The following is a 576716-nucleotide window of genomic DNA, read 5'->3' on the forward strand; positions in this document are numbered from 1 at the left end:
TGGCTAACGTGAAAGGATGCACATTTCAAGCCTCACTTCTGTGGTGACTATGGGACTTGTACTGTGGCTCATTCATGCCTTCACAGGCTTGCAGCTGCACGCGGCCATCAGGAATGCTCGTCCTGAAAAAGGTACCTGCCCCCCACCATGTTCCTTGCAGCACTATTCACAATTGCCAAGACATGGAGACAACCTGAGTGTCCCCTGACAGGTTAGTGGATAAAGAGAATGTGATATATATACACATAATGCAATATTATTCGTCCATTAAAAAGAATCTTACCGTTTGTAAGAACATGAATGAAACTTGAGGGCATTATGCTAAGTGAATAACTCAGAGAAAGACATACCATATGATTTCACTTATATGAGCAATCTTAAAAAAAAAAAATGGCCCCCCGAAACCAAGCTCATAGATGCAGAGAAAATTGGAGGTTGCCAGAGGTTGGGGCTGGGGCGTGGGAGCAATTTGTGAAGAGGGTCAAAATTACAAATCTCTAATTATAAGACAAACGTATCATAGGGACGTCATGCACAGCATGTAATTATAGTTACCAAGGCTGTGTTACCTATTTGAAAGTTCCTAAGAGTCGATCTTAAAAGTTCTCATCTCAAGAAAGAAAAAAGTATGTGACTGTAAGGAAATGGATGTTAACTAGACCTACTGGGATCATTTCATAACAGAGAGAAATATCAGATCATTACATCTTACACCTGAAGTTGAGGTCAATAATACCTCAATTTTAAAAAAGAAAAAAAAAAAAAAGACCAAAGAGAATGTGTGTCCTGAAGACAGACGGCTGACTCAGAGTCAAAGCTCAGGCCTTCACTTGTTGCGTGATCTTAATATCTCTGGGCCTCAGCTTTGTCGGCTGTAACAAGAATAATAAGACTGTTTTAGTCTGTCCAGGCTTCCATTACAAAATACCATCAACCTGGTGGCTTATAAACAACAGAAACAAATTTCTCACGGTTCTGGAGTCTGGGAAGTCCAAGATCAAGGTGCTGGGACACTTGGTGTCTTGTAAGGAGGGCCAGGTTCGCGGTTCACAGCCGGCCATCTTCTCCTTGCGTCCGCAGGTGATGGAAGGGGGAGGGAGCTCTCAGCTCCCATAATCAGCTCCCAAAGATCTTGCCTCCTAATACCATCACATTGGGGGTTAGATTTCAACATAGGAATTTGGGCAGGCAGAGGGACAGACATGCAGACCATAGCACTGACCTACCAGAGTTGTTCTGAGGGTACTACAAGGTGACACCTGAAAGCACTTAGAAGAGACTCCGGGATGGGGGGCAGGGTGGGGCGGGGGGACGCACAATGAATTTCACCCAGCGCCTCATCGCCACCAACAAGGAAAGGGCGATTCAAGGGCAAGGTTGGGAATAAAAGAAGTACTGAGACATAATACAAAGGCTACCGCTGTGTGGCCTACTTCTCCCAAGAAGAATCTGTCTAGAGGGGGACCAGCAGGGTCTCCTCCTGATTTTGGTTCTTTGTAAGGATTAGCAAGCACTTATTTGGGTGCTTGCTCTAAGGAAGTCATGTTATTTAAAGTCACTAAAGGAAAAGGAGAGATAGCAGTCATAGGCCATTCAAAAAATATACATATGGCAGGGTGACATTGGTTTATTTAATAGGCAAGTCCCACTTGACAAAAATAAAGATTGTAATAATAAAGATTATAATTAGGCTCTTGTGCTTCCAAATCTAAAATGTAGGCCATCTTGTCCTCAGGATCATAAAGGTATCCCCCTCCATGAAAACTTATGTATCCAGATTCAAAGTGGATATTAAAAGGTTGTATTACTGCAAATAAAAGGGTGCCAAATATTATTTCAAAATTGATACATTCCTTCTAACTTAAGGTAAAATTTTTGAAATTACGTGATCTCTTAGACATGCAGTATGTTAAAGAGATACTGAGTTTGAACATGGTCTTTCCCATTGCCAAAAAGAACAAGGATTAAAAGTGAGTTATAGTTATTTCTGAATGAGTAAAAGTACATAGGAGGTTTGTGAAAGTTGCAGAAGGTGTGCAGAAAGTTGTAAAGGCTACAGGAGGTTGTGAAAGCTTTAAACCTGAAAGGCAGTAAACCTCAGCTCTTGGGTGCAGTATATAAATATATATATATATATATTTTTTTTTTTTTGCTTGCTTGGTTTATTTGCTTGCCTTCTGATCTTATGGGGACATGGTTTGAACTTTGCTGTTTTGTGTACACTGGGAATGCTCTGTCTCTCCCATGGAACTTGTGGGTGAGAGAACACCTCTGCCACTGGCAACTGGGAAAGGTCATTTGGTGCCAGTAGAGTCCGGCTGGGGTGACAGAGCAAGCCTCTGCCAAAGACTGGTTGGTGGGAGGCCATGTCTCTACCAGGAGACCAATGGGCACACTGGTGGGTGAGGGAATATCCCTATCATTGCAGTTTCATGCCATTTGCACCCAGGAAAGGTCTGTGTTCTGGTTGGTAGGACCGTTCAGTATGAGACAAGACTCTAAGGTCAGTTCTAGTCCTGCTTCTTATTTTGAAACTCTGTCTTTGCTCCAGATTTTGTTTTTTTTTCTGTTCTGGAATAAAATTGAGGTTTTTCAGAGTTAAAACTTCACACTAAGTGGGAAAGTAAGTAATAAAAGATATAAGGTATGGAGATGTCATTTTGGTAGATATGAGGAGGGCAAGGATTTTCCTTCACAGTTTGCATTTTTCTCCCTACTTGATTCCTCCAGAATTTGGCATTCTCAATGAGTGAGTGACAACATAAAGTTTCTTTGCATAAAATCAATAAGACCAGTTTCCATTGGCGATTTTGTTAACCAAGATTTTGACTGGAATGCCATGCCTGAAGGAGGCAGGCATGCCTGGGCTCTGGTTGTTACCAGAAAACCTTAAGGAACTGAGATTGACTTTCGAAGCTAACAAAAAGCTACCAGAAAGATGGCCTGGTACCTTGTTTGGTTGTGTGGTTCATGGCAGTCCTCCCAGGGAGGGAGTGAAGTTTGCTTTCCTGAAAGATGGCAAGGAGGAAGCTTAAGACACAGTGGGGACCCTGAGGACTTGAAGAACACAGGCAGTACAGGCAAAGCCTGATGCCAGGTGTGTGGCTTGGCTCCTGGGCCCTGAAGGGCGGACTAAGGGTCAATCTGAAGGTTCCTTGTGTGAGCTCCAACAAAGCAGATTAAAGATCCTGTGTGATCAGCTGTTGCTCTTGTTGTGTTTATGCAAATGAATGGGCAAAAAATTAAAACCAGACTTAATGTAGTCCCTTTTGAGGACAATGAGGGTGATCCTAAGGAGAAAAATCATGTTTCAAGGAAAATCACAATGCTCAGTGGTGGACATTGGACTCTAACACGCTTAACTGTCTTCAAAGTTTTGTTTGCACTTGGAAGTTCAACATCACCAGAGATGTTCAATTTGTATGTGAGAAGTGTTTGTCAGATTGTCACTATTTAATGTCATTCTAGCAAAGGCCTTATAACTGGATGTCTTCTCAAAAGACAGTCTTGCGGACTCAGAGATGGGTTTGTGATTTGCTGCGTGAATTAACCTGTGTGTTCTCTCTTCTGTTTTCACAGGGTGGATGCCTATGATCTCATTACCTGAGCAGTTACACAGTATAGGTCTCACTTTAGAATCTAGTCTGCGGAGAAACCCAAGAAGGCAGCGGAGTAGGTGAAAGTTACACTAACCTCCTCCCAGGACCAAACTGGAATTACAACTAAATTGTAGAGAAACTATCCCGAATAACCAACTGAACTCTAGCTGGAAAGAAGCCTTATAACCGCAACAAGACTGGCAGGGAGTGCAGAGAAGGCATGAGATGGCTGGCTGGGCTGCCACAGGTGGCAGCTTAAGTCCTGGAGGGATATTTCAGCAGCAGGGGGGGGTCTCCCTGAGAAGTGCAGGGTCTAAACCCCAAGCTCGGCTCCCCAGCCTACAGCACAAGAACTGGGAAAGGAACACAAATCACATATGACTGTGAAAAGCAATGGGGTTTCTGTCCACCAGGGAGAGACAGCTAGAGACGCAGAGAGCCTTTTAAAGGCCCAACATACAAATTTTCTTTTGGAGCCACTTACCCTGGGCTCTGGCAGAGGGAGGGCAGAGTGAACTAGAGATGCTTGAGGAAACTCTGAGGTTGGGGCCTCTGGGGAGAGAACTGAAGGAACAGCCACCAGGATCCTTGTGCTGAGTCACCCCCCATACAGCAGGAGCCGTCTTTCTCGGGCAGAGTACTCCCCTCCATAGTAGCAACAGCCTAAAGGGAAGCAATAGCTCCACCCACAGGATTACTCTGCCCCAACCCGTGGTGCTTAAGCCCTGCTGCTAAGGAGGTACAGCTGGAAGACTTTCACTGATTAGCCCTAAAGAAAGCCTGAGACAGAGGTGGATCGCTAGGAGCTCTGAGACTTCAGCTGACCCTCCCCCAGGCCTGGTGCTGATGAAAGCTGACCTTGGCACACGGCCTGGCTCCTTCTGCACACGCCTAGGCCCAGCAGAGAGAGCCACAGCTGTGGATCACTGATAACTCCATACAGGTTGCCCAGGGCCAGTCATAGGCCTGGTTTGACTTAGGCCTGCACTAGAGTCTTGCATATCTACCTATTACATAGAAATAAACACACAAGGGTGACCAGAATGGGGAGACAAAGAAACAAACCCCAAATGAAAGAACAAGAGAATTCTCCAGAAGAAGAATTGGATGAAATGGAGGCAAGCAATTTATCAGATAGAGTTTAGAGTAATGATTATAAGGACACTCAACAGCATGAAAAGACATACGCCATTAAAAAAAAGACCAGTCAGGAATAAAGAACGCAACATCTGAAATAAACAACACAGTGGAAGGGAGAAGTCCACCTGCATTGCAGCTTCCTGAGACTCAACGGTTTGGCTGGACTAAGTGGCTGAGTTAAAAAGTATGGGGTGGTCTGCCGGCTTCACTTAAAGCTGCTTTCCTTTTCTGCCCTAAGGGTCTGAATAGAAAGGGCCCAGACACGTTAAAGGGGGTCATCTCAGAATATTTCCCTCAGCCTAGGTTAAGTATAGAGGGCAAAGGAGCGTTGGGCAGGCGTGCCATGCCTTGCACACATTCCTCCAAGGAAGCCACTCTTTTTTAATGTGGGACATTGTAGGATTCGTCTCTAACCTTGTCATTTAGTTGTTATGGTTCTGATTGTGCCTTCTAAACCTCTTGCCAAAGTTGTCACCTCTAGAATACAGCAAGGATGCCACCTTGTCCAGCAGTGCCACCCTTTGCAGACCACGCATGCTACTTTCCAGGGACAGCCAACTGACTTGGACTCTGCCCCTTGTGTGAAGGCCACCTTCCATTCTAGAACCCCTTTCTGTTAGGGATCTCTGGACCAGGGGATAGGTAGGGCCCCAGCCCCCAACTGGCTGCGTTCAGTGACAAAAGCATTGTGTATCAGTCATCTGTCCCCTCCGTAACAGAAATGATATATTTACTGCTGCGGTGGAGGTGAAGCCATCGTATCTTACACAAAATTCCATGCCATTTGTATAAGAGGTAAAACGTCTACTTCATGCTGTGTACGCTGCTCCCTTTCTTCGTTTTTGTTTTAAATTAAATTCTTTGGTGTGACATCGGGTAATAAGACCATACAGGTTTCAAGCGTACCACTCAGCCAGACATCAGCTGCGCGCTGCATTGTGCACTCACCACCCAAAGTCAAGTCTCTTTCCGTCACCATTTACCCGCCTTTTGACCTCTTCCGCCTTCCCTAACTCCCTTTCCCTCTGACAATCACCACACCGCTGCCTGTGTCTTTTGTTTTTGCTTAATCCCTTCCCTTTATTTTACCCAGCCCCCCTCACCACATTTCTTTCCGGCTGGAGAAAGCATGTTTTTAATTCCTTCTCTAATTCATCTTACCCTGTGAAGACCCGCTTGGACCCCTAGAGCTGGCACCAAGACTATTTTAAGCTGAAGACATTTGAGATTCAACAGATGCAGGAAAAAAGCCTTTTAGGAGCTTCCTTATCTGACTAAAAGCAGCAGCTTCTGGGAAATGAAGGTACCCTAGATGCCTGCTCGGAGAGTTTTATGGTCCAGAAGGAGACAGAAAAACCACTCACACCTGTATAGACAAACATTATCACACACTTTCTTATCACCCATCTGTCCTCCTAAGAACCTATTTATCTTTCTTCAATAAACCTATTTGTTTATCTCATAGAAGCTGTTTCTCTCCACTCTCTTTTCCCTACTAAGTTAGATATACAAACCTTTAACTGTAAGCATTTTAAGGAGCCAGATACTTTTTTATTGGCTTCTGTTATGCCTAGGAAATAAACCCTTCTCTCTGTTACACTGTCTTCATCGGTTTAATTTGAAGGCCCCAAGCAGGGAACTTGAGAGGGCAGGGGGAAGGTTTTTTTCACGTCCCTGCACTTTCTAAGCAAGTGTGGACATCTTGTTTCCATGGAAACAGGAAACAGCTTTGCCCCCAACCCTAGTGTGCACCAAAAGGCCCTTCCCTCCTTTTGATTCATTTGCCCAACATTTTAAATCTTGGAACCAGGTGGGAGAACCAGACCCATTAAAAGATAACACCAGAAAAATGGTGACTTGGAAGTAAGATTAAAAATGTGGCAGAAAAACAGAGAGGAAGAAGAGTACAGGAGGAGGAAAGTGGATGGATGGATGGATGGATAGATGGAACGAACAGTGGGTAGGTGGGTGAATAGAGGAGGGAAGGAGGGGTTCATGTTTTGATTTATTTATTCATTGATTTATAGATTGCCTACCAGGTACCAGCCACCAGGACACGAGTATTTGTTGCATCCACATGTGGCACTTTGCATTATCTGCTGCCATCCTTGCAGTGCAGGTCACAGGAACGACCATTTTCTGAACTGAGGAGTCCTCAAAGGCCGGTCTGGATTGTTTTCTCTCCTTGCAAACCCAGAACCCAGCCCTGGACCCCCTGGTAAATAGTGATTGCATAGATGACCGGCTGAATCCCTCAACCAATCCTTTTATCTAAGGAACTCAGTGGTGGCTGTTGTAGCTGTGTGAAATAAAGGAAAATCTAAAGACAATGCTAGACTATAATTAAGTGCAACCAATTATAATTAGTAGATATGTACATGGTAAAATTACTCGTTGTAGTTCAGCTGGGAAAGTTCAATTGCTAAATCGCATCCATTTCTCATCCCATGGCTTCGCTACCCAAAACTGCCCAGAAATCAGACTTACTCTGGGCCTTTATTACTTGTAGCTTCCATTTCTCTTTCTCAGCGGGAAGGAGGCAGGAGGGCCCAGGGGCTGCAAGGGGCCCTGCAAATCCGTGGGCATCCCAGAGGCATGGGCCCTCCCCTGGAGCAGGTTCAGCTGAGCCCCTTTCCTTCATGAGCGAGGCCCAGGATCCAAGGCCCGCAGGGCTTTGCTCATTCTGCTCTGAATTATCCAGATGGCAGGCTGCCACAGCTGGGTGGCCCGCTGCCAAAGCCTGGTTCTGCCACCTTCTAGCTGTGCGACCACGGACTACCCGTTTGATGCCATTCTGAGTCCTTCGTGCCGTCCAGAAAGTGAGGATAGTCACGGGGCTTTTATGAATAAGCCCAGGCTGTCCTGGACAAAGGGGGAGGAGTTGGTCACTCTAGCCTGATGCCGACTGCATTGAATTTAGAGACTCTTCTGACCCTTCTGTGACCCCCGGCACCGTCAGTTGGGGCTGGTGCTGCCTGTGCCTTGGTGAATTGCAGGCCATGCCAGGCCTGGGGCCCACACCCCAGACAACGCTGCCTGCAGTTCAACATCACGACGCCATCAGTCACCTTGATTATGTGGAAGAATTCCAACCTTTAATGGAATTTTCCTTTGGTTTGTGTTTTTTTTTCCTCTTGAAGAACATTTGCTGCTGATTTACTCCTGCTTTAAAATTCTGTACAGTCAAGATGTTGTCCTGTTTTAATCTCTGTGTGACTCTTCTTCAGTCATTTCCTTTCTTCTCGGTTTGCTTATCAGTCGACATACACCACAGGCCTGGACTTTGTTCTAACATCTCCTTCTATTTAACCCCCATGCCGTTTCTCTGCCAAGCAGATGTGTATTAAAATGTGCATAAGAAAAGAAGCAAGCTGGGCTTATTTAGAAATTTCCTCAATTTGCACAAACTCCATTGGTATAAGAGATTTTTTTTTTCTATTAAAAAACCACAACAAACGTATGTTAATAGCTACTTAGATGGATCAAGACAAATTCATATTGGGCCGTTTCTGCCACCATCATCCTGGTCCCATTGCCAGACACAAAGCAATGATCGAGTCTTCATAGATGCAGAGGCAGCCGCAGCGTGCTGTAGCTGTCTTCTTGCTTGTAGGATCTCTTTGCTCACAGGAATGAGGGACTTGAACAGCCTGTTAAATGGTTGAGCCAACCTGAAAGAGCTGGAGTTTTATTTTTTTCTCGTCAGGTATTATATAATTTACAAGGTGTTAGAAATGACTTCAGTTTCCACTCAGGTTCTTGGGTCTTGTGTGTGTGCTTTAAAACAGCTTATTTTTCATGTGCTAAAGGCATCTAAGAAACTAGCTTTCACTCAGTAAGCTAACGCCACTGGGCTTCAACCGCACAAAGAGAAAGGGAGAGTAAATATTGTTCATCACACGCACCCCCCCACCCCCCCCCACACACAATTTAATTATTTAAAAATGTTTTGAGCCCTGTTTTCCACACTGGCTATTGTAGATCTGACTATTAACACATGGACATACCTTTTGTGATCTTTTGCGACACAGATGTCAACCTCAGTGCCATTTGGTCTGGAAGTTTTAAAAAATAGGACTGTTAGGGCAAGAACCTGATGAGAAGAGGGTCCCCTATACCAGCCGGTCCAGCCTAGAATGGAGGGCAAGAACTGGCCAGGCCGTCTTCAAATTCAAAGCCTAGAAACCACAGGGTCAGCAGGAGTAGGGCGAGAGTAGGTGGCACAGGAAAGCAATCCGTGATTCATAATCAAGTAGTGTTTGCTTTGGGTCTTGTTTACAGCTTTTGGCTGCGTCTGGGTAGCCAGGAAGAACCGGAAGCCAGCAGGCAAATTCTTCCCGAGTCCCAGGCAGTGGTGGAAGTGCTGGACCCAATGGCAGAGACTGAAGTTTTGTCCGTCATTCCCCCCATAAGGAAAGTAGATACTGCTCTTGACTTCATTATTTCCACCTGGGAGCAAATTAAGCCTCCAAGGCCTATAGGCAGATATAACTTGCAGGGCTTTCGTTGGGCAATACCTGTCTAGCAGGTAAGAACCCTGAGTTCCCGTCCTACGACAAACTACTTCCTCATCAACATCTGAGTTTCAAATGAGTGACTAACAGCCTTCCTTCACTTGCAACAAATAACTATAAATTTCTAAGTTCATCAGTGTCGTGAGGTTGATGTCCCCAAGCCATCACATTTTTACGAGCTCCTTAGTTGCATATGTATAGTATAGCCATTTTTATTACACTTGGACTTGTGGATAGTGGGGTGTATGTATGGAACGGGATGTGAGTTCACTCATTGAATTTAACACCAAGGAACATGTCTTTGCTTAACTTTTTATTCCTCATGGCACAAGACAGAATTTTAAGAAACACTACTGAAAATGTCATTGCCAACATGAAAATTAAGAGTAGCATGTTTTATAAAAAATTATTTTTCTATGATACACATTCGCTTATGAAGTGAAAAAAAATCACATAAAATACTGAAGCGAATCGCCACCTGCTGGTCAAAAATAGTTTTGCACTTGAAAAACTTCAAACGTAACTACTGAAGTACGGTAGGAGCATTTTACACTACACACAAAATTACTGAAGAGAACATTTCCTCAGCCTTTGGTACAATGTAAATACAAAGCTGTAGTTCTTCTCCAAATATGATTTACTTTCAAAGCATTGCATATAATTTGGTTAATACTGATTATGGGGCAGAAGGAAAAACCATGTTCTTGAATTTGAATACTCTATTTAGATTCTTAATCACTTGATAGTAGGATTCCAGTTTGTGGGTTTGTAAAATACATAAAAATTACACATTATAAATATATATTATATATGGTCTATATAAAATTGAATTTGACCTACAATGGGAAGGACAACTTAATTACTTTCTTTGTCAGGCACGGCCTTTCTCCTGTTTGATTAACTGAATCCTTTCTAAACAGATTCTAAAAATATACTCCATAACATATCAAACTTAATATTTTCTTTAAAACATATTCAATATGAAAAGGCAATCAGTGACTATATTTTTTGTATCTCTCCACTATATAAAAATATGGCTTCTCATATTCTGTCTTATTTTGTTTCGTTAGTGTTTTTCTTAGGCATTGAAGGAAGGGCTGTCCCTCTTAAAAAGCTATGACAAAAGCACAGAAACCCGCTTGTGCATAATATAGAACATTCTATAGACTCTCCTTGCTTAGCATACGTGAAGTGATTAAAAAATGGTTCCTTTTGTTTTCTGTGACTATATTATATACGATTATCATACATAATCTGTTACAGAATATACAAGAGTCAAAACTGAAGACACATAAATACAATTAAGCTCTACCAAAGCGCGAGTTTGATCTTAAAGCCAATGTGAGTAGTTTTTTATAATGGAGACTGCCATCAGTTTATGTTTTTGTATTTCCCTAAGGCTGGCTATGCAATAGAATCTTATTCTAACTGGTGAGGGTACTAGTGCTCTATATCTTTAAGTGAACTGGGTTTCTCTCGTGTTATTTTTTTTAAGTGTAGAAGAAGAAAAGTAAGTAAGTGTCCAATTGTCCAACACCAACTGTTTTCCCTACCGAGTGGAGGAAGGCTGTTGGGAGGTGAGGGCTCAAGCTGGGTGTGGGCTCATACCAGTGTTTCCGGGAGGGCATCGGGGTTGTCGGTGGACAAGAGCTCCCAGATTTGCCACCGCTCTCTCTGCCAATCGAGCCAGTTGGGCTCACCCGAGGCCTTACTGTTCTGATCGCCGGCGGGGCTGGAGCAGGCGCTGCTCAGTTTGGGCTGGGCAGCCTGGTGCTCCCGCTCGGCTGTTTGGCTTCCCTCTTCCGGAGCTGATCCTGAGCTTTCTTCTGGCCGCTGACGCCTCCACAACGGGGGCTCCGCTGGCTGGTGGGCCGACGCTAAAGCTTGCTTTTCCGGACCCGGATAAGGAGGAGGAGGCCTGTTGTCATGCCTCACACTCTCGCGAGGTCTCTGGTGCGAAGGCTTGGCTCGGCTCTGCAGCCGGGCCACATCCAGCTCGCTCTCAGTGAGGTCTTCGGCGCTGCTCAGAGTCAAATACTGCTCCGACCCTGGCGTGGCCGCCTCTGACCTCCTGCTGCTGCCCTGGATGTGGGGCGTGCTGCAGACGCGGGACACAGGAGGGTGGGCTCGGCACTCCGCGACGGTGGCCGCGGTCTGAGTCCTCCGAATGACCTGCGTACCGCTGTCCAGTTCTGCGGGGCTCCCCTGCCACCGAGGCCAATTTAGGGACAGGTTCCCTTGAGAAAGGGAGCATGGCCCCGGCCGTAGGGAGCTGCTTTCAAAAATGTCTCCATAGGAACCTGGAAGCCACAGAGAAGGGCAAGACACGGAATTAGTTTACAGCGCCCCTGCTGGGATGTCCTGCTATTTCCTTCCCCTGCCAGTTTCGAAAATTGGAAAAGCAAAGGATATTCTTAGCCACCGCCGCCTATGTAAACGACTTCCTAGTAAGAGAAATGACAGAAACTTTTTGATTATTGACAGAATTCCTGTAGCAGCTCCCAATACAGATGCCCAGACTCTGACAGGTCAGCTGGCAAACGAGGTGAAACAACCCTTGTCACTAATTGATGTTTCCGAAAACGCCCCCTCTACCTGGCTGTGAACACTGTTCTGTTCCACTCCTGTTCAGTGCAATTTGCAATCCAGAGGAGACACAAATTATAATGTTTTCATGTTTCTACCAAGTCAATAAAAGCTGTCGGAATAAATGAATTGAATCTAAAACGCCTGTTGCATGCCAGAAGATAATGAACGCAGCAGCTGGTGTGTACACTCTATCGCCACTGCTGTGGGAAAGCCTGGCTCTTTGTTCACCCATCCTCCCCTTTCCTTCTGGGTGACATTTCCCATCCTCCTTTGCAGTCAGGAGGGCCACATAAAGGATGTCTGACCAACAAATGAGAAGAGATGTGATAGTGATGCGAACTATTTCTGGGCCTAGTTTAATAATAAAAAACCCTAGTCTCTATTGCCGCCTCCCTCCCCCCACCCCCAACGACTAGCCTGGGATACAGAAACCGTGGGCGACAAGGACGCCTCTGGGGGTGTCGCATGTGGGACAGAGCACTCCCACCCCTCCTCACCCTGCACAGCGCACACGGGGCTGTGACGTGGGGGAAAGTCACACGCGAAACCACTGCTGTTTAGGGGCTCGTTATTACAGTAATGAGCCTTCCCGAACTGGTCCGGCTTGTAAACCTGCTTCAGAAAACCGGCGGGAGAGTGAAACCGTGCATTTCCCAAGCAAATGAGTTCTTGGGGCCTATGTCCCCAGACTGCCTTTTGCCCATAGATCTGCCCTCTCCTCTCATGTCTTAAAAAGTAGGCAAAGAAAAAAAAAGAAAACAAGGTCATTTTAGGGGCAGAGGAGCAGCTGTGCATTTAGACAGGGACAGCTCAGAGTTGAAAGAGCAGAAGGAAAGTGGAGAACATTTCAGAAGAGCTGATCCTTGGGAGGAAAGACAATGCTTTAGCACATCATAGGATACAATGAGGAGAACAGCTAGAGAGCGGGCGGATCAGCACAAAAGTCAGCTGCATTAAAGGCTATGAAATCCAAAGTGAGCCGTGCTTTAAAATGTAATATGGAAGGCATTACAAAACAATGAGAATGGGAATATATAAATATATATATATATATATATATATATATATATAAATAAAAAACAGTTTACACACTTCATAGTATATATTAACATATACTTCAGATGGATTAAAGAATTAAGGTTAAAAGAATAAAATACTATGAAAGTGAAAAGCATATAGAGGACCATTCAATGCTTAAGTAAAGATTAATTTTGTGAAAGAATTCACAAAAAGAGATACTGATAGACTTAACTATGTGAAACCTAAAAACATTCCCGATAGCCAAAGTGGAAAAAAACGCAAGGAATAATATCAGTGGCAAACAATATGGACAAAGGGTTAATATCTTTATTATAGAAAGAGTTCATAAGAATCAATTTTTAAAATATTAGCATACATCAATGGCCAATGACATAAATGATCATTCAATGGGGGGAAATTCAGTTAATTAATAAAAAAACTGAAAATGCCGATAAGAAAGAAATGAAAATGGAAATAATACAATGGAATACTACTCAGCCATAGGATGAAATACTGCCATCGGTGACAACATGGATGGATCCTAGGACTATCATGTTAAGCACAATAAGTCATATGAAAAAGGACAAGAACCTTTTCACTCATGTGGGATATAAAACAGAAAGCAATAAATGAATAAACAAGACAAACTCATAGACACAGACAACAGTATGGCGGTTACCAGAGGGGAGAGGTGGTAGGGGGAGGTTGAAGAGGATAAAGGGGAGCAAATATATGGTGACAGAGTGACTTTGTCACTAGACTTTGGGTGCTGAGCACACAATGCAACATACAGGTGATGTATTATACAAGTGTGACCCTGAAACGTATATAATGTTATTAACCCATATCACCCCAATCAATTTTTAAAATTAATACAATTTTGTTTTTAAAATTGGCCAAAATGCAAACCCAATGACTTGAAATAGAGATGAGATTAAAAAGGCACGGCCGATGCAGTGAAATACCGCCGCCATCTGCAGCTTACGGAGGAGAAGCTCACGTATCCTACAAGGGAACGTGAAGTGACTATACCTCTGAAATCTTGGAAAGGTTCATGATCTTTGACCTGCTTTCTTATTCTGGATTTATAACTTGTTCTCTGAAATTTTGTGACCCTAATAATAACTTACAATTTTTAAAAAGTACAGAAAAGGGGTTCCTGGCAGCATAAGTTATTAGAAAAACAACAGAGAAATGGGAACAACCCAGTTGCCCCAGCCCTGGGCTGTAAATTGTGAATGTGCACGCTCAAGTACCATGTGGCCCTTTCCAGTAGTAATGGAAAATAACTGGAAAATGGAAGTTAAATAATATAAAGTTGCACTGACAGAATGATTTTAGCCATGTTTAAAAACTCTTGCAAAGGAAATAAAAATGAAACATAGTCACAGATTGACATATTTTGGTGGAAAAGCTAAGTATAACTTTATCCCCCCCCCCAATTTTCAGCATTTTCCAAATAATTTTTGGCAAGCATGTAATATAATGATAAGAAGGCAAAAATTAAAGGGAATTAATTTTAAAAGCAAATGCAATAAACACTCTTTAAAAGATAAGAGCTCACCTGTCATTCCTGGGTCTTTGGATCCACTTTTTAATGTTGAATGCCAAGTGCCCCAGATATTGAAAGGTTCCTCTGACATATCTAGGAAAAAGTATAATAAAAAGGTATGTAATTTACAACGAAAACCAAAGAGCAAAAACGAATACACAATTTTTATAACATGTCGTCTTTGCAAAGTACTGTATTTGAGATCATGATGGATACAAAATAGACTACAAGGCACACCCGCCTTTCAGAAGGCTTATTTTATTTGGTATTTACAAAAAGGCTCTTTCTATATTATGGTTGTGGCAGACAGAATAAGGGCCCCCCAAAGATGTCCATGACATGATGCCCCGGAACCTGTAAAGATGTTATATTTAAAAGGGATTTTGCAGGTGTGATTAAATTTGGATCTTGAGATGAGGAGATGATCCAGGATTATCTGGGTGGGCCTAATGTTGTTGCAAAGGTCTTTATAAAAGGGAGGCAGGAGAGAAGATGAGACGTTGATGGCTTTGGGGATAGAGGAAGGGGCCATGAGCCAAGGAATGCAGGCAGCCTTTAGAAGGTGAAAGAGGCAAGGAAACAGATTCTCCCATAGAGCCTCCAGAAGGAAGGCAGCCCTGCTGACCTATTTTAGATATCTGATGTCCAGAACCATAATAAATTTGTCTATAATTTTAAATCACTAAGTTTGTGGTCATTTGTTATAGTAGTGATAGGAAAGGAATATAATGGTGATGAGTGGCAACAGCTCTGAGCACATTAACATAGAGACAGAGGAACGATAATTAACATTCTCGTATCTAGTACTACCCTCCGGAAGACTCTGATACTAGCATCAATAGATTCATTTCTGCGTGCACTCATTCATCCATTCCCTTAGTCTGTCTACAAATATTTACAGAGTAAAGCACTATTGTAGGTGTTCTCACCATCTCATTTAATCGTCACTACAATCCTGTGATGTGACCATAATGTCAATTTTTAGAAGCAGATGTCTCCTGGAGGCTTCCCTGCATTCCACAACTCATGTATATTCTCTTACTGAATCCCAAGGAAATGCCCCTGAGTCCATTTCACAGATTGGCAAGTAGTGAAAGGAGTGGGTGCACACAGGGTTACCTAGAAAGTATCATCGAGCACTCATTACGTGCCAGGTTCTCTGTTAAGGACTTTACATGGATTGGCTAGCGAAGCCCTATGAATTAATACTGCTCTCTCTCTTAGTTTTCATAGGAGGAAGAAATGGGACTCCGAAAACCTCCATCACTCAGAGTCCTGCAGGCTGAAATGGCAGAGCAGGTTATGCACTATACATCTAGCGCTCTTGTCATTGGATACTGACACTATTCGCCTTCTAGCTCATTCCGGGTAAAATTATCTCCAGGGAGGAAGTTACAGATTAGACAGGGATCCTCCACCTTGGCACTACTGGCACTGGGGAGGATCATTCTTTGTTGTGACAAGAGCTGTCCTGGGCGCTGCGGCATGCTGAGCAAACCCCTTCCAAGTTGTGACAACCAAAAATGTCTCCAGACATTGTCACGTGTCCCCTGGAGGGGGAGGCCCAATGAAGAACTACAGTGTTAGAGTTTGCCAAGACATTAAACAGATGAAGAGAGCTAATGCATGTGTCGTCTATTTGCTAATAAGTTACAGCCCACGTGTACCTTAGCCCACCTGCTCAAAAGCTGCAAGGCAAAGACACTGACCCTGGAAGGAAAGAATCAAGCTTTCCTGGTGTGAGCGTGTCTAATAATACTGACCTGAATCTGTGTTTAGAAACCCCAATATGCTATGCCTCCTATGACAGCAAAGTGCTCTTCAGATTGCCTTTTGTGTTGTTGCTGCGGAAAATATTACATATAAAAACCTGCCACTGATTTAAAAGAGCTAAAATTAGGGATCAGTTATATACATCAGAGAGGGAATAATTAGAATCTATGATACATCTATTGAACAGAAACATATCACGGTCATGAAAAATGTTAGCAAAATGAAAAATGCTAATATTAGGAGATTTTAAGTAAAATAAGCTTACTTCAAAAGTAGCTATACTGTGAAAACAAATATATAGAGTTATGTATACATATGAACGAGTAGGACAATAAAGTTTCACATCTTAAAAATAAATTTCATGCCTGATGGGAACGTGGGTGATTGTTTTCATTGTAAATTTTTAAAATTATTTTTGACACGTACATTTGGAAAATAAAATCAAGATGCTATGATTTAAAAACACACACAGAGTCCTTTCGGCATGGCTCTTGGGATTAAATTAGAACTTTAAGATAAAGTAGCACAAATGTGTACTGTGTCTTCCAATTATTATTAAAGAATGTCCTGCTGAGTCCCGGCCCCAAGGAATTACTCTGTGGGGGGAAAGCACACAACCAAACAGTCAGTGGTCAAATAAACGTGGGCAAAGTGGCAAACCACACCCTCCCCCCGACTGCACAAAGTCAGCGGTGACCATTAGCACTTTTAAGAGTCTGAGAAATTGTACAATAGAGACACCAGTTCCCAAATGTCTTTGACCATGACACCCTTATTTTGCCTAAAAATGTTAATCTCCCTGGAGACTAACGTTATGTTCTTTCTGGAACATGATGTCTTGTTATATAGTAGGTTCAGCTTGTTCTCTTTATACAAGTAACAGCAATAATTGGATCACATCTTAGACTAGCAACTATGCACCCAAATTCACTGGCTAGGACACACACCCTGGGATGCTGGAAGGAAAAGAGTCCGCTGGGAATATCAGTCGCTCTCGCCATGACATTGCTTCCCAGACGTCGTGGGCCACAGGGACCTTCCAAGACAATGACTGAGCTCACCACACCTTCGACTTCCCAAAGAGAAGATTCTCAGCAGGTGCTCGGTAAATGCTCACCGAACTATAGAAGCATAAACCTCGAAGGGGATGAAGAGAAGGCCCTAAGAGCCCATGCCACACGCAGAGTCACTGGCTCGGCCAGCGCCCGCCAAGCTGCAGTTACCTTTGCCAAGCCTCGGTCCGGGAGAACTCTCCCGTGACTTCAACGACGGCAAGCGGCCCACCAGCGTATACTGCTCCGGTCCTTTGTAAAGCTTCTCCGAGCCCTCCGGGGCCGTGTTCTCTTGCATAGCCAGCAGGGAGCGCTCGGACAGCACTGGGGAGTTGTTGTCGTAAGGGGAGAGGTCTCCGCTGGAGGCCTTGTTGGAGTCTGTGGATGAGTGCCTTCCTCCCACGGAAAAGGAAACTTCCGACTGCAGCATGTCAGGGCTTCTGGCACAAGGAGACAGTTACAGATGTGTGAGCGTGCTAGCAATCAGTGACCAGATTCAAACAATGTCACCCTTACACAAATGACAGGAGGAGAATGCATGGCTGAAACGAACAGAAAGACCTTTTCAGCGATGTTCCAAGACTCACATCCACACGGTGAAAGCGTTTCCAAGAAATAGTCAGCAGAGGGCAGCAAAGCTCAACGCATGGGACTGAAATGTTAAGGCGAAGGGCGGGGGAAGGATGAGCCGGAGATGGATCCCTGTCTTCCCCAGTGCGCCTCGGGGAGACGCCTGTTGGATGAAACTGCTTTTCAATTCAAAGGTAAAGTCTGAACGCTTATGGAAGATTCCTCAAAAACTATGAAAAGAGTACAAAACGTTAAAAGTGTCAGAAAGAAACAAACTTTTTTTGTCAAAGAGAAAAGGTGGTTCTGTTTGGGGCAAGAAGAACAAAATGCACTCATTGGATTTTAAAAGGGACTGACATCCTGTTGGAAATACGACTTGAAGAAAGGCTTTACAAAGACAGAGATGTCTGCAAAGAGAAGAGAGTCGTGGGCAAACTGAGGAGCGATATATATGTGTGAAAAGAAAAAAACTCACCACCAGGCATTGACTATAAAGGAATGAAAGAAACCCCAAAGACTGAAATGCCATTATTTTGATCAACCAGCCGTATTTATGGCTACATGTGTGGGAGTGTGTGCTCATAAACACAGGCAAATCAGAAGATTATGCATATTTGATTAAAATACTAACCAAACATGTAATTTACAAATAGGCTGAACTCGACAATATATTCAGGGCATGTAAGACATTTAGTTTAACAAAAGATAACTTGGGATTCACATTTGATATCTTTAAAATACAGCATGTAATTTACTAAAAGTACATGTACCAACCATCAATGATCCTGAATTTAAGAGATTCATTTAACTAAATATTTATATTTTTAAATGAATCTTTTATCTTATTAAAGTAATAGCAACCAATTGATTAAATTGATTGCAGTGAATATTTTGTGATTATTTTTATATTGTACTGATTCTTTCTGGCCATGGGATATCATTTCATCAAATGAGATTTTAATTACTAGATCATGCCTCGAAGTTGATTGAAAAGTGGCCCAGATTTTAGTGTTGTGTGAAGGACTCATTCTGTTTGCAGTAGCATCTGAAATATGTATTCCCTGTCAGACTAAAACTCCCGCAGCTATTTGGAAAAGTCTACCTCAGGTTTTACACAATCCAGGATATATGAGTGTGTATGTGAGTGTATCTTTGCAGCCGTTAAATAAATAAATAAAACTAAAGTGCGATGCTCACTATTTGTTAAGTAAAGAAAAAAATGGGAGACAACTTTTACTGTTCTCAGCACCCTGAATTAAAAACAATTCAGATGAAACTCTGAAACTTTAGGTGAAGTTCATTACGGCTTTATGGACAACTTTTCTTCCCGCCCTCAAACACTCGGTATTAAGTAAATCCGTCCTTCCTATGACAATGATGATAAGGATGACGCTACTGTGGAACAGTTTCATGTACAAAATGGCTCAGAAGACGAACGTATGACCATTAACTAGCGTGCATTGCATTTAAATACCTCTGAAGTGATTCTACAACGTACCAGTTCTTTTACAAATGGATATAAAACATACTAATTAGCATATCCATTATATTTTTATGTGCATGAATCGTCACAGCAACAGAAACAACAGCGACAATGTGAATGGAACAGGAGAACGAGGATGTCGGGAGCGTGAAAAGAGCGTCGCAAGTCTTACCTGTCAACATCTGTATTTTCTACCTTCCTCAAAATAGTGGCCCTGACAACATCTTAAAGGGAAATGATCACAGATTGATTAGAAGTCCCGGAACCTGCTTCTGTTCCCCCCCCCCCCCAACTTCACTTCTCTTGACTAGTCTTTGCCTTCTTTTGGTTTAATTTTTCAAAACAAATCTTCTGTGATCTTAAAGAGAGTAAACACATGCCTGAGTAATCCTTTCCTAATGAAATGGCTTTGCATGCAACATGGAGGGAGGGCGTTTACAGGGGATCTTGCTGCTTCTTCCGGGGCCCCCCAGAGGGGCTAGTGTCCAGGGAAAAACCTCTTAGTATGTGACACGCTTCGCCGGTCACTGAGGCAGTCACGGCCTCGAGCACTCTTGCTGAGGGAATATCTTACGCACGTGGAATAAATATGTCCTTCCTTTGCCTCCTTTTTAAACTGATGACAAATTATCTTATGGGAAAGGGCCAGAGGACAGCCACGAGGGTGATTTTCCAGAAACACTGTAGGCCTCCCATGAATTACGGAAAATTAAAAGAAACTTACTACTTCTGCTGGAAAGTGGGGGAAAATACGATTTCTCCTCCATATCTAATCAAAGGGAAAAAAGCCTCCCTAATTCTAGTGGAGGGACAGATATCAAAACAACTGCACACTTATCATGGGCTCAGCTCCGGTTGAGGAAACTTGACTATGAGAATGAGAAAAATTGAATGCATCGATCTGGTAGGTACAAGGAGCTCAACTCAGAATTAGGGTTCTATGTTCTGACCAAGGCTAGAAATTATATTACTGGATGAATTTCAGTTTATTTCCTTGTTCAGTTGACACTTTTCTAGTCATTAATGGAAATGTCTTATGTCTCCTCAGTAAGAATCAGTGGGTACATGTGGCTTTATTTTATGGGATGTTTTTCAAGAGAGTCAAGTCAATTTATTCCCAAAACAAAATAACTATCAGAGCTGCAAGCACCTTTTGGCCCCTGACATTGGGAGAAAAGGTTTGGAAAGGTCATATTTTAGCTCATGGAGACCCCTCCTAGTTCTGTCTCATGTCTTGCTCATCTGTCTTACGAAACATACAGAAGAAAGTACATTCAACAAAATACTCTAAGTTGCAGATTCAGCCAACAATTAAGTGCATAAAGAAACACACTCTGTGAAAGAAGTTTCTCTTAAGTCTCAGTACTAGGGACACTTGGGTGTCTGCCAAGGAAATAGCTATTTAGTCCTATGGAACTATGCATCAGGTAACAATGTATCTCTCTGTGCAAAGGCTGCTAAAAGGCTCTGAGGGATTGGGGCTCCACTTGCCCCGGTACACTGGGGCTTCCGGCATGCCTCTGTGCATTTCACACCCCAACCGCATCTTATCCTCTCACTCTTTCCATTATTTTCCTGTCCCCAGCTTCTCAAGTTACTTACCACAATATTGTTCCACTTTACATATTCTTTCAAGCTGTTTCAATAAATTGTTTTTGACTGATACTCAGACAGGGAAATCATACCCACATTAATTGTTGGGGGGCTTGAAAGGGCAGCATGCTTCATGAGAACATTCAGTTTGGTTAACACAAAACAGCGTTAAGACAATAACGATAACAATAATACAAATAATGGAAACCGCCACACTCTCTTCCTCCGTTTCCATGGCTATGATCAGAGCTTATCAAGCAGAGATGAGAGGGAGGAGGTGGAGCCGCTGGCCCTTTCCTCTGTCCTTTGGGCTGACCCTGCCAAGTCTCAGTCAGTGGTTCCCCGCGGCAGCCTCTGCTGCCCCGGGGACTTGTGGGAAATGCACATTCTCAAGCTCCATTCTGGACCTACTGACAGGACTGGCTATTGTTTTGATTTTTAGTTTATTGAATTTATTGGGGGTGACATTGGTTCATAAAATTATATAGGTTTCTGGTGTACAGTTCTATACTACATTCTCTGTGTATTGTATTGTGTGTTTATCACCCCAAGTCAAGTCTCCTTCCATCACTATGTATCCCCCCTTTACCTTCTTCTACCTCCTTCTACCCTGCTTCCCTCTGACAGCTGCCATACCGTCGTCTGTGTCTATGAATCTGTCTGCCTGTCTTTTTTTCCTTCTTCTTCCTTTTTTTTTCTTCGCTTAATACCTCCACCTCAGGACTGGCTGTAATACATGGGACCCAGCGCACAATGAACATGCAGGACCCCGATGGGCACAGACACAATGCGGTGAGGGCGCGGGGTGCCGGGGGAGGGGGCAAAGGAGAAGGTGGGGGACATCCGTAATAGTGTCAACAATAAAAAAATTAACAATTTCAAGACAGTGACAGCAGATCATTAAGCCAATCATGGGCTTCTTTTGAGTGTGGGGTCCTGTGTGGCTGCAGAGCTTGCAGCCCGTGAGGCTGGTTTTGCCTCCTCAAGGGAATCTCTGGCTGTGAGGTTAGCAGGCTGTATTTCCAAAAGCCCCGCAGGTAACTTGGATGCATAGCAAAATCTGAGAACCTCTGATAGCCAACCGCTCTCCCTTCCTTAAGTCATAGGCATGCCAGCGGGCTAAGGGTCTACGAAGTCAAATCAGGAGGGAAACGACTCTCCTCCGCGCTGGCTGGCACTGGGGGTAAATGCGGTGGTCCTGACCTTGAGGTGCCCGGGGCCACAGCTGAGTGGAGGAGGGGCAGTGCGCCCATGCCAGGGAGCTCCAGTCAGCGGGGTCCAGATGACTCGATGGAGTGGGGTTATCGATCAGAACATGTTAAGGTGAGGAGGGCAGGAGAGGCCATCCAAGTGACCACAGCCGGGGTCCCAATCAGGACAAAGCTGGGGGAAGCGGCTAAAGCCAATCCCTGGAGGTAGAGGGGGATGAGGTGCCTCACAGTTGGCACAGGCCATGGACCTCGTCAGAGTGGCCAGGGACACAGACAGATGGGGCCATCCAGTGAGAGGTGGAACCTCTTGGCAACGGGAGGAGAGACAGTTTGGGCACACACGGCAAGCAGCCCGTGAAGTACACTGATATGAAACGACTCCTTGGCCTGTGGTAGGACTAAAAGTTGATGTTTCTGTGGCGTTCATTATGTAGCAGGCATTGGGCTAAGCTCCTGTGAACGACCCTGCTTGTTTCTGGTCACAGGCCAGAGAGGAGTGAGAGAAACAAGGCGGGAACTAAGTAACATGCCTTTCTAGCAGTAGAGGCAGGAAGGGTTAGGATCCCTCTAAAATTTATCTGATATATAGTATTTAATGCATTAAAATCAATAGGAAAACGTTGTATTTCATACTTAGAGTGGATGGCCCTTTTAAATGTTTAAAGTATTTCCTATTTATCTTTTTTTTTTTTTTCAGCAGAGGTCAGGAAGCTGGTGGCCAAACTCTCCTAAGAACACTTAATCCGAGACTTGTCTTTTCACATGACAGCCCACCAACTAATAAACAAAATTATTTTATTCATTCCTCAGGACTCTTACTACAACATAGGCAGTTCAGAATTTAAAAAAATTTTAGTGTCATTTCATTGCTTTATCATTCAATCTATTAGAAACAAGTCCAAGACCCTCCTTTGGGTATCTCTGACAAATAAGATAAGCGGCCACCAACATCTTCTCTGAGATTTGCCCCTAAGATGATTCAACTCTATGAAGACAATTTTAACTTCAGCGCTCCAAGTAAAGGCAATAAAATATTCGTGTATTTATTTATATAAAATATTTACTCTAACAGTGATTCACTAGCTGAGAAATAGCTTAAAAGCACAGAGTGGCCTCTCTTACTATGTCTTGGAATTTAATGGATTAGAGGTTGGGAATGTTGGGTGGATAGGTCGCCAGATGACATGGCTTTGCTTCCATGAATGGATGGATTCCTCACGAGAGCCACAAACCCCAGGACCATCCACAGCACGCAGGGCTAGTCGCGGCTAACCACATAGGCATGAGATGGACGTGGAGAACGAATGGCTGTCTCACCCTTGGCTGGTTGCTCCAGGTCAGGGTGTAAAGGCGCTGGCAGGGCACTGCGGGCAGGCCTGCACTGCAGCCGGAGGCACAGAACTCGTTCTGTGGATAAATGGAAAACTCCGGTTCAATCACCAGACGTGGCCAGCCCAGCTCCTTGCTGAACTACCCCAGTGAGAAACGTCCTCACAGATTTCAAACTTGCATTAGCTTCATTCTTGGCTCAGAGGTTGAACTGATAAACTTCAGTCTGCTGGAACTCAGAGCACATAACCATCTCAGACGCTGTTAATTGTACTGGCAAAGGAATCCACTGTCACAGGAGCTCTGGATTTATGGGGGATTTTCACATTAATCACACTCAGTTCTGCAGAATCCTAAGGACAAATGCACCCTACCCCAAAGACAAGATGACATGGATCCAAACTCCTTACCAGGAGATGAAACAGCGCCCTGGACATTAGAACTTGCCCAGGGCTTTGGCGAAATCTCTCTTCATTTTTAGCTCATATTAATTCCTTCCTAAGAGCCTGGCATATGGAAGCATTTATGACAGGTGAAGAAAAAACAGTGCTGACCTTATTCACTTTATTTCCAGTATGCCTGATAGAGCATCTTCCAATTAATATTTTGCTAGTTTATAAAGAATCTGTGAATCACAGTAAAAGTGTTGTAAGAAAGAGGCGATGTGATAAATTCTCACTCCATCTTGAATTGTCTTTCTACAGAAGGTACATTTATACTTTTGGAAATTTTTTCATTATGGAATTCTCTATTCTGTATATGTTTTTCGTGTAATTATCTGGCTGTAAAGGCTTCTTGGAATGGAGTGTGTGCGTGTCTGCGCGCATGTGTGTGTGGTTAATGCTTCATAATTTCCAGTCACTAGAACAGAACGACAGTTGAAGTCGCCAGCTACTTCCAGTCAGTCGGATTCATTGGTGTTATGTTATACTGGTAAAGCCTCATTTCTTATCTTTGAAAACTTCCTGAGAATTGCTTTGACATTTACAAATCGTAGAAAAAGGAACATAGAAATTATAGTCCATCTTGTAACATCCCAAGCTTTGTGGAAAAAGACCTTTTTAATGACAATCATTGAAAAATAAAAGTAAATATTTATTTGATAATTTAAATGCAATGCCTTTAAATTATGAGAAGACCCAATGTTCCTCCATCATGAAGAAGGTCAAGTTATTATTCAACAGGAGGAACATCCAACTCAACAAAACAATTACTTTGCGGCTCTGAAATTTCATCCTTTGAGACAACTATGGGTCTTCATCCATGGTCCTCATTGGCTGGTCACTGATTTTGCTATTTTGGGGGCAAATTCAGTAAGAACTTTGTGAAGGCCACTAACAGCATTAAATACAATGAAATACAAAAATATATAGCAAAGGATTTGGTTCATCCATATCAGCCTTCTCCCCAAATGCAGTTAAATTTGTTTTATTTTTGTTTTGTTTTCAGAATACAGTAGGGAAAATGCTCTATTTACCTCTGTATACCATATAGGTATACATTGTTTTATGTAATTTTTAATGATTAATTTTTCCCGGAACATTAAAGCAGTTGAAAAATATTGAAAAATTGAAAAGTAGCTGCAATAGAACTTATATTAAGTTTAAAAGCTTTCTTTATGCCCAAACAGAATTTTATCATTATTTTAATTTGGGTTAACTTAGTTAAAAATTATTTAAGATTGGCACTCAGTCCAGACAAACTGTCAAACAGAGCAATTCTCTCAGTTGGAAATAAAATAAAGATGTACATTTGCAAAACATTATTGATGACTTGCTTTCATTTAAGCCAGAGACAACTTTTGCTTCAGGCTCCAGTACGGCTTGGCCTGCCAGTAGGCTTTTACATTTTTAACAGTATTTTGTTCATAATAACTTTGGTTTTAAAAACATTACATTTCAGTATTGTTTATTTGGATGGCTGAGTTTCTGAGCATACCCCTACATTTTGCACCTAGGGAAGTGTCTGCTATTGGCACCTTTGTTCTGTTGCAAATGCCTGCTTTCCATGGACCTTGTGCTCTTGGATTTACCTTCCATTCTCATTCCCTATTTCCTTATTTCCCTAAATCAAAGGAAGGGAGTTTATTTTAAGTATCTTTGAAGAAAAGGGCATATAATTCTAATAAGTATACCAGACAAGCAATTTAAAAACCCAAAGTCTTGCACTGTTAGTAATATAAATCTCTTCTCCTCTCCCTTTGGCATTCTGTTGTGGTTAAAGACAAAAATGTAAGTAGACAAGCACAAGAAAAAATAATGATTCCTCCTTTCACTCCCCCAATTCTCTTGCTGCGTAAAGAAGAGAAAAACTCACAAAAAAAAAAAACAAAACAAAACATTAACTTCCCAAGTATCATTAAATGTTTGATCTTTCAAGACAGAAGTTATAATAAATATGTTCTTCTTCTTGGTTCTACACTCTTTTGAAAAGTTACTTTTCCACTCCAAATAAAATTGTGCGCAGTGTCCACACGGGGCATATGAATAAAGCCTTTTTTAGGTATGTGAACTGATGGCAAAACCCAGAAGCTTCAGGGGGGAAAACCAACAAAGGGTCAGAAGGGAATATGAGAGGGGGATCGTTCATCGCTGCACTTCAGGTGGTCATTCTGGAAGCTCCTGTTGCTTGCCTCTCTGGTGTCTTTCCGCAAGTCCTTTCAATTTTCACCTTTTACACCCTAGCTCTCAACCTTTTGAAGACATCAAGTCTTCCAAACAAGATTCTGATGATTCCCATGATGCCATGAGCGGACCAGGCTCTCTTCCCTCATTCCATGCAACTGTGAGATCCCTTCCAGTCCCTTGTGAACGCTACCTTGTCGAGTGTGAGCAGGTCATTGCCTCACTTCGGAGCCTTTTTACCCTCAGTCCCTCTCTGTTCCAGAACCAGTGACACCATCTTGATGCCAATTAGATCAGGCATGTGCCAAGTGGGCTTTGCCTTTAGACACTGCCCACAGCTTACGTGGGTGAGATCTCACATGTACTGTATTGCCTTCATAGGTTGCTATCTCATGGGGAGCAAGGTAAAATCTAGTGATGCCCAAGTCTTTGGTAAGTGGTGGAAAATAAAGAAAATGGTGAGCAGGGTAACAGGTAGCATGGGAGGGGGAGGGGAGGGGGGAGGAGGAATTGAGCAAAAAGGAAAAAGGACTCTTGGACACGGACAGCAGAGGGGAGATTGCTGGGGTGGGGCGGGGCATAAGGGGACTAAAAGGTAATGGAAAAATATAATAGACATTAAATTAAAAAAGGACTATTGTGCATGAAAAAGAGAAAATGGTGAAATGCGAAATGATGTGATAGCACCCAGTGGCATTTATTAAAAACACTATTTTAATAGAACAACTCTATAAAGTTTTTTATCTGTAGTTTACAGATGAGGAAACTGAAACAGACAGAGTTGAATTTATTTGTCTAAGACTACTCAGCTAATAGGAGTGGGACTAAAATTTGAACTCAGGTGATCTGGCACCGCACCCAAAGCTTGGAACCAGCATGTTATGCTGCCCAGAGGTGTGCTCTTCATGGATAATTGACATACCAATGTGGCCAGCACTACCTGACAGTCGCGGTACTGTCATTTGTCACCACTGTAATCCACCACCATCATGGATTTACGGTCTGGAGCATTGGCTCTCGTCCTTTGTCAACACAAAGACCCCTTTTTAATGTCAAAAATCATCCACAGTGAGAGTGAATATGTAGTATCTATTGTGGTGGATCTAAGCCAGAGATTCTCACCCCTATCTGCTCAGTAGAATCACATGGGGAGCTATGAAAAATCCCAATGTCCAGCCCTGGCTGGCGTGCCTCGGTGGATTGAGCTCTGGCCTATGAACCAAAGGGTCGCCGGTTCAATTCCCAGTGCAGGGAGTGTCTGGGTTGTGAACCAGGTCCCCAGCAGGGGGCGCATGGAATGCAACCACACATGGATGTTTCTCCCCCTCTCTTCCTCCCTCTCTTCACCTCTCTAAAAATGAATAAATAAAATCTTCTAAAAATTTTTTTTAAAAGAAAAAAATGCCAATGCCCAGACTGCACCCCAGAACAAATGGGCCAGAACGTCTAGGGGCGGCGCCCGGCAGAGCTTGCCAGGCTTCCCAGGTGATTCACGCTGGGCAGGCAAGTCTGAGAGCCAGCAGCCTGGCGCGGATCGTTTTGTGCTCTGCGACATAGTTCATCACACAGCTCCTATTATTTTTACCCTTTTAGGTTTCCTTCAACAAGTCTGCAAGCTCCTAGAGTCAAGAATATGCCTTGATATTTGAAGCTTTTGCTCCTTGAAGTGTGGATCACAGACCAGCAGTATCACAGCCTCATCTGGGAGCTTGAGAGAAGCGCAGTTTCTCAGACTCCCTCCCCCAGACCTACTGATTCGCAAAGAGCATTTTAATGAGGTCTCCTGGCGATTGGTATGCACAGTAAAGTTTGAAAAGCGTGCATTTACGGCATGAACGGACTACCTACAGCTTGAGAGGCAGGACTCGCAAGCCTCAAAAGGCCATTAAAAATAACAATCTATTTACTAAATTATGTATTTTTACTCTATGACATAATTATCAACCTTCTGGGCTGTTCCTTTGCCTGTACCTAGAGGAAAACAAACAAACAAACAAACAAACACTCTTTTCTCATCCTCACTAAGAAAGTCGTTTTTAAATGTTCTCTGGTTGGTAACGCTAGTCTCCGACACCCACAGAGCCCCTGTGAGCTCGTCTCCCTCCCCTTAAGCCCTGACACTCGCCCAGCATCTTGGTCCCAGGCCAGCGTGCCTAGACCTGACAATTCTCATTCCCACAGGGCTAGCAAAAAGAGGCTCGACAATTGTACAGCTGGGGATAGCCTTAATATGTACACTTTGTCCTTTTCCTAAGAGTGAAAAAGAAAGGTTCACTTCCTGCTGTTTATATGAGAAAAACATACTTGACAACCACATAAAATAACTATTATCAACCATTCTTCAATGCTCAATGCTTTTATATTTTTAAATGCCATATAACAACAGAAGTCTGGCAAGCCAGAATCAATGTTTTTTTAGGTATGTTTTCTAGCTTGTCCACAGAGGAGGACCCCCCATGAAATGTGATAAATGCAGCTTATTGGGGGATTCACAAATAAAAGTGCCATAATGTCTGCTTTTTTTTTTTTTTTGCACAGGGGAGGGAAGTGAGTTCATTAAAATTCTGGTGATGCAACTTATACTGTGGGAAAAAGCCATTTGTTCTTTTAATTGAGAACTTCCACCCTGATGACAGTTAAAAATCTAGGAAAATTGTAAGTGAATCTAATTATCTTATATGAAAAGCGAGACCATGAAATGCCAGCCCATTTAATAATTTAAATATACTTTTATTCACTCGTGGCTCTTGGGGTTTGAATCCAGGCAGAATGTCTTACCTGAACCAGAATTTAGCCTGATAATTATTGGCACAGAGATGGATTTTCAAAAGTGCGTCTGAAAGGATCAGCCAATTAAACATGTTTCCTACTCTGCAGGAAATGGAGGGAAGCTGAATTTAGCAGGGCTATTAATGTAATGATCCAGGAAAGAAGGAGGCCTGTACAACGTGGAATTCCTTTCCACCAAATTTCTCTCAAGAGTATGATATTTTTATATTTCAAATAGTTTTACATGAAAATCAACATGTCAAATTTGGCATCAATATAAAGGAACACTTTACCATGTTTTAATGTGTCTAAGATAGCATTGAATAAGACACACCATTATTTTACATATGGTCAAGAAAGAAAAAACATGCTATGAATTAAATTAGGACATGCCATTGATTGTAAGGTTAATCTCAGCCTCAGAGATGATAAAACATTGGGAAAAATGTGTCTTCGAATTGTTGAAATTCTGTAGATTAAAAGCACAGCAGAAATGATACTTTCATGAGAGGATAACAACAACTTTTTCTGTCACAAATGTAAGACTTGGTGTCATGGTAGCAACATCACTTCTGATAAAGATACAATACTATCCCCTTAGCTGGATTTACCTAATGCTCAGGAGCCCCATACAGAGTCTGCCTCCATAGCACATGACTGCAATTAGTCATAAAATCTGACTAATGCGAAAATTTGGTCCTTCTCCTTTGAGGGACAAAATGGTGGCAAAACATAGCCTCCAGCATGGCTTGCATTTTACTCATTGCAACCATAGGTGCATGGGGAGACCAAAGTGTATTTTTATCAAAAGGATCCTAGCTATAAAGGGCAGGGGAGTCAAGAGGGTGCCAACCTCTAATTTCAAATGGGCACCTAGGCCTCAGCTGAGGCCTGTCTTGTGGTTTGGTAATGCGTCACTTGCACTGGTAAATTACACACGTAAGGTGCGTGCAGGCTCAGCTTTATGGGGCCGTAAAAACAGTCATCAGAATTCTGGAAGTAGCACGGATGTGTGTCCTGGTCAGAACCCTGAGCTTCTTACTAGTGATTTAGTGCTTTTTTTTTTTTTCTGGTAAACACAGTCAAAACGACCTCAAGGGACTAGAGAAAGCCAAAAATTAAAATGAAAAAAAAATTCTGTAAAGCAGTTTCTAATTCAGTGTGTGGATCGGTAAGAGCAAAGCAGTTTCCAGTTAGGTGGACTGATCAGCTGTGCCAGAAAGGTGCCACAGTCCCACTTCAAGTCACCCTGCATGGAGTTACATAAACCTTTACAATTCTTTAGAAATGGAAATAGAAATCCCCAAGCGGCTTTAGAAACTGGCATACTCACGAGGATTGGGAAGCCTTTCTTCTGAGTAGGTAGTCCACCACGTCGGGATCGGTCTCCAGCAGGCTGATCAGCACTTCGTTCTGGAGATCCGGGGGAACCTGGAGGGGCCAAATGTTGAGGCATAAGGAAAACATCCCGGGAAGATGCACACCATTGGCCACTGGCAACTTCGTTATAGCAAAAAGCAGAGCCTTTGGAATTGTAAGAGAACAGGGTGATTCGTTGGTTAAAACCAAACCTATACCGATCCAGTTAGTTTCATTTTTAGGACAAACTGGGTGGTTACCAAATAGTCATATTCAACCCAAACTGTCACCTTTCTTTTAATTAGAGATACAGACTAATCACTTGGCTATCTCTGCTGTTCAGACCAGGTTTTTCTTGGCGTTGAATAAGCAAAATATCACAGTGAGGAGGAATGGTGTTCATAATTTATCATCCAAATGGGGAAACATTCTAGAGTTCATATTTATATTTATGCCAAGGCAATAGGCATAAATTAGAACTGACTTGGCAGTTCTGGAAGATACAATCAGTTTATTAAGAGGACAGGCCCTTGAGCCAGACTGCATGGGATTGAGTCCTAGTTCCACTTACTAGCTGTGGGATCCTGGGCAAGGTACATAACATGTCTGTATCTCTCTTTCCTCACCTGTAAAATGGAGATCATAAGAGTATGCACTACGAAGAACTGCTGTGGTGATTAAATGACTTATTATAGGTCGAGGACTTAGAACAGTACCTGGCAGACAGTGAACACTCAGAAAAAAGACAGCCTACTACAACTGCACAGGTCTTTGTATCATTCAGTGCCTATCTTCTTCACTCCTTTCTTGCGTCCTGGTCCATTAACAATTCAGTTTCTTGCTTCATAATTTGACACGGCATTAACTGCAGTTCTATCCAGAAACATCCCATGTTTCTCTACGCCTAATCCACAGTACATTACAAGATGGCCTTACAATCCTAAATCAGTCACATTGAAGTGTTCTCCAAGAAAAGATTGAGCTCAGTTCTAATGGTTTTCTACACTGTAGATGCTGGTAGCTCAACCAAGGGAAGTTCAAACTACTGAGAGAAAATACATTTTCAGTGTGATTCTCTCACACATAGGCTTGGAGATAAGACTCTTCAGAACTGTGGAGACAAGTCTTCTGAGAATAAGTGGTTGGTGGAAAAATTTGCCTCCTGCCTCTTACAGAACTCAATCCTTCCTGAGCTTTGAGAAGCTGGTAACAATTCTATTAACCAAAATAGGGATGAGAAGGCAACAAAAGGCTTTCTTTCTCCCGTAAATCTGTTCTTCCTACTTCATCCTGGATCTTCATTAATGACAACGCCAAATCCTAGTCTCACAAATGCAAAATCTGGGCTGCATTCAAGCTCCTCTGTGTCCTATCCCCTCCCTGTTCAGAGCCAGGTCTACTTGATTTCATCTCAGTGATGCCTGTTACTTCTTTCCTTCATCTTCCATTCCTACGGCAATGGTTCAAGTTCAAACCCTTATTACCCCTCTGTAGTGGTCACCTGTTGGCCATTACCAGCCTCCATTTCTCTCTTTTTTTAACAGTTATATCTCAAGTTCCATCTGGAGAACCAACTGTTCCCCAACCCTTAGCTCAACGGTTAAGTGTAAGCTAGTCTAAGTCAATGACCATTCTGTTCCCAGACGACCACGAATGTTTGAGCAATGGGCATGGGACTCCCTTAGAGACAATGAAAAGCCACGAGAATTTCTCTGAGCCTTATGAGAGAGAGGATACAGGGCCTAGAGCCACACATGGAGCCTGAGGATTGTGTTGACAATTGAAGAAAAAATACCAAGAAATGGAGAGGGGAAAATAGGGTCTGTTGACATCATTTGAGTCCTAGGGAAAGCTACGCCTGAAGGCATAGCTTGCTTTTGGATTGTTTAGCTATGTGAGCCCCCAATTCCTTAGGCTAGTTTGAGTTTTTAGTTGGAAAGAAAGACATGTCCTTGATGGGCCTTTGGGGCAAATGCTTGCTAGCTTGCATACTATCGATTTCCTTCAACACACGTACAAAATTTCTTCTCTGCATGGTTGTCAGAATGCTCAGATCACGACATTCGCTTGCTCAGGAACCCTTTATCCCCACAGCTAAAGCCCTCCAACTCGCTGGCTCCCCTCAGTCTGTATGGCCCCTTTTCTCCTTTAGCGGCCATCCTCATACACCCGCCGCTTCAGTGCCATTGCGCTTCTCACTGCGTCCTTTTCCCACCTCCTGCCTTTAACTCAATACATAAATATTTGGCGAATGCTTACTGAATGTCAGGGACTGGAAGCTGGGATTCAGCTGCAAACCAAACAGACAAGAATCTCTGTCTCCTGGGAGCTGACAGTAAATATGGGAAGCCTGTCATTAAACAAACAAACAAGGAAAAGACAGCATGGATCACGTGGAGAAAAACAAAGCAAAGAAAGGCCGATGGAGAATGTTGGGCAGGGGCGTGCAATTTAAATAGCAGAGGTAGGTCACAGAGAAATGGACAGTTTAGCAGGGAACTGAAGGAGATGAAGGAATGGCGGAAAATCGTTCCAAGCAGGAGGAAGAAAAAAAGATCAGCAAGGTCTTGAGGCAGGAGCAGCAAGGAGGCTAGTGAGGTTGAAACAAAGCGAAAGGAAGGAGGCTAGTGGTAGGAAGTCGGTCAAGTAGCCCAGGCCAGGTGTTGTGGAGTCTTGCGGGTCATAATTAGGACTTCTGCCCTCAATCTAAGTGGGCGGAGAGCCAATGGAGGTTTTGAGCAGAGGACTAACATGAATTGCCATCATTCTGGCTGCTGAGTTGATGGGAGATTGCAGGAAAGCAAGATGTGAAGCTGGAAATTCAGATAGAGGCTGTTGCTACATCTAGAGATGCAGGAGCACTGAGCCAGGATCGTGAGCTGATGAGAAATACCATATTTTGCCGTGTATAATGCACACCCACATTTTTGTGCGCATTATATATGGGATTATTATACCCGTGGTATACAGTCATTATACCCATTTATAATGCGCATCCTTATTTTTCCCTCAAAAAATTTGGGCCAAAAAGTGCACATTTTAATACACGGCAAACACCGGGTTTGGGATAGTGGAGAGAGTGAAGACAGAGATGATAGCATTAGCTAATTTGTGAATGGAGAGAGAAAAAGAGAGAAGGAGTAGGAGAAGAAAAAGAGGCAAGAATGACTTCAGCGTTTGGAGCCCAGGCACCTGGGAGGGTGGCGTTGCCGTTGACTGGTGCAGAGCACCGCAGGAAGGAGAGGCTGGGGTCAAGACTAGGAGCGTGGCCTTGCTACGATATGGGTGAGAAGCCTTTGAGACATCGCATAAAGGAGAGACCTAGCGGGCAATTGGGAATAAAGATCTGGGGTTCAGGGGGCTTGGGCTGGATATAGATATTTGGGAGGTACAAACAGATGGCATTTAAAGTTCTGTGACCAAATGCAAGGGCCTGGGAATGAGAATGAAAGAAGGGGCAGGACTTTTAGGTCAAGGCTGAGAGACTCTCTTCTCTTACATTATTGGATAAATTGAACAAATAAAGAGACTGGTAATTTTTACTGTAAATTTTTCAAATAACATGACCCAACAGATATGCACTATTACATCAAATTTTTCCAAAAGTATTACCTAAAGGATGAGAACGAGCAGATACAGTACTCATTTTTTAAAAAAATGAACAGCAAAGCAAAATAAATAAATAATAAATAAACAAATAATAGTGGACCAAAATGTATATCCTGAACTCTTTTTAAGAGAAAATTACATGAGCAAATTATAAAGAATATGTGTATTTTCATCCAGTTAGTTTCATTTAAAAATTTCTATGCTTAGACATGTAATAAAATTTTTTGCTTAAAGCGCCAATCCATTATTCCCACAATATGATGTGTCTAATAATAAATTAACTTGGAGACATTATTAGACTAGGTAACAGGAAGTATTATTATTTTAAAAATAACTTTCCATAAATTTTGTGAACTGTTCTACAATTGAAAATTTTTACTCATTCAACTAGACCTGAGTCCCAATCAATTATAACTATTGAGATTTGTTTTATGTACTATATATGACTTTTACTTGGTAACAAATGTAAATAGAAAGGGTCAGTGTTATAAACCTATCTATTGTTTCTTTTTAAAAAGGTCCATGATACCATTTTGGCTTAGAGACACTACTTATAAATAAATAAAAAGACATAGGTAAAAAGTGTGAATCCATAGATAATATTTTCCTATTCTTATGTAAGACTGACTACCGTCTACATGATCCATTATTTTAATTAACTTACTTATAGCTCATCTTGTTACAAAATGATTTAAAGAAGCTTCAAAAATTCCTATGATAAAGCCACATTTTTAAAATAAAGGAATGGTTCAGAAAATTGGGGCCAGTGGGAAAATGAGGACAGAGAATTTGAAATGATACCTGGAGCTGACTTAGAATTTCTACAACATTATCCAATGCTGTTTTCCAAATAATGCCTCTAATCTTTGTATATATTTTCACATTTCATTTCCTTTTATTTAATAAAAATTTCAAGCTAATGGCTCAGTTAAATTGGATGAGCATTCATTTTCTATTAATTTAGATACTTAAGAGAGAAATAAAAGTCAAGGGAATGAGTTGATAGAAAACAGGAACTTACAGTAAGTAAGAAATATCCAGGCAGATTGTTCCCATATGCATTCCTTTTTAGAAATTAGGATGCTGTTGAAAAAGTATCTAAGAGTCGATAGCCCCTGAGGTTCAGTTTTGGCTCTGCTGCTTATCATTAATGTAAACTTGGACACATCAACCATCTACTGTAGGATTCTGTTCCAGCATCTGAAAAGCCAAGCATATCCTATCTGGCCCATTTGCCTTTACAGAGGTGTTATAGGGGTCAAGAGGGCTAACAGATCTGAAGGTACCTTACCACCCGTGAAGAGGTTTAAAGTAAAATATTTTATTAGAAATACACAATATAACTCATAAATTAAACACTTAAAAGCAAACATAAAAGCGGATAGCATGGAGATGCCAGCATTTGTTCTGCGATCTTCTTCTTGACTGAGTCATTCCTTGCTGCCTTTCATCCTGTATGCTGGCAGGGAAGCATCGCTCTCCTCCCTTTTGCTTAACACTTTTCTGGTGGGTAACTAAGTGACAGGATTCCCTCTTGATATATCTCTGCTCCTGACCACCTCCTGAATTTCTAGAATTACAGCTTGTGTCTCTTAGCCCCTCAACTGCAATGGTCTTGAAGCCAGACTCTGTGTAGCCTCTCACTTCTGGTTTCTTCTCTTCCGTCAGACCGCAAGTGTTTGGCTTGGTTACAGCACTGGAAGGTAAACTTCCTGAAGGAGGGGTTATCTGACTTGTCTACCTGGAACTGATACAGGCTCCTAAGGTTGTAGCTCTCTGTCAGCCAAGCCTCCTTTGCAGCTAGGGCAAGGTCACATGTGCCGATCCTGACCAAGGTACCACAAGGGAGGTCTTGTAGGAGCTTCTGGAAAAAGCTTCTTCTCTATATTGCAAAGAGATGCAGAAGAGAAAACATCTCTCTTCATCCCCGGTTGTCATGATGGCTGCAAGAGGTGCTGGGAACGAAGGCAGTGCCTTGCAGGTGAGGATGGAAGAGCAGACAGTAGGAGTGTGAACGAGCTGCTACAACTGTGTCCCCCTTGGCTTCTGATTATGCAAGATAATACATCCTAATGTTTCCAGTCACCCTCAGTTGATTTCCCCCCTCCTTGCATTGAAATGTTTCTTCAGTAATGCCTCTTTTTTTCTCCTCTTTGCCTCCCTACTCTTTTGGCTCCTGAAGTTCCCACCTGCACACCCATGACCCTTGACCCACTTAATCAATACTATGCTCTTTCCGAACACAAGCTGTGGTGGTGTTTCTAATGGATGCTTAATATGTGTTATAGGAATGGCTATAAATAGTTATAAAAATAACCCAGGATTATTGGTTCTCACGCTGTACACCGGTTCTGTTACCTTTGTCTCGCTGCTTCTTTCTGCTTTTAAGTAGTACCAATGTCACGCTCTAGCTAAAAATCTCCCTGCTATTAATTTCTAGAGTAGAAAAATTTTCTTTACCAACTGAGGATCATCAGGAAATTTCCAATAGTTTCTTAAACTATTATTCCCATCAATACTAAGACTCTAAAAATGAAAAGTATGACTCGATAATCAAACAAATATTTTTCTTTTGGGATGTTGTATATAGAAAAATGAGAACTAAGGAGCAAGATTGTGAAAAACAGATTAATTTTAAAAATCAACTAATTCTGCACATTTGCATGAAGGAAAAAAACTGAGTTCAAAGGGCTTCTGCATGTACAGTTTACTGTTTCACATCAAAATCTCTACTGAGTTTTAGTCAACTATTGAGTAACTTTAGACATTTTCTAAGGGTACCATTTATGGCTGTGTTTCCCGGAGACTCAGTGCCTTAGATTTCCATGTGTTCCTTCAAGGCTTAATGCTATTTCAGAAATCAAAAGAACTTGGACTCTTCTGCTTCAGAGAAAAAATGTAAACACTGCACATGTGAAGGAATAAAACTGTCACAATTAAAGTCCACCCTATCAAATTAAAAATGAAACCTTGAATGACTGCTTATGGTATACTGCTATGATATAGTTTATTCCATAAACCACAGAGAGGGCAGAATGGTTCAAATTTTCTCCATTTACAAAGTCACCATAACAAACCATTAGGGGCATCTCGGAGAGCAAATCCCCAAGACCCAGCCCCACCATACTTGCCACTGAATGCTCCACGCCAATCTACCATGTTGTACTGGACCAAGAAGGATGCTTTGGCATTTAAAACTCTAACACTCCCCAGAACAAAGTATCACTGTAAGTCACGATGACATTTTTTTTTTTTTTAGTTAAAAAACTTCTAAACTTTCTTTTAAAGTGAAAGGAATCACTTTGACCGTTTATGGCAGCTAAAGCTCAAACATGGGCAGGCCCAGCCCAGAACTTTTGGTGCGGCTCTGTGGTGAAGGATGGCTTAATATTATGTAAGAGTGCCTGACACATGCCAGACAGTGCATGGCAATTGTGGCACATTAATAAGCCAAAACGATCGAAGAGCCCAGGTCTCATGGAACTGTGTTGGAGGATGACTCAAGGAAGGGAGATGAGGAGCAATCTCCCTTAGGTTAAAGGAAGGAGAAACAGCGGACGCGTAATACGCTTCTGCTCCCCTCTCCCCGTGGGTGCTGACAACAGAACACGCATTCTGGCATTGCCGGCAGGGAGAAGGCGTGCAGCCTCCAGCGGGAACATGCGCTGGCTCGTGAAGCCACGGGCTGGCCTGAACGTCAGGCAGGTCACGGTTATGAACAGTCCAGAGGGATTAATACCGTCAATATCTGTTTCGCTCCTCACTTTCAAGCTGGCTAAGACATTTTCTTTCTTCCTTGCAAATGAACTCCCTATCTGAGAGGCCACATTGAGGTACTTGTTTGCTGCGTGGCGAGCATCATGTTGTAGAAGTCATCCACTTAGTTGTTGCATCACTTGGGCAAAAGATCTTGGCTTACTCTTCATGATATGGTGGTGAAATTTCGATAAGCTGATGATATACATAGTGACTAGCCAGCTCCCAGCATGTAAACAGTGGTTATTTTAAAAACAGTGATTACATAAAACAGGAAGTGGAAATCCTATTTCATTATCTGGATATGTTGTGTGTGTGTCAGGCTTGAGGGGGGGGGGCGGTTTCTTGTTTGATGACCTGGATTACTGCCTGGCTACATGCAGTAAGTTTGACTTGGCATGCGAGCGAGGTTTTAAGAAAATGTAATTTGCATTTGGGGAATGAAGAGAACAGAAAGCAAAGCTTGGCTTCGGAGCCTGGAATCCTCATCTCGGCCTCTGACCCTTATTTCCAGTAGTTCTCATTTGAAATTTCCCACGTGCACTGTGCTTGTCCCCAGCTCAGGCTGACGAACCAGTGGGGTGGGAACTCGCTGGCGTTCCCACGTCTCCACTGCACTCCCGACTTTTCATCAGCCCGCACGGGTGGTGCTTTCTCTTGTTTCCCTCTCTCAGGGAAGAAAAAAAAAAGAAAAGCCCGCTTAGGAATCACATGGACCCTTAGGATGAGCTGCACGTTTTCTCCACCCTGCTCTAAAGCTCTTGTTAGTTCTAAGAGCAATGATGAGTTTTCTGTGGGATTCCCAATACCAGTTAAAGAAGGAACAACTCCCAGACCAATTCATGTGTTAATGATTTAGTCAGTGAACGCTTTCTGTCGTACAACGATACCAGTGACCATTTCTATCAATACATATGCACGCATGAGCCTTCTCACCTATTCCCAGTGCTCCCAGAGCGTGTCAGTTTATGCCATCCAGCTTTTCAACTGTTGTTGATATTAGAAATGCAGGGTCAGGATCTGAAGGTAGAGGAACCTAAGGAGCATGGGCACTGAACCAAAAGCAAACAAACAAACACCAAAATGCATTTTTTCTAGCAATATACTCTTGCAGTGTTTATTCAGCAAGTAATTACTGAGCACCCATTTTCTGCAGAATACTTTCTGGATGCCAGCCAACAAAACAAATGAAAATCCCTGCCTTCATAAACTTGGCATTCTATTAGGTTTCAATAAGTGTAATAAATAAGCAAATTAGACAGTGAGTTGAAAGGTGATAAATACTATGGAATAAAGAAAAAGAAGAGCAGCGTAAGGGACCCGGGGCATGTGGCACTGTTACAGGGAGGCCAGAGAGGGCTTCATTGGAAAGGAGACACTGCAACCACATGGAGATTTCGTTTCTTCAATATGACCTTTTCACCTTTCTTTCCTTTGGATTCAAACGGGCCTCTCCCAGCTCCCTGCTGCACCTGCCTCCTTCTCCCTGGCACGCCCACTCCCTTCATCACGAAGCCCTCAGGGCAGCGACGTTCTGGCCGGTATCAGATAATCTTTGGAACGAAGCCTGGGGTCCATTGACCGGAGAGAAAGAGTTTTGGTAGAACTGGAGATAACATCTAGGCCCGAGCTGTGTTTCAGCTCCTGGCCCAAAAGAGCAACAAAATCAGATGAAATGACGCCAGGGCTGACATCTGGACCAAATGCAATGACCAATGACCCCCTACCCTAGCATCAACCAAACAGTAGAGACCACGACCCTGACCACGAAACTAACTCCCTTAGTCACCGTAATTCATGATTTTCACCCTATATAACTGGTCTCCTGGAAGCCCTGGGGAGCCAGGTGTTTGAGCATTAGCTCACCTGTGGCTCTGGGCGCGGGCCACGCACCGCCTGGAAATAAAGCCTGACTTTGCTGCAGCCTCCCGTTCGTGCCTTATCGGGCTCTGATGCACGCAGGCAAATGGACTCTTTTAGTCCAGTAACGACACCTGTTTGATGGGGCAGACATCCTATCAATGTAATACAATAATAGCAGCCATCTCAGTTTTTGAGTGCCTAGTATATGTCAATTCTTGTCCCAAGTGCCTTAAAATATCATTTCCGATTCTCAAAATAATCCTATGAAGCAGGTAACTACATGTCTCTCTTTTTACAATGGGAAAATGAACGCTTAGGAAAGTTAAGCACGGGGCCAAGATCACACAGCAAATACATGGCTGGGCAGGGATTTGAATTCTGGTAGCTGATTCCAAAGCTCCTGGTCTCCCCAACATCCTGGGTGGTTCTCAAGGTGTGGTTTCCAAGGTGCAGTTACAAAAGTACCGGGATGCCCTGAAAGTATTCATTAGATAGTGCAGATTCCTGGGCCCCATCCTAGCTCTACTCAATCTGATTCTCTGGAGTTCAGCCCAGAAATCTGACTGTCTGACAATTTTCCTTGGGACTCTGCTGCATGCTCAAGCTTGAGAACCACTATTACAATCTGCTGCCCTGATCTTTCAACAGAGTGATCATGGTGGTCGCTAATCGACAGAATGCTCATGATGGCTGTTATCATGACCAGCTCTAGAATTTCCAACACAATGTCTAAAAAGCAAACAACTGGTGGAAAAGGCTGTCCTAGTTAGAACTCTTGAACCATGTATCAGCCTCTGAACCTAGGCACCTCTTCCGTATTACGGGACAAAGCCACGTTCTTTTCTGCCCTTTCCCATTAAGTCAGATACTGGCCACTTGGGAGAGACACCAGGAAATGAAGGACATTATTAACACTGAGAACAAACTTTGGGTCCCTGCCAGGCCTCTGCGAGTTTTTATATCTCTTCCATCAGTTCTGTGGAATCACTGCCTCCATGGCGCATTCTGCCTTTAGGACATACTCACAGCCACCTTCTAGCACAAATCTTCCTTTCTAATGCCAATGGGAAGCAATGCCTCTCTCTCTGAGTTCATCGACCCTTCCAAGGGCTGTGAAACTGCGTAGTTCTTAACTACCTTGAATTATCAGGTCCTGATTAGCTTTATTCTTCCTTGTTTGAAATTTATGTACTAATTCTGAAAGTTTCTTAAAAACAAAACAAAACAAAATGAGACAGCTAAGTACACGATTGAATTGTTGTCCACCTACACAGACCACCTTGGCCAACCAGCTCCCGGCTTTGGTATAATCAACTGGATTCTGAAATGCCAAATATGACAAGAGAAGCTACAAAGTGCCGGGATTAATTTTCTTCTGTACTTTATGGAAATAAAAGAGGTGAAGTCAGTGGTAGGGAACAGAACCATGCAGATTTTAGAACTGGAAGAGATCTTGGTTAATCATTCATTCTAACGCAGTCCTCTGATAACTAAAGAAATAAAATCTAAGAAGGTGAGGTCACATAGCTCATGTATAGCAAAGATAGGACTACAGCAAACTTCTCTGGTTCCAGAACCAGTTTTCTATGTTCTGACCCAGGCTTGGGATCTCTGTCCCACTACCCCGGGCATCCCACGGTCTTTTTTCTCAATATGTAATTCCCATAATCCGTCGGAGACCAAGAATGCTCAGAGAAAGCTATCCTTAATGTCTTCCGGCCCAAACCTTTTCATATGTATAAGGACTCAAGCTTAGTAATATAGAAGTCATATGCCACAAACTACCATTGAGTCATTTATCAATTCAACCAATATTTCTTGTCCCTACCATATGCCAGGCACGGACATAATGCAGTAAAGGAAGTAGGTTGAAAGGATGAAAATTCTCTCACAGAGCTTACATTGTAGTGGGGAAAACATTCAACAAACAAGAGAAATTAGTAAAACCCCATATGAGTGGTGGTGAGTGCTAAGGAGAAAAAGCAGGGAAGGGGAACAGCAAGTGAGGAAGCGTGTGCATGCTGGCTGTGGGGCTGTATTTTAGACAAGGTGGCCAGCGAAGTCCTCACTGAGAAGTAAAGACCACAACTGGGGAACCAAAATATGAGCTATAACCCAAGAGAATCTTGACATCAATTTCTACAGAGAGTGACAAACAAAGATCAGGTCTGGAAAATGTTGGAAAAGGCAAAACACTGATGTTTTTCTGCTGCTGTTAGTAGCCCAGGTGGCAGGAAATGGGAAGGAGAGGGATGGCGCAATTAAGATGGTGGCAACTATACTTTCAAGGAAGCCAGGAAGAGTTTTCTTAGCACTTGAGGTGAAAAGCAATGCCTGATGGTTTGTGGTTGCATATAAAGAACTTTTCTTAGAATACAGAATTGAGAGAACAGAATTAAGATTGATGAGAGGTATTATTTTGTTTAAAAAAAAATCCAGAGAGCATGAAGTAATGCCAAGACTACTTGGCAAAATGATACGTGACTTAAAACTTGATGAAAATGTTGAAAAGTTCAGTCATTTGATTCATCCAAATATGTAGTTAATTATGAGGATTTTGGCTGATGTGTGAAATTTACATAGAGTTAATGACAAATTCCACATTGTTTGAGAGCTTACAGCATGCAAAACAGGAACAGTGTTTCAGAGGCTCAAAGATGAGCAAGGCACTGTTATTCCTCAGTGACGTTTTGACTTTTCTAAATCTATTTTCTGTTCCTCTGGGGCATCCAGCAAGCATGCATTTCCTAACCTTCCTTGCAGTTAAATACATCTTATGGCTCAGTTCTGGCCAATGGCATTTGCGTACGCATGATGGATTGTCCCTTCTAGGTTTGGCCCATAAATCCTAGAGGATTGCAGAGTCTCAGGATGCAAGGAACTGTGTCCCTAAATCATGACCTGTAAGGCTGTCAAACATCTGATTGAACTTTATGTCAACAAGATAGTTATGCCTGTAGTGTACTAAGATTTGAGCCAGTTTGTGTTGTCCAACTAAGATAATTAGTAATTAGCATTTGCATAAAATTTCATAGTTTGCAGAATACTTTGACATATCAAATGATTCTGGGAACCACCCTGAGAAATGGGCCATATTTTTATTTTTTCTATTTCATAAACTGAAATCGATGCTTATTGAGTATTGAATTACTTGATCACAATCATATATATAAGACACAGAGGGCAAAGTTTTTAAATCACTGGCTCTCCAATTTACAAAAAAAAATTAGTATAAGACAAAATATGGAAATAAATTTAATGCAAGGCATTTGAAAAATATAGGGAAAATATGGAGAATATTCAAGAGGAGACTAGCACAGTTGGTTTTAGAGACACAAAAGGCTGTAGTGGAATAGGTAAGATTTATGGTGAGTGGGAGCACATTGACAAGAAAAATGGGAGAAGAAACATAGAGAAAATTCCTGTAGATTTTGACAAGCAATGTGAGTGGTAAACAGAAATAGAAGAGAGTTGGCATTTGTTCTAATATTTCAAGGGAAGTTGGAGCAAGCAATGCAGTTTTTTGAAAGAAAACAGGAACTGGTAATTCAATACAAATCAAAAAAATATTTATTGAGTGCCTGCCAGATGAAGGGCTTTCCAAAAGTGGACAGAGGATACAGAGAGGAGATATCAAGGGCACAGCCCGTGTTTTAAATGTGTTTATAATCTACTAGGGGAAATATTTCATAGATGACTGCAGCACAACGTTAAGATAAACATCAATAAGAACAGCAATGGGGCTCACAGGACAGGGAAATGACATGGGTAAGTGGCATGAGAAGGACAGGAAAGATAGGTGGAGCTTGATGGCGGAGGTAAAATATCAATATTGACCTCGGAGAAGGTGTCATTTCTGGGGATGGTTTTGAATATATAAATTCATGAGAACCACATATAATTCCAAAGGGAATAGTTTTATCAATATTTTGAGCTGGTATATGAATAATGAAATGACCCCAGAATATGACCACTGTTTAGAGCACAACAAAGTGAAACTTCTAATTTAAAATATGTTTGTTTAAACGCGGAATCGCATTACAGTGCTGTCATACATTGTACATTTCTATTCCTATTAAAACTGCATGGTTTCCAATGAATTCAATGACCAGCACCATAGGCCGGAAGGCGGTATGTGTGGGTCTCACTGCGCCACCAGCAGGCAATCAGTAGGCAGTTTACTGAGATGCCCTGCCGAAGAAGGGCCACCTACCATGAACAGGGCTTCATAATTTTCAATCATTTTCTGAACCACAGCAATGATGGCCGTACTCTCCTCAGCCCGGGCAGAACTCTGGACCGAGAATTCTTTGTCTGATGACTTCTGCTTGTGCAGCAGGTTGGGTCCAAAAATGGTGGCCAAGTTTAGAGATGTCATTTTGTTCCCAGTGACCTATAGGAATAGAGAGTACAAAAACTGTTATTTTGTCCTTCAAAATGCCAAGTGGTTCAACAATCAATGGAGCCTCTTCCTTTCCTTTTTTTCTGCAAGGACTACCTTGTCTCTGGCAGAGTCTGTGAGGGGCGCCATTATTTTCGCTTTGCTTTATTGGATCGAAGCTCATAGTGCAGTGGCCGTTTCAGTCGCGTACTGAATAAAATTTTACAACTCTAAGTTATTTATTGTGAAACTGGTACTACATCAAATTTCTATCCTGCCTGCTCATTAAAAATATTGATGTCCACCCAACCATCCTTCCCTTCATTCATCAATCCATCATCTCTCCATTAATCCATCCACTCAGCGCCTACCACAGGCTAGGCATGGTTCATGGATTTTTATTGTTTAAAAATTGTTCCACCAATGATCACAACAGAGTCTTTATTTCAAGGTTTCACACTCTAGAGGGTAAAGAAACTTATCAATGACAAGAAGCAAGTACCCAGTATGAAGCTATCAACTCTGGAGGCCTCAGGGACACTCCGAAGAGGTGGCAATATTTGCACAAAAACTTGAAGGAAGAATAGAGTGCTAGGCTGAACAGCAGGGGAGCTGGGACAGAAGGCGATTGCACAGTGGTGAGAACGCCGCAGGCAAAGGCAGAAACGTGGAAAATACCTTCCTACACATCAGGAGCCGCAGCGTGGCGGGGGGTCCTGAAGGAAATCCAAGAGAGACCCCGTTAGGAGTCATTGCCCCATGTCCCCTGTGGGGCAAAATCGCCCCTGGTTGAGAGCCACTGGTCTAGGCAATTTTTTTTTTATTTCTCTTGTTGATATAGGAAATCTAGAATTTCTGGTTAAGTATGGGAACTGCGGCTGCTCGGTGGGGACCTATCTGTGGTCTTTGGGAGGCACCTGGGTGCACAGCACAGAATTCAGGCATCCTGATTCAGAGCCAGGACAAAGCCTCCCAAGCCTCAGTCTCGCCCTGTGGAGCACAGATGTGGTGGCTGCCAATCGTGCAATCCCAGGGTGGCACATGGGAGGCATTATTTTCAGACGGTGAGGCCGTTTTCAGGTTTGCCACCAAGTAAAGTGATCCTATGCGGTCAACACTAGGAATTTTCAAGAAAGTGCCCATTATGTAAGACTGTTCAGTTACCATTTCTTTGTTTTATTTCATTGATATAAAACCTGACAAGTTTTCATTTTAGTTTTCATTTCTCCTCCTGCAAATGCATGGCTAAGGGTAAAATCAAATATGTGCCATTTTCCAATTCATCCCTCTAGAACTCTGAAGTATTTGAAGTGCTTTTCTTTGCCCTATTTAAAGTAATATCAGAGCTTTCTGATTTTAAAAGTATTAACAAACAGAAGATTCTTTTTGGCTTAAACCATAGACATTTATTTCTCACAGTTCTGGAGGCTGGGACGTCCAAGATCAGGGCACCAGCCGACTCGCTCTCTGATGAGAGCCCTCGCCCTAGTTTGCAATGGCCGTCTTCTAGATGCCTCCCAGATTTTGTTTTCTTTTAAAAGAATGTTTAGTACAAGGACAATCCAGAACTCTGTTTCCGCTCTCTCCTTCTCCTGTTGTTATTCTGGGAATGCAATACAATCCGCCTGTAAGATTGCACATGGATTCCAGCTGCAGACCACGCTGCTGTGGTTTGTTAACACTGTTTTGTTTTTATTTATTGTTCTTTTTCATTGGAGACTGCTTCGTGACAGTTTCTACCCTTGCTCCCCACATCTCAGAATGTATATGCCGATGTCTAGGTAGCACAATGTGCACTTGGGGTGGGCTCATTATTCCATTATTAGCCAGCCAATTCAAGGGAAAATTTTTATCTCTACTAAATAAGCATCCTAGATTGCTTCTAAGCCTAATACGAACAGCTCCCCTTTATTAAAAGTTTAGCATGTACAGTCACTGGGCTGGGGGCTTCCCAGAGGCCATTTCAAGTCTTCTCACTAGAAGCTCATGAAATAGCTGCTGCTTCTGCCCTTTCTGACAGACAGGGAGGCGACACTTAGAGCCCACAGCCAGGAGGTGGTGGGACTGAGAAGCAAAGCTGGTGGCTTGGCTCCAGGCAGCCCCATGCTCTCCATCACTACCTTCCTGCTGTTCACTCTTGAGCGGCAGGCTCTGTCATTCCACAGGGACATGGGACACTGGCTTCAAAGCGGGGCCGGGACCAGGGTGAGGAGGCCAAGCGCTCGCTGATCCTGTTACACTTCCAAAGCCAACCTCCCACTTCCTGGAGGCATGTACCCCCTCAAAGGTCAGTAATCCTGGCTCTACTTTGGCAGTTTGGAACTTCTTTTTAGCCTCATAGACGCCTTGAAAACTAAAGGCCAGCCTCGAACTCTTTCACCGAAAGAGTGTATATTCACACCACATCTTCCACGCAATGCCAGAGGGTTCCTGGACAACTGAAAAACCACAGCTCTAGAGGTTTCAAGTATGCTCCTGCAATACTCTTTCTAGAAGAAATGAAATCTCTCATACTTTGGGAATTTATTTTTCCCCTAAGGAGCACAGCACATAGCAAACTAGACAAAAAGGAATAAAACAAACAAACGCAAGACAGAGAAACAACACAATTTGATAAAATACCACCACTTTTCCCAAGAAAAGCACTGATTGACTGGCCAACAGTTTTTCTCATGCTCTTCTTTTGGACATCTTTAAGGTCCCATTCGTTCAACATGCATTGAATTTTAAGCACTCATTAGAAAGGAAATATTATGTTCACTTCATAAAGGAGGAAGCTCAAACCTACTCCCCGACCCCAACTCTGTTTTCCTTCCTCTTCCTCTGTTTTATAAATACAAGGTCATGTAGCAAGGTGTTGGCAGAGCCTGTGTGAGCTCCAAGCTTTTTAACTCCCTGATTCAGTCTTCTTCTGTGCTCCAATACATAACAACTACAAATAGTTAACCAACCAAGAGTTGAACATCTAACACAGACTGACAGACAGGTAAGACAAAAAGCTGAAATTGCTTTGTTTCTTCACCATATTTTACAATTTAGTTTTTGCCTCACCCCAGTCTTCTCATTCTGCATTCTCTTCCCACTCCTGCCAAACCAACTGAAAAAAGCAGCAAACAAAGAACCTCTCTCTTGTTCCTCTCCCTCTACTCTCAACTTCTACCAGGAGCGGTTTTTAGCTAACTCCCATCTCTATGCAATGCTTGTGTGTTGTTTATTCAGCCCTTACACAGCCTTTACTCAATTCCTACAAAACCTTTGAGGTGAAGTTTAAATTCAATCCCCTCCATGAAGCCATTCCCAACTTTGATGGCCCATGTTCATCACGCCTTCTCTGAACTTCTGCAGTGACTCTGCATTTGCCCCGCATCCTCATGGTCTCTACCTCCTAGATGCCACAGCATATCAGGAACAGTAATTACAAAATTTCTCAACAATACTCTCTGGCTTAGAGGAACTCAGGGTAGGCGCCCAGGTGTACACGGTTCCAATATCAAGACCATACCTGCATGAAAACATTTATAATGCAAATTGCTGTTTTCCATATTGCTATTCATACAAAAGCTTCCTAACTCACTCAGTCCCTGTCTCTAACCAGTCTACAACATGGAATATTCCACCTTAGTGGAACCCTTCGAAAGATTCTTTCAGGTCTTAAAAGAATCAATCACCTACCCACTTACAAAGGCATTCATTACTCTGTGAACATAGAGCAATTTCCCCTTATACCTCATCAGTACTTTCCCACTCCGTAGCCTTTACTTCAATCTAAGATGGCTGCGTTGGCTACTTGTTTCCCTGTACCTTACAACCATTTCACAGAAGCAATGCTCTCCTCCTATTTCCTCTGCAGCTTTAATTTTTGATTACTAATCCTCCATTTTGATTCAAGGTTTAGGTCAAGACTGTGCAGAAACTCTTAGAATCTCTCACTTCCCCGTACAACTTTGCTGTTTGCAGGGTATTTGCATATTCCTTGTAGTCATTAGCCTTCTGAAGCACTGTGCAGTGCCAGTTGAAGAATTTGTATTCCCAAAATTCAGATAAGTCAACTCAGGTTTAGAAAGGTGAGTAGATTTATCTAAGAACACATGGTCAGTGAGCTGTAAAGCAACCAAGTGCTCTCAACTGGGGTGATTTCGCCCCTTCCCCCAACCCCACAGGATACTTGGCAGTGTCTAGAGACATTTTTGGTGGTCACAGTTAGGGTGGGGGTGAGAAGGAGCTGCTTCTCGCATCAAGCGAGTAGAGGCAAGGGATGCCTGTAAGTATCCCACAATGCACAGGGCAGCTCCCACTACAAAGGATTACAAAGTTCCAAATGCTAACCACAGGGAGACTGTGAATCCCTGAACAAAACCCTGAACTACACTAGTAGGTCTTTTTTACTTCCTATTCTATATTTCTGTTTTGAGTAAGTTAGATTGGTTTGGATTTGAGGCACAGCTGGGACTTTACTAATTATGGGACCAACCTGACCACTACTATCCGACGTGACAACTTTCTGTGAATTAGAAAAAGGAGTCTCTTCCTCAAGATATTTTACTGCCTTTTGCTGGGACACTGTCTCAATATATCTGCAAACCTACAGTGACAATGAGGTACAGGGTGCCTCCCCAGAGGAGGGAAATGCAGAAATGCATAACTCGCGTAACCGTAAGTGGATGCTCCCTGTGGGACACTGGAGAAGGTGCGTAAGGCCTCGAACCCTCAGTTTTTGCCTCTGAAACATGGGGTCAACGATGTCTTCCTTGTGCAATGGAGGATTCGCTATAATATATAAAACCCCTAGTACACAGCTAGCACATGGTAAAAGACACAATACCAGTAACTCGTTATTTCAGCATGCTAAGTTTCCTTTGTACCTATCCAAGAATATTTTCTTCCCTTTGGCATAAACAATGGAGTCTTGTCCAGTATTTAGACTAAAAAAGTGTCTGAAAATGATTCTAAAAAAGCAAGAGTGGGTTCAATTGGACTTTTTGCTTGCTTCAATTCCTTCTTAATCACCTGAGGCCCAATTTGCTCCTTCTCATGTAGTACTTAAGGCACGTCAGAGAAGCACTGGTACACCTAGGAACGTAGACAGCGTTCTGCCTTCACCCAATGATTAGGAAGATGATTCCACAGCTCCAGTTATATCCATAGTCGATAAAGGATGACACCAAGATGGGTAACGTAACTACTTAACAATTATGAGAATTATAGGGTATCCCTCAAAGAGCTGTGTCTGCTGAAACAAGGTGTCAGTACCATATTATGAAACCTGAAGCCAGCAGAGGTTTCACTAATTATAACTGCTATACAGCTAAATGGCTAACTCAGGAAAGTTCCATTCTTATACCTAAATGGGAGATGAGCATAAGAAATGCAGAATTGCCTTTCTGGATTAAAGTGAAAAAATTATACATGACTATGATTTTGGGAAGGAAGTTTGGCAAACACAGAATTGAATCCACAATACAGCCAAGCCTTTGGCCCCTTGTTGATTTCTAATGTGTGTTAGCATGTTGAAGGGTCTGAGATCTCCTGGGGAATCCAAGGGCAAGAAGTATGACTGCATGGTGTCAAAAAGGAAAACAAGTCTCTGGTTAAGGTGAAGAAGATTAAATAGGTTGCTTGCTAAAAGGTCACCTGAAATTGAGGCAAACATCTCCTTTGTCTAAGTCTCAAACCTAAAAATACCTTGAAGCATACGAGTGTGACCAAAGCAAACCAGACCCCAAGACCTCATAGGAGCATGGCCTGAGTGGGGACCAGGTCCAACAAGAATGTCCCAAAAGGGTCCATGGGGCTGTGCAGAACCTGGCTTCAGCAGCTGACACCATGAGGCACTGAGGTGCATGGCAGTGGTCAGCAGAGCATACCTTCTAGTTCCTTCTACTCCTGGTTTGGAAGCAGGACTGGCCTTCCATTGCACTGAGCCAGTCTCTGTTCTGGGGGGAGGGTTTAAGGAGAGAAATGACCTCTCAAAAGGAAGGTACTAGACTTCTAGCTATAGGGCAGATGGGGGCTCCAGGAGCAAACTGGACAAATAAAGAGGTAACATCACATTTTAGCTCCCAGTGAAAGAAGCAGACCAAATTACTTACAAGGGCAGCAATCTCTCCTCACCGCTATTACCCCATCTTTTCGTGATTGTAAGTATCTCTGCAATTCATTGTTCATCTGCTTCACACAAAAGGAAATTTGAGATCTTGAGGTAAAGCATCATCATGGAAAATGACTACCTCATTTAGAGGAATCCTCGAAACATAGGACGTTAATGGCCCATGCACTCTTAGGAACTGTCCCTCTAGAGAAAGCCCTGCATGAGTTCGTCCTACATAGACGGGTGGGGGAAGTTAAAGTGTATTTCCGCTAGGTGAAAGGTTTGAACCAAACTGATGGCTTGCCCTTTTAAACAAAAAAAGGGGAGAGTCACAGCGTCTACGGCAGCGGAGGGGTCCATACCTCTTGTCCATCTTTGCTGATGTTGTCATTGGCGTGCCGGGCCACAATGGAGAGGAACTGCAGGAGGCGGTGGAGTGTGTCGCAGTTGCAGGGAGGTAGAAGGTAAATGAGGAGCTGCAAGGTGCCCAGCTGTTCTTCCGGCTCCAACACTAAGCAAGGCAGAAAGAGATGCTCAAAGTAAAATGGGGGGACTCGCCCTGTTTAGGCCCCCTCTTGACTTTCTTCAGCAGGATATTATCAAGTCACATTTGATTCCTTCACCACCTCTCCCATTGGCTTAGTAATTTACCAGCAAGGTTCTATGAAGGATATAAAGATAAATTAGGCCTGGGGAAAGGTAACTTAATTTCCCTTTTTTTCTTCTCCCTCCTTTTCCTGGCATTACTCATCATTTATTTTATGTATTACTGTATTTCACTTTTGGTAAATATTTACTCACAATGACCGAGAAATGATACACATGATAAAATCTGAGTTAATACACAAGGGACAGACATTTTGTTGGCAATAACCAAGACAGCGCACAGTGACATTGTCTTCTCTGTTTCTGTGGTCCTATTTGACTTGTAGAATTGGAGGGCGAAAGATATGGAGGCTGATATTCTCACTCCTCCTCCGCCTCCTTTTCTCCCCAGTGGCGTCTGCGCCTATAGCCCTGAGGCAACCACGCTGAACGTCCTGGCTCTGGGCTACGCCATCCTGCTCCCCTGGAATGTTGCCTCCCCCCCCACTTTGGGCCCCTTTCTCACTCCTTCCTCATACAACAAACGCAAACTCATTTTGAGGCACGGACTCGATGTAAACTCTTGCTGTTACTTCAAGGTATCCATATATAGCACTTTCTACTCTCCTAGGGTCATCTGAAAGCATCCCAAATTCTTCTGGGCTACTTCTGTTTGTTCTGTTGTAGCTTTCTTCTTGCTAATTCTCCCCAGGGTAAATCTCAGAAAATTCCCCAAATAGCCCGCTCATCAGAGACCCATAAATACAGCCCCCAAATTATTGGGAAACACATGCGTGAGGTTTGGATGTGAGCTGGACATCCTGGTAATCCATGGACACATTCCTGCTAATGGTTGCGTTACGCACAGAGAGTATTGATGAAAGCTGTGTACAGCTCCCTGGTGAGAAGGGGGTCCGGCATGTCCCTCAGGAACTCCTTCAGCAAGGCAGCCACGTCATGAACACTGTGCTCTTCCTCCAGGGAGACATCAACCCCACGGTCAAATTCCTCGCGTAACTGGAAAATAACAGTTCAAATGGCAGTCTCATGACACCATACCTCTACGTTCAGGGCCAGCAAAAGAAGTGCTGTGTCTTACAGCATCTGGTATTAAGTTTGCGGAGATCCAAGGAGGAGATGCAAACATGTCACCTTGATATACAGAGTCTATGCAACTCAGCCATGGATATATATATACACACACACATATATATGCATTGTTAAATAAAAGTATCTGTGGATTTACCGTTAATGATGCAAGCAGAAGGGTTCAATAGTGATATCCAGGAGCTGGGAACAAAAGCTAGGGGGTTAGGTCAACTATAAATGTGGGAGGGAAGAATTAATTTATTATATAGCAGTTTTGCATGTCAGCAATCTTACCATGTTGGAATTTGGACATTTTATAGAAATATTCGACAAGAAAGCAAAGAGATTTTTCTGCAAACAACGAAAATCCAAACCTCGATAACCCATTCATAACTAAGTCTTGAAAGATGATAATAACTAAAAAGCTGCCTTATATTTGTCAGGTAGCTTTATGAACAGTTCCCAGGATTCCTTGCCTTAAATCATTATACTAGGTTTATTACTATTTATAGCAGCAGAAGACACAATAGCAAGAAAAAGGGAGTTATAACTCTGCACACTACTTTCATCGCTGACAGCTCAACTTCTGTTATATATTGTTCTCTGCTGTGGAAAATAATTATGTGAGTTCATGAGTCTAGTCTATGCAATAAACCTCGGTAGGAGTTCATGTGTTCCATCATTCCTTCATCCACTCATTCAGCAAAGAGGTACTGTATACTTCCCGGGTACCAGGCCCTCAAAGAGTGGTGGTGAATGAAGAGACAAAGCTCTTAACCTCTCCCAGCTCTCAGGCTGACAAACAGGTAATAAACGGGTAACCCTACAAATGATGAATGAACTGTTAATGTTGTGACAATTGTTCTGAGGAACTTAAAACACTAATTTGAAAGAACATAAACACCCCTGTGTTCACTGCAGTGTAATTTACAGTCACCAAGATATGGAAGCAGCTCAAGGGTCCTTCAATAGATGAGTGGATAAAACAACTATGGGATATTTACACGATGGAATACTACTCGACTGGAAAAAAAAAAAAAGATTTTACCCTTTGCGACAGTATGGACAGATCTGAAGAACATTACGCTAAGTGAAATAAGCCAGTCAGAGAAAGACAAGTACACATGATTTCACTCACATGTGGAATCTAATGAACAAACAGAACTTACAAGCAAAACAGGGACAGGCTCATAGATGGAGAGCAGATGAGAGCTAGTGGGGAGGGGGATAAGGGGTGGAGCGACTGAGCACAAAGGAAAACAGACTCACGGACACGGACAAAAGTGTGGGGATTGCTGCGGAGACAGGGCATGAGGGGAATAAAAAGTAATGGAAAAAAATACAATAAAGATTAAATTTAAAAAACATGTAGGGTACTAAGAAGGGATATAACAAGGTAAAATGGTGAGTCAGAGCATCTCTCGTTCTAGAAATTTAAGTTTAATAATCACTAATTATATTTGCATTAGAAAATCTCCATGCAGAGATTTTCCTTTGCTGGAACCAGGTATAATGGAGGAGTAATTTCGGACACTCTCTCTCCACCTGGTGGAAATGCCCATCAGGGCCCTGAATCGCTCATTGATCCTAGGCAGCTTCTTATCAGTGTGCACCAGACAGCCAGGGAAAAGGCTTCCGGGGGTGCCGGTCCTGCTGGGGATCATTCCGACACACCAAGGTTCTTTTCTGAGCACACACACATAGAAAAGAGTGGACAATGGAAAGAGCTTGGTCTAAACTGCGTGACCTTGAATTTCACACTGGCTAAATTGTGTGACTTTGGCTTGAGGTTCTGAATCTCTCTAATCCTCAAAAGAAGCGGTTGAAAGGGGCTACTCTCAGAGCTGCTGGGTGGATTCAATGGAATAATGTTTGTGAAAATATTCTGCAATTCTGCACAGGCCTAACAAATGTTACTCTGCTAGCTTCCTTTCGGCAAGCCCTGGTCTGCGATGGAGTTCCATCGTATCTTGTGTGACTATGACAAATAAAAACCAACCAGCAAACCAAACAGAAAACACACTTCTTTTGAAAGCCCCTCTTATGTTGACAAAAATATAGGTGAGGAGGTATTTATTTCAGTTAGTTTCAATTATATGAACGAATATTTCTTCAGTTTCATCCCACTAAACATTATTTTCACTTATGCTTATTTATGCCCTACTATATTCTCTAGGTACCTTCATTTTTAAGTTGTTAAGTTCCTGATTTTTTTCTGTTGGAACCAACAAAGGGAAAATAACATTTTAATTTTCTTTTAGCCAACAAATGAATCCTTTTCTCAAAGGATGGCTTGTCTTTTATGAAGCCATCACAAACACGGATGTCTGCCTGATCATAGTGACCTATTCCTGAAGCTCTAACATCAAACTTCAATTGCAAGAATGTTGCCCAATACAGTCCCCACATGAAAAATGAATTGGGGATCAATGATTTCATGAAAAATTCATGAGAATTATTTATTTTTGAGAAAGTAAAGCTATAAACAGAGCATTATATGAATGTTAATGGCATTATTTATATTGCATTTTAGAAAAAATGGGTGCTATACAGTTATTTCTTATTATCACTTGCTGATTAGGTACTCTCTGAATCTCTTGCTTTTACAGTTTCAATAAGTTCTTTATAAATTAGTTTTGTTTGGCTGTACATGCCATGCACACGTCTGGACGTTTTGCTTTCAAGTGTTTGATCTTAACTCAATCACAACATTTCTGAGCTTCTGAGTTGTTGCCTTTTACCTCTTGGGAGTCAATTATACTATAATTGACAGGAAGGTACAGAAAAGATATTCAGAAATGAATTTGCATAAGCTTGAACTTGGAACGAGGTAATTCAGTTGAAATTCAAGTGAAACATAAAATAGAATCTTTACTTTGCACTTACTTGTCTCACTCTCTTTTTGGAGCTTCCGACTCGGAATATCCCCACTGTCTGGAGGCCTACAAATAAGCAAACAAAATCAAGTCTTGTTTAATGGCTTAAGACTCTGGAGGAAATCAAAATAGAAACAGAACAGAAGGCCAGCACTTAGCTGCGACATGCAGAGCAATAGTAACTTAACGGTGCTCACGAATGCTTGTTTATCCCCCACTATATTCTCCAGGTACCTACAGGTTAGCACTAGAAGCACCAGGATAATTCCATGTTAAACATTTCTGAGAAAAATCTTTTTCATGTGATATTACATACTTCCACACCTCCATATGAAAAAATTCTCTTATTATTCAGAATAATTACTTAATCATGTATTTTATAAGAATTTTTAGCTCTTTGTCAATATTTAAAATTGATATTTCTTGTTTTACTGATCATAATTAAAACATATACTTATTAAAGAAAATCTGTAAAAGGTAGAAAAGTGTAAAATATAATCAAACATAATATACTTTGAAAAGTACCTGATGCAGGAATAGTCGCTCTTAATATTTTGTTTTATTTCTATCCAGTCTTTTCTCCATATATATGGGAGTAAGCAAAAGTAGGTTTACAGTTGTATTAAAAATAAATAATACAATAATTAATAAATAATATAAGATTAAATTGTTTCATGTACTTACAACTGTAAGCCTACTTTTGCCCATCCCTGTGTATATGGAGAGAAAGTGAGAGAGAATGCTACTACTTTTACTCAATACTATGCTGTAAGAAATTTTTTTAAAGATTTTATTTATTTATTTTTACAGAGAGGGGAAGGGAGGGAGAACGAGAGGGAGAGAAACATCCATGTGTGGTTGCCTCTCACCCCCCTGGGGACCTGGCCCGCAACCCAGGTCTGTGCCCTGACTGGGAATCAAACTGGCAACCTTTTGGTTTGCAGGCTGGCGCTCAATCTATTGAGCCACACCAGCCAGGCATGCTGTACGAATTTTTATGCCAGTAAAAATTCCTTGTAAATGTCATTTAAAATGCATACAAATTACTTTATTGTATTAATGTTCCACAATTCACATATTTCCCTCTGAATGACATACGCGTCTCCCAACACACATGCACTTGTTTCGTATTATAAATGACCCTGTTATGAACAACTGAACAGAGGTCTTAGTTCACACTTCTGATTTTCTTAGGACCATGTCCTAGAAGTGGGATTATAGGGTCAATGCATAAAAAAGAGGTATCTGACCCAAAATGTCAGTAGCTCAGAGGTTGAGGCACAGTGCTAAAAAACAAAAAATTAGGTCTCTTAAAACAAACAAATATTATCACTATCACACATTAGAAATTTCAACAATAGTTCCTTAATATCATTACATTTCTAGTGAACATTCGTATAAGACTCACAAACTGACAGGTTGATGTGCGTCTAAGCCCCTTCCTTTATGTGTCCCCACTCTGCGTTTTTTCCTTGAAATTGGCTTCATGAAGAAACAGCACTGATTTCCTGCTATAGATTTCCCATCATCTGGCTTTGGACACTTGTGGTGTCATTTGTATGTTCCTTTCTCCCCTTTATTTTCTCGGAAGACATAGTTAGAGCCAGAGTCCCCTCTGATTCAGGTTTGATTTGGGGGCGAAATACTTTATGAGAGGTATTATGCGCCTCCTTCGGGGTGCGGGCTGCCCGGATGCCCCCGCTCCTAAGCACGCATTGTTTATGGCCGCTGACGCTCATCGTCTGCATTTATCCTTTCATCGCAGAGTAAATGGTGGCTCATTCTGTCTTCATCTGGGATCATCAGCTTGGAGGCGACACCCAACTGGCTGTCAGTGCATTTTGTAGCCACATGAAGAGATCTGGTCTGAGAGTAAAGCCAGCAAACAGACTCACGCACAAATGGCATCATTTGAAACCGGAATCCAGCTGTGCCTGAATATAATACTCAGACTCCCAGTATGTAAATGGGATTTTTTTGGTAGGGGGTGACTTGCTTAATCTAGTTTTATCTAGGCTCCTCTCTCTTGCCACTGAAAATGTTCTGACTAGTACACTCCTTTTGTTTATTTATTGTATGCTCTTGCCACATTATATATTAAGTATAAGCTTTTTTAGTTTGTTTTCCAGGGTTTTTTAGTTAAAAAAAGATAGTATTGATAAATACCCCACTTATCACTTCTATATCTTAAATGGTGTCCTGGATTTCCAGAGTAATTTGAGAGAATCCAGGTGAGAGGCTGATTTTCTTGGTGCTTTGTTCTTGGGAGGGATTTTGCTTTGCATCTATTTTCAAAAGACTTCTGTCCTGTCTTGTTGCCGTCATCAATGACTGAGTCCAACCCCCGGCCTAATTTATTGCTTTTACCTCTCAGGAAACTTGAAAACAGGATAATCAAGCTATTAGAATCAAATCCAAAATTATGTTTCTACGTCTGCATAATAAGCATAGTAAGTACCTGAAAAACAATAATAAAAGAAAGAAGTATACACCTCAAAAGGTATACAATGATTCAACTAATTAATGCACATAAACTACTCAGAATCATGTTATCATGAAATATTATATAAAGCGAGATACGCCCTCACTGAACTGAGTGAGTCTTCTTTGTGCAAAATGGAACATTTTAATACAATAGTAGGTCTCAGCAATGGTGCTTTCGGCCACATTCATTTTCTTATTTTCTGATGGTTTTCAGGCAGTTGAAACTTCTACCTAAGTGAGATGTCACATGAGGGCATTTTCTGCACAGATGATATCGGTACTTTTCATTGGGCTGAATTTCTCCAGGCTGTTCAGACATGTCCATTTCTATGACATGATTTTCTCCATTATAGTACTTCTCCACTGGTCAAAATGACTGTAGTTTATAAAATAATTAATTAGTAATCAACTGTTATAATTCCTTTATGTCTCAAGGGACTATGACCTATTTTAAGTTTAAAAATTATTTTCGTTCTTTCCTTTCCTTAGGTAGAGCAAATGACAGCGTTCAGCCAGCCAACGCTGTTCTCTGACATGAACCTCAGAGTGACTTTCTTCAAAGAGAAGGTACAGTCTAGGCATTCCATAACCTTTATTTAAGACAATCACTGATAAAAACAGGCATACATTAAAAAAAGGCATAGCTCTGGCAAAGAAAAGTAACTTTGCTGTGTCCTGTCCCAGAAATCGATGTGATCACCTTTCTTTCCTTTTCATCAGAAACTGAAATGAAAATCTGAATCTCAGGCTGAGGAAATTCAAGTAACAAGGGCAGGCACAGTCAGAAGGAGATTCCACCGAAAACTCGGCCTAAATCCCAGAGAGATAACCAAGCTTGACTCTCCATTATATTGTCTTTTTAAAAAATGTGTGCTCCTGGGGATTGAGGATGCTTAAGAGATTTTGACCTGATAGTATAGGAAGCACTTAGATGAAATCTAAGGGAGGAAGGGCGATGTAGAAAAATATAGATGGAGTCTAAATAATTGTCTAGACCAATTTTGGAGAGAGTAGAAAGATCTTTGATAAATGTTTATAAGGCTTAAGTGATTCGAAGTCGTGCTACTCGTTTTCAAAAACTGACAGGAAAAATCTTATGAAAGAATTGCTTTTGAAGTTAGCTTTTTCTTCCATTGGCTTAAAGTGAACAAGATTAATATGTGTTTGATTTTGAGTGTGTCTCTTATTTTCCTGGAGCCATTTGGTGTAGACACCATGGGAACCCTGAACAGAGAGCTGGGGCCTTGAAAGATCACCCAGGTTATCTCTTTTCCTTTCGGCCCTAAACTGCATTTTAACTATTCCCAAGGAAATGCTATTTTACAAATTATTGTTTATTTTCAAGAAGAAAATAAAAAGGCATATCAAGTTTTCTTTCACAGGAGTAATTACCCAAACTGTCTCTCTCTCTCTCTCTCTCTCTCTTTTTTAAGTTATTTATTTATTTTTCCAAATACATTTGTTTCCACCTCCCCCCCACCACTTTCCCTTGCCCCCTCCACCCTTCCCCTGTGGTTTTGCCCATGAGTCCTTGCTATATGTTCCTTGACTTTCCCCTTCCCTTCCTTTTCCCCCCGCCCCCCACCCTCCTTCCCTCTTGTCTCTGTTGGTTTCTTTTCCTTTCAGTGCTGCTGGTCTTATTTTCCTTGCATCTTTGTGTTGTTGGTTAGGTTCCTTGATTCTTGCATAATTGGAGTGGCATTTTCTTATTTAGAGTTCTTTAAAATATTTACAGTACATTTTCGATATACTTTATAGGGAAAATTATAGTTAGTAAAATATGCGTCTCTTTTTCCTCTTCATAGTATAATTGAGGCGGAATTTACATATTAGTATAATTGAGGCTGAATTTACATATTGATAGTACTTTACTCTTTAGTGGTTAAGCTATTTTTAAAAACAACTCTGTTCAAACAATACTCACAGAACATGTACATCGTGTTAATCATGATACTAAGTACTGAGAATTCAAAATGACTAAGACCTTTTTCTTAACCTCCAGTTTACCTGGCAAGGAGAAGAGACAGATAAACATGTACACACATGTACACACACATATTAAAATTTTGTACAAACAGCCAGGTGTACAAACCCTGGCTGGTGTGGCTCAGTGGATTGAGCGCTAGCCTGCAAACCAAAGGGTTACCAGTTCTATTACCAGTCAGAGCACATGCGTGGGTTGCAGGCCAGGTCCCCAGTGGAGGGCACGTGAGAGGGAACCACATATGGATGTTTCTCCCCCTCCCTTTCCCCTTCCCTTCCCCTTCTCTCTAAAAATAAATAAATAAAAAATTTAAAAAAAATGTATAAATAAAATTTCAATACAATTAATTAATTAAGCCACTCACATGTTATGAAGGGATTTCTATATACAATGATTTTATTAAGAGACTTAGCTATATCCTTAATAGTTTTTAATGAATTCCCAATTTTATTAGAAAGAAATAAATGAGAATGTTAATAATAGCTATGTTACATCTACATAATAGCCCCAGAAATTTTTCCTCTTCTGTTTCCTCTTTTTCCTTTATTACAGTGAGCATATTATTTGTAAAGTAAAGAAGCAGTAAAAAGACATTTCTCATATCCACCAAATGCATGCTAACACTATAGCAAACAAATTTAGATTATGGAAATGGCCATTTGATGAGCCAGGTCTATATTTCAGTAATATTTTCAAAGAACCCTACAGTATTTTTAAGTCAACATACTAAGTGGAACTGAGTTGCCCAGAGGGTCATTGTGAAGAAATTCTAAGTGGACACCTTCCACAAAATGCAAATAGCAATACAGAAACCTGTTGTCAAAAGCTGTGCATTGTCTATTCACTTTAGGAATTGTGTTCAAATCTTTTTTTAAGAAGCTGGACTCTTATTTTGTAAAGGAAGCCTTAGGCGTACCTTCAATGCATAAAAAAGATAAACACGGCTCTGCTCTGTCTGAAGGGAACCTAGTGCAATAGATTTTGTGCTCCCCTAAACTGCTGAGCTTTAACAGTCACTTCTGAAGACCCTGGGGGTCTGGACAGTCTGAATGCCACAAGGGAGATTCTCCCCCCTCCAAATCTTGGTTGGCTAAGTCGTCTCTGAAGCAAACACATCCATAAACTACCTTCACAAAGGAAACTTTGGCTGAGTTTGATCACATGAACACAGAATTAAAATGGGTGTTTAAATGAATGGTGCCTGAATCAATAAAAGTCTTTAGTATTTGCTCACTGACAGACAAGTATGCTCACCGTGTTTTTCTAGATGTTGGCAGCAGCTGTCCACCAGCCTGGGAACCTGTCTGTAAATAGGATTCAGACTGAGCTTCTTATCTCGGGCTTTTTCTTTCTTATTTTGAGCCTCGGCAGGCAAGGAGAGTTGTAAAGCTTCTAGCAGTCGAGACTGATTGTCGTCCAGATCTGTGATAGAGTCCACTGACATCGCACCCTGCGGACCGCACATACATGCGCATGAACAAAGAGCGCCCACAGAGAAAGCAAAACAGCTTCCCCCGGACACCACCCAGGGATACTTTCACCTATAAGTATTTATCACACTTGAAACAAGACTGCTTGATTTAATGGTGCTGTTTGTATATTAAAACGAACAACCAACGTACGTCTTTTGAAAAAGTTAGAAAACCTCCGTGACTTAGGGGAAGGTAATGGCCGCTACATTTTCAGCAACAGACAACATTTCCAAATGAAAGACAAGAGAGGGCAAAGATATAATTAAAATATTTTGACCCAACCACTTCGTTCCTTGAAACAAGAAAACATCACACACTCGATGAATGAGGTCGTTGGAGAAGTCCTATGAATGAAAAAACCCAAGTCTGACTCTAGAAAGTAGGTTTTTACAATAGGAGGATTCCATAAAACGCTCAGTTCCTTTACCCCCAGAGGCTGCACAAAGTACTTTATTAGGGAAGTGGTCTCAGGGGGTACCTGCAGGGGAGTGGGGGAATGAGAAAGGGAAGGGAGAGCAGATCACCAAGCCTGTGACCGCTGTCAGCAGCTGGAGTCCAATGGCATGGGGACCTCTGGGAGAGAGTGTTAATCAAACACCGCAGAGCTAGCCCTGCTAAGGTGCCAGGGAGCTTGGGTATGACTACTCCAAGTCTAAAGAGCCATTGACTAAAAGTAGCTTCTGCTATGCGCAGGGAGGTGATGTTAATGCGTCAGTACTTGAAGCCTGTTATCTCCACGGGGGCGCTTCTCTGGCCATCGCAGACAGCCCTCAGCAAAGAGATGAGGTACCGGCAGGTAGAAAGAGGGCTGGCATGCAAGGAATGGGGAAGACTGAGGGGAAAGAAACGGAGCACCAACTGAGTCTGTATGGCCACCCATTCTTTGATGAAGCATAGAAGTTGGCTGCTGGTGTCCTGGGAAGGCCTGAACACAGGAGAGAGTAGTTGTGTGGCCCTAGATTCCCAGAAAACTCTATGTAGAGTTGTGCTGTCATTGCCATATATGGATTCGTATAGCCAGTCTGAGAAACAATGAATGGCAGGATTGGAAGAACAATCCCATCATGCAAATTCAAAGGTCCCACAATGCCATCACTCCTTCATTTTTAAACATAGCTGAGGCTTTGAAAAATAGCAGTGACTGAAGTGCCCCTCTGTCTTGGAGAGATCCTGAATGTTGGGAGCTGAGGAAGAAATAAGGATTTCAAGTGAGAGGTTATCTGGGGTTTTAACTAGGGCACTCGTCAATGGCTAGGGCTGACAGTGATTTGGGGCCTCCAGGTGAGAGAGAAATGAGAAGATCTCCCATTCCAGGGACCTCGTAAGTTTTAGAAACATTTATCAACTGACTCAGCCAATCACCAACCAATTATCCGAAAACTCAGCTTTCCTGGCTTGAAATGTGAAGTTTGAAATGCAAATAATAGCACAGTGCCTGGACATGATACTCATTTAACAGTACTCTATCAGTATTGATTTTATACACCCCCCCACACATATAGTTCTATGGTTATGTTTGGGGAAAAGGAAGTCCCACTGATAAGAAAAACGTCACAGATTATGAAGACCAGCAGCAAGTCACTGGGCCAGGCATGGTTCTCAATTGGAGATGAAGAAATGAACAAAAACATCTAGCCCTTCCCTCAAGCCTCACAGTCTCATGGGAGAGTCTCCTATTACAACACAAGATTGCATCAGATCAGTGTCAAGGGTGATGTAGAATGTTCAGGATATCATGGGGCATATGGGTAACGAAGAAGAGGCACCCAGCAACTTTGAAAGGCTTTGAGGGTATTATAGGGACCATAGAGTCAGTGGAAATTCTCCCTGAATGCAGTTGTTGACAGATACCTGAACACAAATGATATTTACAGTTTTCATACGAGCCAAGGCTCAAAAAATAACCGTATGCATCTTCAGTTGTCCCAGCATTGGTGACAGGGAAAATACCGGCCAACTCACCCTCCTCCTGGCCCGAGGCGCCGGTTCTGGGGTGTTCGGGGATGTAGATTCATTTGGTGTTTCCGAGGTGGAGCTGAGAGATGAGTTACTGCTTGACAGTTCTTTGTTTTGTCTTTTATTTCCAAATGGGAGGAGGGAAGCAACAAAATCAGATGCATCCTTTTGCTCGTCCCTCTGTGAGTCTTGCTTGAGTTTATAGGCCCGGTCATTTGCAATGACTTGGGATAAGGGCATTCCAAATGCCTGTGGGATGAATTCTGGAATCAAAAAAACAAACATTCATTTTCAGAGAAAGACTGGACCAGTGAACACTCTCACTCATGTTTCAGACCTCAGGGAAGACATATTCAAACGACTGTTTTCAGAAAAATTGATTGCTCAATCAAAATACAAGCATGTCTTTTGTGTTCATGAGAGTGGCCAAAGATTCTCTTTCCATAAAGAAAGCTAGTACGTATAAAGAATATAGATGTTAGAAATCTCGGTCTCTAGTTTTCTTCCACATATCAGAAGTATGACCTAAAGGAAATAACTTTATAGAGAAATGTGATGCTGTTGATAGCATGTACATAATACTTTATCCTCACGAGTACGCAGTTTTACAAACTGTTAGTCTTCAATTTATGTCTCAAGAACCCCCCTAAACTTACAAGGCATGGCAGGACTCCACACTTACGCATTCATTCCACAGGTGCTTAGCGAATACCTATCACATGCCATGGCAAACCACACAATGGTGAGTATAGAGCTTATGAAAGGTAGATCCAGTCCTTGGTCTTGAAAGGTTCCAAGAGTGGAGAGGGGGAATACAGAGTCAGACATGTCGATAAATGTAACAGTGTCTACCAAGTGCTAAAAGAGAGAGATGCATGAAACAAAGACCGAAATTCAGTTAAGGACATACACTTTGAGGTTCTTAGTAAAAGAGCCTCATGAAATGATAATCTGAGAGATGGAAGAGCAACTTTGGAAGCAGTTTGCTCTTTCTTCTTTGTGTCGCTTGTCCTCACATTCTATCTCCACTAAGCCTGGTTGAGGCTGTCACCCTCATCATTTGTACCCAAGCCGTTCTGCTGGCATCGTGCAGAAGTGGACTTTCACCATTAAACGTCTGGTGAAGGGCCGAGGATACAATTTGTTAAATCCTCTAGTGAGGGCAATTTTGAGGAAGGAGCATAATGCAGAAATCTGTGGCTTTATTTGGAAATGTACATCCAGCTGCTTTCTGGGTCTCTGTAGTGATGTGTATACACAAATTGTAAGCTCGCCAGTCCTTAGGGCCAGGCATTTTATTGGCAACATTTTAGATTCAGGCTTAAAAGCATTAATAATTAAATTAAATTATTTCTTTCAGACTCAAAATTAGGTCTCCTAGCAGCAGCAGATTGGAGTCTTGCCTTCCCATTATTTTTCTAACCCCTACGAATAAAACCAGAATGATCAGGAGAAAACATTTCTAAAGTTGTTTGTTCTTTGAAGGAAAAAGCTAACATAATCAGGTGGAAAGAGGCTTTCAAAGGTTTTCTTCTTTGATCATGGCAACATTTTTAATGTCACTAAGCTAATGGCCAACTCTACATTAAAAGCAATTCTGCACCGTGAAAAGTCTGCACCTTGGTTCTATTAAAACATGGCAATTCATCTTGGAGTGGAAAACGAAAACTTCAGCATTTGGAGATTTTTTAGGGGCTGCTTAGCACTTTCCCATCAGCAAACCAGGTGGCATATAACAATACACAAACAATTTAGGAATACTCACTACTGATAAAAGACCACTTCCACTACTAGCAAAATTAGAGACCAAAGTGGGCAATACCAGACCACCTGCTGTGCACCTCAGGGGGGGCCGGGGGGGGGGGGGGGGGCGGGGCGGTGTGCCAGGGAGGATTTATTATGTAAATCAGCACTCTCTTGCTTCCGGGAATAATCAGACAGTCTTTCCCCCAAAAGGTTGGGGAAAGTATAGAAACACGGGGGTGGCGAGGCTCATTGCTACATAGGATATAGAAAAACAGTTAGGGGATAATAATGGCAAAAAGGCATTGATAAATTTACCAAGTGACATGCGTCTGCTCGCGAGGGCATGCTCATAGCAGAATTTAACACGAGGTGTAGACTATTAATTTCTCTCCTAGCCATATTTTCTATATGAGGAAAACCAACGAGTCTCATTCAGAGATTTCTAATATCCTTGGGGGAAAAAAGAAGAAAAATGGGCTTCCTTTGGAATCTGTCATTTTTAAATCTGAAAGTCTGTCACTCTGCTTGTAAATTGAAATAATTGAATACAAATTAAACAGATGGAATACGTGAAGTCATGCTCCCCAAGTTTTTATTTTTCTTTTAGTCACATTCGAGAGGCGTAGCCACCTGTAACCGATTTTTATTTCAAATAGCCTTTCTTTCCTGACTGAGTTTATTCTTTCGGTAATAGTGGTGTGATGTAGCGTCTTTAGTTTCCCATTGCTTTCTCCTCAGCACTATTATAAGCTTCAGGAACAAGACCTCTCTATGGCTCTAAACTTGTGTTTCAGTGCCTAGTTTCTGTAAAATTCTAGGCAGAATTCCTTGAATATTATTGCTTCTCAGATGATGGTTATTGTGAAACTGAGAATTCATCAGAAGTATATTGAGCAAAACCCTCCTTTATGTGTAAATAAACTGTCGGGCATTCATGCTTATCTGAGGGTTCAAAGCTCTTCTGTTAGCAGAAAAAAGAAACCTAGAGACTCTGTGATGATAGCAGCTAATAAAATTGATAACAGGTTTGTAAAACGTTAGGACATGACCCAAGACTCACTCTTTGGGGGCCAGGGACACTGTGTATCATGTTCTTATCTACGGTATGTGCTCATTAAGGAGACTGCTTCTCCTGCTGTCATCTTTAGGAGCAACTGTCTACTTTCCCTTCCTATGAACTGTGGGGTCTGGAGGTGGCGTGCCATCTTCTTTGCTCCCTACTGCAACTTCCGGACCATCACTCTCCCACTGGGTGGCAGAAATGTGCTATTGCAACGTTCCCTTTGTGTCCCGCCCCTTGCTCTCTTCTGTTGTCACTGACTTTCACTCACGGTTGGGACCACCCCAATCTATCATCATCCTGGGTGACTTGGCTGTCTCCTTAAATGACCCGTCCCATTCTCTCTCCTCACATCTTCTCGGCCTTCTCTTCTCTTAATTTTTCATGTGCGCCACCTTTTCCATCCACTCCCTCCACCCCAGCTTGCACCTTGTCCTCAGTGGAAGTGGTTCCACGTCTAGCGTCAGGCTTCCTCCATCCAGTCTTGTGTCCTCCCACCTCAAGTTCATGTTGGACGCTGGACGCTGCATCGTGGCAGTCTGTTTACACACGCCATTAAGCCACCCTTTCCTCGCTGCACTTTGATGGTGTCTCAACACTCTTAGCATTTAGACCAAAAGCTGTGCAGGGGGGCCCACGCACTCTCGTGGAGGTAGTTCCTTTCTACTTTCCTCTGGAACCCCATTCTCCCTGGTTCTCTCATCTCCAGCAACAGCATTCATTGACAGTATTCACCACGTTTTCTTTCAGAATCCCTACAGAGTGACAAGCAGCACTTGATTTTTCTACTGCTATTTCATATGATGAAAAATGAAGTTGTATCAAGTATTCCTATATGTGAGCTCACATGGAGTGACTTATATAGACAGTCAGGAACAATAAAACATGGCATGTATGATTTCAGCATAAACAAAGTTGCCAGACCTGAACGATCCCTAGATTTTATGTTGATAAATATATGGTGCAATCTGAAAACATCCTGTGTAGAGAGGGCCTATCCCCAAATTTATGCCGCAATAAACCCCATTCTCCTGGTGCTCTGATCAGGAACCACATTAACTGGAACAAAGTAGTTATTTTTAAACTTTTACCCCCACGGTTTTTCTTTTTGATACAAGCTAGACATTTTCTAAAGTTCTAAAAGGTTAAAAACTTTTTTTGGTTGCCAAGTAATTTTACCAAGAGATAAAGGCTTGGAACTATTCTGTACAAAAATATGTTTTTTGAACAAGCATCAATCTTTTATTAGTTTCCATGCGGAAATCAGAAGTCATATGGTCACTGCTTAATTGGCACGAGGGACGCAGGAGTGTCACATGATCTTCTGTAGACTGTGTCATGCAATTAAGTAAAACACAGGACACGATTCCTTCTGATTGAATCAATTAATATAGCAGCCTAGCAAACACTTAATGAATCACTATTGGGAAAGAAATTCAATTCTAATGAGATGCTCCTATTTATTTTTAGATGATCTAACCCAAGAGGTCATTTAGAGTTTCCTGTTTTCCTTATTTTACTCTTGGATTCAAATGATTATCATTTTTCACATGTGCAGCTGTTATGAACCCAAATGCTAATATTCAAGCGGAAGAAGATAATGTGAACCGATTACCACACTGCGAGATCTGCCTGTAGCCCCTCACACGCTAGTTCCCAGGACACCCATGCAATGCATGTGCTGTCGTAGACAGGGCTTTATGCTTGGAAAAGGTGACATGCAAGTAAGTTTCACTTAAGCCTAGGACATCTTCTTTTTTAAATATCATAGCTACTTTAAAAAAGAAAAAAAAAAGCTCTTTTTTGTCATGAAGCCTGATATTTCTCCCCTTAGTTGGGTGGGTGATGTGTCGCGTCTGTGGAATCATGAGGACCTGTTTGTCCCCCTGCCCCCCGCCAGCCCCCTGTGCAGCCTTATAGAACACTGCCAGGTTTTCACTGAGCCTATATAATATATAAATATGATTTGGCTAGAAAAATGTACAATGGCCCAGTGCACATTCGTCGATTACTTCTCCTGGCCCTTCCTTCACTGCTCCCTGACATTCTTGCTTCCTGCTGTTTTGCGTTATAAGCTAGCACATACATCTCCCTCTGTGGATAGAACTTAAACATCTCCCACAAAAATGCTCATCTGCTTAGTCTAGCCCGCATGAACACCTCAGAAGAATCACCTAAAGTTGACATTATGAGTATTCAAATCCCAGTCTAAATATCATTATCCTACAATAATCCAACTTTAAAGATCACACATTACTTTAATGTGCTTCATAAACACTGAGAACTATCCTAATCAAGCCACATAAAGGTGGTTTGTGAAAGGAAGAGAATGAGTAAAATCTAGTTTACAAAAGCTATCCTAGCTACTAATATTCATTGAAAAATCAGGGTAAGAACATATGAACTAAATAGAATACAATTTATCAGGCAATGATAGATAGTTGGACTGAGAGTTAGCACCCTTTACCTTCATATTCCTGCAGCAGATTCTGCTGTGATAGGACATATCCTGGTAGGTTTACTGGTGAATATGGACCACAGTCTTCCTCTTAGAAGTTGCCCATTAGTAGTTTGTAAAATTACTGATATCCAGTGCACCTTCAGATCAAGGAAATCAGACTTTCTCTGGTGTGGGATTGGGCATTGGAAATGTGAAAGGTTCCACAAATTATTCTCCTGTGCAATCAGAAGTAGGAAATCATAGGCATACACTCCCCTTTCTCCAGTTTGACATAAATGATTGAAATGTCTGGAGATATTTCCATTAGGGGAGGTGCTGTTGGCATCTATCTAGTGGGTAGAAGCCAGAGATGTTACTAAACACCTCACATGATGTACAGGGCAGCCCCCACAACACAAAATTATCCAGTCTAAAATGTCAATAGTCTCAAGATTAAGAAATCATGCTCTATGGGAAGTAAAGCGTTGGTTTTCCATTCTTTAGACTTCTTTGTCTCTTTTATTCCAAAGAAGCAAATGTCATGGCCCTTTAGGCATGGTTCAAGATAAGGGTGTGGAGTCTGGGATTAATGATGAGGACTAGGTCTTCTCCAATACTGATCACAATGCATTTGTTCATTATACATTCAGTTTTATTGCCTTCCATTACTTTTCAAGCAGAAATTCAATAGTTATATAAAAGAACTCGCAGGTGAGGCATATGGCTCTCCTTACTGAACATTTATTTACTATGTCACATAAAATGAAAATACATTCATATGAGTACACCACTCCACAGTCATTTCATACGGGACCATGGAAGCAACGACAAAAAGGGGTACTGTGCTTATGGGGGCCAGGTGCTCACTGTGTGGACTCAATGAATATTAGTTTGAAATGACCACAAATACCCCTGAAAGGGTGGCTAAAGTGTCAATTCCCTAAATAGATGTAAAAGGGGACACAAACGTTATGGAGACAGCCAACAATTCCCAAAACATATAGGGCAAAGAATAAGTATGCTATGATCTAACATGAAAATGTTGAGAATGGCTCATCTTCAGTAATCTAAGATGGACTGTTTGTTTTTTTTTTTCCAGTAGTCATGGTAGGCGAATCTAAACTCTTTCTCATTCAACTAGGCCTGCCTAAATATCTGGATCTGCCAAACAGCTGGTTAACGTTAGAGATGCTATCCATGGCTACCCAACCCAGGTTCTCTCTATGCATAGCTGATTGGCCAGAAACATAATTGGAACCATAAACTTGGCTGAAGTCACACTTTGCTCAAACCAGTTGAACTCATCAATTCAGTACAGGGCCACTCAAACACAAAGGAGTAGACCAAAACAGTTCTTAATGACATTCTATCACAGAAATCCAGTTTACATAATAGAGTTGAACCATATAAATCTGTGCAGTTCAAAAACCCCAACCAAATTCAACCATTATGCTCCATGGAAGATGTATTCACCTCAGTTCATTCTGTCCCTTACCTTTGTCTTTGTTTTTCTCCTTCCCTAGTGAATCCAGTTTCTTTCTCAAAGATTTCTTCCTCTTTTGTCCATCTGTAAATATTAAAAGAATGAAAAGTTGTAAAAACAAGCATACAAGTAATATTTTTACATTATCAATAACTATGTTTGAGCAAAAGCATGACTTTTCATTTACTCCACTCATAATCTGACATTTTTAAACAGAACAATGGCTCTGAAAATACAAGAAAATCCCTGACTTGGATTACACACATCACGGGAATATTGGTATACACATATGATCTTAAATTTTGTTTTAATCATGGAAAGTATAGGAAACTTACCTCCTTGGGAAGTAATTTAGGCTTGATGCTTTAGATATGTTTGTTTTTACTATTAGATGGGTCTCTTCCTATTCTTCATGTTTATGCAAACCAATTTCATCTTTAAAATTTTTTTATTGAATTTATTGGGGTGACATAGGTTAATAAAATTATATATGCTTCAAGTGTACAATTCTATAATGCATCATCTGTATATTGTGTTGTGTGTTTACCTCTCAAAGTCAAGTGTCCTTCCGTCACATTTATCTCCCCTTTTCCCTCTTCTACCTCCCCTACCCCCATCCCTTGAGTACTCACCATACTGTTGTCTGTGTCTATGAGTTGTATTACGCTAAGTGAAATAAGCCAGTCAGAGAAAGACTAATACCATATGATTTTACTTATATGTGAGATCTAATGAACAGAATAAATTAAAAACAAAATGGAAACAGATTCATAGATATGGAGAACAGACTGCCAGCTGCCAGAGGGGAGGGGTGTTGGGAGGCTGGGTGGAAAGTGAAGGGACTGAGCAAAAACAAAACAAAATAAGACAAAACAAAACAAAACAAAACAACAATGTCATCTTGAATCAAGTCTCCATGAAAGGAGGGTCAACTGTACACACAGCTTGGACATTTATAAGCTAGTAAAGTGTAACAGAAGAAGGAAATGAATTTGGGGGTTATAGAACTCAGATCTAATTACTGCTGCATCATTTACTAACCTGTGACTTTGGATAAGTCTCAGTGTCCTCATCTATAAAGTGGAAATTCCATAGGGTTGTTGTGGGAATGAAATGAAACGATATATATGAAGTATGAAATGGGGGCCTGGACACACAAATTCAGATGCATTTTCTTCCAGAGGGGTTGTGTAGTACTCCACAGTGTGGCTCTATGCCGTGATTTCATTAACAATTCCCCCACTGATGGACACTAGGTCCGCTTCTAATTTTTCCCTCTAAAAAGCAAGGCATATCGAGCATCTTGTACTTGTAAGAAATGCACTTAATACGTCTGTTTCACTCACCAAATAATAAAGATACCACTCATATCAGTAGGCAGCTGCAATTGAATTCCTGGGATGTCATCGTAAAATATTGGCAGTCATTGCAAGAATGCATTTTGGGATTATGCAGCTGTCAGCTTAACATGTGGGAGACGCAAAGCGGGAATCCACACTGTGATCAAATAGGAGAAACACAGCCCGTGCCACGGGAAACTTATGTTTAAGAGGTGGATTAAGAATTGTTTTTTTATGGGATAAACTAAAAAGTGTAGTAAAGAAAGAAACTCAGCCCAATAAAATGTAAAAGCAAGACTCTGATATCAAGAAAAGACTTAAATACGCATTCTTAAACAGAAATGAACATTCCTGAGATCCTCATGGGGTTGTGGATGTTCCCAACTCCACCTCTCTGAATTTTTGGAGGCAAAAGATATAACAATATAATCAGCAGGCACATTCAATACCTCCTTCGTTTCAAAAAAACAAAAACAAATATTTCAAAAATGATTCTCCACCCATAAGATGGAAATAGTTCATAAGAGTCTTCACTCTTGCAGTTGCGAGATTGGTATAGGGAAAAATTATGTAAATCAGTTGAAACTCCAGCAAACAGTCATCGGTCTTTTTCATCACGTATATGTTCTTACCCTCTGCGTCTAAAAGACGATCTAACTGTAGGGACTACCATGACTTATTATATAATACAGATAATAAACATATTAACTGCATGAGGTTCTAATCTGTTCTCCAAATAGGACTGGCAGGTCTTCTACGTTGTTAACAGTTTGCTTACCACTAGTTCATACCACCAAATGTATTTAATTGTAACAAAAGTAATTTCTGAAAAATCCTATCATTCCTTCATTTCAATAGTTGACCGGGAAGAATAACTAAACGATATATGAAAGCATAAAACATTTATTTTTCATAACCATTGGGCAGATTTTGTAATTCAAACAAGTTGTGAAAGAAGCAGAATGATATTCTCCAGTTCCATCCACGCGGTGGTGAAGGACGGGAGCCCTTTCTTTCTTCCTGCCGCGCAGTGTTCAATTGGGGCGATGAACCACGCTTTTTGACCCACTCATCTACTGATGGGCACTCGGGCTGTTTCCAGCACTGGGCTATTGTAAATAGCGCCGCTATGAACATAGAGGTGCGTAAGTTCTTTTGAATTGGGGATTCGTGTGGGAGCAGGGGGTGGGATGGGCAGAGGAGGGCAAAGGGGGAAAATTGGGACAACTGTAATAAAAGAACAATAAAAGATGATTTAAAAAAGAACCAGAATAAATACAGAATAGGAGACGTTTTCTTTTGAGATGCAACGATTTTTAAAAAATGTCTTAGTTAGGGGTGTATCATATATGCAGAATTGTATAAATATAAACGTACCGTTTAAATAATAATTAGGAGGCCAACTCCCACCTCACCAACAGCGAAGTTCAGATGTAGACTATTGCTTGTACCAAGAAGCCCCCTGTATACCTTCCTCCCTCTCACCCCGGGTCATCACTGGTCTGAGTTCTGCAATAATCAGTGTTCTGTTCTTTTTTTTTTTTTTTTTTTTACAGTTTTACCATCAACATATGCATGTATAAAAAGTATAGTTTTATTTTTCCTGCTTTTGAATTCACATGTACAGAATCACATTGTAGCTATTCTTTCTTCATTTATTTCAGTCATCAACACTTCCTAAAATTCATCCTGTGGAGGCACGTAGCTGGAGGTCACTCATTCTGTTTGCTAGTCATTGCTTTCCTGTATGAATATGTCACAGTTAATTTACCCATTGAACTGTTGATGGAAATTTGAGTTGTTTCTAGCTTGCGACTGTTAGGAAAAATGTCTTTGAAAAATCTTGTTCGTATTTTCTTACATATATGTACAAGGATCTCTCTAAGGCAATGGTTCTTGAAATGTGGTGCTGGGACCAAGAGCATCAGGATTGCCTGGGATCCTGTTTGAGATGCAAATTCTCTGGTTCCATCCCAGGTCTGCTGAATTCCGGGGCGGGGCTCGGCAGTTGTGTTTTACCAAGCGCTGGGGGTGGGGCGGGGGGTTTCGGTTCACACTAAACAGAGTCTGAGAACCACACTTCTCAGGGATCTGTGTAGAAGCTACATTGTCAGGTCAGCACGTATGCAATCTTATAGGCTTTGGCAGGTAATGCTGAAAACTTTTCGAAGTAGTTTTGTTCATTTATATTCTCACCAGTAAGAGAGCCTACATAGTCTCACAGGGATAATGTGGATGTCAAACTCCAAACCTCCAGACATTTTCTTGAAGCCTCCTTATGGGAAAAATATGATCTTTCTGAATACTGGCCTATAATTTTTGGGGAAAAAAAAACCCCTTAATTATGTACAACAAATATTATCTTTTTCACTTAGTAAGACAGAAGTTAATGTTATTAACACGAATGAGACGAAATGATGGGCGATGTGCAATACTGTGAAATGATGCATTGCTTTATGCCATTTTGTCATTTAAAATCATCAGGACAATGACCAGAGCTGTGAAATGAAACTGCTAACTTCTTTTTTCCCTGGTGATCAATTAGCAGTCTGCTTATTGAGTCTCCAGTTTTCGAAGACTGTCTGTCTTTTATTCCCATAGATCATAGAAAAGTTGCCCAAGAGACTGACGGATCATGTGCAGCCATACAGAACAGTTTATGTGCAACCATTTCCCTGGATGGCAATAAGTGTAATATGCGCCATTCCATATTTTACAGAAATTTAAGCTTCCTAATTATCAGTACCGCACAGCAATGTTTTACAGTGCAAATGGTAATGAGCACATGCTTGTTAAGTGCTTCCGGGGTGTGCACTGTCTTACAGACAGCAGCGGGCTGTAGAGAGAACTTGGGTCACATGTCCTAATCAAAGGCATGTCGAAACAAGAACTTGTGGATTAGATTTCATGCATCCTCTTTTCAGAAGACCATGTTCCCCCCCACACGCATGACAACAGCAGACGGCAAGGTAGCAAGCCCTCCGCATACTAGTGACCCGGAAGCAAAGGAATCATCAGTATGGAGTGTGGTTAATCTGAGCATCCTCTTGCAGGTGACCGATACCATATACGGTCTTCAAGAGGGTTGAGAACAAGAAAACATGAGATTTCTCCTCTAGGACATGCTTTTCATGAACTCATTCATTCGCTGTCAGGTGGAGTTCCATTTTAAGGCTGGTTTCTCTAGCTAGGCTAGAAGCTCTCTGAGGGCATAATCATGTCTCCGAGGCTTTTGTCTCCCTTCAAGCCGATTGCACAGAGTAGGGCACACCACGAGGACTTGTTAGCACTGCCCACGGCCAGAAGTAAGATGGAGGTTTTGGGTTGGTTCTGAGAGAACCCAGGACCAATCTGATGCTTCGACAGACACAGGCCAAGAACTAGCCTAGTGGGTGCAAAATAACCACATTCATTCCCCCATTGTTTGGGTGGTGTTTAGCCCACACAGTGATTTATAAAAACTTGAGCTCTAATGCAATATCTTGGTAAGTTCACGTGCATACCTGGCTTTCTACCCCCTTGAGGAATATGAAGAGCTGGCAGCGGTGGTTCTCAGTCTTTACACTCGCCCCCTGGCCAGCAGAGACACCTAGGCCCGGGCCACCGCACACCTGGCAAGGCTCGGAGTTCACCGCTCCATCCCAACTGAAAAGGAAGTTCCTAGCTTGTTTCAAATCTTCAAAAAATTCCTGCTGAGAAAAGTTTGAAGGAATGCTTTTTGGCACTACCTCCCCTGCTGTTCCCAACCACAGCTGTCTCATTATTTACTTGGACCAGAAAAACAGACTCTCAGAGAATGCAAACCAAAGGAATTCATCAGTAGTGAGGGGAGCTTAGTTAAAAAGTGAGGAAAATGATATAAAAGAGACAACTGGGTGGTAGAATGAGAAGCAGCCCTTTAGAAACTGTGCATAATCTAGGCCAGGGTTTCTTCACCTTGGCGCTAGTGATTTTTGGGGCTGGCTAACCCTTTTTAGTGAGGAACTGTCTTGTGCACGGTAGGATATTTAGCAGCATCCCTGGCCTCAGTTCATTAGGTATCAGAGAACCCGCCCGTTCCCTGCTGTGACAACCAATTATGTCTCTGGACATCACCAAAAGTCCCACAGGGGCAAAATAACTGGTTGAGGAATTGAAAAGGTTTACAAATTACTGAGGCTTTATATGCCAGGTTGAATTTTGGGCACAGTAACAACTTCCTTCAATTTATAAAGAAATATGAGTGTGTGTATAAACATTCTTCTACCAAATTCCTACAGGTGGGGAAATAAAGCAAATTCCTTGAGTAAATAGCCTTCTGTTTCTTTGTATGAAGGGTTTTCTCTCCTTTAGGGGCTGGATCAGGTGTGGAACAGCATCTGACAGCGACCCGTTTATGAATGGATGGAAGAATGGAGTCTCTTTAGCCTGCGGGGGACGCAGGGGACACTGTAGTTCTTTCCCTTTTTTTGTTTTTGAGCACTAAACATGGCTATGTGGTGCAAAATTGGAGTCTGCAGACCGCAGCCAAGTGAGTGAGCCTGAACACCAATCCTCCAGCCCCAGTCAAGCCTTCAGATGACTACAGTCCCCACTGAGCCTGATGGCAACCGCATGCACCAGAACCTGAACCAGGGCAACAAGGTTGAGGCATTCCCAGATATTCCCAGGCTAAGACAGTCTCCAAAACTGTGTGACATAAGAAACGGTTATTTTTTTTTTAAAAAAAGGAAGAAGAAAGATGCCTAGCTACATGCAGGTGGTGTACTGGATGGAATCCTGGAAGAGAAGATATTAGTGGAGACACTGGTAAAATCTAAACAAATCTTTAGTTTGGCTGATAGTAATGCATAAACGGTGCTCTCTTAGTTGTGATAAGCGTACCTAGGTTATATATGCTGTCGTTAGGGGAAGCTGGGTAAGTTGCGTAAGGGAACTCCGTATTATCTTGATAACTCTTCTGTAAATCTACATCATTCCCTAATAAAAATTATTTTCTCAAAAGCCCTTTCTCCCAGCCACTGGACGTATTCAAGCAAAGGCTGAAAACATCTGTCAAGCATGTGAGAAAGAAGGTTTTACTGCTCACTGAAGCACTTCTGAAACCCGCAGGCTGGAGAGCTCAACTTTATGGCAAGGAGCTGACTCACCACACAGAGTTTCTCACCTCACTCAGACTATTGAAATAATCTTCCTGGTCACATCTCCCTAATCTGAAAGAAAACAAGTGTCTAGGTCAATACAAGGCATCCACTATGTCTGCTGTAGCATGTTTTCTCATAGAGCATGTTTTTTGGAAAGAGTGCAGACACGAGAGGCTTGGGTAGATTTGTTTTTATGGCCCTGGTGATGTTTTCGTACAGGGCTGATTAAGTTGTCTCAAGATACCTCCTATTTCATAGGTTCTCTAAGTCCCTTTTCTGCTTCAGTTATTCACTTGTCTCTAAGAACACTGATTAATACAGAAATCTGTTTATTATTCAAGTTCTTGTGCCTATCTTAATAAACCAAAATATAGTCTTTAAATTATATTGCATTAGGTGATTTATACAATCTGTGGCTGTCTTACAAAAGTGTTTACTAAAAATATATTTTACCCTTCACTAAAACTAAATTCATCCTTTAGTTTCATTCATCTCCTTCCCCTTTTGAGGGCTCTCAAGCTACAGACGTCCCAAAAATAAGGCAAGAGAAAAAAAATACTACACCAGATATTTTATTTCCAGTTTAGAAAGGAGATTTGTCAAAGAAATAATAATATTATTAATGGTCCTGGGCACTTTGAGGGGCATTCATCGAGCCCATTCTCCACCCTTCGCCTTTTCAAACGACCAATCTCCTCAAAGTATCAATACATGAATTTGGCCCAATACGTCAACAACGGAAAACAGATAGCAACTGATGAGAGGTGGGCAACCAAACCCCAGGTCAAAATCATATCTCAGGAAAAGTCAGGCCGGACAATAGAGCCAGTTACTGCCGTCACCATCCTCAGTGGAATGAATTCAAAATGCCCCTGCTGGTTTGAGTTGTCTGCTCCATATTCAGAAAAGGGAAGAGAGAGCAGCCTTGGCAGGAAGAGGGGAGCCATTACCAGGAAAATGGCCACCTCTGCTTCTTGACACAGAACGCGGCAGCAAACCCTGGGTAGGGGAGCCGACGGGACTGGTCTGATACTCTGATGTAAGAGCTGGTCTGGGCTTAACCCGAGACATGTAGGAAAGGAGCCAAAGCAGGGATATTTTCTATATTCTCAAAGTGTCCAGAGATGTTATACCACAAGACATGATCGATTTCCTTGACTTGGGAATATTATTGACAATATAATAGTTACCGGATGACATAGCCTCTTCCCCTGGAAGATGGGCTCACCCCCCACATACCGACCTACCCATTGCTCCATCCGTCCCTCCATCTAACATTGATTAAGCACACGTTGTAGGTGAGACAGAAGTAGTTCCATGAATCCAGATGAATGGACACTATCTCTGTCTTTGAGAAACTCAGTTTTGCACTAAAGACAGAGATACATGAAAACCTCATTAAATGAAAACGAAAAATGCTTCAGTAGAGACATTTACTAGGTGGTAGGTGAGAAGTGAGAAGATTGTCCCCAACTCTGCTTGGGAAGATGAATGTCTGAGTTCATTCTTAAAGGATAAAGTGTTACCCTTCTTGGGACCTTTGCATTTTTTTTTTTAGTAGTAACTTGTTTATTGAACAGTTTTCTAGATACATTTTGCCTAGTAATTCTTTTTAAAATTTTTTTAGTGTTGTTTAATTACAGTTGCCCCCATTTTTCCCTAATCACTCTCCCCTGCCCTGCCCACCCCCACCTCCCACATTCAATCCTCTCCCCCTCCCCCTGCCCTATTGGCTTTGCCCGTGGGTCCTTTATACACGTTCCTTGACTTGACCCTTCCCTTTCTTTCCCGTTACCCTCCTCCCCCATCCCCTCTGGTTACTGTCAATTTGTTCTTTATTCCCCTCTCGGATTATACCCTAAGAACATTGAAACACCAATTCAAAAGAACCTATGCATCCTAACATTCATAGCAGCGCTATTCACAACGGCTAAGTGCTGGAAACAGCCTAAGGGCCCATCAGTAAATGAGTGGATCAAAAAGCTGTGGTACATTTACACAATGGAATACTACACAGCAGAAAGAAAGAGCTACTACCCTTCGCGACAGCATGGGTGGCACTGGAGAGCATTATGCTAAGCAAAATGAGCCAGTCAGTGAAAGACAGATACCATATGATCTCATGTACTTATGGAACCTAATCAACAAAGCAAGCAAGCGAGCAGAATAGAATCAGAGACATGGTAATAAAGGACCTTTGAATTTTGATAGGGGTTTTCCCCAATAAATCACATGGTGACTACTTAGTCTAGAAAATCCTCTCGTATTCTAAGCCACTGAATATTTTATTCCCAGTAATCCAACCCTTCAATAAGCAAGCATGTTATTGGTAAAAGTGTAAAAGGTGAGAAAATGACAGTTTTGGGACTGGGTTTAGTTTATTTAGTGGGAACTAGGGCTCAAGAGAGTGACAAATACGAAATCTGGAAGAAAACAACCTACATGAAAAAAGCGGAAAACAATGTATTCCCAAACTGGCCCTATCTTTGAGTCAGTTTTGGATATCTATATTATTTTCAAGAAATCTTACATGCTCTAGACTGTTGGCTATTTAATCAAATCCATAGGTCAAAGTTTTCATTTATATATCACCTTATCTTTAGCTGCTCTTTCATTAACCTTGACTGAAATAAAAGGCAGGTAGAAACATGGTTACTGAGTCATTTCCCTTGGTGTAAATACCAATGAATGAAACACAGTTTCTCTATCCACAGCTTGTTGTGGGGTAGATTTTTTCAGATTGTGTTTCCAAAGTGTCTATGTTTCTCAGGCAAGAAAATATTCATGGTATTCTTAAGCAATGCAGATGCCTCTCCTTAGAGCAGAGGCTCCCCAAAGTACTTGTGAAATGTACTAATCCCTGCAGTTTACACGCTGAAGTCCTGCTGAAATTATCAAAGCTGTGGTCAGAAAATGAGAACATTCTGTGAGTCTCTTGCTGTTGCAAAGGGAGTCAAAGCTTGGAGGTCACCGTGTTTCCAGCTAAATTAAACACTAAGAAGCCTTTTCTGTTTTGTATAAATTATTTTGGCACAGCAATTAGTTCTGAAATGTTTCCTCAAGAGAGGAACTTTGTAGATTCTTGAACCTGAAAGCAAGTATTTTTCTATTACAGAAAATCATTGAGATATTTCATTTGTTGAACATGTCTCATTATTTTACGAAAATGTGAGGTAGGGAAGCCGATCACACGGCTTGAATGTCATGGATTTAAAAGCTCAACTATGGTTTTTCCACAACCGCAGCTTGCTGTAATAACTGCCTATGATCAAATTATGCCCTAGAAGGATATTTTACTTGCTGTCATTTTTTCCACACTCAAGTGCTATGAGTTAAAAACAAACAAACAAAAAGAAAACCTTGAACTATAAGCTCATATTCTAGTGGGACAAACCTGCTGTTATCTTTTCCTAAGCGAGGAGCTAGTCTGTCTTTCCAGGCTCCTGAATTTGCATCTCTTACTGCACATTCCTTGAACTGAAAATGGTATTTTTTAACTCAGACGAGGTAGGCCTTGTATTTGCAGGGACAAGAGTCTCCAAATATCGGAGCAAGTAACAGGGTTTTTGACCACTCATTTTCTTAAGCTGTATTTCTTTCCTGGAGTATAAAGGAAAGGGAGCAGGTAGGAGAACGAAAAGACAGAAATCACTTATCCCAAAGAAATAAGTGGATTGCTAACTCAAGGAAATTCAACCCCAAATGATGGGAATTTCATCATTAGTCATTTTAAAGCCAAAGCTCGTAGTTCAAGTTGAAAAGGTAGAGTCAGACAAGGGTATGTGCGCCCATGGTGTGATTTTGGGCCTAGGTAAGGGGCTAATGCTCGCTACTTTCTTTTGACACATACTGTTTTATACTGAACAAGTAAGAAGGGAATCAAATATCTTTCAATCATAGACTTATTTAAGCCTTGGTGGTTTTAGGTGTGGTGGGTAGAATGAGGGCAAACCTGTGAACTGAGCAAAGCAGGTGAGGGTCTGTGGTTATAGTTTAGGTGAGACATAGCGACAAAGTGTCTTGCTTTGAGGGACAAAGAGAGATGGTGATGGTGATGATGATAATACTAAAGATTATGGTGATGGATGAGTTCTATTGAGAGTATATAAGATGTCGGGAAATGTTTTAAGCTCATCATAGTTATTACCTAATTCAAGCCTCACATCAACCCTATGAGACCATCAGTCAAAGTTGGAAACTGGGCACGGGGTGAAGCAGTAGAGGAGCACTGAGATTATTTTGAAAGCGTTACTGGGGGTGTTGGAGAAAAATGAATGAAAGGTGATCGACGCTCTTTAGAGAGACAGGGAAGAGTGAAGGAAGGAGCTTAATTTTAAAGGATAATACGCATGCATACATGCACGCATTCATTCACTTTCTCAGTGATATGCTGAGGGTCGGCGGTTTATCGGGCAGTTCCAGATTCAAAGACAAATAAGATACCGCTTCACCGGGTGGGACATCACGGTCCTCTGGGAAGATCACAGAGAAGGCAATTGCGGCCGCATAGAAGATACAACTAGCTCTTGGCTCACACAGCAGGAACATGCGTTGAGGGCCCCTAAGCCCGGTGGTCTAACGTTTTTTGATTTCCCTATTTGGTGGCAACTGCTTCCTACCAGCGTTTCTACCTGTAGTGGAGTCATGGATTTTACCTCAGGTTTCAGCTTCATTTTTATTTACACAAAAAAGCTTTAATAAACTGTTCTAGCACATCGCCTCTTTCACTGAACACTGCCAGCAAGAATAACGTAGGAATAAGATAGTTATATTTTCTCTCTAGGGCCGTTACACAAACACCCAAGCTCAATTTCCTTGCCCACCAGGTCGCCCTTATTTTTTAAATCAACATTTAAATCACAAACCAAAGACAGCTGCAGTGTTAGCCTACCAAAAATATCATGTTCTTGATTTCACTGAGTTGTTTACTTGAGTTTTACATTGCCTGAGGGACAATGGTGAGGGACCACTTTATAAGGAAGCCATACAATTGAGCAATTGTGAGGCGTCAGAGGACTCTTTTATTAGTCGACTGTCCACATTTTCTTAAACCATCGGCTATTCCTCATTCCACAATAGTGTTTTCAAAATACATAAACAAAGCCTTTCTCAACTGTGATATCAGAAATTAACTGAAGCAAGAGAGTGAAAGAAAGAACCCGAAACAAAACATGAACATGCATTTCCCTCCTTTGGAATCATTGGGCTTTAAATGCATTACAATATGATGAGGGTAAGAAGCCACATCGCCTACGCTCACCTGCTCACTGATTGTGGCAGAAATCAGTCACTTTCATTTTCCTTTAGACCAGAGGTCAGCATTTTTTCCTGTAAAGGGTCAGATACTAAACATTTGAGACTCTGTGAAATATACGGGCCATCACAACTCCTAAACTCTGCCGTCGTCACATGAAAACTGCCATAAGACAAAATGTACATGAATGAGCACGGCTGTATTTCAGGAAGACTTTATTTACAAAAGCAGATGGAAAGCTGGATTTGACCAGCAGGCTGGTTTGCTAACCCTCACCTTAGACCCTTTGTATTTAAATGCTATCAAAATAATACTAATTGAGCTTAACATACTACCTGATATATAAATAGTACTCTGTTCATGTGTTTTGAATAAATGAAAAGTTCATGCAGGCCATTAGGTGTTGCTTCATTTCTCAACCATGCTCTCCTCATTTGTTTCTTGGTTCCGTTGTGGAGGATCAGTCACAGACTAGCAAGGCTGACCCCAGAGCGTGCGCCAAGGGCAGCCTTCGACCATGCAGAAGCTTCCCAAGCCTCCATGGGGCAACCTCAGACTCCCAGGCAGCACTCTGCGGAGAGATATAGTCCCTCCCGCTGAAAGGCCTCCCGATTTCTACCACTAAACATTTACTGAGGTTCTCTATAGCATCTTCTAAAGTCCCTTTTCAAAATAGCTTAAGTTTAGCAGGGGTAATAAATCAAGCTCATCAGCCATCTTATAAGGATTACGGAAAAGCTGTTAGTGTTTAGTTTGTATGTCTCCTGGTTGAATGTACACAGCGGAAGGAGGAGCCACAATGTGAGAGACGCCTAGGCCCCTGAATGACTGATTGGGGCAGAGTCCGCTGTTCGAACCCCATGGCCAACCTCTACTGGATGGTGCCTAAGTACAAAAGAAACTTTGATAGTGTCAAAGCACGGAGTGCTTAGCCTTCCTCAACTAATGTGAATATGTATCTGTGAGATACACTCTTAGTAGTAGAATTGTTAGGCCATTTAAAAGTTACATGTTGCCAAACTGCCTTGTAAGTTGCTACCACAATTAGACTCCTACCAACGGTATAGAGTGTCTGTTTTCCCTTAAAATATATTATCCAGCGTTTGAAGCCATTCTAATATTAAAAAAATCCCCTTGGCGTTCAGCTTGCATTTCTTTAATGAATATGAGGGTGAGCATCTTTTCAAATATCTATAAACCATTTGTATTTATTTTTCTGTGAGCTGTCTGTGACCTGTCTATATTTTAATTATTTTTTCTCAGATTAATTTGAAACAAAGCTTTCTATAGTACAGAAGTTAGCCTTTGCTTTGTCACATGTGCTGTAAATTTCTATTTATTTATTTGCTGGCAACACAGATGTTTCTTTTTTTAATGTGGTGAAATGCATCACTCGCTTTCTGTTTTCTGGGTAGTGAGTTCCCCAATCTGAAAATATAGAGATGTCCAGCTACGTTTTGGTTTGGTCCAATTCTAGTTTCATTTTTTTTAATCTTCAAATCTTTCTTTCATATCAATTTATTTAGATGTAAGGAGTAAGGTAAGAATCTATCTTTTTTCCCTTGATGGTTGTCTCATTGAAGCAAATACAATAATAATCCATCATTTCCCCCCGACAAGAAATGCAATATTTATCATGGCATAGTTTTCACATTTATTTTAATTCATTTCTGAACTGTGTTATCTCCGTTGATCTGCCTATTGTGAAGTAGTACAATACTCTTTTAATTGCTTTCGTTTTATGACATTTAAATAAATGGGTAGAGGGTGTCATTTTCATTAGACCTTTTTCATATCTTTCCCTTCCTACTCTCAGATAATTATTTGCTCAGATGATGTTTAGATCAATTTACTTATATTCCAAAAACGAATTCTGTTGGTATGTTTTTTGGAATCACTTTCAGTTTACAGATTATTAATGATATAATTGACATCTTCATTGTATAGATTCTTGATACTCAAAAAAAATTTAAGTCTTTTACATGTATTCCTAACTTCTCTTTTTCATCCAACTTAGATGTCATGGTCTGGGATTACAATCATTCTCTTGGACACTGTATTAGTTCCCTGTCACTGCTGTGGCAAATGAGCACAAACTTAGTCACTTAAGTAACTCAAATTCATTATCTGGCATTTCTGCAGTCTGAATGAGGTCAGAAGTCTGAAATGAATCTTACTGGGCTAAAACCAAGGTGTCATCAGAGTTGCAGTCCCTTCTAGAAGCTCTAAGGAGAATCTGTTCCCTTGCCTTTTCCAGCTTTTAGAGTTTACTGTCATTCCTTGGCTTGTGGTCCCTTCCTCCATCTTCAAAGCCAGCAACACTGTGTCTAGTCATATCTTTCTGACTGCAGCAGGGCAAGTTCCTCTTCTTTTAAGTGCCCAAGTGATTAGTTTAGGCCCTCCTAGATAATCCACAATAGTCTCACTCTCTTAGGGACTTTAATCACATCTGCAAAGTTCCTTCTGGCATGTGAGGCACCATATTCACAGGTTCCAGGGACAAGGGCATGGCCGTATTTGGGGGCCCTTGGCTGCTTACCACAGGTATGCTCCCCACTGCCCTTTCCGTCTCTACTACCACTGAACTCAACTAGAAAATCCTGACTCTAGTGAGAGGAGGTTTGGATTAGCCAGGCCTGGAGAATTGAAAGTGTAAAATGGTGTCTTTTGCTTTAGTAGTGTTTACCTGCCAGGACGGTTATTTTGCCTTTTAAATTTCTGGATACTAATGTTGAATAAAACTTTTGGCATCTCCTGCAACGCTGCAACGTTGCTGGTCCATTAGCTCCCCTTTCTTCCACTTGTCTCCTCTTCCCTCAAACCTCCAGCACCTCCTGTCCATCCTCAATCCTTGCATATGAAATGGCTTCCTATTCCGTTAAAAGTGGAGAGGTAGTCTGGAGTGAAATTACACATGCTCTTCCACCGTCTTCTAATTTACTTGCCTCTGCATCCATGTAACTGACATGCATCTATTGCTATAGTTGGAGAGGAAGGCACAATCTCTGCTTGTGCTCTGGATCTCGGCCCTGCAGACCGCTCCAGAAACACCTGAGGAATTTCCCAACCCCCAATCTCCCATTCTTCCTTCTATATGGTGAATCCCAGAAGCTGATGAATATTTTACAGTATCATTTATCTGAGCCCTGGAGGCACCAGTCTCATGGAAGGAGAGGGTTTCCAAACAGATACCCATAAATAAATCCCTCTGCTCATCCTAACGTGACAAAGGGCAGACACGTGAGCTTGGGTATGCTTCCGTTTTTATTGTGCCCGTTGTCTTACTAGGCTTGGTGTCATTTCCTTAGGTCCTAGGCCCCCTGTATTTATTTTCCTGAGTAAACAATTCACACAGTGACTCTGCTTGATACCTCCGCTCGGGGGTTTGCATGGAACCAAGGGGCCGCCCTCAGACAAAGCGGCCATCATAGCTCTCAGCACTGGCTATGCATTTGAAGGACCTTGGTAAATACGGCACGGCTATCATCACCTGCCCAAAATAAGAGCTTCAGAACTCTTGGGTGATGTCTGTTTGTTTCCATCCAGCCACACAATCCCTTTTCTCTTCCATAAGTAAAAAATTATTTATAAAACACTAGTTCCCATCTTGATAGAAAATATCAAAATAACTCCTGTAGCATGAACATCTTTGAACATCCTTAATAAAGCAAATCATTTCCTGAACGTGAAGTACATAGTCTTAGAAATAAAAAATGGAGACAGAACTCCCAGCAGACAACTTTTATAAAACTGTCTATTCGGTAAAGGTTATGTATGTAGTGAGTATTTAAAAGCAGGAACAAAGAGAAACATCAAATTAACTGGATTTAGAAACAAAGCTACAAATATTTGTTTCATGATACCTCGTCTGATGTGCATGCAATCTAGGTTTCACATAACTTTTTAGGATCATCATTCTCTCCACTATAAATTAGGTTTGCCAATAACAATTCCCTCTCTCTCCCCCTCTCCCTCTCTCTCGGAAATCAAAGAACATGTGCGCCTATGAAAGGGAGCTAGGACTCTTGGGCACCACCTGGATCACCTTGTGAGTTAATGGAGGGGGGACGGCAACCCCTTGCTCTCATCTACCTCTTTCTCCTCCTGAACTCTCAAGACCTCTAGCAGAGTCCCCGATTCCAGCTTAAAGCATAAAAGTGGCCCAAGAGTCACCATTCAATGGAAACTCTATGGTCAGTGTTTCTATGCCACTCTTTCTGGTCAACAAAAGAGAACTTCCTACCGCAGAGGCGAACTGCCCGAGCTCACACTTGGGCGGGGGTGAGGGGACAAGTCCTCAGACCTGGTCTTAAGACTCCTAAGCCAGTGCCCTTTCCATGGGCCACAGATGAGTCAAGCAAACCATACTGCCAGCACGGTTGTTGACAGACCGTACGTTCACGTCCGTGTGTGTAGCAAGGCTGCTCAACCACTGCACTTGGACACTTGGGTCCTGACCATGCTTATTGTGGGGGACTGTCCTGTGTACTGTAGGCTATTTAACAGCATCCTGGCTTCTGCCTGGTAGAAGTCATTTGCATCCTTCCCTGAGCTGTAACAACTAAAAGTGTTGCCAGGCATTGCCAGATTTCTTGTGGAGGTAGAGGGCAAAACCATCCCTGGTTGAGAACCATGTATCTGCGTGTGTGTGTGTGTGTGTGTGTGTGTGTGTGTGAGAGAGAGAGAGAGAGAGAGAGATGTGGATTATTTTACAAATAAATATTCCTGCAGATACTGACATCCTCCAAAGCAATCTTCTAGCTTTTAGATGCTTGTTATACCTTTCCTGCTTTCTTTCACATTTCAGGCCCACTAGCCAATGTTGCACGTTATGACGGGTTTACTCTATTTGTATAACAGCATAGCTTTTCATCCTATCTCTGATTACCTTTCTGCTACACACTAATACAAAATGTAAAGTACCCTCACAGAAGACAGTAGACATTCAGAAGCAGATTTTTACAGATTAAAGGATTTTAAATACATGCTTTTCGTCTTTACCAGAATGAGGATCTGTGTAAAAACATCAGACAACCAGGCCTGGCTTCTCCCCAGGCTCAGAGTGATGAACCCCAACATAGAATGCCAGGTGAAGGACTAGACAAAAATGAGTTAACATTCCTATAATCCCTGAGTCAGGGTTTGCATAAAGTCAAAAGACAAGTTTAATAGACTGTTAAAACATTCTTTTCAACTGGTTATTTGGGAATCATGTTGAGATAGACAGGGTTTTTCTTCTCACCCTTTAGGTTGAGCTTTCTGAAACTCTTAATTGGTTGTTCTGAAGCCATGTAGACTGTTGAGATACATACCATTTTCCTTTTGAATGCCCCAAGTTGACCCTCCTTTTAAGTGAACCTATTAGTTGACATGTCAATTGCCCCTTTTGAACATGTCTTTCAAAATGGACGCTACCACCATCCAAGGATTAAGCAGCTGTAGCTTCCCTCCTGTGTCACGTTCGGTGCGAGGTGACTTTGCAGCTTACGGCTCTGGCGGAATGACAGACAGGCCTTACCTTTGGGAATAGTGATCTGGCAGCTCAGGTCGCAGTCCTGCTGCAACTGATAAAAAGCCACTTCCTGCAGCCGGGCCCGCTCCAGCTCTGAGAGACTCTGGATGGGGACCGACCTCAGACGCACGCTGCGGCCCGACATGCTGTTCCAGGTGAAGTCACCCTGCGGAGAAAGGGGAGAGACAGCAAGAGTTATACAGCTTGCCTAGAGCTCACAAATCTCATCCTCTCTCTCAGTCGGTAATAAAGGTAAGCAAACTTCACCTTTTTGTTCCAAAATTGGCTTTCGATCCCTAATATCAAATCCACTCCTAATTCACCCTAGAATTCCTCAGTCGGTTGCAAACACTGCAATCTTGAGCACCTGCTGAGTCAGCTGATCCCATATAGTGATGCCTCCTAGACCAAAGAAAACTGTGTGGGAAGGTGCTGTGAGGGTCCTACATCCTCTCTTTTATGGAAACACATGGAAACTTTTGGGTTTTGTATCTCGGTAACAGGAAGGACTGCTGCTAATTGGCCATGAGGCGCACTAGATGGAGCAGGCTGAATGTGCACTGATAGGCTACAATGCACCCGTGACTGCACCAAGGGCCTTTTAGTTATACGCCCCCCCCTTATGAGGGGGTTACTGCTTTTAACCCTAATATTTAGTAATATAATAACATTATATAATAACATAATCTAGGATATTTATAAGATATAATATATACTTATGATACATTATAATATATGGATACAGGTGCTCCTCAACTCACAATAGGATTACATCTCAATAAACCCATTGTAAGTTGAAAATATCATAAGCTAAAAGTGCATTTAATGCACCTAACGTACTGGACATCATAGCTTTGCCTAGCTTACCTTAAACAGGCTCAGAACACAATATCCAAAAGACGCTAGCAACACAGTACACTATAGAGTGTCGGTTGTTTACCCCCTGACTGCGTGGATGATTGGCAGCTGTGGCATATCACTAGCCCAGGAAAAGATCTAAATACAAAATTTGAAGTATGGTTTCTACTTTAACACCATCATAATGTCAAAAGAGTCTTAAGTTGAACCATTGTACATCAGGTACTGTCTATACTTATGATACATTGTATTAATATTATAGTAGTATACAGTAAATATAATGTAATTATATAAAATTGAGGCTTGGGAAGGTTAAAGTAATTTCCCCCGTATCATAAAACTTACAAGATTTGGAACCAACCAGGACTCAAGCTAAAAAGTTTAATGCCTTTGAATTCTATGCTAAATTGTAACCTCTGAGTTTCTTTTTACAGCAGTCGAATGAGATATTTTGATTACAATAAGTACAGAGATATGATCAATAAGAACTGTATATATTTTTAGAGACATGAGACGTTTGATGATCTAACACTCCACATCAAAGAATCAAAGCACTTCTGGTCAAGATGGCGGCATAGAGGCAACAGTTTGGGTATTCCTGCAGAATAACAACAAAAACCAAAACCCAGTTTTGTAATTTAAAAAAAGGCTCAAAGCAAACACTCTCACAATCTTGACTGCATTTGTGTGTACGCACACACACCTCCGATGTCCACTGGATTTGTGGTGGACGTGTGTGGAACACTTACGGAATCCCATAAGACTTCACCATCCTTATCACGGACCTTTAGAAAGGGTCAGAAAGACTGGCACCAGCAACTATTAAAATACCTTGTTCCCTACTGGCAGCAAATTCCTGCCTAGAATGCTCATTCCAAAGAGTGAATGGCACTATGTCAATGCTTTGATGTTTTCCCTCTTCATTTGGGATTTGATTTATTTATTTATTCATTGATATTTTTAAAAAGAGAGATATTATACCCTAGTAGGGGAGGAAGGTGGACGATGTACGTAAAGGGTATAGTATGTTAAAGAGTGGCAACTGCTGGGGAGGGAACACAAGGAAGGGAAGGGGCTGCCCGTGTGAGTAGAGAGCTGGAATGTGCAGCTTGGCTTAGAGTGGCCAGGAGTGGCCTCACAGAGAAGGCCATGTCTGAGCAGGAGTTAAAGGAAGCGAGGGCTTTTTGTTTGTCTTCACATGTATGACTTTGCATCAGAAGGGAGCCAGCAGCTATCTGAGGCGTCAAAATGGAATTACACACTTATTATTTAAAAGCATTTAAAAATGTGAGCTCTAATGGGCTCAATTATCTTTATTTAGCAGGGGTTGGCTATCTCTCTAAAAGACCCGATAGTAAATATTTCAGGTTTTTATAGGCCATGTGGTCTCTGTCAAAACTACTGTCAAAAACTACTCAATTTTGCCTTTGTGGCATGAAAACAGTCACAGACAACTCATAAATGAATGAGTATGGCAGTGTTCCAATAAAACTTTACTTACAAAAAAGGTAGAAAGCTGAATTTGGCCAGTGGGCTGAAGTTTGCCAACCCCTGAATCATAGCTTATGACCGAAATAAAGCAAGCCCTAGAAGACACATTTTATTTTTATTGTCTACATCCTCCTAGTTAATTAATTCAAACAAAATTGAATAGGCACCTAATACAGGCTAAGAACAGTACTAGACTTGGGACTATCAAAATGACAACATAGTCCTTTCTTTAAGGAGTTAAACTTTGGTGAAAAGAACACATGCAATCCATTACATACAGAGATTGCGATACTAGAAGTTAGTATCAAATGCAGTGGGGTGCCTGGGAGAAAAAGCTTTGACATCTGTCTGGGGGATCAAGAAAGGTTTTATAGAGAAGGCAGTGTTTCAATGGAGATTGAAAAAGTTGAATAATAGGGGTAAGGTTTTGCCCAGTGGAAATGGAAGGCTTTGTCCAGTGGAAATGCAACAGTGGAAAAAACAGTGGTTTCCAAGGCAAATGATTCTGAGAGAACAGGTTTGTTTTGGGAAATTACAACGCTGGAAGGAGGAAAAGAGCAGGAGGCAAAGCCATGGAGGATTCAGGGCCAGATCCTGGAGGGCTTTCTCTGTAGACATTGCAAAGCAGATTGGATTTTACTCAATAGGTGATGGCTAGCCATCCAGTGACCTCCAGTAAGAGAGAAGCATGCTCAGATTCATATATAGGAAAGAAGATTGGAAACAGATTTCTATAGGAATTGAGGAAGGGACCAAGTCTAAGATGTAGAAATCAGAAAAGATGCTCGACTAGGTAAGATGATGATTTAAATTTGAACAGACAGGGAGACGCTCAGACCACACAGATGCTTGGGGACAAACTGGATGCAGTGGTCAGGTGGGAAAGAAATAATCTAGGATGACTCTTAACTTTCTGTCTTGAGCACACTAATCACCACAACAAGAAAGAGCAGAAGGGAATTAGGTTTTATGGGGAAAGAAGAAAAATATTCAAGTTTTGACATTATTAAAATGATATTCACATTTTTTAAATTTAAAAATTTTTATTTTTGATGTTAGAGAGACGGGAAGGAGAAAGAGAGGGAGAGACACGAGACAGAAACATTGATTGGTCGCCTTCCATACGCTCCCCGACCAGGGACCAAACCTGCAACCCAAGCATGTGCCCTGACAGGGAATGGAACCTGCGACCTTTTGATTTGCAGAAGGAGGGCCAGGGCAATAATCTTATTTTTCTAAGATAAATAAATAAATAAGTACATACACCTTTCCAAATCTGGCAAAACAAAACCTGACATCTTTCTTGAGCCTTCATTTTCTTCTCCCAACTAAAACAGTTCCAAATGTAATCAAGTAAACATGTCGTTCTTGAACTGGTTTACAAATGACTACCTACTTAGCATAATAAAAGCTGAAGTGTGTGTAGAAGGCTACAGCCCAATCCCAGGAGAAACAAGCATGGTGCTCTCCTGAAAGCAGGGCTGTCGCGTTAGTCAGGCCTTGGGAGAATCATTTCAAAAAGGAGGTACCATCATCTCCAGAGCCAATTGGTTCTTAAACCCATCCTTAGCCCATGGCTGACAAAAGCAATCTCCCCCGGAGAGGTTATTAAATAATAAACAAAGAGGGACTTCACAGGGGTCTCCAAAGGTACCTATTATCAAATAAGCAGCACATTAAATAGCAACGATATCATTCAGTTACAGTTTTGATTATGGGTAATGAACCAAGTTACCTCCTAATCCGTATTATCCTACAGACTGGAATAAGTGAAACCTAAAGAATTCGGATAGACCTGGGAGAATCTAAATCAAAACAAAAGTGCCAATAAAACTTCACTCCTGGACACTAAAATTCAAATCTCATATAATTTTTAGGTCACAAGTATTATTATTCTTCTGATTTTTTTCAACCATGTAAAATGTGAAAACCCTGGTTAGCTGCAGGTCATACAAAACAGGCAGCAGGCTGGGTTTGGCCCACTGGGCTGTGGTTTTGCTGACCCCTGATAGATAGATTAGCGTCGTTTAGTGCCCTACACATATTTATTTAGTATCTACTATCACGTGGCAGAGACCTGGGTCTAGGACCCTGCATCATGACCTATATATATAAACTAGATTCATGAGGGCAAGAAGCTTGTCTGGTTTATTTACCTTGATGTTCCAGTATCTAACACAGTACCTGCTACTTACCGTATTTTGTCATGTATCATGCATGCTTTTTGCCCAAATTTTTGAGGGAAAAATAAGGATGTAACATTATACATGGGCAGTACCCGAAATACCTTGTATCTGTTCTTGTGTCTTGTAATTATTTGTTACATAAAATTTCTTGTACCATACTATGTTCAAAAATAAATGTTAAAGTTCCTTTATAATACAAAAACAAGTACCTAAAAATAAATAAATAAAACTTGAATGAAAGAATTAAAATGAAAGATTTTTTTCCTGAAAGCTTGAGCCAAAAATGTGGGTGCGCATTATACACAGCAAAATACGGTGATTGTCACTGCCTAAATATTTATCAGTCAAGGGACTAAGTGAATCAGGTGCCTCATGAGTCCAGTAAGGAGCTGGAAACTAACGAAATCATGCAATGTTGCATCTATGTGCGAGACTGTCTTCTGGATTTGAATAAAATGCTAAGAAACACTCTTTTGAACCAAAGACTGTGGTGAGCCAAAAAATGCCTGTGTGCAAGGGAAGAAAACAAATGTAATAATATGGGACCTAAGGAACAGTGAATCCATGACACCAACACTTACCCATCAGACTTTGTACGAGCCCACCAGCATGGCCTACAATGTGGTTCTGGCAGTTTCTGAGCTCTCCAATGCGTGTTTCAGGCCAGCATTTTTCTGTGACTGTTTATCTCCTAATTGGATGACTCATTTTAAGGCTCTCTGGACCTAGCCTTTTAAGTGGTCATCATGGGATTTTTTTAAAGACTGAAAGTGGATGATTTCAAATTTGTTTCAATTCATAAATGTAAATGAAGTTGAAACTTACCCAATGTTTCTCGATAGGCTAAGGGCCCTTACGGTTGTAAAAATACCCTTTTGTTCTGAAGTTCTATGAAACAACATTAATAAAGGGCGGCAATATGATGCAAACGGATATAGTACAGTGGTTCTTGGGGGTGGTTTTGCCCCCTCGGAACATTTGGCAATGTCTGGAAACACTTTTGGCTGTCATGGTTCTGAGAAGGGTGCTGCTGGCATCTAGTGGGTGGAGGTCACAGAACTACTCAACATCCTAAAATACACAGGACACACACCCATAGTGAAGAACCATCTGGCCCCAAATTCCCATAGTGCAGAGGTTGCGAAACCTTGACCCAAATCACATAGAATCGGTTGAAAATGATGGTGTTGGGACATATTAACAATCATGTATGAGTTTTATTTACCATCAAAGGCATGCACTATGTATTCTTATGTATATTATGCATTGTTATGTATAATATTCCATATATAATATAAATAAACAGTCATAGAAGTTACTTAAAACTAGCATTAAGACACAGAAATACCATGAACCAATTTAAAAGAGGCAAACTAAATAAAAAGTCTCAATATAATAGAATCTATATTAACTGGAGACATGTCACCGAAAGAGGTTTTCTTTCCACCAGAAGTATATGTCTCCATAGTTAGAAAAAAAGAAGCAAAAGACAAACTCAAAAATCAACAATCTAATATCTGTGATTTATTCAAAAAGGTCATTCTTTTGAGCTGAATTGCATCTTTCCAAACAGACTTGATTTTCCCATGAACTAAAATTGATTGAAATAATTTTGGTTTTGGTCTCTCCCACATTGTTTTCTTATGTCCTTGAGACTCTCTCTAATTGCAGCATCTCTTTAACCTCAACCAACTGTAAAGTTTCCAAGGCCAAGGGAGCCAGCCAGAAGTGATGCTGGGCTGCTCAAAATGTGGCCTAGTAGACATAGGTAGTTGATTCTTTTTAAATATGCAGGTTTCTGCGTCCTTAAGGCCGATTTACAAAACCAGGATCTTAAGAAACAGGGCCTAAGCACCTTCATCAAAAAAATCAGCATTGCTAGATGATTCTTATTTTTTGATTCAATCAGCACAATGAAGGTTGACACCCACTGGTATGATGGTGAGGATGTGGGTTTAAATAAATATGAGCTCTTTGGAAAGATTCAGAATATTTCTCAGCCTCAGTTTCCTCACAATAAGAAGGAGCAAAGAACAAGACAACTTTCAGGTTTGTAGTGATCATATGAGACAATGTGAGTGAATTTCTTGTCGAGTGCTTATTAGCTTCCAGCAAGCCCTGAATACATGGTAATTTCAGTTATAATTAACATTAATGATCTGTACCCTAAATTTGCATCCCCTTTTTAATCCTGACAGTTTCAGTGACACCAAAAACTCTTCAGAAATGTGTTGAATTATTCATCATTAAATGACTCCACTATGTGTAAGATGTCTTTTCTAGGTATTTACACGCCAGCTGCTAAATTGGGGTTCCATGTGGGTGAGAAGCAGAAGAATGGGCCAGATCAGTAACTTAAGGCCTGAAAAATGGCTTGCCACTTAGATCAACCGTGCCAGGGCTAAATTTCTTTGAACAGTTTTCTGCTGTGGCCAGCTGTCATTTATGGGTAATTAGCACAGACAAGGTTCCCAGATAATCACAATGTGTTGCCAAGGCATGGCATACATTTCCATACCAGGCTCACGACCAACATTTCTGAAAGGCCGCCGAGTTCTTTATAACTCCAAAATAAAACATACGCCCAATGACAAGGAACTCCCCTCTTCCTGAGCTTCTGGGCAAATCCAAGGGTGTTTGTGTAGCTATCACGCCCCTGTTTGGACTCTTAAAAGAGGATCTTCCTTCTTGAGCTCAATAGAATAACATTTGCTAATTCTTCCTTTCTTGATTCTTCAGCCACTCCTTCTCAACAGATCTTTAAGAAGATTTAACACATCTACATCCTATATAACTTTTATGTGTATTTATCGATTCTAGTCTGTTTTTTTGTTAAAGATTTTATTTATTTTTCGAGAGAGGGGAAGGGAGGGAGAAAGAGAGAGGGAGAGAAACATCCATGTGTGGTTGCCTCTTGCGCATCCCCTACTGGGGACCTGGCCCGCAACCCAGGCCTGTGCCCTGATTGGGAATTGAACGGGCGACCCTTTGGTTCGCAGGCTGGCACTTAATCCACTGGGCCAGAACAGCCAGGGCTGGTCTGTTTTTTAAAGCACGACTTTTAGAAAATTCTGAACAGTTGGTAGGTGTGGCAGTCCATTTTTACCTTTTGCTTTGGTATATTAACTATTTATTGCTACATGAAGAGTATCAAAATATGTCTCAGTAGCATGATGCAAAGGCACACCTCATTCATTCAACAAATACTTAGTGAACACTTCCTGTGGGCCAGGCTCTGTTCTCGGTCCCGGGGAACTCATTGGTGAACAAACAAAGAGCCCTGCCTTCATAGAGCTTCCAGGCTGGCGGAGGAAAGGGATGAGAAACAAACATAACAGATGAGAACATTACACAGTAAGCACAAGGTGACAAGCCCTAGAGGGAAAAAAGGAGGTACAGCAGGGTGAGGGTAATCAAGGGTGCTGTGGGGTGCTTTCCAGGACATGCTTACTGAGAACATGACATTTGAGCCGGCTCTCATGGACTCTAGGGAACAAGTCAGGCAGATTTCAGGAAATGAGCATCCCAGGCAGAGATGAATTCACCCCCTAGTCAGCTTCGCGGGAGTAGCTACAAGTAAGGGTTGGCAGGCTAGGCTGCCTGCGTTGGAATCCAAGTACTGCTACTTTCTAGCCATGTGGCTTTTAGCAAGCTATTGAACTCCCCATGTTTTGCCTTCCTAATCTCTGAAATGGGGAAGATAACAAGCCAGGGTTTGGCAACCTACTGCCTGCGAGCCAAATTCTGCCGACCGATTCTTTATATAAAGTTTTATTACAACACAGCCACATTCATTTAGGTATTGACTGCAGAGCTGAGTCTGGCAGGGGCTTTCTGGCTGCAAAGCTGAAAATATTTACTGTCTTGCCTTTTACAGAGAAAGTTTGCTGATCCTTAGACTAGACTAAAAGCAAAGGCGCACCTATGATTAGGATCTGTCTTGTGGGATCAACATTTTTCTCCTCTCCTAAGATTTTGTTTCTCGGGGCAACATCCCAAAGAGTCTGTAAAGAAATCATACAACACAGGAAAAACTGGGATATTGGAAAGTATGTAAGAGCTCGGGTAAAATAAAAGTGGTTATGTGCAAATGGCCTGTTCATCTGGATTATTGATGAATCAGAGAAGTAGAAATGAACATTGTTGAACCCAATGCTGTGCTAACACCATTAAAAAAAAAATCACTCGCATTTTATTTCCAGTGGGAAGAATCTCCCAATGGTTTGCATAGAGGGGACATAACACCAAGTGGAAGTCCCTAACGGCAAAAACAGAACAAAAGTCCAGTTTAATTTCTGTGTATCCCAAGCTGAACTGTGGGCTTGTCCACCAACCACCGATTTAATTCTGAGTGTTAAGCTTCACTTGAAACTTGGATGGGGAAGAGGTGAAACAGATCCCAGGCGTGTGGGAAACAGAAACATTTGGAAGAATTAGAAACCTCTCAATGACAGATAAGCTGATGGTTTTGCTTGTCTTTCTATAATTAAATCCAGTTCACCGAAATTAGAAGGACAGCCTTCCAAGGATGGATTAGACCTTGGAGATATTGCTAATATTTATAGATGGCCCAGCCTCTACTAGTTACTATTCCAAGCCCTTTATTCATATTAACTCATTTAATTCTTATAAGAACTCTAAGGAATATATTACCATCATTATCTCCATATTTGAGATAAGGAAACCTAGACACGGGCGTTAAGTAACTTGTTAAGATCACACACCTAGTAAGCGGCAGAGTTAGGATTTGCAGGCTGCAGAATCTAAACACATACGCATTATTTTTATTTCATCACTTCTCATGATCGGTCGACACAAACCCCTACCTTTACAAAGGACAAAGCAAGGTCTAAAGAAGTTAGATGACTCCTGCGGTAGCAGAGTGGGATCTGGGACATAGGGTCGCCTTCTGCCTCTTTCTCTCACTGAGCCCTTTCGTTATGAGACATACCCTTAAAATTAGGTGAGCGAGACAGCGTTGAAAAATCTAGAGGCTTAAGGTTTTCCTCTTTAGTAAAAGAGAGCACACTAGATTTATTATTAGCATCACCTGATACCGAAATTGTTCTTCAAAGCCTGTATTTATCATAGCCACAGCAACTAAAATGTTGCCCTGAGTGCAGTAATTCCAGAGGGGAAGATAAGCCCATTTACCCTTTCAGACCTCCAAGAGCCGGTGCTGAATGTTTTGCAAAAATCAGTCCAATTATGCTGTTCCATTTGGGCATGACACGCTCCTTCCTGCTCCAGTTTGCGCATCTCAAGCTGTTCCAACATTATCAATCAATCTAAAAAGAACGTCCTCATAAACCTCCACTGGCACAGACAGTGCTTAGCTGTCACCCATCTCGGATGCTGATCAATCTACATTTCTTCAAAAATCACAGGATAGGTGCGGAAGCATCACAACATTTTATCACAACAATCTTCTTGAAAAGAAGTATAAGTATAGATATTTATATTGCTTACCCATGAATTATATTCCGCCGTGTATCTGCTCTTCTTTCTAATTTAACTGAACTAGACTTAGAGTGGGAACTTGACTCTGTTTAAACATTTTTTTTTTTTTTTTTGGTGAAAAATGTATCCTGAAATGGCAGATTACTTCGAGTGTCTGAGAAATGGCCTGGCTAGCAGAGCTGTGACTCTCCCGAAACCTTCTGCTGACAGAGACCTTCTGCACCATGAATCCTGGGACCAAAAACATGCATTCTTTTCATCGGACAATTGAGAAGTTCTTGTACCTTCAGAGTGGAGGCAGCCTGTGTCACTGCGTGAGTGTGTGCGTGTGTGCGTGTGTGCGTGTGTAGAGAGTGCTGCGGGAGATAAAAAGAATGCAGAGAAATTGAAACTGAGTTTCCTGCATTTGATTTGAACAAGGCTGTTTGGAAGACATATTCTGGAGTTATGAAATAATTCCTCTAAAAATAATGCCCCCCTTTCCACAGGGATCTGCAAATGGTAATTGGACTGTAACTGTGCAAACTGTCCTTATTAGGAATCAACCAAAGAATGCTGGGAGCCTCGGGTAAAACCCCAGAGAGCCTGAGAGAGCACACAGGGCGCTTTCTTTGTTAAGGACAAATTCTTTATTCTTAAATTATATTTTAAAACCACTGACTTCACTTTTCTAACACTAGTAAAAAACATTAAAAAAAAAAAGAGAGATTTCATTATCTTTTCTACCAAAGCACTACACATGCTCTGAATTTTACGCTTTTTGCGGAACAATAGTCCTTGAGAAGCTGTTCATTTCCTGAACAGAGGGTGTGGGGGTCAGAGTAGATGTAACCACATGGTCGTGTTTAAGAATATGCAGGTGGGGGGGGGGAGTGGCGGTGGGGGGCCAGGGAGAGATCCACGAAGAACAGAGAGAAAAGGAAAGATTAAAAACATATCCTGATCACCAATTACCTTGCTCTCCATGTATTCCACATGGCACCGAACCAACAACAATTCAAAAAGACATCTTTGTTTCCCAGTCGATATGAAGTTATATCGTGGTCTCAAGTGAATTCCAACAAAAGAATCACTGTGGTTATCATTGAAAAACTGAGAAATGATTTCATGGAAGATCTTACTGGCTCAAAATTTAGAGACTCTGTGTGTTTTTTACTAGGATTCTGTAAAGTTAATCATCACTTGATGTAAGCCACACACAGCTTCTGTTGCTGCTAGTATTTAAATATTTAGCCAGGAGAAGGAATTTAAACACAATAAAATACATCAGATGGTTTTCTTTACTAGAATAATTACACTTAAAGAGAAATTCAGAGGAAAAATCTACTGTTACTGCATATACTTCTACCTCCACTACCCCCAAAATTTGGACGTTGAAAATAGTCATGATTCCAGCGTATAGTTCATACAATTCATGTAATCTGGATACTCATTAATGGAATACAGACTCTCATTTAAAGTGATTTAATATAATATTTCACATGAAATTGATAAGTATGCAATTAATTTGTCATTGTTAGGCAAATGATCTTTTAGTGTATGAATAGATGAAATTGACACATAGTTTTCACTGAGTGCCTACTAATTGTCAGACATTGCTCTGTGTACTTTATGGGCATTGATTTATTTAACCACTAAAATAATTATAAAAATTATGTTACATTATAATCCCCATATTGTAGATGAGGAAACAGAAGCTCAGAGAGGTTAAGTAACTTGCCCAAAGAGTCACACCTTGTAAGCAATGCAGCCAACAACTATGAAGCTTACAAATTAGCTGGAAGACAAAGGCACAGCCCAAAGTCAGCACTAGTTGGAGCTATGTCATTAGCGTCCAAAGAGAAATAGACACAGTGATTTAATAAGAATGATAACCTAAGACTGGAGTGGCCTGTTCAATCAATTATTTGATGGAGACATACACTGTCAAGTCGATTAATGTTTCCTATAAAGGTGACCATTTCTTTTTCCTTTTTATTTACATTCAATATTATTGTGTATTAGTTTCAGGTATACAGCATAGTGATTAGAAAATCATATGCTCTACAAAGTGTTTCCCCTGATATTTCCAATACCCACCTAGCACCATAGATAATTATTATAATATTATCGACTATATTTCCTATGCTGTACTTAACATCCCCTTGACTTTTTTGTAACTACCTATTTGTACTTCTTAATCCAGAAGCTAACTATTTCTTTAAGTGAATCATCTCAAATAATCTCAAGAGACAATATCTTGTGAAATTCCAAGTCAGGCCTCATGAGGAAATGCAGAAATAAGGAAGATGTTGTGTACCTTTGGGATTCTTTGGGAAAATGCATTCAAGCCAGAAAAACAAAGGGTGAAGATAAGGAGACTTTTTAAAAATTCAAATATCAACTCTTTAAGTACAACCATTAAGAGGCCAGAAAGTCACCTAAACAGCCTTAGAAATAAACATTAGGGAACAATTAAAAGGTCCAATCCATGGCAGAATTTTGCTAACCAGAAAAAACACCCAAAACACAACAGCCATCTTTTACCCATTTAACTCTTCATTAGCTAAGGATACCAAGCAAAGATTTACAGCCTCAGAACCGATGGCATTAATTGTTCACTGCACCTTTTTTCTGACTCCTATTCTGCATTATTTCTGTTTATATCATTGGAGCGCAGTTGCCCCACCAACCATGACAATATGAGTAAGGAATAAACTTGTGTGGGGAGATGTAAGGACGTATGTGATACAGCAGCTAACCTCACCTTCCTCAACTTCTTTTGTCCACACAGGTAACACATCTGAACAGTCTGAACCTGGAGTCCGAGCCCCTGGAACCTCTCCTGCACTTCTGCCCACTGAACTATGTAATAGTTCATTCCTTCACTTTCTACATTTTCATGTGCGAAGGGAATACCTGATCCCTCAATGGATGGTGAAATAAAAACGCTATATAAATCGCTTTGTAGAACATGGAGAAAGTCTTTTATGAACAAGAAGATAAATACGTGTTTAATGACTTTTTCAGGTTGTCATATTTAGAAACAGGTGAATTCTCTTATGTTTCAGAATTATGATTTAATCTGATAAAATGGCACAGTGAAATTTCACTTAGATCACATTCACTACTGATACGCGTTTCGTTGGTCCAATTAACTTCTTTTGACCAGTCCCATAGAATTGGCTCTTAAGGTCTTAATATTTTTTCTGACTGTACATAAAAAACACAAATTGTTGCCCTAGCTGGTGTGGTTCTGTGGATTGAGTGCCGGCCTGCGAACCAAAGGGTCGCGGGTTTGATTCCCAGTCAGGGTACATGCCTGGGTGGTGGACCAGGTCCCCAGTAAGGGGCGAGCGAGAGGCAACCACACATGGATGTTTCTCTCCCTCTCTTTCTCCCCCCTCCCCCTCCCTAAAAATAAATAAATAAAAGTTTTTTTAAAAAATTACGAATTGTAAAGGACATTTTAGTCTTTCTGCTACCTTAAAGAGCACAGTGAAAATGTGGCATCTTGTGGTGCAATCACCAGACTCTACCTTTGGATTGCTCAGAACTTCCAGAGCTGCGGTCACAGGAGTGGGCAGAGAAGAAAGATGGTGCGCTCCCTTGTAGCTCTCATTTGTTTTCTTACCTGTAATTCTCTGCCCTCTCCTCACCCCAGCACTTGGCCTTGTTTTAATTTTTAGCGTCTTCCTAACGTTACCTAGTGTGACCCATTTGCAGGGACAGTAACTTTTAGATCATTCAGATATAAAACTCTACCACCATTAGGTAACTGGAAAGTTACTGAAGGCCACAAATCTCAAATAGTCAGACATGATAAGCAACATCTAACATACGGTTCTTGCCATTGCCTCCATGAATAGCTGCTATCCTCCACGGGGCAGGTACTAGATTTATCCCCATTTCGCAGACAAGAAAACTGAGACAAAGGGAGCTTAAATAATTTGCCCAAAGTCACACCACGAGGGAGTAAGAAGTTCAAACTTGTGTTTCCAAATGTAATGGGTTGAATCCTTAGGTTACATCACAGCACACCAGTGACCTAGTCTTCAATGAGTCCCTTGCAAGACAAGTGTGAAAAGTTAAGTCTGATGCAGAGCACCCAGCAGCGATGAGGAGGCCTCTCTGCAACTGGGAGACATCTGATAAGTGCATGGAGCACCGCTGAGTGTCCAACATCCTTAGGGAATGAAGGCGCAGAAACGTGCATGAACAGAGGCAGGGCAGCAAGAGGAAACAGAACAGAGAGCAATGACCTCTGTGAGTACAGGGAGGAACTAGGAATTTTTTTTTTTCAGGAAAGAAGAACAGGCATTTTAGGAAACCTCTTGCATGTCATACCCTTTACATGTAGGCACATATGTGCACCCTAATTTTTCGAATAGAGGAGTAACACAATGAAAGGGATGTTTTAGGAAAAATGAATGCAACAGAACGGATAGGAAGGGGACAGATGGAGGAAACAAACACTGAGATCTACAATGTGTGTGGTAAAGGAAGGCCCCACGCCTGACAGCAGCCGACGAAAAGGGACTTCCGACAGCAAGATAATAGGCAGTCCTTAGTGTTGTTTTTTTTAATGAGAGTCCCTCAATTTTTCAATAAATCTGGATCCCAAGAGAGTCAGGTCTAATATTGTACTTGGAGAAATAACTTCAAGGGTAGAGGGAGAAATTAGCATCTCATTTTTTATGTTGGGGAGGGTCGAGCTAGAAATGATCATTCTTTTGTGGTTCTCACACAGATGCATGGAAATGATGTCACTGGTTCTAATAGACTGCAGAGGGTGGCATTTCCTTTGTAGTCCGCTCCTTCTGTTCACACTCCGAGGAAGACATGGGTTATAAGAATGGATGCTGCGGGTTTCATCTAACAAGGGCACTCAGATAAGAGGACACTCATTATGGGTAAGATGTTACGTGAACTCTCTACAGAGCAACTCATTTATTCGATATGGGCAGATTCATTGCTCGCTAAACAAGGTTATCTGAAAGATATAGCAGGCATGGTGAAAAAATATGACTCCAAACTGGAGAACTCAACCCCAAATCAGAAATTTACAAATCATCAGGAAATAAAGCAATCCTTAAGGACAGATAAATATCATATTTAGGAGATAGAAACCTCTATACTGAAAACTAATAGACACAACAAAGTAGGCAACATCAATAAAAAACACCAAAGTGAATTCCATTTTCTCAGTTCAATACTACATTTGACAACATTTTGTTTAATCCATTGCACTTAACACTTTGCAAAAATTTCCTCTCAAAGAGGTTCTTCTCTATAGGAAAGGTAAACAACTCCCTAAAAATTACATTACATTTAATAAACTCACTACCTTAATGAACTAGTTTTGAGAATCACCAAAGATATGGGCATCAATTGCCTCTAATCTATTGCTCAAAATGTGAGCTGTTGACATAGTCTCTCAGTTTCTGTTTAAGATAATTTATATTATTAAACCCTTTTTACAGGTGGTTCAAGATCAGCATGAATTGTTGTAATACTTCAACCTAAGGGGGAAAGGCAACTTCTACATTTCCAGTCGAAGGCTGGTAGTTAGTTCATCTAAACCTTTACTGTGGAGGAAATGAGCAAACAATGTTTTTTAAAAAAACATATGCATCTACATTACTAGACTGCAGAAAAGTCTAGCTTTAATAATATTCTTGGAATGTTTGCTTCAAAAGCACAATTAGTTCAGATATAAGTGGTGAAAAATTTTAGAATAAACTGTAAGGACCAACAGTTCTCATACCTGGGTGGACATGAGAATCAGTCGGTGCATACCTCAATTTTTTAAAAAAGGAATTACTCGGTGACATTTTCAAAAATATCCACGCCCATCCCCCTCCAGACCAATGAGGTTCAACAGAATTTTCTGTGATGATGGAAATTTTTGTTACCTGTACTGTCTGATGTGGTGGCCACTAGTCATTCATGGCTACTGAGCACTTAAGATGTGGATAGTGAAACAAAGTCACTGAATTTTTATTTTATTTGCTCTTCATTGATTTAAATAAAAATAGCCACAGTGTAAACAGGACTGCAAATATAAATAGGACAGCACAGATATAGATCAATTAGTTAGATTCTTGGGCTGGGGCTCAGGCACGGGTAGATTTACGAAGCTCTCTGGGGCATTCTAATGTGCAGTCCAGGATGAGGACCGTTGTAATAGCCCAGGATTAAGGAAACCATCAGGGGTGGCAAATTCCTTGCACTTTGCCTATAAGGCATTACTTTTCTCCAAATGCCACAAGACGTTTGCCATGCGCCTCTGCCTCTCTCCCTCCTACCTCTACTCCTCCCTTCCTGGAACCCCTCCATGCTCCCATGTGATCGGTGTACTATCTATATATTCTACCAGTTCCTGACCGTGCCAGATTTCTCCAATACCAAGGGCTGATTCTTACCCTTTTCCTTTCTCTTTCTCTGGCACCAGAAATAAAACTAATAACACAACCGAGATTAAGAATCAAACCCCCAAACTTGTGCGTATGTAATTTAAAATTGTTCTTCACTTCCACAAGCTTGATCCAGATGTCACTTCCTACAATTTCTGCCACGTGTATGAAGGGAACATCTGTAATGGTAGCGCAGTTAAGCAGCTAGAGTTGTTGGGTCACTGTGATAAGCAGGTCTCGTCTGCTCACTGGCGGCTGCTTCATTAGAACGGGATGCGATGCCACAGCACGGCGCTTGCAGGGAGGGCTCTGTGGTCTGACCCTCGCTGTCTTGCTCTGAAGTCCAGCTTAGCCCACAGGGAGCTGTGTGCATATCTAGCCATTCTAAGCCTCAGTTACCTGTTCTGTAAAGTGGAGGTAACAATAGTTCCGTGGGGAGGATGGATTGATGTATGCAACAGACGCCATGAATGAGCCATGTGCTCCACACACTCTCCTAGACCCAGACTGTTATTCCCCCTCACCCGCACATGCACTTTTGCAGTGAGCAAAGCAAATAAGCAGGGTAAACTTTCAGGAGGAAATAACGGAATTCATAAAAGCATGTTCCAAGCAAATGGTTAATTCACATGGCACTATAAACCATTGGAGAACGGTTACAAGGAAAAACAAATAATATGCTAATGTGATTTTTTTAAAATAGTGAACTTATTTATTTTTATTGTTTAAGTATATTTTATTGGTTATGCTGTTACATTGTCCCAATTTTTCTCCCTTTGCCCCCCTCCGCCCAGTGCCCCCTTTCCCCTGAGCGATCCCCACCTTAGCTCATATCCATGGGTAGGAGCATCCATTTTTATTGACTATCACGTGACCAGTCAATATTAATAGAACAAGGAAGTGTGTGCTAATAAGCATAGATACACATTAGTTGATTTATAACAATGGTAAGACTCAGAATTCCAGGGTTTAGTGATATCAACATACTGTACAATTTTCAGGCGCATAATCACTTGGTTGACCTTTTGGTCATCTTAACTGCTGTAGCCTAACAATATGCTCCAGTGTTGTTTTCACTCACAGGCACTGCTGATTAATGTTCATATTTTCTACACTGAGTTTTGCTGCCTTCTTTCTTGTTAAATATCCATCTATGGGTATAATATTTTTTAATGTAAGAAAATGTAACATTACAATTCATTAGCACCATGAGAGTTTGCAGTCAACACAACTATTAATGGTGAGGATTGTTCATCAGTGACTCACAGCACAGATAAGATAAGCTGAGAGCTAGGCTCCATCCCCAGGGGATTTCAGCATGTGAGGAATAGCTAACATTTCTTGTGGATGCAAATATGTACCCATCATTATTCCTAGCCCTGATTAGGTGCTCCTAACTTTATTTACTTATTTATTTACACTTAAGACGTGTAGGGAATCACTTCTGATGTCTCACTGAGGAAGAGCAGAGGGGGCTGGGAATGCTTAAATGTCCATTATTTTCCCAGGAAAGTCTACCTTCATATGATACCTCCTTACTATAGCATCACATTCACCTCCTCGCCCCTCACATTTCAGCTATTTTCCTGGTTCTTATTTCAGCATTGGAATTATATTTGACTCCCTATATCTGTGCTTTCTCTCCCTGTCTAGACTGTAGATTCCGGAAAAATAGACAGAGCACTTAGAAGAAACAGCACTTGCATATTTGTTGGTTGAAAGAAAGCTTTGGGGAAAGTACACTCTACGTCTATACAGAAAACCATTTGTGTCTATTAGCATGGAAACAAGACTGGAGAGTAATATTTATATTTAGGACATTTGTTCTAAAGTAGCTCAGATCACTTCCAGTAAAAATGAAAAAAAAAAGATTCGCTTCCCGGCTTTTACTATTAAGTGTCAAAACATGTAAAAGGGGCAACTGAACAAGAGAAACAAATTTGGAGAACGACGCAAAATTCCAGGTATGACATAAAAACAAACCGTCTGCACTTACTGGCACAGATCTGATTGTTTCAGTTGCCATTCTTCAGAATTTAATTTTTTTTCCAGAAATGTTTTCTCTTTGCTGTGCTACTTTTGAGATGATAATTTAAAAAGTGTTTCAGAGACTCTCCTGAATACTTTTGCTTTTCTATAAAGCAAATAATGCTTCCTCTGAGCAATGACACATACAGAAATGCAAGTTTTAAAAATAAAACATAGTAAAATGTTACAGGAGCTTGGAGAGTTATAACTAATGGGTGACTTCTTTATTTTTTAGAGCAGTTTTCATCTCACAGAAAACTTGAGTAGAAGGCACAGAAATCTCCCATACACCCCCTGCCCCTAACCACATACAGAGCCTTCCCCACTATCAACATCCCCGACTCCCAGGGTGGAGCATCTGTTACAATGAATGAACCTACATTGGTTGACAGCTACATCACAGTCACCCTAAGTCAATAGTTTACATTAGGGTTCACGCTTGGTTTTTTATGTTCTGCTGGTCTGGACAAATGTATGACGACAAGTATTCTCAATTATAGTATCACACAAAATAGTTTCACTACCCTGAAAATCCTCTGTGCTCCACGTCTTCATTGCTCCTTCCCCGCAACCTCTGCAACAACTGATCCTTTTATTGTGCCCATAGTTTTGCCTTTTCCAGAATGTCGTAGAGTTGGAATCATACAGTAAGTACGTGGCCTTTTCAGGTTGGCTTCTTTCACCAGCAATATGCTTTTAAGTTTCCTCCATGGCTTTTCCCAGCTTGCTAGCTCCTATCTTTTTAGCACTAAATAATACTCCATTGTCTGAATGGACCACAGTTCATTTACCCGCTCACCTGTAGAAGGACATTCTTGGCTGCTTCCCAGTTTTGGCAATTATAAATAAACATTCACAGGCAGGTTGTTGTATGGACATGAGTTTTCAACTCTTTTGGGTAAAAACAAGAAGTGTGTCTGCTGGATCTTCCTGCAGGAGTATACATACTTTGGTAGAAACTGCCAAAGGGCGGCATCATTTCGTATTCTCGCCATCAGGGTAGGAGAGCTCCTGTTGCTCCAGACCCTCATCAGCGCTTGGTGACGTCAGTGGTTTGGATTTGGGACATCTTTTAGTAGGGCTGTAGTCATAGCTCCCATAGCTCCTTTGTTGTTTTAACTTGCACTCTCTTGACAACATATTATGTGGAGCATCTTTTAATATGCTTATTTGCCATCTGTATATCTTTTTGGGTAAGATGTCTGTTAAGGTATTGGGCCCATATTTTATCAGGTTATTTGTTGAGTGTTAAGAGTTCTTTGTATATTTTGGAAAACAGCCTTTTATTGGATGTGTCCTTTTGCAAATATTTTCTCCCAGTCTGTGACTTGTCTTCTCATTCACTTGGCATTTTCTTTCACTGAGCAGAAGTTTTTAATTTTAATGAAGTTCAATCTATCTATTATTTTTTCCTGGATCATGCCTTTGCTGTGGTACCTAGAAAGTTATCACAATACCCAAGGTCACCTAGATTTTCTTCTGTGTTATCTTTTAGGAGTGTTGTGGCTCTGAGTTTCACATTTAGGTCTGTGATCTATTTTGAGTTAATTTTTATGAAGGTCTATTTCTAGACTCATTTTTTTTTTTGTATGTGGATGTCCAATTGTTCCAGCACCATTTGTTGAAAGGACTATCTTTTCTCTAAGGTATTACCTTTACTTCTTTGGTAAAGATCATTGACTAAATTTATGCCAGTCTATTTCTAAGCTCTCTATTCTGTTCTATTGATCTATTTGTCTATTCTCTTGCTAATGTAATACCACATTGTCTTGATGACTGAAATTTTTTAAGTTTTCTTTTTCTTTTTTATTGAATTTATTGGGGTAGCATAGGTTAAAATATTATATAGGTTTCAGGTGTACAATTGTGTGTTCATCACCCTAAGTCAAGTTTCCCTCCATCACCATTCATCTACTCTATACCCTCTTCTACCCCCTACTCTCCTTTCTCTATGATTATTACCAAGCTGTTGTCTGTGACTATGAGGGTTTTTTTTCTTAATTCCTTCACCTTTTTGACCTAGCCCCACAATCTCTCCCTAACAACTGCCAGTCTGTTCTCTATCCAAGTCTGTTTCTATTTTGTTTGTTAGTTTATTTTATTCATTAGAGTCCACACGAGTAAAATCACATGGTACTTATCTTTCTCTGACTGGCTTATTTCACTTAGCATAATGCTCTCCAGGTCCATCCATACTGTTGCAAAGGGTAAGATTTTCTTCTCTTTCATGGCTGAGTTGTATTCCATTGTGTAAATGTTCCATAGTTCTTTTATCCACTCATCTATTGATGGACACTTGGGCTGCTTCCAAATCTTGGCTATTGTAAATAACACTGCAATGAACATAAGAGTGCATATATTCTTTCAAATTAGTGTTTTGGGTTTCTTCAGATATATTCCTGGAAGTGGAATCACTGGGTCATTACGCAATTCCGTTTTTAATTTTTTGAGGAAACTCCCTATTTCTTTCCACAGTGGCTGCCCCAGTCTGCATCCCCACCAACAGTGCACAAGAGTTCTTTTTCCTCCACATCCCTGCCAACACTTGTTGTTCGTTGATTTATTGATGGCCATTCTGACAGGTGTGAGGGGATATCTCAGTGTGGTTTTAATTTGTATCTCTCTGATGGTGAGTGAATTTGAGTATTGATGATTGTCACTTTATACTGGGTCTTGAAGTCAAGTAGTGTCAGTCCTCCAGCTCTATTCTTTTCCTTCAATATTGTGTTGGCTATTCTGCGCCTTTTGCCTCCTCATATAACCTTTAGACTCAGTTTGCCAATACCCACAAAATAACTTGCTGGTATTTTGGTAGGGATTGCCTTGGATAAGTAGATTGAGTGAGAAGAACTGACCTTTTGACAAAACTAAGTCTTCCTACTCTTGGACACAGAATATGCCTACATTTATTTGTTCATTGTTTTTATTCCTCAGAGTTTTAGAGTTTCCCTTACATAGCTTTTGCATACTATTTGTTAGATTTATACCAAAGTATTTCATTTGGGGGGGAGTGCAAATGTAAATGGTATTGTGGTTTAATTTCAAATTCTGTTTGTTCAATGCTGGTATATAGGAAAGCCATTGACTTTTGTATATTAACCTTAGATCCTACAACCTTGCTACAATTCCTTATTATTAGCACCAAGAGGTTTGTTGTTGCTATTGTTGTTGTTGATTATTTCTGATTTTCTACATAAACAATCACATCATCTATAAACCAGGTAAAGATCCAAGAGGTAAAAGTCACAGAAGTGTGGGGCCTCCTGACAACTGGGTCTCCCTAGAGTTTTTAACTTTCAGGGTTGTCCACACTGAGCTTCCAGCAATCCATCAATTACAGTTCAAGTTTCCCTACCTGGGCATTGCTTCCCTTGGGGAACGCTGCTCCACTAGTGGTGATTTTCTGTATTCACCTGTCAGTCTCTTTAATTTTTGGAGGCAGCACTTTTCCCTGTGACGTCATTTCACCTATGGATCTAAGATGAGTTGTCAATTTCAGTTTGTTCAGATTTGTACTTGTTAGATGGAATGGCAACTTCCAAGCTTCTTACATCCTAGAACAACACCCAAAGTTCTGATATAATATTTTTGGAGATAAAGTTTACATGCCCTAAAATTTAGCATGATTTACTTTTTTTAGTATATTCACAGATAATGCAACCATTGCTATTATCTAAACCCAGAATATTTTCATCACCCCTGCAAGAAACTCCGTACCCATTAGCAATCACTCTTCATGACACTCCCACCTCAGGCCTTGACCACTGATAATCTATGTCTCTATGGATTTGCTTTTGACTTTTAATATAAGTGGAATTATACAATATGTGGCCTTTTGTTTCTGGGTTTTTTTCTCTTAGCATATTTTCAGGGTTCACCATGTTGTAGCACGCATTAATACTTCGTTCCTTTTTATAGCCAAATAATAATCATTGTATGGATATGACAAATTTTGTTTAACCATTCGTCTGTTGATGGATATTGGGTTGTTTTTATTTTATGGCCGTTATACATAAAGCTGTTGTAGATAGTCATGTAGAAGTTTAATGTGAACATATGTTTTCAATTCTCTTAGGCATATGCCTGCAAGTGAAATTGCTGGATCACATGATAACTCTACAAGTATCTAAACAAAAACAACAACAAAAACTTAAAGAGCCTGAGTCCAAACACAAAAGTGTTTCTTAGCGCAAAACTCATTTTCCACCTCATTCCTCTCATGTGAGATTAGCTCATTATATGAGTAAACCCAGACAATGTTTTCACTTCATATAGATCAGCCCTTGGGGCTTTTCCCAAGCAGTAAGAAGGAACATAAGCCTTCAGCTTGTTTTCACAACCTGATTGATCATGAGTGGCTTGAAAAATGTAAAGGTTTATATGGTTCACTTTTTAGAAATTGAGCCAGGTAGTAGCTATATCCAAAAGAGCAAATAAACTCTTTTAATCCTCTTGTGTTCATTTATTAATTCCAAAGACTAATAGTTGATATCCATCCTGGCAATTCTACATGTTAAAATAAAGTACAGTTTAGAGCCTAATATCTTTCAAGGAGGTATACTTGTCTGTATCAGGAGAGAAGCTAAAAATAAAATGTTACACAGAACAGTTCCGGAGCCTTGTTTTAATTACTCTTGTGTTCTTTGATTTTATTGCTCTGTTGGCGAGGTTGCAAGATACTCGTTCGATACTGCAGGAGTTGATCAGAACCAAATAAGTAAGAAAGATAGTCACCTGTGCTTCTTTCTGGCTCTACAGAACACTACCTCGCATCCTCCAGTGCTGACAAATGGAGAAACCACTGGGAGAAACCAAACTATTTAGTGTGACTGGCAGAATACCAGCCCCCTAAAGATGTTCACACCCCAGTACCAGCAACCGCAAAATATTTTGTACTGTATGGCAAAAGGGACCTTGCTGGAGCCATAATGATTTTGAGATGGGAAGAGTCTCTTGTATTATTCGGGTAGGCCACATGGACCTTTCAAATAGGAGAATTTTTTCCAGCAGAGTTCAGAGTGAGAGGAAAATATGGCTATAGCAAGGCAGTCAGAGATGCAGCATTTATGGCTTTGTAGATGGAGATAGAGTGCCATGAGTCAAGGAATGTGGGTGGTTTCTCAAATCTAGAAAAGGCAAAACAATGGATTCTCCCCAAGAGTCTCTAGTAGAAATACAGCCCCGTTGACACCTGGATTTTAGTCTACTGAGCTCTAAGACAGTAAGTGTGTACTGTTTTAAGCCAGTCAGTGTGTGGTACTTTGTCACAGCAGAGATAGAAAATGGGTAGAGAAGGAATCAAGAAATTTCTATAAGTATAAGGAACTTAAATTATTTAATGCAGGATCTCCCAAACTCTTCCACGATCAAATAAGTTTGAGAAAGTTGTTCATGTTAGCTCCATCTTATAGAGTCATAATAAACAATAGCTAAGGAAAAATTGAGAAGTTCTGCAGAAGGAAAATAATAACTCGGTATCTTCTAAAAATATTTGCCACAATCTCATTTACTTTTCTTTTTTTCTTTTCAGAACATCTCTTCACATCCTTCAGATTCCTCAGAACATAGTTGGGAAATCCTGCCTGCTCAGACGAGAAGCTGAGACCCCAAAGAAGTGGCCTGTCAACGTGGCACTCGAGCAGCACAAAGACAAAGCCCTGGCCTCACACTCCTCATCTGGAACCTTGTCCGGGATGCCACTCTGTCCCACTGACGAGAAGAAGACACTGTTTCCTGGCATCTGAGTCTGTCTAAGTCAGACCTTTGCTGGGAGGGAAGGACATTAGGGGAGGGTCATAGCTGATAAAATCCTCTGCTCAATAAGACCAAAAACAATGTGGTTGCTTTAGCACTCAACGCATTTTCCTATTTAAAATAAAAGTGTTCAGTAAACTATTGAACGTTTACTAATTTCACATTAACAAGAAGAATGCAATTAAATATTTCCTCACAGTGATTTAGTGTTTCCTAAAAACTCTTAATTCTGCTGCCAAAGTCCATTTTCCACAAATTCTGGTTTCCATAAATGCTAATTTGAGAAGGAAGGGAGGTACAACCAAATGCCATTGTTTTCTTTTGTAGCACTTAAATAATGCCTCCTCCACGTTTCCTACTTACTATTCCAAGAGCCGTGAACCCACTGTCCTTTGATGTTTTTTAGAGACATATTATCTATACCTTAAAGTGAATACTTTTTCCACAACCTCAGCTTTAAAATAATAGTAATAATAATAACACAACTAATAAAGCCGACAACTTTGAATACTTATTTTGTACAAAGACTACTATCTATTTCACATGATGACTCTCATTCAATCTTTACTCCCATCAATTAAGGTATTACTATTACAACCTGTATTTTCCAGAAGAGCCAGCTAAGGCACAGTGAGTTTAGGTACTTCGCCCAAGGTCACAACTATAAGAAGTGGTGGAGCCAGAATCTGAACATAATGTGATTTAGAACTACGGTTCTCTGTAAGCAGCAGCCTAGTGATCAGCCACTGGGACTGAATCTATCTCCCAGAGGACACCTGGCAATGCCGGGAGACATTTTTGGTTGCCACACTGAGGAATGGGATGCTACTGGCATATTGGTGCATGAAGACCTGGGACGCTGCTACACACCCTACGGCGCCTAGCACGGTCCTCCTCCCCGACCCGCCCGCCAGCATGAAGAGTGGCCCAAGTTTAGGAAACACTGCCCTAGCCTTATGCTCCCAATGACAGAGCATTCTGAGTGGGTCACTTGTTGGCAAAGTAAATGCTCCTCAGTCCCAGGTTAGAGACCCCCATCTCCACCTAGGAAATGAGGTTATCTCAGCCTGGAGCTGAGGGCACTAGAGCTGTGGAGTCCATTTGGTTCACCTTTGCAGAGCATCAATTTAACCAGTTTCCATTGGCCATATCGCCTTATGCCCTGGCATCCTGGGACATGAGATCACTTTAGTTTTTGTCCTTCAGTGTACACATGAGAGAGGAACGAGGCCACTAGGGAGTGTCTGAAAGGGGCCAGAAAGAAGACTCTGGTTTTCATTAGCTTTGTCTGCAGTGCAGAAGACGGCAAGAGTAGCATCTGCGTCACCGATAATGGCAACAGCAAAGGGATGCAGGCACAACGGGCTGCTTGGGGTGCAGACCCAGCTCAAGAGCCAAAACATTTCAGAGAGCAGTTCTGCCATATCTGCTCAGAGTGCAATTGTGCACACTACTTGACCGAGCAATTCTACTTCTAAAAATGTATTTTACAGAAATATTACAAAACGTGCAAGATATATTCACAAAGATACTTCAACACCATCTCTGATGGCAAAAAAATAAAAATAAAAACGTTGACAGTAAAAACAATAGAAACACATGCATATGTTCACCAAAAAAAAAAAAAAATGTGTGCTGGAGTGTTCACAGTAGCATCAGCAGCGTTATTTACAACAAACAAAAACTGTTAACAACCCAAATGCCCTATCAAAGTAGAATGGACAAATTGTGGCATTAGTCAACCCAATGGAATACTAAGTAGCAATGAGAATAAATAAACACCAACCACCTACAACAATGTGGAGGAATCCCACAGATATCATGTTGAGCAAAAGAAGTCTAACACAGAAGAGAAGATACTCTATGAAACCATTAATGCAAAATATACAAATAGGCAAAACCAATGTGTGCTATGAAAAGACGTACTAAGAGTCACCCTTGGGAAAAACTGACTGGAAGGAAGCCCAAGGGGACCTCTGGGCTTTGGTCATGTTCCCTTGTAACAGCTATCGTTTGAAGATGGGGTTCTTATGGACTTTAACATTCTGTCTACTGCAATTCTATGTTGTTTGAATTTATTTACAAACATGTATTACATTTTTACTCAGAAAAACAGACATACAGAAAAATTCAGATGAACAAAATGTGCCTTCAATTCGACCTTGTTATTGTTTCACCATTCAGGAAGATGAGGGTTTCTGAAGGATGAAGAAAATGATGATGGAATCAATCTAATGCCGCGCCTGCAGGGTCGCTAATTGATTCCAGTGATGCAGGTCACTTGGGTTTGTTGCTGGCAATCTTAACAATTGATTCAAATTAGCACTTGCTTGCTGGGCTGCTCCACATTCAGATCTAGTTGTGGTGTGGCCGCCGCAAACAGGATTCTTGGCCACACAAAGAATGTGTCTACAGAACAGCAAAACAACTGCATTTGTTTGATTAACTGAACAAAACCATATATTCAGAGGAAGGAAAAAAATCAAAACAGCCCCACCCAGAGGAGCCTACTCAGGTGGGTGGTATACGAAGTGTGCCCATTCACAGAATCGATATTTTAGAAGTCTCAGGCAGACTCTGTGAAATAGTCAGTGTGAAATGCAGTGCTCATAGATAAACCAAGAGGCCATGAAAAACACTTTTCTTTTTTGTCCATTATCAGAACCTGTTTTCTGAGTGCCCATGGCAGGTCTGCCGTCATGCTGAAAGCCTGTGGGCTGACACTACTATTTTATAACTAAATGCAAATATCATTTGTGTTGAGTGTTCTTAATTTGACCTACAGCACTAATCAGAAATTCACTTAAAATCAGTCAACTGATTTTTGGAAAAAAACCAACTGATTTGGGTAGAGTTGATAAACTACAACTTTCTATATACAGTAAAGTTTTTAGAGACAAATATAGTAATCAATTCATAAAACGAAATCGATTGTGTCCCATGAATCTCGACCCTGGCTGCAAATTACGACAGTCAACTGAAACAGAATTTCCAAGGTGGCACACGGCCATCAATATTTTTAAAAGCTTTCCAGATGATTAACAAATACAATAAGAGTTGGAGTCATTGCTCAGACCAGTTAAATCAGAAGCTAGGCAGAGTGGGACCCAGACATGAGTATTATTTAAAAGCTACAGAGGGGTTCTAAAGTGTAGTTTGCATTGAGACCATTTAGAAGACTAAACTTCTTATAAACTTATATTATTAAAAAAGTCAGAGCTTGCCTTTTGAGAATCATTTCATAAAGAGACCCAATATTGCTTGGAGACAGCTTGTGTGGTTTTGCTAGAAAATGATCACAATGTGATACTGTACGGTGCTATGACATCACATGATTCGGCTAATTATATATAATATATATAAATATATATTATGCATATATGAATTAGCTCCCAGTGTGTTAAGTGCTCACTATGGTTAAACAACACTCCATGTGCTTGCTTTAGGAGGTCTGTCTGGAAAAAGTCCAGCCACTGTTAATATAATGAGAAAGGTTTGTGCAACACGGATGTAACCTGGCAGCCAAGGAGAATGGACTGGAATGCGCACGCGTGAACAATGACAACTTCACTCTACTCATTAGTGTGGGTGGTAGATGCTGTTTAGTGAGCATGTGTACTGTGTGGTCATCACACTCAAAATGACTGAGCGAGTAAAGCAATGAATCTGCATCCAGTTTTGCATTAAGCTTGAACATTCCTCCATGGAAACTATCTGGATGATTCAGAAGGCCACAGCTATGGGCAGCTGGTGATTGGCAGCTTTATCACGACAATGCACCCATTCATGCATCACGACCCGTGCAGAGTTTTTTGGTGAGACATCACATCAACCAAGTGATCAGCCCCACTACAACCCAGATTTAGTGCCCTGTGACTTCTGACTTTTCCCAAAGCTAAAATCACCTTTGAGAGGGAAGAGATTTCAGACTGTTGATGAGATTCAGGAGAATATGACATGGTAGCTTATGGCGATTGGGAGAACTGTGTGAGGTCCCAAGATGCCTACTTTGAAGGGACCGAGGCGTCATTGTCCTATGTACAATGCTTCGTGTATCTTGTATCTTCTTCAACAAATGTCTATTTTTCATATTATGTAGCTGGATACCTTCTGGACAGACTTCATATATCATGTCATTTGATCCCGAAAACAACGCTATAAAGAACTGCATAGGAAAAGGTATTTCCAGTGAACCACCACACAGATAGGTTTTTTTCTATTACTCTCATCCAATTTTATGGCTGACCTGTTAGACCCAGCCTCCTCCAGATGCTCTATCCATCCTACATCTTAGCTGACAGGGTAGGGGAATAGGCTAAGGGAAAAGTCTTATAAATACACACGCTTAAGATCTTGAAAACATCCTTAGAACATGGTTTTTTAAAATAAAGTTGAGTCAGTATGAGTTTAATGCATTCAGTAATATCCTTGATAATAACAAGGACTAAAAGCAACATTCTGTAATTGCTATTATCCAGGAGAAATAAGGAAATTTATGTTTTGTATTTACAGAGAAGCCACTGTGTAACATCAGTCTACTTATAAACACAATTTGAGTTTACTAACTTCAGTCTGATAGCACTGCCATACACAGGGTATCAAGTCCTAGATGATCAAAGTTACATAGACTAAGGCAGTTTGAGAAAACCCTTAAAATTGAGAGCAGGAATCGTGCCAGTTATTACCTCAATAATTTTAAGATTCCCTCTCCAAGCAGGACAGATCTTGAGGACTAGAAACAGCCGTATAGACACAATTTCCTTCAATCCACTTACTTATATGGGTTACCAAGGAGGATGAGGTCCTCCTCCCCCAATGCGTTTCTGAACAGAGAAGAGGTCAGGCTTAAAAACTGACTTTCTGAAATGTATGTATTTCTAAAGCGTATGCACTTCCTCTTTCTTCCATTCCTTAGACTAAGATTAGTGGGATATGATTAAAATGTGATTACTTACTTGATTTTGTTAGCCATGGTATAAATCAAATCTCATGCTTCTTTTTGCTGCTTAAGGGGTGTTTATAGTTTACAGAATCATTTTAAAGCTGAGTAAAGCATAACTCTTTGGGAACCATTAATACACTTCTATGGCTGTGGCATAGAACATTCCAAATCCCAATTTATATACTTTCTGAATCATGGGCGCCATGGTTCTAATCCTTTAAAATAAAGATGAAGGCCACTAGCATATACCATTTTATTTTCAAATAATAATTTCAATCTTTTTCTTAAAAATGTTTTATCTTCACCTGAGGACATGCCATCAATTTTAGAGATGGGAAGGGAGGGAGAGAAAGAAGGATAGAAATATCAACGTGAGAGAGAAACATCGATCGGTTGCCTCCCCTGTGTGCCCCGACTGGAGATGGAACCCTCAACCCAGGCATGTGCCCTGACGGGGAATCGAACCTGCAACCTTCTGGTTTACAAGACAATGCTCCAACCAACTGAGCCACACTGGCAAAGGCTTAATCTTTTTAATGATCTGAACAATTGTTTTTCCCAACAGATATTTTTTGAACAATAATTTTGCCTAAATCTTCTTTTCCCTATTCATCTCTTCATTTTTTTTTTTTTAAAGAAATCACAGAATTTAGAATCCAGGCATCAGTGTTTCGACCTTCAAGGAACCTGAATCAGCTGTCTTTCCCCCACTGCATGTGGGCTCCAGGCAGCCACCTGCTTCCTGCACCTCTTCACCCAGCTCAGTTCTTAGGTACTTGTAGATCTGGGGTTCTCAACTGGGACCAATTCTGCCCCCACTCCTCATTCCCAGGGGACATATGGCTATGTCTGGAGACATGTTTGGCTGTCACACTAGGGGAAGCGGTATCTAGAGGTTAGAGACCAGGGATGCTGGTATATATCCATCAGTGCTCAGGATGGCCTCTCCACAGAGAATTCTCTCTCCCAAAATGCCGGGAGCACTAACATTAAGAAACCCTGCTGTAGAGGTTCTCAGAGACCCATCTTCCAACCACATTTCCACCATTCCCCTAAGAAGCCCAAACCTATTAGTAGTCACTCCCTATTTCTCTCTCCCTCTAGTCCATGGTAACCATGAATCTACTTTCTGTCCCTGGATTTGCCTATTTTGGGAATTTCATAAATACGAAATCATATACTATACTGTCTTTAGTGTCTGGCTTCTTTTACTGAACATAATGTTTTCAAGGCTCATCCATGTTGTTGCAGGAGTCAGAACGGCATTCCTTTTTCATGGCTGAATAATGTTCCACTGGATGAATATCATGTCATATATTTATGTTTCCTGTGCCTTGGATATTACAGATAATAAATATTTTATCCTAATGATTTAAGAATTTTGGAGATGTACAGAATGCTATTGAAAATAGATATAGCACATGACTATAATTCTCCTAAGAGCACCATGATGATGAAGATGGTACACTACGTAAGATTTTTGAAAAGGGTGATTTTATGATTCTAAAGCTATGTTAGCGCTATACCGGGGGGAATGTCACCTATAATTAGAACAAACATGTGCTCACTCTGCAGAATTTTGTGACAGCCTAGTGCATCTGTTTAGTTTCACTTGAAGTAAAAATTCTCTATAATGAAATGTATGTGAGTAGAATTAAATTAACTTCTGGCTCTCTTCCTGATTTACTTCATTCCTTACAATTATATCAGCTTCAGATCTAATAAATACTCTACGCAGACATGCCATTCATGATGTGGCTTTTTAAATAGAGGTTTGAAGATAATTTTTAACAATAATTGCTGAATTTAGATAATTTAGGGGTGTAATAAAGAAGATGCTGTAAATCTGCTCAGGGCTCTGTCCACATTCGAGAGGCCATTAGCAAAAGCAGCACTCGGAACGGCTAACACAGCCAGAACTGCAGACCTCGCAGGCACTTAGGTTCCACCATGTATTTCTTGTTCCCTGGAGAATTGGCAGATCATACGAAAATATTATTCTGACATTTCCCATTTCTGTCCCTGTGGGCATTTCCGTAAGAGATGAAGATGAAAGGCATCCCACTAAAGTGTAACAATATAAGCATTGTCTGCCCAAGGATGATAGAAAACTCTGCACATCAAATATATGAGAATGAGTCTCCGACCTTTAGGTGCCAAACTATCTCCTTGGTTCCTTTACATTTGCATATTTTCTCCTGGAGTAATTACTAAAATTGTGATTCTTATTGGAAATCATGTTTTATTGGAAATCATGTTTAAGAAGAGTCAAAGGTTTACTGAGTAACATTACTAGCTTTCGCATTTTCCAGATGGTAAGGCAAGCGCACAAAAGAATCCGGAACACTGGCTCGGGTCTGGCGTCATGAGCCAATGGTCCAACCAGAACTCTGACCCAGGCTGTCCTGCCAAAGACAAGCTCTCTCCACCACTCCACCACGGCGTATTGCTCTTGTTTGGAAACTACCCACCTGTGTACGTGTATGTTGAACCCCAGCAGGAAAGTGCAACGTACTTTTGGTGTATTTTGCCCAATAAGTAGAAATTTTTAAAAGGTGGTTTTTACATTACTGTGTTACCTCCATGAACACATGTAACATTTTCACTCTTGATGGTTACTGGTTAATTATAACCAAACAACACATTATCCACCTGCATATAATTTCCCTTATTGAAGATTGCCCCACTAAGCCCTGTCTCGGTAGCTCAGATGGTTCGAGTGTTGAGTGTCATCCCGATATGCTAAGGTTTGCAGGTTCGATCCCTGGTCAAGGCACATACAAGAAGCAACCAATGAATGCATAACTAAGTGGAACAAAAAAATTGATGTTTCTCTCTCTCTCTCTCTCTTGCTCTCTCCCTCACCCCCAAATCAATAAATTTTAAAAAGTTTTTAAAAAAGAAAATTTCCCTACCAGATATTTAGCAAATGCTTACAGATCTTTCACATTACGAGCTGTGCAATCTCTTCCTGTGAATGCTTATATTAAGATATTTTCTACTAGTGGTGCAGTAGAAAAGAGATCCTATCACTTTAAATAAATACATATTATTTTGGTCTTTGCTCTCATGTTCAGCTTTTTCTCCCCATTGAGAATGAACATGAAATAAACCCAGGGCTATGGGGGATCTAGTACTATTGCTTACTCATCACTTTGGCTGAACGTGAATGAGAAATATTATACCCCAAACTTGTTGTACCTCTCTTGTATTTGTTCCATCCACAGATCACTTAAAAGAAATAAAATAAAATCTTGACTTTCCAGAGACTTCCAAGAATGAGTCCCTTAGGTAACGACTGTTAATATTTTGGTGAATATCTCCCCAATGAAGAAAAGGAATAGAAGGAAGGGAGCGAGGGAGGGAGGGACGGAAGGAGTGAGGGAAGAGAAAGAGAAAGAGGAAGAAGCGAAAGAAGAGTATTATTTTTAGAGAAAGAAGACTTTAAAAGTCTCTTTTCCACCTAACTATGTGTCACAAACATCTTTTGATGTCGACAAATACAGACTGACACCCTCATTTTGAACGTTACATGTGTCATAATTGATTTGAACCACGTCCCTATTGGTAAGCCATTTTGTTTTACAAGTTAGTTCATAAACCTCTATCTACTTTACATTGTCCTTGGAAACAGCAGACACTGGCGATAATTTAATGTTTCCTTGATGACGCAGCATGTGTGTGTCAGTGAACGCACCATCATTGAAGAAGCAGGAGTAACAGAGCTTCGGGCTGAAAGACTGAAGCGGTCCTGTATACAGTTAATATGCCCCTTCCCAAACCAGCCAAAGAACTACTGGAACACTCTAGATGCTCAGCTTCTACCACAGCCCCGATACCTTTTGGTGTCACTACTGTCTCTCCCCTCACCCCTTTCTCCTCCACAAACACAGATATAGGCACAGGGTGTGTTAGCTTCCTGAAACTGAGAAGGATAATTTGTTCCAACACCCACTCCCAGCGTTCCTCGTCCCAACTCAGGGTGAAGAATTCTTCTAGAGGCCGTGAGCAGTTTGAGAATTAGATTATTGTCCTATTCATCCTTATAGTCCCAGGCCTATGACTGTGTTAGCCACATACTTAGTGCTCAATAATGGCTGATTAAGTTATGTTACAATTTTGGCCTTTGAGGGATCTGCTCAGGGCTTGTGGCCCAAAAAACAACTCCATTCACTGCGTAGTTGTTTTGTTTCCTATTGCTTCACCGATAAGTTTCCTCTTTTCCTTTCAGGACACTCTGGGCTTGCTGAGCTAGTACCACCTTTGACCACCACCCTGAAGACCATCACAATGCATTTTCTTTTTCTTACGTGTGCCTTTCTTTTTTCTGGTTCCTTACCTTTGTTCCTGCTTTTCTTAGGCATCTTGTCCAAAGTCTACTCACTTAGTAAATGTCTTTAGCCTGTAGAGGTTTCCTCTTTTTTAATATAACTTCCAAGAACCAGGCATAAAACATAGTTGATTCCAATGTATTCTGGAAATAGGTGCTGATGATTTGCAATCAATAAAGTATGTGAATGTGGGTGAAAGACGGGTTTTGTCATTATTGTTTCCAAGTTACTCCTTGGGTTGAAGGGATTCCAGGAGCTTAAGAATATAATAATAATAATAATAATAATAATGCTTTATTATATTAAGCAAGTAAACTCAGATACAAATAAGAAGAATTGAGTATATACATAATAGTATATCTGCTTGTAACATATTACAACTTCAACTAACAGGTCAGAGCCAAATATAATAAGGATGTTAGGATAATGGATTCTAAACCTTTTACAGCGTCTCCCTTTTCAGGTCCTTATCAGAGGCCATTTGTATGAAATCCAGAGGAGCCGTTGGCAACGATGCTGAGTTATCCATCTTAGCTGTTTCAAAGGCCCATCTAAATGACTGCACAATTTCTTCATCTATGGAGAATCCACATAAATCAAGGGTATTTTTAATATTTTCATAATATCATAGATAAGATCTCTACATTTTTTCAATTAATCAACACGTTCATCTAGCACCTACTTTGTAAAAAGAGATTTTTTTCTAGGTAGCAAAGAGCTCCTGAGAAAGTAGGAGGCGCAATATCTCACTCCTGAGGGTTGCAAAGGGAAGTCAGTGTGTTTATCAGAATTAGTGAGTAGTGGTGTCCCTGAGTTCTAAAAAGGTACAACTCCATTCCAGAAAAAAACAACCTAGAGAATGAGATTTTCTATGTCTATAAAAGAAATGTTTAAAAGTTGACTTTGGCTCCAGTTATTTAAGAACGCTCACTCTTGAAATTATTCTGGAATATTGGGCAATCCTGGGCCTGCTTGAAAAGAAGATTCAAGTAAAGAGCCCCTGTAGCTAATAAGGAAGGCTTCCAGAACTCGTAACACCTGAGTTATCCAAAGATCACCCATATACCTGGACTACTGCTAAAAACCAGAAGGTTAAGCAAAGGGAAAGCCCCCAAATAAAATAAAACATCCTTTCAGCAGTCGCAAATCAATGCCACAAGACTGACATTTTTGAGCTTTCTCACAAGTGAGCCTTCAGGGCCAACACAGCTTAGAACATCCCTTTCTTTGCAGTCCACACATACTTCTAACAAGCTTGGGCACATGGCTTTCCAGCACACTGTAAATTAAGCAGCAAATTAGAAGGGAAGAAATTGCTACATAAGCAACATGGGAACAGCAAAATGTGATGAGCTGCAAGTATAACTGCTGTGAAAAATAGGCAAAAGAGCTTTTTAAAAATTATAAAGCAACATACACAAGCATGTATAATTTGTTGTTGTTTTGGAGTGCCTACTATTTGTTTGCGATCAGACATCATAGGAAGTGAAGACATTTAAGACATGCTTCCTCTCAGAGCTCAAGATTGCTTCAGCTCTTGGCTACCATGGGCTCTCTTTATTACAAGTATTCAACTGGGACAAAGTGAGGAGGTATAATGGCAGATTCTTGCTGCCTAGGACTAACCCATGCTTTCCTTGTCTCTGACCACTGGCAGACAGGAACCACGTGGTTCTTGATTTGTGCCAAAAAGAGTAGAAGGCTGCCCAGCCTAAGGTCCTTACACAGGAATTGCATGTTTTGCAGCCCTGCTTGATCCTGCAAGTGCTCAGGGGGGACTTAGAGTAGGGTTTCTCTGCCAAAAGGTGCCTCGAATGTGATATTTTTATAATCCTTTCTTGAGCCATCTTAGCAAGAATGGTAACCTATAACATATAAGGGCATTTATTCACTTGTTTTGAAGAAAACCTTTTAGAAAGTATAAATTCATGCATATATTTGTCCCCTATAGTAACAGAAATGGTCTTAGGTTCATAGGTATTCAACATACATATTTGGAACAAATCCTTAAATGAATGAAGACACATTCGAGGGTCATATTGCCAGTAATTCCAGATATATTGTCATAGAAGAAATTATTTTATGCCTATGGTCCATTTGTTAAATAGTGATTTTTTTAAGAGATAAAAAAATATATGATGTCAAAGCACCAGAAAAACAAGAGCACAAATATTTTGGAAATGTTATAGTCCTCATATAACAAAATAGACAATCGAGTAAATTCTGTTTTCTTTTGTAAAGTCACCCTTTTCATAAATAAAATAATTGCTTATAGAAAAACATTTTCAATTGAAATTTTGTGTTTTCCCTAAAATAATGAGCAACTTTTAAACTGCATATGTGGGACCTAAATTAGTGAAAGAGGTTTTTAAGCAGAGCAGTCCATATTTTAATACACTATGACTTAGGATATGCAATGGGGGAAAACAAATAGAAAGAACCAAATCATATCTATTGTATTTCTATTGTACTTACCATCAAAGCCCGAGCAACTATATATAGTGCATTGGCAATAATGCAATATCTAGTAGACCAGACAAATTAATGTCACAATAAGGGATCCTTGCTGACCTTCGTGGCAACAAGGTCACTCTCATTCTTGAAAGATGAGACAAAATAATGAGATCAATTCTGTAAAACTATAAGACCAGTGGTAATTCACCAATGACTTAGTTAGTAGAGATTAACTGCAATTTTGTAGAAAAATATGTCCTGAATATTTTTCAGGCACTCTGACATATTTAATTAAATACAATGAGGAAAGAAGATTGAAAAAGAATTTAATGTGATCTACATTTTCCTTTCCTCTCCCTCCTACTCTGCTTTAGTACCTTGCTGCCCACTTCCTCCCCATCTGAGTAACTTGATGCCAATTCTCCTAAAATCCATTTTACAACTTCCTTATTGCCTCTGATATATAACTTACTAATAAATATATTCATGTACAAATGCAAACCCTGGACACAATTGGCTTTTAGAATCAGGGTCAATGGTCACTTTTATTTATACATTTTGCCTGTTACTATCTTTCGCTTTCTTCTCGAAAGAAAGGTCTACCTCTCTTCATGAGGGTTATTCATGCCTTCCTAATTCATTCCCAAGTAAGATCATCTTAGAATCTTATTTGTTAGCATTTTTAAAACACTTAATGCATGACAAGTGATGGGGTCGGGGAGGGTGATAACCTTCCCTTTACCCCAGAGATGTCTCTCATTTTGTTTTCACACTAGTCCACTTAGGTAGGTTCTATAATTGTCCTAATTTTACTGACAAGGAAACTGAGGCTTAGATAGGCTAAGTATATTGTCAACGGTCCCCCAACCCTTGGTGAAGTTGAGGTTAGGACCCATGTAAGTTTAAGCTCTAGCTCTTAATAATATACATTGCCTTTCATGGATATTTTCTCCTTAAATTAAACTCAGCCAATGTGGAGCACCTATATAAAAACATATGTACGTGTACAAACTTTACTATTTAAGTAGTCCAAGAGATCTGGCTATACTGCCAATATTATCTGGGTGTATAATCAGCCTTTCTTTTATTGCTCTACTATTGATAGACAACTCATTGGCTACCTTGTATCACTAGTTACAAATTTGCTTTTTAACTGACCCAATTATAGAATAAAAGAAAAAAATCCATATGCTTTAATAAAGTAGAGGAGCAAAAGACATGAATTTAATATCTAGATCAGAGGTTGTCTAACAGAGAGAAGGGCTTTGGTTATTATTGTTTAGGCAAAAGGAGAGGCTGCTGAGAACATGGGCACAATGCAAATAAAGGGGCAGTTAAGAGGCTCTGAGTAAGAGGAATTTGGATTTGCTTATAAGAGAAAGCGGCAGTGGGCTAGAAGGATGTGGACAAAGAAGGGCCAACATACGGAGGAAAACAGTTGCTTTGTGAAATGAGGAGCCGAGGCAAAGTCCCTTCTGATACATATATGTTTGCAAGGATCAAAATACATTTTTAACTGTGAGGTCTGGTGTGTGATATGTTTCCTGTCGTGTCTTTAAGATCATCAGTAAAAGTTTTGCTACCATGATAACCTCAAGGTCATGGTTGCTTGGATGGCGGATGAGCTGCAGGATGGGGCCAAGGAGAAGAAACTTTGTCCTCTCTTTTGGTGGATGCCAGAAGGTGTTAAAGAAATGACTGCAGGGATCAGAGAAAATACCTTCAATGACAATAGAAGAGCAGTAGTGATCCCCACATTATAATCTGTAAGGGAAACATTGGGGTGAGCTTGGGGGTTTTACCAGGGTGGGGGTTTCAATCAATTTATCTCAATCTGAAAGGGATGGGGAACCCTAGGGGATAACTTGATGATGCTATAGAAACTCAACCATCTACATTTTTGGAAAGAACTGTTATGTTTGCGAGAACCAGAGAACAGACAATGACATAACTGCTTTGTAAAAGTAAATTTGAATATATCAGCATGTGCAGTCAACTTATTTGCTGACTTAAAAACAGCGTGACGAAATTTTTTGCCTGTTAAACCTACTATTGCCCATAATGAAAGACTCTATATGCACTAATCACAACATACAGCCTTATGTTTGATCATAGCTTCTAAAAATTCATGATACAGGGATTTTTAGTTATACTCAACACATTTTTCCTTCAGAAATCTGATTGGCTGTTCTAGATGCTGTGAATGATATAAATTGAGCTCTTAGTTGGAAGAAATCTATAGGATCAAGCATCCCTGAGTTTCAGACAGAAACTTACTCTGAATACATATATTCAAAGGTATGTGAATTTTATTCATTATTTGGTGTCTTTTCTGTTGTGCCTATTTCTTTTTCTGCATTTCATGTTCAAAAGCTAAAATGTATCCTGCACTTCTAACAATTTATGCTGTATGTTCGGTTACTACTTCAGTTGGACCATAATTAAATTAGACTCTAATTATTAAATGAATTATTTTACTATCTAATGCAGCAGAGTATATTTCTTTACATTTTAGTTCTAAAATCCTAAAGCACTTTTTAGGGCCAAATTTCAAAGCAAAATATTTAATTAGTTATCAAATAAGATAAAAATAATTTTTCACACTCTGTGATCCACTGCTTTGAAAATCGTTTTATTTAATGACATAAAATAGAATCATCAACTAAAGATTTTTTCCTCATTAATTTAAACTTTTAACAAATCAGATTTAGGGGGTAGAAAATGTCAGTTCTATAGCCTGCAGCATTGTCACACACAATATTCACTTCCTGTGTAAAATTTAAAGTCTTTCTTCTGACAGTTTTCAAAGTTAGTCAATAATTTCTACCACAAAGCAATGTGCATATTTTAGGATAGCCTGCTTTGCTTCATGTCTAAAGGGTTTTATTTGTGGAATAATTATACCGCAGTGTCAAACCAAAGGAAGATGCCATTAACTAAATATGGAATCTTATAAGTAGATGTCATTTAATATTCATGGAATAATCACAGAATATTAGTGCCATCCTCTCCCTTTCATTCAACCACATCTTTTGCTCCACATCTAGAGCTCAGAGATGGTACCTGAGAGTCTCGCCTAAAGTCCGACAAGACTAGAACTAACTTCCACTCCTTCCTTACTTGATTTTGGCAAATTACTTACTGTCTTTTCTCAGAGGATTAGGCTTTGCTTGTCACTGTAGCAATGCTCAGGTAGACTGTACAAGAAAAATCATTTCTGTGCCTCCTGGTTCTAAAAGTATCAAACACTTGTGCACCTTGATGCTGTCCTCAACTTTAGAGCCAACTCTCTTTTAATCATTCGTTGTAAGATACACTTAGCTTCTATGACTCTAAAAGCTGTACAGGTATAGGAAAATGGCATGCCAGATACCACAATTATTCACATCCCTACAACTTGTTCAGCTCTCAACCCAAAGGGAAAGCATCTTTATCACTGTTGTGGCTACAGAAAAAACAAAATGGGCTGAGCACTGGGAATCACATAAGAATGAAGTAACCTCACAAGGATTGGTCCCACCCTTTCCGCTGCAACCAACCAATATGGATTATGAGGGTTTTATGGAGCATTAATTATGTCCATATTTGAGAAGAGATAAGAAGAGTGTGTGTTGACATATTTCAGGGCCATCAAGAGATGGGGACCTGGATCTTGTTTGCCTGCCTCCTGGGAGCAGCCTTCGCTATGCCTGTGAGTAAGACACCCTCTGCATACGTCACTGTCCAATTTCACAAGCCTGGAAATAAAACTGCCCCATAGTTGATAAACTTTAAGATTTAAAACAGTATTAAGATCAGATGTTCTCAAAATTTTTTGTGTTTAAAAACAATTTAAAGAGCTTGTTATAAAAAAAAAAAATTAGATTCTCAGATTTCTCCACCAAAGATTCTGATTTAGTACTGCTGGGGCGGAACCCAGGAGTCTGCATTTTAATAAGTCCCCCAGGACCTTCTGTGGAAATGATAAGCTTGTATCATTGCCCATCTCTAGATGGAGGAAACCTTGGGAAGGGACACTTGAAAGGCCTACAGAGAAAGTGCTTAAATCAGCCTTAGGAAAATACTACAAAAATGGCAGTTTTGTCTAAAACCCAATTTCTCAGAAGTGTCCAAATCTCTTCCTGCTCTCCAAAATCCATGGCTGTAACCTTCAGGAGGTCCCATTTCTATGTGAGGAACTCCATTCTTGAACCGTCTTTCTGTTCTCCGAGACCTGATCCCTTTGGGTGTGCCCGCTAAGTACATGACTTCTGTGTGGCTGGGTGGCCTCCTACCTAGGCCACTACATATAGATATATTTTCCGTTGAAATGTACCAAGGACCAGGAAGTCTGGCCCATTCTTCCTAGACATGGCTACAAAAGGTCGGAGAGCTTAGAGCGCATGAAGGCAAAGTAGGATAAAGAGCAGTTGATACAACCAGAGGCCAGCAAAGCATGCATATCTGCCTCCTTTCTTCCTCTCTCACCCCTAAGACCAAAATTCTGTGCTCTGCCTTCCTGAAATCCTACGTGGGGCAATTCCTAGTCCCCCGAGGAGCCTCACATTATAAAGTCAGCCCTTTTCCCTGCTCCTCAATTCAACACCCCTGCTTTCTGACAGCTCACATCAAAAAGGTATAGAAAAAGCAGTAGGTGACTAAAAAAATTCACGCTCACACAAGAGCGAATTACCCCTCTTATGAATATCAGCATTTTAAAAGAATAGTGACTTGACATAGCTTGGTGTCCGAGGAAGAGGGCGTGGTTGTCTCTCCGCTCTCTCTCACCCATTCCACGCCAACCAGAACTCCAGAATGCAGCCATCGGTCGCTTGGCCTGCACTTTGCACAGGACCGACAGTCCTGGTTTAGATAATTATTCAGGTTGTTTTTAATTTTGAACTTTCAAATGGTTTTGGTATAAACACATTGGCACAATAATAAAAAGAATCAACCTAAACTTCATACATCAACTCTTCCATTTTCCACGGGGACTTATAATGTTTCTACTTCACTGCACCCATCTTGTTCTCATATTCATCAATAATCCACATGGAGTTGTTTCTTTGGTTGTTGTGCTACTTTGCACACGAATTAATGAGGAATCTCTTTGATACGTAAGCGCTCCTCCACCTCCTGATTTATAGGCAAAGGTGTGAGAGACAATTGTCTTGTTGGTATTTTGTAACTGTGTAAGAGAAACACATCTCTTCCCAACATGGAGTTTCATCAAGAAGTAAGATGGCGGGTGGCGCAGAGCAGGATTGATCGACAACATGGACGGAGGGGTGCCTGAAGGTCGCTGCAGGACTATCCCGTGCTGGTTCCTGACTCCAGGTCTCTCACCAGAAGACTGCAACCCTGGGAAAAATCTTTTAGTTGCTCTGGACCTCTTGAAAATAAGAGGGCTCTTCCCCTACACCGCATACATGTTCAGACTAAAAGAAGGCCTCAAATATATTCTGCATTATATGGATGTTTTTAAGTAGCTTCAGTCTCTCTTAATGTGAACAATTGCATATTGACTTAATCTCTTCCTCTCTCCCTTTCCCTCTTCTCTCCCTCTCCCTCTTTCATTTTCTTCTCCTCCTCCCCTCCTTCTAAAAGCTACCACCTCATCCTGGGCACCCTGGTTATATCAACTTCAGCTATGAGGTAATTTTTCTCTTTACTAATTTTGACCATGGTTTGCGTTTACAATGTCCTGGGCTCTGTGAAGAACAGTATGTTGATTTTTCATTCAAGATGTTTCTCAGTGCCGCTTTTTCAGTTCCCACTAGCAGCTTCCTGGTTTAAGCCCTGATGAGTCGCCTCGAGCCTGCCCGAGCACACTCCTGCCCGGCCTCTCTGACTCAGTCTCTTCTCCTTATGTGGCTACACAAGCATCCATCATGACCTATCACTTGGGTGGGGGCGGGGCTTGCACGGTAAGGCAGAAAGTAACTTCTGGCTGAACAGGTTTATTCTATCCTAGCCCCTAAAATGTGGGGCATCAGGTAAGATGTTACTTAACATCCTTTCCAGCTAGAAAATTCCCAGTTCTAAGATGTTTATACTCTTATGTGTCTCCCTCACTTGTCTTTACTGAAAAATGAGTAACCAAGTAGTCTATGAGACATTCTTCAGAACAAGAAAAAGCTTGAGAGTTCTGGAAATTTCAGTTGAGGCTCCCCTCAATCCCATGCTACCCGTGAAACTTTGGCAAATCATTTTCTTTCTCTGGAACTTTGTTTGGTTTCCTCATCTGTGGAAGGGAAATAATTATAACACCCACACTTCAAAATACTGTTTGGGGAGCAAAATAGTCAAGCAACAGGAAACACGCTTTGTCAAGTACAACTTGAGCAAGATTACTAATTGTCTGCTGTATTGCTATCAAATGCTGTAGCACTCTATTAAGGAGTCTCTGCACCCGAGGTTACCTAGATATATACTGTTTAGAAACGGAGTGACATTCTTACTTCTTTTCATAGGTTCTGATGACAATCTGTGAGTCTATTTACTCTTACGAGCCGAGGAAGAATGTTAATAAGAATTTGAGGCGAGATTTTGTGTTGAACTTGAAAAGGTTTACATGTTTGATCAGAAAACCTGTATTCACAGGATGAGGAACAGTGTTTCTGCCTCCTGTATTTTCAATTGTGACATCATATCAGAAATCATACGATTATTATGCCCCATTCATTTTTCTGTTTTGTTTTGCTCTTGCAAAGAAGAGCAGGAGCCACGGACTTAAACACAGTTACTACTTCTGTCACTGCAGCCAAGCTCACGAACTTCTTTAACTTTCCATGACCTTATCTGTGAAAGTGAGGGCGATGCTACTTGCCTCAGAGGATGTGAGAGAAGATGAAAAATGTGTGTTTGATGGATATGACGCAGCGTCTAACACACAGGAAGCACCCGAAAAGTGTTCACCCTGTTCTTTCTCTGGTGGAACCCACATTTTCAGATTATCAGTCTTGATAGGAGTGCATTACTGAGAACATATTTCATGTAACTATATTAAAACAAATGTATTTTAATGTTTCTTTCTCTTAAGGTGCTTACTCCTCTGAAGTGGTACCAGAGCATGATAAGGCAGCCGGTATGTAGACATTTTGTTCTTTGTTCTCTTAAAATATTGAGCATGCATTTCAAGTCCCTTTTAAGCGAAATAACATATCTAAGCCACATAAGACACTAATAGGAAGTCTAGTTTGTAAAGGGTCTTATCTGTGTACACAGTTAGAAATTCTCGCACGGGAACAATGAATAAATACTCATATTGTCATAACGGCAAAGACAACATTGCTACTTCTCCAGCTGGAAGTCAATGGAGCCAATGGTAAACCTGACTCTTTGTTTTTCACCAGTACACTTCCTATGGTTACGAACCCATGGGTGGATGGCTGCACCACCAAATCATTCCCGTGCTGTCCCAGCAGAATCCCCCGAATCACGCCCTACAGCCTCATCACCACATCCCCATGGTGCCAGCTCAGCAGCCCGTGGCCCCCCAGCAGCCAATGATGCCAGTTCCTGGCCAACACTCCATGACTCCAACCCAACACCACCAGCCAAACCTCCTTCCGCCCGCCCAGCAGCCCTTCCAGCCCCAGACCGTCCAGCCGCAGCCTCACCAGCCCATCCAGCCCATCCAGCCCATCCAGCCCATCCAGCCCATCCAGCCCCAGCCACCCGTGCACCCCATCCAACCCCTGCCACCACAGCCACCTCTGCCTCCGCTGTTCCCCATGCAGCCCCTGCCCCCAATGCTTCCTGACCTGCCTCTGGAAGCTTGGCCAGCAACAGACAAGACCAAGCGGGAGGAAGTGGTGAGTATACTCTGAAGCCACTACACCACCTGTGAAAACGGTAAAGCAAAATTGGCCCCCAGAGCGCTAGTTCTCAAGCCACCCAGGTTCCTCAGCATCAGTAGCTACAGGTTATTGACTCTATTAGTCCAAGCCTGGGTTGTAATGTTACACTCTCGACAAGTTTATCTCCATGGCTTAGAAATGAAGACCATGGCCTTCGGGGGGGGTTTAAATTCTTTAATTCCTACCAGAATATATATCCCTGAAATCTATGAACTTGAAGGGCAATAGTGTAAGGGAATATTTGTTCTCCTTGTCTTTCAAGTGTTAGACTAGAAAGAGTAGGCTAGAATTGTGCTGAAGATGTTTTTAGAAGGGTAATTTTTGAGAGTGAGGGAATAGAAATATTTGAACAGGTAGGTGGGAAATCTCTTTAAAGACCTACAGGAAGATTATCTGTCTAAAGTGGTTTTGAATGTGACTTGGAGGAAGCTTCACCGTACAGGATGTCAGAGACCTTGTCAGTGCCGGGGTTCTATAGGTTAAGCTTTTAGCAAGAAGTTCTCACAGTCAAGCCCAAGATCTTCTCCCATTACAGAAAGCTCTTCCAAATGAGTGGGAAATAGCCAATGGAATAAATGGTCCCTATTCATATTCAGAAACCTTTACCCCTGTGTATATGAGATTATATGATTCTGCTGTATGTATGTGTGCAAATGCAATTCCAAGTTCTAAATGCTATTGATGACTTTCTACTGAGAAGCAGGCAAGGGGTGAGGTGGAAATGACTTGGATGGGGAGCCAGGAAACCTGGGTTCCAGTTTTGGCTCAGTGAGGAGATGGTATTAAACAAGGTACTTCAAATTTATGAGTGTTTTCCCTTCTATAAAATGAGAGAAAGTGACTAAATCAGACAATTTTTAAGCCTTTGTCCAAGTACAAATCCATAGTTTCCCAATTAAAAAATTATTAATATATGCCATATATAGCTTCACAGTTATGATGACTATGAGGAAGAATTTTGAAAATTGATTGTATCACAAATAATTTGGTGCCTATAGTTGATTATTCTAGTCTAAGGTACATGTTCCCTCTTTGTAGAGAAAATACATTTATTTATCTCTTTATTAATAATTGTACTTCATAATGTGTTCACAGCCTGCCAGAGCTATTTATTAAAAGGTGACTGGACAAGTAGTTTAAACTTTTTAAAACTCCTGTGTAAAATAGAGTATAAATATTGATAGCTTTGTAGAGTTGTTTTATGGAAAATAAAGTGATAAGTTCAGAGCCTGGAATGCAGGAAGTACTCAGTAAAAGGTATCAATTGTTAGTCTATTATCAAATAATAGTTTTAAGAGTCCTGCAGGCAGGAGCCTCCATCCTGGATACCTCATGTTTCATGTCAGTGAGATAAAAAAAACTTTGAAAATTATAGACTCAAACGTAAACGATTGTCTATTGTTTTGGCACAGCGGAAGCTATACATGTTATTGTAAATGGTAATCACTAAGGATATCTGTAAAAGATTTTAATTGTTTCTCTTGCTATTTTCTTTCAGGATTAAACGATCAGAAAATGAGAAGAGAACTGAAGTAAATACTTCAGTTGCTTTTAGAATGACACAGTGATTTGTGCCTAGCATCACTTAGTAAATTCTGTAACTAAAAATACGTACCATTAGCAAACAATAAAAATGTTTTAAAAATTATTCACATCTTTGTGTTGGATTAAATTTCAAGTTTCATGTCACTTGAGAGAATAATTTATAATGGCTATTCTTGAATAAGGTAGGAAGCGCTCATTTATACCTACAAATTCTGCAGGCAAAGGAGTACTATATTTCTTTTTAGAAGAAATTTAAAATGTGCTATCTCGAATCTTTTTTAAAACAGAAGTTTATATATTAGTTATAATAGTTGATAAAGTAAAAAGTTAGAAACATGCACTGTCTCTGAACCTGAACCAAATAAAGGGAAGTTTATATGAAGAATTCTTTACATTAAAAAAATAAGCTCTTGAAAAATGCTTATATTGCAAAACAAATTAAGACTTGGAACACTGGCTTTATAATTCACACCACATTAGTAAGTAAAATGTGGTCTTTTGATCTCATTTTACTGAAACAGATTTTTAAATGAAATTATGTGATATGGATAATAATGTGCTGAATTTTAAATTATTGAGGTAATTAGTTTTCCTAAGAAAACTTTTATTAGGTGGAGCTTCAAATAATCGCAGCGATTCTACATATAAGTCCTTTCATTCACTTCATAATCTTTAAGATAATAAATTCTACTGTACAGTCTTCAAAATGTTAACAGATGCATAAAATGGACCCCATACAAGATTTCTTTCCTACTCATAATTATATGAATCCTTTTTTCCTCCTACACCCACACGAAAGTGTAAACACTCTTTTCGGGATTATATTACAGCACCCACATTCACTTTCTTCCAGTGCTTTTATGATTAAGGCCCCTTAATCATTTTCTGGAATGCATAAACATAAATTACCTGGGAGGGTGCCAATATTCAAGCAAATAACTTGATTTTAAAGACTTTAGATTAATAAAAAAGTAAGAAAGCTTTTAATCCATTGGTATGGGGCAAGCCTAATCAATCTAGTAAATATTTATTAACCACGCTCTAGGACAAGGCACTATTCCATGTTGTAGTGAAAATAGTAAGTCCGCATCCTTAAGTAATCCAGAATCTACCAAAGGAATAAAATAAGCTCGCAAAGAATACCACAGGGCCTAACAGCAGTGATACTATGAGAGAAGTGTAGCTAAAGTGCTCTGGCGAATAGAGCAGAAGCTGTTAGCCAACAGCTTTCCAACAGCCTTCCTCCCTCCACCACTCCTTCCCTGTGGGCAGAGCCAGAATTCACCCCAGCACCTGGCCTTCCACGAGCTCAGGAGAAATGAGCCTCCTGCCCTGTCCCAGGGAATGAACGTTAACGCCTCCATGTCAGTTGTGGCATCTATTACCATAACATACCATATTCTGACTCAATACAGCATTCGTCCTCCTTGCCAGTGACTGGTTTAGGAATGAGTTGTGGTAGAACCTGAACAATGAATGAGGACGATAGGGAAGTCTGTTAGGAGAGAAAGAGCTTCTGGAAAAAAAAAAAGATTACCCTTTCATTATACACACACACACACACACACAGACACTAGGAAAAAGTACTGTTCTGTCTTTGGATCTATTTGTTGGAGGATGTGATGCCTGGAACTCTGTCTGCCATCTTGTGACAGAGGGCCAGGTAGAAAGATGGAAAGTCCCTAGGTCCTTCGTAGCATCGTTGTGTACCTGAATTAAGCCACTCTGGAGCCATCTACCTCTAGGTAGATGACACCCTCTATTTCTATGCTAGTGTTTTCAGCTGTGGGTCATAACTGATTAGTGAGTCATGATACCACATCAGAATCCCCATCATTTATGTCATTATAGCAAACTGTCTCTCCCAGCGATGCAAAGCTTATATTGCCAGGAATGAGGAGAATTATTTGAATGGCATTGAAAGTCAGTGACTTTCCTGAAAAAATCTGATACTTTTATATATATATAGTATCTTTATTTATCTATATATATAGTATATAGCATATACTATATACAGTATAGTAGAGTATATAGTACACACACATACACACACACACACACACACAAGCATATTCTTCAAAATATATGTCCCCCAACATACTTTGTCTTCCACAGCTCATGAAAATATTGTCATTACATTCATTCCTACTGAGAACAATTTTAAGGGTGTATGCAACGATGTTGCTTAAAGACTGTATGTGACATTGGAAACAACATAAACTTTGGAGTCAGCCTGGAGTTTCTTTCACCTTTTCTGATAGAAGAGGACTCTCTACTTGGGAAAGTCATTAACAAAATAAGTCTCCCTTGATAATTTAAATGATATATATATGTGTATATGCGATATTCAAATCACCCTTTTCATTACAGGAAAAAGGGCAGGTTTTGGAGTCTGGAGACTAGTCACTATGGGATGAGATATACAGCACAAGATAATTTTAACAAGAAACCGACACTTGTATATTAAATGTCCAAATGTCTTTTAATATAATCATTCTCATGGTGGTCTTCTATAATAACACTGTTCTACCTCATTAAACAGTGTATAGTAACCACAACATAGCGTCTCCTTGATGGTCCAGAATGAGACTTACTCTGTGTTGCCTTGGAAATTCAGAGGTAATAAGACTCTTATGCTTCTTTTAAATTGCCCCATATGACTTTCTTATTCTACCTGCTCTGTTCTGCTCTAAACTATCACTTCTTCTTCTTCTTTTGGTTAATGTGTATTAAAATCTTCTAATGTGTATCTTGTTTTGTATATATATTCTCCCTAACAAAATAAAGGACATTGGCCCTGGAATTGTTATTCTGAAAGGTCCACAGTTATTTTGAGACTATTTTATTTCTTGATTTCCCACGTGCGGCAGATGGTCACAACTGACAAAATTCTGACATATAGCTGTCACCACAAACTGTAACACAGCTGATGTAAATTGAATAAAATTAAATAAATAAAATTTAATAAAATTCATTAAAACTCAGGCTTAGTCAGATGCCCAATAGTACATGTATTTGAATCAAATATGGAAGAAAATTACTAGACGCTAATGACCAAGACTCAAAGTCCAGGTTGAAGTAAACAGCGATGCTGATCATAAATGCATTAATAAACCCAAACCTAAATCTAAAGACTTCTTAAAATAATAAAAACACAAAAGTAGATTATCTTCCAAGCTGTGCTATGTCTTTGAAATTAAATAAATAAATAAATAAAGTTAAATAAAACACCTCCAAGAAAATCTCATCTCACCATAAGCACTCCCATGTCACTAATAAATCTGAGATCTTCTCCGCTATCATCCACTCCTCATTGGTGAAGGCTTCCATAGGCCTCATTTTTTTCCAGAGTACAAATACATGTCTAGGAATTACCATAACAGTCATCAAAGTGTATGGGAAGATGTGCAAAGATGTTGATCATAGCATTATCTATATTAGTGAGAAATTGGATCTCACTTAAATTTTCCTATATATAGCTGAAAAAATGCTGTGATAAAAAGTATGTTTTAGAAGAAAAGTTATTCGTGGAGGAAATGTGATAAACTAAAATGTAACATCAAGGCTGTACATCATTTGTGAATATTATACATGACTATAGCATGTAAATAACTGAAACACACATAAATGTGCATAGAAAAGAACTAGGAAGAAGATGTAGCTGTTTGTATGAAGATCCAATTTTTCCACAATAAACATAAATTACTCCTGTAATCAGAAACAAATTTAATTACTTAAAAGTGTGTTCTCCCTTTCTTCAGCTTCACTCTAGACATAGCTCCTTCCTTTAGTGTGGGGGACGGTGAAGGCTGACGTCAAAAGCCAGGTTAAGCGCTGGGCAAGGCCACGTTCGACTGCTTGTATCCGCAAGGCAGAGCAAGCTGGCAACTGGCGACAGCCCAAGCCTGGGGGCATTGAGAAAGGAGTAGATAACCACAAGCTTCAGCTGAAGACAACTGCGACCTTTGCAGAAGAAAGTTTTATCATGTAGCCTGGGAATGGAACGATCTATGCCCACAGCATTGCCCTAAGTCTGCAAAACTCCCCTGAGTTTTATCTAACCAACGCCTATGGAGTCCGTGGTCATTGTCATTGTCTCTCCATCAGAGGACAATGCCCCACCTGGCCCCACTTTTCTCTAAACTGTCTTGTGTTGTGTCTTTGTGTTGTGTTGTCCTTTCTCAATCTCCCGTCGCTCCCACTCAAGGACCGCCACTCCGCGTGGGTTGCGGCACTTTAGTTCCCTTTGATGTGAGCTTTGGATGTTGCTGAGTCCCCTTCAGATAAATCCCAAGTAGAAATCAGTTTATAAGTACTTGGTTTTTTCACAGAAATACTTTGACCAAAGAAGGCTGAAGGAAAAGGAGCAAATGGCTTTAGCAGGAACAAAAATGAACAACACAATCAAACAACAGAGAAGAAATGAGCGTTATAAAGTGAAGGAGGAAGAATTAGAAACAACACAAAACAAAAATAAAGAAGTGACTATCAAGGCTTCTATCAAAGGTTAACTGGGTTCAAGGAGCAGGCAGTTCAAAGCAAAACACAACTCCTAAGCCCTAAACCCTTGAAGAGCAGGGGGCTTACAGTGACTTTTCACATTACATGAGTTCTCTTTTGATTCAAATAATGCCTGAACTACTTGCTGACTTAAAACTCACCCACTGTCTAATTTTATTTTGGCACTGCAACGGGCTATAGTGTAATTTTTCCTCTCCTATGCTTAATTACATTGGATCTGAATCATCTGAAGAGTTCAACCTCAATCAATAGCAACTCCAATTAAGCAGAAAATGCTCACAATTCATTTGTTAAAAGGGTAAAAAGGAAAATGAAATCTAACAAGCTAATTTTGAGGCTCTATTCCCATAGCCACCTATCTTGATACCTCCACTGAGAATGGAGGTTCAAAGGATTGGTTGGAAGTAATCTTCACTTTGTCAGATGCATTAATAGTTGCCACATTTCTCAAATCACAATTCAGATCTAAAGGGTGATAATACAACGTAATATTTGAAATCAGAGACCTATGTTAACTGGTAATTATACTCTACTTGCACTGTTCAATATGAGTCCCCATTTAGCTCTTCAAAATTAAAAGAATTAAAATGAAATAAAATTTAAAATTCAGTTCCTCAGTCACCCTCAGTTCAGTTTAAGTGCTAAAAGGCCACATGGAGCTAGCGGCTGCCATATTGGACAGCACAGATACAGAGAATTTCCACCACTGCCAAGAGCTGTAATTGCTAATGCTATTCTCTACACTGCCTCCTCAGGTGGAAGAAGAGTTCCTACGCATTCAAAGATTTAAACAAAAGATGCCAAAAAAACAGATTCGCTGGTTAAAACCAAACATCTCAGCTGTCCCTAACAAGCCATTTCCCAAGCGCTCCAGGAACCCTGACCTTGAATGGGCACTTGAATGGTCCCTTCTCTTCCTCAGGCTGAATCACACACACCAGGATGGTTTTCGCTTTAGTTTTCTTTTAAAACTGACGAATCTAATAACGACTCCAATTAAATTTAATTTTTTGCTTGTAAAAGAAACTATTTCAGTTCCAAAGGAATGGCCATTCAGTTCCAGACATCTGCACCGGAGGTGGAAGCCTGGGGAGGCCTGGGGAGGCCCGGGCCTAGGGCTTCGTTGGGAATAAGCCAAACTCTGTGCTGACAGAAAGATGAAAGTAAGAAAAAACTGAACTTTTTTCCATCCCTGAGGGTGGTTGACTGCCTGCAAACATCAGAAAATATTTACATTCTTTTCTATGTTGTGGTTCCAACCAACAGGCAACATAGGACAAATGGGTGCGCGCGCGCGCGTGCGCGTGCACACACACACACACACACACACACACACACACACACACACACACACACACACAAATATCCCACTGAGTTTACCTGTAATAAAATGACAAGGTGGAGACAAATGCCATTTGAGCAACTTGAGGTAAAACTTTTTGCATCCTAATCATTTAAAAACTATATGGTTATCATATCCATTATTATCACCAAGGCACATTACACTTCTTCCAATATAAAATTCTATCAAGGAAAAAGGTCAAGTTGCTCCCTGTATTTAGAAGCAACATCCTGCTGACCACCTCGTCTCCCAACGCCACACAAAAGGAAAATACTGAATTTTCCCATAAATCTGAAGTTTGCCTTTTAGCAGTAAACAATTGCTGAAAATACCAAGATTGAGTTTAAGGCCAGGACTCTTAAAAGGATATAATATACTAAACAACTGTATGAATTTGTAAAAACACCAAACAAATCTAACTGTGAACTGCTTAACATGGTAATCACAAGAGACAAACGATTTGAACCAATTTCCCACATTTCCAGAACACAGTGGCCTCTAGCTGTGTTCCATAATGCTTTACTGAAATAGTCAGCCTACGTTTGCAGTAAAATTCCTGTTAATTGGAGCTTTTAATTTTTGTTTTGTAATTTGGCTCATATTTCCTTTTGCCCCCATTTGGTCTAGAGCCTTATCAGCAAGGGTCATTGTGTGACATTTAGTTATTCAGAAATACCTCCCTGCTGGGAAGAAATCATTCTGACCTCATCTGAAACACCTGACTCTCCTAGAAGATAAATAATTCCTGAGAAATAAGATTGGGCTGGGAATAGTGAGGAGTAAGTCATGCCTGAAGCACCTATCAGAAAAAAAAATCAAGATCAATAAAGCTCTCTTTAAAATACCACTGCCCTATCATCAACAAAAAATAGCCCAGAGGCCAGCCTTTTTTTTTTTTTTTTTTTTTTTAGTAATCAAAAAAATTCTTTAACAACATTAAAATCCCTTCTTTGGAACAGTCAAATCTTGTTTTCTCTCCAAAGAATTTTCCATGCTTCCAATTTGTCAGTGGAATGTTGGGGCTCTGGGGTCAGGGAAGTGTCCACACAAGGGCAAAGATGGCTTCCCAGTGTGACGGTGTGGCGTGCAGGCTCCACAACCAGACTGTCTGGGCTTAAAATCATGACCTTCACATATCTGCTGTGGAAACTTGGACAAGTTTCCTAGCCTCTCTGTGGCTCAGTTTCCTCCTCTGTAAACTGTGCTCATATTCATCTCTGAGTCCTTTCCCGTCATAAGCTCTAAGCTCAACAAATGTTGGATACAGTTCTTATGTTCAGAAATGGAACCTACTCCTGGCTCTGAGGTCCCCCAAAGGGAACACTACATGCTTGGAAACACAGAATGACAGAATTTGAACGTAACATGGAAGTTTTATATGCTGAAGGCTCCAAAGTCAAACACATCTGTCATTTACCATTATACCATCTCTGACATACAGCAACCTGAACACCTCCTTTACTGACTGCTACCTTGTATTCCTTGCCTTCTCCCATCCGACATCCTCAGAGGTTATTCTTTACCCCCCTCAAGGTCTCCCTAAGGATACTATGAGAGTAGGTCCTCCGGGACGATGTCATGGGCTGCACAAGGCTCACTGGAGGCCAGAGTGTTAGACCTCTTCCCTCTGAATGTCTTCCTTTCAGCTTCTTTGTAAGGCCTGGTCCCCATTTATAGTGACTCTCAACTCTGACCTTTCCCTGTCGTTCTGGCATTGGTCACACAGCTCAGCTAATTCCACTTTAGAGGTTTCTTTATCTGTTTTTTCTCCAGAGCAGTTGTTCTCAACTGGGACAGGTGTGACCCTGAGGGCAGAGGTCCCCAAGCCCTGGGCTGAGGACAAGTACTGGCGCGTGGCCTGTTAGGAACTGCGACACAAGGGAAGCTTGCCTGAGCTCTGCCTCCTGCCCCCCCGACCTTGTCTGTGGAAAAACCGGTCTCTGGTGCTAAAAAGGTTGGGGACTGCTGCTGTAGGGGACATCGGGCAATGTCTGGAGCCACAGTGGGGGGTGGGGGTGGGCAATGGACTGGTACTACTGGATATCTAGTAGGGAGAGACCAAGGATACTGCTAATCATCCTACGGTGCACAAGAAAGACCCCATGATGAAGAGTCAGCCAGCCTTGAAAGTCAACACTGCAGAAGTTGAGATACTCTACTCTAGCAAACGCCTACATTAAATCAGTCTGTGTGTTCAGAACTTAACACATCCAAAGAATAAGACTTTGAACAAATCTAGATGTCTGCGTGCATTTATTTTATTTTATTTATTTATTTTTAGAGAGAGGGAAGGGAAGAAGGAAGAGAGGGAGAGAAACATCGATGTGAGAAAACCTTGATTAGGTGCCTCTCACACGTGCCCCAACTGGGGACAAACTACCCCCCGCTCCTGGCAACCCAGACATGTGCCCTGACCGGGAATCAAACTAGCGACCTTTCAGTTTGCAGGATGATGCTTACCAACTGAATCATGCCGGTCAGGACTCTGTGTGCATTTTTAAAAGATAATTGACAAAACAAACAAGCAGGAAAAATATAACCAACAACACTGAAAGAAAAAACAAACTGATAATAATGAGAGGGAAAAAGGGAGGGAGCTAACAGGGAAAAGAAGGGAAAGGGTCAAGTCATGGAACATGTATAAAGGCCCCACGGACAAAGCCAAAGTGGGGAAGGATTGAGGGTGGGGAGTGGGGTGGGTGGGGCGGGGGGAAGCGGTGGCAGGAAAATGGAGACAAATGTATTTGAACAACAAAAAAATAAAAAAATTAAAAAAATATAGTAAAAAGACCTCAATAAACAAACAAAAGATAATTAAGAAAGAAACACCAAGAGTTCTTAAAGTTGGCAAAGTTGATACAGGACTTCATACAATGGATTTTTCACATCCTACACCAACTGTATCAGCAAAATCTAAACAGTTTAGGACTGTCCAGGATGTTAAAGAAAATTTGCCAGATGAAGAGAGGGCTGCCCCAGGATTAAGTCAGCTGATGTGTCTAAATCAAAACCATTCTGCAGAAACTGAAAGTTATTCGTTCCTTAAGAAGTTACCTAATGATGAGAATGTTACTTGTTCCTTGGAAGGTTACTTGAAAAATGGTTGTGTTAACCTGAGTGATGAAGAGGAGAGAAATAACCAGACCATTAGCTATCCCTGTAACTACTGAATTAGAGCTCTTTTAGTTTGTCTGGGAAATGTCCTATTTTGGGATTTTCTTGAATTTGGCAGGATAACGAGAAATGAGTAGTTTTGTCCATAGAGAGGGTAGGGATTTAAGATGCCTTAATTCTCACGATTGTGAGAACCATCACTCTTCAAAAGTATGTGATAAGTAGAGGAAGGTTTTGGCTGCAAAACTATTACCAAAAAAAACCCCCCAAAAAACAAAAAAACAAAAACAACCACACACACACACACACACACACACACAAACCCCCCCCAAAACCCTCCAACAGCCATGGAGAATATAAAGCTGCATGCTATAAGGAGAGGAGACCCACTTTGACTGAGCACAGACCTCGGATAAGCTATTTGATGGACCCAGGACATGACACATCTTATCTGTCCAAATAACAAACTGGAGACACTCTTCCAAGTGATGTTAACCCATTCCCCTTGGCTCCTATATAGCACATACCAGGAAAATGGCTGTAAATAAGCATCAGCTTTACTGCCTCCTTATTTACAGACTTTCTCTTATTGGTCCACCCATGCCAGAGTGCTCAGGCCTTGATGTTTCCCGGGATACTTGTGGATGCTTCCATTTCAAGCCACAACATGTTTCTTCTTTGGTCTCCCCACTAGCTGGCAAGCACCTTGAGGCCGATTTAGAAAAATACCTGGAAACTGGTTGGTGTGCTTAATATCTGCTCACAGAGCCATCACTGACATTAAAAAAACCACCATATTGTAATACAAAAGTACTTATTATAATAAATTGAACATTTACTGGGCTCTCATATTCTAGGCATGTTCTAAGCACATGACATAAATCCCTCATTGAACTCTCACAACCTTGTAGAGGAAAAGTTGTCTCATGGTTACTGGTGTGGCTCAGCTGGTTGGGTGTCACACTGAAAAGTTACAGGTCATCAGTTTGCTTCTTGGTTGGGGCACATGCCTGGGTTGCAGGTTCGGGACCTGCTAGGGGCGTGCACGAGAGGCAACCTAGAGATGTTTCTCTCTCACATGGATGTTTCTTTCCCTCTGTTTTTCCCTCCCTTCCCTTCTCTCTAAAAATAAATGATAAAATCTTTTAAAAAAAAGTTGTTTCTATTCAAAATTTACAGATGAACAGTTGTTTAAACTTTAAAAAGAAATGAGGCCCTTCTTAAAACACACACACCCTGTCCTGCTTTTTATGAGTGCCATTTGAAAGGTAAACTAATTTGTCATCTGCCTCTAGGACTCTAACTAAAACAACCTGTATCTATTTTTAACACCAAATATGAATTCAACTTGATCAGGGTCATGAAAACGTGTCTCCTTTTGTCACTTACTTTTTAAAAACTCCTCAGGAACCCCCCCAACCCAGTTGCTCCTCTGCAGTTGTGATAAACCACCACAGACGGGGTGGAGCCTCTGTGAATGTGGGCAAGTATCACCACGCATTACGGCAGCATTGCTACTCAGCCCTGGGTGTGAACTCAACCCTGAGCAACCCTCACTCCTTTCTTGGTTCCAAAAGGTGGACTAAAACAAATAAATGCAAGTCCAAGTCCTCATAGGAACTGCAAAGTGCTGTCTTTCTCTCATTGGCTCAATCAGAGAAAACTTCGGTGGGAGCTAGTGACGGGCTGTTAGTAAATCCAGGCCTTGGCCGCTCCATTACCTCCCTTCCCAGGCAGCCCACTGAACACATATTCAACACATCTGGAAAAGCCATTTCCGGTGACGTTATGAAGTTCACTAGAATGATTAGAATAGGAAGACTGCTGATAAATTCTTAGCATGACATTGAATCAGAACTAATTGGCTGGTATATTCTACCTGGCATTTGATGTCCAGATTCAGATACAGGGTCCAGCACAAATAACGCCCCTTATTTTATTACAGTCTTTTATTACAAAATCGTAAGCATGCCACTCTGTAATGTAACGATATCACACTCAAGCACACCATATGACATTTCAGGTGAAATGTTCAAATTACAACTATAGATTATTACACCCATATTATTACCCTACCAACCACACTCAAGCAGGTGTTACTTCTGCCGCACCCTATATATTAAGTTTCAAATATCGCAATAGCTTCCTGTAACATAGCTTCTATAAATGTTAGCTGTCAAGGTGGCAGTTCAAACTGGCTAGGAAAAAAGAGTTGGCAAATTTGTACAGCTGCATGCAATAACAAATTCAGGCTCAGAAGGTTTACAAAAATCCCATTTTTGCGTTGCGATAATGAACTTGGGCCCAACCTGGGTTCCACAAAGGTTTTATATTAATTGGAAAATAGGCACAAGAGTGCAACTTCCAAATTTCAAAACTATTTCTTTTTAAAGACAGTTGTAGATTTCTAAAGTACTTACTGAACATTTCTAAAATACGCAGTTCCTAATAGGCATCCAGGAACCTGCTATCACTGCAGCCTGAGGTGACTCATTTAATTATTTAAAAAAAAATTTATTGAATTTGCAACAGTGCGGATGGACCGGGTGAGTTGACTTATTTTATAGTTGACTTATTTTATTAGTGTAAATCATAAGAATCACAATAGTAAGTCTTTCTCTTCCTTCAGAATGAAATCTTTCCACAGATTGTAAATGATGGCAATTTAAGAACAGTACATTTGCTCCAAAATCAAATTGATTTTTGACAAATTAAATAATATATATTTCAATTATTTTACACATATGGTCACGACCTGTGCATATGACAGAGAGAGGGAGAAATCTGCAAATGAATCGAAGTGGCCTGTCATGTAGTGCAAGGTGATAGATTGCCGATCTGTAGGAAACCTTGTGATTCCACCTCTTAAAGTTAAAAATTATTCACCAAATAAACTAATATTTAACATGATACTGTTGGTTCCTTTAGGAAAGAGTCAAAGAAACTTTTACTTGTAGTTATATGAAACCAGAAAATATCTAAGCTCTGTGAACACTTTGGTAATAATCTAAATGAATAATAAGAAAAGAGGGATTTTGAGGTTCTTTCTATGAAATCATAAAAACACTGGAATCATAAAAAAATAAGGTTCGTACCAGAAGCTGCAGGCAGGAAAACCAAGGATCTCTGGTTTTCTGGGCCAACCATCTGTCTTTGCTTCATGGAGTGGCCACGAGGTTAAAGTCAAACTACATTTTGTGGTTTCACATCAGTGCCCATGTTGCCTGTAGATGTCATAGGGTCTTGACCCTTCATCATATTGAGGGGAAGGGCAATGTTTGCCCTTGTCTCAAATGCCCATCATTACATAGTACCCAATGATCCAGACCCAAAGAGAGGCTCAAAGCGGTGTTTAGTGTCAGTTCTGTCACGCACTAGGCAGGCGACCCTGCCCTAACCTGGTCCACTCTCCCCCTCAGGTTCTTTATCTGTCACAGAAAAACACTGCACTAGAACGCCACTAAGACCTACACAACAGTGACATTATAAGCCGGTATGCATCATTAAAGTCAAATTGCATTGATTTTAAAACACTGACAAAATAGCTAAAACGAAAGGTGCAGAAGAAATGGTGGGTCCGTACTGAGATTTGTTGTGAACTTTCAATAAAAATGAGTCCCTTGGCAGTGATACGTAACATTCCAGTCAGCCTGGCTCAAAGGCTCTGAACCTGCTCCTAAAGCAACAGGCAGAGATATCTTGAGTGTCATTTGAACCATCTGAACTTTGAAGTTGAAAGAGACTCAAGTGCTAAAACAAGTGGAGTGAATCCCTCCAAAGCTATTACTTCTCTTACTCTTTGCTGCTCGTGTCTACCTTCCCTGGATGCTGCTCCAGAATGATTCCCCCCTGAAGCCTCTCGCATCCTACCAGCTTGGGTCCCATCTTTCTTCAAGCACAAATCAGAGCCTGAAAGGCACACACACACCATGTGTTCTTACCTCTCCAGGGTCCTTACACCTCAGCAGTAGCAGCAGCTCCAGACAGAACTGACCCCCCATCCTCCCTGCACAGAACCCCTGTCCACTGTGGGAACGAAGGATGCTGGAGAAAAGGACACTGTTCTAAGAGCGAGAGGAGCCAGGCAGGCTCCCCAGCTGGAATGTGTAGCTAGAGGCCCTGGGAGAAGGCCTGGGTCACTGTGATCCTCTGAGTCAGACACCCTGGGGAGCTCTCAGCTCTCCAAGGCCTCCTTGGGCATACAAGGCTGAGAGGCACTGAGCACTTACTAAGGGGAAAGTCTGCAAGTTACAAAGTTGACACCAATGGTTACATAGACTCATGCCAGTTCACAGTGAATGGTAGAGATGCAATATGAATGCTGGACAGAACAAATCATTTCCATGAAATGCTAGCTCATATATATGATAAGAGATTTGTATCAAGAATACATAACGAACTCTTACAAGTCAATAATAAAAAGACAAATAACCTGATTTAAAAATGGGCAAAGGTTCTGAATAAACAGTTCTCTGAAGAAAACATTCAAATGGCCAATAAACACATGAAAAGATGCTGGACATCATTAGCCATCAGAAAAGTGCAAATCAAAACCACAATGAGATTAACACCTCACACCCAATAAGATGGGAAAAAGAAACGTTGGCGAGGATGTAGGGAAACTGGAACTCCCATACATTGCTGGTGAGAATGTAAACTGCATTGTAAAAACAGTTTGGCAGTTTCTCAAAATGTTAAGCATAGAGTTCCCATATGACCCAGCAATTCCATCTCTGGTTATATACTCAAGAGAACTGAAATTATATAAGGTCTGTCCAGAAAAAGTCCAGCCATTGTTAATGTAATGAGAACAGTTTGCCCAACATCGATGTAACCTGGCAGCCAAGGAGAGTGGAATGGAACGCACATGCGTGAACAATGACAACTTCACTGTGCTAGTCAGTGGGGGCGGTAGACGCCTTTGAGTGAGCATGTGTACTGTGTGTTCATTGCATTCAAAATGACTCAGTAAGTAGAGCGTGAATCTGCATCTAATTTTGCGTTAAGCTTGAACATTCCTCCACGGAAACTATTTGGATGATTCAGAAGGCCGCAGCTATGGGCAACTGGTGATTGGCAGCTTCATCATGACAACGCACCTGCTCATGCAACATGTTTCATGCAAATCCCCCAAGTGACTCAGCCTCCCTACAGCCCAGCTTTGGTGCCCTGTCATTTCTGGCTTTTCCCAAAACTACAATCACCTTTGAAAGGGCAGAGATTTCAGGCAGATGATGAGATTCAGGAAAATATGATGAGGCAGCTGACGGCAGCAGGGAGAACTATGTGAGGACCCCAGGTGCCTACTTTGAAGGGCACTGAAACATCATTGCCCTGTGTACCGTGCTTCTCATATCTTATTCATTAACTGTCTCTATTTTTCATATTACATGGCAGGGTACTTTCTGGGCAGACCTCATAAGTCCACACAGAAACCTCTACACAGACTTGTTCACAGCAGCATTATTCAACTGATGAGTGAGTAAATAAAGTGCAGCATATTCATATAATGGAACATTAATCAGCTATAAAAGGTAATGAAGTACTGATTCATGTCACAACATGGATGAACTTTGAAAATATCAAGCTAAGTGAAAGAATCCCAACACGAAAGACCACAGATTGTACAATATGATTCCATTTATATGAAATGTTCATGACAGGCAAATCCATAGACACAGAAAATAGATTAGTGGTTGGCAGAGGCTGGGGGGACGGAGGCAGTAATGACTAAGAGGGATGGGGTTTCTTTTTGGGGTGATAAAACAGTTCTAAAACTGTGGTGATGATCGTACACCTCTGAATATACCATTACATTATACACTTTAAATGAGTGAACTGAACGGTATGTGAATTATATCTCAATAAAGCTGTTATATTAAAAATGAAATGTCAGCCCTATTTCCTCACACAACCCTTCCTCAATCCCATGGGGCTCCTCTGAGGCAACCGTTACTCCTATAGGCTCGCCTGTGGGGCCTGGCAGTGGAGTGAGGGCTTCCGGCGAGCGTGGAGCTGGCCTCCCGCACATCAGGACGCCTCTCCCCAGCTTCATTTCTAGGCCACTGGTAGCAAGAATTCTGCCCTTGCTTCATGGTTCAGCCCACTCCTCCCTGACTTCTTTGTCAGCTCCCTTCCCAGAACATCCATGGTCCCCATTGTAAACTTAGAGTCGTATCCCATGTGGCCACGGTCTCCAAATAAATTACATGTGACTTAAGCACAATGGGTCCTCGCTGCTCCATGACTTCTCATGGCGGAAATTCAGTAGTTAATTGTTACTTGTCACCTTTTTTTCTAAGGGAAAAGATCTATTTTTTGTTTAGCATTTTTAATATAAAGTTATTGCCTATCGGGGCTTTTCTGCATTTTTACTATTATAAGTAAAAATAAAATTAGGAGATGATGCCAATGAAAGAAGCAATTCAATGAAGGGAAAGCCACCGTTGTCATTGGATTAAAAGAATGCAACATTCTTACATAAAATTTTCATCCACTAAGAGAACTATATTAGAGTTCCTGACATTTTAATTATTCTTTCATTCAAATTTTATTTTCAATTACAGTTTGCATTCAGTATTATTTTGCATTAGCTTCAATTGTACAACATAGTGGTTAAACAATCATATACTTCACAAAGTGTTCTATTTCAGGACCACGTATTTTAATTATTAATATTCATCATCATTATATGTTTTGTTTTCATATTCTTCACCTTTCTAAACCATGCCTGGGGACAATGGACCAATGCTCATAAACATTATTTTCTTAATGATAACTAGTTCCATCTTGCCCCATGCTCAATTTTGTTTGAATGAGTGCTATTAGGACTAAAGTCTAAAAAAAAAGGCTTGCTAGTGGCCCCAATTAGCTGCAATGCCCAGGGTCTGGCATTTGTCATACTTTGGACCACCATGTAATTTTTGCTTATTTTGGATTTGTCTTAAAAATTACAACCTTTAACAGTCCTTAAAATTTTTCATTTTTAAAATTGGTACCACGGTCCTCTGAAGGACGTTTGGGGAATTATGAAAGAGTAGGCTTTGCCATTGGAGGATAAGCAAGGAGGCAAATGCATGTTCTCAAGAGACCCCACCTCTGTTCATTTGGCACTGAAATGTCCATACAGGCTTTTTCTCAAACACACTTCAGTGCTGTGGGTAATAGAAGTCAAAGAAGAAAACTCAGAGGAACACGCTGTGTTACTTTTTAAGGGAAAAAAGTGGGGGAAATCAAAGGGTTTAACAATTTTATTCACTGGCTTACATTCAGCGACTCTGAAAATTTGGCCACTGCTCAGGTTTGTGAATTTCTATGGAAAATGAACTGTGTTTGGCAAGCTCAACCAAATATGAGGCTGATAAAAAAAAAGTTTCATGCTTTCTCAAGACCTTATGCCACTAACTGTGTGGGATTGGAAAAACTGTTCAAATGTCAATTTAAACACTATAAATAAATGATTTTCTATACCCGTATGAATTAATAAAATTCTGTTTATTTCAGACCATAACTTGAACTAAACTTTCTTTGAGTTTTAATTAGGAATTATTTCACCAAGAATAAGAACTTGAGATTAGGCAGGTTGAGTTCAGCAGAGTTTTGTTTCAGAGTTAGAAATGTTAACGCAACACTTTATGGAGAATTGACCGAAAATTCAATTGACACGAAGGTTGTTAGGAAGCAGGTCTTGAACTCAAAAAAGGGAGGGTTAGGCCAAAAGAAATAAAACATTGTAACAGCCCAACTCATTACATAAAAGAACACTGTGGTAAGTTCCGTCGGGAAGTTCATGACTTGGGAATATTATCTCTAAACCAGTCATCTCTGAGTTTTATAGAGTTGGCCATCCAACTGCCTTCTTGACCCTTCCATCTGGTATCTCAGAGTCATCTCGAACTTCACTTATCCAGCCTTGAACTCTTGACTTTCCCTCTTGGCAAATGTCTTTGTACCTAAGCCTCCTACATTTTAAGAGGTTTTTATAAGCCTTCATCCCAGTGCCTGGTATGCACACCTGCTCAATAAATGTTGTTGATGATAATATTGAGGATGCTTGATGATGATGAAGACGATGATGATTTTCATGCATCCAATTAGCTGAGCCAGAAACCAAATAGTTTCGCATTACTCTTCTCTTCACCTCATGCCCCACATTTAATTCATTCCCAGATTGTGTCACCTATGCTGCCACAATAAATCAGGAATCCAAACCCTCCTCTCCAACTCTACTTTTATCATCCCGCCTCTAGGCTCCATCATATTTATCCTGAAGAAATTTAACAGTCTTCTAAACAAACGAAAAATATCCACTCTTGCCCTTGCCCAGTTAACTGTCCCTGGAGGAAATCAAAGAACCTTCTTAAACACCAATTTTCATTACTAAGATGAATATAGTGCATACCCATGTGTTTATTAAATATACGCAACAACCTTATGGGGTAGATAGTGTTATTACTTCTATTTTATTTTAGGGGAGGAATCAAGTATATCTGAGACCACTCTGACCCTAAGAAGCAAATCTAGAATTCATACTCAAGTAGTCTGGCTCCAGAGCTGAGCATTCAACTGCAACACAAAGTACCATGTCATACGCAGAGACATTGAAATAAAGAACAAACTGACAGTAAACAGAGGGGAGGGGAAGGGGGATAACAGGGGAAAGGAGAGGAAGGGTCGTCAAGGAACATGTGTAAAGGACCCATGGACAAAGTCAAAGTGGGGGGTAGAATTGAGGGTGGGGGGTGGGGGTGGGCGGGGCAGGGAAGAGTGGAGGTGGGTAAATGGGGACAACTGTAGCTGAATAAGAACAAACAATTTTTAAAGAAAGAAAACAAACACACACACAAGGAAAGCCTGTCCATTCACTTCCATCGCATGCAGGATAAAATCCATCTGCATTGGACTTCTCCATGCGCAGAGTGTGGCCGAAGTCCTCAGTCTCCCTACCCATGCCTCCCCCTTTCCGCTTGTGCTCCTGACACTCACGGACAAGGCAAGCCCGGTCCTGCAAAGGGGTTCCTGCCTGCTCCGCTCCCAGTGCCTGAACTGCTCTTTCTAGGCATTTTCACGTGGCTGGCTCCTCCTTCTTTATCTTGAATCCCACTCCCTCAGAAAAGCCCTCCCTGACCGCCCCAATTTGAAGTCACTGTTCCCTGGCTCCTCGAACTCAACCACCCTGTCGATTTTCTTCTCAGCACTTATCTCAACCTGTAATTGCTTCCATATGCTTGTCCACTTGTCTGCTGACGGTCTCTCCCACTGGTCTGGAAGCTTCACAAGGATAAATAATATTTATGACTACAGGTTTACTATCTAGCATCATGCCTTGCACATAGCAGATGCTGAGAGAATTTGATAAACGGTTGCATGAAGACAAGTAGTTAGTGATATGAAACATCCATCTGGACCTTAGACTCTCCAAGCGAGGCTGCAGGATCAGAATCAGAGTCACCCAGGCATGCTTTTGTCATAGAATCCTAGCGCTCTGTGTTATTTTAAACACTTACCTTTGAGTTTTCTAAAGAATCTTTATAATTTGGATTTTGGCATGATTCGGCAAGGAAATAACTCACAGGATTCTTGTCTGTGCTTTTTAAAGTAATTGTTGTACATTTTTAGGAATACTTGCTAAGAGAGAAAAAAATGTACATTATAAATTGCTTTCACTTGGGAAAAGATTGTTAAAAATATTTACCGACAAGAAAATTGATACATAATATGTTCTTCTATACCTAGGTAAGCATTTATATAATTACATTGGAAGCCCACGGTTGCCTGCTCAGCTTGCGGACGCTTGCGTGGGCCCCTGGAAAGCTTGTGGCCCCTGAGCCCTGTAATGTGTATAATGGACAGAGTGGACCAGCTGGAGTCCAGTCCTGAATCGACCACAGTAAAATTTCTGGGGCCCAGGAATCTGCATTTAGAAAGCTGCCAGGAAATCCTTATGCAAATAAAATTTAAAAGCCCTTTTTCTTTTTATCTAGACTCATGGCTATTGCTTTAGAAAAATAAACAACTGATATCCAGTATCTGCTCTTAAATTTGTGGTTTAATTCTGAGAAATCTAAGATAATGTTTCCCATAAAGAAAAAATATGCACTGTTAATTGATGTGTAGCTCCCTAAGTCTCCAGAAATGCAAAATATCAATACCTTTTTGGTCAAGTAGATCATCTTTGATAACTACATTTTGTTTGCATGTACCATGGGAGTAAAGGGACAGGCGCCCCTTCCTTTGGTGGGGGAGCATGAACCACTTGGCCACACAGAAAGGTTAGCAAGGTAAGTGTCATATCCCATAACTTGACTACGTTCTGTGTGTCCCACCTTTTGGCGTCTCTGGGCCACACCGGCAGAAGAAGAGTTGTCTTGGGCCACACATTAAACGTACAAGCACTAACGAAAACTGACGAGCAAAAGAAGGTTTTAAGTATATTTATGATTTTGTGTGAGGCTGCATTCAAGGCCATTGTGGGCTGCATGTGGCCTGCGGGCCGCCCGTTGGACACCTTAGGTAGTGGATGATGTTAAGAAAATTAAAATTGAAGTCAGGAGGAGGTTTTCTGGATTGCTTAAAAGCAAAGGCGGCTGTTCTTTCTATTTTAAGAAAAGGTACCTAAGTTCTAGAATATGACAGAAGAGCTTAAATTAAAAAGAAAAACAAAACAACAATAAGACACTCCGCCATGTTTGTGATAGCAAGTCAATAAATGAGGGAATAACTTACATCCCTGTCCGTAAGCCCTGCCTTCCATTTCCTTTCCTCCCAGTCTTTCTGGAACCCACTTCAGTCAGGCGTTTGCTCCCCCCATCCATCAACACTGCTCTTACTAAGGTTATCAATGACCTTTTACACTACCAAGTCCTCCGACCAATCCTCAGCCTTCATCTTACTCAACTCACCAGCAGGGTAACGCCACAACTGACCCAAACAAGAACTCTCCTAAGAGTCTAAGTAGGTGCTATTGCTACATATACTAATTGATCATTATACATTATCTAGAATTGTACCTGGCAAACAGACTCAGCATAGAGACACCGGTTCTGTAAAATCCTCCACAAAATCGTCATTTTTTTCTCGTGGAACATAATCTTCCTTGACAAAATGTTCAGATTGTCAGTGAGTAATTTCCACTCATATCTTTTTCTAGAAAGGTATTAATAATGCAAATTATCCAGAAAAAAAAAAACAACAACAGTTGTAAACGAGCTTCTCCAAATCCCACAGTGAGGATGTGAATTGCTTCACAGGATTCTTAATGATGCCTGAATTATCCTTTTTTGCTCATTAAAAAAAACAAAAACAACAACAACAAAAAAACTAGTACCATCACATGAAGTGCATTTATTGTTCATGTGGGCAGTGTATGGAGTGGTCATTCCTTTGCATTTTGGGATCGAGTGAGCTGATCTGGGTAATATCAGCTATCCTGCCCACAACTGATCCTAAAAACCAGACCAAAAGCCATTATTCTTCCTTACAGCCAGAGGCACGAGGAAAAGGTGGCTGGAGGCTTCTGCAAAATGTTTGGCTGAACATAAGCAAGAGATACAGGAAAGGAAAAGCTTTTCTTCCCGTATGCCAGGGTTTCTCAGACTCCGTGCTATTGACATATTGGGTTGAATCACTATCTGTTGTGGGGCTGTCCTGTGCATTGTCAGATGTTTCGCAGCAATTCTGGCCTCAACTCACACTAGATGCCAGCAGTATCTCTTCTGCTGTGACAACCAAAAATGTCTCCAGACATTGGCAGGTATCCCCAAGGGTGGAAATAAACCCACATTGGGAACCACTAACCATGGTTAGATTTATCCCCAAACCACCAGTTTCTCTCAATACTAGCTTAGAGATGCTTAGAGGAACGTAAAGTGAAGAGAATTACAGCAAGAAGACCCAGTGTCAACAGATGAAGCCCACCATACCTGTGAATTTTTGGTGACCTGAGCCTCTAAAATTTCTAATTGCTTAAGCTGGTGTGAGTGAGTTTTGCCAGGGGCATCAAAGCACATTGTTTTATTCCAGGGCGTCCTGCCGCTTAGGGCGGGGTTCTGTGGCTTTCCTTCCATGTGTAGGACAGAAAAAATGGCTCATCTTTCCATTTGGTAATTGCTGCTTATTTGCAATTTGTATGGAATTGTAGAATTTTAAGGCAGGAAGGGATTTTAAGGAAGGAGAATTAAGCTAAAACCAATATCTATGTTTACTTTCAAAGAAAGGATTTCAAAAGAGTATTAAGCCATGTGACTCCAAATATCAGGCAAAGAGCCACTATTGACTTCAAAACACTTCCTGAGCATGACAAGTCGCCATACATCTTGCATAAAAAGCAAAGGGAGACATTTTCTTATGGCTACATGCACTTCAATGTTCACTTCCCCCTAAAAAAGAATTCTACGTGGGTTTAATGACTAAACCAATTATCTACTTACAATGGACTTCCTGTCGTTTCTGTGGGCAGAGTTGTTAGTTAATTTTACCATCCAGCAGCATATATACTTTTTAATGTGAAAACTGATAAGCAAATAGAGCTCGCATAATTGGTGGACTGTTAAAGTCAGGGTATAGTTGGGAGGAGGAGAAGATAAAATATAATCTATTTTTTATAATTTTTATTGTTTTTTATAGTATCATGTTGTATTTTCCTTGTTTACAAAAGCAATCGAAGCTTATAACTAAAAACCAGAAATACAGAAATAAGCAAACTAAATAATATTAAAATAATCTATGATTCAAGAACCAGTCACTGATTATGACTTAGTGAATATTCGCCCAACTAGTTTTCTAATATATTGAGATTTTCTTCCTAAAAAGCATCATATTATTTTGAAATCTACTATAATGTATTTTAAAAGTTTATTTTACCAGATATTTAAGTTGTTTGTAATTAATTCCCATTGTAAATAGTGCTTCATATGAATTGTTGCCTGAAAATAAGTTATACAGGCTCAAAAACAAAAATGTAAGAAAAAACACAAAGTAAGTTCTGAAAAATGGACCAAGGCATAGGACATCATTGGCTTCAGTGCTGTTATGATTCAGTTGCAGATTCAAGGACAGAAAGCAGCCTCAAAGAGGGCAAAGGGGAGGGAAGAGCAAGCCAGTGTTGCAGTGAAGGAAACTACTCAGGTGACAAGCATAACAGAGCCAACACTATATGAACCTAATGGAGAAACATTCAACAAATTAACCCCGAGCAGGTTTATAGAAAAAGAACAGGCTTTACCCAATCTTTTGATTAGAATCCTGTGATGGCAACGCCAAATAGCTGTATTTAGATATATGTTCACATACATGAGGTCTGTCCATAAGGTATCCGGCCATGTACTATGAAAAATAGAGACATTTTTTGAAGAAGATATAAGATACATGAAATACTGTACACAGGACAATGATGCCTCAGTCCCCTTCAAAGGAAGCACCTGGGGACCTCACACAGTTCTCCCAGTCACTGTCAGCTGCCCTGTCTTTACCTGAATCTTATTGATGGCCTCAATCTCTTCCCTTTCAAAGGTGATTTTCGTTTTGGCAAAAGCCGTAAGTCACAGGACGCCAAATATGAGCTGTAGAGGGGTTGAGTCACCTGGATGACTTCATGTTTTGCAAAAAAACTGCACGAGACGTGATGCATGAGTGGGTGCACTGTGGTGATGAAGCTGCCATTCACCAGTTGCAAACAGCTGTGGCCTTCTGAATCATTCGAATAGTTTCCGCGGAGGAATGTTCAAGCTTAATGCAAAATTTGATGCAGATTCGTTGCTCTATTCGCTCATTTTGAATTAGATGGCCACACAGTGCACCTGCTCACTCAATAGCGTCTGCCACTTGCACTGACTAGTACAGTGAAGTCATTATTGTTCACGCATGCGCATTCTGGTCCACTCTCCTTGGCCACCAGGTAACATCGATGTCATGCAAACTGTTATCATATTAACAATGGCTGGACTTTTTCCGGACAGACCTCGTATGCATTTATACCTATATCTATATCCATATTTGCATTCATAGCTGTGTTTATACTCATATCTATGCCTTTACCTATATGCGTACCCGTAACTGTACCTCTGTATTGATCCATCCATCCATCCACCCATCCACCCATCCATCCTTCCACCCATATATTAGTGGTTCTCAAACTTGAATGTACATTGGAATTTCCTGGAGGGCTTGTTAAAACACAGGTTCCTCTCTCCAACCCCAGAGTTTCTGATTCAGCATGTCTCTAACATAGTCAAAGAATCTGCATTTCTAATATATTCGCAGGCGATACAGATGCTGCAGGTGTAGAGATTACACCTCAAGAGGGGCTGCCTACACTTCCACCTGTATCTTTGTCCCTATATCATTATCAACCTATATTTTAGTGAACATGTGGGTGCCCCCACACACTTTTATCATCTTCTCGTGTAACTATAAGCCACAGTGCTACATACTATACAAAACAGATATTACAGTGCTTTCTGATTTTCTCCAACTAATTTAATAATAAAATTTTTAAGATAAAAAAATTATTCCCATGTACCTTCTTCCTCCCAGGCAAATAGTTCAATTGTGGTACATTTCTTGTTTTTACTTGATTTTCACTGACTTTGGCTTTTAACTTGATGTATTTACATCTTAACGATTCAGATTTATTTTCCAAACAGTGAGATGAAACAGGGACGACTCAAAGGCAGCTTCATTTTTAAATTGGCCAGGCTTTTGTAAACAAGCTCTTGACTGAGCAATTTATAATTCTCTAAACAGTTGGAGGAAAATATCACACGGTAAAGCAGATGTTATTCTCTTAACTTCGTTTTTTTCAGGCCTACAATCATTGTCTACAGTACTGAACCAACCGCATTCCTTCAAGTAAATTTTGGCTTTGCTGGATGTCAACCATGTTAACCGAACTCAAGATGTGGTTCAAAGAACAAAGCTTCTCAGAGGCAGCTCTGTGGCATGCTTCCTCATGCTAGTTTGACAGTGCTTGATTTAAGGGTTGTGTTGGCACATGTTTGCAGCATGCAATGGGAACACAATTCCCCAAATGCCAACCTTAACCTAAATAAAAGCTAGGCCTGCATCTCCTCAGGGTCAAGTTAAAAAATATGGGCTGTGATGTCTCAGACCTTGGTGGGTACCAATTAGTGGGAGACGAGACATGAACCCAAGGAAATGTAATTGGTAATTTTAATGGATAAACAATTGAGAAAAAAGGTTATTTTGTGCTGGTGCAGTTGGGAAAAACTTTATATTCCATTTGTTGAAATATTTTAGAAACAGAAGTTATTTCTTCAGAAAGCAAAATGCAGACATTGGAAAGGCAGATTTTTACAGATAAGGTCAAAGTGAAGACTGTCTGGAGTGAGGAGTTAATGTGTGACAATAGAAGGAATAATCCCAAGAATGATGAATTTCACTAATGAAGCGATTATAAATTACAGCCACCTACAATCTACCACGAATGTCTTTTATGGTGGGCACCAGAATAAATGGGAAAATAGGACAAAAGAGAACTTGTGTCCTAATGGAGAAAAGGAAGTTGTGCATTTTGGTCAGTTCAGAGAAAATATCTGTTTTCTCCTTAATATATCTATAGATCGATAGTTAGATGTGTCCAAACACACACATATACACATTCAGGCTTTATGAAATAATTCATATATATATATATACATATATATATATATATATATGATCCCCTTGTTCCTATGAAGCATTAAAAATACCCGTAATTGCAAGTATTTCAGCAAATAGCTATGGAATGAATGATATTGTCAGCAAACATTGAAAAAAGCTGTCACTAAAAAAAAAAAAAGTTACAAAACAGAACTCATAGACCGTAATAATAAAGAAATCTGCATTTTAACATCTAATATATTCATGTAAGTGTTTTTTTCCCTTGGTTTAAAGACATGTCCAATATAAAAAGATAAGTTATCACAAATTGAGCTATGAAGAGAATTTTCTGGAAGCATTGTCACAGGAGAAATGGCGACTGTTTCTAAAACTTTTTTTATGCAACAACTAGCCTATAATTCCAATTTGTTTAAACATCTGTTTTATTAGGCATGAATTTAGTTGCAAAGTGGTATTTTGAAGTAAAAGTTAGTAGAAAAGAGAGGAAAAGTGATCATTTTCTGAAATGATCATCTTTCCTAAAGAAATGTAATGTTTTACTTATAAGGAATAGTGAGGTAAGTGCTACTCACAAGTAACTTCTTAATACAGTGAATGAATGAATAAAAGAATTCATTTTAAAAATCACTTGGTTCTCAGATCTTAGCTTGAGAACTTCAAGAGATACAACACACACACGCTAATTTTCAAATGAAACCTAATCCTATTAAAAACAAACATGTGAAAAGAAGCTATAACTGCCCATCACACCAAAGCATGCACAGTTTAGCTAGGGCCGTTATAGCAGTTTTCACATCGTTCAAATTCAGGCTGTAAAAGCACGAATAAAACACAAAGCAGTTAATCAAAAAAGTTCGCATCAGAAATTCAAAAACATTTGTCACAGGACTGGAGTAAAACTTTTTACCCCCATTATTCATATAAACTGACCTTAAAATCAAAGCTGCCCATATCTTTGTGAGAAAGTTTTATGAAGGAATTCTGGAAATTGAGATAAAGAACCCATTAAGAGATTATTTTTTCTTTGCACTGTGATGGGACATACATGAGTAAGACAGTTGGCACGCCCATTAAAACACTGATGCCAACTTTTGAGTTGCAAAATATCCCAGGTCTGTGAAACTTCTCAATAAATTGTTGGGGAATTTTTAAAAAATGTTTTAGTGAATTATCTATAGTAGAGAGTTTCTCAACCTTAGTATTCGTGACATTTGGGGCCAGGTCATTTTTGTCGTGGGGGCTGGGAGAGGGTGTGATGCCTTGTGCACTGAAGGATGTTTAAGCAGTAGCCCTGGTCTCCACCCAGTAGGTGCCAGCAGCAAACCACTTACTCCTCATTGTGACATCGAGAATGTCTCCAGACATTGGCAAAAGTGTCCTGGGGAACACCATACCCACAGTGAAAGCACACATTTACACCAGCTGGTTTGATCAATTGATGTAGCAAATATTATAAATCTATCCAAAATTTTATACTCATGCAGAACTCCTGTGAATTTTCTCAAGTTCTGTATACACATTTTCATATTTAATCACAACAGATTGACAAATCTGGAATGACTGCTTCTGAGGTATAAATATTTTTAAAATCCAGTAAAATATTACTTCTTATGATCTTATGAAAATTTCCAAGGCTTCTCATCCAGAATTTGTGAGCTGGGGCTTAAACCAAAATGTCATCACTGTTTTGTATAATGCTCACAGATTGTTACCATTGGAAATTGCATGGGAATAATGCTGCTTGTGTTGTACTCTAGATGAAGGAAAACAATCTGTTTCCCCTGTGTAAATAGAAGCTAAGGCCCTGGCTGGTGTGGCTCAGTGGACTGAGTGCTAGCCTGCAAACCAAATGTTCGCCGGTTCAATGCCCAGTCAGAGCACATGCCTGGGTTTTGGGCCAGGTCCCCAGTAGGGGGTGCGCAAGAGGCAACCACACACTGATGTTTGTCTCTCTCCCATTCTCCGCCCTTTCCTCTCTCTCTCAAAATAAATAAATAAAATCTTTTTTAAAAAAGAAAAGAAACTAAGAATAATATTGCTGAGGATGGTATACCTTAAAATTCTAAAGATTTTTATGTGTTATTAGATATATCTTATATAAATTGTGATAGTTTGTATTAATTACCCATGAATCAGCTGGGGAAAATCCTTCCTGGAAGATTATTACAGAAATACTCAATTACAATAAATATTTAATGAGATGTTTGCCCTTAAAATTTGTCTCAGTAGAAATTACTAGTAAACCGAATGAAGAAAAAGTATAGGCAAATTTTCTTGGCTAAGTTTATTTTAAAATATGTGACTATATTATTTAATGATAGGAAATCTGGAGAGCAAAATGCTTATCAATAACTGTTAAAATTATAATATATTCGCTGAAAGTGTGGAGTAATTATTCAAATTTGACAAGAATAATTACTGAGCAAGTCAAGTGAGAACAACATGCCTCCTTCAGTAATAAAGGACAAACTATGAAAGCTGCCATTTTTATCATTTTTTTCTAAATTGTTCTTTTCTTTCCAATAATTTTCTCATGAAGATGATTGATTTGTCACTAAAGGTAATCATATCATCAGATCACCAAGACATTTCATATAATTTAATGCACATCAGAAAAAAAATGTTTGTTAGTCTGTACATATAAATTATTGGTTCAAAAAATAGTGTTACTATGTTATGCACATTCCTACATATATAAACATTTCAAACTTACATTCTGACTGCTGTAATGAATTGACATTTATTTTTGAAATTATAATGATCTAAAAATATACCTCACTTGGAAGAGGAGAGTATCCCAGATCAAAGTCCTTTTTTATAAAAATCACTTTGTTTCTTTCTCTAGATTAGTGGTTCTCAATTGGGGTAACTTTGCATCTCCCAGGACATTTGGGAATATCTGGAGACAGGTTTGGAGACAACCTGGGGAAGGGGACTACCAGTACCTCGTGGGTAGAGGGCAGGGATGCTGTTAAATGCCCAACCATGCAGAGGACAGCCCTTCATAAAGTAGAATGACCCAGTTCCCAATGTCCATAGCGCTGAAGTCCGGAAACCCTGCTCTCAATAAAAGTGGCTTCTGGTTGAACCTGTGCAACAAAGCAAGAGCACCCAATTCAAAATGTTGTGAGGAGAGAGAATCCCTTGTAGAGCATGTCATATTTTACCAAAGGGATTTTCCCTCTCCCATGGAAGGTGGAACTTTAACAATCCCTTCTTGGTACTGGTGGCATCTTAGGGGGCAGGAAACAAAATGGAAGATGGCAGGGGCAGTACAAGCAGCCCCAAATGAGCGATCCTTGTACTGCTGTTCTCCAATGGAATAGATCTTATCTGAGTGGCAAGTATGGACTTCGACGCTGAGTCAAAGCAATGCTTTCACTGTGAAACAGGAATTACTTGACACGCTAAGAAAAACACATCATAAAAATTAACACAGCTCAACCTAAGCTTGAACTGAAGTTTAAACTGAAGCTTAAACTTAAACTTAAGTTTGAATGACTATCGTTTTTCCCTCCAATGTCAACCATAAGTGATACTCTGTATTGCTGGGGAGTCACTATTAAAATCAAACTTTTAACAGCCTTAAGTAAACATCTTCACTCTCCACAAAACCAAGTGACAGCAGAGTAATATGACTGCTTACAGCTGCAATGCTTCACGTTGAACTAAACACGTTAAACTTTGGCTAAAATTCCTCTTCAGTGGCATATAGCATCTTTTCCAAATAAAACTGTTTTTTAACTAATTCATTAACTAATGCCCTCGTAGACTCCTTAATTAAAACCTAGGATAGATTTGAGACCAATAATCCATTGATTATACAATAAATGCACATTAAGTTTAAAAAAAAAACTCTATGTTCCCGGATATAAATTACTTTATAAGTTTGCGTTATGGTCTGGCACTGTGTAAATTACTCATGTCTTACCCCACCCAAAGGGAAAAAATAGAAAACGTCATGCTAGGGAGAAAAAAATGTTTCCTGTGTGTTGACGTCTCCTGAGTGGCTATGATATTCTCTAGATTGTAGGCCATCAACAGTTCAGGAGACAGGTGTCAAATTTCGGAACGGGTTAGGAGTGAGGAGCTGACGTAAGCAAAGGGCATCTGGCTTTCATTCCTGCTAAGAAAGAAACCAAAATCTTGCTCACACATTCCATTACAAAGACTTGAAAGGAGAAAAAAAAGTTCCTCTTGAATTTTAAATCATCCAGGACAAAATATATCAATAATTTATCCTTTAGTGTGAATGACTTTAATCAGACTCTTTTGTTCTAAGGCCAAACGGAGTTCAACCCTGTAAAGATTAGAAGAGATTTGAAGTGGCTGGATGTTTTACAAAGTACCAAATAAGTTTGGAATGGTAAACACCTTTGGGAAGGACAGAGCAAGTGAGCACCGTAATCCAGAGGAGTAGTTCTGGTGAGTATAGCGGCCTTTAAATACCAAAAGATAAGCCAAAACATCACTCCGCCAAAACACAGATGTTATAAATTCATTTAGTGCCTACTTACCAAGTCCTCTACCAGGTGTCAGGAATGCAGTTGCTGTAGTAGAAAGATAGGAATGATTGAGTCTGAGCTGAACTCCACAATGGTTCCTAAGACTTTTGAGCCAAACACCATCTGCTTTTGAATGTAATCTCATGGTAAAGAGGAAAATAGACTGTGTTGACTCAAACAAAAAGACTAGATCTTCATTTACAACAGGTTGGTGACCGCAGAAGTTACCCTAAACCTTTGGTTAATCCCCTCCATTAGAAACCACTTTACGGGGAGGGCCGAAGACATCGGCAGGGCCACTGCCGAAGCAGTCAGCACCAGGCCTGCATCCTGGGCTCGCATTAACGTGGCCCCCTTTCGAATAACATTCAGTGAGGGTTTATAGTGAAGCCCTTAAGAAAATCACTTTAGTGTTGTAAGTGCTGTAGTTTTAGTATTAGATTGGTGAAAATGTCCTCATTTTCCTGAAAGAAGAATAAAAGGGTTCCTGAAATCATTTCTGAGCTTTGTCACAGGCATAGCTACGGTACAGAGAAATGTGTCCCAGTGACTTCGTGGACCAACACAGGACTGGACAGGGTGAGGAACAGTACAAAATCTTTTTAGTACCGCTTATCTCTAAGTTTTGGGGGAGTCCAGACTTTGCTAAAAGGCACCTGAGGCTTTGGTGTACAAAAATTTTAATTTCAATTTAATTTTCAACACATCCGATACTAATCCACGGCTAGACTGTTCTTCGTGACAGATAACTGAATGTTCTAACCAAACTCTCCTGGGCTACCAAATAACTAATTCTCTGAAAGACAATCAATCTGACAATCAATAGAGGCATTATGGTGACTCATTAAAACAGGCAAGTGTTAGTAATGAGATTTTCCTCTAAAGGGCAGCTCTAGCATCGTTATAATGCAACTAATCCCATTACATTTACGCAAGAACAGATTCCAAACTTTAATAATAAACTTCCTGAAGGCAGAAAAGACTGGGCAATATTGACACCAGTCTTATGAGATCATTATGGGAGGTTCCTGAAGTTGAGGCTAAGGCAGTGATTCATTCGTTCTCTCCACGACGCTAGCGATTTTATGGATCCATATTGCAGTAGACATTTTTCATTATTTCACAGGTCTGCTTTGGACATTCAATAATCTGACTTTCTTATCACCATCAGTGGTTTGCTTAGCTAGGTGAACACAGAAGAATGACGAACTGAAAAATGTGAAGCCATTTTCTCCCTCCCCTACCTGAAATTAAGTAATAGATTTGACAACTGTTTTAATGAATTGATTAATTTAGTAATTACTGGCTATCCCTTATTTCTGTGATCTACCCCACCTCTTTCCAACAGGTTGCTCGAGAATTGCATCTGTGTTAAAGTATATTCACAATAAGATTCTGGCCATCATTTTACAACCACCGCCACGACCACCACAATAACAACAAAAGCTAACAATTATTCAGCACGTGCCGCAGGCCAGCTACTGTTCTATTCCACCTCAGGGTGTTGCACCATGCTGGTTAAACGTCCGAAGAGATCCCACCAAATTTCTCAAGGGTTAATGACATACTCATAGTTCTTGGAATTCCAGAAACCATAGCAACTATCATCTTGGTATCTTTGACTAGAATGGTCTCATGTTGAAAAATAAATAAGCACGATCCTCCAATGCATTCCACAAATATTAATTGAGGGCCTCCTGTGCGCCAGGCACTGCGGTCTGGACTCTAGATATGGCCACTCATTTCATCGTTGAAACAACACCATTGTTCCCATCTTACGCAGAAAGAAACTTGGGAAAAACTTGCCCACAGACCCACAGCTAGGAAGCGGCAGAGTCAAAATGAAGAGAATACACTTAGCTAATCATTTGAGTCCCTTGGTGAATAACGTCACCACTCATCCCAGTACCCAAGCTGGAAACTCGAGGATACACTCCCTCCCCCGCCGCCAGTCTCCCTTACTTACGACCTCCGCTGAACTGGTCAGTTCTCCTGAGTGGCTTCTCAGACTTTTCCCTTCTTCCTCTCCATTCCAAAATCCTGGACTTGGCCCAGGCACATATAGGCTTTCTTGCTTTGTTTTATTTTGATTGAAGTGAAATTCAATAATATGAAATTATATTTACATAATAGACATAGTAGAAATGATGTAATATAAAATTTGCCATTTTAAAGTGTACGGTTCGGTGTCACCTAGGCCATTCATGATGCTGTGTACCACCGCCTCTACCTTGTTCCCAAACAGTTTTAGTATCCAAAAAGTAAAGACAGTATCCGATAGTGTCTCCGTCTTCTCCCTCCCCACAACTGCTAATCTATTTTCTGTCTCTATGGACTTCTCATTCTAATATATTCATTCCAGTTCCTTTAGGTTTTAAAGGTTTAGCTAAAGGCTTCTCCCAAGAACTGGCCCATTGTTTGCACTAAACGGCCCTCTTTCTGCCACCCGAGTTTCATTCACAAGCTCCCCTTCAGTCCATCCCTTAGAAATATGCTTTCTTTGAATAAACTCAAATTATTCAGTATTTTGTACCTCCCGTTACAGAGCCTCCTGTGACATCTAGCTTACTTCCATGTTTGGAGTGCTGATGAATCTTAAAGACGTATGTACACATTCACCTTCATTTGCAAGTTCTTATTATGCAAAGCAACACAGAAGCAAGCTAAAATGCTCCAAAGTGCGCATGCATTCCCTTGTCCGCAGTGCAGGAGGCCCAGCCAACGATGCGGAGGGCTCCTCCATCTGATATCTAGCGGAACGAATCCATGAAGGAACCTCTCTTCCAACACGAATACCCAGGGCGTGACCCAATTTCAACAGTTTTGAGAAAGTGCATTTCTAAATTAAACTTTTCACTTTCAGATAATCACAGATTCACATTCACCAGTAAGAAATAACACAGAGAGCTCTCCTGCTATCTTTTGCCCGGCCTCGCTCGTGCCAGCTAACTCCCCCAGTGACATGCTTAGATGTAGCACAGTATCACAGCCAGGAAGCTGACACAGAGACCATCCAACAACTTTATTCAGATCTCACCAGTTTCACGTGCTCGCATTTGTGTGTGAATGTGTGTGTTCTCAGTTCTATGCAACTTCATCATGCGCAGGTTTACGTGACCACCATAAGAGTCAAGACACAGAAAATTTTGTTTTATAGCTACTTTCACCTCTCCACCTGCCACCTTCCTGAGCCTGGCAACCACTAATCTGGTTTCCATTTCTTTAATTTTGTCCTTCAAGAATGTTATATAAATGAAATCATACAGCATGTAGCCTTTCTGACAGGCTTTCTTCACTCAGCATAATGTCTTTGAGATCCATGCAAGTGGTTGAGTGTACCAGTATTCTGCTGCTTTTTATTATCAAGTTGTATTCTATGGCATAACTATACCACAGTGTTTATAACTAGAAGTACATTTTTGACTCAGTGTAGTTTCACTAACAGTACCATGCTACAGAATATAGTATGACCTGATGAGCAATTACATAAACTACTTTGTTTTTTATGACAAGACCTCCACAGTGAAGTGAAAAATGAAGTCATTTTTTTCTGTATATTTTAAACGAAAGCTTGCACAGGTGTTTCAGTCAGCTAAGTATTTCAGCTTAGACTATTTTATCTCTGAATTATCCAAATAATTATCTCAACATTTTTTTTTTTAAATTTAGCACACAGGGAATGTCTCTGTATTAAGTAAGTGATGGTAACTTAAAGTAACTAATGCTCATAATTATCGGGGTTTAGTCTTCTGGCCCATTTTCTCCTTTGGAATTGACAGGGTGCCTCTGAAAGTTCAAACGCACTGTATTTTTGGCAAAGGACCCTCATGCTTTGTCTGCATTTTACTGCTTCCTTTGCACCTGGGACAAACTATTTTAGGACTGTCTAGACAATCACCCGAGCTTTAAAGGTCTTTTCCTTTCTTTTCACATAATCACTGAGCATGGAAGGTAATAAATAGATGATGCTAGTATTCTCTCATCCAAGATACTATTCAAATACAGTCAGGACTGACCGCTCGCCCAGCGGTCCTGAATCCATTTCCTCCCCGCCTTAGCCATATGCACCGCTTTCCTCACTTCCACCTTCAGTAGCCACTTGATCTAGGTTCTCTGCTGCTGCTCCTCCTTTCGAGCTCTATTTAAATGATGGTGGACCCCATGGCTCTGTTCTAGGCCAACGTTTCTTAAGTCAAACCTTCTTAAGATGTACCCATGATCTGTGAATCTCCTGAGTCAGACTCACCGGAAACAAGCTCTACGACAGAAGGACAATGTGCACATTAATTGCTGAATTCCCAGCACCGGGAAGAGTCTCAGGCAGACCTCAGTGCTCAAAAAATATTTATTGAAGAAATGAAATGCCTGAAATGCTTGTGAAAATGTTGGTCCTGGGACGCACTCCTGGACTTCTAAATTGGAATCACAGTGTATCTGACATCCGAGAACCAACATCTCTGGTCTTCCGTCACATGACCTTTCATCCTTGTTCTTTCTTCAACCCAGTCCCCTCTCCCACTTCCTCGTCTTTCAGTGCTGGGGGAAGCCTTTCCTAAACTCCACCTTTACCAGGACTAAGTCAAATCTCCCTATTGTGCTCTCTCATAAAACTCTTTCTTTTCTATTTTCCCTCTGATTTAACGCAAACATAACGAAGTCCCATCTCTCCTGTCGGCCTGCCTTGGATCTTGTAGGTTTCTCTTTACCATCACACCCATATTTCCTCATCTAAGCCTTGCTCAGTGAGCCCTCAAGTAATGAATAAACCATTATTGATGATATGGATTAACATTATATGAATGTTAAAACACGAAATATATATTAACAATAAATACATGTATAAATCATAGGTTAATGATATACTAATTCATAGTTAAAGAGTGACACAAAATTCTCCTTTCAGTCCAAGCTCTCCTCTGAACTCGAAAGGCATGTAACCATCTAGCGGCTTCACATCTCTACATGGGTTTTTCTATTTCCAACTGCCCCAAAACCAAATTTTTTATCCCCCCTCCCCAATCTTGTTCTCTCAATATTTTCTTCAAGCTGACCTACTTGCTTAAGTTCAAACTTGGCAGTCCCATTTGATTCTTTCATATCCTTCACCAGCCCCCTGTCCCGTATCCAATCAAACACTTCATGTTGTTTCTTCCACCTCTAAAACATACTTGAAATCCACCCGCTCATCCCCACAGCCAGTGCCCGAGCCCAATCCTCCATCAACAGTCAACGGAATGATTGTTATGGGCCAAAGGCCACCCTGTGTCCATTCTTGTTCTCCAATAATTAACTTTCTACATAGAACTCAAGACATCAGTCAAATCATCCCCAGTTAAATACTCATCCCACTCCAGTGGCTTTCTGCTGCGATGGAATTAAGTACATGCACCTTAGCCAGGCCGTTCCTATCTGTCCACAGCCCCTCACGCTGCTGCCCGCCTTTCTCACGAGGACCCTCATTCCCATTTGGCACATGCTATTTCTTCTACCTGGAATAACTGGCCCCCTTGCCCGTTTCACATGGCTGGCTCCTTCTTGTCCTTCGGTTCTCAGATTAAATGTCACCTTCTCAGAGCAGCCTTTTCTAACATGCCCCTATTTAGAATTAGAGTCCGTCTTCTGATACCTGTTATCGTATCAGTCTATTTCCTACTCAGCATTTACCACAGTTTAAAATTCCTAATTTACTATTTATTGTTTATTAGCTTTTTCTTCCTGCATGGAAAGCTCCAACTCAATCCTGTTTACCATTTCACCACCAGCACGTCAGACAGAGTTCAGCACGTAATACTCTCAATAAATATTTGTTGCATGAATGAATAGAGAGAAGGAGAACAGTCGAAATAGAACAGCTCTAACAGATTAGTAGTTTAGTAGTGGCCAGGGCCTGGCAGCGCAGAGAGAAGCTGACTATGAAAGGGACAGCACGGGGACATTTGGAGCGGGGGGCGGGTGGAGTGACAGAACTCTCCTATATCCTGATTGTGCTGGTGATGGTACAAGTTTATGTATTTGTGAAAACTCATGGAGCTATACTCCCCAAAGGGAAGATGCTTTGACTTTGGGTGGTAGGCACAAAACGTAAATGAAGAGCATGTATTGTAGACATGTGCACTTGAAACCTATATAATCTTATTAATCAATGTCACCCCAATAAATGTAATAAAAAGTAAAAGGATGAATTTTGCTGTATGTAAATTTAAAGCAAATTAATAAAATGATTGTTTCCAAAACTCAAGTCAACCCAGAAGAAATCTAAAAACCCATGGTTCACGGGTTTAGGGCTCTTTAGCAGCGGGGTCAATGAACTTCCTACGCATGATCGAGTACTGACTCAAACTATACTTCCCTATTTCTCATTTACTAGTTGAAAGAAAGGAAACCGGAAACAAAATAAAGATGTGGAGAATAAACCAAAAAAGAAAAAGGCACAGTGGTAAAAATAATATTTAAAATAATCATGTGATAAAATGTCAGCATTTTCTGGTGACATTTGGCTTTGTTTGTATTGGCTCACCCTAGTGGTGCAGCGGCTGTGGGCTGATTTCACAATGGTGCCTCCCACATACACACCCACAGCTGACCTCTGCTTTGTGCTGTTGATAATGACTAAACTTCACATATTATGCTGGCAAAAATCTATCCCTTCCCTGGAGGGCTGTTACACATAGGGAATTATAGTTTCACAGCAGAACAATGTTTCTTTCTCAAAATATCCACCATCAACTTTCATTGGAACAAATTTATATGGGTTGATAAATTGTTGTCTTTTGCCAAATTATTAGTCATCATTGTGTAAATGTAATATGTAAATTGTAAAAAAAAAAAAAAAAAGCCCAACATATGCTGGGGAGAAGGCCCATTCTATCAGAGGAAAGCAGGGTGCAGAGATATTAATAGATTCTTTAAACACGAGGCGCATTCTCTAAAGTAAGCACATGACACGCAAATTTCATCTTGTGACCTTCCCCCCGCCCGCACCTCCACTATTGACTTTTATCCATTAGAACATGTTGATGGATATACCATTCCAAAATGAAATATTTGGATATCTGACTCCAGTTTAGGGAAAGGGAAATGGTGAGCTAATTTCCTCTTTTATCAAGCTGAATCACTGAGCTCGCTCTGTTGCTATGCACGCATAAGCCAATGCCATAGCAACTTCTAGTTTGCTCTTAAACACACAACAGCAGAACGATGCTAACAGGTACATTTTTTCAAGCCTCAGATTTTTATTTGTTTTCTTAGCAGTTTTAATTTTATACTATAATTTACAATACAGAGTTACTTAGTTATCTTTTGGGAGTCTTATCATCGCTGAGTGCCATATATATATCATCAATACCAGTACAACAGAGCTGCTTACTTCTTGGAAAATTCTCCCATAGTTTCCTTTTATTCTTCCCAAACGCTTGCTCTCAATTAAAAGTTTGCACTCTGGACAGTACAGACTGTACCCTCTTTAGGATTCTATTTATGAGGATCCTCAACTAAAATAAAGCTGAAACATATTATTTGAAATCCAAGAGACATAGAAATGCATGGACTTCTCCTATACCCATTTAAGTAAATTCAGCAAAAAGTGTAATTATCATTTGGTATGTACTAGGAAGTGTGCCAGGTTCTAGAAAGAAATAACAAAATCTTCACTATCAAGGCACTCAGGAAACATCCAACAGGCCAAGATAAGAGCATATTCTAGTGTCTATGAGCTCTGGCTGTCGAAAATGAGGGATAGGTACTCGAATTTTACCACTTTGGGGTTTAGATTTTCCACCTATGAAATATTTTGTCCTATCTAGCTTTAGGCTAGTTATGGAAAAATCACAGAACATTCCACCTCAATCACTCACTGCTGTCTGTAAAGTGTTGCTGGGTGATGGGCTGGAAGAATAAATGACCTGAAATAGTTTTCAGATTTTATACTTCACACTAAGATTGTTTAGCCACCTGTGCCAATATTCCAATTAGTTAAGGAATTAAGATGTGTTATTTTATAGATAGGCAATAAATTTCACTGAAATTTTAGATATCCATCTGCTGTTCCGCAATCACATGTTAATATATACAAAGCTAAGAAACTGTGGTTCAAATGCTTTTTCATTGAAGCATCCACTGGCCACCTGAAGACTGCACATCAGTGAACTGGCATCGTTTAATTTTGCTCTTAGAAGTAAGAGCAAAAGGTTCAATTCCATAGCTCTTTCCTGACTAACTGTAGAAACAAAGGGCCCTTGTCCTTCTATCATATTTTTAACTTATTCATATAGAATGATGAGGTAATTTTTGCATTTTTTAGGAATATTAACTTATAACTTTAATAAATAGCCCTGAGGTTAGTATTCACTTGAAAAGTTAAGATGGTAGAAATACACTTCACATGACTAATTCTCAAAGGGTGGTCCCGGGGCCAGAAGGTTCGACCTCAGATGGAAACTTGTGAGGGATGTAAGTGCGTGATCCTCACCCCACACCTACGGAATCAGACATCTGGGAGCGGGACTCAGCAGTCTGCATTTTAATAAGCCCTACAGGGGATTTCAGTGCATACTAAGCTTGAGAAGCTCCGCTTTATATAATACATATTTCTTATTTGGCATCACACATATACCTAAGTTGAGAAATAGCTCTTTTCTTCTTTTTGATGTTGTGGGGGTTTTTTGGTCTGTTTGTTTTGTGTTACTTTAGGGATCCTGACAAAAGCAGCGTGTCTGCCTGTCCTAGTGAGGTTGTGACACAAGATCACCTCGTTCCCGATAAACTAAAACGTCACTGTAAACATTTTAGCCTCAAAGAGCAACCTACTCAAAATATATGCTATCAGCAGCAATAATAAAAAGCTGACTAATTTCAATAACCTAGCCACTTGGGACTAAAGAAAGAACAATAGTTTAGAGTCAGAGGGACTTTAGTCCAGCCCTTACGGATTAAATGGGGGTTTTTCAACTTCAGCACTAGCGACATTTGGGACCAGATAATTCTATGTTGGGAGGGGGTCTGTAGGATGTTTTAGCAGCATCCCTGGGCTCTACCAACTAGATGCCAGGAGCACCTCCCACCTCAGCTTGTGGCAAACAAAAATTTCTCATTGTCAGATGTCCCATGGTGGGTACAATAGCCCCCAGTGGAGAACCACTGGGTTAAACGATTTGGACCAGTTCTACTGGTCCACCGGGGATTTTCATCTTGGCTGCACAGCAGAATCAATTAAAAATACGGATGCCCATGGTCTATCCCAGCTCAATTGTATCCAATCTCTGTGGGTGGGCTCCACGTGTACTTTTTCAAAGCTCACCAGGCAGTGCTAAGGTGCAGCCGAGACCTGCAAGCATTGTACCGACTCTCACTTTGTTTCCTTACCTGGGAGAAGAGCGCAATACTCTCTGTTCTAAACACTACATAGGATGTCCCAAGGGTCGGGTGCAAGAATGTTTGTGAAAGCGCTTCCTCCACAAGTTGCCATGGAAATGAGCAGCTGTATACAGCCCTTGATTATGAATTAGAATGATTTATATTCACAGTCTCTTACATACACACCTCATTTACAAAATGGAAGAGATGTGGGGAATTCAGTCTCTCTTGGTAGTGAACTCATAGCATCGTTTAGTCCTGGGTGGACAGGAAACCCTATCAGATCAGATCAAATTGTTCACACAGTGCAGCGATGATAATGTGCACATCTAAAATCAAATCACTAAACTTTCTATCTATCCCCTTGGCTCTCAAGAACTCATTTTAATAAACAAGAAACAACGAGTAGTCATCTGAAAGTAAATTGCCTCTTTAAAAAGTGTTAGAATTTGGTGAAAATCACGTAGCTAAAAAGTCTGGTGTAGGCGTCACCCAGGTTCATATGTACTATTTCTTTAAGAAACTCTTCTAAAACATCTGAAGCAAACAACACCAAGTGTTAAATTATTAAATCTGAATGGCAAAGACATAGTTTTCGTTTTCTTTTCCTATACTTTTTATGTTTAAAATATTTGATTAAAACTAAAAGAGGGCGTTAAAATCAGTTGGAACAAAGCACCAGAAAATGCTCTATTGGAAAACAGAGAAAACCTCCCGTCCTTGCAGGGGTGCAGGAGACCAAGGAGGTCCCCGCTGGGGCCTCTTACGCATGGAGCGGCCAGCTGGAGGCCAAGGGACTCCGGCTCACTGCGCCTGGGGCAGTGGACATCACTGGCGTATTCAGAGAGGGGGCACTAGACCTTTGACGTTCAAAACTAGTTTCGAACCTGCCTGGCATGTAAGGGAATCTTATCAGCTTCTTTTTGTCAAATGTCCTACCAGCTTTTAAGCTAAGCGGAGTATTACGAAATGTCTGCTTCTACCATCCTGCACTCCTCTCTCATTTCTCCAGAAACAAACATGGTAGCAATTATGACATTTTACACAAAAGGCAGTGAAAGGAGAGCCCTTTAGGCACATGTTTTAGAAGAATCAATTTGCTTGAAGCACTCCATTCAGTGTGGGCTACGACAAGATAAGTAAGCAGAATAATTTTTCTCCTGGAGTAGGTGCTGGCAAACTGCAGCCTGCGGCCAAATCCGGGCCGCTGTTTCTGTGAAAACAGTATTAATTTGGCACAGCCTGATCTATTCCTTTATGTATTGTCTCTGGATCCTTTCAGCCACATCAGACTTGAGTAGTTGTGACAAAACCGGTATGGCTCTCCAAACCTAAAATATTTACCATCTGCCCTTTATAAAAAACTTTCCTAAGTCCTGTCCTAGAGTGTTAACATACAACATTTTCCCATGGAAACTTAATACTAAGTGATTGGACAAAATAAAATGTTTTTAATGATTTTTCGTATTGTAGTCATGGGATAATGAATACATATTTATACTATATTTTCTTTTAATACCAATAAACCAGTTATAATAATTCAAATATGAATCACTATCTTTTCTCTGTAAAAAAATAAACCAATGTGGTCTACAAAGGAAATCTAATAGAAGATGTGTTGATGGTTTATAATTTAATACATAATGCAATAGCTATGACTGATGTCAGATGGGTACTGTACGTATCTGGACGATCACTTTGTGAGCTATGTAAATGTTTAATCACTGCACCCGAAACTAATATTGTATGTCAGCAACAACTGAAAAATAAAAATAATTGAATACATTGTTAAAATATCACTGTTTGACAGTCTCTCAAACTGGCCCTTTCCTAGAGTAGAATTATTTTAGTTAAATAGCTACTTGCTGATAAATAAATGCATTACGTGTAAAAATACTTATGGAAATTTACTGACCAAGAATTGTTCCCTTTTAAAAAAATATAGAAATTATAGTTGTATACTAGAGAGAAATATAAAAATGATAATTTTCTTCAGTCTTTTAAAAATAATCACCTTTATAGAGAGTAAAGATGATATTTGTGTTTTAACATAAGTAATAGCCTATTTTTACTTTATTTCACATCGCTGGGCTTTCCAATGCTTTGGGAAACTTTAGGAAAAGGAGAGACTTTTGTAGCGACATAAAGTTGTATCGTTCCCCATAAATGAAAAGTGAGACATTACTGATACCTAGTCCTTTGTTTCTCTTCAAAATGACCCCAAAACAGGAAAATAATAAGTAATAAAACACAGTGAGTGCAGAGCTATGGTTGCCAAGGCAATTATAATCATATTTCCTTTGAACTTCGGTGAAGGATCTACTACAGTTCAATCCAAGTTCACGCTTCCTTAGGAAACTTATATAAATTCAAAGTCATTATTATCTATAGCAATATCATTTTAATCGAGCGGGTGATGACAGGGATGTAGAACACAAACTGAAATACCCACGGCACTCCCATTATGAAAGAAAGATGGGAAAGAGACACTTGCTACCATACACGATGGCCAAGAGAACATTTCCTTCCACCCCACTCGACACACACTTGTGATACTATCCTGACTACTGCCATGAATGGAAACATGAGGCACATTCACCGATAATTTAACAGTCACAGGTTAAATTAGTCACAATCCCCTTGTAGGCCCTAGAGAGCTATGACAAACTACAGAATGGCTGGTATGCATGCTACACGGGTTATCATTTGCGGTCCCTTGTTTTAAAGGTGAATATTTATGATCATCAGTTTGTCTTCACAGTGAGGAGAAGAAAACTTTTTCCATACAATTTTGAGGAAGCTATTGCTGCTCATTTGTATGTCATTTGATGCTGTTGTCTGCACTGAAGGGGATGTTTTTTACTCCAAGAGATGGTCATTATCTTGAAAGTTGAGGAGGCAGAGATTGCCTCAGTGAACCCTCAACAACCTATGTTATTATTTTCCAACTCAGACCCGCAGTTTGAAAGTCTGTAAAGATGGTTGGTGTTTGAAAGTCTGAATGCATTTTCCCTTAGAAACAGTGATACACATAGTGGTTTTGGTTGCCTGGCCAGCTGATGTGGTCTCATTTAATCCATATCACACTTGAAGTGCAGAGTGGGAGATCTGAATAGAAACGGGAATGCCTTTTTCATTCTTCTCAGACCTGGAAAAAAGAGTCAACTCTCAATTATGGTCTAGGGGAATGAGCACTGGGTTGGGGACAGAGGTTCCTGTATGTGCGTCTAGGCCAGAGGCCATCTCTTGTTGAGTCCTGGTCAATATCCTGGATCCATCTCAGCGGTCTGGAACTCAATTCATAACTTGCTGGATAAATGAAATAATGAGCACCTTGCCATGTGATTCTGGGCTAGTCATTTCAACATTTCTGAAATTTGGCCTCCTCTCCTGTAAATGAGATGTTTGGGAAGAGGAGAACCAGCGCTACGCTTGTCTTATTCTCTAGTCATAGCTTCCTTAGGTTCATAGGCAACTCGTTTTACCTCTATTTTTTGTAACATTGGTTACAAAATGGGATAACATTGGTTTACACATGGGGTGAATGGGAAAATGCACGAAGAGGATGAGCCTCTTTCCACCAGTGGCTATTGGAGTATTCCAGGTTTAGAAAGGAATTTGCTGAAAAAGTAAGCACCCAACAGCACTTCTCGCTGAATCAACGATACGATAAGAAACATTGCCCAAATTCATCTTCACAGTGAAGTTCTTTCTGTGTAGCCCCCATCCATTTTTCTGGTGTTTCCTTCCCTTGATATTTTTCTTTATGTTTTTACTTCCTGTTTCTAGGACACTGATCACCATCTCACTTTATTTTGCGCCATCTATTCATTGGCTGTACCCTCACACACTAGGAGGGAAGTGCCACCAGAGGAGGGGTGAATGTCTGTTTGGTTCAGAGCTGTATCTCCACAGCACAGAACAGCGTCTGCTCCCAGCAGTACCTGTTTGTTGGATGCACTCATTCGGTACATATTTATTGAAAAAATGAACCACCGAATGAGAGAAAGAAGTGCAGCCCTGTTTAGACTCAATAAATGAGTTAGACATTTTAAAGTACATATTTTCCAAAGAAGAAAAGGAGGCATTCATTGAAGACAAATTTCGGAATGTTATTAAATCTAATAGGACAACGACAATAATTTTTTGTCAGCAAAACAAGGGGAAAGAGACTGACCTAATACTTCATACTACTACCCATCAAATTCAGTAACCACAGCAGTTGCTTAAATAAAGATGTCCTTGGTATATTACATATAAACAGGTATAAAGAGGAAACGCTGCTTGGATTTTACGCTATACTAAGGTCTGAGAGCCAGCCTGGTACAATGGAGACATATGACCTTTAGAATTAGTGAGTGTGCATTTGAACTCTTGCTGTGAGCTCTTAATGCCTATTGACTGAGCAGTTAGAGAACATCCAATGTTTTTGTTTTTTCATTTATAAAACTGGAATATGACTCCTTGCCTTTCAAGGTTGCTATGAAGGTGAAATAAAAAGATGTAAGTAAACCTAGGAAAGAGATGACCTCCAAGAGGTGACGGGTACCCTCACTGTCGCTTCCCATCACCCTCCCAGCTCTGCCCTCACTCGCAGTGGCTGTGCTCAGGTCACTTAACCCCCCGTGGTCTCCAGTTCCTTTTCCTACAAAATGAACAACGGGAGTAGAAAGATCCCAAATAGATCTCCCACTCTGAAAATCGAGAGCACTCAGTTTTACTTCCCCAAATATGTAATTATGGGACTGGAAAAAATAAGGAGATATTTTAGAGATAATCGGGACTAATCTATAGAGAGAAGCTTATTAAGTTCTCTGAATTGTCTGTGTCATAATTCTAAACTAATAAAGCTAAAATATCAATTTTCTTAAATAATCTAGGAGAGAATTTTTCCACATCACAGCCTTCAAACTCCAGAGTTTTTCAATGTTTGGGAGGGAATGAATGGACCCAATATTTTAAAGATGAATTAATGTTGAAATCTTCCTTTTGCGCTTATGACTGTGTCCCAAAATAGAATCCTAGAAAAGTGTGGTTCAGAAATATCGAGAGGCCTGCTCAGAATCCAGCAGGGTTTTATATACATTTTTAGTTGATTTACACTTTAAATTTGTTATTCACTTACAAGTTCTCACACTTTAGTGCCTCAAACAGGATGAATTTGACACCTTGTGAGTCGTGAAAGAAGGAAAAAAATCAAGACACTGAGCAAATTCTTTTCCCTTTGGGTCACATGCACAACTGTGATGCAACAAATACGTCACAGAGATGTTTACTTAGGATTAGCCTAAAATAATTTACTAGTTGCCATCTAGTCTTTAAAAATCATTTTAAAACATTTTTTATTGTTGTTCAATTAGAGTTGTCCCCCTGTTTCTCCCGTTACTCTCCCCTGCCCTGCCCACCCCTCTTCCACATTCAATCCTCCCCCCACATTGTTCTTGTCCATACATGTTCCTTGACTTGATGTTTCCCCTTCTTTCCCGCGTTATCCCCCTCCCTAAAATGTATATTTCAAAAGAGCTGACAGGGGAGACAAATCTTTCAATTCTAATAATTCTATAAAAATGGTCTGAAATATTTCCAAATACACTAGTGAAAAAGAACTCCCTTGCATACAAACACAATTTTGATTCTGTAAACACACCCTTGGGCCGTATTCAAATTACACACACGCACACACACTGCACCACCCACTTCCCCTATTTCTTCCCCAGAATCGGAAGACAAAATGTTGTACTGCAACCATGGACACCCTTTTCATCTGCATAAAAATAAGGGCTTTAACTCACTAAGGAAGCACAGGGACCTAATGAGGGTTGAAATTAGTCAAATAAAAGGTTTTAAAGCTAAAAGTAAACATTAAATTGTTTTACCTGGATAAACAGCTACTCTGCTAAAATAGATATCTATATCACATAATTAAATAGAGGTGACCTAGAAGTACCCAACTTACAAATGCCCTGTACATGGCAACAGCTGACCCAAGGCAGCCAAACCAGGACCAGAGCAGGCTCTCCCCAAACTGGAAGGTGGGAGAATGATTCCCCTAGGGTTCACCTTGGTCCCCTTCCATTGGACACTAGTGTCAGTAGTGATTTAGAGTAGAAGGGGGAAATGGGAAGCCATGGTTCTCGTGCCGCCCCAGTGCTCCTTTCCCGCCATGCTCACCAAGGAGTCCATTTCCCATAAATGTTACAAAGAGTGCCTCGGTTCCCAGGCCGGTCCATCAGAAGTCCACTGGACCCACGGTACAGCTGCAACTGTGCTATTAATACTAGGCTAACTTCCCACTTGGAAGCCAACTCCATCCCTGACAGTGCCCGTCAACTCTGTTATGGTTAAATGGATTTGTGGGCGGTCCTGGGACTCTGCCAGTTAGAACATCCTCTCTGTGGGAAAATTCCTGCCGAGGCTCCAACGGCTCGCTGACAAACGGGTGTATACCACATATTGGAAGATCCTTAGGCATTGACAAACCAATCCTCACCCTTCCTTTCTGGAAATGCCTGGGTGATCATTATAGTAAGCCCTTGCGCAGATAAACACATGGCTGGTTCAACACTCAGCACACAACCTGCTCCATGGTAACTAATGAGTACATTCTGCTGTCATCATTAGTAATATGGCAACAGATCCAGCCCTCTCCTGACACACACACATACGCATATATGGACACATTACACACATGCATACACACACTCACTCCGCTCTACAATGCTCTGTGCAAATATGTTCTCATCGATACAAAAATGTCTTTGTCTTTTCTTGGGGAAAAAAATGAACCATGATCTAGCCCTGAGCTGTGTACTTTAACTGTTGTTCACTTGTTCTGGGGATTGGTTGGTACCACTCAGCCACCTTTCCAACTGGCCCTCCCCAAGCCAACAAGATGCTCGTAGGACAACCATCCAATGCTCGGCCATGGGACGAGAAGTGAAAGAGTTGTAGTCAAGAGTCCACCTGGGACCTCACTAATATCATATTCGAATCAATGGAAAACCCACTGCTAAATAATAGTCTTCTAGAATTAGTGAAAATTATGTGTGCAAAAGATACTGTCCTCACCAATGGCAAAAAGATAGTTTGGTACAAGTTGAATTACAAAGTCACGTAGTTTCTACACACACACACACACACACACACACACACACACAACTTAAAATATGAAGAAGGAGATGTTATATGATTATATTAGCAGATTGTCATCTGCTAGGAGACGAATGATATTTACTGCCTAGGAGCATTGAAGATGGACACTGTTAACTGGTCCAAATGAAGCAGTGGTCATGCTGAAGCAGGCCCATCCAGTATACCTTAGTTTATTCCGTTGAAAGAAGCCAAGGCCTTTGGTATTTACTTAAAGATCGCACAGGAGCCCCTGGAGACCAGACTAGAGTAGGAAAGGGCAAGGGGCCTCCCAAATCTGATGTTTTCTTAAGTCCATTGATCAAAGGGCAAGGGAAAAGGTGAGAGCTAAGCTCTGGAGAGTGATCTGTCCTCCGTGGAGGAGACCAGAAGAGAGATTTCAGCCCACCTGAATAACTCCCCTCAATTCTCTAGTACAGAGAGATTAATGACACTTCAGTTTTGGTGTTCCATTTCCTTACTTAATCATCTTCAAGGATAAAATATTCCAGTACCCGTAGGGAATCCGAAGTGAAGTAAGAGCAAATTTGGATTTATTCCTTAAAATAAATGCCTGAAAATTATCTGTTAGTTGCCATATAAAATATCAATATACATATATACTATATACTGTGCATATATATTATGTTCACTCAGATTGATGTATATGTACTGTTTATATGTTTATACATTTATACAGTATGGATGGTAACTGATCTTTAAAATTCTTTCAAAGTGTATTATCAAGCATATTTAGTACGCATCCATTTGTGGGTGGCTATTTAGAAATTACTGCCTCACTATCATGTTTCCAAAATGAAGGTGGGCTGCAACTATGCATATATGCACTGGTTGTGAAAAGTGTCACCCTCTGCATTACTACAGAAATTTCAATAAAAATCTGTCCTACAGCTCCTTGGGCTGTTCACTGTGATCGGTACACAGAGTTAAGCCCTGGGAAAAAAGTGTTCTCCAGTAGGCATTTGGAACGAAGATAAGAAAAAACTTCCCCATCCAATTTCATTTAACCTGCAAGGTGCTGTGTAGATAGAAGAAGGTATTAATTCCACACAGTGTTCTTTCCTAGGAAAACGTATTTTAAAATAAAAGCAGTGGGAAAAAAGTTCTAACTTCAAGTCACCCTGAGAACTAAATACCTTCCTTTTAGGAAATTTATCGATCCTAAACAGTGCTTAGAAAGTATTTTGTGTTGAGATATTTGCTGGAGTATCCCTGTTTGACCAGAAATAACCTGTCTCAGGCAACAGTAATACTTATACTATACTAACACATTTTTTTAATGGGTGGCAGATATGTCAACCTAGGCCAAGCACCCCAGGAGGCACATGGTAGTGGAGCAAACCCAGTTTAGGAGTCTTGAATACGTGACGAGTGGCCCAAATAAATTTGTACTTGATCTCTTACTCCTTGTTTCGATCTCCTCTTCCCTATTTGTTTTGCTTTTTCTCAGCATTTTCTGGTCACTCTCCTTGACTTCATCATTGGAGAGTGCCCGAAAAGGGGGTGCAATTATATTCTGGAAAAGTCACTGCCTAGGATTTTTAATGAACAAATAAACTTCTGTGACTGCATCAGGCAAATTTTTCATGTAAACAGATGCTTAGAATACCTGAAAGGTCAGAGAACTTACTGTTTGTTTTTGTTATTGTCAAGCTAAAAAAAACCAGGTTGGATTTTGGGTGCCTGTTAGCTAATAAATGGTAATATGTATATTTGGGAGAACTTGACCTTTCATAAAACCCGATAGTGACATGGTGGAGCAATAGTTAACCTTTACTACCTTTCATTTCTTTTTTTTTTTTAGATTTTATTTATTTATTTCTAGAGAGAGGGGAAGGGAGGGAGAAAGAGAGGGAGAGAAACATCCATGTGTGGTTGCCTCTTGCACACCCTCAGCTGGGGACCTGGCCCACAACCCAGGCATGGACCCTGACTGGGAATTGAACCGGTGACCCTTCGGTTCACAGGCCGGCACTCAATCCACTGAGCCACACCAGCCATGGCTTACCTTTCACTTCTTTATGGGTTTCCACTATCCACCAAAGGGAATCAAACAGTTGTGAATGTCCAAACTGGTCAGGGTCAATGTGCAATACCAAGCTCACAAAATTGTTATGATGATTAAATGAGCTAATAATTATAAAGCATTTAAGACAAAGCTCGACGCCTGGCAAGAGCTAAATACACGTTCACTATCACCACCATCATCATCACTATCAATATAACGATCATCATCACCACCGCTACCGTCATCACCAGCATACCCATCACCATCATCATCGTTATCATTTACTGGGAAGCAAGTACTACTAATTATAGAATTCTAGTGACGAGAGGAATGTGACCTAGGACAGTAAACTCAAAGGTAAGCACAGTAACATACAGTTCTTCTATATAGAATGCCCTGATTGGTAGATCATCGGCCTCAATATAATTTCCCCACAGGCCATATACGTACTTTTCTTCCATTACCATGGAGCTTGAGCCCAAAAGGTTTAGATAAATGAGCAATTTCAGTAAAGTACTAGACAAATTTTTCTGGAACTTCTGTGGACCAGACAGGAAAATGTAGTGGAAACAGTTATACATTCAGGTGGACGTAAGAACTGTGACTATCAGGTACTAGTTAATAAAAAGGGTGTATCTACAACGCAAGCCACTTGGCCCCGTCTTGCTCAACATGTTCAAGTCATGCTTATCAAACCTGCAGGTGACACTAAGCTAGGAAGAATAGATAATATGACAGAGATTTGTTTAAGGCTGGTACTATTTTGAAGACAGCGGAGTGGAAGACAGCGGAGTGGAAGACAGCTAGCGACCTAAGGGCTAGTCTATGACCTCTGAAGAATGGAATGCTCTTATGCTTTTTCACGTTCCCAACAACACCTTAGGTACTAGGCATGTGGCAGGTGTTCACCAACCATTTGCTGCTTGGTTAACTTTCTATTTTTTCTCCAGGGGATTCAGGTCAAAGAATGAGGAGTGATTAGTCAACAGTGGAAACTCAAGTTAGCCGAGTGGCTATTTGCTTGACTGCTTTCACGAAGGTATATGACCCAAACCTAATTGGAAGCATTTTGATGTCAGAATGATAGAAAAGTCGTTTTTGCTCTTTTGTAGCAAAGTATCACAGTCATGTGTCAATATGGGATGTCTCTTAAATCTTTTGACTACTGTTAACTTTTTAAATTTTGTTTTTAAAAATATACTTTTCTTATGTCTTATGGGCCAATAATGAATTTTGTCAAACTGCACTTTAATACTATAATGATTTAATATAATTATTTGCTATAACATTGTAAGACATGCATCATCATTCTATTAAAGTGTATATACCTTTTAACACTTAACAAAACTTTCTAGAAGATTTACATCCATCTATTCACTATATAGTTAAATTATACCAAAAGAAATTGAGAATTTATTACATAATTAAATTAAAAAAATCTACATTGCCTTGACTCAGAAATGAGGAAAGTGATAGCACTAAAGCAAGATTAGAACATTAATACGGGGCATACCTACTGGAGGGAGTATATTTTCAAATATCCCCTTTACCTCTTTGTTGCTATGTTGGTTACGCACTCAATACTTAACTGAGCCTGTGCCTCTCATTCATTCATTTTTACCTTTCATTGCTGGGGAACTGCGTCACAGATACTTTGCCTAAGAGTAGATAATAGTTCAGGTCAATTGAGAATGCCAGAGCCTTCACTCCTGCAGTCTCTAACTATTTCATTGTGGATTCTAATTACAATGGTGTTATGCTTATGAAACGACTCCAAATTGCGCTGAATTGGGACGCCATTTTCTTTTAGTTACCTTTTATAATTAATCTCAGAATGACAGATACATACACAATACATCATCCTTTACAGACACTGGTTCATCATTGGACTTAATCACTTCCAGAGCAATGAGAATGGATGAGATCCAAGGGATCTGATTCACAGGATTCCTGGCTCTTCTCCCATTCAGTTGGTGGGAAATTCTTTCTCTGAGTTAGATGAGAGATGGTGAGTTAGAGAAACCTGCATCTTATGTCCTCATGATTTGGCCACCACATCTTTATTGGTCTCCAAATGTTTTTTAGTCAGTCGATAACACTTACTATATCCGTTGCATCCAAATAACTATAGTATTTTTCTACTTTCTTCCCCCAAAGCTGAAGCACTTTCCAGATATGAGGTCTCCCTGGCTTAGCTGCAGATTCTGCCTGAGTGATAAACAGCATCTCTCCCTGGTGCTAGTAAGTCACTTAAAGCCCAAGGATTGCCTTGGGTGCCCTACAAACCATAACCAGCAGTGTGCTAGGGCCACAGCGATTTTCTTAATATCTGCTATGTGGATAGAGGAGCTAGAAACACCAATCGGGTCTGCTTTTAATCACACTTAAATCTTAATTATCTGTTTTTTAAAGCATCAACATAATTGAGTTTCTTAATTGATTTTGAAGGAGAGAGAGGAAGTGGAGAAAGCAAGAGAGAGAGAGACAGAGACATCGACTTACTGTTCACTTATGCATTCACTGGCTGATTCTTTTTTAAATCTTTATTGTATTTTTTACATTACCTTTTAGTCCCGTTATACCCTCCTCCCTCAATCACCACACTGTTGTCCATGCCCATGAGTCCTGGGTGTGCCCTGACTGGGCATCAAACCCACAACCTTGGTGTCTCAGGACAATACTCTAACCAACTCAGCTACCTGGCCAGGGCTCTTTTTTAGAAATTGAGATATAATTCACATAGCATAAAATTCACCATTTTATTGTGCAATCCAATGGGTTTTAGTATGTTCAGAGAGCTGTGCGACCATCACCACAATCCCCTTTAGACCACTTTCATCACCCAGAAGAAACCCATACCCAATAACAGTTATTCTCCACTGCACTCTCCCCAAGTCCCAGGCAACCATAAATTTGCTTTCTGTCTCTATGGATTTGCCTATCCTGTGCATTTCATATAAACGCAATATCAGTAGGGGCCTTTTGTGTCTGGATTCTTTACTTAGCATTAGGTTTTTAAGGGTCATCCATATCGTAGCATTTCTCATTTCTTTTTATAGCTGAATATTAGTCTATTGCATGTATATCTCACAGGAGCTTATCCATTCATCAGTTGATGGTCAATTGGATTGTCTCTACTTTTTGGCAACTATAAATAATGCTGCAATGAACATTCATGTGCATGTTTCTGTGCAGACATAGGTTTGCATTTTTCTTAGGAAGACATCTAGGAGAAAAATTTCTAGGTTATATAATAGCTTTATTCTAACTGTACTTTAATTGTTTTCACCTGAATAGACACTTCTCCAAAGAGGATCTACAGATGGCCCATAGGCATATGAAAAGACAGTCAACATCACTTAATCATCAGAGAAATGCAAATTAAAACTACAATGAGATATCATCTCATATCTGTCAGAATGGCCATCGTCAATGAATCAACAACCAACAAGTGCTGGCGAGGGTGTGGAGAAAGGGGAACCCTTTTGCCCTGTTGGTGGGAATGCGGACTGGTGCAGTCACTGTGGGAAGTGGTATGGAGATATCTCAAAAAATTAAAAATGGATCTGCCTTTTGACCCAGCGATCCCACTTCTGGGAATATATTTGAAGGAAACCAAAAGACTAATTTGAAAGAACATAAGCACCCTTATGTTCACTGCAGTATTATTTACAATCGCCAAGATATGGAGGCAGCCCAAGTGTCCATCAGTGTATGAGTGGACAAACCCAAATATGGGACATTTACACAATGGCATACTACTTGGCTGTAAAAAAAGAAGAAAATCTTACCTTTTGTGACAGCATGGATGGACCTGGAGAACATTACGCTAAGTGAAATAAGCCCGTCAGAGGAAGCCAAATATGACTTCACTTATATATGGAATCTAATGAACAAACTGAACTAATGAGGAAAGTGGGGACACTCAGAGATGGAGAGCAGGATGGCCCCTAAGTGGGGGAGGGCAGGGTTGGAGGGATTGAGCAGGGTATAAGGGGACTAAATAGTAGTGGGGAAAAATACAATAATCTTTTAAAAATTTGCATAAATAAATAAATAATTAATAAATAATAGTTTTCCTTAGGTAGCCATGGGTGATCTCAAGTCTTCTGTAAATTCTCCTATAATTTTGTGATTCTATGTTTTTTATAATAGAAAAATCAGTTGGGATTTTTTTTATTGTTGTTCAAGTACAGTTGTTTCCATTTTCCTCCCACTACTTTCCCCCACGCCACCCACCCCCACCTCCCACCCTCAACCCTGCCCCTTTGGCTTTGACTATGGGTCCTTCATACATGGGATTTAGTTCTATCTTATCATCATAAAGACCATTCATGTCTATGAACAATTTAATGCAAAGTCCTGCAGAGAATCAAAATTAAATCTTAGACAGTTATCTTCTTAAAAATAAATTCATCTCAATGTAGAAGAATTCTGTATATAACAGAATGGGTACAAACTCCATTAACTAATAATGCTTTATTATATTAGTATCTGCTATAGTATTTTCTTTTTTGATTAATTTAATCTTCATTGTATTTTTTCCATTACCATTTAATCCCCTTACACCTTCCCCCTGCTACAGAATTTTCTTAAAAGAGCAAACACTTCAGGCTCTAGGTATTATAAATCATTTCTCCCTTATATGAATGTCCAGCCCTCTGACAGCTGATGGCATCAATCAACTGAGTAGCATTATCTGCTCACCCCAAAACCCGGTAATGTCATGTTCATTTCCATGAGACAAATGGACCAACGTGAATTAGGGAGATGAAAAACAACTAAATTTTTATATGCAACCTTTTTTTTTTTTTACGTTCAGGAACACATAATTACTCAGAATAACAGTTAGAAGAGAAGCTTGATTAGAGAATAAGAGGAAATTATTTATAATTAACAAATTAATTCTGTAAATTGCCCTTAAATGAAGATTAAAGGCAACCATTCTTGCTTGTAAGTATTGTCAATATAACTTCCAAATCTTATTTAACCTATAATAAAAGACGTGTTCAGAATGTGTATCAGTACCAAAGTTACTATCACCACACTCCAAAGCAATCGAAATTCCTAATGATCTTAGCACATGCATTGTTAAACACTATAATTGTATAGTGTATTGCTTCACACTTTTAAAAAAGATCCCTTCCCTTGTCTTCTAAGCAGATGCTTTTCCAGTGGCCTCATAGCCTTCAGATTTGCCTTTCTTATCCTGCCTCCATCAGCATTAATGAAATCATTTTGTAAAATCCACTGGGATTGAAGGCCATTAGAAATCTACCAATCGGTCACATAGATAAATTTCCTTTTGAATGTTATATGAATACTGTCCACAAACACACAATGCTTTTTCCACCTTTTCAGTTGGCTAAGACATATAAAAATGATAACAATGGCATTGTTTCCCTCTGATCCTTCATTTTGAAGACCCTGTTAAAACAAGAAGAAACAAATAAAACCATATCAAATAAGGTGGAGGGACAGGACTTTCCGGCAGCATCGTTCCTACCGGTTTTGCTTTTTTCAGGTGGCTACTGAGTTTCTCAGATCACTAACGAGGCCACCACCCTTCAAATCCAAGTGCTATGCCTTTACCCTAAGGGGAGCCCCAGGATGTTAAGGGAAGTGAAACTTCTAGGGTCAGCACCAGCATGGTGCTGACAAAGAAACCCGTGTGCATGTTGGAGTGTGGGCTGTTTTTTGAATTGGCCTTAAACTTTTAAAAGCCCATAAACACACATTTGGGTTGCCTTCCTCCCACCACTCAAAACAATCTTAGTTCACTTCAATCCACCCTCTCTTCTCAGTTCATGGGCTAGGGAAATACATGCTATTTCAATATTTAGCCCAGGAAAACAAGATTAGCAAGACTGATTTTTTTTTTCTCACATTACTACCCATGGCCAGGTATATAACCTTAACATGGTCTTCTCTGTCTGCTATTTTTTCCACTGAATGTAACCTTTACCGACAGGCATATAATTTTCATCAATACAGAGGTAACTACTATCCATTTGTATGTTAGTCAGAGGGAATTAATGAAGCAACAGATGTTTAACAGTTGGGGTGTCTATCTCCCAGATATGTATGACTACCCTTTATAATGTAATGACAAATTGTCAGCTAAACTCAGCTGGTAAAGACAAGTCCATTGAACTTATTTTTTAGACAACCTGGGTTGGAATTTCTCTTCTCCCAATAATTACCCATGTGACCTTGTGAAAGTTACTTAACTTTGTTAGCAGACTCAGGCAGTTGTATACCCAACATTCATTTGCCCTTCCACGCTCCTTCCAAACAGAGGCCTGATGTTTGGACTATTCAACCTTCCCCCCTGTGACAAAGGGTAGATGACCCATCCCTGGCTCCAACAATAGATCTTCATTATTTTTAGTCAGTTGTGGATATAGCATTTCATTTGCCAGGACTGTTTTCAGAAGAAAAATGTATATCAGATTAAGTTTGGCTGCATAACAATTACAAAAAGAATAAGAAATAAAAATAATAGTGGCTGTAAATAAGATACAAGTATAGTTCCCTATTAGGAGAAAAAAGTCAGGGGTTAGGCAACCTGAAGCACTGCAGTGGCATCAGGGATGAGGTTCCCATTAGCTTACTTGTCTCATTTTGCTGTGCTTTCTCCGGTCCAACATGGCTGCTTGAGTTCTAGGCAATGTACTGGTACATCAACTAACAGAAAGCCCTCATTGGTGAGGATTTTGTCACTGACCACAATTAGGTCCATGGGAGGAAGGAAAAGGTAGTCAGGGGGAAGGGGTGGCAACCAGCAGTCATTGATACAGCTGTGACTGAGTTCCAGCCAATGACATATGAAGAAGCTTCTAGAAAAGATACTCTTGATAAGGAGAAAGAAAGAGACAACTTTTACTCCTTCCTCTGGTCACTGTTATATCTCAATGCACCATCTTGCTACCAGCCCAAGAGTAAAGCCAACACACTGAGCCTGCAGGGAAAAGACCTGCCACCAAACAGTCTGTACATGGATCCCACGCCACCCTGGATTTATGTTAGACAGCAATTCTACTGTCGTTTAATTCTTCTGGAGGGGCAGTATTATGTTACTTGCAGCTGAATGCCTTCTAATTCATTTGATCTGTCCAATAGGCCTTCAAAATTTGAGGACAGTTATTTTTTTCCCTTTTGCTCTATTTTTACAAGCTAAAAATTCTAAAGATATAAAGGAGCAACCAATTATTATTTTAATCACTATTATCAAAATGTGCCTTGTTATATTTTTAAGTGAATGCAGAAAACCATATTGCATTCATTCAGTCAGATATTCAAGAATCTCTTAAAAATCGCAATAGTTTTTGAAATCCTGGCTTCACCATTTCTGGCACTGTCATCTGGAACAGTGACTTAGTCTGTGAGAGCCACAATTTCTTTACATGTAAAAAGGGGGAAATACTACCTCTCTTTAGAAGTGTGTGAACATCACAAACGTACGTAGATGGCATAATGTCAGATATATAGTCGGTGCTCAATAACTGGCAACCACTATTATACCATGGACAGCCACTAAGGACGCAAAGACAAAATGAATGGATCTGGTTCAAAGTTACATCCATTCCTTTCTTCTCTCCTTTGTTTCTTCATTCATTTATACATACATACGTACATACATAAATCTATATTCCACCTAATTCCAGAAGGCACTGAAGCAGCCATAAGGTAAATATAAAAATTATAGCAATGTTTCAAGTTAAGAAGTCTATACTCGTACACCCAGGAATGATGGATAGTCAAAGAGCAGAAACCAGGAAACAGCGGTTGACACAAATGAACAGAAACCGTGAAGGAAAGAGCAGGAAAGTCAAGAGAAGGTATTTGAAACTACAGAGAAGACGTGGGTAAAGAAGAGGAAAGGGCTGAGGGAGAGAGGGATGAAGTGAAGAAGGGAGGGATGAAGCAAAGGGAGGGAGGGAGAGAGAGTGAAATAGCTAGTTAGTCAGCAAAGTTGAGTCTACAGCCTGGTAAATGTGTAGCATTGCTAAAGACTCATATTTTCATGGTGATGAGTTCTTGCTGAGCCCATCCTGGAGTGGTGTTCCAGTTCTCCCAAGGGCTAAGATATTTTTCTCCTTACATTCCATCCTTTGTAACTTTACAATGATGTGCCACTACCTGAAATAATCAAGCATGTCTCTGTTCCCTGCAACACAGAAGATCCTAACACAAAGGAAATGGCAGCTGAACCCATGGAATTGACAACAGGGTGAAAGGAACATGGGTCCAGTGATAAGGAAAGAGGGCTAAGACACAAATGTGTTCAAGGATCAGATGGAGGGACAGATGCTTGCAGAGTTGATCGGAGAGGTAGGAGGAGAAATAAAGGCCTTGTTGAAATGGAAGGAAAGAGGTTGCCAGGGAGAAACAGAGTTGGCTCCAAAGGCGAAGAGTTTAAATGCAATAAAGAAGAACTCGTCTTCCTGAAGTTGGTGATGAGGTCTTCTATAACCTTGGGAAAAGGATACTCAAGGGAGTGATAGGGTGGAAGCTAGCTGGCAGAGTAAGCAGAGATGAGTGTGTGAAGTAGCTTTGAGTGGTATACTACTCTTATAAGAGGTTTAGCTGTAAAAGAGAGAAGAGATGGCCTTCAGGAGAGGGTTGCTCAAGCAAGAGTTTTGACATGAGGAGATAACTGAGTGTGTAGAGGAGATACTGAAGCAAAAGGAGTGAGGTGAGACTATTTAGAGTGGACCCTGAGGAAGCATGAGTGCATGGGATTTAGATAGGAAAACAGAGATCTTTGTCTTTGAGGTGGGAGAAAATGGGGCCGGCACTGCTTATGTGAATTTACTTTGTGATAGACCTTTTACCACAGGACAAAATGACCCAGAACTTTCATATGGAACCAGCCGTAACGAAGGACCATTTCGAGCTTTAAATTAGCTTGTTTTAAGCTCACGAAGCATCATGTGTAAACAATACGGCCGTCTATAACTTGTCAAATATAGTTATTTGCTCTGTATCATAAGCCCATTTCACAAGAGGACTGACGGGGCGGGGCTTCCGGAAGTGACGGAAGTTGCCATCGGAGCTGGCCAATGAATCACCCGGGAAGCTCGAGAGACCAGGATGTTATTACCCCCAGGTCTTGGGGCTTGCAGACTTCTGCTCTATCAGTCAGGCACATCTGCTTCTCCAAATGAAGGAAACAAAACCAGAATAGAAGGGACAGTTGGCAGAGCCACAAGGTCAACCCTTGCCCTCTCCTTCCTGGTTCCCTGCACTGACCTGAGAGTATCTGCATGAGCTGACTCGGAGCAGTTCTGTGCTCTCAGGAAAAACTAAAATAGAAATGACTAACACTACCTGTCTCTTTCAGCATCTCTGAAATGACATCTGATTCATTTGCTCATCCTACAAATTTTAATTCATTTCCTACTATGTGCTAGACTGTTCTAGGCACTGGAGAGAGTGGTGGTCATAAAATAATTTTCTTATGTAGTGTCCATGGCCATGGGTCTGGCATAAGTACTAATAAGAATTCTTACTGTTTATCTGAACGGATGTATCTGTAAATCTCACTGAGCATATTGCATTACTATTTACAAAAGATGGGGCTGCTGTTTATTTTTCAGTGTGCAAGATGCACACATTGTACTTTTCATTTATGAGGTACAGCTCAGGGTGAGCAAACCCTTAGAATAAATACTCCATTCAAAATCCACAAAAAATAATGAACTCCAAAGGTTACATGTGTTTAGTTTTTCAACATGGTTCATTTGGTTCAGGGCTCCATATCTGCCACAAGATCTAGGTGACATATTAAAGAAGGAAAGTATATTTTGTTATCATCTAAAATAGCTTTCTTATCCCTACTCCAGTACTAACTTCCCAAGTTGCCTTAATTGTCACATTTGAATTCATCTTCCACGAATTCATTTAAAATTGTTTTAAAATGTCTAAATTTTAAAATGTTAGACAATATCATACCTTCTAAGATACCAGGTTAAAAACAAAACAAACATGCTTTCAGTTTACAACTTCCATGAGGTTACCTCTTATTCTATAATCATGTTTCCTAATACTGCTGTTGTGAAGCTCAAAGGGAATTATCTAGTGCTGCTGAGTTCTATTTCATTACACCCACTTCTATGTCCTCATAGTCTACAAAATACCTGACCAAGAAAAAAGGGCTAATAAATATTTGTGGAATAAAATAATTTAGTAAATAAGTAATGTCACCCTTTTTAATTTGCAGGCTTTAAATTTCCCATCTCTCTGCTTTCATTTTATACAGACCAGAGAATCCTAATATGTTAATGGATTCTCATCAAAGAAGATTTAAGTGGTATAATTGAGGTGGCCATATGTCCCGGTTTGTTTAGGGCACTTACAATTTAGGTCTAATGTTCCACTGCTATTATTACTAGGGACCCTTTCTCTTCAAAAGTGCCCTGGTTTGAATGAATCCGTATCCACTACTCCCCTGGGCTCCTTAGGGACCCTCTATAATATTCTATACATGGATTTCAGTACAGGCGAAATCCTGACACCTGGAGAGCAGGTCCTTTTCAAAGGACATTTATAATAGAAAATAAGTTGGCAACAAAGGTTGGCTCAACTATCAGAACAACTGAAAAAGGGGTTTTCTTGTTGAGAAAATAAGTATAATTAATTTCTATTATTTCCTGCCAGGGGTGCACTCCGCATTGACAGGATCTCATTCGGTGCATTCATTTCACAAATTTCTTCAAAACTCAAATGTGATTTGTGGTATATTTCCTTTCCCGAGTGGGATTCTGAATGCCGAACACTAAAACAGTGTGTGTAGGCAAACTTTTCTTTCCTCTAGGAAATGCAACTAGGATTAAGTTGCTTGGCATTCTGTAGGATAGCAGCACCCGCCATGTTGATCGGCATTCCCATGTAGAAGCAATTTCTTGTCATCAGTCGAGACCAAGCAATTATCTGCCTTTCCAGGCCAATAGCCCATGGAAACGCTCTGAAAGTACAAACACACGCCTGAGCAGACATCTCCACAGGGTTTCATGACGGACCCTTTCGCCTTCACGGGATCACCGCAGGCAAGGCACCCTCCCTGTGCTGCCCAGCACGGGGTGGCTCCACGATGGAGCAGCTTTAACATTCAAAACTGGATCCAGGAGGACTGTAGGTTACTTAGCCAGGCCCTTGGGAGCCACCACTGAAATCTGACAGACACCCTGCTCTGGGGTGCGGGTTTGGTCTTTCTGGCCCCGGGGCTTTTCAAACAACAGGGGTTTGATGGCTCTGGAGGGAAACCTCGAAGGAAGATTATTCACCAGGACGGAGCAAACATAAAATACTTCCAGTACCACAAAAATGTGTATTGGACGATGCTGTGCATCTAGATGGCATAAAAACTGAAGCTGTCGGCTACTAAAAATTTCCTTTTCAAAATTTATTTGCAATCCTTCTCCCAATTCCCCAGAAGTGGGCAATCTAATACCATCTTTGGAGCTACTGTTTCAATGGCTAATCGTGTTTGCTTGGTCAAATTGGAAAACCTAATAAATCTGAAAGAGCCTATCTTTCCTGGAATGTGCTAATTTCTAGTTAAGCATGGCTATGTGTAAGAATTTAAACTGAAACCTATTCTTCACATGAACAGACAAAAAGGGCTGTGACTACCTAAATTGACTTCCCACACAGGAACCTAAGTGATAGCGAGTTGTTACAATGGGTGACTCATCCTTTAAATATCAATTCCCCCTTATGTCATATCTCTGATTAAATAACAACCTCTGAGAAAGCTTCCCTTACGATCCTTCCAACTTCACTCCATCACTCTGTCCTCTTATCTTACTTATGACTACCTGGCACATTATGTATTTATTGATTTGTTGTCCATCTCCCTATTCTACACAGTAATCTTTTTAAAAGGAAGTATTTTAACTATTTTATTCACTGATGTATCCATAATGCCTAGAACAGTACTTCTATTATTTCACTTTGTATATGCTCAGTCCATACTTGTAGAATGAATTTAGGAAGGGAACCTCCTGAAAATGGATATAAAATTTTCTGCACATGCATTTCCCTGGAGATAAAGTGCATAACTTAGATCTTCTTATGTACAGAGGAGGTCTGTGGTATAAAAAGACCAAGAACCTACCTCAGTTATACATGTAAAATGCCATTTCTTTATCAGTAACATTATTACTGGCAATGTCCATAAATGAAATTTCTGCAACTGATAAAATACTTTCCTAGAATCATACAAAATCGACAAGCGTAAATTGAGAAAGCAATAATATGGGAGGTTTATATTTTAAGGGCTTAGTGTTGTTTTTGTAAATGCAGTAAAATTTACATGGAAAAGAATATAATCCATACTGAATAATTTAGGTCATTCCGAATTCTATTCTGACCTTTCTTATTGAACATGCGCATATATTTACAGATGTGCGATCAATGACCACGTACATTTTGCCTTTCAAATTTTCCCTAAGAGATTTTTGCAGGAGCCTCGGAGGGTCAAGTTCAGGTGTAAAGTCTGGAGCATTCTAAGGCAGACCTGTGCAAGTCTAGATTGTTATTCTCAGCAGTAAGGGGTTCACCCTGCTGTCTGTTTTCTCACTTTCCTTGGTCACTAAAATATAAACTCCCCAGTCAGGGCTGAAGGGGCTGCAAAAGTGCAACAATGTGTGTGTGGAGATAAGAATTCTAGATGAGAGCAAGGGTTGGGAGGGGAAGTTGAAGAGGACAGAAGAAGAGATTGGGTCAGTGCTGTGCAAAAATAGAGACGTAGTGGGCTTGAAGGAAAGTGATAAGAAAATTAAATTAGAGAGAAAAGAACAGGAAGACCAAACGAGTTCAAAACAGCCGTAAATAGCTAAGTGAATAAGAAATACAAACAAAATAGTAAGAAGGAGGGAAAGAATTGTAATAGTGAATGAAAAAGGAAACATGTAGCAGAGGAAAAAGAGAAGATAAAAAAGGGATAAATGCATAGTGATACATCATGAAAAATGAAAAAAAAACAGGATATAAATATAGAGGGGTGACAATAAAGAGGTGATCTCTCTTAAAACATGTCCCATCTGAGTACAAGGGACCTAGAACAATGGCCCCTGTCTCAATGCTCATGAGAAATTCCATTTTGCATGTTGCAGAGCCTTGAACATACAAGACACTGAGACCTTGCGGAAAGGCCTATTCTCACGGCCGCAAGACTCCCTACCCAGTGTGGTACCTTCACAGTGTAGCGGTGACCTGAGCACACAAGGGCTCTTGGGAATATTTTGCATTTACTTTGCCTGTCACTTGGGTTCCCCAGAATTGTCTCCTACTCACTGCCAAGTCAGCCACAGGCAAGGAAACAGTATCCCAGAATCTGGGGCCTCCTAAACCCTTCAAAGATGGCCAGGAAGAAGGGGCAAACACATCAGGTTCTTGAAGAGCATACGATTCTCAGGACAAATAAAAATAGGCGCCATGAGATTGAACAAATAAAACCCTTTACCAACAAAGAGCAATACTGAAGCCTTCAGGCCCTTGAGGAAATGATGACACAAACGTCTCAACTTGCTTGCTTGTCTTCCATTTAGGGGTTTGACCTATTGGGAAGATCATCTGAAATCCAGAAGTAAACCCGAAGCTTTCCGGTGAACTTTCTTTTCAAGACAGGAAAGCTCTGAGACACCCTTTGGTCAGAGTTGAGAAGCTCGATCGTGTTTAGTAACTACAGTTTCTTAAGGAGCACTGTTATCTGGTTTCCGGTGGCAGCAGTACATCCTGCCCCCAGAGCCAAGCGCAGGAGCCTGAGAGATGGGTTGGGGGACAGCGACGAAGAAGGGGAGAGAAGAAAGCCAGTGAGAGTAGCTGGACTGTCCAGAGTCACTGGGGAGTAGGCAAGCATTCCTGCGCACCCAGAGCTCTCTGGAGGCTTCCCCGACCCAGCTGAATTCACTACGTAACTCCCACAGTGGAGAATCAGGTGCAGGGAGAGAGGAGATGAGATCTTCAGAAGAGCCTGCGTTCTGAAGCCCCCTGTTCCCTTGCTCCTCGCTCTGTCCCGCGGTCTGCTGCCCTGTCATGAGTGGTTCCCAGACCAGTCTCATCCGCAGAACATGGGCCTCTCCAGGGCTGGAAGAGTGAGGCTTGGTCACGGCGCACCCAGCTCCAAGTGGATGTGCCACTCAAACTTCTTAGATGGGCATTTTACACACTTGTAGGTTTTTATGCTAATGATTTTGAGAGAAATGGAAGCTGATACTTACCAGGTAAAACTCCAGTTCTCTGGAAAACTCTGGCACCCATTTCACAGCCTTCCTTGGCTGTGCCTGATCAATGAAAGGTCATTCTAGAGGAAATGCCTCAGTGACGCTGCTACCCTCAAATCCTCAGCCTGCAACATGGTTTGACTTCTTCTCCCTGACTTAGCACAGTCATAGAAACCTTATGCGCAGGTGATACTAATGGCATAGCGAACGAATTAATTGTTGAAATTCTTCTCATACTTCTACATATACATTAGCCTGTGGGTTCTCTGATTTATATGTCTGACCACTTAACAACAGGATAAGTTTATTTCCAGTAAATACTCTGCCATCAATATAATGAAACCATAACTAACATACATCAATTTGATTCCCTTATATTGGGAAATTACTGTGGCTGGAGACATGCACTCTAGTGCTCGGTCCCGAACTTGGCTGGTTTTAACAATATGGCTTCTAAGCATCCCAGCTACTCAGCTGGCCTGGATCCCAGTAGAAGAGGATTAAGGTATTCATCTACCGCCCGGGATGGTTTTGATGCAGTCAACCTCGTGTAGAATACTGTAGAAGAATACTCCTTTCTTTTCCCAACCATAATATAGATGGTGAAAAAACAGACAACTTCGAGAAAGTTTTATGTTTTACAAGTTTAACCTTCTGAAGTCAAAGAAGTCAATAAACATAATGATTCTCAATTAGAGGATATTGGTTTTTTTCCAAATTCAAAAAATATGCTATTTTTTAAGGATCCAGTGTGTTGCTTAAAGAACAAGGCAGAGAATGGTGTAGGATTATAGCACAAACTACCAGAACACATACGTTTTGTCTGACAGTTTTATTTTTGCCAATGCATCCTCGCCTACCATGTATTCTTCACAAAAATCCACATAAAAACCAAGTCATAAACAATTTTTGAAGAGAGACCTGTATCAAAATAATCATTCCATTGGCTCTCCAAAAGACAATTCATGGTTCAAAAAAATGCACATAAAGAGTGAAAGATTTATTTGAGGTCTATCAGTAAATCAGGAACTCAATGTAATTTGCAATTTAGTCCTCTGTGACTCTTGTCCTCTTCAAGAGCTTTTACTAAATTCAACAGTACATTTAATTTTAAATAATTAAACCCAAAACCAGACCAGTGTATATGTTGGCATTTTTCAAAAACCTGAACTGAATCTCCAAGAGTTCCCTCCTTAGGCAGAGAAAACAAGAGAAAAAGAACCCCGTAGATTTTCAGGTGGGCACAGTTCCTGGATTTGCAATGACGCCGATTTCCCCATGAGTCACACTGTTCCTAGTATATGCCAGACTTTCCCCTTTTGGATGCCTGAAGAGAATCTCCTATTAGACAATGGAACACTGGAAAGAGATGAGGAAACCATACAAGTGTGTCCAGCTCAATAAGACAAAATGACCTGGCATTTTAGAGCACAGCTTCTCCCACTTGAGGGTATAAGAAGGACATAGAAGGCCTTTTAAAACGCACATTCCTAGGTCCCACCCCCAGATTTCCTGTTCACCAGGTCTGGTGAGGCCCACAATTCTGCATTTCTAACAATCTTCCAGGTGACGTGGATGTTGCTGGTCCATGGACCACATTTTGAGAAGCACTGGTTTAGAGCAAATTTTCTCGGCCTTGGCACTATTGGCATTTGAAGCCAGATAAGTTTTTACTGTGGGGGCTGTACTGGGCACTGTCAGATGCTTTGCAGCATCCCTGGTTTCTACCCACCAGATGCCAGTAGCACCTCCCCAGGTATGACACCCAAAACGTCCTCCAGAAAGTACCAGAAGTCCTTAGGGAGCCAAATTCTCCTCACTTAGAAGCACTGACTTAGAGGGTGGCTTCCAAATAAAAGAAGGGCTGGACTGGAGTCTGGCTGAACTGTTTTACTATCCATGTGGTTCTGGGTAGCAGCGTCCAAATCATTAATTCAAGAGTGTGATTGAATTCAATCACATCATAGGGCTGTTGTAAGGGCTTAATAAATGAGGGTGCATTTGTTCATGTAGCATGGGGTCTAGCCCAAACGCAAAAATGCAGCACTCAAAAAGGGGTAGTGAGCTTTTTTCTTTTTTTAAAGAGAGTCTTTGTATGAGTCAACATCCTCCAAACTGTTTATCACAGAAGGGTAAGTTTCTGCCCACTAAATTAGAGAAATCAGAGTGGCCAGAGGAAATACCAATAAAATAAGCCCAACATCTATTTCTATGGTCACAAAAGGCTTAAAACCTAGCTCCATGATTAATATGCCCAACATAGTTTTGCGATTCTGAAATAATCTTTATTGAAGACACAAATGCATTTCTTAAGTTGTCTCCAAAGCAAAATATTATGTCAGTTTGTTAAATCCCTCTTATCCCAATAACCTCAGAAGATAAAAAGCAGTTGCCCAAAGAGCAAAAGCAACCAAAGGGCTGAGATAAAAATGTCACAAGAAACTGATTAAAAGGCCAAGGCAACACTTAGACATCTCACAGCCTATCCGCCCTCCCCGCCAAGGGCACGCTTCTTACTTTTTCTCTTTCACCACCAGGAGGAGCACCGGACTTTCTCACAGGGCCACAAGCATTCGTCGCCTGTGCCTTACAGGGGCTGGCAGACCAGAGTTGAATAAAGCTTTTAGTGACTTCCTAACAGGATAAAAATATAGCCTGGCATGAATTCAGCAGAGAAGGCTGTACAAACCACTTCTGTATATAAAGTCCTTCTAAACTTTTCTATTCCAAACACTGCGACAGCAGTTGTTTTGGATCCTGGGAGGCCAGAGATGACGAAGTTAATTGACTCCTGGTGCTCGTTCTTTCTTAACATTTCAGGTGAAGGATTGAGAAGAAGATAAGTAAAAATTAATGTTATATGAGACAATGTACTGCAATTTATACGTGAGAAAAGCGCATGGCCAGTGACCAATAATTTATTATTCAGAAGAGGGTAGAAAGAGGTGAGTTGAAAGAACATAGAGAGAGAAATGGCCATGTGGCTCCCTTTAGCATCCCCAAACCAAGTGTTAAAAGCAAGGCCATGCACAGCCCTACCCAGTTCTTTGCATTTTTATCTATTCCAGCAGCAAGTAGTGGACATGTTATCCTGTCTTGGCAATAACGTGAGCAAAATGCTTGAGACCCTTATTTTTATAGTGTGTTTTAATATCCTGGAAACTGGTATGGCTTTTTAATTAATAATAAAGTCTTCTAAGATATAATAACATACTTTTACATATAGGAAGCGAACGGTTTTCAGATAGTTCCTGTGTCCATAGAATAATCTGGAATGGTTGCCACTGCGGGTTGCGGTAGTGGCGGTGGTAATGTTGAAGGAGATGATAATAGTGATAGAGATTTAGCTAAATTTTGTGAAAGCCTGTCACCGGGGGACAGATACCGGGCTGCATAATTTACATTAGTACCTACTTAAGACCTCTTCTCAACCCTAGGAGGAAAGTATAGAGCTTTTCTCATGCGTTTGTTTTAGATTTAGGATATCCAGCTCACTCTCAAAGACCTTTCAATGCCCCAAACACAAAGATAAATAACTGAATGGATGAATATGAGCTTATCATTAGCTAAATACTGAAGTAATTACTCTTATGTAGAGAATGCTTTTATGTTCAGAGCAAAGCCCATACAGCTGCATTGGGAAGGCTGTCTCTGCATCCGGTGAGCTCTGCCCCACTTTCAGGATGTCCACATGAAATAAGCCAAGAATACACATACTGTATGGATCGTGCCATATACACAGGAATTTTTTTTTTTTTACAACAATCTACTCTTATACTTTTCTCTACACTTGGGACATTTTTAAGATGAACGTGTGTTCTATGCGAAACCAAAACCAATACAGTTTTGTCATTTTGGAAGAACAGGAGACACAGCTTCCGATGATATTCTCAGAGTGATCAGTTGCATTTATGACCCTGAAACATGGATGTACATATTTATTACACTGTTTCATAAGCCACTAAAGAGTCATAAGGTTTTTGCCCAAAGAAGTCAAACTACAACTGAAACCACCAGAAAGATACAAATGAAAATGCACCTGGATGGTGGGTACTGGAAATATTGGGGGGACCACTTTGTGAAGTTATGACTGTCTAACCACTAAACTGTATACCTGAAACTAATACGAAATAATATTGAATGTGACGGGTATAAGGGGACTAAATGGTAATGGAAAAAAATAGAATAAAGAGTATATTAAAAAATCAAAAATTTCAAAAATTTCAAAAGAATGCACCTGTAATAAAAGTCAACTATAACAAGGCTAAAAAAGTTTATACTTACATCAAATTCCACTTGGATTTATCTGTTAGAACTGCACCTAAATGGAGAGGTGGATGTGGCATCTGCGGTCATATTATTAGCAATAATAATAATTTTGTGTCTGACTATGTAAACTCTACACTGTTTATTAGATACTCTATTTCCTCTTGGCTGAAATCACTTTGGGACTTGAGCCAAAGCGACTCCTGAGTAAAAGGCATCAGTCAGATTAGCATTTACCAGAACATTCCAAAATCAATAAGGCATGTATTTTTAAGAACCCTTTTAAAAGCTGGCTATCTTTAGGTCAGCAAAGGAAGAAGTTCCAAAGAACAAGAACTGGGAGTGATACAAGTAAACAGCCTGCTTCATGGTTCCTTGTGAAGAAAAATCTGGAAACTCTCACGGGGATTTTTATTGCCGATCTAAAGTGAGTTGATGAAACTCAGAATAAGGGAAATCCTATTTGATAGGGAGGGTTTGCCAATTTTCTTCTCAGAATAAATTCCAAAATTAAGACATTCTAAGATCAAGTCACGAAGATTGCTAAAGGACCTTCCTATTTACATTACCTCTCTCCTTTGCCTTCTCATCAAAAAGAACATTTATGATGTGAGCTGTGCTGTTCCGATCCCACGTGTCTGGCCTATATCCTGACTCTGTAAACTCAGATACAATTATCAGCCAATATGATGACTGACACAGTAGTTCTGCTGATACATCGCTGCCTCTCTTAAAATGGTAACAAAATAGTGACTTTCTCTACTTTCAGAGAAAGTCCACTTTCTACTTTGTGTATAAAACTTGGCGGGCTATGGCGTATGAAGAAATAGGCTAAGAAGTGACAAAACTTTGGGAAATATGAGGACTGGAGAAGGGAGAAATTATCAAACTATAAAAGGAAATAGAGTTTGGGCTGGGAGAAGAGAACAGGGTGTTTCCCCTTGCCTCTGAGCATAAACTAGAAAATACGCGGACCTCGTTCCCATATTTTTAGTGATTCGAACACAGTTGAAATTTGGAAAGAGAGTAAGTAAAGAAGTGAGAGAATTTTAATGCTTGAAAAAAGCACAAAGGACATTGTCATATCAATGTGTAGGACAAATGAAAAAAATAAAGATAAAGACTATAGCATGGCCAATGAGAGGCACAAAAACCATATGAGAGCATTAAGGATTTCAATCTCAGGCGAGGTCTTGGGTCCAAGATCTACCTCCTATTAGCAGTTACAGAAAACAACCTGGCGTGCATCCCTATTGCCAAGATTTTGTCTCTAAAACTTTCCTAACTAAAATGAACCAGGGATCTTTTGGAGAGTAACTGAATCCATCTATTGCAGCAGGAAACATCAGGAGGGATCAGGCACGCTCTGTTGTCACCAGGAAGCATGAATGTTTTCAAGGACGGTGCTAAGTGGACAAATGGGCCAGCTTAAAGGAGTTCCCACTGACAAAGGTACGATAACTTAAACATCAAAAAGGACACAAAATAACTGCAAAAATCCGTGAGAACAAAATGATGCTCAAAACCCACAAATAACATGCTATGACATAATAGTGCACATTACTCTCCCAGGAAAATGTACTGAAGTGCTTCAAACTGATGAGCCCAAAGACATGCTTGCCAAATTCAAGATTTGCTGAATTCCATTAAGTCAAAGTAAGCAGGAAAATGTTACGCAAGGTGTTTCAAACTGGGTAGAGGGCGGAGAACAGTGGATCTCAACCCTGGCTATACATGAAAGCCATTTGCGGGGATTTCTAAAAATATCAATGACTGGGCACTATCTGCAGACCAGCTCGATCAGAATCTCTGGAGATGGGGCTTAGCCCTGGTAGTCTGAAAAGTTTCCCAGGCCATTCTAGAGAGGGCTGCGAACCACTGGTTTAGAATCTGGGGCGACCAGCTTTGCTGGGGACTTTCCTGGTTGTAGCACTGAAAGTCCTATGTCCCAGAAAATCCCCAGTCCTGGGCAAAAAAGGGTGATTGGTCACTTTCATCAATCAAGTGATAAAAAGTTGTCACAGGAATTTTTCCTGAAAATTAGCTAAGAAAACACCATAAGGTATAGGATAGAGGTGACCATGATTCACCAGGTCGCAAAGAAAGATTGAGGCTTAGAAAATACTATCACTATAAAAGTGACGACCACGGCAAAGAGCCACACTGGTGTCGAAGCATCAGGTTGGCAAATTCTAGTTCTTGCTGTCTTTGTCCACAATCTCTGACTGAAAACCCTGAATTTGTAACTTTGAAGCCACATGCTCAACAAATAACTCTGTATCCACAATCTTCACTTTCCTTATTCAGGTCAGTAACCTTGCAACTCTGAAAATACACTAACCCTAACTCTAAGGCTAAGGCTAGTGCAAAGGCTGGCGTTGCCACTAGCGTGAATCATAATGGAGATGCTGGCACTAGTACAAACACTAATAGAGACACTAGGATTGATGGTAAAAGTACTACTACTCTTAATGCTAAGCATTACCACTATGAGCAATGACAGTGATAGTAGTACTTCTAATAGTAATAGCAGTGCTGATCCTAGTAATAATACCAACATGCTAACGTTAGTATGAAGATTAGTGTTAATATTCATACTAATGTTAGTGTAAATGCTAGTACTTAATACTCGTGTAAATGCTACTACTTAATACTAGCACACATATTAGTATTGCTAGTAATACTGTCAGTGTTAATGCTGGCACTAGCATTTATACTAGTACTATTAGCCTTAATATTTATGCTAATATGAATTTTAACTTGAATATGAATACTGGTGCTATTACTAATGCTTGTACTAGTACCAATACTAATATAGGTTCTAGTACTAACAAAATACATGGAACTAATAAAAATTAATAAAATTTTCATATTAATACTATTGAGCTGGGTATATCTTCTGAAGTAAACATAATAGGATATACAAGTTGTATTTGTTCTTTGGGGCCTTTGAATTGTTTGGGAGAAGCTGACATATTAAACTTCTGATTTCATTTAAAGTACTAAGAATTCTATAAGTTTGTAATCATTGCTCAAATACTTGAGGAAATCTAATTGTATTACATCTGGAAATTTAGACCTCATAAGGAATATTTAGATGCTCGGTTAAATTTTAATAGTTAGATTTGAAAATCTGACTGGCTGATATTTAAAGGATCAACAGAAAAGTGTTCTTTTTTTTTTTACATTAATGCAAACATGTTAAGATTTACAAATAAAATGAGATTTTTAAGTGGAGCTTAAAGTCTTAAAAAAGGTGTTTTCAAGAGAACCTAAGCAGTCCAATGTTCATAGCAGTGCATTTTACAACAGTCAAGTGCTGGGAGCAACCTAAGTGCCCATCAGTAAATGCGTGGGTCGAAAAACTATGGTACATTTATACAAAGGAACACTATGGAGCAGAAAGAAAGAAGGAGCTCCTGCCCTTTGCGACAGCATGGATGGAACTGGAGAGCATTGTGCTGAGTGTCATAAGCCAGGCAGTGAAAGACAAATACCATCTGATCTCACCTATAAGTGACACCTAATCAACAAAACTAACAAGCGAGCAAAATAGAACGAGAGACATGGAAATAAAGAACAAACTGACAGTGACCAGAGGGGAGGGGGGAGGAGGGGGAGGGATAACAGGGGGAAGAAGGGGAAGGGTCGTCAAGGAAGGTGTATAAAGCACCCACGGACAAAGCCACAGGGGGTAGGATCGAGGGTGCAAGGTGGGGATGGGTGGGGCGGGAGAGAGGGGTGGCAGAAAAATGGGAGACAACTGTACTTGAACAATAATAATAATTTCTAAAAAGCGAGCAAAGAGAAAAAGAAAAGTAGAACTTGGTGTGGATATCCTGAGCATTACCCAAAGCAAGAATCAGTGTTAATATTGTTGTACGCATCAAACACCAACACAAGCTCCGGCTTCCAAACCACAATCGGTGTGACGTCTCTGGAACAGGTGTGGTGTTGTGGTCTCACAGGATTAAAAAAAAGCAAAGACAATTCCTGGAAAATTAGAAGAGGGAAAAGGACAGCGCAGGCGCCATGAATCCATCCTCAACTTTGAATGCAAAGGCCAGGCGGCCCACACCCTCACTGTGTGTGAGAGCCTCCACCGTGACAGCGCTGGCCTGAATCCAAGGGGCCTTTTTTTGCAGTGATACAGATACTCAAGTTGAGAGCATGTGACATAAGTTGTCCCAGTGAGGCAGTTTAGGATTTATTGTGTAAGAACTGTCTGAAGACAAAAGATGAAAGCCGCTGGTGGGACTTAGCAGAAATGCTTTCAAGTAAGCCCAGGATAAAGACTGCTTAGGCGTTATTTAGAAGTGCAAAAGCTGCTCGAGACAACAGGGTTTAAAGGGAGGCGGGCTAAAGGGTTGTGAGGGAGGTGAGCCCATCTTGCGGGAAGGCGAGAGGCGAATCGAGACGTGACGGGGTGCAATGGTTTACCTGGCCAAGCGCCAGCAGCCATAATAGGAACCTGGGAGCCTTGTAGACATGAGGTGTCACATTTAAATGCCCAGGTGGGGCAAACAGGGACATAAGAGCATACGTTTGAAATCACTAATGGACAAGCAAAAGCAAAACACACCGGCCTCGAATTAAAAATAACATGCAAGTGAGGATCCAAAACCAAAGGGATCATCGTCAAGGGAAACACCCTCGCCCAGCACCTTGGAACACACGGGAGAATTTGCAAAATGGGAGTAGGTCGCCTAGAGATGGAAAAATGAATGCGTGAACACACGGAAAAGGAAGAAACTGAGCTATAAATGGCAGCAAGAAAAAAAAATACAGGCAAGTGGTGATGGGAAACATAAATGGGAACTGGGCATATATCTGTTAGCAGAAGAAGAAATACCCCTTTAAAAACAATAGAGGTTTTTCAGGTGGGATGAGGCAAACAGTTCAAACGAAGGCAGCCATCAAAATAAGGTCATGGATTAAGCAGCCTATCTGGAGCCCGCAGTTTCCTTGCAAGTCCAGGTCTGAGTAAAGGAAAAACACTTGAAAAATCATTTGGTTAAAAAAATAATAATAAACGATAGGCAAAAGAGTTCAACCAGCACTTCACAGATAGGCAGAAAGCAGGCCACAGGTAAATGTGGAAAAAGTGAACAATAAAGGATAAATGCAGAGAAGCTATTTCTACTCACATCAGCGGGAGTCAGCCCTGGCTACACCCTAGAATCACCTGGGCAGATTGAAAAACACCTAAGCCGCACCCTCCAGAACTGAGTTGGGGGTTCAGGCCTGAGCATGAACTGTCTACAGTCCCCATGTGACTTCAGTGTGCGGCCAGACTTGAGACCAACTGCTCCGCATGTGCGGAGCAAAAGCATGAGGTCCTGCGTCTCTAGATTATCAGGCCAAAACACCCACTTGCACCTGAAGCAGTCCAATAATTGCAGCCAAAATCATTTCCTTAGTTGAACTTGGCAGATAAATGACTTGATTTTCCACTTGACTTAAGGACCTGTAAAATTCAGAGGGAAGAAAGGAAGAAAGTTTTCTCAACCAATTATTTTCAGTATTTGTAACAATCTCGACGTAGAAATCCAATGTACCAATGCTCTTCACGCTGGTAACAATTCACCCAGGTACAAAATCGAAACCAGCAACACTGAGAAATAAAGTGTCTTACATAGATTATAAAAGATCTACAGGTTCTTTTTCAGCTTTCATCTCTTCCCTACATCAGCCGTTCTCACTGGGGCCAATTTTGTCCGTTCAGGGGATACTTGGCAATGTCTCAGACATTTTTGATGGTCACGGGGGATGTGCTCCTGGCATTAGTGAGTCGAGTCCAGGGATGCTGCTCAGCATCCTACAATCCACAGGACAGTCGCCGCCACAGCAAAGAATGACTGACCCACTGTTTGTTTCTGTGCACTAGGTAGAGCTTCTTTGAATCCCTGTAAAAGGCACCTGTAAATTTGCGTGGGGTGGAGCCTTAGGTAATGGCCAGGGCGGGGCAACCCACTTCATGGCTTTGTGGCTCTGTGTGGGGGGAGGACCCGGAGAGGGGACAGTGCTGCTGCCTGGCTTCTGGAGGTTTGCCTGGCACTCACCCCGTTTCCAGCCACTTCACCCACTTCCCATATGCGACTGGCGCCCTTCCAGCTGCTGCCCCGTGGTGAGTCCCATAGTGGGTGGGTTTGTGTACATTCCAAGTCCAAATGGGCCCTTTAAATGAACTCTCCTGAAAAACCCAGCAGTTTCTTCCACCTCCCCAAACCCACTGGTTTGTACAGTCAGAAGTTCTGGGGAAGTATCTTCCTGGAGCTGGAATCCTGGGCTGTGCAGTCTCACCTGGGGCTGGGATTGCTCGCTCCCAAGGTATCCCTCCCCATTTCTATCCATGACCTGTGAATGTGGGACTGCCCCTTCTGCCACCGCTGCTGTCACCTCTCTGCGCCTCCTCGCTTCACTGCCTTTGTCCGCAACTCCACCCCTCCTACTCGTCTGGATGAATGTGGCTTCTTTAAATCCTTGGTTGTCAGACATTAATATACCTTGACTTTCTGACAGTTCTGGTTGCTATTTGTTTTGAGAAATAGTCCTAACTCTCTCTGTGGTTCTGTGAGGAGGAAAAGCATGCCTACCTATGCCTCCATCTTGACCGCAAGTGCAGAGTCCAAAACACCAGTGATGAGGATGCTCAAAGAACTCACTGAGTATGGCAAAAACATAGGGGAATAAATGAAGATTACACTAAGTGAAATAAAGATCTACAGGGAACCAACAGTGAACAGGATGAAGCTGAGAATCAAATCAACGATTTGGAACACAAGGAAGGAAAAAGCATTCAATCAAAACAGCAGGAAGAAAAAACAATTTTAAAAAATGAGGATAGCCTTAGGAACCTCTGGGACAACTTTAAACTTACCAACATCGGAATCATAGGGGTGCCAGAAGGAGTAGAGGAAGAGCAAGAAATTGAAAACTTATTTGAAAAAATAATGAAAGAAAACTTCCCTAAAATGGCAAAGGAAATAGACATACAAGTCCAGGGAGCACAGAGAGTCCCAAACAAGTTGACCCAAAGAGGCCCACACCAGGACACATCGTAATTAAAATGCTAAAAGTTAAAGATAAAGAGAGAATCTTAACAGCAGCAAGAGAAAAGCAGAGAGTTACCTGCAAAGGAGTTCCCATGAGACTCTCAGCTGATTTCTCAAAAGAAACTTTGCAGGCAAGAAGGGACTGGCAAGAAGTATTCAAAGTGATGAAAGGCAAGGACCTACAGTCTAGATGACTCTCTCCAGCAAAGCTATCCTTTAGAATGGAAGGGCAGATAAAATGCTTCCCACACTACATAAAGTTAAAGGAGTTCATCATCACCAAGCCATTATTACATGAAATGTTAAAGGGACTTACTTAAGAAAAGGAAGATCAAATCTATGAACATTAGAAGGGCAATAAATTCACAACTATCAACAACTGAATCTAAAAAAAAAAAAACTAAGCAAACAACCAGAACAGAAACAATCATAGGTATGGAGCTCATCTGGAGGGTCATTAGCTGGGAGTGAGAAGGGGGAGAATAGGGGTAAAAGGTGCACAGGTTAAGAAGCATAATTGGGAGGTAGAAAATAGACAGGGGGATGTCAAGAATAGTGTAGGAAATGGAGAAGCCAAAGAACTTACATGCACAGCCCATGGACATGAACTACGGGGGAGACTGCTGGGGGGAGGGGAGTATTGGGCAGGGGGGCACAGGGGGGAAACTGAGACAACTGCAATGGCATAATCAATAAAATATATATTAAAGAAAAAAGAGTGACCGGCCCAAAATGTCACTATGTGCCGAGGCTGAGAAACATTGCTCTAAATAATACATTTAACATTTCCAATAACCAGTAGGCTCTGCCTTCCAATCTTAATGCAAAGAAAACAAGTTTCAAAATGTAGAAATTATATGCCAAATTAGAGAAAAGTAAAAGGCCCCTCACAGAAAATTAAACCACTAATGAAATTATTTTGTGGGTTTACCGCAACGCAAGATCAAGGTCTGGAGAATCAGAACCTTGGCCAATCAGCCTGCTGAGGTTGCAAACTGGATTTCAAATTGAATTTGATTGTTGGACTTGAGTTTACATTCAGATACATTTACAGCCCTTCAAATGAAGACTTCTAGAGAGTATTTTTATCACCAATATTTAATAAGTGATACCTAAAACAAAATATCTATGTTGAATATTACATTGTAAACTCTCCAAATCATGTATTTGTAGAAAAATAAGAAGTTTTTTAAATTTATTTATTTATTTATTTTTAGAGAGGAGACGGGAAGGAGAAAGAAACATCCATGTGCGGTTGTCTCTTGAGCGGCCCCTACTGGGGACCTGGTCTGCAACCCAGGCACATGCCCTGACTGGGAATCGAACTGGTGACCTTTTGGTTTGCAGGCCAGAACTCAATCCACTGAGCCACACCACCCAGGATGAAAAATGAAAGAGTTTTTAATGTATGCAGTTACATTCATTTCTACCAAGCCATTTAAGTAAGTTTACTCATTATATGGAAATCAAAATGAGAGCGAAATACTAAGATGCTTTTCAGGATTGCAGAGCAAGTCAGTAGTGAGAATTAATACAAGCCCCAAATATGAGAAAATGGGTGTTGACGTAGCTGGAGAGAGTATTATCTGGCTTAACGACAAAGAAAACAAATCATCCCCTGTCCCCAGTCTGTGATAACAGTAATGTTAAATAAAAACTCTTTTAGAAAAAGATTTCCAAATTGTGAACATTATTTATTATCAATCAGAAAAGGCTAAGCTATGAGCAGGAGTTCTAGAACATGCGATTTCACTCATCGATGCAACCCATTTCCAAGTCATCAGCTACTGAGGGACTTCAAGTCAGACCGACCAAACCAGCGGTTGTCAAACTCCGCTGTTCGTTCTACTTTGAGCAACTGGGGTGTTAGGGCTTTGTTTTTAATGTTGCCCAGGTTCCGCCCCAAAGCAAATAAATTAGAATATCCAGGGGTGGGGCCTGACCTTTGGTATTGCATTGCACAGCAGCCTTGAAGTGTTCTGTGTCTGTGGATTGCCTGGGGATCTTTCTAAAGGGCAGATTCTGATTGAGGAGGTCTGGGAATGTCAAGAGAGTTTTTTAATTTCTTGATACCAACAGTGCTAGTCTCAGGGCCGCACTTTGATGAGGGAGTGTTAGAAGCTGCCTGGATGATTTTAACACGTAGCCTGTATCGAGAACCATTCATAGTCAAGGCCCTAGCTGCACGGGGTGCTATGTGGGCATAGAAACGAAAGAGAGAATATAAAAAAAGTATTCTTCAAATGAAGAATGACTATCCTAAATCACAGCTTTCACTGTCACGCAATCCACATATCTTTGCCCTAACTTTCAAGGCAAAAGAAAAGTTCAAAAAATTTTAAAAGGGAAACAAGTTCCAATGCGTGCCAATCCAATCCCGGTTACTCCTTTGTAGAAGGTGAAAGATTTATACGATCTGAAGAGAGACCAGAGTACTGGTTACTCCTTTGGAAGCAGCATGCCTCGGCCTGAGCACTTGCTTTGTCTCTTTTGGAACGCGCTGGTTTCTGCAGAGCCCTACGCTGCGTGGCTCCCTCTCATCATTCTCATCTTCCTGAGGTACCACTTCAAATCCCATCCCATCACTCTCATTTCCTTATCCTAGTTTTCCTCAGGAATCTATCACTAATTAACTGATCGATGACAATAAATGATTAGTGAACTCAAAGAAACATACAGCCACCCCAAGCCCCGCTGAAACACGAATGCATCCTGACTGTCGGCCAGGATAGGGGGAGAGAAATCCTGAGATAAAAATTAATAAATGATTTTAAAACTCCAACTGGCTGGCACGTTGGGGTGAGGAACCTTTACATTTATAGAGTAATCTCTGATTGGTGACTTCATCTGACGCCTAGGATGAAGTCATGAAGTAGAGCATTATTCTATCCTTAAGATGGAAAAAACGATGCCACAGCACACAAAAGTAACAAAAGTAGGAAGGCAGACCTCTAGATTCCAAGTCTTAGGTCTCTTAATTTTACCTAACTGCCCTATGCTTTCAACACACTCTTAAAACCATGGATGCATTTCTCGGAATATGCATACATTGGAACTGAATATTGAGAGTAGACTTAGACCACCATCTAGAATGGAAAAGTGTAACGGGGCACGGCCAGGGCCCCCCAAAGGGTATTTGTAACGGGGTCCAGAGATGGGGGTGTCCAAGAAAAATAGATTCTCCCCACCCCAGGGCGGGCCGCCAGGGGGGATGGGAGCCTGGAGCAGGGCCACGGAGAGTCAGTTTGCATGTCAGTAACAGGGTAGCTTCATTCCTCATATGCAAAGAGGGTTATTTTGCATATCACCAAAGCTAATCAGGAAGGTTTCAAAGACTTTATACAGAATGTAACTGGGAGAGAGAGAGGAGAGACAGGGGCCTGCAGGAGAGACAAAGGGTCACAGACTCTGGGGAACAGTGTGAAGCCCACGCGGGAAGAAAGAGGGGAGAAAGGGCTCTGGCTCGTGGGCCGGGAGAAGGTACCACTGGTTATGGGTTAAGAGCCGGAGACCGCGGTGGCGCAGCGGATGGTGCTGAGACCCGCGAGAGGCCTGCCTGGCCGAGCCCCGGACTCTGTTCTTTTTTTCTTCTGAAGGACGGTGCCCCTGACGGGCCTGACTGGCCTCACTGGGCAAAGGGGGGAAGGCAGGGCGGTGTGGGTGCTGGTGGTTGTTTTGAAGGGATTTTTGAGGTTTAAGGGTGACATTTAGCCATTCATCAAACCTGTGTAACTTTTGAATAAATAGTTCCTTCCCTTTTCACCAAACTCTGCCATTCAATGCCATAATTCCAAGGGCAGCTGGTAAAGGACCCACAACCGAGGGGTCCCGGGGAAGGAGGGTGTCCTTGTTTCGGTAACAGCATCTGGGCACCGCCCACCTCGGCACCCCCGCCACCCCCGGCACCGGGTCCTTTTGTTCGGTAACAAAAGGGCCACAAATGCAGTCTCATCAGCACGGTTATCTCAGCCCTGCACCTTACTTTTTACCCTGTGATTGTCGATGGGGGCTCCTTTCGTTGCCTGGGTAGAAAGCACTCAGGAGTTTCTGCAAAAGGCACTGCCAAATTCAAGAAATAGTTCACGGTATTATTCATGGTTTAGAAGCAACCATTAATTTTTATTTAAAGGAAATGGAAACTTTAATTTTTATTTATTCCAAAAGTTATAAAAGTTGAATAACAGCAATCTAAGAGATCACATGATACTAATTATATATCTATCAGAGAACAATTTAAGTTTTTAAAATCTTGACGTTTTCTTATTTAAAAAAATACGTGCTTGTTTAAAAAGTAAGGAAACAACAAGAGGAAAAAAACCACCAGAAATTTTCTGTAAAAAGAAGAAATTCCCTATAGTTCCATCTCCTAAAGAAAGACATTATAAATAATAATGATATCAATAATAATATAGCTTTATAAGATAAGTTCTGGGGGTTTAATGCATAGATGAGCATTATTTCCCCTACACAAACCTTGTACATCCTATGAGTTCTTGCCTAAAGGTACGCATTTGCATGCCACACCATCGATGAAACTCCAAAACAAAATGCTGAGTGAATGAAGGAAGTCACCAAAGGTCAGATATTGTATGATTCCATTTATATGAATTATCCAAAAAAGGCAAATCTTTTGAGGTAGAAAATAGATTAGTGGTTGCCTGGGGCTGGGGATGGGAACAGGGAGGGACCATGAATGGGATCATCTCACTAGGATGATCAAAATGTTCTAGAATTGGATTGTGGGGACATCTGCAAAGCTTGTAAATTTATTAAAAATCAATGAAGTGTACAATTAGATTGGGTGGATTTTATGATATGTAATTAATACATCAATAAAATAATTTTCAAAGTATACATTAATAACAATCAAAAAGTACTTCCTTGCAAATGAAAAACTGAAATCAATCTTATACATTCAAACTTAAAATAAATTAGTAACATTACAGCATATCTTTTTTTTCTTTCTGGGTTGTCCTCTTAGAAAAATAAAAATATAATAAATGAGAACTTTTTTTTTTCTCTTTTTAGAACGTACTCAAGATGCAGGTCTCTGACCAAACACCCATCCCTGGTTAGTAGAGAAACATCCCACTGATCTAAAATGCCAGGCTCCTGAGGGACTCCACTTTCCAAAGTCAGAAGCCAAAAAAGATACCTGAACAACTATCAGGATTTTGTCTACATTGCTTATGAGGCCCTGAGCAAAATGAAAATGGAAGAGCTCTTCCTCGGAAATTATTGACGATTGCAAGAAGGTGGTAGAAGGGCATTAAACCAATCATGGACTCACAGGTCAAATGCTCAAAACGCTAGTCCTGGCAACCAAAGTAGTTACCACAGAAACTCTGGACCAAGGCCAGGCACTTCATTTAGGAACTTGATTCTGTCTTCAAATTCTCATTTGTTTTTCTTCTATAAGCATACCTAGTGGATTTGGTTATGTAAATCACGGGATGTGGGCAATCGGAGTCATTAAGCAAGGAGTGAAGAGTTTCAGAAGGAAGAAGTCTTCTTCTGATGTGAAATATGAAGAAAGAGACACTGAGAAGCAGACCCAGGTATATGAGTTATTAACAAGGCCAAGAAGGAGCAACCTTTTCCATTACACCCTCTGTTTGCAAAGAGGGTAGCATACTACATTTTAGAGAATATTTATCAGGAAAAGGGAGAACTGACTAGGGCAGTACTGTGCTAGAGAAGTGCTTAATAATGGACTCTGCCGAAAAGCCCAGAGTCATTGTGGCCAATTTCAAGGTACCAAGGCGAGGAAATGGAACCTGGAGTTGGGAAGAGATACACACAATCAGTTCTCTCTCTCCAGCGCAAGCCACTTCCTGCAGTGGAAATACAAGACAGGCCCAAGAATCAGGCGCAAAAATACCATTTCGTTCTGTTTCCTCCTAAAACATTTTGTTCCAAGGGTTAGCAAAAGGGAAGGTAACTGTTGCTATTTGCTAAGATGGGATTTTAATTCCAGTGGCAAAATCATCAGGGACAATCAAGAATTGACTGTGTAACTATTTCCCTTGTCATTTTCCTTCCAAAAATAATTGTTTCTGAATGATTTCACAGTTAAAGATTGTATGCTTAAAGAGCAAACCAATTGTGAAAAGGACTAAAACTATGCCAGTGATATGGTTTTAAAAAAAATAGTAATATTTGTTTTTAAAACAGAGGGCATGGCCACGTAAAAATATTTCCTCTTTTCTGTTCTAATGGTTTAACCTATGAATCACCCTGAAGGAGTACTATTATCATACCAGAGACAGGGAACTCTTACTCTTTATAGCAAAGGCATTAAACTTCACTATCAGTTTTAGTTGCTTCCAATAGAATGAGGGGAGATGGAATGCTGCAATGTAAACATTCCAAATTACCATAGGCTACGTTAAGAATCTCTAACCCACACCAAAGCTCCACCTCAGGAGAACTTTAAAACCTCTTTAAAGGTCAAGCAATAAACCCTGTCCTGGCTCTGGGCAAGATGTCACACACAACAGTTCCTAGATGGTGTCTAAGGTAGCAGCCATCTTGCTTCCCTAGCGTCTCCTGCATTTCCCCAACTACTTTTTAATGTCCTCCTTTTATCCAGGGGCAACAAAGAGAAGTCTGGGGTGATTTCCTCTCTTTAGGGGCTGCTCCCTCCTCCTCCAAACGGAGCAGCACTTAAAGTTATCTTTTTTCTGTTACCTGATAAAACAGTAGTCAACACACTTAGTTTTGGAAAAATATTTATTGAGAGCTTATTACATGCAGGCACTGTTCTGGGGCTTATATTTTTGTTATTCTTGTTATGTGCTGGTCCAAATTCTGACACAGCACTTGGAAGGCAAGGTGATATACTGTGCACATAGCAGCCCATCTACAATAAGTTTTGGAATGAAGGCCAAGAGAAGAACGAACCACTGACTTAAAGAAGCCTATACAGCTGTGACTATCCTCATCACATCTGTTTAGCATAAGCTCTATACTGAAAAATATCTAAGAGCCCATGTGGAGATTATTGGTTTTAATCCAGTGTCTTCTCTGCCTTTATTACTTGCTGTTAGGAACACATGAGATGTCCTACTTAATTTAAGATCCTCTAGCACAGAAAAGTAGAAGTTTTGACAGTGCTCCTTATTTCAGTCCATTCCAATAAACACACACACACACAAACACGCACGCGCGTGCACACCCTAAATGATTAGGTGCGGAAGAGGTACTGTCACAGGAGCTGCTGATAAATGGGGCCCATCTTTGGGAAGCCACTGCCTGGTAGATGAGTACAGGTTTGTCATTCTTGGGAGCAGCTGATATTACGAGCAACTGTCGTAAGATGTCCCTGCAAAAAACCATGACAAGAAATTCCTTCTCATGGAAGCTGCCTCCAGAGCAGAAAAGTTATTGTCCAAGGTGTTTGGACCTCTCCCCAAAAGGCATCCTTGGTGTATGGAAGTAGATGGCCATTGTTGACATTTCAATATACTCCTCGCCAAGAAGAGAGACAATAGCTTCCAAGAATACGAGTAGCACTGCAGTTCCTGAAGGTGTGAGAAGGGAGGAGCTCACATATTATCTAGGCCGTGGAAGCACATGGGAAAGGGTAGCCTGCAAGGGATCAGCATCTGTGTGTGTGGATAATACACACCTATGCGTGTACAACAGCATTAATACATGCCACGTGAAAAATGTTATGTAATATATATGATCTATAGTCCATAAAATATGGCATGGCTAATGCATTATATAGGCCATAGAAAATCTCCCACACATAATTCCATTGCTTTCCTAGACTTCATGAAAGAACCTGAAGCCAGCTATACTCTGAAGCCTGAAATGATACCAGGCTAAGCGAATCCCCACATTGGTATGAACTCAACTGTCTTCTTTGAGAGACAGCCAAGAGCAGGTTCTCTGGTGCCAAGTTGCAGGGAACTACAGTAACTACTTGGGCGACTTTAGGCAAGTTACCGAAGCTCTCAGTTTCCTCATCTATAACATGGAGATAATAATTGTACATGTTCTCTAAACTTGTTACAAAGATTAAATAAGTTAGTATTTCTCAAAACCCTAAATCAGCATTTGGCAAATAGTAAGTGCTTACAAAATATCAAACCCATGGAAGAATATTCTTCTTCTACGTTCACAGAGTCAATAAGAATTCCAATCATTTACATCTAATATAAACACACAATCCTTAGTTTTTCTTTACCATAAGCAAACCTCTTTTCAGACTTCACACAAGTCACAGGAGCATTTTTAAGTCACTGTTAAAATTTATGTGATTTACAAACTAGAATAAAAGTGCCATTCTCTGTCCTCAAATGTATCAGGTAATCAATATCAGTAACTTTTTCCTAAGTACAACAAATTCTTTATGTAGCTGCTTTGGAATTGCTGCTGTTGACATTTTTATGTTCGATAATTAAGAACTGAAATGAAAACAATTTGATACTCTTGTTAACTCACAAAAAGGAACAATATGACATGTACTTTAATGATCATATCCTCTCTTTCCATATTTGGATAACTGTATCTTCATATGGCATAACAAGTCTTTCAGTTTGTCATTTGATTCTTTTCATTCTTGACATCTTTAAGGGACTCCAAATATCTTAATTTCTGTTGACCAGTGACGCGCAGTTGAAGAAAGACAAACACAAAACCAGACTGACCACAGGTAAAAGCAACATATAGACAATTTATATTTTAGAATTAAAATTTTAGAAAGTACCTTTTCTCTACTTAGCCTAGAGTTTCAAGCAGCGTTTATACTTACAAGTCAACAAATTAACATCCTTGATGATTCACTGTTTCAAAATAACTCACATTGTACTTCCAAAGTTACCGCTAGAAATATTGCTGGCATTTATTTCCCTAAGTATACTTACTAAGTGATACTGAAACACAAAAGCCCAAGAGAAAAACCAGAGCTTCTGCATTTGGATTAAAAAGTGGACACACACAGAGATATGTTCTTTCTCTAAAATACAATATATTAAATAGTAGGCTTGAGTGGCATTTGTAAGTATGACACGGTGGGAGGGAAACAATCAATATGAATTCTGGAAGCAAAGACTGTTTCTTGCCCAGGGAGCAATTATTGCACCTGGCACCCAGAAATTGGCTGATGTGGTTGTATGTGTCTTCCCCACTAAACAGAGCTTTTTCATGTTCATAGCCTTACCGCTTAGTAGTTCCTGGCACACAGTAGACGATCAAGAAACACTTGCTAGGATAAAGACTGAAAAAACGGATCACCATCTTAAGTACGTTGCAGTCAAGTTTGGGAAGTGAGACTAACATGTAATTCATTCTGAAGACAAATAATGACATCAACAGATGTGTGTGGATCAAAATGGCAGAGGCTGAAATCAGAAAAGCCTTATACGCTGTTGGTGGGAATGTAAAATAATTCAGCCACTTTGGAAACCAGTGTGGCAGTTCCAAAAATGAAAAAACCTAGAGTTACTATATGAGCCAGCAATACCACTCCCAGGTATATTTCATTTCAAGAGAAATTAAAATATATTTCTACACCAAACCTGGCACATGAATGTTCATAGAAGCACTATACAGAAGAACAAAAAGTGGAAACCAAAATGCCCATCAACTGATGAGTGGATACACAAATGTGGTATATTTACACAGTGGAGGGCTATTTGGCCATGAAAGGAAGGAAGTTCTGATGCATGATACAACATGGATGAACCAGGAAAACGATGCTAAGTGAAAAAAGCCCGACACCAAAATCCACATAGTGCATGATTCCATTTATATGACATATCCACAAAAAGCAGCTCTGCAGAGGCAGAAAGCAGATTAGTGGCGGTCAGGGGCTGACTGCTAACGGGTGCAGTGTTTCCTTTGAGGTAATGAAAAATGTTCTAAAGAATGTGGTGATGGCCGCACAACCCTGTCAATGTTCTCAAACCCACTGAGTTATATACTTTAAAGTGGTGAATATTTTGGTATGTGAATCTATCTGCATTTTTTAAAGATACCAAAGAGGCATGGGTGCAGGAGTCCAGTGAAGAAAGAAATATTAATAAAGCTGAGAAGACCTTGAGAGACTTCCGGGAGAACATGGGAATTCAGCCAAGTCTTCAGGGATGCACTGGATTTAGGAATGAGGAGGGAAGGCATTTTAGATGAAAGGGAGAAGATGACAAAGTGAGGCTGGTCATTGTTCCAATCATGAATACAAAGGTCAACATATGTTGTATTAGTATCATCAGTGAATTTGTGCCCTCCCCTGCTAAAAAGCACATCTGAGCTCTGTTCCAGGTGGAATTCACAGCTAAAGAACAGGGAACCAAAATGTAAGGCATCTGAGCCTCTACTTCCACAACTGTGGCTTACCATTTTCCCTTTAAAACATTGGGACTATACCCTAAGAATCCTGAATCACCAATTCAAAAGAACCTCTGCACCCCAGTGTTCACAGCAGCACTATTACAATAGCCAAGTGCTGGAAACAGCCTAAGGGCTCATCAGTGAATGGACAGATCAAACACCTGTGGTACATTTACACAATGGAATGCTACGCAGCAGAAAGAGAGAAGGAGCTCCTACCCTTCACCACAACATGGGTGGAACTGGAGAATTTTATGCTAAGTGAAATAAGCCAGTCAGTGAAAGACAGATACCACATGACCTCACCTATAAGTGGAACCGAATGAATACAAAAAACAAATAAGCAAAATAGACCCAGACTTGGAAATAAAGAACAAACTGACAGTACCCAGAGGGGAGGGGGAAGAGGATAATGGCGGGAAAGAAGAGGAAGAGACAAGCAAAGCAGCACGAATAGAAGACTCATGAGCATGGACAACAGGGGAGATCAACTGTGGCAGTGGGGAGGGGTGAGGAATGAGGGGAAAGGCAGGACAAGGGTAACCGAACAACAACGCATTTTTAAAAATAAATAAAATATATGTATATACAAAAAAAATTAACTTTGATATTTTGACCCCAGCAAATTATTGAAAGAAATCCCAGACATCCTTCATTTCATCCAGAAATATTTCAATATTAGACTCTTTTTAAAAAAGATTTCATTTATTTATTTCTAGAGAGAGGGGAAGGGAGGGAGAAAGAGAGGGAGAGAAACACCCAAGTGTAGTTGCCTCTCACATGTCCCCTACTGGGGACCTGACCAGCAACCCAGGCACGTGCCCTGACTGGGAATCGAACCGGCGACCCTCTGGTTCACAGGCCAACACTCAATCCACTGAGCCACACCAGCCAGGGACAAATATTAGACTGTTAATGTTTAACATTAACCTAAGTTTACCTTTTACTATATGATACTTGCCTTATGACTGCACAGTATTCTATTTTTCCCAATATTTGAGGGTGTGAATTTTAAGAAGGGGGATGTCTGTGTGTCCAGGGGGACAGCGGTGGCAGCTCCTAGTCACGTGAGTAGATTGGAAGCCCCTAGCATGGTTTGTTTTGATTAGTTGTTGATAGTTTACTATTAGACATTAGTGGCTGTGTCTCTACTTGGAATCCGCTCCATTCAGGAGACAGTACCATGGTGTTGCATAGCAGAATGCTATTTAAAAATAACATTCTCAACACATGCATCAACATTCCAAAAATATTCTACTTGGCTCTGATGGCGAGATTTGAGAAGAGGTTTGTCATGATGATCACAAACTTTGGGAGTAATTCTTGCTGAAACAGAGTTCTTTGGGGCAAAACAGGGAAAGCAAGGAATTCTTGGAATCAGAAGGGTGACTAATCCAGCCTCCCACCCAGTAAACAAATGCCCCCATGACAGCGCTTAGAGTTAGGTATCACCTTGATTTTAACTCTCACAGCTTCATGTCCAGCCAGCTCATGACTAGACAGTTTTTACCGAGATGGTCCTGATAGCCTGGCCAAAACCGTAAATGAAGAGAGAAAGTATAAACTCCACAAATATACATAATGTCCAGAGCAGGTTTCTCAGTCTCACACTATTGAGATTTAGGACTGGAGAATTCTTTGTAGTGGGGCCTGTCCTGTGCATTGCAACATGTTGAGCAATATCCCCGGTCTCTACCCACTAGATGCCTGTAGTACACCACCCCCACCCTGCTTGTGAAAACCAAAAATGTCTCCTGACTTTGCCAAATGTCCCCCCAGGGGCAAAAATGCCTGGGTGAGAACCACTGGTCTGGAGTGTAAGTGACTTTGGGGTAACAGATTTACTAGAGCACATCCATTAGACATGCATTACTACTACTCAACTAATTATTCTGACTCTTTACATTTTTTATTGGTTTGGCAGGGTGTTTCTTTACAAGCTGGCATACTATAAAATGCTGATGCCCTCTCAGACCACAACAGGAAACTGTTTCTATAAAAAAACTGCCCTGGCTGCAAAAAGACAAAGCAATGAACATTGAAAACGACACATGATGGAATTATCATCATGTTTTTTGTTCTGTCTGCACACATGAATATTGACACTATGGGCAGTCACTATGAATAAGATGACAATAAACAGGCGATTCCCACTGATAGATGTGTAATTTTTTCAGAAATTAACTTTCAATCAGTTCTTAAGAAATTCAATGAACGTTTTCCCTTAAAACCACATGATAAAAGATTACCAGTGTTCTAAGCTTAACCTGAGAAATCTACTTAACCCACATTTCAGCTGAAGTTTATTACTCATGCCGTGAAGAACCAGAGAAAGCAACGATGCTACTTGATTACATAAAACAGTAGAATATTGAATAAGTCTGTTCTCTTTACCTTGAAACCTGATGCCTCAGGACAAACCAATTTAAGAGAAAGACTAGGAAAGAGATAGAAGACTAAGGTGATGTCATTCCTGAAGGGAGTTCGGGACAATTTTAAGGGCTTAACAGTTGCTAGAAATTGGTCTTAATATGGTGTTTCACGAGCAGCACACCCCTGATTACAATCTAAGTCCTTTTTTGTCCTCCCCAAATAAAACAGTAAGAGCTAGTGGCAAACAACATCCATTTGTTGAAATAACCCACCAACATTTAGAAGGAGGAGGGAAGAGAGGGGTGGATAGTTGCGCAGGATAATAAATTGCTTGAAGTAGAATGGAGAGCGTTGTAAAAGGAGCAGGGGATAGGAGAGGCAGTCAGGCATTAGCTGTGTGAGACACTGGCCCTCCTTGGCTGTCCAGTGGTGGTTTACGCACCGCCCATTTGGAGAGCGTGATTTTGTACAACAGACATGGGGGTGGAGCCGGGTAGGCCAAATTCAAGGTTTCTTAACCGTGGCAGTAGTGACATTTAGAGCCTGACAGTTCTCTGTGGTGGGGTGTCCTGCGTGCTGTAACATGCTGAGTGGCATCCCTGGCCTCCAGCCCACTAGATGCCAGGAGCGCCCTTCCCCCGGTTGTGACATCCACTTGTCTCCAGACATTATCAAATGTCCCTGGGAGCAGGGAGGGAAAATCGCCCCAGAGGAGGACCACAACTAGAGGCATTACATTCTAGGAGCTCCTGGAAGGAAGCTGTGACCTAATAGCCATTCACATGTACAGGACGGTAAGATAGCACTTGACATGAACGTACCTCTCGTTGCTCACAAAATAAGTCCTTTGACATTATCCAAGCTTAGCAAATGTTTACCTTGAATACAAATATATACTTTGATGTCTTTCATGTTATGAAAGAATAATTAGGTTAAAAAGCTAGTACATTACTAGCTTTTATATATGTTTTATATATGAAACACATCTGATAACATGTTAATTTTTAAAATTGAGTAGTTATCATTTGTTCAGGGTTTACTTTGTCCAAATCACTGTCCAAGCAGTTTACATACATCATTTAACTTAACCCTGACTCTAGCCCTGCGAGACAGTTTTGCTGATCCAGTTATGAGATGATCATACCAAGGCTCACGAAGAACTTGCTCAAAGTCACGCAGTGATTAAGTTCCAGAGTCAGGATTTGAAAGCACGCCCAGTTCTAAAGACAAGTTCAAAGGGTGACATGGCCCAGAAATTTAGGGTCTGATTTCCAAGCTCTTGGTCATACAATTACACTGTACATAAAGGTCTACGTTTGCCTCGCCTTAAAGAATTACAAATATTAACAGATGAAAAAAGCCCAAATATGCATATAATTTTTCCATCTATTTTGGTTCCATATTCTTTGAACATCTTCCAAAAAATAAAGACTGTCAGTGAATCATGCTTTGAGCCTATGCCTAATTTAAGCAAGGCTTGTTATAGCGGATTAATGAACAAAATAGAAGAGCGCTGTCTCCATTTTGCACAAGGAAATGCATCATAACAAGTTGGACTTTATCAAACAGGAGTCACCTCTCTTCCGGGACGGCACTGTCCATGACTGTGCTTGTATCAAGAGGTCTAGGAAGCGCCAACTCTGCCCCGGAGCACCAGCTCCATGATGCTACCCTGGCAACGCCAAACCGTGCTTGCAATATAACCAGCCCTGACACTGGAAGCAAGGAGTCTTGCACCTAAATGCTGAATCCAAACATTCCACACGTGAGCGATAGTTGAAATACCTATTCCACTTTTGCCTGCCACTTCCCTTCCTTCCAGGGCCCTATTACATAAAGGCTTAGGTGTTCTGGGGAATAATTGGGCGTCAATTGTGGCAGGGTGTGGGAGGATGCCTAGGTTACCTCCAGTATTCCACATTTTATTTAGGAGGTGGGCAATTCCTATTAATATAACCCCGATGAAGATACACCCCAGCAGTTGGTGAGGGGGGACTGCCAAAACAAGTAGACGATTTCACTTGAAAAGCTGGTACTAAGTGAAAATCTGATTACTGCCTTTATCTTTTCAGAAAGGAACAGGTCTCATTGCAAACAAGAGTTTGCGTTGGCTGCTCAGTGTGGGAATGCCGGGGTGCTTAAATTCTACGCTGGGCAGAACACCAGCAACGAACAGAGCTGGATTTTACCCTGCAACAAGAAAACATGGCTCCGTACCCGCCATACCTACAGAGAAAGGAAACCCTGACTACTTCCGGGGAGGAAAGGAATGTGGTTCTGGGGCACCCAGAGCTGAAGCACAGGCATGGGGGAGCGAGGAGAAGCCCACTAATTAATGTGAACACTTCCCAGCAGAGAACTGGATCAAATCTGTCACGTTTTTGGCTCCTGATTCAGTCCTCTGAAGTCTTTGTGTCAAATATGATACCCACTAGCCATTGTGGCTATTGAGTGCTTGAAATGTGGCCGGTTGGAAGGATGATGTGCGCATGAGTGTAAAATACATGCTGTATTTCAAACACCTGGAATGAAAAAATAATATGTATATCCCCTTACTAATTTTTCTACTGATGACATATTACTATACTGATAAGATTTCAGATATATGAGATAAAATATAGTACTGTTTCTTTTACTCTTTTACTTATTTAAATGTGCCCATTTGAAAATGTAATCCTACCTATGTGGTTTGGATTACATTTCTACTGGACAGCACTGCTCTACAGGCTGAATGTTACTTTAAGGCATGATTTACGTTCAGCTCAAAGACTCTTTCATAGGAAAGTGTTGCTTGACTGACCTTGGCTCTCTATCGCAAAAGGCTAACTTCAAACGCACTTGAAAACTAAAATTTCATTCACTGCCTTCTTGGCGAAATCTGTTGGATAAACAAATCTTCTGTTTTGAGGTGTGAAAAGGAATGGTTAACAATGTAAGTAAATTTTCTTCCTTTCCAGACATACTTAAACCATCTTAAAGCAGAGATGAAACAGGCTCTAACATTGCAACAGGCTCATAATTAGGTGCTAATGTTGAATATCCTGCAATGTTTCCACAAGGCACATGGATGGAGGAAGGCCAGGCCTGCCCAAGGCAGGAGAGAAGAAAATGTTGACGAGACGGATGCAGATATGTCCCAGGTTGCCCAGTTCCCGCATTCCATGCTTTCCCGCTACTACTCGCTTTTCAGCATCTCCTCTCCATTTTCACCACCTGCCACCCGACCGACCCTCCCCTGAGTCAGGGGCAAAAGCCATCTTCCTCACCTCTCCGATGAGCCTCTCTACCCTTTGCATCTCCCATTGCTAATCTGTCTTCTGCCCCACCGTTGTACACCGTCCTAATCTTTGGCTCCAAAACCCACCATAATAGCAACGAGCCTTCAGGTTGAAAACAAGGGCATCCTTGCATCAAAGCTTTCAAATCTGACCCCACACAACCCACCCAAGCAAGATTCCAAAGATGACTGTGAGACTCATTAATAGTTAAGTCTTTCAATCTATTCAAGTCAATCCTCAGTCTTTTTAATGCAACATGTAAATTAAAATATAAAACGAATCCTTTGGCTTTGCGTTTGTTTGATTCATCCGAAAACTATTCCATGTAATTAGACTCAATGAAAGTAACCGTGTCTGTCAACAGGAACCACACTTTCTTTGCAATTCAAAAGTGTTATGCCCCTGAAAGCCTCATCTTAAGAAATTTTGTGTTTGTGGGTGGTTATAGATTTTTTCCTAATCTAGAGCTCAAAGAAAATGAGATCAAAGGATACTGCTGTGGGTAACTTCAGGAAGGAAAAATGTCTCCCAAAATATTTTTAAAAAGAGCAGGTCGTAGCTCTTAAGGCCCCAGTACAGCAAATCCTCAGGCACCCGGGGTCACTTGGGAATGAGTCATTCTAGATAAGCACACATCCTGGGTAGCCCAGAGTTTATGCACTAACCATCTTATTTTAAGAGCTTTTATTTGTCTGATGGAGACATTTCCTTGTCTTTTCAAGTCATTAAACCAGTTAGGCTTAGAGTCCTAATTACAGGTGAATTACAGGTGAAATACAGAGCTGAATGGGTCTGTCCACTTAAAGTATGTCTCCGGGAACGTACACTGACAATAATCCATTGTGACTGACAATGTCTTTTCAACGTGGCACCCAGTGTCCTTACGGGCCAAGTGCGGAGGGGCTGCTGGCTGCCTCTCCTGCAATCTTAGGGCAATTCTTGGTTCTACTTCAGCGCCCTCTCTCTTCCCCACTGTTAACAGCACAGGTCAACTGCTCTCCCACTGTTTTCCCCTCTACCACCAAGTGACCAGGGGCGCCGGCCCTGGATTCCCAGGTGACCAAGCGCTGCTACTGTGCCACCTCCACCACTCTACTCTTCCTTGCTTTCCCCTTATTGATTGATAATGGCTTCTCCGCACATTCAAGTTCACAAGGATGAGTTTCTTGTTACACCTATCACCAATGGCTGGCATGTATTTTCCCTTCTACAAGGATCCACGAAGGATGACATCATTGGGTGAAGTCAGGCATTCTCCAGATCCCAATTCTACTTCTCGGGAGAATTTCTTTCTTCTTAAAAAAAAAAAAATCATTAGTCATTTCTGAGGTCTGTTATCCTAAAAATTAAGGCTTTACTATATTATTTTATATATTCACAGGGAAAAAAACAACTAATTTTGGAATTTGAATGGCTAAGCTCTGACATGGAAATTGGAAATCCTTGGTTCCTAATTAAATACAAAATTGCTGTACAATCAATTTCTAGTCAAATAATCAATTTCTGCTACCGTTTTATTAATGATTATAATCAAGTCAATAACAAAGCAGTAAAGGGTATAATTTCTCCTTGGGAAGGTGAAGAACAGCTCATCAGTCCGATACGGCCTTTTGGATCAGCTGACGTAAGTTCAAAATCCAACTCCGCCATTTAATATCTTTGTGACCTTGGGTAACCTAGCGCCTGCAAGCCTCAGTTTTCTCATCTATAAAACATGACAAATAAACCCCATTGAACAGCTGTTCCAAAGACTAAAATGCTTGACACAGAATGGATAGTGAAGGGGAACTTCTTCACATTCCTGATCCTCTGGCAACAGAAGATTAACCTGGGCCTCAGCTGGGGAAAACAATCCTTGAACAACTGACAGCATGCAAGAACGCATTTTCAAAGATATTGACCTTTCTTCCTTTTGAGATTTTCATAGTACTATTTGGCCTAAGGCATTTTGACTGAGCTTGCTGTAAACACACACACACACACACACACACACCCTCACGATCACCACAACCACCACATCAGTTAAATAGACTATGCTACATTTGCCTACAAACGTCCACATAAAATGCATCCTGGTTCCTTGTGGTTGGCAGTCATGTTGTTTCCAGCATGTTGGCCCTGACTCATGTGTGGGATATGCGGGTTTGGGGCACTCAAATATGTCTTGGGCTCCAGCGAAAGGCCAGACTACACTCCCGTAAACAGTCCTTCGTCATTCTGTTTCTGTGTCGCAAGACATAAAATAAACTGGCTGTCACATATATATTCTAAGTGCGCTGAGGAGTTTCTTAAGTACATATATGGCAAGGCAACACATAAATAAATAACTGAGGAACTTTTGTTTCATAAGTAAATGTGTCTAGATAATTACCTTACAGTGGAATAAACTACTGAAGCCGAGCATTGCTTGTTTTTTATAACCACTTTATTGAGCTACATCATTTACATACTATTTATTTTATGCTATGCAATTCACGAGCTGAAGGTGTTCAGTTAAATGGTTTTCAGTATAATCAAAGAGGTTTGCAACCACCACCACAACCGATTCAAGAACATTTTTATTGCCCTGAAAAGAAACCCTATACTTATTAGCAGTCAGTTCCCTTTTCCTAGGGGACTGCCAGTCTACTTTCTGTCTCTATGGATTTGCCTATTCTGGACATTTAGTATAAATGGAATCATACAATATATGACCTTTTGTGTCTGGCTTCCTTCACTTAGCATGATTTCAAGGTTCATCCATGCTATACAGCATGTAGAAATCCTTCATTACTTTTTATTGTCAGATAATATTCCATTGTCTGGATAGACCACATTTTATTTACCCATTCAGCAGTTGATGGACATCTGCCTTCTTTCCACGCTGGGGCTATTATGAGTAATGCTGCTATGACCATTCATGTACAAGTTTGCATGAGGACACATGTATCATTTCCTTTGGGTATATGCCTAAAAGTGGAATTGCTGAATCATATCATAACTCTATGTTTAACTTTTTAAAGAACAGCTGGATTGTTTTCCAAAGTCACTGCACCATTTTACATTCCTACTAGCAGGGTATAGAGGGTTCCAGTTTTCCACATTCTTGCCAACATTTGTTATTATCTTTTTTTTATTATTACCACCATAGAGGGCACATTTCTCTGATGGCTAATCATCTTGAGCATATTGTCATGTCTTTATTGGCCAACTGTATGTATGTATTATATGCTTTCTGGCCATTTAGGGGGTGAATGGGGTGGAGGCATATGATGGAATTCAACAAAATCATGGAGGAATCAGATACAGAAAAAATGTCCTGTAGTTCTTTTTCTTTTTTTTAATTTCGTTTAGCCCAGTGAATGCCTTTAAGTAATTTGTGAGTAACTTTAATCTTGAGGCAGGAACTCATAAGTTAACCATAAATCGCTTAATCAAAACGATGAAATGCTATTCAAGAAAATGTTGGAGGAAGTAGTTCTACATCCTCGCCAGCACTTGTTGTTTGTTGATTTATTAAAGATTAATAACTAAAAAAAATGAATCCAATACTGGAACGTTTTTACTTTTAAAAAACTATGAAAATGGAACTATAAATTATCTATCCACTGGTCAAAACCTGTTATCACAGGATCCTGTGTCAAAGATTAAGACCTCAGCTTGGTAACCTGTCAAGCAGATTCTACTGAAGTGATGTGTGTAAGTGTGTGGGGTGGGTGGAATCAGGTGGTTAATAAAAAATGGCAACACACTTCACAATGCACACTACGTGACAAGCATTGCTGGAAACAGTGTGGCATTGTATATGTTTCACCTCTAATATCTGTTATCCTTGTCAGAACTCTGCAAGTTCTTTTAAAAAATGTTGTTCTTGGTAGTGGTTTGCCTGTCTGTTACAGAGAAGGGCAACAAAATCCTTTCCGTGCCCACAGTCAATTCCTGCTGATGTGAGCAGCCACTGGGGGCTCCTTAAGTACTAGAGACCCACCCTTAGCCATAGCTCATTGGTCTGGGGAAGGGAGTGATCCACCAGTCGCCCAATCAGTAGGGGTTTATGACAAGGCATGTTTAGAGTTTTTTCAGCATGAATGCTATTGCCCAAACTAAACCAATGAGATTCTCTTTGTTGCCATTTAGCGGGGAGATGTAGTAATTGCTGTTCAGCAGGTGTTGGAGCAGAAGGAGCCAGGAACAGACACAGGCATATGTCAAAGTGGAGGATCCCAGAGTAGTCATCCATCAATACTTCCTACCCTAGTTGATGTAGTATCTAGGATTGGAGACTTTATGCGTGTCCTGGCAGCAAAAAACCTTCTGAGTGTCCAAAAGGCTGTAACAGAATCTCATCATGTCTTTTTTTATGGTTGAGAATCATCTCTCTCTCTCTCTCTCTCATTCTCTCTCTCTCTCTCGCTCGCTCGCTCGCGCGCGCGCGCACGCACACACACACAAATCTTTCAATAGCTTCCTTTCGCTCCTAGGTTACAATATAATACCCTTACTCTGTGACCCACAAGACCCTGCAATTCTTCTTGCTGCCCCCTACTCATTCTCCAAAGTCCCCTTATGCCACTCTTCACTTCACCCACTCTGGACTTTCTTCATTCAGTAACAGGGACGTGCTTTGTTCTCCAGGGTCACTGCACAGACAACTCCTTCTTTCCGGAGTACTTCCTTCCTCTCTTCACCAACCTCATTCCCACCAGCCTGGATGTGTCGGCCTAGACACCACTTCTTCGGGCATAACAGACACAACCAAGGCCACAGACAGGTCCGTCTGGTTCCAGGGCCCTCAGGTACAGGGGCAGGGGTCTCTGAATTGCACCCCATGACTCACTGGACATTTATGTCAAGTTCACTCAGGAGTACCAGCAGGGACCTGTTGTCACGTACCCTCTGGCCCTTTCAGAGTCTGCTGACAAGGTCAAGGGCTAGCGAGCTGTTGAGCCAGCGGACCCCTGCCATGCTCCCATAGGAGGACTGCAAAGGTAACACCGGGCCTCCCTACTCAGGGACACATGTGGTCCTAGGCAAGAGAGGGGCACGGAGCCCTTCGCATGCACTTCGCTTGTTGTAATAGATGCTGCTGGAATGTGCAGACTGCGGGGGACTACTTAAAAAAAAGAACACTCTTTCAAATACACCAGTAGTTCTGTGATTTTAAAAAGAGCACTACACTTGACTATTGTAAATAGCGCTACTAGGAACGTAGGGCTGCGTAAGTTTTTTTGAATTGGTGACTCGGGATTCTTAGGGTATGTTCCCAGCAGTGGAATCACTGGATCAAAAGGCATTTCCATTTTTAGTTTTTAAGGAAACGCCATACTGTTTTCCACAGTGGCTGCACCGGTCTGCACTCCCAACGGCACTGCACAAGCGTTCTCTTTTCTCTACATCCTCGCCAGCACTTGTTTGTTGATTTATTAATGATGGCCAAGTGCTGGAAACAGCCTAAGTGCCCATCGATAAGAGAGTGGATCAAAAAACTGTGGTACGTTTACACAGCGGAATAGTATGCAATGGGAAGAAAGAAGGAACTCTTACCCTTCGTGACAGCATGGATGGAACTGGAGAGCATTATGCTAAGTGAAATAAGCCAGACGATGAATGACAAATACCGTTATGATCTCACTAATAAGAGGAATCTAATGAACAAGATAAACTAATGTACAAAATAGAACCAGAGGCATGGAAACATGGAACAGACTGAATGTGACCAGAAGGGAGGGGGGAGGGGAATAATGGTGGAACGAAGGAAAAGGGACTGGACAAAGAACGTGTATGAGTGACCCATGGACATGGACAACAGTGTGGCAGTTGACAGTAGGGAGTGGGGACTGGGATGGGCAGAGGAGGGCACACGGGGGGAAATTGGGACAGCTGTAATAGAACAACAATAAAAATGATTTTAAAAGTGAAAGAAAAAAGAGCACGACAGAAAATAGTGTTGTAAAGCAATTAATAACTCTCTAAAGTGCCCTTGTTTAAAATTAAAAATTATAACATAACCGAATACTCCACATCTACTAGGATGGCTATGACCAAAAGACAGATAATAACAAGTATTGATGAGGATGTGGAGAAACTGGAAACTTCATGCACTGCTGGTGGGACTGTAAAACAGTACAATCACCTTGGAAAACAGTCAGATAGCTTCTCAAATGGTAAAGCATAGAGTTATCATAATCACCCGTAAACTCCACTCCTAGGTAGATCTCCAAGAGAAATGGAAACATAGCTCCATGCAAAACCTATACGTGAATTTTCATAGTAGCATCATTCACAAGAGCAAAACAGCAGAAACAACCGAAATGTCCATCAACTCATGGATGGGTAACAGAGTGTGTTTCCCTATCAGGTGACAATTAAAAGTAATGAAGTACTGATACATCACACAACATGGATGAACCTTGAACACATTATGCTGAGTGGAAAGAGACAGTCACAAAGGACCCCATATTGTATGATTTCATTGATATGAAATGTCCCAAATAAGCAAATCCATGGAGGCAAAGCGGATCAGAGGCAGTCAGGGGCGGAAGAGTGGTGGAAGTGAACAGGGTGTCACTGTTAAAGGGTGTGGAGTTCCCTTTTTGAGGGGGCCACAAATATTCTAGTATTCGTCATTGGTCATGACTGCCCGATCCTGTCAGTATTATACTAAAGCACACTGAATTGTATACTTTAAATGTGTGAATTGAATCTCAATAGCAGTGTTAAGCAAACGATACTATGCCGAGGGTCTACAGAAGAAGTTGCCCCTATTTCACATTGTGTGTCCGTGGTAGGCCATTTAGCATGCAGTCCTTCGAGTTAATGAACACGTTTCCAGCTATCACAAGGCAGTCCTACTAATTGCTATGAAACTAAAAGGCCATATGAATGAAACCACAGGGTCTGAATGATCTTGACCACAAAGACAAGGGAATGATAAATAGAAGCTAGAGCCCTGGCTGGTGTGACTCAGTGGATTGAGTGCCAGACCATGAAACAAAAGGTCGCTGGATTCCCAGTCAGGGCACAAGCCTGGGTTACGGACCACATCCCCAGTAGGGGGCGCTTGAGAGGCAACCACACATTGAGGTTTCTCTCCCTCTCTTTCTCCTTCCCTTTCCCTCTCTATAAAGGTGAATAAATGAAATCTTAAAGAAAAAAAGAAAAAAAAGGACAGAAAATAAAGTTAGGATGGGAAGATATTCCCAGTATACTAGAGAATAAAGCAAAGAGAAACAAAAAATGGATAAAAAGCTGCTTTTAGAAACTTTTTAAACAAAGGGAATCATATCTACAGCCCCAAGCAAACTTCAGTGTCACACAGTCCAAGCTAAAGACAGGAGGACAAAACTGGGGCCCTGTGGCTGTATCTTCATTATACGGAATGCAGGCATTGGGCCTGTGTCACCAGAAGGTATTTAATGTATATATTTAAATTTACATTTATATTTATATATTTAAGACAATTTTATTATAGTGTAATTTATAATCATAAAAGTCAACCATTTTCAATATATAGTTCAATGATTTCTTGTAAATTTACCAAATTGTGCAATCATAGCTATAATCCAGTTTTAGAACATTTTCGCCAAATTATGTAGACAAACCCGATAGTTGCTGAGATGCCTTGTTAGCTTTTGATTTGAGAAAGCTGAATTTCTTAGACATCTGATGTCTAGTTCAGCGGGATGGTTCTGTGTTAACCACAAATACGTGCTTGGTCAGACTACTGTGAATCCTGAATAAGTAGTAAAAAAAATGGGGCTATCGCTAATTTGTTACTTTTTAATTTCTCTAGGACAGTGGCCTGAAAGGGAATAATATTTTATATTGACACTAATGTATTTGAACTTTGATTGTATAAGGTTGATTTTAATCCTTCATTTCCAAATAAATACTTTTTGATTCTGTTATAAATGCACAGTCTTTAAAAACAACTTTATTTAGCCCTGGCTGGTGTGGCTCAGTGGATTGACTGCCAGCCTGCGAACTAAAAGGTCGCTGGTTGGATTCCCAGGCAGGGCACATGCCTGGGTTGAGGGCCAGGTCCCCAGCAGGGGGCGCGTGTGAGAGGCAACTGATCCATGTTTCTCTCCCTCTCTTTCTCCCTCCTTTCCCCTCTCTCTAAAAATAAATAAATAAAATCTTTAAAAAATACATATATAGAGATCGATAGATAAATAATCTTTCCTGTAACAAAATCCTACTTTTACATCCAGATTTTGGTGTCTGTGACGCTTAAAACTTTTAAGTAACAAATAAATTAAAGGTTTCAAAGAAACCTCTGAAAAACAGTTCTAAACCATGATTCTCTAGTTTAAAATAATGTTTTAAAGCTTCTGACAACAACCAACAGACCGTGTTTTTCCATCATGCAGTATTTTCCTTATTAAAGTTAAAAGTGTACATTTTACCCTTTTCCAGCACCCCTCTTCCCCCAAAAAACCTCTAACAGATTAAAACCATTTACAGCACATAGTCTTCATTATATTTGCAGACAAAACTCTGGAGAGGTTGTATCTCCTCTAAATTGGGATGTTGGGCTAAATCCAGCAAACACAACTTCCGCAAATGACTTTCGTCCCGAAAGCTTTTTAAGGTCTATCATAAAGTTGCTGGACGTTAAATTCTTTTTAATGATATTGTGGAAATTTGTCAGACTAGAAAAAAAACGACAAGCTTTCTTAGCAACCAGGTAATATTGTGAGCATTTCACAGTTAATTATAGATCTGTCATTTTAAGGAAAAATCATTAATTGATATTTCTATTTTAATTAATGAGGCAGTATTATATAGCTTCTACAAAATAACCTTTGTTCTTTAATAACGATTGGAGAAAACTCTTATCATGGTAAGTTGGAATTTGCCTCCCCATAAATACACACAATTTATCATAGATCTATTATAAATATAGTATATACATTAGTTCTTAGTTCTCAAGAAAATATTATTCCCAAGTTGCCTTTCTCTATTAAAGAATTGACCCTTGGCCAACATGACAAATATATGAAATTGAGTCATTTCCACATACCTTCTAGCCCAGTGTAACTATGAAAGTGGATGAATCATGTTTCATTTGGGGTTTACACCATGCAATTACTGCCATAAAACACAACATCTTTATCCAGGCCAATCCATGGGCTTTCGGTAGCAGCCTTCACAGGCCCCAGGTTGCTGGTTTCCAAGTCCTCTACTGGCTCGCACAAGGGTGCTGACCCGGTTTCTATTTTCAACTGGAATTTCCTCCTCTGGGGTCACTTGATCCCCACCCCCAGGGGCATTTTCCTGGTTCTCGGTTCCGTGCCCCACCTTGCCCCTTGCTTTGGAACTGAAGAGAATTTCAGGCTGAGCCTACTGCAAAGTCCGAGGAGAAGACGACTCAGGGGGACTATGCTTCCTATCCGGTGGGAACCAGATTTTGTGAGCCTCCAAAGCTCCTCTTAGGAGACACCAAGGTGCCATTTACTCAGGAAGCTGCTGAGACCTAGGACAAGACCTGCAGGAAATGATAGTGGGGGGCCATGTTGTGGGGCTAAAGCTGCAAAGACATCTCCACTCGAAGGGTCACAAGAATGTGGAAGAGTCAGCCAAAAGAAACATCACAAAGCGTACGACGGGGCCACTTCCCTTAGCAAAACATGGACTGCGCGGGCAGGACCCAGACGTCTCTCACAGCCCAGCTCTCGTGGCTGAGCGCTCGGTGAGCTATAGAGTGAAAAGCAGGGCGGTGGTCTTTTTAGGGTTAGCTCTTGGAGGCCCTTTACGTGTTTTGGCTGACAGGTTTCTGGATGCACTGATGTAAAAATCGCAACTGCAAAACAGGAGGAACAAGCATTTTAACCAACGAGTAAGGACATTTTTCAGAGTTCAATTCACTGCTTTGAACCGGTCATGAAAATTTTTCTCCTTAGAATATTTACAGAAGAAGCTATAAAAATACTAGGTTAACTTAAAAATTCCAGAGTTTTCTGGTGACTTAGAGAATTAGACAAAGCAAATAGATTTCACACACTGTACCCTTCACATGGGTACACCTTACTTTGCATTCAAGAGGAAGCCTAAGAGCAGAAACTAGATATTATCCTTTTTTGACATTTCCCTTTCATGTTGGACACATACCTAGTTCTCCATGTACTGGTGAATAAATGAAAGTTCAATGATATTTTATCAGTATCTGAATGTACCCAGCATTCCCCTCCACACTAAAGGTGTATGGATGCCTCCTTTCTTTTGCCCTCGTTCTTACGTAACGTTAGACCCATGTACAGCATCTGTGGTAATTTGCTACAGAGCATTAGACCAGAGATCCACAAACTTTTTCAGGAAAGGGCCAGGCTGTACATATTTTAGGTTTTGCCTGCCATACAGTCTGTTGGAACTATTCAGCTCTGCTGCTGTAACATGAAAGCAGCTACAGTCAATATGTAAACAGATAGGCATAGCTCTTTCCAATAAAACTCGATTCATGGACACTACAATTTGTATTGCATATATTTTTCACATCATGAACCCGTCTCCTTTTCATTTCTCCCCACTGTTTAAATATATAATACTTATTCTTAGTTTGCAGGCTATAAAAAAGCAGGCAGCAGTCCAGATTCAGGCCTGTGGCCCATAACTTGTTGACCCTTGATTTAGACAATCGAGTGCCTGAAGATTAGCAGGCGTTCTACTAGGTATGAGCACCTACAGACCACACTGAAAGCAAAAACAGGATTTGGCGACAGTCCGATCCATTGATATCATGGAGGAAGACAGGGCAAGGTTTTCAACTTCAAAGAGGAAATTTTGTATCTGTGCATTATTTTTAATTTAGCTTATATTTACATGTCAGAATTGATCAAAATAACAAGCTAATTTCCAAATGTTGGCTCTGATTTGTTTGAAGTAAAGGATTGGCATATTTTTTTCCTGTTGAAAATGACCACATCCACAATTTCCTCTAGGTTTTAAAACAGGAGTTAAATTTACAAATCTTTTTCAAGTGACACCAGCAAATCAAAACAGATTTAAAAAAAAATCTCCTGGGAGGTGATTCTGAATATTTTGTTTTCTTTTTGAGAGAGAGAGAGAGAGAGAGAGAGAGAGAGAGGAACCAGAGCTCCGAAGCAAAAGGAAACAAGGGAAAGCTTTGACCATTCTTTTACACATTAATATCATTCGGTCTATTTTTATGATATTTCCTTGATATGTATTCTGTCTACCTCCAATCAAGGTGGATTTGTGGGGACTGGTATCAGTGGGATGGGTCCATCATCCTGCCTTTGTTGTTTAATTAAGTCATAATTATGTACCATTATTCATGACAGAAGGAACTCATTGACCAAATAGGGAAAGAAAAAACTGAGAGAGAGAGAGAGAGAGAGATGTGAACCTGCTTAAAAACATGAGTGTTTCCAGGAGAATTTGATTACAACTTCCCGCACACCTTGAAGCTCTCATACATCTGCCACAGCCCGTCACGGAGGGAGTGGGCTTCCTCACCCACTGATGCTAAGTCTGAACATGCGACTTTCCTTGGCCGATGGCAGGTGGGTAGAGACGTGAGCATGCCAGACTCCTTAAGAATGCATTAAGACATTCTTAATTCAGAATCCTTAACCAGTTCCACTTCTCATATTGTACCTCTGCGCTTCCCCAGGTACGTGCTTTCCCACCAATCTGGGCCCCAGAACAAACACATGGAGCAGAAGTGACCAAGGGGCCAAGCCCTACAGGACTGGCAGCTTGACCTTGGGTCAGACAACAGAGCTCTGTCCAGCTAAGCCAACCGCCACTGACCCACAGATGCATGAGAATAACTAATGGTTGTTTGAAGCCACTGAATTTCAAAGTGTGGTGATACAAACACAGTTCTACATTTTAGGTAACACGGCTACTAAATGAAGCACCATTTTGTGTGTATACATGCCAGGAGTTCTACATTTCATTTCTTTTTAATGATAACCAAAATAAAGAAGTGTTCCCCAATTCTCTTCAGACTCCTTCCAATGGGCTATAAGTACCTACACAGCAAGGAATGGTGGCATTACCTGCCTCCCTAATTAAAAGCTACAGGTTAGTCCAAGAATATCTAGGTTTTGAAAAACATTCTCTATTTCTAATAAAGATCAAGAAAAAAATATATCACAATACTGTACAATAATTAAAGTATCCACTAAGAGTGTGCCTATGTTTGCAGAATCAGACAGCATCAGCACTTTTTACACCTTTTTTCCAAAATAGTGGGAACCAAATAAATGCAGGAAGTCTTTATAACTGTGTCCCAATGATAAGGTTTCACTTTGCAGTCATTCCGAATAAAAACAGCTATTGTGGATTTTTTTTTTGAACCAGCTAATCTTGATAAGGTTCAAACTTTCCCCAAAAGAGGTCTATGAACTGCCACGCCCTTCACATGAATGGATAAAGATGCATGTGTACCATGAATGCCGGGGTTTACATAACCCTTGTGCTCTCCAGAGCACAACTGGGCTGCGGCTACCACAAATACACGAGGGGCTTGTGTTTGTCCCTGTTCATAAATACTTGTGGAGGGCAGGGTGCCAACTCTCATGTACCTTTTCCAAGCTGCTGCAAGTTCAGCCACGCGGTTGTCATTCCTGAAATGGATGTTTCGTGAGAACAGCCATGCAAAGAGTGAGTGGAGCATTCATGCAGGAGCTAAACTCTGTGGTGCTTCCATCAGAAGCACTTTGCTAGAGAAAACAAGAGTTGGCATTACAAAATTACCACAACACTCAGCTAAAAATACCAAACAGGATGTCCTTTATTTGTGGTTGTATATGTCTCTAACAATGAGAACACCAAAATCCTCCCTGATCTTATTATCAATTCACCTTACTTTCTTCTGTTAGGTTTCTGGACCTTTTTGGCATAAATGATCAGCGAACACAGGAATGTCCCTATTGTGCCAGAAGGACCGAGGGGGTAATTTAAAAAGGTGCCATTTTATGGGGAATAGGTCAGTCGTTGTCAGGATTAGAAATAGAGGTAGGAAGCAGTACGGGTGTGACTACAAAGGGGCAATATGAGGGCGTTCTGGAACAGTCCTGCATCTTGGATATAGTGGTGGATATGCCAATCTATACGCATGATGAAATTACATGGAATTAAAACTCTGCCTCTCTCTGTCTCTCTGTCTCTCTCTCTCTCTCTCTCTCTCTCACACACACACACACAGACACACACACACAGCAGTGCATGTAAAAAACTGTTGAGTGAACAAGGTCTGCTTTTGCTCAAGTTAGTGCTATTGTACCAATGTCGATTTTCCAGGTCTGACATTGTACAGTAGTTAGATAAGATGCTATCATCAAGGGATGCTGTACAAAGGGTACCAAAGAATCTTGGCGCTATTTTTGCAACTTCCTATGAGTTCACAATTCTTAAAAAACAAAGAGTTTTTAAAAGTGTCATCTCAAACGTATCATCTCAACCCAATGCCATTTTTAATGGGCAGCCATTGTGCAATGGGTCAGGCATTGAGACTCGGGAGTCAAACAGACAAGGACCTGAGTGTCACCCTGTGACCCTCACAGATGTGTGACCCCAAAGCAAGCTTGAACTCAGTGCCCTGGTTTCCTCATCTTCTACATGGGAATCATAATAGGACTTACTGTACAGGATGCTTTTAAGAATTAAATGAGATAATATATGGAGAAAGTCTAGGGCTCACGGAAAGCATTCGATAACACTGGCGACCATTATTATTCCTGTGAGTCAGCCTACATATTTCTAAGAGCTCGAACTCAGTAATCATTAGTTACTCATAAATCATTAGTTATGCTGACGATAAAAAACAAAACAAAACAGACTAAGCATAAGGCACAAGGTATGGAGTCCAGATAAGGTCCCTGGTTCTGGCCTCTGCCCCCTTAGAATTTTTCAGTTCTGTAGTAACTATGGCCTTTAAAGGGGCAATTGCAAACAAGATGGATATTATGAAAGTGGATGCACAGGGGCCTCAAGGAGGAACTAACTCAAACAAGAGGTACTTTCTGCAGTGGAGGTTGAAAAGGAAGTTTTCTCTTTGCTAAGTTAGCTGGAGCCCACAGTGGTTAAACTGCAGTCCTCAGTTCCAACCACTTCTTAACCAACTCCCTAACCGGAGACAAATAAGAGTCGCTACCAATTTCAGCTGATGTGTAATTTTAAGGGTTAAAGCTCTTTACTCATCAACCAGAAAAAGAGGTAAACCAGTCCTTCCTTTTTTATTGTTTGGAAAATAAATTAGATTACATTATCCTAATGGGCTACAAGGAGAAATAAATCTATTATAATTTGAATTTATATTCATACATTTAGACCAAAGCATTTCTGAATTAAGTATGGAGCTTCTTAATATTAACTTATTTATAATATGTATGTAAAATATATCCTTGTATAATAAGTGAACAGTAAGTACTTGAATAGGCTTGTAATGTGAATATTCTTAGACATGCCCATCACATATGAATGGATTAGGCATGACACATTAGTAGTATAAATGTGGTAAGTATAATTACCTACAGGGAAGAGGAGAGAGGTACTCCAAGAAAGTTGGGAGTCCTCTATACACTGAGGAATTGGGGGTCTTATGTAATGTAAGTGAACCCCAAACAAGATTGAACATGCATAGGAGGATATTTTCTACTTGCCAACTCTCTCCCCAGTTCCTGACCAACAAAACAAAAATGTCTTCCCTTCTCTCTACTGACCTGACCCTTGCAAGACTCATCTCAAAGGACGGCATCTCAATGAGCTGGTTGGGTTCGCTAAGAAAGTAAGATGGGAGAGCGGGAAGATGAAGAGGTCAGAGCATCTGTCCCCCCACTCCGCCCCTCCTTCTCCATATCCTGCCCTTGCTGCAATCTGGTGCGCCTTTCCACCGTCTCTTCTAGTTGAGGTTGGAAGTCACCAAGTTCTGGTACACTGGTCCCTCCCCGTGTCCTCATAGTACCAGTTTCCCCCTATTGATAATCACTGGGTGCTTCACCATCCCTTGTTGGTTTCCTTAAACCTACTGACACTTCAGTAATTGTTCATTCCTTAGGGAAAGTCCTGGCCCTGGCTGGTGTGGCTCAGTGGATTAAACGCCGGCCTGTGAACCAAGGGGTCGCCAGTTCAATCCCCAGCTGGGGCACATGTCTGGGTTACGGGCTGGGTCCCTGGTAGGGGGGTGTGAAAGGCGGCCACATGTTGACAGTTTCTCTCCCTCTCTTTCTCCCTCCCTTCCCCTCTCGCTTAGGTTAAGCCCTTTTGACCGCGCCAGCCTGTTTCCTGCTGAGATCTTGATGGATCCAATGCCCTTCTCTGTGAGTCAGTAGCTAGGATGGAAAAATGTCTTCTCTTTTGAGATCAAAGTTAAGACTATGTTACATATTTTGTTTATACCTTCCAAGTGACATCATAATGGGACTGTTAAAGGTCATGTGCATCCATACTTACAAAATAATACTGCGTGGTACCACTTTCAAATTCTTCCAGCACACTCAAAATTCCATTTTCTTGCTAAACTATTGCTAGTCTGGATTCAGAGAAATGCCGGGGGCTCTGCGCATGCACAGTGGCACCCACCTGGCACAGGGAAGCTCAGCAAGTGCACAGCACAGGTGCTCCCCGTGTGGGCGAGATGCTTTTAGCCTCTTTATTGAACTTGGATTGACTCATACATTTCCTTACCAGATATTTCAGTCAGCTGCAGAAAGGGATCATTCAAAAAACCTTTTTCAAGTCTATTCATCTTCAAGTTTTTTGCGGTTTTCATGGCACATTTCCTCAGAGCCACAATGCCAAATCATCTGAAAACTTCATCGCAGAAATCTAGTTTAGCTGACGCTCCAAACACTCAAATTTTACTATAAAAATTTTAAAGTTAGAAGAGTTCTAAGAATGTGCCAAATAACCAAAGAATAGGGAAGAAAATCCTGACTGCTTTTCATTTCACAGGATCATGACATCTTTAGAAAAAGAGCCCTGGGTGACAATGACCATACGTGAAAGAACAAATTAGTCTTATCCTTTGTGTATAATTTATTCAAACTGAGAAGTGTCCCATGGTCACATCCAAATAGTCACCACGACAATAAAGAAAGCAGTACCATATCATTATTGGTGGGAGTCCCTGATGTTTGACATACCGTTACATTTTTAAGTGTTCAGAATGTATTTAAAAATAAAATCACTCAGAAAAGGTGATTTTTGAGAGTCAGGTTAGAACCAGAAAATCTGAGGAGTACATTAAAAGATATTAATGGTATTCATGTGTAAATGTTGGTGATCTTAGTTCAAATTTTTTTTTGCAAGCACCTAAGATCTTTATCTATATTTACTCCCCCTCATTTCGGAGCTTACAATTTAAAACAGACTGTGCTTAGTTAACATTCTGTGAAGTGGCCAGGACATAAGAAAGGACCCTACAATCCTTGCCAACAGCAGACTAGTTAGAAGGCCGACACACCTGCCACCCTGGGTTTCTTGGGAGACCGTCAACCCAATGGTATGGAGAGGGAAGAGCTGGGAAGGGCTGTCTCCCCCATTCTTTCTTCTGCTTTTCTTTCAGTGTCTTTCTGAGAGTGGGAGATCCTCAACAAGTGTTTTCTGGACAAAAGTGGACTCTGGCTTCTCACTCACATACAGTCCTAGATGCAACGTGCACACAGGAAGGCTTTCTGAGAAACCCTCACATCTTACTTTGGAGATTATGACTACTAATTTTAGACCCAGGACTACCATGTTAACAAACTAGTATTCCAGCTGAATCAGAAGAGAGAGAATTAGACAGGGCCGTTATACATGCATAAATCAAGAAGGCAGCTAAAGTCTCACACAGGAGAGAAGACAGAAGGCCTTTAAGGAATAAGGCCCAAGATTTCAAAGCGCATCAGAATTGAGGCGAGAAGAAGCAAAGAGCTCAAAGCAAAACACTGAAGCTTCTGGAAGGGCCACCGTCGCCCTTCCCAGGCTGAGCCCCGCACAATGTGGAACACGCTGTTCATAACCAGGACTCGCAGGCAGAATAAGTAACAAACATTTTGTGAACTCCATCTCTTAAATAGCAGGGAAATGTGTATAACACATTTTAGAGAGCTCGATTCAAAATGATTTTCAAAAACAGTAAAGATTTTGATGTCTACAGAGATGCATGTAAGTCAGGGTTTGTCCATCCAGCACTACTGATATCTGCGCCAGGTGATTCTTCGCTGGCCTGCGCCGTGCACGGTAGGGCGTTGAGCGGTGTCTCAGGTCCCCACCTACCAGAAATCAGTAGTGCCCCCTTGTCAATTGTGAGAACAAGCATTACCTCTGGAAATTCCCCAGTGTCTCCTGGTTGAGAACCACTGACTTAGGCTACCTCGAAAACGGATGCTGAGGGACATATTGCCAGACCATGGTATGCAGAGAAAGCATTGCTAGGCCTCTTGAACCCTTACGGAATTCAGTGGAAATGAACCCTAGGTTATGAAACAAAAGACCTCTCGGAAAACAGGAACTGCATTACCTCAGAGTCACCTGGGGTGAAGTACTGGATTGCCCTCTTGGGATCCCCTTTGCTGCTGAATCCTAGACTTCATAGGGGCTTCTTGAATGGTAAATGGTTCACCATATGGATGAATCAGTAGTTTCCAAACATGGCCAATATCAGAATCACCTCGAAACCTTCTTTAAAGTTTTGATTCCAAGTTCAGGCTTTGGAGATTCTCATTTAGTGGAAATTGAGTAAAACCCTGAACACGATATATTTTTTTCCAAATATCAACTAATAATGAGTGAAATTTTGAACCCCCTGATGTGTAACTTGGGTAAAATCACCCAGGCAGCCAGATTCATCTGCTCATAGGTATTTATTGGGTGCCTATCTTGTACCAGGTCCACACTAGGCAGTGGGGATATGCTAGGAAAAGAATAATTGGGTCTCTGCAATGAATAAGCTTATACACCAGTAGGGAGAGACGGACAAACAATGACTGTATATATACAGGGGTGGGAAAAAGTACGTTAATACTACTAACGGTAAATAATATAATAATTAATAAGTCATAATACAAGAATCAACTCTGTTTCATGTACTCACAACGGTAAGCCTACTTTTGCCACCTCTGTATAATACCAATCAGTGATGCAAACAACACTAGACCAGCTAATGTGATATGAGCAATGGTACTTATACAGTCAGAAGCACTTTGGAGAGAGGAGTCAGGGAAGGTGACATTTTTTTCTGCAACTTACAGAACACAAAAGAACCGGTCACATAGGAGGAACAGAGAGGACACTAGTGTGACTGGGCGGTGGTAAGATGAGGAAGGGCGTTAGGAAGCAGGAAGGGTCAGACAGGCAGCCTTGGGTGGCCAAGGTCATGGATGAAGATATTCGTCTAAGTATAAGGGAAACCAACCAGAGAGCCTTAAACATTGAAATGTCATGACTGGATTTTTGGGTTTTGAAAGATCTCACTGGCCACATGGTTGCAATATAGGTTACCTTGCTGCCTCGGTGAGGACGTCGGATGCCAAGGGTTCATATTTCGGTGGCGGCAGTGAAGGTAGAGAGAAGAGGATGCATTTGGAAAGTGCTGTGAAACAGACCTGGCAGGGACGGCTCAGGGATTCGATCTGGGGGATGCGGGAAAGGGGGGGATGCAGCGAAGGGAGCCATCCGGGATGATCTCTAGGTGTTCTGGCTTGACAACTAACCAAGTAACCAACCGTTTCCTGAGACAGGAGGGGCCGAGACTGATCCAGGTGAGGGGCAACTGAAGAATCAAAAGCCCAATGAAGACTGCATATGACTGCACAATAATATCACAGCCAAGTTGAGGCTCCAGTGCATTAAGTCCAGGGTTATCGCAACGCGCCGAACAGGGAAAGTAAATGATACAAGCTTATGACCAGAAAAAAAAAGACAAAGGGAAGTATTTGTTTTTCTGTGATTGGCAGGTATCTCTGCTACACAAAGCCCAACAGGAATGTGATTACTTATCAATGAGCCGTGGTGCTTTAGAAGTGTTCTGAAGGATGGGAGATGTGGCTTCCTAAATGATTTGGAGTTCAGACCAAAGAGGCCACACGGTTAGGAAAAGCTCTGAGTGCAGCAGAAAAGAAAGCACGCTGGGTGGTGGAGCGTGCAAAAGGTATCTATGGTACCAGGGGTGTTAACTGGAGCAGTTAATAATCATAATTGATACCTGTTAATTTCTTATAGTAATAGTTAATGTTAATATAATTCTTCATTAATATTAATTAATATTAAGAGGAGTTAACAAGTAAATAAGTTATTTATTTGCAACTTGCAAAATGCTTGCTTTTGTGAGGAGACAAACAATAAGGAAACAGGATAAAAGTGAATTCCAGGCCACGCTCCTCAATTCCCTAAGATGTCTGCACTGGCAGCGCTGATGGATGACAGCTGATTCGTATCAGCTCCGCCCTGCGACAATGCCCAGTTCTTGGTGTCTTCAGAATTACCAAAGAGTATCCAGTAGTCAACAGCAAGGAATTCAGAAGTGAACTTAATGACTTCAAAGTCTTTGGGAATCCAATGTGCATAGAGAACAAATTTGGAAACATTTATATTAAAACCTAACTGTTTGGAGTGAAGAGAGGCTCCCTTTCAGGGTAAGCAACTCAGCCCTTCCGAGGGGTTCCTTGTGGGGGGGCGGGGAGCAGAGCAAGGGAACAATCAGCATTTAATGACAAGGCTGTGGTTAAGAGCACAGATGGCGGAGAGACTGCACCAAACAGGAAGTGAGGTCAGCAACAGAGGAGCACAGAAATAGACAGGTCCCAGGGACAAGAGTGGCTGGATCTTGACAGCTGGACCCCACGGAGACCAGCGCCAAATCAGGGGGAGCCCCTGCTTCTTGACTACACCTCAATGAAGAGAATATGCATCACCCACGCATAGATTTTTCTTTGCCAGGCACATCAGGAAAGCTTCATATTGTTCCCCTTTCATAGAACAGAGGTGAAAATAAGTGTGTTCTTCCAGGAAGCTGCTCGGGACAATAACATTCATAAGCTGCTCCAAATGTCCTCTGATCATTTCTTCTAAAACTAATGCTCAGTGTAGTAATTCTACTGAAAGTGTTGCCATACTTAATTGGATATATTGTCATGAAGTTCGACATAAGTCACGTGATCTTGGCAGACAATCAAGGTTTGTAATATTTTGTTTGCGGTCCAGAGAACAAAGCATATGAAGACTGTTCTGGAAGGCAGGTGAATGTCATCTGTAACCAGGCCAAGAGACCTGTTAGGGGTCACCAGACGCAGGAGATGGTTGTTAAAGTGATCACTGAAAGCAGCATGAATCTTTATGTGTCTGAGGCCCTCGGTAAACCTTGGTGTTGGCCTCTCTCTGACATTCTGCTTGTTCACAGAATAGTGTATGTAGTACTCAGAGCATTTACCATGTCTTCTCTTTTCACATCTTACCACACAGCAATCGTAACGTCTTCCTAAAAACATGCATGAAAATCAAAGAGGCCAATGAGTCTCAAGTGAGGGCAATTTTTCCCCCAGGGGATATTTAGCAACGTGTGGACACAATTTTGGTCATCACATCTAGGGGGCGGAGGGACACTATGCCACTGGCATCTAGTGGGTAGAGGCCAAGGATACTGCTAAATATACTGTACTACACAGGGCCCTTTCCACCGCTAAGAACTATCCTGCCCGGCCCTGGCTGGTGTGGCTCAGTGGATTGAGCACCGACCTGCAAACTAACAGTTCTCCAGTTCAATTCTCAGTCAGGGCACAAGCCTGGGCTGTGGGCGGGGTCCCCAGTAGGGGGCGCATGAGAGGCAACCACACATTGATGTTTCCCTCTCTCCCTCCCTCCCCTCTATCTAAAAATAAAGAAATAAAATCTTAAAAAAAAACCTCTCCTGCCCAAAATGTTCTTTTTGCTGAAGCTGAGAAAACCTGAGAAAGACATAAAGACATGGCACTGAACTTAATGGAGATTTTAAAATTCGTTTTTTATCTCTACCAGTCCAGTTAAAGAGCTATTTGGCCATATAATTCAGCAGTATGGATAGTCACATGAAGGCACTTAAGGTACCATATTTGATTGTTGGTTTATTATGGTGACAAAAGGGGGAACGAGAAGGGTCACTCGGCTCTTCTACTTCAGTTACCTAAGGAGTCAGTCAAACTCTGTGCGCTCAGGGCACCTGAATAAAGCTCTCCATTCTGTCACCCGTGCCAAGCTGAACTCTACCAAGCTTGCATCTCTTCAGCCATGAAACAGAAAACTTGTCTAACCCACCGGCTGAATGTGAGGCCAACGTTGACTCAGGCTGTGCCCGAACACTTTGTAACTTGCATATGACAATAAAGATAAAAGAAATACTATGATCTGTAGTTTCTCCAGAACCGCTGCCGGGAAATCATTGACTCATGCATATCGTCCTAGGCCCTCACACTCTCGCATCTCCGGAGCCCCTCTAAACAAAGTCTGGCCGGTCTCACGTGCTAAACAGCTCTCAAAAATGCCGACTGCTCTCCACTCCAGCCCAGCCGCCATCCCCGGCAGGTCATCTTCTACTATCTCTCCCCGGCCCAGACGCCACGGTGCACACACTCCGGCTCCTCCTCGCCCCAACTCCACCCTGGGTCCAGAGCGGCCTGTTCCAAATGCAAATATGATCAAAACACCAAAAGGCTGTCAAGGATGACGCCCAGCTGGAAGGATGGAGTCGCCAGAAACTGAATGTGGGAAAACAGTTCGCAGCAACTCAACATTTTCACTACTTGCTCATCTCTTTGGAAAGTTGACCCAATAGCTGTCACACAGCAGGCATTCGACAAATGTTTGATGAATGAATAAAATGTGAATCACTGCTTTCTGCTACGCAGTCTCATCTTGGACAAATGAAAAAAGCACTAAAGGAAGGACATTAAATATTTGTGCTCCAATTATATTTTAGAGGCTCAACAGGTACTAAGGACACATGGACGGTCATTCTTTGGCAGGAAGATGCGGATAAAAAGGAAAATAAGCCTCCAAGACCCCAGGAGCAAAACCGCGCTGAACAAAGAACTAAGAGGAATATTTGTGCTAAAAGGCAAAACAAGCTTTTGAAATAACCTAAACCAAAATGGGGGTAGCAGAGAAGAGTGAAGTGTTAGAACAGGAAATAAGCCATAGAGGGTTATGTTAATATGAAAAGCAACGGGTCACACTTAATAAAGAACATTCTTTTGACTTGTGACTGATACAGAGCTGCTGAATGCTGCTGCCTTATCATCCCCTAAAGTATGCGTAAGAAACTTCAGCGCATCCAGGTGATTTCTCCTAGCCTGAAAGCCAACACATTCCCTCTGTAATCTTCCTTTTTATAGCCTTAACTCAGAAAATATGTAGGTGGTGAGCCATGCTAGAATAAAGGGCTATTTCATCAGCAAACTTTCAGAGCACAACAGGAGACATGAGCATGAACTTGTCTCTAAGTTTACGCTTCTAGGAGAATAAGACAGCTGAATGGAAATAATTTTAAATGTTTAAGTTTTGTGATGTATTGGGTTTACTTGCACAATCGAGGCAATAATCATTCATAGAATGAACAGACAGATTCTACTCTTTAAAATTAAGGAGTCAGTTCTTACCTTTCCTCCATATCTTACAAATGGTATAGAGACGTTATATTACAAAGTAAAGGGCACCAGCCCACAATTTCAAAACCTGGAAAAGGTGGTGGAGTGCGAGGCTGAACAGGCATCCTGAGCACAGGCTCTGGGTCCTTCTGTGCAAGGAAACCTCTGCAGAAAACAAGGTACCCCTAACACCATGTTAAAAGGCACAATCGCTGAGCCCCTGGTGTCCCCCCAAAAATGACCAAGCATTAGTAACTTACTCATAGCTCACTTGTCATTTGAAGGCATATAACTCTGGCAAAACTAGAGAAAGAACAAACATAGGTTCCTAGAATGTTCACCTGGGAAGGGATCTTAACGATTTTCTAATTCAGGACCTCTTTTTGCCAGACCAGCAAAGGGAACCAACAGACATTCCTTCCTGGTTAGCCCCACGGCCCTGAACTGATCCAGCTGACCCAGCTGACCCAGCTGACCCAGGACCTGGCCAGCAGCATCACGCACCAGCTACGGCGGCTCCGGAAACTCTGTACATACCACCCCTGGCCAGCTCAACTCCTTTCTTGAAATTTTTTTTTTTTTTAATGTGGAGAGTTCATTTTGGAGGACACGAATTCCAGATAGACAACTGTCTTTGCTTTATTTTAAGTATTGACGATTCTTAACATTCTGCGTGCTTCTCTAGGATTTTTAAACTTGGCATTTAGCATGTCCAATCTCAACAGGGAAAATCATGTCAAGGAAAACTCAATAAAGTAGCAGATGACAGACCAACTGCAATGTCCTGTCTCAAAGTGACACATCTTACAACTGGAAGCTAAATGCCCAAAGATTGTAGTAAGCTAACACGGCTCCCTGCTTGCTTCCTGGAGGTGGCATTCGGAATTTTCAGTACTCATTCCTCAGAATGATCTTTTCTGTCTTCTTTCTTTTCTCTCTCTCGAAAATAAACAATCTAGAAGCTGGATTTGGTCGATCAGTCATTAACCTCGAAATTTTGACTCCTTCCTTAAAGGAAGCAAATCCTATGAGGTTTTGGTCTGTTATGGTCTGCGGGACCCCGGCGCAGCGCGAAGCACAGTGCATGGAACACAGTGGGTCCCCAATAAATATTTATGGACTATTTGAGACAACAGGGAGAAGAGAGGGTACCGACAGAAGACCTCCTGGCATCCTCTTGCATTAACCAGATAATGTGCAACATTCCGTCCCGCTGCAGATTCAGAGGGAAATGCACACCCTCTTTCTAAGGAAACTGGCTGCACCCCAACGCACCGGGCAGCATTTTTCCTGCGAGTCCACTCGCCACTCGCTTGGATCACGAAACGGCTCTACCTTCCAGCCCGCTCTGTTCCCGTTCTTGCAGCCTATCTGCCCAAAGGCTCAGTGGGCCAACCTGGGCCCAGCCCTGGGAGCCCCATTTCTCAGCCTTGACCAGAGAGGCTGTAGCAAGGTTCAGCCCCTGGCCCCGGACGCAGCGGCCACCGCGGGCTCCGGGGGTACGGGCTCCCCTTCTAAGAGGCAGCTGAGTTTCCGAGCAGCTGACAGTGGGGTGGGGGGTGACGCACGCAGCACCCTCCACTCCACCCCACACCACCGAAAACCTCTGGGGAGCCACGGATCCCACCATAAATGAGCTGTCCCCTCCCAGGCCGGCCAAGTGGCGCCCCCTGTCGCCTGTTTGCTCCGGGACACTCACCGCGTAGTGCAGCTGCGGTTTCTTGCGGTACACCGGGTCCCCCATGTCGCTACCGAGGAAGAGCGGCGAGCCCCCGAGTGCAGCCTGGGGTCGCGGCGCCTCTCCGAGGTCCCCTTACTTTACGGCCATGCCGGGCAGACCCCGGCCGTGAGCACTGCTCCGTGCGCCCCGAGCGCGGTGCTAAGTGCCCAGGGCACCAGCGTCCCGCCGTGGAGCTGGAGGGACAGGGAGGAGGCAGCGGCGAATGGGAAGGAGGAGGAGAATAAGGAGGAGGAGAAGTTAGAAGAGGAGGAGGAGTTGGAGGAGGGGAGGAGGGAAGAGCAGGAGGACGAGGAGAGGGGAGGGGAGGAGGGAGGAGGAGAAGGGGGAGAGAGGAGGGAGCGGCGGAGTCAGTCGCGGTGGGCGGACGCTTAAGTCCTTCCGCGCCTGACGGGTCCCCGTCGCGGCTGCTGCCGCCAGCTGTTGATGGCTACAGCGACCCAGCGTGCCCACGACAGGTGACAGAGCCGCGGAGGCTCCTACCTCCCACCACCCCGCCCCTGAGCAAGGCTTCAACACCAGCCAGAGAATGAGCTTGGGTTTCCAAGAAAGACTTTCACTAACTTGGGAACCCGCTTCCCGGAGGGCGGAGTTTCAGAGTTCGGAAAGCCCTCCTTTGGGAAAGTCTCAACCGCGGGAGCCCTAAGAGAGGGCAGGCCTGAGAAGAGCCAAGTAACGCTGCCTGGGGGAACTGCTAAGGGACGGGTGGCCGGGCTAGAGGGTGGCCGCCCGCCGCGCCACTTTGGTGAAACTTGCAGGACCTAGGCATGTCTGGGGAATCCCCCTGGAATGGGGAGTCCCGAAAAGTATGCTGGAACGTGAGGACTGGCATTGGTGCCAGGCTGGATCTGAGTTGGGCGGGGCGGGGTCCTCGAAGCGCTGCTTTCTGTGTCTTAGTTCTTAGCAGCAAATCAGAAAACGATATAGGAAGGATTTGGAAACAGACGCGATTTGCAAATGCTGCTGGGTAAACCAAATCATTGTGAGCACACACTAGAGGTTCACAGCACCACTTAAAACGGGCCTCCGGCCTGCGGTCCCCTGATGGAAACCTGTGCTTTCAAACCCCGTGGAGAAGAGCACCGGCTCCCTCCCCAGGCATAGCAGCGCTGATTTCCGGGCACCCTCCCGCAGGCTGAGTCCAGACAAAAGCAGAGTCTGGAGCCAGAGTGAACACTCCAGTCCCGGTGAAATCAACCAATCCAAGCCCAAGACCGGGGGCTATCAAGCGGAGGATGGATTTCTGGGTAGTTTGTGTCAATTCTTCAGGGTTCCACCTCACTGAACTTCCACCTCAGGGTTGCCCTCCACTTGCTCTGTGGGGGCGGGAGGGTTGGAAAATAGGACGTGGCCCCTGTGTTTGAGCCGCTAGACCGACCACCCACTGGCATATAATATTTTAAGACACCTGGCTGCATAATTGTAAAGAGGACTAAGCATATCAAGCCTAGGGTACAGGTACCCTCAAGAATCTGCTGCTACATAATCCCATGACAGTTCATCTGCTAGAGAACTTTAAGATTATATCTACTAAAATTGATCAAATGCTTACCCTCTGACCCAACAATTCTACTCCTAGATATAGAGAAAAATGGGGGCCAATGACCTCCTTTGTACAAGAATGTTTATAATATCTTCAGGCAGAATCAGCGAAATAAAAACGATCTAAGTGTCCATGAACTGGTGCACGATGAGCCAACCGTGGTGTATCCACACAATGGAATTCTCCTTGGCAATGAAACAAAAATGGAACTGAGGCATACAACGAGAGATTGTTTTCACAAACATCCTGTTGCGAGGAAGAAATCAGATACAAAGGAAAACATATTGTAAGATTGCATTTATTTATTCTGGGATTTCCATTCAGATATCGAACTGAAATAGGTAAATATGATCTACGGTCATAGAAGCCAAAACAGTGCCTACCAAGATGGAGAGGGATGCAGGGGACCTTCTGGAGCGCCGGAAATGCTCTGTGCCTTTAATTGCATCGCAGCTCCCCAAGCACGCCCATATGGAAAAGCTCACTGAGCGGCAGGTTCAGATTTGGGCACTTTATCCCCTTCGGTCTGTGCATTTTAAATGGCAAGAAGCAAACAATCGCACTAAACCTAAAATCAGTCCCCTGCCCAAAACAAAAACTTCCACCCAGAGGGCGGCCTGTCTTAAGGGAAAGTCAATTTCACCATGGGCCCGGGTCTCTTTCTCCGAGCAGCCTGCCCTGCCCACGAGGCCTTTTCCTCTGCCATGTGGGAGGACAGAGCAAGCAAAATGACCCAGTAAAGTCCCCTCTCCACTTTCACTCTGCTCTGCCACTGAACGCAACCTTTAAAGCTGGTATTAAAGACCCTTAGAATAAGGTGGACACTAGCACCAGCCTCACCATGCACCACATCCTTCGCAGAACGCAGCTGGGGCATCAAAGGAGGGCTGTCTACAAAATGGTTCCACTGCAGGGACCTCTGCTCTATTTAGATGGAAAGAGGAACCCTCCAGCCTTAGGACTTCTTCCTCTGTCATACCTGCAGTTAAGCTCTCGAAACTTAAAATCCCTTTCCCTACAAGATCTCTTTTGTTATTAATATATATAAACAATACAACGTGGGTCCTTGAATTAAAAAAACCTTAACCCTAGTCCTTTGGTCATTACCCCTAAGTAAGTCGCCTCCATGTTAAAATTGGGTCGTCTTAGATTTTGATTGTATTCTGTCTTTGGGAAGTGTATTGAGTCACTAAATGGCATTATCGTAAGCCAAAAATAATCCATCATTCCCAAACTGTGTATAGTAAGTCCTCGCTTTATGTCATCCATAGGTTCTTAGAAACTGTGGCTTTAAGTGAAACAATATATCATGAATCAAATTTGACCATCGGCTAATTGATATCAACAAGAGTTACGTCCCTACAGCATTGTTCTTGTCGCAAAAACATCACCAAATTTCTAAATAAAGATCCAAACACTCTTAATGGGAAACAATGAAATACCTGGGAGCTACACACACATGTGTGAAAGATGAACAAACACAAGTAAAAGAATGATTTTCCAACCCGTAGAGCCCAGTTCAGGGTCAAGGAGCCAGCTCGGGGCAGCGGGCAGGACCCACCTGGCCAGCTCCGCTTTGCTGCCAGGGCCCCTCACGCCCACGCCCACGCTCACACAGACTGCGACAATGTAGACACGACAGTTCCCCCCACAGGCACATCTTTGCAACGTGGAACGAAACCAGAGTCCCCGGAGAAAACACACACAGATGTGGGGAGAACATGCAAACCCCACGCAGACAGTGGCTCCGGTGGGAATCAATTTTTTTCCTCATCAACATCAGAACAAAATGGAACGACATTGAACAAAACAACATTATTCGAGGACCTGCTTTATTTACATTTTAGAAATGACTTCTGCCTGCTAGCATACTTCTTGCTAAATTGTCATCGTTAAGTTGCAGTTACATTTTCAAGTGCAAAAGAGCTGTTTTTTCTGTGTTTGAAAGGTTAAGGAAGACAGGACAAAACATTTAAGAAAAGAAATTATCAGTCCATGTTGGAAGGCTCTTAAATTAACCTCAGAGTGAATCATACACCTCTTCAGTTCTCAGTCCATTTATTCAAGACTTAAGAAGAGACCTAGAAGGTTGTGCAGAACTCTAAGAGGTCTGTTCAATCTTAAATAACTCTTTTTTTTTTTTTTGCATTTTTCCAGGTGGTGAAAGACAAATACCATATGATCTCACTTATAAGTGGAACCTAAATCTTAAACAATTTGAAGTCCACACATTATTTCTATTTGCTATTGAGTTGTATGAGTTCTTTATATTTTTTGGTATATTAGCCCTTTATCAGATATACGGTTTGCAAATATTTTCTCCCATTCTGTAGGTTGCCTTTTCATTTTGTTGATTATTTCTTTTGCTGTGCAGAAGCTTTTTAGTTTCATGTAATCCCACTTGTTTATTTTTGCTTTTGTTGCTTGTACTTTTGGAGCCATACTGATAATTCTTTGCTGTGACGCTGTTCTATGCATCCTGGTGTTTAGCAGCAGCCCTGGCCTCTACCCACCAGATGTAAGTATTATCTCCCTCCTTGAGTTAGGACAACTGACCATATCTCCAAACATTGACAAATGTCCCCTGGGGGCATGGGACAAGATCATCCCTGTCTGAGAACCACTGCTTTTAGGAAGTTAGGCGTCCATAAATCTTAGAGCTTAATGACGCCTGTTTTCTAACTTTATATAAATGGATCATAAGCATGTTGTTATTACGTCTGGCATCTTTTACTCAACGCTATGTTTTGAAGGTCCTTCCACGTTGTTGTATGTAGCTGTAGCTTATTCCTTCCCATTGTTGTCAGTACTCCCTCGTATGTGTTTAGCCCCATTTAGCTTTTCAACTGCTGGTGGACATTGTGCCCTCCCCAGTGTGAGGCTCCTGCCCGAACATCGTCACCCATATCTATCTCCTTGTGCACACATGCACACATCTTTATAGGGCACAAACCTGGAGACAGAATTGCTGGGTCATAGGAATGCATATCTTCAACTTTACTGGACAATGCCCAAGAGTTTTCTAAACAGATTGTACCAATTAGAATCTTTATTTACACTACAGTATAAATAGACCGAACATAGTTTATATAAAGACTGAACATAGTTTAGAGTTGTCTCTCTTCTAGGTTTTCTCATGAGGCTACAAAGATAAAATTCAGGAAATCAAACACCAGGATCAGGAAGGAGAGATGGGGAAGGAGCTTCAGGTCTTCCTCGTCCAAAATTCCATTTCTGTTGTAAATGAAGGAGGACCTACCAGGCGTTCAAGGAATTGGAAATGCTATTGTTGACCCATCCACATGGACAGGTAGGAGCAATGGGTACACTGGTTATGCTTTGGACATTTTATTAGGCAGCCGTTCAGCACACCGCGCAGGGGTGGGGGGGACTCTTAGCCACCCAACTGTAAAGGGAAGTGCCTCTAAAGGAGTTGCCAGTTTGCTCCACAGCCATAATTCTTCCCTTTGGGTTAACGCTAACAGGGATATGGAGATGGGAGAAATCCAAGGAAGACTGAGGTTTTCATTCCTTTCTCCAGATAAGTTAGAGAGAGACAATCCCAGTCTGAAGACAAACCGGGTCCAAAGACCAGGGAGTGAGGAATTCCTGGGCGTCCCAAGAATGATACCCGGGACTGTGGTGACAAAGAACATAGAAGAGAGAAAAGAACGCGCTTGCGTGACCTAGTGATACTGCCCTCAGCCTTGACCCTTGCTACCAAGACTATTAAAAAGCTACACGGGGTGGGGCAAAAGTAGATTTCTAGCTGTGAGTATGCAAATCAGTTTATTCTTGTATTCTCGTTTATTTATTATTGTATTATTTTTCATATGAACAATTGTAAACCTATTTTTGCCCCACGCTGTATATCAAGCAGAGCTGATGATGCGACGATCTGTGAATGCAAGGAAAGAAGGGAGGGAGGGAGGTGGGGATAAACTGACCATAACGATAAGTTCAGTTTGGTATCTTTGGTTTGTCCAGTTCTCGCCATTTTGTTCTTTTCATTGAACAATTACTACGCGGTGCCTTGAAGCCAGAGAGCGAGCGTGCCCTTTAAGAAGTATCCATAGAGAGATGTTTCTAAAATAAATTTCTATTCGAGTCATTAAGCAAAAAGGAGAGGCTTCATGCAACCCCCGTGGTGGCGACTTCCCCCGCCCCCCAAACAGTGAAAATCAAGGAACTACTTTTCATTGTATCCGTATGCTAATGTTAGTCTATTTCCTCCACCCCAACCCCTTTCCCCTGCATGTTGCTGCAAGCAGGTGAAGCCTGCGAGACGCTCATGAAAGCACCAGAGCTTCTGGTGCTAGAATTATTGTGTGAAGCTACAACAATTCCACTTATCATTGAGCACCGGCCCTTTGTCCAACTAGATGCTTTGCAAACAGCAAATCTGGATCCTTGGAATAATACTGCTTGGAAAGTAGGACTACCTCTATTTCATTCACAGAGGTAATCCACTTGCTTAGCACATCTGGTAAATGGCGGAGTCAAGGTGTAAATGGAAGTTGGGTCCAGATCTCTTTGCAGGCCATTCCAGGACATCTCAAAGGAGAGACTCTTTGATAAGTCATTCCCTGGATTGACATGGTGCCTTCTTATACAAGGGGGAAGGGAGCAGACACTGCCAGTACCCCATCCACATCTCCTAGGCCATTGGTTCTCAAAGGGAACAATTTTTTCTCCAAGTGGACACCTGGAAATATCTGGAGACTTCTTGGTTGCCACAACTGCTGTGTAGGGAGTATGGGGAGACAGCTGCCACTTGTGTTTAGTGGGTACAAGCCAGGGATATTGCTGAACATCATAAAATGCACAGGACACCACCCTCTCACAACAAAAAACTATCCTGCCCAAAATGTCAAGTGCCAAAGTTGAGAAACCCTCCCTAGACGTAAGAAATTCACCCTTTAATAATTTGCACTTAGTAGTATACCTCACAGCAACAACAAATTTTCTATCAATGGAGTGAGTCTTGCACCATCCAATAAAACAATGAGAAATTTCCCCAGAGCAGAAGAGTACAGCCGAGCTCCGAGGCATTCCCTACCAACACAGCACGTGAGCAGGCTAACAGGTAGAAACCGGCCACTTGTGTGATCCACACTGGAAGCTACGGAGTCCTTTGGGGCTCTTGATTACTCACACAACACAACTACTACTTTCGAAGGCTCAGCAGTATTATGAATGATGATGTCACCTGGCATTACCTTGGTGTCTGAAACTTCCAAAACAATTTCAGATGTAATGGTGCCCCCTCCTCCAATTAATCTATTTTGTGATTATGATTTCATTTTTAGAAGGAACAGAACATACAAGGCAAAAGTTGAGAATTTGTTGTCAGAAGTGTAATAAAACGAGGAGAATGAAACAGAGCGTCCTTTGCATGCCAAGTCACTTAACCTCTCTGTATCTCATTAATCCACCAAATAGTATGAGCCAAAGAGTTTCAGATCCCCAAGGAATGCTTGGTACATAAAAGTTGAACACCAACAGTTTAACAAGGCCTTTTCAGCCTTGGCTGTGCAACGAGGCCAACCAGAGGAAACTGCTCCAAGACTAAGTTCTTGATTCTCTTTCTCTGGGACCATGCTTTACAAAAGTAGCTGCCAACCAGGTGCAGTTTTGTCCCTCAGGGCATATTTGGTAATATTTGAAGATATTTTTTCTTGTCACAATGTGGGGGGAAGGGAGCAGTGCTACTGGTATTTAGCAGGTAGAGGCCACGGATGCTGCTATACTTCTCCCAGTGAACAAGCCAATCACCCCGCTCCCAATACATACAGACAGAGCAAAGAATTATTTGGCCCCAAATGTCAGTGGCACTAAGATTGAGAAACTCTTTACATTTAAAACTGTTCTGGTCAAAATAACTCTAATACATTAGAATCTAAGCATCAGACTAGGGCTTTTTCTTTACTTCAACCTTGGTTACCATCTTTCCTCATGTTCATACATATAGCACATATGGAAAGATATTACCCGCGAAGATTATAAGGGTTCTTCTCCCTTTCACCAGAAGATAAGGCAAGAAGAAAGGGGACCAGAAAGAAATGGCTAATCAGTGTCTGAATGGATGGTCTTCAAGACCATGTGCATCAGAATCACTTGGAGTGAGATTTTTTTAAAAGCAGATTGTGAGGACCTCCCCAAAATATACTGAAACAGAATCACTTGGAGCATCACCTCAGAATTAACATTTTCAGTAAGATCCCTTGATATCATGTATAACACTCTTTGAGAATCTTTGATGTGGTAGTACTAAAATGCAGAAACTGATGCTTAGAAAGGTTGAGTGACTTGTTTAAGGTCATGCAGATAGCGTGAGACAATGTCAGAATCCACCTCTGGCTCAATTAATATTTGACAGAAGAGGCAAGAACATACAAAGGGGAAAAGACAGTCTCTTCAGTAAATTGTGTGGCAAAAAATGAGCAGATATAGGCACCAAAAAAAAAAAAAAAAGGAAATAGACCAACAAATTACACCATACACAAGAATAAACTGAAAATGTATCCAAGACTTAAATGTAAAAAACCATAAAAATCCTAGAAAAAAACAGGCAGTAAAATATCAGACATTTCTCATAGATATATGAGGTCTGTCTCATTGTTAACATAATGAGAATGGTTTGTGTGACATTGATATAACCCGGCAGCCAAGGAGAGTGGACTAGAAAGTGCATGCATCAACAATGGTAACTCTACTATACAAGTCACTGGGGGTGGCAGATGCCATTGAGTGAGCATGTGTACTGTGTGGCCGTTGCATTCAAAATGGCTGAGTGAGTAGAGGAACAAATCTGCATCCAATTTTGTGGTAAGCTTGAACATTCCTCCACGGAAACTATGCGAATGATTCAGAAGGCCGCAGCTATGGGCAGCTGGTGGTTGGCAGCTTCAGCACAACAACACACCTGTTCGTGCATAATGTCTCATGCAGAGTTTTTTTGTGAAATATCACATCACCCAGGTGACTCAGCCCCCTTACAGCCCAGATTGGGTGCCCTGCGACTTCTGGCTTTCCCCCAAACTAAAATCCCCTTTGAAAAGGAAGACATTTCAGGCCATCATTGAGATTCAGGAAAATATAACAGGGCAGCTGATGGCAGTTGGGAGAATTATGTGAAGTCCCGAGGTGCCTACTTTGAAAGGGACTGAGGTGTCATTGTCCTATAATACAATGTTTCTTGTGTCTTGTGTCTTCTTCAATAAATGTCCCTATTTTTCATATAACATGGCTTGATATTTTCTGGACAGGCCTCATGTTTTTTTTTCACTATATCGCCTCGGACAAGAGAAACAAAAGGAAAAACAAGTAGATGGGGCTACATCAAACTAAAAAAGGTTTTGCATAGTAAAACAACCCATCAACAAAATGAAAAGGGGTCCCACTAAATGGGAGAACATATTTTCCAATGACACATCTGATAAGGGGTTAATTTCCAAAGTGTATAAAGAACTTATACAACTCAAAACCAAGGAGTCAAACAACCCAATTAAAAATGGGTAAAGGACCTGAATAGACGCTTCTCCAAAGAGGACATACAGGTGGCCCATAGACATATGAAAAAATGCTCAATGTCACTAATCATCACGGAGATGCAGATGAAAAGCACAATAGGACATCACCTCACACAGTCAGAATGGCCGTCACCAATAAACGGACAAAGAAGAAGTGTATGTGAGGCTGTGGAGAAAGGGGAACCCGCGTGCACTCTCGGTGGGCATGCAGACTGGGGCAGCCCCTGCGGAAAGCCATATGGAGTCTCCTCAAAACATTTAAAATGGAACAACTTTTTGACCCAGGGGTCCCACTTTTGAGAATGAACCCAAAGAAACCTGAAACACTAATTTGAAAGAGCCTAAGCACCCCTATGTTCACTGCAGCATTATTTCCGATACCCAAGATCTGGAAACAGTCCAAGCGTCCATCGGCAGATGCGTGGATAAAAAGCTGTGGTGCATTTACACAATGGAATACTACTTGGCCATGAAAAATAAATCTACCCTTTTGCAACAGCACAGACGGACCTGGAGAGCATTGTGCTAAGTGAAATAAGCCAGCCAGAGAAAGACATATACCATATGATCTCACTTGTGGGATCTGATGAACAAAATACACGGATGAACAAAACAGAAACAGAGGACATGGAGCAGACTGACAGCTGTCAGAGAGGCGGGTTTTGGGGGGCTGCTTGAATGAAAGTGAAGAAGTTAAGCAAAAATATATAGAATACATAATATGCTATATATTGTTTATATGACACGTAGACACATAAAACGGTGTGGTGATAGCCACAGGGAAAGAGAAGACCGGGGGAGCGCAAAGAGGAAGAAGATGGAGGCAGAAGGAGACTTTGCTTGGAGTGATGGGCACACAATGCAGTGTGTGGATGATGTTTTATTGAGTTGTACACTTGAAACCCGCATGGTTTTGTGAACCAATGTCACCCCAATAAATTGAATAATAAATAAATAAATGAATGTAGCCCCCAAAAAGAAGGTGAAAGATATCCCTAAGCTCATGACTAACAAGCAAGAATCGGATCTACTTGTAGTTATCAAAGAAGAAATAAAGATAACATTCGTTTCAGTTCAGTGTAACTTAGAGCCTGCTAAAGAACTTGCTACATTTTACTGTGGGTGTATCAAGTTTTCTTCCCATTGTCTTTGTGACTTATGAGTAAAAAGGAATGATACACATGACTTATTTCAAAGCTCTTAGGATAACTTATATCCATTAAATTTTATTTTTCAAAACCACGGAATTCCTTTTCTCACATTAACATGTCAAGAAATGACAAATGTGTTTAAATTATACAAATTATTAGTCCTTTTATATTTCCCAAAGGGGAAAATCCCTTCAGAGCCTATTGAAAAACCTTCCCATGTAGAAAATAATTCTTTGTCTCCCTTCCTGGCCAAAAAAAAAAGAAAAAAAAATGCTATCAGCCACTAGTTCCCCATTGTTGATGGGAAAGTCTGAGACTTGGAACAAAAGACGGTTGTTTTGCACATTGTAATAGACAATATAACTTCAAGGCTATTGGTTTGCATTTCTTTAGGTCCTATTTTTACAATGGAATGATGGAAAGAATAAAGAAAATTCAAGTTGCAATTTGAAGAACATGGAGGCAGTGATGAACAATCTGAGGGATGTCATGCATAAGAAAGGAAAGCCTTTTCAATTTTCTGCAGAATTCTGAACAAGGACAGAGAGTGGAAGGTAGGAAGACTCAGGTTTTGACTCCACATAGGAAAGAACTGTACATTTGGCCCAACAACTGCGCTCCTAGCTATATAACGAAGAGAAATAAAAACATGTCCACACAAAAACTTGCATGTGAATGTTTATAGCAGCATTATTTAGGACAGCCAAAAGGTGGAAACAGCCCAACTGTTCACCAATTGAGGGAGGGAGGGAGGGAAGAAGGAAGAGAAGGAGGGAGGGAGGAAGGTCTTTATAGTACATTGAGTGATGTAAGAGAAGAGAGGCAGCTATCCTGGGGGATGGTGATTTCTTCTTCCTGGCAATATTTAAACTGAGCCCAGATGACATCAGTGGGACAGGCTGCACTATGTGGCAGTTTCGGGATAGGACCTGCAACTCTAAAATGTCAACGCTTTCTCCCTTTCCTTTTTCCTTGATTATAACGTGAGCGACACAAGGCTAAAGACTGGCTTCTATTAATTCATTCAGTCCATTCTTTCAATGCTGACTGAAGACAAGGCCTTGTGCTATTTATCTACCTTAATAATATAGTTGCTTCTTGCCTTAGGTAGAGTTCCCAAGAAGCAGACACTAAGATGAGGACTCATATGCAAGTGATTTATTAAGGACATGTTCCTAGGAAAAACTGGTAAGGGTTAAGTCCAACTGGGTAGGAAAGGGAAGAAAGCCTAGTAACAGTGTGACTTCTAGCAAAGTCCAGTCTCAGCCTGACCCTGAGGGGAGCCCTGGAGTGTAAAGTCCATCTCTGCGTTGTCCCACCTCAAACAAAGAGGACTGAGCTTTAATATTCTCATACCTGCCAGTCAAGGGCTGTGGGATGCTCCAGGTTGATGTAAACTCCCGGCACTCCCTGCTCTTTGTGGGTACAAGGAAACTGCTGGAGAATGCCCAGGGAAGTCCTCTGAAGAAGTTCACAGAGGTTGGTCATTAGAAGCAAACCACACAGAAGTTGGGGGATGGGTCAGGCACAAAAGACTGGTCAAAGGTCTGAGATAGTCTGGGCAGAACACCAAGAGCAAATGTCCACTATGCGTTGGGTAGAAAACTTGTTAATCTCTAAAGGCTGTTTATGACTCTGTTCTTATGTCCGGAGGTCCTGACCCAGGTAGATGCTTACAGCCTCCAGATGTAGTTCCAGCAAGGCGATGGGCTAGTCGATCATCCAACGCTTCTCTCCCCGAGTTATTCCCTTCCTGGCTGATAAATGCTTTATCTGGTACCTTTGTCCGCGTTTGACCTATTTTATTTCATGTACAGAAAATCTTCTGATGTGGTGAATCTTCCCACAAGCACTACAGGTAATTTCTGAGCAGTTCCTGCATCCTCCAGTGTCATTTGGCCAGTTACTTTAAAGTTGGGTCAGTTGCAGAGGTCTCAAACTCACGGAACCATTTCTTACGGGACACTAGATTTATTGGGCATCTCTCCCTGCCCTCAGTTATCACAGACAGGTCTAAGATACCAACCCCCAGCCACACAGTGAAATTTTCTCTGCTTTCTCAACCATCTTATGACGTCATTTGTTGATTACCATCTTTGTTGTGAGGACTGAATTTGTGTTCGAGCGTGCGTGTGTAGGAGAAAAATGCCAGGCCTCTCTGAGCTCTCTATCAACGCTTCCTATTGTCACGTAGATATGGAACTTTTCTCAGGTTGCAGGATAGAGTCTTTGTCCTCAAAATTGTTCCTCCGGCCAAAGGCCTTGCAACAGTTTTTCTGACCTATTTCAACGTGGAAAAAATTATTTTCTATTTTCCTTCCTTTCTGCTCCTTCTTACTAGGACTTTCTCCTCCTGTTTCCTCTGAGGTTATCATACAAGATGGGGTTAACAGCAAAACTCCTCAGCACTGAGCAGAAATACAGTAAATATGAGGTAGGCTGAAGGACAAGGTAGGGGGTGGTAAGAGCAGAAACACAAAGCTCCCAGAACCTGTTAACATATTTTGGTGGTGAGGAGAGAAGCAGAGGGCTTTACTGTAGAGCATGGTTTTGTTTGTATCTACAAAAGTGCACGAGTTGAAATTCCATAAATAGAGGAGCTTCTGTACCACTTTCTATTGCTAATATTTTCTTTTCCTCTGACGTCTGTCCCCAGCCTTTCAGTTCAGGGTGAGCGCTTATTAAATGTATGACGATTGATGTTAGAAAGTGTTAGAGGGGCACAAAGCATTACAGGAAAATCCAGGAAAATACCAAAGGTGAAAAATCACCATTTAATTAATTTACACAAACCTGTAAAAGAAAGCATGTTACACTTCAGGGTTTTGTTTGGTTTGGTTTGGTTTGTTCTCAAAGAACAAACGAGGGGACATGTTTGCCTCAGATCTGGCACCAGAATCAGTAACAATGGTTTTTTACATTTCTAAATGGTTGAAAGAAAAATCAAAAGAAGAATAATGTTTCACGACAAGTGCAAATTAAATCAAGTACAAATTTCGACATTCATAAAGAAGGTCTTACTGGAGCACAGCCATGCCCCACATGCATGTATTTGTTTATGGCTACTTTCAACAGCCTAACGTATCTGGTGTTTTACAGAAAATATTCACTTACCCCTGCTTAGGAAACGAAAATAACACTTCATTTGATTTTTTTTCTACTTTTGGTTTTCATCTTCTCCCTTTTGGATTTATACAAATCCAAAGAAAAACTGTATCTTTCATGTATTCATTCCTATTAACATCTCAGTTATTTTGGTTCATGTATAGCCTCGAAGCAGACAGACTACTGCCAGAGATAAACCAGAATCCAAACTGGGCTCTGCTGCTCCACTCCTCTGAGCTTTTAGAAACACGTTTATGATATTTATGGAAGCCTGAGGTAAAAGTATGTGGGGGTCTTTTGCTCTGTAGAAGGCACACACATTCCCATTTCTTCTAGAATGATATAAATCATAACCAAAAACAACCATTTCATTGTTGTGTTTGTATTTACTCTTCTCAAATCATTTGTTCAGAGTAGTTTCCTCTCAGTGTTTTCTCAGTCTTGTGGAATAAAAGGCTCTCCCTGTGCCTTCACCCTGCAGGTTTAATCCTGCTTTTCAAGAACACGCTGTTCCTTGGTATACAAGTACCTCACTCCAAACTTGACTGGCTTTGCCCCCATGTGCACCAGATGCCATCACCCCACACCATATCCTGTGCTCTGACACCGGAAAAGCAGAAGATCCTAAAGCATCCACGACTATATTTGGCCCTTGGAGTCCGACAGTTTTGTCTAATCTTCAGAACCCTAGGCCTCTCAGAGGAAGTAAACTCGAACTGCTAACAGTTCATTTACTTTTATGGCATAAATGTTGCAGTGAGCTTTGACTAGGTCACGCCATACCATATAGACAAATATGTGCGTATATACAATCTTCAGACTAGTCAAGACTCTGGAAGGGATTCAGAAATCCAACGCATTTTCTACAACTCGCATGATGCATATGGCATCCTCTTCACATTCTGAACATTCCACAATGCAGCCATCCACCACCTTCTTGGCTTCTTCCCAAGGGAGATGCCCTCTGAAATTCTAGGCCACACATTGAACTTATGTTTGCTATTTTTTTTTATTGTTGTTGTTTTTAATGGGTGAACTCCCTCCTCCTGTAACACCTTCCTCCTTCACATCCATTACCCCGCTTCCACTTCTCCTTCGCCTGTATAAGTCACACCCATCCCCTCTGGGTTTTCTCGGACTGATAGGCCCCCTCCCCCTTCCCCACCAAAGGGCCCTGCTAGCCTTGTGGCTGTACCTCGGTTAGGGCGCTCATCTTGTCTGTTTCCTCGGAAACACTGTCTTCCTCAAAGGCCGGGGCAGCTGCAGCCATCTTTTTACTCTCAGAGCCCGGTCCCATGCCTACTATACAGCAACCACTGGAGAAATACCTGTTGAATGCTGCTATTACATATGATTCTGCAAGATGCAAGCAATCAGCATTAGCTGGTTATAGTGCCAGCAAGTCTAGAGAGAACCTGAACTGCAATCAACTGCGATGGCACTGATTGCTGCTTGGAGTAATCTGGCGATTTAGCCAACAGAATCTTTTCCTTGGGCCCAGTCTTGACTCTTATGCCCAGATGCTGAATGTTGCAGGTGGCTCACAATTATCATCAGGCTACTATAATGTGGTATTGAAAAGCAAAGCCTTTTAATTAATTTTTTAAGATTTTATTTATTTATTTTTTAGAGCAGGGAAGAGAGGGAGAAAGAGAGGGAGAGAAACATCCATGTGTGGTTGCATTTCGTACACCCCCTGCTTGGGACCTGGCCTGCATCCCAGGCATGTGCCCTACACTGGGAATCGAACCGGCGAACATTTGGTTCGCAGGCCAGCGCTCAATCCGCTGAGCCACACCAGCCAGGGCTGAAAAGCAAAGCCTTTTAAAATCATAATTCTTGCCCTTAGGAAAGAATAAACCACTTCTCTACAGAAGGAAATTCCACAGGAAATCACAGGAATGCTGTCCAATCAATCTCAGGGCTGACATTTTAGATTATAGAATAAATATATTCAAAGGCCTTCCACAAGGAACCCCAGCCTGACTGAGAGGTACATGTGGCTCCCAGAACAGGGGAGCTTCTCAAGGGCCCATCCGTATACATAGGCTTTAGGAGGTAAGGCTCTCTAGTTGGGTCTCTCGTGAAAAAAGCAGACTCCACTCAAAATCCTGGGAAAAGCTGAGTTTTGAGAACTGTGAGTCCCATGTTTCCACATTCAACCCTCTTCAGCTTCGTTATCAGACACAGACCTAATTCCTTGACCGTTCAACACTATGGGGTCACTGGGGAGCAAAGTAACTTGCTTCTCGTACGGTAAGTTTCTCCAAAGGCTCTGGCCCCCAAGACAAGAAGCCCGCTTAACGAAAGTCTACAAGAGCTTGGCAATAGCGCTCTTGTTACAGTGCCCCCTGCCCCCTGCCACACCCTCCTCCCGGGACTGCTAAGGAGAAAGGAGAAGCGATTTCCCTACGGAGGAGGCCTCTTTGAAGCAGCAGTAACCCGAACACTGGAGCCAAGCAGCTGTGTGGGTGTCACTTGGCCTTCCACGGCCAGGCCTTAACTTCCACAAAAAATGTGAGTCATGCAATTTTCTGTGGTTTCTCCTAAACTGATATTTGGATTTCTTTTTCCAAAAAAAATTGTCCTTTGAGGAGCTACCAGACCTTGGAGGCTGCATCAAGATAATCTCGATCTGAGATCCTTATAAACAGTCGGGCGCAGTTCCTTCTCATCACTTGCCAGCTTTTTTTATTTTCTTCCCTTTGGAGAAAATTTCCTTTGGATAATTTTTAAAATCTCATGAATGTCTACACACATGTATTCAAACATATATATACACATTTATGCTTGGTTATACATTTATACATATACATACATACACACACAACACACATATATATGGTCTCAAGTCTCAGTAAGACACATAAAATGATGTTATATTTTTAAATGAAAGATTTTGGATAATGACAGACTATGAAAAGTAATACATCTTATGTATGTACCATAAATTTTGAATTGAATAACTAGATTTACTTACAATTATTCAATTATCCAAATTTAGTTGTTAGCAGTGTCTTTTAAAAAGTATGGCCATCAATTACTCTAATAATTGGATTATTACATTTCTTTTATTCGTTTTTAGCATTTACCTTTACTCTTTCTTTTATAACTCCTCATTTGCATCCACAGGAGGGAACACATTTAACTCAACACATCAGCCAAAGATTTGGGTGACTCTTTAACAAGACCTAGTTACTTCTGACCTTCTCCTTTAAAGCGTGCCTCAATTTCTGGCTTTTCAGGAGTAACACTTTAATCCTTTTTAAAATCAAAAATTGATATTTTGGGGAAGTGCACACATCTTAGCCAACCCCCTCCATGAGAGTAGGCAGAATGCAAGAGTGCAGTTGAGGCAGACAACACGGCACACGAACAGCTCTCTAGGCTTCCAGCACCTCTTTACAACTTCGTATAGTTAAGACTAAACACAAATGAAAAAAATAAACCACTTTCCAAATTGCTTTTTCAGGACCCATAAATTCCACATTTGGCTGACCTTGCAGCCTTTTTGCTTTACTGCCAGAAAGCCCAGGGGCCTGGTGTCCGCCCAGTGGGTTAATCACGGCAGCATAGGGACTGAGAGCACCTAGATGGCCACAGCGTCAGGGTGGATGTACACCCTGTTCGTGCTAGACTTAGCACAAAGAGTTGGACATATAAAATGTATTCCATCTGTTACTGAGACTAGAATGCAAACATCGTCTCAAACAAGGGGCTAGTCCTGTTGTGTAGCTTAGTATGGCTGTCTTAGAATACAAATATTTTAATAGAAAACTGGCTGAGACTAGCACTGGTAGGTTTCTACCATTAAAGAGATGTATATTCCTTTTCTTTCTTATGTGTGGGGGGAGACTCCTTATTGAAGTAATATACAAGCGGAACAGTGCGCAACTCATTGCCTTTGCCAAAGTGAACACTCCCATACAACGACTGCCCAGAACAAGAAAAGTCCCCTCCCGACCTTTACCCCCTGAGTAACCACCATCCTGACCACTAACACCACAGATTCTTTTGTCTGTTTCTGAACTTTAGATCAACAAAATCCTGCAGTGGACAGTCTTTTTTATCCGGCTACTTCCATCAGTGTTGCATGTTATAGCGTGTAGTAGTACTTCATTTTCATTCCTGAGTATTCCAGTGTATGAATAAAACATAATTGGTTTCCTTTCCTTCTGTTGAGAGACATTTTAGCAGCCTGAGTTATTGATGAATAGGGCTGATACGAACATTGTAGTATATACCTTTCGGTGAACACAGGTAGGCATTTCTGCTGCACCTATACCTGGGAGCAGAACTGCTCCATCCTACGGAGTACCTATCTATGTTCTGCTTCAGTAGATTCGACCCAACAGTTTTCCAAAGTATCTGTAGCAACCTACACCGCCACAGCAATTGTATGAGAATTCCAGTTGTCCCCTATTAAGGCAACACTTGGTATTGTCAGTTCTCTCTTTCTTAGTTATAGCCATTCTGATGGACAAGTAGTGGTACGCGCTGTGGTTTTAATTAACATTTTCCTGGTCAGTAATAAGTTGGAGCACTTTCCATATGTGTCTTGGTCTTTGGCTATCCCGTTTGTATTGTGTGCTCCAGTCTGCTGCTCAATTTTCCATTGAGTTATCAGTCTCGAATGGGCTTGGCAACATTTCCATGTAAAGAGCCAGATAGAGAGTATTTCTGGCTTTGTCGGCCATACAGCCTCTGTCAGAACTACTCAACTCTGCTGTGATAGCATAAAAGAAGCCACAGACTAGATATAAATGAGTAGGTATAGCTGAGTTCTAATAAAACTTTATTTCCCAAAACAGTCAGTGGGCTGAAGCTACCTCACAGGTCATTTGTTCACCTCTGGTTTAGATCTATGTGGTATCATTTGTAAGTATTAGCAGAAGTTGAGTTGTACACCAGAGCTTGCTAATTGTCTAGTCAATATCCATTCTTCTATTATTCATCGGTACCACAATACTAAGGGAGGTGCCATAATACCTGGCTGAAAAAAGTGAAGATATCAAAGACCAAGTGCTGGGTGAAGGAATTCTAAGAAACTGTTCAAGGGAAGCTCTCTCAGTGAGGATGACCACTTGAGTTGCCCTTTTCCTTATCCTTTTTGTCAGAGACGTGGGCATGATGGCTGGATTTATAGCAGCCATTTTGTGATCGTGGCACAACCTAGACTATGGAAGCTGACGCCAAGAATAGCAAAAAAGGGAGATTCTGGGACACTTATGACTGTCGAAGTGCCATATTAGCCTGATACTTTCATTTTTTTGATATTGGAGAAAAATTTCCCCCGCCTTGTTTAATACACTCTTATTTCGGTTCTGTTACAGGAAGTCAATGTAACTCTTAATGGGTAAAAGAAAACTCCCATCTTATTTGATTGTATGTTTAGTCCTTCTAACTCTTTACTGAAATTTTAGCCTTCAGTTTTATCGTTTAGCCAAATCATCATGGAACACTTGGCACATGGTCTTTTATCTTTTTGTGGTTCTTATCTCTCTGTTTCTGTCCCGTTTCCTCCTCTTGGTTGTAAGCTTCCTGATCTAGAAGACATATTCCTCATTTCTCGGTGTCCACAGTACTTAAAAGTAAGTTCCTCAGGGAAGGGGCAAGTCAAGGAACACAGAGCAAGGACTCATGGACAAAGCCCAAGTGGGGAAGGACTGAGGGAGGGAGCAGGGGGAGGGGGGCAGGGGAAAGCGGTGGCGGGAAGGTGGAGACAACTGTATTTGAAAAAAATAAATTAATTAATTTAAAAAAGTAAGTTCCTCAATGTGTAGTCGGTGCCCCCCAAAATAGTTCTTTAAATGATAATGTCTATGTTGAAGATGGTGGAGAACGTTCTTCTCTAGGCAACATGATAGCACGTTTTTGTCAGGAAGACAGTTAAAGGCAGGCAGCTTTGGGGTCTGAGGCGAAGGGCAGGGCTGAGTAGCCTCTCCATAGGCACACAGTTCTGTAATACCAATACTCTAAATTTAGACAACTCCAGATGACACTCCTCTGAGCACTTGTTAGTCTTCTGAAACACTAATACTAGATTGATTTCTTCTATTTTGAGTGCATTTAAGCTGAGTTCAGGTGGCCATAGAATGCTCTCTTACAAGGCCAGGTAGAGGGGCTTCTATTTCCTGGTTGCTGCCCCCTGTAGTTGTGTAGAGCCAAGCTCACCCCCTCCTAAAACACCACACCCTAAGATAACATTCTATATGACTGGAAAGTATGAACTATGTTTGCACAAGTATAATCCAATGATTTTTAAAACAGATACTTCTTTCATATTTTCTTTTTTAAATTAATTTATTTAGTTTCTCAAATACTCTTTCATATTTTCTATAGTCAGTTTCTCTTAGCTTGCAAGGGGCTATATTTTGGGTTAAAGACCATTTTGGGGGGTGACTGTCTCAATGAGAGGCTGCTGGACTGAGACCCACAGAAAAACAGCACATTTGCCAACTCATGGGTCACAGCCAAGATAGAAGAGCAACAAGACCCAGGAAATACCTGAAAACTCTACTGAAATCCAACTGAAGATAAAAACAGCTTTAATTAAAGTGTTAGAGATGACATCCATTACGATTTCTATGCCAGCTGTGCCTAGGGTGAAAACATCACAAAGTGAAGATAAAGAGATTGGGAGAAGGAATTTTTCGTGCGTAAAGCCATCTGTCTGGCCTCATTTTTTCTGTCAGAGATCTGCAACTTTGGCCTTCTAGGATTTGACCGCGAAGGTTTTCTCTAAGTTAAAGAGAAGATAAAGGTTCTAGGAGGGTGACAAAAGAAAAAAAGAATGGGGAGAAAGGGGAATTTATGTCCAACATCTCATCTAGATTCCATTAATTTGTATTACTTTAAAAATCAAATCTCAGCTGGTACTGAGTTGCAGATAGCTAAATTAGTGCTGACCTTTTAAATGAAGTGGTCTCACATAGGCAAAATCACAGCATATTATTTTGCTTTCATTGTGGGCTGAAAATCTCGTCTTCATATTTTCAGGTGGGAGGCTGATTCTGATTAGGAGTTAAGAGTGCATATTACTACCTGGAGATTTTTTGTGTGTATGCTTTATTAGTGAAGGTACATGCCAGGAACAACACAATCCTAGCGTCCACTCAAGGTTTTGGCAAGCATTCTGTTCTAATGTGACAGGATGTATTGAAGGAGAGAAAGATTTTTTCCTATTCTCAAGACCAAAGGAAAGATTGCTTTTTAAACCACCTCTGATTTCTTCAACTCTCTTCTATTGTAGCCCAATCTGTTCTAAACTCATTCTCTTCTGTCTGAAGTATTTCTTGCAGAGCACTTTTCCAAGCAGGAAGCCTGATCCCAGTAATAGTGTGATTGTAAAAGCCAACAGAAAAGCCATTATAAACTCAGAAGTAACTCCTTCTTACTTAGAACTTTAAACTTTGTTTCTGTTGGGAAAAGAATATTCTTTCAAAAGCACTGTTCTTTTCCCTGTTGTCTGAGCTCACTTTGCCTAATTGGTCAAAAACTGAATTTGTCAAGACTTCAGTATGCAATCCATATGGGCAGGAAATACTTAAACTTCCAGGCTCTTAAAATTGGATAGGAAAGATTCAAAGACCTCTACAGAAGAAAAATGCCTTTTGAGATCGTAGGGGCCCTCAAAACTCTTATCCATTCTCAAAAGCCAGAATGCCAAAATTGCAAGGAAGCCAGATAATTTCATCTCTACCTGGACACTCCTTAGGGCAGTGCTACTTAATCATTGTATCTGGGCCACAGACAAAACTGTGATTGTCCTAGACAAATCTAGATGTGTGGACACCCTACCCATGGGGCCCCTTCCCTCTACCACTCAGTGGAAACCCAGGCTCAAGTATGCAGAGAGAAGCCCAGAGCAGTGTGGGAAATGTAGGCAATGCTCTTCAGAAAATCAGGTAAATGCCAGCAAAACCAGGGCGGTGCAGTATCAAATTAGAGTAGTGATATTCAGCCAGAGCAATTCTACTTCCCAGGGGACACTGGGCTATGTCTGGGGACATTTTGGTTGTCATAGTGGGAAGAGTGTAAGGTGAGAGAAGTGGAAAGGTACAGCTGGCATCTGGTAGGTAGAAGCCAGGGATACTGGTAAGCATCCCACATGGCCCAGGACAGCCCTCAAAAGAAAGACTCATCTGGCCCCAAATATCAAGAATGCCAAGGTTAAGAAACCTGATTTAGGGGAAGTGGAAGCTAGAGCAATACCTCGGATGAGGTATGTCCATTCCCAAGCACACTGGCATGAGATTTAGAACACATGCACCACCTGCTGTGCCCACTGAACGGTGCGCAAGTGAGATCCAGTCACAAGTTGGGTGGCGTTAACTTTTCATCACAGCGTCTTCAGGGTTTACCAGTTGTTTCATGCACAGGGAACAGAACTAGCATCAAAGTCTTATTATATGTATTCAAGTAACACTTCTAAATAAACTGTAAATATAATGTATTCCATCCAGAGTTTAATTACCTTAATGAAATCTTCTGAGGTTTTTTTTTTTTTTTCTTCTCTACAATCTGGAATAAAAGGATCCCTTCAGATATCATTCCCTGAAGTTGTCCCAGCTGAATACTGTGATTAGAATTTCTGCATCCATAGTGAGAAAAGCAGATCATGCTCTCCGATATCATCTTTCAGAATGAGGCCTAAATAAGGCCCATTCCGTCTGGGCATGTTCCAAACGAACGCTTCAGTCATTATGCTTTAAAAAGAAAAAAGTGGTAAACAGTGATGCTACCTGGTACCCATTTTCCAATGGGAATAGGACCAACGTGGATATAAAGAGTTTTTTCTCCTCTTTTGATGCCTGTCCCCAGATAAATTCTCCATGTGACTCATACTGAAAAGGAAAAAAAATTGAAAAATTTTCTTTCAGCCAGAAGACCTTTTGGCAAAAAGTTGGCATTCCATTCCGTTTCTGTCCTACCAACATCCACACATTTAACTCCAAAGAATGACTCATCAGAGGATTCCAAGATGGCTACCGAGTAGGTGGAAGCTACATGCGCCTCCTCCCGGCACAAAACCAGATTTATAGCTAAATTATAGAGCAATCAACCTGAATAACCAATGGAAGGCTAGCTGAACTGAAATATTATAACCAAAGATTTACAGAAGAAGCCTCATAGAGACTGGTAAGAAGGGCGGAGTAATGAAAAGGGTTGGCCCCCACAACCATGTGCAGCGGCTGAGAAGCTGGGGGGATATCTCAGCTGCAAAACTCCCTCCCCCAAGGAGCACAGGTTCTCATCCTCACACAGGGATCCCCAAGTCCAGAGCAACAGAGAGAAGGAGAGCCTACGTGTAGCATCTGGTAGTGAAAAATCAGTGGGGATCCAGTATGCCTGGGAGACAAGAGTCTGCTAGAGAGCCAGGCACCGCCTTCCCAGGGTGGAGCACTCCTATTGTTACAGACCCAGCCTGGGAAGTGCACTGCCTGGTCCTCCAGCTGCTGGCAACACCGCTGTGCTGTGCTGGGCCCCTGCAGATGGGCCAGCTAGCCGCGGACAGCAGAGACCTCTAGGGTGCACTTTTCTCTGGGGAAGCTCTTGGTGGAGAAGCTGACATTGGTTGAGCTGTGTGCCACTGGGAGGGGTACCATGCTTCATTCATTTGACAGAACCTCAAGTACACTGCTGGCATCCCCACCCCCAACCTGCTGGATCACTTGGCCTGCCTTCTCGCTACCTGTGGCCATGCTCTGCTGGGTGTGATCACGGGGGATCGCATTGACACGAAGGGCTGAAACTTTTGGAGTGCATCTTGCAGGGAGACTTCTGCATGGGCGTCGGGTGGGCAGGTGCCAGCTGTGTGGCTGCATCGCAGGGAGGGTACTCCTGTCTCCCCTGCAAGCTCAGCCCGCACTGTTCTCCCAGTGGGAGACTCATTTGATCTGACTTCCTGGCAGCTGGGGGTCCCGCCTTGCTGGACTTGGTCCCACTGGGGAGATCTGGGAGCTGCTCAGAGCTGGGACCTTCGGTTCACGACTCCTTAAGAGGCTATAGCTCAAGAAGGGGAGGAGGTGCCTGCGCCACTGCTACAGGCTCACCAGCACCACCCCCAGTGGCAGACTCTTTTGATTTGTCGCCTCAAGCCCCAGTGGCTTTGCCCTGCTGAGCTTGCTCCTGCGGAGGGGACACTGGCTGCACCCAACCTGAACCTGGATCACTCTCCTTTTGGGAGAGCTAGAGCTGGAGACCCTGCTAGGGGTATGGCTCTGGAGTAGAGCCCACTTTCCCCTCACTGAGTGCCTGACCATGTGGCTCCCTAGTTGGAGAGGCGCTAGCCCTGTCCTGCCAACCCGCAGCCACCCCACCCTACCAAGCTCACAACTCGTGGAAAAGTCTGTGGGTCTCAGCCACAGCCATTCTTTGGAAGGTTCTGGAGGAAGACCAGGCAGTCTCTGGGAGGCAGAGTAGCTGATAGATGGAGGCAAACCTCAGGGAGATGCGGACCTTTTATAGATCTGGCCCAGCTCTGAGCTGGAGGAGGCCAATATTTGCGTCGAGATCAGCCCCTCCCATGCACATCCAGGCCCAGTAGACACAGCCACAAAAAGTGAACACAAATGATTGTAACAAAATATTATGAACAATATATGCCAACAAATTGGACAGCCTGAGCAAAGTGGATAAATTCCTAGAAACATACAACCTTGTAAAACTGAATCAGGAAGAATCAGAAAATCTCAATAGGCCAATGACAATGAATGAAATTGAAGGAGCAATCAAAAAACTCCCAGCAAACGAAAGTCCTGGACAGGATGGCTTCACAGGCTAATTTCACCAAACACTCAAAGAAGAACTAACACCTACTCCCTTCAAACTATTACAAAAATTTCAAGAGGAAGGAAGATTTCCAAGGTTGTTTTTTTTTTTTTTTTAACGAGGCCAGAATTATCCTAATTCCAAAACCAGATAAAGACGGCAAAGAAGAAAAAGATAGGCTAACATTCCTGCTCAACATAGATAATAAAATCCTTAACAAGATATTAGCAAACCGGACCTAGCAGTACATGAAAAATATCATACACCATGATGAAAAGTGATTTATTATGGTTATGCAAGGTTGGTACAATATTCACATATCACATAAATGAAATGAAGGATAAAAAGTATATAATAATATCAATAGATTCATATAAAGCATTTGATAAAATCCAGCACCCATTTATGATAAAAAAAAAAACAAAACCGTCAGCAAAGTGGGAACACTGGGCTCGTGCCTTTGATGGCAGCGCGGACCGCTGCAGTACTATAGAGGACGGCACGGAAGCTCCTCAGAAAAAATTAACATGGAACTGCCTTTTAACCCAGAGATCCCAATTCTGGGAACATATCCAAAGAAAACCGAAACACTAATCTAAAAGAGCCTAAGCACCCCTGTGTTCATAGCAGCATTATTTACAATAGCCAAGATCAGGAGACAGCCCAAGAACCCATCAGCATCAGTAGATGGGTGGATAAAAAAGCTGTGGTACATTTACACAATGGAGTACTACTCGGCTCTAAAAAAAGAAGGAAATCTTCCCTTCTGCAACAGCATGGATGGACCTGGAGAGTATTATGCTAAGTGAAATAAGCCAGGCAGAGAAAATCAAATACCATACGATCTCACTTCTATGTGGAATCTAATGAACAAAATAAATTGATGAACAAAATAGAAACAGAGGCATGGATGCATGGAACCGACTGACAGCTGTCAGAGGGGCGGGTAGTTGAGGGGCTGGATGAAAGTAGGTGAAGGGATTAAGCCAAAAAATAGAGAGAGAGAGAGAGAGAGAGAGAGAGCACATAAACATAGACAGCAGTGCGGTGACCGCCAGGGCAAAGGGCGGCGGGGTGAGTGGGGGAGGGCAAAGGCAGATCAATGGGGATGGAAAGCGACTTTGCCTTGGGTGATGGGCGCACGATGCAGCGTGCGGATGACACTTCGTTGAGTTGTGTGCTTGAAACCTGTATGGCTTTGTGAACCAATGTTACCTCAATAAATGACATTGAAAATAAAAATAAATTGTATAAACACGTGACACTGAAAAAGTTAATACTAAAAAAAACAAAGGAAAGAATCACGGATCGAAAATAGCCCTTCTGGGCCCTGATTAAAACATCAAATCATCTCAGAGAGTGGCAAACTTGGTAGTAAATATTTAAGAAGCCTTAATAACAAGTATTTAAATACTTTAAAGGGACGATGAACCCACATAATTCTGAGTGACATTTTAAGGAATGTTTATTTATTTGTGGAGAAGTATCCTCCTACTTAAGTTTGTCTTCTAAATCACAAGAGCAACATTGCGTCTTGACATTTTGTCAGAGTTATTTTTGGTCAAGCCATATTTTACTATCCAAAAAGAAAAAAGGAGGTGCTTACTGATGAGGAGTCTCTAAGAGCTGGGAGCAGATTTTCAGTGCAAAGTCAGTTTTCCTTGAAGACATTGCCCTTCCACAGGGAATATCGTAGAATACAAATATCAGTACAACAAACAGAGATTTACACTCGTTCACTGTGTTTGTGGATTACTTGGATAGAAGGAAGGACACCACAATGTCAGACACCCCCATTTCTTCAAGGCCAGGGAGGACATGCTTGAGAGTTTAAGGAAGTAAGTGAAGATGACAAACCGATGACTGTCTACATCAGACTAAGATCTACCAAGTTTCCATAAACCCATCTGTAGTTAGAACCTTCCATGTCATTATTATTTACAAGTCGCTCTGTCTCTCAACAGTCATAACAAAGTATGGTATAAATAAATGTTTCTAAAAGTCAAAATTGAAAAGGTAAACCAATGCAAATATGAACTGGAGGGGACTTTCCCATAAGATTATATAACCTACAGGAGTCTTTTTGACTTTTTAACTTAGATTACGAGTCAGCAAATGACAGCCCATGAGCCTAATCCAGCCCCTTGCTGGTTTTTATAAATAAAGTTTTATTGGAACGTGGCCGCAATTCATTGATATACTATCTCTGCCTGCTTTGGACTTACAGAGGCAAGGTCAAGCAGCTATGACAGAGGCTTTCTAGCCTGCAAAACTGAAAGTACCTACTCTGTGGCCCTTTGCACATAAAGTTTGCTGACCTCTACCTTGGCTGCCTGGCCTCTTCCAAGTGGATACTTTTACAGGGGGTATTTATGCATATTACTCATCTTCAAGAAAGAATTATCTATAGATTTAGCAACAAAATATGCCAACAATCACAAGTCAAGGACACATGGTTCCAGCAAGAAAAGTGTTTCTAAAGGATGCTGACTCTGAGAAGCATTCTCTTGAAGCAATACAATTTGCATAAATTGTGATTGACAGAAAGAGTTTGGCTGGTATGTACATTTCCCCATGCAAGGGTGAAAGTTTTTGACTAGTTGTAGCGGGTGTTTTTAAATAATGGAAACATAATATATCTACTGTATAGAATAGAACTATGCTAAAACACCTTAAGGTCACCACAAGGTAGCCCTTGTGTTAAGGAAATTGGCAATAACCAAGGTAGACTTCCAGAAGAAAGGAATTCAGTAGGAGTAAACACGTTTTTCCACACTTCCGTCTTCCACCTCGATTGCATGGCCTTCACTTCCAAGCAAATTCAGCCACCCTTTCTCATGTGTCCACCCTAATTGCACTACTTTACAATCTTAAACTTTTAATATTTCAGTCTTCGAGCACTGCCTCCAATTGTTCCACCTCTCTTTGAATTTATTCATTTACTTTTAGACGGAGAGGAAGGGAGGGAGAAAGAAGAGAGAAACATCAATGTTTAGTTGCCTCTTGCATGCCTCCAACTAGGGACCTGGCCCGCAACCCGGGCCTGTGTCCTGACAGGGAATTGAACCAGCAATCCTTTGGTTCACAGACCGGTGCTCAGTCCACTGAGCTACACCAGCCAGGGCTGTTCCACCTCTCTTGGTTTTATCCCAGCTGATCAGCCCCATCGTGACTACAGCACCTTCCTTACCATCCAGATTCAGAGTCAGCTGCAGAAATTCTTCTTGCCTTTCATTTGACTTCCTGCTGTAATTCCACAAAGTTCACTCCTGATCAATGGGATCCTTCTACCTCCTTCAAGTTGGGTATTAAGTACACTGGGAAAAAATTGCAAACATTGTTTTGTGCTGGATTCAGCCTATCGATAACCAACATTGCACCTGGACCACTCCTTGTGGTTCTTAGTATGATTGCAAATGCCCTTCAGTAATAACCATTGGGAAACTTTGAAAAGATACAGGCTTATTACTTATAAGACCTGAAAGTTACACAGCACACCTGGGCCCACACAGCAAGAATGCAGGTGGGGGGGGAGGGGGGAGAGAGAAAGAGAGAGAGAGGGAACGTGAGAGCACAGGCCTGGAGTTCTGCTTTTATTGGGGTAGAGGATGGGGTTCTAGGGGCTTTACAGGCTTGCTCTTTATTGGTGGATTTAAAACATTAACAGCAGGAATTTAAAGCACAGGAAAAGAAGGCCAATAAGTAGCCCGAATGGTTGGTTATTGAAATCAACCAAGATCTAAAACAAAGACGCCTCACTGGGATGAGGCAGATGGGCCCTTTATCTAGTCATGGGGTGGGCAATGTGTTTACTGAGGCAGGCTTCTTTGCAATGGATTCCTCAGCAACCAAAGCATAAGTCAGGCATTGCATTACAAACAAGAAAAAAAATCAAATGTCAGGGCTTGCACTACAAATGTGCAGACTGCATTATGCTAGGTGAAATACATCAAAAAGAGACTGTGTGATCTCACTTATATGTGGAAGCTTAAAAAACAAAAAACAAAACAACCAAGCTCACAGATATAGAGAACAGATTGGTGATTGCCAGAGGCAGGGGGTGGAGGGATGAGCAAAATGGCTGAAGGGAGTCAAAAGGTACAAACTTTCAGTTATGAAATAAATAAGCCATGGACACGTACAAGGGGCATCCCTCAAAAACCCCAGAATTATCTTCTGGAGGGCGGGCCCCTTGGAGTGCAGGCTTCCCCTCATAGGTGAGTGTCCCAGGAACCCTTCTGTATCAGTGTGCTATCTGGTGTTGTTGTGAGAGGCTGTGTTTGGCTTCAGTGATTTTCTTGGAGCCGATTTCATGATGGCTGACTTAGGAATGCACCTGCCCGTACTGCGCTGAGTGTTCAGCGGTTTTTGGCCAAAAATGGCAGGACCCCTGTGCTCCCTGCCCCTATTCACCCCACCTCACCCTGAGCACCCTTTTTTTGTTTCCCTCAGATGAAAAATGTCCTCGAAGGAAAATGTTTTGCCGATGTGGATGAGGGGAAACAAAAAACAGCAGAAGCACTAAAGGGCATCAAAATTGATGTGTTCGAAAACTGTTTTGAGCAGTGGGAAAAAAGTCCCAATAGGTGTATTGCATCCAAGGGAGCGCACTTTGAAGGTGACCAAAGTTTAAGCACGTAAGAATAAATACACTATTTTTATAAACAAATTCTGGGTGGAGCTTTGGGGCTCCCCTCGTAATGTCCATCATGACGACTATAGTCAATACTGAAGTGCATATTGGTAAGTTGCTCGTAGAGTCAATCTTAAAAGTTCTCATTTAAAATCTTAGTAACTATGTCTGTGACAGATGTGAACTATTAGACTTATTGTGGCGATCACTTCAAAATATATACAAATCTTGAATCATTACGTTGTACACTTGAAACCAATATAGGGTATGTCGATTATATCTCAATTTTTAAATATGCAGACGGGACACAAATGCACAGCCCTCTCAGAGGGGCCTGGAGCGCTAACTACATGGCCAGCGGTCCCTTGTTTCTCCCTCCTGCAGCCCCCGCAGCTCTTAGGCTGCAGCCCGTGCTCCAGCCTTACCCAAACTTGCACCGCTGAGAAACCAGTGCTATTACTGCGAACTCTTCCTCCTTCCCTTGAAATAGATCAATGTCTGGGTCTGATGTAACTGGTCTGGAGCCAGACTGCATCTGGAGCCTTAGAGGCTGCCCACCTGATGCAATCAGGGCTGGGAACCACTGTAGACCTTCATTCCTCCAAAATGAACACGTCCGTCCTAGCTTTCCTTCCTGAGCTCCGGGTGACCTACTGAAAATCTCCTTGCCTACCCCACATAGACATTGAGCAGGCAGCTCAAATTTACCATGTAAAATAATAAACATTTCCACACTCCTCTCCCACCATAAAGTATTTGCTTCACTGGGAAACCTTGCCTTCACTCATCTCCCAAAACAGAGGCCAGCCATGCCTCCAGAATTTCATGCACAGCACTTTGGTTTGGGGCAGGAGGCTGGGCGCAAGTCATGTGGGCTTGGTTTCCATGCTTAGGCGGGGAGGGTGGGAACAGGAAGCTTGTGAAAACCACCAGAAGCCAGATCTTCCACCAGCCTTTCTTTGCCACCGCTGGCTGAGATGCCACCCTCTCCACAAGCCGACAAGGCGCCAAGGCCAGCAGGCTTTACAGCGGACTCTCTCTCCGGCCTATGACTTCCTTTGTGTTATCGCCACCAGGAAACAGTCTCTCCGTGGGCCGCCCTGGCTTTGGCTGCCCCCGCCCCCGCCCACTTACCTCCCAAGTCCCAATCTATATATGCCCCTCTCCACTTCCAGAGCTTTCTAAAATGCCAAACAAATCAGTCCTATCCCATTAACGATGGGATGCAAACAACTTGGCAACCATGTCCATTGCCTGTGAGTTTTGCAAAGACACCACGTCATTCTGTTTCCACGCCTGCGTCCCTGCTCTTTAGCTCCTGCCGATCGACTCTCTCACCGGCCTTAACGGCTGCGTGCCAAAGTCATACTTTCGTGAAGCCTCTTGTGACAACTCCCTTCTTGGGCAACCCCTGGCCCTTTATGTGCTTTCTTTTGGATTGAAACTCATCGTTTGTTTTCCCAGCCTGTCTTCCTTCCCTGACCGAGTTCTCCTGGCAGGGGTGACACCTTCCTAACTTCTCCATTTGATCCTTGAGTCCAGGGTCGGGTATGCTGCGGGACGTACGGTAACAAAGGCTTCGTGAACTGATACAAAAGTCCAAGGATTCCAGGACAATTTGTGTCCGACTGACATCAGTGCCCACAGATGCCTTGGGAAGATATGTGAGTAGATGCTCGTGGACGGACATGTCTGGAATGTCTTGGTTTGGAAAAAAATGACCGGCTCTGACCTTCCACAGTGCCCCTGGGAAATGCGTAAAGCTGCTCACACAGGTACGATATTATTTCCCCGTGACAGGTGAAGTATCCGCCCTGACAGCAATGGCTGATGAGTGAGCACATTCCAGAGCTGCGCATGCTCACAGTTGTCATTAGACCAGTCCCCAGATAACAACAACTAGGCAGTTTGCTCTTGCCCCTTTAAGGAGGGTTTTCCAAAAGAAGAAGTATGCCCATGTGTCGTTGATATTTGCGCAGAGTGAGATGAATGATTTACACTTGAAATACCCTTTCAAGAACAAAGAACAAGTTTGTGTGAGTGTGTGTGCGTTTTCTCCTGCTGTCTCCTGCGCGTTTGATCCCAGGATGATGAGAAGGGTGATGGAGGAAATTCTCCGGTAAACAGTTGGCTGCTTTTGTAGCCATTTCAACATACGGTGTTCAAAGCACGATGAACGTGTCATTTCCATGTGCTCTGCTACCTACGTGAAACTCGAAACAAGTAACAGAGTGTGACGCAAAGGGAATTTATTCCTGGAATTGAGCACCTGAGCCTCTCAGGCTTCTGACTCACAAGAGCTTTGAGATGCTCCCTTCGCTGTGAGGCTCTCACAAGGCGGCCGCAAGCAACACACGTTCTTTCAAGGTGGGGCATATCTCTGACAATGCCCTGGGATGTCATGGAAAACTCACCCTGAAGAAATACACTTCACGACCTCACATTCGGACGCTGATCCTGTTGCTGCTTTCTGAATGCCAGCCATTCCCAAACTGTGAAATTCATTGTGTGAAGCAGAGTTTTAAGCCCTGGTGTTATAGATATGTGTGGCTGGGGACCGTCCGCTGCACTGCAGGATGTTTAATAGCATCTCTGGCCTCTACCCACTAGATGACACACGCACGCGCGTGCGTACACACACACACACACACACACACACACACACACACCCCCACTTGCAACAACCAAAAATGTCTCTAGATAACGCTAAATGTCTCCCGGGAGACAAAATCACGGCCACCGCCCATGGCAAACCACTGGTCCAAAGAAGGGCAGCTTCCTGCAGCATCATCAAGCGGACCATTGTATCAACTGCAGGTGAGAGACTGCGACATCCCCCCTCACGGACCCAGCCACGCAGCATAGCGCGCCCAGCACTGATGGTGCCCCTGCCTCTTGCATGCGTCCAAAGTTTTCCTAAAACTGATGTCATATGAGCCTCAAGGAAGTTATTAAAAGTAGTCGTCCCTTGCAAAACTTTATTCTGATAACTTTAGTACTTGCAGGAATATAGTTTAGCCATTAAATGCAAGGACAAACCCCAAGATATTGCTTTTTATTTCTTTCTCAATTTTATTTCAATTACCCTAAGAGGAAATGTTATCACTATGGCCTATGCTGACCCAAAAAGCAGGAGAAGCACTTGTTGCCATGACAACAAAGCCACGGCACCCCTGAGTTGACAGTACCGGCTCTCGGTGGCATCTGACTTTCTAATTGCCTTCACAGAGGAATTGGCACACTCATGCCTTCCAATTCAAGAAATAAGACTTCAGCTACAAGTGATGATGAGCATTTTAAATATGGGGGCTCCTCTAGCTGAAAAGGGGCTTTATAGTTAGCAAATAGCTCAAGGGGAAACACCAGCCTTGGTGGCTCTTTGTAGACGGCTGACTTCACTTTAGAATCTGGGAACTCAGGTACATGTTCTGAAGAGCATAATTCCAGTGACTCACAATACTCTCATCTCTACTTTGGTTGGTACCTCTGTCCACAGTGGCTTCTGCGCCCTGCACTGGCGTCCCCTCTCTGACTCCCTAGGTTAAGATCACGCCCCTTCTCCACGATCCCAGGGAGCCTGATTGTAATCTGTCCTACGCAGACGTTCTGTCACATTTCTGAATTCACTGCTGGACTGGAGGTCCTAGAAGGTAGAGGTGACGCCTTCCCTGGCATTGTATAAGGGTTCAATGAATGTCTGCTCAATTGAGAGGAGCCTTTTATGGGTGACGCTTGAAAAGATGAAAGTCAAAGGATAATAAAGCAACCTCATACAAGAAGTTAGACAAACAAGTAAAATTACACTATGCGCCAACACCCACTGCAGAATTCTGGCAGGGGATTTAGAGTTAGTATAGTAGTTGCTATCTGAAATTCCAAATTTTTCATCAATGGGCTTAGAGTACCTACACCATTCACTCATTCAACCATTTATTCAAGGAATATCTACCGAATGTCTACTATGTGCTAGGCGCTCGCCAGGTGAGAATAATCACGTCTGATACTTACATAAGGTTTTATAGTATATGTTACAGTCTCATACACACAATCTAATCAGAAAAATATCTAGAAACTCATTAAGTGATTGTGTTTCCTAAAAATCATACAAAGTGAGAGATCCAGCTGTCCTGACTGATGCTAGGCTGAGTGTGTTTTTTCTAACCACTCCCATTCAGAATAAAACATCTGAAGAATTTATGCTTCTCAATAAATAAATAATTAAACATTCCTAACCATTAAAATTTCAACGTTCAATTCATACAAGAAGCATAGTAGTTAATCAGAGTTGTACTCTAAGGAAATCTGTCATAGAAGCAGGCATTTGCACACAAGAATCACCCTCTGCAGCAAAGTCCCCTGGGCTCTGTCTAAAGGCAGAAAGCTCACTTAGTTATTGAGATTAATAGCAAAGGAATGCCAAGTTGAAGATAAATGAATTCTACAATTTTTCTTAGCCTAGTAATGCTGTCAAAGCCAAGTTTTCCAAAACTACTCCCCACCGGTATACTCTGAGAGTTTGACCTAGTAGCTCCTTTACACTGGCATTTATAAAAGCCCCTATTCAAAATAAGGTAACACTAATGTGGGTTTTGAAAACCCAGAAATAATCAGATACACCTGAGTCACCCAGAACCTAGGAATGAGCGAGCCACAATTTCTTTCGGGATATATTCAAGCTATCTGCTAAAATTTTATGTAGGATAGGCTATGCTTTTTGTTTTTACAGATTGTTAAGAATGTTCTTACATATTGTCTTCCCCAGCATGCTAAAGGTATTCTGGCTTGTCCAGCTTTGGCACGTGCCTCCCCTGGCTTCCAAGAGAGACCCAGTTCCACAGAAGGCGTTAGAGAGCCTTTGAGCACTCGGAAGTGGCATGGATCCGATCACAGTGCTTAAAGATGGCGGATGGGAAAGGAAAAGACACTGAACAGTATTTCTGGGTATTAAATACTTGATTTTTCCCAAGAAGTTCAAGGAAATTACTTGAGTTATTTGAAAATTAAGAAACAAAATTGGAACAGACTTAGAGATACAGAGAACGGACTGACGGTAGCCAGAGGGGAGGGGATTGGAGGTAACAAGGTAAAGGGATTAAGAAGCCCAGTTTGGTAGCAACAAAATAGTCAAGGGCGTGTAAAGCACAGCATAAGGAATATGGTCAATAATACTGTAATAACTATGTGCGATGCCAAGTGGGTTCAGGGGGAACACTTTGTAAGTATATAATTGTCTAACCACTATGCTGTACACCTGAAACTCATATAAAATAATATTGAATGTGAGCTATAATTGAAAAATAAAGTTAAAAAAATTACTTCTGGTTGTGCCAGCAGGATTCTTTTGACCCTTCCAAAACGAACACATACATGACTGACATGACATACCGCCGCCCTCTGAAGGTACCTTATTACTCACCAAGGCTCATTACAGCCTGCCAATCACACTTTTGTTTTAGTATTTCCAGAGGAAGAGTAGGCAAAGCAGCATGTAGACCTCAAGGATCAACTCTCATTTTTGATAATTATTCTGTTTTAACATGCTTTAAAAATCTATCTTCCTGCACTATCTCCTGGCGTTTTGCACTTCAAGTATGTTTTTGTCATCTTTCCTTGCCTTTGTCTCATGCTATTCGAGAAAAACAAAAGGGTCAGTCTTAGAGGCCAGCTGTTTCTTGAAGCCTCATTTCTGAAATGAGTGGGTTCTCAAGGAACCTTCCGTGATGAAGCTCCTTTCTGATAAAATCATACTTCTAAAATATAAGCTCTAAGATATTTCCCGTGAAGCACTCAGAGTACAGAAAAAGAGAAAGGATGCCTAATTTTCAGCCCCTGAAATAAAACTAAGAGTATGCTTTTTAAAGAAAGTAACTGTCTGAACAAGAGGAATTTGTTTTTTCTTACAGTGGCTTTCCAACAATCTGGCATTAGAATTCACTGGAGTATTTCCTATAGTAAGTTTCCATATGGGGCCACATTGGCAAGAATCAAAGATTGTGGTTTTCAGGTCTTGGAGCTGCTTAGGCTTATGCTGTGTTCCCTTTACTGACCACACACCCAGTCCAGCCCTGCCTTCTCTGAGGGACAGCTGCAAAGCCTGCTTTGAAATTCTCAGTTGTCGCTTCCATGTGAAGCAGATGGTTCGGCTGGGGAGGTTAAGAGGTCCTCGGTCGGTGCTGGGCATTTTGGATAGCGCTTGGCCTGCAAAGGTCTCCATGACACGGGCCGCATGCTACACAAAATACTTGTCATTCGGCACGCGCACCTCAACCCAGTCTGGCCTCATGATTGGAATAACTGCAGACTATGGATGAATATTGTACCACCTTGGAATAGGAGCTATTTGGCTTTATAACAAAACACATTTTTTCAAGCCCAACTTGGGGAGATGCCAGAACTTCATTATAAACATGGAAAACAACACTTAATCTTTCATGAGCTTTCCTGGACTCTATTTCCTTATTATTCAATGGGCAAATTCCAATATATCTTCTCACTGGGGAGGAAACATATTCTCCAAGGCAGTGGAAGAAATTCCTATATTTACCAAATGGAAATTCCTCCATTGGCTTTCCAGTCCTCTTGAAAATAACCACAGGAAGAAATGGGATATACTCGTGCAGAATCCAAACTCTAAAGTACTTTTGCAGATTCTGCAGAGTGGAAACAAAAGAAGAAATTGTGACATTCCACTTGGAATAATGGTTACGATGATATAAACATGGCTAGACTTGCTGGTGACATCTTTGTTATTCTCCAAAGCATTGTGAGAGGCAGAACAGTTAGTGATACCAGCTCCTGCCACTTCAGAGGTGGCCATGTGAAACTGATCTTGCCAGAGTTGTGGAAAAGCAGCCAAGGACTTCATTACCTCAGTAGTACTGGGACAAAACGGATATGTTCAAATTTAGAAACATAGCAATGATATTAAACCTTGCAAACTGAAAAAAAAAGAAAGAAAAAGAAAGAAAAGGAGTCTCTAGGTCCCTATGGTCAATAAATCAAGACTTGGTTAATTCATCATATTTTGATGTTCACATGGTAACTGAAATTATTTTTCTCTTTGTCATCTCCCTTCACTATTGGTGACTTCTCTCTGATTGTAATTGTCATTTTTTTTCCCCCGGTGAGTGATTTCAGGAGGCATTGCTTTATATTGAAACAAGAGGACAGGACACTAGATTCTTCCACTTCAGTCACTTGGTCCCTGTGACAGGTCACTTAAAATCTTTGGGTCTTTCATCTCATTTCTAAGACAGGGCTAATAATACTTGCTATGGAAGAATCAAATGGCATAATATATATAAAAGTATTGAAAACTCTAGCCTGTTGTCATAATCTTCAGATAGCATAACTGCTTATATAGGCAACTCAAAAAGGTCTGCGAGTAAATGATTAAAATTAACAAAAGGCTTAGCAAGGTGGCTGCAATAATTTCAATATGAAAAAACAAATTACATTTTGATGAAATTGCAGCTGGTAGACATCAGCTGTAATATTAAAAACTGTGCCATTTATAATTGCAAAATAATATATAATGTACCCCAAAAAGCTATCAAAATATGCAAGACCTTTATGTAGAAGATTATACATTTTTAATCACTGAGAGCCACAAAAGAAGTCCCAAGTAAATGGTGAGAAATACCATGTTTATGCATATAAAGACAAAATATCAGTAAAACTGTCGATTTTCCCCAATTTCTTTATGTTTGATACAATTCTAATCAGAATCCCAACTGACTATTTTTTTTAATATATGTTAATAAGAAAAGGCTCAAGGATAACTAAGGTTTTCTTCAAGTAAAAAAAAAAAAAGGTAGAGAGACGTGCCCTACCAAACATCATTAAGAGACTGTGGCAAGGGTGATAAAATAGACAAAGAAAACTTTGAAACAGAACAGGATTTAGCTACAGACTCACATGTTTATAGAATTTTGATATCTAAAGAACTGGCATCATGGAATAAAAAACTTCAGTTACCCAGTCGGTTTAACCAGTGGCAGGGTTGGGGGTAGGGCAAGCTCCCTAATATCTCCTACGACCCAGCAGAAGATGACCCTTCTTCGCATATTGTAGAACAAGAGAGTTCTCGTCTAAAATTGGAGCAGTATAAAATCTTCGTTTCAAAAGACAGTTGTGGTGATATTCTAACATGATCAACATAATTCAGAAAAAAAGAATAATTATGATTTTTACTCATTAGTGAATTTATTCTATCCAAAATAGAAAAGGTGTTTTGCCTTGAAAAAATGAAATATATAATGAGTATTCAATAGGCAATATAGTTTTGCATGTATGAAGATTTCCCCCAATATTACTGGGTTTTGTTTTTTGGGTTTTTTTTTTTTTTGGTATCCTTAAAAGGGAGCTAGTACTACTTAGTGGAAGGCAATGCTTAGCTCTGAGGCTCAATCAAACATATAGAATGGAATAAAGATTTAGTACTACCAGGTTAACACGTTTATCAATAGAAGCACAGCATGTGGTAATCACAGTCAGTACCCTGTCTACATCCCCTAGATTCACCTCAATGGTCCTAAAGAACCATTAAAGGTCTGAGAGTTTACCCTACTTGTAAGCTAACAAATCTTTCTGCCACACTTTCATGGGTGCTGGCAGAAGACATGAGAACCTGAGGTAGAGCCAACGGAGAGTTTATTACTCACAATAGTAGTAGCCAGAGTATCAGCATTTGCCCCAGTTTCTCTGAGGCCCAGTTCCCACAAGGTCACCTAAAGAGACTCAGCTGACACCTGCACACATAATAAACAGCATTATAGGAGAGGGACCCTCAGTTTAGGGAACCTAATTTTTATAATGGGCAGTAAGCCTGCTGGAACTCTCTCTGGAGGGAGGTACTATCTTTATTAGACTGAACAGCAAAAAGATGCCCTGCCTTCTAGAGGAGGACATGACCTCTACTCACAAAAATGTTGACTATAGGGACAAAGGTGTTTTGCCCCTGCTCGCAAAAAATATATGAAATGTGAGAGGCACATAAGCATGGTCTTCCAGCACAGGTTCCCTGCATTCCGATGGCTTCCTGTGTGTGCCTCGCGACAGTCTCTAGCCACAGGAGCCTGCTGGATTACCACACAGGGCAGAGAGAAAGCGCTGAGGCATTGAGGACCCCAAAGATCCCAGATGGTGGCATGCATGCCTATGCCTCAGCATGCCTTGGGACATTTCTGAGACGTGATCTATAGAGTCTCTCAGCAGAATTGAGCCCCAGGTCCCCACAGCAGTAACCACCTCATTAACACGGTATTTATTAGCTTCCCTCCTTTCCCTGTGTTGCCTCCTTACTTCTTCACTGTGCTCCTGGGACCAGATAAATAAATAAACTACCTGCACTCAATTCCTGCTCTCAGAGTCTGGTTTGGGAAAACCCACTCCGAAGCAGACAGAGCAAAGAACTAAACTCATGATGAATTTTCAGTGTCTGTAACGGACATTTTTGTGATGTGTAGACGTGGTCTCAAAAATGGAAGGAAGTCATACTTTAAACATCTTGGTATGAAAACAAGCTATTTCCTCGAATAGGATTGTTCCCGATTCACAGAATCACCATGATGACTCAAATCCTGATTTTCCTGAGGTCTTAGTTGTAGTTGAGCAAGATAACCCCTAAGCTTGGTGGAGTCCAACCTTCTGCAATAGATTTAGTGAAGACTTTGGCATGGCCGCGGGCCAGGAATGAGCTCATCCTTCAGAAATATGCCTCTGCTTCTTGCCACTCCAGTATTTTGAAATGTGGCAGGGCAGGGATAAGGAAGTGGCTTGGCATAAGCCACTGTATCTAAAACCCGATGTGTGTAAACATACAAATTGCCTGTGGGTTCCTAGAGCCGGGCTGTAATGCCTGACTCATCCCATCTGCCCCAGGGCGCCTCCATATGGCGGGCTATGGCTAAAAGAGTGTGCTTTGGAGTTGTACCAGCTAAACTATGGGTGGTGATCACATCTACGTCTCATGGTTTTGTTGTAAGAATTATACGTAATAATATAGCCACAAAGCTTATACCACAGGTGTCCAATTCTTTCATTCTGCACATATTTTATTGAGTGTTGTTTATGTGCTAAGCGTTGCTCTAAGGGGCTGGGCTACCCAGCAAACAAAATAGTCAAAGATTCCTGTCCGAGTGGAGCTTATATTCCAGAAAGGAGAAATAGACAATAAATGTGAAATATAATACAGGAGTAAATTATTTAGGATGTTAGATGTTGGTAACTGCTAGAAAAAATGAAAAGTACAGCAGAGTAAGGAAGCATTAGAAGCAAGGGAGTGAGGTGAGGCAGCTTGTGTTGTCAGATAAGGTATAGGGGGTTTTTAAGGAGAGGCTGAGATTCGAGAAAATTCTAGGAGAGGAGGCAGTTGGAGCATGATATTTGGGAAAAGAGTGCTCTAGGCAGAGGCATAAATATACTTTAATGTACATTAAGTGTCTTCCACTAGCCATCTTTAGAGTGAGTTTTAATTGAATTAAACAATATTGACAAAAATAATAAAATAAACATGGCAAATATTTATTAAGTGCCAAGCGCTATTTAGCCTTCTCATATATTAGCTAAATCCATTCTCATAGCAACTCTTTGATATAGACACTATCTGTGAGAGAGGTACTATCCTATTTTGAGATAATAAAACTTAAGCAGAGAGAAATGAGCTCCTTGTTCAAGGTCAAGGTAAGTGAGGGAGGGCAGAATCAAGCAAAGCATTCTGACTGAGTACTAGGCGGAGAGATAAAGCCATTTGCCCCAAGTTCATCCAATTACGAAGGAAAGAAAAAGATTTTGAACATGTATTTTCAGATTTGCAAATTGGTGATTATCCTGTACTCCATGACTACAGGTGATGAACTGTGGTATAACTTCCAGGTTTAATCTTCTTGCTCTTACGTAACTCACTTCATTATACTTAGTTTAAATATGTGTGTTTCACCCAGCAATCCTGCCTCTAGGTATTTATGGGATGAATGAAAACATATGTCCTCCCAAAGACTGGTAAAAAAGTGTTCATAGCAGCATTGTTCATAACAAACAAAAAACAGAAACAATCCAAATGTTCATCAACTGACGGACAGAATGTGGCATACCCATAGAAGGGAATTCTATTCATCAATAAAAGAAAGGACGTACTGATACATGATACAATGTGATGAACCTCAAAACTTGTAGGAAGTGGAGAAAGAAGAAGCCAGACAAAAAAAGATCATGTGTCATATGATTCCATTCGTGTAAAATGTCCAGAATAGACAAATCTTTAGAAACAAAGTAGATTAGTGGTTGCCAGAGGCGGGGGCGAGGAAAGGAGAACGCCTGGTAATGAGCATCAGGGATACTCCTGGGGTGATATAAATGTTCTTGATTGAATTGTGGTGATAGTTACACAATTCTATAAATTTAATTAAAATAATTGAGTTGTACACTTAAAATGAATAAATTTCATGCTATGTAAGTTATACCTCCATAACGCTGTTACCCCTCCATTAGACTTCTCCCGTGTATTTTGTTTCTACCTCTGGCTTAGGAAGGTCAGGATCTACCTGACTGAACAGCCAAGTATTAGTTTGTAATGATTTTTAAACAGCGGAATCTCTGCATTGCTACCTTATCTTTAAAACTAGCACATTAGTAGTGGCACCCATGTGGTCAGAAAATTCCTGACAAAATACATATGTATCCATGAGAGAGACGGGAGGGAGAGGGAGAGCGAGAGAAAGCGAGCAAGTGAGCAATCTGTATTACCTCTTAAACTATTAACTATCTGAATGCAGGAGGCATCTGTATTTTTCACTTCTATATCCTGAGTGCCTAGCATGCTGGTTGGGCAGAGAGTAGAAGCTCAAAGAACCTTTGCTTATGGAAGGGTTAAATGAATGGGGTGTTGGGGCTGACAGACTTGCCCCACTGTATTTTCTTCCCCTGATCTCTCCAAGGTACAGATTTCTTCTTAGACCTCACAATCATGCTTTGAAAACATATGTCAGGGCTGATGAAACAAACAATTTCTCTTGTGTACAGGACAGCTCAGCACAGCATTATCAAGGAAACCACATTCCTATCTTGGAGGCTAAGGGTGGAACAAAAAGATGTGACTGGAGTTGAGATTTCCTGCAGACAACAAAGCTGCTCTGCCGCAGGCTCTGGTGGCCGAGGACCAGGGAACCCTGTCAGGGGGAAACTGATCAGGTCTGACCAGAACCGGTGAAATAGGAAGCCCTGCAGACGGCCTGTAGCCCAGGGCTAGGAGACTAGCCAGACAAGGGACGGCAGCATCTCTGGAAGTCAAAATATTTTCTTTCAATCAGTTGCCAACGTGTAGGGAAGGAAATTAAAGCAGAGCTGCTTACCTAATTTAGGGCAAGGATATTTTCCATATTTTTGAAGAAATCTTTTATTAATGAGATACGAAAGGAACCAGGAACAGGCAGAACGCACAACAGTATCTGTGGGTCTTTTAGTACACGCTGGGCTGCACATTTTCTTCCTGTGCTTTTAAAAATGGTTTAAAAAAGAAAGTCCATCTTGTCAAATCACCCACTTCTAACTCTGTCTGAGATTTAAGGCCAAAAGATGTGAACTAGTCTGAGTCACATCTGAGTCAAAGGGAACTGCCACATCTCTCCTCCACCCACACGAGTGCCCTCTCCATTAAAAAAAAAAAAAGTCAAATTGTGTTTGTCCCAGATTAACATCAAATCTTGAGGCGATGTGGGAAAATGACCTTTTGCTTTATTTGTATGGTGTCGTATGGCGTTCCTGTGTTTCCTCCTTCCCAGCCATCTGAAAACCCTTTCTGAATTTATTTCCGTTCTAGTCAAGGAATAACACAAGAGAGATATACTAGTAACTCTGTCACTTTAATGACTCAATCAAGGAAAAAAACACCCATGTTGGGTTTAAAAATTCATTCCAAATTGATTCATTGAATTTCTGAGATGGCATCCTGATCTCCCAAATCTTAGAAAGCAACCATTTCCCCCACAAGCCAACCATAAAGGCTGTACTGGGATGGGATTCATATATATAGATATTGTGGCAAAGACTCTACAATGCATTTTTTCCTAACTCTCTAACTAAAATTCTATGGTGACAAAACAGAAAATAAAAACGTACAGCACCAGCAAGAGTTCAACCTGTATCAGTGCATTGCTGGACTCTCACAGGCATTTCTACTAGCGGCATGGTTGATCAAAATGGTTTCGGAAATGTAACGGGGAAGCCTTTGAAGGCAGGTGAGGATATTCTTCCATCTCTACCCTTCCGTCTGCCCCACGGTAGAGAAATGTACAGCCTGCCCCAGCCTGAAATCTGGGTAGCCAACTTTCTGCTGTGTGATGGCAGCATTTCACGTGTCTCTCCTCATTGGCATTGGGGTAGATTTCTCTCTTCCTGCATTTAATTCAGGACTGCAGAAGTCACAGGACACCTGAGAAGAGCGGAAAGTGGTGGGACAGTAGGGTTTACATAGTATGCACATGTTTTTGTCTGGAATTCAGCTATGAGCGCTCTGCAAAAGATGTGGGTAGGGCATATGAAGAGAGGCACGGGAGGGAAGAGAGGCGCGGGAGGAAAGAGAGGCTATGAGGAGGCACAATAATTATTTATGTATTGATTCTGCACTACTTTCCACTGATGAGTGTGCTCCCACAGGAGTGCACATAACCTGGAAAATGTCACTCTCCAAATTCAGAACTGACTTTGTTCCATGGTGTTTGTCTCTGCGTGACTCCCACAAAGAGCTTCTCACCAAGCTAAGCTGAATTTAGTGTTCGAAGTCATCCGTTTTTAAGTATAGCCTGGCCTTCAACTGGAAGCCAGCTAAGATCAAAGAGCCTGAGATGAGCTCCGCTGTCAGAAAATAACCTAGCAGAGTGGTTAGAAGTAAAGGAGATAGAAAATCCCATTTGTGTCCGGCCCAGCAGGACTAGTTGTAAGCAGACCAGACATCTGACTTTGGGCTCGGACCCGAATGCATCAAAGTGCTGGCCACGGACTGATCTGAGGAAGGGTGTGACTGGCACCCATTCGGGCAAAGGCGGCACCTAGGGGGGCCACTGTAAAAGGTTTTTATTAATTTATGTAGAAGGGATTATTGGTTGTTCACTTTTCCCCGCTTCCTTGGTTAGAGAACCCCACTGTCCTTCGGGGAGGACAATGTGTCCAGCCAAAATATTTTTATTTTACAGCCTCTCCTGCCCCTGGGCATTGAACAGTCACCAGGTGCCGGCCAGTGAAACCTGAGCAGCAATGTGAATAAGTTTCTGGGAAGGATCCTAGCTGGACCATTCATTCACTCATTGATTCATTTATTCCCCTCCATTCATTTATTCGTGAACTTGTTCAGAAAACACCTATTGACCACTTACTGTGATCCATTCACTGGGCAAGGAGCTGGGATAGAAGACTTAGACATGGCCCTTCCCCCACAGTCTGATGGGAAGGACAAAAAAGGTGGACAATCACAGTATAATATGATGAGGGTCCCCTACCATGGGGCTGAGTATTGGATGCTCTGCAGACAAAGAGGAAGGGCATGGGCCCAGGAAGGAGTCAGAGAAGTTTTGGTGGAGTCGGTGACGTAAGTGAATAAGCACGAACGCGCTGAAGCAGCAGGCACAATTCCAGCAGGAGTGGCATATTTGACGGCTTTTGGTATATTTCAGGGAGGTCATTGTTTTCACCGAGGCCTCAATTCTTCAGCGCCTTATGATGATGAGATCAGCACAGGAATCAGGAGTTCTACAACTGAGAGACTCCCTGAAGGAATGAGCTTGTGGAGCAAATGATCCATGAAAGAATAATAGAAGAGAAAAGGAAATCAACCCTTTCTAAACATCATATACCCATGTGGCTGCGTGTATATCCAGCCTGCTGCTTCTAACACACCGCATCATGTTTCACAGTGGGTCTACCACGTTGAACTTATTCTTTCCCTCGCTGATGGACACAGGATTGCTTGAAACTCCCCATTGCCACAACATGAGGTAATGAACATTTCCTGTGCTGCCCTTTTTGAAACTGTGTAAGAACTTCTCTGGGATTTATATATTATATAGAATATACTGTATATTACATATCATATATTATATGACATATTATATATTCAGGAGCAGAAGTGCTGCGATATGGGGTAATGGACTTTAACTTGGCAGAATATTACAAGATTGGCTTCCAGATGGCGCCGACGGTCTCTATCCTGAAGACTGCCCCGTATCCCCATTCCTCCCTAACAGTTGACATTTTCCTGCTCTTTTAACAGTACGTTCAATTTGAAGTGCTATTTCATTGTTGGTTTAATTTGCATTTCTCTACTAACAAATTAGTTTGAGTATCTCTTCATACACTTAATAATAACATCTCTCTCTCTCTCTCTTCCCTCCTCCTCCTCCTCTGGGAGCTGACTCTTCATAGCCTTGCCTGCTTTTTCTGTTGGCCTTCCTGATCCTATCATTGCTGCTAAAACTTAAAGTGAGGCAAAGTGCTCCTGCAGACTGTTAGCTGCCGGGGAGTCAAGACAGGGAAGTGAGGGAAAATATGGCGGAGAGAGAGGAGGACGTGGACTTTGTGGCCAAACTGCCCCAGTTGGAATCCCGCTTGTAGCTGAGCAACCTTGAACGAGTTACTTAACCATTGTGTCTCAGTTTTCTTTTGTGTAACCTAGCTCACAGGACTGTTGTGAAGATCAAATGTGTTACAGTACATGTTTAAAACAGCACCAAGCATGTAGAAAGTATATTCAAATGTTAGCTATTATTATTTGACTACTGTTTTCCTCCTGTTCAGTCATGCTTTGTACCCCTGAAAAAATAAATGCTCTTTTCAGCAAGCAGTAGAAACAAGGCAGAGAGGAAACAGCCCCCAGCCTGGGGTCAGAGCTCACCACCATTACTCACATGTGTAACTCTTGCCAAGGTCCTGGATTCTGGAATGGTTTTCTCCTGGTTGGCTAGGCTTTAAAGAGCCCTCCCAGAAATCCACACATACCGCTACTTCCTTTCTTGCCTGTGACGCGGCCTCATGGTGCTATTGTAACAGGGTGCAGCTAGGCCCTCCAAAGGATATTTTAATGGGGTCCAGAACTCAGGGTGTCCAAAAAATATATAGGATATTCTCCCCCACCACCCACCGGCAGGCTGCCATGGGGGGTGGCAGACATGGAGCAGGGCCATTGAGAGTCATTTTGCATGTCAGTAACAGCAGGATATCTTCATACCTCACATGCAAAGAGGGTTATTTTGCATATCAATAATGCTAACCAGGAAGGTTTGCATAACTTAAACCCAGGATGTAACTGGGAGCAGCTCCCCCCCCCCCCCCCCTCCCCGCCCCCCGCCCCACACCTCCTGCTTGAGGGAGTTGGAAATGGGGTTATGAGGACGATTTGCGCCAGGATGTAAACCCAGGCACGGCAGCTATACTAGAGGCTTTTGACCACATGGTTTTGGGAGCAGAGTGAGCAGCCATGCAGGCAGCTCCCCCGACCCCCGCCCGTTTACAGTGCGTGTACATGAGAGTTCCCAGACGGTTCGCTCCACGCCACGGGGGAGCAATGAGAAGACCACGCGGGAAGGAAAGGGGAGAAAGGACCCTGGCTAACGGGATGTGAGAAGGTGCCACGCGGGTTTGGGTTAAGAGCCGGAGATCGCGGCGACACAGCGGATGGTGCTGGGAACCGCGAGAGGCCTGCCTAGCTGAGCTCCAGACTTTGGTTTTTCCTCCTGCAGGACGGTACCCCTGACTGGCCTGACTGGGCAAAGCGGGGAAGGCAGGACTGTGTGTGGTGGTGGGTGTTTTTAAAGGAATTTTGAGATTTAACGGCAACGTTTAGGCATTATTCAAAACCTGTATAGTTTCCTTTTCACTAAACTCTGCCATTGAGAGCCATAATTTTTAAGGACGGCGGGCAAAGAACCCAGAACAGAGGGACCCCCAGGAAGGGGGGCGTTGTTCTGATAATAGTATCTGGGCCCCCCTCGCGACGAGTCCATTATTCGGTACCACTATCATAGTAACAGTGATCTTAGACTGTGAAGTGGCCCTTGGGGAGAAAGACATGCTGGGAAGATGGAGGAGGGAGACCAGAAGAAACTGGCTGGGTCCCAGTAAATGTGGGGTCACCATCTCAGCCACCTTTAAAGAAAACAGGAACCTCTTATATTTTAAACTATAATTATTTTGAGTCTTATGATATAAGGCAACTAAATCTCATCCTCATTTATACAGTTTAAGTGTAAAATGAATTCCGCCTTGAGAGAGCAAAACGCATGCCCTCTGTGTGGTCAAAAGCAGACCTTTCCTGGACCTTTCCCCCAAAGGGGAATACTTACAAAACTATTGCTTTATTTTCTGGTAAGTTGGGATCCCTTGCTTTTCTTTATTATAAAAGAAATCTGTACATTCAATTCAAATGTTTCTTGCTGAGCTTTCCTTGTTAAGCATTTTAAGTTCATGTGATTAAATTTACTGATGGTCTAAAGCACACAGACATGAACATTGAAACTAAATCACAGATAAACAAGGAGTACACATAATATATCAAAAGCCAAAGAGATTCAAACAATTATTCATAAACTATAATTACAGGGGAAAAGGCACAGCATGTTCCTACCTGTTTACAAAGATTAACAAATTTCAGCCAAATTCTCCATCTTTTCCTGATTTCCAGTAATTGCCAAACAAGGTCAACTGCAAGGCCAAAGCATTTGTCAATCCTTTCCTTCACAAGTTTATTCCTCTCTGTATACAATGTTCATTTTCTTCAATATTTCATCACAAGTTCCTTAGACCAACCTTTAGATAAATTGCCTCTTTTTACTGAACCACAACAGGCCTTATGTACAAAGCAAAACCAACATTTATGAACAATTTGCCTTCCACTTTCCACTGAATTAAACAACTGGTGCAAAAAGAATGCCATTCTTGCAGCTATGAAAAAGGGACATGGTAGATAAGCTAGCTTCCCCGCTTTCCCCTAGTCTATTCATGGCAAAGTCAAAGCTGGCTTTGAAGCCTAGAACAACACCCCTCACCCCAATTCCACCAATTCCATTGCTCGCCCGCCATCTCCTTTCAGCTTTCAGCTTTCTCAATCCTGTTTGCCAACTCACCTCGCATCAGTCTTCATCACTCACTGACCATCAGGTTTTTGATGCTTTTAACTACTTATGCTATTACAGATCTCATAAAATCGGACGGTCTTATTGTTTCCCTCTTTTCTGCAAAACTTGGTTCTCTTTCTTTTTCTCTCTCTCTTTTTTAAATCCTCACCTGAGGATATGTTTATTGATTTGAGAGAGAGAGAGAGAGAGAGAGAGACATCGATGTGAGAGAGAAACATTGATTGGTTGCCCCCTGTATGCACCCCGATCAGGAATCGAGAATCGAGCCCTCAACCTAGGTATGTGCCCTGACCGGGACTCAAACCCACAGCCTTTTGGTGTATGGGAAGATGCTCCAACCAACTGAGCCACCTGGCCAGGACACAATCTCTTAAATATAAGAATAATAGAACTCAGTTATCGAGCCCATTTTTACCATGTATACATGGGCTTTGTATGCAAATTTGATTTTGCCTTCTCAGTATTTACATGAAGAAGAGCCACAGATGAGGAAACTTGGACTCAGAAGAATTAAGTAACTTTCTCAAGTTCCCAACCTTCTCTCTAGAGTAGCACTGCTCAATAGAAATATGATGTAAGCCACAAATGTAATTTCAAGTGTACAAAACGTAATTCTGGTAGCCAGGTTAAAAAAATATATACGTAGCCAAGGCTGGTGTGGCTCAGTGGATTGGGTGCCAGCCTGCAAACCTAAGGGTTGCTGGTTCGATTCCAGATCAGGGCACATGCCTGGGTTGTAGGCCATATCCCCAGTCTGGGGTGTGTGGGAAGCAACCAACTGATTGATGTTTCTCTCCCTCTCTTTCTCCCTCCCTTCACCTCTCTCTAAAAAAATAAATAAAATATTTTTTTAAAAAAGTGGATAGGTGAAATTCATTTTAACTATATATTTTATTTAACACAAATATCCAAAATAGGATCATTTCAACATTCAATCAATGTGAAACATAATTATTAATAAGATATGTTACATTGTTGTAGTCTTTCTCAGAGTTGGAACAATAAATTTTTATTAGAAATACTTAATATGAATACCCTGGATCGTGTGGATTTAGGTTTCATAAAATCCATAGTTGAAAAAGTGGATTTACATACCCGATTTGTACCAAATATGTTTAAAAGTTTTGTGAACACTGATTTTAGTAAAGTTTAGATTTAACTTCATTATAATTACATAAAATTAAAATCAGTATGTCATTCACACTAGCCACATGCCAAGTCCTCACAGTCACAAGGGTCAATGGCTGCCATTTTGGACAGCAGAGTTCTATTAATCTAGACATATGACCTTCCAGACAACTCAATCACATGTTCTTCTCTGACTTCATGCAGTGAGTATGGCTTCTTCTCCTCCATGAGAAGAGCTCATCATTGCCTGTCCTCCAAGACTCAGCTCGGCTCCTCATCCTACTCTGAGACTTTCCTGATCCACCCAAAAAAAGAACCACAGGCACGGAAACAAGGAGCTGACTGAAAGTGTCCAAATGGGAGAGGGGAGGGGGACAATCATGGAAAGCAGGGGAAGGGACAGACATGGACCACAGTGTGACGATCGACTGTGAGAGCGGGGCAGGGCGGTGGGATGGGCAGAGCAGGCCAAAGGGGGAAAAATTGGGACAACTGTAATAGAATGACAATAAAAATGATTTTTCAAAAAGGAGATGAGCTTCTCCTATTCCAAACTTACAGAGCACTTTCTCTGGGCCTCTTGAACGGCAACCATCATATATCTCTTTGTATAATAGATGCTTTCTTTCATGCCTGTCTCTTGTACTACCACCTTTGGCCTACTTCAAAATGTGTAAAAATAAGCTCTTTAAAAATATTTTTTACATGAATCACCCAAAGTCATTTGTGAAGGAAATATTAAAAAGACAAGAGTCTAAACCTTTGGAATGAACATCTCTAATCTCCACAAACAGGACAAGAACAGGAAAACAACTTTAGTAAAAAAAAAAATATATGTATAATTTCTGGTGTCTGTATGTAAGCTGAGCAAGGACATGGGGAAAAGAAATATTAGTGTACCTCATTTTTATAAGTTTTATAATAGACACATTAGTCTCACAAAACAAAGAGCCTTTTAAATGTACATATTTATATGTTTTTTATAGTAAGGCAGAATAAATATCCAACCTTTCATGGAAAATAACTAGGAATGTTGGATAACATTTTAAAACTATTAAAAGGGTACATGAGTGGGTAGGAAAGGAAGAAACACTTAGGTCTCATAATAATCAGAGAAGACATTGTAGCCTTCCAGCCAGTGTTTGCCTGGAAGGCATTTGCTGAACCTGGTGAACCTGAATTCTAGGTTTCCTGGTCTCATCGGGTTCAGGGGACTAAATGCAAATTCCAGAGTCTGCCCAAGATGTCAAGTTGATTAGGACATTCCTTCCCATAAACCTGGAGCCAGGATATACCCTTGTGGTAAGGGAGAACGCCCCTCCCTCCAGCCAGAAGGAAAATTTCCTGTCTCGTGGCTGCCAGGGGGAACCAACTTCAGTGGCCATCCCCAGGAAAGGGGTACATCGTGGTCTATATGTAAGACCAGAAACACATTCTGGATGAATGCAACATTTTGGATGAACTTACAACTAGAATGACAAGCAAAAGAACCAGGCACGAAAGAGTATGTATTGCATGATTCCATTTATATAAAATACAGAAATGGGGAAAGCAATGAATGGTGACAGAGGTCCGAGTGTTATCCTTGGAGATGGTGCGCTGAAGACCATCTTTATTTTTCAACCTTCAGCAGCACTGTATTTTGAAGTTTAGGGCATGATGTCTACTTGTGTTATACGTTCATAGATATGTATATATCTACTTATATACCTAATATATGCTAATTACAAGCATATACTTTGTATTTTAATTAATGAATTTAGTTCTATAGAATTGTATATTTAATTATAAATGTATACATTTAATTTATGCTCATGTCCTCTCCATAGAATGCTGGTAGTATAGTTCCCTAAGCAGTCCCTGGAGTCATATGCCTTGCTGGCTTCTGGCAAACCCAATCCACTAAAATGCAGCCCCAAACCCTGAGTGAATGACCTCTTTGCAGCCCAGAGGCTAAGACAGAAGGGTGGCAGGAGGTAAAGTATTAGTTCTGCATCCCAGTTGCACATAGCACATACATACAGAGAAGGGAATGATGGCAGACCAAAAAGCTCACCCGCTATCATTCTCAGAGGTCATCTACCCATCTGCTCTCAGTGGCAGTCACTTCCCAGAAGCCAGTGGGGCACCTCCTGTGTGTCAGAAAGGACAGGCGACAAAGACGGGCCCATTTTTTCTATCTGATGGAATTCTGTTCCGTACAGAAGCCAGCGTCTGTGATGTAGAAATGGGAGGAAGCAGCCGCAATTCTAGGACACCTTCATTTACAGGACAAGCAGGACAGGAGCGCAGAGGTGAGGGTGGGCCAGCCTCCCCAGGGCCGTGTAGCTGGCGCGGCAGGCTGCGCTGGGAATGCCGTGATCTCGCTGGTTCAGCTAACCAGACACTACAAGCGGACATCGTGCCTTCCGATTTCAAAACACAGCGCTGTTGAAGATTGAAAACTAAATGATAAAGTTAAACCGATTTCCATCTGTGTATTTCCCAAATACTTTCAAAGTCCCAGTTTACCAAGAGCTTTCATAGTTCATTTCCTCATAGGTACTTTCATGATAGCATCAGAAGTGACTGGCTGATGGGTTCCCTTGTGAAAGCGCCCCATTTGGACAAGTTAAATGAGTAAACCTGGTTTTAAAAATATATTCACCAAGAGCCTCTGGGCATAAGGTATTATTTCCAAGAGCCCAAACATTCTTGGCTACTTGTAAGTATTATTGGAAAGTAGTCAAAGCAAACACTCCATTTGCCTGATCTTCAGCAAAGAAAATATCAGCCTGTGTGAGCTAATGTGGATGTTATTTTAGAATTAGCTCCACTGCTATTTCAGGGTAGCCGATACCATTGTCTTCACCTCGAAGCCTTTTGAACTGAGATTTAGAAGGCAGGCAAGCTGCAAGGCTTGTGACTTTGAGTGTGTTTCTAGAAAAACTCCCATATGAGTAGATTTGGTCTGGTCATGCAGAAGACTTCCCTTTAACTCACTAGGTATTTGGATCATGGGGTTGGGGGGGTGGTTGAAATATCAGCAGGGACAGCAAGGGCTTGAGTCATGAGCATGCAACCCAGGCAGGCCCCAAGGCTTTGCACTGCAAAGAGCCCCGCAATCAGTTTCATATTCTGCTGTCGCCATGTTGAAATTATTAGTAAGACTTGAATAAGGGGCTCTGCATTTTCATTTTGTGAAATGATGCGACAATCCTGGAACCATCGATGTGGCTTTACTTCTACCCCCTCCTTGGCTATCGTTCTTTCTTGTCGTTTGCATGTACAGTAGTCCCCCTACCTGTGGTTTTGCTTTCCACAGTTTCAGTTGCACACAGTCAACCACAGTCGGGAATAGTACACGGAAAATTCCAGAAATTAACTTTAATTCACTTTAAATTGCATACCGTTCTGAGGAATGTGATAAAAATCTCAGATCATCCTGCTCCATGGCACCTGGGACTTGAATCATCCCTTTGTGCCGCATGCCCACTCTATAGATGCTCGCCACCCGTTAGCCACTTAATAGCCACCGTGGTTATCAGATCAACTGTCACAGTATCACACGGCTTGTGTTCAAGTCACCCTTATTTTACTTACTACTGTCACATTTACATACTTTTATTACAGTATATAATTTCAATTCTTCTATTTTATTATTAGTTATTGTCAATCTCTTACTGTGCCTGATTTGAAATGAAACCTTATCATAGATATGTATGAATAGGAAAAGAAAAACAGTGTACGTAGCATTTGGTGCTGTCTGCAGTTTCAGCCACCCAGTAGGGTGCTTGGACCATATCCCCAGCCGACAGCGGGGAATCACTTACAATATTCTCTACTCATACTAAATTAAAAATTTACTTTTTAGCAGTTGGGTCTCTTTAAGGGGCTTGGCCCATCAGAAAGATGAGAAAGTAGATAAAAGAACAGAAATGTGAAAAGATAACATCAGAAGGAACAGAATCTGGGCGTGGGACACACAGGAATTCTCTGTACATTTTTTGCAACTTTTCTAGAAATCTAAACTTACTCCAAAATAAAAAGGCCAGCTTATTCTAAATTTATAAAGTAAAATAACTATTTTTAAAATATAATTGTAAAATACTCAAAAACGAAAAACAATCCTTTCACATCTGAAAGTAAAAAAGAAACAGCAACATTCTTCTGAAAAATTACTGGATCAAAGAAAAGTTAAAAATGGATGCTCCTGATATTTGAGACCAGATCTGTGTGGGGGGCTTTCCCGTGTGTTGCTGGATGTTTACCAGCGCCCCTGGCCTCCATCCACTAGACGTGGTAGCGTTCTGTTCTCAAGTTGTGACAACCCAAAACATCTCCAGACATTGCCAAATGTACCTAGGAGGCAAAATTGTTCCAGGTTGAGAACCACTCAAATAAAAACAATTTCAGATCATGATAAGTGATAAAAACAACAAAATAAAATTGGATGATGGCTAGAGAGCGGTGAGGAGGCACCACTTAAGACTGAAGGATCACAGAAGGCATTGCAAGGGAAAGGGGCCAAGAAGCAGGCATTGTTCAGCGGGGACAGAGAGTTCCAGGCAGCGCAAACAGCAGGTGCAAAGGCCGCGAGGTGGCGAGGAGCTTGGTACACTGAAAAGATGTGAAGAAAACGGTGGCTGAAGAGTGATGGCTTAGGATGGGTGGGCAGGGCCACATCACACAGCGACTTGTGACTTCTGTTTTAAAATGATAACTTTGTGACTCTGTGGAAAATAGTTTGGGGTAGCAAGAGAAGAGGAAATCGGGTGTCTAGGTGAGGATGATGAGTGCTGGAATAGAGTTCTAGTGGAGGAAATGGGGAGATACTAGACAGCCATGGCACATGGAGCTGTAGAGGTGACAGCCTGGTTGGTGGGCTGGGTGTGGACAAGTCGCTGTCCTCTTTGAGTACGCTGAGATGGGCCTCATTCCCCATATTCCCGGAAACCCACCTCTGCTTCCCAGGGGGCCAGACTTGCCACATTTCTGTTTGCTTGGGCTCAGCTCTGGCTCTTCATCCCCCTGTGGACCCTCGTCTCCTAGTAGGTTGATCCTAACCCCTACCTGGGTCAGCTCCATGTCCGGTGGCCTCCCCTTCCCTTAGCCTCCCTGCCATTCATTCAATCACAACCACTTTCCCTCCAAACATCACTAGCACTTGAACTCCCTCGGGAGCTAAAGCTCAACATTCTCTTTCCATGAACATAGAAACCCACTAACTATAGCCATGATGAATTCCGGAGAAGGACCTGGTGGGTTTCTCAAAATCATCTTATGAACAAAAGATATGGTAGATACAGAGGTCAGAAATGCGAGAAAGAGAAATGTCTTTCAGCTGAACGGTGCAACACAGCTCAAGGAGGGGTATTTAAACAGTGATTTTTCTAGTGTACATGCTAGGGGGTTGAACTGTGTCCCCCCCAAAAGATATAGTCAAGTCCTAATTCTTGGCACCTGTGACTGTGACCTTATTTGGAAATACGGTCTTTGCAGATGTAATTACTTGAGATGATCACATTGGATTAGGGCGAACCCTAAATCCAATGACTGGCGCCCTCATTAAGAAAGGAGATGACACATACAGACACACACAGGAAAGAAGGTCATGTGAAAATGGAGGCAGAGATTGAAACAATGCAGCTACAGGCCAGGGTACATCAAGGACTCCTGGAAGCCACCAGAATCCGGGAAGAGGCAAGGCAGAATTCTCTCCCAAAGCCCTCAAGGGCAGCATGGCTCTGCTGACACCTTGATTTTGCACTCTGGCCCCTGGAATTGAGGAGAACAAATGTCTGTTGTTTTAAACCACTCAGTTTGTGGTTATTTGTTTTGGCAGCCCTAAAAAACTAATACAATGCTCAATTGGGCAACTTGGGCCAAAGGTTCATATCATCTACATGGGAATGTTCTCCTAAAAAGCTATAACATAGAGTATTTGCAAGATGAAGTTTAATAAGGTCTAGCATTTGACTTTCTGAGTTCGTTTGCTATTGTATACATGTGGCCTGATTAAACTGTGTTGTTTTTTTTTTTTATTCTAGAGAGAGGGGAAGGGAGGGAGGAAGAGAGGGAGAGAATCATCAATGCGAGAGAGAAACATTGATTGGTTGCCCCTTGCACACGCCCTGACCAGGGACCTCGCCCGCAACCCAGGCATGTGCCCTGACCGGGAGTCGAACCTGGGAGCTTTCAGTCTGTAGAATGATGCCCAACCAACAGAGTCACACCAGCTAGGGCTAAACTGTGTTCTTGGTATTCCCTCTAGTAGCAAAACTGCTCCACTAGACCTAGACTCCTGACGCCCAGAGTTCTCATGCTGGGTTCTTGGCAGAATGAAGTTTAATATGCACCCTCAGGGCCCTGAAGCCTGAGTACTGTGTGTGGTGGTGCTCAGTAAAGGCTGACCAAGCTTTTACACATTCTGACCACTCTTTCTCACAAGCCATAAGCTTCACATAGGCCTATTCCACTCCAGAACGACCTGGGCATGGTCTTCTAAAAGAGCCACGCTTGGCAGTATGCCAGGGAGTACACCACAGTTTCATCCCCAAGTCTCACCTATTGGTGCTCCTTTGGTCTTTGTACCTACTTCCCTAGATCATATAAGTGTTTCTTGTTTACATCTCCTTTCATCTCCCTCCAATGGTAATTTACATGGAGATATAAATCTCCCCAAATTATAAATGACCCAAGGCATTTTGGCTTCAATGATAGAACACACTAGGCAGTAAGAGAAACGTTTCGTACGGTGGCACTTCTCTGTAGTGTCACCTAGTAGGCAGGGGACTAGTTGTCCCTTTTCTTAGTCATCCAGGAGAATAAAGATATGCATTCAAATTACGAGTATAAACATAGCAAACAAGATGACAATTTTAAAACATTTTATCAGCATAATGTAAAAGTTTTTGTTTTACCACATTCACTTTCAGTTGTCATTTCCTTCAATGCTTTCCCTTCCCTCACACTCTCTCTGTTCTTCTAAAGGCAAAAATGTAAATACATTTTCTCCTGATTAAAAACAGAACTGCCTTATGACCCAATGATTCCACTTCTGGATATATATCCAAAAAACCCCAAAACACTAATTTGAAAGAACATAAGCGCCCCTATGTTCATTACAGCATTATATGCAACAGACAAGATATGAAAGCAGCCCAAGTGTCCATCAATAGACAAAGTGGATAAAAAAGCTACGGTACATATATGCAATGGAATATTACTCAGCCATCAAAAAGAATAAAATCTTATCTTTTGTGACAGCAGATGGACCTAGGGGGCATTATGCTAAGTAAAATGAATCAGAAAGAGAAAAGAAAGACAAGTACCATGTGATTTCATGTGTATGTGGGATCTAAAGAACAAAATAAACAAAAACAAGACAGAAACAGACTCAGAGATACAGAAAAACAGATTGGTAATTGACAGAAGAGGGGGGTTGGTTCGGGGGCTGGGTGCAAAAGGTGAAGGGATTAAAAGTACAAATTGGTAGTTACAGAATAGTCACAGAGGTGTAAAGTACAGCACAGGGAATATAGTCAGTAATATTGTAATAGCGATGTATGGGGCCAGGAGGGAACTTTGAATATCAGGGGAACCTCTCTGTAAAGTAATTACCATGCTGTACATCTAAAAATAACACAGAATAGTACTGACTAAACTGCACATGAAAAATAAAAAATATTTCATGTTATCCAAAAATATGTTGAGCAGAAGAAGCTAGACAAAAAAAGTATACATATCATATGATTTCAATTATAAGAAATTCTAGAATAAGCAAAATTAATCTATAGGGTCAGGAAGGTTCGCGGTTGTCTGGGATGAAGGTATGAGGTACTTACTGAGAATGGCAATGAAGGAACTCTTTTGATGGAAATATTTGATATCTTGATCATTGGGGTAGTTAAATATATATACATAAAATATCTCATCAACCTGTACAGTTTTAAATGGTATATTTTCTTGAATGCTAATCATATACCAATAAAGTTGATATTAAGGCTATTAAGAAAAAACATAATGAGATACAATTACACACCCACCGGTATGACTAAAATTATAAACACAGGCAAGACCAAGTGTTGACAAGGATATAAAGCAATCAGAACTCTTGTACAATGATGGAAAACTTTTTTAGCAGTTAAATAAACAGCCTTCCCATGGCCCAACAAGTCTACTCCTAGTTTTACACCCAAGAGAAATTAATACATATGTCCACATAAAGATTTGTATGAGAATGTTCATAGAAGCTTTATTTGCAGCAGCCAAAGACTGGAAACTACCCAAATATCCATCAGCAGGAGAATAAATAAACAAACCGTGGTGTGTTCATACAATGGAAAACTACTGAGCAATCAAGAGACAAACTAATGATGTTCACAACATAGATAGATCTCTGCAGCATGTGTTAGATAAAAGACACGTAAGAATACATACAGTTTGCTTCCATTTATAGGGATTGAAAAGGCAGACAACACTAATGTATGTGGATAGAAATCAGAACGGTAGCTGCCTCTGAGCAGGGGAAGTAACTGGAAGAAAGCATAAGGAAGCTTTCTGGCGTGATGGAGATGTTCTGTATGTTAATCTGGGCAATGGAGGTGTGTGTTTCCCAAAATTCACGAAGCTATATACTTTAAGATCAGTACATTCATCTGCATATAAATTATACCTAGACAAAGGATGAAAAAAACCAAAACTAAAATGTGAAGCCAGGAAGATTTGGAGGGTGGAGAGTTCTTGAGAGCTAGTGCTCATTTGTACTTATTTTCTCATTTTCTTAGAGATTCCAAAGATGCTATTTATCAGGAATATTCTTGACAAACAACAAAATTCCTCGGAGACCAAAGTGACATGGAACTCTAGTCCTCTGAGAGCCCAGAGAAACAAAAACAGCAGCCTGCTGAGATGTGGAAGCCCAAAATCTTTGAACTCACAGAGAAGGAATTCTAAATCGGGAACCCAAACATCTTCTGTTTTCTAACAGAAACATACATGCATGCAAAAGCTTCGGGAAGGCCACTAGGCTATTGGAACGGCGATCTGGTCACCACAGCTGGCTTAAAATGAATTCCGAATGATCTCAGGGCCCACTTTAAACCAATGTGGCTTTCTCCCAGAGCACCTCATACCAACCCGTGCGCTCTGCGGTCACAGTCAGTCTGACTTGTGGGGATCTGAGCTTGAGGGCCATGTGTGTCAGAAGGGTTCGCAAATGCTGTGGACAAGCACAGGAAGCCATGCGTCGCCCCAGGGGGTTATTGCTGGCTGTCATGAAATACGAAGTTGCGTGACTACGCCATCAGCGAGGGCAACGTCTCAGTCCCGCTCGTCACCCCACGGCTCCAAAGATTCAGCCAAAGAGCTCTCATGTTGGAGACACCTAGTTGCACACTTATTCCTGAAAGGTAGCGGCCCTCTGATCAATAGGTCATGGTGTCCATTTAGTTGCTTTCGGGAGCCTCTGCAGAAGTGTAATTTTGATTATAGGCGGTACTGCGTGGCAGATGTTAGGCGTCCTCAAAGTTGGATGGACTCTATTTAGAGTGGGCTTCATGAGCACACAGCCTGCGCACAGGGACGCATACTCAAGAGGGCTCTGAACTTGGTTGAGTGCTCAGCTTTAGCCACCCGGAGATTCTAAATCATTTTTTCAAAAAGAGTCTCACATTTTTATTTTGCACTTGGCTAGTGTGATTTAATTTCAAATCAATCACAGAACTAAATGTACAAGGTGAAACTGTAAAGCTCTTAGAAGAAAACATAGGAGTAAATTTTCATCACCTTGGGTTAGGCAAAGCATTTTTAGATAGAACACCAAAAGCATAAGCAACAAAAGAAAAAACTAGATAAATAGGCTTCAACAAAATGTAAAACTTTTGTGCTTCAAAGGATACCATCAAAAAAACTGAACATATAACCCAAATAATGGAATAAAAATATCTGTAAATCATATACCTGAAAAAGAACTTGTGTCTACAATATAAGGAATTCTTGCACTGCTATAATACAAATACAAATAAACCAGTTTAAAAATGTGCAACGTATCCAACAGACATCTGTCCAAAGAACATATGCAAATAGTCAATAAGCACATGAAAAGATTCTCAATATAATTAGCCATCAGAGAAATGCAAATCAGGACCACAATGAGATACCACCTCACCCCCGCCCCCCCCAGGGAGACCGTGATCAAGTGTGAATACGAAGGCTGCCCAATTAGAGCACTCACACACTGCCGTTGGAAATGTAAAGTGGCTCGATCGCGTTGGAAAATGGTTTCGTAGTTCCTCAAATTTTAAACAGAGTTACCATGATTCAGCAATTCCTCTCCTAAGTATCGACCCAAGAGAAATGAAAACGTATGTCCACACAAAAACTTATACATGAATGGTTATAGCAGCATTATACACACTAGCTCCAAAGTGCAGACAACATAAATACTCAACAACTGATGAATGTATGAGTAAATTGTGGTATACATAGTGGAATATCATTCAGCAATAAAAAGAATGAAGTACTGATGCATGCTACAACATGAAGGAGCCTTGAAAACGTTATGCTAAATGAAATAACCCAGAAGAAAAATCACATAGTATGATTTTATTCATATTGAATATCCAAAATAGGCAAGTGAATAGAAGTAGAAAGTAGATCAGTGGTTGCCCAGGAGTGGAGGTGGGGGTGGCGGAAATGGGGAGTAACAGCTAATAGGGCACGCTGTTTCTTTCCGGAGTGACAAAAATGTTCTAGTTGATTGTGGTGACGGTTGTATAACTCTAAATATACAAAAAAACTATTTAATTGTATATTTTAAACGAGAGTGAGCACATCTAAAAAAGATGATAAGCAACATTTTTTCTTATTTTTTGATTGGTTTTATTCAAACAACTCAAAAGTCACTGGTTCCTTTAGGCCATGATAGTATTAACAAACAAAATGTGTCAGAAAAATTCATCCAAAGAATGTACAACCTATCAGAAGTTAACCACATCTGGTCTTTAAAAATACAAACTACTGGAGCGCCCCTGGAGTGTTATTATTTACAGAGGATTTTTTCCTCTGCCTGTCATATTTTCATGGCTGAGCTGACTGTGAGGCTTTTAGAATAGGGGCTACTGTGGAACACTGGAGAATTCCTTCCAGGATGCTCTATGGCTGTTATTACTCAATTATTCCATTCCCATAAACATCTCTTAGGGACAGTAATCATTTTTTTCTCACATGCATGCACTCCACACAATTGTATCGGGCCTTCAAAGCCCAGGTCCATATGATGAGTTTGGGAAAGGACACAAAAGCTGAAGAAAGGAAGGGACCAGGGACTATGGGAGGTAGCAGCGATATTTAAAGTGATGTGAGGGAAACAGTTTAAGCGGTGGGGCTGTGGTGAGGAAGTAAAACTCATCAGCCAGCAGAGCAGGGATTCTCTGGCGGAAGGATAAGCTGACTGCACCGGAAATGAGTAATGGTGGGCATTTCTGCAGCATAGACCCTGGAGAAAGACTGCGCACCAAGTATAGTTGTCAGATAAAATATAAGACATCTAGTTAAATTTGGGTTCCTGAGAAAGCACACTTGCTTTAGTAGTATAAACATATCCCATATATTGCACAGGCTATAGTTATATTTAAAAAACACTTGTTGTTTTCTTAAATTCCCATTTATTTTCTAAATCTGGCAACCCTAATTCCAAAGGAAGAAAGCCTCAGCCCCGGTAATGGCAGACGGAAGTGAAGGGCAGACGAGCCTCTGAATACGGCCACAGTACTCTTCCTCTAATGCAGGACAGACAAGATGCAAATACCAAATTAAGTCACTAAGTAACAAAGAATAAAAGAGTTGTGGCACTAAATACGACAAATTCCTACGACTATAGTGTTCCACCACTTGCAAGCCACTTTTCCCCAGTTTAGCCAGAGTTCTGGGAGGCCAGTGCTCTAAGCCAGCGGTTCTCAGCTGGGGACAACTGTGACGAGACCTGGGGGAATGTCTGTCACAAGGTGAGGAGGGAGAGCAGCAGCGCTGCTAAATATCGTACAGTTCACAGGACAGCTCCCCACAGCGGATGATGATCTCGCCCCAAATGGGCGTGGGCTTTAGAGAGCTTACTGTCAGCTAGCGAGGGGCAGGGGAACCTAAACCAGAAAGAGCAGAGCTGCCCTAGGAGCTTATTAGAGGGTGTCCCAAGATACTGACCTCTCCGCATTTGCCTTTGTGTCAGACCCACGCCCCTCCTGCCCCGTGCGCTCCTGCGCTCGTGCGCTCGGTGACCGCCAAGGCAAACCCACCCACTCCCTGGCTGTGGAATGCAGATGTGACGCAGGTCTGGACTCTCACGAACCCTGTGGCACGTGCCCTCAGTGTAACAGGGTGCAGCTAGGCACCCCCAAAGGGGATGTGTAATGGGGTCCAGAAATAGGGGTGTCCGAGAAAAATATAGGATATTCTCACGCCTACCCCGAAGGTGGGCTACCATGGGGGATGGGAGACTGGAAGCAGGGCCATTGAGAGTCTTTTTGCATGTCAATAACAGGCTAAGGACCATTAAGAGTTACTTTGAATATCAATAATAGGTCTGCTTCCTACAGGACAAGGAGCAGGGCCATTGAGAGCCATTTTGCATGTCAATAACAGCAGGATAGCTTCATACCGCATATGCACAGAGGGTTATTTTGCATACCAACAAGGCTAACCAGAAAGGTTTGCATAACTTAAACCCAGGTTGTACCTGGGCCAGCAGCTCCCTCAGTTACAGCACCTCCTGAGGGAGCCTGGAAAGGAGTTATGGGGGAAGATTTGCACCAGGATGTAAACCCAGGCATAGCAGCCATACTAGAGGCTTTTGACCACGCAGTTTTGGGAGCAGAGTCAGGGCTCCCTTGACCACACGGCTTAGGAAGCAGGAAAGCAAGATGTGGCGGCCGTGCAGGCGGCTCCCCCGGTTACAGCGCATGTGCACGAGAGCTCCGAGATGGTTCGCTTCACGCCGCAGGGGAACGATGCGAAGGCCTTGCAGGAAGGAAAGGGGAGAACGGAGTCTTGCTCGTGGGCCGTGAGAAGATGCCACGTGAGTTTGGATTAAGAACTGGACATCGCGGTGACACAGCGGATGGTGCTGGGAACCGCGAGAGGCCTGCCCAGCTGAGCTCCGGACTCCTGTTATTTCCTGAAGGACGGTTTGCTGATATGTAATTCTTTACATGCGTCGGCAAGAAGAACGAAGTCTCCCACCAACATCAGGGATCAGCTCAAGTCCGCTCCAATCCCTTCCCCAGTGCTCGTGCTTAGTAGCTCTGGAGCACCGTTATTCCGAAGAGCCAGCCTTAGAGGACCACATTCCCGTTTCCAGAACCATCTTTGGCTGCGCACATGGAGAGTATGAAGTGCCTGGAAATTTATATTCCTTCCTGCACAGGGCTGGGGTGGGGGAGATGCTGACTGGGCACAGCAGTGCGAGTAGGATCTACGCTGTCCCCGTGCTCCTCTGTGGGGCTGAGCTTAAGTAACTCTGCGGAGAGAATTTCATGGAGACTTTAACCCTTTTAGGAGCCTTCTTCCCTTCCTCATCCCACTTCCTGTAACACTTTCTCCTGAGACTATGTCTGATCAATCCCTTTCATATTAATCCTGGTCTGGTCTGCCCCTAGGGAACTAAATGAAGGCAGAACAAAGCCACCATCCTCAACAGATCTGAGGGATGAACACATAACCTCAAAAGGCTGTGTCAGAAATTGGCCATCATCTTAGGAATAACCACCTACACACTCAGCCAGCCCCTCCAGGCCTGCACACAGAATCTGGGGTATTTTCAGATGGCGGGCCAAGAACCCTGGATCCCAGGGAAAGCTGCCCCTTCCCTTAGCCTCAGACATCAGGTCATGGTTGCTTCAAACTACTCATAGTAACCCCATCATTCTGCACCAGTGAACGGTCTCAGAGTGGACATGTGACCCATTTCTGGCCAATGGAATAGAAACAGAAGTCTGCTGAGTTTTTTATGAAGTAGACATTTCCTACTCCCCAAAATAAGGCTGCTTTGGGAAGAGAAGGCCTTTGTTCTCCTCCTTTTCTCCTTATGGCTGAGGTGGAGAGGTGATGCGTGGAATGGCAACAGCCATGTGCAACTAGGAACGTAAACCTGAGAGATTCATAAAAAGCTGCCCGGTTCATGATGCCACTGAGGCAGAGTCCACCCAAAAGCGCCCGATGACCAAACTCCTTGATCTGTGAGATAATCAAATATTCCCTTTTCACTTGAGCCTCTGAATTACGCTGTTGCTTACTGATGACAATATCCCAAGACAAAGTGCATTCATCGCTGTCCCATAAAAATGGTTAAGAAATTGGATGTTTTAATAGAGATGGTTCCACTTTGTTCGGGACCGGGAACCGTAAGGATGGATGTTTCTGTTGGCCATTGATCATCTGCCATGGCTATAGGGAGAAAGACGTCTTTAGTGGAAGAAAACAAACCTATCAGGGAAGGAAGCAGCTAAAAGGCTACAGCTAGAATAAAGTCCATTCTTGTAGTGACACCGGCCTCAACTCCCTTATCTGTAAAGTAGGAATAATAGTTCCTACCATGCAAGAGTGCTGTGAGAAGGATTTGAACTAACAATTGTAAAGTGCCTGGTTCCTACATTTGAAAACCTTGGATAATGAAGCAGGTCAGTCTTACCTGCAAAGAAGATGAATGCTGTTATTTGATACTTGAGGGTGGGGGTGGGGTACATCCAAGAAGTCAGTATGCCTGAGCTTGAAAACTTGCTTCCTGTGAAAAAGACTTTGGCATCTGATCCAACTTTGCCTTGGTTTTGGTAGCTGTGATCAGAGAGGGAAAAAAAAGGGTAGGAAGGAGAGAGAGAACAAGAGGTTGAGAGAGAGAAAGAGAAAGAAGAGCAAAAGCAAGAGGAGCAAGGAAAGTGACGGAGGGAGGGAAGAAATAATAAAGGTCATATGCTTGATTGGAATTCCAAAAAGCTTCCTGGATCTTTCATTTATCAAAGATCTGTTGAGCCTCATGCCATTAAAAAAAAAAAAAAGCTAACATTTACTGAAAGTTTTCCTGTCATAGAAACCCTCTGTAGCATTTAATTTTCAATATTACATTTAATATTTAAAAAGAAAAAAAGAAAGACAATTAAATAAGAACTTTTTTACATTTGAGAAAACAGAAGCTCAGAAAGGTTATTATATAAAATTGCCCACAGTCGCGCGGCTCAGTGTGTGAGCAGGGATTTAGCTCGAGTGTGCCTAAGTGCATAGTCCTGCTCTTAGCCATTCTTACCCTAAATGCCACTGAAGGCCAGTTACTAAAAATGAAAGGATGCATAACACATCACTCAGAGTGTCACGAGCTAGCCTGTGTAATTACCTCAATTCTGTACACTCGAGATCCTTAACATAAATAAAGTAAAACAAAGTGATATGTGACGTCTCTCTATCTGGAAGTTCACAACCTATGGTGGAGATAGAATGTAAATACATAATTTTGATGCATGACAATTGTTCTAATAAACTTTCGAGAGGGCCATTGGAAGTTTCATGGAGACCATTTTTTCATTACAGGATGAGCGAGGATTTATCAGTGAAAGGTCTTAGAAAAAGAGAGGGAGACAAAAAATAAGCTTTTCAAAAGGCATGCAGGGCACAAGGTGTTTTAAGAGAGGGGAGCAGTTGAAAGCTAAAAGCAAAATTGTAGGAAATGCCATTTAACGTCCGAAAATGTTCTGAGCCTACGTAATGCTAGCTTTCCTTCTCAGCCCCTGACGCAGTTCTTAGTCATGAAATAACGTTATTTTTAAAAGCCCATCTACCTTGTCTCTTTTCCACAAACTAAGTAAAATAAACTTTGAAACGGCACAAGATTTTGTAGTACTTTATGTGATTTTTAGGGAATCAGTTATAATAAACGTTCAAAGACAAGACAATTTTATAAATTGCAACGTCCGCTTACACACATTACTTGTTTTCCTTGTGATGACTTGGGTTGGAGGCAGTGAATGCAGCTGCTACATCCCCCCCATTTCACAGGCTCAAGAGGAAGGGATTTCCCCGCAGGTGGAAGGGTGAGAATACCGCTTCCTGACCTCTGAGCACCAAGGTGCCTTCCTGCCTCTTCTCTTCAACTCATTGTTCCTACCAATCACAGAAGCGGCCCTCAATACTTTCTTTTTATGCGCAGAAGTAGCTATTCCTGACCAGGTGTCTTATTAATAACATTTTGATCCTGAGGCAGAAGCAGTGGTTGACTTCGAACTCCTTAAAATCACAGCTAGGCATACTGCTAGGCCTCCACAGAGGATGGAAGCAGGGGAAGTCCGGGAGGCATGAAATGTGAGCCTAACACAAACACATGAGCCACCTCCTAAAAAGGAAAAATGATGTTTTGGCCATTCTCTTGCAAGGAAAAAAAGGCTGGGTTACAGTGACCTGAAAATAAACTTACCCAGATATCATGCTAGGTCAAGTAGGAAGCCCAAAACCATCACTGGGTTACCGTGGGTGAATACTACATCAAAAGTCAGACAAGTTCAAGGTACAGAAGAAAACTTTTAAGGGTATTTGATTTATTTGGTGGGAGTGAACAAAATCTAGGTCTCCATGTATTCATTGCTCATTCATTTATTCACTTATTCATTCAATGAATAACCTTTGAGTGCCTATTAACAGGGTAGTCACTGTTCTAGGTCCTGGTAATAGACCAGTGAATGAACCAGTTTAAGAGGAAAACAGAGCATAAAAAAGTAAATCAATTATGATTTCACATGATGAGCATGATGAGAACTGCATGAATAGCTTCCTTCCTTCCTCCCTCTCTCCCTCCCTCCCTCCCTCCCTCCCTCCCTTCTTTCCTTCCTTCTAAATAATCTAGTCTAAGAGCTACGAAGTGGGCCTCACAGGGTAAGTGTGTATCTGCACCAGGTGCAGTGGGGGTGGCAACCAAGTAGAGCGTATCCAAGCACAAGTAGGGTGACCAGGGCATTTGCTCAGGGTGGCCTGTTGCTGGAGGTTAGAGCCTTCGTAGCAAGCGGAAGGCACCCACACAGATGGGAGTGAATGTTGGCCTGGTATGGGCTTGTGGCACCTGAAAGAAGTGAATAGAGTGTGCCCGTGCCACATGGGGGAAATAGCATGGCAGTGGCAGCGACTTGGCATGGGTTTTGGAGACTGAGGCAGTGAGAAGCAGGCCAGCGTGGGCTGTCAGAGCTCAAGAGGAGTAAGAAAGGCATCCATGGAGAGGCGTGGGAGTTTTTGGTGGCAATGGAGATTAGGTACATTTGGGGGGACTGATCCACTCTGGTTATGTTGATGGTAGGATGACCAAATTCCTCATTGTCGGAAAAGTGAAGGAGGGAAGAAAACTAGATTATCCATGTGGTATTGGATTGGAATTAGAGATATAGGTATGAACTCATAGATTTCTATAAAACTAGAGAAGTAAATACATATGTAGATGTCAGTAAGTATAGGTATACAGGGTGAGACAAAAGTAGGTTTACAGTTGTTCATATGGAAAATAATACAATAATTAATAAATAATACAAGAATAAACTCCGTGTTTCATGTACTCACAACTGTAAAACTACGTTTGCCCACCCTGTATATAGATACAGACACACATTCCCCAGGATCTCTGCACTAAAGAGGTCTAGGAGTTATGACACTCAATAGCAATGAGTGTACTTTGTGTCACGATCTTGGTTTCTTAAATGCCATTTTATACTAAACAGAACAAGTAGCTGATTTGAGTGCTAGAGGAGAAAAAGTACAAGATGATCCCGGAACATCTTGTTGAGCCAGACAGCAAAGAAGTGCTCAAAGAGTGAGGGAGACATACTAGAAAGTCACAGAAACATCTTGAAGGAGCTCCCACTGTAGGTTTGTCAGATTCCACAAATGAAAGTAGAGAATGCCCTGTTATTGAATTTTAGGGAAATAGTGAATAATTTCAGTATGTCTATGCAATAATAAGTATGTATATGCAATATTTCAGACATACTTATACTAAAAAATTATTCATTGTTTATCTGAAATTCAAATTTTAGCTGAGTATCCTGCATCTTATCTGGCAACCCTATATCTCTACTAAATGTGGGACTCTGAGCATCAAGATAAATGAAAGTCATGGTTATAACCCATTGATTAAAATAGGAATCCATGAGTCCATACTACTATTAATAGACAAGTAGAAAGAGTAAAAAAGCTTTACCCTACGGTGGAATGCCAAATTATATTTGTAGAAATAATGATGGAAATATAAAATTATCATCTGGCAATTATGACAGGAATAATTTAACCAAGAAACATTAGTGGATGCTAAAACCAGTGGGTAGAAATTTGATGAGAAATGGGATATTCACACCTCCTCAAATGTGATATTCTTGACAAAAATGAATGTCCTGAACCTAGTCATAAGGACTCTTCATACAAGCACAAATTTAGGGACATTTTACAAAACTACTGGTCTTTACTCTTCAAAAAAAAATCTGTGTCCTGCAAGTCATAAAACATAAGAATTGCCTCATATTAAAAGAAATTAAAGAGACACAACACAATCCAACTCATGACCCTGGACTAGATCTTTTTGATACAAAGGAAATTATTGGTACAGTTGGTAAAACTTGTATAGAGCCCAGGGACAATATGGGAGTAGTGTCTCAGAGTTAAATTTCCTAATTGTGATGCTTGTACTGGGGTCATTGCCTGTAAGAATTAAACACTAGAGGACAACAAGTGATGAAGCAGCATGTTGGCAACTTACTATCAAATGGTTTAGGGGAAAAGTTCTTTGTACTATCATGGCAGTTTTTGTAAGTTTGAAGGAATTCGAATTAGCTGTTGGGTCCCAAATAGACAATTGTGTCACTCTAGGTGTCTGATGACACGAGAGTCGACTGGAGTGTGTCGTGGCCGAAGGAACAGAATGGAAAGAATGGAGGCTACCAGAATTTTAAATAAACAAAACAAAACAAAACCAAGTTTGGTCCTCTTCAGTCTAGAGCACAGGTTGGAAAATGTTTTCAGTAAAGAGCCAGATAGCAAATGTTCTCAGTCAGTAAATATTTTCAGCTTTGTAGGTCACACAGTCTCTGTAGCAACCTCCCAGCTCTGTCTTTGTAATGCAAAAGGAACCAACAACCACACTTAAAGAAGTAGGCAGGACTGTGCGCCAATAGATCTTTATGTGCAATGACAAGCATATGGATTAGATTTGATGCACAGGCCATAGTTTGCCTACCCCTGGTTGAGGGGCCTGATCCACAGAACATGAAAGCCAGCAAGGGAGCAGCTGTTGCTCCAGTCTGCTAAAATGGGGTCTTGTATAATGGAACATGATCATGATAGTAGCATTCCATCACCTTTGTCATATGCAATTGGGTCAAAGTAAAGCTCGGGTTCTGCCCACACTCAAGGGGATGGGTTATGCAAGGGTGTAACTCATTAAGTGTCATCTGAGTGTATGTGGGCCACATTGCTTTTAGGGTTTAACCCACTGCCTCCTTTCCATTTTACCTCCAATGCCCCTCTGATATCTGTCTGGTGCCTAGTTTCAACCCCAACCTGTCTAGTGCACACATCATTTGAGGTCACTTTCACCCCGCATTTCCAACACCTCCACAGAACAAATCCTTCTGCCTCCTCCATGATCTTCTCTTCTCCGTGGTTAAGTCACTGATCCTTTGACTCCACTAAGCCCTCCTTTTATTGTTCAAACAGAACACGGGTGAGATGAGACTGATGCTGTTCTGTTGAATCCCACCTGCCTGACTTTTCTGCCCCCCTCAGTGATGTGACCATTCTTGAAGTCACCTGAAATCAAAATCAGACAGTCACCTTGAGTTGAATTTTGCCAAAAACCACATGAGTTGGAAGACAGCTCTGAACCCCAGAAAAGGATGCAGCTCGGCCAACCCCTTGTTTGCAGCCTTGTGAGGCCCCGAGCAGAGGGCCCAGTTAAGCCATGCCTGGACTCCTTCCTAATCCAGGGGAACTGTGAGCTAATAAGTCTGTGTTGTTTTAAGCCTCTAACCTTCTGGTAATTTGTCATGCAGCAATAGGAAATTAATACAGATGATGAGGAACAAGGTGTCCCAGATGGTAGTGTTGTTTCGGTTGGCAGTTGGTATCCAGGTGTGCTTCTGTTTGCCAATTTATGGCTATTCGTAGTCTTCGGAAGAGCCAAGCTTAGAAGTGCCTCAGATATTGCTAGTCTTTTACATTTTATTCTTGCATTTTAAATTATGGGTGGGAGGTCAAAGGAAACCATACCCAAATCATTTTTACTTAAGGTCAAATTTAACTTTTCTGTGGACAATAAGACTCACTCATTGTATGTCAACACTGAGACATCAGACAAAAACCATATCAATTTTCTAAAACAAGATTATTTACTATTGAAATTGTAATACCAAAGATGAACAGCAAAGTGCTGATTGAAACAGCCACGGTTAGAATTGAAATGGGCATCACATTATTCTTCAGCCACTCTTTCCTCTTCTGAGACATGTCAGCAGTATAAAAGCAAGCCAGCAGCAGATTTCAAAGGAATGCAGACTTACCTCCAGTTCTTGGAAAATGGTATATAATATGCTATGTATCATCTTCATTGCCCTTGTTACTTAACAGTTCAATATAAAACAGACAAAATGAAAAATTCTTTAATATATGGTTTTTGGGAATTACAAATCAAACATTCTATGTGAGAATGTAAGTTTCTACACTAGAAAAGAATGGCTGAAAAAAAGGAAACCCTAGCCACTAATATTTGTACAAGTGCCAATATACAGGGTGGGGCCAACATAGGTTTATAGTTGTTCATATGGAAAATAATATAATAATTAATGAATAACAATGCAAGAATATCTATTTCACATATTCACAACTATAAAACCACTTTGGCCCCACCCTGTATACTGACCAAGTCTTATACGTGCTGAGCATTCACTCAATAGCTGAACAGACTAAAGGGCTCAAAAGAGCAATTTCATGGGAAAAAAAATGCATACACTTGGCTCACGAGAGTCAAGGATATAAAAATACATGCATTTAAGTCAATATAGTTGTTTTTAAAAAGAGGCATTTTCCATGCATTGGCATGGAGAGTGTTTGAGGTACAGTACAGTGTTTAAAATAAAGCACAGTGTGATCTTATTTATTGAGAGAGAGACAGGGACAGAGAGGGAGACAGAGACAGAGAAAGACTGACTACAAAACGATTAAGTAGCTATCCACCAAACAGAGCCATTTGTTCTCCACTTCTTGCATAGAACATGATTATAGGTAGGCATATGGCTGCCCAGGAGCACTTCAGTCCCTGGCCCCTTCGCACTTAGGTATGGCCGTGCAACTAAGTTATCACCCGAAGCTGTAGTTCAAGTCAGGGTGCATGCATCCCTCATGCTGTTCCCTTCTTTCTCACTAGATGGAATGGTGACCACCCGAGTGACCTGGAGGGCCATGTGTTAAAGGTCACAAAGCTGTAGTCATCCTGGCTCCCCAAAGGATCGACTGCCTGGAGCACCTTGATAAGGAGAAGGAACAAATCTCATTATTTCTTAGGCCACTGAATTATGGCGGTCTTATTGCACCTCAGTTAACCCTAAATTATATGTACATTACAATAGAAAAGTATATTAGACAATATGTGTGTGTGTGTGTATGTGTACATATGAACTGAAAATGTTTACAAAGATATTCTCCAAACCGTTAACAGTAAGTATTTCTGGGGAATCAACATGGTAATGAGGGATAGAAATTTTCGGGTGGATTAAGAGTAACACATGTGGGCCCCTCATCCATACCCCATCCCAACAGCTCAGACTCCATCAAGGGAACTAGGCTGCACCAATCAAATGTTCCTGACCGGCACTTTGAATCTGTAGAGACTGACATATGGTCACAAGGCAATCACAGATTATTCATGGTGGCAACAGCGGCACAGAGTCTAGCAGGTTGCCAATGGCTTGCCGTATGAAGAACAAGGTCAGGTTCCTGAGGGTGTCTGGGCCACGTACAGGGTGGCAGAAAGTTCACCTGTGGGGTCCAAATATAATAGCAAGAAGTATCATTCAATAAAGAAATGAGTCAAAGACGTGTGCACATATGGCAAGACCGGGGCTCTACATTCAAATTCTCATGTAAAATATATGTAATAGAAATTCATATCAAACTGAGAAAAAAGGCTGTGTAAGATTTCCCATACAAAACTGGATGCCACTTCTTCAATTACAACAGGACTTCTCACCAGTAGAAACCTTTTGAGGTCAGATCATTTTCTGTTATGGGGATGGTGGCATCCTGCACATTGTAGACTTTTGTCAGCATCCCTGGGGCCTGTGCATTTTATGCCAGTAGCATGCCCTCTCCTCCTGACTGTAACAACCAAAAATGTCTCCAGACATTGCCAGAGGCCCCCAGGGGCGGGGGGGGCGGGGGCGAGATGAGGGAATCCTTTCCTTCCATCCAGGTTAAGGACTCCTGCATTAAATGAACTAATAAAAATCACTGCCTTACTCTGATGTGTTTTCTTTTAAAATCCCACAAAATGGCCCTGGCTGGTGTGGCTCAGTGGATGGAGTGCCGGCCTATGAACGAAAGGATTGATGGTTCGATTCCCAGTCAGGGCACATGCCTGGGTTGCGGGCCAAGTCCCCAGTGAGGGGCATGCGAGAGGCAACCACACATGGATGTTTCTCTCCCTCTCTTTCTCCCTCCCTTCCCCTCTGTCTAAAAATAAATAAATAAAATCTTTTCTAAAAAAACTCTCACAAAATGATCAGACCATTTGGGACATAATTGAGCATTGGCTTAGTCAATTAATATGTCTGGACATGCTTTAAAAACCTGTGGCCGACACAATCCTGAGCATTATAGTAATTAAGGGAAATTATAGAATCAGGATTCAGAAGGTCATGGCAAATGGGCCTAATAAATATGACTCTATTTGAGCAGGATAAATGTAAGCTTATTCGTTTGAGTTCAGACCAACAGCAAATTACAGAATGGAGAGAGACATATTTAATTTCTGCAAATGTGAACAAAAGTTCTGCAAGAGCAAAGTGCAATGTGACTACCCAAAGGAGTAGTACTCTTAAAGTTATTTTACATAAACTCCTGGTGGTTGTCTAGGTTAGCTGGTGGTAGGTTCACCTAGTGGAGATGGTCACCAGTCTTTCTGGGACTCACCAGGAGGTTTGGAAACCCATAGTCACAGTCTCCAGTTCTGATTACAGAAGAGATATTTTATAACCAACCTATCCTTTTTGTACTTAGGTGGGACACTTTGCTGAAGAGGTAGGAGCTGAGGGTAGATCAGAGGCTCAGACTACTGCCTACTTTTCTTTGTTTTAATTAAATTTATTGGGGTGAGCCCTGGCTGGTGTGGCTCAGTGGACTGAGTGCCGGCCTGCGAACCAAAGGGTCTCAGTTCGATTCCCAGTCAGGGCACACGCTAGGTCTCTGGTAGGGAGCGCGCAAGAGGCAACCACATATTCATGTTTCTTTCCCTCTCTGTCTCCCTCCCTTCCCCCTCTCTAAAAATAAATAAATACAATCTTTAAAAAAAATCTATTAGGGTGACAGCGTTAAATAAAATATATAGGTTTCAAGTGTACAATTTTATAATACATCATCTGTATACTGCATTCTGTGTTTACCAGCCAAAGTTAAATCTCCTTCTATCACCATATACGGAGGTGGGCAAAAGTAGTTGCACTGTGACATTCTTTTGAATTGATAAAGGTATTATAATAATCATTACCTGCATGTATTTTCCTATACAACCAACTGTAAACCCCTGTTGACAATGTACTTGACCCCCTTTACTCTTTACTACCTCCTCCCATTTTTCTTTTAATGATTATCTTAGCATGTCTAAAAAAATGACTTAGCTGATTGGGAGTTAATGGTCCGTTAAAGCACCAGCCATTTTTGTGTGATGTAAAAAAATATATATATAGACAAATATTTGCAGATAAGAAATCTAAAACTAAAGCTTTTATAACTAGCTTAATACTTTTAATTTATGTAGCAAACACTGAAATAAAAATAATCGTAACAATAATAGAGAACTGGGAAGCTTTAGAACCTATATTTGCATTTGCTTATACAACAACTGAGCCAAATAAAAACTGAATGACATCATAGCACACTCCATGAATGAATGTCTCAAGCAAGGAGAACAGAGAAAAGAGGCAGGGAACTCAGCCGCAAAGTGACACAGGTGAATATAGACATGAACCTGTGAAAGAGCCTGTCCCTTAGTAATTGGTGCCTGGGGTGGACCCTTATGGCCTCCTCAACAGAGAGTCCCCGGCTCTGGCCCCCTGCTCGTCTTTCCTTGCTGGCCGGGACTTGCATCCCACTAAGGGCAAAAATTCCAGATACTCACCGCTTACTTTCCCAGACTCCTTCGCAGTGTCAGTATGGGCACATGACCCAATGCTGACAAATGAGACCTGTGGGGAAGTCTGCCAGGGAACTTTTGGGAAGGGCTTTCTTTAAAAAATAACAAAGGTGCAAATACCCTCTTCTATTCACTGAGTGTGTCCTGAGAGGCCCGTGTGGCAAAGAACCGAAGGTGGCCTCTGGTCAACTGTCAGTGAGAAACGGAGGCCTTCAAGGGTCAAACATCCCTTGAAGAACGAAATTCTGCCAACAATGAGGATGAACTTGGAAAGGGGTCCTTCTGCAGCTGAGCCTTCAGGTAAGACCCCAGCTCGCGTTGCTGCTTCAACGGCAGTCTCATAAAAGACTGAATCAGCTAAGCTACTTCTGGACTCTTGACGCACAGAAGCTGTGAGATAATAAATATGTATTGTTTTAATGCACTACGTTAGTAGTAATCTGTTGTATAGTAATATAGAACTAATACAATGCCTGTGAGAGATAAGAAAAGCTTCTTACTGTTCAAGTAACTTTCAGTCATGTATTTTGTTACGTGCAGCCAAAAGCTGCCTGGCTGAACAGAGAGAGAGATCTTGTGCGAATGCTGTCTTTTTGTACGTGTAATATTTCATTAGCATAATAACAAGCTACTGCTTATTATAACATTGATTATATCTGCTATTATAAGATTCTAAATGAAATCTACTGCGCTAATTTTATATTCAAATGAAGGAGCAAGATTCACAGGATTATCATGTGCTCTTCATTAGCATTGACATTTGAGAGTGATTCATCTGGTTAAGTGCATTTTGATCATCTCGAACTGGCAAAAAAATATTATTATACCTATGAATACAATTTTTACAGCATTCTTACACAACCAGACTTCTTCTCTGGTTGTGTTTTTGAAATCAAAGCACAGAATTGGATCCCAGCCTAGTGGGGGGTGGGGGATGGCGGGGGCGGATGGCAGGATAGAAAAACCATAAGACCCAATTCAAGACTGTCTCCTCTCATCTCGCCTCTCTGCACTTCAGTTTCCTCATAACCAAAGCAGGGTCACACTCATCTCAGTGAGTAAAAGGCAAAAAGTAAACCAAAGTTTGCTTATATGAAAGCGTTTCTGGAGGAGGGGTGTTTTTTAAGGCTGATATATTATCCCAGTTCTCAAAGAGTATTTTGTTGTTGAAATTGAACTACACACACATAGAAAAGGCGAGCCCAACTATTCCTGGCCATTTGGCCAGGGTCTCTAATTACTTCTGATAAAGATTTTAGGACCAAGGGCACCCATCAACAGAGTTAAATCTAGGAAAGCACTTGTCCCTTTCTCGGTCCCAGTAACTAAAATAACATCCTGGAATGAGATTTTTGTGTTGTAATCTTTTCTGGCCGTGTCTGCGGAATGCCAAAACAAGTGAAAACTAAAACATTCAGGCAAAGCAGGTACTTGGCACTTGGGTTGTTTTATTGACTTAATCTTTTCTCCCCCTAATGCATTGATTCAAGCTGCCTTTTGTGCATAGACATAACCTTGGTGTTGATAGTTGCACTTGGGGGTCATTCATCTTCAGTCAGTCATGCGTTTGATCTGGAGATATTTGTGAAGTTTACATTTATGAAAATGTTTTCTCAACTTCATCAAGCAGAGTTTTCCTTCCTTCTAAACACATCGGAGGGCTTTTTCTACTAATTCATTTATCTTCAAAATAGCAGTCCTGTGCCTCTCCACTATTTGGCTTCCTCAAACAAAATAGCATCTCCTCTTTCTCCTTCTCAATGTCCCTCCAGAAGCCTCTAACATTCACAGGTCGCCTGAATTTTTTTTTCTCCAGTAACTCCCCTCCAGAGAGCAAAGTTTCCTCTGACTCTTAGGTGTGTAAAAAATTGCCTGTTTCCTCCCATCTCCTTGCGACCCTGGACCCAGGCTCCCTGACCTCTGGTTCCCAGCGTTACTGTTCTTACTTTTTCATCCATCCCATTCTTCCTGCCTGAAGGGGACTCTGATCCCGGCCTCTTGCAAGCACTGCTGGATGCAACTGGGAAGGGGCAAGAGCTGCGAGGAGGTCTGCCCCTGGACAAAGGCCATCTTTACATTCTGAAGCATCTGGCTTTGCCAAGTGTGACTTCAGCTGGAAACAATCTTGAAGCGAGAAGGCTTACCGAGCTGCATTCTGCAGCTTTGTATATGCGTGCGCCCCAGCTTTCTCCTCAAAAAACTGAGTCAGGCCTCTGTTGTTGCGGGTTATTTTGTTTGTTTTATCATTGGAAGAGCAACACAATTTGCTCTTCTTCTCCCTTCTTCAGATTTAGGAGGATATAGCATATATATCCTCCTTTAGCATAGGAGGATATCTGAAGAAGGGAGAAAATTGCCTTGTCATATGTAAAAACTTACCTCTATGTGATTTGATAAAATGAAAGAAATGGAAAGGCCATGAAAAGTCACCTGATTTACCTTCTTTTATTTGTATTCAGATAATAAATATTTATTGGGCCATCTCTTTCTTTGGAAGGTACTTCCTCAGACGCTCTATCATTGTCCTCGTCATGGTGTACCAGCCTCATCCGTAGAGACTCCCTCTGTGTGTCTGTTACCTCTACTACCCCCTAACTGACTAGCCTACTACACTGTACCTCCCTAGGAATAAAATATATTTTCCCAAGCACATTTTTTAAAACTTTCCACTAAATCCCACAAGTTAAGATTGAGAAGCAAAGAGAAACTTTTTTTCAAAATGAAACTCCTAAGAATAGCTCACATGAAACAGCAGAGAGTGCAAGTGTTGGCAAAGTCGAGAAGCTCAAAGCTCCAATGTAGGAAGGAGTCAGAAAACTTTTTGTATAACGAGTTAGCTAGTAAATATTTTCAGCTTTGTAGGCCATGCAGGCTCATTCACAGCTACTTAACTCTGCCTTTGCCACATGAAAACAGAAATAGATGATACATAAAAAAAGGATCAAGATTGTGTGTTATAAAAACAGGCGTTTGGGCGTGGTTTGCAGATTCTTGATCTGCCATATTGTCAGTTAGAGTGTAAATTTGTACAAGCAGCTTGGGAAACAAAGGCAGAACATACACACACACATACATACACACACACACACATATATACTTATACAGACAAGTCTCAGCAATTCCATTTCTACATATACATACATGGCAGTCAAAAACCGGAAGTCAGTCAAATGTTCCTCGATAGTAGAACAGATAAATCATGGTATATTAATACAATGTAATACTCCACAGCAAAGGAAATGAATAAATTATAATTATATGTGAGAACCTGAAAGAATCTCACAAAAACAGTGTTATAAAGCCAGACGCAAAGTAGTATGTAATGTGTGATTACATTTATATAAAGTGCAAAATTAATCTACATGGTTAGAGGTTAGGAGAGTGGATACTTCTGGTGGATGGAAGCAGATAATGCCTAAGAGAGGGAATATGAGGGATTTCTGGGGTTCTGCTTCTGGTGATGCTGTATTCCTTGATCAGGTCCTGCTTCCATGGGGGCATCAACTTTGTGAAACTGCGGCCCGGTGGGCATTATGATTTATGTACGTTTCTGCATGTATTATATGTCAATAAAATACTTACAAAGAAAACTTATAAAAACTTCTTTAATAACTCACAGGGTTCAAATCTCACTTCCTCACTGAGCCTTTCCCTGTGGCCCTGGGACAGAATTAATCACTTCCTCCTCTGAGTTCCCACGACACACTGCACATTCTTCTACTATGTGTACTAATTCATGATTATTTATATATCTTCTTGCTGTAGCTAGATTCTTTGCTGCTTGCAGACAGGGAACACATTTCAATCACCTTTGTGTGCCCAAAGATTAACGTGTTGAATGATCCAAAGTAGAAAAGACACAAATGCTATTGAGTGAGCTCAAGCAAGCACTCTGGGTGTTCACCATACAGTTCTACCAAGAAGTGATTACAATTCCACCAAGAATTGATTACTTTCTAGCTCCTGCCAAAACCTCATTTAAGTCATTTGATAATCCAAAGAGAGAGTCCCAGAGTCTTGATGGAAATGTCAACCATCTCTCTCCCTTGGATCTTCAGAGTCTCTACCCTTTATTTGTTAGACCACAAGCAAGAACAATACAGATCACATTTGTTCAGCTTCTCAAAGAAATGCCTTTAATTTCACAAGATCTGATGTTATACCCCCTGTTTCTTTCTGGTAAAGGGTTGAGATCAGAAATATCCATTTGTGCGCACATGCACACAAAAGCTCTGCCTTTTGAAAAACCCAATGAAAATGCGTATTTTGTATTACACAGTGTCACATATATAAAGACCTACAAGATATAACTCTCTTTGAATTCAGTGGCAGAAAAAAAGGTGATCTCTTTGTTGATGGACTTACACATTAAAAATTGCTTTTGAGCTCTGGCCGGTGTGGCTCTGTGGGTTGGAGCATCATCGCACGCACCGAAAGGTTGTGGGTTTGTTTCCCTGTCAGGGCGCACACCTAGGGTGTGGGTCCCGCCCACTTAGGGAGCCTCTGAGAGGCAACCAATTGATGTTTCTCTCTCATATCGATGTTTCTCACATTGATCTCTTTCTTTCTCTTTCCTCCCCCCACTCTCTGAAAAGCAATGAAAAAAATGTCCCCGGGTGAGGATTTTAAAAATTGCTTTTGGGAACCCAAGAGCTATGCTTCTTTTTTCTTTATTTTTCATTTGTCAGAAAATTCCAAACTTAATAAAATGTTCAACCCTAATGACTAAGTCACTTCAGGGCCATGGTGACATCTATGCTTCCGCTCCTTTTATTTTGTTTCAGCTCTACTTTTACTTGCAATTGTTCTTCTTTATTGTATTGAATTTGTTAAGCCTCCTTGGAAAGCAGGTAGAATATATATCTTAAGTCAGGGCTTCTGAATCTCAGCACTATTTACATTTTAGGCCAATTAATTACTTGTCCACTGTAGGATGTGAAGAAGCATCCCTAACCTCCACCTGCTAGATTGCAATAGCACCCACCCCCGTTGTGACAACCGAACATGTCTCCTTACATTACCAACAGTCCCATTGGGCAAAATCACACTCAGTTAAGAACCGCTTTCTTAAATACATAAATAAATATTCTTAATCTCGTAAGTCCTTGTATCTAAATATAGTCACCAAGTAGCTATTACACAAGATGCAATTCAAATTACTGATTAAAATGCAACTGCATCCTCCACACTGTAAAGTGGTATACTGGTAAGTCTTCAGGCAAATGAGGAAAACACAGGTAGAGATCCCGAATTTTGAACACTTTTATTAGCGTTGTCTCTGTGTGGGTTTTTTCTCCCTACTCCAACACGAAGTGGCTTAATCATCTTTTTTCTCCACTGTTTTCACCAAGCACGGAGCCTTGTAGGACTCAAAAATATTTGTTTAATCGAGTCTCATCTATTAATACACTTCTGAATTCCTACTGGTTATTCAGTGGTGAAAGTTGAGTATTAAAAGCCACATCCCAAAGGGGAGTGGATTTCTTGAGAAAGGTCTGCAGGTTTGTGACCCAGTGATCCTCTATAAAGGAACATGAATATTTATGCCCAGGGAGAGGGAGCTGCCGAGTGCTGTGTGCAGGGTGAATTTGTCACCTACACTTTTCACGAAGGGACCTTAGGGTGGCATGTGGGATGGACAGGACAGCACAGCTTTTAGCAGTGACTAAAGGGCGCACTTAAAAAGTATGAAGGACTCCATATCTTGCTCTACATGGCTTTAAAACTAGTGGTCGCTGTGCAGTTGACAGAGACATTTCTCTCTTGGGTCTCTGTTTTTGGCATGGAAATCTGCATTTGTGTCTTGAAAAAGCCCAGCATAATTATTTCCAACACATACTTTCACTTACATAAATTCTCAATCCTTCAGGGTGCCCGTGAGTTAGGGATTCTAATCCCCATTTGGTAGGTGAGAAACTGAGGATCACAAAAGTTGAGGACCTTTCTAAAGTCATTCAGACACTTAATGACAGAGCAGACCATCTCATTCTCAGTCTAGGACAGTGAATCTCAACTGAGGGCAACAGTGCCCTTTAGGGGACATATGGCAATATCTGGAGACAGTCTTGGGTGCCACAACTAGCATTTGAGGGAAGAGTGCCACTGGCATCTAATTGGTAGAGGGCAGGGATGCTGCGAAACATCCCACAGTGCACAGAAGACCCACAATAAGAACTTATCTGGCCCTGAGTGGCAATAGCATTAATGTTGGTCTAGATCACACTCTTACACATGCACACTCATAATCTGGGCGCTGCATGGACATTTGTACCATCTAAGACACTTGGGCCACAATGTGTTGCCACTGCAACCACAGCCTACAGAGTCACCTGGAAGACCCCAAAAGCCAAAGTCTTGAGGCTGCGCCCCAGCCAATGCTGACCACCATATATAGAACAGGGCGCATGGAACGAACAGGGGTATTAACTAATAATTTGCAAAAAGCCTCAGGTAAAAATTCTTGTACTCTCTAATAGTGGTCACTGTTTTCCCAGCCTTCAAATGTTTGAATGTGTACACTCAGATTAGGAATAGTTCTCAAGCAAGAGCAGCTATAAAGGTGTCATTAGATAAATCACAATGATTTCAAAGTTATTTCCCCCTGTTCGTGAACACTGAAACTATCTTGGAACGATACTTCAAGTTTCTGGGTACCAATACCTCCTCATATTTTCTATGATTTTTCACTTTTATTCCTCCTTACAATATTTTGGATCATTTACTTTTTGCCTTCTATATAAATAAGACCCTTTACTTTAAATTATAACCAATGAGACCTAACAGCATTGCCTAATGTGCTTTTAGGATCACAGAATAGCATGCTTTTCTAATCCTGGAATCAACTACTATACAGATCCAGTCCTACTATTTCTAGACAGACAGGAAAGCCGGCCCCTGCAAGAGGAAGTAACTTGCAGAATCAAGTGGCAAAGCGAGAGCTCAGACAAAGACATCTGTGCTACCCACTCTCTAGTGTTGCCATTCCTGTCTTAGTGGGAGAAAAGGCAAGGTTTTCACAGAACCTACCTATTCCATATACAAGTTACCACACAAACTCCAAATATCCCCCCCTCCGTCTTTTTTCTAATTTTTTTTTTTGTAAGGATCGGTGCACTTCATGGCTCCCTATGCTTATGTTTCTTCAATTTATCAAACACTGAGATCATGCTCATTAAATATCAGACACTATTCTAGGCGCTTCACAAATATAAATTCATTTAGTACTTATCTTACCACAGTGGTAGCTGTAAATATTATCTAGATCAAAAAGCACAGTATGCTTCCTGCTGGACGAGGAGATAACGAGTATTATGTTCACGAAGGCATCTGTAAATACCTTCATGTATTTAATTATGAGAATGATATAGTTAGGAGAATGTAGCCTCTCTTCTACATGTGCACACGGAGAGAATGAGAGAGAGCAAGCTCTCCGGTGTCTGTTCTTATAAGGACACGAATCCTATTGGATCAGGTCCTACCCTTGTGACCTCATTTACCCTTAATTATTCCCTTACTCCAAATACAGCCACACCGGGAGTTAAGACTTCAACACGAAGTTGAAGGAGACACATACATTCCATAAGAAGCACCTCAAAGGCTCCTGTCATCTTAACCAGCTAAAGAAAATAAAATTTGAGATTTTGGTACCTAGGACCAGAAAGAGTTGGGGGTAAAAAATGGGAGAATCTGAGAATGGGCTTTGTTCCACTATACGGCCTACACCCAGGTGATAAAAATAACTTTTTGGAATTTTATCTCAAATTCTATACAGAATTCAAGTTTTGTGCTTTTTGTAGCACCCCAGAATCACATGATTTCCAAGTTGGAAGTGATTTCTATTTTCAGATGCCAACACTCTGGTCCCACAAAACTAATAGCAGGTAGGCTGTGTACACTCTCAATCTTCCCTAATGTCTTCTTGCAGGAAGATGACTGCTCGTTGATTTATTATTTTAAAAAGTCGGGGTGCATGCTAAAAAATGTAGCATTGTTATAAGAAATGTTCCATTCAGGAATTTGAAATTCTAAGTCTAAAATCCACAGGTTATCAGCAAAAAAAAAAAAAAAAAAAAAAAAAAAAAAAATCCAGAAAGTGAGAAAGGTTAGAAAAACATAAGACACTTTGTCCTGTGTTCAAAGTTGCATCAACAAATGGTGAAGTGGAAGGAATGTGGCTTAAGGCAAAAAAAGTTCTGTGAAACAGTCCTCGGTCATGACGTGGGTACAACCGTGGTAGGAAAAGGTCCAGTGGTTTCAGAGGCCTCACTTCCAGGAATAAACCCCTCTCACCTCCCCACGTGTGGAACAAGAGGACCTCTAGGGTAACAGGGAACCTTCAGATGCTAAACAAAGGCTATTCATAGACAGCAGTTTATGGTTCGAAATTCTCTCACAGGAAACATTTGGATGACCTTTAGTGTACTTCATGTAGTGAATTTTAGGCAATGCGATGCCCAAAATCACGGAATGTGTACTTTCCAGTAAAAGAGATATCGAAGGAGGGCAAAAGTATAAATGGTATTTTTCCTGCAAATGACTAAGAGTAATAGTCATAGGAAGCTATTCTCTCCAGAAAGAGTCTAAGATGGATTATTTATTTTCTTCTTTTCTGTTTCAAAGGAAGTTGGGGAAAAAATAAGATGGAGATCATTACATTTTTCAATATAGGAAAGAGAAATGAGTGTGGTAGATTGCATGAACAACCCCAATTCTTCACAGTTCCCCTTGTTCACACCATATGGAGTTCCTCTCTCTAAAGAGTACATTTTCCTTCCTGTTGAGTTTATATTCCACCACGTGACTTGCTGTAGCCAATGGAATGTTAGCTAGAGAAGAGATTGAAAAGGATGTGAGTTCTTTTTCGAATCCCGGGGAGGACAGGGACCAAGCCTTGTACATCCTTTACATTCCCTTCCGTGCCTTGCACATTTCAAGGCAAACAGTGGGTACTTGGTAAACACGTGCCAATCAAAGGAATATCTTTGAAAACAACCTGGTAAGTGCATGGGATTGAGAGTCAAGAGGCCTGACTATGTGCTCCTATCATCCACTCCTGTGAGACTTTCCATCCCACCTTCACTGACTTGCCCCCTCTGTAAATTTCCATAGCCCCATGGGTATATTATATGGGGTGAACAATGGCTTTCATCTCACAAACAAACTTTAACTAGTTGACAGCGGCTGCCTGGAGCATGGCACTAAAAGGTAAGACCATTATAGAGGCTGGGCAGCGGCATGTTGTGATCAGTTAGCAGTGTCTCCACGTCCCTGAAATGGAACGGTGGTATCCACACAATTCCAGATGATTGTCTCATGTCTGTTGACTTTTCCCTCATCCTAGTATAATTTCCTAAAGTCAGGATCAATATTTCACACAGGAAGAAAAACCCTCTCAGATGCCTGGACAATAAAATATTAGTGGATAGTTTATTTAGGGTCCAGAGAACCTTTTGAAGTCATTTCTAAACTTTTAATCAAGAATGAAAAGTTGCATTCTGAGGCAGTCGCTTCCTAGGTCCTGTGTGAACCACACTGTCATGTCAGGGAGCTTTATTTTAGCTTCTTCCAATGATCAGTTTGAGTAACAGCTATACTTACTTATCAGGGTATAAAATATACCTCCTCCTTTTTTGACAAACAAAGCTTCCTCTCCATAGTCTTGGCAACATTTCTGAACTTGGATAAAAGCCACAGAAAATTACACATTTTGAAATTTTTTGAATGCTCACCTACTAAATGTTTCACTTTTTCTTTTTCTCCCTTTCCTCTTTATTTTTATTGTATTTTTCCATTACCATTTACCCCCCTTATATCTTCTTCCACCTCTACCCACCTGCTCGCCTCTCTGCAATCACAACGCCGTTGTCCATGCCCATGAGTCCTTTTACTTTGAAAACGTACTTTATATTAATAAACCAAATGTGCCATTGTCGTGGGCACAAGTTCATCTTATTTACAAAAAAGTGATTCGTACAAATTGGTAATGGGAGAAATCTGTCCCCCTCCAAGAGTAGTAAACTATGTATTTGCCCACAACATTCTCTACAATGTAGTTGAGTTTGTCTGAGAACTTCATGTGATTCATGAAATTGTACTGGTATTTCTAAAACAAGAAATGGAAACTAAATTTTTGTGATGGAGTCAAAAGACGCCATGAGTCTCTGCATTGCCAGACCACCCCAAAACATGCACCCCCCCACCATGGAAACTAACAATTTTCCTGTTGAAGTCGGTTACCCATGGGTAAACTTGGACCATCCAGGTTTTCTGTCACTCTTAGGCGGCTATTTCTAACCCTATATCTGGGGAACTCTAAACTTTCTTTGCACTGACATTTTCATTTGCTAAAACAGCTGCTGAGAACTTACTATGTCTCAGGTTTCATACTCACTGGCTGAAATGCTATTCTGTGGGTACCATTGTACATCTCTTGCATCCGCTTGCTTCTTTCCCATCCTCGCCGCCATCACCCTAGCAGAGCATCTCGTGACTTCTACCCGTGTCTCCACTTCCCTGTGCTGGAAAGTCTAAGATTGGCCTATTTCTCCCCGATGACAAAAGTATAACCAGCAAGTGGGGGAAAGAGTACATAAAGGCAGATTTGGATTCGATAGAGGCAATAACAGCCAGGGTACTCAAGGAGAAAATGGGAATGGTGGTCCAACGTTTAGGCTTTAGCATCAGGCATCCTGGGTTAATAACAGGGCTCTGGCACTTACTAGCTGAAGACTTTGGAGAAATTGTTTAATCTCTCATGCCTTGGTATCCTGCAATGTAAAATGGAGATAATAACAGGATGTGCCCCATTAAGCAACTGGGAGAACTGAATGAGTAAATTTAAACACATGCAAAATGCATGCAGATTCATAAAACATATGAGTTTTCAACAACTAAGGGTATTATTTTCACTCTCATTTTTATAATAGAGGAGGAGAGGCTGTTATGTGTTAGGGCAGAGAGTGCTAACTAGTCAGCAATACTCTTTCCTCTTCTTTCAGGGTGAATGATTAGTTCATACTTCTCACCCTGCTCGCAATTAGGTGTGACCGTTGACTGATTTCCAGCCAATGGAATGGGTGAGGGAGAGCTGCGTGCTTCTGCCTGATACAGCCCGTATGAATCTCCCACACATGACCCTCTACACTGTGCTGGCTGGAATGGAGGGGCTGGAATGGAGGGGCCCCGCTATGGCCTTGGAAGCAATCTGCTGAAAAGGAGAAGGGAACCATCAGATGGCGCCCTTGATGGAGAAGAGCCAGCCTACCTTTCTCAACTTCTACAACTCCATCCTTGTCTAGCTTGAAGCACCCTGGACTGTTATAGAAGAAAAACCCCCCGAATAAATTGTTTTGAGCCATTAGATGCTTTGATCTCTTTGTTATCTTTTTGTAACCTAGGATTTCTCAACCTTGGCACCAATGATACATGGAGGTAGGTAATTCTTAGTTGTGGGGGCTTCTCCTGTGTACTTTGGGATGTTTAGAGACATCCCTGCCGATGAAGAGCTGCTAGTAGTTCTCCTCCCCAGTTGTGATAACTAAAAATGTCCCCCGGGGGGCAAAAATCACCCTGGCTAAGAACCACTCTTCCAGCCTATCCTAACCATATACCCATCTTCAGAGGTATTCAAGGTACTGCGTGCGTGGTCTCTTTCCAGGAGTGGTTGAGCAGGAGGTTGAGATTTTGAAGTCTGTCCATGATCTAGAATCCCTTTCAATTCTGCAATTTACACTGGGACATTTATTGGTGGAAAACTTTGGACACATACACTGGCAGATGGATCCCTAAAGATAACTCAGTCACGAACGAAAACAAGACCTGCAGAAGTTGGAAGACTTCCCACAGCCGTGCAGAGGTCGGGGCTTCCAGCTCCATTTTGTTTTTAGTGCCCAGCAGGAGACTGATGGATGCGTTGTTCTGTTTTATGATTACATCTCTTTCTCACCAAATAAAATCATCTAATTTATCTTTCAAGTTTAGTTCAAGGAAAATGCCCAAAAAAAGATATGAAGAGAGAAGCTCTGAAGGACACCAGTTATTCACCGTGTACTGTATATAAAAATATGACCATTCTTTATTTACAATGACCATAATTTACAGAAGAAAAAAATCGACGCAAGAATAATTAATTGACATCAGGCTCTATTTACATATGTTGTTAGTAACTACATAGGCCCGTCTGTCAAGAATTGATACTAACCAGGCTCACCAACCTACTGACTCTTAAAAGGTTAGACTTATTCTCAAGGCACTGAGTATCAGACAAATAAGTGAGAGCCAATGTGCTGTAGTATTGGTACCTACGGCAGAGCCTGAAATATAAAAATCCTTCGGAAGCCATGTTTTAACCTTGGGTTCTCCCAGAGGCAGATTGTGAGATGGCAATTTGCATGCAAGTTTTGGGAGAAGTTCAAAGAAGCATTTGGAAGGGAGGGGGAAAGTGAGGCAGGAAATGGAAGGTGGCTAATTTGGAGTGCACTAAAGACCAGGAGACTATGGGGGGCAAGTGGGGCTCAGTCTTGCTGGGCCTCCCTGGGAGACTGTGTAGCAAGGAGTACGGAGCCTTCTCACCCAAGAGGCAAGGAAGCTGGTCGCGTTAAGGGTTGCTTCCTGGGTAGAACTCCCTGTCATTTCCAATTTTCAAACTGCCTGGCTACTGACTAAACAGGAGGAATGGCGGGGGCGGGGGGGTGGGCGGGTGGCAGTGGCAGAGAAAGCCTTCTAAGTAAAGAGTTTCAGGTATTTGCAATATAAAGCCTTTAGTGAGTACGGGCAGAGCACCAGAAAGCATCTGCTGTGGTCCAGAATTAAATCTTTGAACATGCACTCCTCTACCCCCTGCATTTCTCCCGAGCTCCAATAGTCTTTTTGCTGTTGAGCTCATTTCTGCATTCAGAAAAAAGAAGCTTATTCACTTTGGGTCTATTTCCAAGATTTAATTGCTCTCATTTAGAGATTCCCAACCAGTGGGACATAGATGCCTTGAGGTGGGAGTGGGGAGAGCCTCAAATTATATAAAGGAATCCTCAAATCTCTTTTCACACCAGACATCATTTGTATAATAATTTACCTCAAGACATATATTTCACCATTTTTATATGTTGTTTGATGTTACTGTGAAAAATCATACATGAATTCATTTTAAATCACAAATTAATTTGCCAATCTCTGTTACTATCTGTTTTTTTGACAAACAAAAACTATCACAATTAGTAATTTGAATCATGAGAGATCAAAACGAGGGGGGTCCCCATAATTAAAAAGTTGGAAAGCCATTGGTTTAATGGTCAGAGAACACAAAGGAGAATTAAGATGGTTTGCTGAGGTAAAGAGGGTGTGTGTGTGTTTCTTTAAGTCCGTCAGCTTGCAAAGTGCACAAGACTCCAGGGTACAAAGTTAAATGTGAGCTTGAATCCTAGCTCTGTGACTTGGTAACTATTTGACCTAGACAAATGACTTAAATTCTCCAAGCCTGAGTTTTCACATCTGTTAAATATGGTTTTTAATGATATGTCTGCATTCTATGAGTGTTGGGGAATTTAGATGAGCTATATGTATAAAACTCTCCATTCAGAACTGCATAGGTAGCAAGTGCTTAATACATGGTAGTTATCTGGGCTTAACCACTCTTCTGTTGCATCTTTTTATTTGTTCTCAAATCTTTTTCTCAATAATACTAGGTAAATTTGAATTTCAGAAAATCTGGGAATATTTTTAGTATAAATATGTTCCAAATATTGCATAGTTCTAGAGGGACTGGAGACAATGTGTTTTCAGAAGCCCCGGAATTCACAACCTCAGAGGCATGATGGTCTTTTCAAAGCATTGCACACGACGTGCTTACGCTAAACACCAATCGTTCCATGGATGTACTTATACTAAAAAATATTCACTGTTTCTCCGAAATTCAAGTTTAACTGGGTGTCTTGTATTTTTATTTCCTAAGTCTGGCGCTGCTGCAATACATAAACATGCCTAATCACAAGGGCACGAAAACCTTTAGGATTTGTGGGTATGAGTCTCAGTTCAGTTTTTACGATTTGTATTAAAATATCTAAGAAGCATGGCTGGATTTCTTTCAGGAGCTTCATCTAAAGATCCGCATTCTTGTATCAGTAATCACTGCAGAACCAAGACCTCAAATCTGAAACCGGTTTGAGAAGAGATGGCCTATTGAGCTACCTATTCTAATGAAGAACAGTGTTTATGGTGCCTTTCTGTGACACATTTATATAAACGGTTTGCTAACCTTTCAGTACAGAATGAGATGAAACACTTCTAGTGAAATCCAGCTTATCTGGGACACATCTTCCCATTCCATTCAGGCACACGTCTGAGTTAACCCAGGCATGACGCAAGCTCCGCAGATCCTCACATTTCACTGCCAGCATTTTACCAGCAGTGTTGCCTAGCGTATTCCACGGGCTTTACAAATATAGAAGACTATATAAGAGGCTGCCTGACCTTTTCATCTATAGAATGTTAACAGCGCAGATTCTTTGGATGCTTTGAAAAGACCACAGTGGGCAATGAGGTTGTAGATCCTAAAACAAACCACACAGCCTCACCTAGAACTGAACTGCCGACAGCAAAATCTCCATGCAACACAGCCCAGATCTGTGCACCAGATTTCCTGAAGCCAAAGTCTCTATGATGCTTCTGAATTTTCCACCAGGTCTCCAAGGCATGCACAAACAAACAAACACGTAACCTGAAACTCTTAGCTTTTCCTGCACCCATGCATGACTTTAATGGTTGAAATTCTCAAAATGTCACTAAAACCGATGTATTGATGACAGAGAATGAATGTTCAAATCAGCGTAGCTGTCAGGGCATTATAGACTTTCCATAGAAAAATATTCTCTCTCAAAGAAGTGTGACTAACATAGACCAAGAAATACCTGTGAATCTGAGGGCCCCCCTCCCCTAACCATGTCTTCTTTTACTTTTTCCAGCCCTTGCCTTAAACCAGCAATTTTCAACCAGTGTGCTGTGGCACAATGGTGTGGCAGGCGAATTTGTTAAAGATGCCCAACCTATTTTGTCATGAGCACTGACCTCTTTTCCCATGACTGTCAAATAAAAAATGACAACAGTCAACACGACAATAGCCATCCAGTGTGATGAATCAAAACTATACCTATTTTTTGTCAGATCAGCAAAATTTATTTATTTATTTAGTGCCATGTGATAAAAAAGAGTGAAAATCGCTGCTCTAAAGGATGTCTTCCAAGTCTTTAGCATAATGTCTGGAACATAGTTAAGTGCTTGATAAATGCCACCTCTCAGCACTACTAACAGGTACCGCCACCTTCCTGAAGTTTGAGATTAGTGGACTCCAAGCTGAATGTTCAGTGTCCCCTACAGCTCAAACTTTGTAGGACTAAAGGCAGTCCACAGTTAACACTCAGCACCAGTGTTTCTCAAATGACCCGAACTCGAAGACAGGGTTTGGTTTGGTTTTTGCTTTTATTTAACCCATTGCAGATTCACACTTTTGTAAAATGTAATAAAAATAAATTACTAAAACTATGGAAAAGAGATATAAAACACAAGCCCAGTTTTCAAAATTAGATTCAACAGACATGAAACTATGCTGTCGAATTTGTATTAAAGTCTCTAACTACACTCTCACTTGATTTGCTTTTCTCACTGCAGACCTAGAAGAATTGCCCAGGAACAAGTACGGGTCCAGGGAGCACGCTCTGAGTAGCATATTCATTTAGCTACTGAAAATATAGACTCTTATACTAAAAGGGTATTATTGCTTTAATCAATGAGTTGACTTTTGGCTCTTTTATTAATAAGTCTGATAAGCCAAACTAATGTGTTGGGTTTGAAATGTTATCTTACAATATTTTCCTGGTATATTACATTTATAATTACATATAATATTTAGGCTAATGTCAAAATCTGTACTTTCCTCACCACACATGTCACCAAGCAAAGGTGTCTGCTCAGGGAATGCAACTTATTTTTGTTTAAAATTGTAATGTCAATAATTCTATATGTATGTGCATATAGACACCCATACATATATATGTCTCTCCAGAAGGTGTCCAGACATGGACTATGGAAAATAGAGATATTTAATGGAGAGGATACAAGATCCAAGAAACATTTTACATAAGACAATGATGCCTCAGTCCCCTTCCATGTAGGCACCTGGGGTCCCCACACAGTTCTCCCAACTGCCTTCAGCTGCACAAACATATTTTCCTGAATCTCACTGATGGTCTGAAATCTCTTCCCTTTCAAAGGTGATTTTAGCTTTGGGAAAAGCCAGAAGTCACAGGACGCCCAATCTGGGCTGTAGGGGGGCTGAGTCACCTGGGTGATGTGATGTTTCGCCAAAAAACTGCATGAGACGTGATGCATGAGCAGGCACGTTGTTGTGCTGAAGCTGCCCATCACCAGTTGCCCAGAGCCCCGGCCTTCTGATTCATCCGAATAGTTTCCATGGAGGCATGTTCAAGCTTAACACAACACTGGATGCAGATTCATTGCTCTACTTGTCCAGTCATTTTTTTTTTTCTGTCGACTTCACGTTTTCTAAATTTTATTTTATTCTTGTTTATTCTATTACAGTTGTCCACTGACTAGTACAGTAAAGTCATCCTTGTTCACACATGCGAATTTCAGTCTACTCTCCTTGGCTGCCAGGTTACACCGATGTCACCCGAACTGTTCTTGTGCGCGCGCGCGCGCACACACGCACACGCACACACACATATATTACAATGCTCCTCAAAGAAGGAGGGAAAAAACTAGAAAAGCTGAAAGGTGTATGGATTTATCACTTAAGAAAGCCACTACTTTTCCTGGATATGTCACTCTCAACTTTACAAGCCCATTTCATTAAATCATGCCGTGTTATTGATCAAAATACCTCTCCCACCCCCGCCCATCTACCAAGTAAAATTCTGCTTATCTCTTAAGATCCAGATCAAGAGTTACCTCTCCAGTGCTTTCTCAATGTTGATTCACTCATTCACCATCCATCCATTCATTCATTCATCCAACAAAGGCATATTGCTAGGCACTGTTCTATGTGCTGGAGATAATATAACAGTAAACAATCCATAGCTCCTATCTTCTTGGAGCCTGCGTTACAGTGAGGCAAAAGGAGATAAAAACAAATTAACAGACATATTCATAATATAGTATCATTGATAAGTGCAAAGTTTTATGAAGAAACTAAAACACAGACTCAACTTGCCTCCCTCATGAGAACAAAGAAAATGATCTCAGAGACCATTTTCTCAGTTCCCCCAAAGATGATGCAAAACTATTACTATTCTAGATACACTAGAGAGAAGTTGATTCATTGCAGAGAATGGATGCCTTAGGGAATTGAGGTCTTAATTCTCAGGCTGAGAGAGCGAAGCAGAGCGTAACCGAGATGTTTGCTTCGATGATGTGCTAAGGGCGGCCTCTGTAAGAACTGTACGTGTGAACAGAGATCTTTAAAAAACTATTCCTAAGAGTGAGCCATGTAGAAAACTCAGGGAAGAGCATTCCAGACAGGGAAGACCGAATACAAATCCCCAAAGAAGGAACTTGTGAGTCTGGAGAACATCGAGCAGGCCTGTTTTCAGTCCAGGAACTGGCTGCCCTCTCATGGCAATGCAAAAAATAACCAGTAGTAAAAGTCAGCATTCTCTAGTTAGTCCGAATTCAGATTCGTTTGCTTGATTCTTGCTTTAGTGCGCTTCGTATGCATCAAGCTTCCAATTATGGTCAACAGAGTGGACAATAGCTGTAAGCTTTAAAAAGTCTCTGTATCATAATACTTTCTGAAAATGTAACTTGTTGTTTTCATTCTGGGGACTGGCTGCCCTCTCCTGGTAATGTAAAAAATAACAGGAAATAAAAATCAGCATTCTCTAGTTAGTCCAGGATACCCCACCCTATGCCATGTTCCTTTGCCATTTATAATAACATAAACATGTTCCTAAACATACCCACTGTAAGACTTTTAGCCGTTAAACTCAATACATATAAAAGGATTGTCAAGAACATGGTGAAGATGTGACATCAACTAGTAAAAAATGAATGAATAAATGAAATTGTTTTTTTATAATTCTCATCTGAAGACATGTTTATAGATTTTAGAGAGAAACATCAGTGTGAAAGAGAAACATTGATCCAGTCAGTTGCCTCCCATAAGTGCCCCGACCGGGGATCGAACCCATAACCTACATATGTGCCCTGACCAGAGATCGAATCCACAGTCTTTCTGGTGTGTGGGATGACGTTTCAACCAACTGAGCCACCCGACAGTAAAGTAACAGGGTAAACTGTATTAGAAAGTGTTGCTACACTGCTAGGTGTTCATCAAAACCTATTCCCGCTCCTTCCTGGCTGTGTTCACGTGACTGGATTCTGGCCAATGATGGAAGCAAAAGGAATGGTGCACCACCTCCAGGCTGGCCCACAAAAATCTCCCATTCGAGATCCTTCCTGTAGCCTCTGGCTAAAAGTAAAGGATTCCTAGGCCCTAGCGCAGCAGTCAGCAGACCGCAACCTGCCCCTGGTTTTGTGCTGCCTATGAGATGAGAATGGTTTGTACACTGAGGTTGAAAGAGATTTTAAAAGGAATGCAATTTCATGTAAATTACATAAAATTCAAATTTAGGTGTCCAAAATAAAGGTGTATCGGCACACAGCTACACTCACTCACTCACTCACACAGCGTCTACAGCTGCTTTCACTCTACACCAGAGTCGCGTGGTTGTGACAGAGACACTCCGGTCTGCGAAGCCTGACATATTTACAAGCTGGCAGTGTACAGAAAAAGTCTGCTCACCCCTTCCCTCCTTTTGAAATGGGCTACAAGATGAGAGGCGCTGGGGCCCCCAAATCACTACAAGAAGTCTGCTCACCAAATATCGGATTTGCACGTAAGAGAGAAACTTTCCTCTGTTATTCCACTGAGATTTCTGGGGTCATCACTCTCAGGACACAGGGTTACCCTAACTAATACAAAGAGTGTTTCTCCCTTCCTTCCTCCCTTCCTCCCTTCCTCCCTTCCTCCCTTCCTCCCTTCCTTCCCTCTCTCTCTCTCTCTTTCTTTCTCTCTTCCTTTCTTTCTTCTTCTTTTGATTTTTTAAATTGTTGTTCAATTACAATTGTCCCAATCCCCACCCCACCCCACCCCGCCATTTGCTCTCCCCTGGCCCACGAGCTCCCCCTCCCTCAGCCAATCCCCACCCTGTTTCCATTACCAAGGGCCTTTTATACATGTTCCTTGTCTAGACCCTCCCCCTTCTTTCCCCCATTTTCTTTCTTTCTCTCTCTCTCTCCCCCTCCCTCCCTCCCTCCCTCCCTCCCTTCCTTCCTTCTCAGGGCTGGGGGCAGAGGCAGACAGATGAGTGAGACTGCATCAGGTAAACTGAACAAAGATGTAAGAATGGATATTTTAAAGAAGATACCATTTTGTACTTTATGTTCACAGGGCTTACTGAAGTCCTAAGGGGGGCTACCAGGTGAAGAGAACACATTTTCAGTAACATATTGTATAATATATCATGTCATTCCCACTAGGTGGCACATAAGAGCATTTGTACTTTCAAAACAAATTTATTCTGGATCATCACAAGATTTTTTATTAAAAGTTTTGTTTTTTTTTATTTTTTCCTTTTTATTGAATTTATTGGGGTGACACTGGTCAACAAAATTATACAGGTTTCAGGTGCACAGTTCTACAACACACCAAATGCAGTCTGTATTGTGTGTTCACCACACCAAGTCAAGTCTCTGTCTATCACCACAAGGTTTTTAACTTAACAGTTTGTATAAGCGATGCCTACCGTATAGCCACTGTTATTGCTGGAGATATAGAAAAACATGAAAATCAGTGAAGATTTAAAGTAAAAATTCTTCAAAGTAAAACATAAATCATCCTATCTCACCCCCAAATTAAAATCTTCTCATTCCAGTAACTTTGTTCCTGGTTTGATAATTATTGAAAGCTTATAAATGTGTTTTCACCCAAATGGCCATGGGTCCCATTCTACACAAGCAAAATGATGTCCCGGAAATCCTTCTTTACAGAGAGACTTGACTAACCTTGCCTTCAAGGTGCATTTCTATTAATGACAGTCCCTGACATAACACTGTGCAGTTATCTTTTGATTCTTGCTGCACTTAGCCCAAGATATATTGTGCATCCTCAAGAAAAATTTTCTGAATCTGAATCATAGTTTCTGGGCCATGACAAAGGGTATGGACTGTATCCTAAGGGTAATTTTTAAAATTTGAAAGGCTTTGTTTTGGGGAAAAGATCACTGTGGTGTAGAGAAAAGAATTGGAGGACTGACATGGTGACCACTGCAAGCCAATCAGGAGGCTTGGACTAGGGTCGTGGGCCTCTCAACGGAAAGCAAGGAGGGGTCACAGTCCTTGTCTCTGATGGATAAAGCTCATGTACAGGAGTTAAGTGGCTGAGGATGAAATGCCTTTCCCCTTCCTAAGTATAACATCTCAGCCAAGTTCCTTGAACTCTATGAACGGCAGGCAATTTGATCAGCAAAATGAAGATATTGTCCATCTCGCTCCGTGCTCTCATGGGGATTAAATAGCATCAGAAGGTTCTTTAATCTTAACCTTAAATAGAAGGTGTCTAATAGCACTGCCTAGCACTTCACAGATGAGCAGCAAGGGGTGTTATGGGTCCCAGGGTCTGCTCTCTAGAAAACCCTTATGCTCTTACACGCATTCCCTGTTGGGTGTTGCAGTACCCTACAGTGACGGTGTGGGGCGCATTCCTTAGCTTTGACACTAATGACATTTGAGGTTGGATCATTCTTTGTTGTAGGGGCTGCCTGGTGCATCTTGTTAGGAATTAGGGAGGTAATTTGAGAAAAACACTCTTGCATTGTCTAAATGAGGGCCTCTCAACCAGGTCACACCTGGGTCATTCTTTGGGGAGCTGTCCTGTGCACCATAGGATGTTTACCAACATCTGTTGTCTCTATCCACTCTCTCCCCTCCAGATGAAGGTCTCGGACACTGCCAGATGTCCCCTGCAGGGCAAGAATCACTCCCAGCTGAGAACCACAGGTATAGGACATGGTGTAGTACAGCCCAGTCCAATAGATATAGAATGTGAATCACAATTGAGGGCCACTGTGTAATTTACCATTTTCTGATAGCCATATTAAAAAGTAAAAAAAAAAAAAAAAGATAAAATTATTCTTAAACTATATTCAACTTCACCCAATATAACAAAGACATTATCATTTCAAACACACAATCTACATAAAAATTATCAATGATATATTTTACTTTTCTAGATTAGTCTTTGGAATTCAGTGCGCCTACTTAATCCTTATAGCACATCCCCATTTGGACTTATCACTTTCCAAGGGCCCAATACCTACATGTGGTTAGGAGCTACTGTATTGGACAGCGCATGTACAGGATTTTAGAGTGTGCACTTTGGTCTATTGATATCCTCTTGTTTTCTTTCCCTTTGTCACACTTACCTTTCTTGATCTTACTAGTTTTATATTTTTAACCACATCTTGGAGGTGTTCCTATAAATATCACATATCACCTTTTTTATTGCAAGGAGGGGTGGTAAAAATTATTCCTAAACAAGTAGCCCATCTCTAGTTCCTCCAGCCACCTTCATGGACCTAAAACACAACTTTAATTTTGCCACTCTTTCCAGGTACCTCCGATGTGCTCCCCCTACCCACTGCCCAGAGCAGTCTTTATTTTTTCATTACATCGCTGCTCACAGATACTTGCTTTTCTAGAATTATCCCCACTTTCATGCCGACTCAAGGCAGCTTTACTGTCTCCTTGAGTAAACTGCTTAAGTCGTCTATGGGATGGGTCAGCAAGCTTTAATGTGATGTTCTGCAAACCATGTGGACTCAACCAGTATCTGCCAATGAGCACTGGGTCCTTACATAAGGTTAGCTGGTTTACTTATGCTAAAAATAAGCATTCTTGCTGGAACGTGCAGGCCACAGGGGTCTGTTCTTCTTACAGGTCAACGGCTTTGATATGTTATAAAAGGAGACGTTGAGCGCGTCTGCCCTTCTTCCATATTTTCTTCACATTCCATAACCACCCACCTTCTGTCATCTCCACGCCCCTCTGTGTTGAAGCAGACACTGGGGCTGCATTCCAGATGCTCATTAGCAGAGGCCTGGCTTACATCTGGCAGTGAGTATGGTGAAAAGATGTCCCTGACTAACATCCCAGAGAGGATGAATCTGTGATATCGTCACGTCATACAATGGCAAAAACATTCAACTTCTCACTGTTGTTCTACAAATCTTGCTTAGGCTGGAATTTAAAAGTATATTGCTCTGGCGCATGCCAACTAGCTTCATATTTTGTTCAAGTATGTGTCTTCCTGACCATCAAACTGATGTAATTTGTTCACTTGTTCATTATGCAAGGATTTTGTCAGCATCCTTTTGAGGTCTTGCTTCAGCTGCTTTTCTTTGCTTAGTCAACCTCAATAATCCCACAACATATCACACAGCACAGCTGGTGGGCCAGAGGCTGGTGAGTGTGCTGAGCCGACTAACCAGCTTCTGGGGTGGAGCAGATGGAGTGGGTGCCCCCTTACATTTTCTCAGCATTCGCTGTTTCAGTATAGATCAATGGCTTCCTGCTGCACACGTAAGCAGCCGACTAAGGGTCATCTCTTGGCCAAAAGACATGGAGCAGGCCAGAGTGTCAGGGAGCTCATGCTCTGGGAGGTAGCCTTGAGCCAGTGATACATGGGAGTTGGAATAATAAATACCCCAGCTTCTTTGGCTTTGGGTGCAAAAACTCTGAGGCATTTTCCATGCTGGCTCCCAGGTTCCCTAATGGGACTGCGGCCCATTGGCTAAAGTGGAAACTTGACAGTACACTCTTTATTGGATTCTTTTCTCCTCTATCTCATCTGCTTCTTCTCTCTTCCTCTTCTCACATTCCCCATATGACCCCCTTGAACTTGAATCCTAGACTCAGATTCTACCTCTTAGAGAACCCCAGACAAACCACGCTACCTTTCATTAAATAAATGTTTTGTTTCTTGTAAACAATGACCATCAAGATAGATGAGAAAGCGTTAATAAAAGCTGCAAAATAATTTAGCTTATGCTGTGAAAACACGCACAAAAAAAAACATATTTCTGGACTTTAATGTAACTGCAAGAAAGCAAAGAGCCTATACAATTATTTTCATATTTGTTTCTTATATTTGAATTTTTCCTGTGCAATATCTACCAAGGATAAATGGTATGTTTGAGTTCTCCCAAATAATAGCATAATAAGATTTTGCGTAAAAAGTTACCAGTGAGAAGTTTTTCAATGGAAGAGGCTGCAAATTCCTAGACCTAAATACTTCAGTAACCAGTAAAATCTACTGATTTGCTTTTATCTTAAGCTGGTAGGATGCACAATCACAATCCCAAATATTCAGATGTTAATTCTCTTTTCATACATAATGGAGTTTTAGGCTGTCTACCAATCTTCTGCCAAGTAACAGAGGATCCAATGTTAGCGGGCATACACCCAGCTAGAAAAAATATGACGTCACCCAGCCTCCTTTACAATCAGAAATGGCCATGACATGAAATCCTGGGCAATGGGGTGTAAGCAAAAATGTCCTGTTACAACAACAGAGAATTGCTTTAAGAGACAGTCCCTCTCAACTCTGGTGATTTGCCACTCAGGGGACATTTGAAAATGTCTCGAGAGATTTTTGGTTGTCACACCTGGAGGTTGCTACTGACATTTAATGGGCAGAGACCAGCTCCGTGCACAGGATAGTCGCCCATGACAAAGGATGAGTCTGCTCAAAATGGCAATGGCACAGAGATGCTGAAACTCTGAATTAGACATTGGGCTTGAAATGAGAACTCAGAAACAAGTTCTTATGGTTCAAGCTCCACAAAGAATCCAAGTGCCTTTTGCTTCTCTGATATCTACAAAGTAATAAGAGATGATGCTGTCTCATGCTATTAGCCATGGTATTTAAAGTATTCTGAGTCCTCTGTGTTTGCTTAACCTTATTCATGTTCTCCGTCACTCACTAAAGCAGTGGTTCTCATAACTTTCTGGTCTCAGGATCGCTTTAAACTCTTACAAATTATTGAGGGCTCCAAATACTTGTGTTTCTGTGGGTTTTATGAGTTTCTATTTACCAAATTAGTAATAAAAATTGAGAAAGTTTTAGAACATAAGCACACACTTCATTCGCTAGCATGATGACATCATCGCACACCATGTGATCTTGGGAATATTCCACTGTATACTTATGAGAGAATGAAAATGAACACACAAAAATAATTTCTTAATATTGTTATGAAAATAATTTTGACCTCAAGGAACTCCTGAGACTCAAATCCTCAGTTCCTCAGATTATATTTTAAGAACCATAGGACTACAGAACCCACTGTGAGGACCTAGATAGATATTAATAAATATTTTAGTATCCTTTGTGATAGGAAGGGGTCTTTCTCCTAGTAAATATATGCTCATCATTTCTAAGCAGTACAGAGTTTTCTTTACAGCTTCTCTGAAGCCTGAAGAATACACAAATAAGATGGATGGTGTCTTTTAATATTTTTAACATTGAATATGTGTATGGAACTGGCTTCTTCATCTTGGAGATCACATGAAGAAAATAATCAACCATTCTAAATTTCCTCTAATCTGAGGAATCAGGAACCATCTCAGAAGAAGAAGGGGGCTTGTCAATGCTGCCCCTCCATGCAGCTTCCCAGTTTAAAAGTCCTCAGTGTCTTGATTCATTTCAAATTTCTTTCTTTTCTGGGTCTTAGAATGTCTAACGATTACTTAACTTTATCAAAAAGTGGGGGGGTGGTATTTTGTATAATTTTATCAGTTCTTAACCCTGGGGTAATTTTGGTCCACGGAGGACAATTGGCAATGTCTTGAAATGTTTCTGGTTGTCACAACTGCCGGTGGTGCAGGGCAGGTGCTACTGGGTCCTAGTTGGTAGAGACCAGGGATGGTGCTAGACATCCCGCGGTGCCCAGAACAGCCCCTCACAATAAAGGATGATCCAGTTCCAAATGGTCACAGTGCTGAGTGTAACAGACCCTACTTTAGAAAATGTCAATGTATTGTGCTCAAATACCGCACTAAGTCCTAGCGACTCAAAGCGGTAAGTATTATCGTTCCCACTTTGTTGCTCACATGAGGATGGGAGCCTGCCAATGTCAAAAGTGAGTGACAAAACTGAGACTAGACCCAAGGCTGCCTAACTCCAAAGCCTGTACTCCTGAACAATGTGCTATAATCATGGCCCAGAAACCAAGTAAGTTATTGTGCGTGTGCGCGCGCATGCATGGATGCCTGCATGTATGAGTCTGTATGTGTACAAAGAAAAAAGGGGAACGTTTTAAATTATACAGTGCCATTTTTTTCAATGTGCTTAATTTTTAAAATCTTTGTTGAAGTCAAGATTTCCTAAGGAACAGAGCAATGCAGTCAAAGCCATATACTCATGGATGGATTACCAATTTTCAAAGAGTAAGAATATAAGGGAATTGTCTCAATGCTAAAATGCTATCATGTGTAATTCAATCTTTGAGGATTTAGAAGGTTCCTTCAGCCTAAGGGCTCCCAAAATCCCTTTCCTTAAAGAGAGGCTGGTTTCAATACTTTCAGGCATTATTATAAAGCACGCAAAGTGAAACACACAGCATGGGACAGGTGCACTCTCCAGGTAGTAGATCATTCTCAGTAAGACAGGAGATGTAATAATGAATGAAATGATAGAAAACAAATGCGCGACTACAGGACCTACATCAACAGCAGCTGCCTCTAAGTCTAATTATCGTTCATTTAGGAGAACATAAACTGTTTGAGTGCTTAAAATCCACGTATGTGGAAAGCTCCACTGGCCAAACTAGTCAGAAGTCACAGGTTTACCATATGTGGGGCAAAGTGGCAAATACTTAAACCATGCCAGAAACCTGAGTTGCCTTAAGAATATGACCAAGGTTCTATTCTAACCAACCCTAGAAGCTAGGTTATGGCCTGGTATTTTGGAATTGGCCTCCCACGACTTTATTTTTGAGGTCAAAAAATCTGAACCCCAGAAAAAGTGTCTTTTTAAGTCTTTATTATATTTGTTAGGGCCCTGTTTGGAATGGGGTTCCCCCCATTACCCATCTGACCTGTTTCAAGCACGGGTCGATCCCGGTATCGTCATTTCTCTGGCAGAACTTAATACTGAAATCTTGGTCATTTGAAGAGTGTGATTTCTGCCTTGTGAATAAATTGATTCTCCACCAGCCTTTGTGAACCCAGTATGTTCCTATGCAGGGGTAAGATCAAACATTTCAGCAAATAAAAGAAATGAGAAATATTTTATGCTAGATTTACAGAATGCAAGTTTTCCAATAGGGCTGAAGCAATTTGGCAGAAATTAAGCATTGTCTCAAAAAAAAAAAAAAAACCCAAGCAAAACCTTTGAAGAAATGATCTCATCACTCTGAAACTCCCTACAAAAAAATATGTAGATTGCTCATGATTATATTTAATGTTCAGCTGGAGGATCCATCTCAGCGCGGGCTAGACAGCCTCTCAGATTTAACTCGTTTTAGACATTAACAAGCTGTGGACCAGAGGGAAAGGCTTTTCCTTCTCCAGTCTCCTCATCTATGAAATTAATAAGTTTAATTCTCCAAACAATAACACCTTTCAACATTGTTGACTTCAAGTAGATATTGTGCTTCTTATTTGTAAATATTAGATTGAAGAGCAGCTCTGTTAATTTCAATAACCCTTACATTTAAAGTACAAAAGTTCAGGTAGATATATAGTTTATTTCCTTCAAAATTTTGCAAAGTAGAAGCTAATTCCCTCAGATAAAGCAAGTAGACATTTTTAAAAACAGATGGAGGTTTCAAAATGGTCCCCTGCCTATGACTTTCAGATGACAAAGCAGTGTGCAAGCCAATATTTGAAGTGTAAGCATGGGGGGCAGGGAGGCACCCTGACTTTATCCTTCTTTTCTAGATGAGATTTGGAGAAAATATTCCCTTAAACCTTTGTCTCAGCATCTCCCAAATAGGAATCAGAATATTTACCTCATAAAGTTGCTCTGAAGACCCGCATGAGCTGAGGTTGGCTCAAGGTAACATCTCAAGATGTAGCCTTAAAATGTTAATCATTTTATTATTCACAGAGTATCTTGCCATTCTGGCACGTTTCCTAGCAGTTTAAAATGTGAAGTGGAACAAAATAACAGTGGATCACGTTTTTGTGAAAGGATGTAATAATCCCCAATTTAGGAAGGTAAACATGGGTGACGCCCATCTGGATATGCAAGAATGGAGCCACTGTGATTTGCCCTTCAGCTGACCTTCTGTTTTTATTTCTTTTGAAGTTCTGCCTTCAAAATAATAAAGAAAGCGATGAAAAATGAGCCTTCTCCTACTGAGAGAATTAAGAAATGAACTATGATTTCAGAGTTATTTTATTGTCTTTTGTGGAGCTCCTAATATAGATTGCTTTTGCTTTTTATGCTGGGACATTATCTTATTTATATATTTATTTATATTTATATCCCTAATGCCTGGCACTTATTGGGTTTGCAATAAAAGATAACTAACTGTAAGTATATTATCTTTCTCTGCCCAAGAAGCCCGTTTAAGTCATCATAGTAGAAAGAATTTAATTAGAGTGGGAAGAATCCTTAAAATACGTATCTTCAAAATACTATAATATATAATACATGAGGATTAGGGAAGTATTAAACCTAAACTTACATCTCTTCTTTCCCAAGTTCCATCAAAGTGTTGTTTGGTGTTCAGAGGGTACAAAGCAAGGAATAAAATGCACATGTGGAAATCACTTTCAATTAATTCTATTAAGTAACTTCCTTCTCCTGTGACCATTTTTTTTTTTTTATTTTGAAGGACCACGTGTTGCTATTTCTTTTTTACACTCGCTCTTCCAGTCCGCATAGACCGTCTCAGGTAGCTGCCCACTGATTTGCCAGTCACTCCCTGGCAGCTTCCAAATTTCCCTGACAAAAACAGAAACAACTCAAACCTCCACCAACCCTTCTCTTTTCTAGTTCTACATCCAGTGTTTCTCCCCATGTCAAACCTCAAGAAAAATTTGAGATGGGAATGACCATCTGAGAAAATATCCTGCGTATCGAACCAATTTCTGGTTCTATTTCTCTGATAAAGCAGTGCCAGGAAATATGACATGTGCAGGTAAATGAAGGGGGGAGGGAAGGGCAACATATGAAGTGGGGCGCAGTAAATGTGGGCTTCTTTAGTTAGTAAAACAGGGCTGGACTCAAGAGTAAACGCTCAAGACATTTTTGAAAAGCAAGGGTTACAAGAAAACCTGAGCCGTACCAGCCTCACGTTCTTTGGGGTCAGCTGGGCAGCAGAGTCTTTGGCCTGTCCAGAAAACCTAAAAATAGCTTATGGCTCTGCATGATGCCCTCTAGGTAGTGACTAGCCAATATGGCATGTCACAACGGTTCCACTGCAGTGTGAAAACAGATGTTTGAATTCCCAAGCGAAGAATCTGCCTAAACTCTGGATGCTCTCCCTTTGTGGCAATCCCACCTTCCATGGCAGCAGGAGAAACAGGGGAATGGTAAAGGGGTTAGAGAAACAAAAACTCTGCCTCTTACAGGCCATCACTTCTCAAATTTAAATGTGCATGGGAATCACCTGGGGATCTTGTTGATTCTGCAGGTCCGGGTTGGGGACTGAGGTCCTGCATTTCTAACGATCTCTCATGTGGTGCTAATGTTGCTGGTCCATGTCCCACACCTGGAGGAAGATAATGGAGTATTTCTAAGTAGACCTGGTTCTTCAGTCCCTTCCCTTTGATTAACCAACTGGTCCACTGAGCAATGTGAGTTTACAGAAGTAGAAATTGAGACACCAAAAGGCCTAGGCGAGCAGGCATCGAGTGGCCTCTAACAAACTTTCTCCTCTTTCTTACGGAGAGAGCCCCTCAGCATCTTTCCCTCCTGTCTTATTGGCCAGAACTGGGTCACAGGACCATACTTAAGCTATACGGGAGGCTGAAAAAGATAGCATCTGCTGTTTCCAGACATTTTCGGGGGCGGAGCAGACTCTGCCATTAAGAAGAAGGGGAAGGCAAACGGTTGCTGGTCAGGTAGCCACCTACACAGTGGGTGTCAGAAACCTCAGTTTATCACCCTGCTACTCAAAGTGTGGACCAGAAGCGTCGCTGGTTGTTAGAAATGCATCATCTCATCTTGCCCCAGACCTGCTGAATCACAGTCTGCATTTGAGCAAGGCAATTACTGCACACCTTACAACTGGAGACATGTTGCTCTAAGTAGATGATTCTCAACCTTGGCTAAACATTAGAATCACTTAGGGAGCTTTTAAAAACCCTGATGCATAGACTACACCCTAGAGCAATTAAATCCGAACCTCTGGAAGTGGGATCCAGGCATCGGTAATTTGTAAGTCTCCCCAGGTAGTTTCAACGTGCAACCAGAGCTGAGAACCCCTGCTTCACAGGTATATGGAGTTGAAATGTCAGGCCAAGGACTTGGCACTCATTGAATGGAAAACAGAGGGAGGAGCCTTGTGGATTCTGAGCTGCAAATTGCATTTTCAGAATCGTACATTACAAGGATGATTCAAATAATTGCACCTTAATCAACTCCGACAAGGCAGAGACTAGCCATTGCAAAAGTCACCTGGGAGGTGATCGCCGTACTTCTCAAGATGACAATATATTCTCTGTCAAATCCCCCACTTTGTAGAGAAACTAAGGGGGCCCGTTCTGTGTGCTGGTGGGTGGATTTCTTGGCAGTGGTGGCTGATGTCCAAGGGCTGGCAAAGGTGCCCAAACTAGATTTGAATGAGGGAGAGCGAGTAGAGCACATCTAAGACAAATTCTTTAGGGGAGGCTGAGTGGAGAAATCCAGGAAACAAATAGAAATGTCCAAAGGCAGGAGAGAGAAGCAATAGTCAGGAGCTGGAGGGGTAGTAAGAACAGAGACTGAAATAAAAGTCATGGACAACATCAGGGTATCTTGATTTTGCCATAACGGGCAGGCAGTTTTGTGAAATGGAACGTGAGACCAAATGAAGTGTACAAAGTTAGATTTTCAATTATGTACATTCTACTGGTGGAATCAGCAGGTATCGCACAATGTCATTTACATGCTAATTCTCAGTAAATTAGGAAACTCCATCTGTTTGAGCCTTTCATCCTAATCAGGTGAAGTTTTACTTTATCTATAAAGTCAAAGATTTGACAAAGAAGACACTGTGTTCCTTTTACTAACCCCAGAAATTCAGGTTTCAGAAGGTGAGTGTTAATGGGTTGTATGAAGGTATGTTGGAGTCTCTAGCTCTATGACCTCAGAATGTGACTTTATTTGAAGATGGGGTCTTTACAGAGGTAGTCAAATTAAAACGAGGTCATTAGGATGGGTCCTAACCCCATATTACTGGTATCCTTCGAAAACAAGGAAATTTGAACAGAAACGCACACAGGGAGAACACAATGTGAAGGTGAAGGCAGGGGTTACATTTATGCTTCCATAAGCCAAGAGATGCCAAAGATGGCCGGCAAAACCCGGAGAGAGGCATGGAACTGATTCTCCCTCACAGCCACCAGAAAGAACCGGTTCTGTGGACACCTTGATCTCAGACTTCTAATCCCCAGAACTGAAAGATGATCATTTCTGCTGTTTCGGCCACTTAGTTTGTGCTGCTTTGTTATAGCAGCCCTAGCTAACGAATACAATGAGCTATAAGGGAAGATAACATAGATAATAGAATTAAGTCCTGGCAAGTTTAGTTGTTGTAAAATTAAGATAATGAAAGGAAACGATAACTATTAGTGGAGAATATGCTTCATGAGGAAGGATGTGAGAAAGCATTTTTTACAGGTTTTTTGGTGACGAATCAGGCTTGAGTGGGTAGGTAATTCATTCTAGAACAAACAAGCAAAATATTTGCTTGGAACTTTTTTCAAGAAGAGCTATGATGAAAAAAGACCCTCAGAAAATATGAAAAACAGTCCTTTCTGACTAGAAATGTGGAACATTTTTAACCTTGAGGCAATTTATCATTGAGTTTACTAAAGAAGATAATAGATTCCGAAAAGCTGAGGGGGGAGGGGTAATAGAAGGAGTTGGGAAAGGAGGCGGAGGGAGCCAAGTGGATGAATAAGGGAAGGAAGAAGAACAGAGAATATCAACATGTATTGCATAACCAGTTCTTGAAAAATGTGTCGGCAAGGGCCGGGCCAGCTTCAACTGGCAAATAACTGGCCAAGCTCCTCTGGGTAAGGGAGACAATGATACCAAGTGCAGTGTGAATAGCACATGGCTTTACACATTTGAGGAAGACATTTCAAGGGCATTGAGTTTGTGAAAACGCACAATATCCCAAAGCTAGAAAAAAATGCGGAAAACCATGGCAAAACTAAATATATTGGCCTAATTGTAATCAGCCAGAAGTTCCTTTTAAAAATCATCCTAGTCAACCTTTTGAAGTTAGGAATCTGAGAGTGTGACTCTGTAATTTAGCAAAAAATGGAGCAAATACTCTGATTTTTAAAACTTTCTTGGTACTTGGTCTTTGTTCTGTTGGTATGTATAATACAAAATTAAGTCGGGGTCTACCATATTTGTTTGAGACTGGAGGTACAAAGGCTTTTGGATAATCTCTCCTTCCCATACATACATAGCTACAATGAAAAAAAGTGTATGATGACGTGTCAAAACACAGGAAGGAAGACAAGGTTGGAAAATGTGGTGAAGCAGAACAAGGAAGAAGGGCAGTCCTCATACACTGAACCTTTTAGGTGATCTACCAACGAATAAGTATTTACTGAGCAACGACTCAGAGAATGAGTCTGTGCTGGACTCCATGTGGGACAAAAGTTTCTGATGGGACACTGAAGAGGCTCATACAACTGAGAAGGTGATAAGAAGGACAAACCTAGAGAGATATCTAGAAATACAAGCCAGTTTGTGAAGCATGTCCTCTGATGGTATAAACAATGCATTAATTCATTTCAAATTCACTCAACAATATTTACAAACCCTATGTACACTGTTCTAGTTTTAGAGAACTGGCTTAAAAGAAACAAAGCAGTTGCCCTCATGTAGTTTAGATTCAGTGGAGACAGCGTAGAAGAGGAAAGGCAGGCAATACATACATAAATAATGCATACTATGTAAATGTTACAAGGAAAAATAAAGCCAGGTCTCTTAGTCATTTTGGGCCGATATAACAAATACCACCGACAAGGAGTTCCTGGAATCTTATTTGAACCAACGGGACTGAGGCTTGCCCCATCCAATCAGAGCTGTGCAGCTCCAACCAATCAGAGCGGCCTATCGAGACAGTGCCTTTGGACCAATCCAACTGTGAGGATTTGGGGTCCGCATTTGCATGAAGGCTGATGAGTCTGGGACCAGGGGTAGGGAATTCTGTCCACATAAGCCAGCTGCCCTTTGGCTCAAAGAGCTCACTGTCTCTTTCCACTGAAGGCTGCATCTCCCTGGCTGAGCTGAAACACCAAAATGGCTCGCTGGAGCAGAGCAGAGCAGAGCTGTGTATCTGAAGAGGAGCTTGGCCCCAGGGCTGCCTCACCGCCATGCTGCGACACAATTCAGCTGCTTTGCACTGAATAAAGTCTCCTTCTTTACGGCACCCCACACTGGGGATTCCAGCTGGCGCTCAGTTGGCACCAATGACCAAAGGTTGACAAGGCTTCAACATATGGCTTTGGGAGGGGGGCACAAGCATTCAGTCTCAGCACCAGACAACAAGACAGGGGAAGGAAGCAGAGGTAATGCTGTTCTGGTACACGGTGGGCAGGAGAGACCTCTCTGAGAATGGGGACATTTGATGAGAGATTTGAGAAAGTAAAGCAGTGAGCCACGTTGATATTTGGGGGAAAAGCATTCTAGGCAGAGGGAAAAGCATGTGCAAAAACCCTTAGATGGGAACATGTATAGATATTTGAAAAAAAGCAAAGGAGCCACGGTGTCTAGGGAGTGATAAGAATAGAGGTCAGAGAGATGTCAGACGAGGGTCGGAGTGCATGGGCCAAGGCAAGAGATACGGGTGTTATACTGATTAAATGCGAGTCCATTGCAGAGGGTTCAGCAAGAGTGATGGCGTGCTCTGTGTTACCTTTTAAAAAGGAAACTGACTGCCCACTCTGTCCTTCAACAAACTTTTTGAAATCTCTACTCTGTGCCAAATACGTAAGCGTATAAGAAGTAAGAAACACTCTCTGCCCCATTATTATTGCTATCACATATCCTTAGCATCAGGATTGCCAGCAGCAGGCCCTGGCTGCTGTGGCTCAGTGCATTGAGTGCTGGCCTGCAAACCAGAGAGTCACCGGTTCAATTCCCAGTCAAGGCACATGCCTGGGTTGCGGGCCAGGTCCCCAGTGGAGGGTGTGTGAGAGACAACTCAAACACACTGAAGTTCCTCTCCCTCTCTTTCTCCCTGCTTTCCCCTCTCTCTAAAAATAAATAAAATCTTAAAAAAAAAAAAAAAAAGATTGCCAGCAGCAGCTCTCTCAACACTATCATCACTACCACCATTACGATCATCATCATTCTCAAGTGCTGTTACTATATAACCGGTGCTCCGCGCACTTCCCCGAGAGTAATAAACTGCGATCCCACCCATTTTTTCCAGGAGAGCTTGGTGCACGGGGTCAGTTCGATGTGCATCTGACCACCATGTAGCAACCAGGGCTCACAAAGTGATTTGAGCTGTGAGGGGGCCCACGAGGCCAGGCCACATGCCGGTGCAAATTGGCCGAGCCGTACCCACCTGAGCAGCCTCCTGTCACGGGCCCACTTACCGTAGGTAACACAGTGTCTCAAAAAGGCCCACGTCCCCGCACGCAGACTCACAGTTTCTTGTTTTGGCCTCCAATGAAGGTGGGGTTCTTGGAGGGCTAAAGCAAAGGAGTCCCTTCTTGGGGGGACTCCTATGCTAATATGAATATAGCAAACTGCGGCTCATTATGCTACCGTTGGATTCTGGGGTTACTCTTATTTTCTGGAATTTAATTTCAGAACATAAATTTCTTCTCCAAGAAATAGAAAGGACCCTGTTTCTAGAATATCCTGTTTATCGTTTCCTATATTATACTGTATTTACGTGACTGGTCCCCTACTAGGTCCTAAAATTCCCAAAGAAAGAGATCACCTGTATTCACATCTGTATGCCAATAACTTATTCGGGATCTGGCAGATAGTAGGTGCTCATTAAATCTTCATCGAAATAAGTTGTATTCCTGCTTCCTCCCCCATAATGACAATCGCATTTTCTATGGTAGGACTTCGCTATTGAAGAGTACAAAGACACTGTGGTAAAAAGGAAGCAAAGTTATTTCAAACCAAGCACTACTAATAGAAAGGGAGGTGAAAGGAGAGGAGGAGGAGGAGGAGGAGGAGGAGGACATGGTAGTTAATGTTTTTTTCTTTCCAAGATGCTAATACCTGTTATTCAGTTGACAGTTTCCTCTATAAACCCTATCACTCATGTAAAAGTTCTTTCTGGAAGCAGATCAAAAGCTTTGAAGTAAGGCTGTCAGCAACAGTATTATAGCTATGACTAGAATGCAACGTGAATGCTAGATTACTCATGATGAGAAAGATAGCGGTCCCGATGCTGCAACAGAAATGAAAGTCTAAGAGCCTGCAAGAAAGAGTCAAAAATGGCACCAAGAGACTGCAAGTTTTCGCCCCACAGCGACAACTATCCCTTGACTTTTAACAGTTTCTGCTTTGTTTTGACCGAAATTAAAAAATATATGGAAAAAGACATAAACAGAAAAAGGTCCATGAAACAAATAGAGATATTACAGGAGCCAAAGTATGAACAACATCATTTCAGGAATAATCCTTCAATAAAAAGGAAAAAAGAAAGAATGTTTCTAATTAGAGCCCTCAAAAAAAAAAAAAAAAATTGGAAGCACACTGTCTTTTTTTTCCCCAAAGATGAGCCCTGTGATTCATAGCAGTGTTAATTATCAGGGAAAAACCTGTAAGCAGAGGGGACTTCGCCCAAAAGCCATCCCCACGGTAGGTGCCCTCAAGTCATCCTTAATTAGAAAAAAGGTCACAGGTGTCACAATATAAACTGGGAATCTGGGATCGAATCACAAGAAGGGAGGTGTCTAACCTCCAACCTGCTAATCAAACCCAGTCGTGCTTTGGAGCAAATCTTAACTCCGAAGTTATACTTAAGGTTAATACGGCCTCCAATGACTTGTATGGATGAGAAATATCTCACACTGGGAGCAGACGCTCTAAATCATTCTAAACAGAAATGGCTTGTTGACCCACCACAATGTACACTCAAATCACCAAGCTGAAGAGAGCCGGAATGGGACCCTCACTAGGAATTACTGGGGTGGAGGTACTTTTCTCCCAAGCCCCCTACACTCCATGTTATTTGCTGCCAAAATTCAAATCCAAGCAATCTGCCTGGGCTATGATGAAGCCTGACCATCATGACACTTTAGAGGGGGCGGCAGCATAACCTTGAGGCATTATTTATTGTTGGTATTTGCTCATTTCCCCCAAAGGCTGCGGTTTAGCCATAACATCTGGGCCTCATCGTTGACTGGAAAGCTTGTGAGAGCCCTCATGCCGAGTGAGGCAATGGAAACAGAAAATGATGTCGGAGGATTGTCAACAGGCATTTGGACATTGCCAAATGTCATGTTCTTTTCCAGAGAACACTGAGGATGCAAATAAAAATCAAATAACACTTCTTCTTGGCAAAAGAATGGGCTCAATTTGCTTTTGTTTTCTTCTATCTTGCTTTTAACTTGAACCGGGCTGCAGAGGGTTATGAAGAGTATCAACTCCGGTTGCTCTCCTAAGATGAAGAGCTTTAGTTAAAGTTTGAAAAGGAGAATTGTTACTTCCAGGAAGAAGCCTCCCACCATGGATAATTCTAGAGATATTAACTCCCTCTCCCTCCAGATCAGCTGCTTTGGGGATTTACTGGTGCCTGTCTCTCTGCCTCTGGCAGCTTGTCCCCTCTCGCCGCCATAGCCACTTTTCAGCTGACGTGACAGATCTTCATTCTCCCTCCCATGGAAGAGGTCAGAGATGGTAACCGCTCCTCTGAAACATCAGAGTCCCTCATGTTTCAGCAGTTTCACTCCCATGACCCCCTGATGGCCAGTGGTGGTATGAGGTGGGGATGGAAGGGGGGAGACGCTTCTACCTTACTCCTGTATCATCCATGCCCTTCGTCCTTTATGATGAGGTCTTCTTTCTGTCAACTCTTCTTCCATTTCTGCAGGCGATTTGAAGTGGCTAAGGCCTCAGTCCCTTTGTCCGGGCCGAGCGTGCCCTCCGTCTGCCTGGATTGCCTTCCCCTTCCTTCTATGTCCAAACTGCTCTCATCCTGCAAGATGAGGCTCAAGTTTCACTTCCTTGCATTGCGAAGACCGTGCTCTCCTCCAGGACAATGTACGGGGCTCCTTCCCCACATCAGACTCTTCCCACTTCGCTCCCTATAACCACTGATTCATTTACCTGTGTCAACCAGGAGGCCCCAAGTTTTCTAGAACAGGGGATCGATCTTCTCTGCTTTTCTAGTCCCAGGCTTAAACAGAACAGGTGTTCAATAATTATCTGCTCCACAAATTAGGAGTTCACTGTGTTGTAAAAACAAATCAACTAAACCATCAGACCTATACTCTAGGAACTAAGAAACCAGCCTATTTCAAGGTCTCAGTCCTGAAAAACAGGAATAGGCCCGTCCAACTTCAGAGCAGGGATCAGCAAGTCCTCAAAGGTGGGAAAAGAATAGTATAATCTAAAAGAGGGGTGGGCAAATTTTTCTGTCCTATGGTTTCTATTTCAAGTAGTCAGGTCTGCTGTTGCAATGTGAAGGGAGTCACAGACAAAACATCAACAAATGACTGTGGTTGTGTTCCAATAAAACATTATTTCCAGAATCAACCAGCGCGTTGGATCCGACCCTCAAGACGCAGTCTGCGATCCCTGATCTATAGCTCCGAATAATTCAGGAGCATTGAGCTTAGTGTGTGGTAAAAAGGAAGGACTGTTGTGTGATATTTAGGACGCTTAATGAGAGTTGGAAAGAGAAAAAAGCCTCAAAGCACACTCAGAAGAGAACATTAGGGGATGACACGCATTGTCAAAAAGATATATGCTCATCATTCGAGCCAAATGGTTTTAACAACCATGAACTAGACCACAGTACCACTCTCCGAGTGAATCGGAGTTTACTAGTGACACTAGCAGTCCGTAGGGCAAGAAGCAGAATTTCCGAGAGAGATAATAGTAGGAAGAGTCCGATCGATCCTTCCTCCATTATATAATTTTCTCCTTCCTGTTTATCACACTTGAAAAAAGAAATCAAAGCACCACCTTAAAAATATTTTTAAAAACCAAAAAAGAGAATGCTCTTAAAGTCATGCATGTTCCATTTAGCTCTTTTTTTGACAGCAATAGTTCCTGTTCAAGTCTTTCGTTGTTCAGCATTATTCTTTTTCTAATAACGAATTTCCAGAAAACCAGCAATCGATGAACAAATATCTATTAAACACTTAGTGCAGGGCAGTCATAGCACTCGGCGCAATGACAGAGCGTCTCAAAAACTGTTTGATCTTTCAGAGCAGGGGCCAAATCTGGCCTGCTGCCTGTCTTTGTAAATAAAATTATATTGGAGCACAGCCGTTCACGTTCATTTACAGATAGTCTATAGCTGCTCTCATGATCCAAGGGCACGGTCGAGTAGCTGTTGACAGAGGCAGTATGGCCCAGAGAACCTAAAATATTTACTCTTTGGCTCTTACAAAAAGTGTTTGTCAGTCCCTGATCCAAAGCAAAGACCCCAAACCACATAAATGTCCATCAGTAGGGGACATGTGGAATAAAACAAAGGGCCGCTAATCTATAATTAATTTTTATATTATAAAATGCTATGAAGCCCTTGAAAACAAGGAAGCATGTGTACAAGCAGAGGTATGAAACTATCTCCAAAGTATGTTAAGTGTAAGAAGTTGCACACAAATAGTGTACCACAATTTGTATATACATCTACACATATATAAAGAAAGAGATGCATGCTTACAGATGCTTGTGACATCACAAGAAAAGTGGAAATATATGCAAGAAATTGATATCAGTTGTTGCCTCTGGGTCAGTAAAATGTTAGGCTCAGAATTGAAATGGGAGGGGGAGAGTTTTAAAAGGCACACGCTGTTTTGGACCATCTGAATACTTTTTAATCTTGCGGACGTAGGATCTGGTCAACATTAGTAAATCTATAAAAATAAAGTAATATTTAAAAAATTGATACATTAAATAAAATCAAGGCTGGCTATTACCCGAAAGGAAATAAACATATTTGGCCAACCCAAATTTCCTACCAGCTTTGGACAAAAATACATTAGCCATTCCAACTTTCTCTCTCCACCTCCATCTTTCATGAGAAAGTAAGGAAGCTGCAGGTGGCCTTAGTCTCCTTGGTAGCAAGGCATTGGCTATCCAACCCGAAAACCAAGAACACAACATCCCGATGCCCAAGCACAGCCAGCAGGGCGAAGCAAAGGCCAATGAAAGCCCGTGGCAACTGCCGCTGGAAGAGGGAAGCCCTGGGACAGGGCTGCTAGCACTGAAGCTGCCGAAGCAGGGCCCTCGGCGCGTCCTTGGACAGGCCGCGGGCCACGTGAACACTGCCCCACCCCGAGGACCGGAGGAGGGAGAAGGGTCTCTGAGGGAGGCCAAGGAAGCAAGGGTGGCAGGGGTAACGCCTCAGCCCAGGACTGGCCCGGGCCTGAACAGTCACAACCACCACCCCAAAATGCGGGTCAACTGCACCGGGAGGACCGATGAACAGGTGTGCATGTAATTCTTTTAAGAACATGCCAGAAATTATGGAAAATGGAAATTGCCTTTCAAAAACAATTTGAAAGTGCAACTACCACAGTACCTTGGAGAACTGCCCTCATGCCTCCAAATCTTTGAATGTGAAACAAATCTCGGAGCCTGAACCATCAAGTCTAACATTTTTTAATGGAAATGGTATAATCACTGATCCATACATTCTTTGAGTGTTCATGGATACATTTTTAAAAGCCTATTATCATATACTTGATGTGTCAAGAAAACACATTAGAGCCACTGACTCCACACAATGGGATTATTTGGAGTTACTTCCTTTCAAAGTGAAAATAACTTTATTGTACTTGAATATTAGGAAAATATAAACGACATAGAAAACTATAAAAAGATAAAGTTGGCAAACCATCTCAAGTTCCATACTCAGGGAATATTTCATAATTCACTCTCTAATTCTCACAAAGGAGACAAAGCAACTTCTTTATGATACCTATCTAACAATTTCAAAATAGAAGTGTTCAACCCTCAGCGATTCTGAAGTAAAATCCCTTCTTTTCTGCCACTGCAATACCAACAGCGACCTTCACTCCGGCTCCCACCTTTGAAATGCAATGTCACTCAAGGTTCGCTGCCCATTTTGAGAACAGCAAATCTAATTACTCAAGACTTTTGCAAACTCACGCCATCCAGAAAAAGTTAATGCCTTTATGTTAATGTGATTCACATTCTATTTTTGGAACTTTATTAGTTTGAACACATGCCAGCAGTTATATTTCTAATTTAATGGCCTAATTGTGAAATTTCTGTCATGTGTATTGGACTAAGTTCTGCTTTGGGGAAAAAACCCACAACAAATAAACGTTATTTTAAAAAACATGACCATGGAGTACCTGAGATAAATGTGTCCTTACTTAGGACCACATATTAATACCATATGTAAAGACATCAAGGGAAGAGAGAAGAAAATACTCTTTTATCAGAAAACTCATAAGAAAACAAAAAAAAAAAACGATATTAAGACTATATGTTCTCTGAAATAAGTTCCTTCAATATTAAAATTCCTTGAAAGAATTAATTACCGTTGTAATTAAGTGAGCTAAGAGTTGGAATCCCCACTCAGTGAAAAAAATCTTAAAAGAACTCAATTCAATAATAATAAAGATGTTCGGGAATATAAACAACATGGGTCACAGAGCAGGCATTATGAAAATGTGTCATGCAAAAAACTAAATATTATTGTTCTTCTCAGCTCATTTTCAATTTTATGAAATCCCACAAGATGTACATAATCAGAAGCACATTAATGGGAAGAGAAAGCATTTCTCTCTTTCTTACAGGCTTGCATACACATGTAAGTACACAGCCACTGATTAATCAGAAAGACATTCCCATGAGCCATGACAATAATGCCTTTATACAAAGACTAGAAATATACTTTGCATATATTCATCCTCTATAATAATTAGGGACTTGATTACAGCTACTAGTTCCTAATTTTGTATCACAATCGAAATCTAAAGGAAATTGGCACAAATTCACATTTCTGTTTACACATTAAATCGAGGTTCAGTTAAATTATGGAACAAATACTGGTATTCTTGGTTCACCCTGTAACTGAAACATAATACCGTTTGATAAGTTATTGTTCATTGGCTTAGAATGATTTCTTGCGGGCCTTATTTCCTGTAACATGTCCCTGAGTATTCTTAGCTTTGACAGGCCATCTTTATATTCTAGAGATCTAAAATACTGGGTGTTAAAGGTCGCAGAGAGTAAGATGCAGCCCCAAACCTACCGTCTTATAAAATATTTTGTTGGCATTTATCATTGGCAACAGAAAAATCATATGAAGTCTAAAATGTGCCTTTATTCCAAAAAAAGAAAAGATAGCAAGAAGAAACAGTAAACCAGTGTTTGGTAAAACTAAGGGACATTTCCAATATACAGAGAGAGGAAAGAACACAGCTTCCAGTGAATTAACTGTATCTATTTGGGGAAATAATCTTAAAATTTATTATTTTCACTATTAAGTTATTCTGCCTTTCTGTTTGCTTGCTGATCATTATCAAAGAGACAAAATTTTAATACTAGCTATATCTCTGTGAAGTACTTTCCAGCCAGAATTTTTAAAACATATTCAGAATTATATTGATTATCATTGCAATACAAAATTCCTAGAAGAAATAGATATATTCATTACTGAGGTAGTAATAAAAAATAGAAGTTAATGTTTTAGTTGGATTAAATCAAGAGTCCCTAGTCACTTCAGTAGAGTATCTGTTATTTGGCTTATCCAAAAGAACAATTTCTTTTACAAAGTTCAGGTTTTATAATGTATTCTTTTTCAGTATTGACACTGCTACAAATGTCCTCCATTTTCCTCTTTCCCCTCCTCATAATGTGTTCTTGAAAAAAAAAAATACATCAGAGTTTGATATTTATTATCTAAATAGAGTAAAACTTCTTCACAAAACCTAATTATGCATATGCCAAGACTATTTCACATTGTGAAGAGAAGAAAACTGACTTCTAGCACTCTTGGAGGAATAAATCAGACATTATGACTTGTAACACGCAGCAACATTTTAAAACAGCATTAGATCAATTTCATAGATGCTTCATCCGGCCTTCCAGTCTTGTACCCAGGCCAAAAGCACAGCTTCTGGAAGCATATGTTGTAAATCAGATGACAAGTAGAATATGGCATTCAAAACAATCCCAACTGCCCTGGCTGGTGTGGCTCAGTGGATTGAGCGCTCACCTGTGAACCAAAGGGTTACTGGTTCAATTCTCAGTTAGAGTACATGTCTTGGTTGCAGGCCAGGTCCCCAGTAGGGGGCATGCGAGAGGCAACCATGACATCGATGTTTTTCTCCTCTTCCTCCCTTCCCCTCTGTAAAAATAAATAAATAAAATATTTTAAAAACAAACAAACAACCTCACCAGTGATTCTAGCACTCACTCCTGGCCACGTCCCGTGCCCTACAGGACTGGTTTGATGGAGCAGGTGTCTAGGGATGACCCTCTGGCCAGTCCCCACTGCCTCCTGGAGAATTTTCCCAAGACTTGTCTCTGGAGGAGCAGATTTATCAAAGACTGTGATGTTGGTATACAGGAGTAGAATCAGTAAGCAGATTAAAGTGCACAAGATACTTTACCAGAAAATAAAGATATCTCAGAGTACAACTATACCATGCATAGTAAGGAAATGGATACAGAGTTGCCCAATTTTCCTGGTAGCTGTGCTGGAAGCAAAAGTCCCAGTCTCTTCCTAGTTCACATGAGCAACTATTCCAGAATCTTAAGGGCCAGTTTGTCCCCAGTTGCTATTTCCCCCTTAATTTCTGTGGATGTGCCCCAGGTCAGAAATATTTTTAAGAGCATCTTCAATTTTGGAGGAATGGCATCCTATTCTTTGGGTGCCTCAGGCTCACAAACCAGCTTCGGAAAATTTCCAGAGACAAGATATGGCCTGAACTATCCCAGCACCATGTTCTTGCTTTTATGCTGTCCCTGTATCTCAGGGGACTAGAAGTCTGGGAGCTACATTTTCCAGACTCCCTGCCCTCCCAGTCCAGGGTGAATGCGCACGAATGAGACACACTCTCCTCTCGAGGCACAAGAGACACCGAAGCCCAGTATGATGGTGGCGGGCGGGTGTCTTTGCTTTGGCAGATGCGCAGCGGAAGGTCACCAAGATCGTCAGTGATGTTTCTTAATTTTACTCTCTTCCTCATATCTACGGGGCTAGCTGAAATCCTTTCCAATTCTTCGGTAAACCTGGAACTCATGTATCAAATCGCTTTCTTCTTGAAATATCTAAGGGCTTTCTGTTTCTCCAACTGAATCCCAGTTACCACAGAATGGCTAAGTCATAACCAGGGTTCGTTGTTGGTGGAAGGGCCAAAGAGAATGAACTGGATTCCATAGGAGTAACTGAGGTACCAACAGCATGCAACTGACAAAGGTTCAAAAATAAGAGTGAGCTCAACAGCAGCAAAAGCAACTGTGAGTGGGGACGCCGACTCACGGCGGGATATCAGAGGCAAGATTCTAGTTCCTGGAAGAAACAGGGTTGACTTGGTTTGAACCTGACCTCAAAATCTAATGTTGATATTTGATATTCCCCTTCACCCCAGGCACAAATTCAGCGCAAGCAAGACAGAGATTGTGTGTGAAACCAATGCAGTGGTGCCTCTTGTCTCCTAGTTGGGGATGCAAGAAAGAAGGATATAGTTTTAATGAGGCCAAGGTGCCCCTAGACACCGGTGGCAATAGTGCAGGACATTTCCTGGGTGGTGAGAAAATCACCTGGGAAAATGCTGCTTTAATCTCCGACTCACTATTGTTGTTTTTGTCAGAGAGCTATCAGAAAGGACACAGGTCATGTCCTTTCCCCCTCAAGTTTCCCGCATCCTACAGCTCGCCGTCCCTTTTCGCTCTCTTTGCAGAATCTCTGATCAAATTAAGGAAGGTTTCTTGTTAATTCAAGGCGAGATAAAAGCAATACACAGACACTCATTTAAACTCTCTAGAACTCGGTTTCTCTTCCACTTAACCATGATGATAATTCTATGAATCAGGGGTTTTGTGAAGACTGAATCAAATATTATATGTATTAAGAGCTTTATAATGTAAAGTATTGGCAGTACAAATCCCTTACTGTCATATCCATACAATGAGCATTATGCAAAGCCATGCACTAAGCAAAGGAAGTTGAGACCTTTAGAACAGAAATGGATTGCAAAGCATAACAAAAGCCAAAATTAAAAACAAAGCTGTTTTGTTTCTTTAAAAATCATATCACTAGCCAAAACTGTTTGACTTTCAAAGTCACGGCTTAGAGCATGCTCAAACAATTTCTACAATGTGGAAACATTTGTGGAACTTGTGGGAAAACACAATTTCCAAAGGCTTTACTCAGAACAAACCCACGAGAAATAACAATGTCCACATCATCACAGACATACACACCAGTGCACACCCAATCCGGCCCACCCAGAATGCAGGCCTTAGAGCAATTGGTGACAACGCTGATAAACAGCATTTCATCAACAAATCTCTGTGAATTAGCTCAAGATTTCTTTAAACATATTCAATTGCCATGTTTGCAACATGGCCTCTCACTTTCTGTTTCTCTACAAATGGACCCTGAGACAATAATCCAAGTGTGAATAGTTTATCAGGGAAGTGAGTCAGGGAAGAGAAAGAAATCAACAGACGAGTGTTATCAAACAAGTTACTTCTGGGGACACTGGAGCCCAATCCCATGGGGAGCGCTGAGAGACAGCACAGCACACGTTGAGGGACTAGGAAGCTGGAACAGCTACCCCCAACTCCCCCACCCACCGCCAGCTGCGAGCTGCTTTCAGAGCCTTAACCTCCCCAGCAAGTCTCATGGGCAGGACAAAAGCCCTCGGTTGCGGAGTTTCCAGCCTTCCGTGAACGCTGAGGGCAACAAAGAATTACCTGGCCCCAAATGTCAATAGTGTCACAGTTGAGAAACCCTGCTTTAGACAACTAAATGGTTAACAGGGGAAGCAAAAGAGGTACATTCCTTTGCAACAGATGTTGCGGGGTACCAGTTTAGGTGTTGGGGGAAGGGAGCAAGCTAAACGATGTCGGAAGGTTTTGTTAATTGGAAATTCCTCACCTCTCCTTACCTCTTAGTAACACGCAGAACCCAGGAAAGGTGGTCAAAACCAGAGCTCTGGTTACCATTGGTTAATGTTATTGTGCCATCAGACATCTCTTTGGCTGATTTCTGCATGAGCTGGGGTGCGCAGATGTCTGCATCATTTCACAGTGGCCTCTCCCAAGCCCGGGTCCCCTAACTGAGTTCTAGGTAGCCCCACATTTTCTTTATCACGTGCTGCTCATAACAGCCTTGGGGGTTCCTCCTGGAACTTCTGTCCTTCATACTTCCTCATTCAAATTTCTGCTTAAACCATCCAGGGTTCCCACAAGGACTCAATAGGCATTTCTGTTGGCTGCCATGAAGTCTTCATTCCATGATATTTATTTTTCTCACATTGAAAAAGTTGGCTAAACAAAAGCCTAGGAATCTGGTGAAAATGCATAAAGAGAAAAGCTCTGAATAAAATGCAGAGTAAAAACTAAAAATACATTTCTTGTTTATAGCAAGCTCAAGTTCTCAGTAAAAGTAAAATGAAACATATGTTAGAGACTTTACAATAATGGGTCTCAGATCAAGAGGGAAAAAGAGAAAGGCAAGTTGAGAAAAGGGCTCTGAAAGTGACACTAAGTCTCATGAGTTATGACATTAATTTTATATCCATTAAATTACTGACAGACTCAGAACCAAGTGAACAAACTGAGTTACAGGAATAGCAGAGAAAACATATCCTCTTTCATTTCTGAGTTTCCAAGAGGTAAGAAAATAATTACTAAGTCTTACATTTACTCATCTGCTGCTGAGACTTCAGAAGCAAGTACAAGTTAAAAATGAGATCATGGGCAAAACTTTTTCTGCTCATTTGATCAATGAACATGATTTGTTTTATGAAATTCTAAATACTCGATAATATGTTTAATACTTAGTTACAATCTAGGCTGACGGTTGGGCATGACGACAACATAATGACAATGGTGATGGCGATGGGTAGCAATTGAGTGTTAAGTGTCTCAGAAATTATGATTAACATTATGTGTGTCATTGTTTCAGTCTCTCGATGCAACTGTAATATTATTATCCTCATTTGACAGCGCAGAAATTGAGGTTTGAGGTTTCAGAGTGAGTAAGTGGTAGCTCTTGGAATCTATCTGTCTATGAGTAGCCCACACGAAAACCATCTCTCTGCTAGTGGCATTTTGGAAATAGTGAGTATTACTTGGACGCATAATTTTAAAAGACTAAATCTACAATTTTAAATGTAAGAATACTTTAAATTATATGCCTCTAGGTTAGGAACTGGGGTTGGGTTTTCCTCCTAGGACATTCTCTTTGGGTATCACCCACCACTCATTTCCATAGAGGGGCAGCCTAGTAGAAGGAAAGGCATAGACTTTAATGCAAGATAGATCGGGGCCCAAAATACTTGCTTCCCTACTCTCTACTTGTGTGAATTAAGGCAAGTTAGTTACTGTAGCAGGCAGAAGCCAAAAGATGCCCCACTGGGATTCCCATGTCCTGATTAATCAATCAAACACTGATCTAGGTACTGCAATGAAGGGGTTTTATAGACATAATAAAAGTCCCAAGTCACTGAATCTTTTTTTTTAAAGACTATATTTATTTATTTTTAGAGAGAAGAAAAGGGAAGGTAAGGAGAACGAGAGGGAGAGAAACACCAATGTGTGGTTGCCTCTCACACACCCCCTACTGGGGACCTGGCCCACAACCCAGGCATGTGCTCTGACTGGGAACTGAACTGGCAACCCTTTGGCTCACAAGCTGGCACTCAATCCACTGAACCGCACCAGCCAGGGCACATTAAATCTTAAGATATGGAGATTATCTAGATAGGCATGCTCTAATCATATAAGTCATTCAAAAACCAGAAGTCAGAGATTGGAAGCATAAGGATTTGGCATGCCATTGCTGACTTTAATGATGGAGGGTCCACAAGCCAAGGAATACTAGTGACCTCTAAAAGCTGAGAAAGCCCCCCCAGCCAACAGCCGTCAAGGCAACAGGGACCTTGGTCCTACAACCATGAGGAACGAAATTCTGCCAACAACCTGAATGAGCTCAGAAGTGATTCTCCTCCAAAAGCCTCCAGTACAGAACACAGGCACTAAATTGGTGGTAATTTATCACACAGCAATAAAAAACTAACATGATTCCCTTCTCCGAGTTTGCGTTCTCAATAACCAAGTAAAGGTAATACTATCAATACACGCCTTGCAGAGTTCAGGAAAGATTAAAATGAGGATGGAGTTAACGTGCTTAGAGTGCACCTGACATAGAGTAGATGATCAATAAGTGTCACTAATTACTCTGGAGGTCAAGGTCAAGGGGCAATTGCACTTTAACCCAGATGAGATATGAAATTGGTGTAAAAACACAAACTAAATAGAAATTTGAATTAAATTACAATAAAGTAGAAATAAAATCAAAGTGAACATGCACCCTACAAAGCTTATAGAGGAAGCTACTAACTTATGAAATAAGTTCTAAAAATTGATTTTAGGCCAGTGGTTTATAAGCAAGTAGGCATTTCCCCATAAGAATAATATTAAGACCCAGTGATTAGGGCTCAAGTTCATTAAGCCTCATTAACTTATTAGATGCCTCTCTTTAGGAGAACCTATTCATACTGGGTGGAAAGGTTTCTTTGAATAACACAATCCTTCTCATTCATACCACACCTTTTACTCTAAAAGGAAACAACTTGTATTTCACATCTTAACCCACAGAGCAACACTTTGAGATGAGCACAGGGAGGCGTAGATGGCAAGCTGATGAGTAAGGATTGGTGCTAAGCCCAAGGTCAGTAATGTCCCACCCTTTGGAAAACTAGGATGAGGCCATGTGATCAAGTTCTGGCCCATGGGATGCAGGAAAGAGTGATGAGTGTCACCTCCAGGTGAGCCTCATGGCATCTGCTGTTCCACGGAGCATGCAGATTGAACATGGAGGCTCCACAGGCAGGGAGCAGGCGGAGTCCTTGAAGAGCCTCCCGGAAGCCCACCCTTCAAACAACTGATTCAATTTCAGTGCACACAAAAAATCAACCTTGTTGTGTTGAGCCACAGAAATGCTCGGATTGTTTGTTCCAGCAATTAGCTTTCTGTTGCAGCAATGAGCCTTTCAATGTAGCGCTGCCAGGAACCAAGGCCTAATGTATGTAGAGTCTGCTCAGCCATCAGGTAACAGGGAGAGAGGGAAGAGATATCAGGGGCTGGAAAGACAGATGACGTGTTATGCAGCAGGGAAACACTTGCTATAGTTCTTACCTGTGATGACCGGGTAGGCAGCCCACGTACCTTCAGACCCAGCACCTTTAGAATTAAAGTGTTAGTATGCGTTGCCAACTCTTGACTACATTTAGAGCAAAAGATGGCAAAAATGGGGAGAGGGGTGGGGGCTTGGGAGATAACTTCAATTTTTCAAGCAGAAATGAAAGAAACAGTGATTCCAGAATGTGAGCCTAGAATCTTCTAGATGCCCACCGATATAAAACAGAAAGGCTTGAAAGTTTAGTGTGTGCCTGCCTCCACCTTCTGAATAACTTGGGAGGCCCCTACCTACACTGTCACGATTTAATGGATGCAGTTCCAAGCAGTTATGTATTTGCCAGATATTACACGACTTTGTGAAGGGACAGATCTAGAATTCGAACTCTTATCTTGTGAATCTGACTTCAAGTTTCTTTCTGTATATTTTACAGCCAAAATGCCACAGTTAATTATAATTTTTTTAAATGTGTCAATGGTTCAGGAACTAAACAACAGTGAATTTCCTTGGGGACAACATAAACTTTCCATGCTTTTTATGGGAACTAGAAGGTGAAATCGTTGCTTTGGTTTTTCTAAAATGGGATCCCTCCATTGTTTTCACTTAGAACACTTTGCTCTCCTTTTTACCTGTGAGATTTTCCTCTTTGGGAACCATACTGTCACCTTATTAAAAATTAGATTTGATAATTTGCTTATTTGTTGGCAGGGACTATGGTATATTTATTTATACACCATTGCGCTAATAAATGTTCACAGTGGATGCTTTTTTTCCCCCCAGTAGATGCTTAATAAATTATTATGGGTTATTGAGAAAAGCACAAGGCACATGCTAGAATTATGTGTGGCTTATTTCTACTGTTAGGTTATAAGCTCCCTGTAGAAAAGACTGAGTTCATTTTATCTTTGTGACTAGCCTTGGCACAACATCAAGCACAGAGATACACAATAAGTACTGCTTATTGAACAATTGAAACGCATTGCTATTTTAAGTGAGATAGAAACACACATACAAAATCAGATTGCAATGTATCTTAACTTGGGTTTCCCCAGAAGCAGATGCTGAAGCAAAGATTCAGAGGCAGATCATTTATTTAGGAGGGGTATCATTTTTCTGTTACCCATGTGACAAATTACCACAAATTTAGTGGTTCAAAACACCACAAGCTTATTATCTTATACTAGCGGAGGTCAGAAGTCCAAAATGGGCCTCACCAGGTTAAAGTCAAGGTGTTGGTGGAATTGTGTTCTTTTTGGAGGCTCTAGGGGAGAATCCTTTTTCTTGAGTTTTTGAGGGTTTTTTTCTAGTTTCTAGAGGCCACCTACATTCCTTGGTTTGTGGTCCCTTCTTCCATCTTCAAAGCCAGCAGAGTAGCACCTCTCTGACCATCCCTCCAAAATCACATCTCCCTCTGACCACTGCCTGGAAAGATTCCCTGCTTTTAAGGGCTCATGTGGTAACAGTGGAATCACTCTGATAATCCAGGCTAATCTCCCCATCTCAATATCCTTAATTTAATCTATATGTGCAAAGTCCCTTTGCCATATAGTAGCGTATTCACAGGTTTGGGAATTAGGACATGGCCATCTCTGAGGAGCCATTATTCTGCCCACCACCAGGAGATGACACCAGAAAACACCGGTAGGGGAGTGAGATAGTGAGACAAGAAAGGGACAGGAGTCAACTAAAAGTGAGCTAACAAGGCAGCCATTACCAAGAGTAACTGAGGCTCGGTTTTTCAAGGAGACTCTAGATACAGGGCAGATATGCTTCAGAGTTATCCCAGATACAGGGTAAGGGTCTACCGACTGCCCACCCATTGCCATTTGAGGGCTGCTCCCATGGTCATTAACTCTCTGAAACTTCTGGCTTCCCTGTGATGGCAGAGTGTGCTCCCATGACTGGAAGTAAAGCACTAAGAAGAGAGTTCTCTACATGTTCTTCTCAGGTACGTGCCATCGGGAGTAAGCAACTTGTGGAATCATCTTTTCTGACTATATCTCCTTTCAGAAGATCAGAAGACCAGAATGTGCCCTGGCTGGTGCAACTCAGTCGATTGGGCACCAGCCTGTGAACCATAGGGTCACTGGTTCGATTCCCAGTCAAGGCACATGCCTGGGTTGTGGGCCAGGTTCCCAGTTGAGGGCGCGCAAGAAGCAACCACACATTGATGTTTCTTTCCCTTTCTTTCTCCCTCCCTTCCTCTCTCTCTAAAAATAAATAAATAAAATCTTAAAAAAAAAAAAAAAAAGAAGAAGACCAGAATGTTGAAGGAATTGCCCAAGGTCACATGATCAAAGAACACGGATAGCGGCTTCCAGTTAGTTAGTCTCTGAGGCTCTTACGTCTTAAGCACTGTTTCAAGGGCTCGACATGTGCTCCAACATTTAATCTTCATAGTAACTCTTTGACATGAGTATTAGTATTGCCCTGACAAACTCGGCCACAATCACACACCTAGGGGCAGCCTTAGATGTAAAAAGTGGCTATTCAATGGAACAGAAGTCTATGAAGCATGGGTTGGCACACTACCAGCCAAATCTGGCCTTCTCCCTATTTTTGTACAGCTCATGAGTGAAAAACTAAATGCATTATTCTGGCTGTAGTCTTAACTAGCCTGAAATAGGCAGGACTATATCACCTCCTTAATTCTAAGTGCTATATTTCTATTGATGCAGTCCAAGAAAATTTATTTTTTTGAAAACTCCCTCAACAAGCTAGCCCTATTGCCAACATACTCTCGGTTAAAACACATAAACATAGTTCTATCTGAAGCTGTATTCCCTCAATCCAGGATTTAGATAGGTGGCTTTTCTGCATTTACCCATAACAATTTTTACTTATCCTTGTTACAACTCATTTTCTTAGGTTTGGCCCTCTGACCGAGAGGACCGTAATCTTCATCTCTAGCTCTCAGCCTCTGGCCTCAGCCCTACAGCTGCCTATGAGGCATCTTGATCCGAACAGCTCCCCAGCTCTCGAAGCTCAGCAGAGCCAAGCAGAACTCCTCATCTTTCTGCCCACACCTGCATCTCCTCCTTCGTGGTCCCCAGACTGTAACTGTCTGGAGGACTGTCTGATGGTCATCGGCAAGGGGCGCTATGTACTGCCGTCGGGCCCACGCCCCAGCTCGTATGCGTGTACTCACTAAATTTCAAAGGGAAAAAGGCAAGAAGGAAAGGAGAGGAGGTGGGGGGGGCGGGGGGGAGGGGGAGGAGAACAGGGCATCTTTGCACTGTTTAAACAATAATGAAAGGGCTGCGGTTGAGCATGAAAAAGCTGTAAAGGCAGTGCCGCTGAGCTCAGGGCAGCTGGGGCCGCAGGGGCCCCGCCCCCACCCCCATCTCCTCAGCCTGCCCGGTGAATAACGATGCGGAGATACCACCGTCCAAACAAGCGGATATTATTTCATAAGCGGAGGGTTAGCAATACAACTCTGACTGTGCACGTGGAGGGTCACTTTTGCTTTGATGATCAAAGATGCTGCTTCTATTCAAGGAGACTTTCCTTAGAGACACATGGGGTCTCAATGATGGGCTCACTTTGTAAAAGTAAACAATTTCCGGGAGGAATCTCTGCCTGCCTTCTGAGACGGTTACAGATCCATAACCTGACGGTATTCTGTGCATAGTAATACTCTAGTGTCACTATAGTATAACATTATAAATTATAGCACTTAAGCCAAATTTAAAAATTACAGTCACAGTACTTCAGAGTAAATATTTTCAAATTTTATCAATGTGTGTACAATAAATGTTAATTATTAAAATGTCCCAGATATAAGATCTTAATTCATTAACTCTAAATAAGCTGCTTTCCATAGTCCCTCTCCATTTAAGATGTGGCAGACTCCCTAAGGACCACTTATCCCGGTCAAGGCGGGGGTCGGGGGGCGGCGGGGTGGGGGGGGGGGGGCGCGGCGGCACAGATCTTCGGCCTGCCTAAACTTCCCCAAACCTAAAATCCAGGAAATTCCCTTCCAGCTACCTAACAGGTATTTCTAACTGATTATTATGACTCTTTTCCGCTTGTGGATTTAGCTGTATTTTCAGAGAAAAATCTCAAATTCCGAAGGCGATGACTTCATCTGGGCAAATACTTTACTGTAAAAGGTAGAGACTTAGCCCTTCTGAAAGTCGCATTCAGAACTGCGACAGGAGCAGAGTCTCCCATGAAGAGAGGCAAAGGAGATGTTAACAGGTCCATTGTGAGCTCTAACCAGGTATGTACATCCTCAGAGAAATAATTTCTGGCTTTGTCTTTTCCATTTCAGTATCTGAACAGCAGGACAGAAAGCACCTCCAAATTATACCACCAGCCACTGTTAGTAGCTGGGACTACTGTTAGAACCCATGAAACGCCAGAAACATCCCCACGGAAGTAAAATAATGTCCTGTAGGATAGGTGAAGAATCTAGAAGGGCAACAGCTACTAAAAAAAGCAACTCATTTGAGCAAAACTCTAATATTCACATTTAATCTCATTAAATGGTATTTTTCATTTCCAGGTTCTTTTCCAAACTTGTGCTTCCTACAGCTCTTTCACACTGTGGAGGAAATGAAGCCCCCAGGAGTAATGTAACTTTGTAATGAAACTTTGTTTTGTCGCTTTGTTTCAGGCTTGAGCGGAGTCCAGGGACAACAGCATTACCTGGGAGCTATCGGAAAATGCGGACTCTCAGGTGTCCAACGGGACCTAGTGAATCAGAATCTGCATAACAAAGGCCCCAAGTAGCCCTGAGTACATGAATGTGTGAGCAGCACTAACCTACCAGACAGCAAGAGCTCAGTAAAAATCACTAGCTCCGCAACATTAAGAGGGGGTTCCAGTCAGATTGGCGGTGTAAGTGAACGCAGTAGTCAGAGCCTCCCAAAGCCACATCGACATTACCACTAGATTACAGAGCAACCATCATTCAGAACGTCTGAGATGTAGCGAAACAGAGGTCCTATAACTAGGGATATAAAGAAGCCAGATCGAAGTTGGCAGGAGGGGCAGAGGTGTGGGCTGGTCCCACACCCGGTGTGACAGTTAAACAGCAGCAGGGATATCTCAGCTGTGGAGATTCCCCCCTGAGGAGCAAGGGGCCCCAGCCCCACACCAAGCCTCCTAGCCCACGGTTCCACTGCCAGAAAAGGAAGTCTCCCTAACTTCTGGCTGTAAAAACCAGCTGGGATTGTAAATGAGTGAGACGAAGGCTGCTGGAGCCTCAAGCAGTTCCTCTTAAAGGGCCTGCAGGACATACTCGGACTCACTCACACTGATTTCCAGCTTTGGGGCAACAGCGCCAAAGGTGCCAGGGAAAGACGGGAGGAACTGAAGTGTCCAGCTTCAGGAGGAGGGCTGGAGGGGCAGCTTTCTTCCCAACAGAAGTGCTGGCAGGGGCCATTGTTCCTTTTCTGAGCTCTTCCCCTACAGAGCTGGCAGGCAGGTGCCATACCTGAGTCTCCATCAACCTAGCTCATGCCGTTCACCCCACCCTGGTGATTTCCTGCGACCCTTCCCCACCTAACTTGCAGGCTCACCCAAGCAGTTTCCAGTAGCTTTTCCAAAAAAAATGGCTTCTGTTGGCTCATGCATCAAACTTTCTAGCCAAGATAATGGAAGCAACCTAAGTGTCTATCAATAGATGAATTAATAAAAAAGAAACAGTGCACATATACAATGGAATATGACTCAGCCATTAAAAAATGAATGAAATCTTGCCATCTGCAACAACATGGATGGACTAGAGAGTATTATGCTAAGCAAAGTAAGTCAGACAGAGAAAGACAAATACCAGAAGATTTCACTTATATGTGAAATCTAGAAGTAAAAAATAAACAAGCAAGCCGAAGCAGACTCATAGATACAGAGAACATTTTGACAGTTGCCAAATGAGAGAGGGTTTGGAGGGATGGGTGAAAAAGGTGAAGGGATTTAGAAGTACAAATTGGTAGTTACAGAATAGTCACAGGGATATAAAGTACTGCATAGGGGATACAGTCAATAATATTGTAATAACGATGTATGGTGTCAGATGGGTACTAGATTTATCAAGGTGATCACTTCATAAGTGATATAAATGTCTAATCGTGGGGTTGTACACTTGAAACTAATGTAATATTGCATATCAACTATAATTTTAAAAGGAAAAATACTATTAGTGTTGTAACTTAGTAATTGGAAAGACAACTCAATTAAAAAATGGGATCTCAATAGACGTTTTCCCAAAGGAGATACGCAAATGGCCCACTGGCACATGAAAAGATGCTTGACATCACTAGTCACTAGGGAAATGCAAGTGAAAACCACAATAAGATACCACTTCACACCTATTAGAATGGCTATCATCGAAAAGGCAATTATAAGTGTTGGTGAGAATGCAGAGAAATTGGACAATTTATACACTGGCGATAGGAAAATAAATGGCATAGTCACTTTGAGAAACATACTGACAGTTACTCATATAGAACATGATCCAACAATTCCTCTCCTATGTACATATCCAAGAAAAAAGGAAACATATATCCACACAAAATCCTGTCCATGGATGTTCATAGCAGCATTATTACCAATAGCCAAAAGGTAGAAACAACCCAAATGTCTATCAGTGGATGAATAGATAAACAAAATGTGTTAGATCCATGCAGTGGAATATTATGCAGGCATAAAAAGGAATGAGATACTAACACATGCTACAACATAGATGAACCTTCATGATATTAAACTACATAAAAGAGGCCAGTCAGAAGTAGTGAGAGTTAAAAGGTATGATGCTTCTTTTTAAAAGGATCCAAGCGTTCTAAGCTTGACTGGGGCGGTGGTTGTACATACCTGTGAACATGTGAATATACTAAAAGTCATCAAACTGCTTTTTAAAAAGCTGTGACTTCCCCCTACCAAACTTTCATGACGTATATGATGACCTGCAAACTAGAACAAAGAAAACTGGGTAACGAATGCTTTGTGCTAGGTGACGTATCACTTCCAATGTGCAGGATCCTATGTTGGTCCTGAACAGGGATTTTCCCTTGAAATTCTCCCCACAGTCTTGAGGGTTAATTGCTTTTATTAGCATCATTTTACAGATGAGAAAACTGAGGTATTGGAAACATACCCAAGGTCAACTATCTGGGGGGCAGTGGGTAAAGCTCATATTTGATCCCAGGTGGTCTGGGAGCAGAGCCTGCAATTAATCCACCTCTCTCTCTCTCCCCCCAACTTCCTCTCTCCCCTGCCAGCCTTCCTCCTTCCTCCCTCCCTCTAAGACACTTGGGCTAACTGTTAACTGTCCTAGTCAATGCATAGGTACTAGAAGAGCCCTGTCATGAACGAAGAGAGGTGGGAGTTACCCCTTGCCACTCACAACTGATACTCTCCAGGCCTCACAGTTGGCCAGAGTTTAACGATTTCTCTCTTTGTAGCAGTAGACAGATTGTCGCACTCCAATAATCAGCTTCAACCTCATCCTTCTGAATTTTCTAAAATGTAAAATATTTTGGAAAAACCAGCCAGCCCTTTTTTATTGGAAAAACATTCAGTCAAACAAAACTGCCTATTTTCAGAAATGCCTTGAATGAGTAGAGGAATAGTCAAATTCCACATTGGTTGTTTCCATGAATCATATAAAAGAAAAAAAAATTTTCATGAGTGATCACAAGACACTCGTATCTGCAACAAAACACTTCCCAAATTAACAACTCTGATTTGGTTATTTAAAATCACAGCTAACACATGTATAATATTTACTATGCCCCAAGTACTATTTTAAGTGCTTTATGTTTACACATTTAATATTCACAACAACCCATGAGGTACTTTAAAATAGTCTCTTTTTAAAATGATGAAACTGAGAAATTAAGGTTTTCAAAGCCAGTTCTTGGCAGAGCTGGGGTGTGAAATCAGACGTTTCATACTGTGAACTGCTACACCTCGCTAACTGCTCTTGCTGATTGATGAATGAAAAGGCCATCGCCTCTGCACCTAGAGATTACTGGGAAAAGAGCAATGCAACACATTGAAATCAAGTAAATTTCATGGTTGTAATCATTTCCACAAGCTCAGAAAAGAGTTTTGTCAGAAAGTGATGCTTGTTGCAACTTAGCTGAACTTGAACAGGTTGTTTAAACACACAAAATATTAGTAAGTCCTAAGTGTTACTCACTGTTAGACACCAGATGAATTACCAGGAAATATATGGTCTACACAGCCAAGAACTCATTCCTCTTTTCCAGTCAAATCTTTTTGCTCATGTCTGAAAGGGATGGAATTATTCAGAAAAAAAGCAAACAGTATAGCCGACTAGTCTATTTGTATTTCCTGCTATAATTTCAAACAACGTCATGGATCATTAGATATTTTGGTATAGCCAGCCAATAAGTATTTTTTAATGGAGAATGATTACAAACCTAAGTAAATAAAAAACTCCATAATAATAAATCATGGTCAAGTAGGCTTTATCTTAGGAATTCAAGGAGGTTCAACATTAGGACAGCTATTAATGAAATTCTCTATGTATTTATATTAAAGGAGGATAAAAAAAGAACATTATCATCTTAACAGATGCTACAATATATTTTACAAAATTTCAGAGGCTTTCCAGATTGAAAGAAAAATATAACTGCTAATAAGTCAACATAGAAGAAAAATACTTTATCTCGGTCAAGAGTATCTACCAGAAATTGATAGAAATCATCCTTGTTAAACAGTAGAAAATTAGTAGTGGTCCCATTATATTCAAGAATAAAACAAAGTTCCCACATTCAACTTCATGCCATAAACCTCCATCAATACGTAAGACAGGAACCTTAAATATAGAAAAGGACTGTACCAAACTGTTGTTATTGGCAGAGAAATGATATTCTATCTTCAAATCCAACCCTGTTAAAGTTTATTAGAACTAATACAAAAGAAATAAGGTCACCAGATAGAAGACCGACATATAAGTGAATGGACCTCCTATATGCCACCAATAACCAAGTTGAAAACATAATGGGAAAATAGATTTCATCTAGATCAGCAAAACCACCAAGAAACAAGCAAAAACAAATCTGTAACGTTCTAAAGTATTAAATTAATAAGAAATGTGCCAGATCTATATGGGAATTTTGCAAAAATAAAAATCCATTCATTTGGGGACTTAATTTTGATGAATAATTATCATCTAAAGGGAGCATGTCAGCCACTAAAATCCTAAGAGGGAGAGACGCTAAATTATTCACTATAGCTGCCCAAATCCAATTTGTCAAGTAACTGGTACTTGGCCCACGTGACCAGCTTCAAAGCCAAAAGCAGACACCATCCCTTGGGCATTTATCCTCGTCCTGTGAAGTGTGTACCAGCCCCTTCCATAGCAGAAGGCCCTCGGTGATGTGCTCCTGGCCAGCACTCTCTCACACGGTGCACAGAGCAAGAGGACCTGCCCGCAGGCTGCTATGCGCTGGAGTATGGTGGGTGGCCTCACTCATTCAAGGAATGTGAACAGCTTCACTTATTGAGCAAGAGCCCACCTGGGTGTCTTACATATTCAGACCATTCTGCTGTCAGAACTGCTTTGCAGTGTTGATCCTTCATGTGTATAGCTGCAAAATGTCACTGCAATGGATTTAGATGTAATGGAAAGGCATACAGCTACATAAATTTTAAAGCAATGTGTTTGGTAATCTACCACATAAAGAAAGCATGTGTGTCAAAGGGAAAAGGATTCTAGATAAGAATTTTGGAGATGATGATAGACGTAGGGGTAACCTGCAAGAAGACCCCAAGTCAAGATTGATTAAAGGGCTCCAAGAGCTACAACCAATAGTAAATAGTGAAGTTCACATGGAAGGACAGAAGACAGGAATACAGGTATAAGTGTAAGTAATTGTACGGTTCTGAGCCATCAGTTCCCAATAATTTAAAACAAGAAGAGAGTCTGGGATGTTTGCTCTCTTCAAGACAAGACTGAGCTATGACTCTGTCATAGGGTCAGTCCTGGGAAGAGATCTTCTAGGAATAAATACAACAGGGCATGTATGCTGTTGAGGGAATAGACAAGTGAGTCTTTCAGCAGAAATGGATTTCATGAAAAGTTTAGCTCCTTAACATGAGACAAGATGGAGAACATTGTAAAAATCTATGGGTCCCAGAATTCTTCACCCCCACTGAAAGAGCAAATGGAAAAGAATTAACTTTATTTAACAGAACAAAAGCTTACATTACCAGGATTTCAATAACATGATGTTTTCTGTTTATTTAACCCTTTTCCCTGACTTCCAAGGTGGTATGTGTTCACGGTAGAAAAAGCTATAATTTTTCATTGTTAAAAACAGAAGTGTGATTTTTACAGATGCGTTTTGCCACTTCTGGAATTGCCCTGGAGATGTTCAGTTTGAGGGGGAGGCGCCTACTGCCCAGGTCCCAAGCCCCTGCCTCCATCTCTGTCACTAGGGATTCTTCAAGGAAGCTGAGAGGGCCTCATTTCAGGGATGATACAACATTTTGAACATAATGGGCTTGGTTTACTAGTTTAGGCAATTTTTTAAAGCACTATAGGCCATCATTTCTGGACCTACAAATACAGATAATCCTCACTTCCCATGAGGATTGTGAATTTAAGAGGGTATAGCAGCTTCACAAAATGTTCTGCTCATTCCTCGAATACTTAAACACCGAGTTCCCATGCAACCTGGCAATTCCACTCCTAGGTATACATTCAAGAGAAATGAAACACATGTTCACACAAAGACCTGTACACAAATGTTCAGAGCGTCATTATTCATGATAGTCCAAAAAAGCAGAAACAACCCAACTGTCTGTCAAGTGATGAATGGATAAACAAAATGTGGTATATTCCCACAGCGGGGCATTATCCACAACAAAAGGAAAGGAAGTACTGATCTATGCTACAACCTTGCAAACGTTATGCTAAATGAAAGCAGTCAGTCACAAAAGACCATAAGTTTGATTGCATCTACATAAAATGTCCAGAATTGGCAAATCCACAGAGACAGGAAGTAGATGAGTAGTTTCCTAGGGCTCTAGAGGGTGGGCGGGATGAACAGCAACTGCTAAAGAACACAGGGTTTCTTTTTGATAAAAAATGTTCTGAAATTAGGTAGTGAGAATAGTTATACAACTCTGTGAATATACTAAAAACACCTGATTTGTACACCTTGAAGTGTAAATTTTTGGTATGTGAATTATATCTCAACAAAGCTGTTATTAAGCCCTGACTGGTGTGACTCAATACGTAATTGAGCACCGGCCTGCAAACCAAAGGGTCGCTGGTTCGATTCCCAGTCAGGGCACATGCCTGGGCTGCCAGCCAGGTCCCAAATAGGGGGCGTATGAGAGGCAGCCACGCACTGATGTTTCTCTCCCTCTCTTTCTCCCTCCCTTCCCCTCTCTTTAAAAATAAATAAATATTTTTTAAAAAGCTGTTATTAAAAAATAATCCTGTATTCTGTTATTTGTCTGTGATCTTATTGTCACTATCTGTATGTAGAAGAATGGGATATTCATCTGCCATACGGGAATTTTTATTGGTTTTAAACAATGAAGAACTTTTATAACTATTTTTGCAGTTTCTCATGCATGGCTCAAACAGAAAACTGCATAGAAAGAAACATGCCCTGTTTCCAGAAGTTTGTGAGTAGATTAAACTACAAAAAGCCTGAGAAAATATACTCACTTGGGAAGCCTGCCTTTGAGAAGCATTTCAGCAAGCTCTTCTTATTTTCTGTAAAAACAGGGAGCTTTTCTGAGTGAAGGAAAGAAGGTGTTTGGTTACTATCTCCTGAAATGCTGAGTAGGAACAAAATTATCTTCTGAGGAACCTGATAGGCTGGTTTGGAGGGGAAAGGGTGACACCTGAGAGTGACAAAATCCAGACCAGCCCACTCATGTGGTGATGTCTCATTACGAGACTTGCAGAAGAAAATTGACCTCATTACAGAAACTTTTGCCCTCGCCTTCCAAGCCCTCCTTAGTCTATGTGAACTGTTTACTTACCGCTACCTCATGAGGACCCAGTAGGCCAGCCTGAAACTCAGCGATGAGACACACTCCACCACCCCTTCCTGTTAGAATCTAAAAAGGTAATTAGTCAGCTACTGTTGAGAAGAAAAAAAAAGACAAGGATAATTAGGTATGCTTTTAAGAATCAATGTTATATTTGAAGAAGCAGAGGTATTGAGAGAGAAGGAAAAATGAGAGGACAGGGTGAAGACAGAATAAAATACAAATTATACTGGCTTTTTTTGTTCTGAGGTTTTGATGGCCCAGAGTGAGGATTCGATACTTTTTAAATATACTGCAATATAATAATAAGGTTTTTAAAAATCCATCCACATTTTAGAAAGGTTTAGATTGTAACTCTACAGACATGGAGTCTTCCAGAGGTCAATTACCATATTACAATTTTTGTAACCTCCCTTTCATATGATCTACATTATTTTTGGCTGATCTTAATCTCCAAAATTTTGTTCTACCATCCCTGTAACATATATGTAGTTGTCAAGCCATGCCCTGATTTTCGGTTTAGAAAATAAGATGTATATTTCTAGCACCAAACAGAATGCTTGGCACAAAAAATACTCAAAAAACATGTATTGAATTATTTTAAAAACTAATAAATAATATGAATGCAAATAACTTAGAGAAAGTACGATAATTGGGTTTAAGAGACTGAGGAAACATTTCAAAAGAAATACTAAGGAGTCATTACATAAAACATGACATATGCACATATCAGAATACTTCACATAGTTGAATGTGTTTACAAATAGTTTTATGGCACAGGAGGATGACTTTGTCTTGTTAGTAAGTTGAAAGAAGAACACAAAGCCATATGTATAGTAATATCTCAGTTATGTTAAAATTCGCAGAAGCCCATGAAAGAGATCCTCAGCATCATTAGTCAGTGGGGGAATACAAATACAAACCACAATCAAATACCACTTTATTCCTGGGTGGCTATAATCAAAAAGATAGATAATAACAAGTATTGGCTGGAAACCTCATATATTGATAGATCGTAAAATGGTGTGGTTGCTTTGTAAAACTGTCAGGCAGTTATTCAAAAAGTTAAATATAGAGCTGCCAGGTGATCCAGCAGTTCTACTCCGAGGTATACACCCAAGAGAATTGAAAACATACTGTCAAAGACTTGTACATAAATGCTCATAAAAGCCCATTCATAACAGTCCAAATAGTGGAAGCAATCCAAATGTCCACCAACTGATAAACAGACAAACAAAATGTGGCCTTTCTTACGATGAGATATTATTCAGCAATAAAAAAGAATTATACATGCTATAACATGGATGAACCTGGAAAACATTATGATAAATTATGGAAGACACAAGAGACCACATATTTTATGATACTAGCTGTCTTCTAAAAATTCATTTCCAAAAGTTGTGTTTCCTTAAGATTTGCAATAAATGACCAGTTTATAAGACCCGGCAAATTCTGTAGATACCTTGAAGTAATGTGAAAACACAAAAATGCCTGAAAACGTCAGAATAACAATTCCCACATCCAGCCATGCTTTCGTCACATTATTGCTCAAGACTATCATGGCCACTGGAGGTTTATTTGTCTTCTAACACTCTAAAGTTGATTGCTCATACGAAACCTCCTGTTCCCACGGAGTACAAATGTGACCATTAGCTCTTATCGAGTGGCCTATAGAATTATCCAAAGCTGGACAGGGGAAAAATCAGTAAGAAGCCAACCGAAAAGGCAACATACTATATGATTCCAAGTATATGACATTCTGGAAAAGCAAAAACTGTAGAGACAATAAAAAGATCAGCAGTTGCCTGGGATTAAGGGATTGGGGAGTCAGGGAAAAATAGGAAGAGTACAGAGGGTCTTTTAGGCAGTGAATCTACTCTGCGTGATAATGTAATAGGAGATACACAGCGCTATGCATTTGTCCAAACCCATAGGATGCACAACGCTAAGGGTGATGTGTCAATGTAGGTTCATCAATCATAACAAAAGTACCACTTTGGTGCAGGATTTTGATAGTGGGGAGGCTGCACATGGATGGAGGCAGGGGGTATAATAGGATATCGCTGTACCCTCTCCTCAATTTTGTTGTAAACCTAAAATCGATATACAAAATAAGGTCTATTCTTTAAAAAAGCAGAGAGCAGAATAAATGGTCCTCTCAACTCTCAGTAGCCATTTATTCACTAGGCCCGTTCACCTGGGTCGTTGATAAGGGCCAGCTCGGCAACTGGAAGGGCCCAGGGATGAAAATGTAGGCCCCTTGTTTAAAAAATTGTTACGAATTCCAAGATGGCAACAAGGGAGCATTAAACACAGCATGCGCCCCTCTAAACAGTGGGTCCTATGTGACTGCACAGGTCACATACCAAGAAAGCGGCTCTGGCCATAGCATATGGTTGCCACTCCCCTGCTTAAAACACTTAAGAGCCCCTTGTGAACAATGAGGAGAAGTCCGAAATTCTTAACTACTGTCCCATAGCCTTTGGGATCTATTCCGCCTCTCCTCAGCTTCATTTCTCACAGCCCGCTCTACTCTCTAGGTTCTGGTCACCTAGACCTTCCTTCAGTTTCTTGAATTTTCCATGTTTAGTCTCAGGATCTTACCACGTGTTTCCATTACCAGGACTCTAATTCCCTCAATTTTTCATCGTTCTAACCGCTATTGATCATGCGGGTCTCAGTTAAGCAGAGAAATGATGGCTAAGGCAGTCAATGTTTATATTATGTATTAAATGAGATATAAAATTTTAAGACTATTTAAAAATACTATTTTAAACACTAATTTAGGAAAAAAATCTTTTGTGCAAGAAATAACCTTCTAAGTTTTGGATATGTAAATCTATATTTTTGCAAAGCAGACTGATAGTTTTCAATACAGCTTGTCTTATCGCCAATTGTTCAAGAAGTTACTGAGTACTTGCTTTTGTTTACAAAAGAAAGCCTGCGATGATGCTATCTTCTGGATGAACACAATTTCCTGCCAAATTTTCCATTCTCTTACAAATAAAAGATCAAAACAAAGCTTAGACTGCTCCCAAAACATCACTTTTATATTATAATTTTGATCCAACTTCTCCAAAACTATTCAAATTATCCAAAATTAGCACCTAAGCACTTAGAAAATAAGGTCTAGCTCCTATCCCCAAGCTTGGAATGTTTAAGCTGTTCAAATTTGGCCTCGTAATTTTCCGGTCTCCTGACCTACACTTATCTTCAAGCCCAGGCAACCTAGATCCTGAGACATTCTAAGGTTTCACACAGTATTGTGTTGGGTCATGCCCTTTTCCTGGTTTGCAAGTGTCTTGATGTCTCTTCCCTGCCCACCTGATCCAAGCATTTAATAAATCATTTTTTGTTAAAACTGATTGTGTGGTACTTTCCATAAATTAGCTCATGCTATGAACCTATATTCTGACGTGTAGCTAGGGTAATCAACCCATCCCAGCTTGCCTGGGACGTTTCTATTTTACCACTGAACGTTTTGGGTCTCAGAATCCTCCCATACTTCAATACCCTAGGCAAATAGGTATGGTCAGTCATCCTGTAAATGTTGGTATAAATTATGAACTTGTCTGTGTTTTTCACTAACTTAACATAGGGCTTTAAGCATAATATTTCCTCAGAAATGTTTTTGATTAATTTCAATCGCATACATTTGTGTCAATGTATTTTTACACAGCCATTTTCAAAAGTGATTGTCTATGAATTCATCATAAGGTCCAAGTACTATAATAATTAGACAAAATAGTCTGTCAGTACCTGGTAACCTAGACATGAAGAGAAAGAGAGAAGTTCAAAGCCAAAATGTGAATAGCTTTTAAAAATATGATAGAGCTAAGAAAATCTTTGTTAACTGAATCTGCAGTCCACCAAGAAATACTTGAATAGGATAGAAGTTTATGGACGATTAATGTACAATAGCTGATTAACATCTGTTCTCCCACATTTATTCTTGGTGGTAATGGTAAGTTATTAAATTTGCTCTTTTTTCCTTGTCAAATATATTACATGAAAAAATACTTTGAATCCCCATGGGGGAAGCAAATATCATTCTGTAAGCTGTAAGGAATTATGGAGTTTATCACTGTTAATATAAAAAGCAAAGCCAAAATCAACATTTTTAATCAAAAACTGACATCAGGTCAGGGCTTGAACTTGGTTGGCTCTTGAGAAAAGCAAGCAATCAAGACGAAGCACTAATGTTCCAGGCAGAGGGAAGAGTGTGTACACTCACAAGTGAGAGGCCATGAAGCGTATTCAAGGAGCTGAAGAGTTTCTTTTGTTGGAGATAAAAATGATAAGAGGATAGCTAGAGATAGACCACTGATGAGGAATTGGAGAAGTGGATTCAGACCCCAGAGGGTCTTACAAACAAGGTCATAGAGTTTGGAATTGATTTGAAAAGCATTGGAAAGACACCAAAGCATTTCAACAGAGAAGTGGACAACAGGTTTTCATTTTCACACAAACCACTGGAATAACAAAAGGAGAGAGTACATTGCTGATGCGTCAAGTTGCAATCAAAGAGTCTCGTACCCTGAGGCTGTTACAAGCCAATGTGTGATCCAATACAGGGTAATGGGGATGGGCAGAGGGAGACAGAAGAGATGTTTAAGAAGTAGAAGACAAGTCACTTAACAACTGATTGGATGTGGAGTGGAAACATGGGAGAGCGAATGGTGGAAATTGACGCTAAAGTGTCTGGCTTCAACAATCGATGGACTTGGCACCCTTCACAGGTATGGGAACTCTGGAAGAGGGTCGGGTAGGCTTGGGGGAAGACAATTAATTCAGCTGCCTTATATATAAGTTGACAAAAACTTAGAAGGGACCCCAGATTATAGTGCCATGTGTATAATTCAAATATTTTCCTTTAAGAAACGGTTCGACAATCAAACACAGTTTCAAAACTAATGTTTCCACTTGTACAAAATAAAATATGCAGAAAGTCAGTGGAAGAGAGGTCTCAATGTTTTTAGTAAGCCTATGCTTTCAGTGATGAAACGCCCTGTGTTCTAGGGAAGCTATCATTTTTTCCTATAAACTTTTTGGGTGATAGCCAAAACACCACACACCACTCTCAAAGCCATTTGACCAGAACATAGGCCAGAGTGCCGCCCATGCATGAATTCCTGAGAATCCAAGGGAAGTCAAAAGAGAATGATATCCAGAAGAAAAAGTATAAGTTTGAGTACATAAGAATCCTAGAGCATATCTGGATGATAACACACCACCTTAAGGAGGTTGTCAAATAACCATATGCTCTCAATGTTTAACATGAAAAAAAAATCTTACATTCGACTCTGTTGCAGTAACATAACAAAATCCTTCACAAAATTGAAACTTGTAGAGCGGAGGTTATTGATGCCCCACCCTTGACCTTCACCTCTACCTGTTGAAAGGTGCCTGCTGCGAGCACCTGTGAATCTCTGCCTCAGGGGTTTTTCTGGATGAAGGAGCAAGACTTCCTCATGCAGGATAAACTGGAAATACCAGAAAGTTAATGCCCCTGGAAGCAGCCCTTACCAATGACCAATGAGATGTTGGTGGGCACATACATTGGTCTCCTAGGCCCTGCATGGGAAACTCTAAGGGATGTTCTACACTGTCTCCCAAAGTCTCCTGGCAGGATCGAACCTGACTATGGATAGTGGAAAAGCATTTGAGTTCATGTAGCTTATTTCGGAGGTGTTCCCAGGGGTAGGGAGGGGGAAGTGTCCAGTAGTGCAGGTTACAGTTGTGAACAATTTGGGTTCAATCTTGCTCGGAACCCCTGGGGTACAGTGTAGAACATGCCTCAGACTTCTCCCCACAAAGCCAAGCTAGTGTATGTATGTGCCAATGCCCATTGCTCAAGGTGAAGCGCTGATCCTGGCAGGTGTGGACTGCTTGGCATTTCCAATCTACACCATGCAGATGGCAGGCAGGCTGCAGCGTCCAGGGAGGCAGAGAGCAGGCGCTAGTGAATGGCAGCCAATGTGTCACAGTGCACAGAAATGGCAAACACCAAGGCGTACCGCAACACCTACTACAGAAAGGCACGAAGCCCACAGAAGGGTGCAGAAGGCAATTCCCAGTGGCTGCACGAGGTTTAAGTCCTAAGGAACAAGCAGGAGCTGGCAGGGTTGGCGGAGGGCCATGGGAGAGAGACAGGGGCTTTCGGTGGAGGAGACTCAGACTGAGGGAGGCCCGTGGGGTGAGAGGTCGTTGGACTCATACAAAAGAGAGCTGGTGCAGGCCTGATGCCAGGGAGAGAAGGCAGAGCTAAAGAGAAATGGAATCAAGAGAGTATGATGAATTATGTGAGAGTAAAAATCCTGGAAAGAAGGTGATTCTTAGATTGATGGTTACCAGAGGGGAGGAGAGTTGGAGAATGGGGTCAAAAAGTTGAAGGAATTAAGAAGTACAGATTGGCAGTTAGAAAATAGTCGCAGGGATGTAGAGTACAGCATAGGAAATACAGGCAATAATATTGTGATAACCATGCACGGTGCCAGGTGGGGACTGGAAATATCAGGAAGAGCACTTTCTAAAGTATATGACTGTCTGTCTACTACTGGAAACTAATACAAAACAATACTGAATATAAACTATAATTGAAAATTTTTTAAATGTTTAAAAAAAATGTTAAGGTGATTCTTAGATGTCTGCCTTAAGAAAACAGATAGCTACACCATTAAGTACACCAGGGACACAGAGGGACAGACCACTTTTGCCCCAGAGTGAGCACCACAACTTAATTGTTTAGCAAGCATTGAGTTTGAGGCTGATGGGTTACCCAAGTAGAGATATGGTCTGGACGTTACCAGGTGGGAATTCAAAAGCAACCTGTGCTATAGGTAGAGACTTGATATCATCATAATATACAAAGAAAAAATAACTCCACAAAAATTTTTTATGTTTCAATTAGAATTGGCATTAAATATTATTCTGTATTAGTTTCAGATATACAGCATAGTGGTTAGACAATCTTTACAGAGTGGTCACGTGTTATTGCAAGTACCCACCTGGCACCATCGTAGTTATTAACATATTATTGACCATACTCCCTATGCTATAATTTAACCTCTGTGACTATTCTGTAACTACAAATTTGTACTTCTTAACCCCTTCAAATTTTCCACTCAGTCCCCCAGCTCCCTCTCATCTGTCAACCATCAATCTGTTCTCTGTAGATTCGCATATAGGTGAGCTCATATGGTATTTTTCTTTCTCTGTCTGACATATTTCACATAGCATAGTACCCTCTAGGTCCAACCATGCTGTCACAAATGGTAACATTTCATTCATTTATAAGGCCGAGTAATATTCCATTATATATATGCACCACAGCTTTCTTATTTACTCGTCTATTCATGGCACTTGGGTTGCTTCCATATCTTGGCTATGTATTCTAAATAATGCTGCAGGGAACGTTGGGGGGGCAGATAGAGTCTGTCCAGAAAGTTTCCAGCCATATACTATGAAAAAGAGAGACATTTATTGAAGAAGATACAAGATACAAGAAACATTGCACACTGGACAATGGTGTCTCAGTCCCCTTCAAAGTAGGCAACTTAGGACCTCACACAGCAGAAGCACGATGTTCCTTCTGCTCTGGTAGCAGAAGCCACGGAATGAATTTTCCCACAGCACATTTCATGCCAAGATCCTGTGTCAACAATCTTGGACACAGTAGTTTTTGGAATCCTCGGATCAGCTTCTAATTCTCACACTGTAAGTCACTCATGTTTGTTGATCACAGCTCGTACACATTCAACATTCTCAGGGATTCTGCTTGTTGGAGGCCTTCCAGAACATGGATCACTTTCAAAAGATTCTCGACCATCTTTGAAGCGTTTGTGCCATGCTTTTATTTGCGCTACACTCATTGCATTGTCCCCAAAAGCCTTCTCAATCATCTGAATAATTTCCACAGAAGAAGGTTCAAGCTTAATGCAAGGTTCGATGCAGACTCATTGCTCTACTTGCTCAGTTATTTTGAATGTGATGGCCACACAGCACACATGCTCACTCAGCGGCATCTACCACCCTACTGACTAGTACCGTGAACTTGTCATCGTTCATGCATGTACCTTCCAGTCCATTCTCTTTGGCTGCCAGGTTACATCGATGTCATGCAAACTGTTCTCGTTATATTAACAATGGCTGAACTTCTTCTGCACAGACCTCATCATATATTATTTGGTGAGGATGTGGAGAAAAGGGAACCCTCATGCACTACTGATGGGAATACAGGTTGGTGCAGCCACTCTGGAAAACATTGCAGACTGTCCTCGAAACATTAAAAATGGAACTTCCTTAGGACCAAGGGATTCCACTTCTGGGAATATATCCAAAGAAACCCAAAACACGACTTCCGGGCAAGATGGAGGTGTAGGTAAACACGCTTTACCTCCTTGTGCAACCGCAGAAAAAAAGACAGCTAGACCTCAAAACAAATAACACCCAGAACCATTAGAAAAATCAAGCTGTCCGACAACCAAGGATTTAAAGAAGCCACATTCATGCAGACGGGTAGGAGAGGCAGAGATGCAGTGTGGCGTGGAGAGGTGGTGGCGGTGGAATGGGCGGTCCCACAGTTACGTGTGGTGGGTAAAAATTGGGAGGGAGCAAATATGTAAATGTAGTAAGTTTAAGAGTCGATTAAAGATCAAAAGAGAAGTAGAGATATCTATGTCATAAATGTGGACATTATAAATATTCCCTACAGCTACATATTTTGCTGTAACATTAAAATGTAATTGATACTTTAAAAAAAGTCTAATCTTGAATCTTTCATAAATATTTCTAGCTTATTCCTTAGATGATGATATATCTCAATAAAAATATTAATACCTCACATTAGCACAGGACTTTAAAGTTTATCAAACAAAACATACATCTGGGAATCTACCAGGATTCTTGGCTGCAAGCAACAAAAGTCTGACTCTGACTTAAAAATCAAATGATATATTGCAATATACTGAGAAAATATTACTGTTTTCCAGGGAGTCGAGCTCGGAAAATGCTCAGAAATGGAGGCTAGGCAACAAAAGTATCCATCCCGGATACGTGACACTGGCACAGTGCCCGTCCACTGGAGGGCCCTGGGGAGGTCACTCCACCCTGCCACTCACCGCTCCGCTCCGCCTCTTTGTCTCAGCATCACTCACTCAAGGGGCCAAGCTCAGGCAGAAAGATCTGATTGGCTGACTCCAAGTCATGTGCCCTTTCCCCGCCCATCTGTGGGTGAGAGATGAACTATCTTCCCCTTTAGCTCCTGCAGATTAAGGTGGGGATCTGCTTTGCATCACAACTCGCATTATGGGTTTTGCCCAATTCTAGGAAAGGGGTGCTGACTTGGCAAACCCCGCTATCCACAACTTTTAGGTTTGATTGTCAAAACGGGAAAAGGTAGCCCTGGCTAGTATGGCTCAGTGGATTGAGCACCAGCCTGAGAACCAAAGGGTCACGAGTTCGATTCCCGGTCAGGGCATCTGCCTGGGTTGCCCGCCAGGTCCCCGGTAGGGGGAGCGTGAGAGGCAACACACACTGATGTTTCGCTCCCCTTTTCTCCCTCCCTTCCCCTCTCTAAAAATAAATAAAATCTTTAAAAAAAAGAGGAAAAGGATAAAATGAGAGAAAGGTGATAAGCTTGATAAAAGAGAATTAAGCTGAAGAATGTAAAACCATGGGTTTAAAAACAATATGTATTAGTCAATCAAAGCAGCAATAATATTACAGAACAAACCCCAAAATTCTGTAACTCATGAAAACAAGTATTATTTTCTTGCTCATACATCTTAGGTGGTTCTTTTTCAGGCCGGGTCAGCTTGGTTCAGCTCTAGGCTTCAGGTTGGGTCCAGATCTGTTCTGTGAAACCCCGGCTTAGAACGTTAGAGCTATGTAGGGTATGCTTTAATCACTGCAATATTTGGAGACCAGGGATCAACCTTAGTTTGTGCAAGCATATGTAAGACTTCTACTTACATCACACCCGCTCACCTTCCATTTGCTAAAGCACATCATGTAGCCAAACCCAGTATCAATAAGGTGTGAAAATATACTCTACCCAGGGGTGTCCAAACTTTAGGCATCTCTGGGCCACACTGGAAGAAGAAGGGTCGTCTTGGGCCACACATTAAATACATTGCAACGTGTAATCACAAAAAAATCTCATAATGTTTTAAGTAAATGTATGATTTGGTGTTGGGCCACATTCACAGCCATCGTGGGTTGCATGCAGCCTGCGGGCTATGGGTTGGACACCCCTGCTGGCTAGTACACTGCAAGATCACATTGCATGGGAGAGAGTGAAAAATCGAGAACAGAAGCCATCACGCTGTGCAAAGAGCCCATCGTTATGGCCCCAAAAGCACAAAAAAACCCTCAAGCACTCAAAACATTTCATGAAGAACAGTTTCATGGAGAAACTGGAAATGAACAACATGTCCACTGAATGTGACAAGAGTGAGAAACTGATGCTGACGTCATAAAGGAGTTCCAAGTTTCATGTGTGATTTAGAAGGCTGGGTTCTACAGGCATCTAGAAATTCCCAGTGTCCACATGGAATGCACACACTTCATGCAAGATACAGCTGTGACTTGTGTAGCTGGGCTCAAATCGTGCCAACGTGGAGCCTCCCCCATGTTCTCCATCCTCACCAAATAGCAGCATGTGTTGTACTCTTGAGATTCGGTTCTCTGGAAAAGGACTCTGAGCCAGGGAGTTGCAAGCAGAACATCCGTTAGAGAATCCTCTGAGGAGATAAAGCTGTGAGGAAGGGAACGGACAAGGATCAGGCAGAGGGAGGAGCTGACCCGAAAGGCAGCTGCGTTGGAGGTCTCAGATGACCAGACCCGGAGCTCTGGAGCTAGGGTGGCCCTTCAGAGGCAAAGAAGTCTGGCCTTCCCCCTCTCCCCACCCCCGCCCCGTCAGTCGGTTGGTGGGTATAGACTGCCCTCACAGAGGTCCTCTGACTTTGGGAGAGTCAGTTTTCTGGGCCAAGGACAATTCCGGTGAGGTGCGCAATGGCGAGCCTTCGGCAGGTATCATTCCCAGCAGCTGGACTTGAGTAGGTTGTCCCTGAAAAGGGGCCCAGACAGGACACCAAAGTGTCCACTACAGGTGGTACCCACCAGTCTGCTTGGGAATCTACGCTAAGTAACTGGAGGAAGAGAGAAGTTTGTGATTGTACCAGAGAAGAGCAAAGTAGAGTGGGGGCGGAATATTCTCCATGTGGTCCCTGGGATTGGGTTTGAGCTCTATGGCTAAGGCCCTTGCGTTTCCATGACAAATTCCACTCCCAAGCTTCAAGTCAAAATGACAAAGGTTGACCCAGAGCTGGGGAGCTGTCCACTCTTCCCTCCTTCTGCAGGAAACCAGCACCACGCTTGGAGCGTGTAGGGTCCGGCCTTTGTTTGTAGTGATCTGGGTAATGGGTAGAAAGGCAAACTGAAGTAAGCCCAACGATAGCATGATCTGTATGACAGCCGCGAGCAACTCTATTCTGCAATGGGGGGGGGGGGCGGGGGGCGGGGGGGGGGCGTGTAGATCCAGAGAGGGAGGAGGCCAGCGCTATGAAATGATCAAGATCCTAAGTAGGCTGACTAGGGAAAGGAAAACAAAGAGAGGAGAGGGAAGAGAGGACAGTGGAAAGGAAGACACAAATTATACAAACATGGTTTCCATGCTGTGATGAGTAGGACTTAGCGACTTCACTCATCGAAGGTTTTTTTGTGCCATGGAACTCAACCTCTCTTTAATTCTTTGAAGTGCAGCAAATTCTTTAAAGTGCAACCTAATTCTTTTATTGTAGCAAAGATTCAAGTTACTTTTTTACTTTTAGAGGTTGCTGGATTTGTGTTTATTTGAAAGAGACATTCAGTTGGGCTAACTAGGAAGTGGCTTAGCTTTACCCAGGTTATTCAAATGAAATGAGAGAACTATAATAATAAAGATTTGCAAGGACAGAGGCGCAACACTTGGTAGATGTCCGTTTGATGGTTCTCAAAGTACTGTCTGGCATTCCATGAAGCTCCTTGCTCTGTTACCGACTTCTGAAAACCCTCAGAAGGGCCTGCAGCTTCCATTTATTTATAGTGTGTGCATGATTTATGATCTCTTTGAGGGCAAGAGCTGTCCATACAGATCGAAGCTCCTTAGCAGTTCTTGTAGAGCACAGGATCAGCGATCGAACCCTGAGAGAATAAATGGATGGATCCTCACGGGGTCACACCATCAGCTAAAGTGAAAATGAAATCAATGGCCAGGATCTCCCTTAGGCCTATTCCAGGGAATATCGGGGGAAGAGAAGTAGGAACATCTTATCAGTGTAAAAGACTCCATTTCTCAAGTTGCTTTTAGATGCCTTGAGGCTCAGTTTTACTTTTTAAAATCTTAAAACTCCATCTGGACCCAATAGTAAATTTAGTCATTGTTTAATTGAGGTGCTTCTTTCACTTTCAAATGAAACCTGTCTAGCCCTCAGAATTTAACAGTTTAAATATGTTAGGAAGACATTTAGCAAAACATAAATGTTGCTCAAAATGGGGTGATTAAAAATGCCACATTGTGAAATCACCTCATTCATTCATTGCTGAATTCTCTCCACTCTGTTTTATATTTCCTTTGTTCTTGTTTCCCTCAACAAGATGCTCAAATAATTCTGCCTTAGTAAGTATTAAGATTTTATTCTTATAGTTGCTACTTCATGAACTATCTTCATAATTCCTATATGTTTTATGGTCTACATTTAAAATACTGGAAGCATCTTTAAATGCTTGGCTGTCACCGACGAAGACCAAAGATTACAGTCTGTATAAATGCGTTCCTGGCAGACTATACTTTTTTGCCCCTCTGCATTTTGACAACCTCTTCCTGCATTCAATGCTGCCTTATAAGGAACTTATTTTTCTTATGGTTTCCACTGTCTCAAGTGATAATATCTACAGAAGTCCAAAGAGACGGTGGGTAATCACTGTGCACAATTTACAGAGTTCCTTCACACGCAGCATTTCCTGTCCAGAGTTCCCTGAAAAAGCCAGATCTAGACACAAGTGGATACAAAAGAAGGATTGCTGGTGATAATTATACCACAATCATTGATTCCACACAGTTTGTTTAATTTAAAGCAAGTTAAGAACATATTCCCACCATTATTTAGTGTTCAGAGACAGGTCAGGTGATGTTTGAGTTGCCCAGAGGGAAAATTCATGAAGCTCACAGAATTAGAATTACAGGCAAAGAAAGTAACTTACAATTTGAGGTTATGTTCAGGATTTTAAAATCTCCATCTCCCTTGTAAATATATATTTTAAAACAGCTATGAAGGAATGTAACCTAGTTCTCATTGTTGGCTGCTTGGTTACTGTTAAATCAGGCCATGTATAAAAGCATAGCTTGTCACAGTGACCTTGTATTCTACTTTAAATTTATGTTTAACTGTAGCCAAAAAGCTGGACCTACAAATAACTTGTAATCTTATGGCGTCTTTCAATAGTTCTGAGTCAACCAGTGCAAAATCTTCACAGCACAACTAATATTACAGGCTACAGTGAAACATAAGGAAAAATAATCTCATTTTGATCTATTTGCTTCAAAAACACTAATTTAAAAATTAAATCAGCCATGTGTATTAAATTATATGTCACTGATAAAATAGACTATTTACAGATGCTCCTTGACTTACGATGGGGTTATGTCCTGATACACCCATTATAAATTGAAAATATTGTAAGTCAAAAGTGCAGTTAATACATCTGACCTACTGAACATCATAGCTTAGCCTATTCTACCTTAAACGTGCTCAGAATAGCCCACGACTAGACAGAAACATCCAAGACATGACTACACTGTAGATTATCCATAACATCTTCCAGTGTTAAGCCCCAGGGACAGAAAAACACTAAAAACCAGCAAGGCCTATACCCTCAAGAAACTTATCCCCTTTTGAAAAATGAGCCTCTTTTTCAGCATACAAATAAATAATCAAAGACATTTTACATATAGAGATACATACACACTCTTTTGGTTTATAAGTAATAAAAATTCACTTCAAACTAGCTTAATCCCGCAAATACAATCATTGGAAAAACACTGTGCGTCTCAGTCTCACAGAGCCAGAGGGCCATGTGTACAGCTGGCCTCGGGAAGAATTAACAATCATCATAATTCCATCTGGCTGTTCATCTGCACTTAGCTGAACATAACTGCTTGACAAAATGCAGGCTTTATAGGAGCAACAACCTCTCTCTTGTTCAATACTGTACGTTCAATCTGTAGTTTCTGGCACATTGTAGACATCCAAACTAACGAAGTTCTCCCAATCCCAATTCTGAATTTCAGAAGAAAAAAACAGATTCTGATTCAATCAGCTGTCAGTGCACATACGACAAATGTTTGTTGGGATCCTCCCTTGAGATGGGAGGAGAGAACAGTTCTCCTTGAGGAGAGTTCTACCGTAACTCAGGATCCATAGAAATGCAATTTCAGTTTTGTTCTTTCAGAAAGTGTTATGATCCAGCTAATCTTGTGCATTCTTTCTTCCCTAGTTAATTGAGATTTAATTGACATGTGACACTGTGTAAGTTTAAGGTATACTATGTGTTGATTTGATACACTTATATATTGCAAAGTGATTACCGCCATAGTGCTGGTTAATACCGCCATCACATCATATCACACCACATCACACAGTTACCATTTCTTCTTTGTGGTGAGAACACTAAGGACCTACTCACTTGGAAACTTTCAAGTATAAAATATGGTATTATTAACTATGATCACCATGCTGTACATCAGATCACCGGGACGTAGAACTCATCTTGTACCTGGAAGCTTAAACTCTTTGACTAACATCTTCCCATTTCTCTCCCCCCCCCCCCCAGTGCCTGGTAACCATCATTATACTCTGTTTCTAATCCTTCTGCATTCTTACTCACTCCCTTTTAGATCCATAGATGTTTCTAATAATTCTGGCTTAAGAATTGAGAATGAAGTCTGCAAACAAACTCAAATCAAGTTATTATTCTCTGGTTATATACCGGCCAACTAGGCCTACCAGCTGCACACTTAAAATAAGGAAAGAGCATTGTTTAAACACTAAAGTTTCCATTATTCAAAATGCCTATAATTTCCTGAAATTCAGTGGTTTATCCTGGGTGGGAAAATCAGTTGATTGCTGTCTGTGTCAGACACCTTCAGAAACCAACAATTCTTTGTTATTTTGTCTGGGACCTACCATCCTGGATCGTTCGCCCAACATAAGCAGGGCCAATCACATTTTTGCATCTAGGAATTGAGACTATAAGGCTGGTGTCACAGCCAGATCACCCTCACATCCTATGACATACTATATTCATATGTAATACCATGTCCTGTGGAAAAATGAATGTTCATTACCTAGCCCGTATTATTGAGATTCTAACATAAAAGCAAATTGCTTTGAGTGAACAATGATTACATATACAAAGAGGACATTTTCTCTGAACACCCAAGTGGAAGTACAAGCATAGTCCCTGTAAGTCCTACATTTCTATAATATTTAAACTCATGTGATCATCAGGCAAATAAGGGTTTTTCAAATGCAGGCCATTCCGATTCACAATCCTCCACACTTGGGTGCATTGCTGGACAGTTAATCCCTTGGATAATATCACTTTTCAAGGAAGGTGAATTTTAGTAAAAAAAAAAAATTAGTAGGAAAGATTAATAATACCCTAATCTCCTTAGTAACTGAAGCTAATTTATGAGAACTATAAACTTTAATCTATTTCCAACTTTAAAACCAGAGAACATAAGTCAACCAAAATAGTATTTATGGCTAGCTATCAAAATTAAAATTGATTCCCTTTGGGCAGAAGTACCAAGAGCTCTGGATTTGGGGGAAAGATGTGGGATCTAATGCCTGGTCTGGAACCAAGATACTATACAGCTGTAAGCAAGTCACTTGGGCTATTAAAACTTAATTTTTCTCCTCTATCTGACAATACTTAATGATGAAGTATTGGACCATTTGGATCTCTCTAGGCATCTTTACAGCTCAAAAGCAATATATGCCTAACCCTGGCTGGTGTGGCTCAGTGGATTGAGTGCTGGCCTGTGAACCAAAGGGTCTCTAGTTCGATTCCCAGTCAGGGCACATGCCTGGGTTGCGGGCCAGGTCCCCAGTAAGGGGCGCCCGAAGCAACCACACGTTGATGTTTCTTTCTCTCTTTCTCTCCCTCCCTTCCCCTCTCTCTAAAAGTAAACAAATAAAATCTTTTAAAACAAAAACAAAAACAATGTATGCCTAGACATTAATACAAGTTTGTTTTATTAATTTCATTTTGTTAACATATAAAAGAATAACTTATAAAGACATTTCAATCTTAGGTTGTGTACATGACAATGCATTTCTGGTGACTCAGTGAAAAAGGGCAGCATGATTTGACCTATAGTTTATTCAGTGTTTAGGAATCTGATGTCTTTACTTGGCCTATAGTAAAAATGTTGACATGGATTACTGCCCTCTAATAAAAATAATTTTCATTATGTTTGGCCAGAAATCTGTGTGCGATGAAGAGTAGGGTCCAAACAACAGATCGGCATATCAGCTTTGGCAGCTTTGCCTCCTCCCTTCCTCCCTGCAGTCCCCTCCCCCCTTCTATCCCTGTCCAACATCATTAATCAAAACCAAGGCTTAACTATAAATAGGTACTGGAATTGACTTAACTAACTTTAACATGGAGGGAAAGGGCTGGGGTAGGTTCCAACTTGGCTACATTTCGCTTCATTCCTGAAGATTTTCCAGCAAGGTCCAAACCTCCTGCCGCCCTCTTCTCCTTCACAGCCTGTAATGTCCTTCTGCATTATAACTACAGGCAGGGCTTTACTTCTTACTCTGTATGACAATCTCATTGTCTTAATTTGCAACATGTAATGCCTGTGCCCAGTCCCAAAGAGATAATACATGAGGTCATAGAGAGACGTCCGTGTCTAAGTCATTCAAAAATGTCTAGAGAGTTTAGTTAGCCTGATCAATATTCAAATACAGAATTTGGCTAAAAATAAAGCAGGTTTATGGAGGTTTTGGTTATAAATCGAAAAAAAAGAAAAAGAAACAATCTCACAATCTAGTTAGGGCAGGAAGGTAATAAGAACACATCTAAATTAGTTGAACTATCAAGAAAAAAATGAAGAAAACTTTCATTTTTTTGTAAAACCTTCTATGATTTATAAGTAAGAAATAATTTTAAGTCCGTGCTGTATAGCGCCCTCTCTACTGCAAATATGTACTTGTGATAAGTGAAATACAAAGAGAACACCAAAAGATAACAGCAAAGCACAAAGACATACATCCTCAAACACCAGTAATGGTCAGTGTGATGTCACAAGGTGTTGGGCCCTTCTACAGGCAGTGAGAGGGGGCAATGGCTTTCCAGGGGGGATTGAAAGTCCTCTACTTACTATGAAGAGCTGAACCCACACTCAAGGTCTAAAGATGAACAGGATTTGGACCCTTCTGCTTGTTAAAGGAAATCAAAATCGACTACTGCCAATTAATTCCAGCATTTACCTTTGGTTAGCAAGAGGGAGGATATGACTTTGTTCTACAGGGAACATTTGGCAACATCTGGAGTTATTTTTGGTCATAAGGGAAGGGAAAGAAGTGCTACTAGGATCTAACAAGTAGAGGCCAAGAATGCTGTTAAGTACCCTACAAAGCATAAGACTACCTCACAACAAAGCATCACCTAATCCAAAATGTCAACAATTTCCCTATTGAGCAACCTTGGATTATATGAAGCGTTAGGCCCAGAACACATGTAATAAAATTAGTACAAGGCATATCGAGAAAATTTTAATATATTGCTAAGAATATATAACATTACTTGCGTAAACGGTGAGGTATACCATTTCATGATCGCAAGATTCAATATCATACATAGGTCAATTTTCCTAAATTAATATATAAATTCAAAGCCATCCCAAACAAAATTGCAATGTGATTGCTCAGGAAGCTAATAAGCTTATCATATAACTTACAGGGAAGAAGGGTCCAAGAATAGCCAAAAAAATTTTGAAGAATACCCAGTTCATTAATAGGAAAAAAGATAATGGAACTGATATTATACTTATAGAACAGAATATTATATAATGGTTAACATGAATAATTAGTACTACAATGAGCAAAGAAAGCACATTGCAGAGCGAGACCTATACATTAATACCACTAATAGAGATTTTTTTAAAAACATACAAAATGCTTGTTTTAGTCATAAATACATTACTATATAGGTCACAATAAATGGTCTTTACTGTCGTGTTTCTCCCAGTTGTAATAAATAATAATACCACAGCGGTGGAATATAACTAGGCCAATGCAATTAGGAGCGCACTGGTTTGTGACTTGGAGCATATTATCTAACCTCTGGGCCTCAGTTTCCTCGTCTGTAAAGGGAGGATTAACAGAATTTACATAAGATGAATGGGAGGACAAAATGTAATTACTGACCTAATTCACTCAGTGCCCGCTCTGGTAAGTAATAATCCTTCATCAAGTGATGACTGCTATTGTTCCCGTAGAAACCATTTCCTCTGTAGAGCTGAGAGACTGTGGCATTAGCAAACGCCAAGCCTCTGGGTAGCATGCCCCATTCACAACAAAGCCACTGTTTCCACAAATTTCAAATTCTAACATTACTTCTCCTGTCAACTGGCTGTCTTTTGTCTCTATTTTTAGACCCACAGGTAAATTTTCATTAACAATGTATTATGAAAGTCATTCCTTAACCGAATGTCACTGTAAATGTGAGGGGGGAAATGAAGCAAAGAGAAGCCACCGTCTTTGCAATAACAGATCGCTTTGCTACCCAAGTGTTTATGATCACAACTGTGAAAGGGACTGGCTTGTGTAATATTTGAGACTCTAGAGGAAAACAAAATGTGCCAGGAGGATCCACTTGTCCCCTCAAATGTCTGCCATAAGGGAGAATATTTATGACTTTGTTGTCGAGGCAAAGCTTCTGAAACTGGAATCCAAAATGATTTCCTAGACAATTATTGGAAAGTGACAGAGAAAATTCTATGACTAAAACATCGGGAAAGGAGCTGTCCCCCAGTACCATTTCCTGACTCATGAAAGCTGTAAGTGAATCTATAAAAAGGGGATTGTATTGTTATCTATTGTTGAGGATTGAAAGGATTTCTTAGAGAAAGCCTAACTAGTCTTTTGACAAAAGTTTCCTTTTAAAATACTATGTTTGGGATATATTTCGCATCTGTGCCAATGGCAGCAAAACTGCGTTCCCTTCTGTGACGCTCTACAGCAAGCTGATTATGAGAGTGTAAAGAAATTCTAACCGTACACCATTTTAGGTGCCACTGTGAACTGGAACAATGATAAACCCTTCCTCCAGGGCTCCTCTCAAAATGCCACCCAAAGCCTGATCCGGCAAAGCAAGCGGGCGATGACAGACCAAGTGCAGCCCACGACCTCAGTCCCCCCGTTTCCTCAGGTCCAGGGAACCCTGTGTTCGCTCCAGTGTTGCCATTCCGTGAACACGGCCCCTCACCTTGGGTATATGCCACAATTTGGAAATGCTTGACCTGCAAGCATGCCCTCATTACAAACCTCTATCCTTCCGTTTAACATATGTCCTTAATCTTTCTAAACCTCCCCTCTGTTGTCATTTGTAACTCATTTATTCATTCAACAAATATGTATTATTTATGCCAAGCACTGCGCTTGGACGTGGGGGTGCAATAACGAACAAGACCAACATGGTCCGTGGCCTAAGTAAGAAGTTGTGAATATGGAATATACATATATCTTCCATATATAATACATATACCTTCCATATAATATATATATATTCCATATAAAATCTATTTTTTATTTCCATATATGTATGTGTATCTATCTCCTCATTAGGACACTGGATTCTGAAAACGAAAGACGTTTGCTACAAACCTCTCCTAACTCCCCAAGGCAGCGTTCCGTGATTAAGGCTCCCCCAAACTGAAAGGCAGCGTCACTCCCTGTGGCCCCAGGAACAAGCGGCTCTCCAAGGCACCGAGCGGCCACAGGATGGCTGGGCTCAGGCTCCCCTTCACACACCCTTAAGGGTTCCCTGCCAAACCTGACCTCATGTCTTAACCACAAACACACAGCTAATAATAGCTTCTGCTCTTCACTTACAAAATACAATTCTTAAAGGCAATTTTTGAGAAACAGCCAGATGTCTGAAAGGAAAATTTACAAAGCCTAACCAGTAACTACTACCAAAACAAAACTCCCAGCAGCCACACAGCACTTCCAAGTTTTACCAGCAAAGTCCTTTGAAAAGAATCCAGGGCTCCCCCGACCAGTGTGTTTGTTCACCCTACAGGTCAGCTCCGTTAATTACCCCTGCCAGCTTCTGTTCTCTCAAAACAAGTGATAGATGAAAATCTTTTGGGCTAGGATCAAGAAAAATGTGTAACCAAATATTTTATATCTTTATGTATATTTAGACATCATTGTTAAAATCTGGCATGCGTTCAGTAGCTCTGAGGGAAATATTTATGTAAAGTGTTATATTTAGTTTTTAAAAAGCTGATGTCTCTTGTATTTTTTTATCCTTCAATTCAAAAATCAAATTATAACATCTTTGTTCCACTATACAGACTATTTGTAAAAAGCCTAACAGCCATCCAAAAAGTCCAATTTAAGTGACTTCCCAAAGGGCAGTGTGAGCTGTAAAGACATCAGACTCCACATGTGATGGAGATGCCTGGGCCCTAGAGACCTGTGGGCAAATAAAATTAACTTTCCGTGTGGCTCTGGCAGGTAAAAAAGGACTGTAACCTTTATGAAGCCAGAGCCCATGTCTGTTCTGTTCACAACTGTGTGCCTAATGCCAAGTGTAGTTAGCATGATGGTTGGCTCCATAAACATGTGATGTTTGAATTAATGGGAAGGGAGGGAGAGGGAGGGAGGGAGGGAGGGAGGCAGGAGGAGTGGATGAACAGAAACGTGAAGAATGCATAGATATTGTTGTGTATTTATTTGGATAGCTAGAGAAGAAGTTAGGTTAGAAAATAATCAATGAGTTATGGAAAGATTTCTGACCCCTGTTAACGACAGTCTTCCTCACTCTGGCAATAAGACAAAATACTCTGAGGAGAAGCCCTGAGGGGTGTGGCTCAGTGAGGTGGGGGTCGTCCTGCAAACCAAAAGGCTGCCGGTTTGAGTCAGAACAAAGCCACTGTTACCACAAATTTCAAATTCTAAGGTTACTCCCCCAGTCAACTGGCTGTCCTTTGTCTCTATTTGTAGCTCCACAGGTAAATTTTCCTTAACAATGTATTCTAAAAGTGGACTGAATGTCACTGTAAATATGAGGGGGAAAAATAGAACAAAGATAAGCCATTGTCTTTGCAATAAATAAAAACACAGGCCTGGGTTGCAGGCCAGGTCCCCGATTGAGGGCACGTGAGAGGCAAACTGATCGATGTTTTGCCCCTTCTCTTTCTCCCTCCCTTCCCCTCTCTCTAAAAATAAATAAATGAAATGTTAAGAAAAGCTTACAAATTAGGTGAATTAAGGTGCAGTTCCTGGAGGGACCTTTGATTAGCCAGGCAGATAACATCATCTTTTGGGGCCCATTTCCTCATCACTAAAATGGAAAAGTAAAATTTACTTGGAGGACTGTTGAGAGGATGGCATGAAATAACAAAGAAAGAACTCATTGGACCGCCTGGCAGGGTGCTTATGATACGATGCTGGAGATAAAATAGAGTTGACTATCACCTCTGTGCTAAAGGACACGCCACTCACATACAGAGATAGCTTCAGAAAGCTCAGGTTCCTGGAAACCTGGGATCACTTCAAGCGTACATAGCGAAAAGATCTTGCTTTCTGTTTATGCTGTAACATTATGTCTTTAAGCAAAATGCTTCTCGTGGTGAACTGTGATCCTGTTTCCCCTAAAAAGGTAAAAAGAAGTTTCTTCTTACCACCGCATGATTCCCCGTGTTGTGTGTGTTCTAGTGTTATTTTAAAAAAGAGGCAAGTGTGGGTGAAGGGTGACGCAGAAGTCTAGAGCAGAGGTCAGCAAACATTTCCTGAAAAGGATCACACAGTAACTGTTTTAGTCTTTGAGGACCGTATGTCACAACTACTCAACTCTGGTGTTACAGCATGAAAGCAGCCAGAGACAACAGGTAGATAAATGGGTGCGTGTATGTTCCAATAAAACTTATTTATGGACACTGAAATTTCAATTTCATGTAATTTTCACATGGCACAAAATATTCTTTTTTTTTACCTTTTGAGAGAGGTGCCAGTTTTTGGCACATGATGCAGTGTGCAAATGATGTTTCGTTGAATCTACACTTGAAATCTGTATGGTTTTGTGAACCGTCACCCCAATAAATGCAATTAAAAAAAAGGGAAAAATATCCTTCCGCCAATTTTTTTACAACCATTTAAACACATACAACAATTCTTTGTTAGCAGGCTGTATAGTAATGCATGAAAGCCTGCATTTGCTCCATGGGCCATAGTTTATCGACTCTTGGTGTAGAGTGAGCAGTTATTTTAGTACTGACTGCAGTCCTTCAATGAATTAGGAGTATTTGTTTTAAATACAATGTTTTTCTCCTGATGATCCAATGTTAAAGGTTTAAAATTTTACTTCTTAGCCTCCTCTCCTGGGTTGTTAGTGCTGAGAGTGCAGAGCGTGGGTTCTATGCTCAGAATATATTTATTATTATTTTTTTTATTGAAGTTTTTATTGAGGCAGTTACAGAGTCATATGTAATTGTCAGAAATAATACATAGAGATGAGTCAACCCTTTTATCCAGTACTTTCCAACATCAAGCAAAACTATCATACCGTATTACAACCAGGATATTGGTATTAATACAATTTAGTGATCTTATTCAGATATCCCTGGTTTTACTTTTACTTATTTCTCTGTGTATTTAGTTTTCTACAATTCAGTCATATGTATAGGTTCATGCATATACCACCAGAGTCAAGGCATATGGTTAAACAAACTGTAGTACACACATACCAAGAATAATATTGGGCAATAGAAACAGACTATTGATACATGCATTTACTTGTATGAATCTCCAGAGAATCAGACTGGGGGGCGGGGGGGGACAATCCCAGAAGGTTTCATAGAGTGTGATTACATTTAAATTACACTTTTGAAATGACATGGTTCCAGGGTTAAGAGAGAGGGCATGAGCTACACAAGGAAGTAGGTGTGATTTTGTAAGGGCACAGAGTGATTCTTGTGGTGATGGAAGTGTCTTGATAGAAGTACCTTGACACATTTATTATTTTTAAAAATCTTTTTTAAAAAAACCCTCAAATTTATCAAAATTCGCGTCGCCCCCGCCGGAGACTTTTTTCCTTCCTTTTTATAAACTAACCGAGTGAAGCAGCCAAGACAGAGACCAATCTGCCCGCGGCCCAGCAGCAGCTGCAAGAAGGAACCAAGAGACCGAGGCCTTCTGGCAGACCGGACTGTACATCGTCACCCTCACTCCCCAGCTGGAGGTCACCAGCCAATAGTTCTATGACCCTGTTACCGTTGAGTAGCGTTTGAGTCTGGCACATTTTTGTCCCTCTGCGCTTGCCCCCGCCGCCCTCCTCCTCTGGCTCTGGCGCTCAGCCCTAGCTGTTGCTGTGCTCTCCTCCTCTCAAAGATCGAGGCCTATGGCTCTGTCAAAGCCTGCCGAGATGAACCCCGAGATGAACCCCGGTGCCTCCAGCTTCCCCTCCTCCTCGCTGTACGTGGGAGACCTACACCCGGACGTGACCGAAGCGGTGCTCTACGGCAAGTTCATCCCAGCTGGGCCTATCCTCTCCATCCGGGTCTGCAGAGATGTGATCAGCGGCCGCTCCTTGGGCTACGGGTATGTGAACTTCTACCGGCCTGAGGACGCGAAGTGTGCTTTGAATACCATGAATTTTGATATTATATACGGCAAGCCGATTCGCATCATGTGGTCTCACCGTGACCCATCACTTCGCAAAAGTGGCGTGGGCAACGTATTTGTTAATCATTTAGACAGATCCATTGATCATAAAGCGCTGCATGATCTGTTTTCTGCTTTTGGTAACATCCTTTCGTGTAAGGTGGTTTGTGATGAAAATGGTTCCAAGGGTCATGGATTTGTACATTTTGAGACACAGGAAACAGCTCAAAAAGCTATTGAAAACATGAATGGCAGATATATAAATAATCGCAAAATATTCGTTGGGCAATATAAGTCTCCTAACCAACGGGAGGTAGAGCGCAAAGATAGGGCAAAAGAGTTCACCAATGTTTACGTTAAAAATTTTGGTGAGAATGTAAATGATGAGCGCCTTGGGGAAGTCTTTGGCCAGTTTGGACCTCTCTTAAGTGTCAAAGTAATGACTAATGAAAGTGGAAGATCCAAAGGTTTTGGATTTGTAAGGTTCAAATGCCATGCAGATGCCCAGAAAGCTGTAGATGAGATGGATGGCAAGGAGCTCGATAATACAATTATTTACGTTTCCCGAGCTCAGAGAAAAAAGGAAAGGCAGACAGAACTTAAGCACAAATTAGAAGAGATTAAGCAAAATAGAATCACCAAAGACCAGGGTGTTAACCTTTATGTGAAAAACCTTGCTGAGGATATTGACGATGCACGTCTCTTTAAAGAGTTCTGTCCATTCGGTACAGTCATTAGTGCAAAGGTTATGACGAAGGGCAGTCACAGAAAAGGTTTCGGTTTTGTATGCTTCTCTTCCCGAGAAGAAGCCACTAAAGCAGTAGCAGACATGAATGGTAGAATTGTGTCTTCCAAGCCATTGTATGTATCTTTCGCTCAGTACAAAGAAGAGCGCCAAGCTCACCTCGCTAGCCACTATATGCAGAGAATGCCACCTATGACGTCTATGTTCGACCCAGCAGCCGACCCCTACCAGGAAGCACTTCCATGCTTCTTGATGCCGGCCGGCCTACACACCGAGGACTATGCTGTCTACTATCCTCCCAACCAAGCCATTTGCCTAGCACCAAGTCCTCACTGCGCTGATCAGGGTATATCCGAAAGTGTGCCCGGTGCTACTGGCCCAGCCACTCTTCCTTCACCATTCAGCACCGCGATACCAGCTTCTTCACAGCTTCCACGAGGCATCCTGACAGAGCCACTGCATGTTGCTGGCACATCAACAGCGACAGCGGGTCGACGTCCTTCAGCCGCTGCCACTGCCCGCGCCGCTCTGCAGTATGAATACACTGAAGGCGTCTGCAATCCTCGACAACTTAATGCACAGCCACAAGCTACCATTAAGCAGCCTGCTGTTCGTGTACAAAATCAGAAGTCTTTGATTGCTTCCAGGTTGGCGTCTGCCCCTCCTCAAGAGCAAAAGGAAATTCTGGGCAAATGGCTGTTTCCTCTCATTGAAGCCATGCAGCCTACCCATGCTAATAAGATCACTGGCATGGTGCTGGAGATGGATAATTCGGAACTTCTTCATATGCTTGAGTCTCCAGAGTCTCTCAGTTCCAAAGTTGATGAAGCTGTAGCTGTGTTACAAGCCTGCGAGGCTCAAGGGGCTACCAGAAAGCCATTAACAGTGCCACGATGGTTCCAGTTTTAAAATTCGCCAGAGACCACAAGAAGAAACCTGTGCTTCACCGAAGGAAAAAATCTAAACATCGAAAAACATAAATGTTATAGGAGAAAATTGCAAAACATAAAATACGTTTTAAAAAGAACTTTGAACTTTATGTACTGAGAAAATGCCAGGTCTAGCAAACATATTGCTAGTCCTAGATTATTTGTTGACTTTAAAAAACAAAGAAAAAGCATAAAAAAATAGTAAAATATAAAAATGAATTAATGTTTTATGGATTCTAAGAAAAAAATTTTTCAGCAAAGTACAAAAATTTAAAGCATTGTTTCTTTAATTTTGTAATTCTTTACTGTTGTTGGGTTATATAATTCTTGCTTTAGTAAAAGTTCATTAAATAGTGAAAAAAGTATATTTAATATTTTACCTAGAAGTGAAGCACTATGGTCAACTACTTTATTAGTGAAGTTTGGGAATACTTAAGACATGCAGATGTTTGCTATTGGACACCGATTAACAAATGTCAGGTTAAGAAATAAGAGAAAAATAAAATTATTTTCTTGTGGTTTCTGCTTAATTGTTGAAGTGTGTTTTTACAGTGATGACTATTGGGAAAGCATATTTCATTTCCTAATATAATAAATAATACATAAGGATCTCCTATCCTGCTGGTAGAAAGCCTTTGGGATTACTTTTTCCATGGCTTATTAAAATCTGCCTTTGATGGATGGAAGGTATTATGCTAAGTGAAATGAGCCAGTCAGAGAAAGACAAATAACACATGATTTCACTTATATGTGCAGTCTAATGAACAAAATAAACTAATAAAATAGAAACAGACAGCTGTCAGAAGGGAGGGAGGCCGGGGCATTGGGTGAAAAAGATGAAGGAATTAAAAAAACAACAACAACTCATAGACACACACAACAGTGTGGGGCTGACCAGAGGGAAAGGGGGGTGGGGGAGGTAGAAGAGGGAAAAGGGGGGATAAATGGTGATGGAAGGAGACTTGATTTTGGGTGGTGAACACATAATACAATAGACAGACGATGTGTTATACAATTGTATACTTGAAACCTACAGAATTTTATTGACCGATGTCGCCCCAATAAATTCAATAATTTTTTTTTTTAAACGTGACTTTGGAGGCAGAGAATTGAAATTCTCAAACCACAGCTTAACTTACAATTGGAAAAGCTCCAATTTGACTTGAACATTAACCCTCTAAGTTAGAGACTTGGAGTTATTTGTCTTGTTTATTTTCCTTTAGGAAATTGCATTTTTAATTGACCTAAATCTAACTCCTGCAGATTCTGCATAAATGATCACAGTGTAAAGAATTTAAATCTAATTTCTACTTCTACTTGGTCCATTAAAACTCAGCAGGAACTTCTGCTAAACTGCCAAATTTAAATCTTTTCCAGTTTTCACAAATACATAGAAGCAGTATATGAATGGATACTGTTCATTCTGTTGATATACTGTCGCTGTAGACTGAATGTTTGTGTTCACCCCAAACTTCATATGTTGAAGCCTGAATCCCAGTATGACGGTATTTGGAAGTAGAGCCTTTGGGAGGTAATCAAAATTAGTTGAGGTCATGAGAATGGGGCCTCCAATAATGGGAGTAGTGTCCTCATAAGAAGAGAAAAAGACCAGAGCGGTCTCTCTACCATGTGAAGACACAGCAAGAAAGCAGCCACCTGCAAGAGGCCCACTCTATGGTATTTCGTTGTAACCAGCCAAGGTAGGGAAATTGTATTGCTACATGTAGTTTAAAACATGCTTTCTCTATCGGTGCTGCCCTCAGCAAATTATTCTTAGCCTATTTTCAGTAAATTAAGGATTATAGTGGCAGCTGAATTGGCATCACCATGAAGATAAAAAAGTATTTGTAAAGCACATAAGGAACACTTGATAAATAATGACTTACAGACATACATTTATGTATTTACTTGTAGATCTAGGGGTTTAAGCTAAATACTTAACTGATTATTTTTATTTAAATGTTTAGTAAGCTTCAACCAAATAATGGTCATGGGATGATATGATGAGAAAAATAAAAATTAAAATAACAGAGAATGCTTCTTAAGCTGGCGAGGTCTTTTTTTTTTTTTTAAACTATTCAGTATTGGCCAATAAAATACTCAGAGACATGTTAAATGGCCTTATCTTTCTGGAAAGTAATTTGGCAATATTCCTAAATCCTTAACATTATCCATACAACTTTGAGTCATTGATTCCTCTTTTAGCAATGACTTGTAGTGGAATAATAAAATGTGCAGTGACAGACAGATGAATGAGGATTATTTATAGCAGACAGTAATTTGAAATCTAAATATCCAACAACATAAGAATAGTTGAAATATGGCATATCTTTACTCTGTTTTTCTCAGCAGCCATTTAAAAAATCACATTTTTAATAATCTTAATGACAGGAAATTTTATGAGTATTATATAAAATGTTATAAAGCCATAAATGAGATATTCTCTAATTGTGTTAGTCATCTATTGCTATAGAACAGACTACCTCAAAACTAAGCAGCTTAAACAACACACATTTATTGTCATAGATTTTGTGGGTCAGGAACCCAGCCACAACTTAGCTGGTTCCTCTGCTCGGGACCCCACAAAGCTGTGATCAAGGTGTCCACTGAGGCTGCAGCCTCATCTTGAGGCTCAACTGGGGAAGAATATGGATTCGGTTCATTGAGGGCTGTGGGGCTGAGGGCTTTATTTCCTTGCTGGCTGTGGGCAGAGGCCACCCTCAGTGCCTTGCCATGCTCTGACATGCCAGCTTGCTTCGAGGGAGAGTCTGCTAGCAACTCAAAATTCACAGCCCTTTGTGCCCTAATAATGGAAGTGACATTCCCTTCAACGTTGCCATATTCTATTGATTATAAGCAAGTAACTCACAGGGAGGGAATCACATCAGGCCATGGATTCCAGAGGCGGGGATCATTGGGGGGCCGTCATAGAGAATGCCTACCACATATATACACGTTTATGCATTAATATAGTATATGGATATATTTTAAAAACTGCAAGGAAATATGCCAAAATATTCCAAGTATGTATCTGTAAAATAAAGGATTATGGGTGATTTTTAGTTTTCTCTTCACAGTTTCTATATTCTAGGAAGTTTTTTTATAATGACCATATATTACTTTTATGATTAGAAAAATATCTTTTATTTTTTTAATAAATAGTAAAAATTATAATTTTACTCAGAATGCTACAATTAAGTTATTCTCAAATGATTCTTTCTGTGATAAAATACTCCTATAAAGGTCTGGTTGCAGTTAAAAATATCTAAATCTGGGTGGATACTTTCAAACATCTGGTAACTAAATGAGTACTCGGGACATGATTAGCTGTATTTGGCTTAATTTTAACCCTTTCTACTGCATAAGTTTACAAAAACCCAGGAGGAAGATCTTTAAATAACCAGGTTTTGGGGTTTTTTTTAGTGCCAATACACATGTTTAGTCACAGTCATAGAAAGAAATGTTATTATGCAGGTAAGTCAGCTATTCAAAAAGAATTTTCTTTTTTTTAAGATGTTATTTATTTATTTATTTATTTATTTATTTTTAGAGAAGGGAAGGGAGGGAGAGAGGGAGAGAAACATCAATGTGTGGTTGCATCTCGCACACCCCCTACTGGGGACCTGGCCTTCAACCCAGGCCTGTGCCCAACCCTGGGAATCAAACCAACGACCCTGTGGTTCACAGGCCTGTGCTCAGTCCACTGAGCCACACCAGCTAGGGCTCAATAAGCATTTCCTGTCCTCTTTCGGCTTCGCAATGTCCTTGGTGCTTCAGGTAGACACAGTCCTTGTGCTCAAGAAGGTTACTTTCTAATTGTTAAGACAGAACAAAACGTACATCAAATAACAGCACATAATTCTTTCTTTGAGGTACATAAAACATCCTCATTTCTGATATGCTTGCACCACCGATTCTTAGTAATTCAGATAAAGGAAGGCTGAAGTGCTCCAAAGATCTTCCTTGGAGAGGAGGTGCCCTAGACCGTCCAAAGCAGGTAGCGCTCGAGTACACGTGGACGGAAAACAAGGCGAAGTCTGACCAGTACAATCTCAGGTTATGCCCGTGACTCTAATGTTATTATTAATAGCACCCCTTTTCATATCCAAAGTGTCCTTACTTTGACAATAAATTACATGAACATCCTAAGTGAAATTAGAGGGCACTTATGTTCACTACGTTGTCAATCTCCTCAATAGACAATAATTCCTACCAGCATCAGCAAGAGAATGTTCTGCTCAGTGGGGTTCTCTGTTCATTTATTCAAAGTGAATTTAACTTAAGAGGGTAATTTGTTTGAATTTTTTTACTGTCACTGCAGAATAAGAGCCAATTAGAGATATGGACTATAAATAAAAGAGTATATTTTTAATAGCTTTTTTTTTCCTTTTCTCTTCTGCACAGTGATCAAGATGCTAGAACAGGTACCAGAAAGATTCCTAAAGGTTCATGGTAATGGGCATAGAGATCCTCAGTGGCTTGGGAAGAAGATTATATAGGTTTTCTAGGATCTTCCAGGACAGGGCTTGAGATGAGGTTCCTTTCCCAGCTTTCTTCTAAGAATTAGAGTCTAAGGCTCACACGATTAAATGGCTTGCTTGCCTGAAATCAGTCAAGATTTTGGGAAGGGGCTGCCACCTCCCTGGTCATCAGACGACACCTCAATTGGAAACCATCGTTTCTCAGCACAGTGTCAAACTGGAAGTACTAAGCCACTCGGCAGTCTTGCCATCACAGGAAAATCACCACCTGCTACAGAGAGTTCACTGGTAACCATGGAATATAAAATACAAATTGAGGTCAGGTTGAATTTAACAATAACTTGGCACAACCAAACAGGGTAGAGCAAAAGTAGGTTTAGAGCTGTTCATATGGAAAGTAATACAAGAATTAATAAATAATAACATAAGAGTAAATGCTGTGTTTCACATACAACTCTAAACCTACTTTTGCCCCGTTCTGCGTGTTACAGAAAATTTTAAGCCAAGATCAGTTTGATAAAAATACGTGCAGAATTTCACTTTGCAAAGTGAAATTCAAAGGCTCTATAACACCAAAGTTGAACTACCTTCTAATAAAAATGTTGCTTCGTTTATGTATAAACTTGTAAGTTTTAAATTTAAGAAGCGAAGCTTGACCAAAAAAGAAAAAAATAATCTATTAATCAATACGCAATTAACAGCAAGAGAGAGATTTTTTTTTGAAGAGCCGTTTTTAAAAATCCTTGTTGCATAGCGTTCATTGCTCAGCACGTCACGGTCTGACTGTGCCGGCAGCAGACCTCAAACGTAAGAGTTAAAATGGCCAATTGATGCTTAGTGCAGCCAATTCCATTAAAATCTAGCAAAAGGCAACAGTGCTGATATCCTGCCCTTGTCCAAGATTGCTGAGACCACATCAACTAATTTTAACAGTTCCTAGATTATATAAAACATGTTCGCCTAAATTTTGCTTTCACTTTCATTCCATCTGCATTATTCCTCTAATAATGTATGGAAGCAAAAATCATTAGCTTAATTATTTGAACTCCTATTCAAGAGAAAAGCCTATTGCACTGATAGAAAACAAAGACAAAACTAACTTTTTGTACTGTTTATGCTGCTGATGCCCCATTTTCCCACTTTGCCCCCCTCCACCCAGCCCGTCCCCCACGTCCGCAGTGAATCCCCCACTGTTGTCCATTGCCCATGTGAGTAGAGTTTTTAACTCAAGTTGTATCTGTGTGAAAAGCTCAACAATCACTTCACTGAATGGAAATAAGTTTCTGTTTCCCAAGTTCTTCCCAAATCATATCCATTTCTAACAACTTGTAACAAATACAAATTTTGATAATGTTTTTATTGGCATTTCATAATGTTCCCAATTGCCAGTGGCTTGGTGGCTTAAATTAAAATGAATCTTTTGGGACGCTGTGAAATTAGTTTTTGATCAGTTTCATAAATGTTTCGGTAATAAGTAGTGAAGAATTTATCCTTACCAAGAAAGAAAAATAGGAAAGTTCAGTAATACAAATAGGTTGTTTTCCTGTCAAAACAATATGGCCAGAGATAAAAGATTGACAGTTTTCAACAAAATCAGGAGAAATCCTATATTTAATTCCCATAAGGAAGCAAACCTAAGGATTTGGCAGATAAGAGACAGCCAACAGAGCAAGTTTGCCAATAGTGGTGGGGTACCATTTGAAAGCAAAATACAGACAAGTAACACCAGAAGACACAAAATAGGAAGAAGAGGCTGATCTTAACATTTTGGTATCTAGTATTATCTACTTCAATGCAAAATAAATACGAAAAAATGTTTACAGTTGGACTAAAGAAAATGGTAAAGTCAAAAAAAGAGCAAGTCTAACAGTGAACAACGTAGAGAGAAGCAATGCAAAATCAGTGGTCAGAAGTAATCTGCCTGAAACCTAAATCTTTAAAAGTTGTTTGCAAGTTAGCATATATTAAAAACTGAAGCTTGAGAAAACGTTCAGGTGCAATGTGCAAATAACCAAATTTCAGTCATTCAGATGAATTATCTATCTACCTGACCAAACAAATAATTTGCTTGAGCTGTTCAGATATTGTAGTGATTATCGTTACGTCCTCCATTAAAATCTCCACTTGTTTTCAGTAGTTGTTCCTGGTATCGGCCTGGAGAGGAAGGAGCAGCTGGCTAGACGGCTCTGCACTGCTCTGCTCTCAGAGAAAACAGGGCCAAACTATTATTCCCTCTCCATTAAATTCCAGTTTTAATCCACTACCCAAAAGAAGAAAATATGAATTTCCAGCAGATGAAAGAAAAATCATATGTAGCCCCAGGCTAACTAGTAAAGTAAGACTTAAATTTTTAAATGGAGAAACTTATTAGGTAGTAAGAAAGAAGGGTTAAAGTACTCATTTTGTAAACAAGAATGAATAAGAGCGAATGGATAATAAACACTATCTTTAGACAAACGTTAAGCTGCAGAAAAGAATGCCACATTTGTAAATTGGGAAAGTTTACAATTTAGCTAATCTGAAAACTAGAGGTTTTGGGAAGCGTGAATTGACAGTCTCATCTGAAAGGATTTCTGAATACCAAAAATTAGGAATGGTAACCCAGAGTCTAAGAAATGTGACACAGTGCAAGAATGACAAGGCAATAGGAGTAGAAGGAAGCAGACAAGAAGCAGGGGACATTGGGGTAGATTATGAAAAGAGTATAAATTATTTTTTTAATAATTCCTTCTGGATTAGACAAGTGTACAATTCTCAATTTTATTTTTCTCATATAATTTATAGTGTGTGTGTGTGTGTGTGTGTGTGTGTGAGAGTGTGAGAGAGAGAGAGAGAGAGAGAGAGAGAAAGGAGAGAGGAGAGATGTTGAGAGATCACGAACCTGCTTCACAAGCAACCCCCAACCCCTATGCCCATGGCCTTAACCACTGAGTTTTTAAAGTAGATGGGAACCAGCCCTGGCTGGTGTGGCTCAGTGGATTGAGTGCCTGCCTGTGAACCAAAGGGCTGCCGGTTCGATCCCCAGTCAGGGCATGTGCCTGGGTTGCAGGCCAGGTCCCCAGGAGGAGGTGTGCGAGAGGCAACCACATACTGATCTTTCTATCCCTCTCTTTTTCCCTCCCTTCCCCCTCTCTAAAAATAAATAAATAAAACCTTTAAAAATAAAGTAGATGGCAACCAAACTTAACATTTTAAAGCCTCATTTTAAGTCTCAGCCCATTTTCATTAACATTTTAAGTGATTTTTCGTAAGTAAGAAAGTCTTCATAAAGCTATGATATTTTGACAGAAAACAAGCACGCTTGGATGACTGCTGATGTTACCAGAGGAATGAGTCCTATCTCCACTCGCTGATCAGCTTGTTCTCTTCCAGGAATATTTTTGATAAGCTTCTGATTCTATAGTTTTAAAAATCGAATAAAATGGAAAGGAGACATAAGAGCAATGCCCTGGGGAAGAGATAGCCCACTCTCTAATTCACGCCCCCTCATCAGGCTAAAGTTGTTGATGCCACATCCATTACTCAAGGAAACATAAACTTGGCATCTGCGCTACCTTCTAGGCTTGTGTCTGTGTTTGGCTGCAAATACTCATCTTTTCATTGAACTGAAGAAAGAAAATCCTCCTACACTAGAACAGGGTGTTCATCCTAAATCTGCTTTTGTTTGCTTCCGAAAGTCATGGTGTTTTTAAAATTGAATCCGTAAATGCACACTTGGCAGGGAACAGAGCTGCCCTCACCTTAAGTGACCCTCTGTTGCAAAGTATGCAATGACGAAAGACAAGGACATAGCAAGAAAAATACGAGGTTTGCTCAGATGCTTAAGAACTGTTTTCTGGTTCGCGGCTTGACCCTATCACTGGAAGTCCAGTTGTCATCTCACGTGTACAGCGATCGCTTCTTCCCTGGAACTGTCGTGTAGGCTGCTTCTGTCTCAGAGCTACTGTTCACCTTGCTTCCCAAACCTCAAATGCTCGAAAGAGTCTACCTACTTCCAAAGGCAGCTCAGTGTGCCCACTTCTACGAGATCTTCTTTGATCATTCCCAAGCATCCCAAATTCTCCCTTCTCTCCATTTAGATGGAATGATCAGGCACTCTTGTACAGTTTTACCCCAATAATACTTCTATGTTATTCTCTATTTTTTCCTGTGTACTACCCACCCACAATGAAAGTTGGGCGGTTTTACATCACAAGACTTTGGACAGTGACAGGGTCATGGATGTTTGACAAATAACTTGATGTTAGACGGACTGATAGATCCATTGTTTTCCCAGTTGGTAAGTAGGGGAAAGTACAGGGAGAAGACTTGTCCTTGGGCCAAGCAGTCACCTGATGTCACAAAGGGACACAGCCTAAGAATCACATTCTGCTTCACTTGGACATTCACCGTATCTTTCAAATTGGCACCCCCCCCCCCTTAATTAACAGGGACAAGTACTTACCAAAACCACAAACAAAGGGAGAGGGGACAGTAAAGTCTATTCCCTCAAATGAAGGAAAGGGGCATTTGCAGTCCCAAAAAGATTGTCCAGATGGGAGAAAACTTCTTCCAAAGCCACTTATTTTGTTCTTCAGCAACAGCAGCCAGGGACTCGGCATGTAGACGGGTATAGCAAGAAGCTCAAAGGAGGGGGAGGACCTTCTAGATGTCATATGCTGAATAGTCGCTTTCTGCCTTAAGATGTCACATCTTGATAAAGTAACAGATGATGCACTAAATTCAGTCATACAGACATCGAAAAACTTCAGAGAAAAATAAAAATGTAAGAAGCCTGCATTTAAATTATGTGAATAAACTGATATGTACATTATAAACATTTCTACAACCTGTCTGTGCAGCATTTCAGCAAAACATACATTCTGCATGCCTGAATAGACTTCATAATTTTAAAAAGGCAATATAATATTCTCCTGTTCAAGTGTTCTTAGGCTGAAGAATTTTAACAGCCCACAGGGAGAAAAGCCTAGAAACTGCTTCAGCAAATTCTAAGCATGCCCACGTGGCTTCTGCTCAGCTGCAGGTAATTATCCATCATATCATTCTGGCAAAAGCTTGACATCGCTTGCTTTCGCATCTTTTTTTCTCACGATACTTTTCTCCCTATAGAAAAATACCATTTTAAAAAAATAATAACAAACATCCAGACTTTTTCTACATTGCTTGACAGACCAATGAGTAGCTTTATAACTTTACCCTTTGTTTTATTCATTTCCAGTTCACAGGTACAGAACCATTTTGTCTTTTCCAATTCACCATGTAGGCATAGTAGTACCAAGCAATATATTATATGTTCAACATTAAATACAAGTTTTTGGTTTTTATGTGCAGTACATTTTGGAAAGAAGCAGCAGAATTTACACAGTCAGTTCAAAATACCTCAAGATGCCAAAGTGCCTATGCCAACTTTGGTGCTGTCACTTAAAACATGTATAGAGCTTCTTTTTGGAAACTCTGCTGAGATGTTTCCTCACAACATGCCTTATAGTCACACCTTGGTTAGGCCAAAGAATTATATTGACAGTAAAACAAACTCTCATATTTGCCAAAGGAGCCTAACCCATGAATTTGTTTAAACCTCAGGGAATCCAGAAATGCCACCCCTAGGTACACACTCCAGAGAACTGAAAAGGACTCAAAGACTGTACAAGAGTGGCCACCGCAGCATCAGTCACAGTAGCCAAAAAATAGAAACAAATGCCTCTCCACCGAGGAGTGGAAAAACAAGACATGGTCCATCCGTACAATGGAAGATTATTCAGCAACAAAAAGAAATGAAGTACTGATACATGCTACAACGTGGATGAACCTTGAAAAAAATTATGCTAAGTGAAAGAAGCCAGAGACAAAATACTACCTATTGCATAATTGCATTTATAAGAAATGTCCAAAATAAGCAAGTCCAAGGAGATAGAGAGACAGGGCAGATTAGTGGTGGCCAGGGGCTGGGGGCAAGAAGGAACGGGGTGATAAAAGTGTTTTAAAATCGATGGTTGCACAACTCTGTGCCTATACAAGAAAACATAGAATTCTACGCTTTAAATGCATAAACTGCATGGTGTGTGAATTAAGTCTCAATAAAGTTTTTCAAAAAAATTAAAGGAAACAGCCCTGGCTGGTGTGGCTCAGTGGACTGAGCGCTGCAAAGCAAGGGGTCGCCAGTTTGATTCCCAGTCAGGGCACAGGCCTGAGTTGCAGGCCAGGTCCCCGGTGCGGGGTGCGCAAGACGCAACCACACATTGGTGTTTCTCTCCCTCCCTCTCTCTAAAAATAAATAAATTAAATATCTAAAAAAATTTAAAGGAAACAATAGCTATAATTGAAATCTAATTAATAAATGGGTTCTCCTGTAGCACTTCCCTACTTTTATTTTTGTGAAGAGCACATTTCAGATTTTCCAGAAAGTACTGGGGAAGAAGGAGGTTTTCTTAGCCATTGTTCCATCTGTGGATCTGCCATCCTGCCGTCTACCCAACAGCAGTCAAAGAGAGCAGACCACAGTATAGACTTTCCTTCTCCTGCAGGGCTCCGGCCTCCCAAATTTAGGAGCTAACACTAGAATGTCTCATCTGTCACAGCCTCTCTTCTTGGCGGGCAGCTACTGTGAAAAGAAGTATAAAAACCTGTAAACGTTTGATTAAAAAACAGAGGTACACACACACACACACACACCCCCTACACAAGTTTACCGCACAGAGAGCTACAATGAATAATTCTTGGTATTTGGGAAGAAATGTTAGTACCTTTCTCACAGACAGAAGTAACCACTCCCTCTTCTATGCTTCTAACACACCTTGTTAATTTTTTACTATCGTTTAACTTACGCAAGTAATACCTGTTTATTTCAGATGAACTGAAAATACAAAAATGCAAAAGGAAAAATTAAAGTCATCTAGACATATTACAGCAATATTTTGATGTATTTCTTTCTGATTATCTTTTCTAGACGACTTCAAAATTCCAAGTCATACACAGACATACACACTCACACACCTATAGATTGATCAGGCAGAGCTTCCCATTAATAGGCAGAGTCTACTGATCCTTCGAATATGGCCTGGCCTGTGATGTGACCAATAGAAGAAAGCAGAAATGAGCAGGAGTAGTTTTCAGGTAACTCCTCTAGAGGCTTTGGAGCACCTGCTCCCTCTCTTACAGCTCTGCAGCCACCGTGACTACAAGCGCGAGCTAGCCTGAGGTGATACAATATTAGCCAAGTGAACAAAATCATTGAGAAAACCCACTGCTTCAATTTGACTGAAATTATTTTTGACAAACATGAATATTGGAATATCTACTATAATCTACAAATTTCCACCATGAAAACACATTACAAACATCCGTACCAGCAGTTTTAAAAGAAACCTTATGTTAGACTTACCTTCTAAGAGATATTTAATTACTGAATGTCACAGGAAATAACGACATCATTTTTTGTCAACCAAGAGAAACATTTTAAGTTAAAATCAAGCTCAAAGTCAATATCAGTATATTCAAAGAATGCAGTAAAAATCAGGCATATTTAGCTTCTCTTTGCAAAGCACCTCCCAAATCCATACTTTGTTCTCTAATATAACGCAACTGCTGAGGATGCTAGCCAATTGTATTTTTTCCGATGGTATTTATTATAAAACAATCTTGGCAAGTGAAAGAAAACAGCACACACTGCTAATATTTTGGTAGAATTATGTGTTTATTCTAGCACTGTTAACAAGAGAGAAGGAAGCATCCAATGAGTGCAGAGGAATGCTGCTGATATAAATGAATATTTACTCAAAGCCCAGTTCTTCTGTGCCTCTCTGATAGGGGAAGGACAAAGAGCATTTTGATCTAGAATTTTCCCCAGCCTCACTCACCAACAGATGCAGCACCTAAAGAAATGCTTGTTGATGGCTGAGGGCGGCAATAAGGGCAGACAACGCGAGACCCTATGAAAGGGATTGCTTTTTTTCTTTCTTTCTTTTTTAGTTTTTGTTTTTCATTGTTTATGCTATTACAGATGTTCCCACTTTTTCTTTTTGGCCACCTCCACCCAGCCCCTCTGCTCCCCTCTCTCGGCCAATCCCCACGACTCGGACAACGTTCTTCGGTAATCCCTGCACTATCTTTATCCATGTGAAGGAGAAGAAGTGGGGACAAATCCAAATTACAGAGAGAGAATACGGCTGAAAGGCCTATCAAGTCATTTGGTTGCTAATGAGGTCACTATTGTGAGGTGGCTTTCTTCACTCTCTTAGCCACAGTCTATACGGTCAATGCTGCGTCTGGCCAGCAAGCATATCACCATGCCACAATGCAGAGAGGACAGGGGAATGGGACAGGTTGAAAGAAAAGCGTCTCCACCAGCAGACATAGCCTATTTCACTAATGTAGATAACAGGAATCCTTGGCATTCGAATGATAGCGCATGTACTCTTCCCATTTCCCCATTCTTATCAGGACAAAACATCAAACAAACCACAACTGAGGAACATCCTACAAACTAGAAAGGTCATCAAAGACAAAGAAAGACTGATTGAAGGAGACTAAGAAGCCATGCTAAGTAAAGGCAGTGTGGGATCCTGGCTGGGATCACGGAACTGAAAAAGGCCTTTAGTGGGAAAACTGGCGACTCCAAGTAAGTTCTCTATTTCAGTCAAAAGTCCTGCATTTAGCCCTGGCTGCTGGGGCTCAGTGAACTGAGTGCCGGCCTGCGAAGCAAAGGGTCACTGCTTGAAGTCCCAGTCAGGGCACACGCCTGGGCTGCGGGCCAGGTCCCCAGTAGGGGGCGTGTGAGAGGCAACCACACACTGATGTTTCTCTCCCTCTCCTCCCTCCCTTCCCCTCGATCTAAATAAATAAATAAATAATTTTGGGGGGTTAAAGTCTTGCATTGAAACATCTCATCAAGATTACCTTGGCAACAAACCTGTTACCAAGGTTTATTTTTTAGTTTTCATAAATATACCGTGGTTACATAAGATAGTAACACTAGGGGAAGCTGGGTGAAGGGTATATGAGAACCCTCTGTACCATCTCTGCTACTCTTCTGTAAATCTAAAACAATTTCGAAATGAAAAACTTACAAGTTATTACCTATTTATAGTTCGTCCTGTTCTTTCGATCTTAATGGCTGGTTGAGCATGAGATTCACTCATATGTGAAACAATTCCAGAATTCGTGACCCACCTTCCAATCACATCAGACACCTTTTCGTTTCTGGACTATGCCCTGCTTATTAATTCTTCCCCGCCTTGCTCATTCTGTTTCTTCTACTTGCCTTCCTCCCACCCTTGTTCCCCGACACAGTCTTTGTTCTAAGACTGACCTCAGAAGTCATCTTCCTCAGGCAGAGTTTGACTTTCCCTCTTGTTCGTTCTTAGAGCCCCTTCTACGAACCTCCATTTTAGCTCAGATACGGTACTAAATCTAACCTATATGGAGCGATGGGCATTAGCAAAAGATCTAAAACCAGCTTATCTAGATGGAGTCAAATCCTGGCCCAATCCCTTATCAGCTCTGTAACCTTAAGCAAATTCCTTAATTCTGTGTCTAAGTTTCCTTGTCCAGAAATTGGGGCTAATCATAACTCATACCGTTGATACATGAGAACTAAATAAATTCATGCCAATGAAGTAATTCTAAGAGTGTTTGACCCAGGTAAGTGCTCCATAGTTGTTAGCTATTGTTATGATTATTACATATCTCTCTAGACCAGTAATTTCCAAACCCCGGAAGGAGTCTCAATCAATGGTGGACGAAAACCAGGGGAGACATTGTCCAGATCCCCATCTTTCTGACAAATCAAAGAAGGCCACACATTTTTTTGTTGCTTCTCCCATCAAGAGATGGAATCTATTTGCCTAGCCATTGAATCTGAGCTGACCCTGTGACTCACTTTGATCAAATGCCATGAGATCACCATGCAGTGAGGAAGCCTGAGCTAGACGCATAGAAGGGCAACATGAAGGAACACTGAGGCGCCAGGCATGGAAGTGAAGACAGTTTGAACTTACCAGGCTTCCCAGACACCAGCTGAAGGCAACCAAGTAAGCGATCCCAGCTGATGTCATGTGGAACAGAACTGCCCAGAACCCTGGTCCAATTCCTGACCCACAGTATCATGCTAACAGTAAGCACGCATGGCTGGAATGGGGTGGGAGGGGCTGTTATGAAGTAACAGATAACTAAAACAGAGGTAGATCACCCTGAGAGGCATTCTATATGTTTTCCAGTGGTCCTGGTGGAACCTCGGTGGAATCCCTTTGTCCACAGCAGTGACTTCCACGACACAAACTTACAACCTTACAATTCTTCACTCCTGCCTCCTGGGATCACCTCCCGAAGAAACTACACTCACTCAAGTCCACCTTTGGAGGACTTCACACTCAGACATGGAGCTCGGACCTCTCCTACATTTTTTCATGGAGTTTTAAAAGCTTGTATTTTCATAAAAACAATTTATCCGCATTGCTCCAATTTACATGGTAATAACAAACCATTCATTTGTATTTCTAAAGCAAAATGTTATGAAGTGAAAAACTGTGCGTATACTAGACAGGCAGAGAGAGAAATTACACTAATATATCGTGATCTAAAACTCTGCAAGAAATCTTTCCAAATAAAAGAAAAAAATGAACCTTTCTGCTTTGCAAAAATATTATAGAGAAGCATTTAACTGACTTCAAGGGAATTTTTGTAGGTGTGCCAAGTTAATCTTCTTCTTGACCATTCAACTTTCTTATTCAATAAACCTTTAAAAAATAGCTTTACTTTTTTAGAACAGTTTTAGATTTGAATAAATATTTACATAAGCTATGTGTACCATATCTCTATATAAATTAGAAATGATACCTTATGAGGAGACTAAAACACCTTAGCAGGATTTTTTAAGCATTCTATGTAAAAGGGATGGTTCAAGATGAAGAAAGGCAAACTAGATAATCAGGACCCATTGACTTTTTTGCATCTAGCTCCCCCCAGGAAAACCAAAACTGAGAATAATACTGCAAAGAGAAATAAACTATTTTACCTTTTTAAAATTTGTAACTCCAAATAAATGATTTCAACTAAAAGAACCCCGAACAAGAGCCTAAATATTTGATCATTTCCATAACACTTTACTGATGTTTAACATTGCACGCTCAGTTATATGAGAAAAAGTAATACATTTCCAATTTCATCATAAATTAAAAGGTCAAAATATTGCCATTTCAGCAGAACAAACAATATATTTGCCGAGTTCATGACTCAGAGCTTCTGAAGTTAGTCTGGGACTCATACCACACTTCTTGACCTTCAATTCTGCTTACCATTTCCCTATCACCTTTCACATTTATTTTCTTGACATTTTGACAAACACATTCTAACAACACCATTTATGTACAATATACTAAGATGAGAATCCAGATTCAACATGCCTCCTTGGGGGAATGCTGAAAGACCCAAAGCAATACTCTGTGATGTACTATGAAAACCACACCGGTCTTTGAGCTCCCTTACTGAGTTGTTTGTTTGTCTTTTTTAAGACTTTATTTATTTATTGTTAGAAAAGGGAAGGGAGAAAGTGAGGGAGAGAAACATTTGTGTGTGGTTGCCTCTCCAGAGCTCCCTCCTGGGGACCTGGCCTGCAACCCAGGCATGTGCCCTGACTGGGAATCCAACCTGCGACCCTTTGGTTCACAGGCTGGTGCTCAATCCACTGAGCCACACCAGCCAGGGCTGGAGACATTGAGTTCTAATCCTTGATTTTGGTAAGTAGTTTGCAAGATAGCTTCAAGTCAGTAGTTTAACTTTCAACTATTCTTCAATCCTTTGATATAAGTTTGATATATTCACAATTCTTACCTGCCAAAGAGAAAATATGACCAAACTTCGTGTTAATGCTCAGGAAGAAAATTAGGCCAACCCGCTTTTTTTTTTTTTAAACTAACAATGATAACACAATATTGGAAATTATCTATATAACCAGAGGGGCAAAATTTGTTCTAGCATAATAAATGTACCAGGGAGGCTGGTTTCTTAACACAATTCCAGGGAAAATTTCTACATCCATTTTAATTTATAGGCAGAACTGTGAAGGTCTCCATTTGTGGGGGCTGGGCATAGATCAGGGGTGTTGTGAATAGGATTTAAGTATCACATGCAGTCTAGACTATACAGAAGACTTTTTAAAGAAGTGTTCCACCCTGGCTGGTGTGGCTCAGTAGATTGAGTGCCAACCTGCGAACCAAAGGGTCACTGATTTGATTCCCAGTCTAGGGCACATGCCTGGGTTGCAAGCCAGGTCCCCCAGTGGGGGCGGGGGGGGCATGTGTTTGGCAACCACACACTGATGTGTCTCTCCGTCTCTTCTTCCTTCCCTTTCCCTCTCTAAAAATAAATAAATAAAATCTTTAAAGAATTTTCCCTCCTATTATTCTGTTTTGTTCATGGAATGCTGAACTCAATCCAGAACTGTCCCTGGGAGTTCGTTAGATTTTGAGCAAAAAAACCCCACAGCACTTAAGTGTACATAGTATTGTCTCAACTTAGCAACGCTACCTTGTTACCTTGAAAAGACGTTAATGAAATGAGCCATGGAGAACAGTCAGCTTGATCACAGATGATAGCAGGAGCACGAAGGAGCATGCAGAAGCGAGAAGAACACAGAGCCTTTTACCAGCTAGAGAATCGTGGCTGGGCTGGAAGCTCTCCAGTTTCCAACATTCTAAGAATCCTACAAACAAAAAGTGTCTGATGCAATGACGTTCCTGTGACTAGCATGTGGGAATAAAGACCACCCCTTGGCCCGTTGGAATGGCTTAGGTTACACCAAATCCACAATGCAAGTCTTGCAGATTCCTGTGTCCCAAGCCACGAGACCAAAATGCCTGGGTGACAGCCTGCTGCTGCTCCAATGCCTGTCATGAAAAGTATACGTTACTCAACAGCTTGCAAAATAAATTTCCAACTGTCTTCTACTGTTGTCCAGCTTAGTGGCGTCTGCTCATTCACTAGACCAAGGCTCCTGTCACACGCAGTGGGTGCAGAATAAATCTTTTTTTTTACTAAAGCTTTACCTTGCTGCCTCCCAGATGTGTGACCTGGGCAAATCTTCCAATTTATTTCACCTTGTTCTTTCTAGCATGTTTTATCACTTCCTATGTGCTGGGCGCTTACCAAGTTCAGTCATGCACTGCTTAATGATGGGGATATGTTCTGAGAAATATGTTGTTAGGTCATTTTGTTGTTGTGAGAACATCACAGAGTGCACTTACGCAAAGCTAGATGGTACAGCCTGCTACACCCTTAGGGTATATGGTATGGCCTATTGCTCCTAGGCTACAAACCTGTACAGCATGTTACTGTACTGAATACTGTAGGCAATTGTATCACACGGGTATGTATTTGTGTATCTAAACATATCTAAATAGTGAGACATTATGATACCTACAATATCAGTAGGTGATAGGAATTTTTCAGCTCCATTATAATCTTATGGGACCACCATTGTATATGCAGTCTGTCATTGACCGAAATACAATTATGTGGTGTATGACTATAATTAAGTCATGAGATCCTCACAAAAACTCTTTCAGGTAGGCACTTTAATTATCCCCCATTTGACAGATGAGGAAAGTGAAGCATAAATATGCTTTGTAACTTCTTCAAGGTCATAGGGCAGAGCTGGGATTTGAACCCAGGCAGTCTAGATCAGAACCCAGCTCTAACCCATTCACTTCATTTCCTCTCCAACTAAATCTGGCTACCTCTTAAAGAGAGTCTCAGTATCCTCATATACAAAGTGATGATTGATACTATCACCCCATACAATTGTAGTAACAAAAACTGGTGAGCATTCTACAAATACTGTTCTTTTGCTTACCATTATTGTCACCCATCAACTGAAATACGTGAGCAAGGAATAAATTGGAAGTTGCGGTTTGAGCAGAATGATACCTTGCTCAAAAGCCAGAAAACCTAATGGCTCATTCCAGGATTTCTCTGGACACAATTATTAGCTATAGAAAAAGCCTTATTATAGTAACCTCCGAGGCAACGTGACTATTGTCACCTTAGGTTTCTCTTTCCCTTTCTCCATCCACATTTGGTGCTCAGAGTACCATCTTGCCTAATTGTTTCTCAACTTCTGAGAGATGAAGACGTTGCCAGGGCAGGCTGAGAATTGATGTCGTGTTTACTCACGCTTCAGTTCCTGTAGGTGGTATCAATGTGCCTGTTTCCACGAGCTTTCCAGGTACACAGGAACAAACACATGCTATTTTCCTTCATCCATAGCCCACCCAACTCAATTCACTTCCAGCTCCTCCAAAGCTCAGACTTCTCTTGGGTCCCTCGGCACACTACTTGCTGGGCGGTTTCTCAAGTTGCTTTTAATTCTAATGGCTCTTGAAAATCTTTGGCTATGTCACAGCTCTGGCATGATATGGCCAGGCAATTTCAGGATTGTAAATAGTTTGTAACGCCTCTGACTCTTCTGAAAAACAATCTTTGTAATAGCTTCCTTGCTCTTGCTTCCAAAGCATAATAGTAAGGACATGGAATTTCCAGGGTAACCCATCTCAGAAAATCCCCGGCTGGCCGTTGGCTCCTCCGTTCAGTCTGCCAGAGCCATGACAGCCTCCCTTGCTGCATCTTTAAGGATGGCATCAAAGGGACATTAGGCCTGGGCCTACGACACAACCACTCCTCTGTATTTGTTTTATTGAAAAGCGATGTAGCAACAATATTGGTATATTTTCTAAAAGTCAGAAACGCCAATTTTTAAATTGACATTAAAATTCACCTATCATAAAATTCACCCTTTTAAAGTGTACAATCCATGCCCTGGCTGGCATGGCTCAGTGGACTGAACGTCAGCCTGCAAACCAAGAGGTCGCTGGCTCGATTCTCAGTCAGGGCACATGCCTGGCTTGCAGGCCAAGTCCCCAGTTGGGGATGCATGAGAGGCAACCGATCAACGCATCTCTTGTACATCAGTGTTCCTCTCCCTCCCTTTCTCCTTCCCTTCCCCTGTCTCTAAAATATAAATAAATAAAATCTTAAAGTGCACAATTCAGCGATTTTTGGTGTATTCACCAGGTTGTGCAATCATCATCACTATCTAGTTCTAGAACATTCCCACCCCAAAGAGAATCCCAGTACCCATTAGCAGTCACTCCTACCCCTCCCTACTGTCAGTTTCTAGCAACCACTAATCTACTTTCTTTCTCTATGAATTTGCCTATTCTGAATATTTCATTCAGATGAAATCATACGATATGTGAACCTTGGTGGCTGACTTCTTTCACTGAGCACAATGCTTTCAAGGCTCGTCCATGTTATGGCATATACCAGAACTTCATTTGTTTTTCTTGCTAAATAATTTTGTATTGTATGGCTGGACCACGTTTTGGCTATCCATTCATCTGTGGATGGGCATTTGGTTGTTAGCACCACTTTGGTTATTAGGAATAACGCTGATATGAACATTCATGTACAAGGTTTTGTGTGGACGTGTTTTCGCTTCTCTTGGGTATGCACCTAGACATGAAACTGTTGGGTCATACGGTCACTCTGACTTTAACTACTGAGAAATTGCCTAAGCATTTTGTAAAACCGCTGCACCAGATTACATTCTCAGCAACACTGTATGAGAATTTCTCTTTCTCTGCATCCTTGCCAACACTTGTCACGGGTATGCAGTGACATCTCATTGTGGTTTTGATTTGTATTTCCCCAATAGGTAATGAAAACATCATTCTTTACCAGATAACAAAATAACTCATTTCATTTTCTCACACATTCTACTTTTTTTTTGCCCTATCGAAACATAGTTGCAGTCATAGTCTCTCTCCCTTTATTAAAAGCAATGGCTCAGAGAGGACATAGTAAATTGTAGAATAAGATGTCACGCCCCAAAGGCATGTCTCCAGGACTTGGAGAATCATGGTCAGGACACAGATTCCCAAGGTCACGGACTGGATCCTGACATGAAACACACTTTCCCTTACGAGGGCACCAGGTCGGAAGAATCGAATTCCAATATGGAAAACTGAGCTCACATTACTGCGCACTCTGAATGTGTCACGACGGGTCCCACAGTCAGAGTGCATTTACCTGAAGGTGGCATCGGGCTGAGCCATAAAGTAGAAATGGAGCTTTCTCAGATAGATGTGAGACCAGGTGATCAAAAGCAGAGTAAGAAGGGGAAGAAAAAGAAACCTCTGCAGGGACCCTTTAGGTTAAATCATAAAATCTGTGTTATGAACCTCAAGACCCAGACGGGTTTATGGTTTACCATCTTCCCACCCCCACACTTTGCTCCAGTTGGATTTCTCTAAATCCTTCAGGGATACTTTTTTAAGACCCCCCTGGGTACCCAAAACCACAGAGTCCCGAACCTATATATATGTGTATATATATACACTATGTTTTTTCCTACACATACCTACCTATAATAAAGTTTAACTTATAAATTAGGTACAGTAAGAGATTAACAGCAATAACTAAGATAAAATAGAACAATTATAACAATATACTACGATAAAAATTATGTGAATCTGGTTTCTCACTCAGCAAACTAGCATGATTTTTTTTTCTTCCTCACAATTTCACAGAGAGAAGATTCGTTCTCACTGTAAACATCAGCCACATCAGCATATGATTTTTTTTCTTTCCTAATTAAGTCAACAGCTTTCATCTTTTCACTTAGAAGAAGCACTTTATGGCTTCTCTTTGGCGCATCTAAATTGCCGGCATTGCTTCTCTGGTGCTTTGGGGCCATGATTAAGTAAAGTGCTGGGAACTGGAACGCGAGCCCTGTGATACCGGGACGCTGGGTCCGATAACCGTCACTAAGGGACTGGAGGGCAGGGAGCATCTGCAGCGTGGGTGCGCTGGGCGACGCCATGAGTTGTAGCCCAGGCAGGACGGCGCAGAATTTCATCACGCTACTCAGAACCGCATGCAATTGAAAACCTATGAATTGTTTATTTCTGGAATTTTCCATTTAATATTTGTGACCCATGGATAACTGAAACTGTGGAAAGCGAAACCCCAGAATAGGGGGACTACTCTACTATCTTGCCGCTTAACCACAGGCCGCTTTCTCCCAGCTGGAGAGCTGCCTCCGTCCCTTCTATTTGGCCAAAGCCTCCTCATCCATTGGTTTCAGCTGAGATGTCCCAGGCCTCCTCCGTGCTAACAAATTACCGCCAATGCCGCGGCTTAAGACAACACACGTGTATTCCTTTACAGTTTTGGAGGCCACAAGTCTCACTGGGGTAGGACCAAGGGGTCGGCAGAACTGCATTCCTCCTGCAGCCTCTAGGCGAGAATCCATCGCCTTGGGCTTGCTAGCTTCTAGAGGCCGCCCCATTCCTTGGCTGATGAGTCCGCCCCCCATTTTCAAAGCCAGCAGTGTGGCGTTTTCAAAACCTCTCCCTCCCCTCCCTCTTCCCCTCCCTCGCTGATTCTAGCCTCATATCTCCTTCTCTAACTTTGACCCCTTACCTCCCTCTTAAAGGACTTCAGTGATTACATGAGCTCACCCAGATATTCCATGGTAATCTCGCCATTTCGAGATCCCTCATTTTACTCACATCTGCCAAGTCCCTTTTACCATGTACGGGAGCATATCCTCGGGTTCTGGGGGCCATCACCCTGTCTACCGGAGTCCTTGCTTCATAGCGCCACAGCGTTCTGAACAAGTGCCAGGGTTTCTTTATTTGCAAGTACTGCTTTCATAAAAGGGTGAGCACTTTGGGGGGCCCCGCGTGACTGTTCTGCGTACATCCTCTGTGCAAGGGCGGAGCCGGCGCTCAATGAATATCCAGGGACTACCTGGCTGAGTGGCCAGCTTGGCTTGGCTGAACCAGAGTTCCTGGGGGTAGGGGTGGAGGTAGTCTAAGATTATACTGTAAAGGACGATGAAATAACGGGCTAAGCAGTTAGGTTTTTGCTTAGGGAGCTAACATGATTACAATTATGTGTTTGGAGTAGGACACCAATAAGCCAGATGGAGAGGGAGAAACTGAAGGCAGGGTGACCAAGCAAATAAGGACCCAGACTAGGCAGTGGCGATGAGAAGGAACAGCTGGAGAGAGATGTAAGAACTTGGATACATTCCACTGCAAATCCTCTCTAGAACAGAGCACATGAGAAGCAAGCACAACAGGACTTGATAGCTTATTGGGAAGACAGGAGAAAAAAAAAAAGCCAGGGTGGGGGGCGGGCAGGGGACTGGAGACATTTCCAGGCACCTCTGGTAACACTGAGCATATGGCAACACGGTGCCTCCCGCTAGGATAGGAAGTACAAAAAACGAAATGCGCTCAGAGGTAGGGAGTGTTGGTCTGTTCTGCTTCAAACATATAGAATACGAGGAGTCCAGTGGGCGCTGCGGGCAGACGACTTGCAGAAAATCAGAAATAAGTGTGAGGAGCTCGTGTGCAAGACGGTGGTCAGACACAGGGTTAGGGTGTCGCGGGGAGGGATGATGGCCGAAGTCACGAACGTGAATGCGATCATCAAGGGAGAATGATTTTGAGGCGGGGGGGGGGGGGGGGGGGCGCGGGAGCAGAACCGTGGGGATGGGCGGACAAAGACAAGCTCGGCCACAGAAGAGCAGAAACAGATGTTAGCTATGGAGAAGCGAGCAGTAAAGAAGGAATGAAGATTCCTCAGTGGGCGGGGTTGGGGGCAGGGGGGTGGAACTCTGTCCAGGAGTCCGCCGCAGGGCGTCTAAGAAGATCTTGGAATTTGGGCACCTTCAGGGGAAATGTTTCAGGAAGTAATGGGAATGGAAAAGGCTGCGCCGAGGTCTGAGGTGCTCCTGGTCACTTGATTTCCCCCCCACCCCAGAAGTTTGGCAGGTTATATTGAAAGTCAAGAAAAATTTCAGGGTGGTTCTGTCCTCAGCATGTTGTCTGAGTTTGAGTTTAACCCTAATCGTCCTCCTCTTTAACTGGAAAGTAAGGAGACTACAGCTAGATGGTACCCAAGATTTTTTCTGAGTCTAAACGTAGCTCTTTCCAACCCTCAAATCCCAAAATCCAGGGGAAAGCTCAATTGCAAGGTATCTGAGAAACTGTCTTCACATTATTCTCTATTTAGGTTAAAACTTTCCTTAGAAACAAAGTCTAGCAGAGATACCACAGAAGAGAGCAAATGAAAGTTGAATAACTGCTTTCCTAATTTATAATTCTTATGGCACTATGCTGATTTCAGACATAATTCCCCATAAAATGCCCTTTGTCAATTTCCACTATGAAGCTGTCCTACTCTAATTACTTCCTCTTTGGTGACATGGGAAAGCCTCTATTTTTAATCACAATATTCCTCTGTCCATGTTTTCAATTTTAATTGCAGTTTCCATCATTGTATAGTTACCATTTAATTCTTCCCTACACATATATTTAGACACCCTATATTTTTTCCTATCCTCAATACCTTTAGAAAAGGCTTTTTTTTTCCAGCTTCAGAGCCTTGGTTGATATACATGAAAAAAGAAGAAGAAAATGACAAAGACTAAAGACAGAGGCATGATAAAGAATGGTACTGGGAAGCAAAACCCAGAAATCAGTCTCTTGCATAAAGTAGCATATTACACAAGGCTTCTCAACTCTGGTGCTATGGAAATTTCGAGCAGGACAATTATTTGTTGGGGAAGCCATCCTGTGCACTGCAGGATGGTTAACAGCATCCCTGGCCTCTACCTATTAGATGCCACTAGCACCCCCTGCCCCAGCTCTGGCAATCAAAAATGGCACAAGGCATTGCCAAACGTGCTGAGGATGCCAACTTGCCTCCAGCTGAGAACCAAGGGTCTGGAGAGACCAACTTATTAGGAGCAGTTCCATAGTGCAAGAAGACATTTGTTAAAAATGGAAAAGTAAGAAATATAGAAGTATCGTGTGTATATGCCGACTCCCATTTGTTTATAGGATCCTTGGAAGGGTTTCACCGTGCCCATCCCCTCTGAATATCTAACCTCTCCCTTGTTTCACTCTACTAACCCCTTCCCCGCTCCCCTAGACAGCAGAGTGATCTCTCTAAAACACGTGTCTGATCGCGTTATACCCTCATACTTTAAATATCACCAATTTCCCCCATTCTCTACCACAGGGGTTCTCCGCCTGGGCACTCTTGACATGGAGGGCCAGATGACTCTTTTGTGGGGGCTGTCCTATACATTGTAGAGTGTTCAGCAGCATCACTGGTCTCTAACCACTAGATGCCAGTAGACGCTCCCCTGTAGTAGGCGGAACAATGTCTCCTGAAAGATATTCATACCCTAATCTCTGGAACCTGTGAGTATGTTAAGTTACATGGCAAGGGAAAATTAAGGTTGCAGATGGGATTAAAGGTTACTAATCAACTGACCTTAAAATAATGAGATTAACCTGGATTATTCAAGTAAGCCCAATGTTATCACAAACGTCCTTAAGAGGGAGAAATGACTACGTGGAAGAAAGTCAAAGAGATGCAACATGTCTAGCTTTGAAGATGACGGAAGATAGTGGGCCTCTGGAAAAGCCAAACATACAGATCCTAGAGCCCTCAGAAGGAATACAGCCCCGCCAACACCTTGACTTCAGCCTAGAGACCATTTCAAACTTCTGTCCTCCAGAAATGTAAGATAAGAAATCTGTTTTGCTCTACGCCACCAAGTTTGGGGCAATTTGCTACAGCAGCCATAGAAAACTAATACATCACCATCCCCAGCTGTGTCAACCAAAACTGCCCCCAGTTTGAGAAACACTGCTGTGCAAAACGCACAGTCCAGATTCCTCAGATGTGCACAGAGGGCTCTTCGTAATTAATGCTACCTAACCTGTTGTACTGGCATCAAACACAGAGCAAGATGCAGCCTTGCTCCAGCCACACCACACTTCTAACTGCACACACACTTGACACGTTTTGACTCTCTGCAGATTTGCTGCCAAGAGGTGCCTTGAAGGGTAGGCAATGGCCCTCCCGCCATTTTTATCCACACCCATAGGTAGTCATTATCTTCTAATATGTGTCCGATTTCTGCTTTCATTAGATTACTACATAAAAATCCATGTGGTTGCCGCATATATGAAACCACAGATGTGCTAACCTCCTCCTCCAAACAAATCACTGCTCCAAGCCCCCCTAAGTTCTCTTCATTGGAGACTCTGGCATCGCCAACACTGCTGTGCTTGCCTCTTTTCTCTTTCATCAAGGAATCAACTTCATCTTCTAAATGGCAGTCATCCTTGAGATCAAGTTCCACTGTCCTTTATGTAATGGAGGTTTCCAAAGACCCTCCAAAGCATGGTGAACCATCACCACCTTCACCTGTCCCTGTCTCTCATTGTGTTGTGATCCTTGCGTCCTGTACCTATTGGTTGATTCATCCATCCTCCTCAGTAGACTCTGAGCTCTTTAGGAGCTGGCACCGTATTTTAGCCTCTCTGAATTCCTGACCGTTAGAGGAATGCTTGTGTTCAATAAGTGCTTGTGGCATGGATGAAGAAAAGAAGTCATGGATATAGAAAAGTTGATTTAATTATGGGTTATCAGAGCTGGGACACTCCAGATCAGCTATCAGCATAATCCCAGCTCTGATCCAAAAGAACTGGGAGAACCCCAGAGTTGGAATGAGACCTTGTGTGCGATCAGAATCAGGGACAAAACTTGGCTGCTAAGTATAGAAGTTGAGAAGCATGTCCCAGTTGTATTATGCATCATTTATCCTTTTGTCTTCTCCTTTTTCCTCTAAGATTTTATTTATTTTTAGAGAAAAGGGAAAGGAAGGAGAAAGAGAGGGAGAGAAACATCAACAGGTGGTTGCCCTTGTGCACCCCCTACGAGGGACCAGGCCCACAACCCAGGTGTGTGCCCTGGCTGGGAATTGAACCAGCGGCCCTTTGGTTCACAGGCCAGCACTCAATCCACTGAGCCACACCAGCCAGGGCTGTGTGCTCCCATTTTCTAATCAACAGATATTCTACCCAGCATGTCCATGTATCAGATTTTGGTAAAGCAATCCTGAAATACAGAGGGAGGAAATAGTAATAGAGTCATAGATGACTTCAACTAACACCTCCAGGTTTTAGGCCATAATATGGTCATTTGTGAGCTTTGAGCGCGCACAACTCATAGAGCTGCAGGCACTTACGAAGAGTCTTGGGAGCAGGAGCCCTCATAAGAACACTGAATTTAAAGCCAGTGAATCTGCTGAAAGAACTTAATAGAAAATGGATGTGATCCATCACTGGCTAAACCTGGGTAAAGGTGATTTCTCAGGTTTGTCTATGGATTCAATGGAAGAGAAACAGAGAGGCTGAATAAACCCTAAGAGGTCCGTGAAGAGGGATCCGCAGTTTCGAAACAGGATGAGGGCCCCGGGGAAACTTCCTGCCAGCTGAAAGCACTCCTCTAAGCGCTCATTAGATGGCCAGCACGGGGCGCTACATTCAACTCACAGGGGCAGCGATTCTCAGCTGGGGCAATTTTGACACCTAGGGTAGTGTTTCTAGACATTTTTCATTGAGGAGGGGTATTAGCCAGTAGAGGCTCAGGATGCTGCAAAACATCCTACAATGTGCAGGACAGCCCCACGCCAAAGAATCATTCGGCCACGAGTGTCGCCAGGGCAGACGCTGAGGAACCTTGGGCCAGAGCAACCAGAAAAAGCACGAGAATCAAATCTGCATGAACCAAATCTCACCGCCCCCCACCCTCCGCCCACCCCGGGGCCCATAAGTAGCCTTGCAAGGTGCTCATTTGCTGGGCTTTTGACATCATTAGTAAAAATTCTCTTTTAGGACAAAGGACCTGGCTTACTTGCCAGTGAGAAGGACAAGCAGTGCTCAATGAGATGCATTTCCTTGGTTTTTGAGAGGGTTCCAAGGCGTTAAACCTTTGAAAGGTAATCCAGGCCGTTAAATTCCAGACCCAGGGGTTACGTTAGGATATCTGGGCCTCTCCTAAACAAAATCAGTCCTGGGTCTGCATGCCAGGATTCTATCCAATCACTTGTGTCCGCCTCAGGGATAAAGGGATCTCTCACACACACACACGAACATTTTATGAGAAAATTTTGTTCTTTTGCTAGATGGCTCTGCACTTAGTTTTAACCATTGCAAAGAGGTGAAAGTCACAGTAGATAAGCTTGCAGGCTGCCCAACTACTTGTAAAACAGTGTGAAGCCACCGGTATTGCTGCAGTTCAGACACTTGTCCATTGATTATGAGATTGAATGGCCAAGAAAATAATTTCTAACCAGCTGTGATCATCTACAACAGATTGCCTTTCAGTCCTAACAGTGGCCAACAGCTCCTGTATATTACATTCCAATTATGTGTGGATGCTAAGGAAAATGGGTACATTCTTAAAGATGCAATTAGGCTTAAAGGTGAATGTCAGTGGCTATCTAATCCAAGAACTTGGCTTGCTTTTGCATTTCTGTCTGTTTCTGTCAACTTCACCAGATTAATCCGATAATGCGTGCTTCTGATAGAGAGCAGGAATCCAGCCCCTTCCAGAGATCAAGAGAAATTCAATATTTAGATTTTTGATGTTTGGGTCTTTCTAATGCTGGCTTCCCTAGTTTGGAGAAAATCCCTTGCTTTCTGACTTGACTCTTCCTTCTCCTGCACATTTTCCTCAAGAAAAAGGGCAGAACAATCAGCAGCATTTGGCAGTTTTTGTCATCCTTGCTCCCCACCCAACAGCAGCAGTTACTTTGACACAGTAAAACTAACATTTTATTAGTATGTGATGCTAATATTTCTGATAACTACTGCTGATTTTTCTACAGCGATTTATTAAAAGCCAAAATCTCATAGTTATCTCTTGTTAACAGAGCGAGGTAGGATCTTGGATGTTATTTTCAAACTGTTTTTCTTGGTTCCATTTCCTTTATTTAGTCTAAATCTCCAGCAATTACATGGTATTGCGTTTCATTTCTGTAATTCTAACTCTACAATATTTAATTACAACCGATGGAATCTCCCTTCCTTTATGGAAACAGATCCAAGGCAAATCTATAGACTTTGTACACCGAGATAGGAGTTGTTCGTTTTAAAAACAACTACTATTTCTTTTCTAAAAGCATGCTGCTTTCCAAGTGCCCATCAACCACAGTTTCCCAACAGCTCTGTTCTTCACTCCTCCTAAGCACAGAGCTCCCTCTGAGATCCTTATTTACTAATGATTCCTGATTCACATATATTTCACTGATGAAATAAGTCAACTAGGTGACAGGGACAACTGCTAGTTGTCCTTAGTGGAATTTGGGCATGTCTCCAGCACTTTTCATAGCCTTCACCGGAGATTTCTTCCCTATGTTAAACGTGTACGCCACACCATAGAGTTCTCATTTCAGAAGAAAATTATCAACACTAGAGAATTTTAGTAGTCACTCCCCTCTGCCACGCAAGCACACAGAACTACGCCACCGCCCTCCAGAATCAGGTTCCTGAATTACCTGTCGAACAACCAGATGGCAGGCATATTTTACCTAATCCTTACACACCGCTTAGAAATAGATCATTTGAGTTCCTACAAAGGCCAGCTTTTGGTGAGGGACTAAGAGGACCCTTTGGAACGGCCTGCAGGAAACAGGAAAGCAGGGCACCCTGTCTTCCTCCGGCGCCCACCGCCGCTCCAAGTGGAGCCGAGCAGCCCTAACGAGAGGCACACGTGTGACCGCTAGGGATGGGATGACCCATTTCCAGGAACCATTCACCAGCCAAAGAGAAACAGCCGCACCGCGGGAACCCCTCAGTGGGCCCCAGGCTCTGTAAATGTGATGAAACTAAAGAACTTCCCAAGCGTCCATCCTTGGGCCGTGAGGGCCCGTGGCACCAGACCCTACCTCGGACTTCCACACGACGTAGGGGTGGCCGTGGCTGTTGGGTGGGGACTGGAACTTTCTCTGCTGGAGCCACCTCCTGGGAGAAGCGAAGATGCTGTTGGAGCCTCCCCCGGAGGAGCAGAGGATGGCGCTGCGGCCACTGCCCGGCCCCGCCAGGACCGAAGGCAGGTCCCAAGCCATGCTCTTCTTGAGGCTGCTGCGACCCGGGGGGACCTCATAGTCAAAGTGGAAGCTGCCAGAGGGCGACTTCTCCTGTGGGGTGCTTGGAGTGGAGTAGGACGAGCACAGGGGTCTAGGGGGTGGAAGTCGGTTGGCCCGGGAGTGCGGGCCCCGGGAAGAGGACGCCGAGCGGGGCCCGAGGCCTTCGGCCGGAGGCAATGGGGAGCAGAGGCGGCTCCCGGCGGCCCCCGGCGAGCCGCCCTCCACGCCCACCTCGCCCCGGCTGCCGCCGATCAGGGCTGGGTCCAGGCTGCGGGTCTGGCGCAGCTTCCTCTTGGAGAAGCCCTGGGCTGAGGCCGAGCCGCCCGAGGCCGGCGAGGAGCAGGAGAAGACACTGTGGAGCAGGCTTTGCGCGGACATCACGGCAGGGCTATGCCCGAGGGCCACCCTCTTCCCGCTCTCGGAATACTGGCGATTTGGGGCGCGGAAAGAAAGGGGGCTCAGGAGATGCTGCCAGGCTCGGAGGGCGGTGGTGGGCAGTGCCAGGCTCACGTGCCACTAGCGCACTACAAGTGCCCCGGTGGGGGCAGAAGCAGGAGATCCATCATCAGCCTTCTAGGAAAAGGGTCGGGGGGGCCTACGGCGGCTAGAACCTTCCCCCGGCGCCGAAGTTGCGAAGGAGGTAGTAAGGAAGAGGAGGAGGAAGGTCAGGCGCTCGCTGAGTTCCCAGCTCCAGCGCGCCAGCGCTACTCCTGCTTTCCAGCTGAGGAGGGAGACTCCGGGCTTCTGCTCCCTGGCGCTGGGCAGCCTCGAAGTCTCCAGCAAGCTCTTCCTCGCACCCTGAGGACGGTCGCGGGGGGCTGGGGCGGAGGCCTCCGGGGCGTGCGCCCTGGGCGCGTCCGTGCTCCCAGGGCAGCGAGAGGGACTTCCTCCAGCGATGGAGCTGGGCGCCCGGACTGCGCCGCGGGAGTTACAGTCGCCGTCTCCCGGGGCCCCTGAAGCTGAGTGTCTGGCCTGCACTTGGCTGCTGCGCCCAATCCTTCAACTGCTTAGGCGCAAGAGTGTCTCCAACCTCCAGGTTCCGCAGAGTGCCAGTCTTGCCACAAAGCGGGGACACGGAGCCCGCTTCGCCCGGGGCCTTCCAAGGACTGAGTGGTTACGATGGGAGAGAATTCCTGGCAGTGCTCGGGGAGCTAAGGAGAGAACCCTAGGGGCGGATACCCATGGTCCGCTCGGAGGGACTCTTGATACTCGCAGCCCAGCCTTGGGCCCAGGGCAGGCGCGGAGATGTCCCCGCACGCACGCTCAGGCTAGAGGCAGCGGGAAGGGCGCAGCCGGCACCGGCAGGGCGGGAGGGAAGCCAGGTCTGGAGCTGAGGCGGAGCCAGGAGCAGGAGAAAGCAGAACCTGGAGAAGTTTTCCAGGCGCCCAACCTGGGAGCCGCCCCTAATACCGGGTCTCCTGGGGAGAAAGCCGTGAGGACGGAAGTGCGGACCTTCTCCCCGGCCTCCCCTCCCCCAGATCGAGGGGGGCGCCAGCTCCACTCACGTTTCTGGAAAGGAAAGGAAGTGTCAGATTGCACCCCACCCACTGGTGTCAGATTGGCAACCCAGGACGGTCGCTCTTAAGTTGAAGTTAAATGTCCTGCCTTCCTTCTCCCGCTGCTCGTCCCCCCCCCAACCCCCCCACCCCACCCGACCCTCCCGCCCCCGCTGTTTTTGCTTTTTAAAAAGGAAAGATGGAGATTCAGTTCCAATGGGCTGGAGATGGGACCTACTAAGTGCTGGGGCGGGGTGGGGGGAATCCTTTCTGCGAAAATGTACTCCAGGAGGAGGGGGCAGCGAGGCCGGGTGGGGTCAGGCGCCTCCAGGCGCGGGCCAGGCGCTGGGCGCAGCGTCAGCCCGGAGGCTGCGGAGATTAGCGCTTTCAAAGCGCTGGGTCTCTGGTTCGGATCTTGTACGCCTCTGGGCGCAGCAAGCCAAGGCCACATTCCTAGGAGGCTGGAAAATGCTGGCCATGTCAATGTTCCCTGCTTGGAAACCAGTCTGGGAGCAGCTTCTCCGGCTACTGTCCCGCCGCTGGAATCTCTAAAGCGCAAAGCCTCGCCTGTCTCTCGGCAGGCTTTTTGACGTACCACTTCAGTTTTGCAACGCATCTTACAACTTTCTCGTAATTAACAGAAGAATTCGTTGCTCCTTTCCCAGCCCAGGATCTCTCAGGTAGATTTTTTGGCAAATGCAGCAGGACAGGTTGCAGCCGGGACGTTCCTTCCAGTAACTTTATGAACTCTCTGCTGCCTGCAAACGGAATGAGATACAGATTTTCCATTTCATTGCTATCCATCTCTTCTTACCCTGAACCTGCAGTGATTTCAGCGGCTGATGACAAGGTGTGCTGTGGAGAGGCACGGCATTTAAAATCGCTCGCTTCCTTGCCTGACTACACACAGCAAATTACACTTGGGGCATTGTTGATGTTTGCTTTCTTCCCTCCTCAAACAAGTCACATTAGAAGTAAAAGAAGGTGGGTCTCACCTGCCCTTTTCCTAGCAATACCTTGTAGCTTGTCACTAGTAATGAAAACCCTTAATGTCTCTGCCATTTGAATACCACTATGTGAAACTGGTTATGCCTCATTGGTTTTTGGCATTTGGGGTAGATGGTTAACAAAGTCACACTTCCTAGAATCACTTATAACTCAAGGTGGTTGAGCAAATGTAATTTAGGATTCATATACATTCAATTTCTCTAAGCCCATAGCATGGCCTTGAGGTTGAAAATGCAGCCCTGCCATAATTAACGAGGGCTAATAAGAATGCCCTACAGGCACAGATTCACACATTCTTGGTCGTGTAGGTCGGAGAGGCAGTGAGCACGGGGACACTTCTATTGGCACTGGCTGCTTGGAGCAGCCTCATTCAGTTCATTCATCATCTTGCTTCCAAGGGGTCCATTGGCCTGGGGCTTGCCTCATGGTTGGAAACAATGAATAAATTGTTGTAAATAATCATAAAATTAAGCTCGGGCTCCATTTAAAAGCCCAGTGTAAGTATATGCATTTTTAAAACACAGGGAAAAAAATGTAATGGCTCTTCTGGAAAGAACGATTTTATAATAAAATTATTTGGACTTTTAAATGCTCTTTTCAAAACTATTTTCATTTCCAACCTGATTGCCGTTAGGTTTATTTTGCAGTCCTTGGGGCTTATGTTATATTCGTTCATTCTTAGTTAGGCTCAAACATTGGCTTTACTGATTGACTGTCATCTTATGCCAAACTTGATTAAGGAAGATCTGGGTTTCATTTACCAGTTTCAAAAACGGCTGGTGTTGTTACACCGATCCCCAGAATCTTTCTCATAATTCATCAGCCTGCTTAAAAATCATTATAACTGCTAGTCTAGAAATAAATGATTTTGGAATATATATACTTTAAAAATCAGGTCTCTAAGACTTTGCTCCTTTATTAGGGCATTTGCTATTGAAAACTAGTGTCCATATTTCATTATTATTTTTTCCTCAAAGCTGAAGTTAATCAAAGCCTTAGGATACCTTTTATTAAAGGACAGAACAGTCTGTTCACTATTTATTTCCTGTTATAATTATCCTAGAAATTCACAATGAAAAAAAAATCTGTTCCAGCTGGTCATGGCACAAGAATAGTCTAATGAAAATTCTAGAGTTCTTGGTCTGACATCAAGGTATCCTCTTATCAAGGATCCTAGATAACTCAGTTTTCTTTCTATTCCCTTGAGACACTGTTCTACAAATACGTATATCTTACTACCAAAGGATATAGTCTATTAAACCTAACTTTCCCTTTTCTTAACTTTATCCCTTAAAATTTTTATTATCTCCAGCCAAAATTCCTCTTGCCCCTTGGTGTTAAGACCCTTGAGCTATCTGTAGATTTTTATCGTGTCCCTTGGGTCTGACTTTGTGGTTTGGCTACAGTATAAAGTTCATATTTTGCTTTAAAACCATCATTGCAGATGATCTCCTCTGGATTCCCTCCAGTGACTTATTTCTTTTCAGTTCTGAGGTCCAGTACTTCAGGTTAGGACATGCTATTTTGCCCTCGTTTGTTATATAATCCCGTGGCTTATATAGTCCCAAATCACACCGAACTTCCTGATTGACTGCCATATAATATTTCAGACTTCTATCTGATTGGCTCCCAACTCTTAGTCAGCATCACTGATTTCTGTTTCAGTCTGCCTGTGTCTCTCAGATTCTGATTCCTCTGGTATCATTTCTACATTCTTAGTGGTATGTGGGGGTAAACAGTTCACAGCATCTCACTGTCCCATAGAGGAAGCTAAGGATTCTGCTTCCAAGCTCCTGAAACATGAAAAGAGAAGCATGATTTTAATCTGCATTATGTGGAATATATGACAAACGTGTGGAGAACTTTCAACAGGGCTTAAGAATGCTAATTACATTAAACAACCAGATTGTCCCATGCCTAAACTACTTCTTGATTGTAAGCAGGGGAACTAAGAATGTTGCTTTGGATTCTAGGATTTTCTAGGATTTTCCTGAATGAACGTAATCGCCAAGGGACTTAAACTACAATTGATAGATGTCAGGGGCGGTAAATCGACAGTTGCAGGATAATTTCATATGGGTAAGATGAGTAAAAACACACTTTCTTAAACACCAACCCAGCATTGAGGAGCAGTGATCATTTTCCAAAGATGGAAGTGTTGTCATAGTAATTCTTCAGCAGGTGAACAGAAAGATCTACGGGACAGGAGGGTATTTGAGAGCTTGAGTCCTAACTGGTACTATAATGTGAGAAGACTAAGATGTAAGTTACACTCTCCACCTCAGAGAACAATTTAATATTCTAATGCCAACATAGATATTCAGGGGAAAAAGACTTGATACCAACACTAAAGGGAAATGGCGCTAAGCATGTCTATACCATTTGCTAAACTGAATTTAGAGTTGTACTCAAGATCATCTGCTCAGACAGCTTGCTCCTGAGCCTTTAATCATAACAATACAACAATTAACACTTGCTGGAACTTACTGTAGAGCAGGCACTGGGCTCAAATCATACGTGCACTATCCAAGTCAACTGTCATGCACGCACATATAAAACTATAACACTTAACCCTCAATTTTATAGGTGAAGAAAACCAAGGCCTACACCAGTCCCGCAGGTCACCCCCTTGTTAAGTGGCAGAGATAATATTCAGATCTATGTGCAGGACTAGAGTTGCAGATTAAGAAGCTATTCTATTTGTAAGTGCTTTGGGACCCTTTCTGAATGGATTTCAATTCGTTGATTTCCTATCTAGCCACGTGACCTTGGGTACATCATTTCAGAGTTCTTATTCTCACTTTCCATCTGCAAAATTATGTGCGCTTCAGAGGACGACAAGATGAGAATCGGACCTAATGTATGCAGCGCAGAACATTCTGGCGAGAACAAACATGATGATGGGAGTTATTACTCTAATCTATACAAAATCTATATTTTAAAATGATATTGAATTCCTAATGCGAGTTTGCCTGGTCTTATACCCAGAAGACGTACTCAAACCTTTCTAATGTGTTAATGAATTATCTGCTTACAATTTGTTGGAAAAAACCCATGGTCAGCCTCGTGAAAAGTCATAGCTTGGATTTTTTTTACCACTCTCCCCAGGTTTTAGTGAGGTGTTCTCGGTACCAACTAAAAATACCAACATGGGCTTTCAAATCAGGGCACTTTCTTGAGTGAAATGAAAGACAACTTGGGGTTTTCTATATTCAGAAATGTTTTGCCTTTTATTACATTTATATATCAACAGCTAGTTTCTTGGCTCGATACTTTGGTTCAATTTCACATTGTCCAAAATTGGAACCATGAACCCTCTCTCTAAAACAAGAGCTCAGTTGAGGTTTTCATATCCATCCACTTAAGATCAAGGTCTATAACAATTTCTTCTGACATTATATTCAGAAAACTAAATGACTATTTTTATTCATCCTTCTCACTTTTTTCCCACTCCATGTGTCTAATTTCACCATTCCTAACCAATCGCAGTCTTTAGGAAAATCAAAATCAACGAAGTCAGAAAGAAATTCCTGTTTCAGTGTCAGCACCTGCGCTGAACACAAAAAAATCCACTTTCACCACCGTCCATTTTCTCATTCTCTGTGCGAATATGAGCAATGCGTTCTATGTTTTACAGTGTTTCATCCTCTTCTAAAAACAGTTTGCCAAGGCACAGGGTTTTACCATTTCACTTACATGTTTATTTCTCAAGCTGGTGTAAGTACAGTATTTCTTAATATCGACCCTTCTGATTTTTAGGTTACCCATTAGCGGGGCAGCTGCAAAGCAAGGCTGAATAAAACTCTTTAGCCAAAGCGGCAGCGCCGATGCACTTAGCAGAGTCCCAGGGACCACTCGTGAAACAAACAATTGTTTACTTGCAGCCAGCATTTGAAAGAATATTCCAACGTCAAATCCTAAATGCATGACCATCATCACTTGTTTTGGGCTTTGAAACTCAAGAGACTTAATAATAATACAAGCTGTCTAACAACCAAATTTAGTTTCAGTTTATCAACATTTTTGAGTGCGCACTTTGGGCGCATAGCATTCCTGCTTTGTACGTTTCACTTTCTCCTGTCTTTGTGGGAGAAGGTGTACTTGGAGTCTCAAAGTTCATTCATTTTATCTGAAACTAGCAGATGGCTCCTCTGTACTTACTTAAAGTAGTTTTTAACATCTTCCCCTAGCATGTGTTTTAGAACGACTTTTGAGGATGAAGCATTATGTAGTAATATAAATAATTTTTAATATTTTGTTATTCCCAAATTTTCGTCGTCTACACATTTTTCACTATTTCTAATTTTTCCAAGTAACTAAACAATGCGGATTTCTTGCCTCGAAAATTTTCATTTTTTTCCCCAGAATCTTCAGCCTTCTATATTGAAGAGAAGAAATAGAATCTATTTGCCCAACATGGGCTTCTAGCAACAAGGTAGGGTGGGGAATGAAAAGGAGAGGGGAAAACAAAAACTGGTGCTGTGCCTGGGGTCCTATATGTTTCTTCACATGTATTTTATCGAGGAATAATCTACATGTAATAAACTGTACCAGTGAGTTTTGACAGCTACGTAGGCCTACAAAACCAGCAGCAGAACTAAGGTTCAGAGCACTCCCATTGCCTGTTGGGTATGCTTTTATTAATGCTTCCTGAACATCGACAACTAGATTCTGCACCATGTCATGCCTGAATTGTGCCTTCAGTCAATATACAAAAGGATGGAGGAATAAACAGAGAGCAGAGCTTTTTTTACTTCTTGTGATAGATTCGGTTGTGTCTCCCAAAAAAGATATGTCCAGATCCTAATCTGTGGTGCTGGTGAACGTGACCTTATTTGGAAATAGGGTCCTCTCAGATGGAATCCAGTTAAGATTAGGTTGGACTGCATTCGTGGAGGAGGGGGGTGCCGAATCCAAGACTGACACACATGCACACCTGCACCCACGCACAGGGGGAAGCCGTGTGAAAGCGGAGGTGGGGAGAGACTGGAATAATGTGTTCACAAGCCAAGGAATGCCAGGGATCGCAGGCAACCAGCAAAAGCTAAACAAGAAGCGTGAAACGAATTCTCCCTTAGAGCCTCCAGAAGGAATCAAGCCTCCTGACACCTTGATTTCGGACATCTGGCCTCCTTAATTGTGAGAGAATAAATTTCTATTGTTTTAAGCCACCCAGTTTGTGGTAATTTCTTACATTTCTTAAGCAAAGCATGCCGCAGCTTGGTTCTCATTCTTTCTAACAATTTCATAAAACCCAGAGCCAAGGAATTAATTGATCATAAAGCAATCTCAGCGAATTTAAAAATAAGGAAAGAAAGTGGCTAATGTACACATGTATGTTTCATATGAAAAGAAAAGAGAAGAACGATCAATCGATCAGACATGCTGCCTGGGTACTAAGCATGGTGATGTCATTGGCATAGCAGCAACTTAGCTGCGGCTGGGTCCCGCACATGATTCTAGCCTCCCTCAGGATGGAGTTCACTTTTCCCCTTGGCAAACTTCTGCCCTTCTCCGCATTTGCTTCAAGAAAAGTGTTGGGAGCTTGATTTTTGCAATTGATCAAAGGCACGTAGAAGTGTATCGCTGACTCAAGCCAAAAAAAGAAATTCAAATCCGAGAGCTGTGATGCTTTAGTTTACCTTTTTTGGTGTTTAATTCAGTGCATTAAAGGGGCTGAGCACACACCTGAAACACAAACGAGTTCCAATGGCAGAATGGCTCGGGAGAGAAAGGACAGATGAGAGCTGATCAGACCCCTCAACAGATATGAAAAATCCAAGCCCAGTAAGGTTTTCTCTAGCTAGAACCTCCGGAGATCCAGTTGAAAAAGCAGAGCTGCTCAAGCTCCTAGCTGCATGCCCTTCATTTGCCTCCTGGACGATTTATTGGGAATTCCTCGGGTATTTTTCACAGTTCACTGCTCTGCGGCGTGACACAGATTAGAGACATACCAAAGAACTGCCAGCCCCACCCCCTTTAAAGATATACGAATGAAAATAAGGCACTCACAGATTGTAACAGCAGGTTGTAGATCAGGGAGCTAAATTTGAGGGGTTTTCCCCTTTTTAAAATGGCAATGGCTTCATAAAACGGTGTTGTGGAGTTGGCAAATGCAAACTGCCAATGTTGTTGAAGGTTTAAGAGCAGTGGGCAAACCCCAGGAATGAGAATCATAGACCTCATTGTTAGTACAGGCTCAGCTACTGACTAGCCCAGTCAACTCACCTTGTGCAAAATAAATCCCTACTCACCCTCCGCGTTTTGGCTTAAACATCAGTCTTTTGAGAAGCTCTCCCTGACTTCTCCTGCAGCTAAATTAGGGCCATGTTATATGCTGTCTTACTCTCACACTTTCCCTTCATGATAGCACTGACCCAAAGGATAACTATATGGTATTCATTAGTGCAGTCATGTATGTTCAAGCTCTAATATCCCCAACGTCATATGCTTCATGAAGCAAGTGACATCACTGATTGCCTTCCCCATGTATTCCCAGTGCCGGAGCAGCTCACATCACAGAAGAATAGGAGGTTGCCCTTGTCGGAGTGGCTCAGTGGATTGAGCACTGGCCTGCCATCCGAGAGGTCGCCGATCTGATTACCCAGTCAGGGCACATACCTGGGTTGTGGGCCAGGTCCCCAGATGGGGACCTGCAAGAGGCAACCAATTAATATTTCTCTCCCTCTTTCTCTTTCCCTTCCCCTCTCTCTAAAAAGTAAAATAAAATCTTTTAAAAAAGAATGGGAGGTCAATCAATAATCGTAAATTATGCTCTTAGCCCCGGTATCCTCATCTGAATTTTGGCTCTTCAGGCACCTGATGGCTCTGGCCTTCTGTGTCTCAGCAAACCTGGAATTATTCTCAGGCATCAGCGGGAGGTGTCTTTATTCATTTGACTTGTGGAAGGACTAAAATAAGCAACAATAATATAGGCTTATCAAAACTACTGATATTTTATTAAATGCATGGCCTTTGAGATAGACATCCCCAAGTTTGAGTCCTGTGCGTGTGTGTGTGACAGAGAATGCAGACCAACTGAACTTAAAGTTATTTAATTCTTCATAGACTCAGTTCTTCCTCTGATGCATGAAATTAGCAGTTTTAAGATGTAAAGCATTTAGTACATTTTCTGACACAGAACAAACACATGGTATCTGTTGCCTATTATTAATAAAATTTATTAGCATGAATTATAGAAATAAGGCACATGGTATGGCTTGTCTAGACTTGTCTATATGTATGCGCCATCATCAAATCAAATACCTAATAACAATATTAGTAATAATAGCCAACCCTTAATTAATATGCATCGAGTACTTTGCCAGGTGCTTAAAATGGCTTACATCTTATGGAATGCTTACAACTTCATGAGGTTGTTATTATCTTCATTGTCCAAAGGAGGAAACTGAGCCACTCAAAGGTTAAAAACTTGCCTGAGTGAGCTAGTAGTAAAACATAGAGTCCGCATTTTCCCAAATTAGCTGGTCAATGTTGGAGCCAATAAACTAATCCCAACACACAATACCAACTGGGTTTTTCAAATATGTTTTCCAAGGGAGACGTGTGACAAATACAAAAGCTCTGCTAGTCTTCCCCTTCACCCAACGAAGCCGCGCAGCCAGGCCTGGGGGCATCTGCATGTGGGGGTCGGGTATGGAGGGAGGACGGAAGGACAGCTTAACATTTCCTAGGTACTTATTCTGTGCCAAAAGCTTCACACAGATTATTTCTATATAATACTGCTCTGACGGGAACATTTTTCTTACCATTTTATAAATCACCGATTTATACCCACATCTGTCCAATATCAAAATGCATCTAGTTTTCCACTACAGTTCATGAATGTTGAATACGACTGAAAAAAATGAAAAGATCAAGGTCATCATACAACACGAACAGGAATATCATACCCCGAACTTGAATTTCTTTCTGAAGGTAGATGGAAATTAGACAGCCATAGCTCTGTTTCTCATACATATTTTCACATTTTGAAGGAGTTCTATCTTTCTTTCCTTCAGGATAAATCTCTATTTTGTTTTCTAGAATCACTATCTGGTGCTTTAAATGTGTTCTTTCGGGCATTTTTCACATACTGCATATTCCTCTTAAGTTGTGAAGCCCCCAGCTGGACATAGTGCTCTTATAAGGAATATATTGAAGCTATGTTATTTTGATTCATGTGCACCGAATAGGGAGTAGAAAAAAGGCTTTTACTCGCCTTTTTCTGATTTGCCTGATGTCCAAAGTGTGGTGGTCAGTACATCAAATTCTTCTGATCTATAGAGTGAAGGAAAGCCAGTCCTGCCTTCTCAGGCTGGGTTCTAAGGTCATGAGAAGTTACTGTTACTAAATTCCTTTTCATTGTCCAAAACAGCTCCTTTTGCCCAAATGAGTTGCCGTCAATGGAAAGTCAGTGTTCTGGAGCCAGATGGTTCTCGGGGTGCTTCCAAATTGCATGCTGGAGCGAACAGCGCCTTTCTAAGTGCAGACTGATCTGATAAAGCAGAGGGCCAAGCCACAATCTGCTTGGCAAAATGATCTGTTTGGCTCAAGAACGTGACACAAGGTGGATCATTCAGATAATGGAAAAAATATGTTTAAACTACTTGAGAGCCTGATTTGAGAAAATAATCAGCTTTCATTTGATTGCATAAAGCCTTTATTCAGAAGTCTTGAATTCTAAAAACACCCACACACTATCCTTTATTGACAGTAAGCACTTACATCTCAGGAGCTACCTAGGCAATTTTTTATGCATTCAGTATGTCCTCGAGTCTACAGCTCTCTCTTTGACTGAGTTGTTAGTACTTCTGCCAGCAATGAGACTCATACAAGTAGGAGAAGCACAGCGTCTAGTTCATTTAAGAAACGGTGCCCCAACTGGTGTGGCTCAGTGGATTGAGCACCAACCTGCGAACCGAAAGGTCGCCACTTCGATTCCCAGTGAGGGCACCTGCCTAGGCTACGGGCCAGGTCCTCAGTCGGGGGCAGGCAAGGGGCAACTCATTGAGGTATCTCTCACACATTGATGTCTCTCGACCTCTCTTTCTCCTCCCCCACCCTCTAAAAAGTAAATAAATAAAATCTTTGAAAAGAAAAAAGAAATGGAGAAAGCTATGGCACAGAAACAGCAAGTGACATGTCCATGATATGAGACTGTGTCCCATTCATTTTTTTAGCCCCAGAGTATTATTCCACAGTGCCTGATACAAGATAGGCACTAACTAAAATGAAAAAATGAGTAAGTGGGCAAATGAATGAAAGATTAATGGAGCTAGAATCCTTGCCATCCGACACGCTAAGGTCATCCTCCATAACGTTATTCTCAATTGCATAATTCATTCAGCTCATTTCATTTTTTTAAATACCTTTTTTGAGATGTAAGCCGTGTGCCCTGAAATTTGCCCATTTTTAGCTTTGTTCGTTTTAAGTCAATTTAGACAAATAGAGCTGAGTTCCATATATTTATTTAAAGTCTGTTTAAAGATTTGTTGGGAAACAAGGTGAACATGCACGGCCAAAACTAGTTTTGCAATCCATCTCTTGAATTATTTGTAAATGCATCACTTGAGACTCATTGAGAATTGAGTTTCCAAAATATATATTGGCTATCACTAAGAAAAGATTTTTTGATACATTTTTAACTTAGCGGGGAAACGGTCACAGTGATGGGAAGATTGCTCTCTTGAGTCGGAGTCTTGCTAGAAAAAGAAGAGCTTCTGAAGGAGAGCCATGGGGTTTTCCAATAATTGACCAGATCCAGAGGCTAAGACTGCTAAAAAGAAGCCAGATGGATTTATTATTACTGATTTCCGGCAAGATAAAGTATTTGTTTTCACAGATTGCTTTAGTGTCCTGGTTTCACATGTACTGTTGTTTTAAAAAGCAAATTAAAAGCACTGGAAATGAGAGGGCCAGATAAAACATAATCCCGAATTGCCCTGGAGGAGTAGAGCAATCGATAAAGGGATCTCGATCCCTCTCCTATAGCCCTGGACAGCTGGGAGAGCCAGGGACTGTGTGGTTGGTGGCACTCTTTATTTGAAAAGATTTAATCTGTGGTCAACTGGCGTCTTTCTCTTCTAGGAGCTCAAATTCTTAGTCTAATGCAGAATTTCATCAAAGAAAATTTCTTTAAGTTTTATTTTTCAATTATAGTTTACATTCGATATTATTTTGTTTTAGTTTCAGGTGAGCGGCATGATGGTTAGACAACCATATCCTCCCAATATTTCAAGTAACCACCTGGCACCATACATAGTTACTACAATACTATTGACTGTATCTCCTCTGCTGTACTTTACATCACTGTGACTATTTTGTAACTGCCAATTAGTACTTCTTAATCCCTTTCTTTTTCACCCAACCCCCTAACCACCCTACCCTCTGTCAACCATCAGACTGTTCTCTGTATCTATGAGTCTGTTTCTGTTTTTTTATTAATTTATTTTGTTCTTTAAATTCCACATATAAGTGAAATCATCTGGCATTTGTATTCCTCTCACTTATTTCACTTAGAATTATACTCTCTAAGTCCATCCATGCTGTTAAAAAAGGTAAGATTTCCTTCTTTTTTACGACCAAGTAATATTCCATTGTGTCTGTGTGTGTGTCTGTGTGTGTGTGTGTATTCTCTTCCTTTTTTTCCTTCTTTAACCCTCACCCAAGAATATGTTTATTGATTTTAGAGAGAGAGGAGCAGGAGTAGGGGGTGGAGGGGGATAAAGACATCAATGTGAGAGAGAGACATTGATGGGTTGCCTCTGGTATGTGCCCCAACTGGGAATCAAACCTGCAACCCAGGTATGTGCCCTGACCGAGGATTGAACTTACAACCTTTTGGTGCATGGGACAATGCTCCAACCAACCGAGCCAACAGGCCAGGGCTATGTACCAGCAATTTTTTTTTTATCTACTTGTCTACTGATGGGCACTTGGGTTGCTATTGTATATAATGCTGCAATAAACATATGAGTACATACATTCTTTTAGATTAATGTTTTTGGGTTTCTTTGGCTATATTCCCAGAAGTGGAATCACTGGGTCATAAGGAACTTTCGTTTTTAATTTTTTGAGGACCCTCCATACTGTTTTGCAGAGTGGCTGTACTAATTTGCATTCCCATCCACAGTGCCAGAGAGTTCTCTTTTCTTTGCAGTCTTGCTAACAACTTGTTTGATCATCAAATTGTTTTAAATTTATTTTTAGAGAGAGGGGGAGGGAGGGAGAAAGAGAGGGAGAGAAACATCTATGTGTGGTGGTTGCCTGTCATGCTACCCCGCCGGCTACGGGGGACCTGGCCCACAGCCCGGGCATGTGCCCTGATTGGGAATCAAACCAGTGACCTTTTGGTTTGCAGGCTGGTGCTCAATCCACTGAGCCACACCAGCCAGGGTGATCTCAATTTTTAAAAGGATGGCACTGAACTCAGTGATATCTTCATCTGATCAGTGATATCTTCATATGATAAGGTTGAAATCCCAATGAAAGTACCTGTTCATGAGAAAGACATTTTCTGGGTTTGTTTTTTTTTTATGGAGGGGGGGGGTGTCAGCTTTTATGTCCTACTGCTAAAGTATTAAAGAAAATGTAACTTCTCCTAATGTATAAACCCCTTTTGTGTGGCACCCATAGTACACCTTGGAAATACTGATTTTTCTCATATGACCTTTATGGGAGAAAGAGAAACTTTGGCACAGAAATCCTGACTAATGTGACCCAAATCAGATATAGTTTTCATTAGGTGGGTCTGAGCCTCCAAATTCTGGTCAAAGTATCTCTTGTGATATTTCATCTCAAAATGGGTGATCATGTCTTTACACCCTAGTCAGATAGTCAGCAAATATCAAGCAACAATTTATGTACTAGGAATTCTCCTGTATGCTAGAATAAAGCTGTAAACAGGAAAGAAAATATCCCTTCCTTTAAAAAATGTATCAGTTTGTAAATGAGGCACATCCCAAATACATAAACAAGGTAATATATAATTTGAAGAGCTAATATGCACTATAAAGGGTGGAAAACAGAGGGGCTGGTAGGCTGTTTTTGCTAAAAGACCTGATGATAAAAGACCTTTTCTGAGGATGTGGTATCCAATTGGATTTCCATTTGCCTTTAGGGAACTCAGACTAAGACAATAACCCAAGGCAAATGGTGGCGACTGAAATACTGGGAGGAACCAAGGCCAAGTAAAGGTGGAGCCTGAATACCCTGACTCTTTGCCAGAGGCCTGCGTCACTGACCTTAAGACAAAAGCAAAGTCTGGCTTCTCTGAAGATACCTGTTAGAGGCTTTAATCACTTGCCTTGGGGCAAATGCAGTGGCTCTTACCTTTAGAAGGCCAGGTATTCTGTTTTCAACCCACAGATCTATAACCTCTCTCAAAAGAGAATACTTCTGCGATTTAAAAACAATTTTTTGTAAAAATACTCCACTTACACTCAAAGTATAGTTTCCAGAACTAAATATAGTTTTGGCATATGTGTCATTGGCTGACATCCTGCATTACATTTGCCGTTAAGGGCATGTTGGCTTTCTAGTTCTCATGCTTTCAGACACTGTTGTCAGCTGGGTTCACAGCCCTGCGGAGGCAGTATTTCAATGACCTCCCATGTTTTCATTAATTCTTTAAAAACCTTACACAAACATTACTGTCCCTATTAGGTTTTGCAAACCTTTGCCCTTATGCTTTTTTTTTTTTTTTTTTGCTTTTTGCGAAATCCTAAATTTAGTGCTTAGACTGATTCGACCCCCAAATATATCATCTTTTAAATAAACAAAGACTTGACAAGGCCCAGAAACTGGTGCTGAAATGGAAGTCAGGATCCTCTCCAATTTTCTGAAGACAGGTCAACAGAGCTACAGTTATCCCAATAACTCAAGGGGGAAATAAAACACTATTTTGGGCAAGGAAAAGAAACATTCAAAGGGACTATCTATGGAGGGGGAGGGGAGATCTACGAGATCTCAATGAGCGGCACCCTAATTCATCTGCCGAAATCTTTGTAAGTATTTTCTGGAGTCTATTTCACCTTGGGCTATAAAGATCAGCCCCAACGGCATGATTCCCTGGTCCTAAACATCCAAGAAAATGCAAATGATCAGCACTAAATGGACTCATTAGTCATGAAACTGCTCCTGACTCCAACTAACCATGATACTTTGTACAAATCTCTAAACAACCTCAGCCCCTTTTGCTTCTTAGTGTGATTGTGAGGACAATAATAAAATTCCAGGCGCAAGCCGTCCATCTTTGTTCACTCCCTCATCCACAATGAGTGAGAATTATGTAAATATCAAATGCCATCGCCCTAATAGTGGAATCGGTTTTTAAAAGAAAATAAACGTGTCTTACAAAGCGAAGCTTCAACATATAACTTTTATTAGTTGTTATGCTTTGAAGGAAATTTTACAGAACAAAATTGCTAAGCCATTTGCCTCATTATTTCCACAGAAACCACAAGGGGAATTAAATAAGAGTGCTGAGCAGTTATACAAAAAACTCATATGGAAAATAGCAGCTTTGTAATGAATTTCCTGAGTATTGCAGCACTGTAGAGATGACAGAAGAATGCTTTTTAAAAGCAGGGCTGAACCAAGCAAGATTGATGAAGATACTGACTCTTGGAACATATAAAGTTTATGCATATCAATAGATTCATACTAGGGCCAGGTTGTTTACCCCAATTATCTATGCGTCTCAGACATAGACTCATAATTCCCAGAAAACAACTGTTTAGAATAAAGACTGAGAACTGAGAGGAGAATGGGTGAAGGGAAGAAATTTCATCAACCCTGATTGTTTCCTCTCAACCCAATGGGGCTTTTAGGAACAGAAACTTGGGAAGGCAGGGAAATAAAAAAGGTGGTGAGCCAGAGATTGCAGGCTGACAGGTTGCAAAAGGGTTTGCACCCCCTCAAAAAGGGTGCAGAGAGATGCAATGAAGATGACAAATGAGAAAGCTCTCAGTTCGCCAGTTACAAACATGGCTGGCTGTCGAATACTGCATTGCTAGACAATTTACATTGTTTTCTTCCTCAAGGACCACCATCCAGCAGATCATACAAATAGCAAAGCATGTCTAAGAGGCAATAGAATAATGGGCAACAGGCATGGATGATGGGTTTGAATTCCAGCTCTGCGCCTTACCATCTGTGCCTCCATTTCCTCTGCTAAAGATTGTGGCGGCAGCCATCTTTGTTCCTGGGCTATTATAAAAATTCAATGAGTTAATACTTGCAAAATGCTTCGAACTGTGCTGACACACGGTGAACACTCACTGTGTGTTTAAATTAAGAAGTACGATTACTCCTAGCACTCTTTATTTTGTGTTTTGGTAAGTTCATCAGCTGACAGAAAACAGGAAGTATTTTGGACTGCTCATAATTCATACTTCAATTTCTTTCTAAGTGTTTCTGTTTATCAAGAGTAACTCATTATAATATTTCCATTTATTTTTACAATGTAGGGAAAATTCTCTAATAGAAATTTCCACCAAAAAGTTTTTTTCTAAAGTGAAACTCATCTTCAGAAAGTTTATTAATGCCATGCTGGCCACCCAATTTTTTTTTTCCTGCATAGCATGTACACACAGTGCATCATAGGCTGGGGACTCTTTTCCCCTCTGTGAACTGTCTTGACTTTCACTCTGGGGATTTAAAAGAATCCATTTGTGATTTTATGAAAATGTTTCTAATGAATGGTGCTGCTTTTGAAGTCAAATATACTTATTCTGTGGAAAATGTACATCACACTTGGCATGAAGAAGAGGAGGACAATTCTGAGAAATAAACCAAAATATTTATATATTTTTCCACAAAAGACATGTATCTTATAATATATAGGAAAATGAGCTCTGCCCTCTATGCTAAGATATTCATTTGCAACAACATAAAAGATGCCATAAGCTTTCCCTTTGTTACTGAGTCGCCACAAAAATGTGGTTGGGTGAACTAAGTGTGTTCTTAGCACTATCTTTAGCTGCTAGTCTGGTGGTCCTTGTTGGAGCCAGACTTCTCTTGTTAACTCAAAATTTTTTGTCAAAATATTAAATCGCTGTTTTATTATTCTTCATGTTTTGGCAAAGATAGTTTCAAGTTACTACTACTCTTTAAATTTATTCTCTTTCTTACACTACTTCACTTTTATCTAGTTGCCTAGTATTGTTGCATCTTCAATTTGAATATTATGTAAATGATTTATATTTTATGAATTTTGTTTCCTCAGATACATTTTGAAGCCCTTTTTTTTTCTCCAAAAGAAGTACTTGTAATGGAATTGTACTAAATTTCAGCAAAGGAACCAAAAAATATAATTGTTTCACTACATAATTTCTTACAGATTTAATTTTAGGCTACTAGGTTACTTAAAGGAAAAAATAAGAATAGATTTCTCTTCTAAATAATATTCTATAATGTCTCCCAATCCTTTTTCTGAATATCTATATATACTTATAGACACATTCATAGAGACATACACATGTATGCACATGGTATATATATAGATGTTGTAAATATGCCTACGTAGCTTTCTTCTGTATATAATGCTTTCCTAAAGTTTTGGAAGGTGACGTAACTTCTCAGGGGATGATGTCAGGAGGCTTGAACTCAGGCACTTAAAAAGTCCACCCTCAACTCTCAACAAGAAAGATAAATGCTGGATGATCACATCCAAGAGCCGTAAAGTACTGAGGTAGGTTTCAAATAAAATTGCTCATTTAACTACCATGTCTCCATTAGGCAGGTCACGCTTTAGCATATTATGTTACAGAAAATATAAATTCTGCTCAAAAAGCTGGTGTAAACAGTGCAGAAGGAAACAACCTCAGGTCTATCCACTCACCAAATGCCCTCCCTCCTAGGCTGTGCTTTCCTGCTGGGAGTTAGCGTACACTCCCGGCTAACGGTCCAACTTTTCACCTAGCAATTCTATTCCTATCTCATGCCCACAGCCAGGAATCTGGTGTGGGCTATTTAAGAAATGAGTCTCACAGGCCCTTGACACCTATTTCCCTGGCAATTATCTCCCAAGGACACAAGAGCAGCCTTCCTTGGCTCACAGGAACTCACACTTGTACAGAGCAACACTAACCAGCTCCTTACGGAGCTCACCATTCTCCTTAACTTTCTCTTTGCAGAATTCATTCCAAAACCCCTGTCTTAGTCACTTCGGGCTACTATAACAAAATGCCATCAACCGAAGGCATATGAACAACAGAAACTGACTTCTCACAGTTCTGGAGGCTAGAAATCCAAGATCATGTTGCCAGCATGCTCACACTCTGGCGAGGGCCCTCTTTCAAATTGCAGATGGCTGGCTTCTGGTTGTGGCCTCCCATGGCAGAAAGGGGACAAGGGAGAATTCTGGGGCTTTATTTTTTATAAGGTCACTAATTCTACTCATGGAGGTCCTCATAATACCATCGCATCGTAGGGTGCGATTTCAACATACAAATTTAGGGGAAACAAACATTCAGCCCATTGCAATTTCAAACTGCTTGTTCAGGGTGCGACTACATTGATTTGGACCTTGAGTTTTGACTAGACATGTTGCAATGCTTCTATTTTCAAGAGACCCTTTGAAAACCCATCAGTGCATATGATAGCAGCTGCATTCTAGAAAATATAACTACTAATGGGAATTATAGAAGTTAAATAAAACTATATTTTCTGTTTACCACTGGCTACAAAAGGACAAGCAAATACTTTTCCTCTGCAACTATTTTCTTTTTCTTTTATAAAATAAAAATAGTGTATATTTTGCCCACCTCATTTCTGGCACAATGAGAAAAAAGATAAGCTTCATAATAAAAGTTATTTTGAAAGCAATCTTAAGTCCACAACTTGGGGGAAAAAAGCAGTCATCCCAAAGGACGAGAGGCGAAGTAAAGGGTCAGCCTAGAGAAGGTGCTGAGGAATCCCGGGATTGTCACAGAGGAGTGCAAGTCACATAAAATGGAACTGAGGAAGGAGGTGTGCTCTTCAGTCTGGAACTTACAAGGCCTTGGTCAAAGCAGAGAGACACACCTCCCCCCTAGCAAAAGGGGAACTAAATATCCCCAACACTGAAGTGAATAATTTAAATAATTGTGACCTTTTAAAAATGCAGCATTTCCCTTTTTGTGGTTGCACAAGAAATGTGAACTGAGTGAAGATTTGGGGGAATTCATTAGGCACACCCCCCCCCATTTAAATGAAATAAAAGCATCAAAGAGGGAATGAGAAGGAAAACACCAAAAGAACATCTTTGATGCTAGTGTACAATGTGCTGGACCAGAAAAACACTCTGAAAACCATTTGCAAGATTTAGCATGTTAGCAATTAAAGCAGCCAAACAACCAGGTTAGTTTAGGATAAGAGAATTCTAGAACCAGAAGTTTTCTCGGCACCGGTATAACCCATCCGCCTTCAGTCGTTGAGGAAACTGGGGCCACACAAAGTTACCCCAAGCTGGGTGTAGAGTCTTCATATATAGGATTCTTGTGGCCAAATCTTCCGACCTGCTGGCTTACCCTTCCCTTGAGTATCCAAGAAAGTAACTTCAGTCTAGAGTCTCTTTCAATTCATCACCTGCGGCTCTGCCCCAGTATTTTTAAGGATTTCTGGATTTCTTGCAGTCTGCGTTGTCATGGTGAACGCCTGCTATTCCTCACCTAAACCCTGCCTCTTCCATCTTCTGTCACCTCTAGGTTTGTCTCTACTTTTGTATTCAAACTGCTCTGCACCAGGTCGGGGGCACAGGGTCTCATCCTTGTCAAGGTGTGACTCAAAAGAGTGCCATGTTGTGTAGCAAAGTCTACCAAATATTGAAAAAACTGAAGAGGAATTGCCGTACGGTCCTAGAAATCACTTGAAACTGGGCATCGACACCCTCCTGGGTTTCCTCAGCTATAGCTGTTATGGAAACATATCTTATTGACTCTTTCCATAAGCCTCGATGCCTCTCTTCTTACCCTACTTCTCAGACCTCAGATCGATTTCTCCCAGAGCACAAAGCAGGGATTTCCGTCTTCCTCAACCTCCTGATCTGTGACCAGGTCCAGAGACAGGTCTTCGCAGCGCCTAAAGGCCCATTAAGTTATTTTCCTATACAAACCAGAAGTTATTTTCTCAAATTCTGTCTCCTAGCATACATACACAACTGCAGTTTTCAGACACAGCACCATTTTTCTTAGGTCATGGACATATTAAACAAAATAAAAATCAGACACATAGAAATCATCAATCCAGAAGCCTCTGCTCCACTCTCAGAGCCGTCGGTAGTTTACAAAATTATTTTGCCCCCTGGATACCTCTCCCGCCCATTCCTTCCTCCATATCATCCCTGCCATTGCCGTGGACCGGGCCGTCCCCATCTCACCTGGGACTCCGACTACTGCCCCCTAAACTTGTCTCCCTGACACCAGCCTCTTCCTCCAATTGCATTCACTTGGCCACCAGAGTTTTATTTCAAAAATTCAAACTTTTATCAGTATGCCCCGCCAGTTAATCACCATAATGACCACCACCAGCTGTCAAAAGCCTGTGTGGTCGTAACCAGCCACGATCTAGCCTTACTTAGCATTCCATCCTCACACCCTTCCATTCTTCTAATGACATGCCTGGCTGCTATTAAAACACACCTCCTCTTTTCACACCTCAGTATCTTAAAGAGGCCCTCCCCTCTTTCTGGAATGTGACCTATGACCTCTTTAAAAATGTCTGACACACCTGCCTCAAGACTGAAGGCCTAGCTTGAACATCACTTCTATGAAGTCTCCCTCTTGGTTCTCGTAACCTTCAGTACATTCCTTCATTACTGCATTTTCCTCATTATGTTCTTAGTGTGGAAGTGTCTCTTCTATTAGGCTGTAAAGTAAAAAATGTTCGTTGGTTTTAACTCATCGCAGTTTCCTAGTACTCGGCATAATACTTAGCTCTGAGTGCGTGCTCCAGAAATATTATTTAATTGAATTGAATAGACTTAGTTTTTTTTGAGCCACATCAAACAATAAAGCAAGATATTTAAGGTGCTGTGTTAAGCATTTTAAATTACCTTCAACTTAAATTTTTTAAATAAGGGAAGAGAGAGGACTCTGACTTATTCCATTCAAAACCAAGAACAATGTTTCCCAGATAAGGTTGGGCAAATTTGCTCAATTAATGAGGAAAAAGAATTTGAATTGCCATCTCAAACTACCATGCAAAAGTCACCTCAAAACGAATTAAAAATCCAAAAATAAATGTCACCCATGGAAAACAAAACAGTGATCAGGACTAAAAGTACATACAAGTGAATAGATCTTAAAAACAGAGAGTTAAGTAAAATCATAAGAAACAGAATCCAAACTAGAATACAACAGCATTTATGTAAATTGAAACCATAAATACAAAAATACAAAAACAACAATGAATATTTTCCCAGGATAAATTCTTATCCAAAGACATATATTATCCACACTAGGGTGTATGCTGAAAGCAGGGTAGAGAATGAAGAAGAAAATTAACAAAATAAAAGAGGAAAGAGAGATGCCTGGACAGATGATAACAGTGGACTATGAAAGATTTTTCAAGGGCACACTCATATGTAAAGACGTATATTGAACACGTAAGTGTGGTACAGTGTGAGAGGAAAATAAAGGAGAACAATACAATATTTTCAATGGGTAATGTAGGGGATGGTATATTATTCACTGAGGAATATAAGCAGCTCTGTTGTGGGTCTAAGGACTAAATAATGAAATCAAAAGCTTACGCAAAGTATGGTCTCATAAAACAATGGGTGCGTAGGGCCGCAGAGTGTCTTTATGGTGTGATGTCACGTTCTGGCAGCTGCAAATCAGCCTGTCGCTCTGTCTTGAAGGCAATGATGTAGAACAGGCCGGAGGCAGACAGAAGACTCTAGTTCCTGCTCCGTTTGGGACTTGCTGGGTGATCCCAACAGGCCATTCCACTCCCCTGGGCCTGCTTTCTTATCGGAATGTCCCAGATAACAAGACTGATGCCTCACCACAGAGTGCTGTGAGAGCGCAAGGCACTGGACCTTACAAATGACTTGTTTCCCTCCAGATATCAAATGCATTCAACAAACAGAGGGGACTCCAGCTCCCAGGTGGACAGGTGGACAGTAGTGCGTGCCACGCATTGGCAGAAGCCTGCAGGCGCTGCATTGGAATTAAGGAGAAAGGGAGAGCACAAAAGAAGAGAAACGGCCCACCCATGTAACTGTTGTCTCTTAGCTTTTGTCTTTGGAACTTTAATAGCTCACTTAGCCATCTGTGTGATTTTGGGGGAGTTCATCCAGATTCTGGAGACCTATGGTCAATATAACCAGGCCTTTTCAATTACTGGACACACTTAGCCCCCATTTCGTCTCTGGAGAATGGGGTCAGCTGGAGGTCATGTGATAACAGCTTGAGAAGTACATTTCAAGGGCCTGAGGACAGGATGGTCCCCATGCGGAAAGGCTGCCCTGGAAATTTCCTTCCTGTTTTTTTTTTGTTTGTTTGGTTGGTTTTTATGGGTTATTTTATTTTATTTTTTTAATTTTATTTTAATTTATTTTTTCAAATACATTTGTCTCTGCCTACCCCCACCACTTTCCCTTACCCCCTCCCTCCTTCCCTCCCTCAGCTCCTCCCCTTTGGTTTTGTCCATGAGTCCTCGCTATATGTTCCTTCCTTCCTGTTTTGATTGAAGAGAAAGTGTTAACTGCTTTTGTGGGACCAAATGGAAGGATCACCGATTTTGCTCATCTGCCAATACAAACAAGGACGACCTTCATTCTTTTACACAAAACAGCACCTCTGGATTTATTAAATATTATTGCTATTTTGACACATTTTATAGTTGGTATATCCTATTAGGCTGAAGGCAAATATTTATAAAATGTGGGAAATTAATTTTTAAAAGAATTCCAAAAATCACTTCTATTCAGACAAAGGGAACAATAATTTTCGACCATTAACAGTTTCACCTGCTGTGTTAAAAACATGAAACTTTCCAGAAGTACGTGGAAGAACACAGACACTGAAGTCTTCAGGGGCAATTCCTGGTAATAATGCCTTTTCCGTTAGCTCGCCTCCTGGGAACTGGGCGCGGAGCTTGCGCCATGTCTCACACGTATCTTGGATCACACACTATGGGGTAGGCGAGGGACCAGTTAAAAAAGTCTCAAAGGAAAGAGGACATCAACTGTTGAAGTTACAAGACATATTCTAGACTTGGGCCTAGAACTCAAGCCTCCGACTTGATCTTAAAAAACTGCATTGATCTTGTTGCTTTATGGCATTAATTATTCTGCTTATGCAGGCACAGAAAAAGAGGGTTTTTTTCCTTGATGCAAACATTTCTGACTTTGGACTAAAAACGTACTCACTGGTTTTGCAGGTGGAGAGACAAGTTGCAAGGGGCGTGTTCATATTTTGTCACTGAGGCCGTGTGTGTTGTAGTGCCCCTCAGCACCGTGGACACGAAGCTAAAGCATGCGAGGAGGTGGGGGCTCGCAAAAGAAGACAAGTGACTTTATCTTTGACTTATTGAGTGGCTTTTTGAAACCTGAGTCATCAGTTTAGGGATGTCCCGTGGGAAAGGGCCAGGAAGTGATAAACAAAATAAATGACAGAATCCTAACGGAGAAGTGCTGCTCTGTGAGCTACTGGTTGCATAAAGAGGAAGCCTGGATACAAATGTTTAACCTATCAACCTATCCAATACTTGGACAAATCAGTTTCAAGACTCAATGTATAGCTATATGATGGTCATGATGCCATAAACTTAAAGGGATTAATAAAACCACTGCTGAATTACACCATTCCACTCAATTTACGGTCTTGTACTGAGAGCAGGAAACATTTTAGTACCGTAAAACATCAGGAAAGGAACAGTGGTGACGGAAACTGAGGTAGACAAATCTGATGGCTCTGGTACTGCTGACGTTATTCCTTGCTTTCCGTCGGTATGAGGAAAATCAGCCTCCAGCTCCAATTTAGTCAATTCAACTCGTTGGCAAGATGTTACTTTAATCTGGGGAGATAAGCACAGGAAAAAAAAAAGCTAATAGTAATGAACAGAGGGATTAATCATCTTATTGGACATAAAGAACCCTTTCTGATTACTACAGGTGTGTGCAATTTCTTTAAATACCGCTCAGATATTCAAACTAAAGACAATAGTGTATACTCCCGTCTATTGCTATCTTTGTTTAATGGATCATTCAGAAACATACTCTTCAGTGTAAGAACAATATATTTCTTTACTATATAAGATATATGAAAGATATTATATATTAAAGATATTATACATTGAAAAAATAGATGCCATTTATTAAGCACCTATGAAGTATTGAGTAACTAAGTACTAATGTTTCCTCAGTCCAACAAATATTAAATGTGTAATTATCCTGAGTAAGGTAATTTGATTTTCTCTTTAAAACTCTGCCAGCTGAGTGAGTCCTCCAACATAACTACCTACCTACGGAGGCCGTGGGCATTATCTCCTATTGCTTACGATGCGTGAAAACCCTATAGGCACAGGGCCTCCGATGTCAGTTTAGAATCAAATAACATCTGTTTCTTTATTTTAAATTTAATATTATTTTAATTCAAAATACATGTTTTTCACCTCAACTCACTTTTTTTTAAAGGCAGGGTTTTTAAATTTTATTTACTGATTTATTTTTAGAGAGAAGGGAAGGGAGGGAGAAAGAGGGGAACATGGATGTGAGAGAGAAACATCGATCGGTTGCCTCTCATACATGCCCTGACCAAGGACCAAACCCGCAACCCAGGCATGTGCCCTGACTGGAAGTCGAACCAGAGACCTTTTGCTTTGCGGGATGATGCCCAACCAACTGAGCCACACCCGTGAGGACATTAACTCACCTTTCTCATTAGGGTTCATTCAAGTGGATTTTATATGAGTCAAAAATTAAATACATCCTCAAAGCACTCACCACCATTGTGCTGGGCATGATTTTGGAAGACGCATTGCCCAAATCCTCTGAGTGAAGGCATCATCCCTGCTGGACTGAATGTCTCCCCAGTCTGAGTCAAAGAGAATACGTGTACTCTTTTGAAGGAGTAAATCTGGGTGAGGATGCAATCAAAAGATCAGTCACAGTGATTTGCAAGATAGTTAAGGAGCTATAACTCCCTACTTGCCTTCCTCATTTTCGTCTAAGATCCTTGTTTCCTATTTCACTGAGAGAAATGAGACTTCTCTTTTTTGTCTAGTACTAATCTATGCCATGCACTCTTTCTTCCGGCCACTTGTCCACGCTCTAACCCAGTGGTTTTCATTAGCTTTGAAATCTCTTTGGCATCTGTATTTAGCCCCTTCTCTATTCTTCATGGGAAGGGGGTGCTTTCTCCATGTTACGAGTATTGTCGGTTACTTGTCATGACTGTTAATCTTTCCAGATAAATAACTTGGCTTTTATTTTAATCTGTTATATCTTTCTTTTAATTTCACTTATCTTTACAATTCTTATCCTTCTACCTTCTTTGAGCCTATTCTCCTTCTTTTATAACTTCTTAATTTGGAGGTTTCATTTCTTTTTAGTCTTCTTTTCTCATATAAGCACCTGAGACTATAAATTTCCCATTAAATACCATTTTAGCCTCATCCCCCAAATTCTATGTGCAGTATATTTAATATTTTTAAATTATAAGTATTTTCAATATTATTTCTCCTTTGAACTGTACATAAATTTTAAGTTTCCTAATTTCCAAAAATGCGGATGATGTTTTTGTTTTCTATTGTTTTGCTTGTTCTTGAATTCTAATGTAATTGTGATTGAAAAAAGATGAAATGTATGATAATAATTTTTAACATTTGCTGAAATTATTTTACGATCCAGCAGCCAGTCAGATTTTGTAAAGTTCTATGTATGCTTGAAAAGGGTATGTATTGTACAGTTTTTTTGTTTGGTAAACTCTCTCTCACTCTGCCTCTTTCTCCCCCACCTCTCTCCCTCTCTCTCCCCACATATATAAGACCAAGTTTGTTTATGATATATTCCATATCATTATGGTTTTCTTCATTTATGAATTATTGATAAGGACAGATGAAAGTTATCCCTATGATTGGAAGTTTGCTATTTCTTCTTCTAATTCCATCAATATTTGTTTTACAGATTTTGAAGTTATGTTATTAGACAATATAAGTTTTAAATTCTTAAGTATTCTGATACATTCAACCTTCTATTAATATGTAATGGCCCTCTTAGTAATATATTTTGCCTAAAAGTCTATTTTGACTGATATTACCATGGATATGCCAACTTTCTTTTGATTAATATTTGTCTGATGTTATCTTTCCAATCATCTTACTTTCAAATTTCTGTGCTCTTTTGTTATAGATATATTTTTCTGGTAAACAACATAATTTATAAAAGGTTTTAATTTAGCCTGATGGTCATTGCTTTTTAACCAGAGTTATAATTAAATTATTGTGATTACAAACTATTTGGGCTTATTTTTCCATCTTAGACATGCTTTCCCGTTGTTGCAGTTTGTCTTTTCTCTTTTTCCCTTTTCTCTAGTTCTTCTGTCCTTTGAATGAAGCTTCCTCTCTCTGTCATTTTCCCCCTCTCCTATGGTCCGATGTCTGATCCTGCCGGATGGCCAGGCACTGCCCTCGAGACCTGCACACTGGCCACGGCTCCTGTTTCCTTGAGTGCCCCGCCCCCTCCGACAAACAGGGCTCCAGTAGGCCTGGCGTATGTCTGCTTAGACAGTTGCTCATGTTTGCATAACAGCAATGCTCGGTAGTTGGAGAAATGTCTGACTTCATTTTCATTCAGACAGATAAATAGGCCCAATCTAATCTCTCTTTGAGGATGCCTCAGCTGCCATGAATACTATCAGCTGGTATATTCTCTAGACTCCTCAACTCCTTTATCTTAGTAGTTTATTAAACTGATGAAGCAAAGGGATTTGCTAATTATGTAGCTCAGCAAATGTCCGTTGCTTTCACGGGGTACAGGAGCGTAAGCCCCTACCCCTACTCTTGGCAAATGGAAACTCCATTTGGGAAGAAGAGCATTCCATGCTGAAAACGCCAGCAAACAAGAGAAAGGTCTATGGTTAAGAGCCAAACTGGGTGCTAGAACGCTGTACTGTAGACATTCAGAAATAGGAACTGAATTGGAGCGGGTGGAAATCGCTTCGTGGCAGACGCAGAAGCTGAACCCAACCAGTAGCACTTGAACAGCACATTCACCTGTTGCATAATGTACCATTCTTTTTATAGTTAGACATTCACCTGTCTATTATTGTTTGCTCTGCACTGCTTCTCAGAATATGAATCACTTGGGAGTCCTGGTAAAGGACAGACTCTGGGTCACTAGGTCTGGGATGAGACCTGAGCTTCGGCTTTTCTATAAGGCGATTGACGGTGACGCTGCTGGTCCAGAGACCACACTTTGAGTGCAAGGTGAGGGATTATTAGTTCTCTAAGGCAGAGACCGTTTCATCCACCTTCACATTCCCTAAAACTAGTGCACCGCCCGCCATGTAGGAGGCTCAATAAATGCTGAAGGAGCTCATGAATGAATGAGGATTAGGAGGAGAAGCATCATTCCAGTGCAAAATTATTTAGAAGGGCGACCCAAAAGGGCAGTGTTAATGCCCAGAGGACACAGTGTTAGTCTGACAGGTGTAGAAGTGTGGGTCAATTGGGAGGAAGTTATGACACTTCACGAAAACCAAGCCTAGAATTTTCTATTTAAGAAGTCTCAAACTGTGGAATCAGTAAGAACTTTGGACAGAGGACAGGGTATTGAGAAATGATTTTAAAGATGAATTTTTTCATTAAAGCATTCGATGTTGAGATTTCTTCTGTCAATAGCTGCCATAATTGAACATCGAGTACTAATCTTATTACTTAGGTACAGGATTTCTATAAGATAGGTGCTTGCCAACTCATATTTTCTTTATATACAACCAAGTGTTTACCAGTCTTAGGGCTGGTCTACACATGCTCTTACTTTTGGAGTCTCCATTCTACATTGTATAAAGCATATTAAAACAAACCCACATCCAACAGGAAGCATAATTCATTGCTGTAAAAAAAGTGAAAGATTTCATAACTGTGTTTTATGATATTTGGACACGAGTAACTTTTGATTCATGAATTGGTTATAATTTCTCAGCAGCCATAATTTACAGATGGTTTTCAAATGTACTGAAATGTTTATGGATACTAAATTCGTTAATTATTGAAGTTGATGTAATTTAGGCTTTCCGGACATTTCATTAAACATTTATTCATCTCTGTTTTACAGTTCTTAATTTGTATTTTTGATTCTACAAATTTAATTTCAATTCTTAAATATTTTTTAAATCCCTGAACAGCCCCAAAGCCTTAGTCATATGCTCATAGGATATAAGGAATAAATTGGCCCTACCTCTAACCCTTGCATGCTTTAATCCTGCGTCAAGAACATGATGGATCATTTTTATAACCATAAAAACAATGGACAATGATGGCCACTGTAACACACAAGAAACCAGCCTGTGTAACATTTCCCATAATACTGAATATGTCCGTTTTGCTTCACAACATCAAGTAGGAAGTTGCTTCTCATTTCTGCAGTATTGGCACGCACACTTTCTTGGGAAATGATCTCTGCTGCCCAAGTTCTCTTTTTTGTAAGACTTCTTAAGTTCAAACACTAATTGACATGAATTTTTTAAAAGATGCTATTTCAAGTATGAAGCAAAACAAGCTCTCCTGGAGCCGAATCCAGTCTATGGAATTTATCAGCTCTCAGTTATCTGGACTATGGCAAGGTTTACTAACGACTGAGAGTTCCAAATGATGAAAGAGAAGAGAATTGTGAAAACATTTACATTTGCTTTTAAATGTTATTCTAGCCTTTATCTCAGATGTCCTGGGGACTTACAATACTTTAAAATAATAGAATCACCCTGTTAGGATCTCATGGTCTTTCCTAGTGTACTTTCCCTCAAATCACCTTTTTGATATTCTAATATTAGAAAACCAAGCAGTAACAGAAAGCAGAGTGGGTGTTCTCTGAAGGGTACAAAGAAGGAAAGAAGAGAGTTTGGGGGAACCTACTGCACACTTGACACCTTACCTCCAGCCTCTCATTTAACCCTGAGAACAATCCTATTAGGCCAAAACTGGCAGGAGAGTCTAGAAAGAGCCTGGGGTCAGGCAGCTGAAGACGGTGGCAGGCGCAGGTTTGAAATCCAAAGCTGTATCTAAAGCCAAAGCCATGTCTATACACATCATCTCTGAAAATGGATTTTCTTTTTTTTTGGTTCACACCCTCCTAGGACACAGAGGTAATTGTGTTGACTTAGAAGTTTAGTATACGGCCTCCCGTAGACTATTCCAAGATCGCACGTATACAGACCAAATGATTCGTTAAGTAAAGTTGGTGAACATGTGACTATAGTTTTGAATAATTACAATCGGATTTTATTATTCATATTTAATAATAATTAAAATGAACCTATACTGATCTGAGTTTTGTGTCTCCCGTTTCCAAAAAGTTTGTTCAACTCTTTTACTAGGTAAATCTGCTTGGTTGTTTTGTGTGTGAAGAATTTTTGTGCGATTTTATTGACATCCACTAATTTATTTGTCACGAGTTAAATATATTACTGTAACACACATGATTTCTTAAAATAGGAGCAAGAGTTATTTTTACTAAAATAATTCCTCCTTAGAAGCCCCATTTGCAAAAGTCTATTTCAGGCATGCCTTTTGAACTTAATTTTGATCTCTGTTTACTGTGTATCACTAGTCTTCTATTTATAGCCAGGGGATTAACATTCCCATGTTCCCTTTGACCTGTTATTCCCAACATCTAATTCCTTCACTGAGACCTAATTAAATATAAATTAAAGTATTTAAGAGACCAAATTACTTAAGTGAAGTGACATGGTCTGTGTTCAGTAAAAATTTAAACATTTTCTTACAGAACTGACAGCTGAGTTTATTTGCCCACAACTATATTTTGTGTGATATTGAAGATCACATTAGTGTTGTCTGATATGAGAGCTGTAAAAAGCAATGGACCCATTGGAGCAGCTAAGTAAATCTTCAAAGTGTAACTGCCTTCAGTGCTTTTGGGCTATGATAAGCGTATGCCATAGACCAGGTGGCTTACAAAGAACACACATGTATTTCTCACAGTTCTAGAGGCTGGCTGTCGAAGACCGAGGTGCCAGCAGGTTCAGTCTCTGGTGACAGCCGGCTTTCTAGTTCATAAATGCCCATCTTCTTGTGGGTCCTCACATGGTGGAAAGGGCGAGGGAGCACTTCGGGGTCTCTTTTATAGGGGCACCGATCCCACTCATGAGGTGTCTGCCTTCATTACTTAAGGCCCACCCCCCAAAGGACCCACCTCCAAATATCGCTACATTGGACATTAGGTTTCAACTTATAAATTTGGGGGCACATAAACATTGTCTATAGCAGTTACTAAGCACCTTTTAAGTGTATATCAATGCCCTGGCTGGTGTGGCTCAGTGGATTGAGTGCTGGCCTGTGAACTAAAGGGTCGCTGGTTTGATCCGCAGTCAGGGCACAGGCCTGGGTTGTGGGCCAGGTCCCCAGCAGGGGGCGTACGAGAGGCAACCACACATGGATGTTTCTCTCCTCTCTCCCTCGCTTCCCTTCTCTAAAATAAATACATAAATAAAACCTTTTTTCAAAAGTATATATTAAGAGGTTAGGTATCAGGGGAAAGCTCTATGGAAGTGTTTTAACAAAGAAAGAACCCAGAGAGACAGACTCTGCTCAATACCCACTCTCTCCTTCCTGTCTTGGAGCGAGGGTTGGCCGTGTGACACTAGCATGATCTGTGTAACATAAGCCAAAGCTTCCAGAGGGTTCTGAAAAAGCTTCTGCTCTCACCATCAAAGAAGACAGCTGGCCTAGACCCGTTCCATTCTTAATGTCTTGAATGCGACCGTGAAGTGTTCAACAGCAGCATCCGTGTTGGAGCCACTTACCAAGAAGCATGAGGAGAAAAGGGAAGAGAATCACAGCCATGTTGGTGTAGATATTGTGGAGTCACAAAAGCAATGCTGGCAGCCATTTTTCACCTCTAGATTCCTTGATCTGTGAGAACAAACCCTAGGACACTCTCAGCTGTTGGTTACATGCAGCCAAATGGATTCCTAACAGTACACTTGTGAACTTTCTAAGACTTAGCCATTCAAAGTGTGGTCCATGAACCAGTAGCCTCGTTGTCACCTGGGAGCGCATTAGAAGTGGAATCTCATGCCCACGTCACACTCTCTGAATCAGAATCTGCATTTTAACAAGATCCTCAAGTGATGAGTATGCACATTGCAGTTTGAAAATCACCATTCAAAGACATTACGGAAACAGAGAAAAATGTATACTCTGTATACGATACAGAAAAACAGTAATTTTCCAAACAAGGAATTATAAAGGAAAAAAGGGGAGCAGGGGGCTTAGCTTCAAACATTTGTCTCTATATCATCTCCTATGTACTAGGTATTTTATATCTACATTAACTGCAGTTTATATTCATTATACTATTTAAGCCTCAGATATGGTAAACATTTGTTCATTGATCCACATGATGAGGAAATGAGGCTTTAAAAAGTGAAATAATATCCAGAGACATCCAGATAGAGTTCTTTATTGAACCTAGGTTTTCTTGAGTTGAGAGTCCATCTTTTTCTGCTATACTGCACTGACTTTCTGGCTACAGGTTGAAAGGAAGTAGAAAATGAATAAAACTTTGGAAGAGAGAAAAGAGGTGATTAAATAGTGAGGGACCAATAGGATGAACTCTTAGGGTCTGCATCTCTGGGCAGAATTGAGGAGGCCAGGGAGATCAAAGGCTCCTGAGGGAACAGAGAGTAAGATGGGGAATTATGGGAGAGAAGGGAGTTTACATTGTGAATCGCAAACTACAGGCACACACGTAATTCTGATGAAACACCAAAGCTGTTAAGGACAAAGAAGCAACCAATGGTATAAAATTAACTTGCTTTAGAAATTCCTCAGCCAGAATTTTAAACTCAAGCAGTTGTTTTCTGGCATGATGTCCAGGAGATCGTTTCTTATCTGAAACACTCATTTTTGTTCATATTCATAGGCAGTTCTGCTGACCGTGCTGTTGGCTTAGCATTGCACAACTGGTCAGGGGGCCCTATCTGGGCAAATCTGAACTGCCAGAAATGGTGTTGATTCACATAACCTGTGAAAACACAGGCTGAAATCAACAAGCACTAGGACATATTTGTTTTTCCTCAGGAACGACAATGTTCAATGGAAATGACCGTGATGCAACATGGCCGGACACTGAGACTGTACAGACCAAGAGGAGCCTCTTTTTCCAAAAGGCCTTGGCTCCTTCAGCAACATAATCATTAAAAAAAGAAAACCACCAACCCCAACTTCCTGTTAACCTACACTGGAAGGTGAAAACATGCCTTGAATGTCTCACTTTACTACTTGGGTCGTTAAATCTCTATCATTAGAGACCCTCTTAATTAACTTAGAAAGCAAAGTTGAAGAACTATCCTCAGAAAAGCTCCACTCGGTCAATGTTTTACACAATTCAAAGCATAAAAGGAGACCGGGAGACTACTCTTTTCCATTGGCGTCTGAGTATTTTTTTAAGCCAAGATAAATGGAACTTCCTAACACATTGTTTTGATAGTGATATTTCTTCGCTTTAAAAAAAAATATAGGATGTAAACGCGTCCCCAGCTCTGTCATCATCTTCCTCATCATCCCATTTTATTATTTTCACCATGATCGTCATTATCTGCAACGATCGTGTTAATTTCTTTTCTGGCTTATCTTCTGTCTTCCCCTTCCAAAGACAAAGGCTCCAGGGCAGCGGCGACTCTGAGCATTTTGGTCATCGCTGCATGATCGGCTCCCGGGACTGCGCCCCGCACGCCATAAATACTTGGTGAATGAATGAATCGTGTGCAGTTTAGACAAGATAAACTTCAAACTCGCCTCGGTTTTCACAGTCGAGCCCTTTCATGGGCTGACTCCAACCTCAGTCTCCCAGGTTTACTATTTCCGTTCTTTCACATTTGACTGCAGCTCCATTGCCCGGTCATTGGTCCCCAAACAGGGGGACTTTCTCTCTTTGAAGGTTTCTTGTTGCAGATCTGCCCGCCTGCTGACCTTCCCCATCCTGTACTATAGCGCACTCCCCCAGACAAGTCCTCCCTTTCCAGCCTCTTCCTCATGCTGTTCCCTATCTCAACAGCCCCTCCCACTCTGTCTGCCTAGGACACTTCCTCTCATCCCTAAGATCCAACTCAAATAATACCTTATCTCTCGCGCCTTTTTGGGTGGAAGCATGTCATTATCATATCGGTAACCCTTTTAGGATTCAAGACCGGCACGGGATTTATTATGCACCTCCTTCCCAAGTCCTGATGGTTAAGAGCAGAGTTGAGTTATGCCCTGAGGAGAGTGAGTTTTTAGTTTGTGCCTGGTTGCGCTACATGATAGGAAAGAATGGTTGGGCACCTAGTGATGTGGGTTAAATTGTTATGGCTGCCCATCCTTTATGAATCTGAGGGGGAGGGTTCGATAAGACTGAAAGGGGACTGAAGAATGTCACCAAAAACTGGTTTGGACAGTCCAAAGGAAGACCGTCCAAAGTTTTCAATGGTGAAAAAGAATGTAATTCCATATATGTGCCATTATTTCAAGTCAGCCTAAGGACTGGAGATATAAGTCTTTAACTGACTAGAAGATAGCTGACTATAAATAACAATACCTGTAGCTTCATCTGTGTTCTGGTTAATTTTCTGGTAGTATTGGTTTTTTTAAAGATTTTATTTATCTATTTCTAAGAGAGGGGAAGGGAGGGAGAAAGAAAGGGAGAGAAATGTTGATGTTGAGAGACAAACATCAATCGGATGCTTCTCATATGTGCCCCAACTGGGGCCCAAATCTGCAACCTGGGCAAGCGCCCTGACCAGGAATCGAACCAATGACTTTTTGCTTTGTGGGACAGTGCCCAACCAACTGAGCTACACCAGTCAGGGCTGGTTCCCTTTTCAAGAGAGCCACCTGTCTGCACACTTGTCCCAGGCCTGAGGAAGCTGAGACGGGTATTGATAGGAACTAGAGGACCAGTGGTCTCACCGCCGCCCTCGAGCCAGCAGACTGGTGATAATGTGCTTGGGCTACCCCAGTACCTGGAGGCCTGCACGAACCTTCCCGTGGGCATCATGTGACTCCTGCTTCAACTCCAATTGCAAAACTGCTCGTGAAAAATCATGTGGCCAAGACCACCCAGAACCAAACAGGGAAGGAAGTGCTGGGACCCCAGGTCCTAGCGGAGCTCAACTTGACGCAGTACAAAGAAAGCACAGCAGCACACGACAGAGTGGAGAAGTGAAGGTTACCCAGCTGTGTGCAGGCTGACTAGAAGACTTATGCGGATCCTGGAAGACGAGGGTTTGGAGGAACAAGGTGGCAAGTTTAGTTTTGCTGACTTTAGTTGCTGGCCTGTATGTTGAAACAGCTGGCAGGCAACTGACGATTTAGAGAGGGCGAGCCTCGAAAGAAAGACGTAGGTCTTCCTAACCGAGAAGCGAGCAGTGAAATCATGTAGGCTTCTTGATTCCCTATGCTCTTGAAGAACGTGCTGCAAAGAGAAAGAGCATGGAAACAGGGAAAATATTGGATTTTGTTCCTTTTAAAATCAAACTTTATTCTTTGTTTTAGTGGCCGTTTGTAAAACACCTGGATGAGCTCCTCGTAGTGGGTCTGAGAGAAAATTTGGGGTCCTGCAAACAAAATCATGTTTAAATGTCTCAGACCAGGTGGTGAAAGGGCTTGTCCATGTCTTGGGAGCTGCTTTGAATATTACACTCAGAAAACAAAGGAGATCTTCCAAAACTTTGGAAGATCCATACATGTGAGCTCTACAGACTTCTGCATTTATTCTTTATCACGAGAGGTCAAGTGCTTTGGGGGATGGGTGTATTGTTTACATACTGTGAATTAAGGGAACACACCCACAAGAAGAGCACAAGAGAAAAGGGCCCACTAGGAAATTTCTGCCCTGTCTCTCTCATCCTGACGCGTTAAAGAACTTCAATATTCAGGCTACCAGCTCGGCTTCACCCGCCTACCTCGGCTGGTCTGAACTTAGTCCAGCATCACGTGGTTCACAATGGCTCTCCCTGCCTGTTCACGCAGAGGTCACCAGTTCCGCGTTACATCCCAGAGGTCCCCTTCAGGAGCCCTGATAACCCTTTCGGCCCCTCTCCCTGGGCACTGAAGTTCGAAAGGCCCCTTTCTCCACACTTGCCCGCAGGTTTGAACTCCTGCCTGTGAAATGGGCCCCACGGTTCTGTAATTCGGACACCCTTCTAGCCAGGCCTAAAGACGAGAAGTCCCTGGAATTAGTATCTTTCAATCTGTGGTGCTCGGACCAGCTGCGTTAGAGTCAAGTGCAGTGCTGGTTTAAAAAAACCTAGTGCAGGGTCTTAAAGCTACTGAGACAGACTAGATGACAGTGTGGCTTGGAGGTAAAAAATATTTTTAGCAAGTATTCTAGGTGATTCTTTGTACATTACAGTGTGTGACCACTGCCTTAGATCAAGCAGAGATTACTCACTCCTGGCCTGCTTCCCCCTCCCCAAAAGCTAGGATTTGGGCCGCAGCCGGATTCCCCACGGAAGGTATCCTGACTTCAGCATGATTTAGCTGCTATCTAAATGCAGGCAGTTCACAAAGTCCTCTTTTGAAACTGCGGGTAAGGTGTCTTTAGAAGTAAATGGCTGTAAACCTTTGAAGCATCGCTGGGTCCGCCATCTAGTGGTCACAGCAGGTAATGGCTTGTTTTTCTGAGAGGAAATGATAGGTGACTGCAGCTTGGGGAAGTTTTAAGTATTTCCTTGGAATCTTAAGGAATTGGCACTCACGGCCTTTCTTTTTTTATCTGGTGTGCGCTGAGTTTTTTCTGTGTCAAGAGAATTCTGACACACAGCTGTGGAGATGACTTACACTTTTAAACAGGAGTGATTTTAATTAAATGATGTAGCCCAGCAAACTTTTTCTGTCAAGGGCCAGATAATAAATATTGTAGGTTTTGTGGGCCATTTGGTCTCTGTTGCAATCACTCAACCCTGCCATTGTAGGAGAGCAGCCACAGACAGTATGTACACATATAGGCGGGTGTGTCCCAATAAGTCTTTGTTTATGAGCACTGAAGCTTGAATTTCATGTCATTTTCACATGTCACAAAATATTGTTCATTTTTTTTAACCACTTAAAAATTCCACAGCCATTCTTAGCTCGTGGGCCTTGCAAAAACAGGCAGCACTCAGGGTTTGGCCTGTGGACCACAGTTGCTCACTCCTGGTCTAGCCTACGAACTTCCCTATCTGTTGCCTTCCTTTAGGATGATTGTGCATATTTGCTCTGATGTGTCTTTTGTTTTTGTCTTCATGTATCAAAGAAATGTGGGACAGTGGGGCTAACATCCATCTGATCCAGAAACTTTGACTCCTACAGCACCCTGGCAAAGACAACCATGGATAGCAAATAATAGGCTGAGTAAAGGACCCCCTATAGATCAGTTTTGTCTGAGATGAGCTCACAGACAAAATCTACAAACATGTGAGAAAATCAAATGCCCTGAGAAGTAACAAGGATAGATAGATAATAGGTGAATCTTATTTGATTAAAATAAAGAACTCAGTAAATGAGTTGAACAGTAGGGTAGACACAGCTGAATAGAGAATTGTGAATTAGGAGAGAGATCTAAAGAGAAGACCAAATCGGTTCAGAAGGGTAAAGGCATGAAAATTGCTAAAGAGAAGCTAAGATACAAAACATAAAATGGTTTTGTTTTTATACAATTAATAGGAGTTACACTTAGAAGGATGGAGAGAAAGGGAGAGAGGCAATAATTAAAGTGATAATGGCTGAGGCATTTCCAGAAAATATCCTTTTAGACATTGTAAAAGTTAAAAAACATGGACTTTGGAGCCAGATAAATTTTGGTTTGATTATGATTCATCATCTGCCATCTGAAATCTCGAGCAAATAACTTGCCTCGACTTTTCTCACCTGTCAACCGACCTCCCACAGAAAAATTGTGGCAACTATGTCAATGACTATTACAGTAACTGAGAAGCACATAAAAACTCCCAGGGTGTGGAACCGATTTTGGAACCAAGATGGCACTTTGGATTTCCTCACTTCAGTTCTTGAAGTGTTGCCCTTCTCGCCCACAATGTTCCTGCGTAAATCAATTTTATTTGTTTTAATTTCTGTCTTTCTCTTTTGAGGGGGAGGGGATGTTTTGTTTTCTTTTCACTTGCCCTATCTTCTCACACCGAGTCTCCATCGTGGCCCGTTTCCCTGGTGAGAACTATCACTGGATAATTAGTGAGGCATTCTACTTGGAACTTCCAATACCACTTGGATATCTGGTGTTTCATATGTACATAGAGTTCTTTTTATTTGTTACCCTCTTGTCAGGAAGTAAGAGCCTCATGGGACCTTTAAGAAACGAGAAGTCCATGTCAGTTAGCCATCCCTGGGACAGCAATTAAAAATAAAAATACATGGATTTCTTTGAACACTGAGTGATTTGTCACTCTTAAGTGACTTTCTTATTTCATTTATTTTTATGGAGATTGGGGTAATATTGGGTTGGCCAAAAAGTTTGTTTGGTTTTTCCCATAAGATGGCTCTAGTAGCACTTGGTTGTCTTTAACTTCATTCGAAACAATTTGTTAGACTGGTGCACATTAAAAAAACTTATCAAGGGTGAATTTTTGTGCAGCCATTTTAATATTGAAGATGGAAGAAAATAAGCAACGTTGTCGGCATACTATGATTTATTATTTCAAAAAAGGTAGAAACTCAACTGAAACACACACACAAAAATTTGTGCACTGTATGGATAAGGTGCTGTGACTGACCGAATGTGTCAAAGTGGTTTGTGAAGTTTTGTGCTGGAGATTTCTCACTGGTCGATACTCTATAGTCAGGTAGACCCGTTGAAGTTCATGGCGATTAAATCAAGGCATTTATTGAGAACAATGAGCATTATACCACATGGGAGACACCCAACATACTCGAAATATTCAAGTCACTGAAGTTATTGGTGAACATGAAAAATGTGTATTTTATTTTACGGATGAAACTGAACGGACTTTTTGGCCCACCCAAGGCCGCTTTATCTTGTCGTCATGAATTTCAGCAGGAAAGGACTCTCGACGCACAGGGAAGAACTGGCACCGCCCCTGAACTGGCGCCTCGACCTGGGTTCATCAGGTCCGCTCGCATGTCACCGCCAAAGTCTTCTACAAATGGAGATTATTATTTTGGAAAAGAAAAACCCTAACATTTCCTAGAATAATAATGAAAAGAATGCCACAGTACCCCAATTTTAGCTGCTAATGGGAACATCAGTTTGGGTAATATTAAAACCAGTAAAAAAAAAAAACAAAAAAACAACCAAAAACCCTATTCGTTATTAAGAATCAAGCAATGAGTGGCTTTGGTAGACTTGGGCCACAGGTCTCCCTGGCTTCCCTTCTTGGGTATTCTTCTTCAGAGTTAAAACTGGAGAAGACCTGAAAATCGTATCGCCTTTGGTCCCTGCTTTGCCAATCAACCCGGCGAGGCCCAGAGAGATGAACCGAGCAGCCTTTCCCACCTCCTCCCCTCTGCGCTTCTGCTCTCCGCTGCCCCTGCCTTCTCTGAGGACAGCACGTTCAGGTATCTCATTAGTCAAGGGTATGATTTGGGAGGACAAAACATTGACTTAGTTCCAGTTCTCCCCTTTGACAGCTGTGGACTTTGGGGTCCCCTGAAATGATTATAACAGCAAGTACCTTAGCGTTCTACAGCTCCTTTAATAAATTGCCACAAATTCAGTGGCTGAAAACAATCATTTGTTTCTGTTATCTTGCAGTCAGAGAGGTCAGAAGGCCAACACAGATCAGCAGGAGTGCCTGCCTTCTGGAGGCTCTAGCGGACACTTTGTTTCTTTGCCTCTTCCAGGCTCTAGAGGCCTCCTGAGTTCCTCTGTTGGCGGCCCTGCCTTCCTCGGATTGGCTGCCCTCTTCACATCTCCTTCTCTGCTTCTGATCCTCCTGACTCCATCTTAGAAGGAGCCCTGTGATACCATTGGGCCCATGCAGATAATCCAAGATAATCTCTCCATCTCAAAAGCCTTAACTTAATCACACCTGCCAAGTGTGATTTGCCAAGCAAGCTACCATATTCACAGGTTTCAGGGATAAGGGCGCAGACATCTTTGGGGGCCGTTATCCTGCCTAGCACGGGAGCATTGGCTCCACTTGTCACCAGTGGCGTCTTCCAGAATGTCTCGGTGTATAAGTAAGACATTTTACTGCCATCTGATTTTTCAAGTGGATGTCTTCTCACCACCATTATTAATGTAGTTTCCTCGAGAATAGAGATTCTCCCTTAAGTGTCTTTTGTCTCCTCCAAGGTCCGAACTTCACACATGGTAGCTGCTTGGCAATCCTTGTGTGCCCTATTGGATTTTGTCTCAGAATACGCCACATTAGAGGATGACCTAGGTGGAGGCCCCTGACATTGCCCTCCATAGAACACATGCACCCACTTCCAAAATTTATCAAAGTGTTAGTGCCACCAACACATTTACAACATGTGTGTTGTAGGTAAAGAGCAAGAAAGGAAATAAATGAAGCTGCTTGCCATCTGTAATTTTCCTTTCTTCATTCTTGCGTGTGTACTCTATATTCTATACTTCCTTTGACTGGTTGAGTTTTTAAGTCACGAGTCACGCCCTCACTTGTGGAAAGTTAATTATTCTCTTCACATCCTGAAACTTAAGTGATGGTTTATGATGCTGATGATATATACTGAAATGTAACACGACAATCAACATATACATACTGAGAAGCTTCTATTTGTGAAATTCCCACATTATCAATGTTACTCATTACCCACCTAAGCGTTTGGGGGCGGGGGAATGAATGGAGTGTCAGTGGTGATTGAAAATGTCCCCAAAACTGTGCATGTGCAAAATGGATTTCTTAACAGACCAGCAGTATTTGGAGAGGCAGGGAGGAACTGTCTTTATATTTAGGACACCCCAATAGCTCACGCCCACCATTTGGATAAAGCCACATGCAGCACTTGCAAGACAGACTAGCACCTAAATAGAGTCTTAGCTGCTCGGTGTTAGGGATGAACAGAAACTCACATTGACTGTCTACCTTCTTTGAGAATCATTTTTGGTATATTAAATAGAAATAGAAATAGAAATAAGATGTCCTTCCCTCATGTTCAAACATGTTTTTACTGACTCCTGTCACCAAGGGGTCAGTCGAATATAAGTAGTGGCACTAATTCAATATGTCTTCTTGCTCCTTCTCATTTGTGAACAAAGATTTGGATTTTTCAATGATGAGCTGGGATCCACAGGTAAGGGATAAAGAGAAGTAAGTATCCCTGGCTCTACCTGATATCAGATATGAACCTTTAAATTCACTAACCTTCCTTGACCTGGCAGGTGTAGCTCAGTTGGTTGGAGCATCATCCCGTTAATCAAAAGGTCACGGGTTTGATTCCTAGTCAGGGCACACGCCTAGGTTGCAGGTTTGGTCCCTAATTGGTGTGTGTAGCAGAGGCAATCAATTGGTGTGTCTCTCTTGCATCGATGTTTCTTTTTCTCCCTTCTCTCTCTCTCTCTCTCTCTCTCTCTCTCTCTCTGGAAGCAGTGAAGGAATGTCCTTAATGTCATGACTGAGCTGAGGACCCTTGAAGCAACTCAAAGAGAACTCTGCAACTAAGCCTGTTTGTATACCAGTTATTCACACAGATGGTATTGCCTTGACTTTCAGCATCCTTGGCATCATTCTTGGTTGGATTGTTTACAAAGATTAATTGCTAGAGTTCTGTAAATTAATTTATTATTTCAAATTGGTTTGTGAGATGTATATGTGCATGTGAACATACATACACAGATACACTACACACCTTAACAGGTGAATTTGAGCATTATTTTCATCCCTTTGTTCATATTCTATTTCACAGTTTGTTAGGGGATTAGTGAATTATTTTATCGCAATTTTTTTATCCTCACCCATTCAACATAATTTACTCCTTTTCTGGCGAACCCTTTCCTTTCAGGATACCAGACTGGATTGCACGTTACAACCTCCTAAAGCGAAACTAGCCAGAGGTCGATGAGACCCCAAGTTCGGTAGCCAAGCATCTGTCACAGGTATGTTTTGATTTTCGTTGAATTAAATTAGGGGGCATGATGAATGATTTGGGGCCCTGCCTTCTCACAAATAAGTCTGAGTCTTTGAGGCAAATGTAAATTAAGGCAGCTTTTCATGCTCTCTGTTCTCAGGCAGGTTTCTGTTCTCCCGCTTCTCTGCAACGCCCAAGCGGCATTCCGCGCTGGCTCATCTTCCACGCTAACTGACAGGGTTAGCTGAGAACGCTAGGCGAGGGACAACCTTAAGCAGAGCATTTGTGCCACAGTAGGAAGCAAAACTTCTGAAGAAGGCGGTCATTGTTGTAAAATGACAAAAGGTAGGGTGAACAACAGGGCCTAGGGTCCTTTCCGCAGCCCTTGAGACCACACCATGAACGCCGTACAGCAGCTGCCTCTTCCGCTGGTTCCAGGACGCACTTGGTGAAGCTGGACTGCTTTCGTTTTTCATGTACATTCAGGAAAGTCCAGTTAGAAGAATTATTTTCTTTTCTGATGTATTTCAGAAAGTAAAGGAAAATAAGCCATTTCATATTTTTCAGAAGTTTTGGCATTCTTTCTTTATTCTGACTACCTTCCTCTTTTTCTCCTTGGAGCTACTTTTTTCTCTAAGAGAAAATGATGTCTTTAAGATTGACAGGCTGCCCTATACAGAACAGCCTCCCACACTGGGGTGCCAGGCTGCGAAAGGCATTTTTATGGACCCTGTTCTGTAGCAAACTCCAAACCCATTCATCTGGAGTGAGCTGAGCAGAAGACCCACAAGGAAAGAGGGCGGAGGGGGATATGAAATCTCACAGCAGAGATGAAATGTCTTTGTCCCCTGTCCTCACCTGTTCTCTGTTTCTTCTCAAATTCCCATTGTTCTTCTGCCTCGCCTTGTTTCTTTTTCTGGTTTTAGATCCCCATATTATAGTTGAGTAAAAATGAACACCTCATTCCACAAGTGATCATTTTTTCAGACAAGTGCTGTATATAGAACATTCTTTTTTTTAAAAAAAGATTTTACTTATTTATTCTTAGAGAGAGAGAAGAAGGGAGGGAGAAAGAGGAGAGAAACATCGATGAGTTGCCTCTCGTTCGTGCCTTAACAGGGGACAGAATGCACAACCTGGGCATGTGCCCTGACCAGGAAACAACCAGCAACCTTTTGCTTTGCGGGATGATGCCCAACCATCTCAGCCACACTGGTCAGGGCTATGGAATCTTCTTACCTTGTGAACTTGTCCCTCCAGCGCATACTTCGGGGGACAGTGGTGTAGAACAGGGTTCCTCGGCTTTGGCACCGTTGACATGTGGCGCTACAAGGCTCCGTTGGGGGCTGTCCTGCGCACTGCAGGGGGTTTAGCAGCATCCCGGCCTCTTCTCACTAGATGCCAGTTGTACGGCCCCCAACAAGTGACAACCGAAAGTGTCTCTAGACATTGCCAAATATCTCCTAGGGAGGAGGGAGCAAACTTGCCCCGAGCTGAGAACCGAGTGATTTAAGGAGATATGTTTTTCTCATTTCCCCAGGGTAACAAGAAATATAATTCATTAAAAATTAAAAAAAAATTCTACTGCAAGTCTTGTGCTGCAGCTGGGATTTAAGAATTTTTATTCTTAAATCATAACCTGTTTCATGTCAAGTGTCCTTAACAGTCTTTCTTATCTAACTAACCTGTAGCCCTTCTAATGTTAAAAGATCGTCATACAAAATTCACGTCACCATCAAACTTGATGCTTGCGTACGATGGAGCTACAGTAGCGATTGTCTCCCTTTTCCACCTCATGGCGCACAGAAACTAATGACTACAATTCTGCGGCACACCAAAAAATATATTTTTTGCCACTCTGACCAAAAAAAAAAGGTATAATTTTGCTTCATTTACACCAGATGGCTATTGCGGTGTTGGCTGTTCTCGTTTTTCAGTTTGACATTCTGAGGGGAAAGAGGTCAGTGTCCCCGAGTGGACAGTCAGGTACTGCATGTTGTCAAACGTGGCGCAGCGCGCCGGCGTGCCGGGGCACACCAGTTGAACATCGCTGAGCCACAGTTCTGACCACATTCCTCCTGTGTGCTCAGGCGTGCACACTAACCTATGTCACAGTTGCAGTGGCAACATCTGGACTTCCTCCCTGCTCTCTGAATGTAACCCCATCTTCTATCTATTTTCCATCCTGTCTCATTCTAAACTTTTTGTTTTGTTCTCTAGCCAGTTTCTTCTTTTTCCCAGGGTTCCTTCAAGAATCCCTGCTGTCTTGGGTTTAAGCAGCCCATTAGATGGAACAGTATCAAAGGCTTTCTGAAAATTGAGATTATCCATGTTGCATGCATTCCCGTTTCCAATGTGTCTGTAGGCTGCTCCAAAGTATACAAAAGAGCCAGTGAAGTTAGATAGATAACATCTTTCTACATAAAACCCCCTCACTCTGCCTTCTTGAGGCCAAAATACCCATCTGAAAGGGAGAAAGATGCTTGTCAAATATGTTTTGAATGCAGTCCAAATATTTGGATGCTTGGCATCATGTCGACAGGCATCTGGAAGGCTGATAAATTTTTCTTCTAGATACTTTGGTGGTGTGTAGCTGGAGCTTCCAAGTCGTCTTGGAATGCTAGCAAATGTGGCTGGTTCAGTGTTAACTAACATTTATTGAGCCCTTACCAAATGTCACACATACAATATATGCTTGATCCTCATAAACATCCTATCTGGTATGCATTTTTGTTCCTCTTTTACAAATAAGAGAAATGGGCCTCCAAGACCGAGATCACAAAATAAGTGGCAGACTCAAATTTGCACCCAGATGGTCTGACCCCAACTTCCATCTCTCTCCTCTACAACACAGAGGGGAGGCACAGCGTCTTGTGTCCAAGATACAAGTTTTACTTTTCACTAAGTAGCTGTCTGTTGGTACTACTCCAAATGTGATCCTTGAACCTATATTGTCAGCCACATTTATAAACTCGTTAGAAATGCAGAACCAGGGCATCCACTGCCAACCTGCAGAATCAGAATCTGCATTTCAACAAGATCCCCAGCTGATTCCTATGTACCTTACATTTTGAGAAGTACTGCTCCTCGGTTCTATGACTATGGAGCGATAATCACCTAGTTGGTCACTGTACTGTGTCCCTTTGGAACACCAGGTTGACCAGATACTCAGCCTCTTCCTGCTGCCTCTGCCTACTACCTCCCTCCACTGGGGTACCCTTACATCCTCCTAGGTATAGAATCCTGCCTCACTTCTAGGCTAGAAAAGACCAAGAGATATCAATTCCTTTGCTAACACCAATGAATCTGCAGTGGTTTCCTAGCGGTATAAGGAGCCTGAGACTATCTGTTTTAGGCTGGTAAGAGTCTGATGTTCAGTACGCCTGACTCTGGGGGTCAAGAGAAAGATCTGACCGGACATTTGGGAGTAATGGAGCTACAGAAAACAACAGAATCCTAACTGGATGATGCGGCGCTGCATCGAGCAATGGATCTTAATGTTCCTTTGATAATTTAATGGACCCTATGGATCTTTGCTTCAGAAAAAGGAAAATTCATATACAACTTCACATGCAATTTCAGGGTGTTAAGTATACCCTCTAGGCTTTGCGACATGATTTAGGTTTCATCAATGAACTATATCTAGACAATTTAAAATAAAAATAGAACATGTCTCTGATGTTTTGGAGTCTGGAAAGGAAAGCGAAGCAGACACGAGCATTAGCAGCCGCTGGCCCGCTGGGGTTAGTCTCCTAGCTCCGCCCGCAAGAGGCTCCGTTGCCGTGACTGTAGCGGTAGCAGCTTCCTGACACTGTGATCCCAGCAATTATGGTAAGACCTTGAAACCATTAGCCCTCGTAGCCCTGACCACTGTGTCTCAGTTGGTTGGGTGTCATGCCACAAAGCAAATCGAATGTTGCGAGTTCAATTCCTGGTCACAGCACATGCCTGGGTTCTGGGTTCAGCTCCCAGTCGGGGTTCACACGAGAGGCAACTTATTGATGTCTCTCTCTCACATCGCTGTTCCCCTCTCTTTTTTCTTCCCTTCCCCTCTCTCTACAAATAAATAAATAAGTAAAATCTTAAAACATTAACCCCCTGAATTCAGCTCCTGAGTTCCTTCCAAAGAGCTTTCAAGCATCTAATTTGCTGTAGTAAATCCCTTTCTACTTGAAATACCTAGAGTGTTTTGTTGTTTTGGTTTTTTTTTTGCTTACTTTCTGCATGTAACTGTGACTAAAACAGTATTTTGCACCAAGAGGGAGACCTGGGGCTAAATATCTAACCTGTTTAGTTTTCATGGCAGTGATACCTTCATCACCATACTGGCTCATAACATCCCACCATATAAATAATCCTCACCAGCTGGAATAGCATTCAAAGGCAAAAGGACCATGAAATACTAAATGAAGAAAGAACTTTGTAAACACCAAGTACAGCCTCATGATTAGTTTTCAAATTGACGAATATAATGGGTACATATATTTACCTTTGCCATTTTATGTATTAACCAAACCCCCTTTCTGCCTCCTCCTTTCTATTATTTTATTCCATGATGTGTAAAATGTGCTTATTTTTATCATTTAGTCCTTGGGTTATAGGGTGTAAAAATTCAACGGTGACTAATTACAAAGAGTATTAAAATCACCCAGACATGGATTCTGCAACTGACACAATTGGTTCTCTCTTTTCTGCGGGAAGGGTGAATATATTTTCACTTGCATAAGGTATAATTCCTTTACATAAGGCATGACCATGGTATTGCACTTGAAGGACTGGTGGAAGGCTGGGTGTTCATGCTGAAGAGCCAAAGGGGTGTTGGTCCATCAGTCCTTGGTATCCATTTCTACTCCCTTTTCTATTCCACTTAGGCTCTGCCATTAGTTACTCTTATAAGACAAGACAGTGAGTACAGGCTGGAAGTGCCCAAGCTGAACGTGAGACAAGGGCCATCCATGCCTGTGATCCTGAGCAGGCTGCAGACAGACAGGCACGAGTGCGTGTGGTTGCCAGCCTCCATCTCCTAGGCATCTCTCTCCAGCTTCATGCGTATGAGACGACAGTGACACATTGTGGCTACAATAACAGCAGCTCCTGAATTTCCAGGTCATGGCTAAGGTTGTGTGACTTTGCCATCAACAGTCCAGTGGTGGCCCCATGACTTTCACTCTTTGGTCCCTTTCAATCACCTCATTGTCATCTAAACCCCTTTATTAAACCTCTTTATGCCAGAAATAGAGTGAATTTCTACTTTCTGCATTAAATTCTAACTGATACAAGAGGGCTGGTTAAACCAATTATGATCCATCCATATGGAGGGAGAGTCTATATCCATGAAAATAAATGATGCAGCTCTCTATGTTCATACACGGAGCAAGATACGTGATATATTATTCAACAACTGCCTTAGTCCATTAAGACTGCTAGAACAAAACGCCATACATTGAGTAGCTTAAAAACAACAGCAACTTGTTTCTCACTGTTCTGGAAGCTGCGAGTCAGAGATCAGGACACCAATATGGTCAGGCGAGGGCCTTCTTTTGGGGCAGAGGCTTCTCACTGTACCCTCACATGGTGGAAAGAGGGCAAGGGATCTCTGTGGGTCTCCTTCATAAAGGCACTAATCCCGTTCATGAGGGCTCTGCCCTTGTGATCTAATCAGCTCACAAAGGCCCCACCTCCTACTACTATCACCTTGGACATTAGGTTTTCAATATATAAATTATGGAGGAACACAAACATTCAATCTCCAGCAACGACAAAACATGGCACACAATAATAATGCATATAGTATCATATAGTGCCTTGTGTATACCTGTATGTGTATAGAATGAATCTATGAAGACACATAAGAAATCCATAACAGAGGTTCCCCTAAAGAGAGAAATCGTATGGCTAGGGTAGAGAGCAAAGTAGACTCTTCGCTCGTCGCTCTTTTTGCCTTTAGATTTTTTTTTTTTTTTACCAACTGGATATATTAATTATAACAAAAAAAAAGTTTATAGAAGAAAGAAATTGAAAATAATTTCTGGTGCAGGGTAGGAAGAAAAGGTGTAGAAGAAAACCCTGGGGAACATCAACAGATAAAGAAAGGGGAGCAGACAAAGGAAACAGAAAAGACTACTAGAGAGCTTGGAGGAAGAATGGAAAAGTATGGTGAAGCAGAAGCAAAGGGAGTGTTTTAGGAATGCAAGAGTCATCAACTGAATCAAATGCTGAGCAAGGGCCAAGAAGAGCAAGACTGAAAATCAAATTGTCACCAGGTATAGCGACAGGGTCATCGGAGGTCTTGGTAAAAAAAAAAAAATATATTAATGAAAGACATGATGCACCTCTCTGAAGAATATGAAAAGGTTATTGGATTGAAAGAAGAGACACAAGTATATTTTTCTCCAAGGTTGTATTGCTTGTTTCAATGCTCAAAGGCAATTCAGATAGAGTCTAAAGAGTCAAATCATTTTGGGGACTCCTACATATTGGTAAGACATATATACCACTAAACTGTTGAGATTAAAACGCTGACATATTGCTTGCTAAATGAAATTGTCAGTAGGCAGGGCAGTCATTTACTGAAATTTATAACATACCAACTAACATAACTTCCGCAGAAACAGCTTGGTTCCCAGTAGGATCTGGCCATTTATCTCCAAATTATAATCCTAGTCCTTTACTACCATGTCTATAAAGTCTTTAAGAGGCTGATGATTGCTAGTAATGAAGGTAACAGAGCTACCTTCAATTTGTATATGGAAAATGAGATTCAAGGATTAAAGTGTTCTCAAGGCTAAAGAAATGATGATTAGGAGGAAAGAGTGATGTTGGATTTTAGATTTATTATGCTTTGATTTCTTCCACTAAATTTTTGTTAAAACCCAACACCTTCATTTGCCTTCCCGAATAACTAGATAACTCAGCCACATTTTCTGTCTCTGGGAGCTTAAAATCTAGTATAAACAGCACTGATGTGGATGGATATTCAGTGATACCTACAGAATAAAGCTTAAATTATATAAGTTGGAAAAGTACGCAATTACGTATTTTATATATATATATATCTATCTCATCCCATAAACTTTATCATCCTCGCTTATGAAAGAACTTAAAAATCACAGCACTATACAGTTTGCTGTTTTCATGCTCCTTTTGGAAGATCTATTGGTCTCAGGTCTGTAAGAGACCAATCTGCAAAATAACCAGTTCTCATTTTTAAATCACTTGGAAAATGTTAGTAAGCTAGTAAAAGTGAATTAATATTTAGGTCTAGTTGAAATGACACAGTTTAAACAATGAGTAAAAAAATGCATGACTTGTCCCAAGTGCAATTTTACAACATCAGTTTATTATAATTCTAAAAACTGTTTTTTTTAAACAGTGTTGGATGAAAATTTTAAAATATTTCCAAAAAAGGCAAGTTTGATAGCACAAATCTATTTGGTCAGAGACACTGTCTTTATAGGGAATCTAGAAGCTTTCTGTTTATAAAATGAATCCAGTATTATTTGTATTTTTTCCTTTGGGATATAAACAAGGAAAAAAAATGGTAGAAAAGATTCAATACAGTAAACTATAAAGATACCACATTTAATCCATCAAGCTTAGTGAGAAGACCCAAAGATGTTTATAAGACAGGTGACTTAGATAAGCCACAATCCTGCAAAATGATTTGGGAAACACAATGAGCTGATGTGATACCCTTAACAACATTTTTCCATTGTGAACTGTGGTCAAAAAGGCTATACTGGGCATTAGGCAACTCCTAAAGCTGCCTCTGATGTCTAGACTTCAGGAAAAGCAGGCTTTGTTCACATCTTCTAAATCTTTGCACATGCTCATTTCCTCTCTAATTCTTTTCTTCCTTTCAACACAATAACTCCTCCATAGCATGGGAAGATGTTACCCCAGCCCCAGCTTAGCTGTTCCCTGTCCACTAAACTGACTTTTCCCCCATGACCAAGTAGCAAGAGCAGGGAACGGTTCTGTTTGGCCCTGCTCCCCACCGAGATGACTGCCTTTCTACACTGTCATCTTGGTGGGGGGGCGGGTGTAAGATATTTAATTGGGTCGGGCCTGGACTATGTGCCCAACCTATAGCCAGAAGGAGAGATCTGCCATCAGAATAAGGAATATAGCAAATCTTGCCAGGCTGATTCAGTACAATCACTACCTTACAATCCACACAACAGCGACGCCGAGAATCCAACATGACAATACCCCAGAATTGTCATTGTAAATGGTCATTCTCATTGGGGAATATGCTGTACACAGACAGAAAAGGCTGAGGGGTTGAATCCTAGGTGTTGCTAAGTATTCATAGTAGTTTGAGTGTTTTTATAATATATTTGCAGTAAATTATTAGTCTCTGAAAAATGGAATACGAAAATCATTTTCAGTTACTTCTGAGCTCGAATTTGCCATTTTTTAGTCTAGATTGTACTACATGCAATACAGGCAGAGATAAAGGATGATGTTGGCCAACGTTTTTTAATTTGGTGATTGAGCGCATTTTTTTCATGACCCATTAATCACATATTCACATGGCATTCTCTTCATGAGATTCTGTTTTAAAAACACCAACATGGCATCTCATCACTATTAATTTGAGTAAAGAGGATGTGTACATACAGCCATGACTCCTGGGAGAAATTAATTACAGGGACCAAAAAAACCATTTTTCAAACAGGATAAGCCCAAAGAACACTTTTTAAGGTCCACTGACTGAAATGTGAACACTTAAATGATCTAGAAAATGATAAATTTCAGAATAAGGTTCACAGCAAAATGTACAGTTTATATGAATTTCGTTCCCCAGTCAAGGTTCACCAATAATTCAAATATACAATTAACAGAAGTAGTTTTAGTAGTTATAATGCAAAGTGATTTTTATGTGAAATTAGCAAGGGATACAGTTATTTTACTCAGAAACATCATCTGACTCTTGAGTAAAGCAAATTTAAAGGTAATAAGACAGGCAATGCTCCATTTAAAATTCTTACATCAAATTTCAATGAACCTTTAAAGAGTCTTTGGCATTTGAAGACACACATTATTGTTTAAGTCAATTTTTAATGATTTACTATTTTGTTCCTTCTATAAAACCATTTTCTATATGTTTCTCTGGAATTCTACCTGTAAGGAGACTTTTAATGTGACTACTGTAGTTGATATGACCCTCAACACCATAAAGCCTGAACTGATTCTAGGAGTGTAAGTTCAGCATACTTTTGTCACGGAAATGATATTCTCTGTGCTAGCGCTAATTTGATACGTCACAGGTGCAGAGAGCGTAGATTACACAGCAGCATTAAGAGAGACATTTGAAACCTCTTTAGACTTTTTCCATGCTTTTTTCAAAGCTTGTAAAACTTGTTGGGATGTTAACAAGTAAACTGAGAAAGGAGGAGGACATGGGAACTGGGCTCAGAGAGGAAGACATGCTCCCTGATGTGCCACCTTGGACAGGTCCCTTTATGTCCCCGAGCCTTAGTTTTCTTGTTTTTAAGTGGAGATAATAATACCTACCTCAGAGCATGGTCTATGGGATTAAATAAAATGATGAATCGAAAGCCTGGCACGGAGCCACTTCATAAATAGCTGCTATTATTATTTGATTCTGTTACACGAAGTAAGCCTTAGCTTTGAACATTTAATCGTAACTAAGCAGGTTGGGAACCAAAAGTTATTTTTGGACTGGTCCGTAGAACAGAAAAGCCTGCCTAGTACCTGCCTTGGCGGAGCCCTGAAAACACGAGGCTGAGCCTGTACAGTACAGGTTCTAACTCTTGGGCGCGCAGCTGCCAGAGCTGCACCATTCATATTGGGTCTCGCTGGACCTGCACGGCAGGTTTAGAAAGCTCCTCAGGGGAGCGGGAATCCAAATTCTGTTTTGCAATGCTTTTTTGTGGTTTCTATTTTGTTAACAGGCTTTCCACGTCCACAGATATCTTTCTACAACATAATGTGAAGTGGCTTTGTCATGTAGATGTTCTGCTAGAATTTGTTGCAGACTCGTGATTGGCTTCTCCTTCAAGCTGGACAGCAGGCATGTTGACGCCCTTGCTATTTTTAAAATGACCTTGCCTTGAGCCTTACTGCCCGAGCACAGGATTATGTTTTCGTGGAGAGAAGTGGTTAAGGGCATCGTGGGCTCTGGTGGCAGCCTGAACTCATCCCCGGAACCTTGGGTAAGTTGGTTAGCCACGCAGGTCCCACTTCCTGCACCTGTTACATAAGAACGGTCACAATGCCGCCTCATAAGGTTGTGGGGATCACTCAATTCAAATATGTGAAGTGCTTAGCACAGCACCTAGCAGCATGAACACTTAATAAACCTTAAATATTGAGGAAAGAAAAGAAGAAAAAAAGCAGCCTCTGCCATCTAGGAGCTGGCCAGGCCTTCGCAGCTGAGCCTGGCCATTCTGTTGACCGTAAATAGTATCACAGAATATAAGGCGGGGCCGCTGAGTGACCCACGCTGTAATCATATCTGAATGTGATTACACAGATAAAACATCAATACTGTCCAAACCGCACAACACAAAACAGTCCCTCTCCCAGCCAGTGAGCTGCTTCTTTGCCAATCACAGCTTCCACGTTAGTCTAGTCTCCTCCTAGGTAAGATGTCCTCAAACACCCAGCAATAAAGTCCCCTCTTCCTGACAGCACCCAACCCAGAGCACAGCCGCGCCCCAAATCACCTAGCAGAAGCCCAAGTTCTCTTGTAAGTACTTTCTGCCGCCCTCCCTGAGCTGCTGCATACCTCCCAGGGCGCACCTTCTCCCTGGCTGCAGCAGGCGATAATCCAACTTGTTCCTCCCAAGCTGAACACCTGTGTTCTTGGCGGTCTTTGGCTGGCGGGTATTGACGGTACGACCCTGGACCCCTTTCACAGCGGAACCAGAGAGCTTGGTTTCACCTGGGAACTATATCTCTGTATCATTTGAAGTAGTGAGGAGCAGGAGCCAAGAAGCAAAGAAGGTTATTCTCACTTGATTTGAGAGGCACCAACGCAAATTAAGGATTAAGAAGCATGGCAATTTTTGAAAAAGGGTCACTGCAACTTTTTAGTAGAATAGTCATTAACCACAAAACACATTCTTAGGATGTAGGTCTGCATATTACCAAACACCAAAATAAGAAGAAGGAAAAAAGGACCTAGTTGTAAGGTCAAAGGTGTAAGGCCATAGGTTGTCCCAATTTATAAATGGATTGTTCCAGAAATTCATTTAAAGTTTGCTTCTAACACAAAAAGAGATTCCAATTGAAACAATATCACAAATGGTCATAGGGTGAGCCTTTCATCCCAAAAGTCTTTTTAAGCCTGAACATGTGCCAAGTACTATTTCAAATGCATTATCACTTATGGCCTCATGTGCAGGTAAAAATGCATTCTCATCAAGAGTGATCCGTCTCAGCAACATCACCAAAATTAGCAGTACAGATCATGCTAGGCGCCAATAACAACTTCCTAAACTGCAGGCGAGGTGTGATCAGGATAGATTATCTGGCCCAGCCAGAAGCTGGGAGTTAGGCAGCAGGGTTGAATTAATCAGGAGCTCAGCTGAGTATCAAGGACCCAGGTGAGCAAACCAGCTCTAACATTTTGCCCTCATCCTCCGGATGGCTGGTTTCATGGTGCCTACGTGGCTTCAGCACTTACCCACATTCCCACCCAGACAATAAAGCCCAGTGAGAAAGAGGAGAGTTTATACCACATCCATCTCTTTCTTGGAAAGCAAGGAAGTGCCCTTTCTTCTGCCTCCCTGAATCAACTGGGAGCTTTGGAAACAAAATTTCAATATTCGGCAACAGGGTTTAATAGTTTCACTGGCCGCAGCTCAGAAGCCAGCCCTATTGCATTAGCCTCACTGCGCTGAGAACCTGGGAGGGCGGACAGCTGAAAGAACGGGGGCTCTACCAGCAGCTGTGGGGCAGGGAGGGGCAGGGACCAGCAGAAGACCCCAGGTGAGAAACTAAGTAGATCTGCCACGAGGACACCTTGCTATAGCTAAGAGAAGGGACCTTTGCAGGTCACCCACTAGGTGATGACCTACAATGAGAAATAAAAAAGATTTGTTATAAAAGATTTGATGGCTATCTCAACCCTCTAGTCTGCAAAAATTGGAAAATGGGCGGGAGGGGGCATAAACTTTAGCTCAAGACTTAAAATTCATTAAACAAGGAGGGTATTCGACTGAGGTGGCTGTACGTGAGCAAACCCAAATGGACGCCTGTAAACGCCTCAAGGTTACGGAAGCCAAATGCTGAGGACAACCAATCACAAACAGCCAACTAGGCTTGATGCTATAGCCAATCCATCCATCATTCCCGCATTTGTTTTCACACTTTCTCTATAAAAGCCTTTCCTCTGGCTCCTATCAGCACAGCGCTCCCAACCACTTCAGGTTTGGCGCTGTCAGATTTGGCTCAATTTTTGCTCAGATAAACTGTAAACACTTTGCGTATGCCGCAGCCTGTCTTTCAGCTGCCCTGGCGTCAGACCAGGGAGCTGAAGGAGACCTGCGCCGGCCCCCAGGAACAACGAGCAGCCCAACACAGGTCCCTGTGAAGCTTCTGCAGTACCCCGCTTTCTCGCTGCTTCTGGCGATGGCACGCAAGTACGACTCAGGCCCTGGATCCTAGCCCCACAGTTGCAGCGTTAGGAGCTTCCAGACTTTATGTGAGCATCTCTCTTTCCAGACTGGGTCAAGAAACTGGCTGGAAGTGGACTGGTTCTGAATGGAAAACTGGGCCAGATCTGGGAATGGACTGGGTCTGACTTATAGCCTGGACCAGGAGCCAGTGTGAGGCCTCAGGTGAATAACATTTTGTTTTAAGGTTGAGCAAGTAGGTTAACCTTACCCAAGACAATCTTGACTTGCAGCAGAGCACTCACTGTTAACCGTCTTAGATAACCTCGTCCATTTCCGAGGCGCCCTAGCGAGAAAGGGGTCTGGGCCAGGCGCTCACTACAGAGGATAGAGGGAAACTTATTTTTCCATCTGTACGGTTTCTGAGGACCAGGATGAGACCCTCTGGGACACCTCACTCGCTCCGGAGCCTGCCGCCGGCAGCCTGGGCAAACCTGCAGAAGCCAGCAAAGGGTGGGAATTCTTGCCAAAGTCACCTGTCCTTGCTCAGGACCCTACCTGCGCTGCCGGGTCAAGGGAGGAAGGTAGAATTTCCCGGTGTCCCTTCCTTTCCAAATTCAGGTGGGCAGGAAAAAACATTGGTGATTGATCCTCCCCCCCCCGCTCCCGCCCCCCCCAGGGACAACTATTGCCTTCTTGTGTGTCTCATTTTACGTCCTCAGAAACTGGCTTGGCAACCATCCGGTTGAGGGGCCCCAAACATACGGTGACACAGAATTGTGCGTTGCACGCCATCGATGGCTTGCTCCGGCTGGGCAGGACCGTGGGCCGCGCTCCATGCGCAGCTAGGGCCCTACTGCCGTTGCCAGCTCTCAGGAGACCTAGGAGCCCTGGCCAAATCTTTCTTTCCTTTGGTTATCTTGGGGAGCGGCTCTGGATCTTGGGTGGGTAGCATTTCCTGCACCCTCTTTGAGGACCCTTCTGGGTCCGTGGGGTTGCTCAGTACTGCTGGGAACATTCGGTGTTTGTCTCCGCTACAATCTGACAAGATATTTGAAAGGATGTTTGAAAGTAGCTCTGTGATCTGAAGTTGGCCAGATTGGAAGCTGATATTCAGAGCCTGATAGGGACTAAGGCCTTTCTCCTTAGCTAAAATGAACTAGGTACCCAAAGGAAAAGAAAAATATTCTGAAGCCATGGTGGAAGGATTTACTGAAACACTCCAAAGACACACAGCTCTGAATCTAGAACACAGGTACCTTTGGACTTCCATCTCAGTTGAAGACCTTCTCCCTGCTGTACAGAGAATGATGGAGTTGGCTGGTCGGTCCGTGCCTAGATATTATTCAGGTTGCAAGAAATCCCCTGAGGGATTATAAGGAACTGTATGTTTTACAGACTGAGTCTTTATGGGAACAGAAATGCATCTCTAGAAACAATTCAGAGCCCACCTGTCCTTTATACCAATCTTAAAACCTCCCCTACTCATCGGAAAAGTCTTGCAGGTGTTGTAAAATAGCTGGATTTAGGGAAAAAGCCCTTCTCAGAGAAACTGAACATCCTTTCTCTGGACCTCTGAGATGTAAATGTTCTGCCTGGTTTTCTCGAGGAACCCAAAGCCATCCTTGAAATGCAAATTTCAGGGAGAGCATTCTTATCAGAGAAAAAAAAAGTTATTTGGAAATTAGATGAATGAAAAATCTTAAAAGGTTTTTCCACAAAAAAAATAATAAAAGCTTTAGCTGTCTGAGCAGGTAACCTTAACTTATTCCATCTGCCAGATGCAGAATTTCGATCCAACCACTCCTTTATAACTAATGAATTTTGCATTATTGTATCTGTCTCATGGCTAAAATTTTAAAATGAAAGCCTAAGATCTCTGCAGCTGTCTGTGTGTCTATGTATGTCTACATATGGATGTTACAGATATGTTATATTTTTCTATCGTGGGATGGTTTTCCTAAAATTAATTTGTAAAAATATTTAATAAGCTTAAAGACAAACAAGCATTTATACAAATCAAGTATACTGTCAGAAATATAGAACCCAAGTGTTTTTCATGTTCACATGATCTAGGATTATCTTCAGTAAATACAAGCTAGTTCAAATTTGTTGTTTTAATTAAAACAGGCATTAAATATAATACATTTATTTTACCTACATTTACCAACAGTCAGATAAGCTCATTTTATCTCTTACACAATGTGTCAGCAAGAAAGATAACTTAAGATAATGGTTAGCTGTTTAGTGTCCACAGCCGCCAGCCAGCAGGACATCAGATGGCGTCGGTGAGCTGCAGAGAAACAGAAACAAGATAAATAATGAGATGAACAGCAAAAACAATTCTTCCACGGATCTGCCGTCATAACCTATTAGTTTCACAATGAGACAAGAGCAACTGAACCCGGATGGTAACCGAGAGTAGCACAAACACCAAATTTTTAGTCAATCAATCATGTAGGAGAAGATGACTGATGTGGGGAATTATTAAATTCATTAACGGAAGCCATTAGACTGAGGTAGCTCTAATGTTGTGGAGGCTTATGTAAACAAACCCAAATCTAAGCCAGTAAGTGCCTCAAGGTTAGGAAATCAAAATGCCAAGGATGACCAATCACAAACAGCCAACTGTCGTTATGCTATAGTCAGTCAATAATTGCCTTGTTTCTGCCTTTTGTCTCTCAGAGTCCTTCCCTGGGCTTCTGACAGGGAAGCTCTCCTAACAGCCTCTGGTTTGGTGCTACCCAATTCCAATTGAGTTTCGCTCAAATGAATTCTTAAAAGTTTCAATATGCTTCAGTTTTTTTTGTTTAAAAAGAGCAACTTCCTCTTTGGAGCTTTTTCAACACAGCCCCTCCTCCTAGAGAGACGTGAGCACTCGCACCTGCTCTCTTCTGTCCCAGCTTTATCGGAGCCCACAGCAGGCTTGCCCTTGCTCACACGCTGCCCTGCCCTGCCTGAAGCGTGTCCTCTCTGAGGCCAGAGGCAACATCTGTATTCTACTTTGTGTGTCTAGCATCCAGCACATAGAGGCTCAATAAATATTTGTTGAATGAATGAATGAATGAATGAATGCCAGACAAGGAGAAATGGCTGAGGAATATTAATGGCAAGTATATACTTAGCATTTTATTTTATGCCAGGCACTCATGCAAAAGCATATACACTTTAATAAAGTGATTTATTCCTAAAACACCGCTGTGAGGGAGGAGCCACTATTAATCTTCACTTTAAATATAAGAAAACTGCCTCACGGAGAGACCAATCACCTGTCCAAGGTCACAAACTGTTAGATAGGACAGGGTCTCAAGATCTGGGAAGTTCTAAATGTGATTATTATAACAGCAAACCAGGGCTCAGCCATGTGGCACCTTGACATATGACCCAAGAATTAGTGTTGAAGGAAACAGGTTTTTATTAACAGGGTTCCAACCTCGGGGTGGGGGGCGCTGAGAGCACTCCTCAGAGCCCCCCTGTACTGTGAGACTCAGCACTTCCCTTGCTTCCGAAAAGGCCGCAAGCCACAACCATGCCCAGAAAGTCCCCATATCCTTATCTATCCTTATCTGTCCTTAAACCGGCTGCACAAGTCCTCTGGAATGTGGACTTGTGGGTTTCAGAGCTGCCATCCTCTTGCAGCAGCTCTCTCCTTCCGGGATCTGGAGCACACTGTTCTCAGCCTCTGTGTAATGGTTCAGGGAAACATGTGCCATGTTACACTGGATCATGGTGGAGTCCAGGGGGCACAGTCCCAAGAGAGGGGCTTCTCTGTATGTTCTTCAGAGAGGCAGAAGTCCGCAACTCTGCATTCTCGGTCACAGTTCAGCTCCAAGCACCTCCCACGAATCCATGCTTGGTTAGGCAGGTCCCCTGCAGCTGCATCAGCTCTGCCGCTTCTCTAGTCTGAACTTCTCCCCCTCCAGACCTCACGGTGCACTCCCGTGTCTCTCTCACGCACTCCGGACCTCTTCTTTTCACGAGGGACTCTCTCCTCCTACAGCCTTTCAGCCCACCCTCATTTAAACGCTCGGCCTGAGACTTCCTGCATGACCTGCTATCCAGCCCCTCCTATGATGTGTTAGCCTCCGCCATTTTTGCCAATTCCCCATATCTTTTACCGTCTTTTACCCGCCATCTTTAGTCAGGGCGAGAGTTCCCTGTGAGACAGGGACATCGGGGGTGGGAGTCCAGCCCCCCTGGCTAAGTCATGAGTCACTATACGCTCTTAAAGTCACGTACACCTTTGGCCCTGGGCAGCAGTCCTCTTCCCTTCAGGGAAGGGATGGCTAGTAACTTGCCGCTGTTATGCCAAGTATTTTAAATGCCATATTTTCCACTTCCCCCTTCCCTCAACAGAGGGTTGTGGAGGGATAGCTCTGCTATTTTCAGGGGATCCCCGCTCTGCACCCCATTACATTATGAAATGTTATTCTTGCTAAATGTTAAAATGTAGCACAGTATTTTGTAAATGCAGCTGTAAACAGGATGACCTGGGCAGGAACTCTACTGGATAAATGTAGCCAAATGAAAAAAGTCAAAATATAATTGACCAAGTAATGTACGAGTATATAAACAAGGGCTAAGCCTCCCTTCAGGGAAAGAGCTTTGGATATGAATCCTCTGTCTCGTTTACTCGCTGCAAAGAAATAAAACTGCTTTGTGACCACATCTCATTCCTGAACAGAACACCCCAAGCAGTAAACCCCTGGAGTTCAGTAACAAAACTAGGAAGTGACAAGTTTGGGACTCAGTGCCAGAGCCCACCCTGTGTTTTTACCTTTACACCCAAAAGGAAAAACAGATGCTCCACCCACGTTAGAGATGGAGACCTCTCTAGTGAGTCCTAATCACGAGATGCTGCCATTGGTGGGGTTCCTAGCTTTGGGGAGGCTGAGGGCATTTGTGTTCCTGAACTTTTTAAGGGGACATGGTAAAAGGCTTTCTTTGCTCAAGAACATAAGAAGGAGTGGAAATGGAGATTTAAAAAAAAAGAAAGCATCTCAAGTTTTGAAGAAATATGTATTCGCCAGCCAGAAAAATAAGAGGTAACATTTCAGTTATGCTTTAGCTGTGACATGCTGTTCCTTGCGCCCCAGAAGTTCCCCTGCTGTGCCTGGGGAGCGCCACCATGAAGACCTCAACCCTGCCTTCTCCACTGTATTATCGGCCCTCTTCCCCCAACCTATCCCTCCTCTGGCAGCCCTTATTCTGGCCAATGGACTTATCATTCACCCAACTCATTAGGTCAAAATAATTTCTAAAGTCTCCCAAGATTCCTCCTTCCCTCTCCCCCTTCACATCCATTTGGGCAGAGTTTTGTGGATTTTATGTCATAAATCTGTCGTCTGTTCATTAAATATTTACTGTATGCCATGAGTATGCAATGATGAACTGAAGATCTCCCCTCAGCCCCGCCCTCTCTGCTCCAAGAACCTGAGCATCTGAAAGAGGGCATTTTGCAAAAGAACAGCCTTTTCTACTGCTGAGCAGTAAATGCAAGAAACGGATAAGTATAAGGCTGGAAGGGAACACCGGAGGAGGGTATGATCCATCTAGAGCAGCTTGAGGGTTTTTCTCTTGGCGTGTCCAACCTGAAAGGTGAAGGAAGTGTACCAGAAACCCAGGGATAGGGGAGACAAGTGCAAATTTCTGGAGGCAAAAACAGAGCCCCGGAGAGCCCACAGTTCACTTCGATCTCACAGCCTCAAAGTTGGTCCCAGCCAGGTCTTAATCCACTATCCGCTGCACTGCCCCAAAACTTGCCGTTCCTGGAAATGGGGGGGGGGGGGTAAACAGCACCCAGTCTTTTCTGTCTCTGGAAGTTTGCCCTTCTGGAAGTCTCCCAGCACTTTCCGTCGAATATCTCCTGAGTACCCTCTCTGTGCAGGTACTTCCTATTACCAGCCCAGCAGAATTTTCCACCTTTAGAGAGTTTTCAATGTGTTGGAGAAGGGAGGCCTTGAGGAAGCAACTTGGAGAAGTTGGGGACTGGGAAACGAGACTTCAGATGTTAACGACCTGGTTAAGGACTCTCATCGCCCCCTGTTCACCCACTGTCACTGGGGGACTCCAGGCCTGCCACCTGCTTGTCCTCGCCCAGGTTTACCTTAGCGCTTTATTCACTCCCTCACCATCCTACGCCCCCGCCCAAGACCACTGTCCATCTAGACCTGACTCCAGCCCCAGATCTTTTCTGGGTAGCCACAAGGGGCGACCTGCAGCTCTGCGCGGCGCGGCGCGGCGCGGCCAGGGAGCTCAGAGGAGCCGCTGGAGGGCAGCCGCCGGCCGGCCTCACCACCGCCAGTTCCACCCCTGGCGAGCTCTCTCCTAAGACCTACCCACACGCAGGCTGGAGAGCGCACGCCCGGCGTGATGACACCGTGGGAGCAGCCCGCGTCAGCCGCCTTTCCCACGAGGGCGGGAGAGGCCACTCTGCGGGGAGATATTGGCCACAGCTGGAGCTCTCCGATCGCAGCTCTCCCGAGCCTGGGGGAAACTCGCGGGGACACGCTCGGGTGGGGGGGGGCGGAGCGAGCCCCCGGCAGCTCGGAGGTCCAGCAGCGGCTTAGGGCGGGCAGAGGCGGGACCGAGGGCGGGGCGGCCGCAGCCTCCGCCATTCCCCGTTTCCTCCCTCCCACCCCCGCTGCAGCGCACCACCTCCCCGCCCCCACCTCCCCGTCCCCCACCGCGCGCGCTCCGCCCGCCCCGGAGCCTCGCCCTCCGCCACGATGAGCAAATGAGCGCGAGCGAGGGCATGAAATTTAAATTCCACTCAGGGGAGAAAGTGCTGTGCTTCGAGCCTGACCCCACCAAGGCGCGAGTGCTGTACGATGCCAAGGTGCCGCCGCGGAGGGACAGGGAGGAGGAGTGGGTCGGGGGCCCCGAGACGGGGTGCGGGTGTGGGTGCGGATGGTGGCGCGGAGCAGGGTAGGCGGCGGGGCCCGGGCGCTCCCTGCCCGTGACAGCTGGGCCTGCACGGCGCCGCGCGGACGGCAGGGAGCGCTCGCGGGCGCCGCGCTGGGGAGTCGGGGCCCAAGCGCTTCCGCTTCCGTCCGCCGCATGGGGCTGCGCACGCGTCGCCTGAAACCTCGCGGCTGCGGTGTCGTGGGGCTGTCGTCGCGGGTCGATTGCGTTTGTGACGTCATCAAGGCCCGCGCGTCCCGGAGGCCGCTCACGGATGGCGCGTTAAGTCTCATCCTACGCGGAGCGCCGCGTGGGCTCCCGTGCGACACCCTGACCAACCGACCCAGGTCCTAATTCATAGCGCCGTAGCGCTATCTGTCGAGTCGCGACGTCGTTGTTCTGGGGCCCCAGTAGTGTTTGGCTCCCTCCCGTAAGCCCCGAGGGCTAGGTTGACCCGGTGTTTCCTTCCTTTAGGGCAGTGCAGCATTTATGCTTTCAGTCCCCGAGCTGGGTCCCGCGCCCATCACCTAAGTTACGGGGTCTCGCCTGGGACTGAGTCACATCTGCACCTTAGGCTGGGGTGGCGAGAGGTAGTGGGCATCGTAGTGCGGGAGTGGGGGCTGGCCCGGGGCCCCAAGTGCGTCTGAGTAGCGCTGCTCATTGGGGGACTTTCCAAGGCCCCCAGGCTCAGCCAGCTGTACAGTAGCGCTCCGCCCCCGCAACCCCGTCTCTGTTTTCTGCTTGCTTTCCCTCCATCGTTCTCGCCTTAAGTCTAACCAGGGGTGACACGCCCCGTCATTTGTCCCAGATGTTCCCTCTGGGGACACTGCTGGAAGGGATGGCAAAATCTGCCAGCCATCCTGTCCCTGGACACAGTGGAGCAGGGAAGACTACAACTCCCAGAGGTCTCAGGGCTGCAAGTCTGTGGTCTGGCCAGGACTCTTCTTTAGTGACAAATTGGCTGGCCAATGGCTTTAGAAGCTGTACCCAGTCCCACACTCAGAGACCAATCACGGGGAGGTTGGAGGGATGTTTCCTATTTTGAGGCATCCACTCAGGAAAAAAATGGAATTGAAAGGAAAAATGTTTCAGCCTAGCTCTCAATCTAAAAAAGGAGCGAATGCTTTCTTTTTTTAAAACAGAAAGGTCTATGGTCTAGTTTTCCTGACCTAGCTTCCAGTGTTCTGTATGTTCAGTCATTTGTGGACAATATTTTTTGGTTTCAGATTGTGGATGTTATTGTTGGGAAAGACGAAAAAGGCAGAAAGATCCCAGAATATTTGATCCATTTTAATGGTTGGAACAGAAGGTGAGTGTGCTCGAGAAAACGGACTGAAAATTGATCATTTCTGCAGCGCAAGAACATTGCAAACTTCCTTCTTAGGTTTTAGAAACACTTGTAGAAAAGTTCCATGTCCTGTTTTTGCTTTTCTTAAAAAAAACAAAACCAAACCAAACCTTGTCTTTCCAGAAGACTGATTACTTTTAAGTTGATTATGTTTGGGTTCTCTGTGTGTAATTCTGCAAACCCCAGTTGCTTGTAGAAGTGAGTTCCTCCTTCAGTTTGTTTGCATTTTTTGTGATTTAAAAATATTTAAATAGTTTTCTAAAATGTCAGTAATTCTGGGACACTTCAGTTCCTGTGAGATGCTTTTAGCAGTTGTTTTATAGCAAAGTAAAATACTGAATTTTGTGTCCTTTTTTGTTTGTTTTTTTTTTTAGCTGGGATAGGTGGGCCGCTGAAGATCATGTCCTCCGTGATACCGATGAAAATCGGCGATTACAGCGTAAATTGGCAAGAAAAGCAGTAGCTCGCCTGTGAGGATACAAAAATGATCACGATGTCTTTTCTTTTAGCATGTAGAATTTTTATGATGTAAAAGTAAAGCTATGACAAGCATGGTTTCGTTATGCAGTTTGACATACTGAAACTGTGTTAGCGAAGAGTGTTTCTCTTGTATTGTGAGTAACTGCTGTGTTTCCCGCAAGGATATTGTATAATATTCTGAAATGGAGATCACTGTTTATGTTTTAAAGTTTAATTATTAGTCAGATGCTTAAGAACCTTTGTTATTATGTCTTGTTTTTACTTCAAGACTCATATATCAGTCAACATAAAACTTGTCTCGTTCATGTTTGTTTTTCTTTGCAGAAGCACAGGAAGAAAGAAGAAGCGCTGTCGCTTGCCTGGTGTCGATTCTGTCTTAAAAAGCCTCCCCGGTGAAGAAAAAGATAAAAATGATGAGAACTGTGAGTGTCTTGACTGACTTTCTGCAGTTAAAAGAACTTTTACCTAGTTCTTTTATACTGCAGGATTGACGGGGAGGAATCCTTGAAATGACAGGCAGGGAAATGTTTTGAGCTCATTATACATAATGTTTGCCACTTTTGTTTTTGACGTTGAAGGTAGCAGCCAGTAAGTCCATAATTAGTCCTCATCGATCGTGCTCCTCATCGATCGTGCTCCTCATCGCGGCCTTCTCGGCCAGTGCCTTTGTGCTGATCCCTTGGGGGGGCGGGGGTTCATTCTCGTGTTTTCTCCTCGGTGCCTCAGGGGACTAGGCCTTGCTTTCCAGTGCAGCGGGTAACCAGGGCCTCCTAGGTGACTCAACAATTTTACATCATTTTCTTGTGTGGTTTTTCCATTCATTGAAATCGGTGTTATATTTTTCAAAATAAATTTCTATTCTGAAAGGTACAGTGTTTCTGTCCAGCATTTAAAATATATGTAAGACTGCAGTTTACTGTTCCCAGCAGTAGGACATTTCACCCGTAAAGAATTGCCCCAGGTAGGGAAGTACATCATACAGGGTTGCTGTGGGTTTTTTTGTTTTATCTAGCCATAAGCACTTCCTCTGATGACAGTAGTGAAGAAAAGGATGAAGCAGTAAGTGAAGAAAGTGACGTGGAAGAAAAGACTGAAGCGGTAAAAAGTTTTTATTGTGAAAACTGTCTTTGGTATATATTTAGTGGTAACATTCTTCTGCTGGGAAGCGTTTTGTAACGACATTTGTAACAGGATACATTTGTAACAGAACAATACATTTGTAACAGAAAACATTTGTAACAGAATAATACATTTGTAACGGAACAATACATTTGTAACAGTACTTCCTACTTAAGGGAAAGCAACCCTTACTGAGAATCGCTGTGCGAATCTGTCACGGGCTCTTTATAGCCAGAAAGCATTTCCACAGATCGTAGCTAGCTCTTTCTTTTCAGTGCGATTATGAACTTTATTTTTGTAATGGTGATTATTTTAAAAAATATTTTATTTATTTATAAAGACAGGGGAAGGGAGGGAGAAGGGGAGGGAGGGAGGGAAACGTGGATGTGTGAGAGAAACATCAATCAGTTGCTTCTCACACGCCTCCGATTGGGGACGTGGCCTGCAACCCAGGCGTGTGCCCTGAGTGGGAATCAAAACAGGCACCCTTTGGTCTGCAGGCCAGCGCTCAAGCCACGGAGCCACACCAGCTGGGGCAATGGTGACTATTTGTAAATGTTGCATATTAGAGTTTGGCATCTTCTGCCTGCCTTCCCAGTTAGTGTAGATTCTGCTGGCACAATTAAATGGGGAAGAAAAAAAGAGAGCATTTGCAGTGTGGTTAGTGTCCTAAAACAAGTTCACTTTCGGCCTTTCGTGTACTTTTTCTTTAGACCATGTATCGTTACTGGGGTAAATGTTGCGGATCACCTGGGTTTGTATTGTAGTGCGCGCTCATGTGTTAGTCCTTTGCACATACACTCTCCTGCCGTTTTAAGGAGTTGAACAATCTGCAATTGTGCTATTGCAGAAGGAAGAAGTGGAGACGCACAGGAAAAGGGAGATGGAAGAAAGAACAATCACTATAGACATCCCTGAAGTTCTGAAGAAGAAGCTGGAGGACGACTGCTACTACATCAACAGGAGGAAGCGGGTGTGCAGGGGGCGCAGAAAACACGGGCTCGTGATGCGATGTTCATTTCGCCGCGTTTTGTAGTCATAGACTCAAATTATGGAGAACCTTAAGGGGATGACATTTCTGTTTTAAGTTTTGTACCGAGGCAGGTTTTTAAATTACCTGACAGTGCTCTGGTGCTGATGAGATTAAAAATGTATCAGTCTTTCCCAGCCGCGGTTCCGCATTGGAGTCCCCTAGGGAGCCTTGCGCCTGGGCTTCCCCCCAGGGCGTGAGGTGAAATTGACTCTGGTGTGGTCGGCGGCGGCTGTGGATATGTTCTGAGAGGCTCCCTGGTTGGTACTAATGGATCACTAACATGATAACCGCTGCTTGTATTTGTTTGAAAAATTAATCCTGTAATCTACATGGTGATACGATCAGTAGATGAAAAACATCAGAGCTTCAAGGCGTATTTCTTTTAAAAGAGTCTCTCTGAACCAAGTAGGCTTTAGTTTTCAGTTGAAAAGGTGATACAGGCAAGACCACTGTTCGGTGGAGCGTACAGTTTATCCAGTGCAGCGAGTGCATCAGATGTGTACATTTTTGTTAACAGTTAGTGAAACTTCCGTGCCAGACCAACATCATCACAATTTTGGAATCCTACGTGAAGCATTTCGCCATCAATGCAGCCTTTTCAGCCAATGAGAGACCTCGTCATCATCACGCTATGGCGCACGCCAACATGAATGTACATTATATCCCAGCGGAAAAGAAGTGAGTGGCGGGGGGCGGGGGCGAGGGGTTGTCATCTTGTGCTTCTCTCTGTGTATGACAGCAGTGGCTTTCATTTAGAAGAGACTGTACTGTCTCCATTTCAGTTATTTTTTTTCCCCATTTCAGTTATTATGAATTCATTGGATATATCACTTAGTATACATTTTAACATCAAAATATCCCTTTTTTGAAATGTTCAATAAGTGTATCTGGTCTGGATGCAAGACCAAGGCCAGTTTGTTCTGTGAGGTATTTTAGGAGAATAGCTATTTTTTTCTCCTTGAAAAGCACCAGAATGGGCCATAAGAATTTTATCAGAGCTCGTTTGCAAACACGTCTTTATTCCAGTCGGAGTAATTGTCCTCATAGACTTGCCTTGGCTCGCGCGGCTCCGCTGGGGTAGATTTAGACAGGTAGCTGTTCAAGTCCAAATAGGTGTTAGGCGTTCAGCGGGCCTGCCCGCTTCCGCCCCTGGTGACCGGGGTCTGCGCACCTTGTGCAGCACAAGCTGCTTGGGTGCCTCGTGTGGCACTGAACAGAACCATTTGTGCTCAGTGTTCCAAGTGAAAATTGCCAGCGTACTCGCCGTGCTTTATTTTGTAAACCAGTGTTGCCGCTTAATCCCTTATTGTTGGCATCTACAAATTCGTTTCATTCTTTCTGTGTTTAGGTATAATATATAGTGTTTAAAATTCTGTGTTATTAAAAATTTACACCCTTATTGTGACAGTTTGCAAACTCTTGCATTCTCTAATCTCTTCTTTTTAATCCTTCTAGCGTTGACCTTTGTAAGGAGATGGTGGATGGGTTAAGAATCACCTTTGATTACACTCTCCCATTGGTTTTGCTGTATCCATATGAACAAGTTCAGTATAAAAAGGTGACTTCGTCCAAATTTTTTCTTCCAATTAAGGAAAGTGCCACAAACACTAGTAGGTAAGTTGCAGGGTAGAGCATTTGGGTCAACTTTGAGCAGCTCTCTCCCTCTTTCCAAAGACAGTGGAGTGAAGAGAACACAGTCTGAGAAGGGTAGGAGAGGTGGGAGACGCGGGTTCAAATTTCGCTCCTTCCCTTACTGGCTGTCGGACTTGGGGAGGTGCCTTCTGAGCCTCTCCCTTTTTCCTCGCTCCGCTCAGGAGAGAACTTCTGTCTCCTAGGGCAGTTATTGTTAAATGAGGAAGTTGATGAGGGCCGGCCACCTGCGGCCTTCAAGTAAAGGTTAGTTTTGTTCTCACTGTGCTGCGTCAGCACCTCCATCGGTGCCCAAGCCTGACCAGATTTCTTTTCCGTGAGGGAAGCAAAGACCCCCCCCAGACTAGAGTCTCTGCTTTTATCGGTATAAGCTGCGATACGTCTCCCTCGTGCCTCTTCCTTTGAGCGGCGTGTTCTCGTGACTTCCACACATCCATCTCCTCTGGCCTCCTTACTGCCTGCTTTGTCTGCGACCACCCCTTCTGACTGCTCCCGGGGGGGCGGGCGCTGACAGCTCGCCACTTGCCGCGCTGCCCTCTGCGTAAGCCGCCTTTCCCTCCCACCCCCTCCTCCCTTTGTGCCCCCTGTCTCTGGTTCTCTGCCTCAGGATGTCTTTTCTCAGCCTGTCTGCCTTTCCCGTTGCTGTCACCCCAGGTGAGAGGGCTGTACAGCTCATTGGGGACCTGCGTCAGTGTCCCCATGCTGTACTCCGAACCTCGATGTTCCCAGTGTCCCCAGTGAACTGCGTGTTTTCACACAGTTGAGGCTTTCAGTAGTAACATTATGATACAATAAAATGCTATTCTTACTCTTGTGAGCAGGGTGTCTCAACTTTGGCCCTATTGGCATTTTCAGCCTTGTCGTTCTTTGCTGTGGTCTGTCCTGTGCTCTGTGGGATGCTGAGCAGCATCCCTGGCCTCCACCCACTAGCTGCCAGTAGCACCTCCCAATTGTGACAGCCAGACACCCCTGGTCGAGAACCTTCTCGTAGGCAAATGTAAAAGGGACAGTGCCTGAGAGGGCGAAATGGTGGCCTTTCTACGTGTGCCACCCTGCTGGAGAGCAGCTGAGACTGCGTTTCCCGTTCGGTCTGAAGGAGGACATTCGAGAACCTCTCCAGGTTTTGCAAAGACTCCGCAGACCGGGGCTGCGTGACCCTCTCCCCACTTCTTCCGTAGGAACCAGGAGGAGCTCTCGCCCAGCCCACCTTTGTTGAATCCGTCCACCCCACAGTCCACGGAGAGTCAGCCGACCACAGGTGAACCGGCCACCCCCAAAAGGCGCAAAGCCGAGCCAGAAGCCTTGCAGTCTCTGAGGCGTTCCACGCGCCACTCTGCCAATAGCGACAGGCTGTCTGAGAGCAGCGCCTCGCCGCAGCCCAAGCGCCGGCAGCAGGACACGTCCGCCAGCATGCCCAAGCTGTTCCTGCACCTGGAGAAGAGTAGGTCCATCCCTAGGGACAGCAGGAGGGGCTGGGGGCAGGGTGGGGGGACCCTGCAGCACACCCGCGTTTGTCCACTTGCCTGTGGGAACTTGCCGGAGCTCAGCCCTGACGGGAGCTCAGGAGGCGTGTCCCTCGCCTGGGCGCAGCTGGCCGGGAGGGGCGGCCAGCTGGGCTTCGGCCCTGTAGGTGGGTGCTTGGCGCCCGCTGGCTCAGCTCTGTGTCACAAGTCAGTCTTCAGTCAGTCCGTATCCCCTCCCCCAGCCTTCATACTGGGCAGTCCAGCCACTCATGATTTGCTGCCACTTTGGATCTGCCTCCTCCGGGCATGGATTCTTATCAGTGGAATCATGCAATACATGGCCTTTTGTCTGTGGCTCCTTTCACTCAGGATCATGTTTTCAGGGTTCATTTTGTTGTAGTTTCTATCAGGACATGATTCCCTTTTTTTTCCCCCCCCAAATAATTTTCTAGGTACTGTCTTGTAATAGGAGAGTCTTATCGTTAAAGATGAATAACTTCTCTGCTGTTTGCCACCGTCTTCCCGCAGTCTCTACTTTACAGCTCTGTGATCTCTAAGTCAATAATGAACATCTTTTCCTCTTGAAGAGACCCCCGTGCACAGCAGATCATCCTCACCGGTTCCTGTGACCCCTAGCAAGGAAGGGAGTGCGGTGTTTGCCAGCTTCGAAGGCAGAAGAACTAATGAGATAAATGAGGTAGAGTTAGTGCCTGCTCCTCGCCCCCAGTGAGTCCTGCCTCTTGTGGTTGCTGAAGCCCAGTGGAAGGAAATCGGGTTTCCGTAGAAGCATGACGTTGCTCTTGCTGTGGGTATTCACAGAATTGTTTGTATGATGTGCAACATTGTGTTTTTGTTTCCTAAAATGAGAACATTCTTAAGACTCTAGCCTTATACTTACATTCATCTTTTATCTTAAAGAACTACAAGTATTGGTACATGAGGACAGTAAGTCCTCACTTAACATCGTGGGTAGGTTGTTTAAGTGCAACAACATAAAATAAAACCAGTTTTACCATAGGCTAATCGATATAAATAAGAGTTAAATTCTTACGGCCTCTCATCAACATTGTAACCAAATGTGAGGACTCCAGGACCTACCGTGTTGCCATTTTATATAGTAGGTGTCAGAACACTTCCTCTGCAAAGGCCAGACAGTAAACATTTGAGGCTTTGTGGCTACACAGTATCTAACAAGGCTGGGCCACTCCAGAAGCAGCCATCGATACTTTGTAAATGAGCGAGCCTGTTGTGTTCCACTAAAACTTTCTTAGGGACTCAGAGATTTGAATAGCAGATAATTTTCATTGTGATGAGACGGTCTCTTTTTTTTTTTCCCCCTGTTTTTTTCAACCATTTAAAAATATAAAACGCGTCCTTCACAATGCTGTTAATAGCCGTCACCGGAGGGCCTGCTGTATGTCGGCCCTGTGCCCGGCACTTGACCTGAATTAACCTCAAATCCTCCCCTTGCTGCTGGGTTTCCATTTTGCAGGTGGGGAAGCTTTGCATTTTAAAACTCTACATTTAAGGTCACTTCACTGAAGCTGGTAGCGTGTGTTTCAGGGAGTGTTTCAGGATGGTTTGTGAGCCCCGCCGAGGAGGGGGGGCGTCCCTGCTTCTTCGGGCAGGAGGGGGAGGACGACTCGGCGGAGGGGGCGGAGGGGGCGGAGGGGGCGGAGGGGGCGGAGGGGGCGGAGGGGGCGGAGGGAGCGGAGGGGTAGATGCTTTTGCCAGAAAGTGTCAGCTTGCAAGTGTTTTCAGGGCTCACATCTGTTTTCGCTTGATTCAGCGGGTCAAATTAGTTTCCCAAGTGAATATAATGTAGCAGAAATTAGGACAGTTTGAAACAATAGTAATAATACTCAGAACATCTTTGGGTTACTTTTTACTGCCTCATTTTCTACTACAGCGGATTTTCAGTAAAGGAAAAGGGGCAAAATGACCAAAATAGTTAGAGCCAATTTATAAGTAGTAGCTGTTGACAATTAGGAAGTAGAGTATTTCCATAATTTTAAGCCTTCTCCCCCTCCACACTCTTATGTATTTTTATAAGCTTGTGTTTATTTTAATATAGTGTCTTGTTTTTTCCTCTACGTACAGTTTATTATCATAATTTTTAGGTGATTAGAAGTATCTCTATGTTGCCGAGGAAGCTGGATCCTCCTGGGATTGATTTAAAAGGCAAAAATGTTTTGAAAAATGTTGGTAGAAAACTGCAATATATATGCTGATATGTAATCTGTATGGAAAACATGGATCTATATTGATTCTCATGCTCTCTATATCATGATTCCACGACTAAGAAATGAACTTTAACATTCCAGTATACACTTCTTGCTTTTTTCTGTGTTTACATTATAACTATACACGATATTTTATATTGCATACTCGCTTTTTTTTGCAAGTGTCGTATTGAACTTAATTATTCTGTGTGTCGATCCTCTTCAGCATAATACAGTGCACTCTCCTGTGTCCTGAGCTCATGCCCACAAAGAGCTCCATGGGAAAGTGAGAGGGGTTTCTTCAGAACTTCCACGTTGGTTTGTTGTCACACTTCCCTCCCATTTCCTGGCCCAGCTCTGGAGCAAGACCTGAGGTGCCAGAGGGACAGGAAGCTTGGGGGGGGTGGGAATGTGACTCTCATTTGGTGACATCGGCCTGCTGGCCTGAGAATGTCAAAGCACATGTATTTCTGCCAGAATTCCAGACGTTGAGGTCCTTTGGCAATGGAGTGTTAAGGTACAACAACAAAGTGTCCAATTCGTGCTTTTCCCAGGTCCTCTCCTGGAAACTCGTACCAGACAGTTACCCTCCAGGCGACCAGCCGCCTCCACCCTCCTACATTTACGGGGCACAACACTTGCTGCGATTGTTTGGTAAGAAATCCTGGCCCTTGCTTTCTTCTTTACTCCCCCCTCCCTTTGCTTCGCTTTGGTGTGAACACTCCTGTTAGCATAGGTTCATCTTACGGTAATTTTGGGGTCTAAGAAAAATTACTGAAAGGTGACCTCTTTAAAAAGCAAGGCGCTTCACGAATCTTAAATTGCATAAAAATTATATTTGCAACATTCGTACTATTCCTGTGTCTTCGTGTTCACCTGGAGTTTTTAGTTTTGTTTGGTAATGTAGATGTTATGTTCATTTCAAAAGAGAAGAAACAGACCCAGACAATCCGTGAATGTGTCCTACCCGTTCCGTTGCCAGATCCTGCTGATTGTAAATGGTTTCTTCTTTTTAATGCAGTGAAACTTCCAGAAATCCTTGGAAAGATGTCCTTTTCTGAAAAGAATCTGAAGGCTTTACTGAAGCACTTTGATCTCTTTCTGAGGTATTTTTATTACTCTGTCAAAACTTAACCTCTACTGCCTTATACATACTGCGCCATATATGACTTCTCTGAATTTCTCTTTAGCAAGTGTGGACGCCGTCTCTGATATTTTAAGTAATAGCAGTATTACCTAAGTATGCTTGGTTGTAACTGTAATTATAATATGGGGAGGTTGGCTATTTTCTTTCTTTTTCAGAATTTATTTATTTATTTTTAGAGGGGAAGGGAGGGAGAAAGAGAGGGAGACAAACATCAATGTGTGGTTGCCTCTCGAGCACCCTCTCCTGGGGACATGGCCTGCAACCCAGGCTTGTCCCCTGAGTAGGAATCGAACTCGCGACCCTTTGGTACCCGGGCCAGCACTCAATCCACTGAGCCACACCAGCCAGGGCGTGGTAATTTATCCGCTTTCTGAATCAAGAGTATTCATTGTATGGACGTAAAATTTTTTGTGTCACCAAAAGAATTCAGCGGATAACCTTGTGAAAAGAAAATTAATTATAGGGAAGTGATTGAGTAAGATTGATAATTTAGTTTCGTTTTTTGCATTCAGGAGTCCCTTAAATATTAAATACTCTTTTGTTCCAAGTACCTAAAGGAACTTAAATATTAGCATTTACCAGTTGGATTTTGGGAAAGTTAAGATAAGGACTATTGCTGACGGTCTGTGAGTTCAGAGAATCATTTCAGCGCACCATAGGCTCGCTCGCCCCACCTTTACTCCCCCCGCAGCACCATGCTGGGGGCGTGGCCCCCTGCCCGGTGGCCCGGCCCATTCTCGCTCCCCCACCTGGGTGTCTGTTGACTAGTTCCTCTCCTTGGCAGGCAAGGCCCCTCCTCACCCTGGCTCACCCAGCGTGTCCTATCTACCTGACTTTCTGTCTTTAAAAGAAAAAAAATGTCTTTTATTATAATTCTATACAATAAAATTGTGCAAGTTAAAGTTTAGCTTTCGTGCCAACGTAAGCCACAACTTGCGCTTTCTTCCTTCTCTCTATGTGCGTGCCTTTTCCTTGTGGCCAGGCCCGAGCCCGCAAGAGCGAGTCAAGCGGGGTCTTCCACGGAGCGGAGAGCGCTCCCGGCGGAGCAGTCAGCCCTGGAGTTTGTGAGATACTTCCCCGCAGGCATTTTGAATAAAGTGTCCATGAGTGGAATTAGACTTTGAAACATTTTATTAGAAACAAAGTTCAAAATTACCCTCTTCCCTTCCAGCCTCCCCCTCAAACAAACCCACAACTCTGTTTGGCATAAAAATTTTGTAAGCTGAAGTCAAATAATGACAATAAAACATGAAGAGAGAGCTGCCAGTTAGCTTGGGAAAGGCTGCTGATTTTGAAGTACACTTGACACAAAAGAGAAATTAGGATTTTAGGAAGTAACTTAGAAATATTTACAAATAAATGTAGTTGTTGGTTTTGAAAATGTATCCAAAGGCATCAACCAGAAAATCAATGGACATAGTAATCACCGTAAAAAGGGGAGAGTCAAGGAAGAAAAGGTTCACCCTTGGATGAATTTTAGCTTAGTTTTTACTGAAGAAGGTATTGCAGAGGTTTATCCTTGAATTTTTTAGGAATTTGGGCACACGGGAGGAAGCCAGGGAAACAAACACGAAGCCAGTTAGCTTACTAGTTAATAGGACCCGTGTGAGAATGTCTTAGTCCTTTATTGGGAAGCCTGTGATGCTTCCCTGTAGCAGGGACTGACTGCTGAATGGCCACGTTTCCGCGGCCATTGGCAGACATAAGTCGGTCCTTTTGCTTGTATTTTGCTACTGTCAGCTGGAACTGTAACACTTCGGGCATGGCAAATGACAACATAAGATGTCCTTTACTCGCTATACCGTTCCGTTTTGGTGTCACTGAGCCCGTAGAAACGTTGCCAATTTCTCAAGGGACAGTTACTGAGTTTATATTTTTTATAGTTTGTTTTTAAAACAGGAAAATGTAGCCCCGACTGATGTGGCTCAGTTGGTTGGGCGTCCTCCTGCTAAGCAAAGGGTTACCCGGTTCGCCTCCTGGTCGGGACATGTGCCTGGGTTGTGGGTTCAGTCCCCAGTCGGGGTGCGTGGCAGAGGCAACCGATCAACTTTCTCTCCCTCTTTCTCTTTCCCTCCCTCCCTTCCTGTCTCTCTAGAAATGAATAAATAAAATCTTAAAAATAAATAAATAAAACAGGAATGTGTAGGAGCAGCCACGGAGGCCTTTTTGTTATGGAAGTGTTTCTACAATCAAGACTGCCACCTAGTGGAGTTTCAGTTCTTCCATTTACATGCTTGATAGCGAAGGGTTCTGATGACAGTTAATTACTGTGGAACCTGGAAATGTGCAGTGAAAGTAGTCAGTATCTAGAAATCAAGATTATATTTTTTCCGAATGCCAAAAGAGACTGACGTGTTAGAGTGGTTGGAAGTTAAGATTTTGCTCGCTGGTATTTCGTCTTACTGCCGTAATCACTGGGGCCGTTTCTTTCTCTCTCTCTCTCTCTCCAGGTTTTTAGCAGAGTACCATGACGACTTCTTCCCAGAGTCTGCCTACGTGGCTGCCTGTGAGGCGCACTACAGCACTAAGAACCCCAGGGCGGTTTATTAGCATTTCCGCCGGCTCTGCGAGAAGGCCTCCCCGCCTGGCTTTGCGTTCCAGGTCCCCAGCAGAGAGTAGGGGAGGAGGAGGGGGATGGGATGCCCAGCCCAGGGAGGCTCTAGCAGAGGCGGGCCCAGTTATTTGAGTTATTACATACTTAGTTATTTTTGGTAAGGAGTACTTCTGTGGTGCCTGAACAGCCTACGACATCTGACCCTCGCCGCTGTGCGCGCCATTGGTGTCAGAAGAGAGCAGCTATGTTCTCAGGGTAGCGTTCACGAAAGCGTGCATGGGTCAGGCTGTTTCAGTGGAGGTTGGAGTTATTAATAATAACCACATGTTTTAGTTATTCGTTAGCACTAAGCAAAATTGTTTTGCAAACTGTTTTCATTCTTAGGATGATACTGAGCAGCTCTGTCCAACCAATTTTGTTTTGCTTGGAAACTGCAAAGTGGTCCCAAAATATTTTACAGGGAATTGATATTGAAGGCAAAAGAAAATTTGCAGCTATACATTTGCTTTTACAGTTCCTTTTCTGTAAAACCTTATTTTTGGTGATCTAAAAAAAGCGTTGCCTGACATGTTTGAGATTTTTACAGATATACTTTGTTGTGTAATGTTATGGTTCCCATTCTGTAAGATGTTATTTTTGATGTTCTAAATAAAGCAGAGCCCGTCTTGTTGGGAAGAGCCAGGGGAGAGAGTCTTCACTCTGGCCTTGTCTTCTTTCTTTCTTGCGAAGGAACAGATCGGCGACACCCTGACTCAACTTTTTGTTTTATTTTTGTTTTACTTCTGTGCCTTCTTTTGTTAAGGCCTTTAGTTTTCCCTTCCTTTGATTTTGTGTCCCTTGTCAGCGTGACGGGGAGGTCGTGACTGGAAGTTGCTGTGGCCCCTGGTCTATCTCGTAGCCGCACCCTGGGCTGGTCTAGGGCCAGCACGTTCACCCGCCTCCATCCTGACCAGCTGGTGGCCTCTCAGGCCGCCCTGCTAATCCTTATCTTAGTCCCTCACATGCCTCCCCTGCACCTCCCCCGCCCCCCGGGACGTTTCAGGAAACCCTGACTTGATTGAAGGGAGGCCAGCACCACACGCGCCTGGGGTACAGCCCCTGCTTTTCCTTGTAGCTCAGCTCAGTGGCTCTGAATTCCCGAAGGTCACTGCTCATGAACAAGAAGGGCCGTGGGGAGGTTTTAAAAATTTGTAAATGCTTTCATCGAAGGGACTTGACATATACCGACCAGTGAGAATCAGAACTTCTAAATCGGAGTGGACGTTATCTTAGTGCACTTAGTTGCTAGGTAACTTGGGTTTGGGTATCTGATCTGGAGTAGCATTTGGGTTCAGGCAGGTTTCATCTCCATGCGCTTTTACGCGATGTTTAAAGGCGGTGCACCTGCAGTGTGCTCTGGATTGTTGAAAAAGTGTTATCAGTCATTATGCATGGCCTGGAAAAGAAGAAAGTTTCCCTTAAAAGAATCTACTTGTTAAATGTCGCCAGGGAAATGAACACAGACTGTCTCTTGGAACCTTTATAGTGATATAGCTTGAGTCTACAATTCATTTGTTTTCTAATAATGAAAAGTGACTTTCTTTCCCCAAAGGTATTTCTGAATCACAACTTCCCTTAAGATGATTATTTGCTGCTTAGGTTGATTGAAGTAAGTGTCGCAAATATTATCTATTATAATTTTTCAAATAATTCATCGGTTAAAATAGAATTTAAATGTCTAGACCATCCTTATGCTTATAAAAATTATGCATTATCCTCCTTTTGTCAGTTTTTAAATTGTTACTTTCCTAAACTGCCAAACGTGCAGTTAAGTGTCACATTTATTGTGTTAATGCTTTCCTTTTAAGTCATGTGAAGGTGTATTAAAAATACTTCAATAACCTGCATTTTAGAATCTTGTGCTAAAAACCACTGAATTATACACTTTTAAGGTGATTTTTAGGGTATGTGAATTATCTCTCAGTTAAAACTGAGACACAGGTATTGGCTATGGCTAAAACTCAAGAAAATACACCATGAAACCCATTTTTCTAAAAAAAAAAAATTATTATTTTTAGAGAGAGGGGGAGGAAGGGAGAAAGAAAGGGAAAGAAACATCAATGCAAAAAAGAAACATTGACCGGTTGCCTCTTGTATGCGCCCCAACCGGAGACGGAACCTGCAACCCAGGCATGTGCGCTGACTGCAAATTGAACCCCTCACCTTGCGGGGTGATGCCCAACTACTGAGACACACCAGTCAGGGTGAAAACCCATTTCTGAGAATTTAAAAGGCTGTTTGATCCAATATTCCAGCCTGGCTTTGCTCACGCGTCATTGGCCAAGGCCAGCCACGCTTCCTTTTCCCCACTGAGTTCACACTGCTCCCAAAGCTCAGAACATCCAGTGCTGTGTCCTCACGTAATTTCCTTCATAAGCGAACATGGAGTTGACATCTTCCAACTTCTTTGACTTCCAAATTCTTCTGCATGGTGGGACATACGAATAAGTATATACTGATATTATGATATAAGCAATAAAAGGTTAATGAACAAGTTGGTGAAAGCAAAAGTAACGTGCATTCAGAATAATGCAAATCATGGCCAGTTCATCTTTACAAAGTCTTCATGTTTTAGCATTTTGTGACATCAATCTTCGTCCTTCCAGAAGGTCAAGAGAAACCATAGGTAGTAAAGTGCGCGACTGTGTTTCCCTATTGATTTGTACTATTCTCACTCAGGTTTACGACCTTCTGTGGAATGATTTAATACGTCATTTTGGAGATCTGCTTTGGCACAAGGTAAATTACAGCAGCCTGCAGTTCTATTTACTGCTCAATATTCACTATTGTAAAGGTGACTTTCAAGGCAATTTCAGCTTGTCAGCCTCTATTAGTTGTCCATTATTATCTGGAAAATGATTTGCGGGTTGTATAGAGGCACACCCGTTAGTGTCAGGATGAACGCTGTTCGAATGTATTTAAAACGAAGTGAAAACCAAAAATGCTCTATTGGAGCCCATAAAGCCTAACCAATCATTGCATTGAAACCTTTGTTAATTTTGTGGTCCATAAGAAGCCATGGCATGGTAGACATTGAAAAATGTTTCAAAATCTTCACACACGCATACACACACACCATGTCCTTGTCCCTAACCCTTGAAGCGTGAATTTGCAGTTTCTCTTATCAAGAGGTAGGATCTATTTTCCTCCCCCTTGAATTTGCTCTGTTTTTCTTCTGTTGAGGGCTGACTTTTCAATGGATCACATCACCGGAGCTGCTGGGCTATGTACGAAACCCTGACTAGCCTGGGTTTGGGACTTGCTTTAGCCCAGAAAATATGGCAGCAGTGAATCTTGCTTGACATGTGAACAAGTCCGGACTAACCTGCTGGATAAGAGACAGGTTGCCTAGTTATTCTCATCACTCAGCCAACAACCGGTTGACTACCCCAACATGTGAGTGAAACCATTTTGGACCAGCCGACCCCCAGCCTGCCTACCAGTCCACTACAGATGGAAAGACAAGCCAACCAAACTGCCAAGCCTAGCCTGGTTTAGCAGAACCACCCAGTTGACCTACTTTTTAAAAATGATTTATTTGTTTATTTTTAGAGAGAGGGGAAGAGGGAGAAAGAGAGGGAGAGAAACATCAATGTGTGGGGTTGCCTCTCGCGTGCTCCCTACTGGGGAGCTGGCCCCGCAACCCAGGCATGTGTTCTGACTGGGAATCGAACCGGCAACCCTTTGGCTCAATTCACTGAGCCACATCAGCCAGGGCTGACCTACATATTGTTGATCAGTAATAAATGCGTATTGCTTTAAGGCACTGTGTTTTGCAGTGGTTTGTTAGGCAGCAATAGCTAAAAGCAATATGCCTTTGTGTTGTGTATGTTTTGCACTCATTGATGGAACAGCTCACATTTCATTGCCAGGGCTGAAATTGCTGAAGTTCTGGAATGTTCATAAGCCATTAGCTAACCAAGGGACATGTACCTGCTCCTGCTAGGCTCCTATGACAAGGAAGAAAATGGATAGAGACAGCCACTCTTCCTTGGGATCTTGTAGCTAGCACAGCATTAGTTTTCTTTGTAAGAAACTTAAAGTTTGTGGAACACAAGAAAGGAGAACATAAAATACCTTTTCGCCATAAAGTTAACCATTTATTTTGTAAGATTTGTTTCCAGCCACTGTTTTAAAAGACACATCTTGGATTTCACTAAAATTCCTTTCACCATGACCTGGATCTTTCCCCGTGTGCTTTTTCAGAGAGAATACTCCCCTGAGCTAAGCCCTGGCTGGTGTGGCTCCATGGCCTGAGTGCCTGCCTATGAATACTCCCCTGAGCTTGACATGTGGACTCAGATCATGCACATGGGACCCCTTGACCTGGTGCTCTTCCTCACGTTCTTGACATATGTATAGATGCACACTTATACACATACAGATACATGTACACATACTTGTATATGATGTCCAATACATTATGTACATATACATACATAACTACATCAATTTGTGTTTTTACATATACACACATTTAGTTGAATCTTTTCAACTTCTAAGAGCCTATCACATGGACATCATACCGTGTCTTAATTCCCTGACCATTGTCGCCCATTCAGGTGGCCTCCGAGTTCCCCTGTTAGTAATAGTGCTGCAAAGCAGCTCCAGTACATAGTTCCTTGTATCCAAATGCCAGTCCTTAGGTCATGCACTCAGAATTGCTGGATGGTCTTTTCACGTTTTCTACAGTCTAAAGTTACCCCATTAGACACGGACCTGGCTTTAAAAGAGTTCCTCGGGTGTTAAGTTTCAGGACAGTCATCTTGTGGGACAGATTTGTAACACAGGGAGCCAAAAGAAAAAAAAAGGGGGGGGGCTGAAAACTTGGAATCGTTTTGAAACATTCCGCATTACCTCATCTCACACGCCCCTCCGCCCCAGTGTTTTTATGCGGTGTTGGGAACTGTTATTTGGTGGCCTCATAGAAATTACAAAAATAATTACTAAATTTACGGTGGTAAAAAGCAGGGGAAGAGATGGTGGTCTGCTAATTTGCTCACCAATTGGTTTCCAGGGCAACTATTAATTTCATTATGGAAAGGAGTTCATTGGTCATCCGAGGAATATTTCAACTACTGTGTTGCATAGAGCAAACGCACCACATTCGATCATTTCTGTGGGATCTCGGGTTTATGACTTAACAAGGTGAACCAGTTCTTTCAGTTTTCTCAGTTGAGAGGTCAAGTTGAAAAGCCTGCGTTTTACCATTCCAAGGCACGATATGGCAAACATACCGTGCACCGTATGATCAAGGACAGGTCAAACAATATTCTCTCTGTAAACAGGAGAAAAGCACCCTTGTTGTTTAAGCAGTAAGTAGCTGAATGTTCTTAGACTTTTACACATCTCCTGTCAAAAGTGAATTAGTACCCGATTGTCCTCATAATAAATGTTCTTCTCAAGAAATGCGAGCGTCCTTTGTCCTTTGGGTTCAGTCAAGACCAGCTGATCTAATAAGGTGATGCCAGCATGAGCGTATTGCTTTCGGTGTGTAACCATATTAGAGAGCTGCCTGAGGTTTTTCGATTTCTGTCCGGTTACATTATCGATGCTCTGTGACGCAGCTGCTCAAGTTCACAGTTCTTACAACGAGCGATAAGAATTGCTGCTTTGCGGAAGTAAGAGTGTCGTGCATTTTGCACAAAAAATGTGGAGAAATAAAACTACTGGAAAACTACATCCTTGTCCTTACAACTTCCAAGCCAGATCTACCACAAAGTCAAGATTAAAATGAGTAATAAAACACTAATATTCATGAATGAAAAGTCTTGGCTCGTTCCCGGAAATCACTCTGTCCCTTAAGCTTTTTACAATCCAGTCTCCGGTTTGGAGAATGCCCAGTACAGGTTGTACCCTCGAGGGAAGTTTTATAAAGAAGTTGTTCTTAAAATTGGAATGTTTAGGAAGGTGTCGCCAGTTTTCCCTCCGTCGCTTTCCGCGGCGCTGTTTTTCTGCAAAGGGGAGTCTGCGCACCACGCTCGTCCTCTGCCGGCGAGCTCCCGATTTGTGCCAGGAGAGGGCACTGGAGAGCGGCCGCAGGACGCGCGCGGGGCTTTGTCCCGGCCGCCTCGCTCTGCGCGTCCCGGCGGCGGCGCCCCTTCTTCGGAAGCTGGAGCCCTAGCTCCAAAGGCCCCTTCTCCAAAGCCCGGGGCCCACGGCAGCCGGGCAGCAGCGCTCCCTCCTCCACAGGTATCGACGCGCACCGTCAACAACACCGTTAGGGCTCTTGATGCATTTGCCAACTGGCTGTCCAGACGAGTTATTGTGACTAACCTCACTGGTTCTGCGCGCAAATGCCTCTAGAAAGCCCTCTCCCACTCAACTGTTGTTCATTAACCCATCATTGTCTTTTACTGATCTTTACCTTTAACTCTGGAATTTAGTGGGTCCCAAACGCTAGCAGGGATGGAGGGGTTGCGACAGAGACTACACGGCCCACCAAGTCTCAAATAGGTACCATCGGCCCTTGACAGGTAAAGTTGGCCAAACCTGACTTAGCTTTGTAACTAGATTGCGATCGCAGCTGCCTGTTTTTTACATTTTCAGAAACTGCTGTTTGATCCTTAACCCTCGTAATTTATTCGAGACATTTTCCTCCTTTTTTATCGATTATATTTATCGAAGGTGATCACTTTTATGTTTTTTCTGTACAAGAAATTTGTTCTTGGATTTCTAATAATGCTATATTTTTCTGTTCTCTAATATATGCATGTGTATGCTTTAATTATTTTCTTCATCCTACTTACACTAAAAAAAACGTTTTCTAAATATGTTAAAGTACTTCTTAATTAGTAGTAGTAGTATTAATATTATTAAACAACCAATGTCCATTTCTCTGAAAATCACATGATACTAACATGTTCAGCCCCCCCCCCCAAATAAAACCAAGTTAAAAACTAAAAGGCACAGACATGTCAGAGCACAATGAACAAGAAGGAAAACAAGTCCTCCTCTCCCCTACCCCCCACCCCCAGTTGCCATAATCATTTCGGAGCTTTTTTCTTCTAGTTCCCTCTTTGAGGCTTCAATCGTTAGTGGAGGTCCCTCTGATCTTTGTGATTTAAGTTAAGTTCCCCTGAGCCCCATCGTCACACTCCGCGGGAAATCGAATCCCCGGCTCCGAGCTTCTGGGGTCCCAAGGGGACTTGCATTCGTGTGCCCGCATCGGTTTCTTCCTTCATGGCCTTCCTCTCCTTAACTGTTTTCTCTTTTTTTGGCCAGTCGTTATCAACTTTGATCCCTTTAGCACTAGTCAATTACATGTTTCCTTTCATCAGCAGGCTTAATTCAATTCAACCACTATCTTTTTGGTTTCCGTCAAGTCCTTCTTTCTTCTGACCTGTTTTCTGTGTAATAAGATGAGTAGAAAAGGGGAAAATCCTTTCTTTAAAGATGACATTCGGAAATGCCTGATGCTGAGGTGGTGAATTTAAAAAAAAAAAAACCCCAAAACAACCCATCTTTCCGGAGTTTTGTTTGTGTTTTGTAGCTGACTGCTCTGGCCAGGTGGTTTCACTATCTTGGGTGATTCTCCGTGTGTTCCCTGTAGTTGAGGAGACGTTTTTTCCTCTAACCTGCTCACACTGCTCTCCGAGCAGAGTGGTGTTTCTTGCTTTTAAGATATAAAAGATGATGGAGTTGGCTTGTTTTAGAGCTATTTTTTAAATATCTTAAAGTTTTGAAATACTAAATGGAACATCAAAACCTCGAGTTCGTTTACTGCTGTGTAATGGCAAAGCTTGGTGGTTTCAAACACGGACTTCTTCGCACGGCCCTGTTGGTGGCCTAGACTGAGCTAGCAGCTCCGCTCCGCCGTGCTGGCTGGGGCCACTTCTGTGGCCACCTCCAGCTGGGACTGGCGGAGCCTCTCTCTCCCACAGGGGGCATACGCTTTCCACATGGTGACTCAGGGCGCCAGGAGCAAAGCAGAAGCTGCTGGGCGTCTTCTGCCATATTCTGCTACCAGAGCTGGTCACGAGGTTACCCCAAATTCAAGGTGAGAGAAAACAGACTGTCTTCCTGAAGGGGAGAGCGGAGTGCTACACAGCGAGGGGCGGACGCTTGGGCAGCTTAATGCAAATCCCATTCATTACATTCAGGAAAATAACACTGCATGTTTAAATTTTACATATCTGACATTTATTGTGCCACAGACACAGCGCGGATAAATAATTAAATGTCTAGTGCATTGGTTGGTCAGGGCCAGATAATAAATAATTTAGGCTTTGTGCGCCGTCCAGTCTCTGTTGTAACCACCGAACCTTCTTGTTATAGGTGGAAGCAGCCAGAGACAGTATATATGTATATAAATGAAGAGACAGGACTGGGTTCCAATACAACTTTCTTTGCCAAAAAAACCCCCCAGGAGTCGGACAGGGTTTGTCCTGTGAGCTGTATTTGGCTACCCCTGATCTAGAGAGATAGTTCTTCTCCTGCATTCTAAAGGGATTGAAAATAAATTATAGAAAGGAGATTCAGATTCTAATAATGCCCACATAAACTATCTGAAACTAACTAAAGTTAATATAATAATGAGCTGTAATGAACTTGTACTTGTTATTTTTGCATCATTAACATCACTCCATGCTATTAACGTCCTCAGCCATCATGTGTGGAATTTGTTTACTGTTTGAGAGCAATGCCTGGCGAGACATTCTTCCTCACTTGCCTACCATTGCTTTTTAGATTCTAGAAACTCACTTCCTGTCCTCAGCGAAAGGCTATCTGATAATGTGAAATCCTGCTTGGTAAGCGAAAGGCAAACAGAGGGCTAGTTTCTATTTTTAACATACATTTACTAGCTTTATGTTCCCACAACTCCAAATATTTGAGTTCTTGGGTTCTTAAAAATGAAGCCGAAGACAAGTCAGGAGGATTTCAAAATCCTCTTGACCACCTTTTTTTTTTTTTTTTTTTTTTTTTTTTACCTCTGCATTTTTCTTTTTTCTGTAAACCCTCAACATCTCCTATTTGAACCATGATACATTGGTGCTTTATAAGGGCAGTTTGCTGGGGTTTTTTCCACATCCACTCATGTCCAGAGGTGGGTGGGAGCTGTGGAGAGAGTTTCATCAGTATGCATACCATCGACAAGTGCAAGAGCTCCCAGGGAAAATAATTTCCATCCTCAGCACTAAAAATACTTCTTTTCATCTATTTTTAGGTATCTGCATTATATAAATCAATTACACCATTCTTCTCATCTCTGCATTATGGTTTGCATTAAATCCAAAGAGAAGTATTGCTTTTCGAAATTAAAATAGGGAAGCTAAACACTATGCAATCTTTTGAAATTTTTAAAAATTTAATGATTTGAGAGAGAGAGAGAGAGAGAGAGGCATCGATTTGTTGTTCCACTTACTCATGCATTCCTTGGTTGGTTCTTGTATGTGCCCTGAGGTATCGAACCCGCACCCTTGTGGTATTGGGCCATGCGGTAACCAAGTGAGCTGTCCCGCCAGGCAACAATATGCAATCTTGTATACAAGTGGTTTTCAAAGTTTTAGTCATGTCCTTCACAACTCCAGACAGACAGTGCACCTTCATCCGTAGATAACATATTGTACTTCTTTTCTACCTGCAAACAAAACATTGGAACAGAAAGGTTCTTGCCCGCAGGCCTTGCCTTCTGAGGTGCTGGCTGACAGGTGCCGTGGGTCTGCAAGAGCCAGTGTGAAAATGTAGCCTTTTCTTGTCCCTTGGTCACACTTTCCAGCTTGCCACCTGGTTGAGGCTGTGACCCTCCCGGCCACAGAGGGAGGGGCCCCAGGCCTAGTTCCAGGTGTCTGCCCCCTGGGAAGTGCAGCTGAGGTTTGGAGAGAGTATGCTCCCCTGTATGCAGGGAGGGGCGAGAATACCCACAGCTCCCTAGGGAGTCGCTTCTCCCAAGTGCCTACTTTGTAAGCAAAGGGATTGTTTCGTTCCTCTTGTGCTCCTGTCCAGATAGCTCATGTCTGAGCAAAATAGCATTGAGCATTGTTTGGTGGCTTCCGCAGACAGCACCGAAGTCCTATGTCCCTCTCAGTTCCTGTGCCCACCGCGTGTCTGTCTACGGACTGTCTCAAAAGTGAAATAAAAGTAAATAGAACCCCTTTGTAACACTTCGCTTGGAAAGTGGGATTTACCTTCCTCCCTCCTAGGCCCTCTCCAATGGAAGCTTCCTTTGTATTATCTTTTCCTTTGGGGATGTTTCCCTGCAACTCTGAGCTCTCTGCATGAGGGCTGGCTTCTCTCCTGACTGGAAGGGATCAGGCTTCTGGAACCTAGCACAGTGCCTGGGTCTCTGGGAGGGGCTAGTCTTCATTTATGCTTCCTTGAGGAAAATCAATCCACAGCAATGCAAAGATTTTTTTTTTTAATTTCATCCACCAGCCAGCTGCCTGGCACTTTTTTTATACATATAAAGTTACCACGCATTGAGGTTGTTTCTCTAAGCTTCCTTTCAGAACTGTCTCCTTTGATTTTTTTGTCCTATTTCTTTTTCTACCATCTGCTGAGATGTTTTCTTTAGAAAAACCGAAATTGAGACATTAAATATGTTTGTGAGGCTGATGGCTGATGCTGGTGAGTCAAGGTCTGAGAAGGCAGCCATGTATCCGCTGTGAAACAGAACGCAATAGACCCCCTCATCCGCGGTTTCCCTCCCCGCAGCTTCAGTTCCCCTGGTCAACTGAAGTATGAAAATATTAAATGGAAAAGTCCAGAAATCCACAATGCATGTTTTACATTATGTGCTGTTCTGAAGACTATGATGAAATCTCACTCTGTCCAGCTCCGTTCCACCTGGGATGGGAATGATCTCTCTGTCCAGCGCCTCCATGCTTTGTACGCTCCCTGTGTTGTAGTCGCTTGGTAGCCATTTTCGTTGTCAGGTCAACTGACTCACTGCAGAGCTTGTGTTGAAGTCATCCTTATTTTACTTAATAATGGCCCCAAAGCACAAGGGTAATAATGCTGGCAATTCAGATATTGCCGCAGAGAAGCCGTAAAGTGCCTCCTTGAAGTGAAAAGGCTAGTAGAGAACAGTAAGGTATTTTAAGAGAGAGAGTTCACACAACTTTTATTACAGTGTATTGTTAAAATTACTCTATTTTATTATTGGTTATGTTTGTTAATCTCTTGCTGTGCCTAATTTATCGGTTACGTTTTGTCATGGGTACGTATGGATAGGACAAAACATAGTATATATAAGGTTTGCTGATATTCATGGCTTCAAGCATCCACTGGGAGTGTGGATAAGGGGGAACTACTATACCCATTTTCCTCTACTTTCTAGAAGGCAGAGTAGCTTGAAAGTGCCAGTAATTTTTTCGAAGACTTAGAAATGACAGTTATTTTAATTCTGTCTCCTAGATGACAGTGTAAATTGCTTCCTCGTAAGGGTCTGGGCCCCCACATGGGGGAAATGAACACTCTGCAGTCCAGCCGCCATTCACCTTTCAGCCCGGTTGCCTGAATGGAAACATCTAGATGCTTTCTGTGGACAAGCACATGTATGAGTATTTTTTTAAGAAATTATTCTTCCAATAGACTGCTCAATACTTGTAAGCGACTTATTTTATCTTTAATGTCTCACTGTAAACAATAATCTCCCAAGGATATTTTCCTGTTTCCCAGATTTCTCATGTCTAAGTGAACCAAATGTAATCTTTTCCTGTGATGCACCCCAACATTAGTTTGCTCTCAGGATATGCAAAAAGAGGGATGTGATGCAAACTGTTTGCAGTGTTGATGGCTTAATCGTATATTTCAACCAAGTCAACCAAAGAGCATTTGAGCTTATTTTGGGCTTCTTAATATATGGAATTATTTAAGACAGAACTACACAGATACTACCTAGTAATTAGTGGCAGTCGGGTGCTTTTTGCTGGGGACTTGCTAGAATCACGGCTTGGCCTCCAGGCAGCTTGAGTCCCACGCTTTGGGGGCCCATTGCTCCTGTTGAGCTTCACAATGGCCCGGTTGACAAATAATGCGTGTCTTGGCCCCTGTGACTGCACACCATTTTTCACAGTTGGCTCTTCTGTAGCTAATTTGTCAACATGGCGTCTGCTCTAAATTGCATTAAATGAAGTCACTTAACTTGGGAATTGCTCCATAGTTCTGTAATGTTCATTTTGCCTTGGTGTAACAAGGAGAGCCTTTCCACATGGCATGTACATGTAGGAAAAAATGTAGTCCAGAGAGGGTTTGTTATTATCTGCGCCTTCAGGCATCTGCTGGGAGTCTTGGTGTGCCCCTTTATAAAACTTTGATCCAGGATAATTATTGCATGTCTTAGTCATATTAGATAATCAAACATTTGTTAGCTGCACGGATAAATTAATATTTTTCCTCTAATGCTTTCTTAAGATTTTAGGTGTACAGGATTATCCTTCCTCTTAAAATGAATGATTTGAGAATATTATGTTTTATATTTGTCGACTTGAAAGTTTCTCCTTCATTTTATATTTATAAGCTTAGTCTTCTTTTTCAAATTTCTTTGTTCACATCCGGATTGAAATAATGTTCAGATATTGTAATTGTTGACATGTTCTTGAGTTTCTTTTTCATCTGCAGGTTTTCTCCCAAAGTTTTTTATCCTCTTGCAACTTATTTTTTGAAGAAATGAATTCTTTGTCTTGAAAAATTGCTCACAGTCTGGATTCTGCTAATGCATTTATATGGTAATTGTTTAACATGTTCCTTTGTCCCTCTGGTTTCTGTACATTGGAGATAGATCCAGAGACTTAGTCAGATTCAAGTTCAGATTTTTTGGCAAGACTACTTTGTCGCTGCTCTTGTTGTTCCTTACATCAAGTGGCAATTCACGTCCAGTTGTCTCCCTGGTTGACGTCAGCAGCCGTTGATGATTATGCCAGAAGTCTGTTCATTCGCTGGGACTATAAGAAACGGTGTCCGTAATAGCCAGCCTCTAAGACAGCCCCCTATGCTTTGTGCCTCCTCATAGTCACGCCCGTACGTGATGTCCTTCTGCATTGTATCAGGATTGCTCTGCACAGCCATAGAAATGATGGCATATCACTTGTGAGGCGAGGACACAGAAGGCAGTACAGCTTCTGCCCACCTGCCTCTTAGAACACCCACTCTGAGAAAGGCAGCTGCCATGTCATGAGGAAAGGAGCCGAGGCCTCCTGCCAACAGCGCTGTGCGTGAGCTTGGAAGTCATGTCTTCAGGTGGCTGTGGCCCCAGCTGGCACCTTGATTGCACCTCCTGAAAGATCCTGAGCCAGAACCCCTAGCTTAGCCACTCCTGAGTTCATGACCCATGGAAACTGGGTTGTTTAAGGATTTAAAGCTTCTGTGCTCTGGGGTAATTTGTTACTGAGCAAAGATAGCTGATTCAGTGTATTCTAATTCTTTCCATCTTCATTTATTAGGTGGAATACTTCTATAAAGGGAAACTTTCTTTCAACACCTATTTGATTACTCTATGGTATAGTTGGTGTACGAAATAATGGTTATTCTTTTAACTCAATTAAAATCATGCCATATATATTCGTTTGCACACACACGCATGTCTACATATGCGTATAGAGATACATTCACACAGTACATAGAAAGATAGGTAGATAGATTTATAGATAAATTTAAGGAATTTAGTGTATTCTCTTACATTTTTTCAGGTTGTCCAAAACATCATATGTTACTGTTTGTGTTATATTCTACTGAGTTTATTTAACCCATCCTCTTTGTTGGAAATTTGATTTGTTCTTAAAGTTAATTTTTTTAGATCACAGTCCTAAAAATATAATTGTTGAATCCAAAGTTATGGGTCTTTTTAAGGCCTGATGCAGTTTTCTAAATTACTTGTCAAGAAGAAAATACAGTTCCTACTGGCACCAGCAAAATCTGTGTGGCCGTGTCACTGCGTTCCTGTCAGGGATTTGTGTTATTTAGCTATTTTGTGTTCATACAACATGTTTAAAGTGCCTACTACGTGCCAGCTGCTGGTCATAAAACAAACCCCCCAAAACCTCATCTTTCTTTATCTGTCTGACCCCATAGGACCATACAAATTCTTTGAATTTTTAATTTTTTTTAATTTTTTTGACTTGATTTTTATTGTTGACACTATTACAGATATCCCCATTTCCGTCCTCCTTTGTCCACCTCCAACCAGTCCCCACCCCCTCTTCTCATCCCTACTCTTTAAACAATTTTATTTATTTATTTATTTATTTAGAGAGAGGCGAAGGGGAGGGAGAAAGAGAGGGATAGAAACCTAAACTGGGGACCTGGCCTGCAACCTAGGCATGTGCCCTGACCAGGAATTGAACCAGTGGCCTCTTGGATTGCGGGACGATGCCTGGTCCCCTGAGCATCGCCACACTTTGGTCTGTGTCTTTGGGCTGTGCACATATGTGGTTTGCCTGATTCTTTCACCTTCTTTCATCTGGTCCCCCTCTCCCGCTCTTCTGAAATTTTTTTGTATCTACTTTTAAAATATGTCTTGATACCTCTTTTTTCCCCTCTGAGCCAGGCAGGCATTTCCTTTGGTCTGCTCCCTTCCACCAGCCTTGCAGCATACAGAACCTTCTCTCCCCAGCTGTCTCCTGTTTTGCTGGGAAGCCAGATAACCACCCTTGTTAGGACAATGAATTAAATGAGGTGACTTTGATTCATCCACTGCCACTATCCATGTTCGTAAATGGCAGTGTAAATCCCTTTTCAGACCATATTTTATTTAGCTTGATTTATTATTTCTCACAAGAATAGCTTTCCCTAAAAGTCCTGGAGGGAACGCAACCTTGTAAAGATGCAGCAAGACGTTTTCTAAGAAAGAATCTTTTGTAACGGACACTTTCTTCCTCAAATAAAGAGACATGGTCCAGTTTCTTTTTAGCAACATTTACGGTGATAAACTGAGAGCTGAGATTAGATTTTCTTTGCAATTGCTATCTCCTAGGTTACATCTTTGAGGGAACCAGTGGTTAATTCTAGACCAAATCACCGAGTAGATTTGTTTCTTGTGAGGGGCTGCTATTGAGGTGCTTTCAAGTTTACTGTTGATAATTACTATCCCCTCCTCCATTCTCAAAGTAAGGTAGAAAATTTAGCAAGTCAGAGAAGTAGAAAATAGCTGTGGCCTACAGCCACAGTACCCAGACATGATCACCAGCAGTGTCTCGGCCTCCTCTGTCATGCAGGCGGCTCCTTTGGCTGACTACGGGTCATGTATCAAGATTTTAGATCGACTGCATGTTACATAGGATGGGGTAAGTAGCAGGCACTGTAGGGAAAGGTAGGTGTGTAAGACCAGGGCTGGTCGGACAGGAGAGGCGTGGGCACCCCACGCTCCCAGTATTGCACGGAACGGAGTGTTAAAGTAGGGCTTTGTGCTGTACGTGCGTCTGAGGCCCATGTTCTAGTGGAGTCACCCTGCCCCTGTTGAGTTTTCATTCTTTTTTTTTTTTAAAGATTTTATTTATTTTTAGAAAGAGGGGAAGGAGGGGAGAAAGAAAGGGAGAGAAATATCAGTGTGTTGTTGCCTCTCGAGCACCCCCTACTGGGGACCTGGCCAACAACACAGGCCTATGGCCTGACTGGGAATCGAACTAGTGACCCTTTGCTTCAGAGGCCGGCACTCAATCCATTGAGCTACACCAGTCAGGGCTGAGTTTTCATTCTTATAGGCAGAGCATGAGAGTCACCACGTCAAAGGAGGAATGATCTGAAGGTTCAATCTGGTTGCCAGCTGTTTGTAGGACTTGCCCAGACAGGCTAAATAAATACCCAGGATGCAAGGCCTTCCGAGCCCATGGGAACTTATGGCTGCTGCTGTGTGAGGAAGGCAGCCGATGGCAAGCTGAGCTCAGGTGAGGTCCCTTTCCCTGGGAGAAGCGGTAGAAGCATCTTTCTTACATAAAGCATGATCCCAGCTGCGTTTTAGTCCAGGGAACAGCGGAGGTTGGGGTGGGCTCCTGAGTCACACTTGAGCCCTAGTTTCCTCTTAGCTAGTTGTGTGTGTTGGAGGGGCTATTACTCTGTCTCCCTGTACACACATGCGCAAATACACACACGCTTATTCTACACAGTCTTCAAAGTGAATCCCAGTTCACTTTCAGACAGTTCTTCATACTCCCTCCACAGCTGAAAGCAGCCTATCAATTCTGCTTTATTTTAAGTATGCTCTTAAGTTGGACTGCTTTTGCTAATACTGTGGTTGTATTTTTAAATTAAAACAGCAAACAATCATCTTTAAGTTATGAAAACCGGATTTGTTTGCATCTGGCCAGAACAGATCTTTCATGTCAGTCAAGCCAAACCTTCTGTCTGTTTCTGTTTCTATTGACAGGTCTGGCTACTTCTCAGCTCTGGGGGATAAAAATGAGAAAGGGTGAGGTCCAGGCCGTGGCTCCTTCATTTACCTGTTTATTTCCGTCGAAATTGGGACTTTTCCACAGAGAAGCAGGACATCATTATAAGACTGTTATATGATTTCTGTTGAATTCCTCACACAGAGAGAACAAAGCAAGGCTGAATGACCTGGCAGGAGATTTTAGAAATTGCGAGGTGAGGTCAAGGGGCAGTCTTTGGCGAAGTGCCCCCTAAAACGCCTGCTGCGCACTCTGGCCTCGGATTTGTGCGCCGTGGCGGGACAGGACAAGCACCTCCACAGTTTAGCGCCTGCCGAGCCAGGGAACCTTCATCTATTTACTGATGGAAGCCTCCCAGCAGCTCCTGGATGGCTCTGCAGCCCCGTTTAGCTGACAGAGAGACACAGGGCTAAATACCATGCAGCCAATACGAGAAAAGCAGGACTCTGAGCCTGGATCTGCCTGTCTCCCCAAGACCTGGTTGTTTCCACTCGCAGGGCCCGTGGCGCTTTCGTGGGCCCCATCCTACACAGAGAATATTGAAAATTCTGTTTGACTACTCTTCTGACATGGACAAATATAATCCGGGGGGGGGGATCATTATTATAGATACATTATTAATGGGGGTTATTTTTGGCTCTAATCTTAAAAGAAATTACAATGAAAATAATTTTCAGGGGCTGTTAAACCCTGAGCGCCCTGGCCCCTGGCCTTGTAACTGTGCTAATGGATAAGTTGGCCCTGTCCGGTCGAATGGGATTCCTCCTTCAGTTTCTTTGTCTTGTAGGAAAGGGGCAAGTCGAGGGAAGCCGGAGCTTGGAGGTCAAGAGAAGCAGAATAAGCCATAGAAGCAGAGAATGTCTAGCACGAAGCAGAGTTTTATAGCCATTGTGATCCATCGTTTTCCAAATCTTCTTTTGGCGCCGGTACTCTGTTGTAACGGGGTGGATTCTTACATGCGATGTCAGTACATAACACGGAAGTGGGCGGGTGCTGGAGCTCCCATCCGCAGCCACCCTCCGAGCCCAAGAGGCTGTTAAGGGACCCGCACAGATCCTTAAGTCACATTGGGACATAACCGGAAACCTCCCTTCTTTCCCATGGGAGTTGAGAGCCAGAGAAGCTGAGCTGCTCGCAGTTGCTCAGCACAAAGGCAATAACACTTGGTCCTTTAGGCCAGAGCGCTTTCCGCGAGCCTCCCCCTCCACTGTGCCTCTCTGGATCTCAAGAGTCACAGCCAAACCCAATTTTGAAGCCCCTACACATGATTCAACTGGAAGACAGGTGAAAATAACGATAGGTCGGCAAACTTCTCTCTATCTCCAGGCGACATTTTAACCACGAGTTCCCTGTCCCCTTGGCATGTTGGTGTGGGACCATTGGCTGTTTCTCAGTCGAGTGCAGGACTCTCAGCCACCACACTTCCCCTGCCATGGGGAGGGTGCTGTGAGGGGTCCGTCCTGACCAGGACCTGACCAGCCAAGGTGGCAGAGGTCTCCCTCATGCTCCTGCGCAATGGAGTCTCGTGGACAGAAGCTGGTCCCAGCTCTGAGACCAGCCTGCCCCTCCAGCCTTTGGGTCACGGCCATGTGGTGGGTTTCCCTGAGGGTCGCAGGTGTGACGGCTCAGACAGCAGTCCAAGCAAGGGACCCATGTGGCTGTGATGTGAGAGTCACAGATAGGAGCCCAGTCCCCCAAATGATAGGTTTTGCTTGCCAAGAGTGCTACTCGTCATAGCTGATTATGGAAAATGAATGAAAGAGTAACTTGTGAAGATGCTCAGGGGCCAGAGAGGTTTGGGGTTTCTTTGTGAGATCTCTGGGCTCGAGGCTTGGGCCCTCACGTCCGCCCCGTCCTCCCTGTGACGGGGGCCATCGTTCCTGCAGGATTTGCTCCTGAGGGTCCCGGGGCATAATGAATGAAAGCCTGGAGGGGAAGATCCCTCATCTGGCTGGGGCGGAAGACTGAACATGAGGACAGACTCACACAAACCCCTCGTTACCCTCCTGTCGGCATCAGCTCTGCTCTGGGCTTCATCAGTCTTCTGTGCGTCTGCACGCAGCCATTCATTTCTAAGGCCAAAGCGAGGTGCGCGCTTCAGAGAATACAGACGTTCGAATTCTAGCTCTGCTGGGTGACCTTGGGTCATTCATATAACTCCCCGAAGCTTTGTTTTCCCTGTCTCAACGATGGGAAACAGTGCTGCCCAGCTCACATCATTGCTTTGAGGATCCACTGTGGTAAAAGCTTAAATAGCACCGAGCAATCTCTCTCCTGGATGTACGTCGCAGGGAAATTCTCACCCAGATACATAAGGAGAATTTTGAAGATGTTCATCATGATGCTGTTAGTAGAGTGTTGGAAATGCTCCCATGGCTGGGGGCTGGGGGCTCATTACTAAACAGAGATGAAAGCATACCCTGGAGTCCCTGTTAGCAATTACGAGGAGCGCAGTGAACTTGCGCCCAGCAACACGGGGAGGTCCTAAACACAATGCTGTGGGGAAAAGTCAGAAACGCATGGTGTGCGTTTACATCCCAACGCCATGCATGTAACAAACAGACTCGGAAATGCTATGCAAGGTCATGTACAAATAATACAAATCAAATATGTTAATGGTAGTGCGGAGGCATTGGAGTAGAAAATAAATGAATAAAACAAAACAAGGCCTTGTAGAATCCAGTGAAGAAACTGTGCCATAAGCTGGGGAATTTAATTCAACACTCTGCATCTGAAACCCCCGAAATAAATTTGCTCAGCAGGGAGCCAATCCCACACTAGGCCTGGATATACCCAACTAGTTCCACCAAAGTCTAGCATTTCTCAGATGCAGCAGAATTGGTGCTTCGGACTGGATGGCTCCTCCTCGCGGCGGGAGGAGCAGGGGTGTGTGTTCTAGGAGATTCAGCAGCATCCCTGGCCTCTGCCAACTACATGCTAGAGGCGTCTCCTCCCCAGCCATGCCAAGCCCAAATCTCTCCAGACATTGCCAAATGTCCCCAGCAGCACAGAGTCGCCCCTGACGGAGAACCGCTGACTTGCATAGTGGTAATAGTGAAACTGAAGATGGGGTCCCAGAAGAAGTGTCTTACGGTCATGTCCTGGGGAGGTTATAGGTTGTAAATCTGTGTTTTGTGTGAAGCAGCTCTGTCCAGGCAGAGAGGCAAAGAAAGAAACAGGGAAGGACTAAATATCGGCAACAGTCAGACCTCTGTACCACTAACAAAACAGAGTTCCCTTCCGAGAGCTCTCATTGGAAGACAAGCACGTTTCCTTTGTAACAAAGGAAAAGCCCTCCATTGATAAGATGTGTGTGTGTGCGTGTGTGTGTGTGTAGATATATAGATACACACATGCTTGCACATATGTACATATACACATAAAAATTCTTCACTTATTCATAAGAAGATAATATTCTAAATATTCTTGTTCCTTCCCCTGTTGGTCCTAAGTATAGTGAACTATTACATTTTTCTTTTTGAGTTATCTTCTAAACAGTCCACAGTTTGACAGAATGAAAGAATAGCAATTCTTCAGGAGAAATTTGGGAAAGTTCTATCACATGGTGGGTATTCAGTAAACAATGAGTAGCCAACATGTCCCGCGATGTTGTCTGCCCTGTGGTATAGTTTAACGCATTCTTGTGTACCTTGTATTTTGTCACTTGTAATTTATGTCCCTTTGGGAAAGTAGATCTTAGTTTTAAATACGTTATTAGCATCCCTTGAAAACGTCTGTTTCATAAACATTCCATCAATTCTGTCTCCACGACACGTTTGTCATCAAATTGGGAGATGGTAGATGAGGTAAGAAAAAGGGGAATAAGGGTGTTACAGCTTTCTAAAACTCTGGCTGGTGTTAATTGAAAATGAAGGCACTTCATTCCCCTTGTCATTTTGATGTATCTCTGAATTTTTTTAAACGGATTTTCTTTTAAGCTTCAGAGATTACAAGCTATGCAATATTCCAGAACAGCTGGTGTAATTGATTAGCTGCATCTTTATTTTAATAGCGCAGTGGCGAGGATGGAAAACAATAGATTCTAGGTCCAGCCTTCTGAGTTGAACTTTAGTCTATTGCTTTGCAGCCTGGGACAAAACTGGTTCCTTAGACTAAGTTTCTCTTTGATATTAGTTTTTTCAAGTGTAATGCAGATTTAATTTTGCAGAAATGATGTTTTATTCCAGGCTAGGAATATGTGCTACTTGGGTAATGGTTAGGTAGTTCCTTCAGTCAGGTAGTTGGGTAGAAGACCAAAGCAAGACTTCTTTATTTTTAGACAATAAGTTAGCTCATGATCAATAAATGTATCTGAAAGCAAATACTTTTCTCAGATAACAGAAAAAAAATTATGAAAATGTATTATTATCTCCTAAGTTTAAATATGTTTCCATAGAATTACAGGTATACAACTCAAACACCAAACTGAGAAAGATTTCAATGTATCAGAATTCCAGTATGAGCTACCTGCCCAAAATTTTACATAAGCTAGGAATTCTTTTCAACTACAATTACAGAATATGAAACACTGATTTATAAATTTATAATAATGCACACCTGCTAATGTGTGAGTTCTCTAAACTGTTCTCAAATAGATACGTTTTCTCAAGAACATATTGCTACATGTTAAACATAATTTCTCAAGCCCCATCCAGAGTGATGAGTGAGAGCAGAGTAGCGGCCCTGTACCGGGGCCTGGGTTTGGAACATGCACGGTGGAACATGGGATGCTGGGAGCCAGGTGGGATGGAGAAACCATTGTCAGAAGAGCTCCCTGCACGCTCGCAGATTGTCCTCCAATCCCAGTTCATGAACATAAGCCACAGTTCTAGGGAGAAGGGACTGAAAATGCGAAGCTTGTTAGGGTTGTCCGACAGGTTTACTGGAGCTGCTTAGGGGGCCACAGGGCCAACAACATTTTTGGAGGGGATTGTGGTCACTTGGATGCAGAGCCACACGGCTGTCACAGGCATAAGATGCCATTGACATGTAGAACCACTGAAACACCATTGATGAGAATAGGTGAGCTGCAAAAAATTGCTGTTTGCTCTTCCTCACGTACCGTCATGCCTGCAGACTCTCCACGCTGCTTCAGCCCATGGAAACAGTGCAAAAGAGGGACTTCCAGTTATTACACTCTGTCTCTTTGATAGAAGGTGAACATTAGTAAGACAGTGTTAGAACACGCGCTGTAATTCCTGAGGATATTGCTCTATCTGGAGCCTGTGGAAAAAAAATCTCCCTTGCATTCTAAAATCTTGGCTGCCCTACAAAGATTCTGGAAAATTTCTTATGAATGGGAAACATGGAAGCAACAATGTATGTTTTCCATGAAGATGAAATTTCTCTTAAGGCATGAAGTACAGGCAGTAAAATGCAAAGACCATAAGTGCACAGTTCAGTGAGTTTCGACAAAGGAATACATGCACATACACATCGCCTGAGTCAAGATATGGAACATTGCTAACTTCCCAGGATGTTCCCTCGTGTCTCTTTCCACTCAAATCTATCCTTGACCCTTCTACCCAACCCCAAGCCATCTCTGATTTCTTCACTATAGAAGATGTGTTTGTTCTAGAAGTTGATATAAATAGAACTATACAATGTGTTCTTTCACATCTGGTTTCATTCACCCAAGGGACTGATTTTGAGTCATTCACGTTGTTGCATGTATCAGTAGTGCATTCCTTTTTACTGCTGAGCAATATACCATTGTATGACTATGCCACAGTTTGATTACCCACTCGCTTGTTGATGGAAATTTGGGTGTTTCCAAGTTTTGGCTACTCTGAATAAAGTTCCTATGAACATTTCTGTGCAAGTCTTTGTGTAGACATATGTTTTCATTTCCACTGGATAACGAACCACCTAGCAGTGGAATACCTAGAAGAGGATGGAAACTACAGAAGAAAGTGTCAGGTTCTTCTCCGAATATGTCAAACCATTTTACACCCCTACAGCAATGTATGAAAATTGCTGTTACTCCAAACCTAGCTACCACTTGTTAAAGCTAATCTTTTCATTTAAACCATTTTATTTGGTTTATAGTAGTATCTCACTGTGGGTTCAATTTGCATTTCCTAATGACTAATGATGCCAAGTATCTTTTCATGAGTTTATTGGCCATCTCTAATCTTTTGTGAAGTATGTTTTCAAGTCCCATTTAAAAAAGTCATAGTTGTTTGTTTTTGTTTTATTGACTTTGAGCAGTTCTTTTTATCATCTGGATTCGTTGTCATGGATTATGTATTGCAAATTTGATCATAATCTGTGGCTTGCCTTTTCATTTTCATAAGGGTGTCTTAGTGAGCAGAAGTTTTTAATTTTAATGAGGTGCAGTGTATCACTTTTAATTTTATGGTTAATGCATTTTGGGTCCCGTTGAATGAAATCTTTGCTTATAACAAGGTCCAAAAAGATATTTTCCTATGAGTTCCTCAAGAAATTTTGTGGTTTCTGCTTTTACATTTAAGCCTATTTACTGCTTATATACAAATCTGTCAGGGACATGAAAAACTATTTGACAAAACATCTCTTTGTGAACATAATGGCATGCAAAACATATGTCCTAAAAATAAGTTATTCAGAGTGGCCTATTAAATTGCAATCGTGTATTGGTAAGCAAGTGATTTAGAAAATCAGCTGCCTTTCACAGTGTTGGAAGAGCTTGCTAATTGTTGTAAAACTCACTGTGTAATAATATGGGAAAGATGATCTGGCTGAATTCAGTTTTGCTAACAAAAGAATGTGCAGGCTTTTACGTACATTTCTTTTACACAGATGCGTTTCACAATTTGAAATAATTTCTTATCAATGGCATATTGTCTCTAGAAATAGTTACGGTTTTGGAAATCTCTTCCCTTGGCGTCTATGCAGAACAACTCATCAGCCCTTTTCTTTTATGAGTGGCACATGGTGAACCGTCCAAGAGGTGCTGAGGGTGGTCTTTATCAGCAGCAAGGCCAGCTGTTACAGGCCACCTCCGTCTTGATTTCCAAGGAGAAACTGCAGAGAGGTTCACTTTGCAGATGGAAATGCCTCCCTCTCTTTCTCGTTCTCCATTCATCAAAGATGTGAAGACCCTCTGGTGTACCGGGGACGGTCCACACCGTTAGAAGAGCGCCGGGGATACTTCTTGATCATTTAATGTAATTTTCTTACTAATTTTTAGCCACATGGGATATGCAAATGAATAATTATCGGGTTTCTCTAGAGACACAGAACTAATAGGATATATATGTACATATATATATGTATATGTATATGTATATGTGTGTGTTTATATACAGGGTGGGCCAAAGTAATGTACTGTGTACGTACATACGTTATACCTATACATGAATATATGTGTACATTGAAGAGATTTATTTTAAGGAATTGTCCCACACAATTGTGAGGCCTGGCAAGTGTGAGACCTGTAAGGCAGGCTGGCAGGCTGGCCACTCAGATGGCAGCTGATGTTGTAGTCTTAAGTTCTCAATATGTAGGGTAGGCCAATGGGCTAGAAACTCAGGCAAGACTTGTGTGTTGCAGTCCTACGGCAGAATTCCTTCTTCTGCAGGAAACCTCAGTTTTTGCTCTTAAGGCCTTCAACTGATTGGGCAAGTCCCACCCTCATGATGGACAGTGATTTCTTTTACTGAAAGAAGACTGATTGTAGATGTTAATCATACCTACAAAGCTCAATTTTTGAAAAGCAATGCAACTTATCACAAACCTTATCATAGAGGACTGCATGCATTCAAAGCTTTGTATGATGAAAATATTTATTGTTGCTTACTCGAAAGTAAACAATGTCTACTGTAGACATAAATTTGTGGGTAACTTCTATATGTATATTCGTGGAGATGAATTCTATTATTTAGGGACTTTGATGGGAAGGGAGTGTTAATGTGCCTGAATGTCCCACATATGCTAGGGCTTCTTATCAGACCGCTTAAACCTCAACCCAGAATAAGGAGACGAGCCACAGTCTGGGAGAAAGCATTTGCAAAAGACATCTGAGAAATGACTGTTACCCGAAATATACAGAGAACTCTTAAAGCTCAACAAGAAAATAACCCGATTAAGATATAGACCAAAGGCCTTAACAGACATCTTGCTAAAGAAGATATACAGATGGCAAATGTGCATATGAAAAGATGGTCAACACCATATATCATCAGAGAAATACCACTACATATCTATTAAAGTGGTCAAAGTCCAGAACATTGAAAGCACCAAGTGCTGACAAGGACGTGGAGCAACAAGAACCCTCATTCATTGCTGCCGGGAATGCAAAATGGTACAGACACTTTGGAAGAAGTTTGGCAGTTTCTTACAAGCCTAAACATACTCTTACCATATGATTCAGCAGTCATGCTCCTTGGTATTCAGCCAAAGTAGTTGAAAACTTACATCCACCCCAAAATTGCACCTGGATATTTATAGCAGTTTTATTCCTAATTGCCAAAACTTAGGAGCAATCAAGATGTCCTTCAGTAAGTGAATGGATAAATAAACAGTGGTGTATCCGGACAATGGGATATTATTTAGTTAAATAAGGAATGAACCAGCAGCCATTAAAAGCCATGGAGGAACCTTAAATACCTATTAGTAAGTGAAAGAGGCCAATCTGAAAAGGTTACATACTATGATTCCAACTATATGACGTTCTGGAAAAGGAAAACTATGGAGATTGTAAAAAGATCAGTGGTTACCAGGGGTTAGGGAGGAGGGAAGGATGAATAGGCATGGCATCGAGAATGTTTAGGGCACTGAAACTACTCTGTGTGATGTGATAAGGATGGCTACATGTCATCATACATTTGTCAAAACCTTCAGAATGTTCCACACCAAGAGTGACCCATCAGGTAAACTATGGACTTTGGGTGACTGTGATGTGTCAATGTGGGTTCACCAGTTTAAAAAATGTCCCACTCTGGTGGGGGAAGTTAATAATGAGGGAGTCTATACATGTGTGGAGGCAGGGAGTATATGGGAAATCTATGTACCTTGCCCTTAATATTGCCGTGGACTGTAAACTGCTCTAAAACAATAAACACTTAAAAAACAAAAACAAAAAAACCTTTAATGCCAATCCTTACCATATTATACTCATGGGGTTGTTTGTTTGTTTTTTTTTTTAGATAAGGAAATGAAGAAACAGAGAGGGTAAGTGGCAGAACCAGATGTTTTATCCCAACTTTTTGCCTCTGACGCCCATGGATTGTCTACTCTGTCCCGTTGGGAGGTCCCTGACAGTGCCCTGGCCTGGACCTCTTGGTTCTCGCTCCTCCCATGCCTGACCACGGCTTCCTACCGAGAGTCCCTGGGACTCTCCACCTCCTTGGACAGAAAAATGAGCTTGGCCCGTGTGCCAGACAGGCCAGAAGGACCAGGAGTCAATGTCCCAGGGAGCACCCCTTGAATGATGGGCACGTGTCAGTGGAAAACTGCCCCAGCCTCCTCACCCCATAAGAGGGACAACGGGGCCGTGAACTGCGGTGAAGGCCATGGCCGAGATCCAGGGCCTGAACTATCTGTGATAAGCTAGGTGCATAGCATCGGAGTCATCACTTCCAAACTCTTAGAGCAATTGCGCAGAGACATCGCGTGTCTTTTGAGTCTAATAATTTTTAGAAAAAGAATTGTATGTTGTGTGTCTGTTTTTAATTTTTTCCCCCAATGGTTCATTTATTTTGTGTTTATAAAAGACTTGTTTTGCAATGGATTGCATTTTTTTTTCTTTTTCAGAAATCAGAGTGGGTATTTTTTTTTTAAACTCGTGTATTTTTATTTTTATTATTTCTTTTTCTTCTTTTATTTTTCTTTTTATTTTTTGAAGCTTATACATTTTTTTCCTTTGCCACCACTTTCTCCTGCCCCACCCACCCCCACCTCCCACCCTCAATCCTTCCCCACTTTAGATTTGTTCATGGGTCTTTTACACACATTCCTTGATGAGCTTTCCCCTTCTTTCCCCTGTTGACCCCCTCCCCACTCTCCTCTGGTCACTGTCAGTTTGTTCTTTATTTCAATGTCACTGGTTATATTTTGCTTGCTTTTTTGTTTTGTTGGTTAGTTTCCACTGTATAGGTGAGGTCATATGGTATTTGTCTTTCACCCACTGGCTTATTTCACTTCACATAATGCTCTCCAGTTCCATCCACAATGTCATGAATGACAATAGCTCTTTGTTTCTTTCTGCTGCATAGTATTCCATTGTGTAAATGTAGCATAGTTTTTTGATCCACTCATTTACTGATGGGCACTTAGGCTGCTTCCAGCACATGGCTATTGTAAATTGTGCTGCTATGAACATCGGGGTGCATAGGTTCTTTTGAATTGGTGTTAGACATTTAAACAAAACTTTTTTTACCATGGAAGTTTGAGAGACACTATTCTACAGCAAGTGGTCGAAAAACTACAGCCCTTGGATTGGCTGTCCAGTTTTGCAAATAATGTTTTATTGGCACAAAGCCATGCTCATTTTTTTATGCCCTATCTTTGACTACTTTCACGTGACAGAGGCAGAGTTGAGTACTTGTGACAGAGATCATTTGACCCACTAAGCTAAAAACACCCATTCTCTGGCCCATGGCAGGAAGCGCTGGCCAAGCCCTGTTCTGCTCTGGCTCCCCAAGCTTCCCAGCTGGACTGAGCTCCGGTGGCCCACGACGATAACTTGCTTTGCTAACATATGTTCTGTGGCCTTCGTTCCCTTCCCTGCCTAATTTTCTCACTGCCTGCCAGAGTTCCCTAGATCTCCTCCCAAATAAACTCCTTGCACTCACATTCCTGACCCAAGGTTGACTTCTGGGGGAACCCAACCGATGCACACATGATGTCCTTATTTGTCCTAATCCTACGCCAAACTCACTGGCAGAGGAGAGACCACTTACTATCAGTGCATCAATGAAGCTATCACACATATGTCAATTATACATAAAAATAAATTTTAAAAATAAAATAGAAAGTGCAAAAAACCCTCAAAGCTATGACACTGGCCCCACCCCCAGTGTCCTGTCTCTTTTGCAACACCCTGTGAAAATTCAACTCCGGGCGTGAGTTTCTCTGATTCTTTTATTCCATCTTAAGTGCCACCTGGCCACCTCAGTGCCAGGGATGGTGGAAGAGAGGACAAAGGGGAGGAGGAGGAAGGAAGATACCCTCTTGCCCTACATAGGATGCTCCCTTTTTACAACAGCAGCCTGCTTGGGGCCGGTCCCCAAGTGTCCATGCACCCACGTTGGACCGCTTGTCTCAATTCTCATAGGACATGGCCACGTCATTGTCCTCTCCCACGTTGTCACTGCTGCTTCCATTTGTCTCTGTCTGCCCCTCCTAATTACTCAGGTCACTTCAGACTTAATTCTGTCTTCTAAAGTGTAACACTGCCATAATTAGGCCATATGTTAATTAGCAAGATGACGTCTTGTCACTCGTGAGAGATGTGGATCATCCCAGAAAGTGTCATCGAAAGGAGAGTTCAGCAGGAAGAGGGAGTCCGAGGAGGCTGGAAGTGACTCTCTGCTTGGCCCAAACTACCTAGAAAGTGGGGGGAAATGGCGGGATGCGAGAGAGGGAGAAGACGGGGTCACACCAAGAAAAAGAGCTCCAGTTGACCTCTTTTCCACTCCAGGAATGAGATGGAAGGCAGGAGGCACGCCTGAGGCCAAGAAGTCAGCTAGGATGGCAGAATCTCCGGAAGGACTAGCGGTGGCTGGAGCTGAGGTCATGGCCCTGCTGGGGGCCATGGGCAAGGTGAGTGTCAGGCCCGCTCCCATCTCTGACCCCTGGGACCTGGGGGGATGCCAATCACAACTCAAAGCCAGTGTCTGCCTCTGTGGCCCCTCTAAGTGCCCTCCAGGCAATCTGAAATAATGGGGTTCTGGTAGCCTGGGGACTATTTCTGTGTGCTGTTTACTAACCAAATGTTGGTTCCCTGTTTTCAGTTAACTAAACTGATTTTTCTGGCATTCTTGGGATAAGAAGGTTGGAAAGAGGATTGGGCAGGTGGTGATGATTTCCTATCTCAGATAGTGTCACCTTTTTCACTCAGGAGACAATTTTCCAGGAAACTAATTACTCAGGGAACTCGAGATTGGGTGCAAGGACATGCGAATTATAAAAATATTAACCTCCCTGCAGTTTGCTGTCAAAACCTGATGTGATGGGAACTTGTTCTGTCATCACCTAACTAATGGATGAAAGGGAGTAGGACAGTTGTTTTAAGTCGTATACTTTCCTGGATTTCAAAAGGCATTTGACAGAGGAATTCTCAAAACATACCCAAGGGGAAATGTTGAGGGGTAAAGTTAGTGCTAATAATAATATTAGTAAGGATTATCATCGTCATTGCTAATGTTTGTTGAGTACCAAGTACACGCCAGACCTTTACAGGCATTACTTCTAACACGTCTACCGATCCTTCAAGGCAAGTCTTACTGTCCCCGTTTCACTTGGGGTTCATAGACATTGGATCATACTCAAAGATCACAGTGCCAGCTGAGATGAAACTGAAATCCATGGCATTTTTTTAACTCTAAAATATGAGCTCTTATCAGGGTACCAGGGTCAGCAAACTTCTCCTGTAAAGGACCAGATAGTGAATATTTTCAGTTTGCCAGCCACGCAGTGTGTGCTGTGACTGCTCAGTTCTGCTGTCACTGTGCATAGGCAGCCAGAGACGACACCTAAAAGAATGAGTGTGGCTATGTTCCAATAAAACTTTATTTAGAGACACGAAAATTGGTTTGCAATGTATCTTTCACATGTCATGAATTGTTCTTCGGAATTTCTCCCAACTGTTTAAAAATGGTAAAATCATCTTGCTCTCAGGCTGTACAAAAACAGGTGGCTGGCCAGGTTGGGCCCATGGGCTGTAGTTTGCTGACACCTGCACTGCATGAAGCTGCCTATCTAGCAATGTCTTCTGAAAATAATGAAGCAAAAGCAACTGAGCTACATATTTTACCTAAGGCAGCCACATCAGCTACAAGATAATAACTCTCATTCTGACTCTCCTACCACATTTTAAATGTGTAGATTTAGGAGCAACTCAAAAACTTCTGGGTCTTGCTCTCCTTATCCCTCAGAGAAAGCTCGCTAACAGTGCCACTGTTCTTTGATTCTAATGGGAATATGCCCACACCAAGTGATTTCCATACAATCAGAATCTTAATCTAAGAGGAATGCTTGGATGGCACCATCTTTGATATGGGGAAGCCAGGGAGAGAAGCAGCTTTGGGAGTGACAGCAAAGTTTGCTTGTGAACAAGTTAAGTTTGAGGCACCTAACAAACAAAAGTGAAGACAGTTGCATATAACTACCTGGAGTTGGCAGAAAAGGTGGGACTAGAAATTGAAATTTGGGAGCCATCAGCATGTAGACTGGATCTGGGTGTGTCATGGCACTGAATAAAATCTTTGGGGCAAGGTTTCATAGTGTTGTCACTGTTAGCATTTGGGGTGAGGTAATTGTTTGTTGTGGGGCCACCCTGTCCTATAATGGGCATCATAGAGTATTTAGCAGCGTCCCTGGCCCCTACCCACTAGGTGTCTTTAACACAACTCCCCACCCCACCCCCAGCTGTGACAAGCAAACGTCTCCAGTCATTGCCAAATGTCCTCTGGGGTAAAAATCACCCTTGGTACAGAATCACCGTTTTAGGGAAAAGGCTGGGGGTGATCCCCAAGGACTGCAACTTTGGAGGTCAGGCAGGGGAGAAGAGGTGAGAAAAGGGACTGAGAAGGAGTGACCAGTGAAAGAGGAGATCAGCTCATGTGTGGGGTCCCAGAGGTTTAGGCTGGAACAGTCGATGAAAGGCAGAGATGGAGGTCAAACTAGAAATAACACTTCCCAGCTCAGGGCTGTGCCCCAGTGAGCTCCGCCATATTTCCTTTATGGGACTCTCAGAGGTGGTAGAAGGGACTGGGGCACAGGAAGCATGAAGGCCATACATCTTGTAGCTGCATGGGGCCTGGAGATAGTGCAATGGACAGTGTTTGCTCTCAGGCAATTAAACTAAATGGTGAGTTACAAGTAACATTTAGAAACCCAAGATAGACACATGTTTCTTCTTTCTCACTTTATTTTTAGAAATAATTCCCAGAGGATAAAAATGTTATTGTCTGAGTGCAGGAGAAAAACAAGAGCAGAAATAGAGTTGTTATGATTCTGAGGAAAGCAAAAGGGACTTCAGGCCTGGGGCTTTCGCCACGGTGAGCTGCTGGACCGACCCTCAGGTCTGCGATCTCTTCACTCACATCTTGTCTAATGGCAGTAAAAGGAAAAAAAGTGACCAGATTGCGTGAACTTACTCTTTATGCATTTGGAAATTGAAGAGCTATGACTTATTAAAGGCCCAGTATCAAGGTTAAAAAAAAATCAATCCCTCTTAATGAAGTTAATGTCATTATACAACAGAGCCTCTTAGCACATGCCTCATACTAAAGGCCCAGAAGAAGGGGAACTGCCTGTGTTGCCCTTTTCATTTAAGTCTTTTCACTCCAGAAGGAAGGAATAATAACTTTACCTCATGGGGTTATTATGTAAAAGCGCCCAACAGTGCCTAGTGCACAGTTGGGCTTCCATAAATGTTTAAAAGTAATAACAATGCGTGTCCTGGTTGTCGTGGTGAAAACACATGACTAAACACGCAATAAAATTCTGTAGAACTAGACAGCGCACTCCTAGCAAAGGAGTGAACTCCAAAGGAGATTATTAGTTGAGTATTGTATCAACGTTGGGTGCCAGGCTTTGGCAATGCACTATAGTTAGGTAAGATGTTCCCATTTGGAGAGGCTGGGTGGGAGGTACACAGAACTCTATATTATTTTTATAACTTCTTGTGAGCCTTAAAAGTATTTCAAATAAAAAGTACTAAAAAAGAAGCAAATAATTAGATGTTGAAAGAGGTAGACAAGACCCCCTGTTTATGAGTTTTGTGTAGTTCAGCATCATTGGGTTTTGTGATCAACTTTACCTTGTAGATTCATTTTTATTGTAATGGAGTCTCATATCACAAGGAAGCCAAATTATTAGGTTATATATATATATGACAAAAAAGGCTCTAATCACTATAGTTTAGGCTAATGGAATAGATTATAATCCAGGTCATGAAACTAAATTGATCTTAATAAATATGCAGTCACGTAGCCCAATGATAGGTAAAAGTCTGAAATTAAACAGGATTATAATTTAGTCCTTACTTTTGGCATATTTTATTTTTGGATAGTCCAGGACTCATCTAAGCTTGCCAAAGAGTGAAATTTTTCACACAACACATCTTTAAATTCCCGGAGAAGTTGAAAGTAGTGGTGGCTTGCCTACTTTTTTAGGTGAGAATTTCTACTTCAGCAGACTTTGGGGAGGGCAAGCCTCCTCTGTCTTGCTGATATGCCTAAGATGTGATCTATTTATACTACAAACCATATGCAGAGCCTGGCAAGCCCTTCTATAAATGAGCTCATGGCTCTGCCCTAAAATAGGAGGCTGGGAGGAGGCACCATAGACATTAGGAGCCTTTCACAACCATTACGCCTCTTGGTGCCAATTGAACAGGAAGGAGGAACAAAATCCACAAGTTCTGATGAAAAGGATAAATAATAAATACCTGTCAAGGGGAACAGAATGCTCTCCTTGGTCTTTGGAGGTCATCAAAGTCAAATTTTTAAAGATTTGAGTACGTTTTAATGGGTTACCGTTCTTTGTGCATTGTACAAATGGCAAGTACAGGTCATTTCAGATTTGTTCTACTGATGGGCCTCCTGCAGGGATGTCCAATGTTTGGCGTGTCTGGGCCACACTGGAAGAAGAAGAGTTGTCTTGGGCCACACATTAAATGCACAAACACTAACAAAAACAAAAAAATCTCATAATGTTTTCAGTAAATTTACAATTTTGGGTTGGGCCACATTCATAGCCATGCTGGGCCATATGAGGCCCGTGGGCCGCGGGTTGGACACTCCTGATCCTTCATTCAAAGCAACCGGTATTTATGGAACATTTATCTGTGTGAAGTAATTACATTTATCTGTAAGGAAATAGAGAAGAGCACTTGCTGACCTCGAAAGGCTCCCAGACAAGGACAAAAAAGATGAGGAAAAGAAGAAGTATGTTACAAAAGGACAAGCACAAGGAGAGAGGCAAATACAAGGTTCAGAGGAAGGTGTGAATGGAAGGTCATTAACTGTTTAGAATGGCGTGGCCCAAATTGGGTCTGCAAAAGGAGGTATTCTTGGGGTGGGTTGAATTTGCTAAAAGAATTTAAAAGTTTCCTGTTTTCATTTACATGGCCATTATATGTTTACAGATTTACACATATGTGCATACGTCCTCCAGTTATCTGGATGAGTCTGTAACTTTAAAAAAGTCTTTTTATCATGGTAAGAACACTTAACATGAGATATCCCCTCTTAAAGTGGTAAGTGTACGACACAGCATAATTAACCCTAGGCTCAGCAGTGAAGTACAGCAGATCCCTAGAGCTTATCTGGCATAGTTGAAATTTTATACCCATTGAACAACATCTGCTCATTTCCCACTTCCCTTAGTCCTTGGGCAACCACCCTTGCACTCTGCGCTTTTCTGAGTTAGACTACTTTAAGTTCCTTATATCAATATAATTAGAGTCATATGGCATTTGTCCTTCTGTGACTGGGCTATTTCACTTACCATAGCGTCCTCCAGGTTCATTCATGTTGTCACATATTGCACGAGTTCTTTCTTTTTGTAAGGCTGAGTAACAGTCCATTGTATGTACGAGTAATTCAAATATCATCAAATTTACGCTTTGAAAAGTTTACAACTCCATAGTTCTTCATATGTTCACAAAGTTGTGCAGCAATTTGCACTAATTCCAAAATATTTTATTACCCCCAAAAGAAAAACCATACCATTAGTGGTCGCGCCCCTCCTCCCCACCCCTGGCAACCACACTTCTACTTTCTGTCTCTATGGATTTGTCTACTCCAGACATTTCATAGAAATGGAATCATACAATACACATCTCTTTGTGACTGGCTTCTTTTGCTTAGTGTAATGTTTCCAGGGCTTACTCATGTGTAATGTGTATCAATACTTCATTCCTTTTTATGTCTGACCAATATTTCATTGTACAGATAGACTACATTGTGTTTATCCATCAGTTGATGGACATTTGGACGCCATTATGAATAATGCTGCTATGAACATTTGAGTGCAGGTCTTTGTATGGACACAGGTTTTCACTTCTCTTAGGCAGGTACCTAGGAGTGAAGATGCTGGATCATATCAGAGCTTTGTATGTAACTTCTTGAGGAGCTGCCAGACTATTTAAGTCGCTGCACCAGTTCTACATCCTCACTGGTAGTGCACGAGGGTTCTCATTTTCCCACTTCCTTGCTGACACTTGTTATTGCCTGTGTTTTTTTTTGTTATACATCTCATTGTAGTTTTGATTTTTATTTCCTTAATGACTAATTATGTTGCGCATCTTCGTATATGTGTATTGGCCACTTGTATATCTACCTTGGAGAAGTGTCTATTTAAATCCTTTGTCTATTTTAAAAATTGGGTCATTTGTCTTTTTTTAATGAGTTGTATGCTTACTTTTATATAGTTTGTGATACATGTTATTGTCCTATTTTGCAGGTTACACAGTGGTTGAAAATTGGCAACTAATAGGGTTCAAGCTAATATAAAAATTCCCAGTGTCCTCCTGCCTTTCTCCCAAGAAGAGCACTGAGATGTTAGATTCTTTGGATCTTTAGGGGGCTCCTTATCCACTTGGGTGCTGCTAGTTTGGCTGGCATTTGTGGCTCAGGTCTTTGATGGGAGAACTGGTGATCTGGCCACTCTTGGCTTTATGAAGGTCTTGTGTTGCTGTGGCTGCTTTGGCCTCAGCTCTGCCTATTTTTAACTTAAACTTTAATTATATATGTGTATTTTAAACCCCATGTTATATAAAATATACTGTCTCATGATGCAATCTTCCCCAAACTCCGCACTTGCACATTGACATTCACTTCTCCTTCCTCTAGAGCCACTTGAAGACAGCGCCATGTTCACTTCCAGCAAGTGGGCTGATTGCAGCATTTTTAAAAATTTGAGCGTGATGTTGCCATTGGAAATTTTATCATAATTCAAATAGATCCATTAATTTGTAGTGAGCTCCAGAATGTAAGCATTTAATGTATTGTAATAAAGTGATTTTTTAAAAAGGCTTGTATGCATTGGCACCCAGAGCTGCAGTTTGAAGTCATCTCTCCAGAAATGATGACTCAATCTGCATTACATTTATTTGTCTTCTCCCATCATCATTTCGGGCGACCTTTATAAGCATCCAAACATAGTTTGATTGAGGTCATTTCAGGTTAATGCAACTTCCCCAAACAGTATTTTGTTGTTCAAAAATCAAGTAATTGAGAGACTGTCTGTAATATGAAAGTCTTAATAATGACTTCCTTTTTGATGGGATAATTTTGAGGAAATATCTTGCCTTATATTTGGGTATATACAGAATTTTGGGAAGAAGGGCTACTGGCAATTTTGGAGTGATGGAAGCAAGGTGACTTTTCATCCACAGTAGGAGAAAATTAATAGAAATTTGATTTTGATAAACCAAGAAATTGTGACATGAAGCATGCTACCTAGAGATCTTGAGGCAACTACTAAATGATCAAACACCAATAACAGTTTCAGTTCATGGCTTGTGGGGAGCTAGACAGGGACAGGGTAAGACCAAGTCAAGAAACTAGTTGTTCATTCTAAAAGTACCTTAGCTATTATATTAATACATTATATTTAAAAAAGGTAAAAGTTAAAGTACAACATTACAGTAGTTTAAATGCAAGATGATGAACCATGTCATTGGTGGTGAGGATGGAAGGAAGACGCCGATTTTAGAGCCCTTTGGGGCACAGTTGATGGGACTTCATGCCTGGATAATGGGAATTAATAAACAGGTAAGCGCTGGCTGGTGTGGCTCAGTGAATTAAGCGCTGGCCTGCAAACCAAAGGGTTGCGGGTTCAACTCCCGGTCAGGGCACATGCCTGGGTTGCGGGCCAGGTCCTTGGTAGGGGGCACGTGACAGGCAGCCACACATGGATGTTTCTCTCCCTCTCTTTCTGTTTCCCTTCCTCTCTCTCTAAAAATAAATAAATATAACCTTTTAAAAAATAGGTATGAATGCAGGATGACTTCTGGTTCCCCAGCTTTGGAGACTGGATAAATACAGTGCCAAGCTGGAAATGCATGAACGGGGATTGAATGACACTTGGATCCATTGTGAGCACACATACTTTTTGTACCTGTGGCCTGCTCAGGAGCACAGGAGAGAAGCTCTTGGTGAGATACACATTTGGGATCATCAACACAGAAGTACAGATACGGTCATGGGAGTCACTAAGTGGCCCAGGAGGTGTGGTTGATATAATATTGATATAACAAGGCCAGGGGATTGGGCTTTGGGAAAACCATCACTATTAGTAGGAAGGGGGGAGAATCCAATGAAGGAGGCAGAGAGAAAATGGGACAGAGAGAAAGAAGGTCAATACAGGAGGGGAAAGTGTCCAGGAAAACCTATTTAGTAAGTGCAAGATTTCAAAGGAATACCAAATGAAGTAAGGAATGAAAGTACCCATTCAATTTAGCAAAGTTCTTTTATATTTTCTAAATCAGCCTGTGAACCCCTTATCAGGTAGGTCTTTCTGTCTGCAAACAGTTTAGAAGAAACTATTGGGGAACATATGATTTAGGAATATTTAGTTGAAAGAAACTCAATATTCATCAAGAAGAAGGTGACACTGGCGAAAACAAGTGAATGAGCCCTCTGCTGGAATTTCCCTGTGGCTCTCCACAGAGATAACCTCACACACACACGTAAGCTGAGCCCCTGCCTCTGACCTCCAGGACCTCATGTTTACTCTGTGTCTGGCTTGCTGTCCATTCTGGTTCTGCCTGGTGTCCCTGATCCCTGCCTCATCTTCTTCTGATGCCCATCTCCATGGCAAGGGCTTCACATTTCTTGGTGGGGTTTCTGTTGAATAGATATCTGGTTTTCTTCCAACCGCCCATTACCGTCTTTCTGATTTCCATGATATACCTAAAGGGTGGGAACTGTGGGGAGACAGATTGTTTCAATGCAAGGATAACATTCAAAGTAACTCAGGGGGTATTGAGAGCATTATTCAAAGAGGAAGCTGCATTTCCCTTCTCTAAAGATCTTCCAGCACAGACTAGATGACTTTTCAGCACCCTGCCGAGAAAATAACTCCTCCATAGGATGACCTTTCAAATCCCTTCCTGTCCAAAGAGTCACTGGTGTCTCAACACTAGACAGAGCGTAGAAATTAGGGGACCTCAGGGTTGGAAGGGACTTTAAAAGGCCATCTGATTCACATCCTTCCCCTCCCACTGCCTTATTGAAGAGGAGCATCTCTAGCTTCTTTGTTTTTTAAATGAATAAACTTGGTTTTTTTAGAGCCTTTTTAGGTTCACAACAAAATTGAGTGGAGAGCACAGAGATTTCTCACATATCTCCTACCCCCACAGATGCTCAGCCTCCCCTACTATCAACCTGCCCCACCAGAGTGGGACATTTGTTCCGATGATGAAGCTACACTCACACATCGTTATCACCTCAAGTCCAGAGTTTACATTAGGATTCACTCTTGGTGTTGCATACTCCATGGGCTTTGACAAATATATAATGACATCTGCCCACCATTGTAGCATTTACAGAGTGGTTTCACTGCCCTAGAAATCACCTGGGCTCTGTCCATTCATCCCTTCCTTCTCCCAGCCTCTGGCAACCATCATCTTTTTACTGTCTCTATAGTTTTGCCTTCTCCAGAACGTCTTGTCATTGGAATCACACAATATGTAGCCTTTTCTGATTGGTTTCTTTCACTTAGCAAGATGCATTTAATTTTCTTCCATGGCTTTGCATGGCTGATGGTCCATTCATTCTTAGTGCTAAATAGTATTCCACTGTCTGGATGTACCACTGTTTGTTTATCTGTCCTATGGAATGACATCTTGGTGGCTTTCAAGTTTTGGCAGTTATAAATAAAGCTGAGATGAACATCGGTGTGTAGGTTTTGGGGCATGCACAAGTTTTCAATTCATTTGGAGTTTTTAATTCAAGCACTGTGGTTGCTGGTTCATATTGTAAGAGTATGTTTAGTTTTGTAAGAAACTGTCAAGTTGTCTTCTAAACTGGAAGTACCATTTTGCATTCCCACCAGCAATGACTGAGAGTTCCTGTTGCTCCATATCCTTGCCAGCATTTGGTGTTGGCAGTGTTTTGGATTTTGGCCATTCTTGGTTTCTCTATGAATGCTCAAACAATGATGATTCACCATGTTGGAAATGCATAGTGCATTTAATGGCCGGACGAGGAAGGCCTTATAGGGGAGTGAGCCGAGATCAAGAATGTTTGCGACACTTGGGTTCACCCTTCTCTCCACTGCTTCCATTGGCTCGCCACCGCTTTCTCAGAGCCTCACTAATACTAGACCTCTGGCCATGGCCTCCCTCAATGATGGCGCCCGCCCCCCACTTTACCGTTATTAAACAAGGCAGCTCATTCAATGTTTAGAAGAGTCTAACTGACATCAGGGTTTCCCGTAAGTGAGTTTAAGTGCCTAGTGAAAAATGTCTTGTATTTGTTCACCTTCCATTATGTGGCATTGTGAACATATCTTCTCCTTCTATGTGACAGACGTAACTGAAGATGGAAAGCTATCGTGTTCCTCCTAGTTTTTCCTCTTACCTACGCTGCCTGTTTTTATCCAGGTGAATATATATGTATTTTTACAAAAGTGAAACTCTCCTGATACTAAGAAAATGGAACGATAAGAGGATATATATTTCAGCACATGAATATAATTATAACTAATATTATATGCTTAACACAAGAGAGATGAACTTGTTTTTAAAAAAACGAAACACATGTGTGGGCTGTATGATGATACCTATAATCCATCTGCTTTTTATACATTTTTCAGTTTTCTTGGTAAGATTTCACTTGGGGTTGAAACTTGGCAAAGCCTTAGTCTGACAGCAATTTTTAAAATACAAAATGTGAAAAAAAGGAGAAGAGGATCTGTCATATTTTTTTTAATTACAAAACCACCAAGGCAAAGAATGGCTCCTTTTTCTTCATTATCATGAACTCAGAAAGTCCAAAAAGGGAAGGTTGGAAGGGTACTGTGTGGGCACCTTTCAACTTCAAAAATAAAATCACTCGCTTTAGATATTTAAATGAAAGAAGTGATCCCTGACCTGTCGGAAGTCTAGGAGGCCACCGTAATTAAAAAGGACACTCAGAAAAGCCCGGCCCTTCTTGATGTTTGCCCCACCCGTGTGTCTTGCCTTGGAATGTCAGAAAGCGTTCATATGTCTTTCAAAGTGGAGAGGACCTCTGTCCTTGCCCTCTTGCTTCATTGAGCTCAAATGCTTTTTCCTATTTAATCTCATTAGTATTGGATTTTCCTCCCTCATCCTTTTGCTCCATCCCTATCAAAGCAGCCAGATTACACAAAAGCAGCAGGAGCAAGATGTAGATGATACAAGAGACAGATGAAGAGAAACAGAGGGGATGAAAAAGAGGCGCGTACCACGTGGCATGGAAGGGGAGTGCGGGTGGGCATCAGGAGGGATGGCATGGAGCAAGGCTGCTAGAGGCTGAGGTTGCTGCAGCGGGAGGCCAGGCTGGCCAGTCAGGTAGTTCGTTTCCTTTCTGCCTTCCCTCTTCCTTTCCTCTGTCTTCTTTTCTTTACTTCATTTGTTCGCTTTTCCTTTCAACCATTGCTCCTTTTCCCATTCTTATTACTCCTCTTCACTGTAACTTTTGCTCTCTCTTCCCCGTTGATCGCTCTCCAAGTGTGTCCTGGAAACCGTTAACATAGCAGGCCTGGAGCTGCTGCCTTTAAAAGGCGTTCTTACATGGTTAGCCCTTCACTGGAAACTTTGCCTTTACAACATTCTCTAAGGGGTAGGTTGTCTTATCCATCTGCGCCACTAAACACCTGCTTCCTTCTGGGAATCTGGAATTTTGGCAGTTGTGGAAGGTCATTATGCCTAAGTGACAAACTCCCAGTAAAAACCCTGGGCTCCGTGTGTGAAGCAGGGCTCCCTGGGCAGAACACGGCACGTATGTTGCTGCGTCTCGTTGCTAAAGGAAGGAACACATTTCTTCCCGGTGCGAGGGACAGAGTGGAGCAAATCTGGGAATGGAATCTTCCAGACTCCTTCCGATGGGTCTTTCCCCCTTGGTAATTACTGTAATGTACTATAACCATGAGTGCAACTTCTCATGAATCTTTCTGAAACCAAGAGTCCTTATGACTTTGCTTAAATTTAGCTTTAAATTCTAGTCTAGAAATCACCTCGCTCTACCCCTCAGAGACCTAGCCTTTTACCGTGGTAAACAGCAACCCCCGAGGCAGCAGAAGACAGGACCCCAGACCTGACATTGGCCACACAGTCTGGAGGCCTGAAGATAACATCGTGACCTAAGTTATGTTTCAGTTCCTGAGCCCTAAGGTGGAATGACCCCTCACCTACCTTCCCATGACACCAGACAGACGGACAGCGGGGTACGCCTCAGAGATACCCTCAAACCCTGAAGAAATGATTCATTATCCTTACGTCACCTCTGACCAGGCAGCTCCCTATGGAATCTGTAACCTACATGCCATCAGGGAGTTTGGGCTTTTGCACATTAGCTTTCCTTTCTCCTGGACGGCGCCATTCACCAATAAAATAGCCAATATTTCTCTGCTGCAGCTCTCACTGTCCAGGGCTTGGCTCTGCTAGGCCTGGGTGGACAGGCTTCTGGCAGGTCACTGAACGTATGGGTGGTACTGGAACCCCGAAACACATAACAATGCTAATGTTTTTCCTGGCACATTTTGCTGCCTTCAAAGTAGCACTGAAAAGTCAGCTAAAAGCCCTGGCCGGAGTGACTTAATTGGTTGCTTTGTCCCACAAAGCAAAAGGTCGTGGTTTTGATTCCCAGTCAGGGCACGTGCCTGGTTGTGGGTTCCATCCCTGGCTGTTACTTCTCTCCCTCTCTTTCTCATTCCCTTCCCTTCTCTAAAAATAAATAAAATCTTTTTTTTTTGTAAAAGTCAGATAAAGGGCTGCTGATTTCTTTACCTTGTGAAAATTATTGTTTCCCACTAGGAAGAGACTTATTTAAAAAAAAATTTTTTTAAAGATGTTTTATTTATTTATTTTTAGAGAGGAGAAGGGAGGGAGAAAGAGAGGGAGAGAAACATCCAAGTGTGGTTGCACTTTGTGTGCCCCCTGCTGGGGACCTGTCCTGCAACCCAGGCGTGTGCCTTATACTGGGAATCGAACTGACGACCGTCTGGCTCACAGGATGGAGCTCAATCCACTGAGCCACACCAGCTATGGCAAAAGAGACTTATTTTAAAAGAAGGGGTGCAATGAATGGAGACTACTACACACCAGGCACCGTGCTAAGTGCTTTCAATGCATTGTGTCATTTGATCAACAAACCTGTGAGTAGTTAGCACTCGTACTGCGAATATATGAAGCGGAGTCACCAAAGTTTGCAAAGGTGGGAGTTGGAGGAGGCTTGCGTGGTTTCATTCACTTTCACGGCCATTTATTGGACAACCAATATATGCCAGGCAGGGTGATGGACACAAGAGAGAAAATGGTAAGTGAGTCCAACAACTAACTATAGAGTTGCTCCCTATTTAGGAAAGAGATAGCCAGACAAACCTAATTGTTATGCTCTCATGAAAGCTTAAGACAAATACAGGGTCTGGCACAAATAACGCCCCTTTTAATTACAAAATCATAAGCATGTAATTCTGTAACATAACAATATCACACTCACGCACACCGTAGGACATTTTAGGTAAAATGTTCAAATGAAAACTATAAATTATTACACCTATATTATTACCCTACCAACCACACTCGAGCAGGCCTTGCTTCTGCCCAACCCTGTATGTACCTAGGGTGCTATGAAAATTGATTCTAAACATTTTGGATAGCAAAGTTGAGGCTTTTTCCTTTTAAAGTTCATTATTACGATAGCCCCCCCCCTTTTTTTAAAAAAAGGAAATGCATATGACGGAATGAAAAAGCTCTATTTTGTTCTTGAGTTATTTTTCTTAGGTTTTGAAACATAAAAGTGGTATATGTTGATGGCAAACACGTCTGACAGTTCAAAAAAGTAAAGTGAAAAGTCTAAATCCACAGCCATTTTTCAACAACTTCCTCCATTCTGTCCCCCAGGGAGAATCAGTTTTCCAGTTTTTCATTGTCCCATTCATTCCCTAATGTTGGGAAATATAAAAGAAAAAGATATGAGCCGAACAGCACCGAAATGTAATGCTCAAAATAATAAATTGCGTTCTTCACAGCCTGTTTTGGGCAGAGTTTAAGCATCCTGTCTATGGTCATGTTGGACTAAATTTGTGTTTCTGACTACAAATCATATTACTGACTATTTTAGTTTATCTTTCAGCCCCTTTTGAACCTCAAAAAAAGTTGTATTTCAATACTTTTTTTTCCATTAAAAAATCCTACTGGTCAATTCTTTACGTTAGGAATCTTAAATATTTATGTTGATGTTGGATTTTGAGAAAATTATTTTGAAATGTTCCCAGATTCAGTTTCTCTAAAAGCTGAGATTTTATTTCTTTTTTCCTAAGAACTGAAAAAAATCTTACTTTCCTAAAGATGTGATAAAAGAACAGTGTGACAAAAATAGATTCATGCTCAACTACTACAGAAATAGGCGATGGTAGATATGATAAACAATAGCCAGGGATAATAGGGGATCGTGATTTATGTTAGAACTGGAAGGAATCTTAGAGCTCATCCAGTGTGTCCCCTCGTTGTACATAGAGGGCTCTCCACACTGTTAATGATGAATCACAGAAGTGAATATTAATTCACAATGAAGATACAGTTTGTGGGTTGTTCTTTGTCCCGGGATATGAGTATTCTTGTATATCCTTGGGGAATTTGCAACAGTACAGGCTGAGTAATTAAGGAATAGAAAGGCCATCGTGTAAGATCTGATTCAAGAGGATGGCTCAGTCTCACCAAGCTTATTCCTATGAATTTAAATCAAGTAAGTTCAGTTCAAATGAACTCATCAAGAATCTAGCACAAAGTCTTGCCCTACATTCTAAGGTGCTCTTTATTCTATGGGAAATAGGATCCTTAACATGAAAAATCAAAAAGCACTATCAGAGTTTAAACATGAGATACAGACAAAGGGAGCTAGAAGGATATTCATGCATTTTTATGGGCCGACGAAGGCAATTTTCTTTGTAAAAAAAAAAAAAAAAGACTCTGGATTAAATCGACCCATTGGTTTTCTTTCCTAATTTTTAGTAAATATACAGAGTTGTGTAACCATCATCACATTCTTGTTTTAGAATTTCTCCATTATTTTAAAAATTTCCCTTGAGTCCATTGGTAGTCAATTCCCAGCACTATGCCTCCACCCCTCCGCCTACCTGGCCCAGGCAACACCTGATCTACTTTCTGTATCTATAGATTTGCCTTTCTGAAATTTCATGTACCTGGATTAAATAGCACATAGTCTTTTGCATCCGGATTCATTTATTTTGCATAAGTTTTGAGGTTCATTCTTGCTGTAGCATCTATCAATAGTTTGTCTATTTATTGCTGAGCAATATTCTATTGTATGGATATATTACATTGTGTTTATGAAGTCACCAGTTGATTGACATTGAGACTATTTTCATTTTTTGACTATTATGAATAATGCTGCTCTGAACATTCACATTTCTCTTGGGTAGATTCCTGGGAGTAAAACTGCTGGTTTGTTTAACAAGTTTAATGTTTAAAGAGACCGACAAAGTGTTGTACAAGGTGGCTGTGTCATTTTGCATCCCGACCAGCAGGACAGAAGGGTTCTAGCTTCTCCAAACGACTAATGATGTACATCTTTTCATACACTGCTCATTTATTTTTATCTTTTCGGTGAAATGTTTATCTATATTTTTTACTCACTTTTAAATTGGCTTATTTGCCTTTTTGTTGTTCAGTTATAAGATTTCTTTTTGTATTCTAGATACAAAAACTAAAAATGTGAAGCTTTAATTTTTGAACTCTTCTTATGGGTTTTATTAAACAAAGGCATCTGGGGAAGTACTCAGCTTCAACTTGGGTATGATGGCAATGGAAATATTCAAGAATGGCTAAGCTCACACTTTGGAATACAAATTATATGCAGTTTACCTACAGCAGCTTTGGTGTAAATATATACAAACAAAAAACTGTAACAGATACACAGTGAGGTCCCGCTTCTAATCAACTTCTAATTCTTTATCACAAGGAAGTTAACGAAATCTCTTCATCTGGTATGACTTGTTTTGCTCTACTGGCAACACTTCCTTCCTCACAGAATAGTCGCTTGAAATAAGAGTTCAGCCCATTAGGCTGAAAATGGATCTTGGGTGAAATGGAGGTTAGGATATACCAGGTTAGCCATTTCATGCCGCCTGGGCCGCACAATCCCGCCTCCTACGCGGGAGTTACTTATGTGTCAGTAGGAAGCGTCAGGCTTCACCAGTAAAGTGGGCCACACTCCACATTCTGAGTCTACAGTAAGAACACACTGTGTATGATTTCAGCCTTTTCACATGTATCTGGACGGGCCCTGTGGCCCAGTCAATAATCTGTCCTATGGAATGTTCCATGTGTACTTTAAAAGGATGCTTACTATGAAAACTCTTAGAGAAAAAAAGAAGATGATTCTGACTATAAAATATCCTGTGAAATGTACTTTGAATCACTTCACGCTACCCTTGTGTAAGTAAGTTTTCTTCCTATTCTCCCAAGGTAAATTTAACAAGAAATGTATATTTATGATGCAAATTATTAAGAAAGCAAACATTATACTTGCAGAAATCCTTAAAAATGTAGCTGTCAAAGTAATTTATATTTTCCTATCCCTGGTTCTAATAAACAGTTGAAAGTGTGAAAATATTATTTGTTTCCTCACCATGTTTTTCAACATTTGTGCACATAATATAGGTTTATTAAGGCCATTCCTATTCTTGAGCTGAACTCTTTGACATTTATTTAATTAAAAAATTATTCATTTACTGCACATGGGAAGAACTGCACTTGCAGACAACACCAAAATTATCGAGGATATCAATTTTTATTCTCTGCAATATGAACTTGATATTAGCTAAAAGCAGGAAGCACGAAACAGCAAAGCGCAGCATTAGGCAATGTTCTGAGGCTTGGCCATGCAGTATTAAAGAGGAATTTCAGGTTTTCACTTGATAAAACTTTGCAAAATATTTTTACTTCTCTTCTTTCAAACTTGGAATTGATCATTTTGAGAGAGAATCTTGAAATGAGGCCAACATTTTCTAGGACAATTTCTTAAAAAATAAAAACCACGTTAGAACCATAAAATTGCTTTCTAAGACTTTGAGTTCCTGCCTTTTCATATGTTAGAAGCTAAATAGTGAAGATTGCTTTTGTTAGTCAGTTTCTCACACTTTCTGGAATGACAGTGAGGTTCAAGGTCAGGGAGAAATCACTGAAATTTTCTCCATATATCTTAAGAATTTTGCTTTTAGGATTATCATTTCTACCACTCTGCCTCTGACCCTTGTTACATTAAGTGGTTTCCCATTGACTTTATTTTTTTTTAATTTGGGGTATTATTTTATTTTATTTTGTTGAGGGAGTTTATTTATTTATTTATTTTATTGTTCAACTCCATTAGTCTCCATTTTCCCGCCACCACTTTCCCTTCCCCACCCGCCCCCACCTCCCTCCCTCAATCCTTCCCCACTTTGGCTTTGTCCATGGGGCCTTTATACATGTTCCTTGATTTGACCCTTCCCTTCTTTTTCCTGTTACCTGCCTCCCTCCTTCCCTGTTGTTATCCCATTGACTTTAGACTAGCTGCTGCCGCCACTTAGGAATGAAATACTGATTTCTGTTTCCGGATATTTTCACTCTGCCTGTGTCCTCCTTCTTCCTTGTGTTGGGAGTGCTTGTTCTTGTCTGTATACTTGAGGATTTGAACGGTCAATTCTATTATCTTTGCTTAACTTTTGCTCGTGCATCATCAGCTTCCAAGAATGCATGTTGACTTAAATCAACCAAATTAGCAATTAAATGCAACAAGGAAACGTCTTAGGACAACATAAAATTAACACATATTTGCCAGGACACTTGAAATTTATAAGAATAAGCACGTATTTTGGAAAGAATAGTTTCTTAATTTATTTTCTCTTGAAGAATGGGCTGCGTTAGTGCTTAGCTATCCATTTCATTCTAAGCAAACTTGTTACTTGTGGCTACTACTTATCAGATTAATCAACTTTCTAAAGTTGAGGTGTAAGGGTAAGAACTTCTTGGCTGAGGATTTCCTATGGGATTTTGGCCTGAAGATCAGCTTCTTCCAGGGTGCATCTGAACTGTCTGCTTGAAGCCACTCCGTGACTCAGGTGGCATTTGCAATCCTGATTCATCTGTTGCCAGGCAGCATTTTGATGCCAGAGAATGTCTCCTGATTATCATCAAAGTTCTCTCTGCTTAGGTATGCTTGGTTTTTCCAGGAAAGGGAGTTGGAACTTAAAACCAGTTGGCACCTGACTAGCTATTAGTAATGTGTTTTTCTCCCTCTGCGGTGTCAGCTCGGCAAGGGCTCTGTGCCTGTCATACTTTAATGATATTTAAAAGGGAAGAATTGTCTTGGAGAAAATGTCTCTGCCTTGGTACCATCTTATGAGATTCTTAAAACCTGATTATAAATGAACTTAGGAAAGAGATAAAAGTTTTAGGCATCAGTTGGATTTTTCCTAAACCAAATGAGGAATAGATGGTTCTTTCATTGCTTCAGGTGAGGTGGGATGAGTTTTAAAGGGTTTCTATAAAGCTCACATTCCTGTTATCCTTGGAGATGAAGACTGATTAAATTTCATTTAGTACTGACTGTTCTTTTATTGAAAAGTTTAGATGGTTCTCTATTTATATAAGACTAGAATCAATTTGTAGATTTCCTTTTTGGTCTAAGACTCTGAATTCAATTGAAAATTTTTCACAAAGTATTTAATTATTCTCTGCAATAAAGAAGCAGATAAATCTCTACTATGGGACTCCTAAACAAATTCAAGGCATTTTATGATTTTATTTCGTTGTATTAACTGTGGATATATTTGGTACCAAGGTGAACAAGAGCCAAAAGCTCCAACACAAGGTTGGCACTGAGATCTGAGATAAGTGATAGCTGAGAAAAAGGGGATAGAATAGCCGAGGAAGCATTATTAGGATTGTGAAAAGATTAAAAAGAGGCATATTAACATTTTTAAGCATTTGAGCAAAAATCTATTGGAATTGGAATTGGGTCACACCACCTTCCTTAGAATATCTTCTCGAATTTCAGCTGGGACAAACAGCAAATGTTCTCAGCAGTATTGAACACCAGGGACCCAAAACGGGATCTCAAATATACCACCCTGCGAAGATCCAGAGCCGCTCTCCAAGTTAACCAAGGAAAGAAAGCCTTGGCCAGGGCTCCTAGGTCTCCTGAGAGCTGGCAACGGCAGTAGGGCCCTAGCTGTGCATGGAGCGTGGCCCACGGTCCTGCCCAGCCAGAGCAAGCCATCGATGGCGTGCAACCCACAATTCTGTGTCACCGTACGTTTGGGGCCCCTCAACCGGATGGTTGCCAAGCCAGTTTCTGAGGACGTAAAATGAGACACACAAGAAGGCAATAGTTGTCCCTGGGGGGCGGGAGGTGGGGGGAGGATCAATCACCAATGTTTTTTCCTGCCCACCTGAATTTGGAAAGGAAGGGACACCGGGAAATTCTACCTTCCTCCCTTGGCCCGGCAGCGCAGATAGGGTCCTGAGCAAGGACAGGTGACTTTGGCAAGAATTCCCACCCTTTGCTGGCTTCTGCAGGTTTGCCCAGGCTGCCGGCGGCAGGCTCCGGAGCGAGTGAGGTGTCCCAGAGGGTCTCATCCTGGTCCTCAGAAACCGTACAGATGGAAAAATAAGTTTCCCTCTATCCTCTGTAGTGAGCGCCTGGCCCAGACCCCTTTCTCGCTAGGGCGCCTCGGAAATGGACGAGGTTATCTAAGACAGTTAACAGTGAGTGCTCTGCTGCAAGTTAAGATTGTCTTGGGTAAGGTTAATCTACTTGCTCAACCTTAAAGCAAAATGTTATTCACCTGAGGCCTCACACTGACCCCTGGTCCAGTTTCTAAGCCAGACCCAGTTTGTCCCTGGTTGGAACCCATCCAATTTCAGCAGTTTCAAACCCAGTCCAGAAAAAGAAATGCTGATATAAAGTCTGAAAGCTTGTAATGCAAAAGGTGAGGAGCTAGGATTCAGGATCCTAGAGGGACTGGCCCACCACCTCCAGAGGCAGCAAGAAAGCAGGGAGCTCAAGGGACAGCGTCAAGCCGGAAGTGGTTAGGAGCGCTCCAACTGGAGCTCAAGGAAAGACTTTACAGAGAAAAGATGGGAGCAAAGGAAGGAAATGATTGATTGACTATAGCTTCAAGCCTAGTTGGTTGGTTGTGATTCATTGTCCTTAGCATTTTGATTTCCTAATCTTGAGGCACTTAAAGGCTGAGATTTGGGTGTGCTTACTGCTGTCATGGTGCTAGAGCCACCTCCGTCTAATGGCCTCCTTGTTTAATTTAACAGGAACTTATATTTAAATCTCTTACCAAATAGTCATTTATTGGGTCAGTTTCCTATGTCGGCTAATTATACTGCGTGAATTTTTCCATGACTGTAGCAGTGACAATGTCCTTTCAAGGTCTGGTAGATTTTTTTTTGCCTTGAATATTAGAATTGATATTAATTTTGGTTTGATAGTTTCCATTCAATGAAACTTAAAAATTTTAGCCCAAACATGAAAAAAAGAAATAAACAAGTTCTTTTATTTTCATTTTTAATCTTGGGTTTATAAATAAATACCAGGCTGGCATTTGTCTTTCTTTAATTAACTTACTCATTCAATTTACTGTTTGCACAATATTACAGGAATAAAAACTTGAAATATGCGCAGTCCTTCCACGGTTTGCTATGGAGATAAAACTCTTAACAACTAAAGCAAGTAGAAAGTGCTGAATATTCTAAGCGCTCATCTCCAAGTAGGTGAAGTCCCTTGGAGGTTCTGAAGCAAGAGAGAACCTTTCTACCAGTGTAGGGGCTGTGGCGGATGGGGTGGGGTTAAGGGTTTTGAGGACAGCTTCGGTGTTGGATTGGCATTTCCGATAGAACTTACAGAGTAGGTAGTATCTTGAAAAGAGGCTTTGATGCGGGGAAAGTATTAGAGGGAGGAAACAGCACAAGGGAAGGCATTTTGGTAACCTGTGGGGCTCACGTGGACACCAAGCAGGAACTTCAACGAATGTAAAAGTGTCACAAAAGGACGTGCTAGAAATTCAGGTTTACACATAGTTTAGGTGGAGATGAGGGAACATTTGGATGCCAGACTCAAGGTTTCTTCTGCGGGTATACATTTTTGAATTTCTGTGTAGGGATAGTGTGTCGGCCCTGAGAATGTACCTTGCAGACCTCCTTTACTAGGGAGCACTCGTCCCAGGTCCTCAGCTCCTGCCATCTAGAATTCATGTGGGTCTTGCCTACCATGGCAGTGACGAAGCAGGGTGGGAATGCTAAGGCATGCTGCTCCGGGAGATACAGACTGTTTTGTCAGTCGACTTTAACTCAAGAACTTCCGGACGGGTTTGCTGAACCTTCCTTTGACATTCGGGGAGTCTAGGATGCTTCCGCCCAAGTGAAGGTGGGTCTGTCAGCTCCCTTGCCCTTACCTGGCTCCATCCATATTTTCCTTCGCACAGGCATTTCCACTAATAAAATCCTTGTACATTTAATTTTGTCTTGACTTTTGTATCTTAGGGGAAAGACCAAGACTAACTTTAGGCATTTAAAGGTAGCAACATGTTTGAAGGTAGATGGCCAAGGAAATGGTCTTGAAGATGTGTTTGTATGGTAAGCACACTGCTTTTATCTAGGTTGCGGGGCTACTTGAGGATACTTGAGTGGAGCTGGTGGAAATTACGGGGGTCTATAGCACCCCCTGGGCTACCTGGCACGTTGGTAGTGGGGAGTGACTTAAAGTTTTTCACTTATTGCAAGAATGATGACAGATTATTTCATAGTTGAGTCGTGAGCTATGACTAAACTCATAGGTAGGACTAGAGAAAAAACAGTATTTCAACTCCAGTTAATGTAAGCTAAAAATACAATTCCTACCTTCAGTTTAGTGCTCCTGACAGAAAGAACTGTTGTCTAAAGTGTTTGACAAAGGCAGCTTAGAAATTCTTTCCTCCATTATTTTTCCCCCTTGGTATCCCTCTACTTTTTATCATTTTTATCAGGAATTATGTCATGATCATACAGTTTCTTACTTTACAATGCTCCTTCTTCATACAATTTGTGAAAGAACTCATACGACAGCCAGAAGTTACTTTGGCTCAAATCAATATTAATAAAGACATATGTTAAAGCATGTGCCTTGTTCGTCTGTTCCTCAGCTTTGTGTTATTCTTCGTCGTGCCTTGAAATAATTCTATGTTTAGGACCTTGCTGTTGGTTGCCTTGGATATCATGGGACTGTCACAACTTTAGGCTGTGACTTTGCTGCAGGTGCTAACAGGAGGAGACAATAGGCTGCCAGGCAGAGGCAGAGAAAGGGAAAACTGGATTCTCACACATGCGGCGGCCTTGGCAAGTCACACACATTGCATGGGTCTGTGAAAATAACTTCTACAGGGAATATGTCATAAATAAGCAAAGACTGTTTGGAAAGTGAACGAGAGTGAAGGAATGAGGGAGGAAGCGCGGAGGAGCCTGGGTGCAGACTGAGGGCACTTGAATGGCATTGCACTGGCAGCAGTAAATCGATGGTCAGATACAACAGAGGGGCGAGGACAAAAGGATGCTGCAGTCCAGGAGAGTAAGCCAAGACTTTGAACAGGGTAAGTAGAGGAGAAGAAACTGGCCAGTGGTTTTGATGTTTGTGCACAATTGGACAATAGGAGCTTTTGGTGTTCTCTGGGGAAAGCATGTGCTTCCTCCTGAGTGACTGAGGGATTATTTAGCCAATGCAAAAGTAGTCAGGCTGCTTGTCTTTACATGCAAAATTCTCCTGCCATTCTCTTGTTGCCTTGGGAATGTTCTAGAGAATTGCTGCCTTCTTTATGCATAAAGATTTCCACTCATCTGCTAATCCCCTAAGAACAAAGATACATTCCAAAATCGAAAGGAGTTTAATGGACACTTTGCATTGACCTTACTGCCCTTTGATTTTGTTGGCATTCTTGACTTCTGTTTCTAGTAAAATGTGAGTGCTTCCTTTTATAGTAAAATAAGTTTTTTTCTAGTAAATTTTTGGTCTTGTGCAAAAAAAATGTGAAAGGAGCCTTATAATTTGTTACCAGTTTCATAAAGCTAATCATAAATTGAGGGCAGTAGAGGTAGACAAATCAGAAGACATCCATTTGTGACATTCCCAGGAGAATCATTGTTGTGAGGAATACAATTTTTAAAGAATTGTACTGCTCTTTAAAAATATATAACACATTTGCTCAAATAAGATAGTCAAAACCAGATATCATTTATCTTACAGGTGGATGGAAAACAAGCCAAGAGAAAAAAATAAGTGACTTAATGACCTAACTCTACCCAGAGGTTGAAAAATCAAACACAAGATTCTACCCCCTGCCTTTCCATTTCATCTTCACCTTTGAAAAATACAGGTGAGTGTTTATAACCATTACTAGCTCCTCATAACTAGGGTTAACCAAGACAGCAGCGCTGATCTGATTCAAAGGTTGTTTTCATTTACTTGCTATAATAATTGAATGGTATTATTTTCTTATTTAGGAATGTGACAATGTGTGACTTGATTGTTTTCAAAACATATCTATGTGAGTGTGCACATCATATGAAGGTGTGGTAGTCAGAACGAAATCTCCACAGGAAAGACAGTTCTGGCCATAGCAAGAATGATAGCCACAACTTACGGCGAGCTCATTCTATGCCTAGCATTGTGCTAACGTGCATTCCATAGATTTTCTAATTAATCCTTATAATATTATTAGATAAATATTTTCAGCATTTTATGAATATGAAAGCTGAGGCATAGAGAGGCTAAGATATTGACCAAGGTCCATATATCTAACACGACTAGTCCAGGGTTTTTTTTTCTCTCTCTCTAAAGATAATTCTCTTAACCAGGGCAGATTATGTAACTGGAAAACTGAGCAGTGATTGGGACATGCCAGATCCTTTTACAGATTTAATTTTTCTAAAAATATCTTAAGATTGTAGAATAAGTTGAATCAAAACGAACCGATTCATGCAAGGCTTTGGCATGAGAATAATTACTGTGTGGCCTGGTCTTATGATGTCGTATGTCCGTCCATCACTTGCTTTGGGGAGAAGGACTTCACAAAGAAGGTAGTTTCCAGGCTACTAGTTCAGGTAATAAAGGACAGTGAACACTGATTTTTAAGCAAAAGCAAGAGAAACAAGGTGAAAGAGCGCAGTTCTCAGTTCTGGGGTCCTGATGGCTACTGACGGTCCAAGGTAGGCAAATTCTGTGCCTTACAGTGGTGGTCCCCAAGCTTGTTTGTTCACATATTACCGCAGCAAAGAATGGTAAGACTGCCCATATGTGTGTGTGTCTGTGTATGTATCTATGTTTTCAGATTATATGAATTAATTATATGAATAATATGAATTAATATTTTAAGAGCTCTTAAAAGAGATTTTTAAATATGCATGAAGTTCGGTAAAATTTTGTAAAGTAATGGACTAAGTGTTGTCTCCTGGTGTGTAATGTTACTGAAAACTATGGTAGTGGTTTGTTTCCATGGTCTAGGCTTTAGTTTTAAAATATTTTACAAGTTGTGATGACTTCATGCTACCATTAGCCAATTTCTAAGGGGGAAAGTACACTTTAGCGGTGAGACTGATGATTAACAACAGTGGATGTGAATCTATATTTAGATAGTCTTCTTAATTTCTATTTCATGTGGCTGATTTCTCCTCAGAAGTGATTCTGTTAGTGTTTTTCAAACTTCACATCACAACCTATTGGTGGATTATAATATTAATAATACCTAATATAACTTTTTAATAAAATAGAAGAAGACATGTTAGAGTATATTACTGATAAGTATTGTTTTGAGAAACTCTTATTTCAGTTATATGCCTATATCATTACATCTGGATAAACAGCAGTGGGCAAAAGTAGGTTTACAGTTGTGAGTATGCGAAATGCAGTTTATTCTTGTATTATTATTTATTGATTATTGTATTTATTTGTAGTACAACTATAAACCTACTTTTCTTGCCCTGCATTTACATGTCTATATATACACATCTAAATGCTGAATGACCGTGTGAAATGTGGCAGTAAGACACTTGAAAGTATTGACTTATCAGAGGTGTCCAACCTGCATGCAGCCCAGGATGGCTATGAATGTGGCCCAACACAATATTGTAAATTTGCTTAAAACATGAAGAGATGTTTTTGTGATTACGTGTTGCAGTGTGTTTAATGTGTGGCCCAAAACAACGCTTCTTCTGACTGTGTGGCCCAGAGACGCCACAAGGTTGGACACCCATGATGGATCATTGTTTTTACCCTGGACTTGTTGCTGTTTAAGAGGTCAAACTATGAGAAGGACAAACAGAAACTCTACTCTTGTCTTGCTTCTCTCCTGGTTTTGCATTATTTGAATTACTTTCAGTTCTTGGGGTTTTTTTGCACAGAGCTTTTAAAGTCATTCATGTATTGTGTGAAGATTCATTTAGTTAGAGCTTGAGACTATAAACTGTAAATTCACTTAACAAGGTGCATATCAGCTGCAGCAGAACGGAAGTATTGCAGGTGCTTCACAGACCCTTTGAGAACTCTTTTCCCTCAAGAAATTTCCAGTAACATACCTGATTCAGGCCCTTCAGACATCCTGACTGAGAGAAAGCTCCAGTGGCAATCTTTATCCATATTTTTAAAAAGGTTTTCTTTATTTATTTTTAGAGAGAGGGGAAGGGAGGGAGAAAGGGAGAGAAACACCAATGTAAGAGAGACGCATCGATCAGCTGCCTCCCATAGACGCCCCAGCCTGGGCCCGGACCCGAAACCCAGGCATGCGCCCCGACCCAGAATCAAACCAGCGACCTTTTGCTTTGTGGAGCAACGTCCAATCCCCTGAGCTGGTGTGGTCAGGGCCCCAGCGGCAATCTCTATATGACCTATTAGCAAAGCTTAATTTCCTTCCTATCACTTTAAACAAAAATCACTTTTAAATAAAAGTGCTCATATTTTTATCCTGTCCCCCAGTGGATCACCTTAGGTCATGCCCCGTGGAGCATATAACCTGCTTTGTAGACACTGACTCACAAGCGCCGCGGCCAGGGATTGCAGCCGCCCCTGCCTTCTGCTTTGACCTCATCTCACACCATTCTACCTGCTCTAGTCTAACTGTTCTGAACACGCCGAATAAGTTCCTGCCTCTCAGGACATGAACTGGTGGTTCTTATTACGATGATCCCTCTGAGGATGGCTCTTTGTCATCATGTAGGAGTTGGCTCAAAAGACACCCTCTTAAAGAAGACTTGCCCCTCACTGTGTTTTATACAGCCCCCTTCTCTCTCTCCACAGTCCTCAGTCACTCTCTCTTTCCTTAGTCCCTTTTATTTATTTATTTTCTCAAAACGTATTAATTCCTATCTGTTTAATGTGCCCCCTACCACTTTAAGCCCCTCTAGAATGGGATCTTGTCTCTACAGCTCACCCCTGTATCACTAGAATGCTGTTAGAACTGCATTCTATTTATTTATTTCCACAAATAAAAGTAAATATTTGTGGAAAGATTCAAAGGACGACTGAACATTTCTCCTGATCCTCTGCTTCATTTGAGCCAGTTCATTTGGATCCAGTCTTCTCATTTGTCTCCGAAACCAGTTCCTCCCCAAGATAGCGTTTGGCAAAGGCACTGTATTAGAAAGAATGGGGCACTTGTAGGGTGAGCCAAATACTGTGAGAACTCCTTGGAAGAAATGCTCATGACCCAGGGGTTGGATAGGGATTATGGTCCTGGAAATCCTGATGGCTCGTTTCTGATAAAATTTGCAGACCACCTATTCATTTGAGAATAGAGACCTACAGCTGTATTACGCTATTGGTTCTAAAGGAGATCAAGTTTTTGCTTCCATAGACAATTCTCATGATCGGAAATTTGATCTCCAGCCCTGGCTGGTGTGGTTCAGTGGATTGAGTGCTGGCCCACAAACTGAAAGGTTGCCGGTTCAATTCCCAGTCAGGGCATATGCCTGGGTTGTGGGCCAGGTCCCCAGTTGCGGGTATGTGAGAGGCAACCATGCATCGATGTTTCTCTCCCTCTCTTTCTCTCTCCCTACCCCTCTCTCTAAAAATAAATACATAAAATCTTTAAAAAAATTGACCTCCTATTGGGGATGTTTTCTTGAGATACAATTAGGGGAGACTGCTAACTTTTTTTCCCCTGTAGATAAAATATTACTGTCTGAACTTGGAGTGAGCCAACTGTGCCGGAATGCCCTACCATCCTGCCTCCTGTCTGGCACTCAGTGAACTCTTAACAGGTATTAGTTACGTGAATAATAAACATAGCCAGCCATGGAAGCTGGGTCTAGCCTGTCCCTGGCATTGTTTAGCTGTGCAATCTAGATCCACATGTGACAAACTATGGCCCATAGGTGAATCCATGCCCCCGCCAGTTTTTGTCAATAAAGTTTTATTGGAACACAGGCACACTCATTTGTTGAAGTCTTGCCTTTCACACTACAATGGCAGAGCTGAGTAGGTGTCTATTTGGCCCTTTATAGGAAAAGTTTGTTGACCCCCTGGGCTGGAGAACATCACTTAATGTTTCCAGGCATTGATTTCATCACTCATAAAATGAGTTGAATGAACCCAGTGATGTCCAAGACCCTTTCAGAGCTCCCATCTGGATTTTCTGGAATTGAAGACACTACGTCCATAGAGAAAGTCAAAGTGATACAGACTTGAGGTTATACTCCTTGTCTTCTCGGAAAATGTATGATTTTGAGAAGTTATGTTTTCCTTAAATGGATCTGAAGGTTTTGCCACATATATCTGGAAGACATATGGAGCATTCCAGGTTGAGTTCATTTCTGTGGTTTGGTATTTAAGTGCTTAGAGCAATAGACTCATTATGCTGTTTAGTACTTTCCCACTGCTTTCCCCAAGGACTTGACTAAAATAAACGTAAAGAGCTTGTAAAGTAACTCTGATAAGTGGGTTCACTTACAATCTATAATGCTTTATGTGTGGTATATTGAGTTAAGAAGTGAATAACAGTGTTAAATATAACATTAAAATCCCAGTTGAATTTCTTTGACTTGCTGTGAATTCACTTACGGGCTGGATAAGAAAATTCTAAGTTGCTACATTTTTCAAGAGAAAAAAATTCTGGTTTAGGAAGAAATTTTTGTCTTTACTGAGTTAGAATCAGTTACTTATCTTGTTTGGTTTTCTTGTTTGGGTTAACATTATAAATGCTTAAGTAAATAAAAGTTTCATGGACAGCTTTAAAAGATCATTAGATTTGTACACATTTTGTTCAAGTTATGGAAGTTGCATTGCCTGTTTCTCCCCAGAGTTGCCATCCTTTTCCTTAGCGACTCCCATGACTATTGTCTGCATCCTATGTCACAGATCACAGAGTGGGAACATTACAATCAAATCATGCAGTCAGGAGTCTCTAACAAACTGAGCAAAAAGAAGAAGAATACATTAAATTTTTCTGTTCACAGAAGCAAAACGTGGCACTTCGGGGACTGTGTCCCTCACTCATTAGGAGCATCTACCCTGTGGCAGTTTGTGCTGGGAGGTGAAATCTCTCAGTTATGTGTTATCTTTTATAAATTACAAATATGTATAAATTTAGAGATTTCACACCATGATTCCACTTGATGTTCACCCCAAATTTGGAAGGAAGGGAAGCAGAGCAAGGATTCCGTCTGCCTCTAAGGGTTGTGGGGGACCACTCTGGAGAAATAAGGAAGTGGGAGAGGGGAGCCCAGCCTGGCGCTGCCCGCAGAGGCTCCGTCTTCCCGTGGGTGAGTTTTTTTCAATGGAATGTCAGCGCCCACTGGAGAAGGCCAGGCCCCTTGTTGACCTGAGGATGGGGAGCAGAAAAAGGGCAGTGACGTGGTGCCGGGACAGGGCAACCTCTGCATACAAGAGACCTGGTCCCTACTTCACATCGTACTCTGCCTCCCAGACCGAAGCAGGAGGCTGGGTTTTCAGCTCATGGTGATAGAGGCCCTTCTGAGTCAACCTCAGCCCGGATGACCCCGACATCAGCCCAACACCCCACTCACAGCCAAACTCAAATTGCTGCTTCTCCCTTGGATGTGGAGTAGTAGGCCCGGGGTCTCTGGCATGTGAAAAGCCTTTGCAAACCACCCATCACTGTTTGATGGCGACCTGACAACAGTGGAAACAGAATCTTGGACCTACCAATAGGTAACTCTTTGCCTTTGGAAAAGAAACTCTGAGTCATAATGTCCTATCTGTGAAATAAGGGAGTTGGACTAGATTATCTTCGAAGTTTTTCCCGATTCTTACTTGCCATGATTTTGGGGCTTACACTTGACTCCTAAATAAACTCCAATCCAGAGATGTCCCTGTGGCAGGTGCTGTCACAGCAGTGCCTGTTCATGTCCCCTTGACACCGAGCATTTCCGCTGGCTTTGCTGGAAGCACCTCTCCCTGCCAGAGGTCTTCATCTGGCTGCTCAGCTATGCTTGGCTGGAGATGCAGGGCAGTCAGAATCCCGAGGAGCCATCCCCAACTACTGCCAAATGAGAGTCGGAGAAAGCGCACAGTGAGGAATGTATTTTATTTGCCCTGACTAGGGTTACCGGATTCGGCAAATGAAAATACAGGACTCCTAGTCATACCTGGGTTTCAGATAATATCACATGATTGTTTACTATCGGTATGTCTGATCCCAAATATTATGCGGAATATACTTATACTAAAAATCACATTGTTTATTTGAAATCCCACTATCACGGGAGTCCTGGATTTTATCTGTCGTTCCCAATCCCAGTGCAATTTGGGAGCATAGGGCGTTGCAGCCAGACCAATTCGGAGCTGAGGGATGGGGGCAACTGGGAGCGGCGCAGGAGTGCGCCTGGTGCAGGCAGCGAGGCAAATCTAAGGACCAATGCCCAGGGATAAGGACGTGTTGAGAACCAAGTAGGAGACGGGTATGAGGGGGGTGGGTAAGGAACTGTCAATGCAAAGGCTCAGGCAGGGAGGCAAAAACCAGGTATGGCAAAACCACAACTGGAGGTCTCAGACATCGTGGGCAGGGAGACGCTGAAGTCACTGAACTTGGCCGGACATCGTTCACTTGTCCAGCCCTATAGCCTAGCACAGCGCTGGCTCCTTCCTGGTGCTCAGTGAACAGCGAGTGGATAACAGGGAAGGAAGATTGTTGGAAATACGAAACTCTGGCATTGTGAGTTTTATGGAAAATGGCGCCCACTGCAAAGTGCACAGGGCTGTTTTGAGCAATGATGTGCCTGATTATAGGTGCATAGAAAATAGGAACTGCTTCGTGAATTCTAATAATGAGCTTTTCTAATCCTTTCCTCATTTATTGCAGGTACAATCCAACTGAAATCTTTCATGCCTAGACAGGTTTTGGAATGCCACTTGTGTGTTCAAAGCTAATTTTCTTAATAGCCGACCTATCTGAACCTTGAACAATATTACTGGAGCATTTAGATGGAGTGAAAGGGTTTGGAGGAAATTTCCCCGTTCAGTTTCAAAAGGCTAATCAATTTATGTTTTCAATGGCATTTCCTTTTCTTTCTGCAAGAAGGATAAAATTTCATTCTGTGCTTATTATTTCTAACCGTGATTTCAAAGATGAAAAGATCTGTTTTATCCTTAGCAAGCTGTGTGATATTTCCTCCCTCATTGATGGAGAAAATAAAGGGAAATAGAAAAATAAACAATAGCATGTAGATAACAAGAGAGTAGCACCAACATTTCCTCGGTTTTCCTTAAAGTCAGCTTTCATTTTTACTAGAGAAAACCATTTTTATAGAACACTAAGCAGGTTGCTCTCCAAAGAGTGGTTCCCACTTAAAATCATCTCATCCGTGGATGGTGCATTTCTTTTCAGAGCTAATATGTTCATTCTTTGTTAACAGTGTGTCAGCCACAATCGAAGGGCAGAAACCTGTATATGGAGAAGTACTAAAATTGTACCTAGGAAGTCAAAATAATATGTTTTAATATAAGATTAAAATCATCCTTGTTCTTAGCAGTCTATCCAAAATAAAACTTTCCCCTGATGCTGTAGAACCAATGCTATTTCTTTGGGGCTTATTGTCATATCATACCAACTCTGCGTGGTTCTGTCACAGAAATTTGTAAAAGAAATAAAAAGAGGTCTTCTGTTTCTGAGAATGGCAAGGTCATTGATTCAGATGAATTCTCTGGATGAAACATGTTTTAGAAAGCTTAAAATTACTGAAAAGCTAACAAAAGTACAAAAGGGAAGGAAAACATAAAATAACAAGTATTGGCTACGATGTGGAGAGCTGAAGCCCTCGTGTGTTGCTGGTGGGGATGGAAAATGGCACAGCGGCTGTGGCAGCCAGCCTGGCGGCTCCTCACACAGCTCAGCATGGAGTCGCCAGGGGACCCAGCAATGCCACTCGTAGGTGTGTCCTCAAAAGAACTGAAAGAGGAACTCAAACAGATATTTGTACACCGCAACTTGTGGCAGCATTAGTCACAATACCCAAAAGATGGAAACAACCCATCTTCCCAAGTGTCCATGGGAAGATGAATGGATGCACGAAATGTGTTCTCTCCATACATGGGATATTATTATTCATCTATAGCAAGATATATATTTTTATTCATCTATAACATCCATGTTACAACACGAATAAACTTGGAAAACATTATGTTCAATGAAATAAGCCAAACACCAAAGAGTAAATACTGCCTGATTTCACTTCCATGAGGAATCTAGAAATGGCAAATTCGTAGAGATGGAAAGTAGAATAGAGGTTACCAGGGGCTGGTGGAAGGGGTGATAAGAAGTTAGTGGTTAATGCAAAGTTTTCCTTTGGGAAGATAAAAAATTTTGGAGATAGAGAGTGGAAATTGTAGCACAGAATTGTGAATGTACTTGAAAGTCGCCAAATTTTATGCTTAAAATGGTTAAAATGGTAAATTCTGTAATGTGTATTTTTACCACAATTAAGGAAAAGAAAAAATGTGAAGGAAAAAATGAGAAACAGGACAGGTAAATGTGCACAGAAGCTGCTTTTGACCTGAGGGCACTTGTTTCTCAGAAAATCAGGGCCTCTCCTTCATAGTCTCCTGCAGGAAGATGCCGAAATCAAAACAAAAAATCTTTTTGTTGGCTTTTAAATATTCACCTTCATTACCGTATTTTGCCATGTATAATGTGCTCCTGTGTATAATGATGCATGCCCAAAGTTTTGGCCCAAACTTTCAGGAGAAAATCTTTTCTTTTAATTTTTCAATTCAATTTCTCATTCGTTTATGTTTAGATACTTGTTTTTTGTATTAAAAGGGAATTTTAGCAGTTAGTTTTGAATATATTATGGTACAAGAAATTTTATGTAGCAAATAATTGCAAAACACAAGAACTGATACAAGGCATTTCAGGTACTACCCATGTATAATGCGCATCCTAATTTTTCCCTCAAAATTTTGGGCAAAAAAGGTGCGCATTATACATGGCATGATACGGTACTTTTATCCCGAATGTGCCCAGGGAGGTTTTCTGAATCTGAGACAGATACCTTTAGCGTTGTTTACATAATAATCACTGCTTCAGGCCCCTCACCCCAGACCCTACCCCTGGGGCATCACGGTGAAGGTCAAATGGAAACATCTCTTCTGTGATGGGCTAGGTAATCCCAGCTGAGAAATAGAGGAAAAGGAAGTTTCTCTGCTTGTGTACAGGAGAAAGGGGCACTGCCTCCCCTTCTTCCCTCAAAAAGAGGGAATAAAACTTTCGGACCCTTGAGATGTAATGAAATCTTTTCAAGGTCTTGAGCTTAATTTTCCCTAGAAATGTAAACACCTTCAGAGTTAGGGAAATCTCTCTGGAGTCCTCAGTATCTGTATGGTTCTAAATGACCTTTCCAAGTCTTGCCCTTAGCTCAGGATCGCAAGTTTTCAACAAAACTTGTTCAGAAATACCCAGCTCCACAGAAACACAAAAATATTTTCCCTATATCCCACACCGTTGAAGACTACAACTTTAAAAATGATGATAAGGTTCAGTTTATGAACTCTTTGTACCACTTAAGAATGCTTTCCCCATCAGATCAGAAACAAGACAAGTGTGGACATAAGAAGCATCCCTTAGAGGATTCTGATGAGTTCATTGGAGCTGAACTGATGGCAATGGCCGGGAAGCAAAATGTCAACAGATTGAGAAAATGGCAGTTTTGCAATTTATTTTATGTTACAATCAAAGTTGGAGGCATAAGGAGGGTTACATGAAATCCACTGGTGGTAGATCAGGGAGGCAGGAGAAAGTAAAGTGAGGAAATCTCTGGAATTGGATAAAAGGTAAGCCGGAGAGACAAATAATACTTCTTTTACCTTGGTGGGTACAGGATAGTAAACAGTTAACACTTGCAGCACATAGAGACGGTGAGTGGGAACAAGATAACCATGAGGGGTTCTGTGGGCTCCTGCCCTGCGGGGAGATCGTTCCCTGAGGCGTCTGAAAAAAGGAGATTACTCTGACATTCCAAAAGCTTGTTATTGTAGATGCAAAAAGACAATACACAGGTTCAGTTACGGTAAAGGCTGACCTTTGTCAAAGAAGATACCAACCTTGGACATGACTACCCGCCATGGCTCACTTTTAGTGAAGAAGTTTTAATTTCAGACCATCCTACGTGGTTATTTTGATCTCTGAGTTTGTAAGGCCACCATATAGGCGTCCCCTGAGCTTGTGTGGTTTAGTAGTTGGCCCCTTTTTCTCCCATACGAGGATTTCCATTCTGTTCAGCATGGGCCTAGAGGTCCTAGCCAGTACATTCAGGTGGGGTGCGGAGAGGGATGGGAAAGGGAAGAAGGAAAACTGAGTCCATTTGCAGATTACATGATCATCTGCATAGAAAATCCTAAGGGATCTATGGAAAGCCTCCTAGAATAATGGGTGAGTTAGCAAAATTGAATACAATTGTCTGCAACATAAGACAGAGTGTGATAGCTGCTTCCACACAGGTATCAGGTCCTTTAGAAGGGCTGGGTGGGAAGTTATTGTCTTGGAGAAAGTGGAAGGCATCCCAGGAGGTCAGCTGTGAGTCAGGTGTTGGAGGAAGGACTGATTTTGACCAGGAAGAAGGGAATTGGGGTTCTAGTGGGAGGGAAGAGAACAAAACGAATGTCTGAGATGGAAAATCACGGGGAGCCGATTGCATTCTTTAATAAAGTGGACGCTGAAAGTGTGAAAAAGAGCAGAGGGAGGGAGGGCTGGAAAGGGAGCGTGGAAAGAGATGGCAGAGGCCTTGAATGTCAGACCTAGAGTTAAAGACTCTATCTGAACAACTAAATCATTTTCAGCACCTTCCTTAGAGGGGTAAGAAATTATTTTCTCAGCTATAAAAGAGTAATCTTATTTTCCTATTGGCCAATCACAAAAGATGGTTATGTTCACAAGTAATTTTAAAGTCACTCAGTTAGAGAGTGTCTTCAGTTTTTTAAACTAGGCAAAATAATCCACCTTTACATAAAAACATGAAAAGAAATCTCAAATTTGTTACTCTTGGATGTTTATCATCTCTATATGAGGGAGAATAAGCTCTTTGAGATCATATAAGCAACATATGATCTAAGTCTTTCCCATTTACCATCGTACAGTGCACTCAGTAGGTATTTAATAAATCTTTGGTATCCAGCTATGATGTCCAAGTGTAGTAGTCTGTTTGGGAGCTTTTAACATTATTAAGAAATGAGTGTTCCATGGTTAAAAAACAGAAAAGAAAAAAAAGTCCATAGCACACAGTCAAGGAATAAATATGGGAAATAGGCTAGAAATAGATTTCATTTCTTCTTTTAAAAATTTATTTATTTATTTATTTTTTGAGGGAGGGGAAGGAGGGGAGAAAAACATCCATCAGTTGCCTCTTACACACCCCCAAATGGGGGCCTGGCCCACAACCCAGGCATGTGCTCTGACTGGGACCGAACCTGCAACCTTTCGCTTTGTGGGATGATGCTCTACTACCTGAGCCACACTTCCCAGGGCAAGGTTTTACTTCTTGAAGCTCCTGCGTCTAGTACCCTGACATTCCCCAAGGCAGACAGTTTCCTCCCCCTCCAATTTAAGCCATAGAGAGGGACACAGTTTACCCATCTCAGAACACCATCCTGCTTTACAAGAAACTCATTTGTCCTTCTTATCCCCAAGGAAACTGTGGAAAGCATCGCTCTTTCCCTGCCCTCCCTTTTCCATAGGAACCTTGAAGCGCAAACCTCAGCCCTTCTGAGACTGACCCCTGCACACCAATTTCCAAAAGAAGCCCTGCAGCGGACAGCCAGCCCTGCTGACAAACAGGACCAGAGGAGGAACTCGCCTTCCTTTGGACCACACCCGCCCCTGCTCAGAAAGGAAATTCTGAGGCTCTAAAGGCTGTTCTTCTCACAAGACACCTCCCTTGCTGTGGGGCTTCTCCCTTGGACTGCCATTCTTAACGACATGTCCACCATTGCCTGAGGATTCGCCGAACTGCATTTAGTTCTACTGGCATCTAGTACCAGGGATGCTGCCAAATGTCCCCCAATGCACAGGGCAGCCCTCTACAAAGTACCCAGCCCAAAAGCTCAATAACACTGAGCATGAGAACTCGTGATCCAAAGAGAAAGAGACGTTCCATACCACCCAACACAGGGGGACGCCTGTGTCCCCCGTCTATGGCATGGGAAGCTCGTGCTTCCTGGACCAGCATTTTCCCACTGAGTTCAAAGTGCTGGGTAACCTGTAGCACCAAAGTTGGCAACTTTCAAATAGCTTTAAGGTAGACAAGTTAAATCTCCAACTTGGATGAAAATCAAGAAAGCCACGAGAGCAGTTAACCAGCACTTTGAAATCAAGGAGAGCTGCGAGAATTGCGTGCAGGCAGCTCCATTCCAGCTTGTGGTGCCAAATGTCCCGTAGTGAGTTCTTAGATGAGGAGGAGCAAAGACTCATTTTCTTTGGAGGAAAATGCTGGAATTGCAATTATGGCCTCTTCAGCCCCTCAGAAGGTGCCACTTGATGCCCAGCGTAAGGTCACTTCAATGCTAACTGCACTGGGTTGTCCTGATTCATAGGGGTCAGTGGTAGAATATCAGAAATCTTGTTTCTCGGCTCATCAATTTATGGGCTCCATGCCAAACCTGATTGCTTTTTTGCTTTTTCTCTTAAATGAGTATCCTGCGCCTCTTTGCTCATGGCCAGGGGGAAAAAAATGCCCCTGTTAATAATTTACAAAAGACACCGCTACTCGTCTTTTGCATCTTCAAATCTCTCACAGCACGTGACTGTCTAAGCATATCTGGTTTCCAAGTAGCTGAGTGATGAAATATGCTTGGCCTCCCGGCATCGATTCCTCCTCTCCTTCCCCTCTTGCTCTTGTCTAGCAGCTATTTGTTAGGATACAGTCATTCTTATAAAAGAATAAAGACGAGCATTCTTCCTTTCCAACCTTAGGCTGTTTGGCTTCCTACCATGGATGAGGATCTTGAAGGAGAAGCTTGGCAGGCCTTCTCCGTTCCCTGGGGCTTCGGCAAGGCGGTGGAGGATGAAGGACATGCGTGCCAGTGAGTAATAGTCCCCAAGTTACAGCAGCGGGGGTCTTGCCCTGTTTTCGGAGATTAGCTCATGTTTTGCGGTGGAACGATTTTATCTGGAAAAGGGTAGAAAGCCACGTCTCCGAATTGCACAAATAATGCCTTTGCTAGAGAAGCGATGAGATCCTTCTAAGGTGAGGTGCGTTCGGGTAATTCTGATTTTTAAAAAGGGTATTGAAGGTGAGGCAGGAATATCCTGTAAAAGAAAGTTACAACCACCAGATACTGCTTGGGTGGTTAATTTCCTCAATACTAATGTCCAGAGGTACTTTCGGGAAAAGAGAAACTGATTTTAGATGCTAGTCTCTGTATGTGGTATTATAATGGGCTATCCTTTACAGTAAACTTTTGACTACACTTTTTGCCTGGAAAATTGATTTGTGCTGTGTTTATTTTCTTTTAAAAAGGTTTTCTTTTCAGTGACAAATACATCTGTAAGTATGAAAAGTTTGGATTTTTAAACAGAAAATGTTATGTTGGTTGTGCAAATTGGTTTGTATTTAATGCTTCTTTATGTTCAATGGTCTCGATGAATAACTTTTTCTCCTTTGGTTAAAAAAAAAAACAAAACCCGCAAACGTATAGAAAGTTCAGTTCATTACTGAGCGGCTTGTGGTTTATATAAATATATAATTCTTTCTTGGGGTTTTCTAGCTTTCAAGAATGAGAAATTTGTCAGGAATGCATACATTTTGGAAGGCTGATTGGAAAGTTTCCAGTCGCTCTGCTGTTTAATGCTTCCTCATTAATCATTGGTGCCGTGTGTTCTAAGCCACTTAAGAATTTGTGTAAATGATATTCTTTCAGTAAGCTCTATGATTATTGAGTGTTTAAGCGTTGCAACAAGAACATTACGTGGAGGCCCATGTATAGAGCAACTGCCACAAGTTAAGAGAAGCTCTCCAAATAGATAAAATTCATTACCTTGACTTTTACTGCTTGGGACTTTGAGCCAAATATTCTTGAGAGTTGTAATAATTTTCCGTGACTACAATCACTTGGTGGCACTATTTGTTTTAAAACAGTGTTGAGAGTTTCCGTGAGTGCAGATGAAACCTCTTCCTATTAGACTGTTCATTGCAAGGGAAATTCAGAAATTGATGTTGTCATTGGGTGGGACTAGAACACACAAATGTCTGACACTTTGGAACTTGCAACTATGATCCCCGAAACGACTGCCTGTGACATGATATTGTTTATTTTTCGTGCACAGATTCTACCCCACCCCCCCGCCCCCTGCCCCCGGTTTTGTGCTTGAAGGATGAAATGATTGAATATTTGGGCTTAGGAATGTGACCACTGAAGACACAGGAACTAGGATTTGTGTCTTTTGCTTGCCTGGTTAATAACGTGAAAAGGAAGAAATTCAGCTCCAACCTTACTGAAGCATATTGTTGATGGTTTGGGAGATGGTAGGTAATAGAAGAGACAAGAAGTACTTTAAATCAAAATACTAAAGCCAAGCCACTGAATTTCAGTTTGATAGTTTGTTGGCCATAGTTCCAGTGAAAAATCTAGTGTGTCTTGTTCGATTAGAATGAGTGCTTGATAGGTCTCTAAGGGCTGAAGTTCTATGTTATCCCCAGATGTGCTTTAGTCATTAGATGATTCAGGTAGTATATTATTAATCTTATTTCTTTAATATATAAAATACCATTTTATTTTTATGACTCAACATAAAAAGCAACCATTATTGTAACTTCAGCCTATGTCTCCAGTGGAGAGTGCTCTCAAGTATAGGACTACATTAACTTGCCTCAAGATTTAATGGATGGGGATAATTTTCATAGAGCAACAAGTGATATTGGTCCAGTTTTTTCAACTGAGTCCCACTCATGCTGCTGGCTTCACAGGATTAAGATCTAATGTCCTCAAGTCTGTCTTCCCCAGGCTGCCCAGACTCGGGGGCCCACACCCCTCATTCTTGTGCCTTATTGCTGACGTGAAGGAACTGTCATTCGGCTGATATAAAGAGGGGAATGGTGCACTTTCCTCAAGTTTTATAACCCTTGAAAATTAAAGAGACTTGAGATTGTTGTAGCTGTTGATTAAAGAGCAACTGACTGGTTCTTTGACCCAGTAGAGCAGCCACACAGGATGGTTAGAACCATGGTTTCTGAACCAGCCTGACCTGGGTGTTCTCTATGGTGCCTTCGCTTATTGGCTGTATGACTTTGGGCAAGTTAGTCAGCTTCATTAGCTCTCAGTCTTCATGTCTGTAAAATGAGGATAATACCTACCTTTGGGGGTTGAAGGGGGACATTGCTATAGGAACAGCTCCTAGCACAGTGCCTGGCCCATCTAATTTTCTAATTACAGATGGTGATTCTTATTGTTAGTTACCAGTAACAGCGGTAGTAGACCCTTTTGAAGCAATCTTGCTTGCCAGTCTTCAAGTTCAGTTTAAGTTCAAGGTGAAGTTATAGGTTATATTGCTATACCAATCTTCTAGTAGAAAGAATGAGTGCTTCATTTAGAACTTGGGAGAAGGTGTGATTACAGGAAGGTAGGAGGGTGGTTGATAATTTCATGCAATTTCTTTTGGTTTTAAACACAAAGCTTGGTCAAAAATATAATTGAAACATTAGTGAATTTGAAAACAGGAGTAAAAATATGGAATGAGTTTATTTCAGTTCAATAAATACTTATTGAGAATCTACCAAGGTGCTAAGTGCTGGGATACAAAGATAAAAGTCAAGGTGACTATGAGATACCACACCACGCCTACTAGGATGGCCAAAATGAAAGATGCTGGCAATGGGAATGCTGGCAACACCAAGTGCTAGCAACTATGTGGAACAATTGGAACCCTCATAACGTTGCCAGTGCTATGTACCAGCTAAGTGCTATAGCCCCTTGGGAGACCATTTGGTAGTTTCTCATAAAGCTGAATATGTATTTGCCACAAAACCCATGTATGATCCTGCTGCTGGGTATTTACCCTAGAGAAGTGAAAATTCAGGTTCACAGGAAAACTTTTCACAAGTGTTTATAGCAGCTGTATTCAAAATCGCCCCAAACTGGAAACAGCACAAATAATCCTTCAATGGATGAATAGATAAACAGTGTTAAATCTTCACAATGAAACACTACCCAACAATAAAATGGGACAAACTATTGCTATCCGTAACACTTTGGATAAATGTCAAGGGCACTATGCTGAGTGAAAGAAGCACGTTTCAAAAGGTTGCATATTATATGATTCCATTTTTATGATGTTCTCAAAAGGTATACTGACAGAAGAGATCAATGGGGGCTCGTTATGGGATGGAACTGTTCTGTGTCCTCATTGTGGACATGGTTATAAGAATCTATACACGTGATGACATTTATAAAACTGTACATCAAAAAGTCAATTTTACTGTGAGAATTTAAAATGTGAAAAATGAGAATGTAAGGTTCCTGCCCTTGAGGAGTTCACAGGTGCAATGAGGGACAAACCCAAATCATTATAATGCAGTGGCGTGGGTGTAGCGATTGTGACATGCAGAGAGTGGAGCTACCAACCAGTGTGACATGCCAGACTGGTACGCCCTGACTGGGTTACGAGAGTACTCAGATGTCGCTGCACAAGGCCTGTGGTGCCCTGCGGTCCAGGCCAGTTGCATATGACCGTGTGCCCTTAACCACATTCTGTGTGTGCTGAGATGTGAAAAGGTTTGGGAAGTTCTGGCTTTGGGTATTAAGAGAGGACAGAGGAAGAACACTTTGATTGCCTGGGAGGAGGAAAGACGGTACGAGGGAAGGCTTCATAGAGGAGATAATACCTGCAGGGAGAAGCAAAGGATCAGAAAGAAATAGGTGGGCAAAAAGGGGGCTTTTCCAGGGGAGTGAGGAACAAAAAACATTCCTTGGAATACAAAGTGAGAGATGGGTCTGGAGAAGTGAGACGGTGAGCACATCTACAGATTGCCGTATGCGATGCAAGCGCATTTTGTTTTATGATAGATTTTGCGCGCACTTAGAGGCGGGTGGGAATGAAGCAGCGGAGAGGGTGATGTGATATAAGAGAAGGCTGGAGGGATGAGATGATGGCAAGAGATACAGGGTTTGATCTGAACTGTCAAATGCTGAAGAACCTTCCTGTACCATGTTTAGCATTAATGGAAGACTCTGCCTCCTCAGAAGATCTCTTTTATTTATCATCAATTCATATCAACAAATGTTGATTGAGTACCCACTGGAAATGCTAGGCATTATTTTAGGTTCTGGGGAATCCAACAGTGAACAAAAAGTCCTATGGTGCTGATATTTTAAAGGGTAAATGATCTTAGTTTTGGACACTTTTTTTACAAAAAAGATTTGTTTATTTTTAGAGAGAGAGAAAAGGAAGAAGAAAGAGAGGGAGAGAAACATCAATCAGCTGTTTCTTGCACACGCCCCAACCAGGGACCGTGCCCGCAACCCAGGCATGTGCCCTGACTGGGAATTGAACTGCTGACCTTTCAATTTGTGGGACGATGCCCAATCCACTGAGCCACGCTGGCCAGGGCTCAGCTTTGGACACTTCTGAAGTGTAGTGAACCTTTGAGGTACTAGCCCCTGGTAGACAGGAGCTGCAAAGAGCCATCTCGGTTGAAAATACAAATTGGGAATCACCGGCATAAAGACAGAAATTAGAATCTTAGAAATTGGTTAAATCTATTTTTATGCCTCAATAAATCAAGAAAAATCTATTTCTCCACCAAAATTCTCAATGATTTGCCACTAGGAAGACTGGTCCTTATGTGAAACAGGAGATAGTTTACGTTATCTCAGGGCTACTTGTTCATCCATCCACAGTCTTTTCCTATCACAATCTGATAAAGGGTTCTGTAACATTTCTAGAAGAAACTGTCTTAAAACTAACAAATGTCTCTGACATGCAGAGCATTATCCTAAGCTCTGGGGGGTAAGGCGATGGATAAGAAAGAGTTGATCTGGCTCCTGTTCTGAAAACACTTAGAGTCTAGGGAGAAATAGCCCCTGTACCCTTTGTAAAGGTTTGTGGAGCTTGAGAACAGCCATAACCACAGAAGTGGAAATTCTAGGTTGCTAAGGGGACTGAATCTTCCAGCACATATGCACTGGCAGAGTTGTAAAGCAGTCACCAAGGACTCTTCCAAAAGGAGTATGTTCTGAAGCCAATTATTCATCACCTGACTCTGCAGCAGCTTGGAATGACATGGGCCAAGTTCTTGGGTCTGACTATGGGCACATGGTGTTTTGAAGAGATTATGTCAATGAAACAGTTTTGACCCAGCTGTATTGTTAGAGCTATTGTGACTTGGATACCTATTGATGCCACCGTATAGATGTGGCCCCGAAACCAAATCATTAAAATGCTAGCTGTTCTGCTAATCAGGAAGATAAATGAACGGATGTCCTGTCTTCACTGTTAGGGCCTCATTTCCCCTGTGGTGGGCTTGGGACAAGGTGGAAGTTAGAAGTGGGGGTTGAAGAGGTAGGTTCAGACATGATCTGGCAGGGAAACTACCCATGACAGGGAATCACATGCTACCTGTTGTCCTTGGCTCATAAAGGGCTTTTCTTTATTTAATTTATTTATATTTGGAGAGAAGGGTAGTCAGGGAGAAGAGGGAGAGAAACATCAATTGGTTGCTGCCTCTCACAGGCCCCCCGACTGGGGACGTGGCCTGCAACCTAGGCCAGGGTACATCTCAGCATGAACCCTGGCTGAGAATCGAACCGGCAACCTTTTGGTTCACAGGTTGGTGCTGAGCCACACCAGCCAGGGCAACTTTCCATTTTTCTAAACTGAGTAACTGCTCATTCTTTGGGTCCTCATGAACATCTTGAATGGTCTGCATTTCATATTAACAAATTCCATCTTTAAAATTACAGCAGCTTTACTTATTTGTGTTCAACAAAGAATTACACTTACTGAACTAAAAATTTAACTTATTTCCTTTTCCATTTGGTGATTCATGTGATAGAC

The 576716-nt window shown here is 41.7% G+C and overlaps 4 protein-coding genes across 4 annotated transcripts; 3 read left to right on the forward strand and 1 right to left on the reverse strand.

Annotated features, from left to right (window-relative positions):
• Positions 1 to 9738: 9738 nt before the first annotated feature.
• On the reverse strand, positions 9739 to 432657 carry ARHGAP6 (Rho GTPase activating protein 6). The gene is made up of 13 exons (XM_054581050.1): positions 432079 to 432657; positions 86285 to 86444; positions 69062 to 69133; positions 62327 to 62583; positions 60147 to 60342; positions 54435 to 54490; positions 51326 to 51476; positions 50237 to 50385; positions 43619 to 43798; positions 30152 to 30249; positions 17411 to 17679; positions 14427 to 14507; positions 9739 to 11553 (listed from the first exon to the last, which is right to left on the reverse strand). Exons 1-13 carry the CDS (start codon positions 432655 to 432657, stop codon positions 10856 to 10858), a joined length of 2946 nt encoding a protein of 981 aa, XP_054437025.1. The 3' UTR covers positions 9739 to 10855.
• AMELX (amelogenin X-linked) lies at positions 125815 to 244898 on the forward strand. The gene is made up of 5 exons (XM_054581171.1): positions 125815 to 125868; positions 127764 to 127811; positions 129199 to 129243; positions 129512 to 129973; positions 244482 to 244898. The coding sequence occupies exons 1-5, from the start codon at positions 125815 to 125817 to the stop codon at positions 244896 to 244898; spliced, it is 1026 nt and encodes a 341-aa protein (XP_054437146.1).
• Positions 400883 to 402834, forward strand: LOC129076832 (polyadenylate-binding protein 1-like). The gene is given in 2 exon segments (XM_054580994.1): positions 400883 to 402719; positions 402722 to 402834. Coding segments are annotated over 2 exon segments (1950 nt in total).
• Positions 432658 to 493231: 60574 nt separating the features above from the next.
• On the forward strand, positions 493232 to 508277 carry MSL3 (MSL complex subunit 3). Its single transcript, XM_054581051.1, has 13 exons — positions 493232 to 493400; positions 494692 to 494774; positions 495188 to 495283; positions 495618 to 495715; positions 496306 to 496391; positions 497263 to 497385; positions 497963 to 498123; positions 498901 to 499059; positions 500274 to 500536; positions 501146 to 501255; positions 503335 to 503434; positions 503802 to 503886; positions 506378 to 508277. Exons 1-13 carry the CDS (start codon positions 493299 to 493301, stop codon positions 506475 to 506477), a joined length of 1566 nt encoding a protein of 521 aa, XP_054437026.1. The 5' UTR covers positions 493232 to 493298; the 3' UTR covers positions 506478 to 508277.
• The last annotated feature ends 68439 nt before the right edge of the window (positions 508278 to 576716 follow it).

This window comes from Pteronotus mesoamericanus, unplaced genomic scaffold, assembly GCF_021234165.1.
Source record: "Pteronotus mesoamericanus isolate MK-2021 breed Mesoamerican mustached bat unplaced genomic scaffold, CSHL_Meso_final contig_65, whole genome shotgun sequence".
Classification (NCBI taxonomy): Eukaryota; Metazoa; Chordata; class Mammalia; order Chiroptera; family Mormoopidae; genus Pteronotus; species Pteronotus mesoamericanus.

Bases quoted from the DNA above. Each gene is read 5' to 3' on its own strand.
- AMELX (XM_054581171.1), top strand. From the start codon at position 125,815: ATGGGGACCTGGATCTTGTTTGCCTGCCTCCTGGGAGCAGCCTTCGCT. The intron at 125,869-127,763 runs GTGAGTAAGACA...TCCTTCTAAAAG, and splicing joins GAGCAGCCTTCGCTATGCCT to CTACCACCTCATCCTGGGCA. The intron at 129,974-244,481 runs GTGAGTATACTC...GTCCCGCTGCAG, and splicing joins AGACCAAGCGGGAGGAAGTG to ATTCAGAGGGAAATGCACAC.
- ARHGAP6 (XM_054581050.1), bottom strand. From the start codon at position 432,657: ATGTCCGCGCAAAGCCTGCTCCACAGTGTCTTCTCCTGCTCCTCGCCG. The intron at 54,491-60,146 runs GTGAGCATACTT...GCTTATTTGTAG, and splicing joins CCAACATCTAGAAAAACACG to GCCTCCAGACAGTGGGGATA. The intron at 43,799-50,236 runs GTATGGACCCCT...CTATTCCTATAG, and splicing joins TCAGCAAAGATGGACAAGAG to GTCACTGGGAACAAAATGAC.
- MSL3 (XM_054581051.1), top strand. From the start codon at position 493,299: ATGAGCGCGAGCGAGGGCATGAAATTTAAATTCCACTCAGGGGAGAAA. The intron at 497,386-497,962 runs GTGTGCAGGGGG...TTTTGTTAACAG, and splicing joins ACATCAACAGGAGGAAGCGG to TTAGTGAAACTTCCGTGCCA. The intron at 498,124-498,900 runs GTGAGTGGCGGG...TAATCCTTCTAG, and splicing joins TATATCCCAGCGGAAAAGAA to CGTTGACCTTTGTAAGGAGA.